General features: G+C 41.0%; 6 protein-coding genes and 2 long non-coding RNA genes across 25 annotated transcripts; 3 read left to right on the forward strand and 5 right to left on the reverse strand.

Annotated features, from left to right (window-relative positions):
- The first annotated feature begins 12,237 nt into the window (after positions 1–12,237).
- On the forward strand, positions 12,238–83,406 carry LOC128412959 (uncharacterized). Its single transcript, XR_008330203.1, has 3 exons — positions 12,238–12,657; positions 18,477–18,563; positions 82,966–83,406. It is a non-coding gene; the product is annotated as an uncharacterized LOC128412959 (long non-coding RNA).
- On the reverse strand, positions 23,529–277,977 carry GRIK1 (glutamate ionotropic receptor kainate type subunit 1). 6 transcript variants are annotated; one of them, XM_053386552.1, is made up of 17 exons: positions 276,861–277,977; positions 249,209–249,259; positions 92,491–92,658; positions 88,517–88,774; positions 84,529–84,710; positions 79,377–79,430; positions 77,606–77,779; positions 75,304–75,447; positions 63,550–63,657; positions 56,345–56,458; positions 55,655–55,858; positions 54,475–54,698; positions 45,114–45,232; positions 38,930–39,147; positions 34,920–35,145; positions 32,543–32,793; positions 23,529–24,014 (listed from the first exon to the last, which is right to left on the reverse strand). In XM_053386552.1, exons 3-17 carry the CDS (start codon positions 92,561–92,563, stop codon positions 23,859–23,861), a joined length of 2,505 nt encoding a protein of 834 aa, XP_053242527.1. In that variant the 5' UTR covers positions 92,564–92,658; positions 249,209–249,259; positions 276,861–277,977; the 3' UTR covers positions 23,529–23,858. The 6 variants fall into 6 exon arrangements, 5 of the variants coding, with proteins under 5 accessions (XP_053242527.1, XP_053242525.1, XP_053242526.1 ...); XM_053386551.1 differs by lacking the exons at positions 249,209–249,259; positions 276,861–277,977 and adding exons at positions 29,965–30,130; positions 174,188–175,033 and having other exon boundaries at positions 23,919–24,014; XM_053386550.1 differs by lacking the exons at positions 249,209–249,259; positions 276,861–277,977 and adding an exon at positions 174,188–175,031.
- On the reverse strand, positions 232,616–233,281 carry LOC128412956 (claudin-8-like). The gene has a single exon (XM_053386569.1). It carries the CDS (start codon positions 233,279–233,281, stop codon positions 232,616–232,618), a length of 666 nt encoding a protein of 221 aa, XP_053242544.1.
- On the reverse strand, positions 238,929–239,914 carry LOC128412955 (claudin-8-like). Its single transcript, XM_053386568.1, has one exon. It carries the CDS (start codon positions 239,612–239,614, stop codon positions 238,931–238,933), a length of 684 nt encoding a protein of 227 aa, XP_053242543.1. The 5' UTR covers positions 239,615–239,914; the 3' UTR covers positions 238,929–238,930.
- A 2,040-nt stretch (positions 277,978–280,017) lies between the features above and the next one.
- On the reverse strand, positions 280,018–468,236 carry TIAM1 (TIAM Rac1 associated GEF 1). 12 transcript variants are annotated; one of them, XM_053386577.1, is made up of 30 exons: positions 467,971–468,233; positions 425,743–425,796; positions 420,610–420,779; positions 367,970–368,148; positions 363,266–363,429; positions 359,360–360,339; positions 337,870–338,314; positions 333,905–334,077; positions 331,060–331,293; positions 328,592–328,777; positions 325,946–326,092; positions 325,282–325,356; positions 322,639–322,809; positions 316,935–317,039; positions 315,463–315,544; positions 313,074–313,160; positions 311,373–311,597; positions 307,872–307,975; positions 298,896–299,075; positions 297,670–297,738; positions 297,235–297,360; positions 295,848–295,956; positions 294,014–294,193; positions 292,894–293,012; positions 291,657–291,765; positions 289,622–289,680; positions 288,243–288,345; positions 286,168–286,255; positions 285,552–285,724; positions 280,018–282,927 (listed from the first exon to the last, which is right to left on the reverse strand). In XM_053386577.1, exons 6-30 carry the CDS (start codon positions 360,326–360,328, stop codon positions 282,443–282,445), a joined length of 4,803 nt encoding a protein of 1,600 aa, XP_053242552.1. In that variant the 5' UTR covers positions 360,329–360,339; positions 363,266–363,429; positions 367,970–368,148; positions 420,610–420,779; positions 425,743–425,796; positions 467,971–468,233; the 3' UTR covers positions 280,018–282,442. The 12 variants fall into 12 exon arrangements, with proteins under 12 accessions (XP_053242552.1, XP_053242556.1, XP_053242555.1 ...); XM_053386581.1 differs by lacking the exon at positions 363,266–363,429 and having other exon boundaries at positions 298,896–299,000; positions 467,971–468,234; XM_053386580.1 differs by lacking the exon at positions 363,266–363,429 and having other exon boundaries at positions 285,579–285,724; positions 467,971–468,234.
- Positions 457,066–462,667, forward strand: LOC128412962 (uncharacterized). The gene is made up of 3 exons (XR_008330204.1): positions 457,066–457,109; positions 459,467–459,633; positions 462,423–462,667. It is a non-coding gene; the product is annotated as an uncharacterized LOC128412962 (long non-coding RNA).
- Positions 468,237–487,974: 19,738 nt separating the features above from the next.
- SOD1 (superoxide dismutase 1) lies at positions 487,975–494,953 on the forward strand. Its single transcript, XM_053386589.1, has 5 exons — positions 487,975–488,155; positions 491,548–491,641; positions 492,049–492,118; positions 493,761–493,878; positions 494,652–494,953. Exons 1-5 carry the CDS (start codon positions 488,081–488,083, stop codon positions 494,760–494,762), a joined length of 468 nt encoding a protein of 155 aa, XP_053242564.1. The 5' UTR covers positions 487,975–488,080; the 3' UTR covers positions 494,763–494,953.
- A 1,515-nt stretch (positions 494,954–496,468) lies between these two features.
- On the reverse strand, positions 496,469–541,899 carry SCAF4 (SR-related CTD associated factor 4). Of its 2 annotated transcripts, none has more exons than XM_053386587.1 (20): positions 541,660–541,899; positions 527,511–527,594; positions 527,065–527,109; positions 525,675–525,836; positions 524,606–524,741; positions 522,767–522,906; positions 520,922–521,098; positions 520,530–520,627; positions 519,983–520,091; positions 519,703–519,873; positions 518,007–518,086; positions 517,357–517,541; positions 516,771–516,871; positions 515,059–515,172; positions 514,259–514,415; positions 513,183–513,340; positions 511,891–512,044; positions 511,334–511,429; positions 511,059–511,247; positions 496,469–498,362 (listed from the first exon to the last, which is right to left on the reverse strand). In XM_053386587.1, exons 1-20 carry the CDS (start codon positions 541,687–541,689, stop codon positions 497,542–497,544), a joined length of 3,207 nt encoding a protein of 1,068 aa, XP_053242562.1. In that variant the 5' UTR covers positions 541,690–541,899; the 3' UTR covers positions 496,469–497,541. The 2 variants fall into 2 exon arrangements, with proteins under 2 accessions (XP_053242562.1, XP_053242563.1); XM_053386588.1 differs by having other exon boundaries at positions 520,530–520,624; positions 541,660–541,898.
- Positions 541,900–550,783: the final 8,884 nt, after the last annotated feature.

Below are 550,783 nucleotides of genomic sequence, written 5' to 3' on the forward strand. Positions count from 1 at the left end.
TGACTTAATCTTTCTCTCAGTTAGATTTATTGGGAGTGTGTGATTCCACAGCTACAACTGCTTCAGCAACTGTGAGAGCACCCCCAGGGAAAATTGGAACTGCTGCTGGTGATGAGCTTTAAAGTCCCAAATGGCTGGGGACCAGAATCACTTCCCACACTAGGAATTCCTTGGTGTTGCTCAGATATTACTCTTCTACTCTTGGCTGTAAATAGAGTTTAAAAAAATGGCTGTTCCACACTGTTTAGGGAAGTTTTAAATGTTTGATGTTTTATTGCATTTTTAATATTTTGTTGGAAGCTGCCCAGAGTGGCTGGGGTATAAATGAATTATTATTATTATTATTATTATTATTATTATTATTATTATTATTACTGCACTTGATAATGTACAACGTTTCTGTTAATAGCCAGGGTGGCCATTTAAACATCACACAGCAGCATAAAACATACATGTGATGATTTATATGTATGTATGTTTACTTATTTCATAAAATTTATACACTGCTTGATTGTAAGAAACCTCGAAGTGGTTTACAAAAAGATAAAGCAAGAAAATCAAAAGTTAAAATACTAAAACAGGTTAAAATTAGTATAGATACAGATTTTGAAATACAGTGGTACCTTGGTTTAAGAACAGCTTAGTTTATGAACAACTTGGATTAAGAACGCTGCAAACCCGAAGTAGGTGTTTTGGTTTGTGAACTTTGCCTTGGAATAAGAATGTGTTTTGCTTCCTGTTGAGTGTGTTTCATTTGTAAATTGAGTCCCCTGCTGCTATGGGAAAGCACGCCTTGGTTTAAAAAAGCTTTGGTTTAAGAACGGACTTCTGGAACAGATTAAGTTCGCAAACCAAGGTACCACTGTAAGTACTATAAACTTAATAGAAAGGCCATAGGGAGGAAGACTGTGCCCAGGTGACTTGAGTACCTGCTCATTCTGTGGTTCAGGTGCTGTTGGTGAGCAACTATAAGACGCCTCCTAGTTTTAAATATCTTTAAACCACCCCTGGTTGCTTCATATAGAGGACGCCTTAAACAGAGGGCTCTCTTCTGTAAAGTAAGACACATGGCCACTGCATTAACATCTGACAAGGCCCATCCACACAGTGAAGTATGAGGAAGGCCATTTGATGAGACCCCTCTAAGATGGAGTGGGGGTGAGTGGGGGAAAGACAAACTTCCTTTTAGTGCTAGAACACAAGTACTGTCGTCCATCAGCACTTTTTACACATCTTAGTGCTGTGGGTTACAGAATGCACAGGGCTTCTTATTTCTGAACTCCAAAGCTTAGTGCAAGAGAAGGGGCTTTTCCTCTTCCACTCTCTTATGGAATAAAGCTTTGAAAGCCATAAAGCTTTGAAAGCAGCAAGGGTTTCATGCTTAGATCTGAGCAAAAATTGCCACTTAAAACTGTACTGGGGTGCAACGTTGCTAAATTTTCTTTGGGTGGCAGAGAAATACTTCAACAAGTAGGTGGAGCTAAGTGTAAACATCAGTTGAGCTTTTTCTCAGCAGCAGCAGCAGCAACAACAACAACTGTAATGTCAGCCTAGCAGATGTTTTGCATCTACCTCAAATGCCTCAGACCTGGCATTGTTCTGGAGTATTGTTATGGGGTGTGTGTGTGGAGCATAGCTGTCAACTTGCAGATTTGAAAATAAGGGACCAGCAGCCAAAATAAGGGATTTTCCGGGCACAGGTATGTTCAACTTCTGAGCCCCTCTGAGCCAAAGGCAGAAAGCCCAGCCAGCAGCCAAATGAAGCCTCATCAATAAGGGACAGCAGCAGGACATGGCACTGGGATAAGGGGCTGTCCCGCCAAATAAGGGACACTTGACAGCTATGGTGTGGAGAGGTGGGGTTATGGCCACCAGAAAAACAACAAGGATTCAGAGGTCTACTGCTGTAGTACATAGCCATAAGGCTACTAGGTAATGATAGTCTTATGCTCCATGAATTTATCCCTCACCCTTTTAAAGGCATCCAAGAGGCCATCGCTACAGCTTGTAGGAATTAATTCTGCATTTGCCTCTCTGCCCAACACCCACCTTTATTGGAAGATCTTGCTTTCTAATATTATGAGAAAGGAAGGAAAAACATTCTTTTTTCACTTTCCCCATACTGTGCATAACTGTACACACTTCTATCATGTTTTCCTCCTTACTAACCTTTCTTCAATATTAAAAATGCAACTTGGAGTCTTATAAATTAGCACAGCCTCTTGCTGCTTTCAAAACCTCACAATTCAACAATCAACATGACTAATAGAAGGGAGGGACACTCTCCCCACTTTCAGTGGGCCTGTGAAGGCTTTGCAGAACTCTCTGACTCAACACAAGGCCCTCGCATGCCCTGTCCCACCTCAGTTGAAACTGAGGAATGTAGTGAGAAAACAAAAAGCATTAAGTGTTCACAGTACTTGTGTTTCATCACAATAAGGAAGTCTGTGGAAGGGAGAGTCAGCAGTAAATAGAATTGCTGAGGTTGCAGTGTTTCAGGGTTTTTCCTCCAGTCCGATTGCATTAGATCTAAAAAGGAACAAAACAAAAGAACAATGGTTTGCTGACAACACTCTCTATATGATCAGTAGAGAGTGAATGGACCAAAAATAGCAATTGGCTAGTATAGAAGTAGCTCAGGTTATCGGAACCATCTCGTGTATCAGGGATGGAGAACCTGTGGCCTTCTAAATGTTGTTGGATTCCCAACTCCCAACAGCTCCAGCCAGCATGACCAATGGTCCCTGCCCTATATGTGTTTCAGATCTTCAGAAGAGGGCCTTCTGTATTCCTCGCCACATCTGTAAACTTTCTTTTGGTGTGTCCCCCCACCACCCTGTTGCCTCCTATGGACAAGAGGTAAACAATCCCCATAGTTCTCCTCTGTGCCTGGCTCAAACATTCCCATTCCCTCTCCAAAGACCATCTGATTTACAAGAAATATATCATTTCCAATCTAAATGTTGGCTGCCTTTCAGCTGATAGCAAATGTTTATTACTAGGCATAAAACTCTGTAAATAGCCATTTATAACTGAAACACTGATGAAACTAAGCAATAAAACAAGACAGCACATCAATTCCAATGTAGTTGCCTGCTCCTTGTGCTGGACCAAGCACACACACACACACACACACACCAATTTATAACACAGTCCTACATATATCTGCTCAGAAGTAAGTGCCATTGAGTTCAGGGTACTTATTCTTAGGTAAGCATGGGATTGCATACACTATTATGTTACTTATTTCCTCTATGCTGGATTATAAGAAACAGTTGTAAATTTCTCAGATGTTTATATGAAGAAATGGTAATCCTCAAGGTCACCTAGTCTTCCCAAATAATCCCATTAACATAAATGGGAATAGAATTTGACAATTAACTCTTCTGCTCCATTGTATTGATATGCACATATTTATTTGCTTTTTAAATGACAAGACTAGGAAATTGTTGCAAAGCAGGAGGGAAAGCACCCATCTGTGAGTCTTCTTTTCCTTTCAAGGATATTGACAATTTCCAGTGTAAATAAATAAGTGCTCTCTGACTAAACAAAACAGTAAGTACAAATGCATCTGCGAAAAATATACTTATTTCAGCATATGCTCCCTATTACCAATTATGTCAAATCATGCTTGTGAATTAAAGGCAGGAACTGAAACAGATGAGTAGTAAAACTCACACTGAGAGAGAGAGAAATTCTCACAGTGTGATTTACAGAACAGGTTGTGGCTAGTATAGTGGACTCATAAAAACAAATATAATTCAGTTGGAATTTAATAAGACACTGTTTTGGCCAAGGAACATCCCTTTCTATCTGAAGCCTACCTTTTGTCTGACTCAAGGCTTTTTTCTTTCTGCCCAGAAAATGCCAAAAGAGTCTTACTTTGTAATGCATAATGGAGATCCAATGAGCTCCCAGGGCCCCAGCAGAATTTTTCATATATATAATTTTGTCCTGGGTTCAAAAGGCTATCTTAGAATCTGTTTTAGTTGAACAACCTGCTTCCCAGCAGTTCACCTGGGCTGATCTGTGTCCATATGGATAGCTATAGAAAGCAAGCAGTTCCCCAGATTCCATCCGCTCAATCCATCTGTTCTCTTTCTCTCTTATCCAAAGAGAGGCTCCAGAGCAGGGATTGGGAAACTTTTCTAGATGGCGCTCCCTGTCCCATCTGAGGGCCTTCGGGTGATCCCCTTACTGCGAGAAGTGAAACTACAAAAAACCAGACAGAAGGCATTGTGGGTAGTTGCACCTGCCCTGTGGAGTACCCTCCCAATAGATGTCAAATAATTAAACAACTATATAATTTTTCCTAGACATCTGGAGGCAGCCCTGTTTCAGGAAGCTTTTAATGCTTGATGTTGTTGTTTTTCCTTCATTTTTGTTGGGAGTGGTTGAGGCAACCCAATCAGATGTATGTGCTAAACTAGGTAGGCTAGGAGGTGGAGTTGAGGAAGGGAGGGGCATGGGGAAAACCCTGAGGACCAGAGAAAGAGATATCTGAAGGGCCACGCTGCACCCCTGGGCCTGAGATTTCCCCACTCTTACACTAAAGGTAAACAAGCTAAGTACCTAAAATTGTCATTCAGGGCACCTGTTTTGCCGAGTTCTCTCACAATATTGCCAGGCAGGCAGGACTTCCAGAAAATGAACTGACTTTTGCCACAAAAGGGGACCTCACACACCCAGGGGAACATATCACCTGCTTCTTCCCTCTGGGGAGCCAGAGCCTTAAGTATCTCAACAATATCTCTCTTATATATAAAATTGTAAAGATCTCGTCACACTGCACTTCACTTGGCCACAGAAAGGTGGCGGTAAGAACTACAGCATGGATATCCCAGGATAAGAGAGGAGGAGGGATCTAGAGGATGGAAAGTCAAGCCCAGGCAATGTGAGGAAGACAGAACTGGAGGAAGGAGATGGGGACTGTTGAGCATGGGGACAGCCTGGGCAACATGTCAAAATGGAAAAATCTCAGCCAAATCAAGCAACACTTTCCACTTCTCTTACTGAAGAATTACATGTATTTGATCATTTTTTTCACATTTTGTAGTATATGCTTTTTTCTGTTAGAATGAAGCAAAATTGCCAGATATATTGTTTCCTCTTGTAAAAGCTATTTAATGAGCTGAAAGCATGACAAACATTAAGTGGTAATCTTGCCCTGCCAAGTCTTGTGAATATAATTAATGCATGTGCAATAAGCCATGGGTTTATGTAAATAATGAATGTCCTTTGTTTTTAATGTGTTCTGTTTTAAACAGCATTACATTAACATCACACTCAATTTTATCTATAAGCCTGGGAAGCAGAACAAATCAGGTAGGCTGGGTATTTGCTTACAATTATAGAATGAATTTTACTAAAGAGCAGGGTATAAATCCCTGTACAAACAAACAAACAAAGTAAATAGGTTGCTCCTCACCCCATCTCCACAGTTCACCTGTTTCTACTTTGCTTTGATCCAACAAAAGGATAGATGAGCACAATCAGAAGTGAGTCAAGCAGCCACTTACTGTAGAAAATAAATACAATTACAAAAGTAGGCACAAGTGGCTCTAGAGACTAGCTTCCTGCAGGTGCCTTTAGACTAGAGGTGCTGCTATAGCAGGCCTACATAATTTACCTCAGTGCAGCCCACAAGGTACACATTGTGGATTTCCAAGTTCTTGACAACACCATCCTCCATTTTAAAATTTCTGATGAAGATCAAGCATATCAAGTAAACTGCAGTACATGGCTGGGGACAACCTTTAGCTTGATGTTTGTTGTTGCCCAAGATTGAATCATATGGTGATGAGGATGCCACGTAGAATGCCTAGTTTCCGAAATCTCTGGGAAGGTCCAAAGGCAAGGGAATGGTTCAGTATGTCCAAACAAAAGGAAAAGCCAAGCTTCAGGGGCTTTGTTTTCTCATATCATGACCCAGATCATCACAAGTGTTGTCCTACACATTCCACAAAATAGGCATCTCTTTCAAAGTGTCCCACATCACAGGCTGTAATCCAAAACAGCTCCTCTGTCTTCCACCCACAGGGTGATGCCAACACTCCTCCAATGTGGAGCTATCTGTTTTGCCTGCCAAAAAGAGAGGAGATTACAGGTGGGATTCCCAGTTATGGTAGCCACAAAGCAGGGTGAAGAGGGACTGAAACAGGGACTGAAACAGCCCCAAATTCACCAGATCCCAAGCCAGCCCCACTGCCATCACCTGACAGCCATACCTAAGCACCAATGTGTGAGTATGCAGCTACTCACAGTAGAAATAGTGGCTGCTTTGATTCTCCCCAAGCCATCCTGCTTTGCTACCTGTAGCTAAAAGGTGGTCTGGCTTAGCCATCCATCTGAACCTGAACTTGTGGTTTATCTTGCTCCAGATAAACCACATGCTGTAGCTAAAGTTAATTCTTGACAGACCACCAAAGAATTAGATAACGTATAGTCTAGTTTGGCTCTCATTAGGTCTTAATAAATTTAGATCAGCACATGTGAATGTTAAGCAAATAAATTGTGGTTTAGAGCTAACAAACACAGAAGCCCAAATGTTCCTTCGGTGCAAAGATCCCAGCAATAATATGGCTTTAAAATCTACTTCTGTTTACATAAAATCTGCCCCATAATAACATGCGGAGACTACTTTTTTTAGGAAGATATATAGCAATCATGAACAGAAGGGATTAAGAAACATACTGTCATTTATTACAGCTACTGTATCCATTACTGCATGGAACATCAAGTAAGTATATTATAGGAATGCTTAATTATTTCAAACATGGATTTAGATGAAAGAAATCCATCAACATAACTTTTAAATAGCCAGATGGTCAATGCATACCCATGTTTATAATTTCTGTTTGTTGCAGCCTTCCCTGAATTAATATTACCCATCTGATATTTTTTAAGGAATCTGATTGTCCATCTAGCAGCTGGCTACATTAAAAGTGTTAAGTTTATATAGCTTTAAGGCAGTAGACTTTTTTGTGCTTGACATAATAGAACATTGCCTTGTGGCTGTGAGTGTAACAGGCCCTTTTCAAAACTTAGCAGTTCTTTTGTATTGCTCAGCTTGCTTGGTCATGAGGAGATTTTGCTAGTATTCCTGAAGGATATTTGTCGAGTAATGGGCTTCTCATTTCTGAGGTATCTCTCTCAAGTGAAGGAATACTGTCTGCTGCAAATCTATGGATTATGTGAATTACCTTGGGCAAATGCTTTGCAAAACGTTGTGACAGAATTCAGAAAATTATTTCATTCAGTTAATATTATTTTTTAAATCCCCCAAAATATATTTAGATTCTGTTTATGGCAAGAAAAAGAAATTAATTATTCTGTCGTATATTGTAGCTTTTGATGAAAGTTGGCAAGAGATTAGTGCAGTCTCTGGAGATGGCTTATTATTTTCAATTATTTAAGAACACATAGGAAGACAGCCTTACAATCAAATATACTAGAAATAAATGTAACTTTGGAGGGGGAAAAGACCCCCAGCGCAATCCTAATCAGTCTAGTCAGAAGTAAGCACTACTGAACTTAATGGAACTGGCTCTTTAAGGTAAGTGTGCAGAAGTGCGGACTTAATTGGATGGGAAAAATAAATACAAATGTGTACGACTGATTACTTTGTTTTGGATGATTCATAGATGAACAGTAAACAGATTCCATAAATAGTGTCTCAGAAGGCTCTCCATGTATTAGAACCTCTGGAAAATCAGGACCCTATCAGATGCAGGGAGCCTCCACTTTCAGAGGAGGAAGTTTATCCTCCAATCCATGGAGACCGACATGGTCTCTCTTTCTCTTTCTCTCTAAAACATAATGACTGAAGAGAGCTAGAATGTCTGCCTGTCTTCACCCTAAGCAGAAGTTTAGAATGAAAGGCCCATATATTAATAAACTATTAGCGTTATTGGTCATACCTTTTTCTTAAGACCATAACTTTGTATTTCAGCCTGGCTGAGAGGTAGACCAGAAGACAAGCACTGGAGATGGGGCACCATAAAGTCGCAGTCCACTAACCTTCAGTGGAAAGCATTATGTATTCAGCGTTTTTCCAAGCTCCAGGCTCTCATGCCACAGAAAACCACTTTTCAGATTTGGTGGTTTGAGCATCTTATCTTCGATCCTGTGGGTTTGTGTATTGCTTTTTAGAGTTCAGCTGTACTAATAAAAACATATGCATACTCCAAAGGTATATTGTTTCTGTTGTCATGCCTTCTCTCCCAGAATCTTGAAAACTGTGAGGTGCTGAGAATGGGACGTTGATAGTCCATGCCTTAAAGAACCACAGTTCCTAGGGCTCCTTAAGGTAAGGAAATTAGTATTACTATTAGATCGTTTTAAGTCTAGGAGTGGGGAACTGTTGGCCCTCCAATTGTTGTTGGACTCCAACTTCCACTGGCCCCTGTCAGTATGACCAATGATCAAGGATGATGGGAACTGTAGTCCACCACCACCTGGAAGGCCACAGGTTCCACATCTGTAGTCTAGATGTGTCTTTGCCATAGCTGTCAATTTACAGATTTGAAAATAAGGGACCAGCAGCCTTGAAAATAAGGGACTAGCAGCCAAAATAAGGGACCTGCAGCCTCACCTGTTCCAGGCACTCCAGTCTTCCTGTCCTCCTGCAGTCTGGTCAAACTCATGCTGGTAGCTTCGAGAACACTGTCCAACCAACTTTGTAACCAGAGGTTCAACTGAATAGAATCTGAATCACATGCACCACAAGGCCTATGCAGCCTCAACTTAAGATGGCTCCCCGGCCTGGCTTTGCACTGCAAAGTTTGCAGCAGCACGTGCACCAAAATGGCGTCCAGCATTCAAAACCTCCCTCAGCTTGCATTAACTAGCCACACACAAGGCATGCAAGCTCCACCCCCCAGTCGTTCTTAGACTTCTTATTGGGTGAGCAACACAGCCAAGCAACACAGTTGGAGCCTTCCTCCTCCCTGGCCGGCAGGGAGGGAGGGAGGGAGAGGAGCTGCTTCCTTTGAAATTTAAGGGATATAATTTAAGGGACATTTATCAATAAGGGACAGCAGCGGGACATGGCGCTGGAATAAGGGACTGTCCCTTCAAATAAGGGACACTTGACAGCTATGGTTTTTGCCATCACTTGTTTCTGGTGGTGTTTTTCTTTTAACTGTTTTAAGTGGTCTGTGCTGTTTGTTTGATTTTGAGAGACACAAAGGAGTTTGAAATAAGACATGATTCAAGAATTTGATACTGGTCTTGTTCTAAAAGTGGAATGGCTTTCTTTTAATATTATAAAAATACACATGAACTCTCTCTCACTCTTGTAGTGGATTTCATCCTTTGGGGTGACAGAGGGAGGGAAGGCACAAGAGCATGTATATTGGATGAAAGAGAATCTGACCATTTAACATACACGCTTTCGTATAATCCCTTCCTGCTCTGGTCATTTATATTTGCTCTTGCTGGAAAGGAAGAAAGGCGAGCAAAGCAGCTGTGTACTAGAGGCAGGTCATGGGTCTCTAATCTTCTATTTGCTACATATAAGATTAAAGATCTGCTTTGAGTTTTGATTAAGAATTCAAAGTTAAGAGATTAAATACCCGCAAGCCAAATTAAAGAGGTTTAAATCCAATCTCAGAATTCATCAACCTACCAAAATTTTAAGCTGTCATTACAACATAGGATTGTGCAAAGCTCTCCTGAATCTTGATTTGATGTCCTTTAGTCCTTGCTATTTCTTTCTCTTTACACTGTGAGAAAGCTATTGCTGTGCTTTAGAGTTCATTTCACCTAGAATCTACTAGTTAAATATCCACTGTATCTTTTGTGATCTGCCACCTAAATAGCCACAACTACAGCATACCATTCTACATTGTGTCTTGTCCCTAACTATATTAGAATTTTGCGCTTTTAGGGAATAAGAGAAAGCCTTCCTAATAATTCACCTTGTTCTGCAATATGTCCCTTCTATATCCTCGCTTGCCTTGATTATTGAAAAAGATATGTCAAGTTATAAGAAAAGGGGGAATGCAGTAAATAAAATGGCTGATTAATTTTGTGATTAAAGACTGTATCTAATGCACATTCCTGATGATAATCAGGAAATATTTCAGATAAACTTGACAAAGATAAACTATTTCTAAAATGGGTAAAGATTAATCTCTGAATCCTTCTACCCCAAATCTCCCCAAAGAAATTATGCAATGATCTATATTCAGGAACTTTCAGACTTCTATTTTTGGTTGGGATTCAGTCACAAAACAGCAAATTCAGGCTGTGCTATTATAGTTGATTTGGAAGTCTTGCACAACATACCCACTTCCCCCGCAAATCAGACTTGTTGCCATAAGGAGAATGCAAACAAATCGGAAAGAATGCTCAATGAAGCCATCTAACTTTCCCATAAACTTTGAGCAAATAAATTAGGATTAATGCTCAATATCTAGGCTGTCTGTAAATTACCTAAATCAGGGCAACCCAACTTTTCATACCGAGTGCATTGGAAGAATATATTTTGACATGTTAGTGGCAGGCTTCTCATTGCCTTGTTGCACGGGTGAGAGGAGGCGAGGCCAATATTTTATGCCCCCCCCCAACCCTCTTGCTGCCTTCCCACAGCCAGATAAGCTGAGAGGCTCTGGCAGGGTCTTAGAGTCCCCTGATCTCCTTCACAAAGCCCAACATCTCGCTTACCTGGCTTTGGGAAGGGAATGTGAGGGCTGGGGAGGGGATGTCAATTGTTGTCAAGGGCTGCCCCAAAAGCCCTTGAGGACCACGTGTTGGACATCCTGACCTAAACTACAGTGGTACCTTGGGTCAAGAACTTAATTCGTTCTGGAGGTCTGTTCTTAACCTGAAACTATTCTTAACCTGAGGTACCAACTTAGCTAATGGGGCCTCCTGCTGCCACCGCGCCATTTCTGTTCTCATCCTGAAGCAAAGTTCTTAACCCAAGGTACTATTTGTGGGTTAGCGGAGTCTGTAACCTGAAATGTCTGTAACCCTGTAACTGTATACTGCAATGTATTGCAAATAGACAGGTTGCTTGCTTGCATTTTTTCTTATTGTAATGTTTTGGGTCTTTTCCATTTGGGTACTGTTCTGTTTTTAAAGTAGATGGTAAATTCTTGCAATTAATATAGGAATATTTTACTGGCTATGACTGTAACCACTTGTATGTATTGCACTGGAGATTACCGACCTCTACTCAAAATGATTCCCAGAATACTGTGTTGTGTGTGAAATGACCCATGGAGAAAAACTCCATATAAACCTGGGATTGCAGGGAAATTAGTAGAAGAAGAAGAATGCTACTTGGCTAATTTTCATAACACTGTATGAATGCACACAATAAAATGCAAATACTCTACTGTTTTGTTGAAAACATCAGATTAATATTAAGGATGTGTCAGGTGAGCTCTAAAACAAGGCAATTAAGTTATTTGTCAGTTTCCCCCCAGTTAATTTACATAGTTAAATGCAACACTAGTCTTTATGGCACAATGTTTCTCTTTGCTTCATATTACCATAAATAAAAGTGAATTATGTTATTTCCTTGTGAAGCTGTACTGTAAAAACAGTAGTTTATATTTCATCCTGGATGGGAAAGCACCGTAAAAGCCTGACTAACCACACTTAGGCCTCAGTAACCCCTCTAATAGCAAAGTTAAATGCTAGTCTGTGGATATGAAGGGTGTCTTTCCAGGCAACCAAGAAAGAAGAAAAGAAAGTCTCTGAGGATGGTAACGTATCCTTTCAGAAAAATAGTGTGTGGGACTCAAAACAACCTCCCTGACAAATCCCCCAAATGTTCCTTGGCCACAGGCTGTTCCTATGTGCATGTGTTAGCTGCAAGGGAATATCCCCAGTAGCTGAAGGCAGCATACATATGCTAGCCCTTTGCCTGAGAGGGTCGGGGAGACTGTCCATATGGCAGAAATGCCTTAGCTGAGTGGAAAGCTTGCTTTCCTTCTTCGTCAACACAAAAAGCTGCAAGCTGACAGGACTCTGGGTCCTCCTGTCTGCCACTGTAAAATTATATGCTTCACTGCTTGCCCCCCTTTGCTGCCAAAAGGATTGCAAGGAGAGCAGAAACAGGCAGGGCAATTTTTTTTATAAGCATATAACATGTGAGGGAAATCCCATGCAGACCACATGAATCCCCCTCCCAGGTGCCCTTTTCTTTCTTCCTGGCCGGGGTTTGCATTTGGGGAAAACACTGAACGTGTTAGATGTGATTAATGTGATTTAGCACCTGACATCCTTCTTTTAAGCCTATGTAACCAACATGAGTTGTTTAGCTTATTTTGTAGTTGTTGATATGTTAACAGTGTTTTATAGATTGCAATTGTTTTGCTGACGATTTGTTAATTATTCTGTATGATTTATGCAGGATTTGTGATGTCCTATCACGCTATTGTTATTTATTGTTTGTAAGTCGCTTTGGGGTTCATTTGAAAGAAACGTGGCACTGAAACAGGACAAATCAATCAAATAATAAAGAAGTGGCTTAATTAGGCCTGTTACTTTAAGGAGCTCCAAGGCTTTTAAGATCAGGTGTGTAAATTGGGGTGGGGAGAGAGAGAAAGCAACTCAAGGCTTTGGAAGCCATTTTGATTAAGAGCTGCTGAAGAGCTGAAGGAGTGGATTTCAGGGGAGGCCTGGCCTACCTTGTTTTAAAGGGTGAGCCCTATTTGCCTAGTTATTATCTTGGGGGTGTCTTTCAAATCCACATGGAGGGAACACCAAAATAAATTTGTGACTGTTTTCAGGTTTATTCTAGAATATGCTAGAACCCTGAGTCAGGAACTCCCATTTCCCACCAGAGCAGCTCTGCAGGGACCAACCCCTTTCCTCAGCAATCCTGCTTTTTTGGGTTAGGAGGGTTGGGGAAGCAAAAGGATATTCAAAGTCCTGAGTTGGAAGAAGACTTTGGCTTGGGAAAGTCTGCTGCTATTTGTTAGAGCTTTATCTAGTTAAGAGCTGGAACTGAAGGAAGTTTGAACCATTCATTCCAGGTAGACTTGCTACTTTTTGTATTATCCAAGTGTAGGTGATAGGAGGCTGTGGGGTTTTTTTTGTGGTGTGTGTGTGTTTGTGTGAAATATAGGACAGTACTTGCCTATTATCCTGGACTAAACAACAACAACAACAAATTTCTTATACCCTGCCCATCTGACCAGCCACTATGGGTAAGCATGGCTTCCCTGTTGGCAAGTAGTGCCTTATGTTTTAGTATCTGTCCCACGGTTTGTGGCTGATCAGGGGACTCTCCTGCAGATGGATCTGAGGGAAAGTTTTTTGGGGTTTGCTTTTTTAATCGAAACTGCATAATCCATTCAAACTCCAGTTCCCTAACCACCACTGACTGGTAGGGGAAGTTCATTCCAGGGCCCTGGTGGAACCTAGTGCAAGGCAAGGTCTGCTGTCTGAGATCTTCTATCTGCACAGTCACAGAATTTATGAAGGCAGGATCGATGCTGTGTGCCCGAGTCTTTCCAGGGAAAGGTGGCATATTTGCAGATGAACCATACAAACATTGGCAAGAAATTTCCGAAGTGCTGCTTCTCCCACTTTGGAGTGATGTAGGACGTTCAGTGTTTCTGTCTTTGCCTGCTGTTGCCCATAACTTTTGGCATGGGGCAAAATCTTCTGGCAGCAACTCTCTCAGCACAATCACAAACGGAAATAATCGCATGACCGTGTATATTATGCTGGATGACACACAAACAAGTATGACAACATAGATAGATAATACGTGGTGAAACATATCTCGGAATGAGATTGGTGCAATGTGTTATGGGTTGTGGATTATTGGGTTGTTTTTGTTCTTGTGTTTATTATGAATTTTGTGTTTTTATATTGTCATTTTATATTGTATGCTGTCCTGACACCTGTGAGTATAGGGCAGTATACAAATTTAATAAATAATAATAATAATTCTTGGCCTGCTGTTGTCCAGAGACAGGAGACAATACCAGCCTGTTCCAGAGATTTATGCTGAGCAGGATTTTGTTAAAACAGCAGCAACACCAAAGTAACTTTCTGAGTTGTGTACATTGTTAGCTAATTCTTAAATACAGTGGTACCTCGGGTTACATATGCTTCAGGTTACATACGCTTCAGGTTACAGACTCCGCTAACCCAGAAATAGTACCTCGGGTTAAGAACTTTGCTTCAGGATGAGAACAGAAATCGTGCAGCGGTGGCACAGCGGCAGCAGGAGGCCCCATTAGCTAAAGAGGTGCTTCAGGTTAAAAACAGTTTCAGGTTAAGAACAGACCTCCAGAACGAATTAAGTACCACTGTACCAGGTTTCTTTAGATTACTATTAAATGTTTCATTAAAAGCTTAATTATGCACATCTAAAAAGCTGGGACGCAGGTGGCGCTGTGGGTAAAAGCCTCAGCGCCTAGGGCTTGCCGATCGAAAGGTCGGCGGTTCGAATCCCCGCGGCGGGGTGCGCTCCCGTTGCTCAGTCCCAGCGCCTGTCAACCTAGCAGTTCGAAAGCACCTCCGGGTGCAAGTAGATAAATAGGGACCGCTTTCTAGTGGGAAGGTAAACGGCGTTTCCGTGTGCGGCTCTGGCTCGCCAGAGCAGCGATGTCACGCTGGCCACGTGACCCGGAAGTGTCTCCGGACAGTGCTGGCCCCTGGCCTCTTAAGTGAGATGGGCGCACAACCCCAGAGTCTGTCAAGACTGGCCCGTACGGGCAGGGGTACCTTTACCTTTTTTTACTTATTTAAAATGTAGATTTAAATGTCCTTCTGCGTGATTTTAAAGTGTACTTTTGAGTTCATGCACCCCCTCCCGCCATGAAAATTCATTTTTAAAAATTATGGGTCCAATAGTACATGTACTGGGATGCCAAAACCTTCCAATTAATTTCGGTGTCAAAGTCAGTGATCTTCTTTCATCACTGAATAGATTGTAAGGGAAAGAAGAACTGGAATGGTGGTGGTGGGAAGAAAATGGACAAAAAAAGTGTGCCCTTTTCCATTCCCCTCAGCAATTTACTCTTCCTTTTCCTGCAATTATTTGCATGACCTTCCTTAATAATGTGGATGACAATGCAGCTTGAATGTAGGAAGGAAATGCTTACCATTTAAAGACTCTCACTCTCTCAAAGCTGAATTTCTTGTAAAAATCATTGCATCAATAACTTGGTTCATCATTTTGGAAATAGTATCATCAGTGCACTTATCACTTAAGGCATAAGTGTTGAAGCAATTGCTTCAATCACTGCCAATCACCGTGTCTTTGTTCGGCTGATGGAGCTAGTATTACGCTTCATGTACATATTTCATTACGCTGTGTCTCATTGACCACCTACTGAGAATGCTAGACATTTCCCTTTGGGATTTCATGTTTCTATCCTTAGAAAAGCAGAGTGTTCCAGTAAAAGCTGAGATGCAGACTAGATGAGATATGTCTGAGAGTTTATTCTATTTTCTGTTTTACATAACTCTGCAAGCAGGAAATGGTGCATGTAGTCAGGTTTGGGGTTGTTTTTTTAAAGCAAAATTCTTTTAAGCAATGTTCCAATCATTGCCCTGTCACCACTAATATGCATATTAAGGCATGGGTATGTTATTCTGGGTTATCTGTACTCAAATTCAAAAAGATAGCAAAGCATCCCTGAATGTTCTTTGTTACTAGAATAGTGATGAACCACCCTAGGTGTGGGGACTATTATTGCTACACGTTGCTGTTGCCATATAAGTGTTCACACCCAGAAGACTATGACTTATTATCCCTTGTTGGGAGCCTCTGTGGCTAAGATAAACTCCACTTGAGGAATGATGAAGTAGTTGCCTTCTACATAAGACCTACTTACTATGACTTTATATGATCAGGTATTGCCTCAGCCTCTTTTCTCCCCCACACCTAACTTCCCACAGCACCAAAAAAAGAGGCAATCTCCAGTGTAGTCCACACTGATGGTATGGTTACTTTACTGATGGTATATTTTTCCTTTATTGATTTGGTATATATTTTATGTGTAAGATCATGACAACTTTAGAATAGCCTAGATGTTTTATGATCATGCCTTTTAAAGGCTCTCCCCCATGTTTTATGTTGGCACTTGAATGTAATATGCTGCTTTGACTCACGTTTTTTCATAGGTTTCTTGCTTTTCCTTTGTATAAGAGTCATTATTGACATTTATTGCCATTTGTTTATGGAGCATTCTGTTATAAACAAATTTTTCAGGATACCACTGCTCTGTAACAACTAGTACTTTCTGGTCCAAAGAATAGCTGTCCTCTAGGAGGCATACCAAAGAATGTAGCATTCGGCCTCTTCAAGGAGAGTTGTACTGTATAGTCAAAGATATATAAACAATGGTGTGTGTGAATGGTATTTGGAGAAAGATGTCCAAAGTAAAGCTCACTGTTGCAGAAGAACACCAAGAGAAAAATAGTTACCGTATTTTTCTGTGTATAAGACTAAGTTTTTTTACTAAAAAATTATGTTAAAAAGGGGGGGTAGTCTTATACACGGGGGCAATCTTCCCCCCATTTTCTAATTCTGAGCCTCTTATACACGGAAAAATACAGTATATTATTTATAAAGACCTCTGGGGAGTCATTCTGCTACCGGCAGTTAAGTAAATCATCTTTCTCTTTTTGAAGCTTTATTATCTGTGGCTTCATTTATTTATGGCTGAGTTGCACAAAGAAAAGGGATCAGATTGAGCAAGCTGGATCCCAGTGATACTTCTTTTTCTTATGTAAATTAAATGGTTTAAAATTGAAAATTAATGAACAAAAGCATTCATAGAAATTTCTAGTTATCTTGTTGAACAAATGTATGATGATAAGTGTAAGAACTAGCTATAATTTGTTTTAGTTCCTATGGATTTCTGGCATCTAACAATAAAGGTGAATTCGGCCTATTGAGGTATTTTGTACAATTATGTCTCACAGAATTCATGCTTGATTTGTCTTACAGCCAGTTGTGATTATGAACATTTTATTTTATACTTGACTAACTCAGAAAACCAGTTGTCCTTAAACTTAGCTAAGGTCTAGACAGTGCCACCAGCATTTATTTATGAGCCCTCAAATACTAAAGTGATCAATACTATAGAAATGCCTTTTTTTAGGTGGCTAATTCCCAGAGTATAGAGTTACATACTGGCTGCTGCATGTTCACCCCAGAATGACTTGATTTTGTCTAATAGAAATATGATCTGAAGAGAAACCAGAGTTTTCTTTTTCTTTTGCCAGATTGCATTTGTGCCTGTATTTGTTTTGTTTTTTTATTATGCTAGCATAATTATCAGTAAAGTCTCTTAATGGGGAACAATTCACTTGCTTTGTTAAGAATAACATCAAATTTATATTTCTGGTTTTGTAAGACATATTAGGTTCGATAAAGGCTTGTGTCTAATGCCGGAGGAAAGGGTGGGAGGAATGCAATTTTTGCATATCCTTTTACTGTTTCCTTCCAAAAAGCCTGCTCCAGTGGACTGGGGGGCTCTCCACAACTGCATGAGGTGATGCTCTGGATTACAGGTTAAAAGCGGAAATGGTGAAAAATGGCTTCCTCTATCAGAAGCCCCCCCCCCTTGAATTTTCCTTTCCTCTGCGAACAGAAAGAGCCCTTCCATTACAAGTGTAAATTCAACCTTTATTTTTAAAAAAATGTTCTTTGTGTGAAACAAGTACCAGCCCTTCCTCTGGAAACAGAACATTAATCCCAAACTGAAACTGTATATAACAGGAAAAAAGGATTATGGATATATCTTCTGGTACTTTACTAAGAGCTTCATTTCCCTGGAAATCTAGACCACGTCAGTATTTTGTCATCTTACGCCACCCACCACCTTGCATTTTAGCCAACTCAAGCAACGTGTAATAGTAAATCATAGCAGTCTAGTGTGTTCCCATGTTTTACTCTTGTGTTTTCCTCTCCAAGCTGTTTGTGGCGATTCTGGACTATCCTGGTTTATGCTCTTCTGACATTTCCCTCAAAGCAGTAGAGAACTGAGAGAATGAATGCAATTCTGAAACTGCAGTACTGTACCTGCATCTATAGTTTACACAGATACATTTACTTCAGTTTGGAACTAAACTTTATCTGCTGAGTTATATATTTTCTCTGGGTTCAAATGATGATGATGATGATGATCATCTAAAACGTCTGTTGCTCAGTTTTTCAGTTGTGAGTTAAATTAGCACAGCCAGCCATTAGGAAGTAAAGATACACAGTATCTTCTTTGGTTAATTGGGAAGGTTTGAGGAAAAACACACACTAATATGCCAGTTATGGGATTCTGCAGTGCTAAGTCCAGGTTGCAGAGACCCTTTCCAGAATAAAACCACTACACATTAGAACATGATTTATATGTTGTTAGCTAACTTTTCAGGACCCTAAATAATAGCAACAACAGCTAAGGAACATACATACTAAAAATCTAACCTGCATTTCCCCTTTACTGTGTACCTTAGTGATTTACAGTAACTTCAGTGTTTTGTTTTGTTTTTGCCTATAGGTCCCAGGGGTGGAGTACTGTACTTACTCAGGCTTCTGTGCCCAGATAGATTCTGCTAATAGGCCAGCACTCGGCGGAAACAGGTAGGTTCATAATCCGCTTTCTTTTTATTAGGAACGACATATAGAAACATATGAATCTTGCCGCTAGACAGAGCATCACATACATCAGGGGTGGAGAATTCTTTTCAGCCAAATGAATACATTCCTTTCTGAGCAGCCATCCGGGGGGGGGGGGGCACATACCAGTGTGAAGAGTAAGAGGGAAAACTAGCTGGAGAAATGAATATAAATGTTACTTCTGTATGTAGGCTGCTTTCCGCAGAAAATCACGCACCCCTTTCTATTCTCCATCCTGTCAAGCAAGAAGAACTATCATAGTTCAAGAACACATTCCAGCCAGACGGTAATGTGCAAGGAGGGTATGAAGCAAGGCAGGTGAGGGGTTGGTCTTTTTGACGGAGGGCCTCTGGACAGAGGAGTTGGTGTTGCCTGAGGAGAGTCCCAAGGATCAGGCAGAGAGGCCTGGAGAGCCACATTTAGTCCCTGAACCTGAGCTTCCCCAGCCCTCTCATACAGTCTTACCACTCATTCAGATACTTCTTTCTCACATACATGTGTTGGTCTAAACCACACCAGACAAGTATCAGAGAAGAAACTAAGCTGTTACATAAAATGGATAAGATGCATGAAGCGACAGTTCCCTGTTTATCATTTTTTAACTTTGCCTTTGTCAAATTTCAGAGGCTCTCTAAGTTTATTTTATGGATTTATAAAGATCTGCTTTATATGTGCCATGAAATATTGACAGGGCAAGATAGCTTTGCAATACCATTGTAGTTCATTCTGGGAAAGTCAGAACCTCAGCCAACTGGACATATTTATGTTCTGTGGGAGCCTCTGTACACAAAATTGGAGAGTTGGTGAAATACATCAAAGTGAACCAAGCAGCTTTTGTCTTCTCCCCTGGTAACTGGCTAGCAAGCAGGAAGCAGAGGCAAAGAATATATGGATAGTTTTCACAGTGGAAAGAAGTAATCAGCAGGGCCCCTTAAGGATCAATATCCCACAAGGATCTGTACTGGGAAAAGTCCTATGTAATTTATTCATGAATAATATCAAGTCAGGAGTGAGGCAACCATATATTCAAGTGTTAGCAAATTATTCAGGAAGGTGAAAATTGATGCAGAGTGCTGACTGCTCAGTTGGTTAGAGCATGGTGCTGACAACACTAAGGTTGCAGGTTCAGTCCCTATAGGGGATAGCTGCATATTCCTGCATTGCAGGCGGTTGGAATAGATAGTAATTTATTTATACCCCGCCCATCTGGCTGAGTTTCCCCAGCTACTCTGGGGTGGCTCCCAATCGAGTGTTAAAAACAATACAGCCTTAAATATTAAAAACTTCCCTAAGCAGGGCTGTCTTCAGATGTCTTTTAAAAAAAGGATAGCTGCTTATTTCCTTGACATCTGATGGGAGGGCGTTCCACAGGGCGGGCGCAACTACCGAGAAGGCCCTCTGTCTGGTTCCCTGTAACCTCACTTCTTGCCATAGGGAACCGACAAGGCCCTTGGTGCTGAATCTCAGTGTCCAGGCTGAACAATGGGGGTGGAGATGCTCCTTCAGGTATACTGGACTGAGGATGATCCTTGGGATCGCTTCCAGCTTGATGCTTTATGTTCTAATTTGTTGGAAGCTGGCCAGAGTGGCTGGGGCAATGCAGCCAGATGGACAGCATATAAATAATAAATTCTATGATTCTAAGATCTCTCCAGACTGGGTGTGTGAGAAACAGCATGACATTCAGTGTAGGTAAATGCAAAGTTTGAGACAATAAAGTCCGATTTTTGTATATGTACTGTTAGGATGTATGCTGGCTGTGACTATGCAACAGACCTTGGGGTCATAGTGAAATGTTCCATGGAAATGCCAGCTTTTGTGTTTATTCATTGCTATGGATTATTAGGAAAGGATCTGAAAATAAAACAGCTAGTATCATAATATAGTCTTTATAAAATATATATTTTGCAGCCGCATATGAAATACTTCTCACAGTTCAATTACTTCATCTCAGAAAAGCGTACTGAAGGACTAGAAAAGGTTCAGAAAGGGTAATGAAAATAATAATAATAATAATAATAATAATAATAATAATAATAATAATATCTTTATTGTCATAAAGACAATTGTCAACGAGACAAGAGGTTGGAGCATGTTTTCTACAAGGAAAACCTCTAGCATTAGAGGCTTTAAAAACCAACACGCTCATAGTTTTAAAAAAGTTATGGCGCAGATGAAATCAATATAATGGAGATTCCCCCCCCCTTTCTTAATAGCACTTGTGGTTGATAGTAGATTCAAGATAGACCAAGAAAGTACTGTTTGACACAACATTTACATAGAACTTGCAGAATTCACTTTCACAAGATGTGGTGGAAGCCACTAGTTAAGGTAAATATTTGAATGGTAGTCCCTGGTGGATGGTGGAGAAACAATAGGGCAGGCATGTCCAAAGCCAGTTTTGGGGGCCCACCGGTCGGCTTAATCTGGCCCCTGTGGCAGTTTTCCTGGGGCAAAATCCTAAAAAAAACACCTCAACAACTTCAATCCTAAGAAAAGCTCAACCACTTGGGGGAAAATGCTTAAAAAAACTCAACTTCAGTCCTTGACTTCATCAAATCTGGCCCCCCTTTGAAAAAAGTTTGGACACCGCTGCCATAGGGAGAGGCCTGCTGCCTTTGGCCCATGCTTGTGGGCTTCCTGGCTTGTCTCTGTTAGAAGCAGGATGGATGTTGAACCAGCTGGACTATTTGCCTTACTTAGAAGATCTAGCTGTTAATTCTCCACTGGAAGGGCCTAAAGTGCATGGCACTATTACCTAATCAGATAGTCATGTATTGATATCCATGTGCCTGAGCCTCGTACTACATGGTTGACTCACTGAGAGTAATCAACAAGTAGATCTCCAGATGACAAGTATCTTGGGTAATAAGATTTGAGGAGGATGTTGAGGTGAAGTGAATGTTTGCATAGCTTGCAGCAGTGCTTCCTGTTTAAATACAATACAGAATTCTGTGAACAGGCTCAACTAACCCTCTGTCATTTGTAGTGCATAATGTGCTAATATGGGAAGTGTTGATACAGTTTTCTTTAAAAGAAATATATGAAAATGGACTAGTGTCATGAATTAAAAATTCTCCCACAATCATATTCAGGAGGTTGCAAAACATTTCCTAATGAACAATTCACTTGTGCATTTAATTCTTCCTGCCCCCTCTGTTATCACCTTCTCCCTGGGTAGTTTATGTGATTTGGTACTTTTAGTTCTTAACTGGAACCTGGAGAGCGAAAGAATATGAGTGTGTTGTTTTGAATAAAAGTATTGTTACGTCTGAACATTAAATAATTGTGACACCCAGGAAAAGCTTCTTTCAGGAGGGTGGAATCCTGCTTTAAGCAGGAGGGAGCACAGTTTTCTTGCCTTTATTTCTTTGTATTTAGTCAGATTGCCCACGTGACTGTGACTTTTCAAGATGTGAAAATCATTTGTTCCTTGATGTGCACATTGTTCCATGCAATACACAAGCAGGGGGTGGGTGCTAAAAATAAAAATCCAAGTCCTCTGTCCAGAACACTTACATTATGTCATATAAATAACACACACACATTATTCAGATGGGCATGATTTTGCTGAAATTATCTTCTTCAGTTGCACAATTGATTACTTATAAACTTCAGTTCCGCTCATGGCTACCCACTAGTGGTGGCAGTATGACACTTCTACTAAAAATGAGGATTGAGGAACATGCATGGTTTATAAATTTACTCTTATTGCCCATGTACACAATGCTACTTCACAATAATGGTTTTGTGTGTGCTCAGTGCCTGAAGCAGAATTGTGTCTATCACAGTGGCACTGAGAAAAGAAAATCTCCTTTGTCTTCTGCTGCAGAACTCAATAGATCTGCCCTAGAAAACTTTCTGAGATCATCTGAGAGCTAAAGCTGAAGCCTAGAGATGGGCAGATCTCTCTGATAAATTTTGCTAGTCTTACTGTTTTGTATGTTTTGCCAGAGAAGAAAGGTTCAAATTCGTCTGGCAATGTACCTTTAGAGATGCAGAGTTCCCCTATATTCATCAGATTTTTTATTTTCATCACTTGAAATTCTTCTGATTTCACCTGAGCAGCAACCCTGCAACCCTTGTTTTGGATGAAATTCAGGGGGAACTTGATAGATTGTATGTATGTATGTATTTGATTTTTTTCATGTAAGCTGTTTGGACATCAGCATAACCCTTTCCCATCATGGAAATGTAGAACTTCCTGTCAGCATTTGGTCCTATTAACATATTGACTAAACTCACTCATTTGTCATACAGAGATCTGGTAACCTCTAGGCTAGATTACTACAGTCCATTATACATAGGGCTGTTTCTGAAGATGTTTCAGAAACTTCAGCTGGTGCAGAATTGGGCAGCTGGGCTGCTCACTGGGGCAAGACAGTTTGAGCATATTACACTGATTCTGACCTAACTGCAGTGGCTGCCAATTAGTTTCTGGGCCCAATTAAAAGTGTTGGTGTTGACTTATAACGCCTTAAACAGCTCAGGACTGCAATACCTCAAGGAACGCCACTCCCCATCATCATCATCATCATCTGAGACCCTTATTTGTGTTCCTCATCCATGAGAATGGGCCTTTTCTGCGGTGACTCAGCATTTGTGGAATGAGCTCAGAGAAGCTCGCCTGGCGCCTTTATTACTTATCCTTAGGCACCAGGTGAAAACGTTTCTCTATAACCAGGCCTTTGGCTGAATAATGTTCTATATATAATAATTTAAGGAAAAACAAGATATAAAGCAGCCTGTTGCATTATTAAGTGATTATGTATTATTATGTATTATTATTTATTTAATTTCTATACTGCCCTGTACCTGAAGGTTTCAGGGCGGTTTGACCTTCATTGTATGGCAGCTTCCTGAGTTCAGTGTAATCATGCTGAAGAAGAAAATGTCAGGTGACTTCTGATGAGGAAGTGAAAGAATAATTCCATACTGAAAAATCCCTGTTTTTATTCATTTAGAAAGCACATACAGCAATGAATGGGGAAGTAGTAGAGAGAGATGCAAAATAGGTGACCATACAAATCATTTCAAAAGTAAAAGCGAGACGTTTCCTGGGTGATTTGTAGTACATCAGTCTTATGTGAGTTCTGATACTGCTGTACCGCCTCAAGATTAAAAAAGGGGAAATCACACTGAATTTCTGAGATGTAAGCTGTCTCTTTTTAAAAATCCCTCTGTACAATTGTCTGGTAGGCATAAAAAGTTTTTTGCTTTGCCTTTTACTCAAGATCTCTTCCATGGGGAAAGTTGAACTCATTCAAGCCATGGTTTCTTTTCTCAGTGTCCGCCTCTGATGACAAGTAAGGATACTTGTGAATGACGACCGCCCTTTAGTTCTTGTCCTTTTCTTTAATTTCTTCTGGTGTTTGAGTGAAATTCCAAGTTCCTCCATTATGGCATTGAAAGAAAGACACTAGTAGAAGGTGGGAGATGAAAAAATAATTAAGAATTACGTTTACTACAGATTGTCACCCTATTTTGCACAATTGATTTTCAACTAGATTCTGAACATACTAACTGGGAAGTTTGAATATCTCAGTTCATTGAGTTAGATTTCTTCCACTATTACTGTGAATTTGCAGAATTGAATTAGGGGTGCGATGTGTAAAGGATTCTTTATGACCCCAGAAATTCTAAATATTGGTTGCTTCTTTATTAAAATGTGTATGTCCCAATGGCAGGAATCTGGCTAATTGGCATTACACAGAAATAAGGGTTGCAAAAGAGTAGAATCACATATTTAATAATATCCAACCTCAGATGGAATTCATGTTGCCCCTTAAAAATCTAAATGAGGATAACCAAGATTTGTTGATTTAGCAGACTTCTAACTTGCAAAGCCTTACCAGTTGAAAAAAAACAAACTATTAATCAGCATACATTTTTATCTAAATAGCATTGAGCCAAAATATTACAAAATCAATACTTTGGAGCAAAATGGTGCTTGTGCTGTGGTGGGTTTCTGAAAACCCTGAACCATGCGTTTAATTTGTTATTCTGCAGCTGTTTGCAAACTTTGACCCCACAAGAGAAGTGAGCCCCATCAAAGGACTGGAAGAAAGGGAAGCATCCCCACATTGATTAGGCAACCAGATGAATTTTGCTATTTTCCTTTGCTGTGCTGCAGTGACTCACCAGGTTCAGTTGAGTGCAAGAAGAGAGGGAAGCAACACAACATTGCCTAGGCAATGCAAGGAAATACCCCTCTCACTCTTGCCACCAGCACAATGAGTGAATTCTCTCACCCTTGAAGTCTCTGAATAACTGACAAAGGGAGGCAGCAGTGAAGCTAGGATTGGTACCTCAGCTAAGTACAAATTTTGGGGCTAAACTTGCACATACTGATCAAAATCCAAGTTTTGGGATTTTAGCTAGTTCATTACCATGGACTTCAACAGAACAAAATCAGCTTACACCCAAGTACTTAGTCTTATTTTGGTTGCTCATTAGACTGCCCACCACCTGCTCTACCTCATTGTCATTTTGCCCCTTACTGATTTTGTACCAGAAAATGTAGCCAAAATTCTGTCTTTTGTGTTGAACTTTTTTCATGCTTTATTCAGCATGACCAAAATGCAATAGCAAAAGGCTTTTCCAAAGCTTTATTTTCCTGTTTAAGTTTGTGTCATAAACTGTAGGGAGCAAGTAGGGAGCAAGACCAATGCTTGTTTTCTTTCTTTCAAAGAGTGACTAGAACTTCTTAGATAAGTTTCATGCTTGAACAGTTTAAACAGGAACGTTTTAAGCAGCAACATATCACTGTAGTGGTGAGAAGTAACAAAGAAATAGGTTAACAGTAATAAACATTTGTGAGCACCCAGATTATATAGCTATGTGCCAATACCAGAAGTTGAGTTCTCAAACCCTTGTACAATTTTTTTGTTTTTCGTCTCAAGAATTGCAATCAATTGTTCTTTTGTAACAAAGAGACTAAATTGCAAGAAAGAAACTGGAAAGGACTCGAGCTATAATTTTCTGAGCCTGTTGAGGTATGTAGGAAGACTTGTAGGCAGCCAACAAGGATTTCATTCTTTCCTTTCCCATATACTACACTGAAATGGGAGTTTGTAGTTCCTTTGTTTAAAAACAAAGAAGATGATTGTGAAGATTACTATGGTGGAAGTGGTGTTTTTCTTTTAATTCTAGTCTATGTCATGCATGGACAGATGGACAACAGAAATTATTGCTTACGGTGAAAAACCACAGCTCATTGAAACGTATCTGAAATCCTCAGAAGCTGCTGCTAGCCAGTGTAAGATATCTCAGAATGTTTAATTAGCGTTTGCTATTCAGGAAAGGAAGAATTTAAAAATAAATCCAAAAGCTTAGAGCAGGAGTGGCCACTTTTAGGGCCTGCAGATGTTGCTAGACTACAACTCCCATAATCTCTGACACTTGGACATGCTGACTGGGCCAACTGAAGGGCCACAAGATATCCATTGTAGAAATTATTCTGGTCATGTGGGAATGGGGAAAAAATGAAGTACATCTGAAATGCTCTATGCCAGAATTGTAAGGAAAATGGAGATGGAAAGGTTGCAAGAGTTTCAGTAATATGCTCAAATAATTTAAAATTTATCTTAATTGGATAAGTGAGAGTTTCTGTTTTGTTTTAAAAGCAGCCAATGAGCAGTGTCCGTGTCTATAAATAGTCAAAAAGACACATCTGCTATAATCTAGAGATCATGAGTTGTATGTGGGAAAAGGCTGTTGTGCATGTGTCAGCAAATGGCTGTGTAGCTCTGGTACCATTTATATTGAAAATCCATGTAGTATATAGAAATGTGCAAGGGCAAAGTCAGGCTAATGGGCTGCCTGGTCTGGTGCCCGATTGATTACACGGGAGCTGAATGCAAACCCCATGTGCAAGTTGCATGCCTGTCAGAAATACATCCAACGTGTCCATTGACTTGTTTTCTTTCCTTTGGAAAGATTCCTTTTTATAACATGGAATTTATAAACAAGATACAAAGGTAAAGTGAATACAAGAGAAAACAGTGAGTCATTGATACGCAGCTTGTAGCCATGGCTTAGTTAGCTTACAGAACATGGAAGTCAAGGGGAGTATAGAAATATAGAAATGTTGATCAATTGGCGATGGCATAAATTGGAAGTAGAATTCATAAAAGTATTGCATTAAATTAAATATTACTCTGCTGCCTTGGAACAAACTGAAGGTTACATAAGAGGAGACTAGTGCAATGTTGTGTAAATAAAGGGGGTGAGCATTTAGGACCATAATTTGAAGCAGACAACTGATGACACTGTGTTGTTCCTAGAATCTTATTTTAAACTAAAAGTTTTATTGATGTCTAAGGTTACAATTCTGATCACAATAACTTTCCACTCAAATCAGTTTAGCTCTGAAGTAGAAGCAATGATAACTGGGGTGTAAGTGTGTGAGCGGTTTTGAAGTTGAACAAGTTGCCTTTAGTGGGTTGTGAAACCTTTGTCCTTAGTGGGTTCCCAATAAGTCCTGGACCTACTGCAAACATTGTCAACTGTGAAAAGTGAAGAATTTTAAGGGGGTGGAGAGAGACAAAATATGAGTGATATTTACTCGAGCAGATGCATTGAAAGGAGTGGCTCAAACACAATCATGTCCATTCATTTCAGTGGGTCTACTCTGAGTAAAACTTTGTTGACTACAACTCTACAATATTTACACTGGCCATAGTACAGATGATAGATGAGATTTCAGTTTTAAAGAATGGGCTCTGTAAACACAGTTCCAGATGCTGGATCAGGGAAGGGAAACAGCTGGTGCAAGCAGTTTCCCATTCTAAATGCATGGAAGCATGCTTTCACACATGTAATGGCCCCAACTGGATTGAGTTTATTTATTAGTTTGAAAGATAGCATTGCATTTTGCCCAAAACATTCTCATAATTCTGTTTGGAAAATACAACACACTGAAGCACAAGTAAGGCTAACTAATTGAAGTGATATGAAAATGGACAGTGTTATCAGATTATGATGCTATACTAGAATAATTTGGAAATCGGATTCATTACTGGCTTGTGAAGTCTAGCTATTTTATGACATATAAACACTGCAATTTATTTGGTAAGTTCTATCAATTGGATTTTAGTTAGAAATATATGATTTTTTCAAAATCTTGACTTCACAGACACAAAGCTGTCAGCAAAGAATGGAACTGTCTGTATCTGTGCAGTGGTTCTCAGAAGTCAACAGGCACCTGAAAGCTTATGATTGGATAAGAAAGAACAGCATTGGCTTTTAGTGCAGGTAAAACTTATTATCTAAAATCCTTGGTTTCAGGTGCTGGTACTCTAATTAGTTCTGCCAGGATAGAATGCAAACAAATTTATCTTACCTGAAAATGCTTAATCATGCAAAAAGAATGGTAAAAATTTATTGACCCCAATCCAAAAACAGATGTAAGCAGCAAGGCACATACTGGTGGAGTGATCCAAGACAGCAGACCTTGCAATGTAGATAGGAATTACCGTATTTTTTGCACCATAACACTCACTTTTTTCCTCCTAGAAAGTAAGGGGAAATGTCTGCGTGTTATGGAGGGAATGCCTACGGGTGATGGTGGGGATCTGCTGCAGTCGTGAGCAGAGGATCCATGGTTCCCCTTCCTTCCCTCCTCCGTGGCTCGCTTTGAAACAGCAAAGCGGGAGAAGAGCCGCTGAGTGGGGAGGAGAGTGGGACAGCGAGCCTGCTTCTTTAAAGGAGCAGTTCCGGTTGGTTCCTTTAAAGCAAGCAGGCTCTCTGTCCCTCTCTCCTCCCCACTCAGCTCGCTAAATAGCAGCAAAGTTTTTCAACTCGCTAAGCCGGGGATGAGCGGGGAGGAGGGAGAAAAGCAGAGCCTGCTTGCTTTAAAGGAGCAAAGCGGGAGGGGAGAGGAGCCTTCTCCCCTTATACCCCTCTTCTTCATTATTAGCAGCATCCTTCTCCACCCACCCCACGCATGCTCCTTGTCCCTTGAGTGCTTTTCCTTCCCTCCCCACTTAAAACGTGGTTACAAAGCACGGATTCACATGGATCCTCAGGATTTTTGCACTGGGTCACCCCAAATTCACCATCAGATCACATAGCATGTCCATGGCTACATCTTGCACCAAAAAAATCACGTACCCACTGTTGCCTGGGGCCGCAGTGGTGCAAAAACATGGTTACAAAGCATGGATCCACATGGATCCTCAGGATTTTTGCATTGGGCTACTCCAAACTCACTGTCAGATCACATGCCTGTGGCCACAGCATGAACCACAAAAATCATACATCCACTGTTTCGTTTAGAATATTTTTTTTCTTGTTTTCCTCCTCTAAAAACTATGTGCGTGTTATGGTCAGGTGCGTGTTATAGAGCGAAAAATACGGTAACATCCTCATAAAAGAGAATGGATAGGGATGTATGTTTCATTCCACATGGTTAGACAAATGAAAACATGGGCCTGCTCCAAACCAATGCATTGTGGATAGGGATTACATCTGATGTGTAGGAGCCCTTTCCAATGTATCTTGTACAGTGGTACCTTGGGTTACAAACACCTCAGGTTACAAACACTTCGGGAAACAGACTCCACTAACCCGGGTTAAGAACTTTACCTCAGGATGAGAACAGAAATTGTGCGGTGTGGCGGCAGCGGGAGGCCCTATTAGATAAAGTGGTACGTCAGGTTAAGAACGGTTTCGGGCTAAGAACGGACCTCCGGAACGAATTAAGTTTGTAACCAGAAGTACTACTGTATTTTACCAAACAACAGTTATTAATTATAACATTCTGTTACACTGTGATGTGGCATTTAGAATGCATTTTTAACTATACCAATCTTCAGGATGACTGGAGAATCATCCAACAGTTTGAACATAAAGCCTTGGTAGAAAAAGCTTAAAAGTATTTCAGACACTCAAGTGGTAGGTATGCCTAGTAGGATTTTTTTTTTTTAATCTTTGAAAAGCAGCTCCTGATAACATACCACAACCTGCTTTTGTAAGTCCTCTCACTTTCAAAAGCCATTTGCTATTTGACACGTGGGGCTACTATAAGAAACTCTAGCCCAGAACTGACTTTAACACAGTGGGTAGTATTCAACTGAATAATTGTGCTGGCAGAAGGATTAGCAAGAATAAAGGGGGTTCCCCCCCTTCACTACATTCTGCCCTCAAATCTGCTTCAGAGGGTTTTTGGGGAAACCCAGAAGAGATTTAGAGAGGGGCTGTGTGGAGGAGAGGGAGAGGAAGTTCTATTGTGGAAGAATAAATCCTTGTGCTGACTTAGATTAGTGCTGTGTTGAATACAACCCACCACGTTTTTCTTTGGATTCCAGCCAAAATATGGTTTCCTGCTAATGTACATTGTTGAAGAGGTATGCCTTAGGTGCACACACCTTTGCTTTACTGTAACTATACAGTATGGATTGAGGGTTGTGTTCGAATCCCTCGTTCCTCCCGAATTAATTTGCCACAGTCTAACTCCGTAGATAAGGTAGTCCCAGAAGTGGAGTTGGATGGATGCGTTTGCTTGCACTGCAGTCCATAAAAGAAACAAAAGGCCTTTTCGCATGCAGAAAGGAAAAGATGGAAAAAAGAAAAATAAAGATAATAATGGTTAAGCAAACCAACAAGAAAGTTTAAAATAAGAATGATACCAAAACTATAGGAAATGGGAAATGAAAACTGTCAAAAATACGAAAAATTAATGGCCCCTCCAGACAACCTGTTTATTGAGCATTCATCAATATTTTCTTGCACAAAGCTTATGTGGAGGATTGATTATATATTGTCTTTACTGAGCATTTATCCTGATTTGCTTGTAGGGTGTTTGTATGTCTTCCTGTATGTTCGTTCCATACTTTTCACTGTATTTCCCTATCTCTTTCCAAACAACAAAAAGTCATTTAAAAATGGATTTGTTGTGTTAGGGTGAAAGAGCCCTTTAATCCACGCTTCATTAAGCAAACCTAAACTTCCAGTGTGTGCTTGAATTCCTGCTGCAAAATAGTGGCAGTCTGGAGGTGCCATAAGTTAACCTTTGAAGATCATGTATATTTGTACTTTAGATTATTAAATGTTCATATTTTCAAGAACCAAGCAATCTGTATGAATGCTTTACCCTTCACAGTTCTCTTAATTGTTTCACTGAATAATGATAGAAGAGCAGAATAATACCCATATTACCATTTACCAGGGATGCATATGAGATTTCTTCTGTGATTTTGGGGTTCTGAGTTACCTGAACTTTTTAAAAGAGCGGCAGTGATGTGTTACCGATCCACCATTTTTCTGGGTTTGATTCTCTGACTTCTCAAACTTCTGCACATGCAGAGAGTTTGATGCAGTATCCAGCTTGTACTTCCACCCCCCCCAAAAAAATTCTGCTGACACCATGCAAAAAGGAATCTTGATAAGATTAGCTTGTGTACATTGATTAAATCAGAGCACAAAAAAGAATCCTGATGACCATTAACATTTGCACATAATCTCATAATGAAAACAAAGAAGAAAGTTATGCCAACATTAATTTTCTAATTTTTTCAAGGTAAATTTTAAGGCAGACATTACAGTATATAGGGCAGAACCTACCAACCTGCATAATGATAATGATAAACAAAATAGGGGAAACTGCTCATCCACCCCTGCTCTTTACAAGTTTCTGCCATACAGTGAGATGATTTTACATAAATATGATATGTATTATGTCAGAATTCTCCTCTTGTGACGCACAGAATGCTGATCTGTACATAGCAGTTTATCAGTTTCACTGAAATGAATGTGTTGTTTCTTACTGGCTTCAAGACTGTAGAAAACAGATGCCACCCAGCAAACACTGTTCTTGTGCAGTCCCCAGTCATTTTAACAGGATTTGCATAGAAGCAACTGACCTTTACTGTATTATATAGTTGCTCTAATAACAAAGCAACCATCTATCAGGCAACTTGCCATGCATTATTTGCTAATTTTAAGGTAAAAAGGTAGGATTATAAATATAGATTTCAAAATAGCAGGCTGATCCTATCCATAGTGGTTCAGACATGCAGAGCCTCAAGCCACGGTGGCTGCAGCAGCCTCCTGCATTATTCGAGCAGAGCTGGAAAGCTCTCTGTTGCTGCATAGCAAAGGAAACACCCATGCTATAATCTCAGGATCGGCCACGGCTTTTCCAGAAGTAATGAATTGAAGCCACTCTGGCAGCTTTTATGATGGGCATGTCAGCAACACCTCTGAACCTCATAGAGACGTTGTAACCTCTCTGTTTGAGGAGCAGGTGCCAAGGCTTGTACTAGTGTTGGGAATTTAGCTCTCGATCATCTGCTTTGGTTTCATTATAGGGTGTCCCAAATCAACTGGTACATACATTTCCAGCTGGAAATACAGCAAGGCTACATCCAGAGCTAGATATTTCTGCCTTATTTCCTTCCAAGCCAGCCTATGCTTGATTTCCGACAATAAAACAACAACTGTGTGCAATATTAACTGTGCCAAAAAGTTCTGCACAGTTTTGCCAAGTATCAAAAATTGGATGGAGCCCTTGGTACTTCCCTCTCCTCATTAACAAATGTACACAAGGCAGTGCCAGAAAGTCTGGCAGACTGTTAGTGGAGGAGTCTGACTCATAGAGCCTATTCTAAAGCTGAGATTCCCATGGGAGCTCTTGCACTGAAATGCCAAAGCCTGCAAAAACCTAACCTGGGTCTTGACCTGCTTCTTAGGTAGGTAGCTTAAGCGCTGCATTCTGACTTGCAATGAAGCAGTTATGCAGAAAGAGGCCGAGATAGACTCTCGGCAAGTACTGTATTGCCAGTTCACAACATAACCTTGACAGCCGCTGCTGGCAAATGACCCTGTATACAAAGATAGTCCTTTGGAATCTATGGAGAGGGAGCAGTTTTGGGGTTCAGTCTCCCAATCTCAAACCACACGCAAACACATTTTTGTACCACACAGACTCACTCAAACCCTACCTACCTGTTCGATGTCACTGTTTTTCCTCGATTTGTAAATAAATTCTCCAATAGCTACAAACACAGAAAGAACAAGTCCTGCTGCAAGCACTATGAAGATGCCCCCAATGTTCTCCACACCAAGGGCACTGGCTTCTTTGCTGTCCTCCTCAGGGCAACCATTGCCTCGCCACCACTTCTCCTTCATCATGTGCAGCTTTCCTTCCTCTTGTAGCTGGAGAATGGCAATAGTGATTTTGTCTCTGTAAGGAGAGCCTGGGCAGGGTGGGAGGGAAGCAAAACAAGGAGGATTGAATATGACATTCAGGCAAGAGCACAGGCAAAAGTAGAGTTACCAGTCTGATCCAGCTCTTTGTATAGCAGCAGCAGTAGTAGTAGTAGTAGTACTAAGTTGACATTATCAAGAGCACTAAAATATACAATGTGCATTCAAGCATCCAGAACTTTGTAACAATGTTACTTATGCTGGTTATTCATATTGCTTGTTATACCACACGGAATGGGCAATAGTTCTTTTTAATCTTTTTGAATCTTGGTGATTTCTTTGTTCAGCCATTGATCCCATGGCTTAGTAGGACTTTGACCTGAGATCCAATTTTCTGTTCGTTGAGTAACACTGCTCTTTATCCAAACGGAAAGTATTGTAATATTACAGCCAGACACCTGAACCTTTAATTTATCCAGCACTGATCAGGCCTCAATCACAGTTCTCAGTGTTAAGAGTTCAATCCTGAAACATGTATAGTATTAATGTAGAAAGTACCTTGAAGTGTCGGTTTTCTAACTGTTCCATCTATGTAGAAGAATATTTTCCTAATATTTGGACAAAATAAACTTTTCTATCCCTTCCTATAACCAACACCACCTGTTAGTGGCAAGGCTGACAAAGTTGTCAGATGTCTGTAAATCCTGGAGAAACCTGACTTTCCCATCAGTCATCTTGTGCATTTGTTTTTTGTTGTTGGCAGTTCAACAACACTGCAAAGCAATAATGCAAGAAAACATTTGAGTTCGTTGACTTTGCAAGCATTGTAGTTTACGAAATATTTTAACTTTTTTGTTTGTTTCAATTGTGTGGATGACATTGAGATTATTGATTTCACCATAAACACACACATATCTTCCCAAATCTTTCTTTAAATTCATATTAATCATATAAGAAACCTCTTATAACTACATCCCCCAGCTGTATTTCTGATGCATACGTTCTCCCTAAGGAGCTACCATCTGTTCTAATTTATTCCTTCATTGTTTTGGGCTTGAAACATAGAATCTTTATCACTGCCCTGAAATCTTTACAGTGCATCAATCATTATCTTGGAACCTTTGCATTTTCTCCTGGGGGCAGTGGTTGACGACTGCTGTCATCAAAGAAATTCAAATACAGTCTGAAACATTAGTCAAAATGCAACAATACTTTACAAATTAAGAGAACTTGGATAAACCTAGTCCTAAAAGCTAATCTAGAATCCTAATATTAAAAATCAGCAGCATTAAACTGGAATGATGAACTGACACAATTGTTCAAATTTACTGAAATTATTGAAAGTATTTATTAGTCATATTAAGGTTGTAGCTCTACATGTGTGGAGAACATGGCCCAGGGGGCTCCCCTAGACTTCCAGTATAATTACTCCCTTTCATGCCAAACATGCCATTGTTGTGCTAGGTGTGGTCCAATGTACCCAGATGACTGGGGCCTTGCTGGGCTTTCCCTAAGAGGCCTTGTGCCTGGCTTTACTCTTGCTTTTTCTGAGAGCAGCCTGCATATTATGAATCTGGAGAAGAATAAGCTGCTAGATGTTACAAGGAGAGGCCTGCACTTGACATGAAATCTACTCTTTCCTCTATAGGACCAAGGAAACTGAGGAACAATTATCATGTTTTCAAAGTACAGAAGGGGAAAGGAAAGGGCAACTGTCCCCCTCAAAGTACCCATCTCCATCTATAACTTCTTCTGATGAAAAAGGTCCCAGCCTGGCTGCCCTAGTAGCCCACCTTGGTGCCTTAAAGAAGGCAAGCACAACCAAGGAAGCAAAAATAGCTGGTAGGGAAATAGGGCAGGAAATGCTAGAAACTACCAGGTCAATGCAATTGATCTTGCTGCTGTTGAGGCCTGGGTTTTAGTTGAACCTCTACGGGAGGAAAGTTCCATCAATTTCGAACGCCTCTTTGTTTTTTCTCGTTATTAAAATGAGAAGAAGATATAAAAGAATATAAAATAATAGCTTGTGGGGCTTATTTGGATATATTTGTGAAAAACATTGGAACTCTTTCGACCTACCAGAGCTCTTGCAAAGCAGTGAATGTGTCAGATAAAAAGGATTTTAATTTACCTATCACAGTCTAGCAATCACCACTGATATTCATACACTTCTTACCAATGGGAGTTCCTACGCCATAACCTTTGGAATCAATGAGCCCTCCAATCTGGGTGAGATTACAGTTCCTCTGAGTGACGTATTCTATGCTAGTTGATTCCATCAGCAGAGCATAGTCGGTGGTGAGCACACGCTGGATTCCCTCGTCATTGTTCTTTACCAGCGCTGTCTGCTGCCTGCTGCTCATGAATGCCCACATTTTCTCATAAGTTGATATTTTGGATTTCTAAGAATAGAAGTCACAAGCGTCAGAAATAGGTCCTATTCACACGCTATATATATATTTTTAAACCCTCACATTGCTAGTTGGCATCAGCTCTAGTTGTTGAGTGTAGGAGAATCTTTTGAGAATTGGGAATCTTTTCCATTCAGATATATTCTGCTGAATGTAGCCTTATGGGTCAGCACTTTTACAAATTTCCAACAGCTAATATAATGAGCACATGGCTTCTTTTAACACCATTTGTCACAAAATACCATTGAGGCCTGTGGTCTGTTTGTGACCCAGTGAGACCTACAATGGAAAACCGATGGACAGTACAGAACAATTACTGCCAGGTGTTCTATAGGAAAAGAGCTGTGCTATTGCTCAGCTGTGATAGAATGTACTGTATTGCTCTTAAAAATAGTCCAGTCTGATAAAGACAGTTTGTCAGCTTCAAACAAAAATATAAAGGCAAACTAATAAAAAAGAATACAGGAACTTAAATGAGTGCTCAGGATAACCAAGGCCCCTGGTCTCCATTATAAAATTGCAGATGAACTGTTTAATTACTGAATATTCAAAATACAGGTTCAGTTTTTTAATTTATAGTGCCCAAAACACAACTGTGTTTTCTTTTATCCATAAAGAACATTATAGTCCTAGCCTTGTTCTTCCATCACTGACTGAGATATGATCTTTTGCTAGTGATATCTGCTATTCAAATCAATTATATATCTCTGTTTGCTGGAAAACACCTGAGGTTTTTTTTTAAAAAAATACTTAAGAAGTTAAGATTTGCATACAGAATATGAATATCACTTTGGATGGTACCAGGATCTTACATGGTGATGCTTATATTTCTAGTCTTGCATAGAAACCAGTACATTTCCGTCATGTTAAAAGGATCCTCTCCCATAAATCTTTAAGGAAACAGCTTGTGAATAAAGTCCCTATTGCCTTCACTAAACAAGAGTTGAATCCCATTACAGAGTCTTTATATTCATGGATGGGTGTAGCCAATACTTTGTGAGACAGGATGTCTCTGTAAATATAATCTTCTGGGATGGCCCCAAGGCAGTGAGATGTTACCTTATCTTTAAGCAGAAACTTAACCTTAGACTTTTCAGTATTTGAACTTTTACTATGTCTCTTCTAGTATGCTATTTTAAACAAAACATTGTTTTTGACTTAAATGTCAAGGTTATCTTGTACGCATTGAATACCATTGCAAACACTTGCATAACCCATATTTTACTGTAGGGCAACATAAATTTCCACATAACTGCAATCTGGAAAGACACACACATTCTGGCAACACAAATCTGTAATTAATTAGCAAAACTGGTTTCAGTGTGCCAAATTACAGTATTTATCCTTACAGCAGTATTGTGAAATAAGTAATTTATTAATTAATTCCATTGATTAATCACCTAATTAAAATATTTCTCTAGGTGACATATAAAATAATATACAGAATTAAGACAGTGCTACAGTTCAGTAAAACCAATAAAATCTACCTCACAACAATTTGGTAACAAAAAGGAATTATGATTCTGTGTTTCGAAGCAAACAAGGACAGAGAGAGAGAGAGAATGACTTAAAGCATCACTAGCACTGAAGCACAACTTAGAAGTGATTCGTGTGGCCATCAGGCACATGGCAATTTCTGGAAATTAACTTTAAATCAATTGCATGTTTTGTTATGACCAGTGGTTTTTAGGAAATAAATTTGACTGACTGACATTGCAAGTGTTTTGCCTTTCTCCCTTAGTGGTCTGGTTGTTTGTGTTGGCATTACTCTGCCACACAAATGTACAGGCTTTTTGCATGCATCACAGTCCACATTGTATCTGGCTGGGTGAATCTGTTCTCACCTGTGAGACATGACCAGGTCTTAAGTAACAAGGCTGCACTCTTCTGACTCCTGTTCAACTACTCCTAGCATCTGTTGGGTGTCCTCTGCAGCTTCCATGAGGCTCTCCTCTCCTGAGCATAGGAGAGCTGGGATTCCTGCCTTTCCATCCAGAGGTGTTGGATCTGAGGAAGGGTTGGGATTTCTTTTCTCCAGCCTTAGCTCCAGCACTTCAGCTTCCCCTCTTCGTCTCTTTCCTCATTGCCCGCCAGCCCAAGCCTGACACCATCTCAGGGCACTTCCAATATTTGTCATGCCCTGAAAGCTTTGCTACCACTCTTTCCTGGTATGGGCTTCTGAGGGGCAATACCTTTCTTGTATAGTGGCATTTCAGATTCTCTGTGTTGCATGATTTATAAGTGTGCACAGTATTAAAAAAAAACATTTCGGCTGTAGCCTCCAGAGCCATCTTAGCAAAAACATGTTTATAAATACTATAGGAGAAATGTACATATTTATTATAAGGGGAAAAATGGGGAAATGGTTTAAAAATACAACTATTCTTTAATTCTATTTATTTTGATGCTTTTATGGAGAACACCAACAGAATAACAATAGAAAGTACTAAATACTAATGCAGTTAGTTTATTAATCTCATTTCCAAGCAGCAAGGAAGGCTTTATTTATGAACAGAGGTATCAAGGAAGTTTGTCATTAACTGTACTTTTGCAGCTGTGTTAATACACTTAGATATTGCTAGTTTTTAGAAGAGTCAGAAATATAAATGTTGAGAACCCCAACCCCACAGTTTCACTGTGAACTTGTAAATGTGTGGCCAGTAACTGAAAGCAGCCATTTATAAAGTCATGGTGGCAACCATAGAAATCTGTTCGCAGAAAACAGCAGAGATAGCAGGAGCACATTCCTTTCCAAATTCCCATAGCTTTGTCAATCTGTCACAGCGTCTTTACAGTGATAGCTTCTTAAAGGTTAGCTTTGCCTCTGTGCATCATGCTTAGATCCCACAGTGGGGATGTGGATAACTATAATTACCTGCATCTGCTCAGGTGTTTCCTCCCTGAGATTACCAACTGCTGTTTATAAAGCTCTGCCATATTCATAGCTCGTTGGCATAATCAGGCTCAGAGTATGAACCTAATAAACCGAGAGCTGCCCCTGTGAACTAAATTAAATTTAATATGATTATTCCAGAATAAAATGTTTTAGAATTGAAGACGTGGTTTATTTTATGAGTTAAAGGTGCAAACCAATGGTCCCTGGGCGTGTGTCCCAGGTACCATAAAATTCTGGCAGATCTCCTCTCGGAAGCCCCCTCCCAGGAAATGTGGGAAGGGCTGCTACTATTGCCTCATCACCATTGATACTCCAGGTACAAGAGAGTGTAAAATATATTTGGTTTATATCTATATAACATAGTTTTGAAATTATATAATTATGTAATTTTGTTTATATTTCCTTAGCTGTGGTACATCTTTCCAACTAGTTCAGATAGATAACTGCCAGAGTTGGTCCAAATTAGCCCAACATAAGTGCCAATTTGATATTGTGTGTAATTCTGCCAATGACACAAAGCAAAGGCAACGGGTGATATATCACTTGGGATTCTATAGACTGACTAGCCACATTTCCCCCAATTTGTCTTTTATTGCAGTAAGTTTTGGCTGTTTCCCAAATGCTGAGCTGGAGTTCTGAAGGGCTTACTGGTGGCTCCAATGTATTTTGGGCTGCTTGTGCAATGGAGGGTTCCTTTACAGACTGAGCAGTATTGCTTTGAGCAAAGATCTTTGAGTTCGGCAATGGAACAGTGCAGGTCACACACAGTTTCCTGCAGCTATTCCGACATAAATATCTCAGGTTCATTTGATTTCTCCATTCACATTTACTATCTAGTTCAAGAAAAAATGTCACCTGATAATGCAAACACTATCTTACCTTGAAGAAGGTCATAGTTGAGCCATCTCTAACAGCTCCGTATTCTATCTTAGTTTGCTTTGCCAGATCATCTGCAGAATCAATGGGGGATTCCATTCTCTCAACAGTCAAGAAGGCGGCCAAATTAGCAGTGTAGGATGAGATTATGATCAAGGTGAAAAACCACCATATTCCTCCAACTATTCTGGTGGAAAGAGCTTTTGGCATGAGCTCAGATCCTATATAACACCATCAAAACATCTGTATTACAATAGGCTGAAATAAATGTCAAACTAGTTCTACGGACTTACGTTTAGGAACATGCTAAATGTATGAACAACAGACTACAATGATTTGATGTAATAATCGCGGACATACAGAGTTAACACTAAACAAGGAAACATACTTTGAAAAAGAAGTATGAATGCTAAATGATAAACACATGGATGTCCTTGGGTCTGAATTCCAAATTCACCCCCCAAAATTCTTTGTCATTAATAATATATCTAAATTGCTGTTCCCAGTAACATAATTGGGCTCTGATGCTGAACACACTTACTCAGATGTAAGTTTCATTGACATTACTGTAATAAATGTGGTTAGGAACAGGGAACTTATATTAATGTGAATTATTTTCCTTCCACCTCAGTAATGGCTTGGTACCACGAAATCACATGGAGGAATAGGCTTACTTTAGTAACAGCTACAGAGCTTAAATGGGTAAGAGGAAAAAGGGGGGAAACACATAAATTGTCTTTTAAATATACAGTTAAGCTCTTAGGGACAGTTAGAAGTGAGAACCCTAAGCCATAATGGACAACTGTGGTGAAGCAACACAAGATGCAGCAAGCTTAGGACAGTAAATGGATAATTTTCATGTTATTTCATTGTTGAAAGTAAAATTCTTTCCCCACATTAAAGATTTAGTTCTATCTATATGTTTATTGCACTAATTTGAACCCATTTTCCCATCCCTGCCCCAGTAAAAATGGTTCCAACTTAATATTTGGTGCTCATTGGATGACTTTATGAAGTGATCCCATTAAATATATATAACCATTTTTAGAGAGCCTGCTGACATCCAGGCCCTTCAGAATTAACAAATTCTCACAGGACCACTTCAACATCACTGCCAGGTCAAAATGTTATGTCAGAATCAGCCCTGTTTGCCCTGCATAGCCTTTCAATGCACGGAAGACAGAAATATTATTAAAAGTTTTCTTGAAGCACCATGAAGTCAGTCTATTCTTCATGGCTGAGCTGACAGACAAGCATATTAGCAAATCAAATACTGATTCAAGATGTTTGCACGGCCCTCTCCTGCACATTCCCTTTGCCTTTCCCGTACTTGCTTGCTTCCCCTTCCTATTCCTGCTTTATCCAGGGAAAATTAACAAAGTGCCCTTCAGCTTCTGGGCAAAACGTAGACATGAAGTTAATACTTGCACACATTGTTAAACTCATGGGTGCAAGGTGGGCTCAGGCTTCCTTGTAGCAGCTATTATACAGGGCTGGAACAAGGGATTGTGCCACCTGAAGCAGGCAGAAATATTGCTGCCATGCCACCTCTTCTCACGCTCCCATCCTCCTCTTTGTAGCAACAGCGATGGTGCTCTTCTTCCTGCGCTTCCCCATGTCTTCTCCCCCCTGTGTTCTTCTCCAAAAAATGCATTAGCAGCATCATCACTAGAGGGAGGTTTATCTGCCTCCCTCTTTCCTCCTGCCCCCTGGCTCAGTGCCTCACTATGTGGAAGGGTCAAAAGTGGCCAGGAGAGAGGCTGTTTAAACTTATAAACTTTTCAAAAGATGCTTTAAAGTTACTTAATGTTTTTCCAATGCTCAGACCCTTATCTTGCTAGGGGGCAGACAGGCATCTAGCGGTGTTGGCAGCAGCGGCAGTAGGACCACTGGCCAATAATGAGATGAGTTGGGGGCACTTGGGATTGGGACAGTTCACTGCGTTCCTATGACCACAGCCCAAAACAGTTGTCTCATTCCTCATGTTTGGGTTGACCCTGTATTTGCATAATAGAAACTGAGCACACCAAGTTCATCAACACAGTTAACATCACATCTAGTGTGGCTCCCCATTCTGGGAACCAGCCAGTAGAGAGCTTTGCTAATTTTCACCAGGTATAGGAGGGGGATGTAGCAACAAGGGAGAGAACAAGGAACCGGGCAGGGTCTGTATGCTCATCTGTTTAGTTTCAGCTGGGAAATCACATTTGTGTATCTTCTCTTCAACTGCAAGTCTCTGCTCCTACTGAATTTACAGTTGAGTCAAAGTACATGCTTAAATGCTTATTGGACTAAAGCATACATCAGCATGTGGTCAAATTTTGAGCTGGATACTAAACACTTGATACAATTTGTTCAGCAAACATTTTTTGGCACTGAAGTGCTGTGCCTTCTAAGACAATTATGTGAGATGAATACAAAAGATCGATGGCCTTGGCAGATTTATTAGTTTATAAACTGTATGGCTGGAAAAAGACCATCATTTTCCAAATGATAGCTGAAAAATAAAACTTCTCTTTATATCAATATGTCTGTGCTAAGAATGAGTCAAGGCTCCAAGCATGTTGATGTAGGCATTTTGAGCGTAATTGATGGGAATTTGCTCCAATTACTTAGAGTTAAGTGGGTGCCTCTGATTCTATTCTTTCATTTTGTGTTGTATTCTATGTACATACATGGAACGATAACTTCCATTTTATGGGGAATACTTGCCAAACACACGTTTCTTTGTAAATGAGATTGGTAATCTGACATATTGCTTGGGTTTTGGATTGGGATCTGCATATTTATGGCACATGCAGAGCTGCTTAAAAATTAACAGCCTGATCCAGCAAAGATCTGCACATAGAGGCAATCTTCCATGTGTGCACCCAGTGCAGATATGCAGCTAAAGAGCAATACTCAGCCGAGTACCACTGAACTAAATGGATTTGTTTGTTTTGTTTTGGATATGAATGATCATCTCAGCCCAGGGTCACTAGTTGTCTACAGTAAGAGCTGGATAGTGCCTGTTTAATGGGATTGTACTCCTCGTTACTCAGAAGCAAGTCCTTCCTGAATTTAACATGACTTACCTTCCAGTGAGTAGATGTAGGATTGCAGCCAAAGCTTCCTATTAATCTCAGAAATGCTATTTTTAAAACCAGTATCTTTATCTCCACTATAATTCTTTTCCTGGCACTCCAACAATACAATTTATTTTTACACACACCAACTCTTCCAGGGGTGATGCCCTTAGATTTGATCTGCAGCTGATCTAAACCAGCACAAGAAGCAGCTGCAAAGAGTGCTGATTCAGTTCCTCATGAAAACATTATTTACTAAAAGCTCAGCAAAGGAATATAAATTATGTAGACACTGATGTAATGCCACATTTTAATGAATATAGATGGTAATAATGGCTACCTACATTTCAGAAACCATTGCAACTTGGAAGAATAATCTAGAAAATTGGTTTCCTAGATAGGTGTTCCACAATAAAACACTGAGAAGTTTTGAAAGGTTTCAACCTCTAGCTAATTCTAATTTCTTTCTCTCCTCTGATTTTCTATCATAAGGAAACTCAGTTGCTTGAGTGAAAACAGAAAGTCTGCATTTTACCTCTTTTAGATTTGGTTAGGTTGAAAATTGCTGAGCTTGTGAAGTGTCAGTGGACACCATCAGCAACTGCCTTAAGCAAGTAAGAAGCTGAAGGCAAGCAATTGGCTCACAGGACCATGATGACTTACAAATTTTGATTGCTGATTCAGCACAGCTAAAGAATGAACACCTTTAGACCTACTTGGGTAGCATACAGATCTTTTTACAAGATATTCAAGAGAAATCATTGCTGTCTTTTGCCTCAGTCCAGATCCTCATGCAAGCTCTGATGCATACATGAAGCTCTTCTATGTGCAATTTCCCCTAGTAATCTTTTTGAGGGGAGCAGACCTGTAAGTGTAGAGCTTTATTGTTGCCCCATTCATCCCAGGGAAGTGCATGAGTTAAAGCACATGTGAATTAGGAGTTCTATATGTGCATCAGAGTTGTGGCACATACAGAAAATTGCTGGATCAGAAGGTTTTCTTCAGGGGACCTAAGATTCAAAATATGCTTAACAGCCTGATCACATTCATGGGTTGGTTTTTTTTCTTGCGTAAGCCCTATGGAGTTCTCTTTTTTATTTTTTTATTATTATTACTATTGCTATTATTATTGTGATTTTGTTACCAAGCACAGGCTTGTGTTATGACACTAAAATACTATATGTGTCTAAAGGAAGAGTGTCATTGAGTTTAGGGGGATAAATGGACATGGGACTGCAGCCTTAGCTTTATTTCATTCATAAGATATTGCTCTTCAAAGCAGCACGCTGTACTCATTTCAGAGGAATTTCACTGTCATTAAATAGGCTAGTAAGGTGGGAGCCATGACCTGTGTAGCTTTCTATACATTGTCAATTAATTTGCCAAGTATTTTGATAACCTTTCAAAGAAAATATGCTGCATTTGTATAGAGAACTTAAATAAGAGGTGTGAGAAAATAATGCTATTATTAAGAACCAGAGTCAGACAATACTTGCTGAAGACTCTCTAGTGCCTTTTTATGGCAGACATGACAGCCAATCCTGATCCAGACTTTGCTCACGCTCTGTAGAAAAGAGAAAGTCTGATCATCACATTTTAAAATGTAATAAACCAGTGGCTTCCAATCAAGCACAACAAGCAGCTTCTGTTAACAAGAAAGAGCATAACAATAGATGCAGAGGTTAGCAACCATTCATCTCTTGTTCAGACTCTACATGTTAATGATGGTGCACTTACAGTCCACACGTACCACAAGTTTGTACATGGAAACATTTGCTTCAACTTACAATTTTGGTTTTTTGCTTTTAAAGCTTCTTCAAAGACAAGCAGAGTCTGGTTGGGGCTGACTGTCATGTACCCAAGGTAGTGGTAACTAGTAGGCACGGCATCCCACAGTTTGCTGTGGATGATGGTAAACTCCAAAAATGGCAGGCCATTCAGAACACAACGTATTTGGGCACTTGCACACACAAAGCATTCACAACTATAGACCTGTCCAATACTGTAAAACCTTAGTCTGTGTTTTACTGACAAACTGGGACAAGAAGCTGATTTTTCAATTCATCTTGGATAGAATCCATTCTATGAGTATCTGTACTTGACATCTGCCCCCCTTCCCACTTAGCCCAATAAATGCCTAATATACTACAGGGAACAGAATCAATGGCCAAATTCCCTCTGGTGTTAGAAAATCAGGCTTATGAAATTGTGATGTTTGATTTCTACTCAACCCCAATTTGTTATTCCTCATATTAATTGTTCTTTGAGTTGGTCTAGGGGTGTTTTCACTTGCATGCCTTTATTAAAATATTTCACTATTCTCATGATTTTCTCAGTGTGTGGTTTTTTGAGGGGGTTCACAATGATTAAACATATATTCTGAACACGCACCTCACATAGAGGCAAAAGCTTATTAATGGGAGCCTCAGAATGAACACATCATATACACACATGGTTAGTATATGCACCGCTGATTCTTCACGTCTATTGCACCTCATTTCCTTTCATTGTAAAATGAGCATCTCTGTGCAGTTTCCAGAATCAACAGCTGTTAGGACGTTGTGGGTGTCAAAGGCTGGATGCATTTACAAGAGGCAAAACCATAAAGACCTGCAGAAAAGTGATTAATTAAGTTTGGGGATTTTTAAGCAATAGAAGTTTGACAAATGCTCATGAAATAATGATTCCCACAAAATGTATTGTGGCCCTTAAAAAAACAAACCACCTTGCCTTATCAGTGTTTTAAAATGGCATGAAGTCTAATTGAAAATTATTTTCTTCTGTAGTTTGATTCATATAGATTACTACTTTCAGTGAAAACAACACCAAAGCCATCTTGATCCTTAGATTTTGCCTATCAAAGTACAACCATGTGATATAAAAAACAAACTTTGCATTTTATTGCATGCTTTCCTTCAGTAGATTTACTTTGGATTTTAAAAGTTTTAATTTCTTCCCCGGACCCCCTTTTTAATTGTTAATATATACAGTGTTGTTGCATGTCTCTTGTCTAGATCAGGTTTTACAGTATATGCTAGAGCTACAAATGGTGGAGTTTACCAGCACAGAAGCTCTTGAGCAGACTGTGGGATGTGTGCAGTAATGAGGTGTAACCGGTGTACCTTGCTGCATGAGAGCTCCAACTCCAAACCAGAAACTATTAAGTAAAGTAAAATTGTTTTCCACCACATCTGAGTCAGGGTTGCACGGGTGGGGGTTATACCACTCATAGGGTGTAAACCTGTGGTAGTTAACAGAAACAGTTTGTAAACATCAGATTAAAAAAAAAATACAGACAGCACCAGCAAACCTGCTGAACAATGCACAAAATGCAAAGATTAATGAGGAAAACAAAAGAGAAGAAAATTAAGGCCATATTCATAAATGTACAGCCACAGCATAGAAGTTCCAAGGCAGCTTGGCAATGCAGCAGGCAGGTTTTAGAGCACCAGAGTCAGTCACATGCCTTAACTATAATTGTACTTTGATTCTAATAAGCCCAGCACACTCTTCAAAGAGAAGGAAAACTGCTTCCAAACACTTGCTTTCCAGGTGACCCTTGAACTATAGTTTTGAAGACTCTTTGTGATGCAGAGAAGACTGTTGCCTCAGATGTGTTCTTGCCAAATGCACTCCAGTTTGCTCTCAGCTTTCTCCAGGCAGGCAGTGCAACCGCATGCATGCCTACCCAGAAGTAAGCCTCAAGTTCAGTGGGACTTGATCCCAAGTAAGTGTTACAGGACTTCAGCCTGAACAGCTTGATTTCTGGAAAAGGAATTGATCCACATAAATGTTCGGATCATTTCCATCCAGTTAACTATTCAGATGTGTATATTTGTGGTGCCACAAATTAGGGTCAATTCACGCTTCATACTGCAGTTGTGAATACCAGGATTATGCTGACCACATACATACATTGTGAAGGGGTGAAATATTTCCGAACACTTGAGTACATGGCGTGGATTCATAAGTGGCATGGAACACTTGAGTACATGGCGTGGATTCACACACACCCCTTTCGTGTTTACAGGTACTCTTCTCTTTATGCAGGAGCTTCACACATATATCCCAGCGATGCCAGATGCAAGGCTCTTCCTAACTCTTGTACAGTGGTACCTCTGGTTACGTACTTAATTCGTTCCGGAGGTCCGTTCTTAACCTGAAACTGTTCTTAACCTGAAGCACCACTTTAGCTAATGGGACCGCCCGCTGCTGCTGCGCCACTGCCGCACGATTTCTGTTCTCATCCTGAAGCAAAGTTCTTAACCCGAGGTATTATTTCTGGGTTAGCGGAGTCTGTAACCTGAAGCGTATGTAACCCGAGGTACCACTGTATCTATGTTTTGCATTCCTACGCAAAAAATAATAAAAATCTGTTTCTACTTGCTGATCTATGACACGTGTTTCTAGAAATGAAATGGCTAATAAAAGTTGGTTGATATTGTGAAGGAGTTCTTGTGCGCAAGTATTATAGGGGTCAACGGAAGAAATTATAAATTACCCTTTTGCAAACAGATACCCTCAGTTCTTGCAGAAAATGGACACTGTATTCTTTTTGTGATCTATACTTGACAAAATTATTTTAAGACTGTCCTAGCCACAGAATCCTGCCTGTTGCTGATTATCACAGCTGTAGGGCATACTTTTATTGTGATGTTTATGAATATGGCTTTAATTGACAATGTCATGCCAGTACATTTTAATTGCTGTTTTAACAATATAATTAAGCTTTGAATTTATGCACTCTTGCAACTAGAGTGCTGTGCTAGGCTTGAAGCAATGAACACTGATAATAATGAAGGCACTAATTGAAACAGTTTTTAGTTTAGGATGCTGTTAGTTAAATAACATCATCATTATTGGTACAATAGATAATTAAAAAAACTGTAACACAAGATGCAGAATATAGCTTCAAGAAAAAAAATACATGCATTATATAAAGTCCCATTAAAAAACCCAAGTTCTTGTATTTAAAGCACAAGAATAGCAACATTGAGTCTAATTGAGCATCAGAGCTCTATCTGCCCTCAAGGCAAGAGTTACACCTGCTCATATGACAGTTTTAAATGAGCTGACCTACCTGCTGTCCCTTGCTATCCATTGCCTACTTATTGTTGGCTCCCCCACTGCATGCTTATTATACTCAAAATGACAGCAATGGACAATACTAGCACAGTATGGAGGTCTCTTGAGAGCAAACGATTATGGCAGACAACATGCACTGGGGGAAGGAGCTGGGGAAATAGTTAATTCCAACTGAATTCTAAAACCCGGTCTAAATTGGTCTATAATCTGTGTCACCTCCCGCCCATACTATTGTCTAACCCTCTAGATAACCTTAGTATGATTTGCTCCCTTGTAGAAAAGCAGTTTATGTGCTCTATCTGGAATCTGTGGAACAAAAGATGGATGGATGGACCTAAAACTTGTCCGTCAAATAGAAGTAAATCTGTATGCTGAATTACAGCCATGAAGGACTTCCACTGAGTACAGGGACCTGGTTTCTTCTTTAAAAAATATTTTTTAAAAAAGATCTTTTTTAAAAAACAACCACAGGGTTGTATTCATAGAATCATAGAATCATAGAGTTGGAAGAGACCACAAGGGCCATCGAGTCCAACCCCCTGCCAAGCAGGAAACACCATCAGAGCACTCCTGACATATGGTTGTCAAGCCTCTGCTTAAAGACCTCCAAAGAAGGAGACTCCACCACACTCCTTGGCAGCAAATTCCACTGTCGAACAGCTCTTACTGTCAGGAAGTTCTTCCTAATGTTTAGGTGGAATCTTCTTTCCTGCAGTTTGGATCCATTGCTCCGTGTCCGCTTCTCTGGAGCAGCAGAAAACAACCTTTCTCCCTCCTCTATGTGACATCCTTTTATATATTTGAACATGGCTATCATATCACCCCTTAACCTCCTCTTCTCCAGGCTAAACATGCCCAGCTCCCTTAGCCGTTCCTCATAAGGCATCGTTTCCAGGCCTTTGACCATTTTGGTTGCCCTCCTCTGGACACGTTCCAGTTTGTCAGTGTCCTTCTTGAACTGTGGCGCCCAGAACTGGACACAGTACTCCAGGTGAGGTCTGACCAGAGCAGAATACAGTGGCACTATTACTTCCCTTGATCTAGATGCTATACTCCTATTGATGCAGCCCAGAATTGCATTGGCTTTTTTAGTTGCCGCGTCACACTGTTGGCTCATGTCAAGTTTGTGGTCAACCAAGACTCCTAGATCCTTTTCACATGTACTGCTCTCAAGCCAGGTGTCACCCATCTTGTATTTCTGCCTCTCATTTTTTTTGCCCAAGTGCAATACTTTACATTTTTCCCTGTTAAAATTCATCTTGTTTGTTTTGGCCCAGTTTTCCAATCTGTCAAGGTCGTTTTGAAGTGTGATCCTGTCCTCTGGGGTGTTAGCCACCCCTCCTTATTCAACTAACTCCTACTCAAAGCAGATCATTGAAATTGATGAACTTAAGTTAGCCATGTCAATTAACTTTAGTGGGTCTTCTCTGAGTAGGACTATCATGAAATATAACCCATAATGCTGAGTAGGAGCAACTTCCTTCAGACCTTGTAGATAAAGATGCACTCCAATTATTATTATTAATATTATTATTCTGTCTTTCTTCCAAGTTGGGATTCAAGGCAAATTATGTTATGTGGCATCCTCTATTCCATTTCCTGTCAACTGCAGGGCTGTCCTACAGGAAGCAGAAGGCAGACCTACAGAACTGACATTGGGTAAACCTCATTGGCTGGATCTTGGTTGCAGGTCAAGTTCACCTCGATTTGGAACTGACATTGATTCAGTTAGATTTACTGAATGCATGTTCCATCAACCATAGGAAAACATTCAACAAAATTGTTTCAGACTGATGTATCCAGCAAAAAGTACAGTATATTTTGTTGCGTCCTTGGTCACTATCACTGCTTCAGGCTTTTATTTCCTTTTTAAAAGTCATCAATCTGAGGTAGTATTAGCTGTTTTTAAGATGCGAGGAAATCACTGTTATATAGTTATGATAAATGTAAAAATAAATAAAAGACATAAATGCCCTTTAAATATTGAGAGCAATTGGCATTTGAAACCTAATCCAATTCACCTTCCTCTGTTCACCTCAGTGCAAGCCTGAGGCTCTTAACATATTGTGCAGGAGGCTGCTGTGAAAGAAATACATCAAATTGGATTAAATTCTAATTTGGCGGAAGTCAGTGGCTGCGGCTAGGCATAATAGTATGCATACATAACATCCTTTAGCAGCATTAACAATATGTTAAACCACCCACAAGGCTGCAGGACATCACATAACCTCCCCTCCTTTCTTTAGACTTCAAGACCCTCTTGCAGAATCGAATCTACCACTAGATGCCCCATTCTATAAAAAGTGCAGGCATGATGTCTAAAATTTTCCAATTCTGGCACAAACAATAGGCTCCCTAGGAAGACAACCAATTATCACTCCACATATGTGCATTTATGTCCTATTAATACTGCATTCAGTATTAAAAAGCAAAGCATTTGTGCTAGGGTTGCATAAGCAATATAGCGATGTTTGCAAAAATGCAAGTAAAGTGTGACTGTGTTGCTCAGATACTGGCTTCTTAAAATAGACAACAAGTTAGAATTACACATTTCTTGGACTAAGAAAGGCCCACAGAATAATCCCAATATAATTTGCTTCTAAAAGCTTTGTATTATTAGAAACAAATGGCTTTTCCATTTATATGGCACTGCTGTGATTGCTTAGGCATTTCATGTGGAAAGTAGTTCACATCTGGAACATAAAAGATCAAGAAAATCTATGACAACAGATATCACCAATGAATGGCAAAAAGAATCATAGCTTTGGAAGATAAAAAACAATTTGGAAGTATAAGTAGAATGTTTTGCCATTTTTTTAAAAAAATGTAATTTGAGTTCTGTTATCTTAGCTCCTTAGCCATCTTTTCTCCCAAAGTGAGCATGTGCTGATAATCATAGTATAATATATCCCAAAGTTATTTTTGTCTAAAATCATAGCTCACAGTTCTGAAAATACTTCTATGGATTCCATTTCTCTATGCAGGGCAGCAGCAGAGAACATAATGGGGCTGTGCTGCTCATTTTACCTCCTTCCAGCTGAGTTGCTGCTGCATACTGACCCAAAGAGGTGGAGGCAGCAGTAAGGTTGGCCTAGAGCAAATGCACAGGCCAGAGCACTGGATTGGCTTCGCTAGTGTGTTTGCACCATCCTGACCATGCCTGCCTGCCTCCCTTCTCTTCCTCTCCCCCTGGTGTTCTGCAGCGACTCAGCCAGAGAGAGTTCAGGTGAGTGGTTCAACCCCACTGCCCGTTGTTCACTACTGGAGAGGTTGGTGAGGCCACATGCAAAGGGGTAATTGAGATGTTTTTCAAAAAGCAGTTCATTTATGAGTATAGCTAGCTACGTATTTGAAAGACAGCCTTCTATACAGACCCTCTTGGGTGCTAAGATCAGTGATGGGAGATCTGTTGGAAGCTCCATCACCCTCAGAAGGTCAGGGTGATGGCAGTCTGCAAAAGGGAAAACTCTGTGCAGCCCCTAATGTGTGGAATTACCTCCCCATCAAGCTGCTCTGGCATTTTCATCATATAGCTTTAGTTATTTGCTGAATACATATCTCGTAGCCCTAGCCTTTGACACCTGAAAAAGATGTTTTTAGGTTCTTTTGATTGTAAATTGTTTTAGCTGATTGTAATATTGTGTTTTAGGGACGCGGGTGGCGCTGTGGGTAAAAGCCTCAGCGCCTAGGGCTTGCCGATCGAAAGGTCGGCGGTTCGAATCCCCGCGGCGGGGTGCGCTCCCGCTGCTCGGTCCCAGTGCCTGCCAACCTAGCAGTTCGAAAGCACCCCCAGGTGCAAGTAAATAAATAGGGACCGCTTACCAGCGGGAAGGTAAACGGCGTTCCGTGTGCTGCGCTGGCTAGCCAGATGCAGCTTTGTCACGCTGGCCACATGACCCGGAAGTGTCTCTGGACAGCGCTGGCCCCCCGGCCTCTTGAGTGAGATGGGCGCACAACCCCAGAGTCTGTCAAGACTGGCCCGTATGGGCAGGGGTACCTTTACCTTTACCTATTGTGTTTTGGCATTGCTGTAACCCACCTGGAGATCTTGTGGTGATGTGCTGAGAAGAAATCTAATAATAGCAAGTACAACTTCTCAAGGGTGTTTTTGTGCATGTGTGCATATCTGTGAGCATATTATAAAAATGAGGTGTATTGAAAATAGAAGAAAATATAATTTTAAATGAAGAAAATCAATTATTCTCAGAAATAAGTTTGTAGAGGGCTTCCGGTCCCGCCTGCCTTAATGGAGGCAGCCCCCATGATAGCGGGAGATCATCAACGAGCGAAAAGGATGACAGATGGTAAATCATCCTTGCAAATTCCCCTCAGGGACGGGGGAGGGGGGAATGGGCTTCACTTGCAATTCGTTTTGGTACCTGGCTTTCGGTCTGGCATGGAATGTGGGAGGTAGAGAGGCGCTGAGTGCAAAAGCACTTTGCCTGGCAAAAACCCTCGTATGCCGCCATTAAGGGCAGAATAAAGATAATAGTTTGAGTTCCTCACTTGAAGCGTTATAAATTTATATATTATAAAATCCTGAATGGAAATCATTAATTATGTTGCTGTTGTCTTAGGGAATTAATTGTTATTGCTATAATTTGGCTATTATTGGGGGCATATTGGAAAACTGATTTTAAAAATTACAAAAAAAGAAATAAGCTTGCAGAGATGCCTGTGTGGTGTTTTTTTATTCTAGTTAGCAATGCATGGCCCCCTGACCTGTTGTCTGGACACTTCGCTTGTCCGTTGAAAATTCTAAAATGTTAAAAGCATTTAACATCTGTAAAGCGTCTCCAAATAACTGGAGAAGCATCTAAACATTTTGTCCTGATATGAAAGGGAAGGAAGCACTAGAGATTCCACCTTTCTTTTCTGTTAGAACTTCTGCGTCCTAAAGAGCTCATGCCTGGCAGAAGCTTTTCCTATCATTTCATCTCCATGCTAGGAAAATACTGCTAAGTATCTGCTTCTCAGATAACTGTTGAGGACACAAACACTTTGCTAGAAGAGAAAGCTGGTAATAATAACAAAAAATGCTCATATCTAGCTATTACAACTAGGTGGGTATGTCAACGTTTGGAGATTGGCATTCATTCAGAGCATCTTGTGTTGACATTGCTGAATCAAGCCCAAGAGAGAGGAAGTTGCAGGTTACTTATTTTCACCCATCTTTTTCTTAGAGACTAGAGCTAGTTTCAGTCTTGGCTCATTACACAGAAGACAAAAGAAATCTATCAACGATGGTCAGATTGTTATTAGTCACGTATGAGCTCATGGTCCATGCAGAGTCAAATCTATTATTCATGGTACAGTGAGCAGAGTTTGCCAGAGTTTATGACTGTAAACAGTGGCTGCACTTGCAACAGCCTTGTTTAGGATTTGCATGGAAAACCAGACCATTAATTTCACTCTCTGCTTTTCTCTCTGTCACATGTACAACTAAGTTGAATATGGTTTTTGGATATTTTGCTCTAACTGTTCATCTTAAAGTATGAAACAACCCTAAAAAGTACAGTTTGATAGCAGATCTACTTTGAAAATCACTTTGGTTGAACCAAATTGATTTATTCACAGTACTATGATGTAGCCTAGGAGTTTCCAAACTTTTTGCTTTGTAAAGAACTTCTCTGCATCAGTATGCCAGCTACAGAATCCCCACATACTGTGGAAGAGTCTGGGAAATGTTCTAGAGAGCACAAACAGTTCAGGTGGCACCTGAAATTGCTGCAAATGTATTGCAAGTGGTCTTTGAAGCAAACCAACACTCTGCTTGTGACAGTGTGCCTCAGCAAGACATTGTTTAGTTATGTGCAGGCTCATGGAGGGGGGCGGGCAGCAGCCAGGTACACTTGCCCTGGGCCTTGGAGGACTAAGCTAGTCAGGGAGTCTTGTTCGGCCTGCTGAAGTTATGCTGTCATGCCAAGAACAAGATTCCCGCCCTGGGCCTCAGACAAACTCTGCACAGGCCTGATGATGTCCATTCATTATTGATCTTGGGCTGTGCTGCACAACCATAAAGTCTCTCTTCTGGTGGTCAAGGGACACCCCCCTCCCAAGAAAGGCCTGGGATGTGTGTGGGGGAGGGAAGGGAATTGTTCAAAATCAGGGGAGGTAGATTGTACAAGCTTCATCTTATTATCCAGGCCGAAGATGCCTTGACCTTCAGTAAAGGCTTCGTAGAAGACACAGAGGGTTGAATCAGGAAGTGGGAGGGAAGACCACTGGAAATATCTAATAAAAAATTCAAAGCATCTCATGTTTCCCTCAGTTATAGTTTGGAAAGCACTGGTTAAATGCCTTGCCGAGAGAGACTATAGTACAAAGTAACTCCAGCTGTATATCTAGTTGCTAGTCCCTCCCCAAGTGCATGTGACATGTTGCGTATCCTGGCCATAGTCAAGTCAAGAGACAGTGTGAAGCCCTTCTATTCTCAACTGCACCATCATAAGTAACCTCATGCATAGTGCTAACATCCGTGAGACCGAGATGGGGGTCTTGTTGTCTGGGTAGCCCACCACCTCCATACACACTGCGTAGAGGGATGCCAACAAGTGCTAATATAGTAGAGTGTTGACAACGTTACCACATTGCAGAAATATTTGCACCAAAGGGAAATTTTACAGTTTAGTATGGAGTAGAAAGGTACACCCCCCTGTCGTCGTCCCCATCCCGTCCCCCACATATTCTTGTTTTGTTCTTGTTAACTCTGGCTATTTTTAGCCAGTGATGCCATGTAAAGGAGCTTTAAGTGTTCATTTAAAAACATAGTATTGTTTTTTTCTTAATATGGTAATAGTAACCCTTAGGTTACAGGGTGGCGCTGTGGGTTAAATCACAGAGCCTAGGGCTTGCTGATCAGAAGGCCAGCGGTTTGAATCACCGTGACGGGGTGAGCTCCCGTTGCTCGGTCCCTGCTCCTGCCAACCTAGCAGTTTGAAAGCATGCAGTGCAAATAGATAAATAGGTACCACTCCGGCGGGAAGGTAAACGGTGTTTCCGTGCGCTGCTCTGGTTTTCCAGAAGCGGCTTAGTCATGCTGGCCACATGACCCAGAAGCTGTACGCCGGCTCCCTCAGCCAGTAAAGGGAGATGAGCGCTGCATCCCCAAAGTCGTCCGCAACTAGACCTAACAGTCAGGGGTCCCTTTACCTTTACCTTTAACCCTTTCTTAATATGCCAATTGACTGTAGAAACCCCATCTGCTCTACAAATTCTTCTGTTTCCTGTTTCTACAATAATAAAGCTCTGGAGTTCACAATATTATGTATAGAATAGTGCACAGAATATCATGTGATTATTATTTTGGAGACAAGAATAATGTATGTGGTCAGTGTACAATGTATAGAAAAAGAGTTACTAATGTGGCTTAGTGTTAGACATGACCTTTCAACTTACCTTGCAATGACAAAGAGCACACAACTGACTCCAAGGCAAGCTAGGAGGACATACATCCAAATATCAGGAGAAAGAGGGTTTAGAAAGGAGAAAACACCAGGGTTTGTGCCATTGGGCTTCCGATACAAAATACTGATTCCCAGCGTCATGAAGGGCTTGGAAAAGTCAATGACTTTCTCTCTTACGTAGGTAATGGTGAGGGGAGCAACTGCCAGGTCAGCTTTCTGAGAACAAAAATTGGAAAATAATATTGTCATTTAAAAAATAATAATTTACCCACATTTTTTATTTCTCCACTTTCCTCAAGCGTACTGACACAAATAAGATTCATTTGTTCATAACTGTAAGCACTGATAAAATTTAAATGAAAAATAACTTTCTCATTGAAGCTCAATGGGGAGGAAATATAGCATCATTCAAACTATGTTAATTTCATAGTAATAATTCAGAGTGTGTGGTGCAGTGATGCCTTGAGGAAGCATTAAAGCAGTTACAGCCTTTTTCCATAGGACTTCCAGACTGACACTTTCACAGCAAAGCTTTCATGTGGGAAATACAAATGTACCACTGCAGATAATCTTGGCATCATGTGGTTGTGGCTACAATAGGCCCACCCATGCTTCCAAGAGAAATGGTGCACGTATTAGACGTCTCCATGTCTATATCATAATAGCTAGACTATGCATTGTGCTCACCACATGAGAAATGGGCTGACTCTGCTTGTTAAGAACTTTGAAGACTCCCTGCTGCTAAAGAAAGCTGCTGGGGATTATACCCTAGAGGAGCAAAGTGGCAAGATAAACAGATACAGTGGACCAATCAATGTATGGAGAAAAAGTAGTCATAAGTTTCCACTTCCTTGTGATCTATCCAGCTTTCTTTGGCTGTTGACACGGAGCCTTCAAAGTTCTTATAAGATGCAGCTAAACTGCTTATCACATGGTGAAGAAAATTTGGCTTTTGTAGGAAAAAATTGTTTTTATGCAGAAACTGTAACCATACTCTTTCCTGAGTATATGTATATACAGTATACACTTTCCCATTCTAATTCTTCTTGCATCTCAAATGGTTATTCTGTCTATTATTATTATTTTTAAAAAGGCTGAGTGGCCTGCTAGTTTAAATATATGTATCCAGCTATTGCTGGTTGACAAGCATGAAGAAGATGATTCCATCTTACGTGATCGATGAGTTCTTTGACCATTCCATTCCATTCTCCTTTGTCATTCTGGGCTCCATATTTCCCATCAGACACTAGTTTCACTTCATAGATGAAGCCTAAAATATTTGATAATTCCTTCAACAAATCCAAGCAGTACCCTTCAAATCTGTCGTTGCCATAAAGGGGTTTGTCAGATTTCTTGTACATGACATACGGATCTTCCTGCATGAAAAGACACAAGGCATGTCTCAGAAATTATTCTTCTTAAGTACATCTGTGATTGATAAAATACAGGAAAGGCTTAATTGCCTGATAAAATTGTACACGGGCTACTTAAGAATAATAAATACTATATAAAGAATAGCACAGTAGCATAAAACTATGGCAGAGTCAAAAGTCTGGTATACATTTTTAGTGAAGAAGCTGAAATGCTTCACAAAGATCCCTGAAAAGTTCACATTTATTTATTTATTTATTTATTTATAGCATTTATTAGCTGCTCCTCACTTTCTGTAGCAGATTTATGGGGTGTGCAGGGAGAGGGTAGGATGGGAAAGTTCCCCTGCTAAAGCTTCTTGAGGCTGAAAACACCCACCCCTTTCATGAATGAACAAAAATCTGTAGTGATGAAGTAAGTGGTTAGTAAGGCAACGTGAATTAACCAAAGATAATACACAAAGTGTAGCAACAACGCATGCCAAAACTTACCAAAATAGTGGTGACTATGAGCGTTCGGTTCGCCAGCGAATCAGTGATATTGGTAGATCTGTCTTTATTGCTGTCAGTCATATTAAGGCCACTGTTTGAGTTCCAAAGCCCAATCTACATAGAACAAATTAGATAAATGGCTGCCAACCTTCATTAATTGTGTTAAGGAAAGGATAGTTCATATAAAAAAATGCAATTGACAGTTCTGCCCAGGAATATATTTTTTTAGGCAATACTGTACTTTACAGCAATTGAGCAACAAACAAGTTGTATAGGATATTAAAGGAGCAGACCAGCTGCATTTTAAAGTAACGGATCTATAAATGATGGATGATGAGTACGGTTAGTAGAGGTAAACATATTGCTCATTAAAAAGCAGGCTGAGATGGCCTAGTCACAAGAGTGTTACATTAGTTATGTATAAAAATATTAAAAATATATAGTTTTGTTTAAGCAAACCAGCCTGCATTGTGGAGCACCTAGATTTCTGTTCTAAATGTCTAGTTCATGGTTGTTGTTTTTGTAAAGGTGAAGTGGAAACGTAAGAAAACCTTTCCTTTCTAATCTATCAGTTTATAGAATATGCTGAAATAGGCTGCTATATTCACTGGCCCTTCTCTTCTGTTGAAACCTGCTGAAGGTACAGATTTATTTTAGTTACTTTGTGACTATTGTATATGACAGAACCAATAAAATGACCCACTGATCAGTGATAGCTCAGAAAATTAAAACAAAAGAGGCAGGGAAATCTGGCCTTGGCCTTTTTTCCAAACTCAAGAGCATTTTGTAACAAGACGACTTTTAGGTGCTTTAGGCCTATGTATTCAGGAGGCAGATTTCTTATTTCAGTGGAATTTGAAATCCCATCTAGTAGCATGCGTGTAAACTGCAAAGCAAACAATAACATACTTGTAAAATCAACTGTGCATGAATTCAATTTTTCACCCCCTTAGGCTTTAATGGAATTGCAGGGGAAGAAAAATAGCTATCAATGACCAGTGTGAATGACCAAGAATAGGGCCAAAGCAGATGTGTTGATTGCACAAATGTGAATTTCTGGGGGGGGGGGGGAACGACAGCAATGGGACTGCAGGTCAGAGAGAAGAAGTTTAATCCTTCTCCACCACTGTCTACATCATTGGTGCTAAGACTTCCCTGTCAATGGGAATAGCTCACATAGTCTCAAAGGATGCTTTGATCCCCTGTACCTGTCATCTGCATTACAAAAAATGGGCATATTAATTGTATTCCTGCAACTGGCATTTACTTGAATGGAGAGAGTGTTTCTGCTTCTAAGGTGAAACTGTGAAGCACCCTTGTTATTTTTGCTAATAGATGCTGCATGTTTTTTAAGTAATCTTGTTATACTGTACGTATAATATTGACATGTGGTTTTGTTATTTTTCTTTTGCTGCGTTTTGTGAAATTGTTTTTGTAGAGTTCATTTGAAATGCATCCCTATTTCTTTATTGTAAGCCGCTTTGAGCATGAGTTATTTGTGGAAAATCGGCATACAAATAAAATAAATGAAAGAATGAAAGAAAGAAAGAAAGAAAGAAAGAAAGAAAGAAAGAAAGAAAGTGAAATACACCAGCTAGGTAGCATTTATATTAGTACATACTTAATACATATCTGGATTTCTTGATGCTTCATCCAGTGAAATTTGGACAGATTGCTTTCTAAGACCACTTGATAATATTGTATACCAAGACTGCCAGATAAGATGCTGTCTGTCTGAATCTGTGTCTTGCTGATCTCATATATACGATTGCTCACCATTAGAACTTCTACAATGACCATTATTTTAGTGGTGTCACCAGTAAAACCACATTTGGGGCATCTGTGACTTGTAGCAGGGTCTAAAAGTTTAGATCTTCAGATCCAGCCCAATGAATGATTCACACCCACACAACTCAAATAGCAGCAGAAACACACAAGCTCTACTAGTGATCTATCAGATTCTGTCAATTTCTTGCCAGATTTCAGTCCTGATCCATCAGATCTGTTCCATTTTGCCAATGTTCTGTCAGTGTTCTATTATTCTTTTGTCATGACCCAGTAGATTTAATTCAGCCTGGATGGGCACTATTTTTGAAATCAGAAATTGGCAATCAGATAATTGTCATTATCTGTCAGTTGTCAATATTGACTTTGGTGAGATAATTTCAAATTAGGGCCTCTCTGAATTTAAGATCCATCAGCATCTTTGGGTTGATTCTTCAGCGATGTTTAGTGGAATGTGTGAACTGCCTCTCTGAAAAGTATTGTACTTGAGGTAATAAGTACAATACTTAATTGTTATTTGAGCTGTTACAGATATTTCAGGTATGCAAGGCATTATAGGAAAGTGCTATACTATAGATGAAATAATAAAAAATCAGGTCTTCAGTAGGTGAAAACCTGCAGGCTATCCTTAGCTTTCTTAGGAAATTACTTTGTTTTTACTGCCTTAGCCTGCTGATACCTCATTCCTGCTTTAATTTTCATGATTAAAGCTATATTCTTTGAAGTATTGTGCTCAAAAATAATGGCCATTTTTGGGTTGTTTGTTGGTTTGTTTGTTTCAGTATTCTGGGGCTGATTGTCAGCATCAACATGAAACAAACTATCTAATCCTGTTCTTTGCTTCTGTTTGTTTGGAATAGCATTGGTATATTTTTATTTTCTCACTATAAGCTTTCTTTCATTCACTTTCAGAGGAAATCAATTCAGTGGTATTGATTCTAAAATAAATGAAATACTTGTATAATAATGTAGCTTTGCCGGGAGTGAGGGGAAGATACACTATTCATAGATTCAGATTTTTTTCTTTGAAGTCTTTGCAATAAAGTCGTAACTGTAAGGAACTACTGTGTATTAAGTCAGACCAATGAGCCATGTTGTCCGATGCTGTCTATCACTCTTCAGCAATTCTCAAATCTGCAGCAATTCTCAAATCTCAGGCAAAGCTTTTTCCCAGCCCTGCAACCTGATAGGTTGTGGCTGAAGATAGCAGAGGTTGAACTACAGGTTATACATGTAAAATGTGTGTGCTACCACAAACCAATGTTCTGTAGGTTTCCTGATGTACTTACACTGAGTGTGGAATTGTTGACAATGGGAAATTGTAACACATTCATACCAAAAAATAATTAAAAAATGGAACAATACAGTCACAAAACTTACAGAATACAATATATACACTGTACATTAGCATCAAAGGAATGAGAGTGTAGGCCAACCTTACAGTTATGGGAAAGGTCAGGAGGGCATTGAAGGAACGAGACCAAAGTACCACAGCACTAGGGTGAATTCAGGAGATTTATTGCAGTTTAGTGACAAGTTCAAAGCATAAAATATGACAAATGGTGTCCAGTGCATTTTTTTAATTCATTAGAATTTGGATTAAATTAATTCAGCATAATAACTTGAACTACCAACAATGAAAAGAGGGGATGAAAGCCCACATAGATTTGTTACAATATGTCAGATCATGACACATTAGTTGATGAGAAAAATTGGTTTTTAAAAAATCTTTGACTAGTTTACTGTTTATTAAAATATGTTTAATAATTAGGCATTTTATTAGGTTATAATGAGACTGATGAGAATCTGTAACTAATAATACTGTGCCTGGAGTTTAGATAGATAGAGAGATAGATAGAGAGATAGATAGATGATAGATAGATAGATGGATAGATAGAAATTATTGTTGCAAGATCTATAACCATTATCCTAGGTTTAAACAAGTGGGCTGCAATGAGAGCTTCCTGCTTTGTGATAGGAAAATACTTATGTTGTTCTCATGCATACACTATTTCTCTTTTAATTGGAGAAGCTCCTAATGGGCAAGGCTAAGTGCATGCAAACAGTGCCGCTTAATTGTGGCATTTACATGGAAGTAAGCTTTCTCTAAATAAATGGAAAGTACTTCTATATCATATGTTTTGGACTAGGGCGTAGCATCTAGATAGTGTTTAAAACTTGGTCCTAGTTTTGTACACTTTGCCATCAGATACAATGGAAAGGTAATCAGCATTTCAGACTCCCATAATCTGATCTCACTATTCAGTAGAAAAAGACTGTATTATTGTAAAGGAATTCTTAAAACAGGCTTCCACAACCTCGGCCCTCCAGATGTTTTATTTTACCAGTATCACTGCAAAATATTAAGGCTGCAATCCAGCTGCCTTGTTACTCGTGTATAAATCCTACAGGGTCTTGAAATGAGCATTGCTAATAGCAGGATTGCACCCTAAAGTGAAAGCTGTTACATATAATACTGACTCCTCAGTGGATTGTGGCCAAAACTCACTGTGACTTCAGCACTCTACAACTGGATAGATAAAATGTAGTGGTTAATCAAAAATCTATACTACATAGCATAGTTTATTCTAAGACCGACTTTTATTGTCTCTAAACTGCAATTGGAGACCATTTGTCAAAACCCTAAGGAAGAGTTTTTTTCAGACTCAACCTGTAGGTTTCTTACATCATCTGTCTATATACAAACCTTCTTCCATACTTTATATAAATTATTAGTAGCTTCACCAGCAGCCTTAATTTAGAAAAGAACAGAAAGGGACACAAAACAGTTCTTCAGTCAAAATATAAAGCAAATCTGTATATTTTACATAGTCTTAGCATTTTCATTTCAATCTTATCATAGCATGTACACTTACAGAACCACTTACTGTAGGATTGAGACATTATTGTGTTTAGTAATTAGTAGTACTGACCTTTCATTTAACTAAATTAGAAAATTTACTCATGTTAGAATGAATTCAGTGCCTCATCTCTCTACAGCCCCCCTGATTGAATAAATAAATAAATCTAATGCATATTTTGCTTGTGGATAACAGTGTGGATTTCCCACACTGAGTCCCAGCATCTCCCCCCGCCCCGTCCAAAAACAGACCAGTTCCATATTATATAAAGAGGCTTGTTAATCCATAATTTAGTCAGTAGTAGATCAATTTGAATGGGGGTCACACAACACATAGATTTAATAGCTTTGCAGCTGCTTTTGTAAAGCGGAATCAAGTTTTCTGGATTGGAGTAGTTTTACGTTGCTCTTCTAGTGAAAAAAAACCCACCGGCTTCTCAAGGCATGTTATTAAGAAAGGCAGGCTATTTATGTTTCATCTTGTGTAACAAATAGAGGGTTTAGATAGCTCTATTGTTTATAGGCTTCTCAAGGCTGTCTTGATAAAATATGACTGTGCCTGACCTTTTCGCTTGGGTGTGATGTCTAAATCAAAAGCTGACTGAAAGCAGTATGAACAGAATATATATGACATGATCTTTGCTTATGTAGATATAGCCCCTGCAGGTGAAAGAATCCCCATAGGGCTTAACAGAGCCCTGTTTTCATCCCTTCCTCCCCTCAATGCGGGCAGAAAGGCATGCCAACATGTTAGGGCGCTCTGGGAAATGGTATTTTTGTGTGTTCTCGCCTATCACCATTGCAGCTATTTCCTTCTGTTCAATTATTGAAACGCCAGAGATAACGTGCTTGTGCACATACTGGAGTGGGAGGGCAGGACTCTGTAAAGCTCTTCATGCAGGTAATTGAGCCCCCAAGGGGAAATATCATATCCATAGTTCTCAAAGAATGTAGTGTTCGCAAGGCAGGTGGACAGACATGGGCAATTAAGAATGGGGTAGAAAAAGTGCTACTCTATTAATAAACATGAAGTGGCTTTGCTGCGGCAATGCCTTTGGCCAACATACACTTGCCTGTGAGTAATTCCCTCTGTGTAAGAAAGGCACATGTGTACAGCTGTTTGTGGATATGGTGAGAAAAGGACAGTCATCTGACTGTAGCTGTTATCAGACATAGGTTGCTTGCATCAGATGCTCTCTTCTGCATGCAGAGAAATAGAGCTCTTCCTACTCTCAGTAGAGCATGAGACTCTTAATATGGTTTAGCTGATATTCCTGCATTGCAGGTGGTTGGACTAGATGACCCTTGGGGTCCCTTCCAACTTTCCAGTTCTGTGAGTCTGTACTCAGAGGTCTGTACATTTTCTCTGGCCTTGACAGGTGCGGTCTTGCCTCTCATCTCGTACAGCACCTCCGGAACTCAGCACAAGGCCAAGGACAATTCCCTGCTCCCACCCCCAGCTCTAAGCATTGTGGATCCTTGCCCTATCTTCACAACATTTCCCCACATTATGGAATCCCACAGCTGCCTTTGCATACAGAAAGTGTATCACTAGAACTGTCAACTGTGCAGCAGGACACTTGTGCATGTGGATCTGCAGTGTGTGGAGGAGATGACTAGGTTGGGGCAATAATCATTGCTTCACTTATACTGAAAAAGACAAAACATAGCTAAAACAGGGCGGAGGTAAGCAGTAAACTATATACAAGCTGGTTTTCAGCATCTGTGCATGTATGAAGATCCAAAGGTGTGTGTATATTTTCCCAAAGTGTACCATCCAATTCACTTATTTCAGTAGGAATACGAATCAGTTTTTTCTTTGTTAAGATTAGAGTTTAGGGTTGGTGCTATGAATGTTACTTTATATAGCTGAAAAAATATTTCGGATATAAAATGATGACATTAGACATAATTCAAAGATGATTGGATGTGGAGAGTAGAAACAGGGACCCTTGTCTATCAGTGTGCATGTGCATTAGTGGAAGTGGAATTCATACAGCCCTGTAAAATAAGCTGCTATGCTGCCAATCAGCTGTTTGGTAGGGAGAACAGAATGGGGGATAAACTGTTTATCACCACGTTTGCAGCATATACTCTGTAGGGCTTTATGCATTGCACTCTACTACTAAATTCGGTTGGAGAACTGCCTGTGCAACACTCAGTTCCTTGTGCTAATTGCACAGGTAGGTGACTTCTAATTAGGTTAGGGTATTATATCTAGGTTGTTACTTGGAAATTATTACGAGCTACAAGAGGTAAATAAAAATTGAACTACCAGCTTTTGAACTGCCCACTTTTATTTGCTTCTATTAAGTGTGTAGGCTTCAGGATAATGCTGTCAATTGGCACACCAAAAGGATGTCTGGTTGAACAAACTTCATTGAAATGACTGAGTGATGCATACAAGAAGAAAAATGCTCATACTTTATATTAATTTCAGTGAGATTTGTACAGCAAGGTGCCCAATATTCATTGTTTTTTCTGCCTTTGAATATATAAAAATCTTGCTGTCTGTACCGTCTGGCTCACAGCATGCACACAGTGGTACCAAACTGGTTACCTTTTCTGTTCCTTCCTCCTTGAGGCTAATAATATCCAAATCGAAATCCTTTCTTAAGCCATCTGTTTTGTTGAAAGTAATTCGCCCTGTCAAACCATCCCAACGAGCCTAGAGAAAGAGAGAGAGATATATATAATGTGTAGCCTCAACTTTTCAAGCCCATCAAAAATAATTGCGCATAATCTCTCTTAGTAGAATTCCTTTCAAAAACACTCCAAAAAAACAATCTTCTTTTATTGATTTTCTGATTTTATTCAACTCAATGCATTATCAATAGTTATATAATAAGGACAGAAAACAACATGTGCATGGAACTTGGGGAACATCCCCAAGGTACATTATCCATCAACAACATTCAAACCAAAAACAATTCATGGGGTTGCAAAGAGTTTTGAGCTGTCATATGTCCTAGTCTCAGCCCAATCTTTGTACTGTCGGGATTACAAAAATTAACAGAGATGCCATTCTGATAGGCATTAACCCAATTTATTACACAAAGAAACCCTATCAGTCGGCAGTGAATCCATAAGGACATCTACAAACCACTTTTCTGCTTTCAGGGAATAAGCAAGAATGACTGTAAATTTAGTGGAAACACTGTGCTAAAGAATCTGTTTTTCACTGTGACCCCTGGTTCTATTCCAGAGGACACACTATATGTCTCGTAGAACTGGCCCACATCCAACACATTTTAACCAAAATACAAGGGAGTCAAGTATGAACAACTGGGGTAGTTTACTGAAAACAGCAGTGTGTGCATGTAAGGAACTAAAGAAAGCAAGGAAATGAAATCAGAAATTTTGCAAAAAAGTTTTGTTGAGGATTGAACGGTTAACTAATGGAGGCAGATACCTGGGCTGAGCTCTGGCATTAATATAGCCCTTGGTGGGAGCACATAATGGAGAATTTGCCTATGAAGGGGCAGACAGAGGGAAGAGAATTGTGAAAATCAAATGCATTGTTGTGAGAAGTTGTAGAAAGGTGGAGGAGGGAAAGACAGGAATGGAGTTTTGTGGGTGATTTACTTTGTTTATTAAAAAAATTCTGCTTCAACTTTCCACCCAAATTTGCTTTTAAGATGACTTACAAAGTCCAGAAGGAAACCATGCACACACACAAAACAATTACAAAATCAATTGACAAATTAGATAGCACTTAAAGCAATTAAAACAATCCAATACTGATTAACCAAAAGAGTCAAAGAAAGAGAAACATTAAGACCTAAGATATAAACCAGCCAAACTAACAGAAACAAAAAGAGCAGTAAAAATCACTTTTAACTGTCAAACCTCAGGTAAACAAGATGGATTTCTCCTAGTGCCTAAAAGAAGATGCTAGGTGAATATAACTCAGGAGAGAGTTCCATTATATGGTGCAACCACAAAAAACATGGTTGTGTGTTCTCTTGTTACATAGCACACTAACAAATGTGGTAGCATGAAACATACTTGACAGTTTCTTTCTTTTACTGGGAGTAATGAAATGATTGATTTGGTAGTTGGGCATAAAGTCTACAACCAACATTTTTGGTTCTTGTTGCTCCCACACAAACATATATCTCTCTTAGCCTCATCTGTTATAAATAACTGCATCACTGCTGAGAGTTAAATAATATATGTGACAGCCTGAGTCAAAGGTAACAGCTTTGCCTTAAGATGTTGTTAAGAAAAAGCTTAAGCTTAAGAGGTGGACTTGTATGCAGGCTCCAGACCTACCACTGGGCAGACTAAGGAGACTGCTTCAGGCACCTGATTTGGGACTTTATAAAAGGACAAGAAATGACTAGCTACTTACATGATTATAGTTGTATTTTTATTGCCAAGAAGGGGAAGAAAGGTGTTTGTGAAGCTTCTGCCTCAATGTCAAAATAAATTAATTGACCAGGCACTGGCTACAGCCAGGTCTCTCTCTCTCTCTCTCTCTCTCTCTCTCTCTCTCTCTCTCTCTCTCTCTCTCTGTGTGTGTGTGTGTGTGTGTGATATTGTGTGTGTGTGTGTGTGTGTGAGAGAGAGAGAGAGAGAGAGAGAGAGCGCGCACACGCTTTGCTGTTCCATCTGAGGCAACAAACTACTGCAGTTTCTTTCATGCGGCTTTCTTTTTAAAAACTCTGAAAGGTTTCTAATGCAAGAAATATTTTATACATGATTCATTTATTTTTTTGATTTCTTGCCCACCCTTTACTATAAAGTTCCAGGGTGGGTTGCAACAATAAAATATGCAATTATATAGCCATTACAACCACAAAACCACAAAAGTGTAAAAACAGTTTAAAACAGTTCAATATATTAAATAAATAAACAACAACACTTCCATGTTTAAAAACAATGTAAGCATTTTAAAACAATTCCATATTTAAAAACAGTTCCAGTACAGGTGCAGTCTTCTCTTCCAACGTTTCCTGTGTATGCAAACTGGCCTTTGGCTAGTTCCTAGTGACTTCCATTGTACCACTAGAAGAAAATAGATTTTCAAGTGTAGACAATCTTTATTATCCTCATTTAGCTTGCTCCTTCATGAAATAGCTTAAAAATGCCAGGAAGTCTCACAATATATTATAATAGAGCAAACTCATCAGTGTCTGCTTTACAATTCTAATTACAGGTTATCTCAGCTATATATTTATTCCTATTCTGCATTAAACACATTGTAGATCGCTATCTACTATGAACCTGGATGGTGTACACAAAACTGACAGAAGTATGATTAAGTTTCCATCTTTTTTAACTGTAGAACTGAATCTACTGAAATGAATATTATCATGTGCACAGCAATATCATAATCACATGGCACCTAAATCCTTTATGTAGCATTTGCAGAGTTTTTTTGTAGTGTTACGGAAAGTAGGGTGCGATTTTTAAGAGGTCTGTGGTGATTTAAGGTTCACAGAATAGGCTCTTCAAGAGTGTAAATGGTAGTTATCGTAGGAGCTCTCACTGAAAAGTCATTCTCCTGATGGTTCTGCCAGAGAATTATCAATTTTCAGTTGACAGGCCCTTTGTCACCTCTGTCTCAGAAAATATTCTCACATTTCCTATTGACTTGCTGGTGGGCCTGCCCTTCTCATTAACTGACACCCTCCATAAGCAATAAGCTGTCCACTTTTGTAGTTACAGATGCTGTAATCCAATCTATAAAATTGCTCAAAAGTAATTGGGTTAAGCATTAGATTCTAACTTATTTGACCAGAAGTCCCAGTAACATCTTACTTTGAACTAATTTCAAAGTGTGAATGTGTCATCAATGAACATTTGATGGCCAGTGTTTAACTGCCTTTAGAGTAAAAGCTAGATTAGGAAAAATCCCCTAACAGGGCTCCTTCACAGGGCTTCTTCTCCAGAAAGCGGTCAGGGCGGGCAAGCAGCTTCCTTTTCCTAGGAGAAATCGCTGACTCTCCTTCTCTTGGTGCATACTTGTTGGTGTCCGGCCAGTCACTATAGTATGTGACTCGTTCAGTTAGTGATGGTTCTTGGAGAGACATCCTTGATATCTATCCAAGAATACTGGAACTTCCACTTGTTCCTGACACTTTCTTCAGGGAACATTTCATATATTCCTATTTTAACCAAATTTTAAGACCAGAAATTAAGTTGGCAGTGTTCTGGGGATTTAACATCTGTTGTCTTTGCAGTTTAATTTGATTTTAGCTGGTTTATTTGTTATTACTAATCCTGAATGTTCCTTATAGAGCAACATACACATTCCAATGAAATAAAAGGAGCTCAAAATAAAAACACATATTGAATTTTATTTTCAAAATACTTTAAAATAGTATGAGCACCATGCTGCCTTCAGATATCCTCCTTGATGCCAAGGCACCTCACCCCTCCCATTTTTTTAAAAAAAAACCTGAATATTTTTGGAGGGTTGGTTGATTGGTTGGGGCTGTTTTGTGGAAAAGATGCCTTCTTTTCTATGCGTTTTGGGCTTGAGGGAGAGGTGCAGACATTTTTCCTGTTGTTGTTTGTTTCAGGTGGGAGGTTCTAAGTTCCACCACTTTTTCTGTGAAAAGGGTATTTTGTGGTTTCCGTGACAGCTCTTAGATTTCCAGATGTGCCCCTAGGCTCCAAAAGTTTAGGGAGCTCTGCTTTAATTAATAATCCCTAGCTGCTGTTGCAGAATAAGTTCCACATCCTGAACTAAATGACCTTGGGTCTAGTAATTATGTAACTGTACTAGACCAACTGTGGCCCTTCTGTTCAAAAAAGCAGCCTGTGAGTTTTCAAGTAGTTCTTGGTTAAGTGAAAGTTTTGACAATCTGTGGTAAAATATGTGAGGCACTTAGCAACTGAGAAGATGCCAGCAACTAATCTGGACAAGACTGAAGCACTTGCAAAGTATTGTAAAGTTCTTAGGTACTAGTTACCTTCCCCAGGGTTCTCTAATTATTATAGAATGGGTTGTGAAAATATGTTTCTCAATGGTGTAATTTCTTAATTAGTTGTTGACCAGCAACCCAGTGAGACTGCTTGGCCCACAATATTAATATTGTGCCAGAGAGCTGGGATGCGTGTTATGCTTGCCATGGTGATGTAACCAAAATGGCAACTTCGTGATGATTTCCCCTTCTTCATGCCATATACAAGCATTTACCATATGATTTGGCTCCATCATATGGGGAGCATCCTTTCCATGGTCTATTTCAGTATGGACAGATAGATGGTGTAGGACAGGCACTTCCAACTTCCAAGAGACTGTGATCTACTAAAAAAACTGGCAGTGATCTACCCATTGTCATTGCTGAGAGTTGTCGAGTTTTTGGGGGGGAGGATAGCCTGTAGGATGCCCGAGATCTACCAGTAGATTGCGATCGAGTGCTTGGACATGCCTGTAGCTACCTTTTGTCAGAAACAGCCATTAATTAATAGCTGCCAATGACAGTTGCATCAGCAGAAGGCAGTTTTAGTCCCTGCAAAAGAGTGGTCTGATCCACCTTCAGACCCTGTGCGTGGAAAATGTTGCTCAGATGATTGTTAACATGCTTGGTATGGAAAAGGCACCATAAACTTGGATTTAGGTCTTTCCATTATTGCCACCCTAGTTGATAAGCTAGCTATCACAGATTATTGAACCAAGGTTATGCATGCACAAAGTGGCACCACATATGCATGCAAGTGAAGCATTAATTTATAATATAACTAACAAATTGTGCAGGAGATGCTAACTTTCAGTGGTCAAAATTGTCTCAATAAGCATAATTCATCTATAGGTGCAGTATTTGAAAGATAAATTGTCACCGCAATAATATCTGGAATCTATATTTTTAAATGAGGTTATTAACCTTAATAAAAACAGATTGAATATGAATGTGTATCGATCTTAAATTCAAGCAAATGCAATTTTCCCTGAAAAACTCTATCATTGTACCATTGATTGAGATCATTGTTTCACTTTCCCTAAATTTATTAGTCATGCATCATTGAGAATCAATATTACACCATGGTTTCTAGCCAACAGTAGCCATCAGATCAGTCAGAAGTTTTTAGCTGTGACTGTACCCAATTAGAGTAGTTGGCCATTCTAGGGAAACTTTCCCACACTGAGCTACTCTAGATGCAGCTCAGTCTGACCCAAAAGTCTTTTGTACTTTCTTCTGCCCTTACTGCAAAGAGCTTGGTGTGGTATACAAGATCTCACCACCACACATTTTATCATTGCAACAACCGTTAGAGTTAGACTGAGTGAGGGACAGGTCCAAGGCCACCCACTGAGCTGCATGTGGAAATTTTGAACTGGAGCTCTCCAATCTTAATCCAATACTGTAACCACTTTACCAGAGCTATGGTATATACACCTGGCTCTTTGCATTTAGTTTTATGTCCTTTAAACCCTAAGCTCAGTCCTATATGCTAGAATGTGAGGCTAGCTTCTAAGGCAAACCACACTTATCCATATCATACTTCATTGGTTTGAATTAAATTTTAAACATTACTTTTTTAGATTATTTTTTTTAAAAAAAGTGATATGTTAAAGAACATGCTGAACCTTTCAATTTTTTTCTTTATTCAAAATAATAAGTTCCAAACCAGTACAAAATATAAATAGGTATCTATGTTTCCAAACACTCTCTGGCTTCCTAGTTCCAGTTCTTTCTACTTCTCCCTCCTCCATTCCTTTTTTTCTTCCACTTGCCTTTTGTTTTATCCTTCCTCTATACCTTCTTTCACCTCCACTATCAATAGTATATGTCTCCTGAAGGATGTCTAGTTTATGCCCTGTAGAATCCATCTCTTAATGCAACTACCCTTTCATTTTCCATTTCTATTAGTTAAACTTATTATTATCATCAGGTATTAGTCAATGAGCTGTAATTAGGGAGGAAGTGAGAGATGAATACCTCTGAAAAGCTAAACATTGAACCACCCCAATGCAATCTTTGCCAGATGGGCTGGGCCGCATATTGGTGAAAAGCAATTGGAAAACAGCCATACATTTATCTGAAGAGAACATAAAGACTATGCGTGAGCAAACAACTGGATGATCTAGTGTTAAGGTGGGGGCGGGGAGTTCATTCAATTGAATTCATAGGAGTCATGGAAAATCTGGACAGATTGAATTGGCATTTCCCCACCTCTTCATATTTTGATTTTTTATTATACTGTTGCAGTTACAATATCAGCTATTACTACAAAAACAAAATATCCAGCATTTATCCATAGTTACTTTTCCAGTAAACAATAATAAATAAAGCAATACAAATAATAAGATCTCCTATGAATACCTTCCACCAACTTATCCATTTCACTTAGTTCCAGACATTTTTAACAGCCATTCCTGGACAGATGGCAGCTGAGAATTTTTCCACTATATAATCCCTACTGTGTTAGCAGCAGTCAATAAATTTGGCATGTGAAGCTCAATTAAAGTCTACATTTAAGAATGTTTAGTGTGTAGAGTATAAAATGTCTTCATTCCCATTAACCATATCTCTCAACATTCCTCAAGGACCGCAATTCTGTGAGTCACTGATCTGATCTGTGAGCCACAAAGTCACCTTTCTTCCTTGGAAGTATGACCCTGGAAAGTTATCTAATTCCCTGAGCCAGATACATAGCCCGATTCACAACTCATGTGTATGTGTTAGTGTAGTTGTATTTAAGACTTTTAAGTTTCAATGGATATGTATAGTGCAACTAATAGTCATTTCATTTCCTCAAGACATTCTAGAAACTGAAGTTCTGCGTGTGCTTCTTGAGAAATCTCAGCGCTATAATCAAACTTCAGTTCCCAGGATTCTTTGGGGAAGGCACAACAATTACCGTATTTTTCGCCCTATAGGACGCACCATCCCATAAGGCGCACCTAGTTTTTTTGGGGGGAAATAAAGGGGGGGGAATTATTTCCCCCCCAGGCGTGGGGTTGGGGCGGGGGAAGCCCGAGCTTCCCCCGACCCCAGCCCCCAGAACAGGCAACTCTCTGCAAGCCGTGGGAGCCCAGCGCTGGGCTCCCTCGCCTTGCGGAGAGTTGCGCCAAGCCTGGGCGCGCTGAGCTCAGTGTGCGCAGGCTTCAGCATGCAGGCAACTCTCGCAAGCCGCGGGAGCCCGGCCCCGGGCTCCCGCGCCTTGCGGAGAGCTACCTGAAGCCCCGGCGCGACTGCTCAGCGTGCCGGGGCTTCAGGATAAGAGGCAGCTCTGCGCAAGCCGAGGGAGCCCGGGGGGAACTCCCCCGGGCTCCGAAGGCTTGCGGATAGCTTCCTGAAGCCTGGAGAGGGAGAGGGGTCAATGCGCACCGACCGCTCTCGCTCTCCAGGCTTCCGCGAAAGCCTGCATTCGCCCCATAGGATGCACACACATTTCCCCTTCATTTTTGGAGGGGAAAAAGTGCGTCCTTTAGGGCGAAAAATACGGTAAGCTAGTATAAAAATTATAGAAGTGTGGATGTGCCTTTCAGGCCTTGACTGTAGTTTCTTTTCCAATATGCAGTTTCCTTTTTTCATTTAGTTTAGCACACTGCACAATAATAAACAGCTAGCTTTGGATTTCTCCCTTCTTTGGCTTTCTATTATTCTTCTTCTGCTTACTGTATAATTACTATAATGACTGCATAAGTCACTGCACATTTTACAAACTAGAATATGCACTTCAAGGCATAATTTAACATATTTTTCATGCTAATATTTCTTATCAAATTATAAAGCTCTCATAGGTTTATTGAGTTCTACTAACAATCCTCATGCAAACCTGCCTGTTATTTTTCTGTAATCACCATGCTATGAAAATTGTTCAAATCATCATCAAATGTTAACTTTAACAAATTAAGTTTTTATTTTGAGTTAAATCCATATCTATTGTACTGTATAATTGCAATGTTAAATCCATATTTATTCCACGTCATAATTGTAGGGTTTTTGGAGTTGGAGAAATGCAAAAATGTCATATATATTGGGAAAAAGTAACAAATATATTCAGAGAAAGCTCAAGGGGACTGTGGAGCCTCTGGCTCCTTTTGTTCATCTACTGTTTATCTATGATTATTTCTCCTTTAGCTAGTTTTCACAAAGGGTTTATAGTTGGACAAATAGCTACAGTCCCTTCTATGTTTGCTGCTAATGGGAATCTTTAGTATATCCTCAATACTTTACTTATGAGGGGCGTGTATATTTTGCATTTATCTCATTTCCTTGCACATGGAGCCTGGTGGTGGTGCTCTTCTGCTTTGGGTTTTTTAAATAGCTTTTCTCCCTATAAATCAGGCCTGGTTAACCTTTGGTCCTTCAGGTGTAGCTGGAATACAACTCCCATAATCTATAACTATTGGTCATGCTGGCTGGGGCTCATAGGTTATCTTCATTAAAAGAATCACAGGTTAGCCATCCCTGGAGACAGAGAGTTAAATAGCAAGGCAGCTGTCTGAGGAATTAAATTTAATTCCTCCGAACTGATTTTAGTTGTCCTGAAGAAAAAGATAAATTTTATTTTGCAAGAGAATGACCTGTTTCCCTCTTTGTCTGGCGGGGAATATAGATTTGTTTGCAAACTGTTTCATGAGGGGGCGAAGGATTAGAGTATCATTTAGATATCAAATGACATTAGGTCACAGGAACAGGAACTTCTGGAAAGGATTTAGTCTCCCCGTCTGATTGTAACTGAATGCTGATCCTAGGCAATGTACTGTATATAATATCTGCCCACACAAAACCTGGCTTGTGAACTCTAGTTAGGTTACCTTAAATCAGCAGGAATATCCAAAGGGTTCCAGCAAGCTTATATTTCTCCAGCAAAAGCTTAATGTTCCCTATACTCATACATAATATCCAGGGTTTGTGTAAAGTAACATTAATGGTATTTCTGTTGCAATATTAACCATTTTGTACACTCTTGGATATTACAGGACATTTGTTGTTTAAAGTGCATGGTAAGATGTTGCATCTAAAGCACAGCCATTTTTCAAAATCAAGGGACAGGCAGACAATTCAATAAAGTCTACTTTAAAATGTCTAGTACTGCAGGGCTATAAGTTCTAGGTAAGACTGGTGCTGCCTCAACTGTTACTCCCTGTCCTGTACCTTTTACTTAGCAAAAGCGAGGAGGAAAAAAAGTAAATCAGCAATCTTCTTTTCTAATATATAGAAATTAGTTGCTAAATGGCAAATATAGTGATTCTAGATTCCTTGGCAATTATTTTATTTTTTATTTTGTGGTTATTGTGGAGATCCTTCCTTTTGTGAAACTCAGCAGTCAGATAAAACTAAAACTCCTTTGATAGGAGAATTTCAAAGGAGGGGATCTAATACTGTTCGTGGGCATACAGCTCCTACTGATATAGCTGTCTAATTAAGCCTGAGTAGAAAAGCTTGGGGTTGGGGCAATTTAAAAGTTTCTTCAGAATAGCAGATGCTGTGATTTCCTGATCAAAATTTATCCTCCCAAATGCTGATTGCTGCGCACGGAGCAGCTAAGTATGTTTGCAGGTCTGACAGGGAAAGGGGCACAGAAGAAAAGGACTTAACACCTCTTTTCTATTAGCTCTTTAGAAATTCTCAGTCCCCTACAAATGCATTGCAGTTTTGTCTTTTAAGAAATACATTGAAACTGAATCAGAGATCTCCCACATAATGTGTAGCTGGCTCTTATGCTACCTTTCCAAAGGTTTCAGAATGGCTCAGTGTTCACACATATGCACTATACAGTATAATTTTATTCTTCTTACTTTTAGATATTTGGGCTTTATGTCTAATTTTCTCAGATTGCAAGTTTCCCTGCTGATCTAGTTGCTCTTTAAAGGGATTTGTTGCTTGGATTGTTATTGTTTTAAGAACTTCATTAGTTGCTCTGAGAGGCGGTTGCCTGAAGTAGTGAGACATAAATCCTCTTAATAAATAAATACATATGTACACACTGCAGCAAAAATAGGAAGGCATAGATAAGCTCTGGCATTATCTATTACACCCTACAGTTTGAAAGCAATTACTGCTGTGGAAATAGCGCAGCATAGTGGTGTGCTGCAGTTCTCAATCCATCATGGCGATTGTCATTTTTCTCTTTTGCTAAGTACAAAAAAATCACACTTCAAAAGATAAGAAGCTTGAGCCTTTTGAGTTAATGTTTTATAGACCATAAAATAAATTATCTGTGAAACTACCAGTAATTAGGTCAGATCTCATGTGCCATGCGGAATCAAGCTGTACACAATAAATGTGAATTGTACAATAAAGTCACATATCAGACCATGAACTGCATTTACTGAGAAGCTGTGTTGCTTTGGGGCATAACATAATTAAGGCATTCAATGAAAACTGCTTAAGCAATGACACAGTCTGGTTGGAAATGTTTCACAAATGTTTTGATAAACTTTTCCACAACCTCATTATTATTGATATGCTAGATACTGTGGGAAATTAATGTGGAAGACTAGTGAGGAATTGTGTTTGGAGTGTAAATCTGGGTTAAGATGACTGAATAGATGTTGTGAAACATATACTGTATTTGTATATGGAGTAGGATTAGCTGAGTTTCTAAAAACAGAAAAATGTGTAGAAATTCAGGCATTAGCTCTGTTTGGACATCACAACCAGCTACTGTTTCTTGTGACAGGAACAAGCATAAGAGAGATTGGACTCACAAAAGAGAACAGGAGAATGAAAGCTTTCACTTGGAATTACAGTTAACCATAATTTAGTGTTGTGAGCACATGCTAACATGAAATTACTCTGAAGCTTCATAAGCCATTGTTTGAAGTTGGCTTGTTTCAACAAAGCACAGTACTCATCAGATCTGAATATACAGTTGTGTAAGTCTATTATTGTATAGAAATTGTATGCTTGAAATAATCAAAATATCACACAAATTAACTTTTAGGAACTGATGTTTAAAAAGAGACAAATTTGATACTCACATTTCAATATTTATGTTCTTTGGTGCTAGCATCAAACATTTTAACTGAAAATGATTATATTTTGGTTTCCCCAAGCTCTGTGTGCTGATACAGGCTTACAAAAATGGAAATCACCTCCAAACTCCCAGTGGAAAGTTCACTAGAAACCTTAAACTAATAGTTCAAATGCAGAGGGCAGGGGTGATCTTTGCTTTTAATGGCCCTTCAAAAGTTATGTCAGGTTTGCTTTGTACCAGATTGTAGGCTGAAGTTTTAAATACTGTACCAGGAATTTCCTTCAGTAAAGAGGATATGTGAATATTCTGCTGTTAGCTAAGCACTAGAAATGACACCAAGCATTGTGTGGTAGAGAGAGTTTCTAGTGTATTAAACAGCAATAGAGAAAAAGGCTATTCTGAATTACAGCAAATGGTCCATGCTTACCTCTTTTATCAGGTTCATAAATCTGGGTCCAAAACGCCACGGCTTATGTCTGTGACATTGCAGGGAGCTGACAGTCATTTGGGAGGCACGCTGGGAAGCCACTGCAACCATGTAAACAGCATCATACACTAGAGCTGCTTCTGTCTGGATGTGGGAAAATAGAAAACACCTTTAAGACAACATGTTCAGTCCCATCCCCTGGTTTCCCCTTCATTCATTCCCAAATATGAGCCCTGTATCTAAGGCTTGTAGTACTCTCATTAGTTATCTGTGATTATGTAAGAGTAATGTCTAATTTTAGACATTTGTTTTCTGGACCAGCAAAACTTCTTTGGATCAGGCCCTTAGTGAGCAATTATACATTTAAACGACAGAGGTTTGTTGAGTCTATAAGACCAATGGATAGAGTTAGAGACTCATCTATTTAATGAGACATATTATTATTTATTATAAAACTTCACACACTGCAAATCTTTTGGGAAATTAATAGATTAATTCTATGCTTCATTGACCTACTTACACTACTTATAAATACTAGATAGTTTAGCAATCAAATGTGATCTGAATTTACTAACGGGTCTTAATATAGTACAGATCTGTGATCATTGTTGGCGCACAAATTAGGATTGGCATAAAATCAATAGCTTTGCTTGAGAATAAATTTAAAGTCTTAACTTATTGTGAGCAGTGCTTCCCATAGAATCTTTCAGATCTAGGACCCGGCTTTAACCACAAACTACAAATGGGAGCCACTTTTAAATTGTTTACTTATCATAACCATCATAAAAACCTAAGATGACCCCTCCTGGATCAGACCGAAGGCTCATCTACTCCTGTTCTCATAGTGGCCAACCATATGTTTTTGGGAAGCCTGCAAGCAAGCCCTGAGTGCAACAGCACTCTCCCCACTTTTGGCTCCTAGAAACAGTTATTCAGAGGCACACTGCCTCTGCAAGTTGATGTAAAACCTAAGTTATTATGGCTTTATCCTCCATCAATTGGTTCAATCCTCTTTTAATGCCATCCAGGTTGGTGGTCATCACTACATCCAGTGGGAGCGAATACAATAAAGGTAACTAGCAACTTACACACATTTAACTTGTGCACATTTAGCTGCACACGTCTGACAATTTAAAAAATGAAAAATAAAAAGGGGGCAGTCATCTGGGGAAAAAAGACTTTAGCAATCCCACCTGCCATTAAACCCTATGTGTTTTTAACTATATACGGTTTTGGCTTTACAGAGAATCCCTGAAAAATAATCCCAGCTAAGTTGAGAGTTGCCTGTATTTTAACTATGCACTCTTTGTGGAAATACTTCCTTTTGCCTGTTTGAGTATTCTAGTATTGTACTTCACTGGACAACAATGGGCTCTAATATTATAAGAGAGGGTTTACTTTCTTCACTTTATAATCTTATACACCTCTGTCATGCGCCTTCTTACTCATTTCCCCCCCTAAACTAAGAAACCCCAAATGTTGTGTAACCTTTCCTCATAGTGGAGCTGCTCCATCTCCTTGATCATTTTGATTGCCCTTTTCTGAACCTTTTCCAGCTCTACAATATCCTTTCGGAGGTGAAGTGGCCAGAACTGTACACAGCATTCCGACTGTGCTTGTACAATACATTTGTGTAACAGCTTTATGATATTGGCAGTTTTATTTTCAGTCCCTTTCCTAATGATTGCTAGCATTGAATTTGCTTTTTTCACAGCTGTTGCACACTGAGTTGACATGCGAGCAGAGTCATCCTGTACAGAAGAAGGGTTGGCAATAGATGTAGCTTGTCACTGTACATGAGGAAAAGAGCTACACCTGCTGAAATTTCCAACAGTCAAAGGCACAAACTTATTATTTATTGGGTTGGACTAGATGATCTTGAGGGTCCCTTCCAACTCTACATTTCTATGATTTATTAACAATCCTTATTTTGCTACCCAGTAACAATTCTCTAGGTGACATAGAATGCTAGATATGCTAAGGCTCCAGTTCTGTACACACACTTGCCTTTGAGTAAGCCTCATTGTATTTAGTGGGGCTTATTCTGAGTAGACATGCATAGGATTGTACTGTAAAAGACAACTATAAACCTGAAATAAACCACCACCACAGCATAAAACCTCCAGCAGAAGAGATTAAAAGCAGTATAGCAAATCTTTTAAGCAACACCAGAAAACATTTTTAACAGGTTTTCAGCAGACATTAAAATAAAAAAGTCTTCATTAAGCAACTGAAAGACCACAGAGCAGACACCATTTTCTGCCAACATTGTGGATATAGTGGACAGTGCTCTTTCACTTACAGTCATCATGCCATCTAGGAGACCAGTCTCTGGCTTGGGTGGTGCCTGTAGCCGTTCCATTGACCACTTCTCAATAACTGATGACACTTGTGGATTCTCAATGTTGAGTAAGCGAAATCCAGTCATATTGACTCCACTGTATCTGTAGGGTTCCAGGTCTAATGCAAACAAATCCTAAATCATCAAGGTTTTATTTTGGAAAAAATAAAGGAATAGATTGTATTAATGATAAAAGGAACTATCCTATATATTGAGTCAAGCCAGTAGCCTAGTGCCAACCTAGAGTAGTAATGGGTTTCAAAGCCATGGCTCATGAACCAAGGAATTGTTTTTTCCTAGCCTTGTACTGTTTTTCCTTGATCCCAAGCTCACCAAAAATGGCATTCACTATAAAATCTGAATAACTTTGATCTGAGTAGGATTTATTTTCTCCACCTTGACTTTAAGCTCACCAGACTCCAAGCTCACCAGAAATGACATTCATTATAAAATCTGAATAACTTTGAGCACAGTAGGATTTATAACATATTTCATGTTTGATTTGTTGGAACATAAAACATTAGATGCTCACAACATTATTTTATAAGCAAGTTTCAGTGCAGTACCTGGTATTGATTTATATTATACCAGTAATAATGTTACAGCTATTACAAATGAAAAGAAAAGAAAGAAAAGCTTGAAAAATTGGCTGGTCAATGTTAAGAAAACTTTCCAGCCCTGAGAATGAAAAAAGCTTACAGCAGTGTGATGAACAACACAGTTTTAGTACTTATGAGCACCATATTTCTGCTGCCTTGCCAGCTTTGGTAACATGCAGTCACTGTGTCTGATATATGTTTCAAGCTGGTGAAGAAGTAGTTCTGTGTGCATTAGAAGTTTGCAAAGCAGGGATATAATGGAGGCCTTAAGTGATATGATTTTTGTGACACATTTCATAAGCAATGTCATGGACCCCCCAAAAAGTGTGAGACACTTGTCAGGATTTGTTTCAAGGAAAAGTATTGTTGATGCTGATATCAACAGTCTTGTGAAGAAACATTGTCAATCTCTGGCGGGATTTCAGTCACACTATTAAATCTTCACAATGTTTACAATACCGCAATTGCTTCTTTAAATTATAGGATACAAAGCAAAAGCTTGCTAGTCTTTCCTATGGAAGGAAAGATTTCATGAGCTAAAATGTGTTTAATTGGCTTTAAGCAACAACAAAGTGTCTCACAAGGGATGACAAATTAGTTTCCTTTCTATATACCTCCTATGCCTTGTAGAACACCTCCTATGCCTTGTAGAACACAGCTAAAAATGTGTCACCTTAAGTATTTTTTATTTAGGAATATTTTTGCCTAGCCTTCATCACATAGCAATACTAGGATGGGGTAGCATGACTCTAGCACATTAACATTTCCACTAACATAGAGAAGCACTGTAATGAGTTAAATAAGATGACCTAATTTTGAATAGTCTAGATTTGGTTCTCTCCATTCCCCCTCCCCCCCCCCCATTTCCTTAGATATGGTTTTGAAGTATGGATTCACAGGCATACAATTCTATTTTCCCCTATGCAGCACAGAGAAATGAGAGTGGGGTGGAAATAGGTTTGGTGAGTGTGACAGATATACTAGGCCACCTCTATTGCAAGATGGCTTTGCTATCAACAGTAATACAGTTAAGAAGCACTTTTCATCTATAATGGTTGACACACAGATCATAGGGGATGAAGGTCTTTAGCGACTACTGCTGTAATGGATACAAATTTATCAAAATGTCTTACCAGGGTTGTAAAAAAGTAGTGATAGTATTCAGTCATCATTCCCATGGAGAGGATCTGTTGAGAAAGCAGATTGGGAAGGAGATAAGCCAGAGAGAGAAGCACAACACAAATAATAAGCAATCTACACGAGAAATTATGAGCATATTTGTATGGCAGGTGACTGCAGGGCTTATATTGCTTTTGCAGATCTACAGAATAGCACGGTGCTGTATGTGGTGCTGAGGGATAATAGCCTCATATCTAGATTGTGCCTTATCTTACTTTCCTTACCTGTATGCTAGTTTAAAAAATGGAAATGGGAAAGTGAGGTGGAGAATTGACAGATAAAATATATTTAGTACATTTGTGTGGGTAGGTTTCTGGTTTGTACATAATTAGCAGCATAGAAATCAGCACTAGTGAATGAAGGAATAGTGGTATGCTTTGTTTTTAACACATGTTGCTGCTTTCTCACTGTAAGGTTGTACTCCCTGTCCATAGCCCCCAATTCTCCTTCTGAGGGGAGAGCTATGGGGAAAGCAGACACACATACTCTGGAACACTGGATGAACCAGTACCTCCCCACCCCTTCAACAACAGCAAAATACTTTCATGTATTGTCATTTTTATTGAGCATATTTATTCGATCATGGAACTCAAGGCAGCATGCACGGGGCTTCCCAAAAGGCTCTCCCTCTAGACCAGGCTTCCATGACCTCAGCTCTCCAGATGTTTTTGGCCTACAACTCCCATGATCCCTAGCTAGCAGGACCAGTGGTCAGGGATGATGGGAACTGCAGTCTCAAAACAGCTGGAGGGCTGAGGTTGAACCTGCTCTAGACACTGATCAGCCCCAGGCCCCCAGCCATGCTTAGCTACAAGATGGAGGCGTCATATGCCTTCAGACGATGCACTAGCCAGTCAAAGTCTTACCAAATTGTGATTATGAATATCGTAATATTCTGATTTAGAATGAGAATATCAACAACAACAACACCAACAACACCACCACAGTGGTAACTGCTCCATTACACCTGAGGAAACCAAGACTTGGAAGCAGCTTATAATGTCCTTGTCTCTACTCGGGGAGTGGGAAGAGTATGGTAGAAACAAGCTTCATCAAGGTAATGCTTGATTTGTGAAACAGAGTCAGTTCCAAACTACAGAGTAGCAGATAACAGCTGCTGTTGTATTCAAGTGTTCCCCGTATAGTATGAACTCATATTGCTATCCTGGGGTGGCCTCCTTCTGCGCACAAGCTTTTAGTGTAAATGTACAACAATAAATTTGACAGAGTAGCCAAAGAAATTGTTCTTTAAATGGTGAATGCCTATGGAGAATTGATTGCTCGAAGGAGCCACAAAAAAGCTAAAAGAATGATTAGGCATAGCTTTCAAGGCTTAATATGTTTCAGATCTATGTAACTTAAAGGAAACTCTCTGTGGGAGGTACAACATTCCCTGAGAATGAAAATAACACCTTTAGTGGTCACACACACATAGCCACATCCTGACTCAACAGCACAGCTAACAAGCTAGAACCTCAAGAAAGTGGTTGGCTTTGCAGTACACGCCACCATCTCTTCTCTCAGGTCAAAGATGATTACTAACCTCTGCATCCTTCCATTCTCTCTGGCAGGCTTCATACAACCCCCCTTTTTATGCCTTTCCTCCAAATCCAGAAAAGTTATCAGCAGAATACAGAATAAAAGTCTTGAGGCTGATAAATTAACTGGAAAATGCAGGTGTCTGACTCCCACTAACTTTGAAACTCAGATGAAAAGACACAAGCTTAGCATGCTTAGATGGTTCAGTTTTCATCACTAGTAAATTCTTTCCGTAGAATTTTTTGGTTCAAAGAATTTAAGAATATCACAGACTGAGCAGAGTTATAAGATCTGTTGACTGAACAGCTTGGTGATATCTGTTGGTATAGATACCACCAGCCAATTTTCTCCAGATCATAGAGGTTACAAACTCCATCAAAGAAGTATTAGATACGAATTCAATGTTGTCTGGGGCTTTACTTAATAACATGAAACCATATCTCCATTACAGATAGGATTCAAGCAAAATATCATCTCTCCCTCAGCTAAAAAAACCACACACACACACACACACACACACACACACACAAAATGACCATCCATAATATTCTGCTGTATGACGTATAAAGGCTTCAGATTTCCAGGCTATAATCATACTGAAAATGGAATTCTCTCTCTGCAGTTTACCCTTGGGGGAAATTCAAGCAGCTATACTTATAATTACTTACTGCTTTTCCTTGCTGTTTGAATATGACAAGGGTTGTTATTCTTTGGTCACAATATGTCACATCAGACAGAAGTGGCCATATTAGCCCTTGACTAGAAAAACTGAATAGAAAATTAAACTTTCTCAGGTGAAGAAAGTAATAATATCCTGAAGAGAGAAAGCAGTGGTGGGAGGAGGTGGTTTGAGATTTTGCTTTTGTTGTGCACTTGCCATGAAGGAAAATTTAAACTGGCTAGTATTTGCAAATAAATAAATAAATAAATAATCAATCTGACATGTTGTGTTTCCATAATACTAGAGGAGGGAGGAATACTGTTATTAACCCTTCTAATATTCCAACTCTGGGCAACCCAGCTACTCTCCAGATTTCTCATTGCCTCACTGGGACATCAGCTTCTTACCTATTTTTTTGTTCTATTTCTTTCTTACTTAATCACCTATGATCAAAAAGCTTCTCGGGTTTCCCCCAGCTCTGACAACTTCCCAGAAAGATACAGCAGTGGTGTCCCTCATGAACACTAAACCCTAAACAAAGAATAAACTCCATAGAGTTGATTCCCCAGATAAGCACAGGTTCTAATCTATACTTGATTCATCTAATCCAACTCTGCTTTGTTATTGCATGATCTTCATCACCCAAATAGGGCTTCAGTACTCTCTATCCTGGGAGAAACTGCCTGATACTGGGAAGCAGAAGTGGGTGGGTTTAAGGTGGAAATGGGATTTGCTGAGCTCAGGTGATGCTAAACGGGGATCAGCAACCTTTTTCAGCCGTGGGCCGGTCTACCATCCCTCAGACCATGTGGTGGGCCGGACTATATTTTGAAGAAAAAAAATAATGAACAAATTCCTATGCCCCACAAATAACCCAGAGATGCATTTTAAATAAATGGACACATTCTACTCATGTAAAAACACGCTGATTCCTGGACTGTCTGCAGGCCAGATTGAGAAGGCGATTGGGCCTTAGGTTGCCTACCCCTGTGGTAATAGTTCTCGTGACTCTACCCTTTATGAAGGCTATGCCATACATGAGATCCCCCACAACTTTTGAGGCAGAAGAAAGGTGGTATCAAAGATACATCAGAAGTCTCACTGTGAATTGATGAAAGGAAGATATTACCTCTGTGGGCCTTCTCAGTAGTGGCGCCCACCCTGTGGAACACCCTCTCATCCGATGTCAAGGAAATAAACAACTGTCTTTTAGAAGACATCTGTAGGCAGCCCTGCTTAGGGAAGTTTTTAATGTTTGAATTTTATTCTGTTTTTAATGTTCTGTTGAAAGCCGCCCAGAGTGGCTGGGGTAGAAATAATAAATTATTATATGTGACAAGGAGAAGAATTTTCATGTCGTGATAAAAAGACACCCTTGAAGAAAGAATAGTGGACCAGGGTTTGTTGAAAGAATATACTTATGTGAAACTGTAATGCTGCAATCCTACACAAAGAGGTAAGCCCTGTTGAGCACAGTGGGAATAATTTCTTAGAAAACTTTTTACAGTTTTCATGTGCAAGAAACCTCTAATTATCTGCATTCCACAATTGTGTAAAACTCCAATATTTGGATGTCTATCCAGATATGGGGTTTCTATCTCAATTTTGTTGCAAAAGTCTGCCTCTAATATACTCCAGCTCTTTGAAGAGCTCATAACTGTGTATAGAGCCTATGCATGAACAAGTGGTATGCATGCACACAGGCAGCAGACAAAGAGATGTGTTTGGGCATGAAATGCCAATCCAAGGCCTCACACGTATGTGGTGTTGTTTAGTTGTGTCCGACTCTTGTGACCCCATGGACCAGAGCACGCCAGGCACTTCTGTCTTCCACTGCTTCCCGCAGTTTGGTCAAGCTCATGTTCGTAGCTTCAAGAACACTGTCCAACCATCTCGTCCTCTGTCGTCCCCTTCTCCTTGTGCCCTCCATCTTTCCCAGCATCAGGGTCTTTTCCAGGGAGTCTTCTCTTTTCATGAGGTGGCCAAAGTATTGGAGCCTCAGCTTCACGATCTGTCCTTCCAGTGAGCACTCAGGGCTGATTTCCTTCATAATGGAGAGGTTTGATCTTCTTGCAGTCCATGGGACTCTCAAGAGTCTCCTCCAGCACCATAATTCAAAAGCATCAATTCACACATATGTAGGCTATGCTAATCTTAATTTGAGCAGGAATTGTGCGCATTCTACTCATAGAAGGCCCAACCATTCATTCTTCCTCGAATAATCACATTATCACAGGATCCTGGTGGGCAGGGGTGCCAACTTGAATAAAATATGGGGGGGTGATTGGCAATGCCCATCAACAGTGCACCAACAAGTGCACTGTGCTGGGCTTATACATTTTAGGAGGGAAGTTCCTGCTCCTAAACTCTGGTGACTGCAACATAATTGCATTCACATACACATAGTCAGGTATACACATTTGCACTTCAGCCTACCATGCATGCTATTCCTGCAGGATGCATCTCAGCACAATAGCAGATCAGGCACTAAAGAGCTTTACAGCCTGATTTTCTTGGTTGGGATCCTAACCCAGAACTACTATATGGGAAAGCTAAGGAAACTCTCAGTTTAGAGAGCTTACCCTCAGCTGCTGGTTCTGACTGCTACGCACGTACAGGACATCATTAAAAGCTGCAAGAGCCTCTCCAGGCACAGGGTAGGTAACCTTTGAAATCTTCCACATGTTCATAGCCTTTAAATCAGCTTTTGAGAGATGTTCACACAGGTTTTGCTTGTCCAAAAGAGGCTCAAAGAGAATCCCACTGTTGAAAAATAGCTGCTGAACACAGTGATAATGAGCCAAAATCTAATCCACCTGAATGCGGTTTTATTGCTTCCCAGAAGCTGAAAAGCAGATGGCATGATAACTTTGATAGAAACAAATGGGCATTTTCTTCCTTCTTACCTGTTTAAGGATTTCTGCTGCTGTTTCATGTGAGCAATCAAATATCACATAGAACTCTTTGCCCTTCTTCATCTCCTTGAGTAAAGGCCGGGCATCTTTATTCCCAGAGGGCAACTGCCGGATTTTGATTTTAATGTTGTATCTAGAAGGGGCTTTGATGAGTTCTTGCAGGCGAATTAGACCTGGAAAATGACACCCAATCATTCAAATAGCTGTTCTGTGCAATGAATCTTCACTGTCATTTAGACTCAACATTTAATTTCACCATTCCGCAATATATTTCAAATTTACTCCATATAAAAGCTTAATGTGTTAGCATATCATTTATCAGATCTTTCACTGGTGAAGCTTAAGGAGTTTCTTTTTGCTTTATGGGCACCTTCACCCAGGAAAAAAACACACCCTGAAAATCTATTTAGAAACTTATTGGCACATAATTGTTTACTTATTAAAATTATACCACACCCTCCTCCCAAAAGAGCACAGGGCCTCTTTCTCTGAGCCTCAGATCACAATATCCTTTAATATTAAACAAGTCACACTCTGAAAACCTCGCGTTTAATTTACATTAAAGATCAGTAAGCAATGAAATAATAAAGTGCGATGAAAGGCCTGCCCTTCTGTTTTGTGGACCACATGTTTAGTGAAAGTGGATTGCTGTGACTCTTGGCACTATGCAAGCATTTTGTGGTCAACTTCTATGTGGTAAGAGAACCAGTCAGGAATCCAAATACAGGTCCAGTTTAGCAAGGTGTTGAGATGAATGCTGGTCTGATATTTCAGCCAACATTTAATTTGCACCCTCCCCTCCATGAATGGTCAAATGGAAACTGGGGAGGGTTGTATTCTCTGTCTGTTTTCTGTTTCCTTGAGTTAGCATTGTGAAATGGTGGAGTGGAATATCTGTTTGATTTTAACTTCTTGTCTTTCCCAGCTTTAAACTTCTCTGTCACATTGTTGGAGGGCTATAAAATGATTCTCTTTGCTCCATGTAGTTTATCAACCCAGCTGTGTTTGCTGGAGTTACTGGACACTCCAGAGAAGGCCGACAAACTTCAAAAAGCCATTTAAAGCATTGTTCAGATGGGAGACATGTGACCATGGTGGCCAACTTCAAGACTCAGACAAAAATGGAACCAGGAGGAATTGGGGAGAGGCAACCCCCCTCCCCCACAAAGTTAGCCATGTGCCTTGAGCTTGTTTGGAGGTTCTAGCAGGGGAGCGCAGCTATCGTATACCCTTGACCGAATAACGGTACACTCCTTCTATCTGGGATGGTCGTCCTCTTCCACCGAGCGCGCAGCTTCGGGAGGGACGCACATGGAGCGGTGAGGGAGGGAGGGGACACCCGCCTAGCCAGCCAGATCAGCCGAATCAACCCTGGCGATCAATGGGGTGACAGACGTCGCAGCCAGATCGCCCTCACACCAGGGAGAAGAGTCGGCTGAAGAAGATTGGAAAAAAATTAAGGACTATTTACAGAAATACTGTAAAATTAAGGAAAGATAAATGGTGTTGGATTGAAATTGAGTGGTTTCTAGCTGTAATGATATCAAGGAACATAGAAGGGGGGGGGAAAGGGTTTGAAAAATAAGGTAATGTTATAAGCTGTAATGCTTTAAATGAAGGATTTGCTGAACTAATAATTTTAATTGGGATACAAGGAAGAGAAGTATGAGAAATTTGTTATTCAAAAGTATGATTTATGAACTGTATGTCTTTTTTAATGTTTTTGTTTGTTCTGTTTTTGTTTGTTTGTTTTAAAAATTGGAAAATCTAATAAATATTCTTCAAAGTTAGCCATGTGTCCAAAACTAGAGTAGCTGGTGTAGGAGTGCAGTGGCTGTTGCTAGCTGGGCCTAAGGGAGAAACAAGAGGGCATAGAAACAGAAGTGGTTGCAAAAATATCCATTCTAGAAAACCCATTGAAACAAATGGATACTGAGTAGTGTGGAATAATCAGTCATATATAACCAACATGCTCTAATTAATGCACGAAGGGGTTAAGACCATAGAGTAAGCTGTCCTGCCAGGCTTAGTTAGGTCACTCTTCTCAACTTGGGAATAAGGGTTATCTAGCCTTTGCCCTTCCCATTCCACCATGTGACCCTTACCAGTAAGGAGTTCTAAGATGGTTGCTCCAGCTTAGCTGTGCGGCTTATGCAAGTCTCCTTTATGTTTCTATACAAATAATTTAGAAACAGCCACATTTTATAACCTACTTTTTATTGCTTGTGTTTTCTAACTGCTTTATGGGAAAGCACATGAATCTAACCTTTTTTTAACTTAACAAATGTGTGGTCTCTTTCTATGCTAAGGGAAGAGGGTAATTTAGGAAGCAACTCAGAAGAGGATATTTTAAAGGTCTAACAACCTACATTTACTTTGCTGCATATTTTGTGATTTTAAATCTCTCTCACTAAGAGTACTTTCCCCAAACCTGGAAATTCTCCCTTTATTTGCATATCTTTAACCAAATCAACAAGTAGCAATAAGTGTAGAACTGAATAGCAAAGGGATGCCTAGGGTATCACTATCCAGAGCCCTGAAGGTCAGCAGACAGAACACACCTGCCAGTTTTCTAAGCCTTCACCTCTCTTGAAAATAGAGCTATCTTTCAACCTGTCCTGAGTTGAATAATTTGGCCATGGTTGACAAAAACAGTCACTGTCCTGTAATGCAGAAATCAACGGGGTGGGGGTGCAGGATGCTGGATTCCATTGACTTGAGTCAGGTGTATCGCACAATCCTATAATTATTCAAAAGTAAGCCCAACTTGATTCAGACATACTTCCTAGAAAGGGTGCTTACAAATATATTCCAAATCTGTTTATATCCAAATATGGGTGGAGGATCAGGCTGCAAATATTTAAAATACAGTAGGTTGCTGTCTGTTGAGGTCAATAGGTAAATAATCCTCTGCTTTAAAAAAAGACATTCAAGAGTTTCTTTTGCACCCTCTGTCCAGTTATGTACAAAATTTGTTTACTCATTCATACACATAAACACACCCTTATGATGTTCTCCAATGAAGCCAAAGGATAATGGGGCTGTTTAGAAAAAGATATTGAATTAAAGCAGGAATCGCCTAAAAGCCCTTTTGACAAATGGTAATTTTGAAAATGAATCATCAGCCTGCCAGCACATTTGATTTACTTCCTGTGCAAACCTACTTAGCATCTCTGGCATTAGAAGTGCACTAATAGAATGCAAGCTGAAGTATAAAGCAGCATAAAGTATCACCCTATTTCCTCTGATGTGAAGTGGTGATTGCTATGCTGCGAGCTATTGGCTTTAGCTCAAGGCCTCGCATTGCATGAGGAAAATTGACTTTTTTCCTTGGTAGACTGATTCTCTCCTTTCAGTTTTTAAGCATCCACAAACCAATACAGAATATGAACCATTATGATTATTCAAGTGGAAATTGTAGTAGCACAATACAAAGCATAGTTTGGCTGCTAAAAGGGAGGCCTCAAACTGCAAAATTCAGGTTCACAGGCTTCCTGAAAGGACTTTTTATACAGTTGATGAGCTAGCAGAGGGAAGCTGGCTGTAAATCCACAGCTCAGCTGTATTAAGCAGCAAAGAACCCGGTTCAGCCACTGTGACACAAGTTACATTAACAGAGAAAAATGGGGCTTCAGGCACAATAATTTCAGGTGTAATTTCCGTTTGCTGATAAGAACTCTTTGGCTCAAAATGATCCCTTTGTCATATACTGTCCTGTGGCAGCAAAAGTCCGCATAATAGCTACCGGTGAGTTTTAAGGAAATGGAATTGATTAAGGAAAATGTCTGATCCACAATTGATGCTCAGAAAGCACGTGGCCATCTATATATATACTTGCATTCATGTGCAGTGGCAAGAAAATATTCCACAAAGGAAAAATAGAGAAAATATATACATTCTCTTTCAGTATCTTTTTTGATATAAAGTTGATAAATAATAATAAACAACAGTGTGTTTTAAAAAGTGTTGTGATGCCTACCTGTACTGTCTTCGTATACTACAGTTATTATCTTCCAGTTGTAATATAGCACCAAATCCAATACTGCTCTGCTGATGGCTGCATAGTCTGGGTAGAGGTTGATGTAAAATGAATCTTTGTTATCCACTGTAGGATGTTTCCATCGGGTCTGTATATGTGGAACTTCAAGTGCATTGCAGATAGATTGTACCGCACTGACTGATGAGCTGTGAGATGGTCCAAAGAGGGCAGCTACCCCAAGAGCAAGCTGATCACATGCTGTATGAGAGAGGGATAATGAAAAGACCAATTATGCTGTAGGACCATTTTACTCTTTTGCTCTTTTGTCTAACTGAATAGGTGGAATTGCTGAATTTGGGGGGAAATGAGTTCAAAATTGGGGTGGGGGGAGCAAGGGCCAGCTCATCAAAATTTTATACCATCATTGTTTTCAACTACACAGATGGGATACAGCCTATTACAAAACCCCAAGAACTTCAAATAAAAATAATGCAAGGGTTTCACTTCATTACTTTTAAATAGGGCTGACTTCAAATCCCTCAGTCACGATTGTGAGACATTCAGGAGCCCTGAGCTGTTCTAGTAATGTATTCACCCAATGAAAGTCTTATGAATTATGATGCATGGCACAGTGACATAGATACATTTCATTGCACAGCAAGGATTTCCAAGCTACCTGACAAATTGCTATCCAAGGGTGTTATAGTTTGTTAATTTCAAGGCAAACACTCATAGAGGATAAAGGGTACTATTATTCATGGTGACACTTTATGTTGTGAGATGTACTCATTTTATGTGGACCTTTGAGGAAACCAAAGATGGAACTAGAGATTTGCACATTATACTAATATTTATCATGCATTGAATCATTTTTTAAAAGCAAGAATTCTAGTAATGGGAAATCAAAATAACATTTTACATGTTGATCTCGTCCGAGTCCCTGATAAAATGCAAATTATTTTATAAGAAAGACTGGAGTCATTTTAATATCCTTGAAATAGCATGTATGATTCATGCTTAAATTTGCTTCTTTCATGATAAATTATAATATATTGAGCAACAAATCAGAGAAATTTCTTACTGATATTTAAAATTCCTTTAAATATCTATATGCTGATTTCAAATGGCCAAACGGTCAGTTTAATCTGGCCCCTGTGGCAGTTTACCTCCTGGGGTAAAAACCTCAACAACTTCAATCCTAAAGAAAGCTCCTTTGGTTGGCCCTCACAGCCCTTTACTTCATCAAATCTGACCCTCTTTGTAAAAAGTTTGGACACCACTGGATTGCATTAAGACACTTAAAGGTATTGCTGATGAATACTCTACCACTGAGCATCCTAGGAAGCGGTGTGCAGAGTCAGAGCCAAAGTGGGCGCATCACCCCTTTTCTCTCTAATTCTCTATTCCTCTGCTGCTGCAGAAGGGACAGACCGCTCTTGCAAGAGGCCTGAATGGATCACTTGCAAATTGCTTTTGAAATTAGGCTGAGAGCCACATGAAATTAGACTGAAGGCTACATGTGGGCGGAAAGGTGCAGTTTGCCCACTGCTTTATTTTAAAGGTAGTAAGAAGATCACTTAAGAGCCATCCAACCAATGAAAATGAAACTATCCCAAAAGTGTCCTTTTCTGAAAGCTATGAGCCTGTTCTGGCTTTGAAACTGGGACCAAAGCAGATGTTCTGAACGGTTCTACAGTCAAACAGTGAAGAACTTTGCACAGCCAGCCTTGCCATTAGAAATTGGAAGAGGCAGTTGGGATGTCATGCTTTATTGTTGTATGCTTAGCCAAAGGAGAGGTACTTTGGGGATTTTCTTCATCAGGTACCAAAATAACTTGGTCAGCCTTCAAGACTACACATCTTGACTCTGCCTGGGGTAGCTCCATTTGCGGTTTTGGCTGAGACAGAAAAATGTCCTATGTAGCATCTAGTAAAAGACTATGTGCATGTGTGTGTCACCATGCACTCAACTGCAACTCTAATCACAATTATCACATCTATATAAAGCTACCTGAAGTGGCTTGAATGGCAGTAAACGATGACTGCATTTCAACCTGGATACGTCCTTCATCTACTTGCATCAAGTCAACCCTTATTCTCAGCTTACCAATGTAGTAATATGGATTTTATCACCTCAGGCAACTAGCCAACAATGAGAATCTAACTAAGAGGTGAAAGCAAACAGGGTTGATTATCATCTACTATGGAGAAGTTGTCAGAGAAATTGATGGTATGACCTTAGCCCCATTATGTTATGTTTCAAACTTTTATTATTGTTGTTGTTATTATTTGTTTAGTGGCCTCGGTTTACATGTGCTACCTTCCACAATATAATTTGCAAAAGTGAGGTCTCCACAAGAAGAGTTCACTAAATTTAGAGAAGCTAAAGGCAGGTGGAAGAGGAGAGACAAGGTAATAAGGGATGTGGGATACGACTGTTTGATCATGAAGTATTCATACTTTATTCCACAGGGATTAGAATTTTTTGAGCGATTTATTAAATTGTTCCTCAGGATGCCAGACAAGCAAGCATTTAATCCATTTATCTTTCTCTGAAGAAACAAGGCATGTCTGACACCATCTAATCTACATGCAGACCAGAAGTCCTGCCTCATCAAAAAGCCCACTTGGGACTGTTGATTTTTCTTAGGCACAACTAGTCATTCACCTCTTAGAGGCCTTCTTGACATATATCATATAAATGGTAATTTATCTCATGGTCCTTTGAAATAAAGACCTGTACATTTTCTGATGGAACCACATGTGGCATCAGAGTCATGAATTACTAAGAAAGGATTCAGAATGCGCTCTGCAAATGTATTCACTACATAACGGACTTCAGTTTCTGAGAATCAAATAGGTTTACTAGCAAATAAGTTTATGAAACTGTCTACCATGCTGCTACTACTCACATAAACTTATTACAGCCTTGAAATCCAACAGTGATTTCCAGCAATATTTTCATAAATCTGATTAAGGTAGCTTTTAGGCAGGAAATTTTATTCAGCTAAGGGATCTTTTACTTCCATTTTCTTTAACCATGTTTTAAATAACTTTTTATTTTAATTGTTCCTTAGAAGTTTCAGTGGGGCAGACAACTATTTATTCTGTTACAATTGATGTATTGCTTTTTTACCATGCATGTTACCTTGGAATAATTTTTATTCAGAAGAGTAGGATAAGTTTTCAATAAATAAATAAATGCTCAAAAATGCAGATACAAATGTTCCATTTTAACATTCTGTGGGGCTTTCCTCTATCAATTTTTAATTTAAAAGGTTATTGTTTAGAAAAGCTTTCTGCTTTCAAGGTTATACCATTACAGGCTGACTTGATTGAAGTAGACTTTTGTGATTCAAGTAGACTGTGGTCTAGGGGCATTTTGTCAATACTCCTATATGGTCAGGGCTTAATTAAAAATATTTTACAAAAATTCACACTCGGAGACACAGGCAAAACAAATGCAAGGATAGTAACCGGTCTGCTCTCTCAAAATATTGATAGTATGTCTGTGGTGCACATCAATACACACAACCCTTTACAAATGCTTGAAGATTAAATACTGAAATACTACATGTCCCATACTGTAGAAAGGCTGCTCATTTATAAGCAGGGAAGAGAGAAAATGTTTGATTTTCTGTCGCATACTATTACTATCACAGAGCTAAATATTAGCAAAGAAGATCAGCTCAGCATGGCTCTCTAGATATTTAAATATCGCAAGCAATTACAGCCATTTCAAATCTTATACAAAACAAAGAATTAGATTGTTTCAGATAATTATGCAGTAAAGGCCTAGATTGTGGTTGAAGAAATATGCTGGCCTGGATGTGTTGTCACAGATTATACTGAAAAAAACCCAACCTATTTGACATTTATTAGCTAAATTTAGCTGCAATAAACTGACTACAAGGAAAGACAGAAATTTTTAGAGGCAATGTGGGCACAACATTTGAGAGTCACTTAGAAGTTACCTCGTCTTGAAGCTTCAAAACTATCAAAAAGGTTTATTCTCTGGATGTCATAGGTTAATGTGGTATTAGGCATCAGTGTTCTGTTTCTGTTAATGTTGGTGACTGCAAATTTGAAAGCTAACTCTTCCACGTTGACAGGTTCATTTTCCACAGTTTCAAATATCCCGCCTGTGAAAATAAAGAGATAAAAAAATAAGCTTTAGTCATGTTTTAGCTTGTCTTAGCATGTCATTACATACAACACCAATCTAAATGAAAATAAGGAATGTCCATTTCAGAACAAGGAATAGAGAAAAAATCGGTGGAGAGAGTAATTTTATTTCTTGTAGCACCTTGGTATATTGGTATTCAGCTGATGGCTTGACCATCAGTTGGTCAACACAAGAGGATAATGAGAAGGTAAACCAGTTTGAGGTTTTTTTAAAAAACAATCAAATGGTATATAAATTGTTTGAAATAAATGAAGAAGTAAATTTTGATTTCAATCAACCACAGGGTCGTTATGGTTTGTTGAAATAAGCCAACATCATCAACCATGGTTGGAAGGTGACTTGTTTCAAACAAACCAGAGTTTAGATGAACCAGTTTTTCAGATTCAGATTACATGTGTCCAGAGAAGGGCAACAAAGATAGTGAGTGGCATTCCGCCTATGGTAAGCGTGATGTCTTGTCTGAACCAGGCCTCTGTCTTTCAGCCTTTATTGAGATAACAGCATGAAGGAGTAAATCACAACATAAAGATTGTAAGTGTATAGTATCCAATAACATAACACATATTTTTAAAATTTGAGGTCCAGCTTAAGTGGCACCTGTCATTACTTCAATAAATATCTCTCATGCCCCAGCTGTATGTGAACATGTACTGTAGATAATGCCCCTTAGATTATATCAATCACATGGCCAAATTCTGTGGAAATGTGGGGCTTGAGAAATGCATAATAAACAGCATATTTTGAAGCAAGTTCTTTAAGCAGCCACATCTAACTGCAGCTCTTGATTTGCATGTATAATTTACTCATTTACTGCTATCCACTAGAGAATACTTTGAATTTTGCAGTCACTTATTTCCCCATGTGAAATTCACAATTCACATATTGCTTAATATTTCCCAGTCAACAAAATATAATCTGCTAATGTGCTGCAAGGGCTCTTTTGCTTTTTATATGTCGCCGGTATAGAGTAGCATAGTCATTATCTGACAATCAGGAAATGGAAATACACAGTAGAATTACAACCTGCTTTACATTTTAACTCAGCAGTCACAATGTTAATAGTTCTTAGAAGAAAATAAGATTGAAATGTCATACACTTTTTAAGCAAGTAACATTAGGTTTACCATTTAAATAACATGTAATTTTATAGATGATCACATCTTAAACAATTTTATTATGTATCCCTCTATATTACAGCTGCCTCACAATTCTTTATCCCATAATTCTTTTAGATAATGAATAATGGCATTACCAACCAGTCTACTGGTCCCTTGGTTCACTCTACTTAGTATTCCCCAATAGTACTTCGTTTGGATTATAGTACCAACTACTGAGCTACATGCTGAAATTAATGTCAGTCAGCTCTGTCCGTCATATTTTTCTCTTATCAGGACTCCTGTAATCTCTGGAAGATTTATATCTATAAGTTCCCTCCAGCCATCAAGAAACATCTGACAGTTCCTTTGTCAGTTTGAACACGAACCAAATAACTTTCATTGCTACTATTTGTCACCGTCCCCTCACTCACTGAGTTGGCATCCACCTTTTGGGGTTGCAGAATCCTGCTTTTCCTATAAATGCAAACTTCTTGCAGTTCAGCCAGTAATTTTCCTGCACAAGCTTGATCATAAAAAATGGTGTTACAAAAAGGGTCACCGCCTTGCTTGTGATATAGGACTGCCTAAGAGACATTCTGTGTAATTTATGAACAAGACAGCAGAGATCCTCTTAGATACCCTGGACACACGGAAAGGAAAGAGCCAGGCCTGCATCTATTTCTTTCTAGTAATCAATTAGCCTTGAGACACAGCAGCCTAGTATGGTTGAGATTGCAATCAAATAAGGCTCCTTAATCAACTCCAGGTTTCTAATTCAGTATAGTTTTATCAGTCCTGGAATCCTAAATTCTTTGGGAGGGCACACCAAGGGTCAAAGGGTGCATTGGATCTCCCAATCTGAGGACAGGGAGAGAGAGCTCCAACTTTGGAAAGGGAGATCAAGTGTTATTTTCCCTCCCATCTCTGACTTGTACAACTACCTCTGTGGCTGTTACCCTACTAGTATTGAACTCTGACGTGGCAGGACCAAAAGGGGGGTGTGCTGGGAAAATATATGAAGACCCGGTGACTTTCCAATCATCTGATACTCCTCCAAACCCAGAAACTTGAGGATTGCCTCTCTCCACATGAATCTACCCAAATCCTGCAGTCCCTTCTTTGTGTGCAGGCCCTTCTTTGTGTGTCTCCTCCACAAAAGCTCTGGAGGGTGGCTACATGAGAACGGGCCTACATGTGCTTTTTAAAAAACACATCCACATGATGCCCTTCAGTAGTTCCACAGGTGGGTAACGTGGGGTTTACATTGTACCTCCCCATTACCACATTATCCATGGATCAACATTGTCTGGACACAAAAAGAACGTGTACATGCAGGGTACATCAGATCCACTTTAATTTGCTGGGTGTACACAGCCTCGTTATTCAATGAAACTAAAGGAAGCCTCCAGACTAAAGATTGGAAAGTTCCTCAGCTGTAAGATCAGTCATTACTTACGCTTAGCTTGTGCCATCTTTGTTCATGCCAATATTTAGTCCCTTTAACACCATAAAGTTAAATCACTTCCCTGATTCTGCTGCTTTTGCTTTGGCATTGATTTCCCACCCACCCCCACCGCATGATCTAAATGTGCAAACTATTTATGAGATTATTAGTTCTCCAGTGGTTCGTCTTTGAAAATAAAACACTGAATACACTTTATGAGCTTTCCTGTAGAAGGAATCATGACATATATGCAAGTAACAAATTATTCATCTGTTTCAATATTTACTCAATACCTCACAAGCTTGTGAATCATAATCTCTAGACTGACGGTGAAATGGAAGATTAAAGTGGCAGCCTTGATGGAGAACCCATAAAATGTCAGATGCTGTATATAGGTAAACATAATTAGTGTATCTTAGAAATTAACTGCCTGGAAAGAGCTACAAGGAAGAAACTCAATATAAAAAAGATAATGAAATAAATCATTAAAAATGCTAGGAAAGTCTGCGCATGGAAGTCAGTGCAGATCTTTGGACAAATGTGCAGTTTATAGTGAGTATACATACGAAGATCTGAGTGGAAGGTCTTTAGAGGTAAAGCCTATAATTTCCCAATTCATTTGCTTGATGTAAAATTACAGGTCCATTCTATTACAGGTTTTGCAGCCTAATAAAGGCCTGGAACATTCAGATTAACAGCCACATCCTATGTATGTTTACTTAAGAGTCTCACTGAACTGAATGATGCATACTTTGTTGTAAACCTGCCAAGAACTCTGTCCTGAAGCATTCAAATGATTATTTCAAAATGGATTGGCTAGAGCATTCCTGTGGGATTAAAGACACTAGCATATCCTTTACTCTTCCCAAAACTCTCATAAATTCACGGGAAGAATGTGATATTTAATCCTTTAAGCAGGGGAAAGGAACTTTTACATGCTGCTGGACTAAAAGTACCACCAACCAATAGCCATGATGGCTGGTATTGATGGAGTCCAACAACATCTGAAGGGCCACAGATTCCTTACCTCTGTTTTAAATGGCACAATAGAAGTGCAGGAAGCTGCTTCATACCAGTGCAGACTAGTTGTCCATCTTGCCCAGCTTTATTCACTCTGACTGGCAGCATGTCAAGCCGAGAAACTTTTGCATAACTGTTACCTGATCTTTTTACCTGGAGATGCCAAGGGTTGACTCTGGGATCTTCTGCATGCAAAGAATGCATTCTAATACTGAGCTAAACTCATTCCCACACATACTATGGCAAATGAGCACTTTGGAGTGACGTGTGCTATGGATATATTCCCAAATCTTCCTCTAATTCTGCCCTGATTCTACATGGGCATGATTATGAATCCATTTTGAGTGCTGTATGCTGTATGCAGTTCTGGTTACCCAGCTCAAAAAGGATAGTGTAGAGCTCAAAAGTACAGAAAAGAGCAGCCAGAATGATGAAGGTTTGGGGGCATTTTCCCTTACAAGGAAGGCTCAAATGGTTGAAGTATTTAGTTTAGAGGGAAGTATGACAGAGGGCTAATCTACACTTCCATTTGTCCCATGACTTCTTCCGTTTGGCCCATGATTTCTAGGCATGGGTCCAAAACATTTTTCTTTAGTCCCACCATTTTCCCTGACAAAACCTGCTGTTTATTGCTGAATCGGAACAAACGTCAATCTGCCGAAAACCCAATTGACATTTGTTTTGTTTCAGCAGGTTTTCTTGGAGAAAGAGGCAAGATAAAAGACAAACCTCTTGGAGCCATGCCTAGGATTCATGGGACAAATGGGAGGGGGAATGAGCATATATACAGAATAAGGAATAATAATACATTTGAATTTTTAGCATAAGATAAGCTCCATTGTTCTCTTTCTCTGAATCCTTACTTACTGCTGTTGACATCTGATTGCACATGTGTGAAAGTATTAAAGAATGAACTAAGATCTGATGGATGTTTCAGGTGACTGGACTAAGATGTAGTTACTAAAATCATTATTTCAAAATGTAGTCATGTCATACATCTTGTGTATGCTTTGACCTTGAACTGTCTACAGTAAGTGTCTAGTAAATAAGTCACACTAGAGAACATAAATGCATATACCAAGTAGCAACAGTTTTTGAGACAAAGACAATAACTGATCTGATATTTTACCAAATGTGTTATACTTTGCATGTAAGTGCTCTCAGTTCTATACCTAACATAAACGAATTCCAGTTAAAAGTTAGCAAGGCTGCAAAAAACTTTTGCCCGGTGCATTTGAAGGCTGTTGCAAGTCAGTGTAGACAATAGTGGGCTGTATTAGAGGTGGGTAATGTGCGACCCTTTAGATATTGCTAGACTGCCATCTTCACCATTCCTGACCGTTGTAAAAGCTAGCTGGGGCTGATGGTTTAAAGAAGGGACTGGGAACCTGTGGCCTTCTGGGTGTTGCTAGACTACAGCTCCCATCATTCCTGACCATTGGTTATGCTGGCTGGGGCTGATGGGACTTGTAGTCCAGGAAAATCTGGAGGCGCACAGATTTCCCACCCCAAGTTTAATGCATCTTTTTGCTTCCATTGGAAACTATGTACCACACCACTGTTTTCATTTCAACATAGATTCAAACCAGCACAAGAGAGTTATTTCATTATTTTCATAAATAACTAAAGCATAATTGTGAAATACCCACTTATTTAACAGTGTATCTTTAAATACAGTGCACTTTTAGAAACACAAAATAAGTATGAACGAAAAGTAGCTATAAACAAAGTAAATAAGACCAGAAGGGAATTCGCTTTTAAATGCCTTATGGAACAAAGTATGGGTAGACTCTTCTCTGAGCTAATATTATTGACTTTTTCTCTGGAATTATTATACAATTATGTATAGTAAAGTTCTGTTTGTGGAGTTATGAATTAATTAAAGACATGTAAAGAACTCACACATAGATATTAAAATCACCATATTCTCACACTCTTAGATGAGAATGAGGCTGGAAGGTTATTAGATATTTCCGGCAACCATTTACACTTCAGTCAGATTAATTGCATAGGTACAGAAATACCTTTGGACATTACAGCCGGAGACATTGTCACAGCATATTAACATGAACCCCATGATCAAATTAATATTTCAACCTTATGTGTTCCTGCCATAACTCCTGGGGAAGCAGAATCACAGAGCTGAGAAAGTCTTGAAGGTGAGCTAAGACAGGATGTTCTATATGCAAACCTTTCTAACAAATTAGGCTACATCAATTAAAAATATGGATTTGGGTGTTCAAATCAGTGGCAGCAGAGAAGGCATCAAGGAATCATGCTTCCTGTATCACAGATGTAACTTCCTGTTCCCTCCCCACTCCCTCTCTCTCTTCCTTTGACCAGCGTTGGATGCAGACATGTCTTCACTTGCTCCAGTTTTAGGCACAATATTATGCCTACATACAGTGGTACCTCGGGTTACATACGCTTCAGGTTACAGACTCCGCTAACCCAGAAATAGTACCTCAGGTTAAGAACTTTGCTTCAGGATGAGAACAGAAATCGTGCAGCGGCAGAGCAGCAGCAGCAGCGGGAGGCCCCATTAGCTAAAGTGGTGCTTCAGGTTAAGAACAGTCCTCCAGAATGAATTAAGTTCTTAACCCAAGGTACCACTGCAGTTTTTACTGCTGCCACTGCTGTGAACCAAGACGTAAATCTTACTTCTAAACTTACTTTACAAATTGTTGTCCGATTCTTTTTTAAGCAGGGTAAGAAGAGGGCAGCCAGTTTACTTCATAGTTGAGATTGCTCAAAACAAGTTTTACAGCCTAATTTCTATGCTTTTAATTTTGTTTCAAACTGTTCAACCCACATATGTGGGTGCCGGGAGGGATAAACTGCAATTAATATATCCTCTCCTACCCAATGAATATATTCCCTCCTACCCATTAAAACTCATCTCACTCTTTTAGTGTGGATACCCACGTTGCTACCTCATATGGAGATGCTCTGGGTGGGTGACTGTATTCCTGGAGGGATGCTTCACAGGCTATCTAACTATATGGTTGTCTGTGGGGAGGAGGGCAGTCATCCTGTGTGCCTTGACAACAAGTGAGGGTGTTTATATGGTTAGTCAATCAATTAGTCCTTCTGATTTGCCATAAATACAAAGTTATCTTTTGTGAGCTGCTCTGAGTGCAACTTTCTTAATAACAAATATGAAATAAAATGTATAAATATGCATGTAGATAGACAGGATAAAACAAATTTTGTGTTTATTATATGGAGGTTCCTGGTTCCCAACAGAGTCTTTTTCAATTAGGCGTTCAAGCCTGAAAGTATTTCCCTATGGCTCTATTGACATAATTCATGCTCCCAAATTTCTCAGTAATTAATCCCTTTTTAAAAGAACAACTGACCTGATTTACTTAGTTTTGGACAGTGGGCACGTGTCTGTAACATGTTAAAAGATTGCTTGGGAAGCAAAAACATTTTTGTGTGCCTATGAACAACAGTTATGTGCTGGTGAAGTATCAGAATAACCAGTGAAGCAGGGGTATGAAATGTAGTGGTTAACTGACATGCATTTATCCATTGTATTGTCTGACCAGCATCTAGTGATGAGGCAGGAGCTGAGCAAGAGGACATTGAAGGAAGCTGAACCAAGAAGCGCAGTAGAATCAGTTATCCCAGCAAGAGTTCAAGAGCAACTGAGAGTCTTATATTCTCTTGCCAGCCTCTCCTTTTCCTCTGACTTCTCCCTCCTGGCAAAAAAAAGCCTCTCCTATGACAACCCTGAGTTTGTCACCACTACTGCCTTGAAGTCCAGGAGGCAAATGGGGAAAATTATACACATACAGACACAACCTGAGCTTCTTTACAGGAAGAAGCTTTGAAATGATGGAACTGTTACCTTTCCTGGACAAAATAAATCCTCTATGGAGCCCTTTTCTGGGCTTCCTTCAGAAAACAAAACATATTTTTTTGACCATCCTTATCAGAGGAATTATGTGAGTGAGAAACAGAGGAGCAAGAGAAGAAGAGAGTGTTTTGACACTTTCATAATCTTGTTTACACTGTCAAAGGGCACCCAAAGCCTAGTAATGTGTGAAATTCCCTTCACAACTATGTCACATCAAAATTTTGATTTCCCGCAATACCCTCAGCAAGGATCCTACAAATTTGCTTTGACATTATAAACATGCCCATATCAGGCCGCAGATGATTAGAGACTGAATCCAAATAGAGCAACCTTGACAGTAACTTCCTTCAATAGTGTTGGTCTATGTGCCAGAAAGTGGCTTAGTCATGCTGGCCAGATGACCTGGAAGCTGTATGCTGGCTCCCTCGGCCAATATAGCGAGATGAGCGCCGCAACCCCAGAGTTGTCCGCAATTGGACCTAACAGTCAGGGGTCCCTTTACCTTTACCTTTGTGTTTTTGATAATTATCCACAGTCAAGAGAAGGAGCACACAGATGGATGCAAACCCTGAGCAGTGTGAAATAACAAAAATGTTATTTTTAATCAAATGAAATTATAGAGATCAATATGTCAGATTATCACTTTTGCCTCACATCTTTGTTAAGCACATGTAGCAAGCTATAATGCAGAAAGTGTTCCACAAAATAATAAATAAAATATACTGGTAATCATTATAATATAGCTCACCACCTTGGGATGGGAAGTAAAGAGATTCTCAAGAAAAAATCTTTACCTTTTGTGCATTCAGTGCATATTTTTGAACTAAGACATGTAATGGTTTGATCTTGCCCCCCACCCAGTCCTCTTTCTTGTTATATGGGCTATCTGTACAAAGAATAAACATTATGTCTTCCTCATCAAAAGTTACACTGCTCGAGTGCCCATTAGTTATCTATAAGGCGCTTACAAACATAAGGTTTTTACTGTAGCTGCAGAAATCTGAGCTTATCCTGGAAAAGCATGGATTAGCTGAGATCACAGCCTTTTCATATAGCACAGCTTTAAAAGAACAATTTGATTTTTGGAATCAAAATAAAAGAGAAAGAAAGAGAAATAAGAATACAGTGTCTTTTGAGTTATATCTGATTTGTTCCCTTCCTGCTACCTTTTTCTTCTGAACTAATTCTGTTAACTGCAATGGCATTTCATTGATCAATGAAATAATAAGCTCCCTTTCTTCTCAACTCCAGGGAGTGATCTACCTAGATCTTTGGAACAGCTTTGAGATTAGGAGGGAAATATGTGTGCTCTTTTCTACTTCATGCAGGGGGAGAGGGAGGGGAAAAAAATGCAATACAGTTGGATCTAGGATTGAACATTAAGAACCATGATGTCTGCACTGCTTAATATCTTCCAATTAATATACAGATTCATTTGTTTAAATGTAATATTTTTCTACCCTGACTTTCATGACATACTTTCACAAGGTGGCTTACAACGAAAACTTTTCAATATTTAATATTTTTATTGTATTGATCAAACGTAATAAAAGGAACATCAGATTAAACACATTACACGCCACACCAATCTCCACGCAGTGCAAGATTCCAGGCACCTACGCAGGGTTTGTGTTTCCTTTGGAAACAATATATAGGATGGTGGCAATAAGAGCAGTCAAAAGACTTAGCATAATAAAAAGTATTTAGAGAAAGACCACAAGAGAGGAGCCCAGACAGTGCTCCTTTGAAGAGGGCAGGATTCCAAAAGTGTGCGAATACCACTGAAAATGTACACGCCACCTTCTAGATACCCCCCCCTGTGTGTGTGTGTGTGTGTGTGTGTGTGTGTGAGAGAGAGAGAGAGAGAGAGAGAGAGAGAGAGAGAGAGAGAGAAGTGGGAATAGCACTAACTGAGAAGATTAGTTTATTCTGAGATCTAATGAAATGTTATCACATCAGATAAATAACCTATTTACTAACTGGTCATCCATAAAATATATCAAGCAACAAGAGAGGAGGTTGGGAGAGGTAGGTATTAGTTATTTGCTTCTTCAGCACAGCCCCCTAGTAGCACATCATTATTTAGCACCAATACAAAATGAGTACATGTTTTCCTTCTCCTCTGAGGATAGCTAAGAGGCACCCAATTGCTAAGTGGACTTGAATGAGATATGCAGAGCCATTCTAATGAGGACCTGGGGAGCACAGAGCAGCAGATTCTCTGTTCTATCCAAAGCTTTCCCCCTTATTTGCACCATGCCAGGTCCAGACTCGTAGCTGAGGGGCCAGAGGACTGGTCTCCTTGGAAGATACACTGAGTTTTATATTAAAAGTTGCTAGCATCCTTTCTCCTGGCTTGTTGGCAGGAGGATCATCAGCAGTAGCTTACTGCCCACTTACCAGTGGCATGATCATAGAATTGTAGAGTTGGAAGGGAATCCCAAGGTCAGCTAGGAGGCTAGCAGCGAGACAGTGCTGCCCCACCCACCACTAGGGGTTAGGATTGCTCCCTAAGTAAATCATTACTGCCTAATTTTTTTTATGGTAAATGCCATAGCTGGAGGAAGCAGTTTGAAAATGTTTCAAACATAACCTTTTGTTCTGTATATGGAAAGCAACTATGTTCATTTCATGAACAAATCAGTATCTTTGACCATGCTCAGTTGGTACACAATTACTGTGGTTGTCATTGTATGATACAGCTATGTAGAAGATGTAAGGCACAGATTAAATATCGCTTGGTTAGGACCAAGCAAAGATTAAAAGCTATAAAGCGCATTGAGAACATCTGATAAAGACACTATGGTGAATTGTGTTGGAATATGTTCAGGCGGTTGTTGCCATCCAAGCAGAACTGTTCTCTGATGCTTTTGCATAAGGGACCATTTACACTTGACCGAGTCTGTCGCTATGTGACAAGCAGACACAGCCATTCATGGGAAGATGAAGAAGAAATGACAGTATGTGTGATGCTGCTATAGAACAAAATATTTCCATACTGAGCTTTTAAGCTGAAACAGTTTCTTGCGATTTTCAGGCCAGCAACAAGGTCAGGTTGCAGATAATGTTAGCACCAAACACTTTCCATTTTGGTATAACAAAACTTCAGCATTTGACAGAGGGAAGCAGCTACCTTTGCCTGACGTTGTGCGATGTTCTCTTGGCTAAGATCCAAAGACCTCTTAAGGCTCTCCTGAGGCTTTTGGCTTAAATCAGTAGACCCTTCCTGCCAGATCAGTGCTTTTACAACTCTCTTCAGTCTTCTGTCATGTGGCTGTTCAAGTCTAAAGCACTAATGGGTGAATGAAACAAGAACTATCTAAGCATTTTACACTGAAGAGGCTTGTTCTACACTTTATCACCTCCTTTGGGAAAACTGCAGTTGTATTGGTGGTAGTAGCATTCCTTCTATTTTTACCCATGATGCACTCCGATAGGAAACTTTCCATCAGCACATACATGTGGAACTGCACTCATTTTTAATTTCTTTACAAGACTGTGTTCTAAATGATGTCTCTTGGCTGCCGTAGAGACATTAAAAGTAAGGGGTCTGGGTTTTGAAACTTTCCTGGCAATTATCAATCTGGAACATTACTGCTTCTTAGTCCACCAAGGGCTGTTTGAATTGAGAAATGCTCTATTCATGCCATCATTAGTGAATACTAAAATTCCAATGTACTGCATTGTCTGCACCCACTCCTAACTCAAGAGAGCAAGCTTATTTGCTAGTTAAAATGGCAGCATTGCTTTATGAAAGTTGGTTTTTAATCTTTTTTTTAAGGGGGAAATGTTTTTTCCCCAAAAGCCTACACTTCCTTGCCAGCTACTGAAAAATATTTCCTGTGTGAAATAAGATAGATATTATTATTTTAAATAAGACCATAGCCCTATTCATGCATTTCAATTACTTCCTGAATGATCTAATGCAGTTCTCTGCTTTTATAAAAAATATATAACAAAGTCTTACTTGTTTTATGTGCATTTTAATAGAACACCAGAAGTCGTGCCTTTTACCAGTTTGGGCTTCAATCTACCCATGTCTACTCAGAACATCAATCAACAGGGTTTATTCCAAAGCTAAGTGGGGGTAGGGGTTTGCAGACTTAGATTGGTACACCAGCTGGTATACCCTAATTAAAGTGTTACACTTGTTGCTAGTGCATTTCCAGACTCATTTTAAATGCTGGTTTAGACCTTTAAAGCCGTAAATGGTTTGCAGCCAGGTTACTTGCTTGCATCCATATGAACCTGCCCATGTTTTAAGACCGGCCCACTTTTAAGATCAGTTAAACTAGTGGACACTAAGGACAGGGCCTTCTCAGCAGCGGTCCCTAACTTTTAAGATGTGAAGATATAAAAAAACCCACCTGTTTCTCTCACCTCATGCGAGAGGTGGCTGGGCTGGATATGCTGTTTTGTTGTTTTATTGATGCAACTTTGGGAATGGTTTTATCTTGGCTGAATTATATTTAGTATATACAATGTTATACTATAGGAATGTATTTTTATGGTCATATTGCTTTTCACCATCATGTGTTCCGGGAAAAGAAGTATTTAAATATTTAAAACTTAACTAACAAATGGAAATGTGCTTTTAATTACAATTTTTCATGCAGATTTTTTTTAATAAATAAAAAAAGATTAAAGTGGAAATGGGATGGAACAGACTTCCGAGTGAACACACATGAAAGCGACGTGAACCAGAAATGGACTGATTAGCCCATCTGTACTTCTAAGAGCTGTGCAGCTGATGAGAACAGAGAACCACCACAATAAAGTGGCATTTTAAAGTGGCTGCAATGTATTTCATTCTTCTCTTTGCTCCCCACCATCTGCATTTTACTTTTACTTTATATTTTGTCAGAACTTTAAATAGCCTTCAGTGGGCAACTCGTGTTGTTGGATGTTAGATTAAATACCTTCATAGTATATAAAGATGTAGAGCTAATGGTCAGCAAATCTGGGGAAAGAAAGAAGGTTGCAATTAAAATAATCAGGAAATGAAAATAATGTGAATGCCACCAGAAGCATGAGTGTTAGGACCCAGTGACTACTGTGAGATATTTTAGTGTGATAGAGAAACAAATTGATTCATTTGCAAAATTTATGCTAAACCTCCTTTCTCGGCTACTACTTAGTTAAATCCTGCTTCCAACTGGATAGCATCTTTTACAGGTAACTTAACTTAATGGTTGGTTTTTTTAAAAAGTCAAACCCTCTTTGTAACCTTCATTTCTTCCTAAAGATAAATAAGCAAAACTTACTGTAAGCTAATAACTACCATTAAGCCCAAAGAAGTACAGGGAAGGAGGAACCTGCACTTCCCAGAAACTAATTAACAAGTTAAGTCAAGCAAGCAAGCCATAACGTTAGCTTCACTTAGTGTTATGCATTTTCATAAAGGACATGACCCCTGCTGGGATCTACTCACCCCAGCTGGTAGGGAAATTGATTTTTTCCTCCTTTATGCTAATTAACAGCAAGACTGGAGATGAGCGGTTGCCCCATCCAAGATTTTAGCAAGAGAAATCTGGATGACTCAAGCAGTTTGATGTGCTGTAGCTACAGGGGAAGATAATCAAACTTCCAAACCATCAGCCATTCTGGCATGTGTGAAAAAATTCTTTCTCACCTGGCCCATTTTAAGGAATGTGCTGCTATTGTTGCCCTAATCTCCAAATATAATGCAGTGGGAATGGCTGTACTGCCAGAGAAAGGGATGGTGGGAAGCCATTTTGATCTCTTAAAATGCTATATAAATGGGTATATAGACTGAAATGGCAGAACAGTGCTATGGGGAATGAAGTAATTAGGCACCTTTTAATTTCTTTTAAAGGACGACTGACCACTTGGGTATGATTAAAGTAGAGAAGCACTCAGTTTCAAAAGAACTGTGAACAACCACACTGTAATTTCACAGACATGAAGACGGGTGAAGTGCGTCAGTCCTCATCAGTGATATAAGGGGCAATATTCAACAGGTGACTTGTCATTCCGAGTTGGAGAACAAATAACATTTTAGCAACAAAGACTCTGCTTGGGACGGTATGATTCCTCCCCCACCCCAGTTTTTATGTGCATGTTCAAGAAGGAAAATGGAGGAAAAACATTCATAACCCACATGACACCAAAGAACTGCAAGTGTCAGGTCGTTGCTCCAAAAAGAAACCATCTATGCAGTCTTTGCTAAACCTATTGAAAATGTTAAAGCCATTATGGCAAGAGTATAATTTGCTAGAGTCTTCTTGGGCCTTTCAACCATCCCAGCACAGGGACCATCTCCTGCCCTGTCTTTAATTAGGTATATAAACCAATGTACCTGTTAAAAGCAAAGCCCTGTTGTTTCAGCTGGTAGAGTTCTAATTGGTCCCCAATAGTATTAAACTGAATTACATCTAAATCCTGTATTGTGGACCAGGCAGTGTGCAACCTAATGAACCTGAATTCAGCATGTGCATGCCTTACTTTCCATCAAATGTGTAATATCTGCACCAGAAATCTGTATTAATAGAAAAAAGAATATGAACTTTACAACCAAGGACCATTTGTTCTCCTATATTTTTGACCTCACAAAGACAAGTTTGATGTTGTCAGAGGCTCAGGAGCAGAAGAGCAGGGGAGAGAGCAAATAGAGAGCGGAGGAGAGGAATCAGAGGGGAGCGTAGGGGAATATGACAGTGACCCGAGAGATTCCATGAGCTTCTCCAGCGAATCAGAAGATTCCCAGAAGGGGGCGCCTATGGTAAGGGCGAGGGGGGTCCCAGGGGGGACGCTCCATAAACAAGGGACCAGAGGGGACTCCCAAGGGAGCAGCGGAGGATCAGGACCAGTTCCCCCACCAGAGCACAGTGTGGGGGGAAGAGTCACATGAGTCAGGACCAGCTTCTCCTCCAGCGGGGAGAGAAGATGAGTCAGGGGTAACCACGCCCCCATCGGGAAGTGGGGAAACGGAGGGAAGGCCAGGTCCAGCTAGCCTCCCCGAAAGAGGGAGCAGTGACACAAGTGTAACGGTCAGAAGGAAAGTGGGAGGCTGCGCGCGCGTGCCAAGTTCAAATGTGGAGGAGCGCGGGACAGCAGAAAACCCGGATTGGGAGCCAGGTCCTAAAGCCCGACGGAGGGAGGGGGAAGAGTCAGGGGACTCAGCGTCAGAGGAGTCTAGGAGGGCTGAGACTCCGACTAGCAGGAGGGCCCAGAGAAGGAAGGAACAGAGGAAGAGGTGGAGTAAGGCTAGAATCTTAAACTGGTGTCAGGGGGGAGGAGATTCAGATGGAACTTCGACGGTCTAAGGTATAGACGTAGCGTTGCGCGCTGCGCGTCTGGAAATGAAACTGAACTTCAATAAAGACTTTTTTACTTGAGGAAGAAGCAGCGTTGGTCTTGTGTGAGCTGGGACCTTGGGCAGCGCTGACAGATGTAATTATCAAACCCCAGAAACACATCATCCAATTGTATTTGAGAGACAAAAGCAAAAAAAAACCAGTTACCGTGGTACCTCAGTTCTTGAATGCCTCCATTGTTGTACGTTTCAGTTCTCAAATGTCAAAAACCCAGAAGTAAATGCTTCCATTTTCAGACATTTTTCAGAACCTGAACATGCGATTTAGCTTCCGCCAAGTGCAAGAAGCTCTTGCAACCAATGGGAAGCCGCACCTCGGTTTTTGAACGTTTCGGAAGCTGAACAGGCTTCCAGAATGGATTCTGTTCGAGAACCGAAGTACCGCTGTATAAACATAGCCGCCAGAATTAACAGTAACTATTGTCTGTAGCTATGTAGATGCAATGCATTGGTAGAAGCTTAATTTAAATATAAAACTACTCACTCTACCTCAAGGAAATAAATGTAGTAGCTTATGAATATTATAAGGCATAAAGTATGGTTCACAAGCCATTCCAGGGCTATGATTTCACTCCATCCACAAGCTCTTAACAACTTGAACAACTTCAATGAAAACTTTTATGATAGTCCTATGGAGCACACATGTTTTGCAATGAGTGGCTTCTCCTGCCTTTGGCTTGCTAAGTCACTGTGAATTTGTATTCTCTGTAAGGAATTGGGCAGCTGTCAAACATATTCAAGCTGTCAAACATATTCAAGAAGTACTGTTTATATAGGAGTCACTTGTGCAATTTGAGACACATGGAATACAAGTCTATGCATGTTTGCTCATCATTTTGTTCAGTGGAGCTTATGTTGTAGTAGGACTGCAGTCTTAGAGCCCCATTACACCTTCAAATTGCATTTATTGGATTTGTTGATGTGGGGGGGGGGTCAGGATTGTGCCTGTTCAGTAGAAATGTAAATGGAGATGTATACATACATGGTAGGACCTGTACAAATGATTATGGACCATCTTGTGCAGGGTCCCAGTCAAGTGAAAGAACCTACTTATGTACAGTTGTACATGTGAAGACTGCAATTTGTAACTACTGCTTAGCATAATGAAAATCTGGGGTGTGAAGCTAGCTGATTCACATACCCCATTAGTGAATGTAGTTTGAAGGTATGGCTAGGGCTAAGGAATGGGTAGCCAATGTGGTGCCTTCCAGATTTTGTGGGAATACATCTCCCATCATCCCTGACCACCGTCTGGTGCTGGTGAGAGTCTAACAACATCTGGAGGACACCATGTTGGCTACCCCTGAGCTAATTAAATTAATTTATGTTATAGTTGACAAAACTGAATAGCTCAGAGTGGTCTTGTAGTAGCATTATCATGAAATCCAAACTTAGTTTCTGTATGCACTACACTTCTTTCTGGCAGCATTATCATCCAAACCCTGTCCCTGTTATGTGGTATGGAATAACACTTGCCCACAGCTCCTCCATGCAGCTTACACCAACTATTGTACCTTCCAATAAGCATAGAGGCTTAGGAGAAGCATCTGGTATACAGCACCTATGGTCTTCTCCACAACTTCCACAGTTGATGGGAAACTTGGAGGCTCTCTGTGTACTACTTTCTCCTACTTTCTACTGCATGCCTTTCCTTACACTACCCTTGAAAACAATTTGCAACATGTATTCCCAGCTCCTACTGGCTTCCCCCATCCCTCATTAATATGGTGCAGGATCCCCTAACTACTGAGGTTGACACAATCCCCAACCTTTCAAGCAACCACAAAAGTCACCATTTTCACCTTGTTGGTTTCCTAAAGCCAACTCAATTAAAAAGCTCTTGTAACGTGACAAAAAAGTTGAGACCCGAACCTAAGCAAGAATCCAAGAAAAGGAAGTTCTCTTGCTGTCTGTGCGTAGATGGAATCATCAAAAGGGCAGCCTAAGAGATGGCAATGCAACATGTAGATAAGATAAACTGTAGGGCACATAGAGCACGGAGCACCTGTAGCCCAAAGCCACCAGCTTTAATTGTGAGTGGCATGGAACAGGAATCCATCCCATGCAGACCCTGCAGCACTGATGTCTTCTGCTCTCTTCTGGAACAGATAATAAGCTTAACAGCTGTTCTAACAGTAGTGGTTTGCATCTCTGACGAGCCTGTCAAATTTGAAAAACCCCAGTGAGCTCAAAAGACAAAGCACAGACTCCTGCCCAAAAAGAATAATGCAAAAACAAATACTAGCTACCTTGCCAGAAACAGTTGGGCTAAAGAAATGTTGCACTAGTCCTGTTGGGATGGATCCCTCAAGATGGAAAATGAGGGGCATTAGTAATGTTATTAATACGGAGCATTCTGCGTGATTCTGAACATAGAAACTCGGGCAATTAGAAGCTATGATTTACTGTACTTTTCGTTCATAAATCAAGCACACATAGAAGATGATTATAGTGCTCTACGTGACATGCCTTTAATGATTTAGATTGGATCCTGCTGAGAAGGATTTAATTTAAGGCACTTGTAGCCCTGGGATCAAATTATTTGTAACAGTTGATTGAAGCTTATGCTTCCCCCTACAGCTTAACATTTAGCCAGAGATTATCCTTGTAGTAGATTCCATTTGACTCATGCAGAGCTTCAGCCATTATTTTCTCAAATAGTTCAATCTCAAGCGGTATTATCTATCTCTTATCAGCATTATTGTAAGATACCTATTACTTTTAAATCACCTGTCAGAGTAAATAAAACTTAATGGATAATACAGTACACTTATTGTCCCTTCCCCAATCATTTAGCATAAGATTTCCAAGTATTTAGAAAATCACTTTCTTTTATAAAAAGAATGGAAAATGAATGCCACACATTTCTTTGGAAGTGCACTTCAACTAAACTAAGTGGGACTTCTGAGTAAACATGCATAGGATTGCACTTTTAGCTCTTAAGAGCTTGTTAGGAAATGCTGAAGCAACTGAAACGGTTTTTCAAACATTTCAAAGATAGTTAAAAAATCATGATGACAATCCATATTTTTGGATAGATACAAGAGTGGATGCCATACCTTAGAATCAATCCATATCATGACACCAACTGTACCATGCCTTCCTCTTCTGCACACATTGAACAAAAAAACACATCTAAGAGATGTGGCTTGATTTTTGCTCCCACACTCTTGTTGTGCAAGGAAAACAGCAGCTCGACAGGTCAAATAGGAAGTTTTCTTATGCTGAATCAGACCATTTAAGCTACACTCACTTACAGTGGCTAGCCAGGGTTTCAGACAGGGGTATTCCCAGCTCTACCTAGAGATCCCAGGGATTGAACCTGTAACATTCTGCATGCAAAGCAGGTGCTCTGCAACTGAGGGAAAGCCCTATTTGTAGATAAAGCTGGCTAATTCATTCAAACAAACCAGGCTATTGTCTAGAAAGGTGTCTGTCAATTAGGTCAGAAGCTTTAGCTTGCCTCTGAATACCACTTATTGAGAACCACACGTCCAGGTATCTGCTTGGCCCCTGTGAGAACTGGATGCTGGACTAAATGGGCCTTTGGCCTCTTCTAATGTTCACTTGCACTGCTTCTTATTTGGCTGGCACCACATGCAAACTGAGGTGATTCTTCCAGGAATTCTCTGTGACATTGTAGAGATTTTAGTCAGCTCATGTGGAGATAGCCTCTCCAACTAGACTTAAGTTTTCAGAACCCATGAGCTAGCCTTCTGTACAAAAGGCTGGGCACAATATGATGAATATTGGGTTGGATCCAGACTACATTAGTTGAACTTGTGTTCCACTGAAATTGAACAGGATGAGTTGATCAAAATTTGACTTCAGTAGGAACAAGTTCAAGAACAAGTTGTCTGGATTCCATTGAATGCATAGCATTCTACTATTTACCCATAGCGCCAGGGGACCAATTGATGAAATACAAAAGCAGCTACCTGTAGAAAATAATGATCCAATCTCCATTATATTCGCATGCATCATACTCAAAATGAAAATCAGATTAAACATTAGTGCTTTTGCTTCATATATGAATTCAGCAGAGTGGCACTCCTAATCACATATAACATTTAAACAAAGTTAATAGTTTTCTCTTTTGCTGAAAATAGGGGGGGGGGACAACACCACAATGGATTGAGCAAAATCTGTATAGAAACAAATCTGCTTAATTAAGAGCTTTCTGGTGTATGCTGCCTGTCAAGGAAACTAACATTTTGCATAGCAACTTGGAGTCATGTGCTACAACCCACAGATTATGTTTTTCTCAACACTGATGGACATGACACAGCAGCCCTATGGCTGAGCTCATAGCAATAGGAAGTCCTTAACATGGAACAGATTATTATAGATTACCGCAGCTGGCTGATGCAATTTATAACCGTATCCAAAATAGGCAGCGGCAAAGTACAATGTTCTCCTAAAAAACATTAAAATAGTTCAAAAAGCTGGTGGAAAAACCCATCACAGCATGCTACTAAAAGGTGGGGAAAGGACTGCATGCGAAATCAGAGCATAGGAGTCTCCAGGAAGGCGTGAGAAGGAAGTGATCACTGAGGACGTGGTAGAACCCACATCCCTCCTTCATCTTCTCTAGCTGGCCCTCTGTACACACACACACACACACACACACACACACACACACACACACACACAAAATTATTTCTGCTGGATCAATCCAGAGTATTTGGTCTGATCCAACAAAGCTCTTCATACTGATACCTTCCATATACTCAGTTTCACTAACCTTGGGATGGATCATGTTCCTAATTATACAAAGCCAGACTTTCCCATATCTTGGCACTTTTGCTCAAAGCTGTGATCTACAAGCCACTTATTGTGGAATACAGTGGTACCTCGAATTAAGTACTTAATTCGTTCCAGAGGTCCGTTCTTAACCTGAAACTGTTCTTAACCTGAAGCACCACTTTAGCTAATGGGGCCTCCTGCTGCCACCACGCCGCCAGAGCCTGATTTCTGTTCTTATCCTGAAGCAAAGTTCTTAACCTGAAGCACTATTTCTGGGTTAGCGGAGTGTGTAACCGGAAGCGTATGTAACCTGAAGCGTATGTAACCCGAGGTACCACTGTAGTCCCATAGCAATTAATGGAGGTGCTCTATAAAAGGAGTATTTCAAATGCAGCTTCCCTTTACAAACCAAGACAACTGACTACTTCAGATGCTTCAGTACGAAGCTTTCACACATGTATACAGTATAACACAACTCATAGTCATGTTCATAAACCTTAGCATTTTAAATATTTTTCAAATCTCTAGGCCATATTTAATTGGAGTCCTGATTACTCCTGAAGAATCCTGATCATATTACCAGCTGGTTAGCATGTTAGGTATAAGTAGCCCATATAAGCAGTATCAACGGTTGTGAATGTAGAACCCGGAAATTGTACTTATTCCAGACGAGTTAACATCAAGTACATGGGGAACATCTTGTTTGTGTAGCATAAATTCCAGGGATGACAGTGACTAAACACCATGTGAAAAGTTACAGATATCGTCTTCTCTCCCCTCTGCAGAAACTTGCTTGCTTGAATGGGAAGATTCTTTACAACTTCTCCTTTCCAGTTACTGCTGCCAGTACTCAGAGTAGTAGTGCTGACTGCAGTGTTAACCCAAGTAGTTGCTTATAGCAGCAATGATTTTATAGATGCCTATGAAGAAGTGTGTGGTCTGCGAGATGTGCCTCAAAGTCCTATGTGGAAATATAGAGCACACCTCTCATATAGTGGCTGAGTTAATATGCAACAGGAAACTGTTTCATGTACGAGATTCCACCAGTCTTTGGCTTATTCACAGCTCTTTCATGTGCCAGAGCACATGAAACCACAGTTCCCTGTGATTCTGAACTATCAGAGCCATGGCATGTTTATATTATGATTTGTCAATACAAGCCAGGAGCAAACCATGGTTTCTGATCCTGGCTTGCTTTGAAACCACAGTTTAATACGCTGCAGTTCTGAGTTTGTAGGCAAATGGAATTGTATTTAAAAGAAAGAAAGAAAGAAAGAAAGAAAGAAAGAAAGAAAGAAAGAAAGAAAGAAAGAAAGATAAGCAAAGCCTTCCATGAAAGGAAAGGAAAGGAAAAGAGAAGGGTGTGTCCCAACCCAAGGACCAGGTAGGCTCTTTCACATTCTGGAAAATCACATTTTCCTATTATTTCTTTACTGGATCCATGTATTGCAGATGCTGGAGATGACAACATGTCTCAGGCCAGTCCTGCACAGTGCTTAGTGCACTTGCATGCAGTTATAACTATTTTATTCACATTTGTGTCATAATGTTTGCCATGGCACCCTGGAGATGTTTTCATAACTCAAACCTTAATTATACAGATTTCTTTAAAAAAAAAATAAACATCTGAAAATAAGTCTCTCAGATGCACACAAATGAAATCCAAGTTCTTTCGCAGCATCTATGCTTCACTGCAGATTCTTCTATATACATTAAAACCTTTGCCAATATCCTTTCTTGCACTCAAGGGACTGCAGTTGCACTTACATAACTTCATAATTAAACTGTTTACTTAAAATGGGTTGGAAAGCAGTTTGCTATTCACTGTACCTGCTGAACTTGCTTGCCTTTGGAAAACTACCCAATCACTTATTTTAAATGGCTGCCAGAATTAAGTTTAGCTTCCAGCCTCTAATTTTGTGCTCTCAGATAATCCAGGATGCAATTTATGAGAAAAGAATTCAAGCATATTTTATACTACATATGCATTCACTATCTAATTACACGTCATAAGGAATGCTACCTGCTCTAAAATACACCAGAAGCAAATTAGGCCCAAAATGTGCCTGCAGAAATCTGCAGAAGGATTAAATGCTCTCTCAAGAACTGAAAGCTCAAAAGCGCAGTGGCAATTATAAGATTATTCTACAGACCAGGAAACTGGCACTCTTGCAAGAAAATGCTTTAAATCGCATTTTAAAGGGGTTTCTTGGTCTTTATTAGAACCTGCTCTATAGACTCTAACTGCTTAATCCTATGTCAAGAAAGCTTGAGCTAAACTGCAAACAAAGAAACGGTAGAAGCATTTTCCTCACACATGTCAGCACTAGAGCAACACAAGCATCCCCTTCTCAGCCACAGGGCCACCTGCCACCAACTAGCTTATGGGAAGAATTCCATGAAAAAGCTCCAGCTCCGACTCCTGTAGGATTGTCCCATTAGCGCAGGATTTTCTACCACCAGCTGACATGTGGGAAGGAACTGGAGGGAAAAGTATGCAGATAAAGTGGTGTTCCTGCTCAAGCTGATCCTGTTTGGTGTTGTTTATAAGTGCATGGCATTCATTGTATTCATTGCATTTTATTAATATTGTGAGTGACTTTGAGGACTTCAGTCAAAAAGTGACATACAAATATAATAAGTTTTGTTGTTTTTGCTATTACTCTATGTATTTCATGTTTTTATTTCATAAATCACCTGTGATCTTCAAAAGAGAACGAGATATAAATTTAATAAAAGAAAGAAAGAACTGGATAGCTCAGTTGGTGAGAGTGTGGTGCTGATAAGGCCAAGGTTGCAGGTGAAATCCCTGTGTGGGACAGCTGCATATTCCTGCATTGCAGGGGGTTGGACGAGAGTATCCTCCGGGTCCCTTCCAACTCTACAATTCCATGATTCCATAAAACATAGAATCTTGGCTCCCTGCCAACTCATCCCTTTCCCCTTGTGTGTCATATCATTTAGATTCAAAATCCCAGGGCAGAGATTATCTTAATACAGATCTTACAATCCATTCTGGGAGCCTTTTAAACTTAAAAATATGGGTAAAAATGCTTTAAATAAAAACAAATTAATTATTATTAAACATTTCCTATGTCATATCGCAGAGTACTGTACCTGCAGTCATTGAATTCATCCGGTAAGCACTAATATTTTATTTTAATATCTAGCATGCCTTGACCCAAAGTCCTAAACTGTATAGCAATATATAAAATGCAATCAGATTGTAACAGCTGAAAAACAAAGCTGTGGTGTGGATGGGAGGGTGCTGGCCACGCTGTTGCTGTGGCCTGCTGTTTCCTTCTCCCTCACAACTGCTTTTTCAGTCCTTTTCACCTCTGAGTAACTTCTATAAATATAGGCTGTATCTGTCCGTTAGTTAATTAAATAAGTAGTCCTTGGAAAAATGCCTCACTTTACACGAACAGGTATTTCTGAGAATGATAAGCCACAGTAGGAGTAGGGAAGGGGGAATAAACATCAAAGAGATTTATGCATAAAAAAGGTATAAACAGCCTGTCAAAGAGAAGCCTAGCAGATGCTTAGTGTGCACTTAACCAGGTGGTTGAATTGTAACTCTGGTTTTCTATAATTGAAGCTGTTGGGTTCTTATTTGAAGTCCAGTAGTTTTGTGATTGCTTTCTTTTTTTAAGTGAAGGCATTTTATTTGGGTGTTATTTTTCATAGTTGAGTTTAATGGGACTTATTGGCTCAGAAGCAAGCTGAGGAGGAGGGATATCAGAGTAGATGCTTCCATACTAAACCCTAAAGGCAACTGCATTGTCTGAAAACTCCATTGCACTTCAGAGTCTATATGATCTGAAAGTGTTAATTAGAACATGACAGAACCAGTGGGTTCATTTTCACTGCAATTTGAGGTAGGGGTCATTTGTTTAATTCTTCAAAAACGCCAACTAATTTTAGTGAGTGAGACACACAAACCTTTTGCAGCAAAAAATGTGCATAAAGTATTATATTAGACCCGGACCTGCAGACAACATTCCTTCAAAGTCACATCTCCAAAAACAAGAGGTTTCAGCAAAATGAGAGGCTTGAGAATTTCATTTTAACTGTTTTTGAGATCTCAGTTCTAATCAGTGAGACGGTTTTGAATAATGCTCTATTTGTTACTAAAATGAAATCATTCTGAAAACAGTGGCCAAATACAGCGCTAGAATTAGACTGGTTTTGTAACTGCTACAAAAAAAATGAAACAACAACAACCACAAAAATCAAACGATGTTTTCTTCCTCTACTTAGAAGTTCATTCTTTTAAATGACACAGAGAGATACGACGTCTGAAAGTGCAGATATGTCACACTATGGATCTTTATTCCCAACGCAATTCTAAATTAAAACTCTGTTTCACGTGCGTTTTTAACAATTGTTTGTGTTGAAATGAAGTTGGCATTGATGATCTGCACAAAATGCACAAATAAACTGAAGAACTGTCACTTGTAGCCTATATAACAAAATTGTGGAAGGGTTACATATAAAATGACCTGAAATGCTACCATGCTCCATATAGTAATTATGGCTAAATCTTGTATTGGAGGTGCAGCCATGGTACAACAGCAGCCTGCCAGAGTCAATAACTCTTCAAAAAATCAATTACATTTTTATAAGCTAGATTTTTGAATACCCTTCATTTTAAAAGGTCTGACAGTTTATGTGACTCCAGTTGAGGTAAGCATTTTCAAAGTATAGTCTAGATAGATTTTTACAAGATGACTAACGTTTGATTATTTAGATATCACTCACAGTCTTCAAAATCCTCTTCTTGAATGTTTTTAAAGACTGGATGATATCCAAATTATCAAACATAAGTCATACTCAGAGCAGACCCACTGAAAATCAATGGAATTAAGTAACTTAAGACAATTGATTTCAATGGCTCTACTCTGAGTATGACTTAATTGGATATTATGTGGTATCTGTGTCACTATTAAAATATTAATGCAAGAAAATAGCATATTCAATTAAAAAAACCCAAAGCAAAATAGCAGCTATTTTCTCATGTATTTGGGGACCAAATGTGTAGAATGCCTTATACAAAAATTATAGGCAGCTATATCGGTTCATTAGCCGGGGGTGGGGGGAGTACAAATGCCACAGTAGTTTATCCAGATATCACAGCTGGAAGGAACTCAGTCATGACAGGAAACACCAGAAAAACCAATACTTTACTACCATGATGTCATGAGAGAGAAATCTGAACATGGAAACAGTTTCCCTTACACAGATTGCCTTCAGGGTTTGATCTTGTGACTAGTCTGGAAAAAGCTTAATAAAAAGCCCAGGTTTGAACAACACACCAAACCAAAGGCAGACCGAGGCTTTTCTTTACATTCATTTTCACTGTTTATCAATTGTGTGCTCTGTATCCACCTGCGTACAAATATATTAAAAAGGGTTGGGGGGTGGGAGCAAGACCAGTTGCTTTTCTCTTTCAAGGATTCCTTGGATATCTGTATTTCCATAGAAGGACTAAATACTGGCCACGGCCGTCATGGTGCTCCCCTTCTTCAGTCTGTTCAATAACTTACTTTGACGAAATGCGCCACATGTTTTGGTACATTTGTGTGTCCCACATGGTCATACTACGTCACATTTTCTTTGTAGCTTTAAGACTGTATATACACTGTTCTATATAACTGAATCAGGACTAGGGAACCTTTTGATATTTTGTCGCATTATTATTATTATTATTATTATTATTATTATTATTATTCTGTTGGGAGCTGCCCAGAGTGGCTGGGGAAACCCAGCCAGATGGGTGGGGTGTAAATAATACGTAAATTGTTGCTGTTGTTGTTGTTCAAACCAGGGGCAACATTCACTTCTTCCAGTGGCCAGTGCAGAGCAATGAATGTGAAGTTTACCTTTATGCAGAAGGATGGTTTCTACACATTTGCACCCCTCTCTATTATCCATCCAGGGAAGCAAGAAGCATGATAAGAAATCAAGGACACACCCCAAAACACTCAAGGAGGGGGCGAAGCGGGCCCAGTAGGTAGAATCTCAAGGAACATATAGAAGAGGTTGGGGAACTACATTTGATCCTAGGTCTGAAGTTTCTACCCCTGCACTAAGTCGTACGGTAGACACACTGAAAACAGTGGGCTTCAGTTAATCAAGTCCATTGGTTTTAATGTGCCTACATTGCATAGTACTTAGCTGAAGCCAATCCATAGAACCTAAGAAGAGCTTGCTGGATCAGGCCAGTGGCCCATCTAGTCCAGCATCCTATTCTCACATTGGTCACCCAGATGCCTGTGGGTAACCCTCAAGCACAAGAGCCCTCTCCCCTCTTGTGGTTTCCAGCTTCTGCATTGCTGCCTCAGACTGTGGAGGCAGAGAATAGGCATCATGGCTAGTAGTTTTTATTGTTCTCATGCAAGCATGTTTGGCTCACAAGAATAAAGACGACTAGGCTTCAAAAGGTTAAACTATAGCAAGGGTACATAGTATCTGATGCAAAAAAAGGTTACAATATCACCCAAATGCAAATATTCAGGTGAAAAATGGTTGAGAATACGTGCATTAAAAGAATATGCCATAACTCTTCATGCAAGCATGACTTGCAGGTGCACAGAAGATTTCAGAATAGGATTCAAAAGTGGAAACAGGATTTTAAAAGTCCATATGCAATTTTTGTTTTAACTGTTATCAACATTCCATCGGATAAATGATAGGGTGTGAGACTGGAATTATTTTTCTCATCTGTAGCCTTTATTCCGACCCTGACAGCTGCAATCTTCTCATCCTGCAATGGAGGAAGAAAGGGCCCACACCCACAACCTTGCCACCGGAGATTGTATTTAAAGCTCCCGGCTGTTAAAGTGAAACAAAAGATAACAGCTCGAGTGACAGCATTCATTCTTATCCCAGACCTGTGTGCAGACACATGAAAAGAAGCTTGCATGCAGAATACTACTTGCATTTAGAATATCCTGCCCAGAGAAATCCAAAAGCTGGTTTTAAAAGAAAAGTTAAGTTGCTCCACTACCAACACTGGGCTTAAACACCACTTTTTCCAAAAAGGCACATACTGAGAAGGTCAAAGACACTTGGGTCCCAGGATCAGTTAAGATACACAAATGAAAGCTGAATTTCTAAAGATCCTAGTAGACTGTGTGTCTCCACCAGCAACTTTTTGTGCCACCTCAAAGTCAGAGCTAGAATGCTGAGCTTGGAAGCAGGGAATTCAGGTTCAAATATCCGTGCAACTGTGACTGCAGCTCATGGGAGAGTGGCCTCTTAAAGGCCAGCTCAGGGGTGGGAAACACTAGGGATGGGCAAATCTGACAATTTCAGCATCTCTCAGTTTCCTCCTAATATACACATCTTTGCAAAAAAAAAATTTCCTTGCATTCCTTTGTGCATTTTTCTTGGACATTTTATCCAAATAAGTGCGTTCTTGAAACGTTACTTGGCTGGAGAACTGCACTGCAAATTTAGAGGTGATTAAATAGTCAAAGGATGGCTGGAGTTCAGTTTGTATATTGTTTCAGAAAATATGAATCGGGCAGGTTCACCTTTAAATGCAAACTGCAATGGATTCCCCTCTCATTCGTACCTCAGGCCCAAGTATGGCTGGAATGTGTCTTTGGCATTTCATTATGCCTAGATGGAAGACAGAGAAGGGTGTGTGCATGTGTGTAGAAATTAGCCTACTGTGCAAAGACAAACTTTCTCTATTAATTGCTCAGCCCATTTTTCCCTCTGGCATGTGGCCTCAGGAAGGTTGCCCAGAAGGCAATGTGGCCCTCAGGCTAAAATGGTGCCCTACTCCTGGGTTAGCCAACCTCACAGGTTTATGAAGCTAAAACACAGCTTCTTGGGCGCAACCACATGAGTATCTCTCCTGCTCTATGAGCTGTTCTGGGCACTTGCTGCCATTTCTCCCTCCTCCCCTATGAACTCACCTACACCAGGCCATCTTGTAAATGGGATATTGTGCAGAGGCAGGTCACACTCTCATAAATGACAATGGACTTCTCATAAACAACCAGCCATATTTTTCCTAAGCGGCTGAGTTGCGGCTAGGAGCCCTCTTGTGCACACCAATGAGAATGTTCACATTATGCATGCAGACAAATCAGAGGCCCTTTGAAAATGTCATGTTTTCAATAAATCGCTCCTGCTTCTGGCAGATTGTTCCCTGAGCACTGAGTCACTTCTCAGCCTCTCCTTCAAAAAGTTAGTCATCCATCAAATAATTAATCATGCGCCCCAATCTGAGAAATAAGGGGAATCAAAGTACAAGCTGCTAGGAATTCAAACCTTACCAGAGGTGACGTCTCTCCGGCTTGTGCACCTGTGTGCAAGCTTTCTGCATGCTTCCCTTACTGAACCCACCATTCTTGAGATGGAGAATAAAAGGCCTCAATAAATGACTTCTCTCATTATGAAATGTCTTTGGCTCCATTTCAACATTTTAGTGCTCGCAAAAGCTGCTTGTTGCCTGATACACGCCTCCATTCCTTAATTATGAATGAACTGCCAGATCTTGTTTTGTTTTTAAAATTAAATCTTCTTTATTGCCTGGAAGCTAAAGATGGATGAATTGCTTGCAATGAGTGTAACATTGTAAGTAGCCTCTAACCCAAATTTCTTTTTTATTTGGTTTTGATAGGGCCAATTATCTTCCTATTATGCAGAAATCAGTAACGCAGTTCTCAGCATTATTATTTGGTCCACTTGCTCTAGAAAGTTTCTTAAACGGGTTTTTTTGAAATTATTGGCACACTACGCTGCTTTTTTCTCCAAGGAAACCAGGGGCAGTGGAGGCCTCAAAAAAATGACGGCCCTAACAAGTCCCACCCACCCTGTCAAGCCATTCTCACTACATTTTTCTTTGGCTTCACCCAGCCAAGATTATCCTATTTGGTAGTTCCGTCTGTGAAAACCCATCAAATCAGTCCTCACTCAGTGGAACCTGCATATTCTACTTGTGAATATCTGGCTCTAGGCAGATGCTGTTACCTTCATGACAACTGTGGGAAACAGATTGTGGGATAAAGGTAAGTATCTTTTTTTGTGAAGCCATTGGCAGAAGCCCATATTTTCTATGCCCTGTTGTTACTTTATGTTGCTAAGCTTCTGAAATAACTACATACAGTGGTACCTCGGGTTACATACGCTTCAGGTTACATACGCTTCAGGTTACAGACTCCGCTAACCCAGAAATAGTGCTTCAGGTTAAGAACTTTGCTTCAGGATAAGAACAGAAATCGTGCTCCAGCGGCTCAGCAGCAGTGGGAGGCCCCATTAGCTAAAGTGGTGCTTCAGGTTAAGAACAGTTTCAGGTTAAGAATGGACCTCCAGAACGAATTAAGTACTTAACCTGAGGTATCACTGTACAGTACTTCATTCTGAATCAACCCTGCATCCACTCCCCCAGCCACCTCTGTTGTAAACTGTTGGGGGCAAGAACTCTCCTCTGTGAAGTGACATGCACAAAGATGACAGACAGACAATCAGAGGGTGGTCTGAGCATCAAATACTAAGCCACTTCAAACCTCCATCCTGTTTCACTGCTCCACACTCTCCACTTACAAAGAGGAAACTGCTGAGGCTGAGAGAGAAGTGATTTTGCTCAAGACCAAAAAATGTGGACTGCATACAGGACATACATTTAAAGCAAAATGATTTCCTAAACAATGTTGGGAACTGTAGTTCATTAAAGATGCTGAGAATTGTAAGTTCTGTGACAGCTAAACTGCAGTCCCCGGGGTAAATAATAATGTATGGCATGCACACAGCTTTAGTCTTGAGCAAGTACAAGACAAAACTGGAATCTGAGGTGCGGACACAACAATAATGACTGCTTCTGACTCTCTCATGGAGACGAAAGGAGTTCCATCTTAATCTCTCAAAGTAATGCGACAAACATTACTTTTTCCACACAATGTGTAATTAATTTATGGAATTCACTGCCATCGTGGTGAATATGTCCCTGACACTTAAGGTCTCCAACTTCATGGAGAGTAGATCTGTCAATGGATATTAGCTCCAGGGCAGGGGAAATTTGAATCTGGCATAGGATTTAACCTTTCTCTCTTCTACTGTGCCAGAGTTAAAATAAAAAAATCCCCCTTCCATGGCTGCTTCTAACACATTAGAAATGCAAGTTCACATCTCTGACACTACATCTAGTTTGGCCCTCACTCATACCAGAAGCAGTTGCTGTGGAGAGCATTTCCCCTCACTTTTCTTCAACACAGACACCTTATGTTTTCACAGCTCTGCATCCAGTGGGAAAATGAAGTGGTAGAAAGTTCAAATGGGCAGCTGTTTTCCAGTCAGCAGCCACCCAGCAGCACCTCAGTAGCAACCCTGAATCTACCATTTATGCACAAACACACACTGTGGAGTTGCCCACGCAGCACTCAACACTTGTATGAAAGGACAAGCAGAAAATAAAGCCAGCAAACAGCTGGGGACCAGCTTATTTGAAGGATCACCTTGCCCCATATGTGGCTACTCAAGGGCTTTCATCTGTGGAACATTCCCCTTTACAAGTGCCTTTTAATGTTTGTTCCATATCTGCTAGGAGCCAGTGTTTTAGCACTGCCTATTAACATTAAGCACCCAACCTTGCTGTTTTAGACCTGCTAAAACATTCCCCCCCCCCCAGCAAGCCTACCCAGGAGATAATTTAGCTATGTATACTTGTCTTTAACACGCAATGGTTTCTTTATTGTTTCATGCACACCACTTAGGGGTTTGTTTGTTCTGTTAAGGAATTTATATGTTTTTCATAATTAATTAATTAACTGATTGATTAGAACTATTTCTGACTTCCTCAGTTGGCTCACGGCTGCTGAATTTTAGTTCAGACCTTCAACCAAATCTTATTTAAGAATACATACTGGCCATGTTTACATGAATTGATCTTCAAGGGTTTTTTGTTTTTGTTTTTGCGCTTTTCCGAAATGGCAGGAGCAACCATGTTGTGTCCACTGAATGAGAAGTCAAAACTGTGGAAAACAAAATGCTTTCTTCTCAAATGAACTTTGTGGATTATGAGACCAGGAATGACATTACTTTTGGGGGGATTTGGGGTTTAGTAAAAATGATGAAATGGGGGGGTGGGGTTTTAGGTAAATCCCACCACCTCTGACTTGGCTGTGCTGGCTGAAGCTGATAGGAGTCAAGTCCTGCTCTGTCTTCAATAGACAATAAAGTATGGGAAATGAGTATAAGCTCCTGGTCAATTTCTGGACCCAGTTTCAAGTGCTGATCTTGATCTTTATAGTCTTTCACTGCTTGGGGGCAGCAAACCTGAAGGACTGCTTATATCCACATTTAATTGGCCATATTTACAGATATCCATATTTGAAGATTCCCACAGAGTCCCTTCTCCAGCCTAACACCAACAGCTGAGGTATGGTAAGTTGGGAGCTACCATAGAGAGGCCCTTTTTAGTGATGGCTCCACAGTGTGGCAATGCTCTCTTCTGAGAGCCAATTCTGGTGTCTTTCTAGTGCCAGACTTTATCATTTCCCCTTTTATTCACTTTCCTTTCTATATTTTATTTGGGTGCTACTCTTAAAGTGTTTCTGTTTTTGGCTTATTTTAGTGGCTCAATTATATATTGAAGCTTTTTGTTTCTTTAAAGCCACACATGCTCTTCATAGAGCTGCCAAGAGATGAGGGACAGGCACTTGCCACATATTCAGAATCATATCTGCTTCAAATTAAGCAAAGACAATGACAACAAGTTCTGGACTCAACTTTTCTTCGAATAAAACCTTCGCCACCCCTGGGCAGCCTTGGTTCTCCCCCAAAGCACAGTCTTCAAAACCTCACTTTGGACCAAGTGCCAACAATACTTTCAAGTCACTATGCATAAGCTAGAGGGCATGTATGAAAGTCCTGCTTATCTTCCTCCTCACAGTCTGCAATACTAAATAACAAGAATAATACATCTTATGTGTTATCATCAGACTGGGTGGGCAAATCAGAGGGCTTTGTTGGTGCTTCCTAAAGCAGAGAGGGAGAAAAGTGCAAGTCACAGTGCATAATACCCAAGTTCAGCCAAGTTATTTTGGTACCTGAAGCAGAAAACCCCCCAACAAACCTCTGTGATCACCCCACAAGCCATAAAAACAGCATCATCATCAATAAATAATCAATTAGTCAAATCACAATCTGCTACCCTTTCATTATATCCAAAATCCGCTGCCTGAAGCAGACGCTGCACTCTGCCCAATGGCTGGGCTGGCCTGGTGCTCCTTTTTACTATCTTTTTACTATAAAAAGTAGAACACTTCATCCCTGTTTTCAGATGTGAAGAAGAAATGTAGCTGTGCCCATCATCACACAGACTGCTGCCAATGAAGGGAAGAAGGGGGATTTTACTGCATTCATGCACATTCACTCTCTATTTAAGGAAGGCATGCTAAGACATATGTGGGCAATTTCACTGTTTCAAATTAATACTGCCAAGATCTTACTCATTAATTCCCTGCCACACTGCAGGTGCAATCCTCAAGACGCAGAGTGTCACATTGCAATCCTGTGATTCTTTCTGACATATTAAGTCATTTTTAATTTGGCCTCATCTTCTTGAACCTCTTGAGATGATGTGGAGTAATTCAGGGTTTCTAAACAACCTAGGATGATTTAGGTGGGAAACAAGGAAGTTATAACTCTAATACAAATGCCTATTTAATTGCCGGAGTGCTTTTATTATCATTTCGAGCATGAAAAGCTGCTCCCTCTAGACAAGGGATGAGATGATTTCCTGGTGGTTGAAATGAGCCTCTCCAACTTTTTTCCTCTTGGCAGATAAGGCTAGGAAATGTTCATGTTAAAAATCATCACAACATGTGCCAGTATCACATTTGATTAAGGCAGTCCATTTAGACTTTGTAATGATAACCACCACAACAAAAACAAAGCATCTAAAGTTTTCTAAATGCTATACAAATATTAAAAAACACAGTTCCTTGGGAACGTAGATGGGGAACATCAGAAGCTGCCTTGTACTTGAGTCAGTCTGTTGCAAGTCACTTTGAGTTGCCTTTGGCAAGAGGAAGCAACCAATAAATTTAATAAATAATAAATAATTCCTCCATCTAGCTCAATAGTGCCAACACCGACAGGCAGCAGCACACCAGGCTTTTCAGGCAGGAATCTCTCCCAGCCCTGCCTGGAGATGCCAAAGCTTGAACCTGGGACTTTCTACATGCAAAACAGATGCCCTGCCACTCAGCTAGGGCCCTTTCCCTTCTCACAAGTTTACAATGGACACAATATAAAAGGGAAAAAAGACTGGGAAAGAATTGGAAAGCAAGCAAATCCAGTACGAATTCTCCACAAAGTAACACAATACTGTTATTTTTGCAATGACACAGGGATGATGATGTAAAATGTCCTCTCCCTGGTTGTTAAATGTTACTGCTACCACTGTTCCAGCTGCTGCTTCTGGAAAGCTCCTTGGGGAAAATAGTTTACTTCTCCCCCCCCCCCCCAGCCTGTGTCCTCAGATGACCAAGATCAGGTCTCCTCAGATGATTTGGTACCAGAGGGGCAAGGCATTACCTCATAGAGGAATGGAAGTTTGCAACTCCTGGCATTAGCGGCAAGGGTGATGGATGACAGAGGTGACAGAGATGGACAATATACGCTTCCCAGAGTTAGATTTTGCTCCTGCTGTGACTATTCAAAAATAGATGCCTGGTTTATGTTCATTGTACAGATCTATTCTGCTATAGGTGGAGAAAGGAGAGTAAAATTTGGGATACCTATGTCTGTGCACGCACAAGAACCCAGTGGAGTAGAAGCAGGCCCCAGGCCCCACTATGAGTCCCTATGTCAGGGAAGGGAAGGGTTGTAATAGCTAAATATAAATGGGAAAAAGCCTGGTAGCTGATACCAAGCACGTGGAGCTCCACAGGAATTAGAGAGACTGGCACAAATTGTGCTGCACAATAAGCTGGCTTTGCACAGCAGGAGTGGATTGCACAGCACAGATTTCTGGATCCCTGGACAAGGGGATTCATCCCAACTTCATCTCAACATATTCTCAAGCGCAGTTTCAAATCTTTTGAATAGCAGCCCTCATGTTATATATAGCACTAAGAATCTCATTGCCCAATTTTAGTGTGATTCAGGGCATGAACCCTCTGATCCATAGGCAGATACTTTCCCATTTCTGCCAAAGTTCCTGCCCTTACTACAAAATAAACAACTATACGCTTTTGTTGCAATTCAGCTAATGGCAAGTGCACTTTAAGTAATATGTCTTTGAGATAGTGGATCTTTGCTTCTCAGCCAAACTGTCAAAGCTGACCCAGTATCCTGCTAGTTGGCTTTTAATCTAATGGGACAAGATGCAGCTTTGAACCTGTAGAATGAATGGCAGAGCTTTGAAAATGTGCCCTTTGTCAAAGTCTACTTGCTACAAATGGTGATAAAAGCTTATATGAGTCTTCCATCAGGAGTTGATGGAGCCACATGCAGAGGAGAAACTGTAGCTAATGTGGAGGGGAAGAGAGAGAGAGAGAGAATGATTCTTGGTCGACAGCCCACTTTCAGGCCTTCCAAATATGAGAAAGTAAACTTACAGAAGGGAATATTGACTATGAGTGCACTAGTTCTGTCTCTTTTATTTCCATTTTTATCACCCTCTAGCACAATCCAAACTCAAGATCCACAGTGATGAATCACATTGGAATAGGGGCCTCTTGGGTTGCCTTGGCGAAGCTGTGGATATGCCAGAATAACACCCTCATTCCAGCTGAACCAGGGATACACTGGCATAAGTCCCTTAACCTGCCTGAGATGAAGCTATGCTGAATCAGCCAGAGCTCAGCTGGAAGAACTTATGCCAGTGCAAGTCCCTCAAAGGGGGCAGGAGGAGGCTAGGAGAGACACCTATCCCAAACCTACTTTTAACTCAGTCATATTACCTGGCAACCCATCTGAACTTGCACAGGCAAAAAGGGTGTCGTAAGTGAAACTATTTAAAAGCTCAGGTCTGTTCAGCAGGCAATAGACCTGATCCTGACTGAAGTTGGGAATATGGGTAATTTAATTTAATTTGACATAAATTCCTCTGGCTTCCTTTTCTTAGGGTTGCTCTGTTACTCCTAGAACGTAGCTGACTGAATTGGGGACTCAGGAACCTTTCTGTGGAGGCTCCCCACATATTTTGGAGCCTGGATTTTCCAGGATTCTAAAACACGCCAGAAGCCTCCATGAAAATTGGAAGGCAACAGGCAGAATGACAGAGAGGGAGCAGAATTGCCACGCTCAACCCCACTGCCTTCCTCTCATGTGATTTACTCCCCCCTCTTTGAAATGCCTGAAGAGGACATACAATTAATAAATAGTACAATCTAACCTTGTTGCCAGTCTTTGGAATTTTGATTCTATTCTGCAATATATATATATGCACTGGAAAGCCATAAACAGTCATGAAGAGAAAGTAAAGTACCGTATATGTATCTGCTACCAATATTATGCATTTGTTAATTGGAAATGTTGCCTTGAGACTGGGAGTTGGCAGTGTTGGAAATTGGTGGGTTGTTTCGTTTCGTTTTTTACAAATCTGGTAGCACAACAAGTGAATTACTTATAAAAAGAAAGAAAGAAATAAACTGGTGGCTGTTTTCAGCCACTACTGTTCTTGCAGAACACTTTTCTTTAGTAAAATTCCTCTAAAGCAGAATAGAACTCAAGAAGCTCTATTTTTGACACAACACATACTGGATCTTCACCACATTATACATTTTGTGAAGTTGAACAAGGGATACATCCTTTTGCACTGCTTGCCTTTGCTCTGTTATTCTCATTACATGCTATTCTGATGTTAATTTCCCTCCCTGCATTATTCAAAAGCGGAATTATCCTTCCCTATCAATGATGCTCCTTTATAAGAAAGAATCTCTCATTGCTGCAACATGCCTGATTGCTCATTAAAACTAAGCTGAACACTGGATGAATCCAGTGCAGATACACAGTCAAATCCTCTTCCATCTCTCAAAATGCACCCAGGACAGCAAAAGCAATTTAAAACTCAAAGCATGAGCCTTTAAAGAATTTATTTTTCCTGTTTGGAAGTACTGCCTAATTATTGCGATTCGTCAGATGTATCTTTACCGTTATAAGAATGTTTCTGTTCATGCATTTGTTAACAAAAAGATAATTGCAAATGGAATGGACAAAAATGACAAGAACTTTAATTGCATACAATAAGACAAACATCTCCCAGTCCAGGTAGGTTTGTGCAAGGATAAAGTATGCTTGTACAACAGAACTTTCCTCCCTTTCCTCCCACCCAACCCCAAATATGCACTGGGGGTTCCCCCTGTAACAAAGGGGAGAGAGGAGAGTTTCTCATACCCTCTTCCTTGCCCAACTGCTGCCAGCTGGGTCTTACTCTCCAGTAGTTGCTGCCACCATCACCCTTTTCAAATTATCCACACAGCCCCTAAGGCAGGCATGGCCAAACTTGGCCCTCCAGATGTTTTGGGACTACAATTCCCATCATCCCTGACCACTGGTCCTGTTAGCTAGGGGTGGTGGGAGTTGTAGTCACAAAACATCTGGAGGGCCAGTTTGGTCATGCCTGCTCTAAGGGGTGAAACCTGGGATGAATCAAAGCAATTAATTTGAAAAGGCTCTGAGCTGGCGCACCCTGCACTTCTTACAAATTGCTGGAGAAAGCAGAGCTAGCTCCCAGCTGTCTCATTCTACCCCAAGGCCAGACTTCCTCAGCCTCGGCTCTCCAGATGTTTTTGGCCTACAACTCCCAAGATCCCTAGCTAGCAGGACCAGTGGTCAGGGATGATGGGAATTATAGTATCAAAACATCTGGGGGGGCAAGGTTGAGGAAGCCTGCCAAGCCCAAAGCAGCTTGCTCATTTCCCTGACAGACCCCACTAAACTTCCTAAGACCCAGGAACTCTGAAACCAACACACCCTGTGTTTCCCAGACAGTTCCCTTAGAAATTACTCAGAATGTAAAGGCAGCCCACACTGTGGAACTGTATTAGAGATACAGTGGACACTCGGGTTGCGAACGTGATCCATGCAGGAGGCACGTTCGCAACCCGCAGCGTTCGCAACCCGCAGCACCACATCTGCACACGCACGGGTCGCAATACAGTGCTTCTGTGCATGCACGAGTGCCAAAACCAGAAAGTAACCTATTCCGGTACTTCCGGGTTCGGCGCGTTGCACAACCCGAAAACGCGCAACTTGAAGCGTCTGTAACCCAAGGTATGACTGTAAAAGGTAAGGGAAAAGCAAGCAGAAAGTCAAGAGAGTACAAAATAAACCAGAGCACCGTAGCTCTACAACGGGACTAATCCTAGCCTATTTACTATACTCCTATATAATTGTTATGGTCCACTTACAAGTAGGCAGTGAAGATAGAGAATTTCTTCAGTTGTATGCAAGACCCAGCTGGGACCCTGATGGCAGAAACATGCAGCTGCAAGGCAGCTCAGCTTTTGAAAGGCTGTCTCTATAGTCTCTATAGTGACCTCTAACTCTTTCTGACCAATGGGGAACCAGACCAGCTGGTTAGGTAGGTCACATGTCGCAGGTACGCTCTTGCATTTGAACAGGACTGGTGGAATATACATGGCAGAAAAGCTGCCATCCGTTATATGCATGTGTGCTTCTGTTCCCTCATGATTCAGCCACGGAAGAACTGTATGCCAGAATACCGCCCAAGATTTCATCATGTGAGTGGCAGTGGTATGATCCATGAAAACCACAGGGAAATTACAGTGCACAGCTCCTGCAACTTTCTGGGTTAATAGGGTTGCAAATGGATTTTTTTTCCTGAAAGCAATTTACACTGAATGAAGCAGTAAACTTCTGTGAGATTTTCAGAAGTGGCTTTTACATCATGGGAAAGATCACATGAAACGTGAAATTATGCAGCGAGGAAACATCAGGAAAATAATGTGCTGTCTGAGTGCAGCCTTGCTCAAACATTCCAGCTTATCTTAAGTGCTGGGTCATGGTGACCACGACCATTTATTGTCAAACTTTGTCTCAAAGAACAAACATAAGCGAAGTGCTTTTAATTGGGTCCTTGCACACTGAAAAATGACATTGGCTTGGGTCCTACTCCTATCCCTATCCCTTCCTCCCCACTGCATCATTCTTGCCCCAGCTCACATTGTTCAAAAAGCTTCCCCCCCCCCATTCTCCTGGGAAGACTTTTCAGGGTGCATAGACTGCTGAAGGAGGGACAAAGAGGTATGAAACTTGCCTTTTATGGACTTCCTTCATCTATCTTATTTTAGGATCCAAGCCTATATATCTATAAATTACCCTCATTAAAAAAGAAATGGCTTCCATGTTGCTATGGGTTAGTGGGGCAACAGGGATCCCCTAGATCCCTGGGTTGAAGATTTTTCCCTCTGGGTTCTTGGGTGCTGGGGTTTAATCAGAACTGACAGGCTGAGCTTGTTTTTCTGCCAGACAGAGGGGCAGAGGGAGATGATGAATAATTGACAGCTTTCTTAGGATTCTTCTTCCTGTTGGTGGGCTGCAACAGATTTGGACCCCATCTACAAGGCAAAGACCCTGATGTTGGGAAAGATGGAGGGCACAAGGAGAAGGGGACGACAGAGGATGAGATGGTTGGACAGTGTTCTCGAAGCTACTAACATGAGTCTGACCAAACTGCGGGAGGCAGTGGAAAATAGGAATGCCTGGTGTGCTCTGGTCCATGGGGTCATGAAGAGTCGCACACGACTAAACGACTAAACAAGGCAAAAGACCTACAGATAACATGGGGAGGGGGGGTTGCAGGGACAATGTGGGTGTGATACAACACGGGGAAAAACCTGTCCTTTTGCACGGAGGTGGTATTTTGTTTTGTTTTTTGGTAAGGCGTTCTGGGAACAAGAATGAGGAAATGAGGAGAAAGGAATATCTTAATCCACTTTTCCCACCGTGTACAATTGTCTACACCCATACCATTAGGTAAAGGGACCCCTGACCATTAGGTCCAGTCGTGGCCGACTCTGGGGTTGCGGCGCTTATCTCTCTTTATTGGCCGAGGGAGCCGGCGTACAGCTTCCGGGTCATGTGGCCAGCATGACTAAGTCGCTTCTGGTGAACCAGAGCAACGCACGGAAACGCCGTTTACCTTCCCGCTGGAGTGGTACCTATTTATCTACTTGCACTTTGACGTGCTTTCGAACTGCTAGGTTGGCAGGAGCAGGGACCGAGCAACAGGAGCTCACCCCGTCATGGGAATTCGAACCGCCAACCTTCTGATCGGCAAGTCCTAGGCTCTGTAGTTTAACCCACAGCCCACAGTGCCACCGCGTCCCCACCCATACCATTAGTTAGCCACAAATACTGTATCCTTTCCTTATAGGGCGCTTGCACTATGCTTACTAAGAGGAAGATATGGAAAAAAAGTTAACTTGTGTAGATTTTCTGGAGATCAATCTCATGGGCTTTTTCAAACAATAATATAATTTCCTCTCATAATTGGAAAAGAATTCATTTTACAAAAAGCAGCATGAAGAATAGTGACTAATATCTTCGGACTTGTAGGATTTAGATTAAAGTTGAGGATTTAAAATAGATTAAAGTGCAGCCATCCTTGATGAGCACATTTTCCTCCTCACATTTGTTCTAGAATTAATTTGGGGTGGGAGAACTTAAGTAGAAAATTAGGATGCAGGTTAACTGTGAGAAGTCGGAACTGCTCAACACCTACTTTGCCTCTGTCGTCATCCAAAAGGAAAGCAGTGGCCAACCTGGTGATAACAAAATAAACAATGCAAGGAGACAGCTGCAGCCCAAGACAGGAAAAGAGATGGTAAGGGAATTCCTCTCTACTTTAAATGAATTCAGACCTGATAAGCTGCACCAAAGGGTACTAAAAGAGCTTGAAGATGTAATCTCAACGTCTCTGTCTATAATCTTGAGAATTCCTGAAGAACAGGTGAGATCCTTGTACACTGAAGGTGGGAAAATGTTGTCCCCATCTTCAAAAAGGGGTGACGTGGAAGAAGCCCCTTCCAATTGTTCGACATGTAGGCTTTCTACTCAGCAGGGAGATCCCACAGTAGTTACTGAAGTCCTGGCAGTCACCTTTGTTCTTGTAGATCAGGCATGGCCAAACTTGGCCCTCCAGCTGTTTTGGGACTACAATTCCCACCATCCCTGACTACTGATCCTGTTAGCTAGGGATGATGGGATTTGTAGTCCCAAAACAGCTGGAGGGCCAAGTTTGGCCATGCCTGTTGTAGATGGTCACAATGCTGGAGTCACACATGTCTTGTGGCACGGATCCTTGTTCCCAACACTGCAAGAGGAGGCCATGGAGGTGTGTCATCAGGGAAGAATTTAAGCTGGCCTTCAGCACCTGTTGGGATTCCATCCTGTCCTGGGGCTTTACTACATTCCTGAGAGTTGATGGCATTTTTCAGCTTGTCAGGGGAGAGCGGGAGGGACAGCCAGCTCTTCCAAGACAGGCAGAGTCTGGATGCTGTTGAATACTGTGTTAGAGATCCTGTTTTCCTGTGAGTACAGTTCTTGATAGTGCTCTGCCCATCGCTTCATCTGCTTGCTAAGAGCAGAGACACCCCTTGTACATCACCTTCATAGACCTGACAAAGGCCTTTGACCTCATCAGTCAAAAAGGACTCTTCACAGTGCTCTACAAGACAGGATGCCCACCTAAGCTTCACGATTGTGTTCTTCCATGAGAACATGTGTGGCACTGTTCAATATGACGGCTCCTCCTCAGATGCCTTCCCTATAAAGAGTGGCATGAAACAGGGCTGTGTTCTTGCCCCAACCCTCTTTGGCATCATTGTCTCCTGAGACAGATGGATGCCAACAGGAATCTAGGCTTTGTAGCACCTTTATCACCAGAGTAGATAAAGATCACCAAATTCTAAACAATAAATGCTGAGGTTTTATTCTGGCTCCTTTAAATGTTCACACACACGTATAAAAACATGAAACATCTATTGTGTTGGGGTTAAAAAAAAATTGTTGCCAGACCTGTGTGAGACATAGTAGCACTCTTTAAGGGTATTAATACTGTCAAATTTCAGAAGGATAAGTGCAGGTTCGTATTCCCCTTAAGTCACAAAACTACACTACCCATCTCTCCCCCAATTACCCACCCTGGTCGTTTCCTTACATGGAAGGTTTGGAAAGAAATGTCTGACTCTCCCTTTGCTTCTGAATCTCTGAATCACTAACAAGACTTTGGGAGGACCCAGATTATCCTAGACCTAGAGTAATTCAGAGCCCAATTCAGCTCAGACATCTGCCAGATCCCTTCAAACCAGCCTCATTTGGCTCAAGATGTGGAATTTATCCAAATCTGATGCACAACCATACTAATTACCATTATTTGCATGGCAAAATATAGTATGTATAGAAATCATGCATGAAATAAAATAGCAGATGTCAAGGGTTTGGGGAATCTATATTTTGTTTATGCCCTACAACATGTTTCAGAGCCATGGAAAGAAACCATACATAATTCTTCACTTCCCCTCCCTACTCTCAGTTTTCTGATTCTGACATTTATGTTCTGCATTTGCTGAAGTTAAATGCAAATGAGTATATCAAATCCTGTTTTTCTCAGTGACCAAAAAGGCTGTTCTAAAAGCTATGTTCTTCAAGCTGCCACTTAAGCTATGCCAGACTTGCTTCCTCCCTCATCCCAGATCATATTTTAAGAACACGGATATGCTCTCATGAATCATACCTGCATCTAGTGATACTTTCTAATCAATGGATCAGAAGAGTGATACGGATAAGCACTTTCATGACTCATAAGTGCTATAATTCACCTTCTTTATTTCACATTTGCATATCTCTAGATATGAGTATGGACCATGAAAATTGAACACAGGGAGCTGCCTTTTATCAGGTCTTACTATTTACCCATCTAGCCTAGCATTGACCAAGGTCTCAGGCAGAACTTTTTCCTATTGCCTACTGATCCTTTAAACTTGAGATGCCAGGGGGTTTGAACCTAGCACCTTCTACATGCAGAGCAGTAAGGAGACTTAAAATTTTTACATGAATTGTCTAGGTGTAACAGATTTGACTATTATTTTTGTAGAAAGGGGTGGGACAAAGCCAGAGCTTCATTAATTCATTTCTGCTTACCTGGGCTATAGCTTGGATCCAGGATCCAAACTCCTGTGAACATGCATAAAGGCAATAACTACATTTACAACATTACACACACGTAACTTGGTAGCAAGCTCCACTGAATGCACAAGGAGATATGCATAGGGTCGGGCTGGGGCTGACCTTCAATAAACTTCCACCGTAAACCAGTTGTTGGATTTCTAATTAAGGGGTATCTGAGGCTAGAAAAGACTTATGCTTCATGGTTTAACAACTTGAAAAAATACAATGTGAGGGTCACAGGCTTTCTCCCTCTGAAGCTTTGGCACATAATGACTGCAAGCATTTTCTCTTGACTTGCTGTTTTTTGTCCATAAATCGCATCCTCCACAAGCTCAAACTTTGTCAGAGATAAAACACTGTGCCCCCCCCCAAAAAAAAAATTAGCAAAGGATTGTATTTTGTCAACAATAAAAAAGTAAGTGTTATGCTTTTCAGGCAGGATAATAACAGAATAGTGGTATAACCTTTCACTGTATGATAGCTTGAAAAGGAACTGTTAACTGACAATGCCAGCGGAGGGTTTAATGCAGCTAGTGGCCAGCATATGGTGTTGATATACTTTGCTGGAAGAGTGGCTGGGGCAACCTAGTCAGATGGGCAGCATATAAATAATAAAATTATTATTATGAAATTACTGATGGCCATATCCCAGTAGGAAAAGTTACACCAGCTGAAGGTGCAAAACATAAAACTGGCTACCAACTGAGGGTATTTTCTGGAATTTATTTTTCCTCATATTTATGTAAAGGTGCATGAATCATTTGCCACAAAATGCCACAGTTGGCAATAGAAATCCTAATCCAAAACCAGTTTAGTGCTGACTTTTTACTTGCTATTTCTAGGATAACTGCAAGAATTTGGCACTGTAACTAAATATTAAAGTATAATGCAAGACATTCAAAAGGAAGACAAATGGAATGAAAATGACAAAATTAGTTTTAATCTTTAAAAAAATATATTCTATATTTGATACTGGGATGGTCTTTTAGTGGTGCACTTGAGAAACGCCATCCAAGATTTGCTTGGCTAGAGGCGTCTTGGCCAGAATGGGAGACCTGGACCTTTCTCACATCTGCTTTAGCGATGGTACAGAATGGCACTTTGCTCATTTCAAATGATCGATTCTGCCACCCAAGCAGAAACACAATGAGCTGATGCTGGATGAATTTTAGATGCTTTTGAGGACCTCTCTTCTATGCTATGAAGTGCTGCCTGATAGAACTCTGTCAGATATGAATTATGTATTGACATTTCACTCCCCCATCATTATACCTTTCATTCTGCTGGGTCTGCACAGATAAGATTGATTCACACACATCATACATTGTAACATTTATTATGAAGCAAAGCTAGAAATACTGCCCTTTTTTGTTCTCTGAAAGCAGAAAAGAAAAAGAGCTGTGAACAAATATACATTTGGTATAATCACATTTACGGTCAGTGCTATGGATTCTTGAGTGCATGACATATCAAAAACCTTCTTTGCTTTTGTCAAAACATCAGAGACCTAATGTTCAACACCCACTTGCATACGGTCTTATAAGTGAAAGAGTTCTCACATTTTGAATGTGCTCCTTTCTTGAAGAACACTTCAGAGGAGGCGTATCAAACGCTCAAAAGCATCACATTAGCCAGCGCACAAAAGTGGATCACTTCAACCGTGCAGCGGATTAATCGGAACAGAAATGTTGCAGATAGGAATGCCATTAAGTGCCAGTAATATAGTACTTATTTTTCAGAGAGGAACATGTGCTTTATAATAATGTGCCTATTTTCTGCCTGAAGAGAACCTACTTGTTTTGCTTTTGATCGTGCGCATCTTCTCCCTGCCTCATTTCGTTTCTTTCCCCTTTCCAAGCTTATTAATGGATTCTGTGTAAATACCTGCTAGCTGGAACTCCTGGTCTCATTTTTATGCTTAGAAGCCACATTTGGCATATCCATCTTCAAAGAGACTGATTGCATCCAAACAGGTGCAGTTTTACAAAGAGGGAACTGCAGGACAGAACAGGAATGCACACCCACTTGTTTACAATGCTAATCAAAAGGATAAAACATCCATCGGGGTAAAAATTACAAATCCTACAACTCCCAAGGGCAATAGTTTTACCATTAAAAAGTCCTACTGACACCCTAGAATCTAGCAGCTTCTATATTGTTTTAGCTTGTAAGGGAACAATTTAGAAATAGTTTAGACAGGAGGATTTGAAAAGTTAGCATTTCTCTTAGATCACTATACTGAATGGCATGGTTGTGGTCCTATAGAATGAGGGGCATTGGCGAGAAATGTATCTTCATGAATGTGTGTTGTTTAGATTTGTCATAGCCATTTCTATGTTCTAGTCTAGTTTATTATTTTTAAAGGCCTAGGTTTTGTTTTGTGTGTCATTTCCTTCCAGCTTGTTGGTTCTCTGTGTGTTTTGGTATGTTTTGGCCCAGCCTGCTTCCCTTCCTTTCGAAATACAACCGTCTCCAGATACTACATTTGAAGGCAGAAGTATTGCCACTTGCCCTTCTGCTTTACCTGCTTCTGATCTACAGTCAACTCGGCATCTAGATTCTGATTGACAAACACGCTTGCTAAAACTCTTCCTGTGGAACGCATACACTGTACTAAGACTGTAACTATACTGGTCACTCATGTGCAAACCCTACAAACATTTTTAATGTTAAAATAAGTGCCAAATATATTTTTAGAAGTCTGTTTCTTTTTCTTTTCTTTTAAAAAATATGAATATTTACTGGGAGCTAAAATTCAATTACAATTTGCCAGCATCAGTCAACAAGGATTTGCATATATCTTGGCAAGTGTCACATATTTCTCCTTACATCTGAGTGTTTCTGAACGTGTATCAGTGATTAACATCTTCACACAAAGAGTCAATAAAATGTGGACCACTATCAGTTTTTGGATGGTGGGAAAGAGCAGTGTAATTCCGATCCAACCCATGATGTGCAGAGCAGCTGTGGCTCTGTATGTGGAGCACACTCTAAAAACCCAGATGCCACTGAGTGCCGCCTTCTCTCACACACCGGATAGGTGGGATTTTAACTTCTAAATAGGGACTCTGAATCGCTCAGTCAGTAGAAGCTGAGTATTAATATAAGGGTTGTAGGTTCAAGCCCCACGTTGGGTGAAAGATTCCTCCATTGCAGAGGGTTCAACTAGATGACCCACATGGTCCCTTCCAGTTCTACAATTCTATGATTTTATGACTTTGTACATAAAAGCACAGTGGTTGTTTTTAGGAGGGACAATTGCCTTCACAGGATCTGTTTGTGCATGCTTCATCCTGCTAGGAATGCATGCACATAATCTGTGTCTATATACATTTAGATGGATTGGAACAGCTGTGACTATTCAGCTACCAGTCCAACATTGTTATAAGATAAAACAGGAAGAGCTAAGGTGCGATCCACTAAATCTATATAAATCAATAGGGCAATTGCCACTGACTTCTCCAAACCACAACATAGATCCAGCCCAGCATGCATGAAATGCTTGTTGCTGATTGCAACACAAAAGCATAGCTATTTCTCTAGGGACCTGAGAGTGCTGCACCACAAAATGCCAGGTCCTTCCACAACCAAGCACACATTGTTGTAAGCCAGTGATTCAGATTCTCGAATCAGGACATAGTACCCCACTTAAGGGAATTCTGGTATGGTACACAGTGTAGATCACACTTCCCAAGCTGGTATCTACCAGATGTTTTGGGCTATGACTCTCATCAACCCAAGACATGAAGGTCATTTAGGGATGATGGGAACTGTAGCCCAACACATATGGAGTGCATCAAGTTGGCACTGTCCCCAGTGTGAGCTGCAGATATCAACAGCCTGACCCACGCCTATGTTTATATGCCTTGAGAGAAATCATATGGAGTGAAAAATAGCTGTTGAATTAGAATGGATAAAGAGACATGGCACGACTCCAAAATCCAGCTGTGAGTGGAACCCTACAATGTCACCAGCTGAAGATGTGGAGCAGGCTTTGAGCTTGATGCTGGTGAACTGAACATAAGACTGGTAGGCAGCAGCTCACTGAATCAGATCCCAGAGTACCAAGACACATAGAACCAGAGCTGGGACCCTCAAGGATGACTTTCCCTGGACCTGAGGAACCAAGTACCTCCCACAATATCTCTCTTGTTCAATGGCATGAGGAATGTTCCATGTGGGAGAGCCTAGAATGCAGAAGTGCCCATATTTAGGCCAGAGGCCTGATCCTTTTGGATATTTTAGTTCCCCGAAAGGGGACATTGGAGAAATGGACTGAAGGCAGAGGCTCAAAAGGCCTTAATTCACCTCCAACTCTCATTGAAGCAAGCTGCTCAATGGGAATCCACCTTGCCTCACAGAAACAAAACAGGGGAGCACATTTACTTGGTGTGAAATTAACAAAAAACAGTTTTACCTAGAATGTTTGTAGTGAATGTGAGTGAGTGGCCAATGTTGATAAATTCACAGAAATTGCCATTCCAATGCCATTCCAACCCTTAATTTGGGGGCAATGTATATCAAAGTGTCTCTTCCAGCAACTGTCCACTGGCTGCTGATAGTACAGTCTCACATCTCAATTGCCTGAGTGAACCCGCTATCAAATAATGTCCAGGGTCTTTCCAAAATATCCCAAACACGTACACTTCAGGAGAAATGTCAACTGAAATCAATAGATAGCTGAGCAGAATTGTCAATGTTTGTCTGGACTAACTGATGCATTGTGCAGTTGTTGTGGCCTTCAAATTGTATTACATATAACAGACTGAGTCTTAAAATTTATTTAACGGAATTTTTTTAAAAATGCATGCCATAACTTTACAATTTCAACACATTCCACTTCCACCTTATTAAATGGGGTGGTGGTGTCACACAATAAGAAAAAGCCTGCCCTTGAATAATTAAAATGATTGGGTACTTTTTATTATTTCTTGCAAGAACAGGGACAAATTAATGACTAAAAATCCCCACTGAGGGGATCTTCTAAGAGGGTAACTACTTTTTTCATAAAGGTTCCACTCCATTGATCATGATAAATGAGCATTTCCAAATTAGGTTCCCCATAGACCTTTTCCCCCCCAATCAGTGCAACTCCTAAAGTTAATTCAGACTCTATTTTTAAAAACCCTGGTAAAATCTGGACCCCTTTTTCCTCTCCTACAAATAATGAATGGATAAAGAATACCCCCCCCCGAGGTAATGAAAACTAATGTAAGGTGAGTTGCCCTGCTTTGTAGAAATAGGAGGCAAAAACTATAATGTTTGAGAATATCATGGGATTTATGCTCTACTCAACAGGCATAAAAAAGAAAAATATATTCATACAGCAGATGCATTTTTATAAAATCACAGAAGCTTTCTTTTGCTGACAAATCACTTTAGGGATAAGGCTGACAGCTTGCTTTAAATTAATAACAGAAGCAAGAGACAATCTCCAGATCCATAATCTAAAAACAGCATCTATCAGGTGCTGAAGAGGAAGAAAGGCCGCTTCCCAAAAGATGTATTGGCCAGTTAGCAGCAGTGCAGACTTATCGTGCAATCCCAAGAATTGTTCTATTAAGTTTAGTGGGACTTATTCGTAGGTTAGTGTATATGCGGTTAGCATGAGAATCCCAGTCCATTTCTGCACCAGGACAGCAGCCCCACAACACACCTGTGTTGGTACTGAGGCAAGTTTTTTATGGAGCACCAAAGTACTAGTGAATAGGTTTCTTCTTGAGGCTACAGTAAGCAAAGTGGCACTCCCTGCAATGCACACTCAAGCCGATCAGAGCATATTTATCCCCATAGCACTGATGCACTGCAGTATTGCACAGCCACAAATCTCTAGCTTGAGGTTTAAATGAACTGAGGTTGGTGTGCTTGCTGCTGCTTCTCTTGTTTATGCAACTTCAGCTGTTGCATCTGCTTTTTGTGCAGCAGCAGATAAACGTCAGATTGAGCCAAAGCCTGATCCCATCAACATTTAAAGGTAAAGGGACCCCTAACAGTTAAGTTCAGTCGCAAACGACTCTGGGGTTGCGGTGCTCATCTTGCTTTACAGGCCGAGGGAGCCGACGTTTGTCTGCTTCCGCAGTCAGTTTTTCTGGGTCATGTGGCCAGCCTGTGCCAGAGCAGTGCACGGAAACGCTGTTTACCTTCCCGTCGGAGCAGTACCTATTTATCTACTTGCACTGTGTGCTTTCAAACTGCTAGGTTGGCAGGAGCTGGAACCAAACAACGGGAGCTCGCCCCGTCGCAGGGCCTTGAACCGCCAACCTTCCGATCAGCAAGTCCAAGCAGCACAGTGGTTTAAACCACAGCGCCACCTGCATCCCCATCAACATTTAGGGTTTCTACAATTCCATATCTTGATTTCTCAAGCGCCAACTCAGACATTTCACATGGCATGAACTAATTTGTGAACACGGCATGGTACACCTGCACCAGAACAACCATGCCCCAGCTGCAACAAAACATGTCTCTCCCGTATCAGTCTCAACAGCACAGCAGGTGCTTGTAACCCTCCAACCGTTTGAGTTCACCTCCAAAGCTGCACTCTTCCATTGTTTTCTGTGACAGACGGATGGATCAATGTCCTGACTCCATATGCTCCAGTGCTTTTCAACTCATGTCATATTGCATTTCTTCAGTGCTGCTGACCGTTGTTCATCTGTGTTCTAAGTGATGTTACAGCATAAGAGCATGCCTTGTAAAACATGACCTCCAAGAGGTCAGTCTTGAGCAATGGAACTTCAAAGATAGACATCAGCTTGAAACCACTAAACTGCAACTTATCACATAGTTCATCAACTGCTGCCTTAATAGAGAGAACTGGTTTTATGCCACTAAAGGTGTTAGGTAATTTACCAATGCCAGAATGTTTGTGTTATCACCAACACTACTTTGCGAACAGTTGATATAATTGTTTTACAAACACTTAAGATTTTGTGATGTTTGCATTTCGTTTTACTATTTATTTTTCCTTCTCTCTTGTGCAATAATCAATTTGTTAGTATTTAAGGCCCCACAAGACTGTTTGTTGCTTTTCCATAGTTAGCTTGATTAGGATTGTATCCTTTAAGTGTACTAAGGAATTCAGCTTTACTGGTAAATATTAAATATATTGCATTTCATTTATACGTTGATCCTACACATATTTACTTATAAGTGAAGTCTCATGGAATTCGTTTCGGTGGGACTTACTTCCAAGCAATTCTGCCTAGATTTGCTCAGCATGAGGTAAAAAGGTAAATGATCCCTGGATAGTTAAGTCCAGTCAAAGGCGACTATGGGGTGTGGCGCTTATCTCACTTCAGGCTGAGGGAGCCGGCGTTTGTCCACAGACAGCTTTCTGGGTCATGTGGCCAGCATGAGTAAACTACTTCTGGTGCAACGGAACACCGTGATGAGTGCCAGAGCGCATGGAAATATCATTTACCTTCCCACTGCAAAAGTACCTGTTTACTTGCATTGGTATGCTTTAGAACTGCTAGGTTTGCAGAAGCTGGGACAGACCAATGGGAGCTCACCCTGTTGCATGGATTCGAACCGCTGACCTTCCGATCGGCAAGAAGCTCAGTGCCACCCACTCAGGATGAATGCCAAAATGTCATTCAAATTCTACTTCCTAGTATTCTAATTGACAAGTGCTTTCTCTTCTTTGTTTGACTTTTGCTTTTCCTGAGACAAAAAGCTCTGAGAAATTGTGGCCTTTTGTTATCAGTTTCTTTTATAACAAGCAAAGCTGAACAAAGTATAAATCTTATCTACTAAATTAGTCGTGGGTCTCCTGAGAATCCTCTTCTTGGGTCTTAAGCTCGTCTGTGTTTTGCACTTTGTCTTCATGTTGCTTTGTTATTCTTCCTTGCCTTGACCCTACCACCTGCTTTCCCTCCCCATCCCATTTGCCCTTATCTGACATTATCACTGGCGGTATGCAATTGTTCAGATTTCTTTCCACTGCTTTCCCTTTCTCTGCTTTCATTTCTGCATCGTGCATCCACACAACTGCCTCGGTGGGAGCAAATATTGTGCTGATACTTCCAGCATTGCTGATGCTTTATCGTTCTAGTTCTTCTTCCAGTCACATTTATTTGTTAGGAGGTTGCTAAAATCTTTCAATAATATCTCTGCACCACTGAATTTCCTGCCCTGAGTAGTATTAATGCACCTTCACATTCTAAATGTGAATTTGTGGCTAACGTAAACAAGATTATTTGAACGCTCCGATAGATAATTTAATGCACATTTGAATTCCAAATTTATGATATATTCTTGGCTGGTGGGAAAAAAAGGGATAGATGTCATTTTCAGATTTCAAAGCCACAAAAGATAAGGCCTTTAGAGATAGAAAAATATAGCTTGCCCTTTCACCACTGGAATCAGAAACAAGATTTCTGTGGGTGGTCTTCACATTTTTGTGCCTTAAGAAACTGGAAGGGTGGTAGGTGGGGTGGGTTTTTATTTCATTAGTTAGCAGACAGGCTGTGGACATCATATCTTTTCCAGGTCTTTGGCCTGGTATTTCTGAAGCTTCACTGCATTCACAGCTGAGTACTCTTTCTCCAGGGGCATCTCTATCCCAAGGAAACGAATTTCAGATTGAGATATAAGATAAGCAACAAATATATATGTGCACACAATTAAAAACATTTATCAATCACTTGTTTGAAGTGGTAGCCTTCAGGGAGTAGTGACAGATGAATAATTTAGCCATTTTCATACTTGTGTCAGTGAATTTTGTTACAGAAGAAGAGAAGAAGAATTTGGATTTGATATCCCGCTTTATCATTACCCAAAGGAGCCTCAAAGCGGCTAACATTCTCCTTTCCCTTCCTCCCCCACAACAAACACTCTGTGAGGTGAGTGGGGCTGAGAGACTTCAGAGAAGTGTGACTAGCCCAAGGTCCCCCAGCAGCTGCATGTGGAGGAGCAGAGATGCGAACCCGGTTCACCAGATTATGAGTCTACCGCTCTTAACCACTACACCACACTGGTGCTCCCAAGCCAAAAGTCCAGGGTCTCAGTTGGCCCAATAGTTACCCCCATCCCAATGCCGACCTCTCCAAGACCGTCTAGCGCTACTGTATCACCACAGTGTTCTTGGGACTGGGAAACACAAACACACGAAAGTGAGGCAGCAGAGCACTGGGCTCTCTCAGAGAAAGAGAATAACTACTATGATGAGTCCCTGGCCCTCTAGCTTGGGGGCGCAGGGACCGTATGACCCAACGTAGGCAGGTAGAAATGACTGAATCAGCAGAGAGCAACTCGCAAAAGGAGCAGAAAGCCAGGTAGTTTAAATTTTAAAAGGTACTTCAGGGAACATAAGGGTCCCCCCCCCCTTTGAAGGCTTAGGATATAAGTAAGCCCTCCCCTAAACAATGGCAGGATTGGTGGCTGCATTGGGATTGTTGGGAGCAGGAAACTAGTCTCGTTTTCTGAGGTCAACCACATAGCTCTGATGTTAGGGCTCAGGAAATAGTGGTGCATCTCTTATGTATACAGACATCATTGATACGCATCGTGGCATATGCATAATTGACCCAAGCCAGGAAAAAGGTATAAAGCTTCGGCACTCAAGTATCCTTCATGGATTGAGAGACCTCTGCACACAGAGCAGTTGTGCATGCACATCAACAGAGCAAGATGTCTGAATGCAAGACACATGAGCCCTTTTGGGGGGTTAGGATAAGGACATGCATTACTACATGTATTGCAATTCAGATGCAAATACACACCCGCAGCCACTGTACCATCCACACGGTTGTGCATGCCTGCACATGAGTGGGGACCGTAGTGTATATTTGGATATGTATGAAACGTACATTATGCCTTCTTAAATGCTGCTATCCTATCACTTTCTTTCTTTACTACATGAGGCACATTTGTTTTATGGAGTAAGTTATATAATGGCAGGAAAGTCACTGCACACTGTTAACATTCATGCATTATATCTCTCTATCATCTATCTATCATTCATGCACATGCGCGCGTGCACACACAAACACTTTAAGGTTTTAACACACTGGGGATTTGTTGGTCTTTCTCAGCAGAATAAATGCCAACAGCAAACATTTGGCATGGAGACCAGAAAGGGGGTCACAAATCTAGTGTCAGAAACATTCAGACCCAAATGATGAAGCCTGCTATCCTGTGGCATGCCCTTTAGACTTCCATCAGGATCTGGAGAAGTGCAAGCTATTTGACAATAAGGGCACAGCAGCATCTGGGGCTCATGAGCCGAAAGCCTGTCAGGGTCATCCCAGGCAAAGCCTGATAATGAATTCCTGCAGAATGGCCAGCTAGCTGGAGGTGCCAAGAATCACCTGTGACTTCCTTTGCTATTGGAGCGTAAAATCATAGCCAGAGCAGGACGAAGCAGTTGCAGCCACTTCAAAGCATATACTGCTGGATCCAAGGACTGAAGCTCAAATTATTGTTTGATGCAGAGTTTGTTATTGGTATGTGTTGCTGCTTTCTAAGTTGATTAATGAATTAAACATCATTATTAATTTGGAACGTCAGGTTGATGGCACAGAAAAGTCTGGCAACTAATGTTCAGCAAGGAGACTATGAAGAATGGAAGCTCTCTCTTTATTCCAGATGGATGGAGAGGCTGTCCTATGAAGAAAGGCTGCAGTAAGAGGGGACATGATAAGAGGTTTGTAAAATTATGTGTGACATGCAGTGCTTTTTTTCTAGGGGGACGCAGGGGTACGCATACCCCTAAACATTTTGTGAATCTAAGTTTGGCCTCATTGAGGGGCAGTATTTCAATATGAGTAGGAAAATGAGAGCACCCCTAACCATTTTTTTAGAAGGAAAAAAAAGCACTGGTGGCATGTAGAAAGTGGATAGACAAATGGTTTTTCTCCCTCTCTCATAACACTAGAACTCATGGGCATCCAATGAAGCTGATTGTTAGAAGATTTGAGCTAGATAAAATTCACGCAGAGCATAGTTAAACTATGGAACTCACTCCCATAGGAAGCAGTGATGGTCACCAACCTGGATGGCTTTAAAAGAGGATTAGACAAATGGAGAGCCAGTGTGGTGTAGTGGTTAAGAGCGATAGACTCGTAATCTGGTGAACCGGGTTCGCTTCCCCGCTCCTCCACATGCAGCTGCTGGGTGACCTTGGGCTAGTCACACTTCTCTGAAGTCTCTCAGCCTCACTCACCTCACAGAGTGTTTGTTGTGAAAGAGGAAGGGGCAGGAGAATGTTAGCCGCTTTGAGACTCCTTAGGGTAGTGATAAAGCGGGATATCAAATCCAAACTCTTCTTCTTATGGGGTAGAGCACTGTCAGTGGCTAATAGCCATGATGTCCATAGTTGGAGGCAATACTGATTCTAAATACCCATTACTAGGAACCGCAGGAGGGGAGAGTTCCTATGCTTGAATCATGCTTGCCAGTTTCCCACAGGCATCTGGCTGGCCACAGGATGCTGGACTAGATGGGTCATTGGCCAGATCCAGCTGCCACACATCACACATACAGGCAGGCACACACACAGCCACGCCTTCCTTCTCAGGAAGGAGGCAATTTGAATCTATTGTGGGGGCTTTGGCTCCACTTACCCCAGCACTGTGTGTACTTTAATGTTTTGGTTTGGGTTGTGTGTGTTTTTTACTTGCTGCTGCTCCCACCAAAATCAGTGGCTTTGAGGAGGAGGCAGATCAAGTCCTCAAACTGGAGGTTAACCATGCCTATAGGTACATTATTTCTTAATACTTCAAAGAAAAGTGCAGATGGCAGAACTTATCCTCACATTGGGACGGCACACTTTCTTTTTTTTCCGTAGTAAGATGTAAACTTTCCCCCTTTGCAGAATACTTGGAAGCACCGTGATAGAGTTTGTTAGTAGCTTGGCAATCCTTTTGCTGCTGCTTCTGGGTAATATACAAGGTAACTTTCAGAGCAGATCCAGTTCCAGCTCTGGAACCGTTTATTTTACTAAGTGGATTAGAGTTCATGTCACGATAGATATTTCCCCTTTTGCAAGAGGCTGTATTTTCTCCAGCTGAAGTAGGAAGAAGACAAATGGTTACAGCTTATCTAAGAGTAATGTGGCTTGCAACGTCCCCCATATTGATGCTTTTTTTCCAATTGCTGCCAGCTGTGCTGAAACAATTCCCGGTCATGCTTGGAATGCAGACATTGGGGGGGGGCTCGGCCTGAGCACTGCTGAAGTTTGCATAGAGATTTTCTATGCTACAGCACCAATCCACATATCGAGGCCCCTTCCATATATTATAGCCGCCATGCGGTGCTCCCACTGCCAATGGCCACCACAAAACTTCCTTTGCTAGTGATTGGAATGTCTCCACCACGCAGTTTGGAAAACCCACATGGCAAATAACTTCACAGCACGAGCTCTTTCAACTGACCTCTATGTAACTGGTGCGTAATGAGCAGACTTGGCCCTCATATTGAGAAGCATTTGGGAGCACAGATCCTTCATGTATATGCATAATTGCTTTAAATTACCCTTGGAATAGGGCAAAATCTCAAAATAAATGAACACATGCTTGATAGATTTATCTCTACAATCTCTACAATTGTTGCTGTTAGTTAAACAAACTAACAACAACAACAACAACAACAACAACAACAACAACAACAACAGTTCAGACATTGTACCAAGGGAAACCGCTTGACTTTCCCATGCAAGAACTGAGGGAACATTTTCATGGCAAAAGATATGATATGATCTCAAAACAACTGGCAGCATGGGGAGCATATCAGGATGCGGGCGCTGCAAAACCATTATTCCTAGTCGTATACATTTCATAGTAAAATATAAGCTGACCTTTACAGCAAGGCAATTTTAGATTGAAACAAACACCGGGCTGATTTACCAGCCACTTACATGGGTGCAATTAATTTGGAGAAAAGTACTCCAGTGTAAGTGCTTAGTGTATTAGGTCCTCAACGTTAGCATTAGACTATCCTAACAGATCACTTTATTATTCCTTAAAAAAAAAGGATATTTCAAGTCTTTCATTTTACCCTTGGTTACTCTTAAATCTCCTTTGATAATCTTCTCGTGTCATTAATCAAGCTTCAGTTTAAACTGTTAAACATATTTTTGTGGATTAGGACTTTTAGTCGATTGCCATAAAGCTAGCTGCCTACTGGACTAAATAAGGGACACCAAAATGACTCGGAACAACAAGAGTTTGCATTGAAGAGTAAAGATCTTAGTGCCCATCAAAGAAACTACCCAGGTTGAAAGTGGCTGAATTTAAGGTAGAATCTGCTGTATATTGACATCTTCGGGAAAGGAGAATATACTCCATGGTGTGCACTGCATACTTTTGCTGCAGCACAAGTGGATTTCTGAAGAGGAATTGCTAGGAGCGTTTCCAAGACCCTGCTGGTTTGAAGTTGCTCAAAGCTACGGACCAAAAAATAAGGAAGCTCTTCAGAATGGTATGAGGAAAAGCTGTACGCCACGCACAGCAGTTTCTCAACTGACAGTTGTGGCGGGGGGCAAAGACTCTGCTTTTGTCATGCTGAAGCAGAGAAATAAAGTCTTAGGCAGAAACCCTGATCGATAACGGGTTGTTGGTTTTCTGCTTTCCATTTAACTGCAATCTATTTTGTTAGGTTCTTGGGACTTTGTCCTCCAGCTGCTCTGGCTGAGATGAGGAAAACATGAAATGTGATCTTGCCTTTTGGTGGCTCTCTGTTCTAGTCAGGGAAAAAATAACGAGAGTCCAACCATATGTAATAGTACTGAGTGCAGGATAATCCCAGCAGGAACAAGTTCTCCCTCTCAGCAAAAGAGTGGGGGGAGGAATGCTTTTAAGACAAATTCACTTCCTGGGAAGAAAGTTACAAGCAACAAAAGAGGCACCACAGAGGAAAAGAGGTTGCTTTCTTACATCTGTTCATAATATTTTGAACTGGATAATATTCTGTCATTTTGAGAGTAACTTTTATTTTAAAAGCCAGAGATCTTTAAAATAAGGTAATTCATCACAGCCACATATGGCATAGAACAGGGACTCTTTTCCCCACAGAGGGTCAAATTCCCTTAGGGGTTACTTTTCAGGGACCCCATGGCAGCTGTGAGTGGTGCCAAACCCAGCAGTGGACAGAATCAGTCAGAAGAGTGACATTCCTTTCACTTTTTTCTTCCCTTCCTAACCAGTGGGCTGACACCGGGAGACAGGGCATTTTTGTCCGAGGTTTGAACTTGCAGAGGGCTTTTGTAATTAGGGTAAGCTTTATGCAGCCTTAGGGCTCCAGGTTGCGCACCCCTGACAGGAAGTCATAGCTGAACTGCTGTCTGCTCCCCAGCTTAGTGGGGAACTTTTTTTGGCTCAGGCCACATTACTATCTGTCCCCATCCCCACAGGCCAACTTTGATAAGTGGGTAGGACAACCACCTGCCAATCACTTGGCATCATTTTGACATCAATCATAATGATAGTAACTCTGTAAATTAACACTTGAATGGGGCAGGAAACCATCAGCCTGCTTTGCACATCGCACTATGCCAGACTATGGCTCATCTTACAACATCACAGCAAAAGCAAGACTGAGGAGCAATCAGCAATTTCAATCTCCTCTCCAGGAACCCTCAACCCTTGCATGCTCACACTAAGCATGCTCATTTGGCTGGCCATTACATGTGAACCAGCCCATCGTCTTTGTCCTTGCCAAGATTAATTCAAACTACTACATCAGTTCCGATTCTGCTATTTAGCATTTGCAAGGGAGTCTAACTTAGAAATTCCTCTGCTGGAGAATATCCGACACTGTGAGAACACAATAGCTCCTTTGTCTTCCCTTGGTGATGCTAAGGAGAGAGTCAGCAGACAGTTCCCTGGACTAAGCATAAACCATGGCTGACACATTGATGATTTGGTGGATAAACATTTGCTTCTGGGAAGGAATAAAACAACAGATCCCAACTCCAAGGGAAAGCCCATTTGCTGTGATTTATACTCGCACTGCAGTGGATAAACACTAATGCCATCATGATTGCCTGTTATAAAGATCCTGTCATCTGCACTAACAACCTGGTGTTTCCCCTGCCTGCTGAGGCCTACTGTGCTATCTATTGCCGAAGAATAAAACTCTAGAAGGGCCTGTAAAAGTAAGAAAGACTTATCAGCTGCATTGTTTTATTATTTTCACTTTACATGAATAGGCTGGAAGAACCAGTGCCTTTTCTGCTCCTTAACCAGGAAGAAGCTGTTGGCCATGCAGACACCAGTGAAGGATCAATGAATCAATCCACCAGTGCCAGGAGAGAGTTCCTGCACTCTGATGAAATGCAAGCACTGAAGATGTCTAAAATGTTCAAGTCTTGACCTATAACATGGCAGAGTTCACAGCAGAGCTCTCCCTGAAGCTTTATACATCTCCAGGCACTTTGCTGTATGCCTTGGATTTGTGAGGAGTGCATTTGTGTTTCACAGCATAGATGCTCTAAAGTCCATGCAGTTCTGTTTTTAATTGTGTGCCACGTAGGCTGAAAAGTATGGCAGGCAGAGATGTGGGGAAGCAAGAGCAAAAATACAGTTCTGTCCTGTTTGTGTAAGATTAATGCCAACCTTCCATTGCTGTCTTGAGAGCACTGAGGGGAGGAATTATGAGCTGGAGTTTTAACCTTTTATCCAATTTCTCTCTTTATCCTCTTTATGTGCCTGTGCTTTGGGACAAAACACCAGGGACACCAAGGCTGAACTTATCTAGCAAAACCCCCCAGCCATTACATCATCTCACAAAAGATTAGTTTTTACCGTGCATGACCGTTGGCTCCAGGGAGTTTATCCAACCAATGAAGCAAAATCCACTGTGACATGGTGGGCTGCAAGTGTGGGAGAAAAGCAAGCAAAATGAAAATGGACATAAAGGGTCGTCATGAGGAGAACTTCTCCAGAAAACATATTTAAAATGATCCATTGGTCATATATCACTAAAGAGAGTGGTGAGAAGAGATCAGGGAGAGCTAAATTTAACACACTGAGTGTGTTGACATTGAATTCAGTTAGACGAGGACTGCAAATAAGAATGCCATACAGAACTTTGGACTTGCTTCCAAGCAGATGTTCAGGTAGGATTGGGCTTAAATTTTTGGTATACCAAACTGTGTCCCCTATATTGCCCTGTGTCTAGAAACAAACAAAAGACTCTCAGTAACAAAAGCGTGGCTGCTAACATTTTTATTTTGGTTGTTGCTGCATTACAGATTTGAACTTAATAGTCTTGTTGCGGCCATGTTAGCTGAATACCAAGCATCAGAAGGGTTAAGAGGGACTGAGAACAAAATTAAACCGATAGGAATCTCACTGGACTCCCTGTACTGCTTATTGGGAAATCCTGTGTTTGAGATAATTAAACGCAGATTGTTAGACAAGGAATTTCAAGAACTTAGTAGCCAAATCAGGAATAGCGTCTGTGCAAGTTTGGGGATGGTGCAATGTGGACAGCCAATGACGACTTATCTCTACCATCTAACCAGCCTGAATCAGCACCAGGGAGTACCTGCTAGTGAGACTGAATGTGCTACCTTCGGCAATACTGCAAGGGAGATTTCCCAAATTCAATCTATGTTCATTAATCAGCTGGTTGTTAGAAGGGAGCGGCAGTCAGATAAATGTAAGGTAGCCTTCCTAATGTTTACCCAGGATGGGGATAAGATGGAGATAGTAGCCAGGCTTCTGCAACACGCAATCAGGATTCATTAACAGTATTTTAATGGCTAGATGCAGATTTTGCTGAGTGATTTTATTGTACTGAACCTTTCAGAATCTTGTATATATGCCAAAAAAAGGATTGAGATTGAAATTGAGTTATTTGATCAGACTACTGGCTGGAATAGTGCCCCATAGGAAACGGTTCATTTAAAGAGCTAATAAAAAAACCAGTGGGGAGCATGAAGAGAATTCCCTCTGTCTAACCACTAATGTGATATAGCTGCCCTGATCCAGAATTGGTAGCTGCATAACTGTGCAAATGTAATGGTTGGCAGCCTCTTGTTGGGGAAATGCTTGTTCCTTCCCATGGTCTCAGATAGACCAGTGTTCCCAAACTGGTCTGTCGACCTCCAGTAGTCCACAGATTTCATTCAGGTAGTCTGTGATGTGTCTGTGAGTTAGTGGCTGAAGATGGGAGAAGACACATCCATTACATTAAACATCTGTGCTGGTTTTTCCAGTATTGACAAATACATAGCTTGGCAGGTCTTGAGTAAATCCAGCAGAGTTTAAATAGATAGAGTATTTCATAGATAACAAATTGGATGATTAAAAAGATGTGGAATACACTTAGTAGAAAAGCAAAGGAACCTGGAAAAGTGAGGAAGGGAAGTCATATGTATGTATGTATGTATGTATGTATGTATGTTTACATACTGTATTTGGTACGAAGTTGCAAGTTGGACGGCGGAAGGGAGGGGGTTAAATATGCTCTGTTCCTGTTTTTAAAAATGCAAATAAAAGTTGAAAAAGAACAGCTGTCCTAGTTTTTAAAATTATTTGTACTGCTTCTTTTATTTCTTTTTTGGTATTTGATCGTAATAACATTTGAATTGCTACATCAGGCAGAAAAATAATTAAGTGGTCTATCAAGATTCTCAGCAGTTTTCAAGTGGTCCACGGGTGGGGGGTGGGGAGTTTGGGATCCACTGGTATAGACAACAATGCCATACGCCTTCTCCAATACAGATGTTGCTGCTGTGCCTGCCTCTTCAAGCCCCTCCTGGTCCATGGAGACAGTGGGGAAGAGGGTGGGGGGAATTCTCCCAGCCTACTCCTCTCAGGAACAGTCCTTTCCTCTGCTTCTGACATGTCTTGCACATCCTTCCCCATCTCTAATTGTTCAGGCTCTTCCCCTTCCTCCAGCCTTGGCTGCTGCTTCACAGGTGGCACAAAAGCCCATAAATCACTGACTCCTTCTCCTGGATCAGCCTTGGGGGAGCCCTGCCTCCACTGCACACTCCTCAGAGCCCTGACAATCCCTGACAATCACCAGTTGGGGATGGGGGATAGATGTAGGCAGGGCTTTGTCCTTTAGTTCTTCAAAGCTTTTCAAGTTGAGAATCTTAATGAGCTTTAATTATATGGATGAATAACAACAAATTAGCTGGTGCTGCCTTCAGTTGGAATAATATATTTTTGTCAAAATATAAATCAACCAAGCAGCAATTAATGGCGCTTTTATTGTTTCTAGAGAGATCATTTCAAGATTTCTCTACAGACTCCGTCACTATGAATTTGGAAGTCGCAGACATTTTGGAAATTATTATAAAATTTGGAAACTGCTGCCAATCTGAAACTTCACAGAATATTTGGAAAAGTTGGTCGGTGAACGACAGAATATTCAGCAGCATGATGAGATATGAAACACTAGATGTGTACGTATGTACGTATTCAGAAAAATGCATACCACAGCCCTTTAATATACATAGCATGGAAACTGATCACAATCAATGGCCATGCAAGAATAAACTGAAGATGATGAGACTGTACTTCAAAAGTACAGTAACTCAGCAGGTTACTGCTATGTTGCATCTCCTTCTTTTTGTGTGCCATTGTTGCAATACTGCAGCATGTGTGTCTTGTTGAATTCAAGACAGAGGTATTTCTCAGTGATAAGTGTTTGGTTTAAAGAACTTGGCGCACTAGACTTAGGCTGAATCTAGATATATAGGAAAAATCGCTGTGAAATTGCTTTTTTTAAAAAACTTTTTAAAATATGCCGTATATTGAATTTACCATTAGCTCACCATCGCCATCTAGTGTCACTTTTGTATAATGCACTTAAAATGTTATATTTGCAGCTGTATAGCCGAGTCCTTAGTTCAAGACAATGAGTATTACTATGGATACAACAGTGAATCACTGGAAAGGGGCCTGCATGATACCACAGCAGATCTTACTCATATGCTGGCTCCTGTATTTTGCCTATATTTCCCCAAAGCCAATGAAATTTCACTTTCTAAAACACTGATAAATTGTCAGTAAGAAAGTGAATTCAGTTTAAAAAAAGACCTTAATGTGCACAAAGTATTTGGCCTCCAGGTTCCCAAATTCTGGCTTTATTGTAAAACATGGTACCTTTTAATGGAGAACTTTCAATCTGATGTACCGTAAGTAGCGAACAAGTCCTATAAAACACAGTGGGGCTTCATTTGAGAATAGATAAACCAGGCTGCAATTTATACAACATCCCTTGAGCAAAAACTATGTGCCGTACTTTTCCGTGTATAAGATGCCCTCATGTATAAGATGCCCCCTATTTTTGGGACTCAAATTTAAGAAAATGGGGGGAGATGGCACAGAGTTGTTGAGCTTTTTTAAGGGGAGGATTGCCGAAAATTGATCACCCCCACGCATCGCAAAATCCACCTCTCATCTGTCACCTCGCCAGCAGAAGCTGCCAATCAACTGCCCAATCGCTGCAGCATCAGCCAATCAACACCACCCATTGACGCAGCAACCAATAGCATGCACAATAGCTGTTAACAGCTGCGGCAGCAACCAATCAAACAGCCACCCTATGCACTACCCATGTATAAGATGACCCCCATTTTTTGCATGATTTTTAAAGAAATAAACTTAGTCTTATACATGGAATAGCACAGTAACTTCCTAGACTGGAAGAAATATGTCTCCATGCACAATTTTAAGAGGGCCCCACTTTATCAGATTGTTCTTATCCCCATTGTGGACATTTGTCAGTCACTCAAAGGCATGTAGATCACTTTCCAGCAGTATTTTTGGGGTCACGCAAAATGCACATTGTGTATTTTCTATTGGCTTCCTTTCCAAATTTTAGTGAGCGAAACTGTGTTTATTCCTTATGAGTACACACTGATGGAGGGCCTTCAGACCTTCCTTTGAGACTACTCTGTTTCAGTTCCTATGCAAATTTCATCTTAGGAGGTTCAATAGTTGTATCCTTTCCCCAAACACCCCCAGAACAGTGCAATAAAAGAGTGGCACAATCTGCTCTGATTATCTTGATAATCTTGTCATAAAGTTATCAGCAATGGAAATCCACGAAAAGTCGCTACACAGTTATAGGTTTCTTCTTGGAGGAAAGATCCCTTGTGAATACCTCCAGAGAAGTTGCCCCAATAAGTTGCAAACAACTCTAGCATCTCCAAAATAGCAATGAAATTTCAGTCAGGTTATATGGGAATGCATTTGCCAAAAAGCTTCATCACTGTGTAATGTAAAGGTAAAGAGTCCCTGTGGTGATATCCCCACCCCATTATAAATGATCACAGTCACCATTAAGTTACCTGTGGGAAAACTCAAATTTGAGAACCGCAGATCCATGTTGACATTTTCATATTTTTATACCCAAAAAAAGCCTTAAAGGGGAAAGAACAAAACAGAAATCACTTTACATGTGGAGGAACAAGATCTGGCAGGAAATTCCTATCTGTTTTACTGCCAGGCCCTACAAAGAATTATAATCATGTTAAACCAAATGTCAAAGCAATGATAATGCCAAAAAAGCTCTAACGATGGATTTTTCCAGTTACTCTCAGAAACTCCCGAGTAAATCAGAGACAGGGAAAGTCCCATGACACTTGTCTGTTAACTTTTACTGTTAAATGAGGCATATCAAAGAGATGGCTGTCATCTTCAATATTTTAAATCATAATTTCTTTTTCGCCACGTGTTTTCCTTTGAAAAGAGTTATCAGTAAAATTACGGCCACTTGCTTAAAGTTCTGCTTCAATGGAAACAGAACCTGTGAATGATCACCTTGCCCCCAAGCTTTGAAATTCAGGTGCTCAGCAAGAAACAAATTCCTTATTTGCCTGTTTTAACATTACTTAATGTACATATGATTAGAGTCCCTTTTCTCAAGTCGATGAGGCAAAAACCACATTAGTTCAGGACAACCGAGTGTGTAAATAAGTCTGTTGAAGATGACTTTTATCCTTATGCTCTCTACGTACTTCAGTTGAATAATTTATCACCGGCCTGAGTAAAATGAGATTTCTGACCTCTAGGGAGATGGGATGCATGAAAGGAAAAGAGATGAAACATTTCACCACAAACTAAGGGGAATGTCCTGATTGTGAGGCTAGGGGACACATTTGTGGAACATTTGCCCATCGTTGACATTTTTAAAAGAATGGTTTGCCTGGATGCGAGTACACTCTGAAATTGTATAGGAGGGGGAAGAGAGTATCTAGCAACACTCACATCTTTTTTGTAAAATAATGCCAAAGAACTTTATCTTCTTTTTAAAGCTGCTTCACAGAATTAGTGCATAGACAAGAGACCTAAAGGTGGTATCCAACTCAGCATTACTCATAGGGGACTCACTGAAATCAATGACTAAGTTAAGTCCGTTAAGCTCAATAGGTCTCCTCTGAGTAAAATCTGGGACTCAGCTAGATTGGTAAAGAAAAAGTGTTTTACAGTAGTACCTCGGGTTACAGATGCTTCGGGTTACAGATGCTTCAGGTTACAGACGCTTCAGGATACAGACTCCGCCAACCCAGAAATAGTACCTCAGGTTAAGAACTTCAGGATGAGAACAGAAATCGCACGGTGGTGGCGCGGCGGCAGCGGGAGGCCCCATAAATTAAAATGGTACCTCAGGTTAAGAACAGTTTCAGGTTAAGAACAGACCTCCATAACAAATTAAATTCTTAACCCGAGGTACCACTATATATGCATTATATATGTGATATACAACAGTGACACCAGATGGCGTTGTGGAGTCCCATGTTTCCCAACCAGATTTCCCTGTATGAGTTTAACTGAAACGCTTCTTTGATGTGTCTAGATCCAGCCTTAGTTGAATACTACTCTAAGGGCCCAACTACATGTGACATTTACCACGTAGCTTGCCATTTAATTCAAGCTTCTTCTTTCATAACTGATCTGAATCAGGGCCCTCACATGGGGGAGGGCTTTAATTCTTTGTCCCCTGCTCTACTCCCTTCTAAATTGGGCCCTCATACCTGCAATATGCATTAGCGGAGGAAAGCTCCCATTAGACCAATGATGGAGTTAATTCCCAATTGCCACCAGGGCGCACATAATCTCTTATTAGAACCACAACAAGAAGGCAAAGGGTTACAAATAGAGGTCTATATATCATCTCATACATATAACGTCTCCCAATGACATAATTGCCTGGATCTATTAAAGCACACTGTCTAATGCAAGTACCATATTTTCCCATGTATAAGACACCCTCATGTATAAGATGACTCCTATTTTTTGAGCCCCAAATTAAGAAATAAATAATTGCAACATTCCATGTATAAGATGACCCCCAATTTTAAATTTTTAAAAATTGGGGGGACATATCGTCTTATACACAGAAAAATACAGTATTTTGATGCCTCTACATTGCATGACAAACTTTGGGTGTGGGAAGGATGTAATCAACTACTGATGTGTAAGACAGGCTCTTCATGCCGAAGTGAAAAATCTACCGTATTTTTTGCTCTATAAGACGCACCAGACCACAAGACGCACCTAGTTTTTGGAGGAGGAAAACAAGAAAAAAAATATTCTGAATCATAGAAGCCAGAACAGCAAGAGGGATCGCTGCACAGTGAAAGTAGCAATCCCTCTTGCTGTTCTGGCTTCTGGGATAGCTGAGCAGCCTGCATTCGCTCCATCAGACGCACACACATTTCCCCTTACTTTTTAGGAGGGAAAAAGTGAGTCTTATAGAGCAAAATATACAGTACATCCTTTAATAAGCATGGTTCAGAAATATCTTTATTCTGCTCAGTGAAGCAAGTATACAATTTAGAGTGGCAGATAAGGCTAGAAGAGGTGGGTACTAGTAGCAGTTTTTTTGCCTATATTAAAATGCATCTTGGGCAAAGTACCATTAACTTTTACTTCTATGTTTCCAGCTGATGAGTAAACAATTTAGATGGAAAATGAAATTTTTGAACATAGCTGTTATTGGAAACAAATCAATTTTTATTCATCTTTGGCTACACCACTGTTGAGTTCTGGGTGGTTTGGTACAAAGAAAATCAAGCGGCTATGGATGGGTGAAAAACCCTCTGTGCCCAAACTGATAGTTCAGAGACGAAAGAAAGAAAGAAAGAAAGAAAGAAAGAAAGAAAGAAAGCTTCTAATGAGGTTTCAGGGGAATGAGTCGGTGTTGAGCTGAGACTGAAGAACTCTACAGTCGAGTAGGTAGGAGATGCAAAAAGGAAAAAATACAAGGAGGAACATTCTAATTAACAAGAACCAGGAGAAAAGGTACATCATGAATTTCAATAGGGTATAGGTCATTATTTAGTTTCCACCAAATATCACCATCATCTTTGATTTTTTTCTTGTAGCACAACCACAGCCAATTTATGTTCCTAGGGGGGGTCTGTATCTTTTTCCAGATACTGGAAATGCATTTTGCTTCACACAACAAAGTTCTCCCTTCACATGAGGTCAGATTCTAAAATACAATCAGCTCCACCTAAGGACTTCACATACAGGCACATATATAAAAATTTTTGCATATAAAATATTAACGTGAAGCAGCTTTCTCCAACATAGTGTTATTCATGAGGGGAAAAGCTATGGGCAACATATCTTACTGACCTTAATTAAAAGGCCTATTTATATATTCTATTATGGTTCTACTTTTCAGCCATTGGTCTCCAAACTAGATGCCACTTGGCCAGCCTGGGCCAACCACCATCATAGAGGGGAAGGAAAACATTCTCTTGACTGTGAGCAGTAAGCAGAAATAGAGGTGATGTTTTTTTCTAACATTCATTGCCTACTGGTGGGCATAGACATTTCTGCATTTGACTGATTTTGTTTATAATAGGAACAACATTAGTCCACACTAATATGCCTTCTCTATTCTTTCTTGTAGTTTGGTTGCTTAAGTCATCCAGAGGAATTTTCACCACAGTTGAACTCTATGCTGAATGGTCTTTCAAGTAAAGAAAGAGGGTGTATAGGCACCCTTCTTCCAACAAATTCTAGGAGCTCCAAATTGCATCTCCTACTTGGCTATGTGTGCAGAGTTATGCCAGCATCTCTTAGAATCTAGGGGCTGGATTATGACTTTCAAATACTGGCTAAATATTCATTTTAATACAGACCCAGAAAGTTTACTAACTTCTTTATTGAGAGATACACATAATTTTACGTGGTTTTCTGATATTACCCTCAAACTCAGGCAAATAGGGATTGCAATAGATTCCTTTCTTCTATCGGATGAGTCACAAATCTTCTCTCTCATCAAGCAGAGACCACTAGACCATGAAATCCAAAAATTCCCAGCCTTTTATATGTTCATCTGCTTACTTAGGATTGAAGCCCCACCATGGAGTAATGCCTAATTACTTTTATAATTTAGATACTCCATGGCATCACATTGCTTTTATGATATCTCATCTAAATACATTTCCTTCCCCTGTTTTGTCTGGAAGGTGTTTTTTTTAAAACAAACAAACAAACAAACAACAAAACCCTTCCAGAAAAGATTCTGCTCCTGTAATAAGAAAACACCACATACAATATATCACATAAATTTGGATTGCCCTCTTCTCAACACCCTTTGCAAAGATCTCCTAGTGACTCCCTTACAGCTTAAAATATTGATTTACAAAGAGTTTGTAATCCAATATTTGTTGAGGGATGATAGTCCCAAAACTACCAAGATTGTTTTGGGATATTTAGCCGAGATTTTTAAAGCTAAATCTAAAGTTGCCTGATTTACTCAAGGGTGGCTGTCTAGTCTTTTATATATTGTATGTGTTTGGATTATTGTATTTGGATGACTTTGTATGATTTTATTGTTTAAACTTATGCCAATAAAGGCCAATAATAACAAGTAAAGAAGAATTTGTACTGGATGGTCGATTGTTTTTTCTAACTCGGCAAGTTTTGTGACTTAACATATGAAGCAGACAAATTAAGTCATAGCATAATTCTGTCTAACCTGTACTGTTGACTCTTGTAATAGTTCTTCTAGATCTACCACTTACTATCCTTTTTCAATAAGACAAAAAGGATTCCATTCATTGAACCTAGAAATCTTGGCATGTGCTCTGTCACTCAGCTATGCCCACAACTGCATAGCTTCCTTCATCCTCTGAGTAAATGTTAAAGAAAGATTCTGAAATCAGCTGGTGGGCCATTTTGCCCTTTGATTTTCCCTCACTCTAGTCGCTTCGCTAGCTCTGCAGCTATAACTGCCCAACTTGAAGAATTAATATTTGTGTGTGTGTGTGTGTGTGTGTGTTCGTTCCTGCATGCAGGAATATTTTGCCCAACATGGGGCTCGAACCAGGCGTCTCATGCTCTACCGAATGAGCTACCCAGGAGCACTCTGAGTTTTCTTTTCTTATTCATTCCCTTTCATTTTCTCATTTGTTCCCTTTCATTTTCTTATTCGTTCCCTTTCTTTTTCTATGCTGATTCTCCAAATACCAGAAAGAACTCCCCAGTAGAATTACATTGCCTGTTCTGGTAAAATATTTATTTTTGAAAGGCAGCTAGCTTACTTTGCATCAAAGGGTGCCAAATAATTCCTCATTAGGCTCAAATAATTCCTTATAGGCCCACTTCAGCTGCAATATGAATAAAATTGGGAAGCTCCGTTTTATCAGTTTTAATTGGAGTTGACCCAGACCCCAGATGTATCTTAAATAACTAAATTATCGCTAAAGTTCTGTTTGAAGGCTAATGTACCCATAGGAATGGATCAGTCCATCTGTAGAAGCCTATTATCTACACAGATTACCACAATCAAACAAGCTCTCCTCCAGGGCTACCATTAAGCATTAAGAAATCACAGGGTCAACAGATAACAATGTGCTGGATTTGCAATCCTTTGTTGCTGTTTCCATCACTCATCACTCTACTACTAGTGATAGTGATGTATGGAAGTGAGAGCTGGACCATAAAGAAGGCTGATCGCCGAAGAATTGATGCTTTTGAATTATGGTGCTGGAGAAGACTCTTGAGAGTCCCATGGACTGCAAGAAGATCAAATGCATCCATTCTTAATGAAATCAGCCCTGAGTGCTCACTGGAAGGACAGATCGTGAAGCTGAGGCTCCAGTACTTTGGCCACCTCATGAGAAGAGAAGACTCCCTGGAGAAGACACTGATGCTGGGAAAGATGGAGGGCACAAGGAGAAGGGGGCGACAGAGGATGAGATGGTTGGATAGTGTTTTCGAGGTTACCAGCATGAGTTTGACCAAACTGCGGGAGGTAGTGGAGGACAGAGGTGCCTGGCGTGCTCTGGTCCATGGGGTCACGAAGAGTCGGACACGACTAAACGACTAAACAACAACAACTACTACTAGTGAATGACAACTGCCTGAAGTTTAGAACCCTGGAATGAATAGTGGTGACCTCTCACACGTTTCCTTAACACTTAATGGTAACACGTGGAGAGCACTACAGGGGTATACAAATGTGATACTGTTGCTACAGCAACTAACTTCATTCCATTGGCAATATGTTCTACTCTTCAGATCAAGATTCCATGGAACTAGCGTCACAAAATAACTAGTGTTTTCATAGCAGAATCATAACGGGAACATTCCCTTTCCTAAATCATAAACTCTCCATAAACTAGGACAAACTGGGCTTCGAGGTCACAGATCCAAAGCTATGCAGTAAAACTAATCAGTTCTTTGGACAGGATTTTTTATTTTTTTTTAAACTGCTGAACAATCTCTGGACCAGTCAGTCAAATCAAGCCTTTCTGAGAAAAGAAGATTAAAGGGAGTTGCTTAAAATACTTGGAGGGAAGGAAAGATTTAAGCTTTATTACTGAACAGTATGTACAAAATAGTCCATAATGAAGAGGGGAGGGAAAACACCGAAGAGGTCGTCCTCCACCAGTATAAACAGAATGTACTTAGTTTTATAGCAGGCATGGGAGATGAAAACAATTGCCCTTTGAGTAGGGAAAATTAGGAGAAGTGTTTTCAGTATTGATTGTGTGTGAAATTATTTGCAGGTGGGACACTAAGCATGATATGGAAAACCAGGGAGGGAGGGAGGGAGGGAGAGAGAGAGAGAGAGAGATCACACATATATTGATATATTGCATGCATGAACCCAGGGTATGCTCTGAAGGCTCAAGCTGGTGACTGCCTGAAAACCACAGGCACTTTGCTTTAGGTTAACACACACATATATTTGCGCATACGTGTGCATGTGTGTGTGTGCGTGCACATATATACACACACATGCATACATACTCTGGGCAACATACAAAAAATGATAAAAACATTTAAAAATCCACATCAAGAACCTCCTATACACAGCAGCAATGGTAAAAATGGTAATTTAATATCAGAAAGGGAAGCCAAAGATCATAAGCAGCAGCAACTAATAAATAAAAGGCATAACCATTTCCATGGAGTTGAGCCGATGCATGAACATACTGCACGATGCAAGAAATTAAAAGCATGGCGGTTAAAAAGGTGTGTGAAATGCCAGGCGCTGAAAGGACATTATAGTACAGTATGTGCCTGACCCAGCTCTCTGAGGAGGGCATTCCATAACCCAAAGGCCATTGCTAAGAAACCCCGTTCTCTTGTGGCAAGGGCACTTGGAGAAGGGTCTCCATTGATGACCTCGGGACTTGGATAGTTACATATCGAAAGAAAAAAAATTTTTTCCTTCCAGTAGCACCTTAAAGACCAACTAAGTTAGTTCTTGGTATGAGCTTTCGTGTGCATGCACACTTCTTCAGATACATGCACACGAAAGCTCATACCAAGAACTAACTTAGTTGGTCTTTAAGGTGCTACTGGAAGGAAAAAATTTTTTTTGTTTTGACTATGGCAGACCAACACGGCTACCTTTCTGTATATCGAAAGAAGCAACACATCAGCCACGGCAGTCATAAACCACGAACAACTTTGGCCCTATGTATACTGTGCATTTCCATACCACTTTAAATAGTCATAGCTCCCCCAAAGAATCCTGGGACCTGAAGTATGTTTAGGGGGCTGAGAGTTGTTAGGAGATGCCTATTCCCTCTCACATGGCTATAATTCCAGAGTGCTTTAACAATCAATTTCTAATTCCAGGGAATTCTGGGAATTGTAACTCTGTGAACAAAACAGGGGGGTTTCCTAACACCTGTCCGCATGCTTCACAAACTAAGGTTCCCAGGATCCCAGTACGGGGACTCCATACTGCTTTAAATGTATTGTGCAGATGGAGCCTTGTATTGATTAAAAAGTATACTCCATTTAGGTGAGAATGGCACAGACAATAATTGGGGTGGAAATGGCAAGAAATTGGGCAGTTTTCAACCTTTATTTAATATGAGTCATTTGTAAGGTGAGGAATTTAGTTGTGCATTAATTAATGGCTCATGGAGTTTGCAGGACAAACTTTTGTGCCTTAATGTTGCAGCAAAGGCATTGACTATAGCGTGAGCCACTGAGGACAAGAAATGTTCAGTTCTGTATGCCATTTAGTCTTCAGATTATCTTTTATAAATCTGAATGCACATTGCAAACAATTACCGTATTTTTTGCACCATAACACTCACTTTTTTCCTCCTAGAAAGTAAGGGGAAATGTCTGTGCGTGTTATGGAGGGAATGCCTACGGGTGGCATGCCTACGGATTTTCCTCCTCTAAAAACTACATGCGTGTTATGGTCGGGTGCGTGTTATAGAGCGAAAAATACGGTATATATATTGCTCCTATCCATATATTTTCCGGTTATTGAAATAGTTTCTATCTTTCAGGAAGAATTCAAGTTTTAATGCACTTTAAAGGAATTTAAGCATAATCTAGCATCATTCCCTAATTGCTGCTCCTTCTGAAGATTGTTTCTTTTAGAATTCCTGAGAGGCTTTAAAACAAGAGCTAATTACTGACCATTTGGATTTAATTGGTATCTAAGTGGTTGCCTTTTGCATAAATCTGAAATTCACCCATGTTTCAATACCACAGCAGAGCAAGGCACAAACCTCCAAGGAATAACATCTTGCCAATTCTTTGATTCATTCATTTTTATGCTGAAATAAAATTACAAGCTCAAGTAAGCAAATTACCTGAAGAAAGACCTCTCTCACATCAGAATTTCCTAAAGCACCAAGTCTTCTGATTGACTGCTATGAAACTATAGCAAAGAATGGAATCTGTCAGAGCCAGAAATTGCTGGATGCTGTTTACATCCTGGCGCAAACAGAAAGAAAAGCAGAGGCCTGATTTCTCACCCAACATTTCCAGTGTATTTTATTATTGCAATACACCTTCATGGCCAGTTCTGAATATACCTGGGCAGGAGGACACATATTCATGTGGCCAAACACAACTGTTAGACAAAATAGTGTGCAGCAATTCCTCAGATCAGCCCTGGTACCTGGCTCAAGACATTATTTAAGTAGTACTGATGGGTGAGCCTGCACCAAATCATGGAACTAGTTGGGACAGCCAGCCCACTGATGAGACAGGGTGAAGCACCCGCCTCAGGTGGTAGAAGCACAAGAGGTGGCACCCTGCCTTCCCCACTGCTTCCATCTTCTGGAGTGCCCCAGCTCTCACTGAGTTTGATGAGAGGGGCTGTTCCTGTGCACGACAGGTGACAACACCTTCCGAACTGCCCTGGCTCTTAGCAACATTGGCAAAAGGGGTGGCATTCCAGCGGAAGTGGGGGAACTGCAGACGGAATAGATGATCATGGAGCATTGTGCATTCCCATTTCACCTCAGGTGACAAAACACGATGGGCCTCGGCTGCCGGTTGGTATGCTTGCTCAGTTAAGCCAGCCATCCTTGTGTTGGCTGAGAGGCTAATGCCATGATCATGGGAGCTGCTGTGATTGCCCAGCATTACAGAATTTGCTGGGGGGAAAGAGGAGATTCATGAGGGAACTGGAACTAATGTACAGGATAACGAGTGACCTTTCTTGGCTCAGGACATGGGACTCTGGTGAAAGAAGAGTCACTGTTTTTGGAAGGTAGGCTATCTGAAATTCCTTGTGGTGGTTTTGCTTTCTCTTTGAAGCTAGGGTTGATATTTCCAGGGAGCTGAGGGCTGGGGTGACTGTAAGAGTCTTGGACAAAAGAGAGGGCTTTTACCTGGATGTTTTGGCCATGTTTGTCACTATTACATAGTGGCTATATAATTTCTTTTATTATGTATTGTGGTTATTGTGGGGGAAGGGGAATCATTTGCAGACAGTAAGAATACAACAAAGGAAAAGAACAAAGCAACAACAAACCCCACCATCAAATCAATTGTCTCCTTTGTCTTTTCAGGTACTCAGACTAGCAGAGGAAGAGAGGAAAGAAAGAGCATGTCAGATAAACTAGGAGGAACGGAGGTTTTGCAGAAAGACTCATATTGAGCAGGGGCATAATGGGTACATCTGTTTTTAGTCACTTATGTGACAATGTCCCACCAAACTGCCAGAATGGACTCTGATTCTGCCTTTTCTCCACAAAGCTTCAGCTGCTGTGCTAATTTTTCTGACAATACAATAAAAAAGCTTTTATATCAAGAGTCAATACTTAGTAAACATTAAGCCTTCCATCCACCATTGTGCTCTTACTATATTTATTTTCTTTTTTCTATCAACTGTTTTGATACCAACTTTTTAAAAAGTTATATAAATAAGTGGAAGATGACTATTATGTGAACTGATCTAAAGTGCAGGTAATGAAAGAGTATCAGGCACCATATTCAAATTATAAGAAACAGGAACAGTTGCAAATGAAGACCTTTCCAGTTTTTATGGCTTCCTGAGAGTTGCATAGAAAATATCAGAGATGAATATTCTAATCCCCTGAAGTGACTAGTAGCCACAGTAAGAATCAGAAAAGCAAATCAAAACTGAAAAATAACTAGACAAGCTAACTATTAATGTAGCAGTTATCCCCTCTGGAAAATACAAACATATTTGATATAGTGCGGCTTTTAAAGTCTAATCCTATGCACACTGGCAGCAGAGCACACAATTTTAATGCAAGCTTTCAATAGTAGCATATGGGAGTTGCCTCTTCACCATTATGCTGAAGCTGTAGTGTCCATTGGCATTCAGCTTTAGCTGATATGTAATTCACATTAGTGTTATATAAGATAGCAGAATGTAGGAAGGAGCAACAGAGGGAGCCAGTGTCCCAACCAACTTTTTGCAGCCCGTCATAGAATTTCACATAGCCCTCAGCTGCTAGAACCAAAGCTCTAGAATAGGCAAGACAAATGTATTCTTTAAAGCAGGAGTGGAGAGAGTGTGGCTCCCCCCCAGTTCCAATCATCCCCAGTCAGCATAGCCAGTGGTCCAGGGTGTTAGGAGTTGTCTCCATCCATCCACCCATCCAGCCAGAGGTCTCCATCCCTGCTAAAGGCTCACCTGGTTTCACACATTGGAAGCTTTTCTACGCCAAGCTAAAATACTTTTGTTTATCCTAGCATATTGCTAGCACATGCTTTAAAGTACTTAGGAGGGCTCTTCACCTGCACCCTTCACTTTCCTGTTATGTTTAATCCAACTTTGGTGGTAGGTATAGCCCACAGAGCAGCATCCTGATTATGAAATTCCCTCCCTACTGAAGTGATGCTGTCCCCCATACTGCCATCATTTATATGTTGCCTGAAAGCATTTCTCTGCATCCAGGCAATTGGTATGCTCAGCAACTATGCATATATAATGAAAATATGTTTTTAGTGTTTAATTCCATTTTAAAAAATATTGCTTTATTTATGATGTTGCACAACTGCCTCCTTTGGAAGGCCAAGATAAAAATTGAGGTTAATACTACTACTACTAAATAGATGAGAACATGCCTTGAAATTCTGAATAGAATGAAGGGCTGTATACATACATTTTAAATAAAAATGTCGTTTCTATTTATATTCAGGGTGATCCATAACAACAGTTACAGCAGTCTCTGGGGCTAGAGACTTGAACCTCTGGTTCTATGTTCCCTTGTCCTTGTGCCAAGTCACTCAGAGCTGCTGATGAAAGGGCTCCCAGCATTTATTAAGTTGTCTCAGGCTCCATATTAATTCTTCCAACCAAAGGAGTTTTTTCCTGACCTGAAAGAGTGATAAAATCTTCCATGTCAAACTTGGGTTTGCCAGGGCAGCAGTTTGTTTGCATCTTGCATGCCCAGCCGATACCCTCTGCTCTCTTCTCTCTGCGTAGTAGATTCCCCTAAGGAACCAGACCTGGAGGCTAGTGCCTTAGTTGCACCTTACACTGCTGGTTTTCTAGCTTACCTACAGTTGAGCACCACAACAGCTGGTGATCTGTCTTTAAAACACTCACATTTCGGGTTTCCCTCTTAAATGCATTGCCCAGCTGTATATTTTGGAGTCTAAAATAAAACACATGTGAACAACGTATTTCAGGTGAGGGGGGTTCAATTTCTGACTGCTGGAATTCCACTTGAGGTAACCTAATCTACACAGGAGAAAGATATACTGTTGTACCCAAACAAAGGTAAAGGCAAGATTCCAAATGGAGTCCTTCAGATGGGCATCCCTAGCCTGGGCGTGGTACAAATAGGCATCTCCAGGCTCTCTTCCAGTAGTAGGCAAACAGGAGAACTTCCTCCTGCAAGAACTGCAGCAGCTTCTGAAACTGAGGAGTGCAAGTGCGTTTGCCAGTAAGGGGACTGGAATTGTGCAGTCATACTTGCTCCATAGAGAATACCACTTTGTCTGCTGGACTGGAGTATATGTGGCTGATAACAAAATGTATTTCTTTTACAGTGGTTACACAGAATCTCAATGGAAGCTGTTGGTGACATGACTATTCATCTTACAACTGTAATAGTCAATCAATGGGCTTTTGTAACAGGTTTGTAATTTAAGTGAAGATGTTGTAAATTAAACACATTACAACACAATTAACCTGCAGGTGATGGACTCTGGAATATAAAACTCAGATTGCCACTTTTTGTCTGAAAATGAAAAACATAGCTCTTTGATTGCATATGGATTTCAAAAGAATGTGGCATTTTTCTTCCTGCTCATTCAAAAGCAGATATCCTAGAATAATCAAATGTGATGCAGCAGGCGTTTTCTAATCCCTGCATCATCATATCCTCATTTGGCTAAACGGATGTTTGCATTTTGGTACAAGCAAAGCTATCAATCAGTATCAATTCACATAACTGATAAATATATGTGTTTACTATATTTTCAGGACATTTGCCTTTTATTTATCTGGTGTAAATATATATTTGTAACCATGGGTTTTAAGACGGTAATGATAAAGGCACTAATTCTCACACACATATATAAAACTGTAATAAGATGCCTCTTGCAAGATTGATTAACATGTTGGCATTAATCAGTGAAAAAGCACAAGAGTGAACGTCGTTGTAGTCAAGTTGGGCCTGCGAAAAATGTTATACGGCAGAGTGGAGTGTTCCTGTTCAGGGTGCCAGCCAGCCCCTTTCAAGGATGCTCTGTTCACCTAGTTCTCAAACATGCCTTGAAAATTGCTGAGCATCTTGGTGGACCACTTAATGGTTTTTCTCCCTGCTCTAGCAATTGTAATACGTTGTGCTAGATGCTGCATGGTTTTTAATTGTATTTTCTTGCTTATTTTATTTTTGATGTATTGTACAATATCCTTCCTATCACTACTGATTCATCTGGCCCTTCTAAACAAGTGAGAAGCGAACAGAGGAGGAATTGCTTCCACCCACCTTGTCCTCTCCTTTGGAACAGCTCTGCAGATGGAGGCCAATGGAGAGGGCAAATTGATGAACAGTGATGACAGAGAAATGAAAGAGTGGCCCCACTCAGACAAGGGGACTACGGTGGACATCTTATCCAAAGACCGCAACAGCTGGAGCTCTGTGACATGAGCTCTGCATGTACATTTCCACTTTGAGGGGTCAGGTTGTATCATCCACTAGTTAATCTCATCAAAGCCTCATGAACTGTTAGATAAAGTCTTGATGTTCTTCTCACTACAGAAAATGAAAATTCTTGGATATCAAATCAAATATATTGGGTTCATGAACTTGGTCTCTCTTTTTTTGGTAATACACATGAGTGTGTGTGCATATAAAGATAACATTTCTGCTATTACTGTGGAGTGCATTGCAAGCACATACATCAAAGGAAAGGCTTTTGTAACATGTTCTTGGAAATCATAAAGTCAGCAACCCACTGAAATCAAAATGTTATATTGTCAAAAAGCCAGTTCATTCTTTATATATATAAAGGAAGTAAGTCTCTGATCCTCTATTCCAGTGCAATTTTCTTCCATTTCAGTAAGGTTTTCAGAAGAAGCTGCCTGCATCAGTCGTCTTTGAAATGAATGGGAGTTTTACAAATTCACTTCAATAGGGCTTGTACAGGACAACTTCCCAGTAAATTGGGGGTATAGTACTTTGAGACTGCATCACACAATTGAACCTTTCATTTCCCTTAAGTTTTTGTTCAGTGTATTCTGCACTGACTTAGTGCTTAGAAAAATGGGTATGAAATTTCCCAAAAATTAAACCAAGGATAAGAACAATAATTGACACTACCTTAAGAACTTTGCATGATCTCACACCTCCTATGACAATATTCATATTAAGTTAACCTCTTTCTCAAGTTATTCATCCTTAATAATTGCACTTCAGTAGTTTTTTTTTTTATATATAAACCAGTATAAGTACAATTCAACTGAAGTCAATAGTAGTTTCCACACTGATGGAGCCAGTCTTGTTGAATAAGAGAAAACTGGACATTAAGAGATTTGAGTAGAAATCATTGCATAGCTGTGGGCTCAGTTGCTGATGTTGACAAATCACCCATCTCTCAGGCTCCTCAGGGAAACAGAAGAAACCAATTGCCGAGTTCTTGGTTATGTATAGCTAGCTCTACATACATACAGTTATACATCCAGGGCCTTTGCAGACATTCAAATGAACATGGTTAGAGTGTGGATGGAGTTTGCCAACTCCAGTCTATGAGGTCTGATACTGAATACCTAGAGAGGATATAGTATGTGGCGGGGATAAGTTATTAGTGCTCTCTATGATGTCATAAGCACCTGCCAATAGGCATTTGTGAAATTTTTGTTATTTTTATTGTTTATACCCTGCCTATTTGGCTGGGTTTCCCCAGCCACTCTGGGCGGCTTCCAGCAATATAGAAAAAATAATAAAATGTCAGACATTAAAAACTTCCCTGAACACAGCTCCCTTCAGATGTTTTCTAAAAGTTGTTTAATTCCCTGATATCTGGTGGGAGGGCGTTCCACAGGAAGGGTGCCACTGCCAAGAAGGCCTCTGCCTGGTTGGTACAATGGCGAGTCATCAAAGCACTCACAGGTGTAACAGAAGTTCTAGTGGTAGAATAAGGCATGTAGACATTATGCAAATGTAAGTGGCATAGAAATGAGCTGTTTTGGAGGCTGCTTAGTCCTCACTTTAGCCCTGAACACCTAGGTGTCATTGGTAACTTGAACACTGATCTCAGTTTTAACTCTGATACTAAACTCATTATACAGACACTTTGAATAATGTCAATATCCTCAGAGGTTATTTATTTCACACCAACACGGCCCTGATGTCACCAACTGGTAGTAATTTATTCAGATTGCAGATCTTTGCCTTATTGCTGAGTGTTATCCCTGTCACTCTGTAAATCTCAATGAACCTAGGATTGAACCTATGAAACATAGGGACTTGCTTCAGATTAAACATGCACAGCATTGTGCTACAGGCCTTTCAATTCCTTTCCACACCACATTCCCAAATGAACACTTTCCCAGGAGCTTAACCAAGCAATAGACATAATTGCAATCTTTAGCAAATCCTGCTAAGTGGATTCTGGCAGAAAACAGACTCACTTAAATAAGAAGAGATTTATTAATCAATATAGACAGGAGAACATATATTTTCAGTGTAATAAGAAAATAAAGATAAAAAGAAAATATTTTTTCTAGGACAGAATCAAAGCATGCAGCTGTATCTTTTCATGGGTGCAGATAATTCAAAACCAGCTTCTGAAGTTAAAAGCCAAGATTACTTATTCTAATAAGTAATAATGACATGGGAACCGCAGCATGGTCAAAATTGCAACATTGGAAGTGCAGCTAATACACCTTCCACCAACTGAAACCCAATTGCAGCAATGCTTGCTCTACCTTTGTTTGTTTGCAGTTTTTAAAAACTTACAGTATTTGGGAATAAGTACTTTGGTTCAAGATGATGCAGATAAATGGAACAACAGTCAATTGTTGAATGTACGGACAGTTTCTGCACTAGAGCCTGTCATGTGTCAAAGAACAGGAAGAGATATCCCTTCTTAAGAAATACAATAGGACAGACTCACAAGAATTCATCATATGAGGGGAAATGGAAGCTATGAAGCTCACTCTTTGATATTCCCCTTGTCAGTTTGAGAAAGAAGATGTTCCCATCTGTTAATGCCGTCAGTTTTCATACCTGACGGAGCTTAATAGCAAAGTACTCCTATAGTAGGCTAATTCCTGCTAAGTTAATAACCATATGATGTCATGCTGTGGTGTACAGTCTTGAGAAATTCAGTACAATATACTTTTTAGTGAGGGACACAAGTATATTCCCTACCCCAAACCCCAACTCAACACTCTTCATCTGATCTGGCCAAGAAGAGATTATAAGCATCTGCTTCTGTTTTCAACCAACTGCTGATTATCATTTTATTTTAACTGGGAATTTGGTTAGTTTTCACTATGGCTCATCCCTGCAGATGCTGCTGTACAACAAATCATCATCATTGACTATTGGACGTGCTGGCTGGAGCCGATGGGAGTTAGTTCGCAACAACATCTGGTGGGCTATAGGTTTCCCATCCCTAGTTTATCTGAAGCCAGGATCGGAAACTATTGTTTGCTGCAGTTTGCTTGGACAAATCATGCTTTAAAACAACCAGAGTTTGTTCTTATATGGACAAAACAAACTATGTATAGTTGTAAATGGAAGTGGACGTTTCCCATCATCTTCTCACAGCCATACTGAAGAGCGAGAAGGAATGGGGGAGCAAACTTGTGATGCAACACTAAACTATGGTTTTGTATTATGTTCATGCTTCTTTCTAGGTTCTGGAGTGCAGAGATTCAAGCTATCACCCTGATAGCTCCTTACTTTAGTGCTACATCAGAAGAGTTAGTGCAACCCTGGGACCCTAACTTAAGTTGCTACAAAGGTTCATGTTCCAGTGTTTCTCCCATAATTTCTGTGTAGCACAGATGAGCCATAGCAGGGTCTTTGTATGATTCTTGAGTTGATAGAAGAAGAACAGGAAGAACACAGAGCCCCTTTCTGCCTTCTTGCACAATATAGCCCTATAGAAACCATAAGGGTCAGTGTTAATTGTGCATTACTACACGAAAAAAGGACAGATTTTCCAGCTAGCAAGCTAAGAATGCTCCTTAAGAATGAAAGCAGGCTTCAGATGCAGCACAGCAATTTAAGCTGAATTAGGGCTGCTGGGCTGCCATTTTCATCTTCCATAATCTGATATTGGTTTCCACAACAATTTCAGTGCAATAATTAAGTGTAACTAGTTTCGAGATTGCATCCTAAGCCCCTCTTGATGTGCATTCTCTAAAGCAGCTCACACACTGTTGAACATATTCCCATTACGCATCAAGCTTCCATTTAATCACAAAGGGGAGCTCATTGACTTTACAAGGATTATTCATGTAGGTAGAGTGCATATGAGTTCTCAGGATCAAGGTTAGATAGGATGCAAGTGAAGGCCTTTCAGGAACAACACCCAAGATAACCCTTTGGCATGTTATGGGCTCTTTTCATAATTGCATGTAGGTTCTTACAGAACACTGTCTAGTGTGGACAGTTTCCCATGGCTGATCTCATAAACATTATTCTTATTCTTATTTATTGAATTTATATACCGCCCTATACCCAGAGGTCTCAGAGGTTCACAGAAGCATGGCTGTATGAGGATTATTGCTGCTTTTAATTTTTAATGCGTATATCCCTGCAGCATTTTCCCCCCTTTATTATATTGCTACTGCACTGTGCTCTCATGTTATAAAGCACTATTCAGACTGGATGAGATATAGGCATTTTCCTATACAAAAAACTGTTACGTACTCACAAAAGAAAAATATGAAATACTCAGCATCGTCAAGTCCCACTTGACTTGCAAGGAACATCTTGCCTGTTTTGTAGCAGACAGATCCTATCAGCCTGAGAACAATTTTTCCTGGAGCTTAATTCAAATTATACAGCCATATGCCTATGGATATAACTGAATTCCTTTCCATTTAATAGGCCTTTCTTCACAGTTACAAAGCATTAAATCTCTGAGATAGTCTCAAAGTTTCCTGGTTAAAGGACAAACTTAACATGCATCTGTTAGCCACTTCGTTATGCAAGTTCAGTCAGCGAAAAGAAACATGTTTGGGAATCCTGCTTGAGTCATGTATTCTTCTTGTTGCTTTTCCCCAGTGTCTGCTTCCGTTTCTTTTGATACTTGGTATTCACTGTCTCACTTGACTGACACAAGAAGCCCACTGTGGGAAGAAACACTTCCTCTGAACTTTGCCTGGTTTCCATGGAACAAAGTTTTCCCTTTAATTCTCTCTCCAGTAAACTGCACACATGTGCAGCCTTTGTGGTGTATTTCTGCCAAGTAATCAGTATCAGTGTGGGGGAAAGAACTGACACACCATCACGCCAATGGATCAACAAAACTGTACAATTTTTAGCTCCAACTCTTCGTTCAGATTCAAAGAAACACTTTCTGGCTTGCTTCTTGAAGTCATCAAGTCACACTGTTTCTTGGGTGCCATTATTTTTTTAAAAAAAGAACAACCACACTAGCTTCAAATGCCCTGTCAGCAAGTGCTTTAAATGCTGTATCTTTTATTCAAGGTTGTGCTTTGTTAAATAGGGAGAAGCCGCCAACATTTCCCTAGTTTGACACCCAAAACAACTTGATGTGAAGTGTGAGCACTTCAACACCATTGGTTTCAAGCGAGTTAGACTGAATGGAACCACCAGAACATAGCTGACTCAGAATTAATGTAAACTAACACCCTCTAACCTACTTGCTCTCATACACATAAACACACTTCCACACAAACACTTGGAATTCAATGGGTGAGGGGGGCAGGGAAATTAACCCCTTACTGCTCTATTCTTGCAAATGCAAGGGGTGGGGGTAGAAATCCAGACAGAGTAGTTTCCAAACCAAAGATAATCTGAAAAGGGCACCCTAAAGGAGAACAAAACCGTTCCTTTTTCAGGGCTGAGTGCTGAAGAGTGCAACTCACCTTAAGAAACCCCACACACGCGCACACAACCAACCAAACTTCTTTTGCTCGTTCTGTCTATTTCTCAGACCTTCTGAGTAGCTGCATTTGGAAAGTGGGGGAGAGTGCTACGGATCCAAGGAACACGAGGAAAGAGAAAGAGAAAGCCAGGAGGCAATCCATAGGCGACACAAACACCTCCCAAGGAACAGGGACCGACCAGAGTTGGGGGGGGGGAGGCAAGAGGTCAGTTGCGTGCACTGCAGCCGGCCAGCCAGCCAGCCTCTCAGCAGCCCGGGGCTACGAGTGTGCCCAGTCACCACCGCACACTGCGGACCTGGGCAAGCGCTTCAGCAGGTAACAAGTCAAGCTTTCCAAGTCATGTGAATGATATACACACACACACACACATATATAGATACACACAGAGAGAAATACATGCATAGAATTATAGCCGGCTGATTTTTCTCACAGTGTGGTTAGGGGCGGGGATGCCTTACCCCATTTTCATCCCTGTGCGTGCGATATGTTATTTTAAGGGGGGGTATTTCGTGCATAAAAGCCAACAAGGCAGATTTCCCCTATATAAAACAAATGCACACCCCAGCTCCGCCGTTCCGGGCCCCCGCCCCCCTCTCGCCCGGCACTCACCGATCCGGAGCACTTGCTGGGAAGTCTGGGGGACGCCTAGGCAAAGGTAGAGCAGGAGGAAGAAGAGTCCTGCGCCGGCCTCCATCGCGGAGTGCCTCGGCTCGCAGCAAAGGGGTCTCTCCATCTTCTTCACTCCTCGCCTGGATTCATGCTTCAGCCTCTCGGCCCCGCTTCTGCTCGCCCCTCATGCAGAAGCTGCTGCTCCCACTCGGGCAGGATCGCGATCCCTCATTCTTGCTCGGGGTTTTGTTTCATCCTGGTAAGGAGCGGCGTGGTGGATGCTTGCGGGGTGCAGGGGGTCGGATCGCGGCGTGTGGGGGGTGTTATATTTACACCATGAAGATCTGCCGATCTTGCTGCTGGAGGGGATCCACTACGATCTCTCCCGTCGTCTCCCACCCCCCACTTTCTCCCCCTTTTAGTCCATCACGCTACCCCTCTGCATCCAACAGCCGTCGGGGGTGCTAAGTGTGTGTGTGGTGGGGAGGGTGGGGAAGGAAGATTTCCTCGCAGAGATCAGCGAAGCGGTTGGTGAGGTTGGAAAGTTGCCGCTCGAAATGGCCGGCGACGCGGCTCCCTCATGAGACCTGCCGCCAAGTGCCAAAGTGTCCCTCGGGAGAAAAGGCGCGCGAGCGGGGGAAAGATCTGGGCTGGAGCGGGAGGGGAAGCGGGAAGGTCCCCCGGCCGAGGCGGATCTCCAGCAGATGCGAGCGGGGACCGAGGCGCAGCTTCTCCGTGCGCGCCTGCCTCTCTCCCTCCGTCTCTCTCGCTCTCTTTCTTTCCCCGCACGAACTAAACTACTTTGGGCGCCTTCGCTCCAGCGCTGATTTGAGTCTCTGCTCGCCGCCTGATGATCCCGGCCAAGCTCCTCTCCGCATTGGCCGGCGCCGCTCTCGGGGCTCATTAAAGGGGACACTGTCAACTCCAAGCCGATCAATTGGACGGAAAGTGAACGAAAATCCTTTGGTGACGTCAGACGGCGCAGCTCTCCTCTCCGGCCCGCCCGCTTGGCAGGTCTCTCCTGCCCCTTCGTCGCCGCCTTCTACCGAATTAAATACTGAACGTCTATACGGAGCCGGGGTCCCTCGGAGGGCGCGGCCGAGACTCAGCTCGGGGCATGCGGAGATCCGAGCAGACAGCGCCGCTGAGCATATGCAGAGTGCCTTTCGCTCGCCGCTAGTGGCAGGCTCAACCCGATTCGGAAACGCAGCTTCGAGGTTGCGGGGCTAAGCAGCGAGACTAAAAACTCTCCCTCCCCGAGGGTTACTTACTTTACTCAGCCCAGCGAGCTTCCCGAGGTGTAAATGGCTCAGAGCCTGCAGCCACGCCCTCAATAAAACTGCAGGGGCTGCGTTGATACATTTATATAGGGATCAGCTGCGAGTCATGATTGGGAGCGGGAGCCCGGTGCTTGAAAAGTATGGCCTGAACCCAGCTATAGAATTATGACGGGCTTCACTTTATTGCTTCCCTTATGCTGGTATGTCGCGATCACAGTGAAAACCTGAAAGGCTCATTCACTCGCCAGAGTAAGGACAGTCCATCAGTTCTCCAGGTGCACCTGCAGATGACCTCATCGCTCCTGCTTGGGGGGAGGGGGAGTCCAGAGACGACTTTCCCACGATCCACTTCAGCCACCAACACCTCATATCCAGCATGCAACCTTTTTTTAAAAAAGCCCATGGGACCCTTTTCCTTGCCAGGAAGCACAAGTGGCCCACGGGAGGCTGAGCGAGAGTCAGTGACAGGCAGAGCCACCTCCTTCCTACAAGTAGCAACGGGGAGACCCAGGAAGCTGGCAGGCAGAGGTACCAACTTGAATAAAATATGGGGGCACAGGTAAGCCCCACCCCAAGCAACCAACCACAAGATGTGGTCCGCACCATTTGAATGGGAATGCCCATCACCTTTGGGGAGGTGCAGCCTCCACAAATATTTGGGAGGGGGAGAAAGAACTTTAGTCCCTGGGAGTTGGCTCCTATGCTCCCTAGGCTGCATGTAAGTAAGATGACAGGCAGGTGAGGGGCTGGCTGAGGTGGTTGGGGCAGTGCCCCTGGATGGACGGTTTTGTTGATTAGTTGTGTCTGGCTCTTTGTGACCCCATGGACCAGAGCATGCCAGGCACTCCTGTCTTCCACTGCCTCCCGCAGCTTGGTCAGACTCACGCTGGTAGCTTTGAAAACACTGTCCAACCATCTCGTTCTCTGTCATTCCCTTCTCCTTGTGCCTTCAATCTTTCCCAACATCAGGGTCTTTTCCAGGGAATCTTCTCTTCTCATGAGGTGGCCAAAGTATTGGAGCCTCAACTTCAGGATCTGTCCTTCCAGTGAGCACTCAGGGCTGATTTCCTTAAGAATGGATACGTTTGAAGTCAAAGGCCACTATGGGGTGCGGTGCTCATCTCAAGCCTCCATTGCATTTTGCCTGCTGCTGCTTGGCATTCCCACACAGGCCAAACCATGACTTGGGTTTCCGGTGGGCAAAGCAGTTACCCTTTTTCACTACCACATTAGTGGTAACCTCCTGAATCCATTAGCAACCTTCTGGAGTGCACCTGTTTTCAGCTTGCGGCAAGCTATGGTCTGGATTGCATCTCAGAGGCCAGATTTATTCTAGTTGCACTGAGTCCCTATATGTTCTCCATGGAACTGACTACCAAAGCAATCCTCATGGAACTATAGATTTCCTAATGAGCAGGGTTTATTCAGAATTGGCTTACTGGAGACTGAAAATATAAGATACAAATCGGGCTCAAGACGTGGGGAGTTCTGGCCTGCCAAAATCAGTTCCCTGCAACGCAGCATTTAAAAACATATTTTACAAGCACTTTGCAAGGAATTTACCTGTGAATTCCATGAAAATATGAATCAAAGGCAGCAGCATTCATGTGGGGCCCGCCAATATCTTGTCGTCTCCACTGACAGAATATGACTGAATGATGATTAACAAGTTTTATTTCCACTGCTCTCCTGACTTGATTCATAATGGGGATGCATGAACAAGTATCAATTTAAAAGTCAGTCACCATACTATCCACTTCATTGACATAAGGCAATGTTTCTCAAGCAGAAAATTACAAAATTGAAATGGAAAATGCACCGGCTGTACTAGTAACTTATTTTACTCCTAAAAAATCATGTAAATGCTTTTTCACACAGGAAGCAAAGTACAAGAAAATGAACAAGTATAACAAAACATAGGAGATTTGTTACTGCCAGCTATTGAATTCATGTATGATATAAATTTTCAAAAGTAAACACTAGACTATTCAAATGCTACAAAAAGGCTTTGATTAGGGTTTAAACTGTATTACTATGCTAGGCTGTACCAATTAAGGATGATGTGAGGATTTAAAATTTTACCGACAGTAACCTTAGGCATAAGTCTTGCTTAACTTTTAAGTACTGGCTTTGTTATGGCAGGGGGTAGAAAACACACTGTAAATCAAAACAGACTGTGTGTGAAAGGTACAGGCAATATTTGCAAATTTGTTTTAAAAGAGAATGTCATCCGTTCTTATCATTATGGCTCTCCTGGAGATTTTTAGCCTCTGGACCTCTTGAGTCAACAGTTCAGAATTCACATCAGTTCTTGAATTAGTATTCAGTGGCGACACTATATTTCAGTGCACTTGGAGGACTGCATTGTCTGAAGTACCAGCCTAGGTTTCAGTTCACATCCAAATCATGTTCCCTGTTGCCTTTCTCTGGCCAGCATCCTGACGTACCCTCAAATGAAACAAACAAGAGTCAAGAGGAAATCCCAGCTCTTTTCTGGCCAGTGCTCCCTTCCTGTGTCAAGCAGATTTCAGTGCCCAGAGCCTTTTGCACGTGAAATGTTGTTCAGAGCAGGCTGGCTGCCACATTTGCTTACTCATTCATTGCACTGCCAATATTTAATTCCGTGCATTAGTAAAATGCATTGGAATACCTTGAGAATGTTCTAAGCTCCAAAGGCACTCCATGGCAAAACCACAATGCTTGCAAGCTGCTTACAATGTGTAACCGGCCAACTGCATGCAGAGCCTTCGCAGTAGTGGTTGCCAGGCATGCGTAGCACTGGCAGGGAGACTCTCTGTGTGATCAGTCCAGACAAATCTATGTCTCGACTGATGCTTGCAAACATGGCTCCCCTGCGAGCAGCACCAAACAAAAGCCCTTTTTCCCAAGGCTGCAGCTTTTCATTAGTAGCTTAATCAACTAAATTGATCAGTTAATTGCTGGGGGACAATTTTAATTGGTGGGGACAGGTTGTAATCAATTGGATTGTGAGTTAAGGGCACACTTGCTTTAGCTACTTTGGTTCTGGTGTGCTATCATAATAGCAAATTAAAGGAGGGGAATTAAGACAGTGTCTCCTTCTAACAATGAATAGCCATCTTGTTTGTTAAACTGGAATTTATTTAGGATCATAGGGAGCTGCCTTATGCCAAGTCAGACACTGGTCCACTTTGCTCAGTATTGTCTTCAATGACTGGCAATGGCTCACCAGGATTTTAGACAGGGATCTCCTTCAGTCGTACCTGGAGATGCTCAGAACAGAACCTGGGACCTTCAGCATGCAGTGCAGATGGTCTATCACTGAGCTGCAGCCCTCTCCTTATACTTCCTTTTATACCTCAAGAAAGGCACTTGTATTGCCAACCATCCAAATAATTGCACCATTATTTCCACATCTCCAAAGGTGCCCCCATGTTGCATGGCTCATCATAATTTTTGGAACTGCAGAGGCTTTCATAAGTAGCTAGTGAAACAACATGAGGATCTTCTGACTAAAGGAAAACATAAAAAAATCTCACTGGACATGTCAGCCCATGGGCATACATAGTGCAGGCCTCTGAATTCGACCACTGAAGTTTTGGTAATATGCAAATAAAATATGCAAACATATTTGAATGGAATGCATTGATTAATTAGCAGCACAATCCTGCACAGGTCTACTCAGAAGTCCTACTGAGCTCTGAGGTTACTGTGCATTGGTTTGCAGCCGAAAAATATTTAATCAATTTGAACTGGACCCAAATGTATACACATAAATGTTATGCCTATTAGTAATGTCCCTTTATTTTAGAAATGGGAGCTTACTTGCAACAACACAACCAATTATTTTAGGTTGCTTAAAATGTGTTTCTATTGTTGTTTTAAGTCATGCCAAAATTGCTACTGCAACTTGGCCTATTATGGGAGTAAATTTGACTTTTATTGCAAGAATCCAGCCTAGGGTAATCAAATGAAGGCTATTTATATGTCCTACATTATAAATTTTATCCCTGTAGCTTTGATGTAGGACTGCTACTGGAGCGATCCTGAATGCATCTGTTCAGGCTAATGAGACAGACATTCACAGCTGAAGAATTCATGTCAGGCATTCCTCAGGCTACAATACCTACTCAACAAAGTGAAAGAGAAGATCAACAGGGCCAGACTGATATTCAGGAACCATCGTCTACATGACAAACCTAGAAGAGAAAATTGCAGGGCACTACTTGTCACTTATAATTCCCCGTAAACTTCTCAGTGACCCGCAGCCTATTGTGAACAACAATATGCTTATTAATACAAAAATATCACCTTTCAATATCTGTTGGGGGGATGTATTGTTTCTAAGAAAAGAAAACAAAAGAAAACAAACAGCCCAAAATAAAGTGTGTTGAACCAGCTTCTAAATGCTTAGAATATAGCTCACCAAAGCAAAAGCCACATCACTGCAACATTACTGGACATAATGTTTAACTGAACTATGGAACTGTTGAAATGATACAACAAGCAAATCATTTAAAAAATATTTATGATGGGAAGTGTAACATTTACTTTAAATTGATCTAGAGTATTTCTGTTGTGGGCATTACAGGTTTGGCTCGCAATGTCCTAAAACACTGAACTTTTAGCAACCTTCCTTGTTGAACTTATCTTTCAGCAAAATAAAGAAATTCCTTCCAGTAGCACCTTAGAGACCAACTAAGTTTGTTACTGGTATGAGCTTTCATGTACATGCACACGGAAGCTTATACCAATAACAAACTTAGTTGGTCTCTAAAGTGCTACTGGAAGGAATTTCTTTATTTTGTTTTCACTATGGCAGACCCAACACGGCTACCTACCTGTAACTTATCTTTCAGCATTCACTTATTATCTTTATATATTCACTTATTATTGATTTCTCCTTATACTTCTTCTCTCCTCACCTCAAGATTAATTTAGCATCTTGTATACACATCCACTCTGTCCTTTGTACCTCGTTTAGAATCAATATATGATTCTAAACAGTTTCTCCTCAGATTCCAGTGCTTTCCAGACTTCTTAAAATCCACCCCACTTCTTAGAAACATGCACAATCTTCTGGCCCCAACCCAGAAATTCTAATTTATTGCCAATGCATACTGAGTTTCAAAAAAAATAAAATTATTACTGGCCACAAATGTTATTACATTAACAGTGTTTGGGAGCCAACCCACTAGTCTCTCCCCATCCCTCAGTGCCGAAAGAAAGAAAGAAAGCAATCTGTTTTCCTATAGAATTACTTCTCAGCTATGTCTGAATTAGATATGTATGGAATAATATATGGTCATTTTCCCCCCTTCAAAACCCAAAGCTTCAAAATTACATTTTGTCATGACTAATGAGTCAACATCATTGGCAGTTTTGTGTTCTTGCAGTTATACGAAGTTGTACAATCTAAGCCAAGATCTGGGAGCAGGAGCAAGACAAAGTCTGAGACTGCTAGTGGCAAGCAGCTGAGAAACCCATCCTAGAGGCAAGAAGCAAAGCCAAAAACCCTCACCAGCAACTGTGGAATCCTTTCAAGATCACAAGAGTGGGAGTGTAGTCAGGGCAGACCAAAGCCAGCAGCTAAACTATCAACTGGTTCAAAGGGCAAGGAATGACTATGGTGCGGTGCAGCCAGAGAAGAGAGACACTCAAATCAGTGGGTGCAAGAAGTCAGAGTAGCAAAAATGTGATGAAGGGCAGGATGGAGCAATGTGTAAAAACCAGCTCTGTAGGAGGCATATCTAGGCAGCAGGGGCACGGTTATGTAAAGGATGCTGTTAGTGCCACTCCCTTCCCCAACTCCACTATCTCAAACCTGCAACTCGAATTGAGAGATAGAACTTGTATCAATCTGCTCACTAGTTCAAGAGCTTCTATGCTTGTTGTGTTTGTGATTCCTGATGAGCCAGCATTATGGAATGGTTAAGAGTGTTAAACTAGGTGCAGGGAGGGCTGGGCATCAAATCCTCAAGCAACCATAACGTTGCCCGTTGCTATCTCTCAGCCTAACTGACCTCACAGGATTGTGATTTTAAAAAATGGGGAAGTAGATACACCTGCTCACACACTGGTTGGAGCTTCTTGGAAGAACAATGAGATAAATTTGAAATAAATAAATAAATCCCAATGAAACAATTCTTTAAAGCAAGCAGCTTCCCTTAACCTCGTCTCACAATCATAGCTGTCAACTTTCCCCCTTTCTTGTGAGGAATCCTATTTGGAATAAGGGAATCTCCCTTAAAAAAAGGGAACAGTTGACAGCTATGCTCACAATACCTAGTTCTTTCATTCTTCATTTGATTACCCCCCCCAAAAAAAATAAAAACAGATAAAATTAGTAGTATATGGATTGATAATGGACCGCACAGACTTCAGCTCTGTTGTTTGTTTTGTTTTATCCTTGACTTTGGATTAATTCACATTCTGTCCACTCTGTTGTGTTGCTGCATGAATGCATTCATTGCAGCTAGCTGATGACAATCTTGTTATTTGATCCTATAGAAACACTTCATTGTGTTTTCTGCGCAAAATGAGACAGGATAATATATCTCAGTCAGGATAGCTTGTTTTTGCTGTATTGTGAATACGCCTGGAAGTTAGTTGCCAGCATTGCCATCAACTGAAAATTGATGCTTTAGAATACTGTGTGATAGCTGGTATGGAGAAAAACCTGAGCCATTTTCTGCCCTCGTGCTTATTGTTAGGTACATGGATCAAACTTGAGGTCAGGGAAGGTCGACCGTATCTCTAGTAATGTTGTCAAGTGCACTGCCAGCCTTCCCCATAGATCACTTTGGACTTCTTGTGATTCTTAATTATCTTGAAGTGCAGATAATTGAAACAATCCATTTGATATAGGTCAAGTTCCTCCACTGTGACTATGATACATAATGCAGTGTTTTTAGCAATAAAAAATGCCTTTGCAAAAGTGAGAAATCAATCAACACGGTTATTTTTAATTCCTTGGACTGCTACAGACTTTCTGTGTAATGTTGAACAGCACCAATTCCTGTTCTTCCCATGTTGGTTCAGGTGGTATTTTTCTCACCTTAGCTCCACACCTGGTTCTGAATTTGACATTTTGGCGTGAGGTGAAAAAGTACTAATAATTGAGTGTTTCAAATAATAGCAAGGGGAAATGGTGGCATCTTTATTCCCCTCAGCTGGAAAACTGATATCTGAAATAGTATTTCCCTGTGAAAGGGACAGGAAACCTGTGGATCCTGCGGGTGTTTTTGGACTTCTAACGCCCCTCAGCTCCAACCAGTATATGGGCAGAGATGATGGGATTTGTAGTCCAGTGTTCTCTGGAGGGACACAGCTCCCCCAGGCCTGCTGTGCTGTATAAGGTAAGTGTAGTAGTGGGAATGGGGTGGTGTCTAAATTGTATTCCCAAAGCAGTGTATGGATTAAGGCACCTGGAACTTCCCTGACTGAAATTACCTGGATTGTTATCCCAGGCACTGTTCTTCCAGCCCAGTTTTAAGAAAAGAAGTTAAAGAGCAAAGGGAAGGAAGAAGAAGAGGAGGAGGAGGAGGAGTTTGGATTTGATATCCCGCTTTATCACTACCTTAAGGAGTCTCAAAGTGGCTAACAATCTCCTTTTCCCTTCCTCCCCTACAACAAACACTCTGTGAGGTGAGTGAGGCTGAAAGACTTCCGAGAAGTGTGACTGGCCCAAGGTCACCCAGCAGCTGCATGTGGAGGAGCGGGGAATCAAACCTGGTTCACCAGATTACGAGTCCACTGCTCTTAACCACTACACCACACTGCAGGAAGGCAGGAAGGAAGGAGGGTTCCGCATCTCTTTGGATATAATAAGCTTGATACCCAGTCCAAAGCTATGCCATGTTTTAAAATGAAATTGTGGGTGTTTGCAGCATCGGTAATATTGGACAGGAAGAAATATTTTAAAACATCTTATCAGGTTAAACTGTGTTATGAGTTTGGAGTGTTAAGTTTTATGCCAGACCCCTCTGATTCCTGGATTCAGCAAATGTTAAAATCTAACCAAGCGTTCTCATTCCTGGAAATAGCAAAGCTATTTCTCAGTTGGAAAACACAACAACGCATGTGTTTATACGTCTTGCTCTGTTTTCGGTGCCTTCTTTTGCTTTCAGCTGCTGTCATTCTTATTTTTATTATGGCTAGGAGCCTCAAGAGCCGGAAGTGGGCCAGAACACTTTGGACTTCCGATAGTGTTGGTCCCACCCCCTCGGTCATTTTGGGCACCTGCTTCTGAATCTTTTCTAGTTCTACAATAACATTTTCGAGGTGAGAAGACCAGAACGCTACATGGTATTCCAAGTACGGTTGTACCATATATCTGTTTAGCATCTTAGAGACTATAGATTTACACATCATTGATTTGAAGGAGAAAAATGTTACAGCATAATTATTTGTATCCTGTAGGTATTACATTCATTTTTCTTCACCACTATATTATGGTATTTCTGTTCTTTGGCAGGGTGCCAGGCCTTTGGACCGGAATGCTAAAGAAAGATCAAAACCACCCACCCATAAACATAGGTGAATAGATCACAGTGGTAGATATAGAGATAAGACATGTGACCGAGGGAACATATAGGAAGAGATTAACAGATTTTTGAAAAAAAAATATTGTCAGCATACAAAATGTTTTACAATCCTGGTTCCCCATCACTACAACCCTTGGTTAGGTTGGTAGATAATGGTTTGCTCATGAGCTTTAAGGTAAAATAATTATTGCAACCGGGTTGCATCTAAGAAGCTGACCTCTGACTAATTTGTACCAACCTTCCTCTCTATTCAGCCCACTTGGAACAGACCTTGGATATGACCTACCACGACAGTTTGTTGACAAGGGCATATTAGGAGGCTGTGTGCCCCAAATGCATATTTGCTTCTCATGATTTGTTTAGACTTTACTCACACAAGGTTTTCTTATTTTATCCCTACAGCCGATATTATTCTTGACATGGTCTTCTGCATAGTCAGACCTTGTTTGCAGCCTGCCTTTGCAGCACAAGGAAGCTGAAAGTATGCCCTGAGTTTTAATATTCATGTCAAGTTCATTATATTCAGAAAGCAGTTTTAGAGAATTTGTTGTATTGGCACTGCGGTTTGGGGCTTTACCTTGGATTGCAGATATCCTTTTCATTCCAGGCAGGAATGCTCCTCCAGGAAGGATTGTGGCTTATTTTATGAGGTTATACATATGCATGCTTGGGTGGATTTCTTTAACTGTTCTATAAGTGTATTGTGTTAATATGAAGACTGTATTTCTGCTCTTGGTTATGAGTCACTTCAGGTACATCTGTGTAGAAAAGTGGTGTACAAATTAAAAGTATTACTACTACACATCATCTTTCCTATTCCTTTTTGCATTTAGAAAAGGATTAATTCTGAATAAGCAAGCTTAGGATTGCAGTGGTGCAACTCTGCTTACTCAGGAGCACATTGCTGCATGTAAAACATTTTATTGCTGAATAAAGATCAATAGAATTGCACTGCCTATCTTCCAGCTGGAATTGATTTTAAACAGCCATTGGATATTCACTGTTTATCTGTTTAAAAATTATTTAAAAGGATGCATTAACTTATATGTAAAATAAGCAGCATGATTTCACAATTCCATCTCCCCACCCCATCAAGTGCATACTTTTATTCTACAGTAAAACCATGTTCATGGTAAGAGAGGAATTTGATGCAAGAAGTCCCTTGAACCAACTGCCTGCAGTTCTTATGCTGCAGCACTCTGCAGTGTGGAAAGCCCTAAGACGCTTCCCTTCGAATCTCTGTGTTATTGCAATAAAGCAGCTGTCTTTTCATGGCTACAGAGGCACTCTTACATTACGTGAAGAACTTGTAAAGCAACCCAGAACTCATTACTTTCTGCTATAGTATGAAAGGGAATACGGGCAAAACATTTTCTCCCTTAGAAAAGGTCACGAACTACATGCTGTATTAGCACCGGAGATGAGAGATGGCTTTACTCTGTCAGCTAAAATAAATTCCTCCTGCAAAGGAAAAGGTTCTAAATGTTTTTATGGTTTTAAACAAGTATTTGTGATTACCTAAGGGACAGTGCAAAATATTTATCATTTACTAGTTAGGCACACTGAAGTTTAATTCCCCAAGTTTATTTTCCTTGAATTCATTCCTTGCTTGAGGAAACTGTTCTGTTCCCAGATCATGTATTCAGTGCTCTTGGAGAACACTGCCAGAAGGGGAAAGAATGCAGAGCAGCAGGGCTGGGAGTCTGTGGCTCTCCATGTGAAGTCCCAAATCCCAAGTCCCAAACGCCATGGCCCGATGGGCAGGCATGAAAGGAGTCCAGAAACATCTGGAGGGTCACAGGTTCTTCATCCTCTGCAGTACAGTCTTTTTCATTCCAAATGAGAAATGAGAAACAGGGCCATTACAGGCACCATCTAAGACAGGAATGCTTGGTATTATAGACAAGTGAAAAGCCACAATAATTCACAATCAGTTGACCGGATGCTATACTGAAAGGAAGGGTATTCTCTATACCTTTCTTTGCTCCGTCCCTGGTCAGCCCAACTGATCTGTCAGGGCTAAGTTTAGTCTTGTCATAAAACACCCACCCACCAAGCCACACTTGAGGCCATCTTAGTGGAATTACCTAATTTGTAGAGAGACCCAGTTCTGGTTCTTATGAAAACCAGTGGGGTGGTAAACCTATAGCAATTCAGATTGCAGGAGGGATTCACATGACTGAAAGCTTCTCTGTAGTTAGTGGATGTTTTGCATGCATGGAGTTCAAGATTCAATCCCAGGTGTTCCCAGTGAAAAGCAGGGCTTTTTTTCAGCTGAAACTGATGTTTGCACTGAAATTGTAAGCCCAGCTGAAGCAATAGTCTCTTGGTGTCCATAGACATTAGCAGCACACTTTGCCTAGGGATGACACTAGCAGAGTGCTGATTGTCTACTTAGTGGCTGTGGTCAGCTGTTCTGAGCGCAGCTGATTCCAGAACAGCAGCAGATCTAGATGATCAGTTGCATCCAGGAGAACACTGCGCTGCCCAGTCACCACCCACCTGAGACGAGTGATCCTCCAAGATCTGCCAAGCCTGATGACAGAGATCTGCCAAGCCTGTACTTCTTATAATCTGCAAAATCCAACAATGGCTCATAGAACAGTTTTTGTTCTACTTGTTAAGTTGCTTCCCACCCCCTTTTGTTTATTGAAGGGTTTGGGGTGACCAGGTTTTAGAAAGATCCTGCCTTTTGAATCTTGTTTTGTGATACCTTTTATTTTTATTTCTACACCCAGGGATTTACAACCATGGTTCTTTTCGAAGAAAATGTAAAGCAAGTTTAAGCTGTAACAAGTATATTGAGCAGGATATATTAGCTACAGTAAGAGCAATGCATCTTTATTAGGCTGCTGCCACAAACTCAGATATTGTTACTGAAGGAAATGAATGCAAAAGGCAACTTCTGAATTGTCTGGAAATGTAACTGTTGCCGATGAAAATGCTAACAAAACAGAAAGGATCAAGAGAAATAGTGTCATTTCATTAGACAGACATGGATGCAAAGAATCACTTGGATGTTTGCAACATTCATGTTGTACTATATTCAGATCGTGCTTCTCTGACTTCTTGAAAGCTGCGATGCTTACAACACAGGCAGAAAAAAAATGTATGAGATGTCTGATTACTACTGAACCATATCATAGGAATATTTTGGTGTGCTTGGCTCATTACAACTCCATTAATTTCAAATCAGGATGAGATGTGTAGTCCAATAATTGGTTTAACTCAGTAACATATTAGGGGGGAAACTCTAGAGAGTCTCACAGCTATCAAAGCTTCCACACCTCTGCAAGTCAGCATTATGTAGGATGCACTTCTTTGCACACTTACCTGGAAATAACCCTCATCGAGCTAAATGGGACTAACCTCTGAGTAGACATGTATAAGATTTCCCTTCAAACATCATTTGCACAGCAGCCTTGAGTACTGAGTGGTAAACCTGTGGCCCTCTAGATCAGGGGATGGCCAGTCTAGAGGCCCCAAATTCTGAGAAAGTATCATGAGTGCCAGTCACAAAATGGATGTGTGCGGCACAATTCAAAGTGTCTGCCACATCTAAAGGAGCAGAGAGAGAGTTCTACAAAATGGTGTGAGAATGCCCCCGCTCAGCGGAAGAAATGGTGTTTACATCAGCCACCACCCAACCCGACCTTAGAGAGAAGCTGTCTGCACCTCTCATCTATTCAGAATGGAAGGGAGGCTGGGTGTTCAAGCTGGCATCCAACGAAACGCAGACACATTTAAGGGAAGTGTGTGTATTTTCAGTGTACAAGAGGCCAAACAGAAACTGAGGAAAAATAGCCAAGAGTCTCACATATGCTATGGACTTCTGAGGGGATATTTGCTGAGAATTCTCACAGGTGCTACGGGAGGTACTGGTGGGCACCCTTGAACCCATGGCCCTGATGTTAGCAACCTTTGCTCTAGATGTTTTCAGACTCCAATTCTCAGCAGCCCCAGCCTGTATGACCAATAGGCAGGCATGATGAGAGTGCCAATTTGAATAAAATATTGGGGGGGCAGTTAAGCCCTGCCCCACATAATCGATCACATGATACACACCTTTGGATGGCAATGCTCATTAACTTAGGGATTGGGGCCTCTAATATTTTATGGGGGGGCAAAAACCCCTTGGCTCCTTGGTGGTATATAGATTCAATAAATCATAATCCTGGGAGTCACAGTCTAACAACATCTAGGTGACAAATTTTATAACAAATAAGCAAATAATAAATAAGGCAGGTTCCCTATCATTATTGTGCCTTTGATTGTGTGTCTTGGAAATGGCAATACCTCCCATATAACGCAGTGGCGTAGCATGGTGGGTGCAGGGGGGTCCGGCCGCACCGGGCGCAACATCTGGGGGTTAGGGTTAGGGGGCACAAATCCACGGGTTAGGGGGCGCAAATTACTTGCCTTGCCCTGGGTGCTGACAACCCACGCTACACCACTGATATAACGGAATACGGACTCTGTAGGAAGGACAGGGCAGAGTGGCAGGGCGCTACTGCTTTCCTATCCTACAGGCATCTTGCTGGCCACTGTGGGAACATGATGCTGAGCAAGATAGGCCTTTGGCCTGATCCAGCAAGGCTCAACTTAATGTTCTTCATGTTTGGGGATCCACTAATTATAGGAATGCATGCAATGGGGCTGTATATAGCAACATATCATAACACATCAACCATGAGACTGAACTGCCTTTATCACTGGAATGAGGAATCTGTGGCCATCCAGATGTTGTCAAATGGCAATTTCTATCATCACTGAGTGATGGCTGTAGAGGCAGTTCAACAACATCTGGAGAGACACAGGTTCCCATCCCATATATATATATACTAGTTAATTCCAGCTATTATTTCTGCTTTCAAGGAATGAGGGAACGGAAAAAACAGTTACTCCCCTTTCTAGCTTTCTTCCTTGTTTTTAATGCTTGTGGGGCAGAGTACACTGTCCAGTCAGTGTGTGTTCAGATCAATGCATGTCTTGTGCCGTATAAATATAACTACTGTAGTTATTTTAAAGGCTGAAAATTCACAGAGCACTTGTGATGAGGCAGAATTTCTTTTTGCTGCTGCCCATGAGCAAAGCCACTAACAACCCCAAGTGTGAACAGTATATCTGCTCTTTCCAGAGCAATTTGCAAACAGTAAGTTATTAACCCAAACAGTTTGGGGGATAGGTTTACTATTATTACTAATGGAAACCATTACACACTTGAGGGAAATAATAGAGTTAATATTCGTATTCAGACAAACTCTTACATCAAATGGGCATATAGCTGCAATGAGAATTTAAGTTTTATCTTTTCTTTGTGTTCTAGTAATATTTTTATCCCACAAAAGGAATAAATGGTTTAAAGCCTGAATCTCAGTGAGGCGAGCGTATGGGTCTGCATAATCAGTCAACAAATACATTTACATCCTAGCTGTGTATACTAGACTTTTAACCCTGATAATATGCAGTGAGATATTCACAGCTTCAGTTTCAAATTGAACAAAAGGGAGTGGTCTGTGCAATTTCACCTGTTTCACCTTTCTGTGCACCACCATGACCTAGAAGTCAGTTTGTTTTCTTTAGTCCCCTCTTCTTCAGGATATTATTATTATTAATTATAATAAATACAGTGATACCTTGGTTTAAGAACAGCTTAGTTTATGAACAACTTGGATTAAGAATGATGCAAACCCGGAAGTAGCTGTTTTGGTTTGTGAACTTTGCCTTGGAAGCAGAACATGCTTCGCTTCCTGTTGAGTGTGTTCCATTTTGAGTCCCCTGCTGCTATGGGAAAGCACACCTTGGTTTAAGAACGCTTTGGTTTAAGAACGGACTTCTGGAATGGATTAAATTTGTAAACCAAAGTACCACTGTACTGTGTATGAGGTTATTGTTTTTGTTTGCTACTATGTTATGAGTCTGACCAAGCTGCGGGAGGCAGTGGAAGACAGGGGTGCCTGGCGTGCTCTGGTCCATGGGGTCACGAAGAGTCGGACACGACTAAACGACTAAACAACAACAACATGTTATGTATTTTTGCATTTTTATATTGTAAACTGCCCTGTGATCCTCAGCTGAAGGGCAGTATAGAATTTTAATGGATATTTAAATATGACTTATATAGAATCATTTATGATGTGTATAATGTTTTATAAAGTACAAAAGGACAGATTTGTGCCCAGACAAGCTAACAATATGAAATGTAATGCAGGGGAGACAATAGAAAGTAGGGATAGGGTTGGAGATAAGAAAAAACAGAGGAAGACTGTGTATTTGTTTTGAGCAGCAAACTTTAAACAATTAATTGGTTAAATTAATTGATTAAAAATATTTCCTTGATGGCTAAAAATGCATCTTTGATTAAACAGGCAAAATATTTCTTTTAAAAAGTAATGTTTTAGTATATGAATGTATAAAATAGGGAAATGCAAATGATTGGGTGAATCACAAATCCTGAGCTAAAGGTTGGAGTTTTGAAGATTCTGAACTTGTCAGAGGCAAAATGGGATCTTTGTAAGCTATCCTGAGTCAAGGCTCCCCCTCAATTGTCTCATGGTGTCTGGGACACAATCCCTATACCTCCCTGCTACAGACAAGTGTTTGCTAAAAGTGAAAATAATGTCTCTACCATATAAGGAGAATATGGTCATCCTTGGATGCCAAGGAAACAAATAACCTTGGTCTCACATGCTTCTTCCCCTTGCTCTTAAAAGAATTTTCTGGGAGGTAGCCAGGGCTTTTTTTTCAGAGCTCACAGGAACTCTGTTCCAGCCCCTCTCAAGTGGGCACCATTGCCATTCTAAGAAAACAAGGGTGAGTTCATGGTGAGTTCCAGCACCTCTTTTTCTAGAAAAACAGCACTGGACACAGCTGTTGGAGTGAAGCTTTTTCTGCTGAAATTCATCCCAGTTCCTCAACCCATCCTGTCTTTTCTAATCCTATTTTTCCCCATTTATTATTTTTGATTTAATCATACAATTTGCATTTGGGTTCTATAGTTCTAGACTATAGTTCCACACAGTGAAACATCATGCAGAATAAATTTATCACCTTCGTCACCATTGCACAGTCACACCTTATAGTTAGCAGCCCTGTATGATCATGATACATGTACGTAATGCTGGCACCAAACTACATGGTGCCTCTAGAGACTTGGGATGGAGACAATGGGTGCCTGAGTTCTTCCTCCTTCAAGCTCAGATGTGCCTTTACTGTTGCAGGGCAGAAGTGTGGTTGATACATAGCTCCTGCATGGCTGGCATCACTTGTAGAGGGAGCAAGCAGCACAGCAGAGTCTCTGGGATCACTTGGAGCTGCCACAGTGGAGCCAAGCTGTGCCCTCAGCCTGCATTGCGGGATGTAGCTGCAATGGGGAAGATTCCAGGGCAATACACCAGCAGCAACCTTACAATGTGCCTGCAGAGTGAACCCCACTCAGCGAAGTGTCAGAGAAGCTTGGCAGAGTGAGATAGAGTACAGAATTGAGGTGAGGGAAGTATGGGCCCACAAGATGGAAGTTTCTAGCACCCACACAGTTGTACTTTTCAATAATAATAATAATAATAATAATAATAATAATAATAAACTTAGCTTGGTGCTCTGTGTGCAAAGACCATACAGAACAATTGAGGAAACACTTTTAAAAGCCAGGTTGGAGGGAGGGAGCAAGACATGAACAGGAAAGAAGGGACTATGATAGGGATGGAATACTGGGTGACTTCAATAGGTGCTGAAGACCACGTAAAGTGAGGCCAGGGAAAATTTGTGCAGATTTAATTGATTGACCAAGCTGTCGGTTGCCCCCTCTCTATGTTTGGGCTCTGAGCAGCATTGCTTTAAAAAGCAAAAAGCCAGTAAGAGAAAGAACAGTCCTAAATAGCAGCTTGTTGTTTGAACTGACACTATGCCTATGCTTTGGGAAAATATATGCTAGTGCCACATTAGTTAATGCCTATAATGAATAGATTTAGAAAGATAATTCACGGTACGTTCACAATGGTAATTAAACTTTAAATTTTCATGAAGTGCATCCCTCTTCCTCCCTTATACAGATTCTCTTCAATGGGTTGGAGTTAATAGAAAATGAGTCTGGGGATTGAATATTTCTGGAATGAAACATTTTGCTGACACTGGATAAGCAAAAGGCAATGCAAAAGGCAAAGATCTGTTACTGGTGGCAGAGATGCTGTAAGCAGGGCAAGTCTCAGCAAAATTAATTTCCTCTACTATCATTTGCATAGAGCTGGAAAAGAAAAGATCAGCCTTATGAAAGATTTAGAGACTCTAACTGCCTAACTTTTCTAAAATGTGTCCTGCTTTCCTTAAATTAACAACCAAATGATAACTGCAGGAGTCTCCAGTTGCATGTGAAATACTGATGTGCTTTTTAAAAAAGCAACTATCAATATCAAGCATCACTTCTTTCTTTCTTTCTTTCTTTCTTTCTTTCTTTCTTTCTTTCTTTCTTTCTTTCTTTCTTTCTACAAAAATGGGAGATTTCATGTTTCACTTCTTTACAAACTTCTATAGCAGAGAAAACTTCCCTAGGTTAACAGCTTGTTATGCTTAAGAAGCAAAAAGCACCGGAAATTATTGCAGCCCATATGTTACTAAAAGGGCTTTTGCTGTGGATTAGGGTCTTACGTAATGAGGGGGCCCAATCCACTTTGGGATTAATTTAGCTTCTCTCCACCCTTCTTAAAATGTTTGCTTCCTAATGATAAACCTGGTATTAGTTTAATTTACAATTTGTTGTTTGCTTGCGGGCATAATCACCATACACTGCAATAAGCTCTTGCAAAGCTGGTAGGGATAAGGTTATTGTATTTTCTGTTTGATTTCATATATATTATTGGCTGTTTATGGAGTTACCAAACCCTGACATATCCCACTGTTATTAAACTGGGTGTGGAGGGGGAATAAAACAAGTCCACCAATTTGAATTAGCTTCTGGTTTAATCAGACCACTCGGAAGCTGTCGCCAGCATGTAGAAAAGTCAGCACCATATTTGATACTGATGATGATTTTTTTAAAAAAACAAACTGCTAAAAAGATGTATCAGTAAGTAATATGCAACTATTTAATGTTTAATCATAACAGTCACCCCAAATGACAGCACACTATATAGCGTTCCCTCTAACAGCAAACACAGCTGGTGAGTGCCGACAGGAAAGCAGTCAAAACTGAGACACGAGGAGGTAACAGCTAAACTGTGCCAGGGATGCTACTCTGCTCCCTGTAACCCCATTTGCAGACCATGAAAAGTGGGGCAGCATTTTCAGCAATGTTATCAGGGACAAGGAACAGGATAAACATTTTTCAAAATTTCAAGCCTGGGAGGGGGCTGGCTTGAGGAGTGTGTGTTCTTTTTCTTTTTCAACTGTTCATGTATCTTTTACAGGTTGGAGAGGAAATAGAAGCGCAATAAGGGGCTGGGGGCATATTTCAATTTGACCACCCTTCCCCACGAGTGTGTGTTCTTTTAAAAACTAATTACACTGGAACACTGAAGTTGCTGTGATCTTACTTGCCTCTACCCCCCCTTGCAGGTTGCAGGGGAGTTCTGTATGCATGCATCTAGGCTGTCTTCCTGCACAGCAAAAGTGCTTGTGAATGTACAGCTAGCAATAGCAATGGCCAGAATGCAGGGCCTGGCCTTTGCCAACAGAAGCCTGACCTGCATGTAGAGCTGGGTGCTTCCTCTCCCCTTCCTTTCTTGTGCTAGGTGCTTGCATCTGGAGTCCCAAAGAGAGGTTTCTGTCAGGGGTCTAGGCAGGGAAATGTTAATATGCTCCCCTACCCCTGCGTGTTGCTGAGACACATTTTGTGCAAAGTGTTCTTTCAGCTCAGTTGCCTTCACCCTTTTCTCTTCAGGTGGGTGCAATGTGAGCTGAGAGAGAGAGAGAGAGAAATCCCCATATTGAATGTCTATTGCAGGAGAAATGGTCTTCCTGTGTGGGATTTATATATTGGCAGTATATAAGCTGATTGGGTGCTGGCTTGCACCATAACCTATGGTCTGGCATGGTGACATAGGTGGGGTGGACATTGGGTATGGCTAAATATTATCCTCATTGAATACAGGGCTGATGTAAAGTTGCAAAGTTGATGCAGTTGTGGTTTGAAGTGACACTGGCAAATATAATAAAAAGGTAAAGGTAAAGGTACCCCTGCCCATACGGGCCAGTCGTGACCGACTCTGGGGTTGCGTGCTCATCTCACTCTAGAGGCCGGGAGCCAGCGCTGTCCGAAGACACTTCCGGGTCACGTGGCCAGCGTGACAAAGCTGCTCTGGCGAGCCAGCACCAGCACCAGTGCAGCACACGCAAACGCCGTTTACCTTCCCACTATAAAGCGGTACCTATTTATCTACTTGCACTTAAGGGGGCTTTCGAACTGCTAGGTGGGCAGGAGCTGGGACCGAACAATGAGCTCACCCTGCCGTGGGGATTTGAACCGCCGACCATACGATCGGCAAGTCCTAGGCACTGAGGTTTTACCCACAGCGCCACCTGCGTCCCTACGGCAAATATAATAGGTCAACCTATTTGTCAATCAAGCAAAGTGTGATCTCCTCTAACTGCAAGCTTCTCTCCACCTGTAATCTGGCCCATTTTGATGAGAGTCCTGCCACTCCAGCAGTGGCTTTCATTTAGGTTTCAGCTCTATGGGTCCCTTATGATCAGGTCATCCGTTTGCAAAACTGCATTTGCAGTGCAGCTGCCAACATGATTTCTTGCTTGTCAATAAAGCAGTTAAACCCCTGGGGCTCTGTATCACTCAGTGGTAATACATCTTAAAAATAATTACGTCTTTAACTCTCAATTTAACTGGAAGAAAGGAGGCAAGAAATACCCAGCATGGCTGATTTAAAATGGAAGCAGACAAGTGTTTGTTATTGCTGACAGTGCCCATTAATTGAAGGATGCATTAGCAAGAGTGCCTAATGCTTCCATCTGCATGATCTTGCCTTTGAAATAAAGATCTGAAAGTCCTAATCAATTCAGTAATTGAGAAATCCTTTGGCAATCTTGTGTGAGCATGTACTTTGTAGTTTTCCATGCCAGTAGCACACTGGAAAATTCAGTGCTCAGTTGAGCATAATGTCCATAGTCTAATAAATACCTGAGTATGCTTGAGCCCATTGCCCATACTTGAACTTAAGAGTTTTTAATTCTGCAACAAAGTGGCCTATAAATATAGCTCTTTGTGACAAACAAGTATTCAGGTAAAGTTCTTGAATCCACAGCCTTTGAACTTTAAAAAGCTTGTTGAAGAGTTGCTCTTTTTTGGAGTCCCCCCCCCCCAGATTTTATAAAAGTTTGAAAAAAGATATACAAAAGTTAATATCAAATACCCATTTTTATAAGTATATTATATTTTATATTTTATAAGTATGTTATAAATATAAAGTATTTTATAAGTATATTATAAATATAAGTAAAAACACAATTCAAAAAGAGAAAAAGAAAGAAAAAGTGGGAAAGAGAGGGGGAAAATAATTTCTGATTCTTTGTCTGTCAGCTATATATAGAAAATTATTCAAAATATTCATTCCAAGGTAACATCCAGCTATTCCACTTTCTAAAAACCAATATTTCTTCAATCCTCAAACCCAGATATCACAACTTTTCACTTTTTCTTTCACAATTTGGTCATTTTGGTCTCCATGATCTCATGCGATTTTACTCCAAGATCTCAGTCTGGGGAAAAAACACCACTTTTTGAGGGCTGCAATCTTGCAGAGTGTCCCAAAACACAGCCTCCCCCCCCCCAAGCACGTCTTTGGGGCTCCATGATCTCATGCGGGTCATGTGACTGATGTGGGAGCATGGATGGGAAGACGTGTGTCCTGGTTTGGGGATTCCACATGTTGGAGGGGTTGTTAAACCACAGATCCCACTTTAGGAATTAAATCAAAACAAGTAAAAAATCCTACAATCACCATAAAACTGCACAATTAGAAAAGAGCAACAAGGTGCAGACAATTAAAAAGACATTTATAGAAGCATAATAGAACAGAAACAGTTTGCTGGCTAAATGCCTGAAGGACTGGTCGCTGGCAGATTTGATGTATGAACACTATGCTTAAATACCTGGATATGAGTGACTCAGAGGAAGACTACTTTCCAGTTATCATGTTACTCAAGCATCTTCTTCGATGCAGCAATAGAACACCCTTTGTGCTACTCAGCTACCCAAGTTAGATGTTCCTTTCAAATGAGAGGCCTTTGATGTTTGCTTTTGAACACTATTATGCACCTGGCTCCACAACAGGGTGTAAACAGTCAACAAGAGACCAAAACTGTGTAGGAAGGAAGGTACAGATGTGAACATTTAAATAAAGTGTGGGTTGTGTTTCATATTTGTAGGGGAAAATATATTCTGGTTTTGAAATTTTCTGTTCCAAGAAAAATGCACAAAGCATACAAAATAATCCAGTAAATTAGAACCAGGCAGATAAGAAATTTTAGGAAATCTCATGTATCAACCTAAAACAACACTGCCAAATTAAACATCTTGCACACAATTCACCATCACAAAATACACTAGACCTATCTCACACCAAAACTTTCTGTGCTTCAAGTACCATCTTATTTCAAGTATGTTTATCCTGCTATCCAGATCGCTAAAATAAAATAGCCCCTGCCCTCACACTTGCTATCTAAAAAAGACATAATGCAAAATGAAAGTGGATTGCAAGGAAGGAAATTTGTACTCTGGTCCAAATTATTGTTGTTGTTTAGTCATTTAGTCGTGTCCAACTCTTTGTGATCCCATGGACCAGAGCATGCCAGGCACTCCTGTCTTCCACTGCCTCCCACAATTTGGTCAAACTCATGCTGGTAGCTTCTTTGTCCATGGAACTTTCTTGGCAGGGATACTGGAGTGGCTTGCCGGTTCCTGCTCCAGGTGGATCACGTTTGGTCAAAACTCTCCACTATGACCTGTCCATCTTGGGTGCCCTGCACGGCATAGCTCATAGCTTCTCTGAGTTATTCAAGCCCCTTCGCCACGGCAAGGCAGTGATCCACGAAGGGGTCCAAATTATTAGTTACAATTAATTACAGTTAACAGCTAATTGTAAGGGAGCATACTCCAGTGGGTTCCGAGCCATCCATCCATACAAATATTTCAGTGGCCTGTGGTCTTAAGCATGCTTAAAGTACTATATATTTTGAAATTAAGGGCCATCATTTCCAGCTAATTGCATTTAATAGGGTATAGCTGTAATGAATGATGTTCTGTAGTATTCAATGAAGGCAGATGACTAATGTGGAAAAAATAAATATGACATACTGATCACAGCAATGCAGTGCACAAATCCTCACTTCAAGAATCACCTTAGGTCCTGCTTCTGGAATGACTCTCCAGAGCTTTGATTAATATATACAAGAAAACAACAAAGAGCAAAAAGCAAAATGAGATCAAAAGGACAGAGATGATACAGGGGAGAAGAAATTGCTCAAAGCACCAGTAACCTGTGCTGCAGGGGTATACGGTATGCCAGATAAATTTATATTCAAATGTCAAATGTCATAGACCGAATGGAGCAAACAGCACGCAGACCTAGTGGTGGGAGGAAAAAATCCTTAAATAAGAGACACGGGGGAATGATTAATGGACTTCAATGTCTGTACACTAATGCGCAAAGTATGGGAAATAAACAAGATGAGCTTGAGCTCTTGGTACAGCAAACTAAATATGACATAATAGGAATCACTGAAACCTGGTGGGATAAGTCCCACGATTGGAATGTAATAATGGAGGGATACAATCTATTTCAGAGAAACAGACCAGACAAGAAAGGAGGAGGAGTGGCGTTATATGTCAGGGATGTGTATACCTGTGAAGAGATCCAAGATTTAGAACCTCAAAGCCAAAGTGAGAGCATTTGGGTCAAAATTAAGGGAGAGAAGAATAACAGTGACCTCATTGTGGGAGTTTACTATAGATCCCCAAGCCAAACGGAGGACATAGATGATGCCTTCCTGGAACAGATGGCCAAGCATGCAAAAGGAAGGGAGATAGTAGTAATGGGGGACTTCAATTACCCGGATATTTGTTGGATGTCAAACTCAGCCAAGAGCATAAGGTCAAACAGATTCCTCACTGGCCTTGCAGACAACTTCATTGTCCAGAAAGTGGGAGAAGCAACAAGAGGAACAGCCATTTTAGATCTGGTCCTAACCAATGTTGATGACCTGGTTAGTGGGGTAGAAGTGGAAGGATCATTAGGCGCGAGTGATCATGCTCTTCTGAAGTTTACTATACAGCGGAAAGGAGCAGCCAAGCATACTAGGACTCAATTTCTCGACTTTAAGAAAGCCGACTTCATAAAACTTAGGGAAGTGCTTGGTGAGATCCCATGGACAGTAATACTAAAAGGAAAGGGAGTTCATGATGGCTGGGAGTTTGTTAAGAGGGAGATAGTAAAAGCACAACTTCAGACAATACCAATGAGACGGAAACATGGAAGGTGCCTAAAGAAGCCAGGGTGGCTATCTAAAGAACTTTTAACTGAGTTAAGATTAAAAAAGGATGTGTACAAAAAATGGAAAAGGGGGGAAACCACCAAAGAGGAATTCAAACAAATAGCCAGCACGTGTAGACACAAAGTCAGAAAAGCTAAAGCACAGAATGAACTCAGGCTTGCTAGAGAGGTTAAAAGCAACAAAAAAGGCTTTTATGGGTATGTTCGTAGCAAAAGGAAGAACAAAGAAACAGTGGGGTCACTCAGAGGAGAAGATGGTGAAATGCAAACAGGGGACACAGAAAGGGCTGAACTCCTCAATGCCTTCTTTGCCTCAGTCTTCTCCGATAAAGAAAACAATGCCCGACCTGAAGAATTTGGAGCAAATGATTCAGCAGAGGAAACACAGCCCAGAATAACTAAGGAGATAGTACAAGAATACTTGGCTAGTCTAGATGTATTCAAGTCTCCAGGGCCAGATGAACTGCATCCAAGAGTATTAAAAGAACTGGCAGATGTGATTTCAGAACCACTGGCAGTCATCTTTGAGAATTCCTGGAGAACAGGCGAAGTCCCGGCAGACTGGAGGAGGGCAAATGTTGTCCCTATTTTCAAAAAGGGGAAAAGAGAGGACCCAAATAATTACCGCCCAGTCAGTCTGACATCAATACCAGGGAAGATTCTGGAGCAGATCATTAAGCAAACAGTCTGTGAGCACCTAGAAAGGAATGCTGTGATCACCAATAGTCAGCATGGATTTCTGAAAAATAAGTCATGTCAGACTAACCTGATCTCATTTTTTGACAGAATTACAAGCCTGGTAGATGAAGGGAACGCAGTGGATGTAGCCTACCTTGATTTCAGCAAGGCATTTGACAAGGTGCCCCATGATATTCTTGTAAAGAAGCTGGTAAAATGCGGTCTTGACTATGCTACCACTCAGTGGATTTGTAACTGGCTGACTGACCGAACCCAAAGGGTGCTCATCAATGGTACCTCTTCATCCTGGAGAAGAGTGACTAGTGGGGTGCCACAGGGTTCTGTCTTGGGCCCGGTCTTATTCAACATCTTTATCAACGACTTGGATGATGCACTTAAGGGCATCCTGATCAAATTTGCAGATGACACCAAACTGGGAGGGGTGGCTAACACCCCAGAGGACAGGATCACACTTCAAAACGACCTTGACAGATTAGAGAACTGGGCCAAAACAAACAAGATGAATTTTAACAGGGAGAAATGTAAAGTATTGCACTTGGGCAAAAAAAATGAGAGGCACAAATACAAGATGGGTGACACCTGGCTTGAGAGCAGTACATGTGAAAAGGATCTAGGAGTCTTGGTTGACCACAAACTTGACATGAGCCAACAGTGTGACGCGGCAGCTAAAAAAGCCAATGCAATTCTGGGCTGCATCAATAGGAGTATAGCATCTAGATCAAGGGAAGTAATAGTGCCACTGTATTCTGCTCTGGTCAGACCTCACCTGGAGTACTGTGTCCAGTTCTGGGCACCACAGTTCAAGAAGGACATTGACAAACTGGAACGTGTCCAGAGGAGGGCAACCAAAATGGTCAAAGGCCTGGAAACGATGCCTTATGAGGAACGGCTAAGGGAGCTGGGCATGTTTAGCCTGGAGAAGAGGAGGTTAAGGGGTGATATGATAGCCATGTTCAAATATATAAAAGGATGTCACATAGAGGAGGGAGAAAGGTTGTTTTCTGCTGCTCCAGAGAAGCGGACACGGAGCAATGGATCCAAACTACAAGAAAGAAGATTCCACCTAAACATTAGGAAGAACTTCCTGACAGTAAGAGCTGTTCGACAGTGGAATTTGCTGCCAAGGAGTGTGGTGGAGTCTCCTTCTTTGGAGGTCTTTAAGCAGAGGCTTGACAACCATATGTCAGGAGTGCTCTGATGGTGTTTCCTGCTTGGCAGGAGGTTGGACTCGATGGCCCTTGTGGTCTCTTCCAACTCTATGATTCTGTGATTCTGTGATATTGGCACGACATGCAGTACAAATGCTGCCCAGGAAAGAGAGACAGACTCCTGAATTATCTGTCAGGGCTCTAAAGTCCTTGGAGGAACACAGAAGTGGCTTAAGACGAAGCAAGGTTAGGATGATGAGTGATGTTTGAAATCAGTGTGAATAAAACATCTACAACAGCTTTTCTGGCTGGTGGGGTCAACCTGGATTGCTGACAGTGAACACTGAGCCCTTCAAAGGGTTTTACTTCCAGGTCAGAGGTTCGAATCAAGAATTATTTGTAAGCTGCTGCAGTAAAAATAGAAGATGTGTCTCAGTTCTGGCCGACATATTAATAGAGCTGCAAAATGAAGATTAACATTTGCAACCACTGAAACGTAAGGAAAATGTCAATTCTAACTCATTGGGTCAAAGCATCCTCCTCTGGTAAACTTGTACTCGTTTTTTGAATACTATTGAAGCAAGAAACACTTAACCCCTGTAGCAGCTTCAACAGTTTCATTTAAAGTTATAATGGGGTTTCCTCTATTTAGGAACTGAAAAGGTTCTGAAAGAAACAAGCAGAAGCAGAGAAATAAGTTGACCGGAAAAGGCCTCCTGAAAATCTTATGTGTTGGCAAAGTGTCTTGTGGGCCTATTTAAAAAGTGAATTCTACACTGAGAAGCAACTCAACATAGTGGAAAAACAGAGCATTCTTGAATAGTCATAAAGCATTCAGGGCATGTACAGAAGAAGGTTCTCTTTAAGGTACCCTTTGTCCCAGCCGTGTAGTGTTTAAAGGTAAATGACTAGCATTTTGTTCCATACGGGCTCCCTGTTATGTTTTTTGGCCCAAGTCAATTTAGTTATTTGTAAAATATTTATATGCCGCTGTGTCATAAAAACATATCCTGGCAGTTTACAACAGTATAAAAATATAAAAGCAAAGAATACAATTGTAACAAGTGAAAAACAAAAACAAATTAAAAACAAACATGATAGACCATTGTAGGGGATGTACTCTTAATTGCCTGCATAGGTCTGGCAGAATTGGTTTCCCCCCCCAGCAGGAATTTAAAAGTTGGCGCAGAAGGTGCCCAATGTTGCTGTCAAAGTGGTTGGTATGAATGGAGTGAAATTCAAATCTCACATAAATGCAGCTTAGACGCAAAAAGAAAAAAAAGGAGGGGGAGAAAAGAGAGAGAGAGAAGTTCCTACATGTTTTCAAAGAAAACTTGTTGTCATAGCTAAATAATTTCTTCCTACCACAAATTATTAAAGACACGATTCACCTAACAAACCCCATCAGCAAAAACGCTGCCCAAAGGCATCCATTTGTGCAATGGGATATTCCTCCATCTGAGCCCACCCTGAAATTGGTTTGGGGGATTCAGAAGAACCCCCAAAACGGTGTACGGGAGAGGAGGGAATAATTCCTTCTATCAAGCTGATACGCTCACCCAGACAGAATGTTTGTAATAGCATGATGCTGAATTTTACCCTAAATTACTATTTTTCTGTTCCTCATTTACAGGGGGAGGGAAAGGCATGATGTTATCTCCAAAGATGCCTTTGTATTTTTAGGGCATTCTTTATGAAACTGTCCTCTTAACCTCAGCTTTTTATTTCTTTCTCCCTTTGTTCGTCCTTCTTCTCTCTGATGTTCAAACATAATTTATCTAGCTGTTTTTCTGAATGAAGCTCCTTTCCCACTCCTGCTATTCCTACTCTTTCCTCTCCTGCATCCACTGGAAATAGTCAAGTTCTTTGTTGACTTAGGCTTCATCCATATTTACTTTGGCTCTGCATTTCTAGGCACAGGTTTATGCTTCCCAGAACAGCTTATTTTATTTTTTATCCCAGCACTTTCCCCAGGGAAACCCACTCTTTACCACTGAATCAGAGTAAACGGCAATCTGCAGAAAACCTGAATTGCTGTTTGCTCCGATACAGCACAAAATACCAGCTTTTCCTGGGGAAAGTGGCAGAGGGGGAAAAGTCACTTGGACACATACAGGGAAAGTGTGGATATGTGCCTAGAAAATGTGGGACAAAAGGTAAATGTGGATGAACCCTTAGTCACAGAATTTGGAAGGGGCAAAAATGTACAAAAATTGCAACCTTGTACAAAAATATAATTCAACTTTAATCTTACAAGACATATGTATGTACATAAAACATATGAATGAACTTTCTAAGATACTATGGCACAATACCAAATGAAGCCTTATCATCAAACAAATGTGGCAAACGATGATAAAATTAATGCTAAGGACCAAATGCTTCTCAACCCCCATGTGGTCTTCCTCATATTCATAGGATTACTTTGCACATATGGTAAATGATACAAAATGTTGGGTTTTTCTCCAGGTTTATCATTTGTGGACAGTAATGCTATGGATATGACTGGTCAGCTCACTTTATCTATCTAGATCACCCAAATAACAAAATTCTGGTGACAACATTGTGTGTAACACATTCATTGACAACTGAGGAAGACACCTTGGGGGTAGGAACCAATTCACACAATGGCTTATTGTGACCACACAACCACTTTGCTCCTCCCTAGTCATCTGTGTTTGGGCCCCTGATAGGCCCTTTCAAATTTAGTGGTTTTGGTGGGCAATCCTGCCTTACAATGCGGCCGGCCAGGTAAAATTTCAACAGCCAGCCAAGTCCGTGGGTCCTGGCTGCTGAGGATTGCAGCAGACCCACAAGGGGCTGCAACTGCCACCCAGCCAAAAAAGGGATAAGCAGCCATTCCCACACTACACTGAGATAAGCCAATGTATGACTGTGCTGTCAAAACCCAGGCCACCATCCACCACTGTCCTGCTGCCCCCAGAAGACTGCTGACAAGGGAATGATTCCATTCTTGAAAAGGTTTCTCATCTCTGACTTAAACCTTCAGTGATGTTTAGCTAATGCTGCATCCTACATAATTGACTTGCCCTGATTTTGGCTCTGCTTACACTGTCAATATCAAGAGAAACTGATTGCCACTGCTTGGAAAGGCATAGAGAAAAGTCACTGAATCCATGGTATTAACTGTTTTTGTACTGAATGCCTCCACTACATGGTAACAGTTTCAAGTAGCCTTCCCTTTGTGAGCATAACATATAGGCTAGGCCAGGTAAGGAGAATATAAACACCTGGGCTCTATTCATTAGCCATTGGATGTCACTGTTTAGCTGTGAACTGTTGGCGGTAGGCACAGATAGAACCACCATATTTCCCAATTATAACATGAGCTAGCTTCTTTTTATGGCTTATACTTAGTAGAACTAAGTAAAATCTATCATCCCAAAAGTTTACTTAAAATTTACTCCCCTGATGCCGAAGAATTAATGTAGTCTTACATATATACTTTCTTTCGCTTGCCTGCTTTTTTAAAAAAGGTCATTTTTTAAAAAAATCTCTTTTCTGACTTCAGCTTCATTAGAATTAGGACTTCAGTCTTTAGTCAATTAATCAGGTAGACTTATCACTTAAAAAAAACATTTGGACCTGGATAATCTTGGGCTGGTTAGTGTCTCTCAGAGCTTGTCCACACTTGGGTTTATTGTGTGTGTGCATTCCCATTTAATTTTCATAGGACCACATGAAGTTACTCCATGATTTCCTCTGTATACACTGGTACCTCGGTCGTCGAATGTAATCCGTTTCAGAAGACCGTTCGACTTCTGAAACGCTCAACAACCGAGGCTCAATGGGCAGTCGGCAAATCTCATTGAGAAAATTGAGAAACATGCCTCGGAAGCCGTTCGACTTCCAAGACATGTTCAAAAACAGAAGCATTCACTTTTGGGTTGCCGACGTTTGAAAACCGAAATGTTTGGCTTCCGAAGTGTTTGACAATAGAGGTACCACTGTATTTGGGTTCACCCAATATGGGTATAATCCAATACCCATATTGGATGGGTCAGGGTTGTTTTGGTGTTTGGGGGTGAGTAGATGGATCCTCACTTTCTGCTGCTCCCTTTTCCATGTTCATTATTTCCTCAATGTTTTCATTTTTTCCTATCTGTACTCATAACTATTTCCAGTATGCTGCTGAATGGAGGATTTCCCCCTGACCTCACTTTGATCCCTCAGATATGCACAAAACTAGAAGCCTACACAAACAAATTTATAATTGCCTGACTGTGTTCATTTGCCTGCTTCCCGGAAAGGGAAAATTTATATCTCTATAAAAACAAGATGTGTGCACAGTGTGCTTGCCCTGTTGGTACTTAATCAGCATAACCGAATCAACAAATAAACACAGGAAGAAACACAAAAGGTATTGGTAAGAATGAGAAAGACTGTAGTTGCTCCTCATATACAAAATCAACTACAAATGGGTACGGACTACTCCAGTCTAATTTGAATGGGAGGAAGAAGTGAGGTAACAGCTAGATAATGCTCATTTGTGGACAAGCCCTCCCTCTATCTTACCTCACAGGGCTGTAACAAAGATTTAAAAAGAGTGGGACCATATATGAATACCACCCTGAGCTTCTTGGGAAAAGGGTAGGATATAGACATAACAAGCAAATCATTAAGTTAATAAGCAGAAACCACTGCGGAATTGGGCAGCAGAGCTTCAAAGAACTTCCAAAAACGTTGGTTTCAGGAACTGCCTTAGAAAAGCATTCACCATTTTGCCTCTTCTAAGATGGTGAAATGGGTGTGCATCATTTGGCGAGGGGGGAGGGAAATATGTATATATTTAAACTGAATACAGTGGGATTGTCTAAAGCAGGGGTCAGCAGTTATTTTTAGTCGCGGACTGGTCCACTATCCCTCAGACCTTGTGGCAGGCAGAAGTGGCCCTGGGGGGGGGGAGCTGGAAGAATAGGCGAGGTGGGCAAGTAGTCCTCCTCCCCACCCCCCAGCCCCAGCCCCAGCACTTACCTTCCCAGGGGCTGCTGCTGCCACCACCGCTGCTGCTGCTGCTGCTGCTGCTTCTTGTGTTTAGGCAGAGGGAACTCATCTGCTCTGCTCTCTGGCCCACAGAAGCACCAGGGCAGTGGTGGCAGAGGGAAGATGAGTGGCCTGAAATGGCCGGCTCCGGAAAGGGGCTGCTTAAAATGGCGCTCAGCCAGCTCAGCCCAGCCCCCTTCCTCCTCTAGGCAGGGCGGGGGAAAGCCATGAGGAGGGGGGAGGTGCTGCTGCAGTATGTGAGAGGGAGATGGGGGGGAATGGAATGCCACCGGGGGGAAGAGATGGCACAGCCCAAATGAACAGAATCCCCACGCCAATCCATGGACAGTCTGCGGGGCAGATCCTGAAGGCAATTGGGCCTGATCCGGCCCACGGGCCTTAGTTTGCTGACCCCTGGACTAAAGACCACAAAAATAGGCTGCTGGATCAGGCCAATGGCCCATCTAGTCCAGCATCCTGTTCTCGCAGTGGCCAACCAGATGCCTGTGTGACATCAGCAATCAGAACATGAGCACTAGAGAACTCTTCCCTCCCCTGGTTTCCAGCTACTGATATTCGGAAGCATTGCTGCCTCCAACTATGGAGGTAGAACGTAGCCACCATGGCTGTTAGCCACAAATTAGTCTACTTCTCCCTTAAAGCCATCCAAGCTGGTGGCCATCATATCTCCTGGGGGAACAAGTTCCACAGCTTGACCATGTTTGACTTCTAAGCAGGCTTGCACTGTTAGGCTTATTGTTAGCCTATAATGCCATTTCCTCATCAAATGAGCTCAGCTTATGCTTCTCCTTTCTATTATCCACCCCCACTAAGGGTAGATTTCATCTTTTTAAATTGGATGTCTGGATTCTCATTAGCTAGAATATACCCCTTCTGTTTGTTAGCATCTCACTCACTTAAAGTCATCTCCTAATGTTCACAATAGCTTTAGAAAAATTGTAATACCTGTTCCTTACAAGCACAAAAAGTTATGGGAGGCAAAACATTTCAGTCTAAATGGATAACATTCTTCCTAAACGAATGCAAAAAATAGTTTAAAAAATAAGTCTCCAAAATTCTAGTAAATGAACAGGCGGTGAAGAAAATATTTCCATTAAGCTCCCTAATGTGTGTATGTGCGTTTGTGTAGTGATGTGCTCATAAAACATTTTCAAGGACAAACAGTATATTATAGGCTTCAGTGAACCATTACGCAAAATTTGCAAAGATTGGATGTCTCTTTAGATAAGATGGCCACTAGGTCAGCAAATCTACAAGCTAAAATAGACAAGAAACTTCATCTGAATATTGATGTATATTATTTTATGCTTAAGCCACTGCTTGTTATTGGGAATATTTAATGAGATAAACATTCCTTAAGGGGAAAGGTATGTAAAAATGTATATGTAAAATGCATTTGAAGCGATTTCTGATTAATAGCTGCCACAACCAATCATAATCAAAGTGTTGCCATTGTGTTACAGGTATGAATTAATTTTTCTAGGAGTATATCCCAAGAAAAGTTAGTGCAGCCTCACCTCACACTGATTGATGTCCCTTTGTATTACTCCACTTCAAGATTTGCAGATCAAGAAGGGTGAGAAATTTATCATATTGTTTCAGAAAGTGTGGATTTGAGAAAGTCCCTCCAGTTTGGGAGCATGAAGACTTTTGTGTGTCTAGACCCCGCAACCACCCTCTCATAAAGAAGACACCAAGACACAGATATTATGTTAATGTTATTGGGCAAATTTTGGCCACAACTTTTTTGATTACAGACTGTGAGCAGTATTGGCTTAGGCATTGAATGAACCTGCCTATATCTGACTCTTGCCCGATGTGCAGGAAGTCTGGTAAGGGTAAACCACCAGAAAGGGAGCTCCGTGGATGCAGACCAACTCGAGCTCTCCCAGATGTTCCTGTTGGGGTCATGGAATGGCCCTAGCCCCGCCCCGGGCTTCGGACAAGATCCAACCCTCTGGATTCCTTTAATGGAATACCCTTAAGCTTGGAGGGGCAGGTGATGGCCGCACCTCCCCTTCCCCATCAAAAAGGTCAAACAATGCCTAACCACAAAACCTTACAAAGTTGTGACAATTACTACGAGGTAGGCGAAAACCAAATGGCCCCATGCCAATTTTGCCAAGTGGACAAATTCCTACCAGGCCCCTCAATGGCGACCAACCGAGGTCCATAGCAAGGCCAATGAAACAGCAACCTGTAAAATAGGGTGGGAGTTTAAAGAAGTGATCCAAGAGGGGGCCATTAGGCTTGCGCCAAAGCTTAAATTGCCTGGCGACACCCCCCCCCAGCCACTGGATTGGCCGGTTGGGCGATGACGTGGCCGGCATCCCCCGGGCAACGCAGGACTTCGTCCCCCGTCCCCAGAGGAGAGTGGGTGGCCTCATGGTCCACCACAACTCCTCCCAACGTTGAAGTGGAGCGGACTTGTGTCTTATGTTGCTACACAGTTTGCTTTCTTTTTTCCCATCCTCCAGTTGTCCACAAGCCTCAGAAAACCTTTGAATTAATTGATTCTTTTTAGCAAAATCACTGGTGGAAGTTGCCCTTACAAACTCATCAATAAAGTTTGCATTCAGTGCAATCCAAAAAAAGAAGATTTAAGAAAAATATAAACATGTTGATGTCTATTACTTTGCATGTTTAGACATATGGGAAGAGTGGTGACCAAAAGATTTCCTGGGCATCTTTGTTTCATATTAAATGAGTACTATCAGATTTCTGAGTTCAGACCTGAATAGCAGCTGAAGGGTGCAACAAGCGCAGAACCTCAGAATAACATGAGCCATAGTCAACCACTTCTGAGTACTGTTGTTGCAAACTTTGACAGCTAGCTAACTCGTCCTTTCTTCCCTTAGTTTGTTTCAGCATAGATGGAAGGGGGCACTTGGCAAGGAATGTATTTTAGTAAGAAAGGAGTGTATGTGTGTGTGTGTGTGCACTGTGAAATTATTTCTGTTTATGAATCTGCAGATAATTACTACAGGTAGATCTAGTAGTCTTATTGGTATTCTCGGCCAGCATTTCCTCATCAGTTGGGAGTTGGAAAATAATTGTTTATGCACCAACAATTGCCTCACTATTCAAGCAAGGTTTTTGTATTCCATACAGCATTCTACCACAACCACCCCCTCCCATATGCAGTGTGGCTATGGGGACGAGGAAAGAATGTGCAAACAGTGGTTGTTGGTCTTGGAATTTCATTATTATAATTTCACTGTTGGGGTTCTGTCATTCTGCAGGATTCTATCAATGCTGTTAAGATGCACTTGCACATTTACTTTATGTGTGATGCCCCTTGCCATTTGAAGAGGGCTGCAGGTACATATGAAAAGAGATCAAATGAACTTAAAAGCTGGGATAGCTCAGCCAGTAGAGCATGAGTCTCTTAATCTCAGGGTTGTAGGTTTAAGACCCATGCTTGGTGGGGAAAAAATCTGCATTGCAGAGGGTTGGACTAGCTGATCCACATAGTCCTTTCTGATTCTATGATTCAAGTTATGTTTCAGAGATGCTGTGGCAAAGAGAATGACCAGCAGATCTGCTTTTATGGGTATGATATCCTTAGGCCAGCCAGACCTGCTTTTGGAAAATTACAGATCATGTTGAGATGGTATTTTTTACTGCCTTTTTCCTGCCTTATGATCAAAATGCAAAGGGAACACCTGCTTTTGTAATAAATAAATAGTTAGATAGAAATTCACTGATGGGTTACTAAAAAGAACTACAATTATGCCCTTTCCATATTCATTTGTATGCATGGTAGAGAGCACTATATATTAAAAACAAGCAATTCAGGGCATAAAGTAAACATGGAAATCCACTCTCAGTTATAGCCACCCAGTACAAGCAATTATGTTGTGGTTTCATTTGAAACGCATCTGTTAAAGCTGAAATTTGGCAAAGATGTTCATTTTTTGTATCCTTGTCTCATATCTAAATGCCAGAAATTTTCAGAGTTGCAAGGGCCTCGCAATTCAAAATGGCAGCCACCAGACACCTTGAAAACATGTTCATTTTGGTGTCCCTTCACTCATATCTAAATGTCAGTAAGTGTCAAGAGTTACAAGGGGCTCATGATTCAAGATGATGGCCACTAGACATCTTGGAAATAATTAATGGAGCAATAATAGTGAAAGGAACGAAGGAAATATTCAGTCAAGTGTCTCCTGATTTGCACTTGGAACAGACACTAAACAGATCTGTGAAAGAGTCTACAGTTAGCATTAAATTTGGTGAAGTATTATCTGTGGGTTCATTAGTGAAACAGATAAACATAAAGAACAGTGCTATAGAGGCGGTTTCAGGGTAGCCCAACTAATTTGGCCACACTGGGCACCATGCTGCAGGGGGCGCCACAACAATGCTATAGAACGGAGCAAGAAAGGGGGGGTGCCGTATTTTAGCTTTGCACAGGGCACCAATGAAATTTGAGAGCTGCCACTGTCTGGTGCCACCACACTTCAGGCCAAATTCAAGTAAGCAGCCAGCTTTAGTAATGTTCACAGCAAAACTCTGCAAGACCCTAAAACAAAGGCCATCTTATGCTATAACTCAACCAACACATGAGAAAGTTGCCCTTGAAGACTTATTCAAAGATAAAATCATAACAATAAAGGAAGCAGACAAAGAGGGAGCTAGTAATAATGGATACCAGCAACATGGATATGGCAACAACATTGGTCAGAACAGAGGAATAGTCATCATATCCAAGTATTTCTAAAGGACTAGCCAGTATAATATAAATGTAGATACCATGTCTCTCTTCAGACCATAACGTGTGACAGATAGAAAGAACAAAAAATGACCAGGTAAAAAAATTAAGCCATTTCACACTATTTTCAACCCAGGCCCAAACCCAGACACCTTGCTCACTCCAGGAAGAAGAAGGTGAAAAGCTGTGGCAGTGGCAGGATGGGGCACAAACCTACAGACTTCCTTCTCTCAGTGGTGGGAGGGAGGACAAAGGGGAAGGGAGAGCATTATTTTGCTTTGTAAGAATTCCTTGTGGATTGGCTGACTTTGGGTGGTTTGCCTGCACATGGTGGAGACACACCTGCCCTAGGTATAGCATGGGGACTTACTCTCAAGGACATAAAAGGAAGTGCAGAATTTTGCTCCCCTATGGCGAAACTGTGGATCCGGCACTGTTTCAAACCGAGGACAATCTCCAAACAAACTTCTGTCCAAATGCATGTTCGGGTGGTGCAAACAAGGCAGGTGCTTGCAATAATTCTGACTATCAGCCTGCTCTTTATATAAATGTATTAAAGGCATGGAAATGTCATTGGTCATGAATAAGAAATGTGTGATCTCGTCCTACTATTTTATTAGGGTGATATGAGAACCAGTTGTTATCAGAAGTACCATTCTTCAAAGATCATTTTTATGAATGTGGATTTAATGACATCTGAGGTATTTTAATTAAAGAACTGTAAAGCTGCCTGGGCCATACAAATATTAAATTTGAATTGATGTATTTTTAGCCTCTGTCTCAGGGCTTAGAAAAGGCTCATGAGAATTCATAATACTCTTTTAACTATGGCTCGGCCACGAAAACCATCAACTATAGTTGGTTTCCACCCCTGCTACTTGTAATTATTATTCTGCTCTCCAATTCAATACTTCACAAATGCTTGATATTAAAACCAATATTAACATCATTTATGTGTATGCATTATTGCTGAATACTTTGGATACAGCAGAAGTCACTATCAGTATATTTGTTCTTTTAAATTTATAGAACTTGCCTTGAGCTATTAATCAAAAACAAACAGAGGAATAGAGGAATTGGAGTTAAGATTTGTAATGCTGAGTAGTGAAGAAAAAAGGGTGCATTTAATTTATTCCTTCTGTGTGCAGATAAAAAAGTTATTATCCATCCCACTGTGTATCAATTATTATCAATAATTACATTATTAATAATAGCAGCTATCTCCACTACGTAGTGTCAGCATGGATCCTGGTCCTCTGAATGATAGGCTTGAAAGTTTTGTCTTTTTCTTTGTTAATAGACTGTCCTAGCAAATTATCTAGGACAGCTGTTTGCCTACATGCCAGGTACACATATTAAATGCAGTGAGATTTTATTAACAGGCATCCAATAAAATGTTGATCTGTGAGTAAGTATACATTTCCTGCCAGAATTAGTCTTTAACCTCTGGTTTTGCAGAGTTTGTAAACCAAATCATTCTTAAACCAAACTGTTCTTAAATCAAGGTACCACTGTCACTGGCAGAGGAAGCTTGAAGCTCTGCCACTGACCACTGTACTATTTTTAAAAAGGGTGGAGCCTCTGCTGGCATAGGCCCTGGTGCAATTACTCCTGATCTAAACCTTGGATTCCTATTGCCTGGTGTACAAACAACCCATTTATCAATCATAGCTCTGACTTCTCTCATTGGCTAAAAACACTGACAGGTGGGAGAGAAGCCAGGCTGGCTCATTCAATAGAAAATGCTTAGAATGCTCCTTCATAACTTTCAAGAAGGGCTAGAGATTTACAAGAAGGAAGGAAGGAAGCATAGGTACCAGGTCTCAGGGACTCTGGGTGCTGTAGTTCCCACAACATTTTAAATGAGGAGGCTGAGCACCCACAAAGTTCGGTATGGCCATGTGCACACACACACCCTGGCATGCATGTGCTACATCATCACAGCCCCGGTGGGAATGAGCTATGACCCCGTGCTCCACTACATGCACAAGTGACGTCAGCAAGCCAGGGAGGAGTGATGACGTAGCACAAATGCCCCTGAGGTGTAAGTGCGGCCCCCGGTGATGGTGCACGGCCCCGGGCAGTTGCAGGGGCAAGACAGTGCCGAAGGAAGGAAGGAAGGAAGGAAGGAAGGAAGCTGAGAGTCTGCCAGTTAAGGCCTTCATGAACACTGATTTGAACTGAGGAGTAGGGGAAATGGAAACAATGCAACAAACTGAAATACTAGATTCCAACAATGGCAATTCATTGTTTCAAGGATATCTTCTGATGTTAACAATGTATACTTATAACTCGGGGGCCTTCAGCTGCAGAGGGTCCTAATTCTTGTGCATGCTATGCATACTTATAAATCCACCACTGATAAAGGGGTATCTGTTGAATTCTTCAGGAAGATCACATGTTTCTATTGAAGCCTCAGGATAGGGCAAGGTGAATGGAAAGAATGTGAAGGGAAAATAAAAAGAAGGTAGCTTTAGCTTTCTTGGGGGTTTGAACTCAAGCTCATAGTTGTTGAACCAGCAGAAGTATTTCTAGCAGGGTATTTACCAATGCACCAGTGTGAACCATAAATAAATTCCTTTCCACTTGTATAACTTGTTCTTCGTGGTTATGCTAGCGCTAAACCTGTCTGCAGCTTAGAATTGCTTTTATTCTCCTTTCAGCTATTAAAATGGCATGGGAAATACGAGAGTAGAGTAATGCTACAAAAATATAAGTTAATGTTTTATATGGTACTTTTAACGAGAAAGATTGCAAAAAAAGGTGGTAATTTTTACCACTGCTTAAATTTCCCTTTGGAACTACAGGCTCATCCTTGGGCATAATAATAATTTTTAATTGTAGCTCTATTGCTATTTAAGCAAAAGGAAAGAAGTGAGCTATAAAAACTGCACAAGCATTTAAGGTTTTGAAACATAATGCTGAAAAGAATAATTTGTTTATTTCTACCAGAGCTTACAGCTGGTTGCCAAAATTGCCCCTGAGCACTTTTTAAGACAAGCTGTCTTAATTTGCTAATGATAGAAGAGTCTCTACTTTATGTTTTTGTTGCTTGATTTGCTTTTTGCATCCCGTGCTTCAAGTGTTCCAAAACATGGAATCCTTTAGAGGAGATGCTAACGCAATGAGAGATGCATTGGTATAGGAGTTGATAACCATGCTCAGTGCTTTAATAATGGCAAAGGTCTGTGCTGTGCCACCTGCCACCATCTGTAGCCCCTATTTTAAGCAGAGAGCAACAGCATTTGCCTTAAACCTGTGCATGGATTGTGTGTTTCTCCTAAGGAGCTCAATCTGTTTGTTTGGCCCAGCAATGTGGAATATTCTGCCAACTTTGTTTCCCCATACATAGATGGAAATATCCCAGCAAGCAGGTAGTCTAGAAAAGACTCTTCATTAAAAAAATAAAATCAAAATAGGCATTTACTTACTTACTAACTCACTTACTAAAAAGGAGTAGGTCACCTTAAATAAATTATTGGCATAATATAAAGGACCAAATAATACAGCAGTAGAACTTATTTACCCATACAAAGTCTTTCTGCAAGTCAGTGCCAATATGGGAGATTTGCATTATATCAGTCTCTGCAGCATCTAAATGCACTTCACTTAGGCACGATTCAAGCATCCAGGCAAGTGCATGAGTAGCCCTGGTAGATGGTCACATGAAGTCCATTTCGTATGGCAAAGCTGTCTGTGTATATTCAGTAGCCTTCTCAATGCTTTTGACTACCTTCCCCCTCTAGGGGAAATGTTCTAATGGCGTTCTCAAGATTGTTGAAACTGCATGAGGAGTTGTTTCACTTGCCACATGGAGTAGCCTCCCCACACAGTGATATGTCAAGAGCACAAGTATCTGACAGTATGTGAAATGGGTCTACTGGAGGGTCAGGTGCAGTGCCTGTATAGGTTTGTCATTTGGGAATATAATTTCTGTTGCAAATAGGAATCATTCGTCCCAAATCCAATCCTTCTGCTAGAGTCAAAGCAGGGTGAATTGTAGATGCAGAAAAGTTACCACTCCAAACTGATGTCAAGATCCAGCCACTGGGATCTTGAATTGGACAGGGATAATTTGCTGGATTCTGATGAGGTTGGACTGAATGAAATGTATTTATTCCAGCATGAAGTATCTATATCTCTTGGATATGTCTGTGCATTCAGAAAAAGAAAGGCATTGGGGCATTTTGAGGCTCTGCTGGTTTGACAGCATCAGATGGCATACAATCTGCTGTTGCCAGAGCAGCTGATAAGCGTGCCATCAATTATACAAATTCAATAAAACAAAGCAGGTTGCCAGCCCTATCAGACATTAAATATCAGTAATGTCCTTCCTTTTTATGAGTAGACTAGTGCCCAGAAGTACATCCCCTTATTCTTCATGTAGTTTTCTCCCAGTTCCTGACTAGCTATTCATACACAAACCACTCTTCCAGTTCATATGAAAGTCTGTTCCTAATCTAGCATTCTGTTTCCTCCAAAGGCTAACCAGTTGTTTCTGAGAAGTTCATAAGCAGGACATGAAGGCAGTGGCCTTTTCTTGTCTATCCACAGAATCTGGTGCTCAGAAACCTGAAGCTTCAATTAGCTATTATAAAGATTGGCTGTTTATCTTATACTACAGGGAGAGAAATCTGTAGCCCCTGAGATGTTGTTGGACACCAGCTCCTATAAGCCCCAGACAGCATGGCTGGTGGTTAAGGATGATTGGAGCTGTAATCCAACAATGTCTGGAGGCTCATGGGTTTCTCATTCCCTTCCTTTAGATAAGGGCCATAGCTCAGGGTTAGAGCATCTGCTTTGCATGCAGAAGATCCCAGGTTCAATCCCTGGAGTCTCTAAGGTAGAGCTGGAAGAGAACCCTGCCTGAAATCCCAGAGAGCTGCTTCCAGTCTGTGTAGATGATACTGAGGTAGGTAAAGGGTAAAGGTAAAGGACCCTTGCTCAGTTAAGTCCAGTCAAAGGCGACTATGGGGTTGCAGGGCTCATCTCGCTTTCAGGCCGAGGAAGCCGGTGTTTGTCTACAGACAGCTCTCCAGGTCATGTGGCCAGCATGTACTAAACAGCTTCTGGTGCAACGGAACACAGTGACAGAAACCAGAGCACACGGAAACACCGTTTACCTTCCCGCCACAGCAGTACCTATTTATCTACTTGCACTGGCATGTTTTCGAACTGCTAGGTTAACAGAAGCTGGGGCAGGGCAACAGGAGCTCACTCCATTGCGGGGATTCGAACTGCCGACCTTCTGATCGGCAAGCCCAAGAGGCTCAGTGGTTTAGACCACAATGCCACCTGTGTCCCAATACTGAGGAAGATAGACTTGGTTTAAGGCAGTTTCCAATGTATAATAGCTTTGTAAAAACGTTTGCCACCAAACTTCATACTCCTTACCCAGGAACAAATAGAGGTATTTCATCAGCAAGACAAGATTTTTTCATTTCCTGTTTACTACTTGTTGTTACTTTATTATATATTGCACCACCCACAGGCTATAACAATCTCAAAATATGAACAACACAGAATGTCAGAAAATAACCTAAGACTACAAGAATCCAATACCGCCAGATTGGTTTGTTTTTGCAGTGAACAGGGCAAAAGTTATGTACACCTCTCTATTTTGGGGCTCTTAACACCAAACAAATTAGGTATTATATAGGGATGGGCCATAGGAGATTGTGTCTAAATTCAGAATTGCCATATCTTACACATATCATTTGAATATCTTACACCAGACACTAGATGCTGTTCTTTAATAGCACAAGCCTACTTATGTCTGCTCAAAAGTAAATCCTGCTAAGTTCAATAGGCTTAGTCCCCGGTAAGTGGGTACAGGATGTCAGTCCTCAGCTCCAATAGACAACGGAGAAATGACAGTAGTGCAAACCTCAGGGCTAGGAGCTAAATGCAACTCTCCAGCCCTCTATATCTGGTCTTCAGGACTATGTCCAGACCACACCCATCTCCCCAAGCCACAAGGCTCCTCAAGGCTTTTGCCTGGCTGGATTGTGTCCTTGAACTGTAATAAAGGCTCTGAGCTATTAATATAGTATAATGAAGACTGCTGAACAAAGATACGCTTTCATTGTTCTGTCTGCTTTTGCCTCTGGCTTCCTTACTGTTCATTTCCATCATGGTCAAACATCTGGGTCATGTCTGGGGGGTGGGGAAGTTGTTTCAGGGACACATGGGCTAGCAGTACACTTGATGCATCTGGCGGCTATAACACTACCACCCACATTCAAACCATGTACTCCACCCAAGAAGGAATCCTAGACCTGAACTCATGGACACCAGTGAGTGCATGGCCACCTGGTGCATGATTGGCAGGGATAGGGCTACTCCAAACAGCCCTATAGCCCCACCACATGTTATTTCAGTGCATGGAGGGGAGCCCTGGTAAGTTGCAGATGGGTAATGTTCCATGTTAGGTCGATAAAAAAAATATCATACAGTACATAATGTGACATAAGAGCCACCCACTTTTTACTGCACTTTACAGTGGCATGCAGCACAAAATGGCATCACAAACAAGAGAGAGGTAGCCCTGTATGTATTCCATACAGAGTGCCCTGTGAGCAGCAGTTACATTTGCAAGAATATACCACTACCGTGTTGCCTCCCAACAAAAGGGGCTTGAGAGTAGATTGCACCTTGTATATGATTGCACTGTTAATCTTTGTATGATCTCTAAAGCTCTCCCTTGAATCCTTTTTCACTTTGTCAGCGCTGTTCTTGATTGGTGGTGTCCAAATAAGAACACACTGTTCCAAAATGAGCTCTTACCACCTATAAAGAAATAGGCCACATTGCTGCCATAGTCTTGGATATGACTCTTGTTTAGACCATCTAAAATTGTTCTGTCTTTTTGTTATTGTTGTTGCTTTCTTTCTGTCAAAGCACTACATTCCTGATTCATATTCAATTGGTTATATCCACCCTAAGCCCTAAATCTTCTCTAATACCTCTGGCTAACATGGATACTTAATTTTCTGTTTTCAAAAGTACTAGTAGTAATGTATTGCAGATTAATGACAGAAATTGAAAATTTTAACCAACAAGAAAATGTGCTGAAAGTATTAGTACATATATACATGTCATAGAATCATAGAATCCTAGAGCTGGAAGGTACCCAAGGGTCATCTAGTCCAACCCTCTGAAGTGCAGGAATCTCAGCTAAAGCATCCATGACAGATGACCATCCAACCTCTGCTTAAAAACCTCCAAGGAAATAGAATCCACCACCTCTCGTGGGAGTCTGTTCCACTGTCGAACAGCTTTTCCTGCCAGAAAGTTTTTCTGAACGTTTGGTTGGAATCTCCTTTCTTGTAACTTGAAGACATTGCCTTGAGTCCTACCCTCCAGAGCAGGAGAAAACAAGCATGCTTCCTCTTCCATGTGACAGCCCTTATGATATTTGAAGATGGCTATCATATTTCCTCTCAGTCTCCTTTTTCCAGGCTAAACATACCCAGCTCCTTCAAGTGTTCCTCATAAGGCTTGGTTTCCAGACCCTTGATCATCTTGGTTGCCCTCCTCTACACACATTCCAGCTTGTCAACATCCATTTTAAATTGTAGTGCCCAGAATTGAACACAGTGTTAATATATGTATAATATATCTGGCACCTAACTGGTCACCTGTGCTGTTTCAGATTTGTGTCTCTGTTCAGGACTAGGGCACCTGCTAGTTTGCTCCTGCTCCTCACCCTGCATGATTTCCCAGCTCTTTTCTTCTTCTGGGGTGTGTCCTGTTTGCCACTGCCATGAACCTGGGTCCATGCTATCTTCATCTGCCTCTTGCCTGGAAGCCTCCTGGGGTGACTGTCTCCACCACTCTTTCTCTTCTGGCCAGTCCCTGAAATCACCATTGATGGTTTGCAGCTAAATATGTGAACATGTGTATTTCCTGCATTTGTACTCACCTGCTGATCTTCAGGTATAAAATTGTCTCCTAAGTTGCAACTCTTTTCTTTAGTATATTAAATAAATATAACTTTGCCTATTTTCTGGAAGATTCTGGGTGGTGGCGGCAATGACCAGCATTCTTTTCAAAACATTTGCTAATATTTACATCCTCACACACAAGGAAAGGTAATTTGAAGCACATGTTGTAGTAGGGGAGACTTAATTATAAACACCTACACACTCTTATTTCAAAGGCACAACTTCTCCTCCACTAAGCAAGTTTCAAAACGGTTGCCCTCTATCAAAACCAGTGAACCAGATACAGAGGCCTTTGAAACAAATTTAAGTGTCTCCCTGACTTCACCAGACTTCGGTTTCATCACAGGTCATGGGCTCTATGAAGTTCAAGGAAGATCCATTCGATTTCTATCTGAATAATTACAACATTGAAAAGTGTTGGTCATATGCTACCTTGGTGCACTACAAGAGACTACATAGAATGGGGGCAGGGACTGATTGCTTCAAACCTTTAGGTCAAGTTGCAGCTTACTGATTGACATGATTTTCAGTGCCTGTTGAAGATGGTAGGAAAGAAACATGGTGTGTGGAGTGCAAGAGTCAGGCAAATGGGAAAACAAGCGAGCAGGCACAGACTGAAGTTTCAGCATGCTCAGGAATGAGGACCTGTGGGCCTCCAGATGTTGTGAGATTTCTGTTCCTATCAGCCCCGGACAGTGTGACCAATAGGCAGAGCTCATGGGAGTTGTACTCTAGCAACATCTGATGGGGGCATGTGTTCCCCCCATCCCTGTTTTAAAACAAGCCTTGGTAGGAAAGTCTTTGCAAGTTTAGAAGGGTATGCATTTTAATAAAGCTTGAGAAATTCTGGGCCGAAGGGTTCATCATAATGTGCATTTGGAGTTTGCAGTTCAAGACATATTATCTTCAAATGTTTTGCTGGTAGTTGATAGTTCTCTGAAAAATACTGGTGAAATTAAGTACATTTCTCAAAAAGCCCAGTTTTCTTTACAGAGTAATTCCAGTTTTGTCAAAGAATAAATGCTACTCCATTTATATCCAGCCTCCTGTCCCAAAAGCAGTGTTTGTTTTCTTTGTTTCGGGTGGACAGGGGAATTGATTCACTAATGTTTAATTCATGAAAATATTTCTTCTAACTGTGGCTTCCAATACATATGAGGGGCAAAAGTATTGCTAACGGAGGCACCTCATGAAATCTCTCTGCTTCTGCAACAAAAGGTTCAGCAAATTGAATTATTACCACTAATGGATGTCCCAACTCCATAATTGTACTCCAGCTTCGAATACTGTAGAAGCAATTAGCTCCCTTCAGAAATACAGATCATAAGCTCATTGTAATCAGGAAAAGAGGACATCTGGACTTAAAGAAAGGAGTGCTGCTTTGTCAGAAATCTGACAAATTACTGTCAACCGTGGAATGTTTCAAGTCATTCTTCTCTGATGTCTATTCTTAAAGCTGATCATAATGATATATGAATTTCCCACCTTTTGGTCCTTCTTAATTAATATATACAACCTAATGAAAATAAATAAATTCTAGGCACAGAGCTTTTTCCTGCTGTGCATAAATCCCATAAATACTTATAAAAATGATGAAATGTCATGCTAAGTAGTGATTCTAGGAAATGCAGCATTTTTCATTTTCCTTTGGGCCTCTGTCCAGTTGGGGCCATTGCAATACAGCAGCTGCAGCACAATCTCTACCTTTTCCACACAAGAGGAACACCAGGAGCAGAGCTGGCTCCGTTCAACTGTAGGCAAGCAGAGGGATTAACGGGGACAAAATCATAGGACAGAGGTCCATGTCATCATCATCATCATTATTATACCTCTTCACAGCCTGAAGCCATCAAAGAGGCGAACCATAAAATAAAGATACAATCTCTTTAAAAAATGATAAGAAATGATCTTCAGCTCATTTGCTAGAGCATGAGACTCTTAATCTCAAGGTTGTGGGTTTGAGCCCCACGTTGAGCGAAAGATTCCTGCATTGCAGGGGGTTGAACTAAATAACTCAGTGTCCCTTCCAGCTCTGCAATGCTATGATTCTATGGGTGTCTTGGGAGGCAGGAAAGCCCATTTCATCACTCTAAGAGGCACAAGTGGCATTCAAAGCAATGAAGATGCTCAGTTTATCTGCTCTGGATTATAAACTGCTGTGGTTGTTTCCCTAGCTCACTAATATTATGTTTAGGGGCAGCTGCTCCTTGGAGGCTACATGGAGGTGCCACACAGAGGTGAAGTCTTTTCACTCATAGAATTTCACTATTCAGATCACACACAACCATTACAAGTCACCATCAACAATATTTGATGTGTGATGATCTACTATGCTGATCTGCAGTATGATCCAGTACACATGAAACAGGAAATAAGTTTCAAGGATGCTTTGTTGAGTGAATTAAACCTAGGCTTGCCTTATTCAGTGCTTTAATCAACTGGGTGGCCACATAGGAAAGCAGTAATGTCTTTTTGATTTATTGCATATGGGTCCCTAGTCACAGGTTGTATTTACTTCCTTGGCAGAATATTAAGCTTGCAGCCAGATACTTAGAAAGCCAAACCCTACCATTTTAGCTGATCAGAATGAAACACACTCCCCCTACCACGTGTGCTTGTGGATGTCTTTGTTTCTCAGTTTTGTGTCTTTCATACAACTAGAACACTTCTGTAGATATGAGCTGCTGTGGATGTAGAACATATTTCTGCTAGGGGGGCAATACTTTCGCTTGATGTTACTTTATGGACCATTTTGTACTACAGCTGGTATCTAGGGTGTTTCCCCCCCCTGCAGTATCTGCCTTTTGCTTTCCCATGCTGCAAATGTTACTATGGCATCCTTGAGCTTTGGGGATGCACATCATCAAATTTACTTGTAAAGGAACTGTTGGCACAGTTAACCTTACACTCTCTTTCTGTGGCATGCTTAATGCTTGCAGCACATGGCAGAGAGAATGACCTTGCAAATGGATAATGTGACACAACTGCTCAGGCAAGAGGACCATGCCTCACTGAAGAGGGCTGAATTAGGATGACCTTCCAACCAACCAGTTTTATGATTCTGGAAGTTTTCTTTAAAAGTGTTCCTTCCGTTCATTAACTATTAAGGAAATGACACTGCTTCAAATGAATAATTTTTGTATTTTTATGTCTGGAAAGTGACTGCTATTTATCATACTTGCATTAGGTAGACTATAAATGGAAGTACTAAGCAACTGATTCATATTTGTGATACCGTACAATCAAGAAAGTGTGCTAATATTTTTCCAAATATTTATGAAAATCTTATTTAATATGAGACAATCAGTGTAGCTGTACAGTGGACACTTGGGTTGCAAACGTGATCCGTGCGAGAGGCACGTTCACAACCCGCAGCATTCGCAACCCACAGCGCGGCGTCTGTGCATGCACGGGTCGTGATTTGGCACTTCTGCGCATGCGCAAAGCGCAATTTAGCACTTCTGCACATGCGCGAATGCCGAAACCCATTCTGGTACTTCCAGATTCGGCGTGGTGCAGAACCCGAAATTGCTTAACCTGAAGCGTCTGTAACCCAAGGTACCACTGTATTGGGAGTTGCCTGTTTGGTGACACCTGTTGATAAAAACCTGTACTAATAAGGCACGTTTTAAAGTGGAATTATGAGGAAATGGGAAAACTGGATGTGTTGTCAGATAAGTACAGTCTTCAGCCAGAACAATGTTGTGCAATGACTAATTCAAACCTGGCTTATTTTAGTCTACGGTAATTAAGGCCATTTATACCTTAGCTACTCACACCCAATAACAACCTTCTATGCTTATTTACTAGGAATTCTAGAAGCAAGTTATTACTGTCTGCAACATCGCATGTGAAGCCAATAGAGGAGGGGGTGTACTGTGCCTTTTTTGATAGCTCAACTGGTCCTGAATGGGGTAACTGTGCCCCGGAAGGACCAGGTGCGCAGCCTGGGAGTCATTTTGGAATCACAACCATCCATGGAGGTGCATGTCAATTCTGTGTCCAGGGCAGCTGTCTACCAGCTCCACCTGGTACACAGGCTGAGACCCTATCTGCCCGTGGACTGTCTTGCCAGAGTAGTGCATGCTCTAGTTATCTCCCGTTTGGACTATTGCAATGCGCTCTACGTGGGGCTACCTTTGAAGGCGACTCGGACACTGTAATTAATTCAGAATGCAGTAGCTAGACTGGTGACTGGGAGTGGCCGCCGAGACCATATAACACCTGAGAGACCTGCATCGGCTCCTGGTACATTTCCGAGCACAATTCAAAGTGTTGGTGCAGACCTTTAAAGCCCTAAACAGCCTCGGTCCTGTATACCTGAAGGAGCGTCTCCACCTCCATCGTTCAGCCTGGACACTGAGGTCCAGTGCTGAGGGCCTTCTAGCGGTTCCCTCACTGAGAGAAGTGAGGTTACAGGGAACTAGACAGAGGGCCTTCTCAGTAGTGGCGCCTGCCCTGTGGAATGCCCTCCCAACAGATGTCAAGGCAATAAGCAACTATCTTATTTTTAAAAGACATCTGAAGGCATTCCTGTTTAGGGAAATTTTTTAATTTTTAATGCTGTATTGTGTTTTTAATATTTGGTTGGAAGCCACCTAGAGTGGCTGGGGAAACCCAGCCAGATGGGTGGGGTATAAATAACAAATTATTATTATTATTTACATGAGAATAGGTCACTTATGGTTTGCAATTTTTAAAACAACAACAACAACACTTTGCCTAACTAGTTAACTAGTTTTGTAAGTCAGCTTTTGATCCTGTTTGAGCTCTACCATGATCTGTTGTGTGGATGAGTTTGAATAATAGATGCACCACATTAACTGCTTCATTTAATGGTGGTTTTCTTATTTAGGTCCCCAAATCTTTTTCACAAACTGAAGCCAGGCTCTGCATCTCCAGGACTTCTGTATCACATACACTAGCTGCCGTGTATTTCTCTGGACCTGTGTGCTAGCTGGAGAAAAGAAAAGTGCTTGCCTGCATGTGCAGATTATTGTAGACTGTGATAAAAGCATTTGCTAGTCTTGAGAGAGAATACCTGAGCTGATGTCAAAATCAGGCTCCCTCCTAGGCAAGGCAAAGGTCTCTGTGGCTTGGGAGGCGAGAACAGCTAGAAGGAAAGAATCAGCTGAGCAGGGGAAAGTAGATAAGTAAAAAGGAAGAACAGCCACAGGGAGAGATCACTGAAGTCAGGTGCCATCAGAAGACAGATAACTTGTGCATGCAAGAGCAAGATGGTACAAACCTATGTTTGAAGTCAACCCTGTTGTGTTCAATGGGCTTACTCTGTAGTAAGTGTGTTTAAGCTTTTAGCCTAAGACGGTCTAAGCCAAGGATGTGGTTCTGCAACAAAGAAATGGACTCCCACCTAAGGTTGTTAAGTAAAACATTGTTAGGTCCAAGTGCCACTAACCAGCTTAGTCTGGTTGACAGTGCAAGGTTTACTTATGGACATGGCACCTGTGGCTAAGTCCACTTTGTAGCTTCTGCTCTACACATGTAAATTAGGGATATTTGCAATTTTGTCTCATAGTGTTGGATTTGATTAGGATTGCCACACATCAGGAAAATTCCTGACATGTCCTGGTTCCCAGGTGTAAAAATGGCAAGGAGGGGGGATTTTGCTGAATCAGCAAAATGTTAGGGAAAACCTGGATGTATGGCAATGTGATGGGGAAAGCAGCGGAAACAGCTCCAAAAGCTTAAAATCACTAATTTGGGTTTGGCCCCAAATGGCAACCCTAGGTTTGATGATATATTTACACTCTCCATACTAACAGTGCAATCCTAACAATAGCTACTCAGAGGCAAGTTCTATTGAATTCAAAAGGGCTTACTCTTGGGTAAGTAGGTGGAAAAAGTAAATATGTTTTGAAATGTCATAAATTAGGAAGGTCATTGAAGGGTTTTAAAGATGAGTTCCCTCTAAGAGGATGTGTGAAACTGTTGGAAACCTCTACCAGAAAAAAGGCACTAGCTCATTTGTCTATAATAATTTGTTTAAATATGTGCAATTAATGTTATTGATCATGTTGCTGAGCATTATTTTTGCTTTGTTTTTAAATTATTTGCTGGATTCCCTGGAAGCATAAAGGCCAGCTACACTGGATACTAGCACTGTGTAAAATAAAAATGGTATCATTGCTTGCAGCGGTCTTCATCAAAGAAGACTTTGAGGACTAGACATAGGTTCTCCTGTTTGATGACAATAAGGCACAAGGAGTGGGGGGGAGAGCAAGGTATCAGAAGAAGCACTGCAACAAATCGATCATTTAAATTGCAGTAAGTCACCAGGGCCGAAACTTCGTTCCAGCAGACTTGCAGTGAATTAGGAGCAGAGTGAGAAAGCTATTGCTAAGGGTCATGCCAAAGCCCAATATACTGCTTAAGAACAAAGGCTTTTAAATTTATTAATGAGTAATTCATATTAGTCACTTCTTTTTAGTATTAAAATGATACAGCGGGAGGGGAAGAAGAAAAGAATCAGGCTGATTATTATGTATACAATTCTTGGCCTCCAACGCAAGGTTCCTGCTGTGAGCCTGAGATGACTGACAACTCATTTTTTCAGCCTAGCCTTGCCAAGCACCAACTTTCAGCACTGATGTCACCAGTGGCAGGACCATTCTGATAAGGGGGAGATACAGGATGGATCGCCTTCCATCTTGTTGAACAACATCCTCTTTGCTTTTGAAGTTGCTCTTAACAATAACAAGAACATATTCCTAATGTTCTTTAACTTTTCAAAAATACACTAGAGCAATGTGAATAAAGCAGCTGTGAGCTAGAAAGTGGCATTTATTGATACTCAAGTCTGCAGAACGCTGAACATTAAAGTGCCTGCTTAGTGGAGGCCTGACAAGGATTTGTGATGTTTGTATATTTTGCCAATAATTAGAATTTGAGTTCAATATATCTCCTTCCTTGATTGTCACATCTATGTATGTTAAATTGTATTTTACCGTTTTCTTCTGTGATTCTGGGCTAGTTATAGAGATTGATTTGTTTGTTGTGCACAGTCTCTGCATAAAGGTATTAGAAGATACAATGCAGTCTTGCAAATAATATATCTCAAGAAAAGAGTGTTTGGCAAGAGTTTATCTGGAGCTCTAAAAGTTATGGCAGAACAGGAAATGGAAAAGGTAAAAGCCTCATTTTGAGGGGGGAGAACTGAGTGAGAGACGTAGGCTGAAGGAATGCAGGAATAAACAACCAGAGCCGCCTTTGAAATATTACACGAACAACACAGTACAGTGGAAGTTGAAATGTCAACTCATACATTTTGTTTTTGGGCAAAGAAAATGTCTGAAGTGCTGCAAACTACCAGCAGGGAAAAAAGGAGAGAGAGATTGCTGGAAAACACCATGGCCTTGAGGATGTTGCTGAGGAAGAAAAGTTTATTTAGTGCTTTAAAAAAGAAGAAACTGTTTTGTGAGAGAAGTCCTATGGAGTGCTCTCAAGCAGGGTGCAAAGCAAGGGGGAGGAGGACATGCAGCAGCAGGCACAGGGCAAGGAAGGCACCCTTTGGATGGACATAGTAAAAGAAAAGAAAATGTCCCACCATGAAATTGTTGGGGCTGCATTCGTAGTTGCTTGGGGGCCCACATCAGTCATGCAAGCCAAGGGTTCTTCACCCCTACAGCAGGGTATGGTGCCAACAAAAATAACAGAACCCTGTCTGGCCAGTATCTGAACTCATAAATTCTCCTTCATGCACAACTTTGAGATCTACCTCTCTTTTTTGCTTTTCTGCAAATAATAATAATAATAATAATAATAATAATAATAATAATAATAATTTATTATTTATACTCCACCCATCTGGCTGGGTTTCCCCAGCCACTCTGGGCAGATTCCAACAAAATATTAAAATACAATAGTCTGTCAAACATTAAAAGCTTCCCTAAACAGGGCTGCCTTCAGATGTCTTCTAAAAATCTGGTAGTTGTTTTCCTCTTTGACATCTGGTGGGAGGGTGTTCCACAGGGCAGGTGCCACTACCAAGAAGGCCCTCTGTCTGATTCCCTGTAACATGGCTTCTCGCAGCGAGGGAACCGCCAGAAGGCCCTCGCCAACTCAATCATGATTTTCAATAATTTCATATGATCCTCCAGCAGTGGCTCATGAAATATAATTTTAAATTCACTGATAAATCATGCACAGGACATACCACCTCCAAATTCCTAACTCTTCAGACACAAAGCAGTTCTCAGAATCAAACACCTGTTCATAACAGAGTACCACCGCAGTAACATGAATGGAGTATGGAATCAGCTTCCGGTGTCCTTTGGAAGAAAACATTTCATTGTGTATTAATGTTTCACCCTCTTTGCTATACACAGCTAATTTATTGCTGGGAACCAACAGCAAATGGTGATGTTTTGTTTTTCTTTTGAAGACTATTTCCACACACTTCTCAGATGACATTCTGCACTTTCTGGGTGTGGTGGCAGTGATGAATTGAGAGCAAGGAAATGACACATGCACAGTTGTATTTGGTGGAGCCTCCCCTAAAACAATAACTTCACAATATATATACATTGTGATGTGATGGAGTAATTTAGCCAATCATTCACCAGACCTGTAGATGGTAATGTTGTGCAGAATCTCTCAACCCAGTCAGGCGATGAAAATCAAACCAGTATGTCAGCCTTCCTCAACCTGGTGCTCACCGAATACTCTGGACTCCAAATACAGCCAGCCCCAGCCAGCATGGCCAATGGCCAGGAATGAGGGGAACTGTAGTTCAAACCATCTAGAGGGCACCAGGTGGGTGACTGCTCATATACGTCATGGTTTCCAGAGTCATCCTAATAGGGATAAAGATTGGGGTACAGTTTAAAGCTCTTCCATCCCTGTGTCTCCTGTATCTGTCATGTCTTCCATATCCCCCCCCCAGAGATGCCATTATCACTACTTTCCCTGCCCCAAAGACTGGATGGGAGAAAATTGAATGAGAAAAGGGCTCCAAGTAACCATAGCATTTCATGATCTCAGCAGCCGTCATGATGTAGCTCAGGAGCCCTGCTGACTAGATTGACATCCATGTCCCAATATGGATCAATCCTTCTGCTTATGCACCACTATCACAATACCTTCATAGACTGAAGAAGGAAATTTATATGCATAAAGAAAATAGGCTAATGGGTTTTATATGATCCTCTGCAATCCCCACTTTAAGCAGCATCAGACAAAGAAGCATATTACATGAACAGATTGACTTCCGCTGTTCAGGTGAATTGTAAGGTGAGCATGTTAAGCTTTTGCTCTGATTCATGCTAATTGGGGGAAATGCATGCAACAATACAGAAAGCGATATCTGCGTCTGAGGGCTGAAGCTCTCACTCTGAGAGGGAACCATCTGGCACTCCATCATGAAATCTCTAATGAAAACATCATAGATCAGTCTGTCCATCACCTAGGCATCTGACAGAAATTGAAATGCAGATTTACCCATCATCTTTCATCTGGTAATCATAGGCAACATAATAAAGCACGGGAGACTGAGACCTGAAATTGATTGCACGTGCCCCTAAGCTGGGTAACATGGATTTCAAAACACTTCTTTGAATTAGGTCAACATTTGGTGCAAATGTCACTGATATTTTCCTTCTATTTTAAAAATCTTTCCCAACAAGCTTTTATTTGGGGTTCAAGTTAAGAGTTATCTTGCAGACAAAACCCTGCCGATCATAAATAGGACACGAGGCAGTTTCTACTGTCTTTACAGTATTTAATGCTACAAGTGGAATTCAAAGGACAGCAGCAGCACAATAGTACAACCTCTCTTGGGTGGTTTGGATTTGTACTTCTAGAAGAGCCAGCCCTCCTCCCACTTCACAGAAAAAGCTGTTTATTACCGTATTTTTTGCTCTATAAGACTCACTTTTTCCCTCCTAAAAAGTAAGGGGAAATGTGTGTGCGTCTTATGGAGCGAATGCTGGCTGTGCAGCTTTTCCAGAAGCCAGAACAGCTGCTTTCATTGCGCAGCGATCCCTCTTGCTGTTCTGGCTTCTGAGATTCAGAACATTTTTTTCCTTGTTTTCCTTCTTCAAAAACTAGGTGAATCTTATGGTCTGGTGCGTCTTATAGAGCGAAAAATACGGTAATTTGAATAGGATTCCTGCACATGGCAGGAAAAGGGCTTGCTGGGGCAAGAACACCCCCCCCCCCGCAAAGAGTACTCATTAATGGTTACTTGTCATCCTAGAAAAAAGTGACTGGTGGGGTGTCGCAGGGTTCTTTCCTGGGCCCGATGTTGTTCAACGGCTTTATAAATGACTTGGATGAAGGAATTGAGGGGATGCTCATCAAATTTGCAGATGACACCAAACTGGGAGGGGTTACTAATGCCACAGAAGACAGAATCAGAATTCAAAACAACCTTAACAGATTGGAGAACTGGGTGCAAGTTAACAAAATGAATTTCAATAGGGACAAATGTAAGGTTCTGCACTTAGGCAGAAAGAACCAGATGCACAAATATAAGAGGGGGAAACACTTGGCTTACTAGCAGTACAACACTATTGGGGATTAAAGGAAGCACTGGGGAGTTGCCCTTCCCTGGTAAGAGTGTTAGGACAGATTCAGAATTCCCACAATCTATGGGCCTTATCCTTCCCTGCCTTAGAGGTTGTTGCAGGAAGTGTAACTTTAATTAGGGTTCATCCTCTCTGCATAAAAACTACTGCAGGAAGATACTGTTTTTTAAAAATCCCGTATCAGCCAGTTGAGACAGCATGAAACATTCCTTCCTGAGTCCCACAAAGAGCAACCAGCCAAAACCTGGGATAATCCCAGGTGGGCAGGCTATGGAGCTTGCTTGCTGCCCTCAGATGATGCTGAACTTGGGGAAATAATCTGATATAGTCTCACTAGTCTCACTAGTCTAAATGTTATGATTGCTGGGAAATCCTAGCCATCATGAGATTTCCTTCCTCAAAGTCTTTCTGTATCTGGGAACCCTCAAGACACTGCAAGATTCAATCACCTTTCAGCATTCCACTTTTGCCTCTGAGAGTTGCAGGTGGAAGTCACAACCTCTTGCCAGCCCTCACAGACCATCCTGAGATGCAGGAGGACTAAAGTGAATGGGACTGAGAGTTCTTTGTGCAAAGTACAGTGCTATATTCGGATTGCAATCCTATGTCCACATACTTGGAACCAAGCCCTACTGAACTCAGAGGGACTTATTTCTAAGATCGGAGCCTGATGCTTTTTTGTGAGTTTTTTTTGTGTATTTTTTTACAGCAAGGAGTTTCTCTGAAGTTATCCTAGTCACCTTGAACACATCTATTGTTTGAGATAATATTTGTCGTTTAAAAATCATACTTTATTATCAAAAGGTATTGAAATGCAAATACTTTCCCATCATTTGCATTCCACTCTTTTGGCGCAGTTGTGTTTTTCAATTTACAGTACGAATCATTATGGTGGCAAGCAGCCACTTCTTCGAATCAGATAAAGAAACCTTGATCAAGATGGCACTTCTCTTTTAAAATGTATTTTAATTAGCAGCGCTTGTTCAGATAGCAAGCTTCATTATCTGAATCCATAATGTCGCTGGAAGATAAACATGCATGTAAGCTTATTTTCCCATTAGCTCAGAAACCTGGGACGAGAATGGTAAATACTTCAAAGGAGAAGCTTGATTTGTGACTCTCTGCTCCTTTTTAACCCTCAGAGAACTCCAATGTATTTAAGCAGGGTAGAAAGAAGTCACACCTCCTCCCTAGGTGGAAGTATACATTACCTTGGCAAACATACTTCCCCAACCCACATTTGCTAAAGTAACCAGCATATGGGGGCAAATATTATGAATAGGTAACACCACCTGCCAACCTCCCTCCCCCATCCCCAATTGGGCTTACTTCCTATCTAGGAATCAGGCTAAGGATAAAAAGAATCAAACATGGCCCGATGATGGCAGTTACATTCCAGCAACTTCCAAAAAGCACTACATTGGATGCATCTGGCCTACGAAACACATACACACATCCTGGTACCATTCACATGGTTTGGACTACAACTCCCACAAGCCCCAGCCTGTATGGTCAGCGGCCAAGAATGATGTAAATTGTAGTCCAAAATAACTGACGAGCACCAGGTTGTGGAAGGCTGCCCTACAAAAGATGCACCTTTGAGCTAAATGTACCATAGTTCTGATAATATAAGGAGCTTCCTATGTTTCTGAGTAATGGTTTTGTGTCTCTTTTATATGGATGAATTTAATTTCATCTTGGGGCCCTAGGTTTAAAGGTGAAGGAGAGATAAATTTATTTTTAAATGAATATATATTCCTGTATTTCTGAACACAAGCAATAACGAAACTGGTGTCGCAATCAAGGCACAGTAATTAAAATAGACCTGACTTACTAATGTTTTAATTTGAGATCAGGTCTATGATCTATACGAGCTATTAGAATCTGAAGATAAACTATTGTTCAGTGGAGCAACAGATGTGACTGCTGTTGTTAATTGCACTTGTCACTATTTCACAAAATAGAGCAACTTACAAAATAATATAAAGATTAAAACCTGAACAAAATAAAAACCTACTAACACAACCATATAGGTACATGTAAGACATCCTACCCACTGGAAGAGGCCACAAGGAGCCACAGTCCTCTGAATTAAGGGTCTAAAGCCTTGGTAAATGAAATGTTTTCCCTTGGTGCCTAAGAATAGACAGTGATGGGGCCAGGTATGCTTCCCAGAAGCCAGCATTCCACAAATGGGAGCCACCACTAAAAATGCCCGTTCTCATGTTGCTGCCCTCCACACCTCCTTCGGAAGAGACACGTGGGCAAGGGCCTCTGACCCGGAATTATAGTAGCAACTGTCTCAGAACTGTTTTTCAGATCTATCTATCAGTCCCTCCCCATGTCACATGTCAGCAAAGCTTCACTACTTTCATGGTGTGTGATGCTGGTTTTTGTCAGCTGTTGGCACATTCCATCTAAGGTACGGTATGTATTTTCTGGATCGGAAGAAAAAAGTTCAGGCTGTCGGATGTAACGGTTGATTTATTCAGGGACAAGTCGATACTGTGACACAATGTTGTAATAACTGGTAATCTGAGATTATTGAAACCAGAAAATGTACATAACTGCATTAGAAAGATGAATTAAGCCTGACAAGTGAGGCTAGCAAATGTTTGATATTCATTTACTCTCCAAAAAAAGTGATAGGGTTGCCTTTCTTCAAACGTAAATGTGTATTTATGCAGTATGTCTGCCATTTTTAGTATCTATTCATATTGATTGATCTGAAATTAGTTTATAAAAAAACTATTACTGAATTATGAAAAACTGGTCTTTGATTCAGCAGCCCTGGTATTCCTTAAAATAATACGCATCAGGAAAAAATATATTTGAGTGTGGCAGTGTTTGGATTCCACTCCTAAAACTAGAATCCCACCCACTGGATCCCAGGAGAAGGTCTCAGGTTAAATCCCTAGTGTCTGCAGGTGAGGTTCAGAGAGACTCCTGCCTTGAAATCCTGAAAATTTCTGCCAGTCAGTGTAGACAATACTGAGCTAAATGGGCCTGTGGTCTAAGTCAGCTTTATATAGTTCTTTGTTAACCAGGTCTGGGGGCCAGAAAGGTAGTTTGCCACACAAACTTGTGCATCTGCTCACGGAATAGTCAGGTGATATAAGAAATTTGATACCACTTGGCAAAAAGGGCTTCCCTATTATATAGGATAGTCAGTCATTGCATATAAAATTCAAGGACAGCTGTAGCTTTATGTCTCTTATCATTTGAACATTTACTAACAAATTCCTTCTAGGTGAAACTGTGGGCAACTTGATCTTGCATTGATTAAAATTTATCTGGAGTCTGGATAAAATAGCTCCAGGGAACTTATCTGGCTATTCTTGCACACTTTCCCTTCCCCTTGCCTCTAATTTCCTTTACAACCTCCTGAAACAATTTTGACCCATCAAGCTGAATGCCGCCAATTAACTAAATATGGTTATGTGGGCCTTAAGATACCTCTTTCTCCCCTTCCGTTCTCGTTGTCTGAATGCTTGCTACATTGAATAAGAGAACCAGAAGAAGAAACTGCGATTAGAATGCTTTAGTTGTAATAATATAACATATTTTGCCTAAAGAGCCCCATAAATGAAGCCAGGGTCTTCTAGCAGGTTCAGAATATAACTGAAAGCACTTGTAAAAAGCATTGAATCCTAAAGAACCGATGGCACTGTGTTTTTAATATAACTTGGAAAATTAGGCTACATTAAACAAACAAAAAAGTTTCTTGCATTTCACATTAAAATGCTGAAGAACCATATTCACCTTGATCCAGAGAACTTCAGGAGCAGCAGAGAACGGTGTTCATATTGCTACCCATGTGGAGACAATGCCTAATGCAGAAGCCAATACATTGGGTAGCGATATATAGTTATGGTGTGTCAAATCCCACACACTTCTGCACATCCAAATAGCAGATCCATGCATGGAAATTTTTTTTGCACAACTGAGTTGTGTTTATTGGATCTGGGTGACTCTGGCCTCACTGGTGTATATATAAGTTGAAAGAATTCTGCTGTTGTCCAAAGCAAGCTCAACATGCAACACTGAAATAATCAGACGTAAGAATGTACACTTAGAGGCATCATCCTGATATGTTCAGGTTTGTTCAGTCTGCGACTGGATGGCGATGAATCTCGGTATCTTCCAGGCTTCTCTGCAGAGCCACAAAAGCTGCAAAATATGGCTCCTCCACTGATTAGACATGCTGAGGTGATCCAGCCTAAATAGAGTGCAGGTCCCAGTTCACGTTTCTGGCCAAACTGGATTCCTGGATTGTGGAAGTCCTCGATGATGTTTTTGGCAGTCCAGGAAACAGGAATCAGCACAATGACCCCAGTCAGAAGGAAAATTGCTCCAGCTGCCAACAGAATCTTGTTCTTCATCTGCTCATTACTGCCAGGACATCGGATGCACTTTGTGCCAGCAATGGCAATCAGAAAGGCAATAACTGACAAGGCACATGCTGTGCACATTAGTCCTCTGGATGCTTCCAAGGCAGGTGGAAGGGCCAACAAGGATCCGTAGAATTTGCACTGATGCTTCTTGAAATGATTGACGCACACCATCCATAGGCCCTCCCAAATGGTCTCAAAGACTATGATGTTACTTTCTGTGAAGGCAGATACTTTCCACTGAGGCATCAGAGTGACGGTTAACGTCCCAACCATGCCAATGCCCCCAAGCAACAGGGCCACAGTTTGCAATGCACAGCAAGCCATGGGGCTTCTCAGAAAGCGATGCCCAAGCAAAAATAATTCAGGAATACTTTTCTAAAGAAGATCTTGCATTTCTCCCCAAAACATAAGAATCTTCCCCATAGTTCCTTCATGTGGCAAATGAATTTAAGATGGACTGTGCCTGTAATCCTGAAGAACAAGGAGGAAGAAATCCACTTCCGCCTAACCTGAAGGAGCTTCTATATATTTCATCTAAAGTTCTACAGTGAGTCAAGGCCCAATACCTTTGTGGCCAATCAGATTCTGTGCAAGGGTGAGTCCAGACATATTCTACCTGACATTGTTGTTTTTTGTGTGTTCGAGTGCTGCTAACATGCTATAATTAAATTATTATGCTCTAATTTTAGATATCCAATTACAGCACTAATAATTATTTTTCAGCAATAATCATTGCATCAGTGTCAAAGCACAATAGCTTAATCACGTTTTCCGGTTAAAAACATCACATAAACACATTACAATTTACTGGTGACAAAAAAATTGTAAGGTTTATTTATGTTGAGTTTAGAAGTTTTTCAATGCTGCAAACAAAAGAATATGAACATGTGTGTGGATATATGATACGATATGATAATCTTTATTGTCATTGTCCCATACAGAACAACAAAATTGAAAAAATCTACATCAGACATTCAAAAACCAACAAGCCTGCTATCCCAGCTATCCCAGCCTGGATAACCCCCTAAAACTCTGATACTCCATAATTAAATACAATATACTCCCATAGAGACTACCTTACACTGCGTTTAAAACCAAAATTGCATTTGGATAGAAACTGTTTCTCAGGCAGCTAGTCCTAGTCTTTATAACCCTATATATAATCGGGGTGGGCAACCTGAGCTCATCCAGCTGTTGTTGGCCAACAACTCCCATATGTCCAAACCAGTATGCCCAATTGACAAGAATGGTGGGAGCTGTGGTCCAACAACATCTGAAGAGGTATAGGTTGCTCACCCCTACTATATGTCTTTTCTAAGTTCTGGCCAACTTTCTCACGAGATGTGCTTAGTTTGCTAATAGGATCTTAATACACAAAGGGGAAATGTGTGTTTCCTTTGCAGCAGCCACTCCTGTCACCTCCTATGCTGTGTCCCCACCCCTCCAAAAAAGATAGGGGAACCAGTATAGACAGAAGGGGGAGCCAAGAAAAATGTCCTGCCCACTTTCTGATCATGGAAGACTCCGCTGGATCAGAAAGCCTACCATCAGGAAAGGGACATAATTCGGCAATCTGGAATTTCTAGGCCATTAATGATGCATGAGAGCAATGTTTCTCAAACAGTGAGCCATGACCCACCAGTGGCTCCTCGGCCACTTTCAGATGGGCCTTGGTGCCACAGCCTGCCCAGCGCCTCCTCACTTGCCTTTCCCCACCATACAGCCACGACATAGGCTTTTGGTTGGACCAGTGCCAGCACTAGCAACTCCTTGCATGCTGAGTAAAAACAGCCAGGAGTGGGAGGAAAATGTGGTTATAAAAGGACCAAGGAAGAGAGAGAAAAGAAACTGGGAGGGGTTCTGTGGAGGGGGCATGGAAGATATAGTTCAAGAAGAATGGGTGAAGAAATGATAAAAAAATACATAGGGAGGCACAGTAACATAGAATTGTAGAGTTGGAAGGGACCCTGAGATTCTCCAAATTCCCCTTAAAATGGGGAGACTGAGTCACAATAACCTCAGCAAATGTCTCCTCTAAAGCTTGTGGAAAGCTGAGCTCTGAAACTTCACACCACAAGAAAAACACGATGGCAAAAGGATTTAGCAATTTCAAAAGATGGAGTAGAAATCAGTAGAAAGTGATGCCAGCTGATTATGCCAAACTCTGTCTCCATCTGTCATCATTTTGCAACTGGCTCTGTCCCTGCACTATCCTTTTGTGATGGGGGGGGGTGGCTCAGTAGTTTTCAGCCATCTCAAGTGGACCTTGGGGGTAGAAAGTTTGGGAATTCCTGCACTGGAGATTGAGAGTGCAGTAGCACAGACTCATTCTGCACTCACCATGAAGTTTTGTTCTCTCCTCACAATAATATTGTGCCCCATGTTCTTCCCTTCTCCAGGAGAATTGTAAAGCATATGTATGTAAGCAAATATTAAGGTGTATATGTATATATATTAGGTAGCGGTACAAAGATCCTGTGTAGAGTCCAAAGTCCAGGGAAATGTCACTTTTTTGATGGCGTAAACTTGAGTAGCATGAAGGCATTCAGGTTAAGCAGACTTTTGAGTGCCACAACCCCCAAAACTGTCAAAAATAATGAAACTTGGGGCACAGTATAGAAACATTAATGTGAAAAACAAAACTCTTAACGTGCCCTCTTTTACTCCCCACAAAGCTGTCTCAAATTGTATCAGGGCCACAGTGTCTCTGCAATTTCTTGTTTTCAGCAGCTTGCCTCAGAAAAACTGCCTCACGGATTACCTCGGAAGATGGCACCTACTAGGCAAGTGCATTCTTGCCCTTCCTTCTTGGAGGCTTCAAAGGTATTTTTTTGTTTGTTTAGGAATCAGGGATACATTTGCCTTTGCTTAAATTGCCCAAGTTCCTCAGGACTTGTGACAGAGAGGCAATTAAAATTGGTAGTCAGGTGAGCCACTTGACGAACTAAAGCTGCTCACATACCAGTCTCTGTAGCTAACATTTGCAATAGAGCTGAAATATTTGAGGAACAGCACCAACTAAAAAGAAGATTGTGTTTATTTTTGTGTGTAAGGTGTAACCATGCTGAAAGACACTCTTGTCATCTCAAATGATAGAATAATTACTGGTATTGAAGCCTGAGGGGAGTGAAATAGCAGCAGGACAGATGAGTATATAGGTATTGTGAATGCCACAAACATAGACTGTATCTGAATGTGTTTTCCAGAATTCCAAAGAATATTGTGGGTTTAGTTTGCTATTTATTTTTTAGCAAACCTTTAAAACAAAGTTGAGTAACAATCTTCATTATAAAGACTGAGGTCCTGTTTCCAGTTTTGGACTGCAAACCAGGTTATTCTGTTGAAAACCCATGAAGGGATAGCTCCCACTCTCATTACTGCTTTGCTATTTAGCAGAGGCTCTGTAGGGCTGCCAAATGGGACAGAAAATTTATTGCCCCTGTGAATCAGTGTAAACCCGCCGTCCTCATGTTTTAACTCTCCCAGAGACTGCATGCTCCCAGCTAAGTTGATGTTCCTGGAACATGTTCTTACATCTAATTCACACATGCAATGTTAGTCATTTGGAAATGCAAATAGATAGAGGCTGTTGCACATGGCAAGCTGTTTCTGTCACTCATCCCAGTTCCAACAATTTTCCTGGAATTCAGTAGTAAACAGAGCAAACAAAGAGCATTGCACTGCCTGAGATGCAGACCCTGCAAGTGTCCCTATTTTCCAGGGACGTCCTTGATTTAGAGAAGCCATCCTGGTTTCTGATTTGATCCCAGAATGTCCCACTTTTCCTTAGGATGTCCCTATTTTCATTGGCAAAATGTTGGCGGGTACAAAGTTATCCGACCCCTGAGCTGTCTGAAAGCAATCCTGCACAGGAAAGTTTTTTAATGTTTAATGTTATATTATGTTTTTATATATGTTGGAAGCTGCCCAGAGTGACTGGGGCAGCCCAATAAAATGTGTGGGGTATAAATAGTGAAATTATCATTCTGGAATGGACTATCCCTCTTTTCATCGGAGAAATGTTGGAGGGTATGGAGTTGTGTATCTGCCATCCTCACTCTTCCTCTCAACCCACTTGCTATAAATATTGTTTTTCTATTGCTAATGCAGCAGCTCTTCCTACTAAAGTTACTTTATTAACCTACAACTTTATTTTTTTATTATTTAAACAAAAACAATTTCTAGCCACAGCAAAATGGCTAGACTTTCCTGGGCCCCTCAGCCAGAATGCTTCACTTTGAAGAAGCACACCATGGCTCAGAGTGAGGCACGAGGGCGAGAGAGGTTTCTTGGAGTCCTGAGGAGCCTTGCCAGGTGGTGGGTGGTGGTGCCAGTAGAAGTGGGTGACCACAAGGCAAGCCAGCAGGGCCCAAGAGTGTGCTAATTTGCTCCTCCCTGGGCCCTGACACTCAGCTGGATTGCACGAAATTGCTCCCGTATGAAAATAATCTAACAGTGGAAAGCATTTCCACAGTTAAAGGACATTTTGTTAGTTCTTCAGCATGGCACACATAACATTCTGCTGCAGTTTAAAGAGAGAAAGGTTATCTTCAACATATCAGGACATTGTCACATAAATAAGACCAATACCTCTATAAGTAACAAACCAATAGAGTAACTTTGAATATGTTTCTGGGAAAGAACTCTGCACAGCAGTGGGGGTGGGAAGTAGGACAGGGTGGAGAGTCAAGATAAGAAACATTTACCGCAGTGCTGAAGTCTTTGGGGTGGGGAATTTGCTGAAGTCTTGTGGAAGGGAGGGAATTGGCTGGCATCCAGTTCAGCTGGTGGAAAGACTGGAATAGCAAAAAATGTACAGTACGCTCGGAAAACTCTAGTTATATGCTGTGTGACTCACCTGGTTATATATTCAGTTAACCTTTTTAAAAATTGCAAGCAGTCTTAGCAGCTACTGTAACATGAATGGTTTGCATTCCCTACAGACCTGTCAAATGAACTAAGCTAAAGTGCACTGTGAGTATTGCATGCATGCATGCACACACAAACACACACACAGGCAAACCTTGTTAGTGTTTATACTTGGATTTGTAGCATTTGTGCATTTTTCCATCTGCCACATACAGTTCCAGAAAGATGCCAAACTGCATTAGAATTCGCCTACAGGACAGCATGCCACATGCTTCTTCATGGCTGCCATTCTGCATGTTGTTGTGGTTACGTATATCTTTACAATTCTTCCTAATGCACCCTGCAAATCGCCAGGAAGGTCACACGAAACAGATGAAGTTTAAAATATTTTTATTAAAACGTGTTAAAACTCTTTTGCCACAGAACAAACAATAATGTGCAGGAAAATAATGGTAGAATATAGTTAGATTGAAAAACAAGAAAAGAAAGCACACAACCTTTTATCACTTCTAAGAAGAGTTAGTACTATTGGGCAAAAAAAAATGTTTTCAGGAAATGTAGAATGTATACTTTGAAAACTTTGAAATTTTAAAATATTCAAGCACATCACTCCTCTTCTTTTTTTACACAGCTAAGCAACACTTCAATAAAAACTTTATATGGTTTTAAAAAATCAAATATAGATTTAGAGAAGTTTTCCCCCACCTTCATTTTCCCCTTCACCTCCCAATAAGAGCCTCTGCTATATTTTGCATATTAATATAGTATTGATCATAGTGGACTTCAATAAGATAGAATTTTTGTTGTAACATAACCTACCCCCCCCCACTGCAAAGCAATTTCAAATTACTATTAGAATGAAAACATATTCCCCTTAATAAATGCTAATAAAAAAATACAAAAACCTTGGACAATATTCAGTTCGAATTTCTGATGCTGCTCTGAAATATCTGAAGACGTTCCCTTGTGTTCTAGAGCTTGCTTTGTCTTAGAGGTCACAGCCAGTTTCCTGGATTTTGCTCCATTGTACACAGCATGCTGTACTAGCAGAGTTCTTCTAGAATCCAAGTTTGATCAGAAAGGATACTTCCCTTGGAAGGAAGACTAAACATACTGACTTTTAGTGTACGAACTTTCAGCTCTTCTTGGCGTACGATGGCTCTGGAAGGCTGTGCGTTGTGAAGGCACTGAGTATCGATAGCTTCTGTTTTTTTCTTCACAACGGCAGAAACAGCAAAGAATTGCTCCTCCGGCGACGAGGCAGAAGGCAGACGTCCAGCCTATGTAGAGGGCTTCGCCAAGCTCCCGCTTCTGAGCCAGCTGAATGGCTGGATTGTAGAAGTCTCGGATGATGTTGTGGGCAACGAAGCACACCGGGATGAGCACGACGATGCCAGTCACAATGAAAGTGATGCCACCTGCCAGCAAAATATACCCTTTTATTCGGTCGTCATTTCCTGTGCACTTTGTGCACTTCATGCCAAGGACAGCGACTGCAAAAGCAAGGAACGCCAGGGCTGAAGCTGCGCACATCAGACCTCTTGAAGCCTGGAGGTCAGGAGGCAGAGCCAAGAGGGAGTCGTAGACCTTGCATTGCAGCCTGATGTTAGATTGCTGTATGCAGTTCATCCACAGGCCTTCCCAGGAGGTTTCAAAAACCACCACGTTGCTTTCAATGAAAGCAGTCACTCGCCACTGGGGCATGCCCGTGATGGCGAAAGTCCCAACTGCGCCAATGCCTCCAAGGATCAGTCCAGCAAACTGCAAAGCAGCAGAAGCGGCAGCCATCTCTTCTTTCCAGAACAGGGCTCCAGATACGTTCTGTTCAAGCACAGGGCTTAGGGTGTTTGTTCGTTTTGCAGGTTCAGGTCGTCTGCAGAAGAGAAACCTTTCTTGAGCAGCTTGTGCAGCTGTCACCTGCAGAAACGCTTGCTAATTCAGACCAGTTTGAATCAGATGCATGCTGGTTAGCACTCGGCTGCTTCCTTACTGCTTGGAGTGGAGCATTCCACTGCCCCCATCATTTGGAAAGGATGGAGTTATCTATCAGGTTTAACAACTTTCAAAGCCAGTGGAAGGTCAAACACAACAGGGTTTGCAACCAGAATTTTTTTTTCTGAAAGGCACACCTGTGTCTCTGAAGAAATTCTGTCATTTACCTTTTTATTTTCCCTCCTGGCAAAATGTTAGATAGTACATAAACATTCTGAAATGGAGCCAAATGGCTTTAATATACAATCTGTAAACAAGCATTAAGTTTCCACCCCAAATAACTTTCAACGAGCCAAAGAGAAAACCCACAGGAGCGTTCAACTACAGTTGTGCTCATTAGCCTATGATTAGATATGTTTGCATAGAAAACTCCTTAAAATATTTTTGTGATGTGCAATAGTTGTCTAAAACTCTCAAAACACTGCTGTGGATGTGCTGAAGTATACCCCACAGGCAAATTCATCATCGGAACAGCCCCAGCTTAGTGGTAAGGCATCTACCTTGCATGCAGAAGACCCCAGGTTCAATCTCTGGTGTCTCTACATAGGGGCTGGGAAAGACCCCTGTCTGGAATCCAGAAGAGCTGCTGCCAACCAGTGTAGACAGTAGTGGACAGCATGACCAGCCTGCACTGCTCACCTGACTTCCCTCCAGCTGAGTCCCTGCTGCATGCTGCAACAGTAAAAGGGGAGGTGGAGGTGGGCACTGCATTGGCAGGAACACCAGATTGGCTGGCACCATGCCCCTTCTCCATCCTGGTACACAGCAGCAACTCAGCCGGAGAGAGGTCAGGTGGCAGGGGGATCACATAACAAGCTTAAGCCAGTTTCTCCTGCTCGCATCTTACACATAAGTAGCTTTACACAAATATCACATTTTGTAAATATTAGTGGGACAATCTGATCAAACAGAATAGGGTTACTTGTGCGTGCAGAAGCGCTGTTGTCAAGATCAACTGAGGTAATACTGAAAGCTTGTACATGGGTTAAGAGCTTGCCCCTGGATTTCAGTCCCTCCAGATGAACATATTGTTGGTGGAATCTGCAGCATGCTAGAGGTTTATTAGTTGTTCTGCAACGCTATCACATTATTGCTATCTAGAGGGGCTACTGCACAATGAAAGCAGGACAAAAAAACCCAAACCCAGGACATTTGTAGTATGAAAAGGTTACAGGATTTCAGAAAGAAATCACGGCTAAGCACTAATTTAAAACAGAGTAGTATAACTGCCCCAAAACTTTTGCAGGTGCAAATCATTTTGAAAGCCAGGTTGCTTACGACTGCCCTGACAGCAATAAAAAGGATATCTGAAGGGGCCCTGTGGGTACTAAAAGATTGATAAATATTCTGTTAGCATAAGAGCTAAAAGTATGGTTTAAAGTAAAGACTGATCCAGCTATCAACTGCTGCTGGGAATCGGGCGGGCAGAGTGCTGTTGCAGAGTGCTGTGGGGCTTCCCCCAGGCATCTGGTTGGTCAATGGGATTCAAGAATGTTGGGCCAGATGGGACTTCCATCTGATCCAGCAGGCTCAGCCCATGTTCCTAACTTTGGCCCCAGCTGGAATCCAGCTTCCTTTCCTCTCCCAGCTGTGCCCCTGTGAAGTGCTTCCTGACGCAAGCTACGCAGGAACTGATCGGAGTTGGAAGAAGCAAAACATGTGCTGTCACAAGCTGTGTAATGGGTAAAAACAGAAATTTCTAGCCTCAGTCCTTGATAATATGCTATGTATATGCACATTCTATGCTCTGGTAACTTGGGTGTGGAGTTTGTGAAGAAGATCATTGTGCTTTGGTTTGACATGCATTTCTACTCCTAGCTTTGTGCTGGTGGCACACAGTTTGTACTAGGGTGAATTGTGCTAGAATTTATAGCTGTGGCTTCATATCCTCAGGGTAGAGGCTGGGGCCACCTTCTTCTTGGGTCAGAATTCCATCCCAGCCTCTGCATTGGTTGTCTGGCTTCTCATATTAGCAGCCCACAAACTCACTGACTTTTTAGATGTGGTGGCAGAGCTGGAAGTTGCCAGCATTCAGATCTTGGTTATATGAGAGGCCCAGTTCCAGTCAACGAATGGATGGAGAAAGCTGATCAAAGGGAGCCTTTAGGGCCAGATACTGCCAGTAAGCCTGATGTTACCATCCCCTGGATTAATACATGGTGCAATCCATATTCAGCTCATTATCAAATCAATAGATGCATAATTAGGGAAGTACTGCAGCCTGGATTTTTGCCCATTTCCGCCTCATAACTGAAATCAATGTTCTCTGCCCTGTAACTCCTCACCTAATAACATCTTCCCCTCAAGTCTTCCAAATCTGCCTTAACTAAGATAAGGCACTAAGAAATAGTCCTGTTAAAAAGTACAAGTAATGAATGTATGATGCAGACCCACTCCAATTCTGAATTTATATAGGATATTCAGAAACCTTGTAAATTAATCAATAGCACAGCTACCTGCTGAAATTAATTATGTGATTGTGCTGTATAAATTAAAACTGCTGCAATATATAAAAAGGTAGTACTTCTTATCAAAAACCTCCTCACCTGCAATTGGAAGAACTGCAACCACTGCAGAAGACTGCGTGCCCATTACTATACATGTGGTTTCAAAGTTTGATAGACAGTCCCCAGCAGACATAACAAAAGCAGAAATTTCAGCCTGGGAACTCTTGCTCTATTCCTTTAGTTCTTCAATGTCAGATTGTGGCTTGGTAGGTAGGAAGTGAATGAGCACTAGTGAGCTTGTCCCACTGTCAGCCCAATACATTTTTCAACCTTAATGGAGTGTGTCTGCACCCCTGCTAGGGCCAACTCACTTTAAATTGTTGAAGAATGCTGCAGCCAACCAAAAACACTCTCCAAATATAGACAAAACATTGTTCCCTCTCTGTCTCTTTTACACATGCATACACACAGAGACAGCCTTCCTTTGTCTAAGTGAATAAAACTGCCATTGTGTCAAACCTTATTTCCTCTTCCTACACACACAGCTATAATGTAAGAAATTTGTTTTAGCTCTCCATGCCCTGGACTTTTATGCAAGGTTTGAAATGTTTCTATGCCACAGCTTCTGATTTTTATTAGGTGAAATCCATTGCGGATGTTTCACTCACAGAACAACATTTGATCCAACTAAGGCGTCTACTAATGTTAAGAGAGGGGGAGGCCATTTCCTCCTGTTTCTCATTCCCCCCTGCAGCCCCCCCCACCTTCCATGCTGTTTGGGAGGGCCCTCCACTGAAACAGATTTTCAGGGGGTTGCAGCAGGAAGGTGACATTGGCTGCCAATATGCTCCCAGGTCAAGTTCAAGGTTCTTATGTAAATTCAATGAGCCCTAAACAACCTGGGTCCAAATTTCCTTGAGGATTGTCTGATTCCTTGTGCTACACCTCAGACACTGAGATTCTCCAATAGAGAAGCTTCTGGTGGTTCCCCATGCCCCTGAGGTTCAGTTTGCCTTCACTAGGAACTAAGTCTTTAGGGTGGCAGGCCCTGCTCCATGGAACTCTGATTGTAGAACCACCCCTGTCTTGTTTTAGATGTCTTCTGGAACCAAGCCATCACAATATGAATTTCTCTTTAAAAAGCCAGTATCAACTAGTGTTTTTTTAATGTTTTAAATTATGTTTTATAGAATTATATAATCATAGAGTTCGAAGGGATCCAAGGGTCATTTAGTCCAGCCCCCTACAATGCAGGAATCTCAGCTAAAGCACCCATGACAGATGACCATCCAACCTCTGCTTAAAAACCTCCAAGGAAGGAGAGTCCACCAGCTCTCATGGGAGTCTGTTCCACTGCTGAACAGCTCTTCCTATCAGAAAGTTTTCCCAAATGTTTAGTCAGCAGCTCCTTTCTTGTAACTTGAAGCCAAGTCATTGTCTTGAGTCCTACCCTCCAGAGCAGGAGAAAACACGCACGCTCCCTCTTGTGTGTGACAGCCCTTAAGATATTTGAAGATGACTATCAAATCTCCTCTCAGTTTCCTCTTTTCCAGGCTAAACATAACCAGCTCCTTCAAGTGTTCCTCATAAGCCTTGGTTTCCAGACCCTTGATCGTCTTGGTTGCCCTCCTCTGCACACATTCCAGCTTGTCAACATCCTTCTTAAATTGTGGTGCCCAGAATTAGACACAGTATTCCATGTGTGGTCTGACCAAGGCAGAGGTGCTATTACTTGATCTGGTCACTATACTTCTGTTGGTAGTGTAGATATATACCATGGATATTTATAGACTAGCTATATATATGTTGTGAGCCTCCTTTTTATATTATGTGAAAGAGCGGGCCAAGGTTATGAATGTTCAAATAAATAAGCAAAGTAGCTCAGTAACAGATAAAATCACCCAAAATATTAGCACAGAGTTTTGGGCCCTGATACCTAATATTTTTGTGCCAGTTTGTAATACTGATAGATTATTCTTGGGGCAGCTGCATCTAGCTTGTGGACATTTTCAACTTCCAATTCTCACAAATGAATAAAAAAAAAATCATTCCATTCTAGCAAGAATAGTCTGAATGAACAAAAAGTTGCTACATGGATAATAAAACAGCAACAACCCAGCATTCAGTCCCATTGGGTAGTGATTGTATTGATTTGTGTTAAATCAGGGCTAAATATGATGCCCGCAGAGGACTCAGCGCTGAGAATTTTGTTGGTGTACCAGGAGGGGGAGTCCCACCCAGCACAAGTTGGCAAGGTGATTGGCTCTGATAACCAGCTATGCTGCCAAAGGGGACAGCTGATATATCCTGTAGGTCCATGACTGTAGATCCAGGGACAGATGCTGAGAATTGCCCAGAGTAAGAAAACAAACAGAAAAATGATAAAATAAAACATACAGATAAAAATGTGCTTGGCAGAAGAGTCTATTAAGAAGTTCACAACTAAAAACAGAACTTTAAGATTGTCTTAGTTTAATGGGACTTAAATAAATTGCTTAACTGATGATGATGTTGATAATGAAACATAGTGGGGCTTGCCCTTCCTGAAACAATACACGCAGTGGAATTATTGAGACTATTTTTAAATGCTTAGACATATTTTTGATTAAGCAGTATGTAATCTTTGCTAAATAAATAAATTAAATGGATTGAGATGTAGCAATGAAGCTCTCTAGTCAAATACTGTGTACAAAAAATGCATATATTATGGGAAAGTGTGCATAATAATGCATATATTCATGAAAATAACATATAAAATGTATTATATTATTGGAGATTGCTTGCAAAAATGTGTTTCAAATGTGTGAATCAGGAGAAATGCAATTTAAAAGCATGGCAAATTTTCATGAGGACTTACATTTTAAAAAGTCCTCATGAGAATTTGCCAGCGTTTTAGTAGCTTCATTTAAACATGGCTCTGTGTAACAATAACTTGCTTGTGCAGGATTCTACATGCTCCGCAGGATGCCCCGAAGATATGAATCCCTGATGTAGTAATGCTGCAGGGACTGGCACTGGCAACCTGACTTAAACATGACCCGGACCCCCTGGACCCCTGTATCCAATACTCAGTTCTTGGTGAACTTTCTGCATTTCATTTAAACCATACCTTAGGCAAAACTATTCTCTTTCTTTCTTTCTTTCTACATATAAGGAGTCTTTTACTTCAACTCACATTGAGGGAGAAAGGCGTTTTCCATCAAAACTGACACACATTGTCTCAGGACCCAACTGCATATGACGCTGAACACATTACTTAGAAGCAGGTCCGGTTTTATAGGTTTAATACTAGGCATGCACATCAGAATTTATTGTCACTACAGCAAATGTGAAGAGGAAATTTCACCGTCCCCATCTGTGATCCAAATTAAAATTACTCCTGACCCCAAACTGCTATTAGCCTTTAAAAACATTCGCCTCCTTCATGTGCTTTAGTCTCAGTGACAACCATGGGGCCTCATCCTAACTACTGCCTAACTAACTACAGTCATACCTCGGAAGTTGAACAGAATTCTTTCTGAAAGTCTGTTCAACTTCTGAAACATTTGACTTCCAAAGCGTGGCTTCTGATAAATCGGAAGCTATGGAAGCCCCATCGGACCTTCGGTTTTCAAAAGAACATTCGAAAACCGGAACACTCACCTCCAGTTTTCAATCATTCAGGAGCCAGAACATTTGACTCCCAAGGCGTTCAGTAGCCAAGATACGACTGTATTGAGTTTTTGGTTTCAGTAGGTCTTACAATCAGTATGTACAGTAGTTCTAAATCTTGAGTTGACAAGACACTGGTAAATATGCATGAGAGAGCAATATTGTATTGACACGAACTTGAAAGTGATGACTTAATTGACCTTTTCCCTCCATAGGCAATAGCACTTTTATTAGATGAAACTGTCATTCTGTTTGCTTTTGTCAGAAACTCACAGAGAAAGCATGAGTTCATTGAACCAATATCTGTTGGCAGGAATGTGCAAGCTCTGGAACTCACAGAGTTAGTTCATTAATGGGCAAGATGAGGTTGGAGGGGGGGTTTCCCTATAAAACAAATAAGCTTAATTAAGAAACCAAGCACTACAATCATGTCAGATGAAAAGGAACCTCAGCTAGCCCTTGCCACATGAAAACACATACTGTTGGGAAACAACGTTGCAATGATAATTTGAACCAAACTGTTATCATAGACTCATGAGGCTTGGTTGGAGCTAAAACAGCCTTATTGCCACACAGGGGGCATTTTCACATGGGATGCAGCTGGGGAGGGAAGTTGTAGCCCTCCCCTTGCAATGCTCAGTGATTTCCACCAATAATTCCCCACCATGCTGCAATTGGGCTTGAAAACAGTGTTTTATTGGATCCAGTGAGACTGCAGGAGGAAGCAAATGGTTAAAGCCACCTACCCCATGCCAGGATCTCTATCTAAACTGGTGGTCTTGGACCTGGTGTTTGTGAAAGGTAAGACCTTGAAGGAAAACAATATGAATAACGTAATGTACAATTTGGCCTAAAAGCTCCATAGCCAATGAGAAATGAGGACCAGGAAGCGCTATGCAATAGTTTGCTATCTATGGGTCTTATCTGCTGTTTCGAGTGACCAGATACTCCTCAGCTTTACTGCTCAATGGTTTTTGTGCTGCTTTTTCAGTTTAGAGTTTAAAGAATTTTAAGGTATTTGTTTGTAAGCCACCTTGGATAAGCTTTTGTTTTGAAAGTTGGCATATAAATCCTTACAATCCTTAAATAAATTCAGCAGCTGTAGATTCTCTTTCTTCGCTTTCTGCCTTCGGTGTAGTTTCCCTACCCTGACTTTGTTGAAATTACTGACACTAAGAACAGAAACTCTTTGATTTCACTGACCCTTGACCTTTCAGGATGGGGGTGCTTCTCTGAAAGGGGTGGTGCTGGGGTTTTCCTTATTATTTTTTTGCAGAATATCTAACTGAATGAAGGATAGTCACTTACACAGCACATGTGCTTATTAATATGTATAAGCATGAACAAATATATTACAGAAAGATATCAAACTGCAGTGGAGAAGAAGGGGACCAGGTGGTTTCTCAGTCTTCTCTTTAAGTGCTAAATGTTGGCTGGCAAGATCCAGGCCCCTGCAGATCTTCCTTCTTACAGTTTTTATATTTAAAATGTACAGGACTCAAATTTATTTATTTTACAACTTTTTATGCCACTTTCTAATAGCAAAACATCAAAGCAGTTTGCAAATGAGGGACTATCCTTTGCAAACTAGAGCACCTGGCTATCCTAACTATATGCATGCTATTAGATTATTTTTATGAACACACATGCTTATCTCAAAGATATTTTTGGTTGTTATGTTGAGTATTTCATTTCTGGATCCTTGCCTTTCCTCTAGAACTTTACGCCCCTAGACAGCAATGAGTCTTTTATAGTGCTAGGCTTCCACAAAGAGTTTTGTAGTGGTTTCAGAAAAATCTTCGCTTTATAATGAATATACATCAGGCAGCAAAAGTAAATAGCCACACACTTAGCTTTATGGTCGCTAAATTATTGAACGCTTGGATTGTAAGCACATTGCCGTTACAAATTACAGGCAAACAAAAGTTTGGAAATTATCGTTTAAAGTTGTTGTTGCATATTAATCTTAATGAGCAAAATGGAACGGTATGCCCGTTTAATCCCAAAACACTAGAAAAAGACGCACTACTTCTTGCTTGCTTTTATGACTGGTTGCTATTCCCACTGCTGTTGTAATTCACTCTACTGCTTTTCAGTGCCAACAACATTAAAACCTCATTTCTCCTAAAGTGTGTGTGCCTTTCTAGGGCTTGATACTCCCCACCTCTATCTATATCAAGAAAGGTGGGGGAGAATAATACAATAAATGCCTAAGTTTTTTTTTTTTAATGTCTGGAGGATGTTATTGGGGCAACTCAAAAAAACTATCAGTCGAAATAAAGTTTTGTTCAGTATGCATTTTTATACTGTAAACAAGCAAAGTGCTGCAGTTTGTTAGCCAATCAGTAGTAACAGTAGTAACACCGCTCTAGAAGGGAGGGTAAAACAAGATGTGCTGAGCTCCAAGAACTTCCCATTAATTTCAATAGGAGGGACAGGTTCACCTGCACATAGGAATACCTATATGAATGGACTCATTCCACTGAAATGAAAGGGGAACCCTTCCAGATAGATGAGTCCCTTGTGTGCATCTTGCCTGGAACAGATAATATTAGTGTCATGATTTCTAACCAATCCACTGGACTTATAGGCTCACTGAGTCATTAACTACCATATGTAATTCTCCAAATGGGTGAACAAGGCTCCAGTCCTTTACACTATTAGAAACCTAGCCAACTTTATTTTCATTTTACTACCAGAATTACAAGGCCACATGGAGATTAGTCTAACTGTGTATTCAACAGCTACAGACTACAAAGCTCTAAACATGAGCACAGACATCTGCTGAGAAGAAGCCTACACATGATATGACTGCAATGCCTCAAGGACCACCACTCCTCAGATGAGCCAACCCAGACTCTGCGATCATCCTGAGGCTCTTCTCTGACTTTATGAAGCAACTGCTTGATCCAATTGCCTTAAAGTAGCATTGGGTGCTCTAACCCAGTGGGGTTGGTGAGGAATGAAGTATAATTGAGGGGCATTTCTTCTTTATCATCCTTGTTTAGAACACCCAAAGGCAAGACCATTTGTTCCACTCTCACCTCATTCCAGCAGTGACTTGTAACACAAGTTGTTTCAGATCCTGAGACAACAACATATGCAACTCACTACCATGGCCCACGGTCGTATTTGAATGTTATGCAACCGTAGGACCTTGAAAGCATAACCAACTCAGGTGTGCTTCCTTTTATCCTTTCATGTTATTTGCTTCCCCCACCCCAGTGTCATAAGAGACAAAGACCGAGAGCAGAATCCTGTAGATTTTAGACATCTGATTGAGTCATCCTACCTGGTCATTTCATTCACTAGTGTTATCCATTAAGCACCTGTTTTCCATGACCTGAAATAAAATAATAATAATTACATTCTAGTATCAGTTTTTATGACGATTATAAAAATTCTGTAACAATAAGGGCATTTTATTGGTGTGCATGGTGTGCATATTGCCAGCCAAAGAGGAGGCAGAAGATACCATTTGGAAATTGAATGCACAGTTTTAATTAATGTAGGTTTTATTTTTACATTGTAGGCATGAGGGAAACGATTCAGAGTCTAGGGCCTTCTGAAGACCAAGATCCTACCTAGTATGTACTTACTTTGGGAAGATTCATTTCTCCTTTCTATATCTCATTAAATGATCTGTGAATGGATCCTAAGCCTTTTGCGTAAAATAATGTTTAAAATGGCTTTTAATCAACTAATCTTCTTGCAATGTAACACACAGACAATTCAGTGACCCCTTTAAGATAAATTATCATTGCTCAAAGTAGCTAAACATAGAAAGTGTTTTTATGAGACAGAATATGAGAATGATTGAAATAAACAATTTTTGTTTTTTTAATGTCAGAAATACTTTTTATTTAGTAACTTCTTGACAACTCTTCATTCAAATAGGGTCCTAGGGCATTTTACAAATGCCATTTAAAATACAATAAAGCAAAAATTAAACAATGCAATGATGATAAAACAGTCAACCACCAACATTTTCTAAAAACATTTGACAGCAGTGCTATTTATTCAGCTCCCCTGAATTTCCTCCAAAATGATGAAGCACTTACATAGGTCAAAGGGGCAATAATTCAAAACATGTGAAATTTAATAAATGCAGCAAAGAAATCATAGTTTTGTTGCTTTCTCCATGCAAACTTGTTTTCATTCCGCCACATATTTTACAGAAGTGGGAGAAATTTTATATATATATATATATATATATATATATATATATATATATTCTCATTATTACTGCATGCAGCTTTCTCAGAGCACCTTTGAGAATAAGAAAAAATATTCAGCATTAGCAGGGCTGTAAACACCGTTCTTGACTTCTTTCTTGTTTACAAAGAAATTCAATACCTGAATACTGGAGAGAAGGGGGAAATAGCTATAACCCTCCTTTTCTGCCCCAAGCACTTCTGCATGTGGACACTATCAAGCGCTGTCACAGACTTCCAGAAAAACTGGTATACTTTCCTTGGACTGACAATGTGTATCTCTACATCATTAAGGACAAGAAGAACTAATGGCCTCAAATTTTAATCTGCTGTATCAGCATCAGGGACAGAAGAGCAAACGTTCATCAGAGATGATGCTGAGCATCCAAGCCAAGGTCCATCAACCTGGGCAGTTAGGCAGACATAGCACCTCAGATCTGCTGCCCTTTTATACTTTGCATGCTGATTGAAGCATCTGGGCTTGACCCTCACCTGTTCTGAGTCTATGCCAGCTGAGGAATCATACACCTCCTCCCAGAGCTAAGGAGCCCCAGCTAGGCTGTAGGTCTTTGCCTGCCTCAGCTTCACAGAGTGTAAATCCCAAAGCAATTTAGAATACAATGCAACCCTAATGCTCCAACTCTCCACATTCATTGCTAGCCAGTCCCTTATCCCCTGTGATTCTTGCAGCCTGCCACTGCCTATGCTTATTTAAGAATTAGAATTATGTATATCCCACTGTGAAAAGAGGAACTTGTTCCCTAGGAAGAGGACACAAGGTTGTAGTTTTTTATCCGCTGCCACTGACAAAGAAAAAGGAGTAGATCCAAGTTCTGAACAGTCTTTCCAAACACATTGTGCGCATTTATGAAGTCTGCCTAATTTTAATACTGTATTCCAATAGCAGGATTTGATTTAGGGTTGCAAAATCAGAGCATTCAACACACAACTAACTCAATACTTAATGATAGGTTCATGGTGACTTTTTAGGCAGCTGAAAAGAAACAAAAAGGTCACACTTTGTTACCACTAGACAAAACCTAAAATAAGCTGTTGTGCAGTGATTCTGTTTATTAAACCTACCAAACAATTAACTCCTGTGCCTGCTGACACCTCAGGAGGTCCAACTTATGCTGCACACATATAATAGCCATACTTCTCTAGATACATTATTTCTTAAGTATCAATTACTAAGTGACAGCAGTACAAGGGCATTCTGAAGTGAAAACTCCAACACTTTTCCAACTCATTTTAAAGATCGAAGGATAAATAGTGTATCACTAAGTAGACATGACTGTAGTCCTCACGCATGATCTGAGCACACTCCTGATTCTTTCAGAAAGTTTTGCTCTCAAAAATTGTCTTCTGCATACACACCCACATGCCCTTTCAAATTCCCCAAGTGTTTGCTTTCTGTGTAAAGTGAGGAGTTTAAAAAATTTAAATTGAGGTTCATTCAATCATGGAATTCCATTTCCTGCAGGTTTTAAGGTATTGAGCTCTGGAACCATTTTATCTCATCTTCTGTTTGACTGAACCAGGAAGTAAGAAAGAAGACTGCTCCAGCAAACTGAGATGGAAAAATACTGGGAAAGGGGAACAAAATTGCATATTGCCACAGGGCAAAGAAGAGACAAGTCTCAAAGAAATAGGAAAGGAGGCATAAAAGACACAGTGAGAAATATCCTGGAGAAAGAGGCATGGCAGGTCCTATCATGGGGTGTTTTTTGTTTTTTGTTTTGTTTTTTTAATATTTTTTATTAAGGATTTTCTTGTTTTACAGAAGTGTAGTGCCTCGTATTTTTTCTTCTTCTTCCATGTAACATTTTTACAAATCCGTTTCATTTGTTGAGGCATTAGGGGGAGAAGAAAAAAGAAAGAAAAAAGAAAGGGGGGGTGGAGAGAGCGAAGATGGATGGGGGTGGGGTCGGGTGGCGGTGTTTCTATTATGTTTAATGTATGTAGAGTTTGGTGTCAGCGTTGCTTGTGTTGTTCACTTGTGTTCCTTTGGTGGTGAGAGAGGTTGGGGTTGGCCTAGGGTGTGATTGTTTGCTTGTGATTGGCTGTGGTGATCTTTGTTTTCATGTTTGAGTGAGGTGTGTGTGTGTTTTGGATCAGGTTAGCCATATTGATTTGTATGCTGTTGGTGGATTATTGTCATTGTCCTGTTGGGTTGTGTATGTGATAAAGGGGAGCCATACCGGGGTGAAGGCGTCTTCTTCTGTTTGTCCCCGTGTCAGTTTCAGTTTATTAGTTAATTTTTCTAGTAGGGCTGTTTCCCATACTATTTGGCACCATTGGTCCATGCTTACTCCTGACAGGTCTCTCCAGTGTCTGGTTATGGTGTTTCTGGCTGCTGAGAGCAGGTGGGTTATGAGTTCTTTGTGGTGTAAATGGGCATTGTTGTCTTGGAAGATGTTTAGTAGGGCCAATTCTGGGGTGATGTCTATTACTTGCTTAGTTATTTTACATATTTCTTGTATGGCTGTTGTCCAGAATAGTTGAATGGGGTGTTTTTTGTAAGTAAAGGAGTAAACTTTTATTACGGCAGTCTAACAGTACAAACTGCTAGGAAAGAGCAGAGCCTAGACCCCATGCTCTAGAAGGGTCGAGAAAGAACGACCATAAATCAATTACAAGAGCAATTGCCAAGTTCCAAGGGTGTATTCAGATGAAGGGAATCTTGTGTTAGGTTTTTTTCTGATTAAATTTGCAAGGAAACAGTGCTCTGCCGTTTTTGCCATTTGTATTTTAATAGTTTTGTTTTTATATTGTTTTAATTCTATTATAATTACAATTTAATTTGATTTTTAACTATTATATTTTATATGTTCTTAGCCTTCTGTATTTTATCTGTGCTGTTTTAATTTGTGTAAGCCGCCTTGGGTCCCAGGCTGAGGAATGCCAGGATTCGTCTGCAAGAATCAGACTGAAGAGGAGGCAAAAGCAGAGAGCACAGCTAACAGCACCTGCCCCCACCAGAGAGGGCCACAGGGCAAGCCATAGTGGGGGTTTCAGCAAAGTAACTGGGTTTCTTTACACTAAACTAAGGCCCAGGGGCTGGATACTGCCCAATCGCCTTCTAAATCCAGCCCGCAGATGGTCTGGGAATCAGCATGTTTTTACATGAGTAGAATGTGTCCTTTTATTAAAAATGCAACTCTGGGTTATTTGTGGTGCATAGGAATTCGTTCATTTAATTTTTTTCAAAACATAGTCTGACCCCCCACAAGGTCTGAGGGACAGTGGACCGACCCCTTGCTGAAAAGGTTTGCTGACCCCTGGTTTACACCATCATTACCAATTGCTAAAATGATTGAATTGTAGGGGAAAGTTAAAATGCCGTAAGCGTATCTGACCTTAGTCACATTTTGTTTCAGGCAGAATTTTTCCTCTTATGTGGTCTATGTGCATCAATGTAAAGTTTACTTAAGTGAATAAAGTCACAACCACAACATACATTTAGAGCACTCTTAACCATTTTACCGCCATGGCTTGCCTCAAAGTGGTCTTTGCCAACTGGTGCTCTACCATGTTTTGGACTACAACTCCCATCAGCCCCAGGTAGCACAAATCTGGCCTGAGGTTGATGGGCATTTTAGTCAAACACATCTTGAAGGTACTAGGTCAGTGAAGGCTACCGCAAACTATAGTTACCAGGATTCTTGCAGGGGTGCAGGAGTGCTTTAAATGTACGGTGTGGGCAATCTAAGCTTCACAAGAGAAATGTCTTATCCCTGTAGTCCAATTCTGCCCTGCCTGATAATGGATTTCCAGTCCTGTCCGTTTTGATGATTCAAAGAATACATTTGGAGTCGAGAGAGAACTTTTTGCAACTCCAGTAAGCTCCTAAAACATCAGAAGTAGATTTTTGTCAGGCTGTGTTCATTTATCCGGCTCTGTTTTTAAAATTAATTGGGTTCTTTGCTCCCACAATGGCTTTAAGAATAATTATCCTATTAACTTCAAGGCACCCATATAATTTTATGTGATCTAACTGTGTTCTTTAATTGTATTGTGAAATTGGTTCGAGATGCTTTATAGGAAGCGATTCATAAATGAAATAAATAATAATAATAACTGTATCCATTTTGCTCATACGCTAATGAACACTAAATTTCAGAACTGGGCTGCAAAACTGAATGCTCCCAAAGATTGCTGGAATCCAGTCGAAAGATTAGATACAAATGATACAAATCCTGCTCAGGATTTTGAGTAGAGGTTAGGATTGTGCTTCTCACATGACCTCCTCAGACATTCAGCAAACAGAGTATAGGAGCCAACTCCTAGGGGCTGAGGTCCATTTAGGCCCCCAATAAAAAAATTTGAGGGGGCCGCCCCCCATGTTGATGGGCATTGCCATTCAAATAGTGTGTGTATGCCATGTCATGTGATCAATCACGCAGGGTGGGGCTTATCTGCCCTCCCCCTAATCTTTTATTCAAGCTGGCAACCCTGAAACAGGATCCCCATTTCAGACTATCAGCCTCAAACTTGTGGAGGATGACAGAGATGTGGCTAAGGAAAGCAGAGCTAGCAGGCTTGTTCCTGCACACATTCACACACACACTTCACATGTTAGGCTACACAGTTTACTGAATGTCTGAAGAGGGCTATGACCTTAGTCAGAACTAGGGCTGGAGGAGAAATTCAGTTCAGTTTGCTCTTTCCGAACATAAACGCACGAACTGACACACAACCAATCCTCCAAAATTTGCACTCCTCCAAATTTTCTCCAGCTTAGTAATGTTTACAAAGTGAAATATACTCAGAGTCGCAAAGTGATTTCATGCTCTTTATTCAGCTTATAGTGGTGAGGAGGAATGAATGAATGAATGTCCCCTCAAAGTATCTGCTTTATATACATTATTTACACAATGGGCTGCACATGATTGGCTAATTCCGGAATTCTACTGTAAGCCAATCAGGTTGTGGATTCACTTCTATCTGGAGCATGATTGGGTGGTTCCTGCCAACCAATCATACTGCTGCATTGTTCTAGGACCAATCAGACTGCTGCATTCTGAATCCTATTGTTCTAGGACCAATCAGACTGCTGCCTTTTGGATCCTATTGTTCTAGGACCAATCAGACTGCTGCTGTTTGGATCCTATTCAACTCAGTACATAACACAAACATTACTGCAGCAAAGCATGCATTAAATGCATATATTCAAGGAACTAATATGCAAAATATGCATTAAGGGAAATTGCTCTGCACAAGCGTGTATATTAGGCAAACCTGCATGCAAAATGTATATATGTGAAAAACCATTTTGTGAAAAACCATTCCCCCCCCCTTTGCAATCAAGTGGTATATATGTTTGTGAAATAATTAAAAATTGGGGGAAATGCAACACTAAAATGTTGGTGAATTTGCATGAGGCCTCCCCCCCCAAAAAATACAAACTGATTGGAAATGTAGAGAACTGAATTTAAGAGTGGAAAGTGAACAGCTGTTGTTCAGACTGAGCTCTGGAGCTGTCCTGATCTAGTAGGAAAGTACTGCTATGTCAGGGGCACTATTTACTGAGAAGCAAGGTCAGAAGTGAAATCTTAGCAAGAGGAAACAAGCAAGACCCAGATACAATCTTTTACTCTTGAATACACATAGTCCTTATTCTCTCAGTCCTTATTTTTTTCCTTTTATAGAAGCATTTTACATACCAGTGAGATCAATATTTAAGAAATACGTATATGGAATATTGGAAGCATTTCCCTAAATCAATCTTAAATGAAAGCATACTGTATATACTCCCCCCCCCCAACTAATGTTTGGAAACTTGACACATTTGGATCTCTTCCTCAGTGCTCAGGATGGGAAGGAGAATGGATTATGCATTAGGTCAGGGAGGAAGGATCTGAAAGATTGTGTTCCCGCTAAGCTCCTCTCTCTCAAGCCTGATGCCCATATGGTCTATTAATAATGGAGGACTATAATTGAACAGCATTTTCCTTCAGATAAATCCCAAAGTAAGTTCCACGCAGACAGCAATCATTTAGCACAGTCTGACCAGCCAAACTGCAGTAACAAATGCGCCCAAGGGCACATTTACAGGAGAAAATCCCTGAGGGCCAAACACAATTCAGATACAGAAACCAACAGTTTGACCCCTGTCCATTTTTAGAAAAATGATTTTAACCCACTCAGCTCCAAGCATCCAAAACACTTATAGTCTCCCCCCGTATAGAAATTTTAAGATGTTTTTAATACATTCATTTTATGACGTGCTTAGTTTGCCATATTGTTGAAAATGCCAAAACCTAATAAAAAGGTTGGTTTATTTGGTTTTTGGTTTTTTAAAAAGCAATTAAAGAAAAAGGATAGAAGCAGAGTAAGGTGGTTAAGAGCATATATCATGAACTAGGGTATCTCAAGTTCCAATATCTCCTCAGTTATTAAACCTACTTAAGCAAGCCACTATTATTAAGCCCTTTTCAGACAAGACTGCGCCTCAACAAGTAGGCAAAATGAGGCAACCCTCTTAGGCAGCTGATTTGGGGTGCCGAGCAAAATTACACAGTTATTTATTTCTATTTTATTTTTAGTGCCAAGGAGCAGGACATACACTTGTGGGGTTGCCTGCTTCAGGTACCAGAATAACTTCCCTTGCCTTTGGTTCTGTGCACCAAATAGAGGTACCATTTGCTAATTGGGCTCAGGCAGCAAAATGTTTTGAGCCAGCCTGCAACTGAGAACACTGAACACATGGAAGGGGAGCAGATAGTTATTCTGCCCTCTAATCTTTATGCATAAGTCATACCTTGCATGCACATCTTGTATACAGAACCTAAGCTGACTCAATATATTTCATAGGGCCCTCTCTGCTGAGGGAAGAGAGAACCTACTCACCCAGGCTCTGTGTGCAAGACACAATCTATGAGGAGAGGTTGGGGCCTAGGGTCTGCTGTTACGATCCCAACATACTTGGTTCCCGTTGTTTGAGCAGGTCTTTGGCCTCACTAGGACTTTATCCTCACTTTAATCTCTAACAAAGGGATAACACTAGTCTACTTTACAAGAGTGAGATCTTATATGTAAAGGTAAAGGTAAATGGACCCCTGACCATTAGGTCCAGTCATGACCGACTCTGGGGTTGCGGCGCTCATCTCACTTTATTGGCCGAGGGAGCCGGCGTACAGCTTCCGGGTCATGTGGCCAGCATGACTAAGCCGTTTCTGGCGAACCAGAGTAGCGCATGGAAACGCTGTTTACCTTCCTGCTGGAGTGGTACCTATTTATCTACTTGTACTTTGAGGTGCTTTTGAACTGATAGGTTGGCAGGAGCAGGAACCGAACAACGGGAGCTCACCCTGTCGCGGGGATTCGAACCGCCAACCTTCTGATTGGCAAGTCCTGGGCTCTGTGGTTTAACCCACAGCGCCACCCGCGTCCCATGAGATCTTATATGTAGAGCAATATAAAACTGCTAAGAACTATCCATTCTGTGTCAAGAAAGCTTGTTTAAGTAAAAAGATAATGGGTCGCTTTAAAACAATAAAAGTTGTGTTGCACATGGCATATCGCCTGCACAGGTATGGAAAAGATTTGCTATTATGTTATATTTAAGCTTACTTCTGTTCATGCATACCCAGAACTATTTTTTATTTCATTTTTTAATATTTGGCCATACATACAAAACATGGCAAGATAATAAAAGCACCCCTACAGCCCCATGAAGGAACACAATTTTCTTCAAACCTTTGCAATGTCTACTCAACAAACAAGGGGACACTGCAGAGGCATCTCAGTTACAAAGGTGAAAAAGAAAGGAGAACAGATCTTCATAGGATGACCAATTAAACTGTGACTAATATAGCATGATAGACCAGTACGCCACCTTGAATTCCTTCATTCACAAGAAAAATGAAATGGTTCTTGGTCTTGGCCTTTAGATAAGTTGATAAGTATCAGAGGTTAAGGGCTACGTGTTCATGAGGTGTTTCAGAAAATACACACAAAAGGAGCAGCTATACAACTGCAAATAAAACAAAGTGTGTTTTAAGTGCAATATACAATGTGAAACTAGATGGCTATGTGAGCCTTATGGAAAATTCAATGTACTTTTAAAAATGCTTTTTTCAAAAGCATTTTCAGAACGGTTTTTATATGTGTGTAGATTCCACTTAAGTGCTATACAGTATACCTAGTAATTAGTACCCAGTTATTCCACTGGGTCCTCAAAGTAGCTCATACAACTTTCAGAAAATGCAAAGAATCCATTAAAATCCTTACAAAACAAACTCAGCCAGCATCTGATGGTCTTCGATGACCATGTGAGGTTGGAGTGGATCCACAATCCAGCTAGAGCACCTGCCAATGTCTTCATTGCCTGCCTTCCTCTCTTTAGCCCAATTTACTTCTGAAGATTTCCCAAGGTATCAATTTCCTCAATTCCCTACCCACGTAATTCAGCTCTTCAATCTCTACCCACAATTATGTTTTAAGGACAACAAAAGCTCTTTAAACACACACACAAAAACCACACACGCACACACACGGCTCCACGTTGCCATAATTGGGGATCTATATTGACTTTTTTTAGAGCAGTAATTGTGTTTTGTCTGCTTTTTCTTTTTTGCTTCAAACAAAAGGAGAGAAAAATGATAAAAGGTGAAATCCATATTTGGAAAGAAAGAAGTTCAAAGCAATACAACCTGTTCAAGAACAATAGCAGCAAAGTCAGGGCAAAGTTAAACCCGCATAGTAATTTAGATGTCCATTAAGACAAGCAAAAGAATATGTACTGCTTATGTAATTAAGTTACTGATAAATACCGGTTTGATCCTGACATACAGGTTGATCTTCTATTGTGCAAGAATTTCCTCACAGAGCTTTTCCAATTGCACCAACTAGTCTTGCTTTTAGGAATACTAACATTTCTCATTATTTTGCAAAAAAACCAACAATTCATTGCGGGAGGAGAGCTTGACAATAACAGTTTTCCTTTGTGAATATTCTACAGCTCTTTTTCAACCACATGACTGGAATTTTCCTCTGGATTCCATACTAACCTAGTGTGAAAATGATACAGAGCTCCATTTTGTATTATACTTTCAAGATTACTGCATTCTCTCCTAAAACACTCTTGGCATAAAAGCTGTGCCGCAGTTAAAGTTCTAGTTTCTTTTTCCTTTCTTTTTAAAGGGGGGCAGGAGCAGGCACTCATGGTTTTATAAAAAGTAATTTCATTGACATTCTCACAATTGTTGCTCTTTCACAAAGCAAACTATGTATACTGAAAGCTCAGGTTTTCACAAGGCTGTTCAGAGCGTCTCAGTGGAAAACCCTGACCCAATGCCAACATGCCTTCACGTGGTATCCAGAATCTAAATTAAGGCTATATGTTCTATCAAACTGTTGGGGTGGTGGAAAGGAATGGAGCGACTTAGCCCTGGATGGGAGCACTCCACGCAGCAACATTTTGTTACAGGGTCCCATCTGTATTGTTCCAAGTAAGGATGGAGGAGAAATTTGACCCATGGCACATTTTACGGCAAATCTATTAAATTCACAGTTTCCAAAACAACATGAAAACAGTATAGTTTCAAGAAGCACATTCTTTTTCTCTGATTTATCTGGTGTGCTCTCAATACTTCATTATGTCTGTATTTCAGACTGCATTGTACAAGCCTACAGTACTTGCTGAACTACTTACTCTGTTGATACATGGAATCTATCTATGGAAAACCTACATTAGCTATCCATGCAAAGGCTTAGGTTTGGGCTGAGGATTAGTTTAAGAGTACTTACGTGATGCAAGTAAATCTACTTTAGCTGCTCATTGCTATAACGTTCCTAGTTTAAAGAGAATTTACTGTATGGAAAGCTGCTTTTCTTCACTTCTAAAGTATATGCAAGAATATTATAAAGCGTAATTCTTCATGATCTACCGATCGCTATGTTCTGCCCCAGTTATATCTGCTATTTGAAATTCAGATGTATTTCCCTGCAACATATTTCTGAGGTATCCATTTCTGTTCTTGCTTTCACACTTACATGCTTGTAACATATCACTCGAGGCTATGATTGGAAGCCCTGCTCCAGCTGTCTCCCACCACGAGAGACCAGGCAAGTAGTGACTGAAGATAGGGCCTTTTCCATCGTGTCACTCCGGCTTTGGAACTCTCTCTCTATAGGTTCTCACTTGGCACCATATCTACCAAATTCAAATCACCAGGTTACAATTTTTCCCTACCTAACCATTAATTTCCTGAATGGTAATTGATGCATTTGTACCTGCTGTTTTAGATGTGTTGCTGTGTTGTTTATCAAACATGAAGGAAACACATGTTAGGGAGCGGCCCGATACCAAGTCTGACCACTTATCTATCTAGCTTGGTATTTTCTAAACTCATTGGCAGTGGCTTTCCAAGGTTTCAGGCAGAGAACATTTCCAGCCCTGTCTGCAGATGCCGCTGGGCTGCAGCTCTCCCCCAAGAATATGAGAATCTCCCAAAAATTTCTGTTGAGCTGAGCAGGAACAAGATCCCAGAATAATAGCTTCTTCTGGTGGCTTTCTATTATAAGCAGGTAGTGCTGAGCATTCTGTAAAATCAACATGTCATTTATGCTTAGGAACTCCCTCTCCCCCATGTCAAGAATTTATAGCCGACTGCGTGCACTTAATATCAATTTAGATGGGAGTGGGAGATCATGTGCAGAAAAGGACAGCCAAAATGCTAATGGCGACAATTACCCTATGAAGAAAGGTTACTATATTTAAGACTTACCCCCACCCAAAAAAAAGGTGAGAATGGGGCGGACATCATAGAAATGTAAACAATTACCATATGCACCATCTGGGGAGAGTGAATAGAGAGAAGTTTTAATGCCTCTCTCATAGCACCAGAACCATGTTAGCTTTAACATAGCTAAAGACAGGCAAAAAGCAGTACCATATTTTTTCGTGTATAAGACACCCTCTACTTTTGGGGATTCCAAATTTAAAAAATGGGGGAGAGTGCCAAGATTTGTTAAGCTTTTTTGGGGAAGGATTGCCAAGAATTGTTGAGCTTATTTGGGGGAGAATTGACCAGAGTTGTTGAACTTTTCCTGGAGGGGGAGTTTTTGAGCAATTTTTTTTGGGGGGGGGAATGCCGAAAATCACTCATCCAATGGACAAACGCTAACAAACACACACGTCGCCTTAAGAGAGAATATTATGAAAATGATTTATAGGTGGTACATGACCCCAGTCAAGCTTGCAAAAATATATCATTTGTCCAATAACAAATGCTGGAAATGTAATGAAACTGAAGGTACTTTCTATCACCTTTGGTGGACGTGCCCAAGGATTAAGGCCTTCTGGGAAATGATTTATAATGAAATTAAGAAGGTGCTTAAGTGTACCTTTCATAAGAAACCAGAGGCTTTTCTCCTGGGCATGGTGGGCCAATTGGTGTCAAAGAAAGATAGGACGTTTTTTATGTATGCTACAACAGCAGCAAAAGTTCTAGTAGCAAAGTATTGGAAGACACAAGAACTACCCACGCTGGAAGAGTGGCAGACGAAGGTGATTGACTATATGGGACTGGCAGAGATGACGGGCAGAATCCGTGACCAAGGGAGAGAGACGGTGGAAGAAGATTGGAAGAAATTTAAATTCTATCTTAAAAATTCTTGTAAAATTAGTGAGTGTTAAAATGTCATGGGTAAAGCATAGCAGATTTGCAGAGACAAATGATTGGACAAGAGGAAAGAAAAGGGTTAAAGAAAGGAATTTATAAGTAATTTAGATCAGGGGTTGCTGAAAAAGTTTAAAATAGGGATGCAGAAAAGGGAGGCATGGGGAAGTCGTTGAAATTGGGTACATGAAAAAATTCATGAAATTATACATGTTTCTATGTTTGTTTGTTTGTGTTTGTTGTTTGTGGTGTCTTATAATATATGTTGAAAAGCCAATAAAAATTTTATAAAATAAAAAAACACAAACAAACAAACACACACGTCGAAGAAGCCCAATTGCCGCAACGGCATCCAATCGGCAGCAGCCATTGCCGCATCCACCAATAACCCACCACATAAGCGAAGCAGCAGCCAGTACACAGCAGCCATTGCCACAGACACCATTCACCTGCCCAATCACCACTGACAAGCTCCAGCTCACGGCTGCAACCACCCGCCTCAGCACTATCCCACTATCCGTGTATAAGACGACCCCCCCATTTTAAACATTCTTTTAAAGTAAAAAACCTCGTCTTATACATGGAAAAGTACAGTACAGTGGTACCTCAGGTTACATATGCTTCAGGTTACATATGCTTAAGGTTACAGACTCCACTAACCCAGAAATAATGCTTCAGGTTAAGAACTTTGCTTCAGGATGAGAACAGAAATCGTGCTCTGGCAGCACAGCAGCAGTGGGAGGCCCCATTAGCTAAAGTGGTGCTTCAGGTTAAGAACAGTTTCAGGTTAAGAACGGACCTCCGGAACGAATTAAGTACTTAACCCAAGGTACCACTGTACTTCTTCACATAGCAGCACATAGTAAAAATGTGCACTGTGCTACCACAAGACACAGTGATGGCTGCCAATTTGAATGACTTTAAAGAGGATCAGACAGATTCATGGAGGATGAGGCTTTCAGTGGGTAATAATGGTTATATGTGCTTCCAGAATCAGAGGCAGCATGTTTATATCCCACTCATCTGCAGGTTTCCCTTACACATCTGGTTGGCCTACATAAGCCGCTGTTCTGCTCTAACAGGCCTCCTGTTCTCACCACATTTTTCACTATTGTTTTTTTCTGATTGCAACTCTTCAGCAATTATTGGGTGAAGAATGTTGGGTAGTAAGTATTGATTTAGAAATGGTGCAACCATTTGGATATTGATGAGAATAACCACAAAGAGCCACAGGGAAGGTAGATACAAATATGAAATATGACATGTTTTCTAAAGATACTTATCAACTGGGTTTATTGTATTTTATCTGCTGCAAGCTGACAAAAGGAAAATGTGGTTTAAAATTTTTTCCAATGAATAAAGCAGTTTGGAGTGCCAAGCTGCACAGTGCTCAAAGCTCTACAAAAGCTTGTGGAAAAATTGGCTATTTGGGAAAGCAATTCTGTAGCCCATGTTATTGCCTCAGTAGCTTTAGGGACTTTACACAAAAGGGGAGGGGGGTACAGCTTTTCTTTCTGCCAGGAATAGCCAAGTCATGGGGATCAGGGTGGAGAAAAGCCTAGTTGTTGTTGCTTTTCAATTATATTTGCAGGAACTATATACAGTGGTACCTTGGGTTAAGTACTTAATTTGTTCCGGAGATCTGTTCTTAACCTGAAGCACCACTTTAGCTAATGGGGCCTCCTGCTGCCGCCGCGCTGCCGGAACACGATTTCTGTTCTCATCCTGAAGCAAAATTCTTAACCCGAAGTACTATTTCTGGGTTAGCGGAGTTTGTAACCTGAAGCATATGTAACCTGAAGCATATGTAACCCGAGGTACCACTGTATTTGAGTGCTGGAGAGAAAAAGAGACAGCCATAGAGGGAAGCTGGCAATATAAAAAGCATCAAAAAACAAGCCCGTATTGCTGCTTGCTACTAACATGCCAATCAGTCCTTGAATTGTGTTAGCCTAGTCAGTGCTGTTCTGGCTTCTGGGATAGTTGCGCAGTCTGCATTCATTCCATAAGACGCACACACATTTCCCCTTACTTTTTAGGAGGGAAAAAGTGAGTCATAGAGCAAAAAATACAGTATTTTCCCCACTTTATCCTATGAGGCTTGTCTGATGTTGCTGGGTAACTATCAAAGGAAACTTCAAAGCCCAGATCATTTTCCTTCACTTTAGAACACAAATTCAGTATAGCTCAATCCAAAACAATCTTAGTTGGATCATTTTAAACCCAGTTTATTCTGCTCACAAAAGATATATATTTTCAAAACATGTTCCATCTGTTTGGGGATTTTAGCATCTGTGGTGCTGAATATAGAGAAGAGGGAAAGGTTTCTGGAATTTATAGTTTCTCAAGGCAATAAAGGTTGGGATTCTAAAAATGTTCAGGTTCTTAATGCTTGCTAGAGTTGAGCCCCACAATAATAATTTGTGATCATTAGAACTATAATTTGTGAGGATCACTGGAAATATTTTAGGTTATCGGTAAATATGGGCAAGCACCAATGCACTATTTTAGTTGAAAAAATTGCTGATAAAGTTCCAGGGGTTCTGTGGGACGTAGTTCGAAAACCAACAATTAGGAAAAGAAAAAGATCCCAAATGTTAAATAATAGTTTGATTGTGTGCCATTTTCACTTTCGGAAAACACATAACTTGATATTCAATCAGGAGTATTCAAGAACAGTGACCTTTAACTTCAAATGTAAATACTTTCTGGAAATTGTTCATCATGAACATATTGCTGATAGTGCAAAGGAAATTCACATTTGAGTTAGCTGCAGAAACTCTGGCTTAACCTTGCAGTCATCCTTAATTAAAGTGGGATTTTCTTCAGTGTTACAGGTCACATGGACTTGAGCACTTACATAAACAGAGACAAGCCCTTTAGCTTGCACTACAATTCAACTGTTTCCATGAATTAGAATGACAGCACTGTGGCTCTGTCTTATGTCTGCTTTTTGACATATTAAATGCCTTAAACTATTTGTGAGCATAGCGAATCAATATTTATTCCAGCAATTCGGAGGTATTACATCAATGTAATGATGGACTTGTTCATTCATAGTGTATGCATACCAATGCAGGATGAATGAAGAATGTCAGATGGAATGCTAAGAAACTACTTGAATTATAAGGTAAAGAAATGCTTCCAACTATAATTTGTCAGTTTAAAATATGGTCCATATGAAAGCAATTGTCAGAATATACTCATAAAATCATCATAGAGTTGGAAGGGACCCCAATGAACATCTAAGTTCAACACACTGCAATGCAGGAATCACAGCTAAAGAGTCCCTGACAGATGGCCATCCAAACTCTGTTTTTAAACCTCGATTGAAGAAGAGTCCACCACCCTTTGAGGTAGTCCAGTCCTGCTCTTACTGTCAGAAAGTTCTTCCTAAAGTTTAGTTGGAATCGCCTTTCCTGTAATTTGAATGCATTGGTTTGGCTCCTACCTTCTGGAGCAGCAGAAAACAAGCTTGCTCCATCTTCCATGGAACAGCCCTTCATATATGTGAAGAAGGCTATCAGATCTCCTCTCAGTCTCCTCTTTTCCAGGCCAAGCATACCCAACTCCCTCAACCATTCCTCAAAAGGCTTGGTTTCCAGACCCTTGGTCATCTTGGTTAGGGTTGCCATATTTCAAAAAGCGAAAATCCAGACAGAAAATTTGTTGACCTTTTTCGCAAAATCTTGGGGGGAAATGACATTTCTGAGCTATTTTTAAAGAAAATTGCCCAAAACGACACTGCCAACATGGGTTGTGATTTATGCGATTGGGTTTCAATGATTTCTGACAGCTTCCAACGGCCAATTGCCAGGTAGGTCCAGGAAATTCTGGACGTATGGCAACCCTAATCTTGGTTGCCCTCCTCTGCACACATTCCAGTTTGTCAATATCCTCCTTATAAATGGTAGTGTCCAGAGCTGGACACAGGACTCCAGGTGTGGTCTGACTAAAGCAGAATGGAGCAGTCCTGTTACTTTCCACTATACTTCTGAAGAAATAAAATTGAAGTACTGGACCATACAAGCCTTCACCTACCTGGTGCCCTGCAAATGATTTGAGGAAAAACTCCCACCAGCCCCTGCCAGCTGTTGCAGGGCACCAGGTTGGATAAGGCTGTGCTCTACAGTTATTAGCCTGAGGATAACTAGTGGTTGCATTAATCTGTTGTGTCAATTTCTCCTGTGGAGATAATTTTCTAACCCCTAATATTCCCCTCTCTGCCTCTGGTGTCTAACAGGAAGGTGAGAAAAGCATTTTTGTGTCATTTCTTTAAGGTCCCTATCAGTGATGTTCAATATCATTTCACTGAAAGTTTAAGCAGATAAGTTTACTTTTTTATTGCAAACTTGTTTCTAGAATGTTTGCATGGCTTTGCAGTTCCTTACCAAATAAAAACAGAGGGGCTGTTTTTGGAGCAATATTAACAGGGGCAGTCATTCTGGTTGGTTAAGGCCAAAAATATTGCTGTTTGATTAAGAGCTGAGGATTCATTTTCTCCATGTTGGAAAAGCCTATTCTGAGCCTTACAACCAGAGGTTCCAATACTTTTTGTATGGGCAGAAGAGAGCTGAAATCAATACCAATGCCTTAAAAAAAAATTAAACCCTTTTGTCACTTTCTTGTTTCAATCTGTGGCTTTTGTTCAGTTAATTATGGGTGCCTATTGTGCTCTCTGAAGATTAGATCTTTTTCTTCTACATTTAAGTACTTCAAGCTAATTTATTTTTATTTCATGCCATCAGCTGCTTTTTCCAGCTTGCAAGAAGTTCATTGCTTTCCCCCTTATCAAATCTAAGGCCTTGTGCAGTCAAGCATCCATCAAGCACAAAAAGCAGAGCTTCCTTGCAAGAGCAGTGGCTCTCAGGGAGGGGGGATTTGGTTTTCACAGGCTCAGTTCATTTCTTTTCCTCTATACTCAGGGCAATAACATTAACAGAGTCAAACAGAAAAGAAAACAAAAATGCAAAATTTGCCTATGCAGAAATGACATAAGGAAACCTGAAAAGCCGCTCTTTGCCCTGCCAAAGTTAAATTATTGCTAAGGCCAATGTAATTGTGTAACATCTGAATTAATACTGCACACAACTTAATATGAATAATAAAATAATGTTTAATGGCAAATACTTTGCAATACTGCAGCATTTCCTGCCCTGGTTCCATTCAGATGTTTTGACTAAAATTGCCATCATCCCTTACTATTGTCCTTTCTGGTTGGGGTTCATGGGAGCTGTAGTCCACAGTATTAATTATTATATTTATTTTATTTTATTTTATTTTATTTTATTTTATTTTAATACCCCGCCCTCCCCAGCCAAGACCGGGCTCAGGGCGGCTAATATCAGGTATAAAAACAATTGATTAAAATAAAACTTAGAAACAAGATTAAAATACTACTTAAAATGCAGCCTCATTTCAGTGGAAGCCCAGATTAAAAACTGTTTGGGGGGAGAAAACGTCAAATCTTCACCAAGGCCAACTATCCAGACTGGTCCTATGTGGGCCAGAAAAACCAGGGAAGTCCCCAAATAGGGGTTCCATCACAGAAGGAAAAGGAATAACTGGAGGGAACGTGATTAGGAATGTTGTTTTATAGTACAGACAGCACTTAGCTCCCCTGAAATATTATTATCATTGATGTGCTCAAAATGGAGTTGTTTCTCCTTCAATTTTTTTTTAATTGTTTTACAGAAAAATTGAGTCACCACATATTATTTCAGGAACTGAAAAATCTGCACTTCTCCAAGGAAAAAATATGAATATGGTAGGTGTGCATAAAAATGCAAACATTAGTGAAAACATTTAAAATGCATTCTGTTGAAGGGAAACTACTTACAAAAATGTGTGTATAAAGAGAAATGTGCAATAGAATGCAGATAAATGTTTCTGAGGGCGGTTTTTATTGCAAACTAATGTGGAAATGTGATGAACTTAAAAAAAAATGGGGAGGGGGGGGAGAAGAAACTGAGGGAAACAGTGGCAGATTTGTCCATCTATCTGGGACCTTTTACATGCAAATATTTTGCTTATCATTAGGCTATGTTGCTTTCCCTAATAAGGGAAATACCTTTTGTGAAACACCGACATGCATTGGAGAACTGGAAAATGGATAAAATCCAGAGATATTAGAGGACTCGCCATCCTTACGGGACTGTGAAAGCTGAGTCCTGAGGAAGGATCACAACCCACAAGCACAGAGTAGTATACCTCCATTATTAGATACCTGTAATATTTCCTTACACAAACACCAGAGGTGCATATCCTGGATCAAGAAACACAGGCACTTGAAGTAACCAAATATCTGTGAGGCAGGAAGATTTCATTTTTGCCTCACCCCTTCAACTGTTCAGTATTTTCTGCCAATGTGGGTCCTGTGAAAGAGATACATATCATACTATCCCTTGTGTACACTATCCTATGCAGTCTATAGGAGCACTTCTGCCTCAGGTTCAGAAATGTTTTGAATCAAAGGGCCTTGTCACACTTGCTTTTTTCCATCAACAAAATTGGTCCCCATGTTGAACCTCATTACGCCCTAATGCCTCCTCATGCTCTCTTCCAAATGGCTGGCTTTTATTGTCTGGATAACTGGAAGATAATAAAAAATCCTGACAGCAATATTACACTTGTCAAATCCCTCACCTACCGTGACAGCAGACAGGCATTTGGAGGAGACATTAATGCCATTACATCAACACAATTAATTCTGTTCACTGACTAAAACCTTGCACTCAGGGGAGAGAAAAAAAAGCATTAGCCTAATATCTTTATCTGTCTGACAAAGCTCAAATTAGTGCACTGCCAGGGAGGTGAACTTCATGTCAACATACAATTAACATAAAGAGAGCAGGCTTTTTGCAACAATGCGTTTTTGTTGCCATGGTGGTATGGGAGTAACAATACCTGTGTATGAACTCTGACACTAACCTCCTGTGACGGCTTTGTCAACTCATGTCACTTCTCTGAAACTCAGTTTCCACTTGTCTTGCTACTGATTTGTTCTTCAACAGCCTGGCATTAGAAGTTGTTAACTTCCACTGCTAGACATGCATAGCTCAGGAGAGAAAGAGATCTTTAATCTCCTAGCCCTCAGTCTCTGGGGCTTAGCATTATTATCATCATTGAATTATTAATCACCTTCTACTCCAGTGTTTCAAGGCAATTTACACATAAGATTATCTAACAAGAGTTAAAAATTCACACACAAAAACCAAAGACACACCAATTCAGCAACAGCAATCAATATTTAGAAACAGTTTCCCACAAATATGTCAACCAGCCCAGGCCCACGAAGGGCAACTCTTCAGCTTTTGCTTGTATTTCAAAATCATTTGTTCTCCCTATTATCTCTAGGACAAAACCTGTGTGCTACTGATCAACTGTTTTACTCATTCTGAAGCTACTTATAAAAAGACAGATACTATCCAGTCTACAAATGCTGACCCAGCAAAGTATCAAAGCATTTTTATTTATTTAATAGCACAAGCAATCCCTTTGAAACTAAATAGATGAGACCTACAGAGAAACTTAAAGGATGGGAAAGTACCCTTAAAACTTTGGGATCAGTTGCCTCAGAGATCTCAGCAACGTCCTCAGTGTGAATGGTGAACACCAGTCTTGCCATTTTATTAGCAGGCTAGATTGATTTCTGTCAGAATTTATTTATTTATTTATTCATACATATGTATATACATTCAATGTGGTGGCCATTTCATGCTGTACTATTTTAAAATAAAAATGCCAAGATAAATTGCTGTCATTACACACAGCAGGATTACAAAATACACTGTCACAAGTGTGAGAGTACAAGAAGGTACATCGTCTTAAAACTGGGGGGAGGGGGAGGTTGCTGAGAAATGATTAAGCTGCTTACCTTCTGAAGATGCTTTTTTTTTATTAAAAAAAACAGCCATGCACCTAATTCTATAAATGCTCATTTTGTTTAAATATATTTACAAAATACTTGATATTTAAAAATCTATAAGGAGTGTACAGTATTAATAAACAATATCAATAACACAAAATGTAAAAGCAGTAAAATAAAAGTATAACAGTGTATAAAAACAAGTAAAAAGGAATTTATGGTCTGATTTTATGGGTCAGAGAAAGCCTGGGCAATACAGGTATTCATTCATTCATGCATTCATGCATGCATGCACACTTCATTACTACTGCTACCACATTTACACAAGTGGGGATTTGAACTTTGATCTGCAGAGTCCTAAGTCTAACACCAACTATCTTGATGAGAGAGGGGTGCACATAGCCTGAGGCAAAGGACAAGATGGTGTCCCCTCCTCATTTCAATTACAGAAGCTGGCTGAACTGGCAACTGAATCATACTCCAACAATGGTGACAAAATGACATCCTCCGCTGCGTCTGAGGGCCAGGACAGGCCATACAGCTTGGTCCTCTAACAGCAGGAAATGGCCAGGGGGCCTTAGGAGAGACAGCCAAGGGGCTGCCACTGCTGCCCTCCAGCAGCTGCCACCTGAGACAGTTGCCTCACTTTGCCTAATATTAGGGCCTGGCCTCTATGCATACCTGTATGTGAAAATAAGTGAGTTGGGCCTACAGTAAGTGGCATAAAGGTTGAAGGGCTGGGCATTTTTTTGCTCTGTTAATTGACTTTCCATTGCTTTGTTTCCATCACTAACAAACCTTTTTGACCTTGGCAGTGTCTGCAAGCATCTGGTGTGTTATGCCAAAAGACTGTGCCGAGGAAAAGAATTTTATTAACCTAACGGAGACTAAGGAGGAGACAGTATATATGGAGGCCCTGGCATGAGGCCATAGCAATACCCTTTTCTTCAAAGCTGTTTCTCTGAAACAAAAACCGGCTCACATTTCTGTTTTTCCCCTTGAAGGCAGAAGCACTCCCCCTCTGAGTAGCAACTTATTCCAACAGCGTTCAAATTAATTGCTTCAGTTGGAATGATAACTGAACAATAGCTAGCTTCTACCCAACAGCTACAGTTTCTGGAAGAGTGAATGCAAAAACCCCTGGGGCTACCCGAAAAAGGTCCAACTTACAGAGTATTACATACACAGACTTCTCTCTCTTCGGTATCTCAAGAAGGGCAACTTCAGTTTATTTATTTGAAAAATGTGGTCAGAACAGCAGGGTGAGGAAAGAGAAGAGTCTTGGAGTTTTAAAAAAGGATGTTCAAGGTTACAAACAGAATCATTCCCATCTCAACAGGATATTACTTTGGGCCAAAACAAGGATAGACTATATATTATTTATCTTCTGTTAGGAGATGTTGTACTACAAGCAAATCTCTTTGGTCACAGATGAGGTGCGAACACTTTCTCTGAGCAGGTCCTCCCCCTCATAGAAGTTACCTCTATCTGATTTCCTGCACTCCCTTCCTTCTTCCTCAGCCCCACATACCACAGTTCCCAAGAAAGTCCCAGAACTCTGAAAGGACTGAACGAGTTACCAGAGAGAATGGGGCACCAAAGTTATCCTCCACCAATCCCCTTCTGCAGAATGATCTCTGGTTCCAACCCTTTGTGGATGGGCATTGTGTGTATGATAACATTTCATCCTCATTCATGACGTTATATTTTAGCCTTCCCCAGACCAGTGCTGTTCAGATTTTTTTTTTACTACAGCTCCCATAAACTCCAGCCAATATGGCCAATGGTCAGGGATGATGGTACCTGGATGGCAGCAAGATGGGGAAGACGGTTATGCACACTATTCTGTATGGCAACTGCAACAAAAATTAGGAATTTATTTACCACTGTTTCCTTCAAGAGTGTTCACTTGCTCATCCTAAATTATTATGATCTTGGCATGAAATAATAACCAATCGCAACAGTTTTAAACTCTGAGAACCAGCAACATTTGGGAAGCTGGCTATGTCATCCTAGAAATCTTGTCTGAAGCATTGAACTTTCAGATATCTGCTGGAGTTTAGCTGTACCTCGTCCTATGCTTATCTGTATATATGTGTAAATAAACCATATATATATCACGACAAGGGACGCGGGTGGCGCTGTGGGTTAAACCACAGAGCCTAGGACTTGCCGATCAGAAGGTCAGCGGTTCAAATCCCCGCAACAGGGTGAGCTCCTGTTGCTCGGTCCCCGCTCCTGCCCACCTAGCAGTTCGAAAGCATGTCAAAGTGCAAGTAGATAAATAAGTACCACTCCGGCGGGAAGGTAAATGGCGTTTCCGTGCGCTGCTCTGGTTCGCCAGAAGCGACTTAGTGATGCTGGCCACATGACCTAGAAGCTGTACGCCGGCTCCCTTGGCCAATAAAGCGAGATGAGCGCCACAACCCCAGAGTCGGCCACAACTGGACCTAACGGTTGGGGTCTCTACCTTTTTATATCACAACAATTCCTTAAGTCTCTTTTTGGCTTCGCTCCAAGAAAACAAAACCCCGATACATGTTACATCCCTGAAGTTCTCACCACTTGAAGAACTGGAATTTGTGAAACAATTTATTATCTTTTTAAAATGTTCTTTAGTCACCAAATCACCTAGGAAATATTTATCAATGGGTGGTTTTACAAATTCAATAAATAAAATAATCAGTAATAAAGTTCCAGTGATAAAGTCGAATCAGCACATCTGACTGCAAGACCCCCAATTACTGCTAGGCCCAACTGATTAACATGCTTTGTGTGGGTGGCCCAGAGGGATGGTAAGACATGCTTGCTAGTACTACTTCTGTGAGGCAATTTTCTGTCTAATGTGAACTCCATGCCTCCTTTGCCTCTCCAGCAATATATTATTCCAACCAACTAGTTCCTTTAATATAGCAACAGCTCCTTCACACAGACCTTGATCAAATACAAAATATAAGCTTGGAAGAATCTTGGGCAAGACTCTTAGTCCAAGAGCTATCAGAAAGAAAGAAACTGAAATCCAGCTTCTTACTGTATTCAAAATATCCATTTTTTAAAAAAACAAAAACCTATGGGCTATCCCAGTCAGAAGTAACCAGTATGAGGTCCTCCAGATGTTGTTGGCATCCAGTTGTCATTAGTGCTGCCAGCATAGGCAATGGTCAGGGATGATGGGAGTTATAGTCCAGCAATTTCTGGAGGGTACCAGGTTGGATAACATAATCTCAAATAGTGAAATGGAGAAACCAACACCAATAGCAGAGGTCGCTGGAGAACCTGGTTTGTTACCTGAATAATGACTGGACAGAAATACAATGTGCGCTTGACTCCAGGCTGCACTGGTTAGAGCGATGCATAAAAGACTCCTGCTTCAGGCATAGCTTGGTGTAAGTATATATTTGGTTTGTAAAACTCACAGTGCCCAGTCAGACACATCTGTTAGAGTATGTTTGCTCTCTTGCCAAGATAGTAAACAATCGAATGTAGATAAAATTTGTGCAGCTTTACAAGACAAGAAGTCTTGCTGGTTTCATAACAGGGTGCAAAACGTACGTTTAGCCCGCCAAGGTTTTAAAAACTGTCTCTATAAAATTGTTGGTGTGCAGTCTCCATATTTTCACCTGAATTGTCACTGTGCATTCCAATTCACCAGTCAATTCATATTTTCCCTTAGATATCTGAAAGAGAGTACAAAACATCTGTCCTGCTCACGGAAGAACATCTGAAGTGTTCATGCCTTGAGGAACATTTACATGGCCAGATGGAGGTTATAAGCCATCTCTGCTCATGGCTCCCTGAGCAGCAGGAGCTGAGATCTACTGTCCTGCCAACACCTGTTGAAGACATTTGTCTTCCAACAAGCCTTCTAACTGAAGACTTATGCAACATATATCAGTATTGGACTTGAATTTACTTCATATATGTAGTGTTTATTTAATTATTTATTGAATTTATATACTGCCCTATACCCGGGGGTGGGTGTGTGTCTCAGGGCGGTTCACAGAATAAAATCAAGATATAAAACCACAAAATACATAATAAAAATAAAAACAACAACCCAATAGCCCTCTCCCCCCCAAAAAACCCCCCACATTTTAAAAGGGCATAGGATTTCAATCAGATCAACCAAAGGCCTAGTTTAAAAGGAACATTTTTGCTTGGTGTCTAAAGGTGTATAATGAAGGCACCAGGCGAACTTCCCTGGGGAGAGCATTCCATAGATGGGAGCCACTGCAGAGAAGGCCCATTCTTGTGTTGCCACCCTCTGGACCTCTCGAGGAGGCAGCACATTTTAAATTGTGGATATATATACAGTGGTACCTCAGGTTAAGAACTTAATTCATTCAGGAGATCCATTCTTAACCTGAAACTGTTTTTAACCTGAGGTACCACTTTAGCTAATGGGGCCTCCTGCTTCTGCCGCCGCACAATTTCTGTTCTCATCCTGAAGCAAAGAGGTACTATTTCTGGGTTAGTGGAGTCTGTAACCTGAAGCGTCTGTAACCCGAGGTACCACTGTACTGTGTTTTTATATAGTTTCATTGACATTACTAACAGCCCAAAAGTGAAGTTGCAGGATATTATACCATACCATATACAAAGCAAACAATGAATAAATAATAAGAAAAGGAAATGGTAGCACACCAGTATGAATTGAGACATCTGTATTTGCCAAGCTGGCGTGGATGGTGAATATTGACAATCTAGGTCCAAAGCATAAGAAATAACATCCCACCAGATGACATAGAAATGTTTTGGATCCTCCACCCTCCCACCTTGGAAACTCATAGTTGATGTGTATTTTCCTCACAATAGCCAAATTCCGCACGTTCTTATACCACACAAACAAAAGCAGGTTTTTCAAGGTTTTTCATTGCTGGGCTATTGAAATCCTAGCTGCAGCTTACATCCATGTCAAAAGATCTCTAAAGCAACAAGCTTTTGTGTTACCCATCCATATATTCTATAATCGCGGTTATGGGGAAGCCTGAACAGGTGATTTAATTATTTTTGATATTTCTTAGCATATTGGGTATACTATATTATACTTTTGTAAGGGGAAAAAGTTGATGACAGAACAGCAAGGGAGGGATGACGGAGCTGTGAGTGGAGGGGTGTTGGCAAGAGGCCAAGGGGGTTGGTGGGGTTGGCAAACAGACAGGGTTAGTGAGCAACGCAAGCAGGGGTAGAAGCGTATGGTGTGGGTGGGTGGGTGTGTATGTGTATATGTGTGTGAGAGATTGTTTTCATGTGTGAAAATATTTTAGCTGTTTTTATGCAATCAATTCTTCTGTGTGTGTTTTTACCGCTTTGTAAATATATATTCATAAAGGAAATGAATAAAGGAAAGGAAAAGTCATACAGTGGTACCTCGGGTTAAGTACTTAATTTGTTCTGTAGGTTCGTTCTTAAGCTGAAACTGTTCTTAACCTGAAGCACCACTTTAGCTAACGGGGCCTCCTGCTGTTGCCGTGCCACCGGAGCACAATTTCTGTTCTCATCCTGAAGCAAAGTTCTTAACCCGAGGTACTATTTCTGGGTTAGCGGAGTCTGTAACCTGAAGCATATGTAACCTGAAGCGTATGTAACCCGAGGTACCACTGTACTTTGGTTGACTTGCGAGTCAAACGTTTTGGCTCCCAAATGCCTCGAAGTGGGTGTTCCCGTTTGTGAACGTTCTTTGGAACCCGAACATCTGACGTGGCTTATGCAGCTTCCAATTGGCCACAGGAGCTTCCTGCAGCCAATCGGAAGCTGCGCCTTGGTTTCCAAACGTTTTGGAAGTCGAATGGACTTCCAGAATGGGTTCTGTTTGACTTCTGAGTTACCACTGTATATAAATAGCGGTAGTTGTGGCCCTACAGATGTTGCTGTGCTACATGTTCACCAACCCTGCCCTAGAGCATTGCAGTCACAGTGGAGAACAGAGGACTAATTGGACAACTAGCCTGACCTGGTATAAGGCAGCTCACTACGTCCCTAAGAAGTCGGCTGCTTTAAACCGGTATTATTACATCAAACACGATTAGACCATTTTGTGATTAGTGATTAAAAGACTAGAAAGGTGCTCCATTCCTAAAGGAGGTATTAGAGAGTTAATTAAAAGTTTTAATCTTCCTCAAATTAAAAGCAAATCTAAATTCATCCCTTAAAATTGCTTTTTCCTGATTGAATGACGCAAAATTCAAAAGCAACCTAGAAGGATCATTGTTCTATATCTATCTGTATTCCATTCCAGCAGCAAATACAACATCCAAATAAGCAGAAAAGGCCTCCCGGTTTTAATTTAATTTTGATCAAAACCCAAATAGCACTGTGCTTACATTTTAAAAAAAAAAAATCAATCAATCAAGGTTTTACACATTGTTCTTAAGGAAGGACTGCCCCCTTCTGGCCACACAACAGAAATGTTCCCGATTAATCTTACTGCTAAGTGTCATCAAATCTTTCTTTCCATGTGAAATTACTACGCAGTGATATATCTATGAAATCAGAAAACTGTTGAACTACAGGGTTGTAAATTTTACAACCACAAGTATGTTTGGCATTGAAATTCACATTTAATGCTTTGACCAATGTAAATGTGTTCTACACATTTTGCAGCATTCAAAAAATAACATTAGCTCTTATCTTATTAACTTGGCATCTTTGCTTGGGTGCGCAGGCTGCCACCAGGGGCCAGATGTCTATTTGATGCCTGTTATCTATATTTGATTACCAACTTTGCCATAAATTTCATGCAACATCAATCAACATAAAATTGCATAAAGGCATCAAAACCTCAACATCTTCAGTGGCTTAAAATTGCAGAGGTCTTCTTGATCCATTATAGCATATGGCTGTCCTCCAACCATCACTAGGCTGTCCAGTGGTGTTATTTTATCATTACAGGATCTGTGCTTATTCATTGCTCCTTTATTATTTTTTGGTAAAGGATTTCCCCTCTAGTGGCCTTCATTGTAATGGATGCAGTGGGCAGGAAGCACCTATCTAGCTTTATTATGCATTCTTAGTTATGAGAGTTGCTTCATTCAAGTCAGCCGAAAGACACATACAAAACACCAGAGTGTGGCTATAATTGCATTTCATTATCTTGAAGATTTTGTTTAGTGTTTGAACAGCTTGGTGAAACGCCCTGCAGAGCCAGAGGACGACTCACAGGAGTTCAGAAATGCAGGGGTTCCACAGAAAGATACATCAGGTCTAACAGTTTATTAAAGAAGGTTACGAACTTACAACAAAGGTCCAACAGTTCCCTCCTTGCCCCGATCACAGCATTCTGCAGGATGGACTCCACAGAAAGGAGATTACTTGTCTGCACTCAAGTAAAGATACACAAAGGCCCTGGCAGGCTAAGTCACCTGGGAACACAGGTGGATGGTATTAATCATTACCTCCCCCTCTAGCTATGCCTGGGGCTACATCAAAGCATGTGAAATGCATATGAGCTCAGTGCTACAGCTGCTACCAGTTAGGTAGGGGTCATCTTGACCATCAATATGCTGCAAGCGAGGCTTCCAGACCAGCTTGCCTTTTCGGGTCAACACATTTGGCGACTTGATCTATGCACTGTTACGCATGCAATTGACTTCATTGAAAAAAAGAGTAGTGCAGAATTATTAAAAGCAGATAATAAAATAGCCAGGGCTGAGCAAGATCAGAAAACACTCCCATTGCTGCCACCCTTCAAAAAGAACAAATTAGCAGAAGTAATTTGTGACATTTGCACAAAATTGGCTGTTTGGGAGGCTTTTAGAGGCTCCAGTTATGAAGGGACAATGATAATGAAGGACAATGACTGGGAAGAAAAATGTTACCAAACATTTCTATAGACATCCAGGCCAGTAGAAAACCATTAGTCTGTTAATGTACAAAGATAACCTGCTGGCCTTTCTCTCTGATAAAATACTCAGACCAATGGAGGGCAGCTTTTTATCAGAGAGAGGCAAGAATCTGGCTCTCTGGGGTCACACAGTTCCTCAAGAGAGGAGGATTCTGGGCTGTTGAGCAAATGTCTCATTTTCAACTGTCTCCATTTCTCTTTTCTAACCAGCAGTCCTGGTGGCATACAGAGCAATGACCCAGCCCTCAATACACAGAGGTCCTGGTTTAAACCCCATGGCACCTGGCATATAGTGTGTGCTTTAATTCAAACTGAGATTGTTTCATTTTAAAAAAATATGTAGACCATTAAAATAGCCAGTGGCACATATTAGCTCAGCAAACTTCATTGACACCAACTTGAATCAAATTGCATGTCCCTTCAGTAGCGGACAAGCAAGGAATCTGGAAATCCACTCCTTTCTGGGTGTACAGATGTAGCATGGCATCCAGCTGGCTTACCTCTGGAAGGCTGCCGTTCAAAGACTGTTTAGAGCTGTGCATCTACACACACACACACACACACACACACACACACACCATCATTTTTGTTCCAACAGCTGCTCCCCCAGTGCTTTGATAAAAGTATCTGAGGATGTTCTTGAAATTGACTCAGGTTTTATGAAACAGATCTCAGATTATGCATCAGGTAGAACAGAGGAGATATCAGAAAGGCAGACTTGAACATCTACTGTGCAGACATTTAATTCGGGATTGGGAACAGAATGCTAGATGAACTGGGCCTCTGGTCTGATCCAGTTCTTTCATTAATTTAACAGAAGAGTGAAAACTGGAAAGAGAATTTTGTTATTAATGTGTTTTCGAAGTATTTGAAGAAAAGTGGCAGCTTTTAGACTGAAAATCTAAAAGCCAAAATACGCTATTGTTTATCAAATGTCAGCCACAGCACCTGTGAACCAAGGGAAATGCCTGTATAAACATCATGATTACTGTGATGGACCAGGTGCAAGTTACTGGATTACACTTACCTTGTAACCTCTTCTCACTAATACTTTCCCCCTGTTAAATCAAATTCATCCTTGTATGGTCGGTTGATTTATAAATCAATGTTTGGTGCAATTATATTAGCCAAAATCCATGCTGATGGTGAATAATACATGGCGAATTTCAAAGGAGGTAATTCACCAAAATGAGATTAGTTCAATGGAAGTTGAAAAAGAGTGGCTTGTATCCAATGCAATGCTAAGTAAACATCCTACCAAGGCAAGGATTCCCACTTGCACTATTGGGCTTCTCCTCTTCTTCTCCGCCTTGCATACCCTGCCCCCTCCCCTAATCTGCTCCAGAGAGTTGAGGGGAATCCCAAAACAAATTTAGGAGCACACAGGTAAAGTCCCTTTCCACAAGTGGAAATCCCACAAAACCCTGTTGCCTTTGAAATATGTTGTGGACAATTACCTTTTGTTAATTGGACAGCAACAGCCAATTCAATATTTTGAATTGCTTGCTACCAGTTAACAGATAAAAGCGCAGATGTGTTGTGGTGCTTGCCCAGAGAACTCAAAGAGTCTGTAAGCCCAGACAGGCAGTCTATCTTCCTGGAGAGAATTCTATAGGAATCCAGTGCAGGTTTTTAAACACCAGTGCCATGTGCTGGAGGTCAGTTCCCAGACCAGTCTAGCCATAGTATTCTGCACTAATTGAAGCTTCCAGACCAGACCCAATGGCATCCCCCCATAGGGCGCATTGCAATAATCCACCCTTGAGGTTACCTGCACGTGAACCACAGTGGTCAGGTTATCCCTATCCAGGAATGTCCAGAGCTGACAAAGCTAACAAAAGGCTCTCCTACCCACAGAGGCCACCTAAGCTTCAAATGACAATGGTGGTTCAAGGAGTATGCCCACGCTGTATCTCTTCTCCTTCAGAGGGAATGCAACCCCATTTCGTTCAGCTAACTCTCCCAGAAGACCACCCATCCACAAAGTCGCCCAGGGTTCACACTCAAGCTTGTTAGGCTGAAAGGGGTCTGAAGAAAAAGATGAAATAGGTGTTTATGCATACCTATAGCCTGTGCACCTCTCTCGTTTGTTCACAAGACTTAGAGAATTTCTGAATGTGCAAGCCTGCCCTGTTTGTGGGGAGAGAGTGATGCGGGTGTACACTTTATGTTACCCAACATCCTCTTACAAAATAGATACAAGGACAGCACAGTTGAAACTTTGAGTCACGACTGACCTGCAGTACCAAATCAGGACCAGACCTGCAAGAAATTCAAGGTTCAGATAAGAGGACTTGTATTGTGCCACATATGTTGGGATCAAGAAACAGGTGTGTGTATTTGAAATGAGGGGATCTACTCGGCCAAAGTTAAGGCCGGTCTAAGTCTCATCAGTTTCAATAGGCAACCTAAACATGGGCTGGAATGTGCTTTTGGAATTTTAAGAATGCTTAGGCTTGCCTGGGTTGTGCTGATGTTCTTTGGTTAGGCAAATGCAGCAGTCTATACTGAAAGAGACCAGGATAGCCACACGCAGCCATGACAACGCTATTCCAATATTTCCCCCCATATTATTTTATTTGACAGGCATTTACAACGTTCCATTCATATACCTAAAAACATAAAAATAGACCTTCTTTCAGCTTATAAAAGAAATATATAAGAACCTTTGACATTGACAGTTCATGACGTTATGTACAAGAACAATGGCACCCTCCAAGTACAGGACGTTCAGCATTTGACAAGCTTATTGTATTCTACTGGGGACAGCTAAAACATTGTCATGTCTAATAAATTGGTACACAACCGACTTGAATTTAAATATAGTGAGATAACACAGGGTGTAAAAACCTTGCTAAAGCTTTTTTAAGAAAACAATGAAGAGATTGCAAAAGTTAAAGACAATAAAACTTTCAAAACACTGAATATAGTGCGGGTGAGACTCCAATATTGGCTGGGACACGAGGCAGCTGGTGCTGCCGCCCGGTAACATTTTCCATTCACGTCTCAAAATATAGCCACAGCTGATTGTATAAAATAGAATCCCTAAAGCTATTATAAAATTTTAGGCTTTCAGCATACCTACTAATGTGTCAAACATCAATAGATACAAAAATGATCCCTTCAAAAAACCCCAAACCAAACAACAAAACTCTCTCTCCCCCCCCTTTTTTTTCGCAGATCAAAACTAAAATGGGAAAGCTATATAAATATTTAAACAGAAAAAGTGCTCTTTAAAAATTATTTGGAAATCTTTAAATTTCGGTCACAACTTTACCCTGTTACAGATGTTTAAATAAGAATTTTTTAATTGAAAAAAAGAAGAAGTTTTATTGTTCAGAACATTGCTCATATTCCACAGTGGGTTGGGGCAGGGGAGCAATCAATAAGTACACTGATATCACAGAGGATAATAATAGGAGGAGGTCAGGTTTTTTGGCCACAAAATGTTCAATTTTTCCTGAGCCCTAACTTCATCAACCACAGAGGATCAAACTCATCCTAGACGCAGACTGTCTATTCCAACAGAATTTACAGCAGGGATTAATTTAACCCTCTTGGTTTCTCAGCTATTTAATGACATTGCTAACTTAATTCCAGTCTCAAATATGTACAGCTGTCCAGTTTTATTTTTATTTTACAAAAAGGAAAAAAAGATTATCCCTAAGAGTTTCCAGTTTAGAATTATACTATAAAACCAACATCCTCAACCCTTTCTAAAAGGGTTGCTTTACATCCTAGAGTTGGAACGAAAACACAATCTCATGCACCTTTACTCGGAAACAAGTCCTGCTGTGTCAAATGAGACTTAGTCCCTAGCAAGTGTGCATAAGATTGCAGGTTAACACTGTAAAATTCCCATCCCTTTGTGCCCTTGCATTTCAGGTAAAATACAAAAAATATCTTTTTCAAGTGTTAAATTTGGATCTCTTTTTCAAATAAAAAAAAGAGTTTGGCATTGTTATAATTTTTTTCTTTAATGTAAAACTAGAACTTCCAACGTTGACATTAAATCAGACTAGCCACAGACCAAAGAGAACTCGGCACAACATAAATTCCAGATTTTCCCTCACACATTCCTAAAATATACATAGTGTTGCTGGATCCAGAGATCCTCCCTTGGTGACAGTAAGCTTTGTGAATGCTACTGTGTACAAGTACCTCCCATGCCAAACAAATGTTTGGTGTTGTCAGTACTGATCACTTGTGAAGGGATGGGAGAAAGGGGAGCCTGGTTCTGGTTCCTCCCCAAGCAAGTGACTGGACCATTCTGAGCTGACAGCCCCAAATATCTGTTCAGCAGTGCATGCGCAGTGCAGGTCCACCCCATGCATACCCCTGGGTACTGAATGAAAGATTTTTTTCCCCTCCACTCAAACGCCAACCATGGCATCCCATAAATTAGGGAAGTCCATGCACTGATGTCCGCTTCTTGGCATGGAACTCCCTTGCTGGATGAGAGTGAGAAATGTTGACGTTTAAGGAGGATATAAGAATACCGCAGCCTGAAAGACTTAATCCTTGCAGCTTCCTTGCTGAAGATGAACCCATGATTGACATGTCACATATAAAATTTGTTTGCTGCTTGTGCTATCAACTTAAGCAAATTTGATGCATTTTTATTATTCTTTTTTTAAAAAAACCCACATACACACAACCACAGCAATGTGTATTCTAGTAAGATCTATGCATCACATTTCAATATGCAGCGCCTGATTAGTTTCGAATAAATAAAGCCCTTGGCAATGTACAGAGAAGGACTCAAGCTCATTCCAGTTTGTTTTGCTTCCCCCTCCTCTGTTATGCATTACCTTAAGGGAAACGAGAAGGTGGGGGAGAGGCTGTGTGGTTTCAACCAGTTTAGCTGCCATAACTGTATGTGCAAGTGTGCATTCCATAGGGTCATTCTCCACAATGTGTAAGGGGTGGGTTGGGGGCACATCTATGCCTACCATATAATGAGAAAGTGGCAGCTCTAAAGCTCAGTGTTCAGTTTCCTTGGTGGTACGAAATCTTCACGGCGGACCCAGATGACCTCTTCACTGTTGCCTTCCATGCTGCCATTAATTCCAGAGAGAGCAGCTTGCTTCTTTAGCTGAGTCATTCTGGACGCGTGCGTCCCCAAAGCAAACCGCACTTTGTCGCCTCGGCACGACTGGCTGCTTGTAATGGATGCCGCCTGGAGCTGCTCCTGAAGTTCTTTTTCCACCATGGTGCTCCGCAGAGGCTCGCAGTATTCTTCGTCATCACTGAGAATGTCGGTTTCTTTAATGTCCTCTTGCTCTTCGTACTGGCCGAGGTCAAACTGTTCTTCTACCCAGCGGTCAGTGTCCTTGTTGTTGGAGGCCTGCTGGGGCTCTTTCTCGGGACTGCTGGCGAACACGGCGTCTGAATCAATGGTAAATCTGTTTCGAGCCAGCCTCCTCCGCCGCCTCCCAAGAGACTTGCTTGGGGCAGACACTGTGTGCACACACAAAAATAAAACCCCAGGTGCTTTTACAAACAATTGGTTACAAAACACTTCCCCCCAGAATTTGGCTTCCAAATCCTTTTTTCATAATTATGTTAGTCAAGGGTCAACTGACAAGAAGAAGGGTGGGCAATTTTTACACCAACGTTTTCTGTGCAGGCAACTCGAATTTTAGACAGTTTCTGGGAATTATAAATTTTGCCAGTGACCTTTGAGAAATCTAGCCTCTAGCAGCTCCTCACACTAGGATAATGGACCCCATTTTGTCACTTAATTGTTTACTTTTCATGCCAGGGCCACAGTGACAAACTGCCAATCCTGCTTTGTGGAAAGGGTGGTTGGTATTTAATGGTCCTCCATTCTTTGCAGCTCTATTATTCTATGGCACAGGTTGGGAAACTTTTGTCAGCCTGAGGGCCATATCCCCTCATGGGAAGCCTTCCAGGGTCTGCCTGCCAGAGATGGCAAGAGGCAAAAATGGCTGCAGTAGCAGAAGCGACTCTTACTTTGTACATACAGTGGGTTGCATTCTAGCCATGCAAAAGTCAGAGGTGCGGAGCTACGCTGGTGAAGGGTGTGGCCTGATGGAAGGACTGCAGCTTGCGGAGCGTTCCAAAGGCTGGATTCAGAGGCTTGGTGTTTGGCCCGCAGGCTTGAACGTCCCTGTTCTAAGATCTGCTTAGAGGGGAAACATGCTTTCCCAAGAATTCTGCATGTCTTGCAGTGAATGCCATAGCTTTTGATTGGGGGGGTGCACTGGTGCACCCAGAAGGAACAAGCAATGGGAGACGCATGAAGAAATGCTGTTCAATAAGATTCCCTGACACATGCATCTCTCCTTCAGGCCATTCACTACATGACAAATGGTGTCCATGCTCAATAGGTCTCTGATGAACTGAAGAAACCCAAAATGCCCCGTGTGTAAATGCAGACCACCCAACTTTCTTATGTCTTACACCCTCTTTAAGGCAGTGGCGTAGCGTGGGGGGTGCAGGGGGGGCCGGCCGCACCGGGTGCAACATCTGGGGGGGGCACGCTCACACTCGCAGCTCTCTGCCCCTAGCTGGCTCATGGGTTAGGGGGCGCAAATTACTTGCCTTGCCCCGGGTGCTGACAACCCACGCTACGCCACTGCTTTAAGGTTTCAATGAAATGGACCAAAAATATGTATTTAAGGAAGGATCCAATTTCCTATTCCTTCTTGCTTAATTGTGAGCTTAAGAGAGGGAAGTGAGTTAAGATTATACTCTCCTCCCCAGAAGCCGCATAGCACAGGCTAAGTACAAGTACCTGTTCAGGGAAGTTTTTAACGTGTGATATTTTACTGTATTTTTGGTTTCCATGGAAGCCGCCCAGAGTGGCTGGGGAGGCCCAGCCAGATGGGCGGGGTATAAATAATAAATTATTATTATTATTATTATTATTATTATTATTGTTGTTGTTGTTGTTGTTGTTGTTGTTGTTGTTGTTGTTATTGTTATTATTATTATTAAGTATGGGTCAGATCCAGAGACTGTAGGGAGCTGATAATGAATAGATGCTAAAGAAGACTGTACAAGTCCATGGATGTGTGTCTATTCCAAAGGAGAAGCAAACCCATTTGTTCATTCTCAAGAGGTCCTCCCAGCAACCGTGTAGCTATTCCAGTACAAGTTACTCGCTTGTGAATTAGGCTCAGACCTAATTCTAAGCTGTTTGATACTTAACCACCAAACAGAAACACCCCCAAACCTGGCATCATAAAGTTAACAGTCAGGTTGTAGAATTTTAGAGTGGAGAAAAAGGTAGAGCATTACACAGTTCCTGCTCTCTTGAGACAAATGTTCTGCTATTTAGGAACAAAAGGAGTCAGCAGGAAATTAAGGGGGCTCTGCAGCAGAAAGCAAAATGCCAGTTTGTTTTTCCTCAGCACTCATAACCAGGCCTCTGAGGTGCAGAGTCTTGCACAAAAAGTCCTGCTGTGAATATTATTGGTCTGTTACAAAAGAGGTAAAAATACCCAGGATACACGGTTAATTTTTCACTTAGATCCAAGATAAAAATCCTGTAAAGCTCCATATTTTGCTTTTTCCTGAAGACAGCACAGCTTTTCGTCTCTACTCCCCTGTCCCACAATCATACGCTTTCCAGTTTGTTAGATTGCTGAAGGTCAACTGATAATGTGATAATGCAACCACCTGCCCTAAGTCATGGGAAATGCAGGTAGTCCCCACCCCCACCCCCACAAGGCAGCCTATGAAATAAATAAAAGATGGAGACAGAAGCTAAAAAGACAGCAATTTCCCTCTTGCTTCAAGGTCTACTACTAAATTATGTAGGCATGGTTCACCTTACAAGGGGTCTTGCCTTGCTAAACGTAAATGTCTGCCTATTGGTAACACATCTGATGGACTAGTAAATAACCCCACCTGGATAACTTTCAAGCTTGAAAGGTTCTTGCCAAAGTACAGCCCCCCCCCCACCCTGAGCGATGTGCTTTTAAAGGAAGAGTGAGATCTGAACTCATGAGGAACATGAAAGCACCACCACCATTTTGCACAAATAAAGAACTCAGGCGTGTCTTACAGCGGTGGTTGGGTTACCGAGATCTTGAAAAGCTGTAACCCTACAGTACCTGCCCTGTTCATAGCTGGCCTTGCACCTTTTAAAGCACTCAGTCTTTTTCCTCCAAAAGGAACATACTGCTGGGATGAAGGCAAACTTTCAGTTTTAAGAAGCTGCCTTCTGTGCTTGTCGCGTAATATTGAGTGAATAGACTTCAGAAAGTCCTTCCGATGATCTGGGGAACTAGATGAAAGAAAGAAAGAAAAAAGGGAACACAAGTAAGGCACCAAGCTAGCAAAACTGTTTGCATTTGCATTCTATTTATTTAGCTTAATTTGCTGTGTAATGTTGCAAGCTGCTGTACAATCTTAACTGAGTTCACCCTCACAAGAATCCTGTTAGATCAGCCACTGTTCTAACACTACAGACCGGGAACTAAGGAGCAGAACAATGTCAAGGCCACAGAAAGACCCTGGCAATGATCAGAATTAAACCCAGGTTTTCCAGTTCTATGCCCAGCTTTCCTCAACATTATCTAGTCCTCTATCTAACTATTGATCTGTTCATTCATCTTTTGTTGGCTGCTCTTGGCTGTGGCTTTCAGAGTGGCTTACAATAAACAGTAACAATAAGCTTCATTACAAGAGTCAAATATATTTGTATATTTAAAAACAGCACTCTCTTACCTACAACAAAGGTGGAATGACCTCTCTGGCCTGCCTTCAGACTCAGATTTCACATGAACAATCTCACAGACAGAATTGGCCTCTGCGTCTAGAAGGAAGATAAAAACACTTTAAAAAAACCGTGTTTTGAATTTTCATGGCTACTACGGCCATCCCCCGTGACTGACAAAAGGGAGAGCTATGCAAGATTCACCAGGACTGTGTGAGCATCAGCTTCTAAAGGCTGCACCAAATGAGAGTTTGGTTACTTCCAGAGGAGCCACAGGCTGCACAATCCACATTTTAAAGCAAAGAGAATGAAATAAGAGAACAGCCAAGGCTACTCCTTTGGGATGATCTCTTATTGCTTATTCTGTGGCTTCAAGGGCAACATTGACAGTCGTAAGTTGTTCTCTCGAGCCTGCAATACCATGTTACAGCACAACAGAGAAAAGAATTGTAGGCTCACTTGCCACAAAACTATTCCACTATCTGTTTTAGGGCTTCCTGCAGCTTCTCTGCTTGCTAGTGGGCTTCCAGCTGTTCAACAAGATTCAGCTTTCACCGGAGTGAACCTAACAACTCATACAGCCAGGCCACATGCAGTGCACACCAGCAGCGCATATTAGGAATACTTGTTTCATGCACTTCAAAAAAGTGTCTCTCTATTTACTCTCCATGACAGCAGTTTCTGGAGATCAGATCAGACAATAGAATTTTTGTAGACCGACATGCAGAATGACAAGACAAGTGAGTTGCAATCAAGTAAGGGCCAGATGAACATCAGTGCTAACCTAAACCACCTTCCAAGTTGGAAACACAATCTGGCAGCTTGAGGTTTAAACCTTTCTTTATATATGTAGGAAATGAACGGTGGTTTGCTTGTTTTAATGGTTGGTCAGCAACATGAAGCCACTGGTTAAAAGGGATTGGGAATGCTCTGAAATAAGAAAAACTAACATTGCTATAGCATAGGACCCAGTGGTTCCCAGCAAGTCTTTTGAGTGACTCAAGCTCAGCAGTGATCAACCTCAAATAAGGCTGCCTACATGCTTAAACAAGCATTTCACTGAACATGGCAAATGAGGCCTGGGAGCATGGCAGGATGATTCATTCAGTGCTCAGAAGAATGGCTTTGAGTGGCTTACAGTATATTAAAGAAATCAGTCACAATACTCCATCAAAATAAAAAATTTAACAGGCAAAGATTTAAGCAATTTCCTCTTTTAAAATTAGTCAAAATTTAGGCAAAGGTTTGCTGACATCTCTCACTTATGTGGCGGCAGCAGGGAGGCCATCCCTGAGCAAGATGTCTCAGCACCACCAAGGTGTTACCACCACCAAAGAGGCTCTAGAGTTAATGGTGAACCACTGCAATTAAATGGCAGGATAAGAGCCATTTCTCATAAGAGCCAAACTCATAAGAGCTTCCTCAAAGGATCTGAAAGCTCAAAAACTGGGGAGGCTTCCTTCAGTACATAGGTCATGTGGGACATTTAAGGTTAAAACCAGAATAATGAACTGCAGTCAGAAAGAAGTAATTAACCCATGTTTTTGGAGTGATATTGTATGGGTTCTACGCTCGTGCCAGTGTAATAATGAATTTTGGAACCATGGTAGTTTACAAACCTTTTTCAAGGGCAGCCCACACAGAGTTCACTACAGCAGAGCCCAATCTAGAGATCGTGTGTTTCAATTTCAGGAGAAGCTGAACAGCCACATTTGCCAAACCAAAAGGCATGGTATGCTAGGCAGTTGCTGTGTTTTTTCAGTCTTTAATTTGGTTTTACATTGAAGAGTCTGTTGAGGTTATTTTCTATTTTTCTGTTGTTGGAACTCGCTTTTATTTGCTCCATTTTTTGTATGTATGTTTTGGTACCTGCCTTGAATGTTTAGAAAAGCACAAAGGTTTTTAAGTAAGATAAACATATCGTGGATGTTGGCTCATATTATGGCTCTATGATCTGTATTGTTTTCTTGGTACTGTTGCTGTGGGTTGGTTTGTCATGACCTTTGGCTAGAACAACAAACTTACATTGTAGTAAAAAATAAATTAAAAACAGATCCAAGCACAAAGAAAAATGTTTGCTTGCTACCTGCGCTTGCTGGTGCCCGAACTTGCAGAGCTTCTAAAGGAATCATGTGACGGAAACGGAATGGGTCTGAGTCTTCGTATATTGAAGCCCTGTGTGATCCTCCCTATATAAGAGCGGGGAGAGAACCATGCCTATTATTATTTTTATAGCACTGACTTCACACCTGTGGTCTGAAGTATCCAGAAAAATAAAGCTAATGAAACTCTTTCCTATGAATGTGTTTTCCCTTTCCTTTAGCAATCTATCTCTGCCCATTTCTTAAGAAATAATGTTGCTAGTCAGCACTGCATTCAGGTTTCTTTCATTCCACTTGCCTGGGAATGAAAGGCAATCACTCCATCCCACAGACCTGAGAAAACTTTAGGTTCAAATATCTCACAAATACTATTTGTCAGTTTTATTTTGCAGTGTGGTTTGCTGTCCATAGTATACTGTTCATAGCTTCTTCCAGATCTGGGAACTGGTAATGACTTATCAAAGGTCCGCTCAGCTAGTAAAGTACTAAGGCAGTGTTTCTCAATCTTTTTCAACCCATGCCCCCTTTTAACTAGCATTTAAATCCCATACCCCCTTCAAACCTGGCTCCCCTAATTATTTTATTTGAATTTTCAAAAGGATTAAAACACTCCTGCCCCTCCGATCTACAATAGCCCCGCCAACGCCCCTCCACATTTGAGAAACACTGCACTGCACAATGCAGGGTGTGCAGTGCATTGTGTAGTTGCTGACTGCGTCCAAAATAGCAACTGCAAGTGCCTGCAATGATTCTGACAATGCCATATGAAATTGAGGAGAGCTGCTTAATATACGCAACAGTTGTGCTCAGTTCCTTCAAAAGAATTGGGGTGAGCAGCACTGTCCACCTCAAGTTGCCCATCTGACTTTACTGCGATGTTGTCCTATCCATTGGGAGGCTACCTTTGAAGGACATCATTGTGCCCCTCAAAGGCATCCCGATTGCTGCTGTCGCCAGCTTCCCAGCTGAGAGGCAACCTGCGAGCACAATGCTATCTGTACACTCGGAGGTGGCCAGCTTCTGAATACCAGCCGCTGAAACAAGCAGGAGGAAAGAGCGCTGTTACACTCAGATCCTGCTTTGTGGGTTTCGCACAAGCATTTGGTTGGCCACTGTGAGAACAGGATGCTGTACTAGACGGGCCATTGATCTGATACAACAGGGCTCTTCCTGTGTTCTTGAAGCCAACAGAACGATGCCTCTGGAGTCCTTCAAAGACAGTCTGGCTTCTGCCTCCACATCCCTTCCTGAGAGGTGACTTCACATGTGTGACTCTGACTATCTACTGGGAACTGCAGGGAAGTTTCAGCATGTGCCAGTTTTAAATACTGATAGTATTATTTACTGTAATAGAAAAACTTACCAATTTTTTCTTCTGTTTGGAGCCATCTTTATAGACAAGAACCACAGCAGTTTTGAATACTAGAGAGGGACCAAAATATATAGAAAACCAGTAATTTGTAGTGTGGAATAGATTGTTAAGTCAAAGTAGTGGGAAAAGGGGAGGTGGATACATTCCCACGTACATATCCCATGCGCCCAAACAACTAAGTTTATGCTTGGAAATTTCAAATGCTTATCACATCATCATCATTTTATTATTTATACCCCACCCATCTAACTGGGTCATCCCAGCCGTTCTGGACGGCTCCCAAAATACATAAAAACATAATAAAATTATCATTGAAATATTTTACAAGAAAAAACATGGTTGGGGAATATTATACATATGTAATGCTGATACATTAGCTTTCAGAACAATCCTGCTAAGGAATATAATGATGGTGGGGGATTATGAATGCAAAACATAAAAGTCATAGCTTATTAAAAATATGAAATAATTTATACTGTCCAGAATAGATGCTGGCAAAATCAAGTGTCAGTACACTGTTTCCCCCCCACCCCAACTGCTACGGATATATTATTATACCTTTGCATGCAAGTATTCTAAATCAGGGGTGGGCAGAGAATATATCTCAATCTACTGGTATAAATCTGATTGGTTTGCAATAAATAGGCATGGATTTCTGACTTCCCCTCATCCTAACATTATATTCCTGAAATGAAGAAAGATTAAGGTAAACAGGAATGGGTTTGAGCATGGAAGGAGTGTGAGCACCATTCAGCTCTGATACCGAAGGCAAATTTATGGAATTTAATACTAAATTCATGTCTTTTGCATTAGGCTCTGGTTGGTGGATCTAAGCAAGGGCTCTAATAAAAAACGAAGCACATCTCACAAACCTGAAGTCTGCCCACCACAGTTCTAGATTATAGCTTTATATTAAAAACATTACAGACACTTAAACTGGTTATCATCAAACTACATATTGTGGGAATTATTTTATGCATTATAATGGGATTACTCCAGAGCAAGCAGTTTAATGATTAGCAGTTAATTTTCTTGATTGAATAAGGTTCCTATAAGCAATCAACATAATAGTAGCTCATATATTTTAAAAGGACAAAATTCAGTGAATAAAGTCCCAGATATCCATAAGTTACAAAGCTAATGTATTACTTCAAAAGAGGTTTTTTAAAAATCCATGCTGCTAATCTTATTACATTGTCATGCATTCCTAGTTCATCTGCAGGCAATTAATTCTGCCACACTGCTGTGCTAAGGAAAGGAACCAGCATCAACATTTACATGGGAGTAAAATGTAGGCCAATAGCCCCGATGGATCTAAATTGAGGATGGAAGGAGAAACTGGTTGATCATGGTTAGACACCATTTTCAACCAGAGCAGACTGGGCTCCTAAATTTACATGACTGACACGTGAAGAGTAATTTTCAGGATGTGCTGATTCAGTTCAGCCAAAACCTATAAGCTCATGGTACCCATACCTAACCTACTCACAATGCAGAGGCGATTTCATGAACTATACATTCCACATGGCAGGAGGAGCAATTTTGGTGCATGGAAGTCCTGTGGCACAACAGACACTACTTTTTTTTAGGGAAAGGTCCTTTTTCTTGCACTTACTGTTTATTGCTAAAGTAGTTTGCATTTAAGCACTGCCTGGTAGTCCACCCATAGCAACAAGGACTCCTATGCAGGCCAAACAGCAGGGATAGAACACTCTGTCCCTCCCCTTTGCCTAGCATAAAAGCCAAGCTACCAGAAGAGGGAAGCCCCCTGCTCTGTGCCCAGCACAAAAATTTAGCAGGCTGCTGCAAGAGGGACACAGCTCCACATTTCTCTTCTGCCAGGCCCCAGCACGGTTGCAGGCTAGCAACTTTTGTGGGCTTATTTGCAAGGCTGTGATAAAGCGCTAACCTGGAATGGTAGGAGACTCCCCTGGAGCTGTGACCCCGGAAACAATCATTGGCAAATTCTGCCTAAGTTCTAAATGAAAACTATCATTTGCTTTGTTTTTTGGGAAAAAGCACATACCAAATGCTGCCAATTCAGGTTCCTTTTTCCACTTCCCAAGCGATGTGGGAGGATTAAGCCAGATGACTGTGGTGTGCAAAAGTAAGTCTCCCATAGAAAGATCTGCAACCTGCCAACCAGAGAAACGCAGACAGAAAAGAAATGTCAGTGCACTTTTTAAAAACTGGTTTCATAAAATTATCGACACTGAAGCATGCTGGTGAATTCTTGTAATGGGATTTTAAAATGATGGCTTTGCAAGTCTAAACAAAAGACATGATTCAAAAACTGCAACGTGTGTCAAACGAAGGCCTGGAGGAGCAGATCTTGCCCCTGGGCCTGAGGTTCTCCATTCCTGGCCTACTGCAGGCTGTACACCCTACCCCAAATGGAAGAGAGAAGATGCACTGGCTGGTGCTGAAAAGCAAGGCATGTGAATTTCATGTCCTCAGCATCAGCTGATGCTAGGAACAAGGCAAGCAGTTCCAATTTTAGGCATTCCTAATATATTTAAGATAATGTTTTTTCTTTGAATGATGCATGGGTAAATGTAATCTAACATAAACCAATGAAACCCATACAATTTATTGGCTAAGATTTCTTTGAATGACAGCCCTAGTCCTAACAATTTCCATTTTCAGCTTCCAGATAGGCTTTCTTTACAGGTATTAAACATTACTTTCAAACGCACCATTGGCCACATCATTGTTTCGAAGAATATAGGCTGAAAGCAAAGGAAAAGGAAACAAACCCAAGCAACCTGGATATATAGATAGGGCAGTCATATAGTGCATGGGTTGGATAGTCATGTATTATATATTTAATTTAATAATTTATAAACCACTTCCACTAATGCATCCCAAAGTGATTTAAAATATAACAAAAATATAAAACAGGTTTATATAAAATAGTTGCATATATAAAAACAATTACAACTTATATGTAACAAGTTTCAGACAACAGCAACACAGACATAAAATCAGTTTAAACCCAGCACAGATATCATCTGGGATAAAGATCTCCTTTCAGAAGGCTATTTATACCATACCAACACAGTACTTGAACCAGAATTTATACAATTGCCACCAAGGCATGTCTTCTGGAGTGTTTATGTGCTGTTTATGATTTGTGAGACAGTGAAAGAAAACAGAACTAACAACTAGAAATAAGAGATTAAATTCTTAAGTCACAAAAGATATATCATCCTTTAAAAAAAATAATCAAAATATCTTCCAAACTACCAAGAACATGCCCTTACCTCTTTTTTGTCTCCTGTTTGCTCTGCAATGAGCTGGTCAAACACAGCACCATATTCCTCATGGATTTTCTGCATTTCATTAATATGGCTGGCAACTTTGTTCATTGTTTTAATGGCCACTAGAAGAAGAAAGGCAAAGAAACAGAAAGCAATGAGAGTAGAGATACCAGACTGCATTACTATCCTTTGGGAGCGTTTATCTACATTACATTTCTACTGCATTTTTAGAACATTTAGACAATTGTCCTTGTGCTCTTGGTTTGCAACACAACACCTTCCATCACAATGTATTTGACCTGCTGGCTGGGAATAGGTTATTCTTTTTCCTGCGTTATCTTTTTATTATGTTCCTCAGTCTGCAGCAATGCTGTGATTTATCAGCCAAACAGGAGAGTTAGTTCAGGCTGGGCAGAGTGTGTGAAGGAGCAGTGATTAAATTTGGACTCACTGAACTACAGTCTTGATAGTACTGAGGGACAGTAGCTGTGCAATTTTATTTTTAATGAATCACAACCAGTTACACAGCCATGCAATGCATACTACAGTATTGCACATACACCGTTTTTATCTACTCAGCAACACATGCAAAACTGAATGCTTTGCATGTGTTGATGCAACAGCACGACCACCCAAGGGTGTGATCAATTACAGAACAAAATGTGCAAGTGTTGCCCTGTGCATGCACTCTTAGAGACTATCTTCAAGCACACAGCTTCTCAATTAAGATCCCTAAAGTTTCCAGGGTGGGTTGACCTTATCTTTTCTGTACTGTGCATTGGCAAATCTGAGAACATGCAACAAAACTTTCTCCCTACCCCACATCTTCATAAGCAGGGACCAATTAAACCTCTAGGTGCAGGTTCCCCACATACCTTTAGCTATATGAACTCCTTTCAAGAGTTACAAATGTGGGTCACCTTGTAACATGTTAAGTGGCTCTACAGAACACAAGCAGGGTCCTCCTGGATTAGACCAAAGGCCTACCTAGTCCAACATCCTGGTCTCCTGCAGCTGTCTGTGGGACACTCGCAAGCAGGATGCAGGAACATGTGACAAAAACAAACGCGTAATAAAACTTGGCACACATTAAGTTTTAAAATCACACTCAATATCAGCTTACCATCCAGGTGATAATGCTCTTCACTGTCTGCATCAGTGAGGGCAAAGAGTTCTTTCAACAAAAGAGGGTACTTCAATATCCTCTGGATGGGTTTGATAAGGTACGACTCTAACGTTGATGAGTGTTGTCGTCTGGGATTCTGAGCATCCAAAAAAGCCTTAAACGCAGTGTCTGTCTTAGCTAAAGGGTTGGAAATAAAAAGCAACTCTCAGGACATGATGAAAACATTTCGCTTCATTTAAAAAATATATTATTACATATTATTTATCTACCACTCTCTCTGCCTGAAGGTACTCAAGGTGGCAAACAAAATACAGATATACAGTAAGATGAATATTGTTAAATTTTAAGGTGTAGCCACCACCCACATGGTTTGTGGGGTGACAGATTTCTCAAGCACCATTCCAACAAGAAAACAGGAAGGCAGGTGATGAGGGGGGTGGGGAAAGTGGTGAGAAAAATACCCAAAACTCAAGCATGGAAATGTGACTTCATGAAAATGGATATGGAAACAGTCAGTTGAATGATGTGCCTATAATGGAATCAGCTGGCACGCGCAGGGTTTGTACAGGGAGGTAAGGGAGTGCAAATTTGCACATGGACTGCATTTTTAAAAAATAAAATCCACTTGGAAGGCACAAGAGAAAAGTATTGTTGGCTGACAGTATTTGAAGATTGTGGTATGCAGCTTCATGGGCAGGTTGTTAACAGAAGACCTCTTCCCTTCCTAGGGCTTGCTTCCTGGAGGAGAGCGGGGCTGTGGCACAGTGCTAAAGCAAACGCTTTACCTGCAGAGAGGTCTTAGGTTCAATCTCAGACACAACTAGGAAAGACTCCTGCCTGGAATCCTGGACAGCCCCTGCTAGATGGATCAATATTGATCTAGATGGACCAGTGGTCCAGCTTCTTCCCTGTAGTTTCCCATCAGATATTAAATGCTGTATGGCATAAGTGATTACATCCTCCCAACGCCATATGAACTTCCTTGGTTGCCACAAAGCTGATTAACGTTATATGACAATACATGAAGCAACTCTCCATCTCCTCTCCTACCTAGAGCTACCTGCCTCATCCCACCCATAGCACCAGCCAACACATACTCCATGTACACCATCCGTGATAAATATTCATATGGACTAGCAGAAAGGCGGCTTCATGAAATGGCTCCCTCTTTGGCCTCCCCCACTTTATATGTGCACAGACCTGAATGCAGTCCAGGGATCAATGGATCCCAGTGCAAAAATAAATTAACCTTACATTACACTACAGAACTTGCAACTTCCTCTTCCACCCACAAATCATTCCTGATAAAGATATATATGCATTATGGATATGCAAGCTGTGCTGTAAAGGAACCATTTCCCTATGTACATAAATATTTCACAGGAAACTTCTGTGTATGATTAATTTTGCAGGTAGCTCTAAAAAAAATACTCCTCTGGAGCTTAAGAACATGGAACTGCCTTTCTATCTAGTTTGTTTGGGGAAGAGTTTGCTGATACAAGCACCCCAGTTTCCAGAAGATGAATTACTTAAGCAAAGAGAACTCTGAATAGGTTTGTTACCAGCTAATATACAAGAGTAAAAAAGAGTTTTAAAGTGACACACAAATTGTATCACTCATCATCCTGGTATTAAACCTGTATTAACAGTTTTGAAAGACTTCAAAAGATCGCACAGCAAAATAATCCATGCCTGTATTCACAGGGCTACAAGCACATATAGCTCTAGCATCGCCCAAACCCTGAATGTAGTGATGCAATGTTACGGTTTGAGAGAGGCTACCACACAATTTGAGAATAAGGGAGGTATGTTGCGTTCATATAGCTCTTACCTTTCACAAGAACTTTTGGAACTTTTGTATGGCTGGCACAAAAGGCACTGTAGAGCTTGAAACGATCAGCATAATAAAGGAATGACCCACCCAAGGAAAATAACACTTTCTAGGATCAAGAGAATGGAAAGCAGAGAATTTTAGCTGCTTTGTTTGTTTTTTAATAGTGCATTCAGACATTCTATAAAGTATACAATACTTTTTCTCATCCCTCCACCCATATCATACGACTAGAGCTTTTGAGACCAGAAGGAGAAGGAAGTTGGTAATTCAGAATACAAGGAATGTCTTAAGGATCAACCGATTTCATTGGCAAGCCTCAATTTCAAGCACGATAAGAATGTAAAACAAAAATCGCAAAAGACTCCACTTAGAACATTTTTTTGATGAACAACATTGAAGTGGGGGTGGGAGGGGGGAAGGGCCACTGGAGTTTCCCTCTCTTCCTAATAACATCTTAAAATGAAATGTGAATTCGTAGGAATTTATTTATTTATTTATTTATTTATTTATTAAATTAATATACTTCCCTTTACCCAAGGATCCCAGGGCAGTTTATAGTATTTACCCCCCTACATTTTGCCATCTGGACATCTATGATGGATGCTTTTGGGGACCAATAAGAAAACACTGGCCCCTTTGGAGGAAAGTGGACATTTTCATTTCTGAAGGAGGTAGTTCAGAAATCTAGAATTCCCTCCTACCTTCAGAGGGAATGAGGAAAGTTTCTGGGTAGCATCCATAGCAACAGACCATCAAAAGCTGCCTCAAGAAGGGAGAGATCACTACCAAGAGACTGGCCTTATTATTTATTTAATGTACAGCCCTACAAGAAACCCACACCTAGGGATCATTTACCACACAATCCTGCTCTCTTACTGAGGTCAGATGAAAGTAAAAAACTGAAGAGAACAATCTGCACTTAAATGATAAAGATTTATAGAACATGCACATATTCCCGTTTAGTAATGTTATAACCTAATAATGCAATATTTAAAACATTTTCCAGTTCCTCTGATACTGCTTCTTTGCAATTAGTTTTTACTTTTTTCCTTTACATTTCTTTTATGTATTATGTAATTCCTGGTAACAGGAAAGAGAAGGGTAATAAAGAAGTGGCTTTCTTTTCTGCTTTTTTGTCAAGAGCAAACAGAGCGCAGTTTATAGTTCAGATTTCCAGTGTTATTTTCTAGAAAATGGCACACTAGCCTTGCCTGAACTGAGGTCTTAAGACAATGAAATTTCTGTTATTTACTCTTCAACAAAAATACAAGTGAGAAACTGGATATGAAAACATCCTTATAGCATACTATGAATTGAATTAAATTAAATTAAATTAATGGAGAGTTAGGAGTAATGCTACTGATTAATTAAAATAAATGCTTACTTTAAACTGGTCAACTTTTTCAAGCTTTTCCAGATCTGGAACCAACCTCACCCCATCTTCAAGCGTTTTTAGGAATTCAACCTGAAATGCCACCATTTCAGTCAAATTTCCAAAGAGAACGTCAAGCTGGTGAGAAAGAAATAGGGAAACATGGCTTGAAAATTATTCCTCTCACATAAAATATGTAACAACACATTATCTCTACATTTTCAGACTCCTAAATGCCAGCAATCTGATTTTAGTATAAAAGTCTAATCCAGCTAACCAGCCTTTATTTGAACATGTTTGCCCTTACAAATCCTTGGCAATATCAGTCATCAGCTTCATTATGCTAAAAAATCCATTTCAGAATTTCACGGTTCGAATCTACACTGCATCTTGTTTAATTTCAGCCAACAAACCTTCCTGAATAATATACTGGGGAAAGTTCCATACCTCTTCTTGAGTGAGGAATGTTTCCTTTTGCAGAGGCATCAGGTATCTCTCCATTAGACAATTTAAATCCTGAAAGTAAAAGAAAATTACTTTAGCTGCATTTTCTCCCAATCCTAGAAAGTACAGGTTTAAAGCATCTTCCTGGAGCTGGTTTGCACATAATTTAAACAGAATTTAGCAAAGCGCTGCTCTGGTTCTCCAGAAGCGGCTTAGTCATGCTGGCCACATGACCCAGAAGCTGTACGCCGGCTCCCTCGGCCAATAAAGTGAGATGAGCGCCACAACCCCAGAGTCGGCCGCAACTGGACCTAATGGTCAGGGGTCCCCTTTACCCTTTAAAAGAGACTTAGCATGTCTGATCTAAGCATTGGGCTCATACTCTCCCCCACCCCTCTCTTCATTCAGTGTGGCAAAGAAGGGTTTCTACCTTGTTAACCTTCAGTTGCAAAGAACCCCTACTTAGTGAACCATAAATTGTGGCAAAACACAATGATTGGTTAAACAAGCCATCTTAATAAACCATTGGCTAGGTTACATGAGACAGTAAACAAAGCCAAGGCTTACAAGGACCATGCAAACATGTGGGCTCCCAGAGAGCCATTTGCAGCCACTTAGCTCCTGCCAGAACTTTGACATCAGCAGGGAATAGAAGAATGCCATGCTCCACCAGGTTTGTGACTAAGAGACAGAAGCTTAACACTGGGGATTTCACAAATAATCTAATGGGAGTGCTTGCAAAGCTGAACATGCTTGGTCTTGTGAGCAGGATACAGAGGAGCAGCTACTACTCCACCTGATTCTAAGTGTCCACCACCACCACCCTTTCTTGTTCACCTCACTAAGCTTATCCAGGACTGGAGAAGATGGGAGCTGGCGGTGGCGATGTTCAGAGCACCCATGCCCTTGTGAGGATTACACATTCCAGCATCACTTGTGGGAAACTGAGGGTTGTACCAATTTCCCCGCAGGGATGCTAGGATGCGCAGTCCCAAGTGCTTTTCTGTGTCTGCTTCTTCCCTTTCTCCTGCATCAGCTAAGGTTAACAGGCCATGGGGTGGGCAGGTGAAGACAATGGAAGACAGTGGACAGTCCAGTTGCCCATGCATTTTATGTGCAGGCTTCAGGGGAGCACACACAAAGGATCAAGCCCCTTTCAGGGTGAGCGCATCCCTCCACACTGCCTTTTATACATGACTATTAAGCATTTCCCAAAAGCAGCAGTTCACCTTGACATATGTGCGTTCTGTTTCAAGGAGTTCACAAATAACCTTGCGCAGTTTGTCAGCATCGGTTAGCTGTCTTGTAGTGGCTTGCTGAGGCCCAGTAAATTCCTGAGGGGTCACACAAGAGTCAGACGAATTCATCTCATGAAGACTGCGACAAAAAGCAGCAACCTGTTCTGTGCTCTTTAAAATTAAAAACACACATATAGCCGATGTTATTTTCCAGAAACAATGGTGCCATCGTTACCAGTCCCATTGAAATGTCCAGATTAAGCTATCATCATTGTTTCTCCGATTTAAAGCACTTCAAATTACCGGGCTCTTCTAAAGCAAAATGTAGTATATCACATCGACACCATAACAATGCAAATTACACATGATTACTTTTCCAAAGGCACTATGCGATGCTGTACACAAGGTAATTAAAGCATTCTACAAGCCCAGTCCTGAAGCCTGCTGCACTAGGAAATAGCTGCTTACGACAGGGTTTACCAACTGCTGCATCAGCATAACTTCACAAGAGGTTATATCAACAGTGCAGAAATGTTATTCAGATGTCGCAGTAAGAGAGCTGGGCTCAAATGTCCAGGTTTGAGATGCCAATTACTGAGATATTCACACCCTTAGGAGTTTGCTAGAATTGCTTGACACAAGATTGTTCCCAGGAGGCCAAGCAGAGAAGACACGGAATATGCCTTTTATTTTAAACTGACAGGTTTTACGACCACCCTCTTGTTTACCTCATTTGCCATTTTGTTGTTTCTGAGGGAAAGGGGCACGATGGCACTCCACAAAAATTGCCCAGCCTCGCCGCTATCTGGACAGGGATAGACTAATTTCTGTTCTCTATGCTCTGGTAATCTCTAGGTTAGATTACTGCAACATGTTATATGTAGGGCTGCCTCTGAAGACTGTTCAGAAACTTCAACTGGTGGGGGGGCACTAGGGGCGCATTGGAAGATGGCCGACAATACCATCTCTCCGACCCACACGGGGTAATTAAGAGGCTGTTATGGGAGTAGGCAGCCTCCCTTGTTGCCCCAAGGAAATGGGGAACACTGCCCTTGCCTGCTGTGCCCATAAATCACCCCCAAATTCGAAAGAAGGGGGTGAGGGCCCTAGGCAGAATGCCCCCGTGTGGACCTCAGCTCTCCTGGATGCTGTCTCTGATCGCGCACTAGCTGCAGCATTTTGGAATAATTAATTACAAAAGAAGCAAATGCACATATTTCAAGTGAAGAAGGGGGCTGAAGTCTGCTAATTTAAGTGACCTCTGCGAAAGAAGATGACGGGTTGGAGAAACAGGAATATTTTACGATGAAGATACACCAAAGGCGGGGTATGTTGACAACGGGACTGAATGGGGGGGGACCTTTTTTACTTTCCTTCTATGTGATTTACAAGAACCCCTCCTCATTAGAATCATCGGTTGAACCGACCCAAGCAGGATGATTAAGGTCTGTGTGGAGATAAACTTTAACCAAAAGTATGCTTTATGGAGATCGAGAAGCAATAAGAGCTTTTGGAATGGCGCAACAATTAATTCAGAGTCGCCATCTTGCCAAAGGATTTATAGCCGGGAGGAGGAACAGACCTGTTTTCAGACTGCATTCCTGGTGAATCTCCTCAGAGGTTTTGAGAAAGGAGGCAGATTGGTGAATATTAATGACGCTAAGACTGTTTTGATGTATGGAAGTGATGTTATATGGAAAACGTCTGGATATGGCTACTGGATAAAAAAAATAATATCCATGCAGGATTACAAACTGTTCTAACCAGCTTGTGGGGACTATCAGAGGTCACAAAGAGAAAGGAAAAATATATGAAAATAACAACAAGAGATGTGGAAAAACAATAAGAAAGGACTGGATAGTACTGTGAACATCATAAGGTTAGATTTGTGGACATTAAAACAGCAGTAAGAAGCAAGAAGTTGATTGGATCCCCTTCGGAACTTGAAATATGGGTACCCCCAACAAAAATTTAAAATTCGGCTGTGTAATTTGGAATTTATGTAATTTGATTTGATTTGATGTGATTGGTCGGTTAATAAAAAAAAATTCTTAAAAAAAAACAAAAAACAGAAACTTCAACTGGTATAGAATTGCCAGGTTGTTCAGTGGGAGAAGACAATTTCAGCATATTACACCAATTCTGGTCCATCTGAACTGGTTGCCAATTAAGTTTCTGGGCCCAATTCAAAGTGCTGGCTTTGACCAATAAAACCTGAAATGGATTAGGACCTCACTGAGGTGGCTATCCATTTGTGCAATGCTCTCCCTAGGAAGGCTCATCTGGCACCATCATTACTTATCTTTACATGCCAGGTGTTTGTTTGATTAACCTTCTATGGCTTTTTAAATGTGTTGGTGGGAGAAGGGTTATTGATTTATGTTATGAACTGTCCTGTGACCCTCAAATGAAGGGCAGTATACAAATTGAATTAATATGACAACAACAACAGAAAGGTCCAGAAGAACTGACAATAAGCTAGACTGTTGCTGACCAGAAATGTCAATTAGAGGGTTGGAAGCTTGTAGCCACTATCCGATATCAAGAAAACCGAAGAATGGGAGTCTCAAAGCAAGAGTTTCTACACAGCCTATTATTAGCTGATAAGCTCAAGAGCAGGAAAGCACAACACATACAGGACAGTCAGTAGAGCATGAGACTCTTAATCTCAGGGTTGAGGGCTGAAGCCCCATGCTGGGCAAAAGATTCTTGTATTGCAGGGGGTTGGACTAGATGACCCTTGGGGTCCCTTCCAACACTCCATTTCTACGATATGCTAGGAGAGTAAACAGGAGCATCTTGGTTGGGGTCAAGGAATATGGAGATCTGAACTGGAAGGGGTGTTTCTGGTTCCAGTTCTTAGAAGAGGGAAATGTATCCTAATCATCCACAGATCATGAGGACCAACTGAACCTCTCCAGCCACCATATGACCCTTGGAGAGCATATCAAAGGCATGTAGGAAACCAGAAAGCAATTGAGTTTGTTTATTGGTATGTGGGATAGATAAGGTTGGGTAATTTAAACAGAGACTTCAGCACAAACTTATTTTTAGAGACTCTCTCCTACTGAATCTTTTTAGGATTTAGCTTGTGCTAACAAAAAGCTAAACACACACACACAACACTGACCCAATAAAAGTTATATAGCTTATGAAAGTATTATTTCAAATTGCAATATGTGTGTGTATGTGTTTATCATACAATGTGTACGCAATATACACACGTATTCCACCAAGTTTGCATTTGATTGTGAAGTTTATGGTTTGCTGAACCAGAAACAGAGCTCTATTGCCTTATTGAATATTGTGTTTTGTTTTTTGTGTGATTTCCATGAAGACCAATGAATTTAAATACATGACAAAAGGCTTATGAGGCCAGAAGGTTTATAAGCCAGCAGGGGTTATATGGACATGCCTAACACAATTTTGATTGCTTAGAAAAAGGACCACCATGGCTGTGCAAATTGCAGTGGTCACCCATAAAGCCAAGCCCCACACAGAGGAACCGTTTGACACACAAGACATCAAAGCACAAACACAAGTTTTAAAGAGAACTACAATCATGGACTTATTGACAGGGCATGTCAATATCCTGACAAATACCGGTTCATAACCATTTTCAGAAGTTTTTACACAAACTTTTCTATCTTTAGACAAATTACCTGCTATTATATCCAGAAGGAACAACACGTGATTCTTTAACATGCCAAAGATACAAAATACAACCGAAAAACTGTACATGGAATTCTTAGCTGCTATAAGCATGAGCTTTCATAGGCAAGAATCTACTTCATCTGAGACCTACTTAATCACATATCTTTAAAGTTAACTGATAGTAAAAGCAATAATTATCTCATCCACTAATATGGATCTTTTCTTGAAAAATATGTGTATTAAAAATAAGCATTTACTACATATTTTAAAGAGAAGTAGTAATTGCTGGAGATCCAAATTGTCATTCACTTCGGTTGGCCATAATCTGCATTTTTAGGCTTGCAGAATTGGATGCACCCAAGGACCAATAAAAGCCACATTAAAAATGCTTCCCCCCCCCTTTCCACAATACAATAACATTTTGCTCCCCAAGATTTCTACCTCATCCAACTATAAAACAGCTGAATCTCAAATTTCACTGCTTATTTAATGTTCTTTCAGCTGGATAACAAATTTCACCCCCATCTCACCTTGTGTGATATCCTGGTGACCCAGATTATTGCATGTTCAAGGCAAGACTTGGAAAATCACTCAATTTGCTTTGATAGCATCAGCCAATTATTCCTTTAAAATGCAGCATAACAACATAACATTCTCTCATTATTTCCGCTATATGGTAGATCTCACCATATGAAGCATATGCCGAAGAGAATCAGAAGCTCTCCCAGTGCCTTCATTTCTGGGCTTACGTTTAACTCTCCAATAAACTGACATCACCAAAACGATGTTACTGTGACAATACCATTATTCGCCATTTTCAGCAATAAAAAATGGACGGAGGGTAGACACACCCCACATCGAGATTTCTTGACCTACTTTACGGGTTAAAAAAAAAAACATTTTCTCATTCCAATTCATAGTATTTCTGACTGCTGGATACCTTCTTGCATGTTAATGAGAATGGGCAGCTACCGGATTCCTCTTGTATTCCTCTTCAGACTTTACACACTCAATAGAGTCAACTAGAATGAAATTCTCTGATTTAAGCTGCAGAGTCAGTCCTTAATTCTCCCTTTCAAGGAGCTTTCGAAAAAGTACTCAAGCAAGGACAGCTTAAACTTGAAAGGAAGAAGCAAAATCCCCGGTGGAAAATAAATGTCTATTGCCTGAGGCTCCGGAGAGCTGATTGGCTACAACCTGTGCTGCACAAGAATATTAACATTTCCAGAAATAAAGCAGGTTGCCAATTAGAAATCTTTGAAAGCCAATAGCTGGTAAGAAGTTTAGGTAAGATATTTTACAAATCATACTAGTAGACGGTGAGAGAACGTAATTAATGTGCTTTGAATGCAAGAAACAAAATGACTGTCCTTCATTGCTAAAATATAAGGGGGAAACATGTTCAAAATACTTTGATAATTTGAACAAAAATCATGACTCTTTGCTACCATCGCTAGCTAATTAACTGCAGTGCTAAGATACAGCTGCCTTAATTTAGATGAAAGGTAACAAACGACCAGCAGTTTTTTCTCCCCAAAAGGGGATTTGAAATCAAAATATCAAGTCAAAACAGGGCAGAGGGTGCATTTTACACCCACACAACCAAATCAGCACAGCTCATTTCAGGAATGATTAGTACAAAATATATTTGCCCATTCAGAGTGGGTACTATCCACACTCTAATTTAGCTTTGTGATATCATTATGTAGGAAAATTAGAGTTAACAGGTTTCCTGACAACTTCATGCAGAAAACCAGATTTGGCTATGTCACGAATGAAGAAAGACAGAAAAGCAAATCAGAGTATGGACAATGCTTTTTGCTCTTGCTCTGAATTAGCACCATGGTGTTGTCACTTAGCCAATCTGATGGGCTGTAATGACAGGTTGTTATCGTGATGGCCATGTGATCCCTGACTGGCTCAGATTCTCTAAAGAAGAAGCCCTTTGAGCTTTTAGTTTGCTTGCTTTAAATTATACTGAGCCTGCGGATTGGGGAGAGAAGCAGCCCCAAAAAGAGGGGGGGTATACCAGAGAACCAAGGGGGGCTATATAAAACTTTTCAGCCTCTTGAAATCTCCTTTCCACCCCCAAAAAAACATTTTCATGGGTACCAATTCAACCCATCTGTGTGTACATATATGTACATCGTGTGTATTACAGGATAATACAATGGTTCTCCTCCCGCAGTGTGCATCTCAGTGACAACCAGACCACCCCCGGTCAGATGTGAATTGAACAGCACAATGCTGTTAAAGTGTGGTGGGGTTTTTTTGGCAGAAAGCAAAGAGATGCAGTTGGAAACATCATGGGGATGAGAGGTCAACCAAATCCTTCCTTCTAGAGGTTTGCTTTTCCCAGCTTCATCCTATATTGCAGTACATCAATTTTGTCCAAAAGAAATAAATGAATACCATACACACACACACACACACACACACACACCATACTTCCAATCCTGGATCAAGCCTAAGAAGGTTTGTTCTTTTCTATACTACTGACCTAAGTATGTGTAGTTCAAGGCGGCTAATAAACATTTTGGGTAGGCATTTAAGGCTTATTAGAAACACTGTCCTGTGAAGACTAATGATGCAACTGATATAACATAGTCTGCAGAAGAAATCTAATTGTAGATGTACAAAAGCACATTTAGTGTTGTACAAGGAAGGTGCTATTGCTGGAAAGATTTGATTTAATTCAGCAAAATTTATTGCTATGATAGAATTAGGAATGAAGTACGTAAAAGAACCACTTTTCAAGCATACACCCACATAAGGTTAATCAAGTGAGCTCCTATAATCTTTTGTTATTAAAGAGTCATAAATCACATAAGAATACAGGAAGAATGTGATGAGTGCTATTGTGCTATGCGGTATAGCATTATATATGAACTATTCAACTCAAAATATGAATTCATTTGCAATGCTTTCTCCAGTGTAAACACACACCTTTAACACAGGTTAAACAAGCAGTGTAAACACACACCTTTAAAACCTTTAACAAAAATCCAGAATGAATTCAAAAGTATGTCTCTCTTTATAAACAAAACATGCATTTCAGCATATTAAGAGCACATTAAATAAATGGCATTTCGTTTATACAAAGCAAGTTTCCATTCCTTATTGTATTCTTCTGCTACAGAAGAGATTACACAAGTTAGAAAGGTATTACACTCGTCTATGGAGTATTAATGACTCAGCTAGTTTTAAAAAGTTTGTCATCAACGATGTATGTTTTGCTACATAGAGCTGACAAGCTACTGCATTGTCCCCTAATATACATATTTATTAACCTTAAAAACGTATCTTTAATCTAAGAGGTGGGTTCCTAAACTGTGGTCCGTGGACCAGCAGTAGTCTGAGCTTCATTTAAATGGTCCACGTCATGTCCACATTAAATATTCATATTGATTCCTAATTGTATGTTTATTGATTCTTTTATTTCTTATTTTATTGCACAACAATCTGAATTCTACAGAATTCAAATTGTGATGCAATGAAATACGGTATATATGAAACAAAAGAAGCATAAACAGACAATTAAAAATAATACTTTATCTAGCAAAGTGCACTGCAATTGCTACAACAGGCAGAAGAATAATTAAGGGATCCCACCAAGACCATCAGCAATATTCAAGTGGTCTATGGGGGAGAAAGTTTGGGACCACTGATCTAAGACATCTGCAGCTGAAAAGAAGAAAACCTCAGGACATGACCACTGTAGTTTGCAAAATGTAAAAATCTAGATAAGAGCACAAACACCAACATAAGAATATTTTAAAAAATGAACCAGTTTCCTACTACTCACTTTTAAAAATGTGACATACCCTTTCTAAACACCTTATTAATCCAGCAAAGACCATACTTAACGTTTTAAGATCTACATACCTCTAGAGGTCAGAACTTCCCTTCTTTTCTAAGCCAGAAAACCCACCCAGCATCACTTACTATAATAGGTCCTGCAGGAAACCAGAGTGCAAACTTCAACAGCCTCCTGTTTGTCATATGAGCTCTGCATCTGAGCTCTAGTAGCTGATGCAATTTTGCAGCTGCTTCAAGCTTGGGAATACCTCCTGCTAGCAGACTTCCACTGTCTAGCTATCAAAGGAAGGGCTATAGGCTAGTTAGACAAAGGGGCAGGAAATCTGAGGCCATGAGGTTTTTCCTTCCTTTCCACTATGATATCCTAACAACACCATTTGTGGATTAATTCGTAACCAAGAGCCACCTCCCACAAGATTAATTTCTTACCTGGATACAATTTTGAGATTGGATATTTCATGTAACTGACATAAATATAGTCACATATGATAATTACACACACATTTATTTTATTACGTGTACACCCCATGATATACTACCAAATTCAGCTTCCTGCCTTGTGTTAATAAATATTAAAGTGCTTGTCACATGTGACAACCTGCATGTATTACAAACGTGGAATTTCATTCACAAAAAGTGGCATTCATTTAATAAATTTGTATTATGTGAAGCTGTCCTCAGGCAGAAGTTGTAATTAGTAAACTATTCTGGGGAAACCATTGCAATACAGGGACACAAAAGGAAGCTCAGACCTACTTACCTTATCTGTTACTAATTATCAGAAAAATTCTGAAGGAGTTACATGTTTTCAGCGGAGTGTAAAATGAAGGCACTCATCAGACAACTCTTGAAATGCATGTCCTTTTAAAGTTGAATTGTATTTTTGCACACACAGTTACAAAAAACAACAAGCTCGTCTTCACAAAGCACCCACAAAAATAAACTAGGGTGCTCATATTTTAATAAGCTCCCAATTGGGATGGGCATCCCAATTAACAATCCATTTGTTTGGTCAGTTTATCTTAATTGTTGAGTTCCACTGCAATCAAAAGGTAGAACACCTAACATTTCTTTCCATTTAGGATGCCACCATGAAAGCTCTGCAACAAGCAAAAATATATTTGAGCATATCATATATTAAGAATTATAAGCAGAGGCAGGGGTGCATGTGAAAATGTGGCAAGTGGCATTCAGGGAGATTCACAACCAAAGAAAAGGGGCTGCTGTGTTTTATATTCAAAATCATTATTACCACACCACACCCACCCATGATGGGCGAAGGGGGAGCATTTGGGTACAGCAGGTGGTGTCGAGCTATAATCAAGGCTCTAATTGGGTTCATTCCATATCATGTAAACACTTTAAAAAAAACACCCCAAGGTAAACATTATCCTGGAAGAGACGCTCTAATCGCACACAGCTGTGAAGTCAGCATGCCAGCTTTTAGCCTGCAGTGATTCTGCTATTTACAATGTGAAAATGAAAGTTTCACACCTTGCCAGTTTTATCACCCTCACTGGACGACTCCAAGACATGCACTTCTGCCTCTTCTGGAGTTGTCTCAGCACAGCTGTCCTGATCATTGCAGAACAAGTGTCCTGTTAGGATGAGACAGAAGTGAGAAATAATGGGTTGAACAACAATTCAGAAGTGCAACACAGCAAACACTGTTATGTCATGAGCAAACACAAACACCTTTTAGCTCTCCAGTGCCATTATTAGAGCACACTTCACTTAGATCACTTGAAACTGCCATTAATGGAGCCTATTACTATTTGCAAAAAGTACACATTGGAGTGGGGGGGGGGGGTGTCCAGAGTAAAACTGAGTATTTTTCATAGCCTTGTGTGTAGTGTTGCTTGCATGAAATAACAAACATTTACGGCACTATATCTGGAATGGGAGCAGTAATCATGAGATGACTAGATACATATTTAAAATTACCTACATTCTGCTCTAATAAATAATACATTATGTTCATATATAGCTTCCAGAAATACCTTGAAGAGCTCAAAATAAAATACTGTATCTCAGATGGGCATAACTGCTTTTATTGGTCATTAAATGGTTGTTTTAATTTCATTGTCCTTGGCCACTTTGAGTTCTGCTGAGGTAAGGCGGGCTATAAATGTTTTAAATAAATACATAATGAACAAGCAGTTTGCCAAATGCACCATGCAAATTGCCATGTGATCCACTGGTACATGCCATAGGCTTTTAACATTCTGCTGGCAAATTGTTTCTTAACAACCTGAAAATTTGATATAATAATTGATATTATTTGATATAACAGGCAAACTCACCATTGCTATGTCAGTTTTAAGTCTGTTGATGCAACATGCTGAAGAGAGCAAAACTCAGCAAGAACAATGGTGTATTTGTTTCATATATGACTCAAATCAAGAAAATACCTCAAATAATTGAGATCAAAGCTGAAGTAAAATCCCTAATTGTTCAACTGGCTTGATTACTTGAGAATAGTTTTTAAATAATTATAAAAAATCTAACACCATGGCACTGAAAATATATTACTTGAATAATAGATTTCAGTATTTAATCAAAATAGTACCTATTTTTTAAAATGCCACAACATATCCAAGCTTGTTTGAGCAGCTTCATTTTGTCTACTATGATCAACAGTCCCTTTAAAGCCTTGTGGAATCTCACCCTATTCTGATGAGCCTAATACTTTTTATAGTTACCAGGGCCTTCTTTCCTGTTATAGGAAAAACGTGCCTTAATCTACTTCCTGCAGTATAGACTCCAGTCCCAGATAGAGAGAAAATGTTCATTTGGACCTTAAGTGAACAGCTGAACACATGGAATGCTTTTTACTGTCTGCATCTATTTATTGGCTAATATATGTTTGTATGTACAAATAATTTCTACTGCTTGATATCATCAAATCCTTAAGCGGTTTACAAAAAAGGAATACAAAAACATTCAATAAAATTTCCTAAAACCAAAACTGTGTCTCACAAATAAAAATGAGTCATGTGTTATTGTGCATGTACACACACACACACACACACACACACACAAACAAACAAACAAACATACAAACATTCACACACAGAGCTGTCCCTATCAATTTAATGAAACCATATATTTTTACAATTACTATTTAAACACAGTGCAGTAGTGTATGTTTACAGTTCACATTTTAAAAACTTTTTATGGCACTCTGTAGTACTATGAAACCCTGGAAAAGACAGGGAGCAACAGCATGCTGTGAACCAGACCACCGTGCCCAACCAAAATTGCACCAGGGATTTACGCACATGAATTATTCAAGTTACTATCTGGCTTGGATAATATACAGCCCTCAGTGAGGAGCATCTGACAGTGCAGTAGGTCATATAAGAAGCTTCCTGGACATGGCCAGAACAATGTTACTTCACAGAAAGTAACCACCCTGAGACCCCCAGATATAGGGCAGAAAATAAATTCAATAAATGAAATAATAAAAAATAAAAAAGTGTGGCTTTAAACTCTGCTGGCTACAAAACGTTCACTCTGGAATCCTTAAAAAGTGAGATTTGAAAACAAGAATGAATGTTATTAAAAATTCATTTCCTGCTTCTTGAAGCTTTCCCTCCCTATGCTATGCAGTACAAAGGGGCTCAGGAACAAGGTTGGCTGATGGTCCTGCACCTTGGTGCTTTGCTGATATACAGCATGGGGATAGGGGTCAACCATGGAAGCACATTCCTTCTTCCAATCTAATGCACACTCCCAGGAGATTATATCCTGTTCAGGGCTCAGGCAGGTCAGTTCCCTTTCCCCCTTTTCCTTTTCCTCAGTTTTTACCTTACACTTCAAACATGTTGTTCCTCAACTGACCTCAACCATAGACTAAATTGTGCTTCTGCTGCTGCTCTTTTTCTTCTTCTTCTTCTTCTTTTTGCAGAAGTTGCAAACATCAGTGATATCCCAGAGTTCGTGACTATCTTTCCTACCATACAAAAAGCCTTATCTTTTGTGCTGGAAAGCAGAAAAAGGAAAGATCTGGGGAGCTTCCTGTCTAGCTGCTTATTGAGCTTGTGTTTTCACACATAGGTGATACTGCACAGCTGTTATCCCATACTTTCCACTACAATTTCCGATCACTTTCTCTCAGTACTTTTTGCAGCTTGAAAAGTAACAAGAAAATTGTGCTTAGAAAGTGTAGGATAGCAACCAAATTTCATACAAACAGCCTGCCTGTTGGGAAGCACCTGGGCTTTTCAGGTAAAATATTCACACAAACAAGGTGAATCCATTGCTTCCCTTCCTTTCTTACCTGAACTCTTATTTCACTATGAACATTTAGGACCACAACAACTTAAAAAGCGTATTTCTTAGGATTTGTTCGTGCTTGTTTTGCCACTAGGATACTGCAAGTTTCCTGGTGAACACAGTAGTGTATGAAAAATATTATAGTCTGTGGGCATACAAGGACATGCTTTGAACGCTTGCTGTCGGAGTCTAATTCCTCAGTCAGTATGAACTGCATGTTCACAGGCACTTGACTCCCCTATTCATGTTAGCTGGCTAGAGAAAGGTCCATTCCTCACTGCATCATTAAGAACATTTTCATCTTTGTTCTGTTATTAACCAAGCATGTTCAGTGGACAAATGAATCCTACACAGAACCGCTTTCACGTAGGACACTGCTGACATCTTGTGGCAAAACAGAGAGACACTTTCGAAAGCTGCCATAGCCCAAAAACTAAGCAATGTTTGGAACTATTTAAATGTATCAATGTTTGCATCAGGTTTGCCTGGCTGTAGTATACGTGAAGAAGTGTTTTTTAAAAAAAATAAAAATAAAAAGATGTTTGGAAGAGAGGTGGAGGAAGACACCGCAAGAGAAACATAAGATTAAAATCTTTTAAAAAGTATCCTTTAAAATTGCAGCAGCTTCTGTTTTTGAAAGCAGCAAGTGTCTTTTATAGAACTGAAGAGTTGGAAGATTCAAAAATGTAAGCCCACAATGCTAGTAAACATGGGTACCTTGGCTATTGCCAACAGAGCGCAATGGACTGTCGGTCAGGTCAAGTGAACCATCTGTGCGGCGTTGTGGCAGCTGCATTAGTTTCTGCCCTGCCTGTCTCTCAGGATAAGTCCGTACTGTAAGGCACAGAGAAGGCTGAACAAGAACATCTCTTAGCATGGCTGAATTCAAGTCTTCAGCAGCTTTCTTATTGATTTCAACGATCTCATCACCAGCTTTCAGGCCTGCAAAGAGAAAGCAGAAAATCAAGAGTCATACTCAAAAGTTATCCATCAGAGTTGGATTTCTATTCAGCATTTAAGATTTCATGTCTGCCTAAGGTAGGGTTGGCTAACCTGTGGTCCTCCAGATCTTGTGGGACTCCAGCACCTATCAGCCCCAGTCAGGAATGATGGGAGTTGGAGTCAAGAAGCATCTGGAGGGCCACTTCTGGCCTAAATGCTATTTCTTTCAAACAAGAAACTTTTCTTTATTGAAAACTCCTTTTAGGGCACAAACCATAAAGATGCGCTGTAATGATGCAACAGCCCAGTCCAACCAAGCCAAGTGTGTCTGGCAACATGAGGTTCAGTCCAGCATGGCAGAGCATTCTGGGTACTGTGCTCCATGTTTTACAATCTTGATTTTATTTCTCCATTCAATCATTTTATTAGAAAATAAGAATTATGTACATTTTACAAGTGGAAAAACTAAGACCAAGAAAGGTAAGTAACTCACCCAAGAGCACTATGTCAGTTCATGACTGAACAGAGAACTGAGCCCCTTTTAATTTATTTAGTATTGCAAGAATACTAAAATTAAGTTGTAATGATTGTGTGAAGGTTTCCAATGGTAGGATAAATGTCATAATTTTAAAAAAAATCAAAAGGAATGTATATTGCTGTCTAGTTTAAGTTCTCACGTTAAGATATTCATGTTCTCAAAACACGCATGTAGATAGATATTTGAAAAAGAAGTAAACATAATGTGATTTATCCCTGCCCCAACCCTCTTCAGAGGTTACTTCTTGTGATCACTTGAGTTACTTCTCCTAAATCAACATGAAACAAAACTATCACAAGCTATTAAGATGCAGCAAAGGGAAGAATATCAACCTTCAGTGTCCAGAAATGTACAGTGGTACCTCATTTTACATACCGTCCCCCTTATGAATGTTTTGGGTTACACACTTCGCTAACCCAGAAGTAGATGTCCCTTGTTGCAAACTTTGCCCCATGATGCAAGCAGAAGTCGCACGCCAGCGGCGCAAGCAGCGGGAGGCGCCATTAATGAAAGCGCACCTCATGTTACGAGTGGTTTCTGGTTATGAGCCGCTGTGCGATTTCTGTTCTGTTCTCATCCTGAAGCAACGTTTTTAACCCAAGATACTATTTCTGGTTTAGCGGAGTCTGTAACATGAAGCGTCTATAACCTGAAGCATCTGTAACCCAAGCGTCTGTACCACAGTATAGTCAACCTTCAACATAACTGTGTTACCAGCTTTACAATAAATTCTTCTTTTAAAATTAAGAGACGGACTGAACAGTATCATAATTTGGAAGGTACTGGAGTTACACTTTTTGTCACCATTCCTAATTGATTTTTGGTCTAGGTGCAATGGAGATCTGGTATAATCTTGAATAGCAGAAAGAGGAAAGGGCTCCTTTTGTTGATCACTGAAAAAGTTTTAAAGGGAAATACAACACCCCCTGGCACCCTACCTTTTTTGAAAGCCAGGCCTGTCTCTTTTACACTGTTTACATGGAGCCGCCGAATCCCCTCTTCTTCCACAGAGGACAGAGAAAAGCCTGTTGAAATATCCAGTGGCAAAACTGAGAACCATTTGATTTAATTTCACAAAAAGATCCATTCCATTAACTTTGCTTTAATCAAGTAAAACCATTTCTTTACATGGTCAAATTTTACCAAACTCCCACCATTATTCATATAGTCTGTATGGAAATAATCTATGCAAGTTGCTCTCTAAAACAGAATACCACACCCCATGATGACAACAATAATACATGGGTTTTTAAATTTGTTTTGGGCAAAATATTATGGTTCAGTTTTCCAGATCCTGCACGTGCATGATACACAAGAGAAAAAAGTGAATATATTAAGCAAAACACAGATCTCACTTGCAGTCAGATCTGTGCAGTATACTGAATTTTAGATAGATAGATAGATAATACTTTATTCGGCTATAAGCCCACAAGGTAAAACCAATCAATAAATAAAATAGCATTTTACATTCTAAAATATCAACTAAAATATTTCAACGCATAATCTCCTTCACGTTACATACAATCTCTAGATGTACCATATTGTGGCCTTGAATATAAAGATGGTGGGTAAAGTTTACTATATACTGAATTGCGTAATACACAGGCCCGACCAAGATTAAAGCTATGTTACCATTACACATATTATACTTTTTCTAAATCGGGTAAGGCACAAGTGGCTCACATATATTTAAAATTGTGGGGTGGGAGGAAGGGAAACAGACGCAGAGATACAGAGTGTTTCAGGGAAATGTTTTTTCAGGAAAATAACTGCCAACACCTGGATTAGAAGTGTGCATCATACTTGAAACATGCATTTGACTTTGTCCTGCCTCGAGGTGCGTTCAGTTTGTATCATCTGCTCCAAAGTATGCAGGATGTAAATACATGTTAACTATCATGCATTATTTATTGCTTTCTCTAAAACGAGGCATTTGCTGCTCTGAAATTCGATGGCTTCCTAGGGAGATGTAGGCAGCAGCTTGCCTTTTTGTTTATTAAGCAAAATATTTATGACCCTCCTGGGGGAAATATATTTAACATAGTATTGGCCATTAGCTATAAGGAAGCAGATGTGATAGGATCCAATTCTCAATCAAACTGCCTTCAAAGTAATTTTTGTAGATGGAAAGATACTTTCATTCATCAATTTCAAAAGAGAAAGGACAAAGAAAAGACAGTAGAGTATCATTGTGTACCACGAAATACAGAAATCTCATTGTGTTTAGAGATTCAAAGCCAGCAAGAAAGGGTAATCTTAGATAATATATTCACTATGAACAGGACTGCCTAATGGAAGCCCAGCAGGAAAAAATGAGACCGTTGAATTATCACAGCTTCAGAGATGGATATTTGGGGTATAAAGGCAAAAATTGGTTGGGTTCAGGTGACTAGCACTAGGTTCTGTCTACATAACAAAGAAGTCAGTAGTTGTACATACTTTTAAAAAGGAGGGGGGTTAATAAATTGCAATGCAAGCTAAACCATAACTACTCAGAAGTATATCCTATTGAATACAAAGGGGCTTACTCCCAGGTAAGTTGGGTTAAGATGGCAACCTTATTTGCTAATGACCAACATGTAATTTCTATTAATTAGCAAAGACATAGGACATAGAAGTATATAAGCTACTTTAACATGGCCAAATAATTAAAAGTGTAAGTAATTCAACCCTGATGGTTTTATGCTATTTTTAATTTTCTATTGCTCTGTTCACTTTTACATTTAACAATTATGTATTGCTGTAGAGTTAATAATGTTGTTTGATTGTTCTTGTTTGTGATCGCTTTATTCTATGCTGCTTTGATCCTGAAAAGTGGCACAAGAGTCATTTACAATAAATGAATATCTTTAAATGGATCGAATTAACAGCTGGTCAAATCCAGTGGCAGAATGGCGCAAGGCAGCTTCTGCTGCAAGAAAAGGCAGCCCTTGAAAAAAGTCTTTCTTGGGGATGATGCTGTGACTTGCTTACTGTGAAAAGTCTTTATTTATTTAGCAAAGAGAGGCTTGTTTCCTGGAAGGACTCAGCTCTTGAAATGGCCAGGCTTTGCACTTAAAATCAACCCCCATGAAAATCTAGCACACCACTTCAGGCAAGACAAAAATGGCAGATTTGCCATGTTTCATTAGAAGGCTTAATACTGGGGCGCACACTGTGACAGCTATGGGAATGACAGTCCTGAGATTTGACCACGGATGGTTTATTCAATAAATCCTCTGAAGATGTATTTAAAAGCATGCTTAGATATGAAAAGGCAAATATCTATATATAGATATATAGATATATAGATATATATATAGATATAGATATAAATGTCAAACTCACCATAGTTATCAGACGACGTGTCAGATTTTTCAATCCGAATTTGCTGTGTAATTTTCTCACAGATTTCAATTTCTTTATACAACTGAAAATGCAAAAAGAGAGAGTGAGAGTCTGTTGTGATGACATATATTGTCAGTTGTTATTTTTCACACAGTGTTCTTTTAAAATTAAGAGTGAAGACAAAGATGTCTAAAGAAGAACTGCAGCAATGTGAAGAGAATCTTGCGTTTTTCATTTTGTATTGTTATGTTGTGTTCCGATGAAGGGCAGTATACAAATTTAATAAAAATAATAACTTGGCAGATTGTACTGCTAAATTAAATACTGGTTCACAATGTCATTGTTGACAAGGTGGTGGGAAAGGGATGGGTGTGCACTGAGGAGCAAGCTGAACTGCATGAACCAGAGTATATGCATATGTATACTCTGGTATACTCATAGCATTTCTAAAGAACGACAGCGAATTACTGCAGAAGTGTTGAGCTTCATTTTTAGCCGTTTAGATTTTCAGCCACAACCCTAGATTTCTCCTCAGAAGCAAGCTCCACTGAGCTCAATGGGACTTACTCCAAGGCAAGCACATACAGTCGTACCTTGGTTCTCAAACGGAATCTGTTCCGGAAGTCCGTTCAACTTCTGAAAATGTTCGAAAACCAAGGCGCAGCTTCCTGCACTCAATCAGAAGCAATGGAAGCTGCGTCAGACGTTCAGCTTCGAAAAAAAGTTTGAAAAACGGAACATTCACTTCCCAGTTTGCGACGTTCGGGAGCCAAAACGTTCAAGTCACAGGGCGTTTGAGAACCAAGGTACAACTGTATAAGATTGCTGCCTTGACCTCAGAAATAAAAGCACATAATTTCCCCTTTAGTCAGTCGTCCTACTATTCATCTCCACTGGGGGTCAGTATCTACCATCTTTTTCATTGCATCAGAAACCCACATTTCTTTTCTCCATCTTGCTTGGCAAAGACCACCCCTCAATATCCACAGAAGCTTTCACAATGATGCCTCCTCTGAGAAAACTTAGACCCACCTCCCTTCTTTCCATTTACACCAATCACAAGCCATGAAATTTTATCACCCTGCTTAAAAGTGAATTACTAAAGTTAGTGTCTCATATTAGGAGTGTTGGACTAGGATTAGCAGGCCTTGGTTCAAATCCTCACCCAGCCTTAAGGCCTTGGGCCAGTCTCAAAACTACCCCACAGGGTTGTTGTGAAGAGGGGAGGACCATTTATACCTCTGTGTGCTCCTTGAAGGGTAGAATTCAAGTGTAATAATAACAACAATAATATCAGAATCAATATCTTTTGTTCCGCCACACAATTATCTTGTGCTACTAGTTTAAAGTTACTGATATTTATGAGTATCAATAGCTTGCAATTAATTACCAAAAAAGACCAAGCACTACAACAAGAGTCTTTTTCTCACAAGAAACGTTGCACAGAATTATTACTGAAAGGTGAGCATTACCAATTCATAAATATCCTCTTCTGGCTTTGGTATGTAGGATTGCATTTGGTTTCCTGTCAGGAACTTAAGACGTAGATAGTGAGCTGAGTAATCCAGCTGATGTGCCTGAAAGGGGGGGAAAGGGAGGGGGGAGAGAAGGTTACTGCAAGATATAGATAAGAGCACAAGTAACCATTTTCTTTTCGTGAAAGATGTTCCTGTAAAATGAAGGGAAGGTCTTCTTGCTTAAAAGGATGTTTTATAAAGATACTGTCTAAACAACCCCGGAATAATTCTTTATTTGCCACTCAGAAAAGAAATGCTCGCTTATCCCCGTCTTGATATTGCAAAGATAACAGCATTCCTCTGAGTGGGAAGCCCTGCTGAAGTCCAGCTCTGCTCACCTACAGTGTGGATGAAAATATTGCTAGCATAGATAAGAAGTTAATTGTATCATAGGAAAAGGGAACGGATTGCTCCTAAAATCTGACATATACAGTAGGAGACCAGGGGTGCTGCTTTCTGAATCTCACCAGTTTGCCATCACGTTATCAAATACTTGCTAATTTTGAATGTTAAAGGGCTCCTAATATTCCGGGCATTACATAATATTATCCCAAAACAGATAACCATGAATGTGTTTACCAGATTCTCTCATTGTTATTTTTTTAAAAAAAGAGTTAGTTATAGTTAGCTGGATGTTATGGCATTTGCACTTCCACCTTCTTATTCCCTATTCCCTACAAGTGGAATTTATATATGCCATTTTAGAATTACTTCAGAAATCTGAAGCAGTTGAGGAATCCTAAAGCAAAGTCAAACAAGTACAGCTTCAGCATTGCAGGGGTTGGACTAGATGACCCTTGGACCCCTTCCAACTCTATGATTCTTTGATTCTCCTCACAATTAACAGAAGATCCGTTAACAAACAAAAAACGGCCTTCAGAATGGGCCCACATCTGCCTGAAAGGTAATGAATGTCTGGCTGTCCCTCTACTACCATACTATCCCTACCTCTGAACAAACAGCTGCCGCTTCTGGCCCATTGAAGCTAAGTATGCAGACACAACCACAACTCTTTTCCACAGCAGGTAAAAGGACAGCAGTGCAAGGAAAAGTTCAGTGTGGAACAGAAAGCCAACCCAGCTTCCCCTCCTGTATTGAAAGGCTGACAGAAGGATTGGAATGTTTCTTCCCAAGGCCGGTGGCAGAAGTAGCAAGGCTGCATCTCTTTCGAAATTAAAACCCCACTAGTTCTCCAATACTCTCGCCTTTGGGGAAATAACATAACAGCATCTGGGAGGGAAGGGAGGGCAAATGAGCGCTGCCATTCATCTACACACCTGAGGGCAATCATTACTTGCCTCAGGCCTGTAGCAAATTCTAATCGGAGCCACATCAGCTATTTCATATGACACTGAGTTAACGTCAGTCCCAATGTGGCCTACTGCCTCCAAATCTGTTGTGAAGACAGCATCTCTCCTTGCCTATTAGCGCAGTTTTTGACCGAGTCAAAAAGCTCTAGGTTATTTTTCATCTACAGGCATCCCCTTCCTTCCTGCCCTCCCCCAATAAACCCAACTGAATTTGAACCGTTTTCAGCGTTGATGGAATTGGAAGGCAAGTCAGCTGCGTCTCAGTGAACAAAAAGACTTGGGAAAGCCTGCTGCTTGAGAAACGTTCAGAAATGAAACTTGACAAGGCAGCGCAAGAACAGGCAAACAAAACCACGTGAATGGAACCAATGACCCACTAGCCTCCTTCCGACAGCCTCTTTCTGTCAGTCAGCAATCAGCAAAAACCTCATGTACATTCCACAGCTCATTCAGCTTTAGAGCTGTCAGGAGAAGCCGTGACTGAAAGGCATGTCAGCGAGATTTAGTCCGACATGTTAAGAGAACCTACAGGGACTAGTGTCCCAGGCAGCACCAGGCTAACCACACATACCGATGGCTATATGCTGATGCACAGCAATTTCTAAACTATTTACTTTCTTGTGGGGAAAGCCATAGCTCTCCCAGAATAAGGGAGACCTCCAAGAAAAGGTTGATTGCTATGCCTATCATCATCATCATCAACAACAACAACAGCATCATCTCTGGAACCCCACAATAAACTTCCTTAGTTTTGAAAACAGGAAGCTCATTATTAGAGATTCCCCAAATAGGAACATAGGAAATTGCTCTATGTCAAGTCAGACCACTGACCATATAGCTCTGTGTTGTCTCTTTAGTGACTGGCAGTGGCTTCTTTTGTGTTTCAAACTTTCTCAGCAAAAACTCGAGGTGCCCGGTATCAAACCCAGCAAAAATTGGGAACTGTTTTCAGTCTGGTGGCTGCATTCCCTTCTGGCAACCTTCCAGCGGCCAGAGACAAAAATGGCCAGAGCATGTGAATGTTAACTTTGTACAGTGTAGTGGTTTCTACACATGCCCCTCTCTATCATCCATCCAGGGCTGGAGAGGAGATACAGCTGGGGAGATCCCTGAGGGCCAGACTGAAAGGTCTGGAGGGGCAAGATTTGACCCTCTGGGTCTGAGGTTCACCTCTTTTATATACAATGGAACCTCGACTTACATACACCTTGTCTCGCGGATGTTCCAAGTTGCATCCACGGCAAAGCCGGAAGTAAACACCGGGTTTGCCGTGATTTGTGCATGCGCGGAAGTGGCTTCTGGCGTCTGTGCAGAAGTGCACTACCGCCGAATGTGCAAGCGCACAAGACACCTCTTCTAGTGTCCCATTTCGACCAGCGGATGGACCTCCGGAACGGATTATGTCCGTAAGTAGAGGTTTCACTGTAAAGCATGGGTTCTACCACTGAGCTACCTTTGTCCCACCACCCCCAATGCTCAGTACACAGCACACTACCCAGACAATCAATACAGTTATAGTAGGACAATAATCCTGGGCATCTATTCAATCTAGCATTTGAAACCCTTGGGTTCCCACCGTCAAGGGAAGATTTACAACATGGGGAATCTCAACAGCACAATCTAGAGCATGAAGGAGTTCACATGAAATGTTTACTATACCAGAACTCGACTGGTTCTCAGATGGCAGGTGGCAAACTGATGTGAAATGATGTGGATCAGAGAATTAAAGAAAAAGAATGAGCTGAATACAAGAGACAGAAGAGAGAGATTTATTATTAGATGTTACAGGAAAGAATGCAACCATAAGTATTTCCCTAAGCCGAGAATTTGGTACGGAAAGAAGCAGATTCACAGCTTGAACTACAGATCAGTTTAGCCCAATGGACTTGATATTAATACAATTCCAACTGTGGCCCAATAGGTTTGTGGCTCAAAGCCTAAAAAGAAGTAGAACATGGACTTAGGAATTTATCTTCACAAAATGTAAAGTATAGGGAAAAGAGCAGTCAGTATCTGTTGGCTGAGAATCTGGCTTACTGCTTATGTAAAAGTTCTAAAAATAAAATGATTGCTAAGAACATTTTATAATTGTTGCCTATTGTGTCTTTTTTGAAAGTGTCATCTGCCTTTGGTTACAATAAGACATTTCTCACTGAGAGCGTCAGTACTCTCCAGAAATTCATTTGCCAGTGAATACAATATATAATTACCCATAATAAATGCTTATCTTCATACCTTCTGTGCAACACTGGGCTTTTCTTTAAAAGTCATAAAGGTATGTTTCTGAAGGCATCATTTGAATATGAAAGATTCAAAGTGTTAAACAAATTGCTTTAAGGGTTTCAGTTTAGTTGGTTAGTGGATGTTACAGGGGATGGACTTATATTTACCTTCCCGCCACAGCGGTACCTATTTATCTGTTTGCACTGGTATGCTTTCAAACTGCTAGGTTGGCAGGAGCTGGGACAGAGCAATGGAAGCTCACCCTGTCACAGGGATTCGAACTGCCGACCTTCTGATTAGCAAGCCGAAGAGGCTCTATGGTTTAGACCATAGTGCCACCCGCATCCCTTTGTCCCATACTTAAAAGAATCCAACACTACAACTCAGAAAACAGATTAGTTAAATTTGTTGCAACCCAGCTAACAGCTATCATTATCTGAAAATTCCCTCTCCTTTTTTTTCCAAACTAACAATTCACAAATTGTGACAGTCAGCAGACAAACAATCCCACTAATATTTACTATGATACAACCTTTCATGGCTAATCTAAGTGTGAAAATAGCGAATGTGTCACAGTACTAGAGGAAATTTCAAATGCTACTTGTATGCAGATTCAAGACCTATTTCCATGTTTGTATAGATCAGGGGTAGGCAACCTAAGGCTGCGGATGCGGCCCACAGGCCTTCTCAATCCGGCCCGCGGATGGTCTGGGAATCAGCATGTTTTTACATGAGAAGAATGTGTCCTTTTATTTAAAATGCATCTCTGGGTTATTTGTGGGGCCTGCCTGGTGTTTTTACATGAGTAGAATGTGTGCTTTTATTTAAAATGCATCTCTGAGCTAGTTGTGGGGCATAGGAATTTGTTCATTCCCCCTCCCCCCAAAAAAAATATAGTCCGGCCCACCACATGGTCTGAGGGATGGTGGACTGGCCCACGGCTGAAAAAGGTTGCTGACCCCTGGTATAGATGGATAAGTCATTAATCCTAAAAAATACACCTGAGAATCTAAAAGTATATGAATTCTTGTGCTGGTTACAATGCAATGAGGTGCATATATCACACTCACAGCACACCTGAGTTCTGTCAACATCTTTCTTAGTTCAACTGAATACCAAACTTTAATTCAAAAAGAGTGAACTTTGAAAAGTTTTATTGCTTAGCGTGGAAACTGATAGAGAAGATACAGATGAAAAATAAGTGAATCATATGAAAAAGTAATAGAACATACTTAACTGAATGACAGACAAAATGTTTTGCTGAATATACAAATATAATCAATGGTAGCACACTGGAAGGGCACTGGCGCAAAGTTCATTATTCAAATATGAATAAAAATAAATTTAAATTTTAGACCAAAAAGCTCTGGGGAAAATTCATTTCAACAGAGCTCACCCACTTTTCCTGTGGATAACGGCATTAAGTTCAGGTACCACAGGTGACAGGAATACTCAGCAAGAGGGTGTATAAAACCTCAAAGTTATACATAAATACAAAAAAAAATGATTCAGCATGAAAGAACTCCAGTGCAGACAATAAGCTCCTGTACGTGTACAGCTTCCACTATTACTTAAATGGAAGGGACAGCTCAGCAAGCGTGGAAAAGAGTGCGACTGAAACATTTACAGACCTCTGCACCGGAACATCACTATCTTGGATTTTGAACATCTTAATTTTAACCAAATTTACAATTGTGTGTGTGTGTGTATACACACACACACATATAATTCTATTAAAACTTGTGCTGAAATGATAATAGCATAGGAGAATATAGGCACAAGCTACAAATAAATGCTGAGAAGCCAAAAAAATAAATAAATGTAAACCTTAAAATTTAAATCTTCCATAAGGAGTGAAAATTTCAGAATGGTTTTTAGGATGTGCAATGACAAACATTTCCATACACGTATGGTTGTCACAGATTGCAGATCATTCAAATGTGGAAAATCCATCCAGTTCTGCATTCTTGTGCAACTTTTCATTTTTTGTCAAATTAAACCACAGGATGGCTCATTATAGTTGGAACACTCTGAAACTGGTGGTGGGAGTGGAGTAAAATAGCTATAATCACAATTTCAAATAATCATAGAAAATTCAAAAATTCTTATAATGTTTCTTTTTTTACCTTACAAATCATTTCCAGGACATCCCGTGTTGTGTCCCCCGGGTGGACTACCGTCAGGGCAGACTGGTTATTTGGCAGGCAGTACCAGGATGGTGTAAAATACTCATGAACCCAGATGTCAGAATCGGGATTATGTGGGTGGACTGTGGTGAGCGCCACTTCTTTTTCTCTCTGAATAGAAATTCACACAGTTATTAACACGCTTCTGCTCAAATACAACTGATTCATTTGCCAGTTAAACATAAATATAGGGCCATAAAGTATGCCTTTGTTTTCTATCAAATTAAATAACAAAATTAAAGCACTATATTACGGGTAGGGAGATGGCTTCCCTGAAGGCAACCAATTAAAATTCAACCCCCAGAGGATTGTCAGCTGGCTTCCAAGTTGCCAATTCCTTTTCTTCTTCTTTGACGTCTATCCACTCTGGTAAAGGACAATTATTTGATGCCTGCATCCTTATTGCACATGCAATAGCAGAGTCAAGGGGGAAGCATGCTTGCAAAAAACGCCTGGAATACATTGGACTTGGGACCGGGGGGGGGGTGTATGCACACACAAAAACCAAGAGGATAAATAAATCTAAGAAGAGACACCACTATTCTCACTATTCACAACAGAAAGAGTTGCAGGTGAGAAAGTCATTGTGGGCTTGGTTGAACTGCCCAGTGGCAACCTGCTGCATGCATTTAATTTTTTTATCATTATTATTATTATTTTGTAGGTTTAAGATGGACCCCTGAGGAATATAATTCCAAGCAAGTGACAGATGTATGGAATTCTCATTAGTTTAAAATGCAATCACACCCCCATTTGCTCGATTAAAAATATGCCCCCTGGCCCAGACTTAATGGTGCTTCATCTCAGTATTCTTTAGGGAGTTACAGGGTAGGGCTGTAATTGGCAGAGCAGAAGTCTCTCTACAGGGTAGACATTGATCAAACACAGAGAACGGTGTGTTTATATGTCCTCATCAACCCAGATTAGCAGTGGTCTCTGTGAAGTCATTTTCCACATAAAAGTGACATGTTCAATCCCTGTCTTTACATATCACATTGCCTGTGCATTGTTATTGTTTGTGATATGGAAGCAATGTGAGGTTTCACCATGTACAAAATAGTTTTGCGGCAGCGCTGAAATGCATAATGTTGCCAAAGTATTTTTGATCTCATGAAAATCTAACACCTCTTCAGAGGAAATGGACAGACTATGCTTGGCAGAATTAAGAGCAAAGCCACCTTTGGGGGACTGGAGAATTGCTGAATGCAGGAAGGGGCCTTACCCTGAAGAAAGGGCTGCTCAGACCTTGAGAGGGCAAATATGGATAACAGTTGTGGCAAGGCATCAAGGAATATCAGGAAGAGCTAGCCTTGGCCCTAAACGGAACTGCTGCATTCCTGGTTCTCCAGGCAAATAAGCAATTACAATTATAATCTTAGTGACCATAGTGTGGGATCCATATGAGAGGAAAGTATTATCCCGGTATATTGAGCTAAAGCCATTTCCCCCCAATGGCTACTTCAGCTCTACAGAGCTTTGAACACAAGTAAACACAGCCCTGTAATTCCTCCGCAGATTTTTCTTGAATTCCTGAAAAAAGAACTTTAATTGCAGAAACCAAATGAAACTCTCTGAAAATCCCTTCTGGAAGCTGGGAGGCTGAGTACTTGTTTTGTTTTTGTTTTTTAGAGTGGGAAACCTGTGATCCTCCAGATCCTCCAGATGTTGCTGGACTCCAACTCCCATCGGCCCCAGCCATCGGCCAATGATCAGGGATGAGAGTTATAGTCCAACAACATCTGGAGGGACACCAGCTCCTCACCTTTGTTTTAAAAGACAATATAATAGAAGTCTAAATAAAAGTAAAGAAGGCACAGAAAAGTACAAAAAGGATGAAGAGCAGTCAAGGACAACTTTTAAAAACCTGAGTTGTCATATGAACAAAATAAACAAGCACAAATCCTGGAAAACTGAATAAAAACTGAGGAGAGGGGGTTGTTAAGGAGGGATTATCAGAAACCTGTGTGAAAAATTCCTGGCAGCATGTGCCTGACTACTGCTGGAGGCAGACTGCTGAACTAGACAAGTACTTTGCTCTGATCCACGAGGACAATTACTACATTCTTACATGTCCTGATAAGAAAAAAAAAATCCTGCCTCATATTTATAGGTTTAGGGGCAGAATTAAATTAAATCCTGATTAACAAGTAGCTATTAAAAATGATTGCTCTAATAGGTCTTCTGATACAAGGAATTCTTCCCCCCCAATATTCTTCATAGACAAAGGTTTAATCAATGGTAGCATAGGTAAACTACAGAATCAGAGCACTACCGACCTCCAGTGGTCAATGACCATGGAACCTACTGGCCTCACTCGCAGAAATACCATTGAAGGTTTAAGAGTTCCCTTCTCTGCAGCACACTTTGGAGCTGAGCAGTGCCAAGCTCCCTCTACCTCATCGCTTGGCCATGTTTCAAACAGGCTGACATCTGGCAGAGCTGAGCTGCTGCAAGACTCGCTCTTCCCTTCAATACTTTTACTTTGTCCTAAAGGAGTGGGCTTCATTCTAAAAACAGATTCACGTGCTAATTGGACTCCTTTGTGTAAATTAATAAAATGATGTTCTTCTTTTTTTTTTTTACCTTGCTTTCTTGAACAGTGTCATCAAATATTCCTTCTAAAGATTTCTTTACAGAATCAGCTCCTTCACCAAACACCTGCAGAGGCACAGAACGTGCTGTTTTAAATTACAATAGGATGATGCAAATGCTTTCTAAATTTGGAAAGATCTCATGTTACTGGGACAAATGAATAAGTGTTTCAAGGGAGGAAATTATCATCTCAAATTAAAACTGGATAAAATTCCTTCCTGGCTAGGAAAACAGCCAAATGCAAATGGCTGTCTGGTCTAATCCAACAAGGGTGGTAGCCCCATCTAAACCACGACCTACTGAGACCCATTCAGGGATGTGTGGGGAATCAGATCAAATGGAAAGTGGAGAAACGCAAGGCCAGAAAAGTGCACTTAAGAAGCAGCTCATAAGCTGTGGTGAAATTCTAGCAATACTTCCAACAATTTATGAAGCGGTAACTCCAACTAGTGCCGATCTCATCACCACCCCAAACACCCTGTGTGGGAAACCAAAGGAAGATGCTTACCAAGATCTGCCACACTTCATTCCTGTATTTGTGGAAATGCAAAGTTCAGAGATTGTAGAAAAATTATACCAGACCCCCCCAAAATAGGCTGGAGCTCAGGATCCAACCAAGAAGTTTGCAATTTTTCTCTCTCAAGAGGTAGGCTACCTGATTAATGCTTGGTCTCCCTTGCTTTTTCTTTGAAGTGGTGTCCAAACCCCAAAGGGAAGAGAAACGGCTTCTCCGTTTGCTTGCTGATCTCGACATCACCTGTGTTCTTCTCCTGACACCAGATTCGCCTGTGCGAGCGGCCACCTGCCGGGTGCATTAAAAGCCATTCAACCAAAGACATCACAATCAGAGCAAAGCTAGAGTGCCAGACCTCATAATTTTAATGAGGACCCATAGATGTTAAGGTGTGCCAAGATTTTTAAAGAGGTTTGTATAAATTATGTTGAATCAAAAATTACCTTGTATGTGCTGAGGACTGGGGCAGACATAGGGTGGTAGTCAACTAAGTTTTACTCAGAGGAGACCCATTGAAATCAATATATCTAAACTATTTTCATTAATTTAAATGGGTCTGCGCTGAGACAAACTTAATCAAATACCGCCCATCATAATTCTTTTCAGAAATCTTTCAGTTTAAACCCATTTTTGGTTTGACTTTTAGAGCCAGATGCTAACACAGTGATTCATTAGGACAAACTGCTGAACATTAACTATGTTTTACAATCAGCATCCATACACTAGATACATTTCATAGGTGGCAATTCTGTTAACATCCCTACGAATTATATAATACCATATAAAAATCAATTGCTACTCTCAACAACAAATTGCCATTGTTTTCTCATCAAGGACTACTGCTAGCAGAAATTCCAATTTATATTTTATTCTGAAAGCAAATTAAGGTAACATCACTTGGACAGAGGACAACATTTTATACACCTGGGATTTTTCTCCCAACTGGTGAGTCCAAGTGGAATCACTAAACTCTTGAATCAGGTCACCTATGTGGTCATTTTGTGACAGAGCGAGCAGCGAAAGGTATGACAAGGATGACTTATTATAGGAGCGCAGTTGGGAACTGAAACCAGTATGGCTATGCTGTATTACGGAGAGAGCCCAGGGCAAGAGCTACGTAACATGCGTAAGAGCAATTTAATACGAAAGCATCCTTTAGCTAGAAGAGTTTATGAGTTAACAGCACTTCTGTCAGTAACCCCTAGAGGGCAAACGGAGACAAAAAAACAACAACAAAGCACAACCTCTTTAAAGGGGGGGGGGGCAGAGAAAAGGAGTTACTTCACTCCTAGGTTACTTCCACTTTTGCCTCCCCCAGCACCTTATCCTTTTGGTCTTTCTCTCAGTCTCCATTCCTGCCTACTCTCTAGCTTTCTGGGGCTCTCAGCTGCCTTTCTGGCTTAGGTGGCTTAGAAAGACTATCTCTGGTGCCCAATACTCTCCATCTGCTTCTCCCCTCTGAGAAGCAAAACAGAATGTATTCAAATTGCCTTTCAGACACATTTTGGCTGCCCCTTCCACTCTGTTCTGGCTGCAGCTGTGGTGAGGGTGGGCTCAGGGATAGGTCATTCTCTTACACAGCCTGAAATAGGTTTGGTGGTGAGGATGACACAGCTCTAAAGTAGCTAGCTACAAACATGACTGGATAACTTCTCACTTTGTTATACATTATCCTCTTTCAGTATGATGAGCTGAGACCAGTCAGTTATCCTTTTCCAGATAAAGTATTATTAAAACTATTAACTTGTTATCCAAAAGATTTACACGATTAAATCACAACACTAGCATAAATAATGTAAAAGTTACCATAGATTATTATTTCCACTTTTCAACTAAAATAGTTACCAAACTGGTTTTCCAACAATTGCTTATGCAATAATTGACTCAGTGATAGTTGCTTCTATAATATATCTGTATACGCTCATGGGATATTAATGGATATGGTGGTTGAGCGACTCCCCTATGAAGAAAGGTTGCAGCATTTGGGACTTTTCAGTTGGGGGAAAAGGCAAGTAAGAGGTGACATGAAATTACGCATTGCATGGAGAAAGTGGATAGCTAAAAGCCCCGCCCCCGCCCCCAATTCACAGACATCCAATGAAGCTGAACACTGTAATATTCAGTACAGAGATAAAATATGGAACTCTTTTCCACAGGAGGCAGGGATGGCTACCAACCTAGATGGCCTTAAAAGAGGGTTAGACAAGTTCATGGAGGAGGAGAGGGCTATTGAAGGCCATGACAGCTATGCTCTGCCTACAGAGTTGGAGAAGTAATGCTTCTGAATAGCCATTGCTGGAAACCACAGGAGGGGAAAGTGCTCCTATGCTCGAATCCTGCTTGCAGGTTTCCCACAGGCATCTGGTTGGCCACTGGGAGGAAAGGAATAGGTGGGCTATTGGCCTGATCCAGCAGGCTCTTCTCATGTTCTCACCATTAACAATGAATGAGAATGATTGCCTTTACAATAAGGATGGCAATAAAAAGGATTCTAGCATCCAAAATATATGAAACATAATAATAATAATAATAATAATAATAATAATAATAATAATAATAATTTTATCTCTTTGAGATGTTAAGACTGATTCAAATTTTTCACCCCAAAAATGCTAAACATATTTGGAGACAGACATATTTTTTGCTGACAGCAGAGACCAAGCACAAACTTATATCACCAAGATGTACAGAGGCTGCACAGCAACAGCACTCAGTTAACCTTCTTACAAAAGCACCAAGTGATTTCTATTTTAGCAACAATAACCTCTGGCATCAGTTTAAACTCACCAGTGCATGAAAAGAAGACACTGAAAAGATTCCAAGACGGCCCATTGCATCTTTAGTTGGGCGACTTGCAAATGCGAGCAACGTTTTTGGATTTGGCAGTTCTCCGCCTTGGAGGCTAGCTAAGTAGCAACGATACCGAAAGAGATCCATTTGGAACTGTTCCAGGTTTTGTTCCCAAACAAAGATCTAGAAGAAGAAGATCACAGAGGTAAGTAAACATTAAAGTCCATATGATACCATACAAAAACACACAAGTATATATACCAGATTTTATAAAATTTTCTTTCACTGTCCAAATTTATTATATGTATAAGGGGGATTTAGATCTAAGTTGGAGCAAAGTAAATATCTTTATTTTCAAAGGGGGAGACATCCAAATACAACTATTACTTTGATACGATGCTAATAGCATTAAAATTCTGGTTTTAATTTCCTCTTTATTGCAGCTGGATTCTCCTCTCACGGAGAGAGTGTTTTTATGAAACACAATAGAGGTATGAAGACACCAGAACTACAGCAAAAAAATTAAAAAAATAAAAATCCCTAGGCTGTCAGCAGCAGCAGCTTAAAAAGCAATGAAGTTTGTCATTGTACTAAAGAAAATGAATAAAGCACACTGGGGAATACATTAACATCTGTCAGATGCAGAGCAGAATGCCACCATCAGCCTGTGCCATGCAGATTGCTAGTAGGGAACACTTTGAAAAGGATAGAAATCTCCATAATACTGCATAGTTTTTCTTTGGTTAACATTCTAGTTACATTTAGAGGCCTGGTTAAAGAGCTGCTGCAGCTCAGCAAAGGGGTCTCCATATGTTCCTTTCCATGATTAACACTGCAATCATAAGTACACTTACTCAGAAGTAAGCCTTGGTGAACTCAATGGGGCCTGCTCCCTAGTAAGTATCACACCATGAGAAGCCCACAAGCAGGACATGGATGCAATAGCATTTTTCCACTTGTGTTCCTTAGCAACTAAGTTTCAGAGACATAGGGCCTCTGAAGCAGGAGGAGATACATGGCCATTGTGATTAGTAGTCATTGATATCCTCCAAGAATTTGTTTAATCTGCTTTTAGACTAGGATATAGCTCAGCGGCAGAACATCTGCAGTGCATGCAGAAGGTACCAGTTTCAATTGCTGGCATTCCCAGGTAGGGTGGGGAGATCTCCCTGTCTGAAACCTGGAGAGCTGCTGCCAGTCTATGTAGACATCACTTGGGAAGACAGGTGAGCTAATGCCAGTGTACTGGAAGAAGCAAAGGTCACCAGTGTCAAAAGCAATGATTCTTCAACATGAACTTCGTTGTATCATCATGTGTTGCTTTTCTGCCCCACAGTCTATGTGGTATCCCTGCCTGATTTAGGGCAGGTTTACACTGGAGCTCACTTCACTGTACAATGGCAGCATTTGCCCTAATCTCAGTAAAATAAAGGAATTATGTGCAATTAAAAAAAAACCCACATCAACTCTGTTGGACTGGTCATGTTGTGCGGATGCCTGATTATTGTCTTCCAAAGAAACTACTCTATTCGGAACTTAAAAATGGAAAGCGTAATGCTGGTGGTCAACACAAGAGGTTTAAAGACTCTCTCTCAAGACAAATCTTAAAAAATGCAGTATAAACACAGACAACTGGGAAACACTGGCCTGCAAGTGCTCCAATTGGAGAACAGCCTATACCAAAGGTGCCATGGGCTTTGAAGACGCTTGAACTCAGGACGAAAGGGAGAAACATGCTAAGAGGAAGGCATGCTTGACAAACCCTCACTGTGATCAACTCCTGCCTGAAAACCTATGTCCCCACTGTGGAGGGGCATGTGGATCCAGAATTGGCCTCCACAGTCACTTATGGACTCACTGTTAAGACCATGTTCATGAAAGACAATCTTACTCAGCTACGAGCAATTGCCGAAGAAGAAGAAGAAGAAGAAGAAAAAGAAGAAGAAGAAGAAGAAGAAGAAGAAGAAGAAGACCAACCATGGGTTTGACTCAATAAATGCAGGTTTCTATGTTCCCTTGCTTACAGCTACAAATGGCCACTGCAATAGTAAGACAGATATTTGCCATCAGAGTAAATTTTCTTTTGGTCAAGTCAGCTGAACGTTGCCAAATTCAAACTGGAAGTATAAGGTATAGAAGATGACCAGAGGCAATTCTCCATGGGGGAAGAAATATATGAAGCTTCTGAAGCACCATTAGCAACGCCCATGCAAGCAACACAGTTGAAAAAGAACACAGAAAGTCCAATGGATCCTCAGTTTTACACCAGTTACTTAAGATCATCACAGTCACTCTGTACTACCGTGTTGTTTATTTTGGTGTTATGTTGTTTTTAGGATTTATAAAAGTCAAACTATTTAATAAAAACAATTTTATTTAAAGAAGGACAATAACTGTAACAGACACTTGTGGACACCTGAATTTTATTTTATAGCCATATATTTAATGCATGCAAGTGAGGTTACCTGATCAAGAATTGTCTTCTTCTTCTTGGAGTCTCTGACAGAAGACAAACTGAGGAAATGCATTTCCCCCATTTTCTTCATCTTCTCGTCCATATCAATCTTCTGCTCCAGTTTTTTAATCTCTGTTTTCAACAGCTTGACAGTGTCCTCTTTGTGGTGCTGTCGGGCCACTGCAGTCGCGCAAGCAGAATGAACTGCTGTAATCCAGTTCTCCAGTTCCGTTTGACTAGAAGTCTAAAAAACAGAGAAGCAGAATCATGTTGGTCAAAACATGCTGGGTTTGAAATGATTCCACTTCTATTCATCTCACTTATGAGACATGTGATGAAGAGGCATTCTACTCTTAATTTGCCCTTTTGAAATCGGCATTAGAATCAAAATCTTCACCAGTGCTTTATAGCTGCAGAAGGTTCCTTAGCAATGGCTCAGGAATTACCTTTTTATCCCATCGCAAATGCTACAATAATATTCGGCTCATCCTTGAGCACAATGATTTAGACCTTGAGGTAACCAGAAAGCATGCCTGTATATTTTATAGCGTAATAATTACACAGCTAGTCCGCTACAATTCATAAAATAATTAATGAACATGGTGCCCACTGATATTGTAAGTGTAATGAAAACTATAGTGCTTTGTTGCTGAGAAAGCTTATAATCATTAATTATTATAGCCCCACAATACCTCTGTGAGACTACCAATGCTTTACAGCTGAAGAGGGAAACCAGTAATGAACAGAGCAGCCCACATCAAAGAGGAAGCAACTAGATTTTGAGCCACAAGGCAAAATACTCTTGCTCACCAAGCAGTGCTACCAAGCTGGATAGTAACAACAGCTCTTTTACATGTGGAAATCAGACAGAACAATCCTGATTCAAAATGTACAGAAACCTGGGAGTGAAGTTAATATTATAATGGATTTCCACCTCAAAGAATTCAGTCTTTGGTTACGGCAATGTTTTGACTGTGTGGTCACACAAAGGGGACATTATTATTATTATGTTAAGTTGCATTGGGGAGCGGGGAGGTGTAGGAGGCCAGACTTACACAGCAAGTCTGGAAAGAAGAAGGCCACTCTCCTTCCAAAGAAAAGGTGAAAGCCTACAAAGAAACTGCACACACCTGAAATACGAGCATGCAATTTTAAGATGCAGTAAGCATCTGGCAACACCAAGGGACTTTCAAATTTAATGGCTCTGTGTAGGCCTCATCACAGCTGCCTGGCTGAGGAGGAAATTAGTAGCAGGCGTGTGGCATGTTTGGATGCAAAAATGCAAGAACAGGATTACAATGAAAAATATCCTTTGGCAGGACTGGAAGACCATTATTAATGTTGTTGCTGTTGTCGTCATCGTTTTGAATTCAGTTATATCAGCAGTTTCTACTGAATGTAGAGAGTGGTAAATGAGATAAAAAACCATCAAGAACTTGTACACAGAAAATTCTAAGCAGCAATTCCCGGTAAAGAAACTTATTTATTCTGTTTGCATGTTACTCTAAATGTACATGAATTATGTGGGCTAGGATATATTATTGCTAGCTCAAATGATATACATGCTTTAGCAGTTCTCTGCACAACACATCCAGCTTGTAGGCTACAGTAACTTGCCAATTATTTCCATAATTATGTCCAATTGTTCTTCCTCCCCTCTCATCCATCTCGTGTTTCAGCCTCAAAATCCTTTAGATTCAGAAGGGCTCCAACACACTGCAAACAAATAGCTTTACAATTCAAAAGAAAAGAACCCACTAATTCATTCTTTTTCCAAAAAAAAAGAAGTTCATTTTGTGCTCTTTCCCATGCGAGGTTACTGGAAAACCTAAGCTGATGTCTCAGCATGGAACTTGCAATAAATAAGGCTCTATGTTGCCATAAAAGCCATGCACTCCATGCGACCTTTCTGCCCCTTCCACATTTGTTTTCTGAGAATTGAGGTTTCCCAAACAAAATGCATCTGTACAATTTTGCAGCAGTCTAAGTATGTAGATACAATTGGGGAGGGTCTTCATGGTCTATTACACTAATGCTGTTTCCATATGTTCTTGTACTTCCCCCCAACCCAACCTAGTGAGCCACTCCAGTTTGGAAAATGCACTTCATGCATGAAGGAAGACACCCCCCCTTTAATGTAAATTATGGTACTCTCATTCACTGCATATAGGAAAATAAACATAAGGCAGACAGATTAATTTTAAAAAGATAGACAGAAGGCAAAAGCATAACTCTGAGGCTTTGTAGCCCCTGTGCCTTTAGAGATTAGGACTTGTTTGCCAATATCCAGTATCTAAGTGTCAATAAAGAACAATGGTGGAGAAAGGATAGATGTACCAGCGGTCTGGCTTTGTATAAGGCTGCTTCCTATATTCCTAGTTTGCGCTGAGAAGCACAGTGTTCTATACCCTGATCTGCAACATAAAGAATTATTGGTCTGTGAAGTATATTTCCCCCAGATCTACTCAACCCTAAATATATTAACTGCACGTTTTACACATTTCCCTTTAGATCCTAGATATTATTTCCTTGTGGCAAAAGACGGTGCCCCAAATATGTCACAACATAGTGACTGCTCTACATAACAGAGTCTGGCCCCCCTAAGAAACTGGAAGCAGATCTTTATCAACTCTAAGCTGAAGAAAGTCACAAAGCCATTTGGTTGCATCTTGACACTGAAGTGTATTGGAACCTGCCACAAAAGCAAAGACTACCCGCTGATAAAATAATTAGGCTGCTAAATAATCAGGTGTGAAGGTACCATCCTTCAGCTGCTGGGACACCATTTGGGTCTTTGCCTGAAGGAAGTGCAAAGAAAGAAAAGAATTATGTAATGAACCAAGGACAGAACAAACCTGAAACAGAAAAGCATCACCAAGGGAATTGCTGAGGCAGAAAACATAGTCTTTCTTTGGGTGCTCAGGCACTGCTTGCACTATGCTGTTTTCCACCCAGACAGCATGTTTCGGGATGCTGTTGTGGTCTATTCCAGATCTGCCATCACTTTCGTAGAAGAATAATGTGCATCCTTAAGAAAAACAGCAAAGTATTAGGAAACTGCACACCTGAACAAGATAACACTGCAACCCTGTATCAAGCTTAGCATTGAGTTTCATGTTTACAAGCTATACAATGTCAATATTTCCAAAAATCTTAACACATATGGAACCTGCAACAGTGTGGAGTGCTGCTATTCCTTCATAATACCCCATTCCATTTCACCTCGGTTCCTATCCCCATCTCCAAGAGTTAATCAGTATGCTGTGGCTGCTAAGCTCTCTCTAAAGGTCCCCCCTTGCTTTTTTTGTATTTATGCAAACCTTGAGACTCTTGTTACCACCCATCTTGTGTGTTGGCCCAATTAGCAAACAGCACTCTCAGCCTGAACAACAGAAACAGGGAAAATGATGATGATTCCAGAAAAAGAATGCTTTAGCATGATACAACATTGCATAGGCAATTTATAATCTGTGACCCTTTGGGACTGTTTTTCACACATATCATGGGTTTCTCTACATGTCTCTTTCTCAAGAGAGCTCAGACAGCTGAAATTCCTTAACCACAGTACTCATTTGTACAGCATGCTCCAGAAAGTAATATGTTTTATATACATTTATATATGTTTTATAAATGCTGAATATATTTGTGTCAGCTAATTGCTAAAAGGTTGTGGTCCTTTAAACCTGATATTGTTCTTCAGGTATGCATCTTTTCCTTAGCACTGGTTTGAAATTTAAAATAAAAGAATTTTAAAAATCTCTCTGGCCAGGAGACTACGGATCTCTAACAAAAGTAACTAGCCTAGACAATAATAAAGCTACAACATATATTATCCTCAAACACACCCCTGCCAGTACTTCCTGAGGTCTAGACTGGTTCATGTGCAACCCTTCAACCTTCAAAGTACTTTTGTGTGGCTCAAAAGCAATTCTGAGACTCGAGGAACCAAAGGTTTTATTTTCAACGTGACATTTCTAGTCTTGATCTACAAGCAGCTCCACGACACAGAAGCAAACATGCTACTGCTGTAATGTATGAAGCCGTCGTAAGGAGATGGAGATATGGAAAGGAACTTTCCTTTTGTCCTAGCATGGTTTCAAAATTTCATATGGTCGAATTTATATTGCCCCTACAATGCCTTTGGCAATATGAGTATAGCCTCAATCAATCTATATAATGGTTGATGCAGGTTAATTCTTCTGTGGGTCCATGGTGGACTAGCATTATAAACTCAGCTCCTCCCAGGGGACTATGGGGGTTAAAGGCAGGTCAAATTGCAAATAAATTTGTGAAAGTAACAGGCCAATATTAAGTGAAAGGAAAACCAGTTGTTAAGGAGAAACAGACCTGAAACTGATTGGCTTTAATGATTTAAAAGGCTAAAATAAAACTGATGCTAGTTTCAATGTTTTATGGAGGTGAATAAACAGTCAGCATGTAAATAATTTTTAAGGAGTCCTTAAAGGCTGACAAATTTACTTTGGATTTTCTGGACTACAACCCACTATTTCACATGCAGGAAATGATACATTGAGTTGCACTTTTACATATGAACCCAAATTCATGTCAGCCTTTACCCATAGGCACAATTTAACATATTGGTTTTTATGCATCAACCTGAAAAGGGGGGAGTTAGCATGCAAATACATTGATGCTTAAAAACTATGGTCTGGTCTGAAAAACATTTCTTGCATCAATTGTACATGTTTTACACAATTAGATGTGCAAAAGTAAAAATATTCTATTTGGGTGGAGGGGATGCTACTAACTGATAAAGTCCAAGCTTTGAGAAATGAACTTTGAGAAATTTTCTGAAAACCATAAGGTTTCCATTCTATTAGAATATTTTAGCTGGTGATCAATGTGTTGTTATCAACACAGAAACTAATAGTTACTTGGAGTTAAGGTAGAATTGTGAAACTTGGAAGGATAGAATTGAGGATGCAATCCTGCACCTACTAATCTGTACCACTGAGAATGATGATGATGATGGTGGTGATTTATACCCTGCCCATCTGGTTGGGTTTCCCCAGCCTCTCTGGGCAGTTTACAGCATTTTTAAAAACATAATAAAAACATCAAGCATTAAAAACCTCCTGAAACTCTGCACTCAATGGAATTTGTTTTGAATAGATATGTACAGGATTGCACTGAAAGCATTCATGCTTTATCATGTAAATATAATAAACATCACTCTAGATGCCTAACACAAAATTCTCATCTTGTTTGGTTTTAATATTCTACATAGATTTTCTGTTGTCAAGTAATCTGCGGTTACCATGTTAACCCAAGACTGACAGATACAATATTTTCAGCAAAAAGTACTTTTCAGCAAGACACAGCAGATGTTAACTTCAAAGCCTAAATACAAACATTATTAGAACGTTATTAAGCCTTGGTAATCCAAGAAACAAACAATCAGTGTAAGTCACACTTTAAAGTAACACCTCTTTTATGTTCCTCCTTCCCCCTTTCTTTCCTTCCAGATGGCTCTTTGTTTATTTGCACCACACCATCACACTCTCCCATCACGCTGCCTGGACTGGGATGATTATGGCCTCTTCCTTTGCTCAGTCAGCCATGGTAAGTCTCTGATCTATTTCCCTGACCTCAGTTGCAATGCTACATGCATTCAGCTCCTACAAACTGCTGCTCCAGGCAATGCTCATTACCAAAAGGAATAATAGTGAAATCACAAGGCCCACCTTTTATTCCTTGGACTCAGCAAGTAACCTTCCCGTCTTTTGTGACCTTTCTGAACAATATAAAACAGAACTTGGTTGCAATGTGACTTCCCCCTTTTGATCTGCTTTGCTCAGAATTCGTTTTTTATTTTACTTTGGTCTCAATTCTTAAATAGATAGAATTAGAAAATGTATTTTAATTTGGAAGGAACCGTCCCAAACAGATCAAGGAAACCTATTTAGGTAACAGCTTGTCCTCAGTTTTCTCAGCCTGTTTAAGGGAGTAGATAAGACTTTTTAGAACTGTAGTTCTCACTCTCCTATTTCCAAGCCCTAACATTTTCAAATACATGCTCCATCTTAAGCGGAGAAGCAGAGACAAAACCGCAAGAAGAATACCTACATTTCATATGAGCAGATTCAGAACCATCTCACCTAGGCTACACTTGGCAGACACACTGGCCCTATATGAAGAGCCAAATGGCCGCAGATGAACAGCCAAAGCATTGACCATCACAGATTGGTTTCTAACATTCACTTTCATCCGCAGATCAGAGTGGATGAAGAATTCTGGTGGGTTTGAAATTATGCTATAGCAAAAGCAGGGAAAATAAATAGCCAGTGGAAATAAAGACATGCTTAGAGAAGCTTCGTGTTATATCTTGCCAGTTCCCATTATCTTTTACTGTCTGTCCACCTGTACTATCCCCTGTACAAACAGCTCTTCACAAGAAGGAGCACTGGTATGTGTGACAGGCATATTTTGGGTCTTGGGTTTTTGCATGTCATATCTGTATCTTCTCTTTACTCCAGGGAACATTTTGGCCCCAGAACTACTCTTTTGTACATGTTTCCATAAGAGGCAGACCTAAGACCACTTCCTGAGCTTCCTGCCTAAAACTGGGATGCGAAACTGGACTTGTTTTTAAAAATTGTGTTACATAAAAAAGTAACGCCTAGTTGTGCAACAAGCCTTTTGCAGAGTTATTTTAATAGATTTCATCTTATACTGCACTTTCAGAATATCATGACCCACCCAATAAGTAAGCTGCTTAAGTAACACAAGATCTTCACTGCCACCAAACAGTTGCTGTACTCTCTGATCTCTTAAGTAAATAAGGGTGTATTCACAGTACCTTTTAAAGAAACCCAGTACTGCTTCCATTTCCTCCGTGCGGCTAACTCCACCTTCTTGTTCTTTTTGTGTACGAGAAAGTTCTTCACTGCAAGCGCTCCTGCTTTCCGTACCGTCCCCTGGCCTGCTGTAAGAAGTATGTCCGATTGTCCTGGGGAACTCAAAGTCCCACTGCTCTGCTCATCACTCAGGGCAGATCCAGCTTCATCCAGGTTATCATTGGTGCTACTCATCTCCAACTCCCTCCGGAAGTTCTCATAGACTCCCTGACGAGCCCCATCTCCAGTGGAAGAGCTGCCGCTGTCGCTGCCAGCAAAGGCCCGGCTGGTCGTTGGAGAGTAGCTGGAGTTTGTGGCATTGGAACGTCTGGAAAGGAGGTCTGTGTCAGTTGTTGCCCCTTCAATTCCACTGTCCGCAAATTCACTCCCTTCGCCTGCATTCACATCCTGTATTAACACAGTAAAGAAAAGCAAACATTGGGGAGAAATATATGTCTCAATATAGTTATTGCATACTTTTTGGATAATTCTAGTACCATTCTTTTGCCTAAATATAAAAGAAGCTCCATTTCAAAATCAATGAAGTTACTCACTGCCCCATGTAAAAAATGCCTATTTAAATTTATCTGACTGACCCTTTGATTACTCTTTTAAAACTTAATTGTTAGTTATTTGTTTTAACATAATTTATATACTGCTTAACTGCAAAAATCTCAAAGCAGTTACATGGAGCAGAAAATGTACATTTAATCCTTGGTAAAAGTTTATAAAGAACCAAGTTGGCCTTAAAAAAATTCAAAATATTAATTAAATCAGCAGTTTAAAAACATACAGTCATACCTTGTTACATTTGCTTCATGATACGTTTTTTCAGGTTGCGTCCCGCGGCGACCCGGAAGTACCAGAAAGGGCTACTTCCGGGTTTCACTGCATGCGCAGACACGCAAAATGACATCATGCGCATGCGCAGAAGTGGCAAATTGAGACCCATGCATGCGCAGGCGTGGGTTGCATTCCTTTCAGGTTGCGAACAGGGCTCCAGAACGGATCCTGTTCGCAACCAGAGGTACCACTGTACGTTAAAAAATAAAATTACATACTTGTAAGTTTTATATATAAAGTGATTAGATTTATTTGAAACAATGCAGCATTTCTAACCCTTAATTATGGTCAGTGTAAGAGACTGAAACATGTGCTTAAGTTTTTAAATCTATTTTAATATTTTTTAATTGAAAAGATAATATATACTCACTGAGAATGACAATGCAAAAAGCCAACTTTTTTTAAGCTGGCCTTTGCTGATAATAGGTTTTGCTGTTGCTTAAAATGGCATGATCCCCTGACCCTCAGGCATATCTTTGGCAGGTACAGGGGGTGCAATAAAAAGGAGGGGGTAGGAAGACTCTATTGCATGGGCTGAGTTCTGTTAATGTTTCTTTGGATCTAAGCCCAATACTGGATGATACACCAGTTTCTGATTGCTATGTTAAATCGGAACAACCTAATTTGTGTGCCTATGGTATATCAGAACTGAGGCATAAAGTACCTAAACATTGCTTAGAAATAGTCACCATTCGACTGCATGGGACTTTTTTCTATCATATGCAAAAGTCTAGAATAACAAACAGATAAAATAAAGCATTTTGGTTGCCATTTCAAAATATTTTCTGCATCTTATCAATGTTCAACAGCTGCAGAATACGATGTTCTTTTTTAAATGAACAAAAGATTCCCCACCCCCACTCCAAAAAAGTGAGAAGAGAAAAACAACCTCCAATGGAACGATGATTACCCCTGAAAATTCAGAGGGGAAGTGCTAAATATAGATGTATTGAAATACGACAATTCATTCTTGATATCTCTTCAGATTATCACTTTACTATTATTCCCCAAAGTAGATGCATGTTAAAAGCTGTCAAATTTCCATCTCTTTCTGGCTAGAGGGTAGTTTCAGAACGTCGAATTACATATTCTTAAAATATATGCAAAGTAGTTCATAGAGCACTTCCATGGGATAGGAAGTGTGGAGAGAAAACAAGCATCCCAGCTAGCGCAGATCAAGGAGAATGTCTTACAAATCTGATTGGGTGCTCTGAGCAAAGCTAAGTGGTACAGCTGCTCCCTAGGCAGAGCTCCCTTTGAAATGGGACTGAACAATCACACCACTTGGAGCAAAGAGCTTTCTGAATGCTGGAAAATTGTGAATGGTCGCTGGCTGATGGAGAGTCTGCTCAGCATACTTCCTTATGAATAATAATTCGCATATATTGGAATATACTTTTCACTTCTGCCCACCCACAAAAATCAAACTTATGCTTATACATATGATATAGTATGACATGAAAAGTACAGGACATAACCCTTTCTCACAGAGAAGATGGAGTGGTGTCAACAGTGCAGGCCTTTGGAACAAAACTCGTGAGTCCCACTTAGAAGAATGAGGAAGGCCCACAACTGAGCTTATACACTTTCCCAGTAAGTCCACCCAGTCCACTGCACCACTGCAAAGAGGTACACAAGGAAGCAGTCTGGTCTTGTGTGACTTCCTGAAAGTCTATTAGATACCAGGTCCAAAATGCCAAGTCTTGCATCTTCCTAATTTCTCTACTCCCGGTATTCAGCCTATATTCAGCAATCTGAAGACTGAGGGCTTTGTTCTGTTCTTTATCATTCACTGAACTGGGGCAATTCCCAACATTATAAAATAATTTCCTAGTTCACTGGAACACACTTAGAGAGGAGATTTTAGAGAGACCCATTGGAACATGGTCTATATCCCTGCCTATCTATCTATATAATTTAGCCACAGCAAAAGAGCATGGGAGTTAAATAGGGTAGGTGGCTGGGGAGATTCCAAGAGGTTGCTTTTGGGATGACTGACTACCAATACATAGCAAGCCTCATTTCACTACTGTGCAAATTTCAGTATTAGACTGACACAGCCCCTGTGGTTAATCTAGACCAAGCTGTCAAAAAGGATAAAAATAAGAGTCTTTCTGAGGAGGATTAAATGCTTCTTGTGCTTGGTTATTAGAAAAAGTGGGTCATCCTTATATGTAATTAATTTCTAATTCCATCGTTATGAAATGGGTTACTCGGTATTTTAAACACCGTTTCTAAGTAAAGGTTACTGAAATATCCATATTTTTGTTTATCATCTCTATTTTTTTTAGATGTCTACTTTAATAATACAGTGGTACCTCGGGTTACAAAAGCTTCGGGTTACAAACGCTTCAGGTTACAGACTCCGCTAACCTGGAAGTAGTACCTCAGGTACTTTACTTCAGGATGAGAACAGAAATCGTGTGGCAGCAGTGTGGCGGCAGTGGGAGGCCCCATTAGCTAAAGTGGTACCTCAGGTTAAGAAGAGTTTCAGGTTAAGAACAGACCTCCGGATTGAATTAAGTCCTCAGCCAGAGGTACCACTGTAATTGTTTTATTGAACTACATTTAGTACAGCTTGATAATATCTATGTGCATTTTAAATAAGAGCTATTGAAGCAGAATATTAATATTAAAAGATACATGAAACAATGAGGAACAACACCACATAACAACTAATTATCACTAATTGTGTGGGGTGGGGGGACTCGTTGAATACTGTTCCTTAGTAATACATGGTTACATATTTGGGGCAATTAGAAGCTTAAGGAGAAGTTCCTAAACTATGGAGTAAATTAGCAGAAGCTTGAAGGCCTTCTGCACAGGAAATAAATGGAAACCATTTATTTATTTATACGCCATCTTTCATCTGAGGATCACAGCACAGGCTGGTTCTGCAATAAGCTTGCAAAAAGTTTTATGTCCCAGAAGTCAATTCTGGAGACAAAAGAGTATTTTTGGATTGAACACAATGAGGCTGCTTTCAAATTGAGCTCAACACTCTAAAAAGTTATATCTGTGTTCACCTTATGCCACTCTGTAACGTATTAAACTGTTTATATTTTACATAAACACAAAGAAACCAATGACATTTCCTACAGGCACTTTAAAATGTTGTGATTAACACATTTCTCGCTTTCAGTTAAAAGCAGATCATCTGAAAGTCACATAAAATTATCCCTTGACAAAAATATTTCACAACTAATCAGTTTCACAGTGAGCGAGTGAGTCAGGCATTAAACAGGTGGGCTTTGATTAAGTCATCATTTTGGGCATATATGACACTTGGCTCCATGTTCAGATTTGCAAAATGCTCGCTCATTCACACATCAGAAAATACACCTCAGGTGGTTTGAATTCTCATGGTTCCATAGTGACTACTAGCCCAAAACCTTCGGCTGAAATTCTAAATAAATTTAGTTCTGCTTCACATACTACATTACTAAAATGCACATGGACTGCAAAGTTGCTGCAGTCAGCTTTTCAGAAGCAGTAAGCCTAATCTGGAAACCCTCTCAAAGTGATTCTGGAACTCCTGAATGATATGTAGCAGACATCCTCTTTTTATGGTGTAGACCAGGGTGTCCAACTTCCAAGAGACTGCGATCTACTGGTACCCCCACTATACATAAACTGGCAGTGATCTGCCCAATGGATTGACCAGAGTTGTTGAGCTTTATTTTAAGGAAGATGAGCCAAATTCGTTGAACTTTTCTGAGGGAGGATGAGACAAAGTTGTTGAGCTTTGGGGGTGGGCATCAGGGTCCCACGATCGACTGGGATCGACAAGGGACATCCCGCAATCGACAGGTAGACTAAGTGTAGACTGGTGTAGATTAAGGATAGGGAACCTGTGGCTCTCCAGGTGTTATTGGCCTCCCAACTCCCATCAGCCTCAGCCAGCATGGCCAAAGGACAAGGATGACAGAAGGTGTTGTCCAACAACATCTGAAGGGCCATAGGTTCCCAATCGAGGTATGGGAAGCATGCGGCCTACTATTATTAACTTGTGAGCATCCCACCTGAAAACTCACATGGGGAGGAAACAAGTAGATACTGAATGGCTCTGACACAAGGTGACTTGAATGAATCAGAAGCACATGAAGGATACATCAGAAATGCCTGTATGCTATCAATATGGAGTAATGGTGGTAGGTATTGAGGTATTGAATTAATGGAGGTAAATTGAGGATAAAAGGGTGTTTTTTGTTTCATTTGGTACTTCTACAAAACTGCTGATACCTTCCCGCTCTTGCGCACAAGGATGGTGATATTCTAGGACAGCTCAAGTTAAAAACTGATGAGTACATGATAGGCCACCTATTACAGATTATCTGCATTTCCTTTACAGCTCTGCGAATTCTACAGAACTGAATGTACTACAGAGGAAGGAGAGCTGATACTCTGGAAGGCAGACAAGAAAGGTCAAAAAAGCACAGGATGAGTCAGCCTTTTAAGCATGCAACACTTTAAAAAAAATAACACCAATAAGCATTTATAGAGCTTCAAGTGTTCAAAATACCTCACCTACCTCTCAGCAGTTCTTAAAAGAGGCCCATAAGACAAATTTTTACTATCCTCCATCCTATGCATTATTATTTGCACATATTGCGGAAACTGGGTGTTTGGAGAAGAGTAGGGCGCTGAGCCTAACAGAATATTCACTTGCTAAGGCCATCTAGTAAGTTTAATGCATGTGGTGAGATTTGAATTTAAACTTGTTGGCTCATAACACACACTCTCAGCCACTCCATTAGACTGTGAAGAAGAAGAAAAGATTTAGGACTGGCAGGAAGTGTGCTATATATTGCTATGAAAACAGAAACTCTCTTTGCTGGAAACAAACGCCAAAGCTGATCCAGGGAGGATAGTACTTTAACTTTTAAGAGCTATTTTGTGTGCAAAGCCTTCCAAAATATGAAATGTTACCAGGTATTTTACAACTTTCCTGGAAGTGAAGTTCAAAAATAAATCACCTCCACTTTACAAAAAATACATCATCTCCACCTGCACCTGCGTGAAACTCCACAGGATCCATATGCTCATTGCATAACAGCGTCTCTTGCTTAGGTTGCCCGGAGGGTAATCTCCAGCTTTTTCTCAAGCTGTTTCTCTAGAAGCAACAATTAAAAGGAGTGAAAGAGGGTTTAACCCTTTCCTTTCACAAATCGAGCATAGATTGCAATGCGTAGGCAATATAAAGAGGAGAACAGGTACAGGCACTCTTCTTCCCCCCTCTAAATTATTGTTCTTACAAATCCAGGGAGAGCTGGTTAGGTTGAATGGATCTGTACTGAGTTTGTTACATGGAGGCATGATTAGGTGATTGCTTCAGGATAAGCCTCGCCTTCAACCCACAAGTACCCCAAAGGTACCCTTATCACGCTATCTTTGTAGCACAGGAGGGAGCTTCTGCAGTGTGATGAGAATACGGGAAGCACCTAATCACATGGGAATCCATATTGAGAGTCCTCCCTGCACGAGCAATGCTCTGTCACTTCACTGCTAGAAAGAAATGGAGGTTCTCTTCCACTAGACATAATACTGGTGTGTGTCCTGTCTGTTTTCAGGTACTGGGTATCAGTAGATTAAAAAATGGCAAATACTGTATTGGCCTGAATATAAGCAGCACCTTTAAAAGGGGGGAAAAGAAAAAAAGACAACATCCAAATATAAGGCATTCCCTTAAATTTCCGCAAGCACTCACACCCATTCCAATTTACCGTATGTCTGTTTCAGTGGCGACATTGTAAAAGCCTATTTTTGTAAGGTCGCAAATTTAAGCCGCACTTTAACTTTTCATGGTCAGAATCTGGGGGGGGGGGGGGAGTAAGGCTTATATTCAGGCCAATACGGTGACATTATTCCAACACTTTCGCCCTTGTCTGATAGACTCTCAACTAGGGAAACAATTCCAACACTGAAGCACATAAACCCCTTCATGTTCTCTGCGAACAAGGCCACAAATTTATGTTATCATCCATCATATAAAATGGAGGAATTTTGAAAGCTACAGCTGAGTTAATTTTTTTTAAGCTGGTATATCACCGAAGGAAGTAAAATACCTCATACTTATAATGTTACATGCAAAAATCCTCCAGGCTTCAAAATTATTTTTTATTAAGTGCATTCATTACCTACCCTTCACGAGAAGGTCCCAGAGGAGGCCACACGATAATAAAACAAAACAGTATAACACAAGAATCATAGCAAAAATCACATCATTGCAACCCTTATAAAAATCACTATCGGTGGGATAAAACGACCAAAACATTTCCAAAAGATATGCCTTAGCATGCGAGAACTGCACTATGTTAAAAAGATAAAGACCAAATCTACTGATAAGCTTTTTGTGAGGGGAGGAAAGAAGAGAAATCTGTTAGCAAAGAAACAAGATAAGAGTAGGCCTCTTCCATCAGAGAATCCACAGATCCAGTCAACCAGGGAAGACACAAGGAACAAAGAACTCCTTGCCCAAGTTCACAAACTGCAGTGATCCCAAAACACAGAAAAGTCTGTGATATGTGGCCTGCAGTTCTGTTGAACTCAAAACCAGCCCCAAAGTATGCATATTTACTAAAAGAACTTGATAATAGCAGCCCAGTGGAATATAAACCATCCACATTACTGCCAGTCTCCAATTTCCTCACAGTGTCTGTCGTAGACTCTCCCTGCAATGCTAAACCTCAATATGGCTTAGTTGCTTATTCTGCCTAGCTTTTTCTTCTGCAGAAGGATGCAGAACCTCACCCATTTCCTAAACTACATAATTCAGTAGCAGAATCCAAAGATACAGAGGTAGGCTTCTTTCCTGACAACCTACTGGGCCCCTCCCTACTATCCTCTTCCCAGACTACTGGGCCCCTCCCCAAGGATCCAATTTCACACTCTCCTCTTAATGCTCCTCCCCCTCTGACCAGCCCTGCCAGAAGTCTCCATGGGGGTCACAACAAGAGGAAGAGTTGAAGCTGCCTATCTCAGGCATTGCACTGCCTTTTGCAGGCCCTGGGCCAGCACCTCCTCTCCTCCACCAATTCAAGCTCTTCCCATAGGCCCACTAACCTAGAAAAAGCACCACTGAATATCCAGGTTTGTATTTCCCCTGCAATGGGAGGCAAAGCACAGGGACGAATACCTTTCGTCATCTTTTTGTGAACTTTGGATCCCAAAAGTTCATTATCTCCTCTTCATTCCAAATCTGCACAGCACTGCTTTATGGTAAACACAGGACAGCACAGTACAGTGGCTTTTGATACCGTCGACCATGGTATCTTTCTAGAGTGACTGTGTGAACTAGGGTTGGGTGGCACCTCTTTGCGGTGGTTCCAGTCCTACTTGGATGGTAAATTCCCAGAAGGTGTTGCTTGGGGAATGCTTTTCAGCCCTGTGGAACCTTCAATGTTCTGGGGTTCTGGAGGGCTCAATGCTATCCCCTACATTGTGCAACATCTACATGAAACAACTGGATGGGGTTATCCGGAGATTTGGAGTATGTTGTCAGCAGTATGCTGATGACACTCAGCTCTAAATCTCCTGTACATCTGCAGGTGAGGCAGTAGAAGTGCTGGACCAATATCCTGCCTTGGTAATGAGAGCCAACAAACTGAAATTCAATCCAGATGAGGCACTGTTAGTGGGTGGTTCCCTAGAGAGGTTATTGGGTTGCTGTTTTAATTTTGATTATATATATTGTGGTTTTATATTTTGTTTTTGTTTTGTGAACCACCCTGAGACCTCCAGGTATATGGCGGTATATAAATTCAATAAATTAATATAAATAAATAAATAAATAAATAAATAAATAAATAAATATTGTTATTATTACATACATTTTCAGTTTCTTCCCTTGTGATTATTAAAATGTCGCAAATGTTAGTGCCCCAGGCAAACAGATGAGTGGAAAAGTTACTGTGTCACAATAGCCAGAGAATGGGAGCAATTGGTAGGATTATAATTAAAGTTTCTTCCTCCCCTACCCAGCTGCATCACCTATGAATTTGCATGCTTGTGCAAGAGCTCTTCAGTTACTACAAAAGGGGGGAAAAACTGGTGCAACAAGATCTGCCCTGCCCCATCATACAATTATGTATGTAGATTGCTACACACTTGCTGAAAGAGGAGTGCTGCTTATTTATCGTACTGATGATGTCATTTGCCATGTTGTATACATGTTGGATAGAGCTGGTAGGTAAGAAGATATAATCATGAGCCTATCCTCTGCTACACTCACTACTTTTTTGCAGCAAACTGCAAACACAGTGAAGAGCTGGCAAACTAATGTCACTACTAAAGTTTTCCGATTGTAATAACTAATTCCAGTTTGGGAACAAAATAGAATTAGTGGCAACCACAATTTGTCCAAATGTGCAAAAGTTTCATATAAGGTAAAGGTAAAGGTACCCCTGCCCGTACGGGCCAGTCTTGACAGACTCTAGGGTTGTGCGCCCATCTCACTCTATAGGCCGGGGGCCAGCGCTGTCCGGAGACACTTCCGGGTCACGTGGCCAGCGTGACATCGCTGCTCTGGCAAGCCAGAGCCACACACGGAAACGCCGTTTACCTTCCCGCTAGTAAGCGGTCCCTATTTATCTACTTGCACCCGGGAGTGCTTTCGAACTGCTAGGTTGGCAGGCGCTGGGACCAAGCAGCGGGAGCGCACCCCACCGCGGGGATTCGAACCGCCGACCTTTTGATTGGCAAGCCCTAGGCGCTGAGGCTTTTACCCACAGCGCCACCCGTGTCCCACAAAAGTTTCATATAGTTCAGCCTTAATGTCTAAATCATTATCTTCCTTTAAAAAAAAGTTTTTTTTTCAACCATCTTACAAAACTACATGGATTGTATTTGAAAAAAAACTTCTATTTTTTTGGCTGGCAGCGTTTAGCAAATTGATTGCTAAAGAATGGATATTTGGAAATATCTGTTCCATTTGGGGGCACTCAAAGCACCTGAGGTTTGGAAAGATGAGGGCAGAATTTTGCAGGTCTGTATTTCTCCTTTCTCTTTTTGGCTTGGCTGCTAATAAGTTTAAGTGTTGAAACAAAGGCACTATTAGCTTTAACCTACAGCCAGCAATAACAATTGCCTTATCCCAAGAGTATCCCTTTGCTGATCACATCAGTGGTTGGATAGCCAAGTGTGCTTAGTTAAGAGCTCATTCTCAAATACATAATACAGTGGTAACTCGGGTTACAAATGTAATTTGTTCTTAACCCGAAACCATTCTTAACCTGAGGAACACTTTTGCTAATGGGGCCACCCACTGCCTCCATGCCACAAGCGTGCGATTTCTGTTCTCATCCTGGGGCAAAGTTCTCAACCCGAGGTACTACTTCCGGGTTAGCGGGGTTTGTAACCCAAAGTGTTTGTAACCCAAAGTGTTTGTAACCTGAGGTACCACTGTAACAGAGAAATGGAACTGTAACCAATCTAGAATTTTGTTCTTAGGAAGTGTTTGCCTATTGATGCAAGACAATGGTTATAATCTACATTGTGCTATGAATTTAGATATGATGGGACTGTGCTGCTGTTGTCAGCACTTTCACATAGCTGGTGTCACTGTGTTATGATGAAAACTGTGCCATCTGTGCCCAACAACTCTTTGTCCTACATTTAGTTAGACTATATAGATATGACCTTGAAAGTGGTATCAGTTTTGGTGGTCTAGGTAGAAAATGCAGATTCCATGAGATGAACAATGGCCTGACTTTAGGAACACTTTCTTTTTCAAATAATTTTTGTTAAAGGTTTTCTTGGTTTACAAAGGTACACGCACTGTCTCTTCTTTCAGATTGTGAAGTCATTTCTACAAAACAGTTACATTAGATATGAGACATTAGTGTTGGATACAGTATAGGGTTGGGGGAGAAGAGAGAGGGGAGAGGGGAAAGGGGTGGGAAACCTATGCTCTTTTATATAGCGTGCATGTGGGGTTTTTGACAGCATCAACTGGGTAGGCTTTCTGCATGGTGGTTTGTCTTGTTCAGCCGATCTCTTTAATTCTGAAGAAATTGGGCCATTTCATATGTCAAAGCTTAAGTGGCCCATCAAAGTATATATCAAAAACTGTGGATGTGACAACTGTGTTTTTGCAAAAGTGTACTTTGTAGGTAGTCCCATCAGGGAGCTCTGATTGGTTGCAGTTCCCTATTTGAATGTTGACTTGATTGCCTCTGCATAGTGTGAGAGAAGGACCTATGACAGGGGTCGGCAACCTAAGGCCCATGGGCCACAAGCAGCCCATGGGGGGTCATTTAACTGGCCCATGGACCCCTGCTGCCCACTTGGTCAGCTCCCGTGCGCCGCACTAAACTGGCGCAGAGCAGGGATCGCCTTCCACAATGGCTTCCCATTGGCTGCAAGAAGCTCCTGGGAAGCTGTGCATGTCTCCTCCATGCTAGTATTTGCACATGCGCATGCACGCACTCCAGCCCACCTTAGCGTCTGCAGGACCGTGAACCAGCCCAAGCCACAAAACTCTGCCAACCCCTGGCCTATGACTTTGTTGCCTTTACACAAACTATTACATGATCTACATTAAAACAAACTTAAACCTTGCTTTGAGAAGATATTTGAACATGTGCAAGATTAAACCAGAAAAAAAAATGCTGAATAAGTGAATAAGACATCTGGAAAAGGTTTACCTGAGCAATGATGTAAATGAATAAAAACAGTGTCTCATGGCACCCCTCTGAAAACGAATGTATGTGGCAGAGATAGATTTCCCAAACCAGATGCCAACTAGGTCATAGAAAAACGCACAAAAACATTCTGAAAATAAATGTTTCAAACATGCACTTAAGTGGAAAGGTTAACTGTTGGAAATTACACCCATCTAATCGAGCACAGTACCCCAAACTGTCAGTTGTGGCAACTCATTGTGCATTTTTGCATGGAGGTCCTTGAAACGTATAATATATAATCAAGAGGTTTTCTGCAGTTAAAAAACTACTATTGTCTAAATCTCAAAATCCCACTGCTAAGACATTTTGTACAACAACAAAAATTATTAGAACCATTATCTGAAGCTGACTTTTGACTGATAGCACAAAACAGGAGAGGCAGAGAAGAACAATGTCTATTCTAGGTGTACAAACCATTTACTATTACATACTAGAATACACATCCCTATATGTTTTAATACATGATATTATCTCATACACTCAAAGTGTGGTCTTCAGGTCATGCTTTCAGGATAACCTTAAAGCTGTTTGACTGATTTTTGGAATAATTTTATGTTCATTACAGCAAACACATGGCAGAAAATAAGAGAAATTTTATTTCTCATGTTAAACACGGATGCAGCTTTCATATGTCAAATATTCAAGGCATAAAAATGATTTTCCTGCACATTTGTTTGCAGAAATTATGCATGAAAACCTAAGAGGCTAAGTGGAGCTTTTCTGGCCACATTAGTCCAGCATCCTGCATCCCACATTGGCCAGTCAGTTGTTTTTTGGAGTCCAACACTAGACATGAAGGCAGCAGCACTCTCTGCTGATGCCACCCAGCAATGGGCAGTCAGTGACATTGTAGTTAAGCAGAATTTGTCTAATCCTCTTTCAAAGCCACCTAAACTCACGGTTATCTCTACATCTTGCAAAAGTCTAATACCCAGTGCTATTTTTCTAGAAAAAGAGGTGCCAGAACTCACCACGAACACCTCTTTCACTCTCTTAGAAAGGCAATGGTGCCCACCTGAGAGGTGCCGGAACTGAGTTCTGGCAAGTTCCAGCAGGAGAAAAAAGCCCTGCTAATACCACAGATTAATTATGCATTATGTGTGAATAAGCCATCTCTTTTGTTCATCTCGAATCTACTGCCAGTCAACTATTGGGTGACACCTTCCCATGTTTTGATATTATGAGAGAGCCATACTGAACATGATTTTATAAACGTCAGTCAAACCTGAAACACATTAACCTTTCCTCATAGGAAACATGTTCCAACCCTTTTCTCATTTGGCTTGCCCTTTTCTGCATATTGCATGATATATATGCAATAGGCTTTAAGAAACACCAATTTTTTTATACACATTACAGATATCTACAAACAACCTATGTCCTTTCCTTATCAGTATTATCTGTTCCCCAACAGACATACAGAAAAGCATATGCTGCCTTTTCAGTGTGGGTTGAATGTGACAGCAACTCTCATTGCACTCAAAATTAATTGCTTTCATTAAAGATTAAATAGGGCCAAAGTTGGATAGAATGTTAAGTTTCAGATCCTGTTTTGCTTTTAAATGCTTTGATAGAGCAGGGTGTGCTGTATATTGGCTTGGTAGCATTTTACTGTTTTTATTACTGCAGACTGCACAGAACTGTTGATAACAGAGCAAGCTAAAAACGCCCAGAGAGGGAAATAAATAAACATACAACATTCCTTGTGCCCTCCAGAAACATGCTGGTCACAGCCCATCTAATGCAGCTACTCAGAAATATTCATAAGTATTTTGCATGTTCAGCAAACAAATGAGGGAAAGGGGCATCATTTTATCATCTCTCAGTTCTCATTTAATTCCTTTTGAGATTTCACTCCCTCCAACTTATGGTTTCATTTGCCCAAATATTTTCTGTACTTCTGCAACCTGTGGGGTTCCTCCAAGCCTGCTGGCAAGTCCCTCTTCAGCATGGGTGGTGCCATTTTAACTAGATAAGCAACAGCTGAACATCACAAATAGAAGAAATGATTAAAAAGTTATCAAAACATTAGACAACTGTTTCTAAGTCAGTTCCTTTGGCATATATTGAAGAAAGGCTTCCATGCCCAGGAATGCTATGAAGAGCTATGTGTCTCCTGAGTTCTCCCTCTGCTAACCAAGCAGGACCTCAAAGAAATAAAATGCTACCCCTTCTGATCACTCCATGCACCTTTGAAGCAGAGCAGCAGTAGGTGCCTTGAGGTTCACTAGATCAAAGTTCTTAGGTACTACCTGTGTTATGTTAGTCCTGGGAGATTGCATGTCTCAGACCTTCAGGAAAAAATAAGATCTGCTCTTAGGAATGTTTGAAGCTTGATTTATCTTGAGTCATACCATTGCTCATCTAGCTCTTCATTGCTCAGTTGCTCTCAAGGGTATGAGGCAGATGTTTTTCCCATCACTTGCTACCCAATCCTTCCAAATGGAGATGCCTCAGAACTTCTGCAAGCAAAAGATGTGCTCTACAATTGAGACATAGTCTAGCCTTCGAAGGCCCAGTTCACATGTTGCTTGAAACCACAATTAAGCTTAACTGTAGTTTAAAGGTGAAGGTGCAGCACGCTGCTGCCCAAAGAGCAACTTGTGGCTGTTTTGCTCCTCCTCCTGTTGTACTACCTGGATCTGACCCATGGCTTGTCTTAGCAATACACCCAAACCCAGGAACATGGTTAGTCTCTCTCCAAAGAAACCACAAGCTATAACTATCATTTCTTCTTGGCTTACCACTCATTGTTTGTTTGGAGAGAGACAAGCCTTGATTTGGATGTAATGCTAAGACAAACCATAGCTTGGTTTCTGGTAGCATGGTGGCAGCAGGAGAGCAGTGTAGTGCCACAATTCTTCCCTATACACCAGCATGTGGCATGTTGATCTTTGAACCATTGTTTAACCAAACTATTATTTAAAGTGAACTGTTTATGTAATTGAAGTTCATCTGAAGTGTGTGTGTGTGTGTGTGTGTGTGTGCAGACAGAGCAACTTGAGTGCTGAGAATGAGTTTTATTTTTAGTGGATTTTATTAATTAACTTGTTTTCTCATTATCAGACCACACCTGGAGTAATGTGTCCAGTTCTGGGTGCCACAATTGAAGGAGGATATTGACAAGCTGGAACATGTGCAGAGGAGGGCAACTAAGATGATCAAGGGTTTGGAACCCAAGCCTTATTAAGAATGGTTGAGGGGGTTGAGTATGTTTAAGCAAGGAAAAGAGGAGACTGAGATGACCTATGATAGCCATCTTCAAATATCTAAAGAGCTGTCACACGGAGAATGGAGCAAGCTTGTTTTCTCTTGCCCCAGAGGCTAGAATCCGAACCAATGGCTTCAAGTTTCAAGAAAGGAGAGTATTAAGTAAAAATTTAGGACTGTATCTTTCATCGTGCTCCAAACTACTGTACCTAGAAGTCAATCACAGTGGTTTCAATGGAGTTAACTTCCAATAAGTATGCTTGAGATTCCACCTAAATCCCAATGTGGCTTTGTGCCCTGGTATTATTTCTTAGTGTTTTAACTCTAATTAATGTCACTAAATACAAATTAATTACCTTGGTTTTAAACCCGGGGGATTAGACTACAAAACCTCTTATGGAGACAAGTCAACAGAGGTGCACAAAGTTTCCCAAATCCCCTTCAGTATGGAGTATATCTATAATCAAGAGGGGTCACAAGTATTTTAAAGGCCATTTCGGGCTATGTGTCTCCACCCATCCTTATTTTTAATGAAAGCTGTGTTTAGTCTACCAGACAAGTGGTAGATTTCTCAACTCCTTGCAGTTATCTTCTGACAAACACATCCGATTTCAGTCTTGTCTTTCAGGTCTGAAAAGCCGAAGCTGTGGAGAACTCATTTGGAAACCTAAACAGAACGCAATTACTGCAAAGTGCTCTTACGTTTAACCAGTGTGTGTGTGTGTGTCTGTGTGTCACAATTGTGTGACAATTTGCTCCTACCTCCAGTGATATGGATTTAAAATTTTATTTTGAAGTATAGCTATTCATTTTGTAATCAAAATGACAGGCTAGGTAACAGCTCTCGCTCCCACCAGCCATTACTTTAAAGGAAGATTCATAGGAGTTGACAATGGGGAATTAAGTATTGATTGCAGAATTATAATTCCAGCTAAAAACCCATCCGCAGTGGGTGAAGTAGGGGAGTTTAAGGGAGCAAAAGCACTTTGCTAAATCTGTACTTTTTTAGGCGCGACAGCTGCACATCAAATCGTTTTTTCAGAAACTTCATATTATTGTTACTAATTCTATATTGATTTTATATGTACACAGGTGCTATGGTTTTCTCACTGCATTGAATCCTAGGAACCGAAGCTGGTAAGGATTATGATGATTTTTTGAGGGAAAGAGATCTAGCCCCTTATCAGAACTGCAGCCCGCAGGGCTTCTGTGGTGAAACGGAATGGCTACTAAACCAGTGAGTAAAGCAGAAATGCTCTGTGTTCCTCTTTCCATTAAGAATTTGCACTTCAAAAAGAGGGAGACAGTAAACAGCAGAGCAGAAAAGGAAGGAAAGAGTCACACACACAGAGAGAGAGGGGGGGCAATAAATTGTTCCTTTTTTGTTTTCCATAATCACCACTATTCTCAAAATGTGTATTTACCAATTCAGTGGTTTGTAAAACTTTGCCAGAGTTTTGTTTCAGGGAGGAAGGATGTCAAATAAACTGCTCATTGGAACATTTGCTCTCTTGACAGGTGAATAAAATGCAAGAAAAAGGTGGTCCCAAGCTGAATGCAAGGAGCTGGTGCTGGTATTCTTCCCTCAGTGGCAAAAGCTGAAGTGTATTTTCCCTTCAACTCTCTAGGAGGTCTTGCTCAGCTATAGTGAACACTTAATATTAAAATGAAACTGCTGTGTGGGTGCCCCCAAAACAACTCCTAGATATTAATTGCATGTGCATATTGACACTAATTATTTCCAAAGCACTAAAAGGCTGTCCCAATTAAAGAAAAGCAACTCCCACGTTTAAGCTCCAATTTAAATAAGTGATGCTAAGAAGGGGGGGGCAGTTATACTACTTAGCTTCAGGAAACTAAGATTCTATTCGCTTTCTCAAAAGAAAACAAAGAACATTTCCTTTCGCTATGTCTGCATAATGAGGTCATAAACACTGGTAAACTAAAGGAATACTGGGTTCTCTGCTCCTTTTCAATTTCGCTTTGTAAGTGAAAGACTCCAGAATCCATTTTAAAAGCCAGTTTGAGCACTAAAAAATGGATCTCCCATTTTTTCCAACCAAGAGAACATGTATACAGTATGGATAAAGCAACTTCTGATCACCACTGAAGGACACTGAGGTAGGAAGTTAGGCTTGTAGTTCTGACAGCTTTGAGGAAGGCCAGTACTTTCAGGTATCCCTTAATTTGTTCTTTTCCCTGTAGCTTAAAGCAGTCAAGAGGAATGTGGGCATGTTCAGATTTGTAGCTTTCAATGACTTATTGATTGATTGATTTGATTTGACTTTAAAACCATTAAAAAGATCCCAATGAAATCTACAATACCTAATCAGAACAATAAAAAATCCATTAATAAAACCATTAAAATATACACAAACCAATTACATTTTAAAATGTACCACCTATCAAATTTAATTAGTACAATACAGGCAGCATAATTAATGGTCTTGGGTACCTCAATCTGTCAAAGGACCCAAGTGAAAGTAATGTCTTCAAATGCTACCAAAAATTCAATAATGAGGATGGCAGCTGGATCTCTATAAGGAGGTAATTCCACTGATGTTGTGCCCCACATCACTGCAAAATGGGCTGCGATGGTCAGAAGTAGCATAAGACAGGCTTCCCCCAACAGACCTGAACAACTGATAATGAGAAACACACTCCTTCAAGCATTTCGAGCCAAAATCATTCAGCATAATATGTATTAATTCCAAAATTCTGGATTGGCCCCAGTAGCAATTGGTATATTGGTAAACAGTTGTTATGTGGTCCCAGTTAAATATGCCACTCACAACTCCAGCAGCCATAATCTGCATTAGCTGCAGCTTCCAGACTGTCTATAAGAGCACATTATGGTTGACTATTTGCAAAGTTACCAGAACACTAGTTCTTCTAGTAAGTCTATATTGATCCAGGAACAGCTGTACTTGGTGTACCAGCCAGAGGTGGAAATAGGGCACTTCTTGCCATTGCTGCCATCTACGTCTCCAATGCCAGTGTTAAATTGAAGAGCACCTCTCTTCCCCACAAGCTAAGCAGCTGCTCTTTCAGGAAGAAAGGTTCTATCTAGAACCAACTGTCTCTCCATTTCCCGAACACAAAAGCTATCCATCAACACCTCCATCATGTCAGGATTCAGTGCCAATTTACTGGCTCTCATCCAGCCCATTACTGCCTCCTGACACTGCCCTTTCCCCTCAAGGAACCCAGATGCTAAAGCAGCATAGAGACAAGACAGAACCCTGTGCACATAGGACAGAGCAAAATACATAGAACAATTGTCCAGTGGCTGAGCAGCAGCACCCCAATGATGCTCTCTCAAAACAGCACTGCGGCACTGGAACAGAACCACTACACCGCTGTTCCTTACCATATCATTGTATCTCCAACTCCCAACCTGCAGAGCTACTTCAGGAGGACATCATGATTGATGGTATCAAAGGCTGCAGTGTGATCAGGAAGAATCAACAGGCTCGCTCTCCTTTTCTGTCTCTCTACCAATACAGGTTATCACCCAGGGTGGTCAAAGCTGATTTAGCGCTGAAACCAGGCCTGAATCCAGATTGAAATGGGTCAAGATAATTCCTTTCATTCCAAACAAATCTGAAATTGTCCAGCTACTGCCCTGTCCACCACCTTGCCTGAAAAGGGGATATTAGCAGAACCTCTGGGTCAATCAATTGATTTCAATAGGTTTAATTTCAAGTATGGCTTAGTTGGATATCGTAGGGACGCAGGTCGGTGCTGTGGTCTAAACCACTGAACCTCTTGGGCTTGCCAACTGGAATGTCTGCAGCTCGAATCTGTGTGACGGAGTGAGCTCCTTTTGCTCTGTCCCAGCTTCTACCAACCTAGCAGTTTGAAAGCACGCCAGCGCAAGTAGATAAATAGGCACCATTGCGGCAGGAAGGTAAGTGGTGTTTCCATGTGCTCTGGCACTCGTTGCAGTCCTCTGTGTGCCAGAAGCAGTTTAGTCATGCTGATCACATGACCTGGAAAGCTGTCTGTGGACAAACGCCGGCTCCCTCAGCCTAAAAAGCGAGATGAGTGGCCACACTCCAGAGTCGCCTTTGGATGAACAACTATGAGGTCCTTTACCTTTGCCTCTCTAGTTGGATATCACCAACAGCTTTAATTTGTGCTCAGCAGCCTTGACAGAACTGTGAAGAATGTCTATACTGATGTTGCATAAGCGCCCCTGCTAAAAGGGCTGATGCTTTTCGGGGTTTTTTGTTTTTAATATAGAGCTTCTGCTGTGGGAAAACAGCATCATCTGTTTCAGAATGTCATTTTTATATTTAGAAACAGCACATCTTCATGGATCAAACGCAAGCAGCTAATCCAGATACCCGCCTCCAGTTACCTCCTACAAGTTAGTGCCAACTGATGCATTCTCTTTCTTCCCCCCCCCCAATCCATTCAGGCTTCTCCTTGCCATCCAGTGGGCATCTTTTGCTGATGTGTTATTTATCTCAACACCTACGCTTGTAGAAGCTGTTCATCTGACCAGCTCACACTGTCAGATCTAATTGCACTTAAGAATGGTGCACTGCCCAAGCTTAACTCAGCATCAGGATGCAAGTCAGATGGTTTATCGCCCCTATCCAATCCCTACGTGAAGTGTTTTTCTTTTTCTGGGTCACAAGATAAGAGTCTGCATTCTCTGCTACATATGTACTAAAATGGAACATAAAATAAAATCAGAGTAGTCACTGAAGCATGCTGTCTAGCGCTAGTCTTGACCTATTTGTTCAGGCTTCTTTCTGGGATTGTTCAATTTCATCCGCTAGCTACATTTCACAACAGATAGCTACAAAAGGCAAATAGCGAAAACCAAGAAACGCCATAACTAACCTCATTTGAGCAATTACTTCTTAGAAGATGAATGCTGTAAAGACTATTAATTACAAATATATGTCAACAGGAAGAGTTGCACATTGAATATATACAGGATAAATTTCATAGTTTCCTTTTGACCTGACTCATACTCTTACTTAGGTTGAGAGCAGACCGGTACAACATGCAGAATATGCCATCTCTAGAACTTACAGTAGCTACAAAATAATAAAGAAAATAACAAATATTTAAACTTGGTCAAGTCAATAAATTTCTCTTTGGGACAATGCCAGCCTATGGTTGGCATGGTTGTATATTTATGAAAATGTACATTTTATGTTATTGGATGTCGTTATTTAAGCAACAGTGGTCCATATAAAGGGGGATAAGAAAGGTATGGTTCTTCTTTATTAGCCCCAACATTTCTCCCCTTGGTTTCTCAGCTATTATTTGCAGAACTACTTGACAGAGGAAGTTGGCTTATATTTGTCTATTCATGCATGTTGTACTTATACCATACAACAAAAAGGCACTTACATCCCTAGAAAACATGGAGGTGTGGTCTCAATTAATAGGTAAGTAGATTTTGGAGTAATGGTTTGGTGGGAGAAAAGGTACTGCTTTATCCCTAGAAGGCTGACTTGGTGGCGGTGCCTGTGGCTGTGTCTGAAACTGGCACATCAGTTAAAGCTGCCACTCATATCATCTGAGCTAAAAGAACACCTCCATGCAAGGTCTCAGCAACTGCTTAAGGCCTAAGAAAAAAACAACATCATGCAAATTTAAGACCAGAGTCTCATATCACTGCTACAGCTGGTCACAGGAAACTGACAAGGGGAAAGAGCAACTTGAGTACATCAGATCAGGGAGGAAATGATGGAATAGAGAAATCGGGCAGCAGAATAAGGCATTTTAGAATTTCTTGATAGCAATAACCAGTATGGCCAGGGAGATGATCTGGAAGATAAAGCTGATGACACTTTATGCATGCTGATAAATGATGGAAATTCCCACCCTTTGCAGTGGGAGTGGAGACATGCCACAGCCAGCACCATGCAAGTGCAGAGTTGCTGAATGGACAGCTGCCCCAGACACGAATTCTACACAAACTCCATTACCGAGCAGTAGCAACTGGCAATTCTGCCTACAAACCATCTTACCAGTGCCACTGGTGATAACAAAACAGCTCTCACCTTCAATTTATATGTCAATTGACTGTGATGAATGGTTGTGGTATTGTTATTTTTTATGCACTGAGAATGAAACATATTTAATAAAAAGTAATAGAACATCAGGAAATGTTAGAAGCAGCATTGTTTCAAAGTCTACAGAGCCACCATCTTTCTTTTTGACTGGACATAGTAGTAGTTTTCTCCTTCCATAGTGAGTAATGAATTATCTGCCATTCCAGTGAATAATCTCAGGGGTGGTACATTGCTGCTAACAATTAAGCCACTGATAACTAAGATGATATTTGCATATATGATCTGTTACCACCCGAATGTTTTGTTATGTGAATATTTTGTCATGAAAATATGACTCTCATGAACCATGGTAGTTCTATATTCTAACAACTGTAATCTGATTCTTAGGCAAGTCCCCTTACCAACAACTCAGATACTAAGAGTGTATATTGTTGTTGTTAGAATAGGTTGTATATAGATAAAATCACCTAGGAATCAAGTTCTACTTAATCATCAGGAAAGTATTGGGTCTGTCCATGGCTACATTGACTCTTCATTACAAATCAAGGATCTGAATGGAACATAGCTTATTTGTGGCTAGCAAACAAAATTCTCATTTCAATTATAAAAAACTCAGCATATTTATAGAAGTGAACACCACAGGTTGTCAAGTTTGAAATAAGATATGGGTCTCTTACCTGAGTTGTTTTTGCTCGCCTGCCATGCATACTGTTGCTATGGCTCATTTTTGGGTGAGTGATTCCTTCCGAGAGGCAATGAGATTTCCTGCAGGGGAGTGTGTTGTAATTACTGTAAGAAGGAACATTCTCTGTTGTGGCTGGTGACATTTTGTGGTTCTCCATATCTGGAATATGAGACATTAAATTCCGACAGTACCCTCCTAGCGTTTTTCGTGGACCCCCATTGATTGCAGCATTTGAGTTTTTGGGAGTATACAAGTCACTCATGGAATTGGCACGCTGGCAGGTGACCAATGGCTGGCGACTGCTGCCCGCCTCTCTCCCTCGAGTCTCCTCACTTTCCTTCTCCTCAGTAGAGCCTAGGATTTCTTCGTTGCTTGTCAAATGTTCTTGACTGAGATCAGAGAGTGAAAATTCCAAACTGTCCTCACGCCATATATCCGCAGATTTTGAACGTTTCTTCTTGAAACTTATAGGCTCCAAGAAATTGGTCCCATTTGTTGAATACGAATGTTGCCTGCTACCCCCTTCAGCCAGATATGTTGATTCATCTCCATAAAGTCTACCGCTTTCTGAATTTGGCATACTCTGTACTGAGGCTGCCATGAGGACTGTGCTGCTATCCACGCTGGGAGTAACCGAAGAATCAGTGTGGTAAGAAACTGGCCTTAAGCCCATATCCATCCTGTCTACCCAGATTGGGCTTCCAAAATCCTCCAAGTTGGCTTCTTGGGTAAAGGGCTCCAGGCCATTCTCTGCTAATGACTGAGGAATACTAGGAGTACTGCTAGATCGTGTGCTTACTTCTGAATTCCTGTGAATAATTTTTCCTGAGGAAGCATGTCTGGTCCGGCGAGATGCTTTGTTCGAAAGGCGAAGGGAACGTGATGTATGTTTTCTTCCCAAGCTGGCATGTTTCTCTCCATAAAATTGATGTTCTACATTTTGGCTCTCTGCATTTCCCATGGTTTAAGGGTCTGAAAGAACAAGAAACATGAATGTGTTACAAATGCAACCTATATTCTCCAAACGTAAAGTGTTCCCCCCCCTTTTCGTGTTAATAAAAGATTAGTTTAACCTGCCAGTGTTCCTGACAGACCCACTCATTATCCTATATATCAAGCAGCTGCTCTGTATGGATCTGACAAAACATGCCCAAGTCTCACAATGCTATGAGGTAATAAACAATACATATGCCAGTACTTCCAAATTCATATGTTGATCTACGAAATATAACCTGAATAAAAAGCAACACAGGCTTCACTGAAATAAAATCAAAAGGTAGCCAAGGGGTTGAATTAACCAATTATTTTCCCCACACACCACAACAATACAAAATGCTTTTCTGTGACCCATGACTTTGTTTGACCCTCAGTCTGAAACTGAAATGGTTTAGGCGAGGTGTGTCTGACTGAGTGGGTATGTATATACATATATCTTTTTTGTGCTCTCATACACAATTCAACAAATACCTGCCCTCTCTATTATGGCATGTGCTCATATATCAGTGTCTGCTGAAAACTTATTCTCCCAAGATTCAATTGCTAATTAATCCAACTCTGTTATTATTATTTTATTGCTTTTATTATCATCACTGTATAGGTGTTAAGTTCCACTGCACTTTTTGCACTGTGCTGTAAACTTCTTTCAGATTTTTAGAAGAAAACAAGTATTAAAATATTTTTTAAATACAATAAAATATAACAAAATTAATAGGAGTGCTGACTATAATAATCCAATGGAATTTAAGAGTCAACTTATCATGAAAAGAGGCTAAGTTATGTGCAAACAAATCCAAAAGATTCATAATTCAAATTAATGTAGAAATTGTTTTTCAGTAAAAGAAGAAGAGTTGGTTGAGGAGGAAGAGATAAATTAGTTATCTGCTTCTCAGTGGCATACAGTTCTTGCCACCTCGTTCTTAGAGCAGCAATACATTGATATTTTATTCAGACAAATTCTGCTGCAGAAGTACACTTTACACAGTTCTCTTCGTTGGGGTTTATATCTAACATAAGAAGAGCCTTGCTAGATCAGACCAAAGGCTCATCTAGTCTAGCATCCCATTTTCTACTGTGGTCAGCCAGATGCTTCTGGGATAGACCTAAGGAGGACAAGAGCCTTCTCTTCTTTATTGTCCTCAGGAACTGGTATTCAGAGGCCTACTGTCTCTGAACATGGAAGCTGTGTTTAGCAATCATGGCTAATAGTCACTGATAGGCCGGTACTTCATAAATCTGCCCAATCCCCTATGAAAACTATCTTTAAGAATATAAATATAATTATGTTAAAGATTATAGTTGACTATGACGTTGCTCTTTTTCAAGTTTTATATTTTATATCTCAGCAATGTGTCAAGCCGGTTACCAATGAACACACTTGAACACAGTGGAATTTTTATTTTAAAACTTTGGACTTATGAGTTTGGAATGTGTTCACAAGCCATTCAGGGCAGTGAGAATGGCAAAATTAGAAATAATGTTTCCCTAAAACAGGTTGCATACATGTTGCAGTGCTAATGGGAGCTCAGGATAAAACAAATTACTACTCCTCAGGGGGCCAAACCAAACCTGAATGAAAATCCCAGAAAGAAACTTGATATTTTCTGGACAGACCCTGAACCATTATCCAAAAGCCCCTCTTGAACATGACCTGGAACCACAACTCTCATCACCACCAAAAATCCAGACAAACTAGGCTACTTATTCTGGAATAAGAGCTCAGCCAAAAAAAACCTCTGGTGTGGAAATCTTAAAAGCCCCACCCGAAGCAGAATAGCTCAGAATAAGTCAAAGAAGAAAACAAAATGTCCCAAAGCGTTAGTGTTTCAGATTGCTCAAGGCTCTAGAATCTGCAGACACCTCCATGCAAATAGGTTAAATGAATGAAGGCTTCCTTGCCTCAGTCACACTAATGGATGGACAGCAGGTCAAGGGCTGGATCCAGAGGGGAGCTCACGCTCCAAGATGGTGGATGGCATGAAGCGATAGAGGTAGAATTCGAACTGTTTGGAATAACAAAAAGGAGGAAAAAACAGGGCTGTGTGTATCCCACAATTCTACAGGAATGCTGAAAAACCAGCAAATGTGATATTCTTAAAAATGCTTTCTAGTTTTAAAATGGTAGTTTGTAGTCTCATAGTTCTGGTGATTGTGGGCAATAGGTGATGAAACCTCAGAAGCCAGAGAATTTGCTAAACATTCTTCAGTTGTTTGAGAGAAGGACGTTATATAGCTCCTGCCCTTCCCACAGACAAACACAAGCAGATTATGCCTAAAGATAGATGCAGAAGCAGAAAGAGCTGCAATTGCTTCTCTTTTTTATATTAAAATCCATTTTTAGCACACCAGTGAATCGAATGGTAGTATGTCATTCTTGCCTCTCCCTGATACCACCTTGCCCAGCTGGGAAAGGAAGTGTCCTGCACTTGGGTGCCAGAGATGGCTTCCATCTCAGCATCCTGACTTTCAAGGCACTTTGTTCCTCAGGCGGAAGAGGAGAAAGCCAACAGTAGCAACCAGGCAGCTGAGCAAATGTACTGCCATAAGGACAAGAATGATACGTCAAGTGTTCAATTTACTAGTACACTGGAGACAGGTGTTAATACCAAACGAGGGCTGACAGCTCCGTGAAAGTCGTTTCTATACTACATCTGTCTTTAGTCTCAAATATGCAAAATAGTACAACCTACCTATGCAAAATACAAATTCATTTAAAGTTAGTTTAATTTGTTACATGACTTATACAAATTTCCTCGTCACTGAATACTGGTTATCCTTTTAACAGTGTGAAACACACAGTCCTGGGGAAGGTCCACACCCACATACACACACACACACAAGATACTCAAATGTCATCCGCAATTGTCAGTAGGACATTTCAAGAATTAAATGTTCTACCTACATAGCGAGGCTCCACTGCCATTCTTTTGGAGAAGGGCTTACAAATTTGACAACAGAGCAGCTCCACCATTCTCTCCACCATTTTCCATTTTTGTTTAAAATTCTATCTCCCCCAAGAGTGGAAAGGGCAGCAGAAATCCATCCATTTATCACTCTTCGATCATCCTAAGTAGAAGCACAACACAGTACTTAAGAATGTTCAAGGGGCAACTAATCTCTTTCAGGCAACCTTAAGAGTGTGGTCTTAACTGCAATTAGGAGACTTTCAGAACAATCCTATACTTATTTACTCAGAAGTAAATCTCAATGTGTTCAACTGGCCTTGCTCCAAGGCAAGTGTGCTTAGTCTCAACATGTTCTGCTATGTATTAGAAAGGATACAAAGAGGTTTTACAGTGAAGGTTTGCAACTACCAACTAAAAGGTTTCAAACCAAAGCAGCCAAATTCACCTTACATTCTTTAGAGCTGGGAAAATCTAAGTTCTGATGGATGATTCTCGAAAATTATGAGATCACTATTTTGTGTCAGATGAAGAAGGAGCATGAGACTCAGCTACTGAGAAAGGAGCTGCTAATTTTAGACCAACTTGCTATACAGAAACTCAGTCCCTAGACACGCAGCAACTTGCCCAATGAATAAAGCAACTGCATGCATTTTGCCAGTTCAGCACATGCAATGAACCCAACACAGAACATAAATAATGCACAAAATCATAAAAAAATTAAAAAGCTTCCCCCCAAAAAAGAACCTAAGAGTAATCTCTATTGAGCAAGAAATAAAAGCAGCTAGGAGAAAAGTGCTTTCCCTCAAAGAGCATTCATTTGCTACCACAAAATTCAGTAGCTGTGATAATGGTTCTCTTAATACCATCATCTTTGGGAATACAAATAGAGGTGTTCGTGGGAAAGTTTTAGCAAGAAATAGGTCGTGATAAAAGGCATCTGTTGAGTAGTACTCTGATGTAAGCAGACCATCCTTAATACGTTGGACATGATGCAAGTTGAGGGTTTTAACTTGTCCTGGATTATGTTAAAGAATGACAGGCATTACACAAGAATTTTAACTCACCACCCAAGTTAACAAAAATGTAAATCCTACTTTTTAAATGAGACTTTTAGGCATATTTGAAGGGTTGAAATACAGGTTGGATACCAACAGACTACAGCAATCATCTGAGGGCAGAGGGCCTTCTTGGCAGTGGCACCCTCCTCGTGATACACCCTCCCATCAGATGTTAAGGAAATGAACATTAAGAAAACATCTGAAGCCAGCCCTGTATCAGGTTTTTAAAGTTTGAGGTTTGACTATGTTTTTATATGTATTATAAGCTTCCCAAAGTATAAATAATATATAGCAACAGCAACAACAGGAACAGCAGCAGCAACAACAACAACAACAATGTGGCATAATGGCTAAAATGCTAACTTAATATATGAGCTTTTAAATCAACCTGCCTGGTCCAAATGCCCTCCCTCCTTGGGCTCCCACTAAACTGCAGTCATTATTGCAGCTTAGCAGTGCGGGAGGGAGCAAGGCCCTTTTCATTGTCCGGCACAACCGACAACCAGACCCTCTTTTTGTGCTTCAATAGGACAGACCCTTCTTTGCCTTGTTTTGAATGGCCAGTATTACTTATTTCTTTTAGCTGCCTTGAGTTTCAGTTGGAAAGAAAGGTAGGCTGCAAGTATTTTATATCAATCATGAAGAAAAATTGGAGGTTCTTGAGGAAGAGAGGAAGTGGAGTCACCTCCACGGCATGGCTTGAGTGGGAGGGGATGGGGGGGCTGCAGGGCAGCCAGCGAAGATGCACGTCCACTGTGGCTGCTGCTGCTTTCCTACTGACTGAGAAAAGCTGCTCCGCCTCAGTGCCAGGGGAAGGTAGTGCCACAGTGCCTTGAAGTAAAGGTGATCAGCAGACCTGTTCTCCATAAGTGTGAGGGGAAGGCAGCGCCTTGCAATTGGCTGTCCTGTTTTCCCCCGACGTGCGAGAAGGTTGGAGTGTTGGAGTGTTCTGAGTCTCCCTCAGCGTGAGGGAAGGCAGCTCAGATCAGCAGTGTCAGCGGCTGAGATCACTGCACGGTATCCTCACACGAGGAGCAATATATTGCTGTGTATTGCCGGGTCAAAATCGTTATCATAGTGTGGGTTCAAAAATGATTTTGGCCAATATATTGAAAAATCACACAGCGCAGAAACAGACTATAAAATTTGTGATATTGCCATGCAAAAGTGACTAAGAACTAGTTGGGGGAGGCAAGGGTGGGGCCATGGACACTCTGGGTGTGTTCCCCAGACCCCCAGGGGTCCCTCAATCCCTAATTGGGAACCACTGTTCTAAGGCATATGCAGGTAACTTACAGCTCTCTAAATGCTGTTAGTCTCTAACTCCTATCAGTCCCAACCAGATAGCCAATGGTCAGGGATGATGGGAGTTGTAGTCCAATAACGTCTGGAGGGCCATATCCTTGGGTAACAAGATAACACATGTGAAGTTCCTGGAATTCTTTCAAGTGCTATATAAATGCTAAAGTAAAGTGACTGGGTGATTAAACCCAACAAGGTGATTTGTTTGAAGGGAATTGGCTATTGGGTTTATTGCTCTCACATCAAAGTCCACCAAAGAAGACTTACAACATTGCAGATCTGCCATTAAAAGCCACAATCCAATACAGAGTTAAGCATGCTTGATCCCACTCAAGGCAAACAAACTTAAAGCGCACTTTGCTATATGTTAGCCACTGTTTTGATAATTGAACAGGGACCCCCTACATTACTACTCACACATTTAACTGCAAGACCAAATCAGTCATTATCCATCTTTCTATATATTAGGTACAAGGAGAAGATTTCCAAAGACAGAGAATGCTGATTCTCCCAACCATTCCATGCAGACAGGCATCCTCATCAACCAAGGTTTATATTCTATTTTCCTGGAACACTTCTTTATTTCGCAATTAAGCTCCATACTATATACCAGGGTTTCTCAAACTTGGGTCTCCAGCTGCTTTTGGACTACAGTTCCCATGATCCCTGACCACTAGTCCTGCTAGCTAGGGATGATGGGAGTTGTAGTCCAAAAATAGCTGGACACCCAAGTTTGGGGAACATTGCTATGTATGAAAGAACTATGAAAAATTAAATTTAACCACCAAAGTTTTAGGCTTCATGAACTTCATAGTTTCACCATTAAATAAAAAGTACCTTGTAAGACAACAGATTGCAAATTTAAAATTAGATTCTGGTGGGAGGCTGTTAGCATGAAATCTGTATTTTCTGCTCACAGCCAAGCTTTAATACTGTGAAAATGGGACGAAAGATCCAACCAATAGCATGCCCTTTGTTTCCAAAAACAAACCAGCCATTCACTGAAATAGAATTTACCTCATTTGGGCTCAAAGCACACGTAACAGCAGGAGACTAATTTCTCTAAGCCCAGCTGTGCCATAGTCACCTCCAAAGTCAGGGCCAAGGTAAGATTTTTGGAGCGAAAGGGGTATGCAGGAAAAATATCTGAATCAACCTGGCAGCTGCCATTTAGGGAACCTGTGGCCTTCCAGGTGATGTTGGACTCCCAACTCCCAGCAGCCCAAGCTAGCATGGCCAATGGTCACAGGTGACGGAAGCAGCCCAGCAACATCTAGAGAGCCACAGATTCCTACCTCTTCCCTATAGCCTCTTGCAATAGGTGCTTTACATGTGTAAGTGCCTACCCCGCCTTTCCTATAAAAAGCAAAATGAAATCGAGCCCTCCACCATTCCTCTCTTCATTATATAATTGGAAAAGGCCTACATTTAAAGAAATGGATCTGCTGGCATCACATTTAATTTGTGCCTCAATCTGATAATCAGATAAAATAAAGCACTATAGTCTGTATTCATCAAAGTCTTCTTGTTTGTGCACATACTGCTGTATGCGCAACAGAACTTCTCTTCCCTCTCCCCAACCCCAAAATCTGCAACAAGGGGTTTGGGGAATCCCCAAAACAGATTTGGTGGGGTACGTGTGCATAGAGTGAGGAGGGGAAGATATTCTGCTGTACAAGCAGAAGAACTTGTATGAACAGGTTAACTTTGTTACCCCATGAAGGTCACTTTAAACATACCTATTTAAAGTAACTACAAGTTTTTAATTTTAACCTTTTTCTGTTTTCAAATTTTATTTATCCTTTTCAAGTTTATAAATTTCACTAATTTTACAATCATTTTAACATTTCAGAGCTTGACTTCCTTCCCCTCTCTTTCTACGGTTCCTTAAATTTATTTTTTAATATCCGCTGCAAATCCAAATTAACTTAATTTGCTCATATATTCATCTTCTTTAAATATATACCCTTATAAAATTGCAGGTCTTCTAAACCTGCAGTACTTTTAACCTTTTTAGAGTCTCTTATTACTCGGCACTTCACAAGAAACCATAACAAAGCATATCACAGGTGTGGGGTTTTTCAAGTTATAAATCTATGGCCAGATACTTTGTTTCATAATCAACACACTGAAGTATAAAATGCATTTGGGAAACGTCCTGCAGGCAATTCAAAGCAGAAAACAAAGGGAAGGAGGGAATAAAGGATCTCATCAGTTGCCACCAAATGGAAATTCCAGTTCTCCTATATTGCTCAACAGGTAGACTGGTGAGCCACATTCTCCTCCCAAAACTGCACACCAGGGAGCAAATTCCCATGCAAAATGCTTAAACGTACATACCTTACAAGGCAGCACTGGTATGCTGCACTACTTTCTCCAAAAGAAATGTGGGATATAGATGTATATAACTGCAAATGCTATTAAAATGAGCAGTTACTGGAACTGCAGAATCTGTCACCAGCTGCCACCCAATGACTCCATTACTGTCTTGTCGGAGCCTGTGAATATATGCCAAAAACCTGTTGGGGAAGAAGAGAGAGAGAGAAGCAAAGGAAAAGGATTAGCCAGTCTGGATATAAAGTTTCACTTTAGTAATTTACTGCGTGGAAATGACAAGAATCAACATTAAACTGTATAATAATTACACTTGTATATTATTAGAAGTGTGTGTAGGCAGGGAAATGATTAGGGCATTATATAGAGGTACGCCCTGTCTGCTTTTCAAAATGAGGTACAGTATACAGTGATGGTCATTCCATGGGAAATTTGTAGAAGAAACGGGATATTCTTGCTAATTTGCATCCTTCGCTTAAGAAGGGCAAAGCAGAGGGGAAGCAAAACTGATACAGATAGAGGCAGACAGACAAAAGAGGGTCCTATTCAGAGAAGTATTTTTCAGCCATCTTCATAAATTCTTGTACGATGAGGCTGTCTATGAACCAACCTCAAAAAGCAAAGAAAAGGAGGCATGAAAGCACTCTATTGAAAATGTCTTTATGCATTGACAAAAGCTCAGAATACAAGCTGAATTTTAAAAGGGCGGCAACTGAAGGAACTGGTTTAACTGGATTCTTTGAAAAGAAATTACACAATTAAATACATAGCTACCAGTACAGGCCCCACTGACAGAATGAGACACAAGCAACAGCCTGGTTTTCCACCCACTTCTGTATTAAAGGCAGTAGGTAAGTGATGGAGGTGCATTATTCAAAACAAAAAGAATGCAACGTATCATTCACCAATAGGGCATTAAAGTCACTGGCATTTCAGAAAAAGATAACTGTTTCTAGAGTGATAGGCATGGTAAGTAGGAGGGGGCAATCTCATAAGAACTCACTGAGTCCTGATGGTTCTTAAAAGTGGGAAAAACAAAAACAAAAAATAAAATAAGCTTACACTCCTCTGTTCAGCCTTGCTCCTCATTTACTGGGATCATAACAAGAAGGAAGAGGGTTAGTGCCATTTTGTTTACTTCCTTCTGCTCTGTGCTTCTCTCCCCTCATCTTTCTTTAAGCTGCTGTTGAGCTCTGAGTCTGAAAAGGAGTTTATGTGTTGCCTAGAAGCTGGCAGAAATTAATAACATGAAGCTCCTGTACAGTGAAACAGGCTCATTATCACGCCAGCTGCCAATAATTTACTAGGCTAGATTCCCAATAGCAAACAAAGGTCCTACAGGCAACTCTTCTTCCAACTACATCTTCTATTCCGTCTTTTTTGTTTTAAAAATATACTTGAAAAGAAAAGGCACTGACTTGCGGAAGGGGGATGGTTTTAAAGCAATTAAAACTATGTCCATAAACACTAATATTGTTCCAGTAAACTTTCCATGACAATGGCTCAGTTCTGATGAAACGCAAACTATGGTTTGGTACTATTTGAAAGCTTCGGGTGTGTCTGTTTTCCTGTCCTCCTCCTTTTGTGTACACTACTATGATTTCTTTCCACCATGGAAGTAGAACCAAAGTTGGAAGGTTCAAATGTAATAATAAACTATGGGTTTGGCACAAACCAGGGAAAGGAATCTCAGCATGCAAGGAGGAGGAAGAAGGCAGGTAGGTGTGCTTGCACCCAAGACTCATTCACATACTGCTAATCCTCAGTTCAGTGTTACATTGATTGATTGATTGATTGATTGACTGAGATTTATCCAGCACTTGACTGTAAAGAACCTCAAAGTGGACTACAAAAAGCAGTTTGGTACATCTGAACCAAACCAGTATTTAGCAAATAAAGAGGAGAGATCTTACAGCACAATCCTAAGCATGCTGACTCTGAAGGAAGTCCCACAGAGTTTAATTGGAACTTAATCTCTTGTAAGTATGCATAAGATTGAATATTTAATTTTCAACATTTTGTTCTAATAATACCATTCCCTTTCTACGAAGGCTTGGCCACATTACCTAAAAGCCAGAGACACAAGCACTGCAATGCTTCAGGTTCAAGACTTTGGAATTTCAAATCATGAAGAAATGATTTTGAACAAAGAAAGTACCCAGGAGGAAGCAGATTACTTGCCGCTCCTGTTTTTCACCTTCATTGTTTTGTGGTCGTTTCTGCATTGCAAGCTTCTGTTGGATTTTGTTTTCAATTGCTGCACTGTACATACAGTGTCAAGAGTGAAACATGAATGCTTCCACATAAGCTAAGAAATAAAACCTAATGCCCTGCTTGGAAATGGTACTGTCTGGCTCTCAGAACATGTTCCTAGGAACTTAGCACAGAGTCGTAACAGCTATCAATTAAACATGTCTGAAAAAGAGCACACACTAAAACTGTTGCGGACAACTTGCCTTTCTGCCAGCAACCAAGCTTCCACTTCACAAGGTGAGTCATGTTGCTTCACCTTCACGTATATAGGAGATCTAGGAAATGCCAGTTTCAAAAGGCAGGTTTCATTATAGGAGGTCCTAGCAAGGAACATGCCTCAAAATAACCAATTCTGGTGGGGAAGGGAAAACCTCTCAATGAGTGGAGCAACATTCCAATTAGACCAAACAGCTGAGTTCCTAAGAGAGAGGGTTTTAATATGGCAACTGGCAATTCCATTTAGCTGGAGGGCAGCTTTGCTCAGCTGCTGTGCTACAGTATATTGCCATCCACATCCACTGAGCAGAGGATCCCATTCAGAAGCAAGCACACACCGTTGCCTCCCCAGTGGTCACCAGTTTACATCACAACAGCTGTGTTCATTAAGGCAAATGCAGCACTGCCCCACTTGTCTCAGTCTTGATTCCTCCAAGCGCACTTGCCTTCTCACACACAAGCAATCCAGGCTATCTGCTTCTTCAGTCAAATGTTGCTTCTCGTGGAGTTCAAGAGGCAGGAGGATGGGGACAAAAAAATAGCTCTTCCACTCTTGGCTCAGACTCCACCTACTGCTGGTCTCCTTGCTTTCCACACCACGCATCGCCAAAGAGCACCAGCCACCATTGAGCAGGGGTCTTTAGACATTTCCAGGGACCACCAGCACCAACCGTTCTTACTTTCAAGTGATGAGCAGCAGTGACTAAGTCAGAATCTAGGTGTCATTTCAGAAAGGTTGGTTTATCCCCTCATTCTCCTTAATACCCAAAACGCAAATTGTGAGCTTCTAGTGAAAAATCTGTATTCCTTCCTCCAGCCAAGCACGTCTATGATTGCAAGTGCTACTTCTGCTACAGATGTCAAGATTATGAGCACTCTTGACTTGCATTCTCCAATATATTTTTAAAAACATATTTAATCTCTCCCCGTCCCCCATTCTTAGGCTAAAAACTCCCAGCTGCACTTCTCCAGCACAACACCTATTTTACCAACTGAAAAATAAGAGAAAATGAGAAAGCTAGAAGCAGCAGTTACACACTATTTAGTATGCTTTTTTCTTCTCTCTCCTTAGTTATTAGCTGTGCATGAGCACTCTTGCCCCACACCCCAAGTTTTTGAGCACATGTGTAACTTGCTTGTCTGCAGCAATGAAAGGTGATCTCCCGGCTCAGCTCCTTAAAAACAAGGCAACTTTGCCCCACAGTGACTCACATCAGGATAGTGTTTGTTTGTTTGTTTGTTTGTTTGTTTGTTTGTTTGTTTGTTTGTTTGCACTATCAGTACATGGTCTAGCCTAGAACCAAGAAAGAAGGTGGTTAACTTTTCAGCCATCTCAAGAAGCTCTGGAATGATAACACATTTTGGAATGCTGCTGTGTGGGAGTAGGTGGCTACATCTGATAAATTTTCACACAAAAATATTATGCTACAAAATTGGTATCATTTGTGGTTGAAGCATATGGCTGAGGTGTTTGAGCTAATGGTGAACAATTATTCTTGGTAAATGCGATGCAATGTGAATCAGCGTAAAGACTCTTATTGTTAGGTATGTCACTGCAAACCACAGTTTATATAAAACTAGAAAATGTCTGGCTGTCCAGATCCAAAGCTGACATGTATCACTGAGTTCTTTATACCTCCCCCACCTCATCTCTTCATAAGTACATACATAAGTACATAAGTACATAACTACATTCACAGGTTTTTCACTCGGTGAATTATTATCATTATTATGTGTTTATTTATACCTCACCGTTTTTCCTTGATAGTAATTGGTTTTTAAAAGTTCCCCGTTGCAACACAGATGGACACATATACAAAACACAAACACCTAAACTTGAGGTGAGGGGGGAATGTATCAAAAAGTAATTTTATAGATATTTATTTGGGGTGTGTGGAAGGCAACTTTCTTTTTCAGACATAGCTGTTGTTTTTAAAGGAACCTTCACAAACAAAGAAGCAGCTAAACCTGTCAAATAAATTATTCCTCCAGCATGAGCATCAATCCTACACAAATTCTATAATTAGAAATATAATTATCCTTCTCGAAAGACCTTGTATCTCTATGTAAGTGACAGGTCATATCCTCCAAACAACAATTAAAACTAGCAAAATCAGAAACGGGAATTAATAGCAACCTATAAAGAGCACAGCACACTGGCAGGCACCACAGCAGGGGACACCCCCTGTACAAATGCTCTTTTGAGTGCAGGGTGCGTGTGTGCGCATAAAAATGATACCAAAATCTAGAAGAATGCCTTGAAGAAAGCCAGAACTCCAAAGACAGGCGTTACAAAACATGGGAAGCAACGCCACAGTAGAAAAATGTTAAGGGCTACAAGACTGGGTACTGTACTTTGATTCTGGCCAGTGGTTCAAAATGCAAAACAAACCTCCTAACCAGTGGCGTAAAAAAGTCAGGTGGTACCCGGTGTGGAAAATTTCTTCTCACATTGAATTTATTTATTTTTTTGCCTGCAAAAATGGTTTGGCTTTATTTCATATTGGGGGGGGGGGAGCCGGAGTAGTTGAACTTTTCTGGGAGAAGCCAAAGTTGTTGAGCCCTTCAGCTGAGGGCGAGCCAGCAGGTGGACCGCTTTGGCAACGCGCCAAAGCCACAGCGTTTATCATACCCGGGGCAGACTGCCCTCGCCACACCCACCTTGCTCTGCCCCTGCTCCTAACCAGTAAGGAACATTATGATCACTAACCACCATGGCTATGTTCTTACTTCAGGGTCAGAGACAATATGTCTCTGAATACGCGTTGCTGAGAACTCCAGGTGAGGAGAGCTCATAGGTATCTGGTTGGCCACTGTGGAAACAGGCCTTTGGCCTGACCCACCAGAGCTTTTTTTATAGTCAGGTACAAGATACTGCCATCAAGCTTTGCAGTAGTATGGGAGTACTACAGTAAGCCAGAAGCTTTAAGAGTTAAAAAATAATAATAATACTATATTTCAGGATGCTGCCACGGGGAAAGAAGCAGGGTTGTTGTTATTTAAAAGTGGAACCTGGGTCTCAGTTCTACTATCTAAGAAGCCTTCCTCCTTAACAGTGTGGAGACAATATTGCAGCACCCCAGTAACATGGGGAAAGGAATCAGATTATTATTTACTTCATATTATCTGTTGTTTTAAGTAAGAGGAACGGCTAGACGGGAGTAGTGCTAAATAGGGATGAATAAATAAGGGGAGTGGGGACTAGAAGGCAACAGCAGCTTCAACTGATTTTTTAATTTTCTTCCTACTGGCTCAACTGCTCTATAATAAAATACCTATATATTTCTAGGGCGGCCTTAAGGTCTTCTCTGGCTCTCCCTCACAGAATTAAGTCTTTACCAGGTGAAGAATCAAATAACTGTTCCCTGCTAACTGGTGGCACTGAAGATCAGCACAGAATCCCATGTCTTTTTCCTGCCCTTGTTGGGTACTTTCACTATCTGAGTTCAAAATGAGTATCTGGGGTTAGTAATGTGCCACACAGCAGTATTCCTGGGCCTTGAAACAAACTCTTAGAAACTGAAAAAAACTGTTAATGGCTGAATGTTAAAAGCATAGTAGCGCAAAAATGTTTGGGAAGAGTCCCAAAAGAAAAGTCATTCAGGATTTATCCTTCTCTGCCCTTAATATTAAGTATGAGAAACCATGTAGCATCCTAATTCCAGGGAAGCAAACAACAATGTATTACAAGGAGGAGCAAGTGTTGGTGCTATCTGTGAAATCAGAGGAATTTATTTTTTTTTTGCCCTGGGGCTCCCTGTGTTGCAAGATCAGGATTCCAGAACCTTGCTCCCCCCCCCCCGCCGGTTAGTCCAATCTTACTCTTGTCTTTGTTGCTCCCAAGAGATAACAACATTTTCTCTTTCAGGTATTAGTCAATTTAACTGCAAATGTTATTAGGAGTATACTAGGTGTTATGAGGAAAATTCACAAACCACTTTCTGCTGGAATCATGCCACTGTTCCAATTCCTCTATGCCAGTTCTGTGAATTGGACAGTGTTGTTTGTATGTGATATTTTCCCAAATGTCCAAACTGTTCATGAAGGCATTAATTAAGAGTTCTATGTAGTTATTTTTGCAATGGCCAGCAAGAAACTATAAAATTCTGCCTAGCTCAGTTCTAATATTCTGGTACACAGTGGCGCTGCAGAACCAAATGGGCAGGAAGGTGTCCTGTGGACGTTTCATTATTTATTTCAACAGGGCTTCTACAGACGAATGTTCAGAATACATACCAGAATATCCCCTCCTGGGCATGGTCGGCCAATTGGTGCCAAAGAAGGACAGAACTTTCTTTATGTATGCAACAACAGCAGCAAGAATTCTCATCGCAAAGTATTGGAAGACACAAGATCTACCCACCTTGGAAGAATGGCAGATGAAAGTGATAGACTATATGGAATTGGCGGAAATGACTGGCAGAATCCGAGACCAGGGAGAAGAGTTGGTGGAAGAAGATTGGAAGAAGTTTAAAGACTATTTGCAGAAACATTGTAAAATTAATGAATGCTAAAATGATGTTGGATTGAAATGAAGTGGCTTTAGCAATAAGGTTAAAAAGAATATGTAAAAATGGACTGATAATTAGATGAAAATATAAAGTTATAATATGTTAAGATATAGAATTAAGATAAATACAAAGAGGGAAAGGATTTGCTGAATTAACCATGTGAATTGGAATACAAAAAAGGGAGGTGTGAGGAGGTCAGGAAACAAGTAATTGAAATATAAGATACGAAAAGATTGATTTGTTTTTTAATTGTTTTTTATTTCCTCATGTATTTTGTATTTTTCTTTGCATTTTTGTATCTTTTTTCTTTTTCTTTTTCTTTTCTTATTCTGTAATTCTCTTTTGTCTGTAAAATTTCAATAAATATTTTTTTTAAAAAAAACAGAATATCCCTAATATCACTAACTATGATGACTGTGAGTCTATGTGATGAGGGGCTATAGTTAGTCACAGCTTCCCAACATGTGTACATATAGTGAAATGCATATAATCATTATATATGCCCACAAACTACAGATTATTTTCTACAAAGGAAATGCTTTCTGCTTAGGAATCCTATCATATTTGAACCAGCTCTTAAAAGTTAATGCAGCTTTATCATAGGCCTGTTAGAAGAGGGAAACAGCAGAATTTTAGCTATTCACTGAGCTATGTTACTTGAAAAATACAGGGCATCATTCAGCCAAAGTTAGGCACTTTATAGTCCTATCAATTTCAATGGAAGAATTAGGAGTGTAGAAATGAATTTATCATCCAAGCTGAGGCTGCCAAAAGCTGACATTTACACAAGACGTAGATTCTAAATTGAGCAAAGTTTTACTGCTGTGACAAAGTTTTATTAGCAAATTTGAAAAATTCTACCATGTTCGAGCATATAAGGGGTCTGGAAAAGGTAGAATCAAGAACAGGTTGAGTAATAGTGCAGATCTCTCCCTTACCTTCTGTAGCTATAATCAAAACAGTACACTCTATCTATACTACAAAAAGTTCTTCATGGGTTCAGAGAACTCTCATGTAACTTTACAATTTGTATCTGTTATCTTGATAAGTAATCCAAATACTAGCTGCTCGTGTTGCATCTGAAAAGTAGCATGTCACTCTGAAAAACTACTGCTATCTTAGAAGATTAACAATATATCTGGCATTCTTTAGGGTACCCGCAATACTTTTTTTTTATTATTCTGTTGCAGCAGAGTGAACAAAATAGCGTGACTGCCTCTCTGATATTTTTAGATAAAGTGTTACTGAGCCAAAGAGAAATGCATGAACAGAAGTTGCAGAGCAACCATTTCACCTGCACCTGATAAGTTACTTGCAAATTATGCAGTCTAGTTGAGAACAGGGCCAGCTTCCTGGAATTTATGCAAATATGCAAACCAGCTGAAATCTACAAGCGATTGTTGCACCCTTTTTTAATTGATTACGGTTAAATGTTGAAAACTGATGTGGTAGCTTGCAGAATGATACTTAATATTTTGCTCACTGGATAAAACCTGCAATTGGAGGTGGATGCTAGAAAACCCTGTAGGACTGCCCATTTATAAATGAGTTATATACTCAGGGAGGGGGGGAGTACAAGGTGCTGTCCCCTTGAATCAATCTGCAAAGGTATGGAAAAGTTCAGAGCTGGCTTTCTGTCCTAAAATCTGAGTTCAGGCAAGGACTCCAAGCAAAACACAGACGCTCTTGCTTTCATTTCAAACTGTGTAATATACCCAATGAATCCCACACCACCAGTGGGTGACATCTGTAAAACTGTAATTAACTACTGGTATTTGAACAGTGCTCAGAATAGCTAAAGTCACTTCTTGATGCTTCTTGTGACTTTGTGGGGGTGGTTTGAAGAACAAAAGATGATGTTCTAATATCCTACTTCACACCATTAGGATGTAGAAAGATCGTGGTAGTTCTCCATTCTTGCTCACAATAATGTGTTGAAGGGTTTATCACTTATCACCCCAATTTTTAAAACAGCAGGAGAAAGCACATATTGCAAGTTTCTCTGTGTGAATGCATCCCTTCAGTGCAAATTCCTTGACTCACATGTTCTTTTCATTGAAATTAGTCAGTGGGACAGTCCACATTTTTTCATCTGTATATTAGAGCACATTTATTAACATTTTATTATGTTATTCTTCCCCTGGCCCCAAAAGAAAAACAGCTTTGGGAAGAGGTGACATTTGAGCAGGAACTTATTTTATTTAGACCATTTCCACACTGCTTAAACTATAACAAAATCTCTAAGAGGTATACAACTTTTTTAAGGTTACCAAAACACACAATGAAACCATGAATACAAATTACTAATAAATATATGCAGATAGCATTTCTTTATCCTTTCAAAAAACTTGGGAAGCTGGGATAGCTGGGTTGGTAGAGCATGAGACTCTTAATCTCAGGGTTCTGGGTTCGAGCTCCTTGTTGGGCAAAGGATTCCTGCACTGCAGGAATTACCTTCATGGTCTCTTCCAATTCTATGATTCTATCTCCACTTATGACTTCTCAGCTTCGTGCCTCTCACTCAGGGCCCCAACAAACTCACAGATCGCTCCCCCCAAATCCCACCCTGGAACCTGCTGAGATACTAGTCTCCCACTCCTGGCTTGCTTTTTATGGGAAGGAACAAAGGTAGATATAGTGTCCTCAGACTGCTCACAGCTATGTTCAGCTGCTCTCAGCACACCCAGTTCCAGGTCTGGCCTGGCGAGTTTCCTATGGGGTCTAAAGGGTGGCAAATAGGACACCGCTCACTCAGTTTTTTTTCTCTGGCACCTCTGCTCACTTCTCCACCTCCAGCTACTTTCAGCTGGGGGTGGGGGTTTTGCTTAAGCTTCCACTCAAAACTATACTCCCTTTTCTTCACCCTGCCAGGAACCCTGTAGGGGGCGGTGAAACAACAGGGGTGGGAGGGGCAATTTTCCATGGAGAAACAGCAGGTGGTGAAAACATAAAGACCTCCCCCCCCCCGGTTTTCTCTGCACAAGATTTCCTCTTTCCAAAACTCTTTCTTTAAAACAGAACCGTGTCAGGGTTCCATTACATGTGTTCATGCATAACGTATAGTTAACAGCCAACATGTGTTTAAGTCCCATTCATTTCAATCACGCTTAAGAAAGGCTGGAGATTTTGGGCCTCTGATTTCAATCAGCCCTGCCATCAAAAGGCAGTGTGTGACCAAAGGTCCACAGAAACAGTGGGCTTTCCATTGGTGGTGTTGTTTGAAGATGACAGATCCTGAGATGAATGAATGACAGAGCACCCAGCAAGCAAAATAGTCTCTCTAGAATGATATATGGCTGACCTCTCAACAAGCAATTGCCATACAGATAGATGTTTTGCTGGTTTCAAAAGCAGCTGCATGCCAGAAAGTGCCCGGGGAAACCTGATATTTAAATGCATGCATCTTATCTATATTTACTGAGGGAATGATAAAGGAATTTTATTACTATCTTTTGCATAGGCCTTAACATGCCTCAACACATTTTGAAATTTTGAAACAAAACCATATACAGGATTGTTGACTGCATATTCTGATGCACAGGGCATTTCCCCTCACCCTCTGTGTTATTTGAGAACCTTACCTAAAGCCACACTGCTAAATATGGTGTCTACAGACTTAGCAAAAGGTAAACCAGACATAATATTTTCATGCAAATACCTCCCTCGGGCAGTGTAAGGATGTTTCAAATTAAGAAAGAGAGGTGTTTGCACATTCTGAAAGGGGCAAATTGATGCATGCTTTATATAGTTGTGCACACATGTGTATATCCATGAACTTGTTGAAGTTATCTTCTGCCTGGGAAATCATGGTAAACTGGTATGCTTTGTTTTTATTTTGGCGCATAATTTTTGTATCCTCCACAATAGGAAAACACATACAAGTAATCTAGTGGGGGGGGGATATTTGTCGCCTCAATTTCCTGTTGAAATTGACCATAACAGTAAAATTCAGATACTCCTATGAAGTGCAGAACAGCCCTCTTAAAATCTACGAGATTGCTCCAGTATAATTAGCTTCCAGACAACAGCCACCCACTGCCATTTGAAAAATGCAATCTATATGTAGGCACAGGGTTGGTCATTGTTTTTAAAATAAGGTGATTAGGTGAATTAGATGCACAAATGCCTTCTGCATGGGGAAAACAGATGTTTATCCAGCAATTCTACAATGTGGGAGTACATTGCAAGGGCACTGCCAAAGCTATTAAGTTTGCAGTAAGCTACTCTCCTGGTTGCTTGTGACCAGTATTAAAAACTGGGATAGAAAAGCTAGGAGCCAAATGACTCGTTGGACCTGGGTTGTGGCTGCCAAAACAGAATGTCTAGTCGCCATTGGGGGGCAGTTTTTATTTATTATTTTGATAAGCATGAACTAATACACAGTTCACATTAGAGACACATTGTTAATATCACATTTTTATCAGAAATTGTTAATATATGTTTAAATTTGTGTTTATAATAAAAATATTGGTACCATACTTCAGTTTTCAAAACACTCTACTCTTTATTGTTAAACTCCTTAGCATATAGTCTGTCTTTAACATATGCTTTGGGGGTTCAACGCACATTCGTTTCAGTAATCCCTGAGTGTCAGCCAGGTGCAAAAAATGCCACCCAGACTTTTTGAGGTGCTTGCAAATGGGAGAATCTTTAGGCGCAAAATGCGTCTGGTGACCTGCTAATTTCGAACCCTGCTTGTGTCAAGAAAAAAATATTTAGAAAAGTTTTTCTAAACAGCAGGCATGTATCTGTAGGCAGGGCATCTGTTGACTTAAGGCCAAACTAGATACCTGGTGAATGAAGACCGTGATTCTGAGAGGAAAAGGAGAGGGTGGGGGATAGATACACCGGCCATTTCTCTTCTACAGCCGTCCCTCACCCCCCACACACACACACAATGCCAAACATTTGTCTGGGAATCAGAGTGGAAGGAGTGGGTGCAGGATAACCAAGATGACAGGGGAAGGATTGGAGAACCCCCATACCTATTTGTGTACCTCTACAAACCATAGCTTCACCTACTGCTTTTTTCAGCTAGGTTCCCAGACTCAGGGTCTGCTGAAGCATGTCCTATTTCAGCCCTTATCTGCAAGGCTGGCTCTAGACATTCCTATGTGAAAGGCTGTACATAAGTTTGCAAGCTAGGCCACAATGAATCTGTGAGCACAGCAGTACAAGTTCAGCATTGTTTTGCTCGTATTTAGAACCAGCCAAATGTCAGCCAAAAGAAAACAGTGCTCATAACCCTCAATAATTACAATGCTGTCCGCAAATTAGTTAGTATTCTGATTTGTTTCAACAAAAGCAACCATCAATAAATATAAGCTCAGATGCTCCATGGCAACTCTAAAATACAAGCTAACTAATTAAATCTCTTACTACTCATAACTACTGAGCTGTAATTGATGGGTTTCAAGGAGCATTATAAAGAAACATTCTCACAATAATTTATAACTTGTAAGGCACCGACAGAATACTTTGGGTGATCATGAAGTGCACAGCCTGGAGGCTGAAAACACAAAGTTTGGAATGAAAAATGGCTAATGACTCTCTAAAGATAACTAATTAAACTCACAAAGTGCATTTTAAAAAATTTAAATGGTAATATCATATAATCTATGGCCATCAATGATCTTCTACTAAATTAATTGATAAGAAGAAATAATTTGCATCAGATTTTTCCTGGTAGTTCTTAGCACCATTACTAGGGTAGCCATGTATTCTCCCTTGCAAAGGATTGCCCAGGCTGCCTAGTCTAAGTCCAGAGCAAAGGCAAACCAGAACAGTAACTCGACAACAGACTGAGCAGACACACAGGTCACCTGGCCACAGTCTTTCCCACTAGAAATTTATATTTATAATAATTATTTCTAAATCTGCATATATAAGCAAAAGCAAAAAAATCTGCAAATTCGCATTATATATGTTCAACTCTATTGGGAGAGGGAAATGTGGGTTTAATTGATCCTAGTTCCCAGCAATGTGCTTTGACTGCAACAATACTGTCTCCAAATAGTAATTGCTGTGACCTGGTCATCTGATCCCTGACACAGCTGACAAAACTATATCTATATATTTATCTGTCTACATACATTTTCACCTCCAATTACTCTTTTAAAATATTGTGCATGATAAGGTAAATAAAGATTATTATTTTTCCTTCTTCCTCTCATATAATATAAACCTGGGGTCGTCCAACAAAGCAGAATGTTGGAAGATTCAGGATAGACTCTGTACAAACTGCATACTACAAAATTCATTACCACACAATGTAGTGGTGGTTTTATAAAGGGTGTTATAGAAATACATGAAGAATAAGGCTGTCAGTTGACTACTAGACTATGTGCCTGCAATGTCAAGGCATACTGCCTTTGAATACCAGCTCTGGGAGCACAAGTAGGCCTTCCTTGAAAAGATGGAAATATTAAGAACATGTTTCAGCCCTCTTGAGCACTAGGGATAGAGAAAGCTGCAAAATTGGAATGAAACCAAAGGAATGAATGGGCATGTGTTTAGAACTAGGCAGCTGAATAATGCTATCAGTGCCTTGGAGTTCTGAGAACTAATAATTGGTTATGGAAACAAAGTAGACATCATTTAGCAATATTCAAGTTAATAAAGATTTTAAAAACCCACAATTTCCTTAGTATATGAACAAATCTTGTAATAACTTTAGAATGAATAGTTCTAATCAACTCACATTGTCCCTATGTTTGGAGCTGGAGTTACTTACTGATTGTGAAATTGCAACACGATTTTTTAAAATGGGAAACAATTTATAAATAGAATCAAATAAATATCAGAATATGGCACTTATGATTCTCACTTTTTCTGCCTTCATATCCCCTCTCCCATTACCCCCACAAAAAAAGAAATTCTTAGCAACTGTTTTTGAAGTTTCCAAAGATGAAGGCAAGCTTTGTGGGTTAACGTGTCATCACTAAATAGAAGTTTAGTGGTGCTTTTGGTCTTTGTGGCTTCTGGCTTAACTACATAGCAAAACTACCTCAAGGCTTTTAATTTCATACTGACTTTGTAACTCTGGGGGATCTTCATTACAGAGGCCTTTCTTTATGTCAATGGTTTTATTTCAGGTCTGTTTGACCTGACCACTCCCTGTCTAACAGATGCCTTTCCCTAGGCCTTGGCCATTATCATTCAAAAGTTTTAACAAGAGTTTCTTCACAAATGCATATGCTAGAATATACACCAAAGGGAGCAGGGCTTTATTCATGCCTCAGGCTGATGAATGATAGATCAACAGGCCCCAGTGTATTAAAAGCCCCAATCCACAAAACTGTACTCTCAAAGAGCCCTCACTATTCCCAGGGTGATAGCTGTTGCTCAAGTTCTTACTGAACCCCAAGAAAGCAATGTTACAACATTTTCCTTAGACTTCACATAAGCCGCCCTGACATGCCATTACAGCAGTGAAAACCTATACCTTCATTATTCATGACTGTTGCTTGGAGGAAACCCAAGCCCCTTTCTATAGGACAGTTCCTTATGTTGTATGCCTATACTCAACCACTGCTAGCCAAGAACAGTGATCATCTGCCTCGTATGAGACAAAGGCAATCTACAAGAAGCAGAGGTAGCTTTGTATTATTACAGATGCTTGGAGCTCTTTCTAATTAAGCAGTTCCCCCACAAAATAAAATAAAATAAAAATTTGGGGCCCTAGACTGGAGTAATTTATGGTCACCACTTCTCTCTCCTACCCCCTATGCTGTGTGTGTGTGTGTAACAGAGTAGTCAGGGGAGGGTGGTATCTCATATTGTGTAGGGCTTTGGAGCAGGACAAAGGACTCTCCACTCTTGTGATAGCCCCAAAGCTCAATGCAACATGAGAAATCCCTCTCCACAGAGACTCAGGAAAAAAACCCTCCATCTCAATGCATCCTACCCATTTCTGTGTAGGGGGAAAGTGGGGGTTTCTACTATCATGTTTTGAGCTCCCAGTTCATCACTCCCAACTAGCTTGGCCAATTGTCAGGGATATTTCATAGATATTGCATAGAATCAGAGTTGGAAGGATCATTTATTCCAACCACCTGCAATGCAGGACTATGCAGCTGTCCCTTACAGGGACTGAATCTGCAACCTTGGCGTTGTCAGTACCATACTCCAGCCAACTGAGCTTAGCAACAGCTACCACCCTTGTGGGTTGAGGGAATTGTAGTAGTGTTTTCACTTCAGTGCTTTTTATACTCGTTGCGGAGTATTTTTCCTCTTTCCACACTAGGCTGTTTTTCTTAACCCTTCCTTAAGTGCTGCTACTATTATAGACACATTTCTTGAACTGGTAGAAGCTAATATACCCAAGAGAATTACCATATTATCTGCTTCTGCTATGAAAAACGGTAGACAGAATATGGCTTAACATACTTACTTTGCATGATATCATGATCCAACCAGTTAAGCAAGTATGAGGGAGATATAGACAAATGCTTTAATCCTGCTGCAGTCTATAGGATTTAACACTAGGCTAAACAATGTCCAAACCTTCAACATTTCTAAACAAAGAAATCCACCCTTTCATATAAAGAAAAGTACAATCAAGTGAGGTGGATTATCGTTTTCCCACATTTGCACAGAGTTTCATCAAACAACCCCCTTTTGGGCTGGATTTGTTGGAAATGTTTTGTGTTCTGACTTCTTGAAAGCCTTGTGACTGTCCCACAGAGCAGCCAAACAACCAAAAGAGAACATACCTGCTGAGCTAAAGAAGGGAAATCTTCATATTTGTTTATTTGAGGGGGTATAGCCAGCAGTAAATATTTAAAGGCAAGCTGCATTCTGAGTCTAAATGCAGTAATGCTGAAGTACAATTCCATTCCCAACCGTAATTAAATTATAAATGTTTAAGGGATTTGTGTAACTTTTTCCCTCCGGTTCTGCAGTATCTGTAGCCTGACTCTGCTAATCCTGTGTTCAGTGCTCTGTATTCTGACCTCCTTAATATCTCCACGCAAGAATGCTGCAACGCTATAGTCTATTAATAATTTATTCCTCTCATCTAGCAATGGATTATTGTTCCATAAAACTCACTGGAACATGCTAGACGCACACTCCTCCCCTCCCCCTACGCAATCAACAGCCCAGAAGTACACTTTAAAAGGAAACAATGTTAAGCCTAGCCCCTTTGCACATTTGCTCTTAAGCACTGTGGTCGCTTAATTCTGGATTCAGCTGTGATTTACAAATTATTATTACGAAAGCGAAAACGGATTAAAAATGCAAGCGGTTGACGAGTTACCGTTTCACCCAGAGAGCTTTATCGCTAGTTGTATCAGGTTTTCTTGCATGATCAGTTTTCATAATAAAGCACAGGTGAACAGCATCAGGGTAAGACTGAGCATTCATTGAAACAGTGGCACATACCAGGTGACACCATAAAAATGAACAGATTGATTATGGAAAAGGTTTTTGTGGGATATTTCTGATGAAGCTGACTCTAGGCCATGAAAGCTTTTGCCACAATTAATTTGATTTTAAGAGTGCTGAAAGACGCTTGGTCAATGTTTAGGAATGCCCCAAATTGCTATGAAAGCCAACAATGAAATATGGGATGCACCAGTCAAGAAGAAAATCAAATGATGCGAACTGCAAGTTTGCAACTCAAAACAAGGACAAGGAACAAGGATGCTGCTTCCATCCTTAGATTAAAAGACAAGACCCAGGCCTTTATTTCTTGTAGGTTAATAGGTGCACAGGGAAGAATCTGTGAATGACCCAAGACAGATAGCAAAGGATGGCCGAACAACACTGGAATCTTCTAGGCAATAGCCAGATAACCAACCTGGGATAATAGCCAATGAATATGGTTCTGTAAACAAGTAGATTAGAGCTGTTCCTCTTAACACCTCACCCCATTCAGTGGCCCAATTCAGACATAACTAGAAAAGTTGGATCAGATTCTGGTTCAAATACGGCAAGCCATGTTCTGGGCAATCCAAAATTAATGGTTTGCTATATATGGATAAGGGACGCGGGTGGCGCTGTGGGTAAAACCTCAGCGCCTAGGACTTGCCGATTGCATGGTCGGCGGTTCGAATCCCTGCGGCGGGGTGTGCTCCCGTCATTCGGTCCCAGCTCCTGCCCACCTAGCAGTTCGAAAGCACCCCCGGGTGCAAGTAGATAAATAGAGACCGCTTACCAGCGGGAAGGTAAATGGCGTTCCGTGTGCTGCGCTGGCTCGCCAGATGCAGCTTGCCACGCTGGCCACGTGACCCGGAAGTGTCTGTGGACAGCGCTGGCTCCTGGCCTCTAGAGTGAGATGAGCGCACAACCCTAGAGTCTGGCAAGACTGGCCCGTACAGGCAGGGGTACCTTTACCTTTACCTATATATGGATAAATTGGCAAAATGACTGTTTGTTCCAAAACACAATTGGGAGCTTGTCACCTCATCCCCTCATGGGCAAATAACCACTGTTCATATCAACAAACCAAAACTGCATATTAAAACCAAGTTTGCATATTTAAAATAGTGCATTTTTGTCTCGAGCAGAAGTCAGTGTTACTGAGGATGTTAAGATACTAGACATGCGGTACCAGTAATACTTTACCACTGACTCCATAGAAAGGAAAATCACAAGAGCCAGTTCCATATATGTAAAAGCTGGAAAGTATGGCCCTGACAGCCTACCCAGAGTACATCCTACACAAGCCCCATGAAATGTATGGTCACTTTCATAACATTTGCACAGTACTTTTGAGGAAACAACTAGTAAGGAAAAGTGCTCTAAATAAAGCATTTTATAGGTGCTACCATACCTAAGCACATAATTGCCACAGCAATTTTCGGGGCATTTCAAAATGAAATTATCAGTTTTAAGATCAAGATGAGGTGACACACCCACACAAGCATTTCTCAGAGGCTTTTTTGTTTAAAAAAAGTTAATCCTCTTTAGATCAGCCCAGGAATGTAACGCTTCTAAAATGAATAACTGTCTTGACAATGGGGTTTTGAGATAATCAGATGAAGTGTCACAAGCAGCAATCACCTGTCTTAATTAAGGTACAGAAAATGTATTTTCTGTCTCTGCCCCTGAGAAATTATTCTAGATGACAAAGTACCACATCAATGGATGACGTTTGGAATCCAGCTAATCTCTAGCTATATAATATCACACAATTCTCAGCAGAGAATATTCTTCTGAACTATATACCTACCATATGGAAATTAACAACTGGACAACAAAAATTGATTTTATGTGTTCTAATGGTAGCCAGAGACGCAGGTGGCGCTGTGGGTAAAACCTCAGTGCCTAGGACTTGCCGATCGTATGGTCGGCGGTTCGAATCCCCGTGGCGGGGTGAGCTCACGTCGTTCGGGCCCAGCTCCTGCCCACCTAGCAGTTCGAAAGCACTCTTAAGTGCAAGTAGGTAAATAGGTACCGCTTTATAGCGGGAAGATAAACGGCGTTTCCGTGTGCTGCGCTGGTGCTGGCTCGCCAGAGCAGCTTCGTCACGCTGGCCACGTGACCCAGAAGTGTCCTCGGACGGCGCCGGCTCACGGCCTCTAGAGCGAGATGAGCACGCAACCCTAGAGTCGGAGACGACTGGCCCGTATGGGCAGGGGTACCTTTACCTTTAATGGTAGCCAAGAGGCTGATATTGATGAACTGGAAGAGTAAAGATAATATCTCCTTCAATCAGTGGATTGATAATAACACTTGCAACCTACGAACATAGACTCTGCTTGGATAAATACGACAATATTTGGAACAAATGTATACAATATGTAAAGGTAAAGGTACCCCCAACCATTAGGTCCAGTAGCGGACGACTCTGGGTTTGCGGCACTCATCTCACTTTACTGGCAGAGGGAGCCAGCATTTGTCCGCAGACAGCTTCTAGGTCATGTGGCCAACATGACTAAGCCACTTCTGGCGAACCAGAGCAGCACACGGAAACGCCGTTTACCTTTCCGCCGGAGCGGTACCTATTTATCTACTTGCACTTTGATGTGCTTTCAAACTGCTAGGTTGGCAGGAGCAAGGACCAAGCAACAGGAGCTCACCCCGTCACGCGGATTCGAACCGCCAACCTTCTGATCGGCAAGCCCTAGCCTCTGTGGTTTAGACCACAGCGCCACCTGCGTCCCTATACAAAATGTAGTATTAATACAAAATGTAGTAGACTATTAATATTTCTATTAGTATTAGGATAATAATATCAAATTTATAAAAGAATGTATGGGTTAGGGTATTTTTTGTATATATTCATATGCCCCCCCCCCTTTACACAGTTCTGTGTTTTGTTCTTTTTCCTTTTTCCTTCTTTTTGTATCACTTTACAAACAGGACTTCTCTGCAGGCTCCCTGCTTGTGGAATGCTCTCCCCAGGGAGGTTCAGTTGGTGCCTTCATTATACACCTTTAGGTGCCAGACAAAAAACCATTCCCCTTCAACCTGGCCTTGGGCTGATTGACATCTAGTCAATCTAAATTGTGCTGTGGAAGGGGGGGTTATTGGTTTGTTTCTGTTCTTATTTTTATTATGCATTTTGTGTTTTCTGTATGGGAATTTTATGTTGTGAACTGCCCTGAGAACTATGGACATAAGGCGGTATACAAATTTAATAAATAAAAAAGTAACTAAATGAAGACTGCTAACCTGAATGCTTTTTATAGGCAGGGAAAGGGGCACTGGGAGTGAATTTATGGAACCAAGGGGGCAGTGGAACCACTGCTTCAATATCTCAAACAAACAATAATACTACAAAAGGGCTGTGTTGCCTTAACACAAAAGTTTGGGGTTGCCTTAATAAAGTTCAGAGTAGCCCTGCAGAATGCACTGCAGCATTCAGAAATAGTTTGAAAGTCCAACAGCAGCAGACCAGAGCCCTTTGTTACATGTGTAAATGCTGTAGAAACAACCTTCCTGGTTTTCAAGATTTCACTACTCGTAACAGGATCGTGAGCGATACTGGAAATTTTCACAAGACGGCTTTAAACTGTTCTAGAGAAGGTAACTCATAATTATGGAGCCAGACAGCTTTGGGAAAAGGTGCATCTTTAATGAGTAACATGAGATGCCTCTCTTTCTCTCAGGAAATACTGCTACTAAATCCAGCACTTCTTAACATTCAAAAACCATGTGCCTTTTCCTGCTACTGCCCTGCAAAGAGGGATAAATGCTTCGGAAAAAATGCACCTTTTAATTGTACATGAAGGAGGGAGATATGCCTACTTTTCAGAACAGAGGAAAGAACCATGCAGGTTATAATTCTGTCAGCACATAACCAACACCACAACGCACAGTGTGTGTACACACACAAACACAGAGGGAGGGGGGGAGTCAAAAAAAGAGCTATAAAGTATATCCAACAGGAGAATTATCAGAGTTTCTTTTTACAAAGGTAACCACTTACCCTTAATCAGTAGCACCAACATATCCTCTGGTCTCATTTCACAAAGCACTCAGATCCATCCAGCAACAAAAAATGAGGAAGCGTGAGTCTTTCATTCCGCTTCTGGCTCAGAATGTGGGTGTAACTTGCTAAGTTTCATGCTAAGTAGAGATGGGTCATTTGGGTGTGTTTAAAAGGTTCTCTCTCATCCCCCTCTCCTCCCCCTCTCTGTAGTCAAGTCTAAGGCTTTGCTTTTGCATTTTTCACATGCAGAAGAGAGCAGGCTGTTGGGATCGTCTTCAACTTCCTCAAATCTAAATACTCACAAACACCACCCCAGCAGGGTCTCTTGAATAGGGATGCCTGTAACAGCGGGTTTAGCCAGTCACTGAAAAACACAGCAACCCAAGAGAAAGGCTAAACGCTTGGAATGGCACTTCAGCTGCTTTCACACATGTGCCCCATGAGCAACAGACTGAAGCCAAGTAATCTCCAGGAAAAGTCAAAACAATGAGGAGGTGGGCTGCTCCTGCCTGAGGAGTTGGATTAGGGGTTATGATGTTCCTGCCAAACCAGGGCAGAATGAATGGCATGCCCAGAGGTTCAGTCTAGGATCTCTAGTCTCCAATACACACTCGAGTGAATGACATAGCAATAGCCCCATTCATTCCGACAATAACCCTACAGCTATAATCCTTGAAGCACTTTAGAGGAAATCTGTCCCCCATGCAAACTGTTCTCACATTGAGAGCTTGTGCTTCTCACTGCAGGGAGTGTGGGAGAAATGATGTGAAGCTTCTGTTTTGGAACATACAAAGAAGAAGAATACCCAAAAAAAAAAGCAGCAAGTCACTTGCACTTCCTGTTCCTACTCCTCCACTCCCTCCCACATATTGCATAATGTTCTATCTTGGGAAATGTTCTTCTTCCTCACTAGATCCACACATATCAGAAAGTTCTAGGTTGACCTGGAGGTTTGTTTCTAAGACTCAAAGAATATGTTCATCACGTCACTGAACAGTGCGCCAATACAGAGCCATGGTCTTAGTATTCCAGGAAGAGCAGCCCTGCACAGAAAGTCCTGGATGGTCAGAACACCAGACAAGAATTCTTATTTTTTTACTGTATGTTTTATTTACCATGCCCAAGGGTTGTTTGGAAAATAGCATTACTTATTATATTCCCTCAGTCATGCAGAATATGACTCCACACAGAGCTTGAGAAACAATTCTGACATCATAAACATGAGTCTGGCAAAGGAGGACTGTGGTCATCATGAACAAATTGGGACTATGCATGGGAGGGTGAGAGGCAACTCTCCAACACCACATTTTACAGGTCATCACCATCTGGAGGACCTGCTGGGGAATATGGAAAAGAACTTTGTAACCAACTTCACTATTTCCTAACGATATACAGAAATAAATCTGCAGACAAACCCCAATACAGTCGTACCTCGGAAGTGGAACGCCTTGCGAGATGAACGTTTTGGCTCCCAAATGCTGCAAACCCAGAAGTGATTGTTCCGGTTTGCAAATTTTCTTTGGAACCCGGACGTCCGTCGTGGCTTCCGATTGGCTGCAGGAGCTTCCTGCAGCCAATCAGAAGCCGCGCTTTGGTTCCCGAACATTTTGGAAGTCAAACGGACTTCTAGAATGGATTCCGTTCAACTTCTGAGGTATGACTGCGGACCAAATCAGAGGCCTTCCAACTACCACCCCAAACTCACCCCCAAATAGGCAATTCTATTTATGAGATACCACTATCTTCCTTAGAAGCTATAGTCTAGCAATAGTACCCTGGTGAATGCTATTTAGGCAGCCATGAATTCTATGCACCAACATTCCCCACAAAATGGAAGGCTACAAGAAATTTTATCTCTGATGATGCCATAATTCATCTGACCACCAAGTTTTGCCATTTTCTCATCTCTATCCATTGTTTCCCTTCTATTCAGGTTGGTGACACTACCATGCAGACTCACTTTGCAATGGTATGTCATCATATTCATGGCTGACTTCAAGCAATACTTCCTCAGCTTCTATCTTCAAAAGGCATCTCCTACACCTAAGATACATCACCTAGACCTACATAATGGAGGACCTTGAAAAATCATACCAGGATTTCTAACATTTTCCATCCCTTTATCAACCTAAGCCTAGACCAGTACATGTAGCAGTTTCAGTTTGTGGAACTATACAGTGAACAGATATGTAATTACCATCTTGTATTAAAAACCCACTGAACACAACATGCTTCCAGCTACTGCCCCAAGCATATCACACAATCCATCATCTCTATAGCAGAGCCCTACAATACAACATCAACCACTTGTGCTGGTTTGTTTCTTCTATTCATGTGGTATGCATTATCCAGCTCTGCTGCTACAGAGGATGGAACTGAATCCAGGTGTTGTATGCATCCAAGCTATATATGTACACAACCACACTATATGTGAGTTCCTCTGAACTACATGTAAGTCAAAGAGATATGAATACAACCACACATACTACTCCTTCTGTTGGGGAGAATCTCACCTTATAGGCAATAGCTTTTCGTACACAAGGCAGTGTGAATTTGGGATTTGCTTGTGCAACTGTAAGGCACATGAATGAGATGCAATGATCACCAAAACAGCAGCACAGATAAGCAATTTTCAGATATTCTCCACTGTCTTCCTCTGAAATACTGTGTGATTGATTCACACAGGAGCTTTTCCTAACTTCATTCTGAAATGCAGCTGATTCGGGAAACTGTAAGGAAACCCGGGAAAATCCTTATCCAACTGACATGATAAATTACTTAGAATGTTAAGTGTAACTTTGGGGTTTCAGTACTGAGAATACAACTACACAAATCTGCCATAAAAACACTACACTGAGATTTTCCAATATTACCATCACACATTATTGCTACTTGAAACGATCTCTGTGTGATGGCTACTCCATTCAGCAACCTTTGCGTACTGGCTCATCATGCAACTCTTTCCACATTGTATGGTTTATTCCCACACCAGTAACAAGCGGTTGTGATGGCAGCTCACAACAACAAGATAACAAACAATTTTGCAGGGGACAAGTCAGCAATGCATATAAATGGGTAGATTCGACTTGTAACATAATTAATGGTGCTTGCAAAATGAATCACAGGACAATTCTATCTGGAAGGAAGCTCCATGGTGTTTAATGGGGGTTGTTCACAGGTAAGTATGCACAGATTGCAGCCTTAATCAATGCCCTTTCTATCGTGCATAACCATGCACTTTGACATGTGATAACTCTGGATGTCAAATGGTCAAGTTAAATCAAAGGCCTTGCTTCACTCAACCAATAAAAGAAAGCCCAGCACAAACATTAGTTTAAATTCAGGTTGGGAAAATGAACAACACTGATTGTGAAATATTACTAACCAAGACACTGAATAATAAACCTCATATTTCTGAACAAAATCTACAAGCATTGGGGTCAGATCCAATGTTGTTGTTCTGTTAGTACAGACTGCTACTTGCTCAAGAAAACTTCATCTTCTCTCCCCTGCAGCCAACCCACACTCTCAAAATATGCCCCAGAGGATTGGAAGACCCGGGAGGCAGATTCTGAGGGCGCTCAAAGAAATGAGATGAAGGGGAAGTCCCAGGGCATGAGTGGAACTTTAGACACATAAAGTTGGATATACAACTCGTGGTATTCTTAAAATTTCCCTGGGGCTAATCTGAATGTAATTTCAGAGGGGAAGCTACATTATTCAGCTGCAGCAAAAACAATGAGTGATTAATTTTCCAACTGTTTGGTGTAGATATGTTTAGAAAGGCCATGGTTATGCAAAAAGAAGTATTTTATTGTTCTAAGAAGATGCACATGAACATACACACATACATGTACTATGATAATCCCATTCACAGGCAGCTTGCGTTCTACATTTCTCCACTGCAAACCACATTTCATGCCACTGCAAACACTTTATCGATAGCCTCCTAAGGACCTCCTCCTCCTCTCCCTTTGACACAAACTAGACGAGAGCAGCCCAGCACATAGAAATCCTCCTCATCAAAGTCAGCCTTGCTGCCACAGAGGTGTATCCAGTGAGTAGCTGTAGGGGCAGTGATGGGATGGAGAAGGAGTACCACAACCAAAACCATCACAGGCTTTTTGATGATCTAACCTTACTTACCAAGCTTGGTGGATTAGGGTAGTGGTAGCCAATGTGGCACCCTGCAAATGTTGTGGGACTCCAACTCCCATCATCCTCAGCCAGCATAGCCAATGGCCAGAAGTGCTGGAAGTTGCAGTCCAGCAACATCTGGAAGGCCCCATGCTGCCTGACTCTGGATTAGAGATTTTAAATATTAAACATAAAATTCTCTTCCCAAAATCCCAATGAAAAAAATGGATGTACGGAATACCTACTTAAAACCCCATTAAAACAGCTAAAACATAATGAATTCTACCCGGCCCTTGTATGCACTTAACCCTGGTCCCCAAAAGCCAAACCTAATAAAAAGGACTTACAAGTGCAATAACAGTTGGTTATTTATAGGCACTAGTCATACTGATGGCTGTAAAATGCAAATTGTTATAACGCACTCCTGTGTTCTGGGCCACTAGGGCACTTTAAATATTTACAAGTTCACAAGACGGAAAAGAGTATCATTCATTATCCAGAAACACAAGCATTGCCGACACTGCAGTTCCATGGAGAAGTCCTATCTATTCCAAATCAAAAGCAAAGTCTAGCAGCTGAGCAAGTGTGTAGGCACTCACTCCTAAGAGGAGAAATATTCCCACCAACTGCAACTGGTAGAGAACAAATTACAGCAGGTCCATTTAAAATTGGCTTTGAATTGGAAAAGGGAAAAATGCCTTTTTGCTGTCAGCACGCTCTTCATTTGCATTTTGTCACAGCAAACAGCAATATCATATCCAACTGGCCTTACCATTTTGTAAAGTCATTATTAGAGTCTTGTGCTACCCAAGATTCCTATATAAACTGATGTGATCTTCCTCCGGAGAGCGCTTCAAAAAACAACAACACACAGCTAACAAAGGGAGTCATGTCAATTTGACCTTTGGCTCATTTTTAATTAACGGATGAAGGAAAACACAGAGAATCTGACCTTTCAACATTAAGGGGTAAAAGGCATACCAAAAATAAATGCCAACAGGTGCAAAGAGAATGACTGCAAAGCTACAGGTAGAGTAGTATATCTTGCATGTATTTTATGCTGACACAGAGCTTGATCCTATTTAAAGTTAAAGGGTAAAGGGTCCCCTGACTGTTAGGTCCAGTCACAGACGACTCTGGGGTTGCGGCACTCATCTCGCTTTATTGGCTGAGGGAGTCGGCGTACAGCTTCCGGGTCATGTGGCCAGCATGACTAAGCCGCTTCTGGCAAACCAGAGCAGTGCACGGAAACACCATTTACCTTCTTGCCAGAGAGGTACCTATTTATCTACTTGCATTTTGATGTGCTTTCAAACTGCTAGGTTGGCAGGAGCTGGGACCGAGCAACAGGAGCTCACCCCATTGCGGGGATTCGAACCGCCGACCTTCCAATCGGCAAGCCCTAGGCTCTGTGGTTTAGATTACAGCACCACCCGCGTCCTATTTAGGCCCATGCAAAAGCCAAATGTTCTGGTGGAGACAAATAGCTCTTTCCTCGGCCATGCATTTCAGAAAGGTAATTAGCTTACCTTTCCTCTCTGGTGAGAATCAGCTGTAAGCCCAGCAGACATGCCTACAGTTCAAGTCTGACAAAGGGAGGTGATTCATAGAGATGACATACTATAGTCTGAGCATGTTCTAAAATAACGAGTGACACATACCAGTTGGGGTAGGTTCACAGTAGAGAGTTTGACTGACAACACCCTTGCCGATAGCCCTTGAAGGCAAAACAATGACTTGTTGGCTCATGCCCGCAGTATTTTGAGAACAGGCCTTTCCAGACTCTCGCTCATCCTATTAAACGGCCAGCGAAGTTGAGATAGTCTGGTAGAAGCCTTCGCATGTATTGAGGGACCAAACCCCTTTGCCTTTCTTGCCACATTAATCTTAGCTAAAATCCAGTGTTTTTACTACTTGGGCTATACAGTTTTGCACGCAACTTGTAAACTTTCCATATGAACACCAAAATGACACTCCATCAGCCCATGTCCAAGAGCATTCCGGGTCCAGACTTTATAGTAGATCCTGAGCATGTTGCCAAAAATACACAATCTCAGAGTAGCAAAGTATTCAACAGGTTGCCTCTCATCTCAAGTAGTGCAATATAGGTTGGAACAAGTTTTACTTTTAGTGAGAGACAGACAGCAATTCTCTCACCTCAGTGACCTGCTGGCGTTTCCAACTGCATCTCTTTTCCTTCTCCCTACAACTGTCTGAAGAGCAAAGCTATCGGCAAGTAGAGAAAGAAAAGGAACAGCAGAAAAATAACTAGGGGGAAAGGAATTGACAGCAGAACTAAAGGCACTGCTCTGATCTGCTGGCTGCTATCTGCTGTCCCCAAGTGTACAGTGTACTATGTCTTTTCTAGAGTTGCCATATTTCAAAAAGTAAAAACTAGGACACCCTGAAAGTTGTTGATCTTTTTAAAGGAAGACCCCAAAACTGACTTGCCTAAGAGTCTGGACAAAGCACCGCTTTTCAGAAATTCCCCCTGGATGTCAATTCCGCCTCTGAAATCCCGCTAATGTCTGGGGAAATCTGGACGTATAGCAGCCCTGTCTTTTCCCATGCTGTATAAACACGTGCACACACCCGCTCTTGCTCATTACCCATAAAACCAACTTCATTCTGCAAATTTATCGTGGACCGTCAGGCTTACCACATCTAAGTGCTTCAACTGTTCATGTATTAAAAAATTCTCCCCCCACCTGCACTGTCTATATTTTAACGCCCAGGAGTCCACCTGCCATGTACTTCAAAATAAACCTTTTCCACAGCATGGGTTAAGGCTACGGCTTTTTCTGGACACCTCCTACGCCTGACAAAATGCATTCAAACTAATTAGGCTGATATAAGAGCAAGTTATAATTCAACTGTTGTTGTTTTGCCTCTCTCCCATTCCCTTTCCCCCTTTTTCGAAGCTGCTTTGGTACAGAGTCACAATCACCTACATTAAACACCTGAGTGATGAATAAAGTATTACAATTTTATATCTTCCTATTAATATCAGCTCTGGCAGAGTTCCTTACCCTAATTATGCCACAAGACTAGATGAAGAGTATCCTTCCAGATTCCCAGACAAACTGGAGACAACATGCTCTTCAAAATGCAATCCTGTATCCAAGCTTTGGGATCTGCCTCTGTGAAGTGTTTGATCAACATTACCCTGTCTGTGTCCACACCACGCTGAAGAAATCTCTACCTGACACACAGGGTGGGGAAAACAGGGTTATGCAGCCTACTCAGTGTAGGTGCATGTTGAAACAGAACACTGGGAACAGACACAACTGAACCCTAATAAATGTCAACAGATTGTCACACCCTGAAACACCTGCTAATTAGCATCCACTGTCATGTGTTAACCCATTGCTTAAACGCTATCATTTGGAGCAAAATTAGGCTTGGGAGTAACTTTCAGAGCCTTTGAAATGCAGGCCATCCTCTGATTTGGGTAGCAATGAAATGTGAAATTTTAAAACAAGGAGCTGACTTTACTGCAGATCATTTAAAAAAGCTTTTGAAGGGAGAGAAAACCGGGGAAACTGTAGCAGACCACTTGAAGCATTCATAGCTCTTCCCACCCCCCGTCCAAAATAAAAATAAAAATTCTGGGAAGTATAGTTTGTTAAGAGTGCTGAGAGGAAACCCCTATTCCTCTCACAGAGCTACAATTCCCAGAATTCCCTAGGAAGAGGGATTGATTCCAAACTACTCTTAAAATTCTTGCTATGAGGGATAAAGGGGTTTCCTAAGAACTCTCAGCATCCCTAACAAACTACAGGTGTTGGGATGGGAAAGCTCTTTTAGACTGAGAGTGTGCTTCCATTCCCCAGCCCTGGTCTCCACTGACTGTCATCCCTGACCATTAGGCATAATGGTTGCAACTGATGGGAATTAGGAGCCCAACAACATCTGAAAGGCCACAGGTTCCCTAACTCTGGCGTAGAACAGATCCTGCAGTACTATACTTATATTGGGCAAGGCCGGTTTATGGGAACATCAGTATAGTATAAGTGTGGATTACCTAATTAAGTGTGTATGAATCTGTGCTTATATGTTCAGGTTACCCAAAAAATATTTTCTCTGAAATGCCAGATTTCCAGCCTTTTCATTCATGCATCTTAGCCAGTAATAAAAGATGCTGCAGTCTACCATTTCCTGCAAAATTGAAAATAGTTAAGAAAACCTTTTTACAAGCTATAGGAGCCCTAATGACTATAATCCTGTCTTCTCTTCTTTACATTTTATTGGGAAAATATTTCAGGTACTGAAAGGAAGATTTGTGATGCCACAAAGTTCTTTATACTATTCAAAAAGAAATCAGAACTAGTCAAATCCTGATTCCCACCCCCTACCCCAAGGCATTAAAAGTACACCACTTCCCTGTAATGACAGAGAAGTTGTGGTCTGAACAATATGGTTAGAAGGCCAATTAACAGATCCGTTTTGGGAAGTGGTAGGTGCCTCTGTTTTTTTCCTTTTGGGTGTTTGTTCTCTGTACCTTAATTTTCCTCCTTGCAGCAAACTGCAAACCATATTACAGTGGTACCTTGAGTTAAGAACTTAATTCGTTCTGGAGGTCTGTTCTTAACCTGAAACTGTTCTTAACCTGAGGTACCACTTTAGCTAATGGGGCCTCCCACTGTTGCTGCGCTGCCGCCACACAATTTCTGTTCTCATCCTGAAGCAAAGTTCTTAACCCAAGGTACTATTTCTGGGTTAGCGGAGTCTGTAACCTGAAGCGTCTGTAACCTGAGGTACCACTGTACTGGGGAATCAAAGGGCTGTGGCTCAGTGCTAGAGCACACTAGGGCTGGGCAATGTCAGCTTTTCAACATCACAGTATATCACCAGCCAAACATCACGGTCTGGCGATATACCCCAATGTTAAAAAACAATCTACAGTGGTACCTCGGGTTACATACGCTTCAGGTTACATACGCTACAGGTTACAGACTCTGCCAACCCAGAAATAGTACCTCTGGTTAAGAACTTTGCTTCAGGATGAGAACAGAAATTGTGCAGCAGCAGTGGGCAGCCCCATTAGCTAAAGTGGTACTTCAGGTTAAGAACAGTTTCAGGTTAAGAATGGACCTCCGGAACGAATTAAGTACTTAACCCGAGGTACCACTGTACATTGGTCTCAGCCTGTAGCCGCCGCGTGAAATTGCCACAGCTCTCACTGCAGAAGCTGAGGCGGTTTCACCCCTGTGCCTAGTAAGCTCAGCTGGGGTGCCAGGCTGGGGGATCCTTTAACTGCTCGGCTGAGGGGAATGGCAACCGCACACTCCTCAGCCAAGCAGTTTAAAGATGCAGAGGGAGGAACAAGATGTATTGGCGCCTTGCCGATACAGCCTTTTTCTCCCTCTACGCAGTATGATATATCGCTGGCGAAACCGCCACCGCTCCTCAGCCCTCTGCTAGCAATGCTCACAGGAGGAAGTCACTAGAAGAGGGACTCGGGAGTGGTGGCAGTTCCACCAGCAATATACCGCTGAGTGAAGCTGACATCACGATCTGCTCCTCATACTGGTCCTGGGTGATATATTGATATGTCGTCCAGGCCTAGAGCAGACAGCCCCAGATTTAATCCCCAGCATCTGCAAGTGAGGCTGAGAAAGATCCTGATCTGCAAATACTGAGGGAAGAGGAAAAAATACAAAAAAGGCTCATTCACACATTTTTTCCAGAGTTTGCAAGAGGACACACACACTCCATTCCAGCTTGCAGCAAAAGCTTTTCTCCAAACCAGGCTGGCAAGCCATCCTGCAGACCTCTTTTGAAAAAAACTAAATCACTCATCTGCGGGTTTTACAAAAAACAAAAACCCTGCTGTGCGCATTCAGTTCTTTGGCAACATGTAAATGGGCTTTCTGGATCCTGGCAAAAGCCACAGCAGAGGAACATCTGCCTCTGCCTTTTAATCATTAAGGCGAGCACAAATTTGTTATGTATTACTCCAACCATTGCTATGAAAATGATTTTTTTTAAAAAAGGGGGCGATCAACAAAATTGTTTTACATAGTGGTGTTGTCTTCCGAGACAGAAATATTTTGCATTTCGGTAGCACCTCAGAAGGTATCATTGTTATGTGGTTGGAGAAATACAGATCAATTCCAAAATTTGCTTAGCAAATAAGTGCTAAAAACAGGACAGACTGTAGCCAGAAATACATTACAGGCTTGCAATGCAAAGAGCTTGTGTCAGTGTTTCAGACAGATATGGCAGTTCTAATGGTAAGGGCTAGGGTATGGGTTATTTGTGCAAGGAGAGAAAGTCACTACTAAAAGGTAGAATTCAAAATTTCATTCCAGACAACAAACTATGGTTTGGAACTCCGCTGCAAACCAGGATCACATCCCAGTATACCGTTTTGGGGTTGCAGAGAAAGCACAAACCAAAGCTTATTATTTTGGATAAAACATCCCAATTATAGTTCTGTTAGGCATACAAGATAACCAACCCTGCCTTGTCATGTGAAGGTGGGGAGTGGGGAGGATGGGGCAGTGCAGTACACTTTAGCCTTGAAGAGAGCTTATGGCTTTTCTCAAATGAGGAAGAGGAACTAAGACATACAGAAGGGGAGGTGGTTGAACATGAGCCCAAAGCTGAGATATGATACTAACTATGGGACTTAGACACCAGACCACTTCATGTTTTTTTACAGTTTTCACATGAAAGCTAAAACGAAACCAAAGTGTGCTCCTATATGGCTGTACTCTAGGAGAAGGCTGCAGGTTTTGTAAAAAAAAAACTTCTCATCCATGGGTACACCACCCCAGTTATGTGAAGAACCTGCACACCAGCGCTGCTGATAAGCTGATGGGTGTTTGCAGTACTTTTCTTCTAGAAAAAAGGGTGCTGGTGCTGTGTACCTTTGAGTAATCCCAGAAAAAAAGCACTGGGTGTTTGGGGAATGTGCCTGTGGTAGTTGTTCTCTACACAATCAGGTCAGTGCAAGCAGCGCTGCTTACAAATGTTATAGTCGCTGCCTAAAGTGCTACCAGACAGAAGTGATTTTCAGGATCCTCTCCATAAGGTCTATGAAATAATAATAATAATAATAATAATAATAATAATAATAATAATAATAATAATATAATAATAATAATAAATACCCCGCCCATCTGGCTGGGTTTTCCCAGCTGCTCTCATTTAGCCTTCAGAGAAAGAACATTCAACAGCTATCAGAGGATGTGATTAGAAAGATTTTTATTCTAATGTCTACCAGTTACATGGAACCTATCTGTCAGTTAAAAATGGCAAAAACAGATTTTGGCTTGCTATCTAGGAAAAGATCATGATTAAACTTCCCAGTAAACACACCTGATTAAAAATAAATCATTTGGTTCATTGTGCCTATTTTGAAATTTGTCTGAGTGTGCATGTGTATGTATACACTCTCTCTCTCTCTCTCTCTCTCTCTGTGTGTGTGTGTGTGTGTGTGTGGAGAGAAAGAGAAATAGAGAAAGAAACACACACACAGACACACGCATATAGGCTAAATAGTATGCCAAATATTGCAAGTTTTTCATTATTAAATCAGAGCACTGAGTTCAGAACAATTAGTTATCTTGCACGTGGGTTTGCATTTGGAAGTCTTTAGAGGCTGCCTGCTGCCAGGCTCTTCTGGAAATCCAGCTGGCAGCCATAAAGCTATTACTTCATTTGGTTGCATTTTGTACTTGTATCTGCCTTCTGGGTACAGAAGGCACCGGGCGAGGGCAGTGGGGGGGGGGATAAATATGTGCAGACCAGAGTTTGATTCCATATAGTACTGTTTCGTTTTAGTCAAGTTGATCCTAAATTTATATTCATCCACAAGAGATTGTGGGTGGTATCTGATCGTGATTGTCTGCTGACACAAAGAAAATCAGTCAGCAAAACGGGGTGGGGGAAATTTCTGGCGATTCCCTCACTCCACACACACAGTGGCTCACACCCTCTCTAAATCTGCTCCAGAGAGGTGGAGACCCCACAGGAGAGATTTAGGGAGATTTACGGAGAGGGTTCAGGGTGCTGCAGAAGAGAAAATTGCCAAAAAATCTCTCTCTCCCCATTCAACTGATGCATCATTCTCTTTGTCCATGTCCTTCTTCTTGACATTCTTCTTCCAACAGGCTTTTGGGAACTGCCTCTTTTTAAGGAAAGGCCTGGAACTATGATATTTTTATTGTAAAGAGCTGTATATAATAGATCATATATATTAATGTTTAATTTTTTTAATTATTGCTTTTTCTATGTTTTAGCTGTAAGCCACCTTGAATCCCTGACAGAGCAAAAGACAGAAAACAAACAAACAAATTGTCAGATACTGTAATGTTAGACATCACTCACTGTTTTTAGATAGACACTTAGTGATCATCATTCATAACAGTGTAACTGGTGTAAAACACCTTCGGCAGCAAAGTGAACCCCTATGTTACTATAATTCAAATTTGTAATTACATTTATCTTGCAAAACTATTTCAACTATTTAATATTTTGCAACTCATAATCCAAGAACAGAAACATCTGTTCTGTAGCTCTTGTTTTCATCCAACGAAAGCTCCTTTATAAAATTCAGTAAAAGCATCCCACCCCACTTACAATCGGGAAAGAAAATCGAAGTGGTCTCAGTATACTTCCAGCAAAGGCCATGCTAGTTTCCTCAGAGAACAGAAAGACTTCCACACTGATATTATAAGCAGACAATCCCAACACCAGTGCAGTGTAACCAGTGCAGAATAGACAGAGGGCCTTTCCAAATACTCTTGACAGCCCATTCTATCTCAGCAGTTGATTTAAGTGGAAGGCAAAAGAGACAGAGAGAGATAATGCCACAGCATACAAATGAAAACCTGAAAGGGTCTCTCTTCCTTGTGTTTTAAAATAAGAGATCTGGCTCTGTGGAGGTGACTCATGAGTAGAATGCCTTATGTGCTGAAGGCTTGCAAAACTAAGACCTGAACATGTAAATTAAATTGTCAACCTGTGTTGGCTTTATTACAGGCAACATAAATGACTGTTATTGCTTTTATTCTGTCTGCAATTTGTGTACAGCAATCAGCATTTTAAAGCTATAAATATACAAGCCTTTTGCTTTGCTATTCCATACAAGATTTAGTGTGCGGTGGAGCTTGGAGAGGGGCAAGTAACTGGGTGGCTGGAGTGGGTAATCTCATTTCCTCTATTAGCACAAGGAAAGAGATGCTGTGGGGAGAATGGCATCCAATCAAGGTCTTTTACACACAGACCAGTTATGATGGAGTAACTACGAATCGTGCGTTGCATCCCTAGAGCTACTGCCTATGTAAAACACTTCTTGAACTAAAAAAAATCAATTAGATTTCATAAGCAGCACAGCATTACTGAGAGTTAGCTCTGGGTTGACAATTTAGGAAGGACATTTTTGCCAACGTGATCTGACTCCTGGCTCGAAGGCTGGCTTTACTTTCCCTACCACTGATCAAGACAGCTTTGTATTTAAATTAAACACTTTCTGGGTAGCCACAGAGAAAAACAAGGAATTACATACAGGGAACTGAGTGGGCTAGCGAAGGAGGGACTGTGCATGCCCTCCCTCCTCCAGCCCACTCACAAGGCAAAATGTATCAGCTGGTTCAGGAATGGTTCCAATATGTGCCTAAGACCAGGCCCCTCAAAGCTAAAGCGGTAGCTCAAACATTCAAAGACAATCTTCCCTCAAGAAATAGTTTTTGCTTGGAACATGACAGGCAGAAAAGGTTTGTGGTACAGTGGTACCTCGGGTTAAGAACTTAATTCGTTCCGAAGGTCCGTTCTTAACCTGAAACTGTTCTTAACCTGAAGCACCACTTTAGCTAATGGGGCCTCCTGCTGCTGCCGCGCCGCCGCTGCACGATTTCTGTTCTCATCCTGAAGCAAAGTTCTTAACCTGAGGTACTATTTCTGGGTTAGCAGAGTCTGTAACCTGAAGCGTATGTAACCCAAGGTACCACTGTACTTGCTGTTGTTCTTACACAGCTGCTATTTTTCTTTCCTAAACCAAGACTGACCAAGACCACAACATATATGTAGGTTTGCGAGTGATATATACCATTTGCTTTGAAGTTAATCACATCCATTTTGTATTGGCTAAATTCCCTGATATCTGCAAATGTCCATGTACTTTTAAACTCTATCCCTGTAGTATGGGGATTAACAACTGGGCAACCAAAGTGGATTTTATTGTGGCAGCCAAGAGACTTGTGTTTCGAAGTTGGAAGGGTAAATACCCACTGTCTATATTAAACGATGGTCTGAGGAACTGGCTCATTCAAACACATTTCTCATAGGCATCGATTCTGTGTGGATACCTATTCTGACAAATGGAGGGCTTGTATTAATTTGCATGTTTCATTTAAGATCCATGTACTGTATTTGCCACTGAATTTGCAATGTGAACTGAAGATGATTTACTCATTACTATTTGTATATAATAATAACAGTTATTATTAATATTCCTTTTCTTCCTTAATTATATTCCCCCTCCCTTTCCCATGTTAAATTTGCAAATAAAAATAATTCTAAAAAATACTGGCAATGGGAGGGAGGGAGGGGTGAAGCCAGATAATCCTCCCAGAGCTCAAAGCATCCTGAAGGAAATGCAAGCACTGGCTGGGAGTCAGTCTCTTCCACAATACCTACAGTCCATTTAATGTGCATATGTTGACTGTCAAACAGCTTAACTAAATAGCCTTGGCCCTAGAAGTCCAATAACCGTTTCCAAAAATGAAAAAGGAATGCTAAGTTCTGGCAAAGAACTGGCAGGCACTTTGACCCTAAAACAGATTCATTTGGCAGTCAGCAAAGCTGTTTTCTAAGGAACTAACTTCAATATGAGTGTGTTCAAGGCAGAGCTGCCAGACTCAACACATGGGAAGTTATAATGATACAATTTGAGTGTGTTGTTTGAATTGTTCCAAGTACACACTTAAAATTATTTTTTAAGGCTTTTAAAATTGCATTTATACTATAATAGTTATTTTTAAGTAACATCACCATTATATTTAATAAGGGTAGTATTAAATCCTGTATTTCTGAATGGGAATGTAACTTAAGACAACGGAACATTGGTTTGCTTAGTATTAAGTATTTTTGAATTTTGTTTGGGGGCATAAATATTGTTTAAAGGTAAGTCACTGAGAAAGAGCATATTCCCAGTGTTTGTGTGGTGGATTTTATTTATTTATAAAACTTTGGTACAGCTCAACACAAAAAAACATTCTGAGTGGTTTGCATAGAAACAGTAAAGAACAAAAATAACATTTCCTAGAAACTACCGGTAAATAGAAATGAGATAGGCACAAAGAACAACTGTATATCACAACTTAACAGTGTACAAAAAAATAAAAAAGCTTTAGAGCCAGAGTCTAGTAAAGGTTAGATAGATAAAAGTTTCTAAGCGACATTAAAATGTCATTACTGTCTCTGCCTTATGAGTTACCTATGTGTTACCACCCACCTTCTGAATCATTAACACCAAGAAGGGCCACTTCTGCATTGTCACATAGTGACAATCCACTGGTTTTCAGAAAACCAGCAATTTCTTTTTGGAAGATCATGAAGATTGGCTTGATCTGTACCAGAGGATAATGTCTACTAGGTATCCTTGTTCCAAGTTGTTTGGTGTTTTAACAACCTATGACCTCAGCTCACCTTTGGTACTGAAAACAAATTCATATGTTAAGAATGTGGTCCAGAGGGACCACTAATACATCTTTTGCAGCTGACTCTGGTTGGTAGATCTTGCAAATGAAGTAAAGCCAAGCAGATTTGATTAGCCGAATGTCTGTCTACTCTTGTTCTCAAATAGGCTCACTTTTCTCTTTACACCACCTCTTTGCAAACTCCCCTTTTCTCCATTGTACAAGTGTTGACTTTGAATTGCCATGGGTGTACCCCATCACAGTTGTCCTCTCCCCGCCCCCCACCATCATGGATTTCTCTGCAGGTGGGAAACAGACCGCAAACAGCTAGTATCTGGAATTCCCAATGGGGCCACAAATTGTTAGGGAAGGGATTGCAGCCGGCCCACAATCCTTGTACAGGCCTGCTGTCTGACAATGAAAAAATAGCTAGAGTTTTAAATCAAAAGCACTACATACATTGAAAGGAAAAGAAACCCAATGCTACAAGTTTAGGTATGCAAAGAATGCTGCCCTTGGTGACCTGAACAAATTGCTTCTAGACCATGAGCCAATTCAGTCCTACCCTCCCAGCACACCAGCAGGGAAGTAATTATCATCAACTTAAGTGAGCAAGTTCTTGACTTGAGAGCAGCCAATTTAATACTGAATTCAAGATGCAGGAGGGAAGCCTGACAAGAAACTGACTACCAGTGTTAACTGCATGTGCAATGGAGAACAGAGCTAAGGATGGTTCAAAGACGGCACAGAGCGTGATGTAATTTCCTAAAGAGCACATCTATAATTCTACACAAAAGACTGCTGTAGACCAGCTGTGTTAACACCCTCTTGTGAGGGTAATGTTTAACCGTTGTGAGAGAAGTAATGGAAGTCTACAAGAGCCTTGCAGAGCTGTACCTTTTGGTAGCATTTCCACTTATTAAGGCATTAATATTCATATTCACCTTAATTCCTCAAGCTTCTTCCTTCTTCTACAATGCTTCAGTGGGAAAACTGTTTTTCTTCCTGTACCTCCCCCTAGAGTTCCAAACTGGTGCCAACACTATTAATTTCTAAGCACTAACTAAACATGTTGTCTTAGACTGTAGTCGAGCAAATCCTGACTAAATTTTATGAAGTTTAAATTTACAGGTATTTTCTTGATTTTTAAAATAGGCTTTAGAGATACAATAATCTCATGTGTCTGAATAGCCTGGGAGATAGGTGAAGAATTTTGTTTGGTAACAGAAATCACAAAGGGGCTTCCCTAGATTTAAATTACACTTGACAGGTGAAATTCTGTGGTCACCTTAAAACCCTCCAGGGAAAGATTCCAAAAGCTTTGTTTTCAACTCATCATGGTCTTAGGTCATAATTCCCAATAGCAAAATGGCTTTGCGGCAAATTGAACTCCTTCTAAATCTTCTGTCAGGGTGTTTTGTGTGTGTGTGTGTGTGTGTGTGTGTGTGTGTGTGTTCTTCCTCTTTATTATGACACCCTTTCAGATCTTTTAAATCATCTGCCAGGACCACCATTTCATCTTTTTCCCCCCTTTAACCATGAACAGCTCATTCAGAATTTCCTCTCACATATTCCAAAGCTTTGATTATCTTTGCATCCTCCTCTTCATATCCTCCAGTTTGCTGGCTGGTAAATGCCATCAAGTGGTAAAATAGAACTAGGCCCTTGGCACTCTGCCCCAACATGGACTGATTAAAGCAGCAGCAGCATCTTCTTTATCGTACAAGTTTATGTCAGAAGCAGCTTTTTAAGATATGAGCTGGCTCTGGCCTTTAAGATTATTACTATATCCTGCCCTACCTCTCAGAGAAGCCTAGGATGGCAAAACCCACAAGCAACAAAACCATCAAAATATCTAAAAGCAATTCCAATAACAGACACAGATTGGGGAAAATATCTACTTGAAAGGCTTGTTAAAAGAGTAAGGTCATTAGTAGGCAGCAAAAAGTCAACAAACATGGCATCTGTCTAATATTTAAGAAGAGAAAATTTCAGAGGTAGGTGCCATGACACTAAAGGCTCAATTCCTATATTGTGCAGAATGGACTTCTTAATAAGATGGTATCTTCAGGTGGCCCTCTCCTGCATTGCTCAGTGGTTGATTGGGTGGGTAATATAAGGGATGAGACTATCTTTTAGGTATACTGGTCCCAAGCTGTATAGGGTTTTGTATACTGGAACCAGCACCTCAAACTTAGCCCAGTTCCCAATTGGCAGCCAGGTCAATGAGTGAAATCAGAGCTGTGAGTGATGGGTGCTAGAGAGAAATGTAGTGTCATACAAGCCTCAGGGAAGACCCAAAAATAGCTTCAAAATGAGCCACAAAGTTCCTTCTTCAGGCAATGAAGGAGGATCTTCCTGGTTTGTTTTGAAGCTGCTTTTGGGCTTTCCTTGGTGCCTGTGTCACTCTAGTTTTCTCACTGTAGAGTCAGACAATGGAAAAGGACTACAGGGTTCGTTCTTAACAGACTACCTGCTTAATTATGGAGCTGGTTTTTCATCTTCCGTGGAAGAGAAGTGAGTGTTGCCCGGAGGAAAAGAATGGAGAAATCCAAGGTTTTAGTGTAGCTGTGACTGGGTAATAGCATGTCCACCCAAAATCAAAAGGTAGCAGCAAAGACATGGGTGCTTCCTCTTTCTAGCTCAGGTTCAATTTCATGTAAAAAAAAGCTGTGTTTTTAATGGGTAATTAAAAAAGAAAAACCCTCATAATGCAAATGCAAATAAAAACCCAGCATTAGTATGTGCATTTTGCTGCAGGGTGGGGGAGATTATGGTTGAGAAATTATGAACCACACAAAAAATAGCCCATACTAATATCACTGGGGGTGAGGGCTGTGAGAAAGCAGTGTATGACAACCCTGCAGTATAGTCTAGTATTGTTACTTAGTCCTTTGGTGTGTTGGGCTTTTTTTTAAAAAAAAAAGGGAAATGCAATTGGGGGGCTGTTTATTTGACTGAAGCAGCAATATGGGGGAATGGGGGAGTTTATTGATTTCTTTTCCATGCGCTTGGCGGGGAGTTGTAGTTCAACAACATCTGGAGGACCAAAGGTTCCCCCCACCTGAATCAGATAATACTGAGCTAGATACACCAGTTTTATGTCCTGATATAAAGCAGCTTCCTATGTAAAATCATCCTGTTATGCACACATGCACCTCTCTAATATGGGAGCTTCCCATATGTGATGGGTCAGGACTGAACCATGAACGAAGTATTTTAGGAGTTCCCTATGCTATAATGTAGCACAGACTTTAGAACTCCCCACACTATAGTGCAATCATATGCATAATTTCTCAGAAGTATATTAGCATAGGATCACAGCACCTTTATCTTAAGTCTTCTTTTTCTTTACCAGCATCTTAAAATTGCTCCATAACCAGTGATGCCTAGAATCTTTAAAGTGCCTGCAAAAAATGAAATCCGTTGCTTTTCACATTGAAAACCACAAGCCAGGTGCCACCGGGGTGTGTGTGTGTGGCTTACATCACTTTGCAATGTACCTTTGATGGATGCAGAAACTTATGTCTATAAAGGAACACCTGTGTTCTTAGCAACTAGGCAGTCTGAATCATACTGCTATATTATACATTTGTAAGTTTACATCAACAGAATATTGGTGAGCAAATGTCTTCTTACATCAAGGTCAGATTGCTAAACAAATTTTTAAAGTTTTTAACAGTTCTTATTTTAACTCCAGGAAGGGGGGAAATGATTCAAAGGGAACAAACTGGGAACCAATCCTCCCAAAGAGAGACCATAGGATACATTTATATAGCCATATTTATTCCAACAGAACTGTATCAGTTTAACATACCTCTCAATCACGACACACTATATAGCCATTTAAATATATGGGTAATGCTTCCCTGTCTTCCCACAATAGCCATAATCCATCATCTTTCACTCAAGGAAACATGAAATGTTTCGAGCCCTTACACAATTCTCCACATAGTATTTTCTTCCATTTATTCAATGGCAGGGGGAAAGCAGATCTTCCATTAATAATAAGGCAAAGAAGATTTCAGAGGACTGTACAGACTGTGATGTGCATGCTGATTTGCAGGATTCAGGACAGTGCAATGCAGAAGGCAGAAGGCAAGTTCTCAACTGCTGTGGCTGCCAAGAGCACAGCTCAAGTTCAGCTGTGACCTTAAAGAGTGTCCACCAATCTTTACATGATAGAAAGTAAAACTCCTTTAGCACAGATTCACAATAGGAGGAAAAGTCAGTCCATTTTAACACTGGGTGGCCGACCCAGAACTGTCATTCTGCAGAGCAATGCCAACAACACACTGCACCCATCTGAGGGAGCTTTGAATAGAACAATCCTTCCTTGTGCCAGAACTGCTGTGACGATAGGCATTTTGCCAACACTAAATAAAGGACTGATGTATCTTAGTAATCACGCTGATGGACCTTCATCAGTAATACTCAATGTTGTGCCCCTGATGGGTTACCTGTGGCCCTCCCAACAGGTTTGCCAATGCTCAGGGATGAGTGGGGCTGTAATTCAGCAATGCTTGGAGAGTCACAGGTTCCCCACCCTGTTCTATGCCCAACCATCTATGGAGCAAGAGAGAATAGTGCTGGTCCCCATGGTGTGGCCCTAGGCAGCTGCCAGTTCACTTGTCTTCCAGCATGGGTCATGAAGCGCCCTGATCTAGATTACAGAACTATCTATTCCCGCCAAACATTAGTGTTATAAAAATTCTCCATTTATTACTGACCTTTCATTCTTGCATGTATGATGCACATTTTCTGCTTCGGTGCAACACCATCTGCTACCCCAGCAGCTGCACTTACACCCAAAACTTGTGCCCAAATGTACTCTTTTCTGTTGTCCTATTTAGATCAGCATTGAAGTTCTGTGTTCCAAAAACCTCACATTTAATGAATTGTTTGGTTAGTATCCCCAATCATCTCTATACTTTTTCTTATAAAATTAACTGTTTCAGGTTTTGCCTGTCACAAACAGCCACTATTTAGTAGATTAAAAATGAATATTTGGGACAAACCCAAAACCTAGTTTGACTGGTTCACTCTATGCAGAGCCAGCAAATAGTTTATATTTGACCTTGGAAACAACTTTTTGTGCAAAATGTATCTCCTCTGAAGCAGAAAATTTAATTTTGTGAAGTATGGTACAAGAAACTACAATTATCACAGTCTTGCTTTTGTGTTTATCAACACAGACTGGCCTCTGCTTTTCCTGGACCCAAGGCCTGCTCCTGGGACAAGAACTTTGCATTTTTTAAATTAAATTCTGGAATCTCTCTCCAATCACAAACTCCTTTTGAAAATAATGGGTTTTTCTTTTCTTTTCAAGAACACTGCACCTTGAAATTTGGTAAGGCCAGTGAGGATCAGTTTTTTGTGTATGAAATGGATTAAAGCCACAAACCCCTTTTGCCCCAGAATAATCAACACCAGATTTTGTTACTGGGCACAATGAATAATAAAAAAATGTACAGTGTTTTTATAAAATACATTTTGCTTGATTTTTAAAAGACACAATAACAGTGTAGCCCATTGTTCAGGCTAAGCATTAAAGACAGGAAAGCATTTCCATAACAGCATTTGGAGGGGGAGAAGGAGTTGATGCGGAATTGCTTCAGCTGATCAGTTCCAATCCCAGCTATGTGGTCCTCACCACAGTAAACCACTTCCTCATGGACTGCCACCACACAGGAGCATTTTTAAACAGTGCTCACTGTAATGTACTAATCCACCTTGAGTCAAAGTTCCTGCACTTGCTTTCTCAAATTGCAGCAAAATCACACAATGCATACAACTCCCTTTTAGGATGTTCTCCTTGGACAGTTGCCAGCCATGCCCAACACTCTGGCAGGGCCCACTGCTGATGCCTCCCCTTGTCTCACCTTAGAAAACTTCTGACCTAGCATTTCAAACAGTACCCTTTGAATTTCCCACAATGGCCCTGGTTTAGCATCACCCTGTGACAGGATGAGTGTTGGTTGGAGTACTGCCAACACAGCCAGATAAGCCTGCCAGGGCCCACTGGAAGAGGAAGGGCCCACCAGAAGACACTTTGTACAGGCCCCCTTCAAACCTGGACACAGCCCTGCCTCCTGGGTTTCTTCTATTATTATTATTATTATTATTATTATTATTATTATTATTATTATTATACCACCCTTCATCTGAAGATTACAAGGCAATTTACAATATACAAACACAAAAATCTGCACCATAATAACGAACAAAACAATAACCCAACACAAACAGTTTAAAAGGCCAAATACTGCTTATTAGCCAAAGGCTTAGCAAATAATGGGGGTGGGGGGACCCTGCACATAATGCTATTTTATGTTATCAATCAGCAGCAGTGCTTCAGAGAGCCTTACTTAAACCTTACTTTCTGAATTTCACTATTCAGTCAATAGTTTTCATTAGTGACTCCATGTATACACAATAACCCTTCAAAAAGTTAAGCAGCAAAATGGAAACCCATGCTGTATACCAAATGGCTGTTATGTTCTGGAACATCCTTACACTTCCTGTAACCTGTTCCTGCTGGCAACTAGGAATGCATGCTTGGGGTGTTAATTTTCTAAAGAAATGACCTGCATATGTCTTTAAGAGCACAAACAACTCCCCATTAACACTATTGTTTACGTGAAAACTACCAGCTCTTCCACATTTAGATGTTCTGAATCATCCTCATTTATCTTGCATAGTTAAAACTTGTTGAAAACTTTTTTATCTTTCTTGTATGTGGCTGCTGCACTCGCCTGCCTCTAGTTACCCAATCCATTTTACATCATCTCATTTTTTCACATGGTACTCTCAGGTTATCCTAACTAAAATGAGAGGTAAAAAATAAAGAAAAGTTTTAAACAGAGGCAGCTAACATGATTTGCAGAGGGGTCTGATCTGTCACCAAGGAAATTCTTCTGGTCCCCCAGGACTCTAATATAGGCAGCATTGGGAAAAGAAAAACAAAAAGTAGACACAGCACTGGGTTAGGTGAAGAGGTTTAACCCCTCCATCTAGATAAGCTCCCTGATGAGGATACAAATTGCCCCCTCCCTGGTCATCAGACTGATGATTACATGAGCAGCATGGGGTGATAATTGCCTGCCCCAGCTCATCTGGGTTGGCACCAACTGTGAATGTGGTCTTCCAGACAAAAATGGTTAGCTACCCCATGGTTTTATAGAAAAATTGTCTATATAATGTCAGTGACTCCATGAGCTGCAGTGAAGGGGTAAGTGCAACATTTTAAAACCAAATAATTCAAATGCAACAAAACAGAATAGAGAAAATGTGAGTATTATTAAGCATCCAATATTTACATTACCCATACTCATATTTACATATTAATTCTGCTAACATTCGTGTTTGCTAAACAAATGCTTGATATACAATAAAACACATTATCTATTCAAGAAGTAACATAAATTATTTATTCCAAATTTGATTTTAAAAATCCTTTTTATAGTTCCTTGAAAAAACATGATTTATCATTGTCAGTTTTAACTGGAATTATCTTTCTAGAGCAGCTATGCAAATTTGGTCTGAAATGACTGCTGGAACAGACCAAAAGCCTATTGCGTCCAGCATCCCATAACACAAACAAATTTGTGTTATTTGAAGGAGGGGAGATGCACATGCAGAATGCATTATACACTGTTATTGCATCAAACATCCCATGGCTATCCGTTACAATCTTCAAAGATACCGGAAAAGTATATGGTTCAAACACTGTACAACTTTTTCTGTAAAATTGGCTTGCATAGTTTCATCTGTCCCACCTTTATTTATAAAGCAGAATACTTACAGAAGGTGGTGAAACTTCCAAGTGGGGTCACTGCAAAAGCATCCCTTCTGTGTTATGCCTTCTGGAAAACTGACTGGCAGAAAGGTTTTGCTTGTATGATGGCAGCAACTTACTGTAGTACCAACAACTATAGCCCTGTTTGGGTATGTTGCTTGCATATATGTTAGATGCAAGCAGGGTGAGCAGGGATGAACGCACTCAGCTGTCCCTGCGCTGCCATGTGCCTTACTCTCCACAAGTTGGAGGGTCAAGCCTGAAGAGGGAACCCTCTTCTACTTGAGGAGCTCCCACCAAGTGACATGGAACTCTGCAAAATTGGCATTCAAATTCAGGAAGGGAGTCTCCACGAGAAGGGGGCTTTCCACCTCAGATTTCACCCTCCAACTCATGGACCTTGGGGGGGGCGGGGCAGCAATTTGAGGAGAGGCGCTATCATGCTCATTCTCACATGTAGCCTTTACACACGAGCAACATACCTGAATCAGATCAACCTCAGACCTGAGTACTCAAAATGCCTAGTTCTTTTATTCTCAAGGGAGGGAGAGGGAAGAGAGAGAGAATTTAATCTGAACCAAAAGTGTGTAGGAAGAATATTCAGCATGTAGGAGTAAGAGAATAATATTTTAGCTGGATATTGCAGCTGTCAGAGAGAATTCTGAGACTGCACTCCCACACAAAGCAGATGCATCTATTCACTTCTGATTTTAGGTGGTGTTCAAATGTTCTCCCACTTCCCAGTTACGGAAAGTGCTCAGAAAACCCTTTCCTCTACTCGTGAGCATTATGCTTTCACTGCTCTTCCAGCTTCTGAAAATTAACAAAAATATAGATTAAGTTTATCTTTTAGAAGTTGGATGCTTGCATTGCAAATTTCAAGAAGCTTTTTGCCTTTAAAACAGATGCACACAACTCATTTCAGAGTTTTGTTATCCATGGCAAAATTAAAACAAATGATGATTTAATGACTACAAGTGTGTTGCTCCTGCCTTGCTCCTGACTGTGCTACACAGGAGAGAAAACAAGCCAGAATCCGGCTTGCCATGAGATGTGAACCCAGGCTCATGGCTGGTTTCTCTTCAACCAAGAAGTGGTAAGACAACAAACCTTTGTATCTCCTTCTGGTTTGTTTGGTGTGAAACAAGCTACAAGCCATCGTCATCATTACAAGCCTTTCCCCTCGGCTTCCAGTTCTGGTCTGCCTTAATGGAGGCGGCCCCCATGACAGCAGGAGAGCGTAGGTGATGGAAAAAAGAGGATGATACAGGGTAAATCATTCTTGCAAGTTCCCCCCAAAGATGGGCTTCACTCGCACTCTGTGTCAGTATCTGGCTCTTGCTGCAACATGGAATGCAGGAGCCAGGGAGGCACTGAGTACAAAAGCACTTCGCCTGGCAAAAATCTCTCCAATGCTGCCATTAAGAAGCAGAGGTTCTCCTGTTAATTAGAGCTTAACTGGACTAAAGTACAGGTGTGTGCTAGAAGAGATGAGATCACAAACTGCGAACAAACCAACTGCAAGGACTTTAAGGTTTGAATTGAGATAAAATTCAATTTGCACTTCAATTAGTGCAAAAGTTGGCGGGGGGGAGCCTATGGTTGGTTTATTTAAAGTTTTCCTCTCTACATTTATGATTTGGCAACCCTCCCCTGAATGTTAGTTCAAATGATACCTGTACAAGTGAAGATGGAAGAAATTGGATTTAAAATGTGGATTATAACATCAAACTGAACTGTGTGTGTAAAAAAGGGCGAAAGGGAGAGAAGCTCTATTTTGCAAAAGGTTTATGATGGAGACTTAGAGCTGACTCTTCCACATCCTTTATTATCTATGAAGTGAACTGAATAACACTAAGAGGACTTGGAATTTAATTTAACTGGAAGGATAATTGGTCATATATCTTTAGCTGGAAAGATGAAAGAAGTCTGTGAGCTGCCAAGGACCAGATAAGGTTTCTTACTGAGTCATCTATAGTTTGGCAGACTACTCTTCTTCCCAGGCTGAAGGGGGAAAATGGTGACAACAGTTTATTTCCTGGGACAGAGCAACTTTTGCAGCTGCTGTTGAAGTTCTCGGTGCAAAACAATGAAGCATGAGACGGAGAAAGAACAATGATATAGTCCCTCGCTTTAAGTTTTATAAATTATTTAATGTGTCAACACAAATAGAATTTATTAACATTGCAGTTGTTGTATAAGGGATTATTATTATGACAGGAATGTAACTGAAACTAGTAAGATTTTGGAATGCAGAAATAAAGAAAATTAGAAAGCCATCAAATCTAGCATGTGGGGGGCCTACTTTAATTAAATTATATAATTTGGTATTTGAATGATTGGTATTAATAATTGTATTATAAATTGGCATTGCTATAATGAGGCTGTTATTGGCATGTAATTGAAAACTAATAAAAATATATATCTATGACAAGCCTTTCCTTTCCATGGAACACAGTTAAGGGCAGGAGAGGAGCAAAGCACTTTGTATGCATTCAACCATAGTTTAATTTAAACTGTGGTTTAACATTGCATAGGAAGTGGGTCAGAGGGAGGCTTGATTCACAGGGCTTCTTGGGAGAGTAAATTCCAAGGTTGGAAAGGAGCACCATGGACACGGTCTTCTGCTGTCCTATATAGCAGTGTCCCCCAACCTTGGGCCTCCAGCTGTTTTTGGACTACAATTCCCATCATCCTTGACCATTGGTCTTGCTAGCGAGGGATGATGGGAGTTGTAGTCCAAAAACAGCTGGAGGCACAAGGTTAGGGAACACTGCTATATAGTATCCATGTCAAGAATAAATTACGTATCTGTAGGAAGTGGGTTCATAATAAGACCAATATACTGCTCCTTCCCCACCCTTCATTTACTCACATTTACATGATAGAGTCAGTTTATGTATATCTGAACACAGTCATAGCTAATGCTTTAGCTATGACTCCAAGCACATATGTAAACTGCTAAACCTGTCTCCAAGGGAGGATGACATAACATCTTCTGCTGTACAAGCATCCATATTGTGGATATGGGCAAAAGAAGAATTTGAATTGGAATGCAGCTTCTGCCTTGCTCTTAGTCCTGAAGCACAAATTTTTTATTTAATTTATTATTTACCGTATTTACTCGAGTCTAATGTGCCGTCGGATCTAATGCACACCTCAATTTTCAAAACCTTGAAACAAAAAAAAAATCTGCTGGCGAATGCAATGCGCATCAGCAAAAAGTTCACTCTTTACAAGAATAAAATTTTATTAGTAGCTTCTTCATGGCTTCCCCCGCAAGCGAAAAAATAAAAATAAGAGGCTTTTCTGGCACAAAAAACCACGAAGCAAACACCTGAGCTGCCACAAAACTCTGGTGGTGGCAGAGTTTTGAAGAAAGGAAAGATCCACTCAGTTTAAGCTTAAGTTTTACCGTATTTACTCGAGTCCAATGCGCCATCAAATATAAGACGCACACTATTTTTCACAGTGTGATTTGGCAAAAAAAGTGTGCATTAGACTTGAGTAAATATAGTATACCCCACCTTTCCTCCACAGAGCTCAAGCTGGCACACACTGTTCTTCCCACAGTATTAATTTGGTTATTTATTTCCGTGTCTATCCTACCTTTTCCCACAGCACAATGTGATTGATATATAAAAAAACTGACCAAGGTACCGTATTTTTTGCACCATAGGACACAGTTTTTCCGTCTTAAAAACTAAGAGGGAGAGTCTGTGCATCCTATGGAGCAAATGCAGGGGGGGGAGGCAGGCAGGAAAATCCCCCAAGAGCCACACACAAGCTTCGTGCGGCTCTTGCGGGCTTTTCCCCAGGAGGGAGAAGGGACTGACGCGGTCAGTCAGTCCCTTCTCCCTCCTCTAGAAAAGCCTTGCGCAATCTCTCCAGCCGCGGGAGGCTGAGCAAGGCTAAAGAGGAAGCCATGGCAGCGAGCGTGATCCATCCCCTCGCTGCCCGGGCTTCCTCTTTTGCCTAGCACGCCTCTCCAGCCACGGGAGGCTGCACAAGGCTAAAGAAGCCAACTTTTAAAAAATCTCTCTACCTCTTTTTCTTTTTTCGTCCTTTCTCCACCCCCTTCTTTTGCCTCTGGATCAGTGTTTTTATCTAGATTAACGTTTTAGTTTGGAGGGGGGGATATTATAAAAAAGGAAACTTTGCAGCTTTTATTTTAGCATACAATAAAAACAGATTAAACAAAACACAAAAGAAGGAAATAGCATAGAAGAAGAAGAGAAAAGGGAAAGCCATTTACCAGAGGTGGATCTTAACCCTTGCCTCACCTGGGAGCTTCTCTGGGCAGGAATTCCCTCAGCTTAAGTGGGGTGGGGGAAGAGTGGCAGGTAGGGGGGTACCTACCTAGACACTGAAGCCACATGTCTCTCCAATGAAAATTGGGAGTGGGCATTGTGTGAAGTGGCTGTGGATCTCCTGCCGCAGAAGTGTAGGACTGTATAGAGTTGGGAGGTCCACCCAAGGGTCATCTAGCCCAGCCCCCTCACAATGTAGGAATTACAGCTAAAGAACGCCAGGCAGATGGTCCCCCAACCGCTGCTTAAAAGCCTCCAGTGGTGGAGACCCCCCAACAACTTCCGAGGTCATAGAATTGCAGGGTTGAAAGGGAACCCCAGGAGTCATCTAGTCCAGCCCCGGTGGACAGTGGGCACGATCCATCCTGTTGCGCAAGGCTAAAGATGCTGCTCAAGGCTAAAGAGGAAGCCAAGGCTGGATCCCGCTCACTGCCTTGTCTTCTTCTTTAGCTGCGCTGGAGAGGTTAAGCTCCTGGCTGGAGAGGTTGCACGGCTATGGATCCCGCTGGCTGTCTTGGCTTCTTTGCTCTTTGGGGCTGGGGGGGGGGGAACCAGGCTTCACCGGCAGCCCCGAAAAGCTCTGGGAGAAGTGGACAGGCTGCGTGCAGCCTGTCCCTTGCTCTTTGGGGCTGGGGGGGGGATAATATTTTTTCCCTTGATTTCCCCCTCTAAAAACTGGGTGCATCCTGTGGTCCGGTGCGTCCAATAGAGCGAAAAATACAATAATCATCATACATATGTCCCCATGAAATCAATGTGGGGAAAATCGTCATAGGTTAAAGTCCTGTTGCTTTCAATGGGAACTAAGTGCAACAAAAAGGAAGAAGCATTCAGTTGTGTTTTACTCTGGATCTAACCCAGAATATTATCCTAACCTGCTTAACCTCAGCTATTAAAACCCAGCCCAACAAGGAAGTCTTGCAACGCCTCTGGAAGGGCATGCAGCTGGTTGTTAAAATGTACTGCCCCTAAGAAAAATGTGTTGTCAGTAAGCAGAGAGTTCCACACCAAAGACCAATTAATTCCATCCACATAGATAGAAATTCACATCTGTAAGACAGCAGCTCATAAGAAAATACAGACTCCCAGACCCCTGTTAAGGAAACAAGTATGTCCAGCTCAGGAATTCTCACCTCTAATAACACTGATCTGTCCCTTAGGTTCCACTTCTTGGCCTACTAAGAATTTTTTCAGTGTGATAAGTAGCCTCTTGATGAAACATCCCAGTTAAGTGTAGTTGCTCAACTGTCTGACTAGGAAGATCCTTATTCAAACCTCACTCACACACGAAGCTCAGTGGATTACATTGGAACAGTCACTAGCTATCAGCCCAATCTACACCACAGGGTTGTTGCAAGGGTGAAATTGGGAAGTGGGAAGAATGCTTGGAAGAAAGGTGGGATATTGATATAATAAAAATGGTTGTTGCACATGTTGAATTAGAAGCAAGTGCCACTCTGAGACTTATTACCAAGTAAGTGTGCCTTACAGCCTAAATTCCCAAATAGGGAATGGGGCTTGAATATGTACATGCATCTCGAAAGGGCATCTACACAACACACAACAGGCATGATAAATGGTGTTGTGATGTTTTAAATAAACAGATCTTTGAAATGCAGATAGATGTCTCAGTCGCCACACTATTATTACCATCAAGGCAATAACACGCTTACTGAGATGCAATAAAATGGGTTGTTACATTAACAATAGCCTCCACGATAAAATAATTTGCCACCTTCTCAATTATCACAAGGAAAACATTGTGCAAGGGAGGCCCAAGCTGCCCTTTAAAATGTGGTGCATCAGCTTTGGCTCTGGATACCTGTATATGACCGCAGAGGAAATGGATAGGAAGAAATAACAAAAATATATACCCCTTATCTGGCAAAAGGGAAGCACCTGTATTTTCTCCTTGAACAGAGGATGGGTTAGATCCAAAGGGACTTTTGTATGAACTGAAGGCACTTCTGCTTGTGCAAAGGGAGTTCACAATTGTACTGAATTACACACCTTGATCCCTGTTACAACCCTCCACCCCCCATCACTTCTCATACCATTCCAAAGGGCTTCTCAACCCCCCAGGAGCACCTTTGGGGGGGGCACAGAAAGCACAAAGAGTTATAGCTAGGAAGAACTGATAGAGAACTCATCTTGTGGTTTAACAGATCAAATCTTATAAAATTTCTCTTAACAAGAGCTAACTATGGCTTAAATTGGATTACAGGCAGAATCACTTTCTTTTGTTTAGATGTTCTAATGGTGTCCATATCAGAACAGCCAAATAGCTTCATAAACAAGCCAACAATCGTAATTCAGTAATAAATATTACACTATTTAAGGCTAACAGATGTTGAATATTGCTAAACTAAAGAAATTAAGAGCATATGGGGGAGATATGCTAAAAAATACAGCTTACTTTTCATTCTTAGCTTAAGACTTAATGTAAATTATACCTCTAATCCCAACTATGAATCACTATACTGATCACAGAGTCACAGAACTGCAGAGCTGGAAGGGATCCAGAGGGTCATCTAGTCCAACCCCCTGTCATGCAGGAATCTCAAATAGATCATAAATGACAAATAGAGCAGCTTCTCTTGTTTTAGATACCAATATGGAGATTAACAATATCACCATGTAGTAAGCATGTCACATGTGACTTGGAAAAGATTTCATCTGTGTTGCTGAGAAGAAAGTAGCAGAAAGCATTAAATGTTTTCTGACACGTTGGAACAGCTTGTTATAAGATCAATGATCAGAGAAAGGAAATCCCATGTTTCAGGATGCAGTCCTATCCTTGGCACATGTTAGGAAGGAAGCTCAACCACATAAAACACTGCTGCTGCTACTCCCCTCCTTCCTCTAAATATAAAAGGAACTGGCCAGCAATGGAAGGGCGATACCAGATGTGGAAGGAAACGCTTTGATCAATAACTAGAAAAATGTGTTATAATTAAGATCTACCCCTGGAAATTAAGGCACATAGCTCCTCTTCTTTCATTTGCTTTAATCATGTCAACATGACAAAAATCTGTCATCTCCTTTCCTGGTCAATAAGGAAACAGTGGTTCAGATCCAGACAAGTTCTTCCCAATATGGTTTTGGAGAGCAGATGGGTCACATGCAGCCATTGACCACTCTATGCAGCCCACCAAGCCCCAGGAAGCCTGTCTGCAGTTCCCAGCTCATGAGTTATATCAGCTCTGCAGTAGTGGAAAGATGGAAACAGGGACAACAATCGTTTCTCTACTGCCCAGATGATGGCTGCTCAGCAAAGCAGCAGGGACCTTGCATGGAATGCTAAACCAAACAATGGCATAACACAAACACGTAAGCATAAGAGTTCCAGGAGAGAATATCAAGGTCCTCCTCTGGTCCTGATGCTGAGCTGCAGTAAGGTAAGGCATGGTGTGGGCTGAGTGGGTAGTCCAAACCCAGGATTGTGGCTTATCTCGCTCCAGACAAACCACAAGGTGTAACCAAGGTTACATGCTGAGTCAAGTTCAGCAGCAGAAGGTCATGAGGAGGAGCAATCTGCTCTCTTGAGAACACCCAGTCTTACTAAGCCATCATTTGACTCAGTGGGATGTGCAAAATTGCTCAGTGTGTTTCTGAGCAATGTCATTGAATATCCCCAAGTTCTAATATAAGGGATAAGGAGAAAGGGGAATATCTGTGCATCTCCAATTCCTTGTTGTTACTAACACGTCTTTTATAAATATTTCAGCTGGCTATTTCGGAAGGGATTTTGCCCTCAGTCCTCTCAGAAGTCAGTTGGGGGGCAAAAAGTGATCTCTTTTTGAAGCCACCATTTTTTTAGGTGCTTGGTTCGTATCCAGCAAATGGTAACTGCAGAGCCGAGAGTTATGAGAACTGAACTATGTAGTTCTACCTGATCCCCATCACATGGTTACTACAAAGTTTAATTCTTATTGGTAGTGTGCGCAGTGTGGACAATGATAGAGACTTGTAGGAGCACAGGAAGCTCCTGGTGCCAAGTCTGCCCATTGGCTGATGAAGCTCAGTACTGTCTACAATGACCACCAGCAGCTCTCTAGAGTTTCAATCAGGAGACTTTCCTAGCTGTATTTTCAAATCTCGGGGATTGAACCTGGGATATTTTGGCATGCAAATCATGTACTCATCCACTGAGCTATGGTCCTTTCCCAAAATAGGTATACCATAGAGGAGTTACTGTGTGGTTAAAAAAAGGAAAAAAGGAAGTGCCTGCCTTGGAGCAGAAGATTGGACATGGTAATTGAGCATCTCTTACAGCTTCACGTTCTATGGCTTGAAGTCTCTCACAATGAAAAGGCAGGCTATTCATTACTGAATATTATGTATAGTGCATAACAGATTGAGAAAACAGTACAATAAAATTACAGAACGTACCTCTGCTCCATGGGAAAAGCAGCTAAATGCTCTTGAAGTATTGCAACCCTAAAGCGTTGTATTCCAGGGTCCAACAGCAACAATTTATGCAGCTCACATCAAAGAACAGCGTGGCTTTTCAAGGCAATACATGTCTCTTAAGAGGATGCGTTCACCAAGCAGATCACAAGCTGGAAATTAAGTCAAATACATATATACAGATGAGGGATAAAAAAATACACATCGGAAAAAACCATATTTTAAGTTCAATTAACATTTTATTTTAATATGGAAACAGCAAAAGGAATTTCTCTTACGGCTCAAATAATCTTACCTAATTCACAGTGCCAGACTTACTTACGGTACAATAAGCCTCATTTGATTCAATTACTTGAAGGAGACTGAAGGCATTAAGGGAGACCATAATGCTACATCCTCACATTCAGAGATATTCTGCCACATTTAAGTATTTTTGGTGCTGGGCTTGGGACTATTATTAGCTATAGCTGGTTGCTAGGGAAGGCTTTGGTAATGACATGCACCAGCCAGAAAACAGAATCTGATTTGCAAAAGAAGTTGGGAGTGGAACTGTTTAAAATTATGGTTGAAGGGGAGAAGTGTATAGGTCCAGTCATATCCTGTAATTACAAAGTGGCATATCAACAGAACTGGGAAACACCTGAACCCTGACATTAGAACTCATTATCTAGCAAGAAGGTGGAGGTAAGCCCTGTATGTAACTGACCATCTTTTCCGGGACAAGAAAAAAGTCCTTCACCAATCGAGGACTCCTATATGCTTCATTCAGGAAAGGGACGAGCAGGTGTTGAATTTCATTTTATCTCTCACATTGTAACTCTACTTAAAAGGAATCCCCATTGCGTTCAATGGGACTTGCTTTCATGTAAGTGTGCATGGGACTTATCCACACATAGGAATAAGCCCTACTGATCTCAGTAGACCTTTATTCTGAGGAAATATGCTCCACAGTCCTCCTCATTCAACCATAAATCCTGTCCAGATTATTCTGGTTATAAATTTTACAGGTATAGGAAAAAGGCTGAGGCACAATGTCGTGTTAAAAAGGTAACATTGAATGACTTTGTCTCAGGTCCACTTAAACATTTCACATGTATAGCTAAGTAAAATTAACCAGGTACAGTCATGCCTCGTGTTGCGTTCCGCTCTTGTTACAGACTTTCAGCTTACGAACGGCAAACCTGGAAGTGTTTACTTCTGGGTTTGCTTCCCGCACATGCGCAGAAGCGATCTGCGTGCTTTGCACATGCGCAGAAGCGCTCGATCGCGCCGTGCACATGCGCAGAAGAGGCACTCTAGTTGCAGTCTTTTCAGGGTGCGAACGGCACCCCAAAACAGATTAAGTCCGCAACTAGAGGTACCACTGTACAAAACTAACACCCCTACTTCTTTCAGGTCTCAAACAAATTAGTTTTACACCTTTAGAAAACGATTTTGAAGTATTTAATCCCCAAAGTGCATTTTTTGGAAGGGGAAAAGAAAGGCCAAAGTAGTTTTGAAATAAAAAAGACAATGAAGATGGGAAGAATTTCTTAAAATGTTTTGAAGCATGAAGACCTGTTGAACTTCTAGCTTCTTATGAAGGTTGCGCATGGATTTAACATATTATATTGGGCACTTAATCAGGCCACATGTGCTGAATCTGGCAAGCATTAAGCTTCTTCTCAAACCTATACTTTCTTCACTTTTTGGAAGGTAAAATGAAGAAAGGAAAAACAACTTGTCTAAAAGCATTCAAGACCAATGAGTGATCTACTAAGCTATTAAAAAAACTATCTAACTTTTCCTCTTAGTAGCTGGTGGATCAAGTTTGCAGGATCTTAGGAGCTTCAGAAAATGTATTGTTTTAGCCATTTTAAAATTATCATGTTACACTACATACAGATGTTATTCGTTACATGGCTGCAACAGCAGCAACTCTCCTTTGTACATTTTAATTCAAGAATTGTGTGCTATTCCTTCATTACAATTTCTTCATGCACAAAAATAAGCCCAACCATTTCACATTTGTTCACAGTGAAGCCTATTGATGCTATTATAATGTGTAGTTTGGAAAAGTCACTGCTGTCTGCCAAACCAAGAGGGTAAAGTTCCAAATGCTCCTCAGAAGGCTTCCCTTTGGACAGTGCCGTATCTAAGGGAAGCGGAACACTAAGAAAGTATGCATATCAAATTTTAGAAAACCGTCAAGCAATTTTTTTCTGGGTGAATGCCTTTAATGGCCTAAGATACATGCAGTAATTAAAAGAATAGTTTCCTTATGGCCAACAACGAAGAAGATTTAATTATGCATTAAGCTATTGGGGATGAAAGAATCATATAACACTTTTGTATTTCTCCTTGGTTGCATTATATAACTGTTGCCTAGTAGAATTTAACATGTTTTATGTATGTTTTGTTAGAAATTCAAACCACAGAAACACAGAAATCTCTATCGTATGAAGATTGAAGAAAGGTGTGTGGGTGTGTGAAGATGAAACAACTTGTAGAATATAATATTATCTTGCCTCCAGTTGTATACTCTGACATATGCCCATATTTGGAGCTTTGGTATGACTCAACGTGGCAATTTTCATTAAGTTCATAAGCTCTCTTGGTTTTAAAGAGGGAAAATCAGACCATAGTAAGTATCCAAAGATATTGATTAGACGCACACAAATAACAAGCACAGGACAGCTCAACTTTTCATACCTGTGGGCCGCTGACTGTCTTGTTGCACAGGCGGGGGGAACAATGTGAAAATTTGACACACACACAGACACACCAGCCCTCGCACTCCCTTCCCAAAGCTGGCTAAGCAAGGCGCCATGCTTTGGGAAGGAGGCTCTGGGAGGGTCCTAGAGCCTTCCCATCTCCTTTCCACAACTGGGAAGGAAGAGGGAGAACTCTAGGACCCTCTCAGAACCTTCACATCTCCTTCTCAAAGCCCAGCACTTTGCTTACCTGGCTTTGAGAAGGCCACCATCAAGGAGCCACATGCAGCCCTTAGGCCATGCGTTGGACCACCCTGAACTAGCAAATGTATCTGTAGTTGATAGCACCTGACCCCAGAGGCCTCTTCAATAGCTTCAGTTAGAAATTTTGAAATGAGTTCTTACTACCATCACAACTGCGGTGAAGATTCTTACTTGATCAATTTCTCTACCCCTTAATATTAAGGACACAGGACAAGAGTAACATACATTTCACTTTTGATAAGAGGGATCCCCTAGTATCTAAATACCAGTTAAAACAAAATAGATCAATCAGTGTTCAAGTATAAGCCTTACTCATAAAAAAATAATAATTAACGAATCACCATTCCTGATCAAGATCTAGGTAATAGGTGAAAGGATCTGAGCAGATTTCAAAGGGAATGTAGAATATAATTCTGTGCACTGGTCAAAGACTCCAAGCTTTGAACACACATCCAATGGCATATGAAAAGAGGAAGAGAAGAAAGAAGAAGCTTCCAGGAAGAAATGATATACAAAATGTTTTCATGACAAAGGGTTATATCAACATTAGAGTTGATCCATTGAAATTAATGGACATGACTAAATTAGGTCCACAGATCTACTCTGACTATAACTTGGTTGGATACAACCCAATATCTTTTTTGATTAAATTTACCAGCCCTTATTCCATATGTAGAGGGATGTCATTTGAGGTCCTTACTGCGAACAGAATATATATATATATATATATATATATATATATATATATATATATGGCACTAGAAAAGGATACTGTATTTATTATCACATTACTTGGACTGCTTGTCGTTCGGAAGTGTTCTTTTCTCTCAATTCTCTCAAGTTTATTGTGTTTAAAACTGCTTATCAGCTCAAATGTTGGCGTGAGCCCTCACCGTTAAGGTGAGGTGGAGACAATAACTGAACTAATCCAATTGCTATCCTAATTTTCAAGTTATGTATGCAGTAATGCTTCTACCTTCTGATCAACTAGTCACTAATCTTTATTTGAACACAGGGGGTTAGGAGACCTATTACTAAAGATACCGGGGTTTAATAAAATACACAGAATCCAGCCATCAAAGTACTCAGTGATTCTTTTACCCAATACAATACCAGACCTTGCACATTTATTGCCCTTACAAGGTCTTATGAGCCCCACATATGTATGCTCTAAGACAGTGCTAAGAGGGCAGTTAGCAAGATCAAGGAGAAGAGGTCACAACTCTGCTGGTGAATGTGGTCCAGCAGGTAAAGACCTACAGGAACTTGGGATGCCCCTGCCCAGGAACTCCTGTCAGGACATGCAAGTTGTAAGGCCATCTGTTATAGCTATACAGAAGCCAACTCTACCTTTCTTTGGGATGAAAGGCATGGGGCAGGAGATTTCCTGATAAAGGAAGGACTGAGGAACTCATGGGCATCCCTGGCCTGCAGAAAAATGAAGGTTATTGCAGGAGAGAGAAAAGGAAACAAATGGTGAATGCCCTTTCTCCCTTACACGGGGGCCCCCACTACAAACACATCAGAGGGATATGGGAAGCACATGACAAGTAGCTAGAACATGTTAGGGTCCCAAGTTTAAAAGAGTGGTGACTCTTGAATCATGACCCTGCAACTGAAAATGTGCATTTTATTTTAGGGGGAAATTCCAAAAAATACTCTTCTTTTCTTTTTTTTTGCAAGCTCCTGATTATGGATCTTCTCTAACAACCTAAGCTTGTTATTTTCAGTCAAGACTGAGCACCACTAAAGAAATTCATGAAAAGAAGAGTATGTCACATTAGGCGCTCTTAGACTATTTTGGGCAATCAGTTACGAAAACCTAATGTACAATTAATCTAGATGCACCCCAAATTCCCTTTCTTTTCTCCAGAGCTAACAGAACCACCATTTCTCATTTTAATATTTGCTCCTTAGGTGGTTAATCCTTTCTAAAGTTCTCATGACTCATATGTGTATACTGCTGAAATATTCATTTATCTCACTACAGTGTTTTTATTCTTAATCCCACACCTCATTGGCAAGATCACCCAATGGAATGCATCTGTGGACGCAGACAAAGAATTATCCAGTCTTAACAAGCACCTTAAACTTTAAAAGAGCTTTCATTTATCCTGGATCTATGTAAACAATGAGAATGGGGAAGTATTATACGTACAAGCCTGGGAAATAGGAAATGCAGGAATCATTTCTTCACTTCACAGCTTTAACCCTGGAAAAAAAATTACACAAAAGCCATCAATGCACAGCATGTGCCAACCTGCATATTTAATAAGTTCTGGTCACACAGTAATTAAATCAACAAAACAGTATCCAATCCAAGAAAAAAGACACATACTTAAGACATCTTGTTCCTTGAGAATAATTTCAAAAGAAAAGAAAACAACAACTCATGTGCTTTAGTATTGTAATGCATGCTGGACTAAAGTACTGGTACACTTTTCAAGAAATTCTTCTTCAACTAGCTTGAAACCTGAACATTCAAAAGAAGGTCTGTCCATTCTTTATACAGGTAAAATGGCGTTGCAAAAATAGACCAATGAGTGTACTTAACACATAGGTGATATGAGCAGGAAAATGAGTGTACCCCTAAACATTGTTTTAGAAAAAAAAGCACTGCCCTCCCCTATATAATGCATACAAATAATTTTTCTAGTTGGTTCTATCAAAACGTGGCATCTGCAACAATGTGGCATCTGCAACAAGGCTGAATTTACTTCTTTAGGACAGATACAGGCATATTCTCAACTGTTTCACAAAAATTGATGGGACTTAATGGAGGAGAGCTAGTAAATGTTATTGTGCCAAACTTGCTTAAGCGCTAGATGCCACAACTACATAGACATGTATTCAGTGTAATGTTCCAAAACGGCTATTTTAGGAACTACTAATTTTACTTGTGAGATAATGATAAGATGGAACACAAGCAACGACAACACTAACAAAATTTGAACCGGGTATCTTCAAAAGGCAAACTTAGGAGTGATTTGCTCTATGAAGAGTCAGTATGAGAAAACAGATACAGTCCCTGGTAAATAGACACAACTGAAGTGTATGCCACCTTTTTTGGAATGTTCCTCAAAGGGTTATTATTTTGTTTATTATGTATTTTGTATTTTTACATTGTAAACAGTCCTGTGGTCCTTGGATAAAGGGTAGTAGATTTAATATTAAATAAATAAATACACAGTCATACCTTGGTTGTCAGACGCCTTTATACACGTACATTTTGACTCCCAAATGCCGAAAACTCAGAAGTGTTCTAGTTTTCAAACGTTCTTTGGAAGCCAAAGCTGATGTGGCTTCCGATTGAGTGCAGGAAGCACTTGAATGGTTCTGGGAGTCAACTCTGGACTACCTGAACAGATTAAGTTTGACAACCAAGGTACCACTGTAAAATAAAGTACGCACGTGTGGCATCAATTGCAAAAGTGTACTTTCTTATATGTACTATAATAGGAACATCTCAAAAATTCTTTGGAGGGGTGGCCGGGACCAAGCAAGATTTAAACATCTCTGGTGGACTTGTAGGACTGTAAGAAATGCCTAGATTGAAAAGATTGATTGCAAAACACAAACTATATTTAAATACTATGGTTATTCTATTGGGAAAGTTAAGAGAGATCACACTTGAAAAAGGTAGATCAGTGGTGGAAACACACAAACCATCTATAAAACAATAGAATTTGATTCCAATGTATAAAGCATCACATGATAAGAAATATGGAAGGAAGTAGGTAAGTGAACAAAGTTGTTAAAACATTGGTATAGGTTTATTTTTCACCAGCACAATAAATAAATTGCCTTTATTTTAGTACTCTCTGGAATGTTTCTTTTTTGTTTTTCTGTACTAACAAACTGCCCCTTCATGGATCACTGCCTTGCCGTGGCGAAGGGGCTTGAAGAACTCAGAGAAGCTATGAACTACGCCGAGCAGGGCACACAAGATGAACAGGTCATAGTGGAGAGTTTTGACCAAATGTGATCCACCTGGAGGAGGAACCGGCAAGCCACTCCAGTATCCTTGCCAAGAAAACTCCATGGACAAAGACAACAGGCATATAAAACTTATGACGCTGGAAGATGAGCCCCTCAGGTCGGAAGGCGTCCAACATGCTACTGGGGAAGAGTGGAGGGCAAGTACAAGTAGATCCAGAGCTGATGAAGCGGCTGGGCCAAAGCCGAAAGGACGCTCAGTTGCGGATATGCCTGGAAGCGAAAGGAAAGTCCAATGCTGTAAAGAAAAATATTGCATAGGAACCTGGAATGTAAGAACCATGAACCTGGGTAAGTTGGAGGTGGTCAAAAATGAGATGGCAAGAATAAATATTGACATCCTGGGCATCAGTGAACTAAAATGGACGGGAATGGGCGAATTCAGTTCGGATGACCATCACATCTACTACTGTGGGCAAGAAACCCGTAAAAGAAATGGAGTGGCCCTCATAGTCAACAAAAGAGTGGTGAAAGCTGTACTGGGATGCAATCTCAAAAATGATAGAATGATCTCGATACGAATCCAAGGCAGACCTTTTAACATCACAGTAATCCAAGTTTATGCACCAACTACTGGTGCTGAAGAAACTGAAATTGACCAATTCTATGAAGACTTACAACACCTTATAGAAGTGACACCAAAGAAGGATGTTCTTCTCATTATAGGGGATTGGAATGCTAAAGTAGGGAGGCAAGAGATAAAAGGAACAACTGGCAAGTTTGGCCTTGGAGATCAAAACGAAGCAGGGCAAAGACTAATAGAGTTCTGTCAAGAGAACAAGCTGGTCATCACAAACACGCTTTTCCAACAACACAAGAGACGACTCTACACATGGACATCACCAGATGGGCAGCATCAAAATCAGATTGATTATATTCTCTGCAGCCAAAGATGGAGAAGCTCTATACAGTCAGCAAAAACAAGACCTGGAGCTGACTGTGGCTCAGATCATCAGCTTCTTATAGCAAAATTCAAGCTTAAACTGAAGAAAGTAGGAAAAACCACTGGGCCGGTAAGATACAATCTAAGTCAAATCCCTTATGAATACACAGTGGAAGTGGCGAACAGGTTTAAAGATTTAGATTTGGTGGACAGAGTGCCTGAAGAACTATGGATGGAGACTCATAACATTGTACAGGAGGCAGCAACGAAAACCATCCCAATGAAAAGGAAATGCAAGAAAGCAAAGTGGCTGTCCAACGAGGCCTTACAAATAGCGGAGGAGAGAAGGCAAGCAAAATGCGAGGGAGATAGTGAAAGATACAGGAAATTGAATGCAGTTTTTCAAAGGATAGCAAGGAGAGACAAGAAGGCCTTCTTAAACGAGCAATGCAAACAAATAGAGGAAAACAACAGAATGGGAAGAACCAGAGATCTGTTCAAGAAAATTGGAGATATGAAAGGAACATTTCGTACAAAGATTACCATAATAAAGGACAAAAGTGGTAAGGACCTAACAGAAGCAGAAGACATCAAGAAGAGGTGGCAAGAATACACAGAGGAATTATACCAGAAAGATATGGATGTCTCGTACACCCCAGGTAGTGTGGTTGCTGACCTTGAGCCAGACATCCTGGAAAGTGAAGTCAAATGGGCCTTAGAAAGCACTGCAAATAACAAGGCCAGTGGAAGTGATGGTATTCCAGCTGAACTATTTAAAATTTTAAAAGATGATGCTGTTAAGGTACTACACTCAATATGCCAGCAAATTTGGAAAACTCAGCAGTGGCCAGAAGATTGGAGAAGATCAGTCTACATCCCAATCCCAAAGAAGGGCAGTGCCAAAGAATGCTCCAACTACCGCACAATTGCACTCATTTCACATGCTAGCAAGGTTATGCTTAAAATTCTACAAGGAAGGCTCAAGCAGTATGTGGATCAAGAACTCCCAGAAGTGCAAGCTGGATTTAGAAGAGGCAGAGGAACCAGAGACCAAATTGCAAACATGCGCTGGATTATGGAGAAAGCTAGAGAGTTCCAGAAAGACATCTACTTCTGCTTCATTGACTATGCAAAAGCCTTTGACTGTGTTGACCACAGCAAACTATGGCAAGTTCTTAAAGAAATGGGAGTGCCTGATCACCTCATCTGTCTCCTGAGAAATCTCTATGTGGGACAAGAAGCTGCAGTTAGAACTGGATATGGAACAACTGATTGGTTCAAAATTGGAAAAGGAGTACGACAAGGCTGTATTTTGTCTCCCTGCTTATTTAATTTATATGCAGAATACATCATGCGAAAGGCTGGGCTGGATGAATCCCAAACTGGAATTAAGATTGCCGGAAGAAATATCAACAACCTCAGATATGCAGATGACACAACCTTGATGGCAGAAAGTGAGGAGGAATTAAAGAACCTTTTAATGAGGGTGAAAGAGGAGAGCGCAAAATATGGTCTGAAGCTCAACATCAAAAAAACGAAGATCATGGCCACTGGTCCCATCACCTCCTGGCAAATAGAAGGGGAAGAAATGGAGGCAGTGAGAGATTTTACTTTCTTGGGCTCCATGATCACTGCAGATGGTGACAGCAGCCACGAAATTAAAAGACGCCTGCTTCTTGGGAGAAGGGCAATGACAGGCCTAGACAGCATCTTGAGAAGTAGAGACATCACCTTGCCAACAAAGGTCCGTATAGTTAAAGCCATGGTTTTCCCAGTAGTGATGTATGGAAGTGAGAGCTGGACCATAAAGAAGGCTGATCGCCGAATAATTGATGCTTTTGAATTATGGTGCTGGAGAAGACTCTTGAGAGTCCCATGGACTGCAAGAAGATCAAACGCATCCATTCTTAAGGAAATCAGCCCTGAGTGCTCACTGGAAGGACAGATCGTGAAGCTGAGGCTCCAGTACTTTGGCCACCTCATGAGAAGACAAGACTCCCTGGAGAAGACACTGATGCTGGGAAAGATGGAGGGCACAAGGAGAAGGGGGTGACAGAGGACGAGATGGTTGGATAGTGTTTTCGAGGTTACCAGCATGAGTTTGACCAAACTGCGGGAGGTAGTGGAGGACAGAGGTGCCTGGAGTGCTCTGGTCCATGGGGTCACGAAGAGTCGGACACGACTAAACGACTAAACAACAACAACAACACTAACAAACTGATGGAGTTATTTATTACTGCATTTTATTGCTTTTTTAAAATCGAAGGGTAGGTACAAATACCACGCAATGAAAATGACTTGTCTATTTGGCATGTTCACTACATTATTAGTTCATATAAAGCAAAAGATATATACCCATTTCCCCCTGTAAAAAGCTGGAAGATATGTTGGGGTATTTGTAAAATATTATGCAAATGATTATGACCTACATTAAACAAAATTCAAAGACTGACTGAGAAGCAAGCCTACCTTTGCAAAGCATTAATGAAACCCTACAAAATGGTCCAGTGTGGATACTGACCCATGCCTTGCCCAGCGCCCTAATGATTTGATGACTGCAGTACATCGGCCATGCATTACGCATTTCATATTCCAGAAATAATGACTGACTTGACTCTTTCCACCCAGCCCATAAATTAGCCTGTCTCTTCATTCACCTTCCAGAAATTTTCCAAGGAAACCTTTTATGACACTACAGATCAGAAAGTAAGACTTTAAAAAATGAATATCTAGCCAGCTATAAAACAGAAAATCTCAGATTGTTCAGATTCACATCAATTTGTACAGATTGCAGATGACAAAACTGTACAAATGGGGTGTAAATGCTACAAGGGAAGAACAGAAGCCTCTATAAATGTCTGTTCCCTGGGTAGTTGGAGCCCCCTAAACTCCTGCCTAGAGAAGCCAGAGAGTCAAAGACAACTGCTTTTATGTTAGGGCTCAATGAGAGTTCATTAGGAAATTTTACAGAAAACCGCTGAATGGTTGCCTAACAGCATAGAGACTTCTGTGCTGATATGACCTAGATTAAGAGATAAACATCTGTAAGGAGAAAGGGGGGTACATTTACCCTCCCCCAAATGAATTTTTAGCATACAGTTTTATATTTATAGAAGGGATCATTTATTCTCTATAAAAGGACAAGTGCATGTGGAGTAGAACTGAAAACAACCTACCAAACCATTTACTCCACAAATACTGGCTACAATGCCTTCCTAGTACTGTGGTTGCTCAAGAAGAGAGGTACGAACCTTCACTTTCTCACAAGGGTCACTTGTTCAACTGCATGTGGAAAAATTAGGAATGGGTGATTAATTGCTGCAATATGGAGTTTCTTACTGGCAAGTTTTATTAACAACTTCTTAGTCAGCAGGGCTTGAAAAGTCCACTCACTTGTAGCAACGCGGAAGCTCTCCCTGGAGAGCAGAGGACCCACATGCTGTCAATCTGACAATACTTTTAGAAAAGAAAAAGTCATAGCTCCAAAGAAAATAAGAGCTTGTTCTAAAGATCCTGCATGTTGCTGCCTGTTTTTTCCTCCTCCTCTTTTTGCATAGGGTTACCTAGCAGCAAATAGTTATCGATATACAAGCCCTAGATCGATTAAGCACTCCTAAGAAGAATGGTAACTTCACGCTGCACTTACGTATCTGGATGTCAAGAACTGTATTATCCAATTCAGGACAGGCTTTAAGTTGCTTGTGGGGCAAGACAGAATACATTCCACCTGTCCTACCCCAGGCAATGGAGCTGAATCGGCAACAGATAATGACGTATCAGGAATTGCCACATGGTAGCCAATTATGAAGCAGCTGGTGTTAAGGAAACCAGCCATTACATTATTGCACCTGCATGGAAGAAAACAAGGCTCAGGGAGCCTTCTCCTTTCAATTTCACAGCACCCAGGTGGCATAAGCATTCACCCATTAAAAGAGCCAGCTGGCATCCGCCGACCAAAGAATCATGTTGTTTTGCCCATCCAAAGCCTTCCCCTAACCTAGCGGCTGCACAAAAATATTTGGTTGGTTGAACACTGATACTGAGTCACAAACTGGTCATTCCTGGTAAAAGTTGTTTACCCCTACACCCCATTATAGACTGGCCATGGTAATTCTTGCATTGAGAACCTCAAGAATGGATTGCTGAAATGTGCTATATGTGGGGCTACCCTTGGGTCTAGTCTGGAAGTTCCAGCTGGTGTCAAAGGCTGCTGCTAGACTGTTGGCAGGGACAGACTACCACCAGCATGTTACTCTGTTGCTTAAGAGCTTGCATTCGCTGTCCATATGCTACTGGGCCAAGTTCCAGTTTCTTGTATTAATTTACAATGCCCTTAACAACTTGGGTCTAGAATGCATTAAGGACCACCTGATTCCTTATATACCAATCACCAAGGTCTAGGGAACAGTTACTGATAGTGGTTCCCAGGGCAAAAAGCCAGAGCTTGTATCAAGCAGGAGCTATGTTGCTCAGTATTGTGGGCCCCATTCCAGGGAATTCCCACCCAGCTGAGATAGACAGGTTCCCTCCCTGTTGAATTTCCAGCACTAGGTGAATACCTTTTTCTTCCATCAGGCATTGTAATTACAATTTTTTCTGATTTTACAGTTAATTTTAGCCTATTTTATTATATCTTTTGAAACTTTATTGTACACCACTTAAAGACTACAGTGTTAAGCAACGTATGAATTGTTGAAATAAATACATAATAAATATGTCCAAATAAAGCATTTGGCTCAGCTGAAGTGCTATTTACATAGGAGAACCTCAGTTGCATTGATCCTGACAGTTCAAAATACAGACTAAGAGATTAAAATGCCAGGCATACCACCTCCCTGCTGCAAAACAGGGCCACCCATCCATCAGCTCCCACACACGCACACAAACACGCACACAAAGATCTGCTTACACAAATAGTTCCATGAGTAGAGAGACAGCTGGAAAGTCTGTATAGTGAGCAGCTCCTGATTATTCAAACCACATAAGAACAGCTCTGACGGATCAAGCCAGTGGCTCATCTGGTCCAGCATCCTGTTCTCACAGTGGCCAATCAGATGCCCACAGGAAGCTTACAAGTAGGACATGAGTACAAGGGCACTCCCCACTCCTGCAGCTTCCAGCAACCAGTACTCAGAAGCATGACTGCCTCCCACTGCAAAGGCAGAGTATAACTAACAAACATTGCAGGGACAGGAAAAAACACATGCACAAACAAACACAAAAAACCAGGATCACCGGCCAATCTGACTTGAAGGAAAATCTGAAACATGCCGTCCAAGCTTTGATCAAAACGCATCCAATGAATTTTTCCAATGGGACTTTTTCTCAAGGTACATCTTCAAACCATCCAAAGGTGCTTTTAAAGCAGATTTCAAAGCAACTCAAACTCAGCACAACCCTAGAGTAGAACTTCACTGCTTCTTCAAACCTTTTAGAAAGCTTGGATACTACTCATTGTTGCAGTTTCTCTTGGCATCAGGAACAATCAGAAAACACGAACTCTTGCTGCACTTCAAGTGGCCTCCAAAGCTTAGTAATGTCAGAGACAAGACCTTTACTTCCTACAATATTCAGATGGGAGAGGCATGATCTTGTCCAAAGATAAATTTTGGCAGACTACCAAACTTAGCTTAAATTGGTAGATGGCTATACTCTAAGTAACTCTCCCCTCGTGGATATAAAACGGTCACTAATGTTAAGCTTCAGACAGATAGATAAATAAATAAGAAAAGTGTTCTGAAAAACATTTTTTTAAAAAACAGTATCCAGGAAGTATCCTACTACTGTACTACCAAATATATTTGGTGACAAGGTATCTGGGCTATTTGCTCAACTGACAAATATCTACCGTAATCACCAGATATCTGATCTTGGTGGAGGAGCCTTCTCCGCCTTTTCCCTTTCATAAGCCAATATTGTACACCACCAAGACTTGCTGAAACTTGTAAACTGTTCTCATACTTTTAATTTTCTTGCATAAACCTAGAAGGAGCAAACAGTCTTTCAAGAACTATCTTTAGTCAAAATGATTTGGGTGATGAGGAAAGAGAGGGAGGGGAGGAGATAATGAAAACGCAAATATCAACAGAGTCCATTTATTTAAAAAAAGTCTGTTTTATTTACAGTGGTCTCAGAACAGTAGCACAACAGTATGCTACTAGTCCCAACCTGGAATTGCACAGAGGGAGAAACTATGCTAAGTTTGGTAGGACGCAAACGGTGCAGATCTTGCAGATGATGACCCATAATATACTTATGTGTCCTGGTTTTACTGCTTGCCTGGGACTGCAAAAACATATGAATTGTCACAACCTGACAGACCACAAGTGTAGCTGGTATGATTTGCTCAGCTTGATGGGTCACAGGTTGTACAAGTCACTGGGGAACGGGGAGAGAGAAAGAGGAGATAGGCAGGCAGCCAATTTTTCACCCAGCTACTTCCCTGCAGAACTTCTGCTACTCACCTCCAGGCAAGTGACAAATTGGAAGAATAGGCAAGGAAATATCTTTTATTAGTATCTGCTCTGCTGGCATGTCAAGGTACCCGAGTTCTTCACCAGACAGTCAAAAGGGAATTCTCTACTCTATAATACAGGGGTAGAATATGCTTTGCTCTATATATACTCCTCCAATATAAACCCCCAACAAATCCTGTTATTTTCTTTCACGCAGATCTACAGCATACCACAGCTTTGACCCCTGCAACTTCCTTGTTCTATAAAGTCGGTTTATTAACCGTAATAAAATGGTGAGCCTAATAGCAGAGTACTAAAAGGAACAGAGATGCTAAGAAAGGTACACAACTAACATGATGTCTTTAACAGCTTGTAGGTATTTTGATTCCACCAGTGATGTTCGTTGTAAGGATGCTCAAATTATGTATGCTGCTGACAAACGCAGCCTCACTAGGTAAGATCCAGAAATTGGCTTCTTTTATATAACCTCCTGCGTCTGTGACTCAATTATGGGGGAGTGCTTACCATGGAAACTGCAGGGAAGATGCTTTTCTCATGACAGACTGCACACTTTTTTGGAGTGGGGGAAGGAATTGTCAATAGAAAAAGGTGCTTCCAACATTTTGATGCAAAGATTTATCCTCAGTAAAGCAACAAAACAAAAGCTGCATCACATGGCTTTGCGTCTCTCTATTTTCTAAAGCAGTTTTTCATGACTTGCATGTCATATGCCTCTACATCAGCTTCCCCCAACCTTGTGCTCCCTGGATGTTTTTAACTACATCCCCCATCTGCCTCGGCCAGCACAGCTGCTCTACATCTTCCCTACCAAACCAACACCCCTCCCCAAACCTCTTCTAAACAGTCTTTGACAGTCTGAGTCTCCAATTTAGAGTGGGAGAAGGACAAAGATGTACTTTGCTATATATTTTCTTGCCAAAGCAAGTAGCTTAGGAGCAAAAGCTATCCGTGAAGACAGGCAAAGTCACTGCCTCTCTGCACCAATACAGCAGAGCCTGTATGTATCAAGTCAGACAATATGTCTGTGTTTTGGTCTTTGTATGTACTGCTATTCCACGTATGAAAGGAGGGTGACACAGCCCATGAACCTTTTCCCGTGTTACAGGGAACCAGGCAGAGGACCTTCTCAGTAGTGGCCCCCGCCCTCCCACCAGATGTCAAAGAGAAAAACAACTACCAGACTTTTAGAAGACATCTGAAGGCAGCCCTGTTTAGGGAAGCTTTTAATGTTTGACGCACTATTGTATTTTAATATTTTGTTGTAAGCTGCCCAGAGTGGCTAGGGAAACCCAGCCAGGTGGGCGGAGTATAAATAAATTATTATTATTATTATTATTATTATTATTATTATTATTATTATTATTCCCTGCAGCAACCTGCTGGCAAACCAGTGTGCTAGTCCTTTATCTCCTTTCCCACTCCCACCTGAAACAGGGGGAGAAGAGAATATAGTACTTCAACAGTGGATGCAGTCCAGTTTGTGCAGTCTCCCTCCCACCTGCTTGGGAAGTAAGACCAAGCAAGATCAGGCCATGTCAGTCATAGGGGGGTTCTTGCTCTCACCTGCACGGCTTGTTCCTGTTTTTCCTTCTCTACAAGTTGTTTTGAGAAGCCCAAAGTAAAGGAAGGAGGAAGCTGTGAGTGCAGAAGGCTGAGCAGCAGCCCATGTGAGTCCAGTGACACATCAGCTGACAATTCCTTCTCTAAGAATAAATCTAGTGTCAGTAATGTTATTCTGTAGCAGACCTGCATAATCCCAAACATTAGAGCAAGGCAATAAAGATTTCCATCATCAAGACAACTGGGAGGTAAGGCTTCAACTCTCCAACTATTAGTAGTTCAACGTGATCTCAAAAATGGATAAAAGGGGAGGTTAGGCTGTTCCTGCTCTAGAGTGCTCAACATTCTGGAGCATTTACATCGCTTCTCAATAGGTGGAAACACCCATTATAAAAGCCTTGCTCATGTGCCCAATTCCACCTTGAAAATACAAAAGCAAGGTATACAGGAGCACTGCAATTCAAAAGCTGTAAAGCAGCGACCATGTACTTTATCGAGTAACATGTCACAGTGCTATCTTCCAACTCCCTGAAGCCAATCAGAAGAGAAGGCAGCAGCACAACAAAACATAGAGTGCAAAGCACTTCAGAATTCAGACGTCATAAGCTTCCTGTAGTAAGGGCAAGAAAAGCCATGAATTCACAGCAAATAACCTTCAGAGAGATCTCCAACTGCTCACAGTAAGAGGGAAGATAAAGCAATGTAAAATTAACTAGCAGCGATAAACACAGGTGTTCATCACAAATAACCCAGAGATGCATTTTAAATAAAAGGACATATTCTAGTTATGTAAAAACATGCTGATTCCTGGACAGTCCGCAGGCTGGACTGAGAAGGCGATTGGGGCCGCCTTAGGTTGCCTATCCCTGCTCTTGCCTCTTGCTCACACAAGAGAATCTTAAAGCCTTTAGTCTGAGAGCAGCATCCCACATTTTAAAAAAATTTTCTCTTCAAATTGCAAAAAAGCACAGATAGCAATGTTGACTCATAAGAAAAAATCCAAAATCCACATCAGGGCACCAGGGCAATTTAGGCCAACCAAATGTTATAAACTATTGTGCAGGTTTTTTAATTCATCAGGCTGGGTAGTAAACAAAACTTGGGGGTGTAGGGTAGGAGATGGAGAGATGAACTGGCTGAAGTTGGAGCCATGAATGGAATCTGGATTTAGGTCCCAGTCTGAAAATGGAGTATGGGAAAAGTTAGCAGTCATTCAAATAAGGCTCTGCTAGATGTTTTACAGTTTCAGGTTGTATCCAAGTTTGTTAGGATGAGGTGATTGGGGGGGGGGCATACAAAAGTCTGTTCAAGTTTTCATATCCAAAATAGCAAGGATGGGAAACCTGTGGCCCTCCAAAGGCTGGGATCCAGGTCCCATCAATTCTGACCTTTCACTGTGCATAGAACAATTGGTAATTTAATTCACAACTAAGTGAATGATTAAGAGTTTCAAAGAGGACCAGGACCAGATCTATAGAAACGAACATAATTCTGTTTCAGATACTCTTGAACAAGCATACAGATTAAAAAAATAAGGTGTATTGTATGTTTATGTAGAACTGCCATAAATTCAGTCACCAAAATTTTCAGATATTTTGGTTGTTGGAACATAGAATGTCCGGCATTTATAAATATTGATTGTATACAATGGCCAATGAAGAGTTTTATGGCAACTTACAAATTTATTGTAGCATAAGCTCTTGTGGTCCAGAGCCCACGTAGTCAGATGCAGCTAATCAGTGACCCATTCACCAACACTTGTAACTGAAGTAGGTTGCTAAGCAACCAATTTTTACTCCAGATACCTTTGAAAGCTAACATAGCACTGGATAAAAGTAAACAAAACCACTACCCTAAGAACCCATTTTAAAATGTTCACACAATCCTACACATCTTTACTTAGGGGAAAAAAATACCCACTATGTTCATAGATGTTTAATCCTTTAAAGAATTGGAAGCATAAAAACACAAAAATGCATACCATAACAACAAACAAAGAAAATACCCCCCACCCACAGTTTAAAAGGCTTTCTTTAAGCTGAGGGAACTTTCTTTCACCTTTGGTGGACATGCCCAAGGGTCAAGGCTTACTGGGAAATGATATATAATGAACTCAAGAAGGTATTTAAAAGTACCTTTCCTAAGAAACCAGAGGCCTTTCTTTTGGGCATAGTTGGCCAAAGGGTGCCAAAGGGTGCCAAAGAAAGATAGAACATTTTTCATGTATGCGACAACAGCAGCAAGAATACTGCTTGCTAAGTTTTGGAAGACACAAGATCTACCCACCGTGGAGGACTGGCAGACGCAAGTAATCGACTACATGGAGATGGCTGAAATGACTGGCAGAATCCGTGACCAGGGAGAAGATCTGATTGAACAGGACTGGAAAAAGTTTAAGGACTATTTACAAAAATATTGCAAAATCTCTGAGTGTTAATACGATGTGGGAAGTGAAGGTAACAGGGTTGGTGTGACTTGGTTAAATGTGAATTAAAAGAATAATGTTTAAAAGGACAGGGGGTTATGAACAGAACACTATTATGTCATAGTATATAAGATGAGGTATGGATCATAAATAATGGAAAATTGGGACATAATAATTAGAAGAACATAAAATTAAGTATGGCTTAAATAAGGTTTTGAATTTGCTGAATTGGATTGGAATAAAGAGGAACACAAAAAAGGGGGACGTGAGGAGGTCAAGACAGAGGGGTATGGAATCTTATAAACCTAAGAAAAAGGGTTTTTTATATCTTCTTTTTCTTTTCTTTTTATCTTTCTTCTTTTTTGCTATATATTTTTGTTTTTCTGTTGTATCACTTTTTTATATGAACTTCATGTATGGAAATGATACGTTTTGAAATGATGAATTATCTGTTTTGTTCTGTAAAATCTTAATAAATATCTATTTTAAAAAAAAGGCTTTCTTTAATTAGCCAAAGGGCCTGAAAGAGGAATGCTTTTGCCTGGTGTCTGAAGATATGTAAGGAAGGTGCCAGGCGAGCCTCCCTGGGGAGAGCCTACCCCAAGTGGGGAGCCACTGCAGAAAAGGTCCTCTCTCATGTTGCCACCCTCCAGACCTCTTGTGGAGGAAGCACATGAACAAGGGCCTCCGGTGATGATTGAAGGGTCTGGGTAGGTTCATATGGGGAAAGGCAATCCTTCAGGTATTGAGATCCCGAGCCGTTTAAGGCTACATAGGTCAAAACCAGCACTTTGAACTGGGTCCGGAAACTAATTGGCAGCTACTGCAGTCAAGCCAGAATTGGTGTTATATGTTCAAATCATCTTGCCCCAGTGAGCATCCTGGCCACTGAATTCTGCACAAGCTAAAGTTTCTGAACTGCATTACAGTAATCTAACCAAGAAGTTACCAGAGCACAGACAATTAGGCTATCCCTGTGTAGATACGGGCAAAGCTGGGCCACCAGTCAAAGCTGATGGTAGGCACTCTGCACCACCGAGGCCTCAAGCTACAACAGTGGCTCCAGAATTGGACCCAAGCTGCACACCAGCTCCTTCAGAGGGAGTATAACCTATCAAGAGCAAACCACCTCTCATCCATCCGGTCTAGGGAACTGCCCATTAACAGTGCCTCAGCCTTATCTGAACTGAGTCTCAGTTTATTGTACAATGCACAAATTTAGGTGAAGTTCAAACAAAATGCAGATTGACTGTGGGTATTCATAGATAAGTCTCTGTTGCAGTTTCATCTCTCTCTCTCTCTCTCTCTCTCTCTCTCTCTCTCTTTCTTTCTTTCTTTCTTTGTTTCTCTTTTAAGACAAATACTGCTATTAAGTATTTTATAAACATATATGCCTGAGCAAAGTCTCAGACATGCACAGGCATTTCCAGTCTGACTATTGTATTTTAGACAAACTTTTAGACAGTGAAGAGAACACAAGCTCTCTTTAACATCAGGAACTTGTCAGACTTCATAACCAGCATTTTAAACACACCTTTCCAGTCTCATCAGAATGCAGTGCGCGCAAAAGGGGAGCAGATGGCCTTATAGTAAAAGCACAAGGCATAATTCACTGGAGGTGCCAAGAGCAGAACTGGAAGCAGGAAAAGGAAGCCACAGCTCAACACCATGACTGATTTTATTCTTGTATTTACACTACCTCTATGTTGCGAGTACTGCTACCAAGTGGTTTGGCCAATTTTAACTGGAATACATAGAAGCAAATACAGTACTCCAGAATTACACCGGTCCTCTCCTTAATGAAATTATATAACTTTTAAAAGGACATTTGCAGTCATTTTCCAAACTACTTTTCAGCATAGCAGCTGCTACTCAAGTTCATTTCCACCACTAGTGGGCAGGTGAGTGTTGACAACAGAACTCTGCACACTATGATCTTTAGAATACCGAGTTCTATCAGACTGCACAGACAGGCTGAAACTCAATGCATTCACAATTCCTATGCATGTCATCACTTTACACCTAGTAGTAGTAGTAGTAGTAGTAGTATACTGCCCTATACCCATAGACCTCAGGGCGGTTCACAGTCCTGGAAGCTGGTTGTAACATGGGCTCTCCCAGTTTGCAGTATTTGCAATTTTCTGTGTGCATGTGGGGGGGGGGAGAGGAATGTTCAAGTTTTCAACATTTTGTTTTGAGAATTTGCTGGATACTGTTCTCCTGCGCTAAGTTTCTACAAGACTATAAAAATCCATTATGCTTCATTTCAGTGGGACATTATTTTTCAGTTTGGTTAATTTCAAGGAAGAGATGTGTAGCTCTATCCTATGGCCTAGTTAGGATGGCTAACACGATGTAAGAGCTGACACAGGCATCAGGTTCACATACCTGCCTAGCAACAGGAACAAAACCACAATAGTAGCAAAAGGGGGGCAAACACTGACTTAACAACAACCACCATTCCCACAGAGTCCCTCGCAACTGCATTGCAACTATTAATCATGATGATGTTTAATTATGACACCCCCACATACACGGAAGGCACCGATCAGCACATCACACACCATGACATCACGGAACCCAGTCTACACAGCCCTCCCACACATGATGCATAAGCACATGGCCAATGAATAGACACGAGAGCTTCCCATTGCCCAGGGATTAGGAAAGCAGTTTGCAGAAAAACTATAACAAAGTTATAGTCCTGTGGCAGGATCAAAGCTCCTTGTCTGCCACTCACACAAAGAGATGCCAACATGAAAGGGAGAAGGAAGGGATCCAGATGCACAAAGAAGAATGCACATGCAACAAAAAGATCACAGAAAGCAATACCACAAAATGCCTGGTAGCACTGCAGTATGCAATGAATGGGAAGTGTATTTTTTGTGCAGGCACCTGCAAATCCAGTTCACCAGGGGGAAATGCCCTTGGCCTTCTAGACAGCAGCTCATACTTGCACCACAGTTTGGAGAACACAAGAAACAGCAAAATTATTCTAACAAGGCTTCTTACATCCTTTATGCTCAACCACAAATAAGAGAAATTGCTGTCTTCAGGCTCTATGCACAAGCCAGATAACATGGGGAAGGGAAAGGAAAGGGGTGGGTGGGTGGGTTGGCTGGTGGCAAGAACAAATAAGGAAAGGTTAATCAGTCCCGCTAATTACTGGGGTGCTAAAGTTACACACAAATAAATCAGTACTTCTGAATGCATTTACACATGATGGAGTGATTACATAGGTAAGAGCTTCACCGGTGGCAGCCATCTTGTATAAATCAGGCCTTAGTCCACTTTGGGATCTTATTTTTTCTCAGACACATATATTCACACACCATACAACACAACCTAACAAGGGAGGAAAGAGACTGCAGGAAATTTTTCTCAGTCAATACAAAATCAAAAAGGTGAGACACAATTATATATAAAACAGCCACGAATGCTGAGGAATGCCACATTTCATGCATTGGTAAAGCCATGGAGTCCAAGAGGCTCTTTGTAACAGTGTAAGAAATGAAGTCCCAACACATGGCATGGAAACATTCTGGAGTTACCAATCCCTTGGAAACATTCAAATTATGTGTTATCTTTTCCCTCTATCACAATGTTCCATACGTGTTTATAACATGTGGAAATTTGTAATCCTTGCAATGCCTTCCATTCTTGCACAAGATATATTCTGGCTGCTGCCAACAACCATGTAATGAGTTCTTTTGAGTTCTTGTTGTGTCTGATCATCCCATAGATTTAAAAGTGAAAGCTGTGGAGTCTTATAAGAAAGGAGAATTTTCCTGATACACCTCAGACTGAAAGTTCTGTACAAGTGGACACTCCCACCATAAATGGAGAAATGTCCCTAGTGCCCCACAGTCACACCAACAACATGATGTCATTTGTGATGTTATATGTGAAAGCTGAATCGATGTTCGATATTGTCTGTGGGAAACTTTCAACTAACATTCAATTAACATATAAACAGATACAATTTCTTCCACACCTTGGCATTTTCAAGAGCTGCAATACATGTACTGTATTGTAACACTGTAGGTGCTGTAATGAAGACTTTGTTCTACTTAGCTAGGTAGATGAGGAACAAAACCAACCTTTTAAAAAAACACACACCTATAGCAAAAACTTTAATGTAGTATCATGGTATTGAATATAACATATTAAAGTCAATTTTAAAGCGATGTTAAAAATGTTTATAAATACATCCCACAAAAAAAGTTTTTAAAAGCTGCCATAGTAAATATTTTATTACATGTACAGATGCAAGACTTTTTTCCCTAGAAAATAAATCACTGGTGCTTATATCCCTTCCTCCTTGCTGCCAGCCTGCATTTCTGTCAGCACAACCAATTCCAACTTCTTAGACTCTAATCCTGTCAGAACAACTTGCGCAAGGCCAATAAGGGAGGGAAAAGTTCACATTAATCCACTTCTGTCCTTCTTTACACAGATCACCCCTTGGAGCTGTAAGACCCCTAAGTTGGATGTGAGAGCTTGGATTTAGTTTGTAATATAACCATATAAGACTGTACAATCAGCTTGTTCGCTGTCTTCAGGCAATGAGAAATTTTCAGAGAGAGTTCTTTTTGAAGAGTCCAGTCAAGCTGAAAGCCCCATCTGTTCACTTTTTAAAAAAAAGGCATTTTATAGCATTTTGCTTTAAAGACTTGCTTAAAATTGCATTGAAGTAGAGTTCAAGTATATGCTTAAAGGACTTGCCTGAATTTTAGCTAGTTACAAGGACAGTATTTGTTTAGATTATTTCTATATCTCACATTTCGGTCAAACGATCTTCATGGTGGAGCTGACTGCGTTTCAACAGGATGAGGGGGCAGCAGGCTCCCTTCAACCGCTCCTTCCCTGGCCAGTAGATGGAGACAAAGTGATCTTCCCCTTGCCAGTACTCTGAAACCCAACTTCATTTCTGCCAAAGGCTTTAATGCATAGGTCTGTACACTATGAAAGTCAGGCTACAGAGCAATCAGATTGCAGGAGTCACAGTGGCCTAAGTTCATGGCTAGGCATATGCTAAGACACTGTCCCAAACTTTACAGTCCCTGAAGCTCACCCTTGGAAGTGTGGGACAGGTAAAACACTGTGTTAGCAGAGTCTGCAGAACACTTGTCCCCATGACCTTAGTGACAGGGGTGTACAGAGTAGGCTCACTGTCTGATCTATCCCCAGGTACCTCCATGGAGAAAGACAACTTTTCACTGGTGAGAGGTGGCACTGGAGTCACATCAGTCTGCTGTGACTTGTCACCTGATTTGTTCACATGAAAGTTGGATGGTGCCAGCTATTTACTAAGCTTTTATTTCAATTTGTGTTGGGGGGGGAGGTGACATGATGTTGCATCAAGCATTGTCCTACATGTTCCAGTGCATTTTCCTGCCATTTTCCTTATTTCAAAAAATGGGAAGTGGGTCTGTTGTGCAAGACCTCCAAATAAACTTTAATTGCACAGCCTGAATTTGGCAGTATGTGACTGAGCCTCATCCAAAAATAGGATCGCCCATAGTAAGAAAACACTAAGAAAGTTTACTTAATTCAAAATCCCAACATGTAGTTTTACAATAGTAGCCACAACCTTTATTATAAAGCTAGTAGATATACAGAACAGTGGCATGCAGTCAGTAGACATAGGGAACTAGGCTAGTCCCCTAAATGTTCCTGCTAACTTAGAGTATTAAAGTATTAAAGCCTGGAGCCTCCTTCCCAAAGCCCAGGAAGCTTCTGCCCAGCTTAGGCCAGGAGGCGCAACACTCACACCCACAACATCACCTGCCCCCACCCCCACAATCGCCCCTGCAAGCTGGCACCTCGGCCCTAACTGTTCTCCTACAAAAAAATTCACCACACACCACTAATATAGAAATAGATTTTTTAAAATATTTTGTGATGACAACAGACATTGTATTTCCTTTAATATAGTGTTAAGGAAAGGCATTCATTTAAAGTTAGAAGCCAAAGCAACACTGAATTTGATGCAACCAGGATTTCATCCTGAGACACAAACAATAAACAGCATACCTTGCTGTTTAGGAAACACAGAAGGTGAATATGAAGGAGGTTCGTTGGTTGCCTGAACACCATCTCCCCTTCACCACACCCCCCAGAATGACCTTCAATTTTCATCTGCCTTTCAGAATGATGGGAGGAGGGTCAAATATTCCTGAGGCGACAAGCTAAACTATAGAACTAGACTTTCAGGCTCCAACAGTGACAAGGTTATCACACTGAAAACCAGGGGTGGGGGAAGAAAGAGACCATCTGAATACATATCTGATTTGAAAGCTGCTGGTCAAAATCAAGGATATAGTGCAGAGCAATGGAGAGGGCATTCCTTCCAAGTTACGACAACCTGGATGCAATTTATCTGCCTCTTTATTTGCAACATTAAAATTTAAAAAGCTAAACTGAATCCTGAGCCATTTATTTTGATGGAGAGTCACCCTTGCTCAAGGTACGTCACCTCTGTGAGAGAAAGGAGGCTGCTGAATCTAACAATCCTCAGGATTTTTGCAGTCCAACCTGGTGTGAAAAGGTGAGTACAGGGGTCATTTTCTTGGCTAACTCAAGGCACACCTGGCTTGGAGAGACTGTTCTCCTGTAGCAAGGATAGCTAAATGAACTGGCTTTGCTATTACTGGGAGGAAGTGGAAAAACATTTCAAGAGGACACTTCTGCAGGTATAGTATTCACTTCTGGTATCTTTGCCACTTGAAGAGAATTAGAAGTAATTTTAGAGACAGTTTCAGAATTTAGAACTAGCAAGATATCAACCACTCCAGGGAATCAAAAAGTATACATTTTTTCAGAGGAAAGAAACAGATCCCCACCATAAGCAAATCCCATATTATTTGAACCATCTAACAATAAACCTGTGCCATGCAGTACTAATAGCATAAGAAGAGGAATGGGGAGACCCAAGTTCAGATCCCCAGTCAACCATGAAGTTCACTGGGTGGCCTTGAGACAGTTAGCATCTCTTAGACTAACCTACCCACACAGTTGCTGCAAGGATGAAATCATAACCATGTATACAACTCTGAACTCTTTGGAGGAAATGTGGAACATATTAGGGATGCCATATTTCAAACAGTGAAAATCCGGACAGAAAGTTGTTGAGCATATAACTGGATTTTCCCTGGCGGTTTGAAAAGACATTTCACTAAACCCACAAAACCCACAAAAATATTCATTAGAAATACAACCTCCAATGAATTATTCCCTAAATAATAGAATCTGGTTTTCCCAGGAATAATCACAATTGTTATTTCACACAGAAAGTTGCAAAAAAGAACAAAATTTCAGCCAACGTTTCTGGAGGAGGGAGGAGAGCAAGAAAAGGGGGAGAGGGAGAGAGAGATTGAGATTTTCAGTCATCATAAATCATCATTTAATCTGATGAGAAGCTGCAGTGAACCTTGGGGTCACATGCTATCTCCTCCAGTGTCCTTCTCAAATGCAGCTACAAGAAGCAGTTTGGAAGCTTCCAGCTCCAGTTCAGCATAACCACAGTTTGTTGTTTCATCCAAGCCTGACAAACTGTGGTCAATTGAAATGGATGCAAAAGCTTCCAAATGCTTCCTCACAGCCATGCCAAAGAGGACAGGGGATGGGTAAGCACACAAGGCCAAAGCTTTTCATGGCTTGTTATAATCACGGACTATGGGTGATCTCTCATATTCAGGTTGCTTTCTACTACTAAGAACGACAGTGTTCAACTTTACTCTTAGGAGAGTTTCTGTGATATTAATAGCCATTTTCCCAGCAGGGTGATGTGGTGACAGAGAAAAGGTCACCTGCTGAAGATATGTAAGGCACAAAATGTTAAAAGCACCTTATAAAGTACAAGAAACGTATAGAAATGGGTTGCAAAGAAATTGAATAAATAAATAAATATGGCTAAAGTGCAAATATCCTAAAAGTAGGCCATCATTTTATTAGTAGACCTTTAATGCTTGTATTTTCTCTTCTTTTTTTAAGTGGCAATATTCACCCAGACTAGAAATTGTCTCTGCTCTTTGTTCAATTACAGGGCAGATGTTATGGCACCACATAAAAATCAAAGTTTTTCTCCCAGAGAAAAATTAACTTGGATGACAAAGAGAAGGTTTGAAGGCAATAAACAAATGAAGAATCTTGAACCAATATTAGTTGAAAAGAGACTGACAAGCGTTTGATAAGTCAATCAATCCTGTATCTCATGAGAAGCAGATCCAAAGATGATGGATAAGCACAGAAGGTGGCTACCTAGCAAGTCTTTCAGAAACGCTGTAAACACTTTATTGCACAAGCTGGTGAGTCCCATCCAAGTTGGCTGACAACACAGCAAATTCACAGATTGGAAAAAATAAAGGCAGACAGCTTTCATGGAAGCTATATGTTCATCCAATTTCACAGCAGCTGGGATTATCAAGACCAAATTATACTTTACCATCCTGTCAAGGGTTTGGGTAGATGGGCATTTCTACTAACCATAATGATTTACCAGCTAAGGGAGCTCACAAATAATTGCTTCTCCTTTCCTGCAATGTATGATAGAAGGGAGGGAAAGCCTAGAGCTTTCTACGAACAAAATGATCTTTCGATAGATAAGAAAGGAAGGTAAGATGTCTACCCTTGAAATATAAACAGGTCCAGACACCTCTTATAGACAGATCTGCTGTCTCGTATAACTATTCCGCCCACAATTTTCAAAGACTGCTTTAATATAACCATGGGAAGGAAAGACGATTTGCAACAGACACTTTGATGGTATAAACAGTTCTGTTGTCCCCAGCTTTACTGCGGCAGTGCTTTTGCTGACCACAAAAGGAAAGAAAATTAAAAAGCCACTAGATACAGCCACTTAAAAAAAAAAAGGCAATGCCAGATGCGAAGCCTTGCTTGAGCAAACATCTTCCACTCATATGCTTGCCACCAAGAAAGTGTGGGAATGTATCAAGGTGGGGAATCCTGCATAGCCTTTGGTTTAGCTAGTGTGTCAAATTAAGTGTGGGGATAGAGTAATAGGATGCAGCCATATTCCCAGATCCATAGACCACCTTACCTTTTCCAGTGTCAGTGCCCCCTCTCATACACTCACACACACAGACACGATTACAGTTCTATTACAGCTCCATTTCTCTCTCACAAAAGAGTATATGCTTCTATTTACATAACCTGACAGACCAGAGGAGACCTATATTTTATGAGCCTATATAAGAAAATCCACCATAGTGAAACTCTCCCTCCCCCTCAAACGTGTATGCTGCATTGTTCTGCATTATATATGGACAGACTTCCGATTTGCTAACGGTGATGGAAAAATTTCCAGGGCTTTGTTTTTTCACGGAAAATTTTCAATTTCATCTTAGTAACAATGAATGGGTGCCAACTGCAAATAAATATTCAGGAAGCATGGCAGTTTCAGAGATTTTAGCTTTGCTTACTAAATGCAAGTGAAATAAACATGCTAATTTTGATCACTCTCTCGGGTACCAGGACATTTTCTAATGCAAACTGAAAATTTTCTAATACAAATTACTCTACTTTGCACATATATTTTAAAATTCAAATTCATTCCCCCCCCCTCAGAAAGCAGACATCACTGCTTGTGAGATCTTCTTTGTCAGACAGAGCCAGATGCAAAGCAGTGGCTCAAAGATGGAGCCATTTATCTTTGCACATCATGAGCCCATATAATTGGGATGACCCACATAAACAAATCTACATTTGAGTTACTACAGATCAGAGATTCATACAGCCCAATTTACAAGGAGTGGGGAAACCTTGTGGTTGTTGCTGTTTAACTTTAACTTAACTAAGAATAGTCTTGCTATTCTACTAGAAGTTATATATCCATTTACCAGTACATACTGATCCATCTTCAGCTCAACCTTGTTCTATATCTCCTCCTCTTCTCCCAGATAAAGGTAGCCTTGGTGGAGTACTAAGAGGAGGAGCTGATCTCCTCAAGGACTGCCTCTCCCATATGAACTGACCCAGATCCTGCAATCATTCACAGATAAATTACCACGTTTCATTCTAACAAAACAACAAAGTTGTACTTATTTTAATTTATTCTTTTGAGATAGACTCTCAAATGTTTCAGCCAGATTTATGTGCTAGTAGCCGGCATATTTTATGAGGTATCCATCCTTGCCAACAGAAAACTGGCTTTTGCCTAATGAGTGCTGGAAAGTTTACACAGCATCTTCACTGGATGCTGCCTGGTAAATAAAGTCACCTTAGCCTACTTTGTCATGCATTACCCATGACAAAAATAGAACATATTTTGCCTTAAAATAGAACATATTTTGCCAATATTTTTATCCAGAATCACACTATGTTCCAAGCTAAATTCTGAAAAGTGAAGCAATTTCTCTTCTGCTCACTTGTCATTATACCTAGGCTTCCATGATTATCTGAGTCAACATAAAAATGCAATATTTACAAATACTTAGGCTTTGATGCATGTTTCATGCTATAAAGTGGGGGGGGGAATTACCCTATCACCAACACCTGTATTGTGTTCTGCAATACCCCTCCCAAACCCTTAAATCTTCATTTGAGGCCCTTCTCCAAGTCCCCTCTGCAAGGCAGATTTGGAGGGAGGGAGAGCCCCTCCATTTGTGGGTCTCCATCTATGGAATGCACTCCCCAGCGAGATGCCTTCCTAGACATCTTTTTGACACCAAGTAAAGATTTTTCTCCCCCCCCCCCCGCCGCCCCGCCCCGGCCTCTAATAAACCAAGATGACATTGTTTGTGGTGCCAAAGCTTCCTGCAGCTGTTGTTGTTGTTTTATTGATTTTGTTTATATACCATTTTATATTTTTAAGGGGGGAAGTCTCAAATTGGTTTACAAGCTGTTATGGGGAAGCAGGTGTTACATTTTATGTTATGCATAACATACTTGGTTTATAACAGTGTTGCAAGTCACTTGGAGTTTCTTCAGGTAACAAGTAACTAACAACAACAACAACAACAACAGTCATCATATGTGGCTTATCTGGTAGATGAATAGTTATCTCCAATAAGTGCAAAAGGAAGTTGTGCAGTTGCCTCTTGGTTTATCCTTTGGCTAGTGAACCAGGATTTATGCTTTGACTAATTGCACCTACCAAAAAAAAGCCTGTTATATTAAAGCAAAGTTCCATATTTGCCAGAAATTGTTCAAATGCGGGGAAAGGTGTGTTCTGCTTTACATCTGTGTTAAAATATCCTGTTCCTTAAACCTGCCTCTTTGCTTCAGAAGACCATGTCCAAGGAACCAGAAATGGTCAATGCACAAAACTCTCCCACACTTCTCTAGCCAGTACTAGAAGTTTATTGTGGTCAATGTCCATTATGTGAGAAATAAACAATACTGAATTCAGTCATTCACTTATTCGCTCAAGCTAGGAAGAATCCTCCCAGTTGTCAGAGGCAAGTCTAGCTGTCAAATTTCTCAGGCAAAAACAACAAAGGAAGTTGCTAAAACACATTCAGATCCACAATTCCTTGGTAATGCTTGGAAGACTGAATGAAACCATTTAGTAGGTGTGGTAGGTAAGTGGCAGCATTACTCTACCCCAGCCCTTTAGACTCACAGTTCTGTGGTTTTAACAGTGTCTGCTTTGTAAACCAGACAGCCTCTATTATAATTTAATATATAGATGGAAACCAAAATACAGCAGTTTTCTTGTAATTCAGATTCTATTTATTTATATTAATGCACACATGACTTCCAAGAAGCCCATCTGAAACACAAGTCAACGGTTGTATTTTTCTGCCATATAGGACTTCCTTTCCGAAAAGGATATTCTAGACAAGTTGCTCGCTTTTCTAAGGTGGACTTTGCCATTAAAAAAAATCCAGAGTCGTTCTGTGTACTTAAATAAAAGTTACACCCTTGCTACTGGCTACAAGCACAGAGAAATTGACTAAGGGAAAACATATGCTAGGACCTCCTGGCCTGCCCACAGTGAGCAACCACAATTAGTATCAGGGGCTCCACCTCCAAGGAGACAATCTTCACCAATCCCAGGAACAAGTGAGCTTTATTAACAGCTGAGGTTTGTATCCAACGTATTGCTAAGTGAACGTCTCATCAGCACAAAGGCTTTTACTTGCACAACAGAAAGTTCTACGCTCCACCTGCGTGCCCCCTAAATCTCTTCTGAGTTCCCCCAACCCTCTAGAACAGATTCAGAGAGAGAGAGAAAACCCACTGCACAAGCAGAAATCCTTGCACTGGCGGAATGTGCCAGTCTAGCCCTACTGTATTAACATTCCAACCTTTTGTATCAATTTGAAATTATTTTTCTCTCCCCTTTAAGGACTTTTGCTTTGTATAACCTTGCGAGACAAAATAAGTTCGATTAAAAAAAAAGGATTTTCTAGAAATGATAACATTTGACATCCAATGTGGTCCCAGGAAAAATCTATTGGGACCTGGGATAACAGACGTCAAATCACTGCTCCAGTTATAAGATTACCATGAGCAAGTCTCTCTCTGTGTGTCTGTTTCCCATCCCTACATAGGAATTATGGATGTCTCTCACAAAAAGAAATGGTACAAGAGGCTGAAAAAGACAGAAAAGCAGTTTGGATACAACATTAAAGATTGCAATAATATGTAGGGTGTTTTGTTAGAGTTGCTAATGCAATCAACATTAAAAAGAGAGAGAGAGATCCATAATTTGAATTGAGCAACCATATATTGATGATGAAAGTTAATTCTCTAGAGTAGTCAAGTGTCCAGGATCATCACTTACTTACTTATTTATTTATTTATTTATTTATTCATTCATTCACTCATTAGTCAGATGAGCACAGTTGTATTCAAAACTAAAAGCTTTCTCTGTGAGATGTGATAATTGTCTCCAGAGACATCTCTCCAAAAAAACATCATTCTTAGATTTAAAGTAAATAAGAGCCTTTAAAGTTACATTCATCTTATATCAACAGACAAGGTTTCATCAAAGAAGAAAAGATCCAAAGATGGCTCTTGGGGAAATCATTTTATGCTTAATCTACATTTAATCAAACCTATTTTCTGCTAATTAGTTATTGATTGTTTGTTAGCAGTTTGAAATAACATATTCTTTCATACATATTCCAGCTCATTAATCCTAAAGGAGTTCATCCCATTTAAAGACCAAATAGATCGCTACTCATTTTCAGATTATATCACACTGAAACAGACAGTGACATTCACAAAAGTGAAATAACTTCCTAATCTGCATATCACTTTTGTGAATGTCTGTTTGGTTCACCCTATCAACTTTCCATTCCACATCCCTCCACTGACTTCTGAATCCAGCTGCACTTGCTCAACAAAACCCTCCCTTTTTATTACTTCATGTGTTCCCAGACTGAACCTTGACGCTGGAATCAGTTCTGGCAGAAATTAAGTCCCATCCAAGTCACCTGTATTAAGAAAGTTCCCACCTATTGGTCTTACAGCAGTCTTCTAGAACGTCATGGACTCCTTAATTTGGCCAATCTTTTTTTAAAAAAATCTAATAAAACATCGCTTTCAAATGTTTGTGAAGTTTGGTATTAAGGATTAAGTAACACAGCAAGGGCTGAACTATTCTGCTGACTCACGTGACAGCCAGATCAGGTATATATATTTGTTTCTGCCAAGAAAGTGTTAAATATCACATTCTCCCAGTAACCAGGGAAAGATGAAATATCTACTGTAGGATTTCCTTCCTCCCCAGCCCAAAAGTCTGCTACTCATTATTGCTGTGACTCCTGAGGGCAAAAAAGACAGATCACACAATTTTAGGAACAGCTAGCAATTTACCCATCTTCATAATAATGCAAATACTTTATAAAATCATCTCTTTTTCTGATTAATTTTAGGTGTGCTAGATAAAAAGATATAGAGATAGGTAGGTAGATGATAGATAGATGATAGATAGATGATAGATAGATAGATAGATAGATAGATAGATAGATACCATACTCTGAATTGGATAGTTGCAATTGGAATGTTTCCCTCAGATAATAAATGACCCAATCTGGTTTCTGTTGATTTTTAAAACTAAAAACCTAAAATGATCCTATACTTAATAAAAGAACTGTGTAGTTTCTCTTTTTTCCTCTCTTATACCTTTGAAGGGTCTTGTGTTTTTCTAACAATGGAGACAGACCTGGGTAACAAACATTTTATTTTTCTAGAGATGGGGAAACAGTCACTGCATTATTATTATTAAACTTTCTATATCTCTCTTCATGTGTCTCCATCCCAAAAGGCAATCTGAAACTTGCATAGCACTTTAAAAGCTTTTTCTTTTTCAAATGACTCCTACTTCTTCATTTCATCTTAAGAGTTCTTAGAGAGATTAAAATTCATAACTTTGCCGTAAACTAACTTTCACCTCCCTCCCCCCACAGCCCCAGTTTTGTTTATCATTAAATCTGATGATTTAATGAAGCTTCTAGACATCTTGAAAGCTCACACACTATTTGAAGACATTTTGACTGGCCTGGTATGGATTTGGGATTTTTTTCCCTTATAGGACACCATGCCTACATTTACTTTTTGTGAGAGTAGAAATGCTATTATCCAGGAGTGAACTACAGTCTTTGTCTCACATGAGCAACATTAGTAATCAGACCCTTCCTACATAGTTCCATTGTCGTCTAACAATGTACCATTAAAATGGAACCATTTCACTAAAAACCATTTAAAAATCAATCCTGAAAGGACAATTTCAGTGGAAGTGTTCTATAATTGTTAGCATGGATCATGGGCATGTCTGTCTGTGTAGATTTGAGCTTTAAGAATCTAACTAAAGCACTGACCCAGAGAATCTTTAATTCTGATAATGATCTAAAAACAAAAAAACTAGAAGCTTGACTTGAAAAGTAGGTGGTTGAAAATCAGTATCTAAAGAAATTAAAGTGACTTGTACGTGAAGAATGATGAGACACAAATACAAGATAACATGTTAAGGCTGAACTAGCCTAGGAAGATGTGTGGCTCTGGAATACTTTTGCGCAACAATTTTGTCACATTTTAAGAAAAACTTTACAATAATAAAAAATATTTAAAAAAAAAATTTGGTCAGATTTTGAGAGTCAATAAAGTCTCTAGCCCTCAGGATTACAGAAAAATGCTTGAAAAAACCATGGCCAAAAACTGCTGGATTGTTTGAAAGAATGCTACAGGTTCAAACATTCCTCCTATCAAATTTTTGCTCAGATATGATGAAGCTCACTGGGTAGTCTTCACATGTCATCTTTCAATGTAACTAATACTCCACAGGACCATGAAGGATCGCAAAAGAAAATATTTTACTTATTAATTGAAAAGCATTTATAAATTAGTTATTATTTTTTAAATCTCTATGTGGTACACCAGCAAATACAAAGTCAGAAAGACAGAATGGGGTTTTTTGAGAAGAGGGACAGAGTTGGCGTACTCTGCTCTTTTTCCCAGCTGTAGTGATGCAACATTAAGTGAAATCGTGCAAGTCACCAAAACAGGATATATGTCTGCATGTTAAGTGTTTTCAAGACTAAACTTGATATTCTGCACTTGAGGGTAACTGTTTCAGATTAAGAATGTTGCACAACAGAGGTCCAAACCTAAGCACTGCCCTGTGCAAACTGTGTTTGCCCAAGAGAGGGAGGCCCAGGGACAACCAGTTCAAGAAGTTGCCCATCATGGGGAAAAAATCATCTTCTTAGACCCCTTGATAAACTCCTTTTAAAGTTCAAAATTAAGGGCCATCATATGGCCACCTTGAGTTATAATCCAACACACTAGATTCATCAAAATAGGTACATTGTCTCACTGTAGATGTCATGTTAAATTAACCATTGTTTAGTATAGGATGGCGCTGTAGTCTAAACCACAGAGCCTAGGGCTTGCCGATCAGAAGGTTGGCGGTTCGAATCCCCGCAACAGGGTGAGCTCCCATTGTTTGGTCCCTTGCTCCTGCAACCTAGCAGTTCAAAAGCACGTCAAAGTGCAGGTAGATAAATAGGTACAGTTCCGGAGGAAAGGTAAACAGTGTTTCCGTGAGCTGCTCTGGTTCACCAGAAGCAGCTTAGTCATGCTGGCCACATGACACCGCCGCAATCCCAGAGTCGTCTGCGACTGGACCTAATGGTCAGGGGTCCCTTTATCTTTACCTTTTAGTACAGGATATGCATTGCATGTTAATCAGCATTAGCTTTAGCCAGTGTTTCAAAGGAGCTTTGAATGCTGGTTAAAAGCTGGATCACAATTTTATTATTCATTAAGACATTTTTACCTATGGTTAACACAAAAGAAACAATCACGATTCATGTCAACAAGGGAAGAAGGCAGAGAGCACAGGAGCCTGCTTCACATCTCTTACACCAGGCTCTTGTGTTAATAGCATGCAAGTAATAAGTTAGCTATGCCCTCCAGATTATGCATTTTCTTTATGGCCCACATCTACACTCTTGTGTCAGAGTACAGTATCTCTTTAAATTTTCTGCCTCTTTACTGCAGCCAAATCCTCAAGCATCAGAGATTTGCTGCACTCAGTTTTTTTCTGTCTCACAGCAAAACAGGAAAAAGATAAGAACAACCAGAGAGAACATTCAGTTACCAGTTTGTTAACCCAAAAGCTTAGCAGGAGACACTAAAATGAATAAGGTGTGGACAGAGTGAGCAACAACATTCCAAAGAACAGCATTTTAAACAGAAGCAGGGGAGCAAATATACCCAGAAGAAATTAATGTGAGAAGGAAGAAAGATGGAAAGTATACCCCACAACCCAGCAGTCTACCCACAACTGGCTGGTCTGTGTTGCCATAAAAAACACCAGTTTGTACACACACAAAATGCATTTGTTATATCAAAATGCTGTCCTGACCTGCAGCTTAAGAAACTGTAGAGCCACAAGCACATTGCGGACATTTCCCCATTGTTGTCCAAACCTTGATTGACTAGAAACATCATATTCTCCCTAACTGACCAGAGTATAGCCAAAGAGCAGCTCAATTGGCTAAAGTGCCCAAGAATATTAAAAGCAGGCAGGGTGCTACACAGTTACTCATAAAGACTTTCTTCTGTCTGTTAGCCAATAATTTAAAAAGATGTTGTCTATTTCTGTCCATTGCCAGAGTTTCTATACTTCCCTTGCCAGTAAAAGCAATTTGGCTCCATTTGGCCACAGCAGTGTTATTCTCCTGCACAGGTGGGCATGGATTTTTACAACCTGAAAACAAGTCAATGGGCAAGGACATTACTTTTGACAATATGGAAATAAGCATTATTATATTACTGTTTAGTAAATTAAAGTTTCAATCTTAGGCTTGTACTGCTGTTAAATACTGCCTCAGGCTTCTCCCTATCTACCCTCATGGTGTCATATCATAAAACATGCGGCTACAGGCCTGCTAAATGATGTAATGGCAACATTTAATACACAGGGTAATACAGGGGGGATATTTCCTGGCACAATAAGCACATACATATGCCAAGTTTTAATCCTTAGATTTCAGAGGATCTCTGCAGGTAAATCTCTGCACAACTGATGGAAGTTCTTCAAAGTTTTATGAGATCATTCTTGCATTAAAACACCAGTGTTGCAAAAGACTTTTTTTTCAATAATAGGGTAGGATGCATTGAAGAAAACAATGAACAGTCTCTTGCTTGTTCAGTGAAATGCCAATGGAAGACAAACGTCAGAGTGAAGGAAGCCAAAATGGTGCCCTCCAAGTGTTGCTGGATTACCATTTCCATCATCCCTGGTCAATGGTCAAGCTGGCTGGGATGATGGGAGCTAGAGTCCCACAATATCTGAAAGCTCCATGTTAGCTACATGCACTTTGGAATCACTGGTGGATTGCACCAGTGAACCTGGATGGCATTCTATTTTCTGAAGTCTGATTTTCATCCCGGAAGAGAATGAAAATGAATAAATGTCAAAGTACCGTATTTGTTTTATTAAGCAGTTAGACACATAACTGGTGATTCCACAGAACAGGACATGGGCATGTCCTAGAGAGGCCATCTCTGAGCGACAGGATGACACAACCAGGCTGTCACTGACATTCAGCACCACAACTAGCCTGAACACTCCAAGAATAATAAGCTACTGGGTGTTCTGGAAGGGCTTGAACGTCCCAACGTGCAGGTTACTTCTAGGAAAAAAGTGGTGCTGTCACACAGAAGATTACTGGGGAATAACAAGCTGTTAGATGTTACCAGGAAAGGTACTGAAGCCTTGGCATGATGGGCTTGTTCCACAATGGCGGCCTGGTGTAGAGGTGTTCTGGAGAGGGTTGGGAAAGCTAAGCTGTGCAGGGGGATACATAAGTGAGCTGCACCCCAAGATAATTAAGTCCATTTCTTAAATATGATTAATGGATGATTCATATTCAGGTATGGGAATACGGCACAAAGGTCAATCCCATCACTTTATTCAGTTCACCCTGAGCTTTTCCTGCTCTTCTTATGAGCCATGTTCTTTCTATTGACATCTTCTGCACCAACCCACTTATGTAATAATCCCCTGACTAATCAGTTATGAGTAAAAGCCACCCATGAAGAACCTGTTTCGCTGACAACACATGCCAACCAAAAGAGTGTCCCTAAGTGTTGGGTAGCGTGGGAAAATTCAGCTAGCCAGAACCCTCTGTCCACCAAGGAAAGACATTGCCAGCACATCTTGCAACCACCAAGTATGCAATCCAGCCAAATTTAAATGGTTTTGGTTTAAATTTGATTTCAAATGGGAGGCATAGTCATGGCCACAGAGGTTTCCCGTGACCTTTTCAAGACCAGTTTTTGCATGTGCATCTTTTGGGCCAAGAACAAAGATGCAAATTTGCTTTAATGTCTCACATCTGATTAGAAACACTACTATAAACTAATCCTTAAAATAGGTATACCACCCTTCAGAAATGCTTCTCAGTGGTTTACATAAAATTAAACAAAGCAAAAACTAGCCATTGCTCTACTTTTGTTGACCCTCTAGATGAGTTTTATGTATAGAACATTCTTCAGATTCTTTCTCCTTTCTATAATGTATACACTAGAGTCTTAAGAAGTACCACAAATATCCACGTCCTATGTATACAACACCCTATGTATCCACCTTTCTTTATTAGGGAGGTTCATACAGGGTTTTCCTCCATACCTTAAGAGAAACTCATTAAAATGAAAATTGTTACATAGCCTACTGTGCATCCAAAGGAAGACTGGCTGTGCTGAAACAAGAGAAAACAAAATCTCCCAAGGTGCCCTGTTCAGTAATGTAATGCTCCTGTATCGGAGCTTACACTTAAGGAATTATGCCTGGAATTCCCAAGCAACCTTCAGGCTTTATGGAATCACTGCTAATTGCACTAACCTTGGGTTTCTAGTGGAGTGATATATAGCTAACGAAATGGCAGCTGCTTCCCAGATAATAAATAATAATAATTGAAGCAACAACAGCAAGTCATTATTGAGTCTATGTAGACTGCTCGTACCACACACCCATATAAAACAAAGCTTTATAGAATATCTAGTTTTAATTGTGACTCTAAATTATAACTTCAAATACTACAGGCATCTAGAAATATTCATTCCAGTTTAGCAGTGTTTTCAATAGATGGATGACCACATTACATAGATTGTGAAGTAAACCACGAACTTTAAACCACAATCTAGAGAGCAGAGCAACAGTTTTCATGTGTTACGAGTTCTGTGTATAGAAACAGTTATCCTGAGATAATTGAATGCAAATATTTGATTTGGGGAGTACTTCAATAATGTACAGTTAGTATGGAATTAAACACGTGAACAACAAATTTAATGTTCTTTTTCCAAAGTTATTTTATTGGAACAGCCGAAAATTATTTCAAAGACACAACTCAACGGCACATCCCTCTTACATAAATATAGATTTTAGTGGGTGGGGAATAAAGACACAGAACTGTATTATTTTTTATTATTACCTTTGCCTGAAAACCATAAAGGCAAGAGTCAGAAATGTTCTTTCCACTATCTTCCACATTCTCTTTCAACTCTATGTGCGTTCAGTGATGCGTTCTGCAATCTGTTGGTAGTTTTGTTGGCATCCTATGTAAAAAAAATCATGAGCTTTTGTGTCTTGGTTCAGTGTGTTTTGTGATGCTGGCAAGCACCACTTTTGTGATTTTTTACTATCAGAAGCTATGATTTGACAGAAGTTTTCTGGAGACCATGAAAATTCAAGAAAATCTGTTTTGAAGATTTTACCGGCTCTGGATTTAACCTGAACCCCATAAAAAATAAAGAATATGCATGTCTGTCTCTCTGGGGTGACATGGGGGCAGGGGAAGCAGCCAGGAAGGGATGGTGCCCATAGCACTCTATCACAATTCCATATGCCCATATTTACCCACAAGCTCCAAAAGACCGACTACCCCCCCAAATCTAAAAGTGACTAATCTCCTATCTGTACTGTGGAGTGCTATCACACATTGTTTGTCGGAACTGTTGTTGTTTGGGGGTGGAGAAACCCACACAGTTATAACAAAGAGCACAGAGGGGCAACAGACACTTGATGTCTAAGTAGCGATTTTCTGGTCCGTGCATCTTGCAGCTGTTCCAAGAGTAGGTGGAAGCACAAAAGGCGTCATGAAGCTGTTTGTGGGATGAACAGGAGAAAGCAGGAAAATGAGAAAGGAAAGAAGAGCTGAGAGGAGAGTGGGAGGAATGAAAGCAGGGTGTGGGCAGGAAGGAGGAGTTGACGTGATAAAGCATGAAAGGGTAAGCCTTTTAAAAGGGGGAAATGTTGCATACATCCGAAGAGGCTTCAGTAACAGTTGCTATGGAAACCATAACTTTCAATCCTGCAGCTCAAGTTTAGGAGTAGCTCAATATGATTTATGTGCGCTTGAGTGCTATCTTGAGTAGAGAAACTCTAAGAAGAGGAGCAGTGTCCCTGAAGGGATGTTTCTGTGGAAAAATACGCAAACTATCACGCAAACCATTATTTTCATTACCATACAACAAGCAAATAGGCCTCATCTGCACTATACATTTAAAGCAGTACCATGCCACGTTAAATAGTCATGGCTCCCTGAACCCCAAAGAATCATTTTGTTTAAGCCAACATCCTTTTCTTTTTTTAAAAAAAACAAAACCTGGCTCAATTAGACTCTGACCAACAGACTGGGTGCCCTTTCAAATTTCAACAGGGGAGGCCAAAGTGATTGGGGAAAGGGAAAGATTCTCAGCAAGGTAAAGGCCAGATCTTGAACATATTCAAAAAAAACATTCAAGAACCCAGGTCCAACAGTCACCCCTTAATAATAATAAAAAAGCCAAGAAGCAGCAAATGTCCATATACACTTGTCACTGGCAAACACATACTTTATTCTGTAGACTCCTGCTCAAGTCCAAAGAGAGAAGCAGTCAGTGGTTCTTAACACTCATTGGGTTTTAGAGGCAGCAAGCAGTGCTGCCACTTCTGCAGGCCCCTGACTTAAGTTACCAGCCTTCGCCTTAATCTACTTGTGCTGAGCTTCTGGGTGCTTCTGAAACTTAATGAGAGCACAGGAATGTGGTTCTACTCTTCTGCGCAGGTGAGCAGCAAGCTCTTGTATCTTCAGTCGCACAGAACTTTGGAGGCACTCGGAAGCAGCAGAACCAATGTCAGAGGCAAGATCCTGCCCTTCAAACAAGTAGGGGAAGGGGCAAGAGTCAGGAGCAACCACAGATTTTGCTCGATTATCAAGAGCAGTCAAAATATGTGAGTTGGCAAGCAATTAGGTACTCTTGATTTATATGGGGAGCAGAAGAAAAACACATGGAGTATGAAACATTGGAGGGGAAGAAATAGCCTCCCTATTCCCCCTGGCAGTTCTCAGAGAGGGCTCGTTCAAATGCACTCTATGCTCTGGGAAAGCTGTCACAGCCACTCCCAGATTCCAGACCCCACAAATGGATCTGCAAACAAGAAGCTGGTGGATATGTGGCCTTGACATGGACAGGCAACTGATTTGGAGGTGGTTGATCCTTGCCATTTTTATTACAGTAGGGGCAATACATTTCTCCCCCTAAAAATTCATAATATCCCCAAAACATTTTTCCTATAAATACATAATATCCCCAACACTACAATCCTTTGTACATGTCCTTGTATATAAACTGTGGGGGTGGGCATGAATCAGTGCAACCTATTCCCAAGTAAACGAAGATCACACAAATAGTTTTCAGGAACCCATTTAAATATGATTAACCCAGAACATCTCAAAAGGCATTGGAAAGGGGCAATTTATTACTTTATTATAAAACAAAATGCATTGCCAGTCATATCTTATTGTTCAGGGAACTGAAATCCAAAACTCACCACTTGTACAATTTTACAAGTAGGTAACGTAATATATGTGTGTGTGTGCTCATTTGGTAAGAAATGAGGGAAAACCTGAGAAGAGGGATAAAAACAAGACGTTTGGGGTTTTATCATTTGTTTTTTAAATTAAAAAAATATAAATATACTTGCTTTGACTTATAAATTTGGTTGCATATGAACATATAACCTATAACAATAAAATAAAAGTCAAAATAAAGAAGATCTACAATAAATGCAATATATTGTTATAGAAACCAAGGCTACAGTCCTACACAAAAATTAAATGCCACTGTACTTAGTGAAGTTTTCTTTTGAATAAACAAACATAGGATCATAAGATCACTGTCAGAAACTACAAAGTCCTAACACGAAGCTATACCTTTCAGCTTAACATGCCTCCTGTTCTCCCGACCTAAGTTTCTATAGCCACAGCTGGATTACAGAGAGACTTCTTCAAGCCTGCACATGAAGTATCTGTGTGCAAAAGAAATCCCTTATATTCTCTCCCCCCACCAACTGCACTATGCATTGCACATAAAATGCTGATGAACAAAAATAGCACAAGTAAAAATGTGCAGCCTGTATCCAAGGCTTTCCTTGCTCTTCTTCACTCTGCAGCCCTCCAAATCTTCTCCAGAAAACTGGAGGGCACCTCCAGAACAGATCTTGAAGGCAAATGGGGGAGGAGAGGAAAGTGAAGTCTCGAAGTGCACACCCACCTGCACAACACTGGATTTCACCCACATTTTAAAATAGCATGCCCTACATATGTTGAGACTGTTAACAGAGCAACACTCTGTCCAAGGGAGAACAGAAACCAATGTACACAAAAAAAGGTTTAAATCAAAGTTAACCATTCCTCCAAATGAGAAAGATCCTCTTTGAGGAGAGAGCAGTGAGTCACTTGTTCCTTAACAAGCTTTGCAGAAGTACCCAATGTTGTTTACCTATGCTCATATGAATATTGCCATAGCAAAAGATAAATCCTTCGCTTGTGTAACAAACAGCTAAAATGGAGCGAAGTAGAGGAAGGATATGCTCAAAATGAGTGATAAATACAAACACATCCAAATGCCTTGATTGAGCAGGCCTGGCAATTCTCCCATCTGTTTTGCACAGTACAACAGTGGCTGGGGCCCATTGGGACTAGTAAGGCAGAAGGCAGGGAAACTAGTGGTAGGCGGAGTCTTCCTCCCTGCAGAGTTCTACAAGGACAACCCTGAAGCTAAGAAAGAAGAGGAAGCTTACAGGCATTGCCAACTCCTGGGTTGGTTCTCAGTAAGAGGTTAGGCAGCTGGAGGCTGGCTGAGGGCAGAATGAGGTTGGTGGTGGGTCATTATCCCATGTGCCCTAATGGACAAACTGGGGTAACTGTGACACTCAGCCACAGGGCTACTTTCTCATGAAAAAATGTTGGCCTATTGTCAGGGTCAAGTCTTCTCTGAATGCTCAAAGGCACGTGTGGATTTGTGTGTCTCATTTTAATACAGAAAACTGAACTGCATGTGTAAAGCAGTATACAGATTGTCTCCATTCATTAACATCAATTGAAAAATTATTATTAATCTGGGAGTTGGTGGGGCAGTGCCCCATTTGCCGCAATAGAGCAGCCCGCATTAGCACAGTGCAAGTTTTACATGGTTATAATCAAGGAGCAGTGTGCAGGAGGGATTTCCCTGAGGATCATTTCAGCTTCGCCCATGCTGGGGTTCTTAACAGTAAAGATGACAGCAAGTGTCATTCAACCTTCTTGAATCATTTATCTTAGTGCTGAAGTGTTATTGAAAACGTTTCTGCCAGTTTCAAAAACACGGGAAGAAGAGATCTAATCAGAGACTAGGAAGCAGTAGTATGTACACGCAAACGTTAAAGCGGCAAGTGATCCCCTAGCAAAACACCGAAGTGCCAGTCTCCTGTTAGATAAGTACCTGTTTTTCAGCTGGGTTCAATGCCATAATGGTCACATATTGTTTTTAATGACATGGTTACCTTTAACATAAAAACTCCAGACTCTTGCAAGTTTGCGTGAATTTATCCCCAGTGTAATCCTCAGACAAGTTAACAGCTGTGGTTTTACTGTGACCCAAAAGCTCTGTAATCTCCAAGCATCCCTTTAATATATCATTGAGTGTAAGAGCAAGTCAATTTTTGTTTTAATACTAGAACAAAGAAGGTTCCAGAACTGGGTACCACAGTCTGCTGCCAGGTATGCAAGCGTTCTGTTCCCCCCACCCTGTTTAACCTAAGCAAGTCTCTTCCTGCATTACATGCTAAGCAAAAAGCAAGGCTTAATGTGAGTGACTGTTTTATGCTTGAAATATACTGTATATCAGCTATATCAGCTATATTTTCAAACTGAGGGCCGTGTTCCCTTGTGGGAAACCTTCCAGGGGTCACATGACAGTGGGGGTAGAAGGGGAAGATAAGACAGAGCCCTGGATGTGACTCTTTCATTTGTACACTAGGGTACATTCCACCCAGGCTAAAGATTGGTACACACACACACTCATACCTACATATCTCCATCCAAGCAAGCAAATGGCATTATCACAGTTCATGGATTGATCTCAGCCAAGCAAAAGCACTTACGGAGGTCAGCAAGGGGTGTGGCCTGAGATGGTGTGATCTAGGGAGAGTCCTGAGAGCCACACAGGAAGACTTAGAAAGCTGCATTAGCCCCCGGACCTGAAGTTCCCCACCCCTGCTGTATAGTCAAAAGCAAGTCATGCTTCTCCCAGGAAACTACACATACAGGATTGCATCCTAAGCCACAGAACTAATTTTAGTGTTATTTCCACCTAGCACATCTAGGTTCATTACAAAAGGAAATAATGGATTCTGTCAGAGTCAAGCATAGGTCAGCAATAAAAAAAACAAGGTGTAAGTACAGTTAATTATTTATTCAAAGAAACCATAATAGTGCATGACTAGTGAGCACAGCAACTCTTCCCAGTAGGTACTGCTCCAATGAGGCAGTTGCAAGGACTAAAGGTCCCCATCTTCCCACCGCTCTCTAAGGCTCCTCCTCTCGAGGGTATTTCCCACACAGTCACAAACTATGTCTGTGCACAACCAAAAAGAGCTCTGCTCTCTTCATTTCTCTGCATGTTCTAAGAGAAATGGGGGGGGAAGAGAGCTGGTTGCAGCAGGAGGGGGAGACTCCCTGGATTCTTCAACAGCCTGTCTCAACTCTTGCCTCTTGGCCACCCTCCTCTCCAGCCATGAGTCTAAACTGCTCTCTGCCACGCTCTCTGCCACAGTCTCTTTCTGCTCACTAAACCCTGTTACCTCTTCTGTTTCCAACACCTCCTCCTCCCAGTCTGCTCCTTCTTGTTCCTCTGACCACACATCATTGCCCCACCACCAATCCCCTGGCTCTGAGCCTTCTTCTCCTGGGAGTTCCCCAGCTGGTGTATCCCACCATTCCTTTGCATCCAGCAAGTCCATGACAGATTCATGCCTGTGAGCTTTCATATCTCTGGTTATTTAAGTACCTGCTGGTAGCCTCTCTAAACTATGGATTAGTTGGAAGCTACATGTTCATTTTATGAATAAAGCTCAATTCACACGTGCAGAACATGATGTGTCCAACACTTGCTGTTCAACATGGGAATTAATGCCACTGATGAGTACAGTGGAACCTCTACTTACCACCATCATCTGTTCCAGTGGCCCGTCCTTTAGGCGAAACAGGTCACTGGTAGAAGCACCATTGTGCGCATGTGCAGACGGCGACAGCCACTTCTGCACATGCGTAAATGGCAGAAGCTGCTTCTGCGTGTGCGCAAATTGTGGCAAACCTGGTATTTACCATATTTTTCCGTCTATAAGACGCCCCCATGTATAAGATGCCGCCTATTTTGGGGGACTCAGATTTAAGAAAATGGGGGGGAGATGGCCCCGTGTATAAGACACCCCCTAATTTCTGACATTATTTTTTAGGAAAAAAACCTAGTTTTATACACGGAAAAATATGGTACTTCCGAGTTTGCCGTGGTCACGAATTCGATTGGGCCCAAGTAGAGGCGGTCGTAAGTAGAGGTTCTACTGTATTGTGTTGTATGAAGTGTAAGAGGATATGAAAGCCTTACCTTTGGTTTGATCTATAATGGCTCTCTTATATATTAATGCAGTCAAGGAATCATAGTTGCGGTCACTGAACAAGAGACGCATATGTGAGAACTCAATCTCATGTGCTGGAGAAATGGAACACTTCCCTGTTGACTCTTAGTAAAGGCACACACAATACAGAAAGAGGGTATTGTGAACAATAGAACACATGAACCATATCTCTCCCCAACACTGCAGTCCATCTCTTCACCCATTGATTCATACTGATAAAGGAGCACCAGTGAGTTTTCAAACTCAGGTGCACCACAAGAAAAGATTGGTTTCCACTTTATCACCAAGAGTGAAGAAAGTCAGTCTCAACTTCCGGCTTCCCCATCTGAGAAGAGCACACAATCCTCTAGTATCCAATCAAAAACACACTCATCCATGTTGTTCCTTACCTTGAGCCTCTTTACATTAGAAGGCGGTGGGGAGCAGAGAACTCTGTGTATGGAAACATTGCATTCATTCATTTGTATGCTATATCACAGCAGCAAGCTGAAGCTACCAGATAAAGAAACACTAGGATTCCATTCCTACATCTGTTTGAAGGAATGAGGTCTAAAAGATTAGCTTGCTACACTACTCTACAAAGATAGATTTATAGGATACAGATACACAAAGCATCTACTTATGTACTGTAAAAATTTGCAAGACTTGACCACGCTGAACATGTATACAGTACACATACTTCTGAAACCCAATACACTGAACAGGCTGGTACATTTTAATTTTCAATAACAATGCTGTAACATATTTCCCCTGAAGCTTCTTCTTATATATTCATATTTACTAAACACACTATACATATGCATTGCATCATCTGCAACTAATACGTTCCTTAAACAAAGCAAGCTGCACTTGTGGGGGTGCACAATGCAGAACACAGCATGCAGCAGACTTACAAAATGTAAATTACAGCAGAACTACGTTACCTTCTTAAACTACATACCCACTTAAAGACAGACATTAAATTCTGACTTGTTTTTTAGTTTGTCAAGTAATTTGGCATGTCTTAGCAGCACTGAGTATTTCCACAGAGAAGTGTTCTTTCCAAGCAAGAAAGAGAGAAGTTATGTTAATTTTCAAATCCTATTACTTTCCATGGCATCCATCTACAGCTATTTAAAATGCATTCACTGACACAATGTAACTGATCTGACAAGAAAGCTGGAGAGCAATTTAAAAGAAAAAGGGAAAAAAACTCAAGTGAAACTAATTTTCCATGTTGATGGGATTCAGTTGTCACAACAAACAGCTTACAAGTTTTTACATAGCATGCTGCACGATCCTATACATACTTACTCTGAAGTAATTCCCCCTGAATTAAATGGGGCTTATTCCCTGACAAGGATTACAGCCAAAAAACTGAGAACTTTCTAAACCATCCGTGTTTCGGGGTCTTTGTGCAGGCTGTATTTGTGATTTTAAAAAATCCTCATGAAAGCAGGATGAATTATGCAGAGAACCCCAGATATCCAGTGCTGCCCAATCAAACCATCAAAACTCACTACATCCATATTTACATGTGTCCAATCAATGACTGGGAAGAAATCTCTGGAAATTGACTACATAAGCATTGGTTCCTTAGCAATATGTCACCTACATCCGCCTCCTGCCTGAGTTATAAGTATTTGAATCTAAACACTATTCACCAAATATGACCAAGGATGCAGTCTATAAACAAAAGCAACCCTCCCCCCTTCTCCAATGGGACAGGACATCGCAAGCAGCTTGCAGCAGTACTAGCGGTGTGGCAATGTCGCAAAACGAGGGGATCATAACACACAAGCACATCAGTGACTCCACCACACGCTTAAGAGGCACACTCCACATTACACTGGCTAGCTCCTATGGACAGTTTATTGGCTTTGATCTCAAGAGCATTTGAGATGCAAATGAGAGGTTGGGGAAAGGATTACTCTGTGTGTGTTTGTGTGTGTTGGGGGGGGGGCTGTACCAAAATCCCTCTGATCCATCTGTGCCATTATACCCTTTCTGGGAGAACAAACGATTATCTTCCTTTCTTCCTCCTTGCCATTGTGCGAATGTTTTCCTCGCAGCTGCACACACACCGGCCGCATCGCGGCAGAGGCACAGCAGCCAGAGGTTATCCCAAAGCTTTATCCAGCTTCCTAATCCCTGGACGGCGAGAATGTAACATCGGGTCTGAGCGCAGAAGATTACACTCAAGCGGAGAGACAGACAGACAGAGAGACACCCCCTCCCTCCAAGCTGATGTTCACAACAGAGCGATGGCCCCTCGGGTAGCAGAGAGTCGGGGGGCGGAAAGGAGCTTCTACTGCCCGTAGGAACAAGCACTAGCCCGGTGGGCCGTCTCTCTCTCTCGCCCGCTCCCTTCCCGGCCTCCCTCGCACCAAAGCAGTCCCCATTCCGACGACCGCCCGTCCATTCATTGTGCCTGCGAAATGCGCACAGCGCAGGGCTCCAGCCTCGCTCCTACCGGCTCGAGGCACTGGCGAGAAGAGACGGGGACCCCGGCGGGGAAAGGACAAGGAGGCAGGCAGGGAGGGGGCGTCTCTCTCCGCATCTCCATTTCTCCCGCTTCCACAGCAGCCAGCCAGCCAGCCCTCCATTCATTCTATCAGCCCCCTAAGCCAAGCAGGGACGTTACTTACCAGCTCTCGGGGCGCCCCGGCCGAGCGCCGCAGCCCACAGCGGAGGCGGAGGTGAGGCAAGGGAGCAGCGCGCTCGAGAAGGGCAGGCGCTCACGATGGCTCCTTTCCCGCTGCAGTGCCAGTGTCGCCAGTGCCGCCGCCGCCGCCGCTCTCAAGACGAGCCCATTCTGCCAATAGCGGCCGCTGCCATATTGTTACCGCAAGCGCTGCGGAGGGCGGGGCCTGCCGGTTCCTTGGAAACCGAGTTCCATTGGCTGCGCCGCCGGCCAATCTAACCGACGCGGCCAATGAGCTGAGCCGGCGGCGAACAGCGGGGCGTTTGGAGTTAGGAGCACGGCAGGCGTGGACAATAGCAGGCGCACGCGGGGAGCCAAGTGTAGCGGGGGGAGGGGGGAAGGTGGCAGGAGAATAGGCGCCTCCGACCACCGGAGCGGCCGCTGAGGGGGCGCTGGGCGAGAAGCGCGTCGGCTACGTTCCAAAGCCGCGCGCGCACCTCTCTCTCTCGCGCGCGCGCTACCTGCGAAAGCGGCGCTCTTTCTTTCCTTCAGGGCCAGTGACGCTAACCCAGTTGGGCTGCCAATCTGATACGGAGTTGGCCAATCAGGAGAACGACCTGGGTTAAATTAACGCGGGCCGAGGGAAAATGCTACGTGATTGGCTATTGACCGAGGGGGGGGGGGAAGGTGGGTGGCTTATCCCACCCATTTGGGCAGGGGTACAGACGTTTGGTCTGTAACACGTGGATAGGAGGAATGCTCCCACTTCTTTTTTTTACTTTTTTAAGTGGTGGTTGGGTGGGATACTGTTAGCCCCGTTGAACTGGTAGAGCAATAAGCCGCGCAGTTACTGGGAACTTTTTTCATGTAGAAAATACTGTCTGGGTAATTGACCACTGTAACTCCCCCCCCCCCAGGTCCAGTAATTGCTCCCTTCTCTTTTTCATTTCCCTCTATACTGGCTCTTCCATATCCCACAACTGTGTGTTTGCCAATTCAGGAAAGTTTATAATGCACTTGCAATGTACAGCATTTTAGATCCCTCGTTGTAACCAGTTTGAGACTTGTTTTTCTTTGAAGGGGGACTGAGGAAAGTACAAAGTTGCCATTCTTGTAAGTAAATATTATCACCTTGGAAGACTGCAGTGTATGAAAGCTTATACCATAAGAAACATGTTCCAGGCATGCTTACATTCTGGTATGCACAAAGCACTTCAGCTTCAATAACATGCTTCAATACACTTTTACCGTCACAGACTTAACAGGGCCTCTGGAGATTTTTGTAAGTACTTTACTATTTAAGAGTGAAATAAAGAAAGCAAAAACTTGTGTTCAGACAGAATTGAGTAATGTTTATTGAATACTAGTGTAACAAGGCATATTCTTCACAAAACCCAAAATATTTGACATGATACAATGTATCTCTAATATTCAATTTTGTTTTGTTAACTTTATAGTGTTGTGGCACCCACCCTTTGGAATATCCTCCCCTTATTAAACATTAGACAGGTGACATCCCTGTTGTCTTTTTGGTGCCTACTGAAGACCTTCTCTTCCAACAAGACTTTTAAGTGGAGATCTTTTCAGGATTTCATCAAGCTTTCTGTGCTGTTTCCTAAGATGAGTTGCTGATTGTTTCCTGAATGTAAGGATCAGACTACACATTGTGTGCAAATAAAAGTAACCTAACCCAACTGGTCCATTCCTGTATGGAAAAGCAGGTTTGAGAGAGCACGGTGCTTTTCTGTTGCAACAGCCACTCCCCAATACACTGCCTACTTCAACAAGATTCCAGATGACCTGTTTCGTCACACAAATAAGACAGCAGGAGTAGATTCCTGTTCCGCCTGGGATGTCCCCTCCTTGTCCACCTGGCCAGGATCATTATGGCTTGCGAGATGTTGATGTGGCGTGTTGTCTCTTTTCTCCAAAAAAATAAAGTGTATCAATATTAGTTGTAAGCTGCTTAGGAAGGTTTTGTATCCTGAAGGGTGAGATATCAATGATTATAATAAATAATCTTCCCTTGCCACTTCAGCAATCTAAATTGCAACCCCCCCACCCCAAGCTGTTTTTTGAGGAAAGAAAGGGCCTTCAGGGGGTAGTTACACATTTGCTTTGTTCTGCATCATAGAGGCCACTTTAAATTATTCCATGTGGCAGCTGTCCCTATGTGATGAAACATTTATGTACAGCACATTGTTGCATGGGTCTAACAATTTTCTCTGAGCCTTGCAGGCCTTTCCCTTGTTTTCCATTTATACCTTTGCAGCAATGTGGAGAAAATTCAGACCATGTGAAGAACCACTGCACACAAATGGATTCCTATATGGAGGCAGCAGTAAGGTATATAGATTTCAATGGAACTTCCTTCCATGTAAGAGTGCTTAAAATCATATTGTGAGGCAAAATTTGCTTCCTTCTGCTGTTTTTCATTTCTAAATCACTGAACATGATGGGTGATAAGTAACATTCTTACATTTTGTAATGCACAATAATTAACACTAAATCACATATTGTATGGTAAAGGTAAAGGGACCCCTGACCATTAGGTCCAGTCGTGACCGAATCTGGGGTTACGGCACTCATCTCACTTTATTTCGAACTGCTAGGTTGGCAGGAGCAGGGACTGAGCAACGGGAGCTCACCCCATCGCAGGGATTCGAACCACCAACCTTCTGATCGGCAAGTCCTAGGCTCTGTGGTTTAACCCACAGCACCACCCGCGTCCCTATATCATTCCACAATATGGCTTCTCCTACTTGTGCTGTTCTATTCAGCTTTGGGAGCAAGTAACAAAAAATGAGAAAAACTAATCATGCAATATTTAAACAATATTCTCCTGAAAATTCTTAACTGTGTGGTGTTAATGCTCATTAAATGGATAGTAATACATGTTTAAACTGATCCTATCATGATATGTAACAAACTTGCATATCCATAAGAGTTATGGCACAAATATATTCTTGCCTTCTCCACCAACACAACAAAATTGGTTTTTATTCTATTCCAATAAATCTGACATGAGGAGTGTGATGATCCTGGTGTGACTGACATAGCTGTTGGCATTTTACAGTGTTCAAATTCCATTTTGTGAGCCTGCAAAGCTGTCAGTTCCAATTGGAATATGTGTATATTTAGTTTGTTGTGGCTAAACCCTGTCTGTCACCCACAGAGAGCATACACATATATTCTGTCTAGGCTGCTTTTTACAATTTAAATCTGCCATGTTACCTTGCTGAGGTGCAGTTACTTTGCTCTTATGCATGATATAACTGAATACTTGGCCAGCTCTGACTGACCCAGGACCTTTGAGGCATAGTCGTGAACTTACTGCCTCATTGAGATGCCTAAGGTTTAAAAAAAGGGGAAGGTAGCTCCTTTTTTGGTAGTGAAGGAGAGATTGGCCATCAATTTATGTTTACAGACTTTAGCTGCCTTTGCTGAGAATCTTATATATGTTTAGTAATATTACCCTTTTGCAGTCCATATGTCTAATAGCCACATTATCTGACTTTCAGAAATCACCAAGCTTGAAAACCTGGTTTCCTTTAAATTTTTACCCAGTAAGACTATTCTTCTAATACTGGTTCTTCTGTTAGATGATTATTGTAACTGAGTTCTGAGGAGGATATATAGTTAGAAGCAATGGTGCTCTGCAAGCATGTGCATATAATACTATATACAAACACAAAATAAGGAGGACAGAGAAGGGATGAAAAAAGCATTTTGCAAATCTGTTTTTAAAGTTGTAGTGGCAAGGATATATTTGTAATTTACCTAATTACCTAATTAGAAAGAGGAACATTCTCTATTTTGCCTTTGATGGAAGGAAGTTGGGTAAATCTTTAGGATAAATCCAAGCTTTCCCCCTTCAAATTCAAGTGGATTGGGAACTTCCTTGGTTGACAGAAGTAGGCTGTAGCTTAGTTCTCAAAAATAAAAACCACACTCTTTTATTGGGCCTAGAACAGGTTGTGGCCCTCCAGATGTAGAATTACAATTTGCATAATCTCTGAGCATTGGCTGTGCCATCTGACAACATCTGGAGACTGACAGGTTTGCCATCCCTGGCTCAGGGTAAAATCCCTCATGCTAGGGAAGCTGAAGCTGACATCAGGAGAGGTGACAGCATACTTGCTACATCACCTTCATTCAGTCAACTGTGTATGCCAGGAATAGGATAACTGCCCTTATCTTGTGACTGTGGTACAAAATGGACTTATCACTGTTTAAACCTATCAAAGCAAGAAAGGAAGGCCCTGTTTTATAATGGAGGCAACACAAGTTAGGCGCGTGACTCTTTTATATTACAGTCAGTAGTTTAGTCCAGAGGATGTTTTGATAATAGACCAAAAGGAATGTAGAAAACTGTAATAAATAGTATTACGGCAGCATGGATTGGTCTGTTTAAAAAGTTTGTAATGACACGCAACTCAATTCTAGGCATGTTTACTCAAGAGTCCTACTCTGTTGAATAGGACTTTCCTCTAGAAGGAGTGCAGCCTTTATTCCTGGAATGGTGGGCAGCTGTCCTTTATAATATTTATTTTGCTGTTGTAGTTGTTTTCTTGTGTTCATCCACTCAATGACCAATACAGAATAGCTACTAACTAGTAATATCCAGAAATCTGTAATTGGCACATAGCACTTTCTGTATTTCTCTGAAGAGTTGGAACAAGTGTCTGAAATGTTGGTTATTGTATTCTTACTGTGGAAGTGAAACATCTTTATATTGTAAAGGTCTGTACTTTTACCCCATGCATCCTTTAAATCTATATTTACAGCAAAGATGGGGAACCTGTATGCGTCCCCCACTCCTGCCCCAGATATAGTTGGACTCAGTCTCCCATCAGCCCCAGCCAGTATGGCCATTGATGATGGGAGTTGTAGTTCAGCAATATCTAGATGCTGATACATGAAGGATGCATTCCAGAACAAATCAACTAGTTAGAGTAATAAAACTGATATATATATATATATATATATATATATATATATATATATATCACACGAAGATCACCAAGATTTACTCACCCATTGATGCTAGGCCCAGCAAAGAAAGGATAAAAGTTCATAAATCTGTCTGACATTCTCAGTGCTAGAGGATCAACCAGGAGCCTTCAGATCTTTATTCTTCTGCCCCACATGGCAAGCCAACAAGACTGTATGGGAGGCTGTGATGTGCTTTTGGATTCTAGACTAGAGCCACTCCACACACCCAGGCAGGCAGCCTGCTGACTCTTCCTGACCTCGCTTTGTGCTGTCGCCTAAGGAAAAGCACCAACTAAATAATGGGATAACTTAAATTATTCAGTTTGTCAACTTACATTCTCTTATATAATACTTTCTGAGTGATATTATATATTTGTATACTTTTGTGCATTTCAGTCTCTTCATTATTCACAAGTTACCCTTGATTTGTGACAAGTTGATTTTTTTTTAAAGAGGGTGTCTTTTCCCCAAAGCAAAGACATAAAGTATGTGAGACTAATCAATCTTCATTTATTTCATCCTTCTGCCCTGCCTCTCAATATATAGTATAAGCAAAAAAAAAGAAAAAAACACACAAAAAACTAGAGCAAAGTTTGTGAATGTACATGGCAGTTATCCCTTCAACTCAGTTGCTCCTTCTGCTAAGCTACCACACTCCACCACACTCCCCACCCTTGAGCTCAAAGAATGATTTGGGTTTTAGCTGGCAGAGGGCAGGTAGGAGGAGGCAGCTGTGATGAACAAGAAAATCATGAAAGTGCAAACACGCAGACGGCCTCATGCTTCACTGGGCTGCAGTTATAATTGTGATGGCTTATATGTGCTCATCAAGGAGAATGATGCAATATTATTTGCAAGTATAACTAGTTATTTCTATCAGTGAAGAAATGAAGAGCTAAGAGTGAAATATGCAATCATTTCATTTGACTAATTTAATATATATGTATTACTGATTCAGGAACTCGTTGACTCCATTTAATAACCCTGGAAGATACTAAGTTTCTTGGAAACCCAAGTCACTGTTACTTCACCTATAACTGGTGTTTGATTGAAGTTGGAGCTTGGTTTCACTTTCTCTGTGGTTTCACTGTTAAGCAATCGGTTCTGTGGTTTTTCTGACTTGTAACATCAAGGGGGAAGCCCCTGCTCATACAGAAGTGTTGGAGCTTCAGATTGCAGCGTAGTTTATTAGAAGATTGCTTTAGCAACATGAGCCACAATCCAGTAAATACATTGAATGCACAGAAGATACGCATACCCACCTTTTTCCACTGGTGTTTGCCACATTTGCTTTTAACACTGAACTCCAACAATTTTACACTACTTTTATTTCTCTCGTTTTTAAAAAAAGAGTTTTAGTTCTTAGTGCTGCCAAGCCGGTAGAATTCAGAACCAGGGTGGTGATGAAGGGACAACTATGACCAAGATCTAATCAGGCCACTTCACATGTGCCAAGTCACATCTGCACATGAAGGGGCAGGCAGCCACAGCCCTTTGTGCCAACTTGAATACCACTCTAGAGGGTCCCCTGTCACCTTTAAGAAGAAAATCAGGGGCCACAATGAGAAACAGAATCTGAGCAACCCCTATGTATGTGTAGAATGCACTATGTTTGATCCTGACCTGCACTTGAGGAAGGCGGTAGGCGATTTTTGTCATTTCCTCCTTACCTCTGAAATGCTGGTAAGCCCCTGGAGCAACAGCAGGAGCCTGCAAAAATATCCTCATGGGGAGTGAGGAGTCTACTGGATCTCAGTCCCTTCCATGAATAGAAATGAGTTATCTCATTCATGGAAGGCACACCCATGCATGTAAATCTTTGGATCCTTGCCCCTGTGTATGCGTGCATCTGTGGCCTGGGATACTTAGACTGGCATTGATCACATCCCTGGATACTTCCTGTATTACCTTCTACTCTCTCCAAATTCTGGCAAATAGGAGAACGTATTTCCATCCTAGAGTTTGTGCTGCTCTTCTGCCTTTCAAGCACACCACCCAGGCACCTTTGGGAGCTTTCACCTGGTGACTGTAATGTTTGAATGGGCCTGTTCTTCCATGAACCATGTTGGAGGTGGTCTGAAATGTACTGATAAATATATTTACATTTATTCTCCAATCTCAAACACTGAGATTGCTCTTGTTTGTTTGGAATTTATTATACTTTTTTTTTGCATCGCAGATACAATCCAGTGGGATGGGTGGTATATTTGTAGGGCAATGACTTAAAGGCACTACTGCAAAGATTGAAAAACAGAATTTGGCACTTAGAGAGGCAGAGAGTGCCATCTGCTGGGATTTCCTAGGTTTCATTTTCTTTCTTGGTAATGGCTATGGCACATTTTTCAGTACTAATGTAAAGTAGATGAATTTCAGTGGGATAGCCATTTTACAGCAAAAGACTAACAATGATTGTGGAACAAGCTTTTGTGGACAGATGAAGTGGGAAGTCCATGAATACTCATGCCATAATAATTGTTGTTAGTGTTACGAAAAAGGAGCAATGCAGAAGCAAGCACCAGGTGGCTGGAATGGTAAACAGGATGTGGGTGTTATTGGATTGTACCGTGGGAACGAGGGACAGTTTGTAAAGTGCTCTGAGAGCCGGATGTTACCTCAGAGCAGCACATGACCCTGTACTGGAAGTACATGGGTGGAGTTTATTCTCTCTCTGCATCTGGGAAGCAAAGTGTACAGACATGTTTCTCTGTACTGCTGAAAGACAGGAATAAAGACATGTAGATATATTTCTGTCTGTCTCTTTCCCCCCCCCCCTGGGAATGGAGGTGGGGGGAGGAGTGGTGTGTTCTCCTTCACGTTGAGGAGAATCGCCGATTGGAGACCTCCCTTGATCTTGCCGGGAGTCGCAGACGGGAGGTCATAAGGATTCAAGCCGGGCACCTGGAGGGTGGCCAAATTCCTCTGGACTAAGAGCTAAGCTGGAGGCTGTGCTCTTTTGGCTTGCATTCCGACAGTTAGTCTTTCTAAGATGCATGCTTACTGAAATTACTGGTAATCAATTTGCAGTTGAAAGTAAAGAGTTAGGTACATCATGCCAGTCTTACTGATATTTATTCAAAGGGCAGTTCCACTGAATTCAACAGGTCTTATATCCAAGTAAGGTATTTAATTTAAAATGTATTGATATCCAGTATTCTGAAGGGAGGTATGAAGGTTGGTTTTGGTCAAATTGGATTGGAGACCATTCATCTACTAACAAGGAAGGGCATAGCTTATGACAGAGCATGTAATTTCATGCAGTAGCTCTTGGGTTCAGTTCCTGGCATCTCCAGGTAAGACTGGAAAAAAGTCTGGCTGAAACCCTGGAGGACCATTGCCAATCAGTGGAGACAATAATGAGCTAGACAGACCAATGGCAGAAGACATTTTACCCTATCCTTAGCAGTCTGATTGGTGGCTTTTCACTCAACCTGTATAAATGGGATCATAACCATCAAAAAATATCTTTGTATATTTAAAAGAATACAAATAAAATGTTATTAAAGATTTAAAAAAACCCAAAACAAACCACATATTGAGGCAGGCAAGAGGGAGTGGAACAGAGGCATAATAATAAAAATCCTTGGAGCCTAGGCAAAGTAACTGGACTTCATTGTTGAAGAGGAAATAGCCAAGGGCTAAGGGTAAAGTATGGGGTGCTGGTGGCGCTGCGGATTAAACCACAGAGCCTAGGGCTTGCCAATCAGAAGGTTGGCGGTTCAAATCCCTGCGACGGGGTGAGCTCCCGTTGCTCGGTCCCTGCTCCTGCCAACCTAGCAGTTTCGAAGCACGTCAAAGTGCAAGTAGATACAGTAAATACTGTAGGTACTGCTCTAGCGGGAAGGTAAATGGCGTTTCCGTGTGCTGCTCTGGTTCACCAGAAGCAGCTTTGTCATGCTGGCCACATGAGCCAGAAGCTGTACGCCGGCTCCCTCGGCCAGTAAACCGAGACGAGCGCCGCAACTCCAGAGTTGTCCACGACTGGACCTAATGGTCAGGGGTCCATTTATCTTTACCTTTAAAGGTAAAGTAGAAGCAACAGGTATCACAGAATGCAGGGTCTTAATTGGGAGACCTGTCCACATTTGGCGAACAGTCATGAAAGTGTTGCTGCAAGGCATGTTAGTTTGATCATCACTTACGTCTTCCTCTTTTCTGTTTTTTTCCTTCCCTCACATTTGGTCAGCCACACTGTCCATCCATCTTTCCTTTCCTTGTCTTTCTTTTCCAACTTCCAGTGCTGCAGTCTCACTCTTTTTTCCAACTCCTAGTGCTTGCACACATGCCTATGCACTGTGCATGGGGGCAGCTGTTGCTGACGCTGTAAGAAGATGGGCATGCAAGCAAAGAGGGACTACGGCTGACTCCCACTGTTCTTTCCTGGCCCATAGATTGAGAAACACTGGTCTAGAAGGCTAAAGCACTGTTTTAATGGAAGCAGCCAGAGAAAAATAAGAGATAGCCACTTGATGGCAGCAGTGTAGTAAAGGAGGAGGACGACTTGTCTTGGCTGGCTGGCTTGTCTTCCCTCTCACTTTGCAGTCTATAGCCCTGCATTGTTGCACAAGGTAACTACGTAATTTCACAGTCTTTCTCTCTATATTTGTTATGTTTGGAACTTGTGAGTGAGGAGCAACAATTCTGGAAATTTCTGCAATAGTTAGCAGGAGAAAGTATGCTTTCCTCTAAGGTTTCTGGGGGGAAGTGGAGGCTATTGTAGATTTCAAGGAAATCAGATATTCCTCCTGTCCAAGCAAATTATCAAAATAAGTAGTGTGGACTGAATCCAGAAAACAGTGCCCATGGCTTGGTAGCTGTCAAGTATTTATCCATGAAAATCTCTACTTTGTTCTTGTCTATGTTTCGCCTGTGATGGACTTTGTACTTACGGCAAAGTAGAGAGGTGTCAGCTGACTTGAAAAGATAACTGAGTAACATACAAAAATCGTAAGGTAGGGATGTTGGTCTAATGGGGGGCAGGGCGCTCAAAAAGCCACAATAGGGGGATAATCTCTATTGGGACTACCTAAATTTCACAAAGTACCCGCAAGCTTTTGAATTCTCCAGAAATCATCTTCACACTGGATGTAGAGCAAAACAACGAGGAAAAAAATCATGCTGTTTGATCCTAAGGGCTTGTGCAGGGCATGTTAGGCAGATGAAGTTTGTAATCCTAACCACTGCTTTCCCCCCAAGGGGTACGCAGTGCTGGCACCTCTTTTTTGTTGTTGTTAAAAAGTGTAGCACTACTGTAACAACTTCATGGTGAGTACCGGCACCTATTTTTCTAAAAAAAGGACTGATCCTAACTACACTTTGCTAGATAGTAAGCCTCATTAAACACAATGAGACTTATTTCTGAGTAAACAGGCACTGAAAGACTGAAATCCTATGCTCACTTGCTTCCTAGTAAATGAGTACAGTAAGTCCACAAATTACGTCAGGGTTACATTATGGGGATCGCACTTAAAGCCAAAATTACATATGGTCAAAACCCATTGGGTTCAATGGTGGGTGGGACTGCCAAATTCATTTTTCCTGGAACACCCACACCTTTTATTTTTTGCAATGTGTGTAAAGTTGAATGTGCACAAGTTAAATGCACTAAGTTGCGGACTCATATAGGATTGCAGCCCTAGGCAGCAAAAGCAAACAGTATCTCATCCACTGTGGATTTGGCGGGGGGGTGGGGATATTTACAGAAGCCTTTTGTAGGTGGCATAGGAGGTACTGGTGGGGACACTGGTGCCCACGGGTGCCATGTTGGTGAAACCTGTTCTAAGAGCTTGAGGCAGGAACTGAATCACAAAATATACTCTGCTAGATCTTTCATGCTTTCTTTCATAATTTTGCAGTTTTCAGCCTGTGACTTTTGCCATCAATGCATGTTGAGATACAGACAAGGGCTGGATTATGCCTCTGTCATGGTCATTTCATGATTTTCAGCGGGAATTTATTTGTGATGCTTATGACTAGTAGGCACGTTGCTTCATACAGAAAATACAGTTTTGTATTCATGCAACTACCAGCTTCTCAATAGCCTTTGGCTGAATTTTCTGTCCCAGATCTCTTTCATTCAGTTATTCTACTATAATAGCAGGACTTTTTTCCAGCCAGGACTCACCCAAACTGAGTTCCGTCACCTCTTTGATGTGTTCCGGCACCTCTTTGTAGCATACAGCAGCTGTACAGTGGCAAGGCGCCCAGAGCTGCGTGTTGGAGGCTTCAGACTGCATGCCGCTCATGGCTTTGTTTCTGAGGCGACATTGTAATGCAGTTGCAGTGATGCTGGCGGTGGGCAATCAGGCGAAGAAGCGTTCCCCCGCAAAAAAGCATTTCCCCCCCTAAAATAAGCTCAACAATTTATTTGTTGTCCATCAAAAAAAAGTGGGAGTTCCTGCACCTTTTTCTGGTAAAAAGCACTGTATAATATACAATTGTGCATGGGATGTTAGGGGAGCGGCAGTACCTATGTTGGGGGGGGACACATTTTGCTCCTTTTGGGGTAGTTCATCCACTTTCAGTTCCCACTGTAGCAACCCCTGCTGGCACCTGGGGTGGGGGGACTTTGGCAGAGAGTTGTTGAACTTTCTTTAGGGGATCTGCAAAAGTTTTGGAGCTTTTTTGGGAAACATCACCAAGAGTTCCTAAACTGGCATTTTGAGGGACTCCACCCGCTCTGCAGTGCCCAGCAAATCCCCGTGCCACCCTGCAGCTCCCCTGCTGCTCTAGTGACACCCAGCAGCCCCATGATGCCCTACAGCCCCCACTGCCAGCCTGCAATACCCCCTGGTGCCCAGTGCACCCTGTACTCCCCCCTCCTTCCTTCCTTCACTAATGCATTCAGCTCTCTTCTGTGGCTCCTAGAAGCTGTCAGCATGCAACAGTGGCCACACCCCAGGAAACGTCTTTGAGTAGCCAGCTAAACCAGGTAAGGATAGCCAAAGGGGCTTAAACCCTCGGTGAAGGCAGGCTCCAGCAGACTGAGCCGACAGGACCAAGAGAGGGTCCAACCGTCAAAAAGGTGGTTTCTTAAACCTCTGCTGCCTTGTTGCTATATTCATTCACGAGAAAGGTTTCGGGAATAAACTCTGAGGAATGTACTCCATCCGTTGCCTTGTAGGACATTTTTGGGAGAAGAAAAGGCCAAGGAATAAACCCTACACAAATCCAGCAGAGAGATCCTAAGGTGGTTGGGTGGCATGTTCTTCTCTACCAAGGCAAAATGATGAGTATCCTGGAGACAGCCAAGGTCAGGCCACTGGCATCAGCTGGGCTTGATTGTCACCAGGTGATCGGCACTGAACTGTGTTTGTGTTACACGGAGCTATCACAGTGCCCACTGTGACAAAGATCAGTCCTTGGCAGATAGCAAGATCCTCCTCCAGCCAAAGAGGACCTATAGCACAAAACAGAAAGTGTGGTCTCAAATTAACATTGCCACAAGATTCATAGCTGAACTTTGTGGATACTTTTCTGATTCTGTTGAATAAGCACTACTGCTTGTTGAGCACTAGAGACAGGTTGAAGAAACCACATCAAAGAGGCAACCTACAACATAGCTATGCCTTCTTTTGGCAAAAGAGAACCGCAGAGCCCCAACTGGTTTGAGGCTGGCATAAAGGACACAGAGCCTGTTATTGCTGCAAAGTGTGAGGCTCTTGTGAACTACAAGCATACAACCTGCAAGAAGACATATACTTGTATTCAAGTAGCAACAGGGATCTGTTCACCTGGCATATCTCCATGCCAAGACAAGAGTGTTGTGGGTTCATATCTGAGAGATGCTGTTTGCAGATGATGCAGCCTTGACAGCACACTCTGAGGAAGCTCCACAGAGAGACTCATCAACCTTTTTGCCCAAGCCTGCAGGAAGTTCAACCTCACTATCAGCCTAATGAAGACCAACTTCCTTCTCTGGAAAGGAAATTGAGTTGAACACCCCTAATTCTGTCCATACCTGGAGCTGGCCCTCCATTCAGTCTCCTTTTGTAAAATACTTCCCCTATTTCTGCTTCCATAGTAGTTACTTCAAAAGTTTTCTTGCCATTAGCTACTGAGCTGAAAGCAGAACACATACACACAGTGAGAGAGAAGAATTGCCATTATATTTTTTTCATTCTACCATCACATTTTGTGTACACTTAATCACAAAGAAACCAGTTTCAGATGTTATCAACCATTTGTGAGAGTCACATTTTATAGCTGTCAAGTAGGGAATTCTCCCTCATGAATTATTTCCAACTGAATAAAAGTCTCACCTGCATTGTAATCCTGTGCAATTACTGGGAAATCTCATTGATTTCAATGAGATTGATCGATTCTGCACAGGACTGCAGAACTACAGTGTGATTTCATCTTTCAGTGCTGTTGCCTGGATGAGGACAGGATTGTTACAGGAGAAAACAGCAGTCATTTTTTCCATTGCTACTGCTGACCAAACAGCCATGGCCCTTTCTGCCGTGGCGCTGGGTAAGAGCATGACCACACAGAGCAGCACAAACAAGAGTTCCAACGCACAAACCACACAAGAGTTCCAACGCAGGTCAGCATACGTTACTGGAAAGTATTATCTCTATATATTACTAACAAACAGAGCTCTGAATATTGGCATTGAGGAATACCACCCAAGAAGTAGGGAGGTAAGGGAAGAGCACTTGGGTGGCAGCATTATCTCAGTTACTTGCTCACTGTCGCCTACAGAGCCTAAGCCTGTTGAAGTTGTTTACTAACTTTTACTCCTTACTGCCCCAGTGTCTCATCTTTTCCCAGGCAGCCTTCCAACAAGGACAAGAGCAAGGATGTTTTCCACTCCCAGTGCAATTCAGAAGACAGTAGACTGACAACTAGACTAACAACAGCAATGGCCAGTGTGACTCCAGCACTTCCTTTGTGGTAATGCCACCTTAATGCTGTAGGCTCCTGTAACTTTGCAAACAGTTTAACAAACACGTAAGTATCCTAGCATGAGAATGCCAGGATGCAGAGTGCAGGCAGTATTCCTCTGCTACCACATAGTTTTCACAGGCACAAGAGCCCTGGTGCAACATAAGAGTTTGGCAACCCTACTTTTCTATTTTTAGTTCTGGTTTTCAAAACAACATCATTGAGGCTATTCAATAAGAACATTTGCTTGTTTTACAATTCAGAAGTTGAGTGCTGCTGCAATCAGGTCCTTCTTACAGGCTTCCCTTTGGCACCTGGTTGGCCATGGTGACAGCAGGATGCTGGAGTGATGGGTGATTCGCCTGATCCAGCAGGCTGTTCATATGCTTATGTTATGATGATCCCATACATGGCACTGGGGGAGGAAAGAAGGCATATCCTGGATAAGACCACTGGGAGACTGTAAAAGCCCCATCATGTGCTTTTCTGTCTATCTCCATGACCATGCAGTCAAGTGTATTGCTCTGTTGAACAAGAGGACTGGGTTTTATTCTTCATCTCACCAACTCTTTCTGAAATGGTTACTTTTGCCCCATGCAGGGCTTGACTTCCTATATGTTGCTGGTGGGATTCATTCCCTGCCTGCCATTTTTCTTTGTGTCCTTCACAGAACTGCAGTGGTACCTCGGGTTACATACGCTTCAGGTTACAGACTCCACTAACCCAGAAATAGTACCTCGGGTTAAGAACTTTGCTTCAGGATGAGAACAGAAATCGTGCAGTGGCGGCGCAGCAGCAGGAGGCCCCATTAGCTAAAGTGGTGCTTCAGGTTAAGAACAGTTTCAGGTTAAGAACAGACCTCCAGAACGAATTACCGGTAAGTTCTTAACCCGAGGTACCACTGTATGAGGTATCCCAGTCTTACTTCCTGTAAGCTTGCATGCCTCCTTCCTGCGGGGTTGTGGAACTGGATTACTTATGACTGGAACATTCCTTCAGACCCTGTTCAACCAAGAAAAAAAAGGGCTTTTCTGCCAGTCAGGGGATCCAAGTCCGAGGAAGGAGTCCTGGAGCTTGTTGCCTCTAGCATAGATACTTCCTGCCTAAACCAGTGAGCTGTGGTATAAGATGAATTGGAGGATGCACTGTGAACTCTTTCTTGATGCATACTTGTGGAATGATTTCTTGCCATCAGTGATTGGTACCTTCCATACGTGGGTTATTTAATACATTGGTTTCCACTTCTCAACCCCCACCTCCAAAAGAAAGCATTCTGTTGAGAAACAATCTGTGTCTAGGACAATGTACTGTAATTTTTACCTGTTTTATGGCTTTGCTTGCCTGGAGGATATTAGGTCATAAATGTATAGGGGACTAAAGGTTATTGGCTCAGGATAAGGCTTTTCTTTCTGCTTATTTTATTTCACAACAAATCTAGTTGTTCACTTTCATCAGCCATTCAAAAAGACCCTAGTCTACAGTGTGTCCCCAACCCACCACAAGTAAGACCATCAAGTCCAGAAATTAAAATTACCCAGCTGTACCACTTATTTTCCATACAGGGTTAGGGAATGACAGCTTTTCCTAATTGATTAAGGCTCTTGTATACAGTACGTGGTGTCAAGCATTAGCACATTATATGTTTTGATAGATAGCCTATATGGGAAGAGATATAAAAGAGTGTGTGAACGGATATTGATAGGATAATCTGCTTACTCATTGAGTGTATTACGAATGTGTCAAGAATGTTTCTGCAGGAAAAACTCAGACTTCAGCTAGTTTCATAGAGAGCAGGCACCCTGTATATGTAGCTGATTTAAGCATAAAGCTCTGATAATGAGAATGGTACTTAATTTCTACGCATGTGCAAAGCTAAGGCAAGAGAATGCCGCTATATAAGATCTGTATAATTTCAGAGGCATACCTAGGCTCCTTTGTGCCCATTACACCCTTGGCAAGGAGCCTTAGAGTATCTCTTTCCCCATTTTTTTCTGGTTTGGCAAATGTTTGTTTGCTGTGACATATCAGGAATGTAGAATAAGTTATAAAGCAATGGAATCATGAGGCAGGAGTGGGGGAGGGGAGGAGAGGAGAGGAAAGGAGAGGTTAATTCTGTGCTTCACTTCATTTGAAACAATACACACAGCCATGGTGGCGGTGGTGAGGGCATTAAGACCATTAAGTCCAGGTTCTAAAATCACTTAGCTGCACCACTGGCACATTCAACAGAAAGATTCACTTCTAAATAAAAATAAAGGAGCATCAAATGGTTCCTCTGGTCCATGAAAGCTTCTGCCCCTGCTCCCTTTTCCAGATACCCTTCTTCTGTTTCTTTGCTTTTTGTTTTTGCACACATCTTTTCGTTGCTGGATTTTCCTTTCTCATTCATTCCTCTATCCTCTTCTCTTCTCCCCCACTCTTTATTTCCTTCTTTTTATTTATCCCCCTCTTTCTCCTCCTCCTCTGTCCCCTTCTATTTTAGTAAAATTTGTCACTCCTCTACCTCACCTGCTGTAGTGCTGCCACCTGCAGTGGCACCACCCTGCCTGCTCACCCCCCCACAGGCCCTGCAGCAGCTGCCCCCTCCTCCTCAACGCCAGTGGAGCTGGAGGCGCAGTTCTCTCCTTGACCCTCGGTACACCCCCGTGAAGGCCTGTAAACTCCACTTTTGTGGTTTCCCAGCAGCTGCTGTTATGACTAAGTAAAGTTGCCTTAAACATCACAATGGTGTGGTTATTGAAGAAATCCACCACACTACTGAGCTTCTTTGAGAATTAGATAACATATAATAAATTCAGAAATTCTGAGTCAGGAATAATTTCTAACCAAGTTAGAGTTACATGAATTCAGCATCTAGCAAAACAGTTTTGTCACTATAAAGTTTCAAAATAGCTTTGTGATTTTTATTTTTTAGTTGCACGTGGGAAATCAGCTGAGGGATATGTTGGTTTAAAAAACAACAACTGGTGGAGAGGTGTGCAGAGACCTATGGGTAGAGGGGTGTCCTACTTGCCATCCTTAGGACTCTTGAGAAACTCACCAAACCTGCTGCATCTGAAACTGGGTGTGGAAAGTGAAGCTGGTTGCTAAATGGGACACTGCTGTGGGCAGCCAGAGGACGCTCCATCCACCTTGGTGCCTGCCCATAAAAAGCAAGCCTAGAAAGAGTAGTGTGATCCCTTCTATTTGTGAGACATTTAAAAATTGTTTGCGCCTTGGATAAGAGGCATAAGAACATAGGAATGGCCCATCCAGTCCAGCATCCTGTTCTCATGGTGACCAGCCAGATGCCTGTGGGAAGCCTCCAAGCAGGACGCAAGCTCCTGCGGCTTCCAGCAACTGGTATTTAGAAGCATTGCTGCCTCTGACCATCAGTAGGCTTGTCCTCCATTAATTTGCCCAATTCTCTTTTAACACCAACCATGTACATGGCTAGCACTGTGTTCTGTCGGAGCAAGTTCCATAAGCCACCGTTAAGTGCTATGTGAAGAAGCACTTTCTTTTATGTGAGAGCTAGGATGGATGAGTGGTGCCCTGGGCGAGGGTCAGGAGGATAAGAGGGGAGGGTGCATCTCTATTTTTTAGTCATTTATATTAACATTTGTCTACAGTAAGCCTGCAACTGATGCACATTTAACTTATGTGCATTCAGGTTTATGCACTTGGCAAGAAAAAAAAAGTGGGTGGGCATTTGGGAAAAAAGAAAATCCTTTGGCAATCCCACCTGCCACAGCACCCAGTGTGTTTTGACTACATGTGATTTTGGCTTTAGGAATGATCTCCAGAGCATAGCCTCGACATATGTTGAGAGCTTACTGTGTATTGAACTGTATTGTTATAGCATTTTTGTTGCTTTAGTTTTCTATAAACCACTTAGTGATACTTCTGTATATCAACTGGCACCGAAATGGTCTAAATAAATAAATAATGTTTGGCTGAGTTGTGAGCTAGGTTTGTGGTGCAGTATGTAGAGAAGCAGTCACATAACCGCATTCCATATGCTGAATTCTGCATGGCTTATTCTCTTTCCTTAACATGCAAAACTGGTTGCATGAATTGGCCCTCACCCAGGAACAATGAGATGACAGAACTGTTAAGAAATGTTTCTCTCAGTGAATGCTAGTACAGTCAGCTAAATACATTATGTTGACAATAAAACTAGTGCCTAAGGTATGGGCACAGCACACGTTTGCTCCAATGTTCTCAACCTACAACAATTGCTGCAACTGTGTCTCTCATGGAAGCCAGCATCTTGAGAAACCATAAAGTTGATGGGTAAGTGGGTAGCTATGTGTTGCACATGGTATGTGTTTTTCAGGGGGCACTCAGGGGTATGCAGTACTGGCACCTCTCTTTTTTCAGTTAAAAAGTGTGGCACTTACTGTAACAACTTCATGGTGAGTACAGGGACCTATTTTTCTAGAAAAAACCACTGGTTGCACATAATGATTATCTCCTCATCACGAAATATCCTTTGTATAAGCAAATGACATTATGTGTATGCAGGAGACCCTGACTTCAGTCTTCTCTGAGCCACTTGGTCAAATCATTATCCTGCATGGTTGCTTTGTAAGTTTTGAAATTCATATACAAATTCATGTGCAAACCACACATACATTAGGAACAAAGGAAGCTTCCTTATATCAAGTCAGACTGGTGGTCCATCTAGTGTTATCTCTACACTAACTGGCAGCAGCTCTCCATGTTCCACGTAGGGCGCATTCCTAGTCCTACCTGGTGATTGGACCTGGGCCTTCTGTTTGCAAAGCAAATGCTTGACCACTGAGCTACATCCCTTCCCCTATTCTAGCATATGCTACAAAACACAACCAATTAAGCCTTCCCAGCTCATATACGACTAATGAATACATGCATATGTAGCCGTCACAGATCAGCCTGTACATTCTGGCTATTTATCCCCAGAATAAGGAAACGGCCTTTTACTGAATCAAATCATTAAGTTTATGTATAGTTGTACTGTCTATGCTGACCAGGCTTTTAGATGGAATATTTCCAGCCTGCTGTGGACATGTGGAGGGAGGGTTGAACCTGGGACCTTCTTCAGCGCTGAGCTATGGAGCCTGCAAAATGATTTTTCTTTTTTGTAATACAGTGGTACCTCTGGATGCGAACGGGATCTGTTCCGGAGCCCCGTTCACATCCTGAGCAGAACGCAACCCGCGTCTGCGCACGTGCAGGTTGCGATTCACTGCTTCTGCACATGCGCGTGACGTCATTTTGAGCGTCTGCGCATGCGCGACAAAACCTGGAAGTAACCGGTTCCATTACTTCCGGGTTGCAACCTGAAAAGATTTAACCCGAAGCTACTTTAACCCGAGGTATGGCTGTATTTGAAGCTGTCAGATGAGATTAGAATGGTAAAATCTGATTTGGTTCACCAAACATCACTAGTGAAATAAGTAGTAGAGGTGGCACTGAAATAATATAGCACCTACATATATAATTATAAATATATATATAATATACACGTGTGTGTGTGTGTGTGTGTGTGTGTGTATTGGGATGGAGATGCTTGTCCAGTGGAAAGGGACAAGCCAGTGAAGTTCAGGTTGTCAAAGTGAAACGCTAAGGTCCATCAGCCCCGCGCTTTCGGAAACAGAGTCATTTGCCAAGCCGACATTACCCAAATAGGTCAAGCTCCGAAACAGGCCTTGACTTGCTCCTTGGTCTCTAAGCACCAGTCATCTGAATGCCTGAGGCGAAAAAGGGAGCAGCCCGACCTCGTGATCCTCCCTCGTCCGGCACATTCGCTTCGGCTGCCACTCGTGAGCATCGCTTCTACTTGTCTCCAAGGGAAATACTGCCAAGGGGGTAGAACAAGGAGCCTCTTTCCCCGCCCGCCACACACAGGGCGGGCAATAGGAGACGTCTCCGGGCGGGAGGCCTGCCAAGGCCCCCTCGCACTGCCGAGGCTCTGACTAAGAAAAGGCGCTCGAGCTGCCATTGGCTCGGATAAAGGGGCCGAGGTTTTTCTCTCCCCTTCTGGTTGGAGAAGGCGGGAGAGCGTCGGCCGGGCGATTGGCCGCCTCGTCTCGCGAAGGCGGGCGTAGAAGCCGATCCGAGCGCCGCGATTGGGAGGGAGGAACTCTAACCGGAGGGTATAAGAAAGCGACGCGCGAGGGGGCTGCGGCTGAGGTCGCGCAAGCGCTCCGAGTGCGAGGTGTCAGGTTCGTGCGCGCTGCTGCGGCGGAGGTGGTTCTGAGGCGAGCGGGAACATGGCGGCGCAGAAGGCTGTTTGCGTCATGGCTGGCGACTCCCCCGTCAAAGGCGTCATTTTCTTCGAGCAGAAGGCGAGTGCCGGGCTTGAGGGAGCGGCTCCCCGTCCTTCGGGGTGTCCGGCGCTGTGAGGCTGCTCGCCCGCCTGGTCCCGCTCCAGGATGCGCGCCGCCCCCGGGCTTTCCCTCGCGAGGCGGCTGGGTTGGGAGGCGGGAGGAGGCTGTTGCGCCCACTCAGGTATTAGCTGCGCGCTGAAGGTCGCTGGCCGCCCTCGCCTCCGGAGTCAGGGCCGCTCCTGTCAGCCTCTGGGGCTGCAGCCTTGGGCCGAGCGGTGGGAGCTACAGCAGGCGCCGTGGCTCTGTGGCATCAGGCCAGGCCTCTCGTGCGGCCTCTGCCTAGCGTGACCTGGCTCCGATAGAGGCGGCGGGCAGAGGTCAGATTAGATAAGAGGTAGCTGGGCGAGTTACAATGAACTTTAGCCCATTTACAAAACAAAAAGCGTAAGAGCTAACTCGTGGGCTTTTTAGGGGCTGGAAGTCGTGGGGAAGGCTTCTAGGGAAGGGGAAACGGTTCGTTCCAGTTCTGCATAAAATCTAAACCCGCAGGTATTTTCAGGTGCAATAACTCGCTTCCTCCGTCAGGACCGGTAGAATGAGTATCTCGGCTCTTTCAGGCTGCCACTTTCCCTTCCTCTTGGCGCCACCGTTGGGCAAACGTTGCCCATAGCTGCTCTGGGGCACCTGTTTCTTTCCTTTCTCTTTATTATATACATAGCCAAAAGAAAGGGAAATGTGCTGCAAACCAGGTTTTGTCCTCCCTGCCCAAAAGAAAAGGGTCAATATGCTGAGTCATGGCTGCTGGAAAGCGTAACTTAAACCAACTTGCTCTTGAGGGAGAAAAAAGAAGAGTGAGAATTGTGAACTCTAATCTCCTGGGCAAACAGGTTTTGCAGCCTCTGCTGAATTTACTTAGGTTTTTGTTCATGTGATGTACACGCATAAGCTAGGGGAAAATGTAAAGCGTCGTTGAAATAATGTGAATAGCAGGACAGAAGCATAGCTATGAAGTATTTAATAGTGAATGAGGATCTTTGTGCTAGATCTTTGAAAGTTTGTGTATATGTATTTTATGTGTTGTAGGTTTTAATAAATGTATAAATATCTTTTTTAAAGCTGCTATAGATGATAGTATGAATGCATTTAGAAAGATCTGTTACTCTAGTTACCTTTAACTATGAAGAAAGCATGTCTGGTTCAAAGAGGTTTAATAGACTGTATTAGGTAAAGGTACCCCTGACAGTTAGGTCCAGTCGCGGACGACTCTGGGGTTGCGTGCTCATCTCGCTCTATAGGCCGAGGGAGCTGGCCTATATTACTATATTAGCAGGACTGTAAATGTAATATACAGAGCAATACATTATGGCAGGTGGGTAGCCAGTGTGGTGGCCCCGGATCATCATTCCTGAACATTGGGCAGGCTGGGGAACAACAGGACAGTACCATGTCAACTATTGCTGCCTTATTGACACCATGACTATTTCTAGTTTCAAATATATTAAGTGAGAGAGCACATGGGAATTTGATAGAAAAGAATTATTTATATATTGTTGCATTTGGCAGTATATTTCAGAACTAGTATGGAATTCATTAAACCTTAACCTTTAGTGTCACGGTTTAGGCTCCAAAAGTTCTGATGGTGCTTGACTATTTGAGGGACTTTGCTGTATCTTTGGAAATGCTTGCATGCTTATAGACATTTCTATGGAGACTTCACTGACACCAGTGCAGTGCAGTCCATTGCAAGCAGGATGAAAATGATTTCGAACATTTGTGCTTTTTGATCATTTGATCCTCAAGATAGATTACAACATCTTACAAACTACAACACAGCCTTTATTCCAAATAACTATATCCCTGTAAAATACTCTTTAATTTTCATGTAATGTATACTGGTGTAGTGATTTTGTTGGATTCCATATAATATTTTTTATGTAGCGGTGTGGAAGTCTGGAAACTATTTGTTACAGTTCAAGCTACATCTTGTCATCCTCAGCAGGTTTGCATCCTATGCAATTTCTAATTTAATGTAGCTGTATCCTGCTGTTGTGAACAAATCGTCTCTGAAGTGAGTGAATAACTAGTCAACGTTAATAGGCTGTGGGATAAATACTTGCCTAAGTGGAATGTAAGCACAGACTTGCATATCATTCATAGCTAAGTTTGTGAAATATTTTGCCCAAGGCTATTTAATGTGCATGCTTATCTGGTTAAACAGCTAACCAGAAAATTAAAAAACACACCAATGTGCACCTTTGACATGTTGTCTAGATTTCATTATATTACTACTAACATAGGAGGCCCTGGTTGAAATGGGGCATATCACTTTCTGCCTACCTTAAATAATACTGCTGGTGGACTAAACAGCTATGCCAGAAGATTCTACAGATCAGCAGAGGGTTTTGTGGATCCACTGTTTCACCGTCAGCCAACACCTGAAATACATTAGCAGCTTTTTCTGCTCCCTCCCTCTGGAAGAGTCTGGAACCTGAATGGTCATTGACTGCTGGGGAGCAAGAGACTCCATCATATGCATTACCTCAAGTTCTTTCTTATAATTGTGAATTGCAGGGAATAAATATAATTAACTATCAGCGGTAATGAAAAGTCAGGTTTAACCATTTATCATGCATTTATTAAAATGAGATTGTGTGAATCCAATAAGATAAAATGCTACTCAAAGCAGCATTGTAACAAATCTAGTTTAATCAGAAACAAATTGTTGATTTGTATCTTCTGTTTGAAGTTTATAATGTATCCTAGGGAGTAGTTTACGAAATGTACACTTACTAAGCAACTTGAATTGCTGTTGGTTATGAGCGTTGCTTTATGAGCAGCTTTAAATGTCAGGCATCCCATCGAGGTCACTAAAAAGCATTTAACATGTTGGCTCTCCATATAGCAGGTGTAAACCTTGCATTCTTGGTTTTGGCATAAGTGCATGCATCACACCCTTGTCTGTCACTGGAGAGACACTTATCTGGACCAAGGTGTGCATAAGAAGTTTCCAAACAAATACACCTCTTTGATACACCACCAAAATCCAGTTGTGGGACTGTAGGCACGATGATGATGATGATGATAATTAATAATAATTTATTATTTATACCCCACCCATCTGGCTGGGTTTCCCCAGCCACTCTGGGCGGCTTCCAGCACAATATTAAAATACAGTAATGCATCAAACATTAAAAGCTTTCCTAAACAGGGCTGCCTTCAGATGAAGACAGTAAGATTTTCTAGGTTCATGCTGAGTACTATGCCAACATTCTACTGTAGGATCATACTTAAGCATGTGTTGCTTGAAGAATCGGTTCTCTCCTCTGTACAATGTCATTTTCCTTGGAGATGGAAGGACTTTAAAATGGATGGTTTGTCTGAATCTTTCTATTCATACTAATCTGTTTCAGGGTAACGGACCTGTAACTGTTTCAGGAAGTATTAGTGGGTTAACTCCAGGAAAACATGGGTTCCACGTCCATGAATTTGGAGACAACACAAACGGTAACATTATTGCTTTTGCTCTTGCAACCTACAAAATGTTTTCTAACAACAGAAACATATATGGCCAATAGTGTCTGAAGAATGTAAATATTAGATTGCTAAGCAATAAATACACTTACACTCTTGGAGAAGCAGTTTTGTATTTAGCTTGTGATGTGCATGATACTGGCCTAGGCATTAAACACAGGAACTCTTCAAATCTCTAAAGGGAGGGAGACAGGTTACTTTGACAATCTTCTCCCTCACACTTTTAATTTAAATTGTGTTAGATTATGTTCATAAGCATCCTGATAAAATATATTGTTTATAAAAGATAAAGAAAAGAGTTTAAGGCTAAGTCCTGAGAGCTATCATATATGGATTTGCATAATGTGGGGAAAATACTGACTTCGGGTAACTTCTTATAGGATGTACCAGTGCAGGCCCTCACTTCAATCCTGAGGGGAAAATGCATGGTGGACCAGAAGATGAAGAAAGGTTTAGTATAAAACAGTTTCCTATTTGTGTATGATCTTGAAGTACCTTCTACCTTCTAATATAATGGCTTGCTTCCCATCAAGTAACAGTGCATTGCATTATCTCCCAACACAGTGAAGAACCAGGATAGGTTCCTGTGCTGCAGACAAATGTAAAACTGTAGATGGGACCTAAAATTCTGTGTATTTCACTTTTGGGGCATCCCTTTTTATATTTACTGTAATACTTCTAGGATAACTATAGAAACAACTGGACTGGAAATTAGCAGTAAGAAAACTGTCCCTTATTTATTCAAGCAATAGCATCTAAAAGGACTCCTAGCTGAGTATGTACTAGTGCTGGAGAAATTAAGGACTAATGCTCGTTTTTCTTAAAGTTTTCTTATTTGTTGCTCTCTTCAGTGGCACAGTCTGCCAGTTGTGTCTGGGTATTACTGTTCTACTGCTGGTCCACACCTCTTTCAGTTTGTAGACACTGTGCAAGGCTTCCTGTCTCCCTGCGGTGTCCTTTTTCTGTCACCTGCTATTCATTCCTCAGATCCTACTTCATAGCTCGTCCTTCCTGATGCGTTTGGCTTTCATAATTTGTGGGCACCCAGCTCACTTGGTTCCTCAGTTCATTCCTGAAGGATACGTCTGTCCATAGACCTTAAGAATATAAGTCAAACTTGCCTTGTTATGCAACTGTTCTGGTGGTCAATCATTTAGCGAACATTCGGTGATTTTTTGCTGCAACACAGTCAATTAGAGTGGTCTGATGGGGTGGAGGGCTTAAAGGCAACAGCTAATTTTTAGCCTCCTGAATTGGTAAAAAGGCGATGAATAGATGTGTCGAGTACTGCTTCTTATTCAAAAGGGTTACTGATGTGTTCTCAAATTAAATAATTTAAAATAAATCACAGAAAACATTAAGGCGAAGAACCCTGTCCCCTGTGTTAAATTTCTAAATTTAGGGTGCTACAGTCTGTGTCACACTAGTTCGAAGACAGAAAGATTTGTCCTGCATATATTTTATTCAGCATTGCATAAAATAAAAATGTTAATACAGGCACTACTAGAACAAGCAAAATACAGCCATACAATTAGAGGCATCAATAGTTGTGTACATGTGAATTACAATTAAGTTTCGTTTGTTTAAATGGCCATTCTAAATTACATATAGGACCCCACCTGAACTCTTCAGAATTTCCTGGAATTTTGTACACTTCTAAATCCCTCTCCTTGTGTTGCCATTACATCTGAAGCTATTGGAAGCACATGGGTCAAAAATTCCAGTATTTAGACCATGATAAAAACTCAGCAAAACAATGGCTTTAACAGGAAAAATGAAACTGTCCAGTATTAACAATCACTTTATATAATTTTTTACTAGTGATGGCTTATTGTCAGGTAGGAATAATGCGGTTTTAGGCATAACTGCATGTTACACTGGTGGATGTTTTTACAATTAGGGTAGACAGCTTGAGCTGGCTATAATATCCTCTTAACACTTGTCTGTATATTTCAAGTACCTGTTATTGAAGCTGAAAAGCACCAGCTTTGTATGTTTCAGCAGTGGTGTGTCACAGTAGCACCTCAGTCAACTGCATTTAGCAATTATTACAGGTCATATTCTGCTTATAAAATCAAATCAACTATTCCAGGCATGTTGGTGATCTTGGAAATGTGACTGCAGATGGTTCAGGTGTAGCAACAGTATCAATACAGGACCATATTATTTCTCTCTCGGGGCCACATTGCATTATCGGGCGTACTATGGTGGTAAGTATTTCTTTGAGCAACTTCCCTACAGATTCTGGAAACATACATCAATATAATTTTTTTACCTGTGGATGGTTTGCTTCAGTACTTAGAGCTAGAGGTCTTGGCACAGAGTTGCTGCTTCTGATTCTCCTTAGACATGCTTGCTTACATAATGTAGGTGCGTTGGGCATCACCAGCACCAGAAATGGGCTAAAGCGTATTGGAAGCCTGGAATTCTTCTGAGCATTACTGCACATGATCAGAGTCTTGCTATAAATTCTGAGGTGAAGAAATATCCCAGGTATTTTAAGGAGCTCCTCACTTTGCTCCAAAGCTTCGTTCTCAGCCTAGCTTGAGAAGCAGTTCGTTATAATATTGCATGTACTTGGGCAGAGCTGCAGATGTTTCTGCTGTAAAATTATCGCTTAAAATATTTTGCAATACACTACTCAGTACAGGCTTTTGGTGAGGTGCTGGTTTTTTTCAAATGCAAGTGCAAATTTGGAAGCGTTCTGTCAACCTAATGGGGAAGCTAGCCAGATCTGGTTGACTATATGTGGTGCGTAGAGTCCCCATAACAGAGTGGCAGCAAGCCTTGTGGGAATACACAGCCACTACCCCTAAACAACTTATTTCCTAACTTAGTTATTTCTATGATATTTGTAGATTACTAATTATTTGATGTATAGTATTTATCCTGCCTTGGACCATTTGCACCATGTGGTTGAAACTTACTTTCCCTCAAATTATTTATTAATGTAATAATCTCCACCTTATCTATCCCTTTTTAGGTTCATGAAAAAGTTGATGATCTGGGTAGAGGAGGAAATGAAGAGAGCAAGAAAACTGGAAATGCTGGTGCTCGTCTAGCTTGTGGTGTGATTGGACTGGCCAAGGCTTAAGATCTTTGACAGTGGCACTGTATACCAAAACCTACATGCAGAATGTAAATGTACCTATAGAACTAGCAATTATTTGGCTTTGTTTAGGATAAAAAGCAACTGTTTAATCTTACGGCTCTGTTAATTGGGGTTTAAACCAATAAGTTGTCTTATTTTGTATACCTTGTAATTAAAGTGGCAGTAGAACATTAGTTCAAGAATTTTTGCCTTGATGGACCAAAGCACCGCCAGTTCACTTTGATAGAGGTGGTAAAGTCCTCTGCTGATTTCATCATCTAATCCCATCTGGACAACTGAAATTACCTGATGGTGGCATAAACAAGCTAGCTTGAGAGAACCCTAGTCCTGAATGCTTTACTCTAAATATGGTATAAACCTAGTGAGTTCTCACATCAGCGTTTCCAATGGGGAGGGGTGACTTCTCATTGATTCCAGTACATCAGATAAGTGTAGATAAACCCAATCATTAAATCAAAAATTGCTTCTGAAGTCTACTGTTACTGACTTCAATCAAACGTAATCTGTGACAAACTAATTGCTGCAAGTGAGATAGCCGAGTCTGCCTTTCTTGTGAGCTGTTGGAGAGGACATAAGAGAATGCCGTGGCTTATTTAAAAGATCTGCATCTTGGGATTGTGAGTTATAGCTACAGAGTAGACATTCCTACTTCCTGTAGAAGCCAGGTTCTAAATCTTTATATTCTTCCTTATTTAGGCAATATGGAGTAGCTTGGGTTTCATAGAAAACATAGGGAGATTGATAGTGTATGGTCTTACAGGAGCAGTCTTGTCTCAGCAACAACCACTTTGAGCTATCTGAAATAGCTAAACTGAGCTTTGTATAGTGAGCTATTCAGCTGCATAGCTGTAGAGGGCCACTGTGCATATAAAAAACATGTTTCCACCATGTCTAGCTATTGCTATACATATTTGCCATATTCTATTTGACATTTTAACAAAAGTTCTTAACCTTAGTAGAAATTCATACCAACATCACCACACAAAGTGAGAGCGGTAGATATTGCAGATGAACATGCTTAATAAATGGTAAATGCTATGTGCCGAACATGTCAATATTAATGTGATTGCCTGCTTTGGAGAAGGGTATTGGCTAAAACCCTTTAATGCAAGAGGCACACAGAAAGCACACTTTTTTCTATATAGCTCTCTTGAAGGTTTGGCAATTGTTTACATGCTGGAGCAGGTTAGACCCTTGCTCACCAAGACTGACAATCTTACCTGAAGGTTGCAGCGTTGCCTTGAAATAAGCTTGGGTATATTGTACTTATTTTCAAATAAACCTTGACAATAGCTTTATCAAATTGTGTTAAAAACAAGGCAGATGACCTACTGGCTCTCAAAGTAACAGTGACAACTACCGTCAGTAAACATGGGGATTAAATTATATAATCTTACTCACTTGGGCTTTACATTCTAACACAGTTTAAATTAGCTCTCCATAGAATTTGGAGGAAGATATTCTCTACCTGGCCTGCATAATTTAATTGTAAAAAGATCATGTTCAATCATAGCCGTAGGTGTTAAGAGTTAAGTTACCGATGTCAAATTTCAAAAAGCAGTTGCAGTTTCATGCCTGTTCAGTTTCCTAATTCATGAAATAGTTAACTATTTTTTAAAATTGAGTTTTGGTGCATTTCCTAAGCAGCTATTAACATAGAAACAAAGGTCAACGCATGGAAATCGATGTCACAAGTATATGAAGTTTCTCTTTATTCTACCACTGCAAGATAACTTACCTACCTCACATTCCACTTCCCAAAAAATTAAGGGGAAAAACTCATCTGAATGGGAACAGTAACTGAACTGAGCATGTCAAACCATGGGGTGATGTAATTTTTCAATTTGACAAGTACTGCCTGCATTTCAGAATGCAGCAGAGGGGCTAATAAGTCAATACTTGCTCCTCTAGCTTGTTACAAGCAATTTGACAGTAGTTATGTAGTAGACAAAACAGGAGAGAGAACATTCGAAAACAGATTGGAATATAGTGGTAATTTGGTGCCTTACCTCCCTCAAAAACACAATGAATTAAATTACAAAAAATAAGGTGTGCTTTCCACAGGACGCAATGTTGAACTTTTTTTAGGGCAACATTTACCACAAAATCTCTTGGATGGTGAGGAAAAACAAAAACAAATAAAAGTGATTTCACTGCAAACACTAGGTTTCCTCTTGAAACATTTAAGAGCTATTTTTTCCATCTAGAATAGTCATGTTAATTAAAATTCAGAAATCTAAGAACATAACTACCACATATACTTCATTTTTGTGAACTGTTACACAAACATGTTTTAACAGCTTTAAACAAAGTCTAATTTAGACTCCAGTACAGCATTAACAGTTCAAACTTTAAGATGTTGAACAATCCTTTACCACTTCAGTGCAGTGTAGGAAGAATAGCACACATTAAAGTTTGTTATGAAAATAGAGTTTATTAAAAACACATCCCTATTTGTTTTTAGGAGCTTTTACCGTTACCTTCACTTAAATTAAAAAAAATAGCACTTCTAATTCTGACTTGTAAACTTTTTAAAGTCAAAACTTTTAAAAAGTTACAGCAAAAAAAGGGTAATGGTTTATTCATTTCTTTTGTGTTATTTTTGTAGCTATTTAAATAGAAGGGAAGCAATCAAATTGCTTACATATCCCATAAACTATGGAGGAGTTGTGAAATAGCAAAAGCAAATATACAGCATACTGTACAACTCTAAAGCTCTACACTCCAATGTCACTTTTTTTTTTTTGACAAGTATTCCAGTCTAGCGAGGAGCCTCTGTGACTGAGCCAGTAGACTCTTCAGGTTGTTCAAGAGATGAGGTAGTCTCAGATGTTAACTCTTCAGCAGGTTTTGCACCTGTGGGTTCAGCCTCCCCCTTTTTAAGTTCTGGAACAGAGTCTGTATTTTCCACTTTGCTGCTCTGGGGTTCATGGTTTTTAACACCATCTACCCTGTCTGTCAACTCTGGTTTATCCTTTCCTCGATTTTCGTCCTTTTCTCTGCGAGATTCCCTATCTCTAGAATCTCTCTCTCTCTGTCCACTGAAACGCCTATTTCGTTCCTCCAAGTCTCTGTGTCTATCACGTTCAGGGCTTCTTCTTCCCCATTCTCTCCTTTCACGATTACCAAGGCGTTCATGATCTCTGTCGTCATTGCGGTTACCATAGCGGTCCCGTTCATTTTCTATCCGATTTCCAAAAGACCTCCTTCCAAACCTTTCCTGGTCTCTATTTGGAGTAAACGGCTGCCTGTCATTCCTGAACTGTCTTCCATCTCGATCATCGGGTCCACCAGGCCCCCCTCCAGGCATTCCACCGGGCCTTGCAAAGTGGCCAGGTGGGGGGAAAGGGCCCTTCATCCCATGAGGCGGAGGCATCCCAAAACCTCCTGGGCCTGGAGGTGGGCCTCTGTGCATCATATGGGGAGGCATATGCCGAGGTGGCATCATTGGAAACCGTTGCAGATGAGGCGGTGGCATTCCTGGGGGTCGCTGGAGTGGTATCAAACCAGGCCGTGCACCCAAAAGGCCCGTGGAAGGTGTCTGTAGCCCAATCACAGGGCTGGGTGTAACTCCTTGAGTACCTGGCAAACCAAAAGAAATAAAAGTTGTAAATGGATGCAAGATATGTTCGATTTTTCTGCTGCACCAGCAAGCTGCAACCTACAATCCCCTAACCAATTCATACACTGTAGGACTTATTCCTGACTTCCTCAACCAACCTTTGCTCCAACACAACTGCCTTCCCCCTTTTAGTACCAGCATTTTCACTCAACATTAAGCTCATTTAAGTCCCATTTATTTTAACACAATATATTTAAGCAGGTAACTCTCCCATTGCATTTGGTAGGATTAAAGAGTGCTCCAGTTCAGATGAATCATACCCAAATATAGTTAAAAGAAATGCAACAGAAGGGAGGGCTTTTGTTATAAATGAAATACTTCATCACAAATAAATTAACTCCCCTGTTTGTGTACACGGTCCAAAGTAGCTTTCTGCAGGCTCCTCCCCTCAAAACTTTTCATACTGTAGTCCTACAAAGTCAGTTCTGCATGTCATCTATATGGCATAGCACACACATTGGGTTCATATGAAGCTCAAAGTCAGATAAAAAAAAATTAGACACACAGACAAATACCAATCACATATACAAAGATGAGAATTTGTGTATTCAGCTCAAAGGTTGCCAATATCGCGGGCATAAACACCAGTGTGCTCACCATTACTGCCTATGGCACCTGCGAAAGGGCTCAGTAAAAATACAAAGTAATAATCCATAATGCATGACAGGCTGTTCTGCTTTTCCTGCTTAGCTCCTGTTTGCACTGGCTTAGCCCCCTCATAATGTCCATATTTCACTGGATTGGGTATGTACCCTCCTATTAGTTTCGATCAGAGGTGCAAGAGAGCACAACAGTGGCTGACATCGGTTCCTGTTTCCTCACTGATGGGTGGAGGGGGGCATGCCTACACCATTTTGTGGTCCTATTTTCAGCTGTTCTGGATATAGCACTTTTAATGTATTCTTAATTGCTGGCATAAGCCGGGTGGAATAGAAAAAAATTCCGTATTTTCAAAGCTTGAAACGGAAGGTGCCTGCTGAATCTATTCCACAGGACTGGGCCGATGACAGTAAAGGCTCACTTTTGTGTTGATGTCAAATGAGCTTGGCCAACCTGGGAGACAACCAATGGCAGAGGATCTGAGTGACTGCACTGGGTTATATGGCAACCCACAAGATGCCCTAGACAAATGCAAGGACCTTGAACCTGGCTCGGTAGTAGACGGGCAGCCAATGCAATGGGCAGAGAACAGGCAAATAAATTTGTATTTCTTCTAGCAATTCCAAGAGAGAGATAACACATGAAAGTATGAGTCCCCACTCCCTCCCCAGAATAGCAACTAGCAGTTATTTTATCCTCTTTTAACATAACAAAATCAGAGTTGTACTAAAGGAAACAAACTTTGATCAGACCCCAAATGGTCTCTCTCCAAAATGGCCTTACACTTCATCTGACATGTATGCTCAAAAGCATAGTAGTCTTTTAGTCCTGCAAATTTAAAACCTTTTTCCAGTGGGTGCCACTACCAAGAAGGTCCTCTGCCTGGTTCCCTGTAACTTGGCTTCTCGCAGCGAGAGAACCGCCAGAAGGGCCTCGGCGCTGGACCTCAGTGTCCGGGCGGAACGGTGGGGTGAAGATGCTCCTTCAGGTATACTGAACCGAGGCAGTTTCGGGCTTTAAAGGTCAGCACCAACACTTTGAATTGTGCTTGGAAATGTATTAGGAGCCAATGTAGGTCTTTCAAGACCGGTGTTATGTGGTCTTGGCGGCCGCTCCCAGTCACCAGTCTAGCTGCCGCATTCTGGATTAGTTGTAGTTTCCATGTGACCTTCAAAGGTAGCCCCACAGAGTGCATTGCAGTAGTCCAAGCGAGTGATAACCAGAGCATGACCACTCTGGCGAGGCAGTCCGCGGGCAGGTAGGGTCTCAGCCTGCGTACCAAATGGAGCTGGTAAACAGCTGCCCTGGACACAGAATTGACCTGCACCTCCATGGACAGCTGCGAGTCCAAAATGACTCCCAGGCTGCCCACCTGGTCCTTCAGGGGCACAGTTACCCCATTCAGGACCAGGGAGTCCTCCACACCCGCCCACCTCCTGTCCCCCAAAAACAGTACTTCTGTCCTGTCAGGATTCAACCTCAATCTGTTAGCCGCCATCCATCCTCCAACCGCCTCCAGACACTCACACCTAGCAACTTTTTGACAATCTATTCATATTACCAAGAGTCTTCCAGGTGGGTTGATAGTAAGTAAAGAATTAAAGCTTCTAAAGAATTGGCAACTGTTCAGCTTCCTGTCACCTTTAAGCAGGAACAAGCTTGATAAGTATTTTTCAGAAGAACCATGGGGGTTTCATAACTTCTCAGTGTCATCATTCTCTTTAACTGCAAAGTCAAGTGGTCAAATGTCTAGGGAAATGGTAAATGACCCCTGGATGGTTAAGTCCAGTCAAAGGCGACTATGGGGTGTGGCACTCATCTCGCTTCAGGCCAAAGGAGCCAGTGTTTGTCCTGATACATCTTTCCGAGTCATGAGGCCAGCATGACTAAACCAATTCTGGCACAACGGGACACTGTGACGGAAACCAGAGCACATGGAAACGCTATTTACCTTCCTGCCACAGCAGTACCTATTTATCTACTTGCACTAGTGTGCTTCCAAACTGCTAGGTTGGCAGAAGTTGGGAGCAATGGGTGTTCACCCTGTCTCGCAGATTCAAACTGCTAACCGTCCAACTGGCAAGCCCAAGAGGCTCAGAGGTTTAGACCACAGTGCCACCTGCGTCCCTTTGGTCAAATGCCTATCGGTATGGAAACCAAAGGCAGCCACTAAAAATAAGGAAGTAGCTTGTATATATATTCTACCTAGGTTTAAATAGTATTTAAGATTCTCAACATTTTTTAAAAACGTGCCTGCAAGAACTTGTAAGTTTCTAAGTTTTATGGAATGTTAATGACCATTAAGCCTGCAGAAATAATACTAAAAACTAGGCCAGCCAGTTTTAGGGATGGTATTTCCAGTTTCACATGGAACAATGATAATAAATAATAATAATAATAATAAATAATAATAATAATAATAATAAATTTTATTTATATCCTGCCCTCCCCAGCTGAAACCGGGCTCAGGGCGGCTAACAACAATCAAACAATCAAATAATCCACCATTCTAAAAACATTTCATTATAAAAATTAATTAAAATCAAATTAATGGCAACCATTAAGCAAAATTCTGTGTAGGTTGCCAGAGGAGGGGGTCAGGCTGCGCCCTGACCAAAGGCCTGGTGGAACAACTCTGTCTTGCAGGCCCTGCGGAAAGATGTCAGCTCCCGCAGGGCCCTAGTCTCTTGTGACAGAGCGTTCCACCAGATTGGAGCCGCAGCCGAGAAAGCCCTGGCTCTAGTTGAGGCCAGCCTAACCTCTCTGTGGCCTGGGACCTCCAGGATGTTTTTATTTGCAGACCGTAGGTTCCTCTGTGGGGCATACCAGGAGAGGTGGTCCCGTAGGTACGAGGGTCCTAGGCCATATAGGGCTTTAAAGGTTAAAACCAGCACCTTAAACCTGATCCTGTACTCCACCGGGAGCCAGTGCAGCTGGTATAGTACCGGATTAATGTGGTCTCGCCGCGGCATTCTGCACCCGCTGGAGTTTCTGGGTCAGTCTCAAGGGCAGCCCCACGTAGAGCGAGTTACTATAATCCAGTCTGGAGGTGACCGTCGCGTGGATCACAGTGGCTAGGTCAGGGTGAGAGAGATAAGGAGCCAACTGCTTAGCTTGGCGGAGATGAAAAAATGCTGCCTTTGTTATAGCTGTAATCTGCGCCTCCATAGAGAGGGAGGTATCGAAGATTACACCCAAACTCTTAACGGAGGGTGCTGGCACTAATTGCACCCCCGCAAGAGTTTGGGAGTTGCCCCCCCAATCCCATATCGTCCCGTCCCAGCCAGAGGACCTCTGTCTTCGAAGGATTTAATTTCAACCGGCTTCCACGTAACTATCCAGCCACAGCTTCCAAACATCTGGTCAATGTGTCTGGGGCCGAGTCAGGATGGCCATCCATCAACAGATAGAGTTGGGTGTCATCGGCATACTGATGGCAACCCAGCCCAAAACTCCGGACAAGCTGGGCAAGGGGGCGCATAAAGATGTTAAAAAGCATTGGGGAGAGTATCACACCCTGAGGCACTCCACACACCAAGGAGTGGTGCGATGACAATTCCCCCCCAAGCACCACCCTCTGTCCCCGACAAGAGAGAAACGAGCGCAGCCATTGAAGGACTGTGCCCAGGATCCCCACGTCGGCAAGGCGGTGGTCCAGGAGTTCGTGATCGACCATGTCAAAGGCTGCTGACAGGTCTAGAAGAATCAGCAGCCCCGACCCGCCTCGATCCAGCTGCCTGCGGAGATCATCTGTTAGGGCAACCAGAGCCGTCTCGGTCCCATGACCAGCGTGGAAGCCGGACTGGAATGGATCCAGAGCCGATGTTTCATCCAGAAACCTACCAAGCTGTTCAGCAACCACAACAGTAACTTTTCTTGCTTGCTACGGCTACTTTTGGGAGGCGGGGGTAGGAAGCCAAGCTACTGCTCAATCACCTATGGTAAAAATCTGAAATTTTCCACCCCAGAGAAGGGGAGAGGGTTTAAATCAGGTGAGGCTAGTGTGTGGAGATATTGCTAGATTCCAGCTTCCATTATCCCTAATGGCCATGCTAAGCTGAGGCTGATGAGAACTGGAATCCAAGAACAGATGAGCCAATGTCAGGTAAACTATGCAAGTCATCATTTAATCCTGTGTTTCAGAGTAACTAAGACAGAGGAAACCAAAGAGAAGATTATGTGGGCTGCTCAAGTCCCCAAGAGCTTGTAAACAGTATTCTAAAGGGACGGAATAGGGTTGGGGATTCATGCTTACTTTTGGTGTGCGGATGTGTTACATTTCTCCTTGCACTATCCAGGGATATTTTATGAGGAAGAAAAGGGACGATGACATCTTTCTCCATTTTCTGCTGTCAAAAACCATCCAACTCCTCCCACAATTGAGCCAGTCTCAAACGGAAACCCTCTAGGACCATACAGAACTGCTGGGGGTGTGCATCATTTCACCATCCCTTCACACACGGACCCACACACAGTCTGAACAGGACTGCAAGGTTCCTATTCCAGGCTGGCTGAAGCAAAGAACACGCCTTTGAAGGGACGGCAATACGCTGCAGAATTATCTTATAAGTTCCTCTTGCACTTGTCATAATAAGATTTGTTCCATGAAGTGGAAGCTTCTTATTTTCCCATGTAGCAATACATGCTATTTACTCAGAGTTCACTAGTAAATTTCCCTTAGGAGTCATTTTCAGGTTATGATAGGAAAAGTGACAGCTAAATGGCATTCACAACATAAAGAGTTCAGCAAGTTTTCATGCTCTATCCTAAAGAACAATAAAACTGAAAATACCTTAGGCTTAATGAAACTAAGAGATGAAATATGCACCAACTGTTGTAATACCACCAAATATCTGAAATGCAACAACGTAGTGAATCCAAACAGTTCTTGAAATATCAAGAGCAATGCAGAAAAGATTACGAACTAGGCCATATTTTATCCTAGCACAAACCTAGTTCTGAGATTTCTGTCCTTGGATTAAAAGTTCACTGATTTGAAAGCCATGCCAAGGAATTAAAGTTCATATGCTTGCTAAATAGTCAAGGTAAGCGATCCCAACCCACTGCTAGTTAATATTTCACAGAGATGATGTTTTGTAATTATTTGCTTGAACTGATTATATCTGGCACAAGCTACCTTAGCTTTTTCTCCAACAGAATTTTAGCTTGGTTTCAACTTGGCTGACTTGGCAAGGAAGTTACAACTTGAAAGCTTGCACACCATTCTTACCCAATTTAACATTCTTGTGCACTGGCCATTACAGCAGAAACCATGCTTTATACAGTACTAAAACACTCATTTGGACCAAGTTATTGTTTTTACTAAATGTGGTTAGATTTGTGTATGGTTTTTTAAATTGTTAACTGATGGATGACTATTAAATATGCTTTAGACACATTAAAGATATAGTGGTGATGACAATTTGCTTTGACTTGGAGAAATACTACATTCACACCTGTTCTCTATTCCAGAGTTTCCTGTTAATTATAAGACTTGTGGCCAGTTCTCATAATCATTGTTTTGAGAAGTCATGGTGCATTTCTTTCGCACTGGGGTAAGTGTACAGCCCACATGCATTTTACACAAGCAGGTTTTCTTGCAGTATCCAAGACAATAGTATTTCCCAGCTACACTTTCCAAGAACTTTGTAATCCTGCTGTGATTTGGTTGGTCAAGTACTTTGAACATTTTTCTGTAGCAGACTGAATCCCCTGTCACATTCCTACAAGTTTTTTGGGGTTGACAAGGAGTTTTTGTGCATTTTCAAGTCAGGGTCTCCTACTGCTAAACTTACGAATGTGTTTATATAAAATTTCCAACTCTTCAGGGATCAGCAATCTTATATTCCTAAGGTGTAGATATGCACTTTCAATTCAATTTTCAATTCCATATTTCTTTAAGAATTCTGTGCTACACAGCAATACACAGAAACCTAGACACATGAACTTATTTCAGTGTTCACCTATCTCATGAGATGGGAGTGAAAAACAGCAGCAAGATTATCCCCCTTGCCAAAGTGGCAGTACTCATGTGCCACACAGATGATAATATGCTAACTGAACATTGTACTGAACACAGGGTTGTGATAATTGCAGAACACATAAAATGTGGTTGGGGAACCCTTGGCAAATAAGTCATGGAAGAATAAGGCAAAGAACCAGTTCTCTAAACAACAATTTGGGTATGAAAAGTGAGGATGTATATAAAATACAGCAAGGCAGAGGTGAGCAGACATCAGGTTTGCAAGATTGACTTTGTTTTGTACTAGGACCTCAAGTTCCACCAACTGGTACCTGGTGCAAAAGACATACTTAGAATTAAATAATTTGGAGCCCAGGAATTTGTTTTGAGTATCAGAACTGAACAGAGCTTGTAGTCCTTCCACACAAACATCCACTCATTACCTCAAGCTATCCTCATTTCAGCAATGTACTATGGGGCGAGGAGAGCCATTTTCCAGGGACTGTTATGAGAGACAGAAATCTTAGCCAATCTACTGCAGTTCACACAGAGCGCTACCTGTGGACCGCAACCTATTTCTTCCCAATCCTGGACTAAGGTACTCAGATAATAACAGGATCAACATAGTCTTCTGCAATCTACCTCCCTGTTACTCATTTAATAAACTTTTAGTTTTTAAAAGTCAACAAAATTTAATTACTTTTAGTGCTGGCTTAGAACAAAAACTTTTTCATTTCATTGTAAGTCATTAAGTAACAAGCAGAACATAAATGAAACACATTTCACAAGTAACAGAAAAGATGGCAAGCTAAAAAGAAAAAGAAGGAAATTCATAGATTAGAATGCAACCAGAAGAACTGTGTGTTATATCATTTGATATGGAATCTTCAGCTAGCAGACGGAGAGCTTCACAATTATGGGATGTCTTTGACAAGCTGAACAAAATAATTCTTGAGTATCACTGAGTAACTGAAATAATTCCCCCCTCCCAAAGTGCCTCACCATTTATCTCAAGTCTCTGAATGTTTTTTTTAAAAAGAAACACATGACCAACAAATTAATTAATGCAGGCTGCTCAAATGAGAAAACATTAATAAAAACTCAGATATTAACCCAGAAACAATTTGCAAAAATCTAATAGTGTAATAATGTAATGTTATCAGTCACCTTGAGTTGGAAATTGTACTGTAACTGAATACCTATCACTTTGAACAATCACAGAACTTTGAATGTCTGAAAAGCAGCAGGAATCTTAGAAGATATACTTAAAATCTGTATAGGATTGTGTGCATGCTGTGACTCCATTCGAGTGCAGGGGGGAAACTAGAATGTAATTGTAGGCACAGAATTCAAGCTTCCCAAGATTATCAGTTTTCATTTAAAACAAAGGGGTGAGGGAACCTAGGCCTTATGCTTCCCCTTTCGGATCATGAACAAAATAAATTATACAAAATTATGTATATGGTTTAGCTGTGTAATTCATGCAGGTTGCAGAGTTCATATTTTCTTAGTGCAGAATTTCAGTTACTTCCTGTCAACATTTACAGAAGCAATGTGGTGTTGTGAACCAATGTTTATGTGTATTTCAATTCAAAGTTACATCACACACTTGTTTAATCATTTAAACTCATAAAACTGTGCATTATTTGCGATTCAACGTTTTTAAGCTATCAAATCCGCATTCCCATGTGGAAACATTACTTGGGGGATCAGCCACCCCCAACTTTTCTGGAATTGCATCTGTAAAAATAGCAGCAATCTAGGACCCTTTTCCCTGACATGTCTGGAAAACATATTCTGTATGTCACATTTCTACATGGTAGAGCTGGCATGTCACTTGAAAATGCTTGAAATGTTACCAGAAATGTGCCTACATAAGATACTCCAAAGCAAAAGCAACTCTGGGTAGTCTCCTCAGAAGAATCTTCCTGTTTTCCCTTCATGTGTGATGCATTCTTCCATGTTGTTCTCTGTACAGAAGATTCTCTACCCCCAGTACAGTTTAGGCAGCTTTCAGATTAAGTTATGTTCCTCAAAATTTCCTTAAGCTATGATTTCATAGTCTTTAAAACATGAACTTATATGCTATTTAAAATCACAGCAACTTTAAAAATCTGCGAAAGCTTTTCATTAAAATTACTGCATAGAAACTAGTTTAGCTTTCACAGGCCTTGAATGAAAGACCTAGCAGAAGCCGCTTCCACACACCTTTAGGTTGTTGGTGGCACCCAGAAATAACTACACAATATACATAGGGTCTTGGAATCCAGTTGCTCTTAAAGAGGATTCAGGTATTATAAATGCGAGGATACTGCTGCTAGAAAATCATTTTTGAACTGGGCTGTCTCCAAACCACAGGCTCATTTTCAAGAGTAGATATGTGGATCCAGCAGACTGCATACAAGTTCCTATGCCAGTAAAAGTGGCAGGCTTCCAGGCGTACTTTGCTAGCACAGGGACCACATAATATGCCTCAACCACATCAGTACTTTTCAACACTGGCGCAGCATGCGGCTCCAACCATATAGCAGCAGCTGTTCAGCCATGCCTCACTTTGTAAAATCTGGATCAAGTCTGAGTTAACTTATTCAATATATATATACAACTTCATTAAATGGCAGCTGTTTGTCAACAGTGAATATTGCAAACGACCATGAAGGAATGGGATTTGCTTTCTGAAACATCAAGACATTCTACACCTCATCAGACTGAGAGCAGAAATTAAGACCGACATCTTTGGAAATGTACACTATCCTCTGATGCTCTGCTTTACCCAAACTGTATGTGGAAGGCTCAGGCCAACCCTGTTTAAATACATCCGTTTCATTTAATATGACCACCAGATAGGATACCTGGAAGAACTCATGCAAGCATTTGTGCACAGAAGTCAAGACTCATATTGACAGATGAAAACCAGTAATTAAGAAGGTAAAATCTTGAGTGGATTCTCTGCATTTTTATTTTTCACTTAAGCAAATTCCATCTCCCTTTCAGGAGACTGCCAGCTGGTGGTGCCTTTGCAATTCATATACTCTTGCGCTTCATCCAACTCCTGAGCACAACTTGATATGACACGGAGATTGTGCCCTGAGCCATTCATGTTAAGTAATCAACAGATTTGTTTTTTTAAATTTCTGCTTCAAAGACCACTGATATAACGATCAAGTGAATACAAGGTGTCATGAGCATGAGCTCACTCTGAAGTATTAATCACTGCTTTTTGCAAAAGACTTCTGAGAGGCCCAAATAATGTACTTCTTGTTGGTATCATTACTGCAGTATGTCATATGACCTCCATTATGTTCAATGTGTGTAAGATGCCAAAGCATTAGATAGGTGTCAATTTTGAAGAGCGGTACCTCCAGTATATTGATGACACCCAATTTTCTCCCTTCCTTCCTTCAAAGCCTGCCATGTAATTTCAGAATTTATATAATGCTTGCAGGAAGTAAGCAAAAAAGCTGATAGAAACAGTCTGGAGAAGAATGAATTGCGGGTAGTTGGTAGTCTTGATGACATCTATTGCTGATAGCCTTCCTGCAGTTCTTTAGGCTCAAGATGTTCGGGTATTCTGAATTCATTGTTACGTGTCCAATTCCATGCAGAGGTCAGGGACATTTATCTTACCAATTTCCACCTGTAATGCCTCAGAACTGTGATCTGTCAAGCAGGTCCTCATACCATTCCCCATAAAACTGAACACTACTTTAAATAAACTTAGATATGTTGATCTAGCTTGTGTAGAATGTAGTCTACTCAACAAGAGAAATAAAAATTTGTTAAAACACTTGAGGTCCCATATCTCAGCCGGATAGCTATATAGCTTTCCAGGAATAACTGCACAGATGTTTTTTACATCAGTCTCTTAACTGCTTTGCTCCAGTAGTTTAAAAGGAAACATTTCAATTCCCTCCAGATTTTCATGTAGCACAACAGTACCAGGGATTATAGAATTTGTCTTCCTAGAATATTTCCGAAGACCAGGCATTGTGACATTTGGGTAATCATTTTTTACATTTACAAAAAATATTTATTTTATCTCCCGCCCCCCCGCCCCCACTCTCTTTCACACACAGAATCACTGATGACAATAATTATCCTTGTACAATTATATGGGATTTCCAACCATCTTGGCTTTGAGTCCTGGAAGACCTGCTCCCTGCCTTGAGGGCTTTTCCCACCTGGCCTGGGAGGGCAGAGCCTTGACTGACTCCAGCTACAAAAGCTGAGGCTGCTGAACAGAATCTCAGGCAGTGGTACTGTTTAAGGCATTTTATTGGAGGCAGGGTTGACACTGTTGTTGCTCTTTATTCTTTGTATCTCTATTTTGGATCTTGATTTACATGGAAATTATTCAATTTGTTTGTGTACCTTTTGATGTTTTGTTTATTGCTTATGACTACTTTTGTTATGTTTGTAGTTATGTAATTTTGTATATGTTGCAAGCCATCTTCAGCATCCTTTTGACTTTGAAAAGGCGGCATACAAATAAAATTATTGATTGATTAACCATATGTATACGGCATATTAAGGCAATATTGTGCTTGAAATGCTCTATATACAACCGAAGCTGTGGAAAATATTCACAATGGGTTGCCAACAGCTAGCATATTCCAAAGTGGAAATAAGGAGGTTTCAAACCAAGGAAGTGCAATTTTAGCAATGCTTTCCCCCCAAAAATTGTGGAAGCAGTAATTCAGGTGATTTGGCAACTGATCGTGATACATTTGAGAGTTGTATGATAAATGAATTCTTCTGGGCCAAAAAGAACCCCACTCTCAATGCATTATCCCCTTTCCTGGAAATGTGTAAGAGTATGGCATGCAAGTCTGCACTGGTGAGAAATTCAGGTGACAAAATGGTAGACAATTCTTACATAAGGAAACAGACGAGGAGTAGAAGGAAAGAAATGGTAGCAATGCCATTAGATGGTTACATCTTTCTTGTATGCTCAGGTTCAGACTATATGAGGATATGTACAGATGTACCTAATTGTAGTTGTGAGCACATTCACTGCATTTGGGCAAATGTACAAGCTACTGCTTGGAACTGAGCTCAGGCGAAACCTGTTCTGGGTTTCAGGAGATGTTTTGCACACCACTGATTGCCTGGCTCTTTGTGTCAACCATAAAGCTACTTGCCCATTCTTCTGAGTTTAAAAAGTGTTTTAAATGGTTTTTTTAAATTCAAAATGTCATGTAGCTGAGCAGATAAACATGCTAAGTAACTGAAAACAAAAATCAAACTTATGCATACAAACTTACACATACCAATATATCCTGAAACATGGAGGAGAGAGGACCTAAGTGAGAGGGAGGGCTGAATTGCTTCTAGGGGAACATTCTGGAAGCTGCATGTGAGTGGTTGGGGTCAGAGGCAAAAGTGGGTGAAATAATAGATGTGACTCTTATCTTGATATAGTAAACCTCATCCCAGCTATACAGAAGTGAGAGGTTTCTGTTTGCATGTACACATACTTTTCTATCCAAAGAGTCCTTGCCATAGTTTAAGGACAGATTCCAGCAAGCCAAAAACACTGAAGGAGGGCATAAAGAATGGCCAGATAGGGGTGTGGCCTGAAGAGAGAGAGAGTAGCCTGAATGGGGGTGTAGCCTATGGAGCCCCCAGTCCTGATGTTATCCCAGAAGCGAAGGGGACAGCAGAATGCGGGAATGAATATTTTAAGGAATAAAGGCAGGGAGAAAACAGTTCATCTTCAGGGTCATCTACACACCTACACCGACTCCTGGTTTCAGATATTTGTATACACAGCCATAGGTGACCAGGAAAAAAACATCTCTGGCGAAAGTAAACCCAGAACCCTGAATCTGCTTATATATTTCCCGAGTCCCCTGGATTTGTTTTATTAAAACATACCTAACATAATCATTTCTCAATACTGAATCACTGCTTCAATCTTTCATTATTTATAGTGGGTACTTGCACCGTTAAATGCTTTACTCCCCACCAAATTACACAGGAAAACACTTTGCTTTCTAAAATTTTGACTTCCTAACTATTGACAAAGTAGAATAAGCACTTTTGAAAGAAAGAAAAAGCACATATATATCCAGCAACTGAAAAGTGAACTTACCAAGGAGTGGAACTGGTTGGGTGACAGAAGCTGGGATACTTGTAGAAGTTACAGGTGGCAGAGCATTTGGATATCCTTTGGAGCCATCTGCATTTTCAGCATTTCCTCTAGCTGCAGAAACTACTGTTGGAATGGGGTTTCCCACAGAAGAGTCTTTTGTAGTGTCTTCATTTATATTGGCCACAGTAGCTAGAACAGTGATATTAACAGAGATATTTTAAATGGCATACACTTCCAATACCATCAACTTTAATAACATAACAAATAAGACTTACAGTTTGGGATGTTTACTCCTGGAGAAGGAGGAACAGAGACCGGAGGAACTGAAACTGGGGGGTTAATAGGTGGCGGTGGTCCAGGAGGAAGGAAACCTATGAAGACAGAAATAACAAAGCATCACTACAACAGAAATCCTTTATGTTGTTGTTGTTTAGTCATTTAGTCGTGTCTGACTCTTCATGACCCCATGGACCAGAGCATGTCAGGCACTCCTGTCTTCCACTGCCTCCTGCAGTTTGGTCAAACTCATGCTGGTAGCTTCGAGAACACTGTCCAACCATCTTGTCCTCTGTCGTCCCCTTCTCCTTGTGCCCTCCATCTTTCCCAACATCAGGGTCTTTTCCAGGGAGTTTTCTCTTCTCCTTAAAAGGAAAGGAGCACCCTTCCACAACTTGATGCCCTACATATGTTTTGAACTACATCTCCCATCCACTCCAAGCAGCATGGCAATGGTCACAGATAATGGGAGTTGGAGTCCAAAATATCTGGATGTCACTAGGCTGTAGTAGATTCACAATTCAGATGTATGAAAATTATGAGAATGTTTAATTACCTGGAGGCAAATGCATTGGGTTGAAGCCAGGCCTCAAAAAAGGTGGAGGTGGAACTCCAGGACCAAATCCTGGAGGTGGCATTCCCATGGGAGGGGTAAATGTAGGTGGTTGAAGTGTACCAACCATTGGAGGTCCCGGCTGGTGTGGTGGAACCTACAGTGGAATGAAAAGATTTACTCACCAATTAATTCTACAACTTTTTACCCATAGATATTGACTTACAGAGCACAAAGACTTTGTGTGACATTTTAACAGAGCCAACTATTAGAATTCTCTCTTTCTCCAAATAATGTGTAGATGCTGTATCTTACAAAAACTCTTTTTCAGTGGAATTATTTACATGTGATTTAAGGAACCACAAACGTTCACAAGGAGCTTTCTTTGTAGTTGTCATTTCGGAATCTGCCATTAGCTAATGAGAAAAGTTACTTTTAAAAATGAAGAATGTGCTTGCATTGTTGTGTGCTGAATAAAAAGCAATACAGCAAGCTCCAGCAGCATTTAAATCAGCCTTTCTCACCCTGATGCCCTCAAAACGATTTGGGCCACAACTCCATCAGCTTCAGCCAGCACCACCAAGCTGGCTGCGGCGGATGGGACAAATAGTCTAAAACATCTAGAGGGTAACAGGCTGGTGAAAGCTGATTTAAAGAGTCCCTTTCTTTTAAGTGGTATCTTTAGATTGTACAGTTAAACTTAGGATCTTCAATAAAAGACCTATAATTGGACTGATCATAGGTAAGAGAAAGACAATTTCACTTGCATAAAATCTTAGAGCAGTTAATTTATCAGATATTATGCACAATTGTGAGAACTGTTTAAAAGTGTTTTTGAAGTGATTTCAATGAAGTTTGCTTTTCAACTAATGCAATTAACACATAAATCAACAGTTTCAGTGTTGATAGCCCTGCAGGTTTTGCCATCATTTAACCAATTTGTCAACAAGTTAAACCTATAGTCCTTATGTAATCAATCTAAGGCTAAATTCTCACATTGCTTTTTGACACAACAAAGATACTATAACAGGTTGTACCACGTGATTTCTTTATTTGAATGCGCCTTCAAAATAACAAATTCTGATATTTCTTCTGTATCAGGTATACTTTTAGTTAGTACTAAATCTTGCTGTATGTTTCAAATGTGAATTTTCACCATGTAAAAGATGTACTGTAATACCATCATATGGTATGTGTGTCATCATGTCAAAACAGTGCATGAAATTGCAAGATGAACCAAGCTTTAAAATTTTCGTGCGCAGAAATGAGAAATCAAAAAGAGAAAAACAACTTACCTGTGGTGGAGGCACTGTTATTGGTGTGGGCATAGGAACAGGCATTTGAACGGACATATTTTTAGCAACCGGAGAAGTTTGTTCATTATGTGCAGCGTCTCCCGCGCCCCCATTCTGGGCTACTTGGTTTTCTGACTTTTTTTGAATTCCTTTCCATTCTACAGGAAAGATATAAACATCAATTACAAGAATGCAAAATATTTAATCTCAATTTCTGCCTTACAATGCAAGTGTAAAGTCTGCCATTAATTTAATTAATGCATTAACTGATCATATGTATACATCATGGCCAACCCACTTATCTGTCCCAATGGCAAACACAAATACTATCTGAATCTGTTTAGGGTGGCAAAAGACAATTTTTGGAATGTGCACATATAGTTTGTTCAGCAAAAGCACAGATTTGTTTGAAATGTTTATCTTGCAGCCCCATTATCTATTTTTATAACAGGCACGTAGGGTAGAATCCAACACTGCAGACGCAGACTTCCATTCACGCAACCAAAATTCACACTCCTCTTTCTCCTGCAGCCCCTCATAGGTCCCATTCAGCTCCATTTATGTGATTTTTTTTTTTGAAAGAGCGCACACAAAACTCTGCATTTAAATTTTATGCACTTTATACATAACATACTATTTTTATGTAAAATATGGATTTCATCATAAAATATAAATTTTATCAAATTCTTTTAAATATAACTATTTTTGTCCACACTGAAACCGTACTGCATTATCTGCATATGTGTGTAATTGGACTAGGAGCTGCATTCCAAACCACAAGCAGGTACAGAAGCATCAAATCAGGTAAAAATTGACTGAATAAACATCTTCACTATTCCCTAATTATCAGGCCTCTTTCACACTACCAAGTAAGTATTAGAATTTATGTTTGAATTAGATTTCACGCTCCAAGGGGATTCACGTTCAAGTGAAGTTCTACTTACAAGCATCTCCTAAAGCTCCACCCCAAAGCAAGCAGAGTAAAACAAGTGACTTTTTTAAAACAGATTCAAATTATTTCACTTGTAAGACTTTTTCTTAAATAAATATTTGTTTTCCATATATTTATCTCTTACCAGGACTAAGTGTTTCATTGTCCAGCATTCCTCCTTCACAGAAGCTTTCCAGATCTTCAGGCTTAACTTTACCCCATGGTATGTAGGTAACGCCTAATTCTACATCCCAATACTGCTTATAGTCTGGTTTAATTCCTTTATTTAAAGCCCATGCAATCTGAAGGAAAACAGCAACATACCAGTGATTTCCTTCCAACAGTGAACCTGTACTTGTTCAGCACAACTAAAGTCAGAAAGTAAAACATTTTACTCAAGAGTAGACCCACTGAAATGAATAGACCTAAGTTTGTCATGTCCATTTATTTCAGCAGGTCTACTCTGAGTGTGACTCACATTCAACACAGCCCACATACAATGGGAAATCTGCGAAGAATAACATATCGTAGCCCTGTGAAAAATTCTTGCAACGAGATGACCAAAGACAGTGTCATGTAATTAAGCAGTCCTATGCAAGCCACATAAACTGCCTCCAAATAACATGGTGATCCGTTCTGTTTGTAGGAGCTTACCACTTGGCTCATCCACCACATAGTTATCATAAATAAACATTCCCCCCAAGCTGAGCTGAATGGGGTTTTTCTTACTGCTACCAAATATTTTTTCCAAAACCCCTCTGGATTAATTGATTGCTATGGATGACAATGGTGTCTGCAGCAAAACCAATTTCTGTTTTTACAATGAAAGTGCTCCTTCCTCTCTTCCCTCTTGAAAATATTATCCCATAGAAATCTTTGGGGAGGGGGTTGAGGGAAAAATTGTATCCTATAAGTTAAATTTTTATTGAAAAATATATCCAATACCTTTATAAATTTCTGATTCACTTTAAAGTTCCCACGACTCAGTTTCTGAAGAGCACGGTATGCATCTTGTCTTTCCACCATTACAATATAGGCACATCCCCTTGGTGGTATCATCTGTTGTAAAAATAAAAACATTGCACTACTATTAAACAGGAATTCCCATAAATTTTGCAAGGAAAAAGTGCAAAGTCACAAGAAATTTGTTTGAATGTGTGCCTTATTTCCTTTTAAGGCATAAATCAGTGGAGAGAAACCTCTCCAGAGAGCCAGTGTGGTGTAGTGGTTAAGAGCGGTAGACTCGTAATCTGGTGAACTGGGTTCGCGTCTCCGCTCCTCCACATGCAGCTGCTGGGTGACCTTGGGCCAGTCACACTTCTTTGAAGTCTCTCAGCCCCACTCACCCCACAGAGTGTTTGTTGTGGGGGAGGAAGGGAAAGGAGAATGTTAGCCGCTTTGAGACTCCTTAAAGGGAGTGAAAGGCAGGATATCAAATCCAAACTCTTCTTCTTCTTCTAGCCCTCAACCTTAATTGCCAAGGGTCTCAGTTTGGTCTGCAAGGCCATTTGCCACAAACCATGTCCACTCAACAAACACATGACATCATTCTCATGGTGCAGCTCCCTCTTCACTTGCAGGAAAAGGTTTGACTTCAACTCACTACCTCCAAACAGAGCAATTTTCCTCTGCAACAAGCACCTTTGAAGTCAGTCTGTGAATCCAAAGTGCTTTCTGAAAATGGAGAAAGCAACACACACACACCATACTCTACTGTCAGCTGCACTAGGCAGTTTCCACTAGGCAGTGCAGCCAATACCAGACACCTGCAAAGGAAAAATTCTCCATTTACGGTTTGAATCCAAACCACTTCCTCCAAATATACTTCAAGGGAGCTGACTGGCGATTGCAGCAAACTCATTTGAAGGCATGCTAAGAGCATCAATTGGCACACCTATGAAGTACAGTGGTACCTCAGGTTAAGTACTTAATTCGTTCCGGAGGTCCGTACTTAACCTGAAACTGTTCTTAACCTGAAGCACCACTTTAGCTAATGGGGCCTCCTGCTGCCGCCGGAGCCCGATTTCTGTTCTCATCCTGGAGCAAAGTTCTTAACCTGAAGCACTATTTCTGGGTTAGCGGAGTCTGTAACCTGAAGCGTATGTAACCTGAAGTGTATGTAACCTGAGGTACCACTGTAGGTTGCTGTAACCACTAATCAGCAATTATATAGACTTCAACTTTGATAACTGTCCATCACCTGATGTCCTGCACATCTGTCAAAGTTGGCCCATGGGGGTAGGGAAGCTAAGGATCCTGCCCACTGGCCAGATCCAGTTCTCTACTCCTGGCATAAACCAAGATACAATGTCTGTACAGCAATAGAGGAACTGGGACTTGCGTGTTTTTAATATTTCTAAGTTCTTAGAGGTTTCTGAGGAAATACATAATGTTGATTATGGACTTTATTTGTTTGCTGCATCTATTACTAATATTCCGTACTGTTTACAGCAATTTCTCACATCAGAACATTTAAAATGTTGTCTTTTAAAAAATCATAGCTCTCAAAATTTTTGGATACAAGTATTCAATTTGTTTTTAAACAAGTATACAAATTTGCTAGCATGTGTTGCAAAAAAATACTACATGAATCACTCAAAATGTTTTCAGCTGGATGATTTTATTTTCTCGTAACTTGTATTTTATTTCATACTCACATTTATAGATTCAATTGGTCCAAACTCTTCTAGGAGACCTCCAACATCCTGCTGCGATGTTCGTTTATCCAACTGGCCTACCCATAGTGTTGTACTGCAAACTAAAAATGTGACAAGTCAAAGATGACTGGCAACTTGAATCACAAGCTAGCAATGATTTGGAAAGTATACATGAATCTGAATGGGTAGGATCTAGAGTCCCTTGAGCAAATGCAAAGCTCCTCCAGAAGGAGACATCTCTCATTTCCAAACTCAGAATGAGAGGCTAGAGCTTGTCATCATCACCAAAAACAGGACACTACTAATCATGGTGAAATTAACAAGAACATTTGTGCATTTCTGGCCCATCTTTTAAAAATATATACTTAGTTTTACTACACTGGTGGCTCTCAAACTTTCCGAGGACTGCGGCTCAGTAATAAAATGGATTTAACACAGTGATGCAGAGTATCAGTTTGCCATTCTGACTTTGCCTACTGTTCTGAAGTGCTATCTTACCGGAAAAAGAAAGCAAGGACAAAAACACATTTGACAGCATGTATTAATACTGTTCCATCTTGCTAAGAAAGACAGAAATAATACTCACCACTAACAGTTTCTGTTTTCATTGGAGGAAGGCCTTTTGCTCTGCGCTCTTTCTCTCTCTCCCTTTCACGCCTTTCTTGGGATCGGGATCGAGGGGAATGGCGGCGCCTGTCCCGGGAACGGGAACGACGATGGCGTGATCTTCTAGTCCGAGAACCAGACCGTGATCTTCTCCTTTTGGGTGATCTAGTATTTAAGGAAGATATTAAAAATACAGAGTAAGTTTTACATTCATAGGTAACTTGCTGGCTGCTACTGAATTCTGCCCATCCCCAAATCTGAGAATTGTTATTGTATAGTAAGGCTTGTCCTTTGAGAGCAATGTGAAAACTTTCCCTTTTAAGATCTTTATTTCTGGCTATCACTGCCCCAAAATGCAAAAAAAAACACCTCTAAGAAGCCGACCCTGCCTTAGAAAAACCACACCCCATTTGTCCCTACGTATGCCTTGTATGAAATCACAAAATGCAAATGATCTATTCTTGAATGTAGCACTTACTGAATGGCAAAGTATAAAACCATAAATAACAAGACTGTAGGATAAGAGATTAAAAGCTTTCAGCTTTGAGATTTTTACATTATTCCTGTATCTGGATACACTCTAGTACCTATTAATGGATTATAAATGTACATGTAATTGCTACTTCGTACCTTGATGCAGATCTAGATCTTGACTTTCTGCTCTCATGCCTCTTTCCTTCGTGAACAGGAGGCTGATCCACTTCCATTTCCTGGGGGGGGGGGAGGCAAGGATTTATTACCACAGCTGTTCTTCAGTTTCACTTTTTGATCAGTTTCAAATTTAAAACTAGACAGCATTTGAAATGTAAAGATTTTCATTTGGTTCAAATTACAATTCATATTCACTTATATGTACATAAATGTACAGACTGTAAAAACATGATTCCTTAAGAAAATGCTGTTTAAGTGGTTTAATTAACATAGTTAAGGATGTATCTTACTAAATAATATTTGGAGCAAACCTACTGGAATCAATGGGCAACAGGTGTCATGATTAACTTAATTTCACTGATTTGACTGGGTCTACTCAGAGTATAAATTTAGTTGGATATAAACTCTTGCAGCAAATGAAAACTAGTAAGTGGTGGAAATCAATCAATCATTTTGCTTCAGCAAAATGCTAAACCAATCACATTCTATCTAAAGTATTAGTTGTAAAATAAAGCATGTAAGCTTGACAGGAATATCCAACACCCTTGCTAATCCATATATAATTTGAGCTGAAAACAGGTGTATTATATTATCTGAAGTAACTAAGGTATTTGTATTTCTAATGAGCAAGTTTAACTTCTTTAAGTGAGAATTTACTACCTGCCAATTCTGTCCAATAAAGCATTATACAAACTAAAAACTTCTACTCAGTGCAGTGTAATGGATACATCAGTTAAATTAAGAGATTTCTGCTGTTACAGTTACTGGACAGTGAAATCCTGGCATAGATGTAATCTATTTACAGTAGCCTCACAACTTGTGTGGGGGTTATGTTCGGGGGGATTGCGCAAGCACCCCTACCTGTCCGATGCTGGCACGCTGAGCAGACATTGCTCCACACATATAGAAGCTCTCCGTCTTGCTTATGGGGTTCTGGGAGGGTCTCATGGGAGCTTAAAAGCAAGGTGGAGAGCTTAAAAGCTCTTTCCAGAGTGGGAAGACCTGGTACCAAAATAACTTTTTAAAAGTTCTCTGGCTTGTGTGTGTTTCATTTGTGTGCTTGCAGCGAACTGGTCAGCAAATACGTAAAGCTGTGATTGTGCAAGTTAAAGGTGTGCAAGTGCTTTTGCAAAACCATTAAACCATTGTTTATAGTTTATAGAGATTATAGTCAACAGAATACTTTCTAGTTTGTTAGCTTGTTCATATGAAGGAAAGGCATAAAGAGTCTGTGTGCACTGCCAAATGTTTGTTCATGTATCATCTTATTAAGCCAAAGTACGATTGTCTGAATAATGCCTATATTGCCTTTTTGATCAAGGACTAAAATTGGAGATACAATAGCTGTAGATTCCTTCACAAAGCACATATTAAAGTATACAGATTCTAGTGCACATTAGAAATTTTTGAAACGATTAAGCAATTAATCTACCATACCATCATAATGTTCTGCCGCCGCCACTTTGGGTGACTAAACATACTAAAACTCAGTACTCTAAAGGAGTCTAACCTGTACTGGAAATCTAATGTGACAAACACATCCAGATAAATTAAAATAGGGTAAGAAACAGTGACCAAAGCATACACTATGGAACTCTTGTGAACAGTCCTGAGATTTCTTCCTGGGTGCAACATATGGCACTAGGGCTGGGGGGAAAGATAGCAAGTTATTTACCTGCTGATGTGTATGTTTCTGTGTATGTGGTTCATTTTGTGCTGGAAAAGAAGGCTGGAAAGGTTGTTGCACCTGGGGTGAGGGTTGCATCCCAGGCTGAGCCATGGGAGGAAACTGTGAGGCAGGTAGAAGTCCATAACTTGGCATTTGTCCATTTGGAGGAAGTGGGACCTTGTAGAAAAAAGAATATATAGGTATTTTCCATTAATTTAAAATCAAGAACAAGCTTTCAAAGTACTGCATGTCTAAGTACTATGCATAAGGGAAATGTTTCCAATACCTGGTGAAGCATAGGTTCCTGTTGCATTCCAAGCACTCGTTGCTGATACTGGTCTATATTTGGGAGCTGGGCATAAACTTGTTGCTGCATACCTTCACCCGGAAAACCACTGAGCAATAAATATGAGATTTTAAAGCAGCGTTTTAAGGACATAAAATTTAGTACAGTAACCTAGGCTGCCATCAGTGCTCCCCTCCCCATGATTTTTTTCCATGAATACAAACTTCCCCTCTTTGCTCCCCTCCTTCTGTTGCTTTTCTTTGTCAAGACTCTAGACTGCAGGCTCATTAGGGATGGAAACAGTATTCTAGCTGTTATAATGATGGCACTATTTAAGTATTTTTTAAGCTGAGGTGGTAATATTCAACTGTAACTGCAGGATAGGGGCTTTTTGTTTTGCTTAGCGAACTGATGCATATCAAATATTGCATAATAAAAGAGTTCAAAACAATGAAGTCTAATGAAGAGAACCTATATATGCAACATTAGGCTTCTATAACATCACCTTAAATTTTTAACATCTACTGGTCTGACTCATAAAACTTACAATGTTGGTTGAGAGATTGCAGGAGGTGTTGGGTCCTCTTTCTTGGTGTCTTCTACTGCTTCTGGTTCATCATCATAGTCAAATCGATCCAACAGCTTCTGAAACATATTACATTGAGCCAACTCTATTTTCTTCAGTAAGTAATGAAAGACAAGTAAACAATATTAGTACCACTGACAATGTAAGATCATTTTAAGTTTTGCATACCAAAGTATGGTTCACCAGAAACCAGAAAGGGGGGGCGGAAATGTCACATGCAGTGGAGGTGAAATCAAGACTCCCTGAATACTTGTTCTCATAGCATGAAACAGTAATTTGGCATGGCATTCCACACAAAAAAAACAACAACAAATCATTGAGTAAATTCCTTTTCAGTACAAGAAAAATATTACCTTATCAAAAGATGTCTTTTGCTCAGGTGCTGAGAAATCGTGTTTTTGTTCGGATGGTTGCGTTGCTGTAGTCTGCAGCTGGGCAGTAATAGCATGGACCTGAGCCATTACATTGTTATCTATCACAGGAGATTGAGGTTTCGGAGGCTGCTGAAAAGTCTGAAGAATCTGTTGGAGCTAAAATAATAAAACTGCAACTATTAATATCTTCTTAGGAATGATCATGAAAACATCAGAGGCATAATAAATGTACAATAATTGATGCCTTCCAACAGGTGGATATCTGCTCTCCCCACCCTCCAATCAGGCAGGAGTTACTGCTATGTCTGGTGGGTATTATGGTACAAGGCAGCTGCTCTTGTGGCTCCTCCTCTGCTCTGTGTTCTTAAAGCTATAAGGGAGCACAGAGGTAGCCACAATAGACAGCCACAAAAGAGAGCTTTCCATGGAAACCTAGTAAAGCACTGATGATCACATCTGAATATTCACACTCTCCCTTCTGCACTTAAAAGTCTACTAGACCTCAAGAGAAGTGCTAGTACTATGCAGATGAGTAGACAGCTGGCAAGAGAAAAGAAAGGACATTTCTTACTCAAGCAGACAAAGGTCAGACATGTTATACATATGCATGATTTATTTTCAGACCAGATGTGATCAGTAAACAGCAGAAATATTGATTTCACTATTCACTAATGCAATTCAACATATTTTCAACATCTACATGCAGCTGCTGGGCAAGATCATAAGGGGGTTTGGGTTCAGTGTTCATCAATATGCGGATGATACCCAGCTCTACCTCTCTTTCAAATCAGAACCAGTGAAGGCGGGGAAGGTCCTGTGTGAGTGTCTGGAGGCAGTTGGAGGATGGATGGCGGCTAACAGATTGAGGTTGAATCCTGACAAGACATAAGTACTGTTTTGGGGGGAAAGGAGGCAGGCGGTGTGGAGGACTCCCTGGTCCTGAATGGGGTAACTCTGCCCCTGAAGGACCAGATGCGCAGCCTGGGAGTCATTTTGGACTCGCAGCTGTCCATGGAGGTGCAGGTCAATTCTGTGTCCAGGGCAGCTGTTTACCAGCTCCATCTGGTACGCAGGCTGAGACCCTACCTGCCCGTGGACTGTCTCGCCAGAGTGGTGCATGCTCTAATTATCTCTCGCTTGGATTACTGCAATGTGCTCTATGTAGGGCTACCTTTGAAGGTGGCCCAGAAACTACAACTAATCCAGAATGCGGCAGCTAGACTGATGACTGGGAGAGGCCACCAAGACCACATAACACCAGTCTTGAAAGATCTACATTGGCTCCCAGTACGTTTCCGAGCACAATTCAAAGTGTTGGTGCTGACCTTTAAAGCCCGAAACGGCCTCGGTTCAGTATACATGAAGTAGCATCTCCACCCCATCGTTCTGCCCGGACACTGAGGTCCAGCGCCGAGGGCCTTCTGGCGGTTCCCTCAGTGCGAGAAGCCAAGTTACAGGGAACCAGGCAGAGGGCCTTCTCGGTCGTGGCACCCGCCCTGTGGAACGCCCTCCCACCAGTTGTCAAAGAGAAGAACAACTACCAGACTTTTAGAAGACATCTGAAGGCAGCCCTGTTTAGGGAAGCTTTTAATGTTTAACAGACCACTGTATTTTAATATTTTGTTGGAAGCCGCCCAGAGTGGCTGAGGAATCCCTGCCAGATGGGCAGGTTATAAATAATAAATTATTATTATTATTATTATAATTCACTAACAAATTTCCACTAATGGTTTTAAAATAGAATAGTTATATATTCTGCATTAGATAACCATCTTATTATCTTAATTTGAATTCTGTATTTTTGAACAAAAAGTCTCTGCTTGCCTGTTGTCCTTGTGTTGTCTGAAATAACTGGGCTACAGCTGCAAAGGCATCAGAGCTGGGCAATTGCGGCACAGCAGGTACTGAATTGGAAGCAACTTGAAGAGGCTCAGATGGAATCACTGTGGCAGGAGGTGGTGAACCTATAAAATAAATTTAAATGCAACATTAAGATTTCAACAATTCCCACTGATAGCATTGCACTTTTACACTATAATGCAAGTTTTTAAAAATCAAAACTTGGGTGGTCAGTCTGTAGACCATTCGCAAATATGGTCAGTAAGTTTTTTTTTTAATTCCACGGGCAGGATTCTCAAAATTAGACATCATGTGGCAATGCTTCATTGCCAAACACCCTCATGCCCTGCATGCCACAACACAAAGTATGTATTTTATTGTATTTTGAATATTTTTTGGAAGCTGCCAGAGTGGCTGGGGAAACCCAACCAGATGGGAAGGGTATAAATAATAAGTTGTTGTTGTTTTAGGGCCAGGTGAATATATGGCTGTAAGTATATGCTAAATATTCTTAGGGCCAAACTAAATTTGACAATAATCATGCAAGTGGTAGTTACATAATTGTGTTCTGTACAGCAAACAGCAGCCACAGGTGAATGGGGGCAATGATTAGGACTACATGATTAGGTCTAGTTTCATCGACAGTCCCATATAAACTCCTATCTTTTTCTCTTTCTCTGTATTTCAGTAATCATACTTCTTTGTCATACTTCTGTATAGAAAACCATGATGATGATTGATGACAAAGTTCAGGAAAGCCTTTTGTAGCTTAACGAACCTACAGACTGCAAATTTTTTTGGGGGGAAACCTTTATAAAGAATATTGATGATTGAATGGATATATGGAGAACTGCTTAACTGTTTAAGGTTAATATACTATTACACACCCACCCCAGTATTATTAATGTATTTGCAGCAATTTGTATACCACAACATATAAAATATTAGAGTTATATACATCCCTAGAGGTGTTTTGTCCATTAGCATTTTTAAAGTGCTTACTATTTAAACATCTCTAAGTGGTATACAAAAATATCACGAAAATAAAACAGTAGCAAAGCAGTATTAAAACAAACACAAACAACAGGAAAAGATAAAAAAGAATTTCAGAAATAACAGGATTCAATCTTATGGACCAGGGAAAGCCTAGGCAAAAAGGTATGTCAACACAAGATGCCAGAAACACATAACAGATTATGGTTCACATATGGCAGAGGGAAGGACATTTCACAGTGGTAGAAAATACTATTTGAGGACCAGTAATTTCCCTGTGATATTCTGTAGTGTTGTGCTATGAGTGAAAATTTCCCTGTGATCCTAAATGTGATATTGTGATACTGCAGGAGCAAGTGATATTGCTTAACTACTGAGCAATCTAAGGGGTGCCCCACTTATACACGGATGCCATTTCTGGTAACAGAATATGCTGTATAGTATCCAAATCATTGTGTATTTTATTTATTAGGCCATCTTAATATTTTCAGCCAGACTCATCAAGAACACAGCAATGGGTAGAAATAATTCTATTCAAAATATGGGAAGAACAAAAAAAAAATGTTTTCACAGTACAATCCTAAACATACACATGTATAAGACAGTCAACCAAAAGGCTCTTCACAGGGCTCTTATTCTATAATACAATCACTTAGCCAAAACATGAACTTTATCATATTTTTAACACCAAGAGCTACAACAACAAAAATCTATCTCCAACTTTTGCTTGCAATTAATTCAGCCCATTCTATGCAGATTAAGGCAAATAAAGTCTGAGTTTGATAACATAGGCCCATAACAGAAAATAATGCTTTAACTAAGATTTCCTACCTTCATTGTTAGTAGTATCTTCAGTCATTGAAGCAGTACTGCTAGCTCCTGCTGCCATGTCGAGGAGAGGTTGAATTATTTCTATTTTAAACACTCCATTTTTCTGCCATAAGTTGAGGACACGAACTATCTTACTCTGTTCAAAGAAGGGATGTGTAAGTACACTTTAAAAAAATCTTCATTTGCTTAATTAAAGCTTAGGCAGTGTTCAGACAATACTGTCCCCCCGCTTCAGTTTTATACATCATGAGATCAGGTAATGGACACATGCACTTTGTTTCCTATCACCTAAACAAATGTGAGACATCTGAGTTCAGATATCTTCTGTTCAGAGGGGAGACAAAACAAGGTGCATGAAACCAATCAATCTCACAATGCACAAAGATGAGAGCACAAAAATGCCATCTGAACAAGGCCCTAGTCCTTGCATGCACACACACACAAAAAGAGATTAGTACAGTACAAAACTTTTGTACTTTGTTTCCTATGCTTTGTAACATTCTGTGACTTCTCCAGGAAATGACTGTGGACAGGAGCAACAGTGAGAAGGAATGGAGAGATCAAATCCCATACAATATTTTTCATGACACACTTTATGGACCTCCGAACTTAGTAAATGAGGCTACTTTATTCTATTCTAGACATGGGAATCAGTTTTGTCAGCATAATACATACAAGCAGCAGGAACCCAAGCCTGTTCTAAGTCACCAGCCACATCTAGTCTGTGTTGCAGCTTTACTATCAAATAGAATAAAATCCAGCTCACATGGCTTTCTACACAGAAGAGAAAAGTTCCTCCATAAGAGCTTTTAGTCATGAAGTGGTGAGGAAGAAGGGCCTCAAAAATTTAAAAGCCAACTAGAAAAGAAACATTTAACATCAAGGCCTCATTCAGAAATAGTATCCAACAATCAACAATGTGTGTTTGTACATGGTAGACCAAATATAGTAGGATCAGAAGATATTCATTTCTCTCTCTCTCTCTCACACAGACACACACACACACAGACACACACACAAACAAACAAACAAACAACAAGTCGAAATGCTACAAGAAATTGAGTTATACCTTGTCTTCTGTTGGACAGAGATATAAATACTGGAATGTGGCTGTTATATTTTTACAGAATCTTGGCCCAAAAACATCCTTATCTGTTCCAAATTGATGACGAGACTGACGAACAATAGAGTCAATAACATACAATCCAGGAACTTTGTATTCTGGTTTACACTAAAGAGAGAGACAGACAGAAAGAAAGTCATATAAGTAATATACATTTTATAAATCCTAACAGTAAGCTCTGTATGATCATAAAACAGGCCTATCATATTAGCATGAAGTTAAAAGTCCAGAAAGCAGGGGAATGAAAAACAAACTAGCAGGTGCCATACAACACTATAGACATTCCACTATAATTCCTGGAATTTGAACTTTTTAAACACTGATCTCAGAAATCCAGTCACATATCAGGCAAGATATGCACTTTAAAAATATGCCTATGAATATACATTAATTTGACTCAGTGATGGTTATTTTTCATAATGATGTCATAACTACGATGTTTTAATGTACATCACCAAATGTTTTTAAATGACTTGGCAGTTCAAAAATAAATAATCAATGTACAATAGAACAAGCAGACTAAGCCTGCCCCAACATGCCCTGCCTTCGTATTAGTTGCATGTTACCTAGATCACAGGCAGAATTGACACAGCTAAGGTCAAGAATGTAGGCCCTATGTCCCAAAAACTCAGTAACATCAAAGTTTTCTGGCATCTAGAGATGCAAGAAGGGGAGATCCATACACCAGCTTTGCAATTCGCTTTCCAGCTCCCAATCTAGGCAGGCTAAACTTCCTCATCTCCTCTTACGCCTTGTGTGCTTTCTTCTTCTTGCAGGTGTATTGTGTATTAGTTTAGTGGTGGTTAGAATTAGCTATTTCTCACAAACAAAGCCAAACAGCGAAGTTGCAACCTGTGCACATTCAACTTGCATGATCAAAACTTGACACGCTTGGCGGCCAGCCAGCTGGTATCACACAAGTTAAAGCACACAAGGCAGAGAGTCTTGCTTACCAGGCTCTGGGAAGATCTCACTCTGGGAAGCTCCTGCAAGATCTTGCCTTGTTGGGGGGGGGGGAGGGGGGCAAGGCCCATGCTTCCAAAAAGTACGAATGATCACACGGGAGTGGTTTCGTGATTTTTCCAACTACACAATTTTGGCTTTACATACAATCCCCCAGAACAAATCCCCATGTAATATGCTATATTTCTGCACAGTTATGGAGCTATTACCATTGCCATAATTAATATATGCAGTTGCTGAGTGATTTCCCATAGAACTGCTAGATGCACATATTTTGATTGTATGTGCGCTAAAAAACAACAACCCATTTTTGGGGGGAGAATGTAAATTGCTGAATCATCAGTATATACAACTTAATAAATATTTCATTTACCTTTTTTATAAACTTCTCTACAATCTGGACTACGTGTTTGTAAAGCTGAAAGAGAATCAAAGAACATTTGAAATGTTTAATTTCATAATATGTTTAAGAAATGTGAATTTGTTTACCTTAAACATTAGCATATAAACTCATATCAAACTAAGCAAAAGGAAATATATCATAGGTCATTTTATTAAACTAGTCCCAACTTGCATTTATAACTATCTCCAAATCATCTCAAAGGAGTGTTTGAAATGGAGTTATTTTTAAAAATTACTTTGACTGTGATAAAATTATACATTAAAAGTATTATAATTAAAATTATTCAGTATCTGTAAAATATTAATAAGTGAGAATGACTCTCAGTCCATGTGATCTTTGAAAAAACACAAAACATGCTACAAATGTTCAAACCTTTCAAAATTTTGTACAAAATAAAATACTCTTTACCATCTCACCTTAATAGCTTTGATGGCAGCTTTAGTAATAAGAATCATCTTTGCACGAGAAATAGGAGGTTTCATCTCCATCAATGAGAAGAGCTAACATGGTGGGGTGGAGAGAAGAAGAGAAACCAAAAATCGTAAAACACAAGTAACTGAAATGCAACTTTGTTACTACACACCTTTTGATGAACTCTTTCCATCCCAGTTAAATGCTAAATAGCTCCAGAACTAAAAACTAATTACCGTAGTTCAAATAACAGTGCAAGTTGTAAAGCTATTTCTGAAATTATGTCACACTTAGAAAGTGGCATATGTTCCAAACTGCACCCATAAAATGTTATAAAAATGGCTGATCAGACTATTCTGTGCTCTTCATATGAAGCTGAAACCTGTATCTCAGGCAATTCTCCAGACTTTTGTAGTCAAAATGCACTCTAGTCTCTGCCACCACTCAGGGGACTGCAGGTGTACACCCGTTGTCCATTGTGTTCCTCATCCATCTGCCTTCAAAGAAGCAATGACAGGGAGCATGTTTCCCCTACCCTGCCAAAAAGGACACACTGCTCCAACTCCCTGTTCACCTGGGACTGCAGAGCTGAAAAGAAGCACCTTCTGGCATTTACCAGCAGACAGGGAACAAAGGGCTGATGGGTTGTGAAGGGTTTTTATGTTTTTGTGTGAATGTTTTATTTTAATATACTAGAATCTGCTTTGAGGATCATTCAATTGAAAGGCAGGATAGAAATCTTATAAATAATGAATTAATAAAACAGGAACTCACATGAGAGGGTGCAGGAGTCCCAAAATATATTTAGGGGGGGAAATTAAGGAGGCAATCTCCACCCTCACCCCACCCAAAAAAAGGAAACACAGCTCATTGAGGACTGAACATGCTCAGTTGCCACAGAATGCTGAGGGGGAGTAGCTGGAAGTCTGAACAAAAGCACTCGGCACTGCAATGTTTTGTCCCAAAGGTTCCCTCAAATAATCAAGTGCCTATCAGTTTGGAGGTGAAATGGGACCAACCAAAAACAAGATATAGGTTTCTACATATTCTGGGGACTCCCTAGGAACACAGAAGTATTTAAGTTTGTAAACCAAACTAACAATAAAAAAAATTCAAAACCCATATAACAGGCTGCCAATGGTTTCTGAGCTTCCAAGACGTCCAGAATGCCAAGATGGCAGGTGAGGAAGAGAGAAAGAAGCGTCAATTGGCCGGCTCAAGTTCCCAAGAGCTTTGTCTTCTGGGAGTGGGGAAGACTAGGGTTGCAGAGCTTGTATATGCCATGAGGTTATAAAAAACCTCCCTTCCCTCCACTATGTAGGGATGTTTTGTAACTTTCGTAATATATAATGCCGCAATATATAATGGAAGCAGGCATTTAGAAAAAAATGAAGACAGTAATGATGCTAGTTTCCAGACATGCTGCTGTATATCCTCTTGGGGAAAAGAGGCCAGCTAACAAGAAAACAATCTCAGAAAGCAAATAAGGGATTCAACAGAAAGAGAGGCACCAAATTTCAGCAGAACAGTTAGAAGCAGGACTAAGATTTAGACAAATCCCCAGTTATAACTTGCCAGTCTAAATCCATAATAAATATTGATACGAGATCCTCATACACTGTAAATAATTAAAAAGCTACCACACACTGTTAGACAAAAGTTTACTTTAATACCTTTTTATTCATTCACAGTAGCACACTTGAATCAAAATAGCCTCAATAAATTGTATCCTTAAGTTTGTCTCTAAAACGGCCTAAGGATTAACTCAACCAAAGGTTTCATTTATACATTTACTTGTTAAAGTTTGCAGCTCCCCCCCCTTTTGTAATATCATGTTGGTATTTAGAGGCTAGAAGAACAGTAGTCAATGGTTTTATATTAATATACAAATGCCAAAGTAAAAAAGCCATGTCATTAAAAGACATCCGCCTTCAGCTAAGTAAGCGATTAGTACAGGCAACTCTCATTTTGTGTGCATCACTTCAAACCCAGTAGTAGAAGAAAAAGTGGGCCTAATGGGGCAGGGTGGCCAGAATGGGGCAGGTTTATGTGTACGCCAACGTGCACAATGACTTGGAACTGAACTCCCGAGCAAAACAGGTGTTGACTGTGCTTCCTATGTTTGTGTCCAAAACCAGTCCACCATCACATAATGGCTGTCAGTGCAAGTAAAGGTAAAGGGACCCCTGACCATTAGGTCCCGTCGTGACCGACTCTGGGGTTGCAGCGCTCATCTCGCTTTATTGGCCGAGGGAGCCAGTGTACAGCTTCCGGGTCATGTGGCCAGCATGACTAAGCTGCTTCTGGCGAACCAGAGCAGCGCATGGAAACGCTGTTTACCTTCCCGCTGGAGCAGTACCTATTTATCTACTTGCACTATGATGTGCTTTTGAACTGTTAGGTTGGCAGGAGCAGGCAATGGGAGCTCACCCCGTTGTGGGGATTCGAACCGCCGACCTTCTGATCGGCAAGTCCTAGGCTCTGTGATTTAACCCACAGTGCCACCCGCGTCCCGTCAGTGCAAGTACTTCACTCCTAAACCAAGTTTAAAAATCAACATTCCTAACAGCAAACTCAGATTGCTTAGTACCAACAAAACAGGAGCCAAAACAGGACCACTGAGAAACTAGAGGGAGATTATCAGCAAACTGAGGTAAAACACAATGATCACAGAAGTACATTTTGCGCAACGGGGGAAGGGGAACGACAACGACACAACAGCCCAGCAACAATCTCATATTGTGTGCCGTATGGGGGCGGGGGAACCAGAGAACTGGTCAGCAGGAGTGAATTAGCCTACATTTATGGTATCCTGACGGAGAACATGGTTGGCCAGCCCCTGAGCAGGGACACTATTGTTAAGGGCTTAAGACAAAACAAAACATTTGTAGGTCTCACTTGCTATGCTCAAAATCAAACAAAAAGAAAGGGCATATCCTTGGCTTTCTAGAATATCGAACCACTGCTGAAAGAATAAAGCCAGGATAAGATCACATACTTGTATAAAAATTAAGAACCTTACCATTTTAGGATCAGATTAAACATTAAAAGGGCCACGTGGCTGCTTGTTGAGAGCTATATCCCCACTTTTCCCCAGTAACATCCTGTAGATGAAGCTGCATGGCATCATCATGCTAATATTTCCTGCCCCACTCTACTAGAAGTCACACATCTTCAGCAGTATACAGGCAACCAGTACAATTATTGTAAAACCAGTGTTATACAGTTACAATGGTACACTGCTCAGCACTCTGAAGGCTGAATTCTGCATTAGTTGCAGCTTCCAAAGTTGCAGCTTCTTCAGAAATAGCAGCATATACAGAACATAATACAAACAAAAGATTACTAATGCATAGGTTAAAATTAGAACACAAGAGCCTGCAGAACCAGGCCAATGCCCATGTAGTCCAGCATCCTGTTCTCACAGCGACCACCTAGATGCCTATGGAAAGCCAAAAAGCAGAACCTGAATGCAGCAGTGATCTCTTCACTTGCGATTCCCAGCAACTGGCATTCAAGGTCATACTGCCTTCAACAGCGTATGTAAGTTACTGTGGCCAGGCTAGCTCAGTCCATAAACAGCAGGACCTGACAAAGCAGCTACAGCTGGAAAAAGGCACCACGCGCCACCAATGCCACCCAGCATCAAGTGCCAATGCTGGAACAAGGAGTACCTCAAACTATGAACCTACTCCTTCAAGGCGACGGCAATCCAATCTGTAACAGGTTGTCTATCTACTTCCCAGACACATGAGCTGCCTACACACACACACACACACACACACACACACACACACCCTCCATCTCAGGATTCAGTCTTAGTTTAAAATTACTCCCAGAATAATCTACAGGAGTCAAAATCACTATATAAGCTTATAAAACCCCAGTATATATATATAACTTTAAAATACCTTTCTTTTCCAGCTATAACATTCAGTTACCCAGCAAAACTTAGTTGTTTTAATCATTGGTAAGATTTTGCACAAAATTTACAAATTTGGATTGGGGGCTCTTTGTGGCCTCAATTTCATCTACAAAATATATGCAAACCATCAGCAACCTCACTCTGAACAAGAGGCCAGATTTAAGGGTAACGATCAAATATCTTCCTTCAAAAGAATCAATAAAGCCCTCAGACAGCCCCCAATTACCAGTGTGAGAGAATGTGGAACCTGTGTGTGTCCTGTAGCTTATGTTTACCAAAATCCTTCCCATAATGTTTCATGCCATATCAGAATGTTGCAATAACGAACAAGTGGTCCTATTCAGAGCAAGACATCCAATGAGGCAATATGTACCATCCAAACACAAGCATGGCATAAAATTCTGGTTATGATTCCACCAGAAACTAACAACTCATTTACAGGGTTCTGCATGGAATAAAAGTGAGACTTTTTTCACCAGCATGCCATTAGCAAAGGAATTAGCAATGAAAAGCTTAGGTCTGACTGGTACACTGAAAATCAGAACTCTCTCTCCCCCCACCCCCCCAGTTCTTTCTTACTGAGAATTGTCAGCATCAGCAGTTTTAATGTCTGTTAAAGGACCATGATTCTCCTTTCTTCAATGCATATTGAGCAATTTCAGACCAGAATGCCAAGCCTGAGATTGTTCTTTATTATAATAAAACTAAAGGTGACATAAGATGGTTTTCATACACTTCCATGATCCAACTGTAGCCAAAGGTGGGTTTGTTTTTCCAAATACTTTACAGTATATGTTTAAATGCACGTTTTGGGAAAGCTGAACAAACCACAATGGTGTGAACATCCCAAAAGATGTTTCTTCTCAGTAGGCCTTATCCCAAGGTCAATACCAACTTTGGGATGTGTCTAGAAACATGGTCAGCTTACCTGGAACATCAAGACAGGCAGCCTCAGAAACGGAAGGCCTGCTTTCCACTGCTAGCATCTACAGAGAAATGTGTCATCTCCGGAGTCAATGCAATGACAGAAAATCAGAGCCTCGCTGTTTTATGCAACTTTTTCCTGTCCTACACGCGCCATTGCAAAACGTGATGGTGCATATATTGCTCAAGCAGTATGTTCTATGACTGCCAGTTCTATAAAATGCTTTTGTTATTACATGTAATTTGTAATTACTTATTATTGCACTGCTATAGTGATATATCATTTTTCATTTAGTCGTGTCCAACTCTTTGTGACCCCATGGACCAGAGCACGCCAGGCACTCCTGTCTTCCACTGCCTCTCACAGTTTGGTCAAACTCATGTTCGTAGCTTCAAGAACACTGTCCAACCATCTCGCCCCCTGTCGTCCCCTTCTCCTTGTGCTCTCCATCTTTCCCAACATCAGGGTCTTTTCCAGGGAGTCTTCTCTTCTCATGAGGTGGCCAAAGTATTGGAGCCTCAACTTCACGATCTGTCCTTTCAGTGAGCACTCAGGGCTGATTTCCTTAAGAATAGAGAGGTTTGATCTGCTTGCAGTCCATGGGACTCTCAAGAGTCTCCTCCAACACCATAATTCAAAAGCATCAATTCTTCAGCGATCAGCCTTCTTTATGGTATGCATACAATGGTACAATAATACTGAAGTTCTTAAAACTGTGGGGTTACTTAGTTCCAACACACTGTCATGTTTTGTATCTTAAACTATAGGGTATCCTTCACCTTGATGACTTATGTGCACCATTTTTTACTTGAAAATGGTGTCATGCTTAATAACTTCCACCAGGTTTATTTGCATCACTTCCTAGATGTATACTTAATCTCAAACCCAGATTGAAAGTCAGTATTTCTATCAACTGAGGGTTAATCATCTGCGTTCCCCACTAAACAAATTAATCAAGATAAAAACCACACTGCCAGTACATATTCAAGTGTAACAGCAATACTGAGTTAGTTTTCACTGCTCTGACTTCCACACATTTTTAGAAAATACTCTTAATCAAAGCTAAACAGATTAACAACACTCCCCAAGTGTCTGTTATGGTATCAAAAGTATGTTCCTCCAGGTACTGCTAGTGAGACTAATACTTTTAAGATAGACTTCCATTTTCTCCTGCTGTTGCTCTACTGACAGTGAAATCTTGCATTGTAATGGCAAGCTTTCAAGATTAAGAAAACTGCTATATTCAGATGAGTGGAAGATGAGGGAAATGGAAGAAGTCTCCTCTCTCCTACGCAATGCTAAGGTGGCATGAAGGAAATCTCTTTCTCCTCCCTCCCTATACCACTAGGAATGAGGAGAAGAGTGAGTCACTGAGGAGCAAAGTACAGTATGAGATGCAGAATCTAGAGTCATCCAGTGAAGCTGAGATTCAGAACAGAAAAAAGGAAGCATTTCTTTGCATGGCGGATACATAATTTGTGGAATTCACTACCAGAATGTGTAGTGATAGCCACCAACTTGGATAGCTTTAAAATGAAATTGGATAAATTTATAGAAGATAAGGCTACGAATGGCTACTTGTAGTGATGACTATTACCTCCAGTCTTGGAGGTAGCATTTATATTAATATCAGTTGCTGGGGAACACGAGTGGAAGAATGTTATTGCACTTGTGCCCTAATTGTTGGCTTTCCGTAGGAGTCTGATTGTCCATTGTAAAAACATAATGCAGGTTTAGACTGATACAACAGGACTCTTACGTTCTTTCGAGGGCAAGCATCTGAGTCAGGGATTGTTTGATCTGAGTGGAAGAAGCAGCTGCAGAAAAAGAATTGTCTGGAGAGTACATTTAGGATCTATTCAAACTTCCTTGTTGTAGAAAAAAGCCCTCTGGTCTTTGAGCTGAGGAAATGTGATCACAGCTGGGGAAGCTTGCTTCTCAACTGTAGGAAAAAGGATATGTGAGGATTGAAGCTCCTTCCACTTCCTGGTTCAGCCCTGGGTGTCCCATCTTCACAAATCCAAAAGCGATACAAGATGGAGTAATGTTTCGAAGGTAATGACATGATTTTTAAGGAAATATAGATTTGCAAGGAATCCCTGCTCTTTTAATACTAAATATTAAAGGACAGTTGCAGTAGTTCAGTTTGGGGCATGCATGGAATAGATTTAGTAAAGGAGTATCTGGCAACCTTGAGTTTTCAGCTATATGATCATGAACAGCATACTGGTAGTATGGACAGGGCTTGCATTGTCCAACAAGGATTTACAGAAAAAATAATTCCCACTTCTGGTGGCAATACTTTCTTTTTGAAGAAGAGACTTGGAAGTTTATATCCAGCCACGTAAATTCCACTGGTGCACACCACTCTAGCCTCATAGCCAAAGTAGAAGAAAACTGCTCATTTTTAGAGCTTCTAAAGTATGTGTTTTTTTTACAGTGTGGAACAACCAATAGCAACAACCAGATTAGACTGGCATCATGGACATCAGAGAAGACACGTGTGTTAAGCTGACTGTGGAGGAAATTCAACAACACACATTTTAGCACCAATTTTCTGCCTTTGCTAGCTCCTTCTGCCTGAATCCATGCCTTACTCCATTTTGTATCTTTTTGCACACTTATGATTACTTCATTAGGACATTTTTGATGTGCTCATACACAGCAGAACTACAAGTCATTTATTTGTTCCATTCCATTTAAGGAACACACAAGATAGTTTACAACAGGGGTCGCCAACTTCCAAGAGACTGCGATCTACTCACAGAATTAAAAACTGGCAGTGATCTACCCCAGTTGTTGAGCTTTTTGGGGGGAGGGGAAAAAGCCCCGTTTTTAGGGGGTTCGGGATGCATAAGTTGCTTAGCTTTGGGAGGAGGGCACAACGTTTTTACATTATTTTGGGGTCAAAGAAAATAGCAACTCACCAAAGGATCGCTGGGGGGAAAACAGCCTTGGTTTGTAAACTCCGTCTTCTGGTGCATGGGTACTGACAATGACAGTGTCCCTGGATCATTTAGCACCTCTCTTGAAACAATTGCACTGGCTACCTATTTGTTACAAAGTCTAACTAATGATGAATATAAAGCCTTAAACACTTTTTAATATAAAGCCTTAAACACTTTTTAACAGCTTTGAGCTTTTTGAGGTGTGGTTTTTTAAAATTAATCAATGTGTATAAATTTTATGATTTCAAACCAGCTTAGGGCTCAACTACCTGAAAGAACACCTCTCCTGCCCAATTATATTCTGTTCTGGATCTGAGATCACCAGGCACACAGTTTTATGTTGCAGTATCATCAGTGGGAGTTTGGTTCGCTGGAAACCAGAACAGGGCTTTCTCTGCAGTGGCACCCTGGTTCCGGAATGCTCTCTTGCCTGAATTCAGGCAGGCTCCTACACTGAGCTGTTTTCAGTGACAGTTTAAAACATTTCTGTTCTTCCAAACCTTTGAACAACAGCAGTGAGCTTTTATTTTTGTTTTCAAATACGAGAAATACTGTGGGGTTGGTTTTTTTTACTATTTATGCTTAAAGGTTTTTTATTCATTTACTGTTGTGGTTATCTACTGAATTTTTTGCACAGAGTACATATTCTGTAACATTAGGGTAAGGGGTTAGATATAGGTTTTTTATCTATCTTTCTATAAAAATACTAATCTAGGAATACTGGCATAATCAGAGCTAAGAGCTAAGCTATGTTCAGAAGTCCCTGGTTAAAATGTCACCTGCCCAGATACTTCTAAACTATCAAGCAGGGCTTAAAAGCTACAGCCTTAACCCACTGCTCACCTCCCCAGCAACTGGTGTTCAAAACCACACTGCCCATAAATGTGGACATGTCATTTATTTATTATAGCAAATATTGTTGACAGACCAGTCCTCCATAAATTTCTCCAATGCCCTTTTAAACCATCCAAGTTGCGGGCCATTTCAACTTTTGATAGCAGCGAATTTAATACATTAATAAAATGTTGTGTGAAAATGCACTTCCTTTTGTCTGTTCAAAATCTACTGTCAATCACTTTTACAGCTCAAACTCGAGTTCTATTATTATGAGGGGGTAAAGTTTCTATCTGTTCTCACCAAAGCATTACTGATGTTTCAAAAAACAACCCACCTGACTTATTTAGTAAGCCCTAAGAGATGGGAAATCATCACTATTCAACAAAGGTTTTCACTTCCTACAGAACACAGGGTACAGATCTGAAAACAGAAGACTGTTCAAGACATGATGACAAGCTGGAGGACATTTAAGTATGAAAATGGTTGAAGTTTTTGTTATTTATTTATTTCCTTTCCTTCACCCTAAGGTCAGATCACATTAAAACACAGTATTAAAAACAGCTTAAAACAACTTACAATAACAATAATAAAGTGTGTCCTAAAATATACAACTCATGTCAAAAGCCAGGATAGAGGTGGCTATTTAGCATTCATTCTCCAGAAGCTGTATAATGGTGACAGACACACCGCTATGGAGAGAGTTCCACAGCTTCCAGGCCGCCACCATCACCCTGATCTCAGCACCTAAGAGGGTCTGTAAGGAAGGAGGCAATCTTTCAGGTATTTGGGGTCTGAGTCATTTAGTGCTTTAAACACTAATGTGAGTGCCTTGAATTAGGCCCAGAAATGAACTGGCAACAAGTGCAGTTGGGTTAAATCAGGGGTTATACAAGACCTAAATGGACCCCAACCAGTAATCTAGCTGTTGCATTTTGAGCCAACTGAAGCTTTGTGGTCAGTTTCAAGAGCAGTCCCATGCAGAGCTCATTGCAAGAATCCAATCAGGAAGTTACTAAAGCATGAAGTACAGTGGCCAAGTCATCTCTGTCCAAAAAGGATCGTAGCTGGCAAACCAGCTGGAGTTGAAAACAGACATTCCTAGTCTCCAATATTCCCTGAGTCTCCAATGTTGAATCCAGGAGCACTCCAGAACTGTTAATCTGTTCGTTCCAGGGGAAGCCACTTCCCCACCTCTTAGACAAAAGAACCTGGGGCACATAACACCTTACTGTTTTCAGGATTCAGTCTCAGTTTAATAGCCCATGTCCAACCCATTACTGCCTCCAAGCACTGGTCTAACACCTCAGCCACCTTTCCTGATTCAGATGAAACAGAGAGCTAGCGTTAAATAGAGCTAAAATAACAAATCCTAACAAACAGAATGACGGATCTTCATTCTAGGGAAAATAAGATGGAAGGCAAGTGTAAATAGGCTGCTATCAGCTTCCAAATATTAAAAATGATAAAAACTATTGTTTTTTTAATTGCATAAGGAAAGAAACAGAAAATGTTTTAAATATTTATTTGTATTTTATTTATTAAATGTGTATACCACCTTTCATCTGAAGATCTCAGGATAGTTCACAGAATAAAACCACAAAGTACATAATAAAAACAAGAACAAAACAAACCAGTACCCCACAAACACAATACAGCAAATATAAGAAGAGGTTGCAATTAGGAAATAGGTTTTGCCTTCCTCACCTTGAAATACCACAAGTGCTACACCATTTGTGTTAATTTATCTAACATCCAATTGCCAACCATATCCTAACTATATTTATGCCCAGCACAAAAATGTTATCTATGGTATTAACGAAAAGCACTATATATAATACAACAGATATTACAGCACCTTATATTGACTGCTGTCAGCAGGAAGTATCCAAAACCAGTACCTTCGGATATCACCACTGGAATACCCACTGTTCTGTTACTATTGTGTGTTAGATACGAGAATCTCCAGAAGCATCCAGATTTCAAGTAAACTATCACCTAATTCTATTTCTGTTTCCCCAAGAGCAGGGGTAGGCAACCTAAGGCCCATGGCCCGGCCCATGCCTGCGGACAGTCCGGGAATCAGCGTGTTTTTACAGGAGTAGAATGTGTCCTTTTATTTAAAATGCATCTCTGTGTTATTTTTAGGGCATAGGAATTTGTGTTCATTCCCCCCCCCCCCAAAAAAATAGTCCAGCTCACCACATGGTCTGAGGGACTGTGGGCTGGCACACAACTGGAAAAGGTTGCTGACCCCTGCCCAAGAGGAATATAGTGTCTAGATGTCAAAAGCTGAATACACGGTATTGGAGGGGATACTATCAATGAAGATTGCTGGTGTCCTCCAAATGTTTTAGACTACAGCTCTAATCAGGCCCACCCATCAGACCCTAACTATGTTCAGGAACGATGGGAGTTGTAGGACAGCAACATCTAGAAATGAGTAGGGGTTCAAGCACTTGAATCACTGGGTGTCCTCCAACTTTAGAGTCCCACAATATGTAAATAAATTTCACTTTATGGAAAAGAGAACACATATCCACAACAGATGCTAGAATATGTATGTACTCTGAATTATTTGAAATTTTAAGCCCATTACTGCCCATTTATACCTTATTTCTCATGGTTTAAGACAATCCTTTATGACAACACAAAATATGTGATTATGGCATCTGGGCCACAGTCAGACCTAAAATGTAAACAAGCTATAAAAATGTTCAAAAAGTGAAAATCTGCACAGTAAAGTTGAGCTTTTTCTTTTTCTAGTTTTGCCCCCCAAAATTAGACATTTTTGAGCTTTCCTGAGCTAACTCAGCAAAAACAACACTGCCAACATCAGCTACCATACGTCCAGATTTCCCTGGACATTTAGCCGATTTCTACCCAGACACTGCTTGCGGCTCCAATATTCTGGATACGGCAACCCTTGACAGAAAGGAGTTTTCCATAAAGTTTCTATGGTTGCAATCCAAGGCACAATTAGAATTATACTCCACTCAAACCAGTAGGATTTAGGTCTAAGAATAAGTTACCAAGCATCACTATTTATTCTGGACTTAGGAAACAATCATTTTACTATTTCTCTGAAAGATAAAGCCTACACAATATACGTTAAATTTGTGGGCATGTAAAATGCCACAATGGCTTGCATTTTTCTCGTCTCTCTTTTTCTTCAGTGCATTTGTACTACAATGATGCTCCACAGGTCTCATTCTTCCATTTATATCTAAACACAGAATATCAGAGCAGTACAGAGAACTCTGAAGACAGCAGCCACACACCTGTACTATGATCTCTACCAAGGTGAAGCAAAGAGGTCAGCATAGCCACTTCCTGGCTTTCTGCCATAACACAATGCATGAAGATGCAGTAGCCATTCTAACACTTAGCTGAACATTTTGAGTACAGTGGTACCTAGGGGTAAATACGCTTCAGGTTACAGACTCCGCTAACCCAGAAATATTGCCTCAGGTTAAGAACTTTGCTTCAGGATGAGAACAGAAATTGTGCAGCAGCAGCGCAGCAGGAGGCCCCATTAGCTAAAGTGGTGCTTCAGGTTAAGAACAGTTTCAGGTTAAGAACAAGACCTCCGGAACGAATTAAGTACTTAACCCGAGGTACCACTGTACTTCATCTCAGGAGCTCACACACAGTAATCTTAGAAAACACTCTGAAATAATACTTACTACCCCAAGCAATTAAGCAACTGTTCATTCTCTTTATGGAAATCTTACACAAACTGTAATGCTTTTTCTAAAGTTGATGATGATAGCATTTATAAAGTTTTACATACAATACTGAAAAGAATCCATTTGTTAATTAAACACATCCCATACACACCCAGCACATGCACTACAAGTTCTACTAAAGTTACCCAAAATACTTTTCATGCAACTGAGCATTTATAGGTCCGTGTTAAGACAAATTAGTAGTACTGAACAAGCCCCAGGTGGCAAACTGAACCTGCCACTTATGCATAGCTGTTTTGATATTTCGTATTGGGTTGTGTAGGACCCAAAGAAAGACAACCAGAGGTGTGTATGGCTGTCATAATGCTGTGCTTAAATGAAGGGCAATATTCTGAAGCTTAATGTACTCTTTCAGTTCTGAACATTAAGTTTCATAACTGGATGTTTAACTGGAAGGCCATTGATATGCCCAAATATAAAAGCATTTACAGTGAGCAAACTTTACAGAGTTTTCTGTTCAAAAAGCATATACAGTGATTTAAACATTAAAGTCTACTTTATGTCCATGTAAACCTGCATTTATGCACACTTTGATTTATCTGGTTATCTGCAGCAGAAATCACATTAAGTTGTAAATTTGCTGCAATCTTTATGTAGTTTAATAACACTTGTATCCATTTTCCAGAATTCCACAGCAGTACACAGAAACCTTTTAGAGAAGTAGCAATGTTAGTCCGCTGAAACAGACTTTTATGAATGTCAACTGTTAATACACTAAAACACTAGCAGCAGCCATTCAGTTTCAATGCGATTCACCAGACACTTCAGCTCGGAATTCTTCTGGCATTCTGTTGTGAGAATATGCCCAATGTTACCTTTAAAAAGCAAGTTTCTGATGTTGGCTAGGAACTCTCTGCTCCTTGAGATCAATTCCCTCACTTTTCCTGCCCACCACAACCAGTCCTGAAAAGAAGGGGGAAATCTTCCGGATTTTCTATTCACACTCGCGCCATATGCACGATAATTTGAAAACCGTGTACATTATCTAAGATATAATCAGTGGGGTAGCTTTTATTCATTGCTAGATTCTGCAACGCAAGGGGTTCGCACAGGATCACAGAAACAGTTGGGATGGTAACTTTAAATACAAAACTTTTTGATGGGTCGCGTAATAGGGCTGGAAATAACATGCCCTCGAGACGCCTAATCTCTTCGCACGTCCCGGATCTTCATCATCAAATGGCTGCAAGAAAAAGGCCAGAAACTTCCTCTTCACTCCGCCGCCACCCCGCACCGCGATCTCCTCGAAGTGCGCGCTCGCCCACAGACACACACGCACAATATACTTAGGCCCCCTTCCTCCCCACCTACCAGCGAAGCGCTACCCGGCACGCGCGCATTACTTCCATTCCCGGCCTCTCCCTTGGCCTACAGGGCTGACCTTAAACAGCCCGGCCGGGTCTCCCCAGCAGCCGGGCCCGGGATAGAGGACCTCGGAAGTGTGGCGAAAGTTCTTAGGCCCCCTTCGAGCTTGAGGGAAGTCGCGTGTGCCGCGGAAGGGAAGGGGGCTGAGGAGAAAGCGGCCCCTGAAGCCCCGCGTCACCCGACGCAGCGCCGCCGCCCACATGCCGGGCCCAGGAGAGGCCGCCGCACACCGAAGGGCGCTGGCAACTCTTTCCCGTCGGCTACTCCGCCTCAGACCAGGCCTGCGAACTCCGGCCTCCAGCCCCAGGCTCCAGAGCGGTATCAGCGGCCGCCAGCCGCTCCCAACCCCCCACCACCAACAGCCGGGGCCTACCCGTCCCGCGCTCCCTTGCCGGGCCCCGTCCCCACCTCTTGGTTGAAGGCGTTCACAGCCTCCATGGCTGTGGCTCGGCGGCCTCTTGCTACCGCGCGCGGAGGAGCCCCGAAGGAAGCGGCGGGACGTCGTTCTCGTCGGCCTCCCGCCTTCAGGGCCTCGGCGCTAACATGTCCGTTTGGCGGCAGCCCGCAGCGCGTCTCGTTGGCGAGGCAGCCGCGCAGACTGTCTCCCCCTCAGCGGGACGGCGGCGCCCACGCCGCGAACAGCACCCTGGGATAGCGCAGGCCTCCGAGTTGCGCGCCACCCATCGGAAGAAAGGAGAGCAGCGGACCAAACCCCCGCCCCGCCCCCGGAGACGGGCATATCAACGAACAAGCGCGTGCGCTTGAGGAGGGCCACGTGACAGAGCTCGCCCTTTTGCCTCGCGCCCAACGCTTTCATCGCCTGTTTCCGGACACTTCCCCCCCCCCCGCCCCGACGTCGACCTCGCTTTAAGTCTTGGGAAAGGCAGCGAGTTGAATCCTCCGCACTTTAACTGAGAAGGGGCTGGACGTTGTGCCAAAGGAAACGTGACTGCAGCCTCAGTGTTGCCCATTTCATCCCATAAAAGTCAATATTGGCTAGGGTGGGTTTTCGAAGCAAGCAGCAACCGTTGTTTCCCAGGTATCCTTGCAAGCATAAGAAGGCAACGCAGAGCAGGAGAAGAAGAGCCTTCAGAAATATGTACAGCAACTGAGGGGAGTAGTGTTCCTACTTAGACATAGGAAGATGACAGGGGCTTCTGATAAATAAATGTCCCTATTTTCATTACTCAAACTTGGGAGGGTGTAGCTGCAGTTGCACAGAGCTAAACATATTGAGGTTTTACTGCCTTAAAAATGCAATGGGTTCAGAAGTCACGTGTCAGACTCTCATGCTTTGTTTTCATTAGTTGTCAGCAGAATGTAACAGGGAGCCGTTAATCAGAATGCTCTTCTAGTCTTACTGAGGCAAGACAACGGTCCAGCACATCCACTGCCACCCCTGCAGATGTACAGGAAAGGTAGAGCTGTGTGCCACCAGCATACTGCTGACAGCGCACTTCAAAATTCTGCATGACCCCACCCAGTGGCTTCATATAGATATTAAACAACATGGGGGATAGAATTGAACCCTGAGGGACTCCACAACCAGGGACCCCATGGTGCCGAATAGCACTCCCCAAGCATCACCCGTTGAAGACAACCAACCGAGCAGGATTGGAACCACAGCAAAGCAGTTCTACCCACCCACAACTCAGATAGGCCTTCCAGGAGGAAACCATGGTAGATGGTATCAAAAACCACTAATAGTATTGGACACATTAACAGAGATAGAGTACCTCTGTACTACTTCTGGCAGAGGTCATAATAAAACAACAACAACAACAACAACAATAGGTATTATTATTTATACCCTGCCCATCTGGGTTTCCCCAGTCACTCTGGGCGGCTCCCAACAGAATTAAAAGCATAATAAAACATCAAACATTAAAAACCTCCCTAAACAGTGTCCCTTCAAATGTCTTCTAAAAGTTAGATAGTTGTTAATTTCCTTGACATCTATTTTTTTTAAAAGATATTTATTGAAATTTTACAGACAAAAGAAAGTTACAGAATAAGAAAAGAAAAATAAAAAAATAAAAAGACGAAAAATACAAAATACATGAAAAAAACCAATTAAAAACAGATCAATCTTTTCATATCTTATATTTCAATTACTTGTTTCCTGACCTCCTCACACCTCCCTTTTTTGTATTCCAATTCACATAGTTAATTCAGCAAATCCTTTCCCTCTTTGTTTTTATCTTAATTCTATGTCTTAACATATTATAACTTTATATTTTCATCTAATTATCAGTCCATTTTTACATATTCTTTTTAACCTTATTGCTAAAGCCACTTCATTTCAATCCAGCATCATTGTAGCATTCATTAATTTTACAATGTTTCTGCACATAATCTTTAAACTTCTTCCAATCTTCTTCCACCAGCTCTTCTCCCTGGTCTCGGATTCTGCCAGTCATTTCCGCCAGTTCCATATAGTCTATCACTTTCATCTGCCATTCTTCCAAGGTGGGTAAATCTTGTGTCTTCCAATACTTTGCGATGAGAATTCTTGCTGCTGTTGTTGCATACATAAAGAAAGTTCTGTCCTTCTTTGGCACCAATTGGCCGACCATGCCCAGGAGAAAGGCCTCTGGTTTCTTCAGGAAGGTATACTTAAATACCTTTTTCATTTCATTATTGATCATCTCCCAGAAAGCCTTAATCCTTGGGCACGTCCACCAAAGGTGAAAGAATGTACCTTCATTTTCTTTACATTTCCAACACTTATTATCGGGCAAATGATATATTTTTGCAAGCTTGACTGGTGTCATGTACCACCTGTATATCATTTTCATAATATTCTCTCTGTGGTCCACAACTGTTCCCAGTCAGCAAACATTATGTTATGTCCAACATCTTGTGCCCATTTTATCATAGCAGATTTAACCGTTTCATCCTGAGTGTTCCATCTCAACAGCAAGTTATACATTCTTGATAATATCTTAGTTTTGGGATCTAACAGTTCTGTTTCCAATTTTGATTTTTCCACCTGGAAACCATTTTTTTTGTCCAAGTTGTAGACCTCCCTTATTTGATAATAATGAAGCCAATCTCGCACTTTATCCTTTAGTTTCTCAAAACTCTGCAATTTCAGTTTGTCACCCTCCTGTTCCAAAATCTCCCAATATTTTGGCCATTTGGCCTCCATATTGAGCTTTTTCTGAGCCTTCGCTTCCATCGGTGATAGCCACCTTGGGGTTTTATTTTCAAGTAAATCTTTATATCTTGTCCAGACATTAAACAATGCTCTGTTAATTTCCTTGACATCTAATGGGAGGGCGTAGGAAGAGGGGCGGTGGGGGCAGACCACCCTGGGTGCAGTCACTGAGGGGGTGACATTTGACGTGCCACCCATCCACAACTCACAAGCCTACCCCGAGCTGTTGAGGTAAGGGGGAAGCTGTGCTGCTTTGCTGGCGGCATTCCCCCCTTCCCCCTTCATTTTGACAGCTTGGGGAACGCTTGGGAGTCGTGGGCGGGTGGCGTGCTGAATGTCCGCCATGAGCAGCTTCCTCTGCCCCCGTGAGTGGCTTGCTCCGCCGCTGTCTGCAAGGCATGCCGAGCGGCTATCTTGTGCCTGGGAGGGCACCCTCCGTGCCCTTCCTGGGCAGCGTGGGCATATGCTCCACCGCTGTCCACATGGCGGGCGGCACTACCAAAAAGGCAACCGGGGCAGTTTCTGTGCCAAAAGCAGACCCACATTAGTCTCCTCCACAAGTGTCTGGGGTGGAATCTAGACACATATAAAAATGCTGTGTAAATGTTTTTAAACTCCCCATTGCCATCTAGTGTCACATTTGTATAATGTACCTAAAACGCACTTAAAATATTATATTTGCTGCTGTATAGCTGAGTCACTATCTGATCAGCAATGTGATAGGAATTTTGAGGTCTTAGATATATGGTAATGTTCATAAGCATACCAAGCACGTACATAGATCAGCACAGGAAGACCGACCTGGAACCATTTTGACTCCTAAACTGAGCAAATGTTTTCTCTGCAAGCTCAAACTGGGAAACCTCCCCATTGTCTCTTTCCTCACAAATCCTGTCTTAAAGGCACATTTAAGATATGAATAGGGTGTGAGCCTGTGACCTGGCCCAGGAACTAAGTATTTATCACTACAAAAGAATGGCCAGGCTCCCCAGGCAATCCAATCAAGTTACCTGCCAGACAGGAGAAAAACAACAACAGGAGAAAAACAACATTCAAATTTCTGTTTAGACCGCCTTTTCTGTGATGTAGGTATGATGTATCTGGGGGGTGGTCTTAGGTTACACCCCTTCTGTGATGTATGTATGATGTTTCTGGGGGTGGTCTTGATCTACAGGGTGGCAATTTCAAAAGTCTTTTTAAGGCCTTGCGCACCATTTTTCTGGGTTCCTCCTCTCCTGCGGGTTAGGGGAGCACCCTGTTGCAACAGATCAATAAAGATCAAGCTTTCTAGGTGCTTTGCTTCTCAATATTCTCTGGTTGGCCTCTGTTATCTTCTCCTACCTATAGGGAACCTATGTAAGGACTCTATATGGGCTCTTGGATACCCCATAGGGGAAAAGGGCAATTTTTGTTTACAACAGCAACTACCTGCTCAAGAATCTTGCTCAAGAAGGGGACATTAGCCACTGGCAGGTAGTTGCTTAGGTTCTCAGAATGTAGGGATGGTTTCTTAAATGTTTAGTGCTTTGGCAATTGATGTGTGTAATTTATTCCCATTATCTTTTAGTTTTCCTCAGGTAGCTTTAGTTTACTTTCCTTTTGTGCCTGGGTCCATGTCTGTAATCCTGTTACCTCCAAAAGGCAGTTTATAAAGCTAGTAAAGCAGACTGGTCTACAGTTCTGCAAGCACCTACAGTAGAAGAGTAAGATTTATATTACTGAATAGACTTTATTCAGGCTGGAGATTCAACCCTGGAAGAAGTAATTCCTCTGCTAATCTGCTATTTCTGAAATTTGCAAGCTATCAAAATAGACACTGGAATAATTCTATAGAGATTTGCTACTTTTTGAAGTGATATTGTGAGTGAGATGAATCAGACAAAAAAACTGAGGGACAACTAGCTGTGGTTCACTATGGTTGTCTCGGGATGAAATGATGTGGATAACCTATTAAACTGAGTTATTCCCATGAATTCATACTGTTGCATGCCTCCCCAATCTCCCCAAAACTGTGAGATTCCAGGGGTCCCAGTCACTTACCCAGGGTTCATGTTTCCTTCAGAATGTGGGACAGTGGAGACTGTGGTATCTTTAGGATATATGGTTTACTTACACACACGTATATATAACCTGAGCCTACGACAGAAGGGTTCACAGCATTACCACCCCAAGAGGGTCTTGCTTCTTTGATAGAATTCACAGTCTTGGATTCCAACAGAAATTAGGTATAACCCTGTCTCTTAGCTGCCCAGCCTACAGATAGTCAGCTTCTAGCTTTTCTACCACACATACACCTCAACCCTGGCCTTTATCTCTCTAACTACCAGCGAGTTGAAGGGGGAGGCATTTGTCATCTGCTTAGATATTAACACTTGCTGGATCAAGGAATTAAAAAGGGGCTTAAGCATACAGCCTACCCCCCCCAACTCGTAACAATACACTAACATGTAACAGTAAGTATACGAGGCAAAATGTTGATTTAGGAATCAGCTCAGAATTGTTGTCGGCAGGTATAATCCTTTATACCCTTTTCCAGCAAATATAGAAAGAAAATCTGTATTTGAAAACAGGAAGTTTACATTTGATAAACAGGCTCAGACTCGACTACTGTGAAGCATTTTGTTATGAAAGACTGTGATACACACACAGGAATAATACTGCTATTTATTAACCCATAGATTTAAGGAGGTGGATACAAGAGGAAGAAGATGAGCAAAGAGGTTAAGACATCTGAACATGTTTGAATAGTGTTGCACTGAAGACAACATACATACATATATTTGATATTTAGATCATTCTGTTAAATACTTACAAGTAATCTGAAAGGTTACTATTGAGTGGGATCAAAGTGATTAACAGTGCACTCCTATATATGTCTACTCAGAAGGAAGTTTCACTGAATTCAGTTGAGACATATTTCCAAGCAAATGCAGAAAAGATTGCAATCTTAATCCCTTATAACATCTTTTGTTTCCTTAACCACTTTTTTATTTCATTTTATTAATCACATTATGGATAATATTTTGGAAAATTTTGCATACATCTTATGCTATACTGATGTGCTTTTTATTGTTGTTTGAACAAAAGAATAGCAATGGCCAGCTTGCTAAATCAAATTAATGTACAGAAAATACATACTGAATCAATATTAATAAACACCACCAGATGGCGCTTATGTACACAAGGACTAAATCCTCACCAAAGATGCTAACTTCTTTGTACAGATCCTCCTAGTGGATGCCCACACCATAAACATGTATCTACCATGCATGCTTGGAGGTGCAATCTAGATCTGAAACGTTTGGTTGGCTCTTGCTGTTTTTGTGCAAGTGTGATCTAGTTTGTGATCTTTGCAATTCCAACCCCTCACACACACTTTCAAAAGTCGCATAAGAATTACAGTTTAAAACATCACAGGTTTCATGTTTGTGAAATAATTATTTATTCATACTTATAATCTGCCTTTCACCAAATGGTTACAGCATGGGTTATAAAAATAGTACTACGTACATTACAATCATAAAATAAAATAAAAACAAAAAAAATGTGCTTATCCCTACTGATATACTTAGTACAAGCAAATCATAATGTGGAATTCAGTATGGTTGCTTTGAGCAAAATAAATGCTAGTCCTTTCCCCTTTTGGTGGGGGATGGGTTAGTGATCCAAGGATATTTCTCAAGTTGGAATGGGAATCATTTATTTTCCTTTGTCCTCTACTCATGAGAACTGTTCGTGGTCATCAAATGTCCAGTCTCCTCTTCCAGGGGCAACTCAAGATTCATTAAGCTGAAGGAGCTGTTGCTTGTCTAGCAAACCAAAATCAGTCTTCAGTCGAAATCAGATTCCTTATGCCCTTGGAAAGGTGCAAGGAATGTTAGGCCCTCCCGGTGTTGCTGAACTACCATTCCCATTAGAAACCAGCAAGCCAGACCAGTGCCCAAAGACTTTGGGAGCTGTAGTTTAGCAACATCTGGAGGTTCACCACACCTCCCCTAGAGAATATAATCTAGAGTCTAGAAACTCCTATATGTATTTTCTAGGAAATGATCTTGTAAAACAGCTAGCAAAAGTGATCTATGTCAGGGTGATATTTGCAGCTTTGCAGACAAAATATATTAAGTCAAGTGGAGGAATATCAGCAACTTGCTTGGGGGAAAAAATTAAGTCTTCGCATCTTAATTTCAGCAGTCCTGTGCAAGCGCGTAAGAGGTCTCTTCATACTTCAGTCAGCCTGTGCTTTTGGGAAACTGCACAGAAATCTCTCTCTTCCATAAATATACCTCGGTATATTTCATCCCCATAGTTACAGCAACACTTAGGTGACGAGTGGTGCCAGCACATTGTGCTCTTCCTTCTTCTGAAAGCTGAAGCAAATGCACCAAGCAGACAAATATTCTAATTCTGACTGTAACCAGGTACTGTACTGTGCCTTCATTTCTTAAATGAGCCTTGTCAAGCTGTGTTATAATAAGGTGACCTTGCATCCAGTTCTGCAGGCTTTGTCTCTTTTCCATCACTAGAGAGCTACATTTAGGCCTACTGTTTCTTGGAGGCTTGTATAAAGTGCAGAGGGGCAGAAACAAGCAAGGCTTCCTGCCAGATTCCTGTCCAAAGTAATTGGCTTGACAAGACAGCTGCCAGAATCTGTCCTGGAGGTCAAGGGGAAAAGAGAATCAGGGTGCAGTCAACTGCATTGGCTGCTGCAAGAAAAGACAAGTGATGCAATGGTGGCTCAAAGCTGATGGTATAGAGCAGGAGTGGGGTGCCTGAGGACCTCCAGATGTTGCTGGACTCCAACTCCCATCAGCACCAGCCAGCATTGTCAATGTAGTCCAAAAACCTCTGGATCTGGATGCCACAAGATTCTATTCCTACCTCCAGCCATCATGTGCCTTCCTTCTGAGTATTTGTACAGAAAGACATTTCCAGACAACCTATCTATTGTACATTCATCCTTGCACTAAAAAATAAAAAATGGTGCAGTGGTTATAGAACATTGCCTTCATGCAGTAGTTATCCCACACTTCCTTTTTCTCATCACTTTGCTTAGTTCAAAAAAGTGTGATTTGGGGAGGAAGTGAATTTGTTACACCAGAGCCTTGCAGTGCCATTCTTCTTTATCACAGTGGTGGCTGAACCTCTCAATTTTGGTTTCTCTTTGATTCAGTTCAGTTCAGTTCTCCACATCTTCACATCAGTATGTGAATGTTTTTTTAAGTTCTCATGAAAAATTGTCAATGTTTTTAGTGCCAATTTTTCCTACTATATAGATTTTTACAAGCAACTTATCTTAACGTAATGCAAGTTTTCCCTAATACTCATTATTAGGAACACCTTCCCCTAATATGTGCATTTTTATCCACATTTATCAGTTGGAGAACTACATCGTAAAATTCAGACAACTATGAAACTCAAAGGAGAGCTGCATTTCAGTTTGCATTTGGTTTCTAGAAGTGCAAATTAGGTTGGGTCACGTTAAAATGTGAACCACACTGAAGTTCTCCTTCATCCCTAATTTATCACAATGTAGCCGCTTTCTTGCGGGTGGATTATGAAGGCGTCCTTTCTTGTGCAAAGGACATATTCCAGCATCTCCCCAAATGGGTGAGAGATCCATGCAAGAGTCTGGAAGTGACCTAAGACTGTTGTTGTTTTTAAAGTATATATGCTAAAGCTCTAATCACGTACAGGATCACTGTGGTTTGTCTGATCCTCCCCCTGCCACAGCCTCCCTAGGAACAAAATTCCACATGCATATACAAGGCTCCATTTTTACACCTGCACAAAAAGCCAAAGACATAGCAGGAGTAAACAATAGGTGCACAAGCATAGCAATACTGCTTGCTTGCTGCCTGTAGACAGGGGCATCATGGATGGGAGATGTGAGCTATAGCTCTAAATCTTCCTCATATTACAGTTTCCAAAGAAATAACTCCATTAGTCTTTTGCAGCAAAAACAAACAAACAAACAAACAAACAAACAAACAAACAAACAAAGAGTCTTGTGGCACCTTCAAGATAAACACATTTGGGAGGGCATAAATTATTACAGTATTTGTCATGGCATTACCTGTGAGCCCATTCCCTTGAGGAAAATTTGTAAAATCAAGAGAGTCTCAAAATATCTTTTTATTTTTTTTGGTCAACCCTTTTAAATATTTCAGATATATAGTGTTTCACAAGTCATACTATAGGCTTTGTTTCAAGCTCAGCATGGCAGTGTAGTATGACAGTACTTTGTTTTCAGTACTCACTGTATAGTTGCTAGGCAACTAACCAGTGGCAGCAATTTGCATGGCTCTTTGTTTGGTTTTTAATATGCAGGCATTAGAGCAATCTGATGCTGGCAATATAACCAGTGACAAATAA

Source organism: Podarcis raffonei, chromosome 4 (assembly GCF_027172205.1).
Source record: "Podarcis raffonei isolate rPodRaf1 chromosome 4, rPodRaf1.pri, whole genome shotgun sequence".
Lineage (NCBI taxonomy): Eukaryota > Metazoa > Chordata > Lepidosauria > Squamata > Lacertidae > Podarcis > Podarcis raffonei.

Bases quoted from the DNA above. Each gene is read 5' to 3' on its own strand.
- SOD1 (XM_053386589.1), top strand. From the start codon at position 488,081: ATGGCGGCGCAGAAGGCTGTTTGCGTCATGGCTGGCGACTCCCCCGTC. The intron at 488,156-491,547 runs GCGAGTGCCGGG...AATCTGTTTCAG, and splicing joins TCATTTTCTTCGAGCAGAAG to GGTAACGGACCTGTAACTGT. The intron at 492,119-493,760 runs GTTTAGTATAAA...CAACTATTCCAG, and splicing joins GGACCAGAAGATGAAGAAAG to GCATGTTGGTGATCTTGGAA.
- LOC128412955 (XM_053386568.1), bottom strand. From the start codon at position 239,614: ATGGCTGCCGCTTCTGCTGCTTTGCAGTTTGCTGGACTGATCCTTGGA.
- SCAF4 (XM_053386587.1), bottom strand. From the start codon at position 541,689: ATGGAGGCTGTGAACGCCTTCAACCAAGAG. The intron at 517,542-518,006 runs GTACGAAGTAGC...CTTAAATACTAG, and splicing joins AGATCTAGATCTGCATCAAG to ATCACCCAAAAGGAGAAGAT. The intron at 513,341-514,258 runs GTAAGAGATAAA...TCTTTCCTGTAG, and splicing joins CAATGAAACACTTAGTCCTG to AATGGAAAGGAATTCAAAAA.
- GRIK1 (XM_053386550.1), bottom strand. From the start codon at position 174,311: ATGGAGAGACCCCTTTGCTGCGAGCCGAGGCACTCCGCGATGGAGGCC. The intron at 92,659-174,187 runs GTGAGTGCCGGG...TTATTTTCACAG, and splicing joins CCAGCAAGTGCTCCGGATCG to GCGGGATATTTGAAACTGTG. The intron at 79,431-84,528 runs GTAAGAAGGAAG...CTTTCTCAACAG, and splicing joins CAGCAGAAATCCTTAAACAG to ATCCTCTCCATGGGAATGAT.
- TIAM1 (XM_053386573.1), bottom strand. From the start codon at position 360,328: ATGGGAAATGCAGAGAGCCAAAATGTAGAACATCAATTTTATGGAGAG. The intron at 331,294-333,904 runs GTTTGTTCTGTC...TCTGTTTTTTAG, and splicing joins GTGATGCTTTTCTGTTTCAG to ACTTCTAGTCAAACGGAACT. The intron at 286,256-288,242 runs GTAGCAAGCAAA...TCTTCCTTCTAG, and splicing joins TCGGGCACCAGCAAGCGCAG to ACGCAGAGGCCAATTCTGTC.
- LOC128412956 (XM_053386569.1), bottom strand. From the start codon at position 233,281: ATGGCTTGCTGTGCATTGCAAACTGTGGCCCTGTTGCTTGGGGGCATT.